Raw genomic sequence first — 498,253 nt, 5'->3', positions numbered from 1 at the left:
GGGACGGGACGCGACGGGACGGGCAGCAACCCAGACGCTGGCAAACGTCTGCAAACGCCGCGGCGGCGCGGCGCGGCTCGGCTCGGCTCGCCGCGGGTCGCAGCGCTCCCCTCCCTCCTCCATCCCTTCCCTCGCCGGGGCAGCTCCTCGCCGGCGGCCCCGCTGCCCCCTGCCCAGCCGCCGGGCCCACCTCGCCCTCCGGCTGCCTCGTCCCGTCGCCGGGGCTGGGGCTCACTCTGTCCCCCGCCTCGCGAAGGGGTTTGTCGGTGAGGGGCAGCTGCACTCCCCTTCCCTAAACCTGACCTGCCGCACCGAGTCCGTCACTCTTTCGCGTCCCGGTGGGTTTTAGCCTTTTCCATTTCCTCCTTAACGCTTTCCATTTGCGGGTCCACATTTTGCTATTCTGGATATAAACACAGGCAATATTAGGTATCGGCATACACCGCTCTCTTGCACACGCATGTATCATCTGGACGGTGTGACGCTCTCGCTATACGGCAGGAGATTTTTCTTTGACAGCTCTTTACAAGTCTGTTTTACAAATCGTTTTCCTTCAACTGTTATGTTTCATTTGGGGAAATGAATACTCATAACTAAACTATTCTGATGACAAGCTGACAAACGTCTTCAGATTTATACACATTTTTATTATTATTATTTTTGCAAGGTGGGGGGAAGTGTGAATCTGATTTACTATTTCAAAAAGGCTTAAAGCAACTGCAGATCAGGTGCGTGGCACAGGTTGGTGTGTACAGCCATACTTTAAATACACTTTACTTCCTAGTAAGATGCAAGGTAATTAGATTCCCAGGTTCGTTTTAAGAACAAAAACCAAAAGCGAAGAAGAATCCTGAAAGCCTGAATTTTTGTTCAAAAACATAAGATACCTCATTTCCAGCACAGTTTGTCACCTACCCTTACAGCAGGAAACAGAAGTCTTAAGATGGCTAAAATTCCATATGATAAAGGTTACAGAAAATTGATCTTGGTAAACTTGTAAGAGTCACCAGCAAAACCCCTCTGTATGGGGGGGAGAGGGGGGGAAGGAAGCCTGCTTTTTTTCATAACACCCAATCTCAATTTGTACAGATTGAAGATGCATAGTCAAATACGACCACTTAGATGCCATTAGAGGAAACACAAAGGGAAAGGGAATTTAAAATGTAATGTAAAATGTAATGCAAAAATGTCATTAGGATAAAAAATTTGCTGCACATCATTAGAGTATATAACAAACTCAGTGCATAAATATAAGGTCTGTAATCTGAATATTGTTTTTCTGAGAGACATCTTCATCATTCCCTGTATTTTCACCATAGATGACCACACAGAGATACACAGGGTTACATATTACACACTACCCTAGAAGAGCTCTTCACTGCTCTGAATGTTTTTTTCCATTGGAAAGATGTACTGAATCTTTTGGAAAACTGGCTTTCTTTTGTCTCTATCTGTAACCAGTGGCTACATTTCCCTTTCCTCGTTCCAGTGCATTCACAGTCCTTCTAAAGCAATAGCCTTGGGGGGGGGGGGGAAGTTACGCTAATAATTTCTCAAGTGACAACTACCACGGGAGAGTACTTATATCTTTGTGTGCATCAAGTCTTCTCTTCACAACGCTCTAAAATTCATTAAATATTAATGTCATCTGGTGTGAGAAACGAATACAATTCACAAAGCACTGGGGTATCAACTAATAATTCCAGCATCCAAATAGCATCAGAGGACTAAAATACTCTGCAAACCTGAAATAATTCATCTCCTTTATAAAACAAAGACAAGTGCTGACAGCAAGTGAACATCATGTTCAATTCCTGCCTTAACTCATTCACAGCTCCTAGGAACACGTAACGAAGTCACACTGGAGGCAGGGCAGTTCCTGAGCAATACACACAGATTTGTTACATAGTTCTACCTGCCCTGTGGAAAGAAGCGTGAGCACAGCTAAAACACCTTCAGCACACTGGTCAGGCCTAAAACCTACCTCTGAAACAAGGTCTGTGAGAAGAAATTGTTGCAGGACCGTTCCGCCGGGTGAGCTTCCTCGGTCCGTGCCTCATTCGCGGCTGCACAAGGGTTTGGGAGAGGACTTTGCCCATCTTCTTTGCTGGAAACACCTGCCGAAATGGCACTCGAAGCCTCCTCATAACATGTCTCTGCCGTGCTTCCCAGCCTCTTAGCTGCCCCGTAAACCACCTTGCTGAGGCCATGCAGTCTCCTGCCGTCCTGCTCCCCTATCTTCCCTTCTCACCCTGGAAAAAGGGGAAACGGTCACTGTTAGCAGCAACCTCAGTTTCTTCCTGCTTCCTCACTGACGTTGATAATGGTGACATGCCATGGAGAAGAGTCACTTTATGTTAATTTAAATCTCTCATGAAGTGAAACCTGGCAGGTGAGGGAAATACACCATCTGAATTCCCCCACCTTAGTTTCACCCACTCCATGCTATGGGTATGGTTTGGAGTTTGTTTGGTTTTTTTAAGCTCTCCCTTCCCTTATCTCCCAAGTTTATCTTATCAGAGGTCTTCATCCTTTTTAGCTGTGTATGCCACGTTAAGTATCCCTAATGCATCCCCTGTGTGAAGGAGAGCTTATTTTTCCAAGCAACAGTCAAAAGCTGTGACAGCTTTTAGCAGAATCAGAGGGTCACGCTGAAGAGTCTGGTTCTGCTATTGGATATGCATAGAGACTTTTGATTTAACTACTGGCAAATAACAAAGCGTGCATACACAAAGTATAAGCACCACATGGTATCACTTGGTGTCGCAAGAATATATTCATCAGTCTCGTTTATCAGTCAAGCTAGGTTCATTCAGATTGATGGAATTTTGGCTATTCCCAAACACCTAATCTTTAATTAATTTGACTGCTTCTCCTGTGATGCTTCCCCTGCGATCAGCTGTAAAGTGTTAGCAGTGTCAACAACTAGCTGGTCGTAATAAAGATCCAAGTTAGCACCCACCTAAAAAGAGAAAAGGTCTGCAGTTAACAATAATAGCAGCGAAGAAGATGACAGTGATTACATTCACATCTTTCTTTATGATAATCTGTTTTACTGGCAAGTCAAATAGCTATCAACCTTATTCTTTATGATCTTAAGAATCCTGCCAGGGCTTAAAGAACACATGTAATCATCACAATTCACTTATTTATATTTTCTTTTGTTCAGGAAATACACTGTTTTAATTCTTGTGCATAGGTGTACTTAAGGGTCATTTAACATGCAAGAATGTGTGCAATAAATATGCTACATAGGAAGGTATTGGCATCGTGAGCATCCCTGCTTTTACTATTTTTATGTTGCTATGCAATATTATAATGCAGTTTCTTTGGGTTGATGAGACTTTTTGAAATAAAGAAGGAAACATATCTCTGAAAAACACTGTATTGAAGATTATGGAAATTGGCACAGTGAGCTGTTTTCAGAAATTCTGTTCTGCTGAATGATGATGCATTTACAAGGCAATGAATATGCAATGACAGTGGTTTGCATAACAGATTCAGCTTACACATTTCTATAGTTACTAGCATTTTACTAGAGATAAACAGAATTCTTGAGCCAATAACATTTATATAAAAATCAGAAAGAAGGCCACACATATGGGCTATAATCAGAGGTGTGGATCTGACAAGCAAATTCTTCCTGAGTGACCAGTAAATTAGAGAGGTGTTTTACAGCCAGTGCATCAACACACCAGTGGGGAAGTCTGATAATGATCTGTAACATCGTGATGCAGCCATTGCACTTCCACGCAGGAGAACAGCAGTGAGTTATTCTGCAGTTCATCATTTGGTGGCTGATTAGGTCTTCATAGTTCTCTTGCACTAATCTGGGCTACAGCCTTTCAAATACAGGCACACATCCTTCTGAATAACTGATTCTTCTGAGTAACGTGTTCATTTCTGGGCATGCTCATGTTCTAAAGTTAAGAGCATCAGCCAGAATGAACAAACAGTATTTTTTGCACGGCTACTTTTCCTTCATGAGATAAAATTAATAAACCTTGGGACCAGCCTAGATATATCAAAGAGGTGTTCCTGACAACGCTGCCCTACTGCAAAATAATCAGAACACTAAACTGATGTAAATGAGGTCTAGAGACCACACTAACAGGTTTTTAAATTGTAACAGGGTTAAAAATGACATACAGTCAAAGTCGTTAAATAAAAGGGTAGTGCAAGAAAGTACCTAGAAGTTACAGTGAATCTTACTTGAATAAATGTTTATAAATTTTATCAAACAACACATCATTTTGACAGTTTTCCATAAACTTATGGAACATCCAGAGCATTTAATTTATTTGTGGCAAGATAAAGATAATGAATAACATTTAAAGAGTTTATTAACATAGGATGTCCTGGCATCATCAACTTTCATACTTTTTTCTACATTTGAAGAGTTTATTAACATAGGATGTCCTGGCATCATCAACTTTCATACTTTTTTCTAAGAAGCCAGAAAGTTATAGCCTTACCAAAGGGAGTTTCTAACTGTGAAAATCTTCAAAATCATCATCATCATCTGTATTTGTAGGCATTCAAATCAAACCAACAAAAAGCACAAGCTAAACTGGCTATAAAAACACCAGTACTTCAAACCAAAAAAATTACTTGAATCTGGCACAGAGACGAAAAAAATATCACTTCAAGATGGAGAAAATGGACCATTGTAGTTTTATATCAAATATGCTAAAACCATAAAAATGTTCATTTTAAGAGAAAAGCTGATGCAGACTTCTTTACTGCAGAAGTCCTAGCAGATATCATGAAATAGGCCATAGGCCAAACAAACAAAATAAATACACTCATATTCCTTTTTGTTACTTAGCTGCTGCAAATTGCTTCTCTTCCAGGGACAATAAAAGTTATTTTGCGTGAGTTTTTTGTGTTTGTGTTAGTTTCACCCTTGGACATCTGGAGGGTCTGATAAAGGCTAAGAGCTAATGAAATCGCGGAGAGTGCCATACGTGAAGTCCTTCCTTGTTCTAAAATTGTGAGACGAACTGAAACCTGCATTTCGCTCAGCTGTTTTACCAGACTGCAACAAATTAGGAGTAGAGTCCAGAAACGTTTTGTAAAATGGAAGACTGGTGGATGCAGATGAGGACAGACCCTTTGGACGCTGGGGGCAGCCGCTCCGCATACGCTGAAGTTCTCCAGCCCCTCTTCCCTTCCCCCCCCCCCCAAAAAAAGGCAGGCTTATTCTGACATGGGATTTTCCCTTCCAGCCACAGTCCAGCTCAAAAGCAGCTGCCTTTGCCAAGCCCTGAAAGACAGAGAGTTGTATCTTTGCTAAAAAAACAAATTTCCAGTTGCATGCATCCTGTAAGATCATCAGTTCACCTACCGAGACTCTAGCAAGGGAGTTTTCATATTGCTCTGTTCTTCTTGCTGTTCTTGTTTTACAGCAGATTTTCTCCCAGGCCTTTTTTTGACTGACAACTAGAAGTCCAAGATGATGTCTGAGGAATAAAATCCATCAAGTCAGAGTCTCCTCTCATTCACATAGGTGCCTTCATTCACACTATAATGAGCAAGAGGAGACTAAGGGCCATTAATTTTAAGCCATCTATAATAAAAAGTTACAGCTTGTCGACAACAGTAGGCAAAAAAGAACAACTGCTGTGCGGGGCAATTGCTGGCAGATGGCAGTGTTGGGAGACCGGAGCTCCACAGCTGCTTCCACGATTAACCTGAGCCACAGATCTGCTTATAGCAGTCTAATCCATATGTGCTAGTATCTTGCTCCTGCATGAGCATGAAATACTCTCTTGGTTTGTTCTCAGAATGTACTTTTTCTTTTTGCTCATCTGGCTTTGGCTGTACAGGGCATTCACTTTCACTGTCCCTGCAATTACTACAATGTACTTTTTATCTGCAAGCAAAACAAAAGACAATGTTACAAATAACCCCTTTTTATTCTTATTTTCCAGATATAAACTTTAGATAATTTTTTTTAAGAAAACTGGCTGTGCAACATTACAGCTGGTATGGGAAAGAAAAGTTTTTTTACTTTTTTTCTTGGCTTCTGATTTATATTAAGTACACCAGTTAGCGTAATACCTGCTCTGTCCTACTGAGTGACAGTACCATACAGGTAAAGAGCAATGAACTGACAGTAATAAGGAGTGTTTTTCAGCTCTCGCCATCAGGATGCATGCAGATGTACACAAGCAAGTCAGGGTCATCCTAGTCCAATCTAGTGATCTAGTCCAATGTCTACCAGTTATGGAGTTTTATAATAAATAATACAGTCATTATTAAAGAAGCAGTATTGCAAATAGTCATACTGCACTGCCCACCAGTCCAACTACTTGAATAATTGAAACCTTGGAAAATCTGCATGTGCTTAAACACAAAAGTAGAGAAGCGTACACAAAAATGAAAGTAGAAGTGAACAAGTTCCTAGGAACAACACAGTAGAAATTTGTTAAAAATTCATTTTGTTTTACTACTGATTCACCCAGCTCAGATTAATTTTAGGTCTTCACCAAAAAAACCCAACCAACCAAACAAAAACAGCACCCAGCCACCTGAATAAGAGAAAAATGTACTTCCAGCAGGCAGTGTAATTCACCTACCTGCCTCTAAGTCACCTGTGACACTTTCAGGGGGACACAAGAGGATCATCACTGTGGGCTTTTGGTGTCATTACATAGATCTGCAGGGGGGGGTCTGCAAAAGCCTCAAGTTCTCTGGCAGAAGCAAATCTCTAAATATGTAATTTAGAAGTATGAGGTGAAAGAGACGGGAAAAGTATTTACTTTGGTGAAGTATCAGTCAGCTCCTGTATGTATTAGCAGGTTAAACTCAAGAGAGTCATTTGAGTTACTTGTGACCAAAGAAAACAATTAATCATCAGTTTTAATATTTTATAGAACTTTAAATATGTATTTATATGTGGCATACACAATTTATTTTAGGTATCTTTAAATGTAGACTTCGAAGTCTCAAGGAAATGTCTGGCAGGTATTCTAACATACAAAATGATTTCTTTTTAAAGGTTGTGTGGTGATAAGCTGTTTTCAGAAGTGAATTTGTGGGTTTGAGGTTTTGTTTCGGCTTTGGTTTTAATTAAGCTAGTTTGAAAAAACCCACAGAATTACGTTTTTACCAAGTTACTTAAAATTCTAACCTGCTTTCATATTGTCACATTTTGATCAAATCAAAGTCAGGCTGGTATGGCTTAATTCTAGTTTGTATTGGCGGGGAAGCTCAGTAATAAATAACTACTATTAAACAAAACCAATGTTACCACATTGCAAGTACTTTGAAAACTGCTCATCTTGCTAAGAGAGCAAGTAACTTAGACTCTTTCCCAGGAAACATTCACACGTATGAGAAGCTCGGATGTGTTACCTCGAGAGCACCAAGGCCCTCTTGTACACATTCGCTGAACCAGGACCCTACAGCAAACCAGTGTAACTCCATTCAGAAGCGGAGCGGTTATAGTGTCTGCACACCTCCACGTTCAGGTTGACTCTGTGTTGGGTCTCTTCTTCCATGGGGACGGAGGCTCTGCCATTCCCAGAGCCCCAAGGTGGCATGCAGGTACATAACCCTCTGAAAAAGGCAGCAGTGAGTGCCATCAGCATTAGCACAGAATTTCACAAATCCAGATCTAGAGGACCTCATCCAGGTCCCAGAGCACACCAAGGACAGCGCAGCTTCACAACTTTGGCTGGCCCTCACATTTGCCACAACCTGGCACCGGACCTAAATGAATTTGCTTTAAAGAAGATGCAAAATACAGCATGACCAGCTCAGCCATAAACTCTGCTAAGTGGTTGTCAAAGTTTGGTGGCTTCTAGACTTTGCTTAGAAGACAGTGGTTTCATGATAGCTGAACAGAAAAAATCCAACAAATAAGACTCCTTCGGGTAAAAGGCATAATACTGTACTGGTACTTTCAGAGTACGCCATGCCAACAGATGCTGCAGCATGGGGCCAGCTGTGTCCCTTCACTGCCCGCTGGTGTCACTTGGAAAGGGGGCCACTTGCAGAATGGAGCGCCTGCAGGATGGAGACCCAAATCTTTACCTAACAGATCATCCAGGATGGTATTTCTTAATGTTCACAGTTACTTTCCTGGATAGACTTTTCTGGGGACACATGTTTCTCTTCATAAACTTTAATATTACAAAAGCAACATATCAAACAATAAATCTCCAGACTGAGGGTTTTGCGGTCCCACAGTGGAACTGGTTTCAGTTCCGTCATGTGACCAGTAAAGGAAGTAATTGGACTTCATGAATATCTTTTCTATACATCTCTACTTAAAAAATAATCATCTCCACACTGCAAATGATGATTAATCCACTCCTGAACATTCCACAAAATAACAATACAAACCATCCATACAGAAAGTAACATTCAGTGACTCGCTAGCCAGCAATAGCTCCAAGCCTTGCTTTTGGATCCACTCCAACTGGATGAATAGACAGTACAATTCCCAAAATGCAGGAATTTTGCTGCTATGAAACATTCAGAGGACAATAATCAACCCTCTGCCCTGTAATGATAGGATTTCAAAAAATGGCCATTTATTTTAAAATATTCTCTGTGGTTTGTAAAGCTTTTTCTACAGAATGCACATACTTTTGCAGGCTTTCGGCTGCTGGCCCAAGTGCAGAAAAGGATAAGAAAAGACAGTTTGAATTTACATGATGCTAACTAGACAAAATGAGCAAGACCATATATAAAGCTACACATTATTCTCTGAGAAGACTAAAACAGTGCAGTGCAAAGTATTCTTTTCCACAGCTGGCAGAATCCAGCAGGATACATACGCATTGCAAAGGTGGGAACATGGGAGCATCCAAACAACAGCTCCATTCACCCACAACCAAATTCTCAAAATTTGGAGTCTCACGTTCTGGATTCCCAGACTGAGCTTCAGCCCTTGGGTTTAGTTGGGATATATAAAAAACGAGGGCAATCAAAAGCACCAGTCATTTTTGATAATACGGGCTGTAGTGAAGGCAGGACAGCAGCTGAGCCAAACCCGATCAAGATGTGTGTGATATGTTAACAGAAAGATATTCTCATGGGCACACAGTGAAAACGAAGAGGGATGTGGGAGCCTGAAGGGAGAGATAATCTGCAATTAAAAACTATTAAATCTCTTTATGAGTATTTTGTAAGCACTGCCTGGCGCTATAGCTTACGATGGGTGGAAAACACGCAGAGAAGGGCCAGATAATACCTCTGATGTGAGCCAGGGGCACGGAGCCGGGGGAATCCATGGAGAGCCCTGCCTCGGTCTTGAGGGATTCTGGCACAGTCGGACTGCAAGATGTGGCCTCTCTTGGAGTCCTGTGCTGGAATGGAGATTTTTTCCCTTTACAAATAAAACTAAGATCATTCTCCCACTTCCTCTGTGCCCCGTTCGGGAGACAAGAGAAGGGGAAAAGGGCCGGTGCCTGGCTTCAGGAGCGCCCAGCCACGCCGCCGGCTCCTCGCCGCCCCCCGGTACAGCTTATCCCCGCTGAGGATCAGAGCCACGATCTTCTCACCACAAAAGCTACATGACGAACAGCAGTCTGGCCTGGAGTAACTATGAAGCAGCTGTAAGAAATTAAGGAGAAGGGTGCTGCTTTCGCTTACACCCTCTGACTGTTTTTTCTTGGGGGGAAAAAAAAAAAAACAAAAATCCCCTCTGGCCACTCTGGTGAGTAACTTTACCATTTTGGAAACTGCTCTGCCACACCTACCAGCTGCTGAATCAGTACGAGTTACACAACTGCACCACTTGCAGGCAGTTTGACCTATTTCCCTCCGCCGCGCCGCTCACTCCACGCCGAGCAGCGCGCTGCTGGTGCGGAGTGAGCCGTCACTACCGACCGGAGTCACAGGGGGACAGAGCAGGAGCAATCCAGCTTTAACCTTGGTGCCTGGGGGAGCATCTAAAAACTTGCAGCAGCGAGGGCAATAAGCAGAGAGGCTTTGAGAGATGTGTTTCAATCAGAAGTCAGTATGGGTATGATTTGTTAACAACTGGCTTTACAAAAAGTCACAGTTTTTCATAAATACTACACACAAGCCTCTCCCAGCTGTATTCTAACAACCCAGTTAATACACGGGCAAATGCCAGAATTCACCTTCTAGCTTAGCCACAAAGGGACGGACATGCTCACTGATCTGAGACTTAAGAACCTTAACTCAGCTAAAACCCTCAGGGTTCAGATTTGTATATTGGGTATCTACGACAACAGAGGTGCTGAAAAGTATTTGTAGAAATTGTTTTTCTGGTCAATGAGAGAATCCTGAACAAGCAGGACCACAGTCTATTTTATGCCTCTTAGGTTCTGTTATCAAAATTATCAAGTCAAAGATAGAAAGCTCACTAGGCATACCACACAGGTCCTCTCTAGACATGCTGTAAACTGAAAACCAAAAATCAGTGGCCAGTTTTGAAAATGTTGATCTTAAAGAGAAGCAAGAAAGGTTAAATGTGCTAACTAATGTGCTAACTCTGTTACTCACTGGGATTTATTTGCTCAGTTCTAATTTTAACTTTGGTTAGCCCAGTAAAAGGTATCACATCACCGTCTGGGTAGCTGTCTTACAAAAAACAATACAGCTACCAACTTTCCTCTGTTGGATGACATACTTGGGCAGTAGCCCTTTAAAAAAAAGAAAAAAAAGGAAAAAAAAAAAAACTTCAACCTCTTCAGAGCACATTGGGTTTTCCATTCATTATTTTTCTGATGCTGAAAGCAATGTTATTCATCCCAGAAAAGAATAACTACATTGTATTTCAAAGGTTTAACCAAAACACTCTCCTCATTTTGATGCAAGTTGTCCTTCTCTCTTTCAGGATTTTAAAACACATCTATAAACCGGCTGCAGGGTGAAATCATCATTTTATGGTTGATGGTATCTAGTTCAAAAGAAAAGAAGAAAAAAGGAAAAGAAATGAACTACATGACTGCAAAAGTGACTTCTATCTATAAAAATCTGGATGATGAGAATAAGGACTGAAAGCTAAGAAAGGGCTCCTGTCTTATGAGATGAGCTAATGAATGCTGAATGTGGAATGAGTTTGTTAAAAAAAAAAAGACAGAAAAGGACAAAAATAGAAAAAATAAAATCAATTCTTCATACAAATGTGTACTGTCCACAATTTACAGTAACTTACATCTATGACTCTTTCCACATTGTTTTTGTTAACCTCACTTGTAATAATTAAATAGAGAAGGACTTTTTACCTCCTCTGGTTCTGTTTGTCTGCAGTAAGGAAGCATAATCCAACTTTATTTGGATCTTGCTTTCCTATGGCTGTAGATCTCTTGATTCACAGTGGTGTTAAGACTGGACAGGTACAATGGGAACAACAACGATGAATCAATAGCTATTCTTGAAAGCAAGTCATATTTGTGCATGCTCTTCTATGGTTGTTTGGCCACCCAAATACATTCGTTTTCAATCCTCTGCTATCACTGCATCCACTCTTGTTGCCAGACTGCCAGACACCTGAATGTGATAATCCTGGAAGGACAGTCTTACCCAGGGAAGACATTCCTCTTCTCCAGGGGAGAACACATCTCTCTGCAGCAGTGGCAAGGGAGCATTCGGACACACTCCTGCTGGGTATCAGGTAGTTACGTGCACGTCAAAGCTCTGTGGCTTTCTTTTCCCTCTCCTCCCAGGCCTTACTGTCACAGCCATAAGGGACAAGTCCCTACAGCTGAAATACAGTTGCCCAGAGCTATGGGCAAAACACTCCTGTCACAAGTTGTGTACTTCAGGCTCCCCTTTGGCTATGACAGCTTTTGGGACTTGCACCCTCAAGTCCACAAAGCGACTGTCCACTTGCGTCACGAAAGGTACATGTCATGCCACCATGAAATAGCTAGCTAATGCTGGAACATGGCACTCAAGCATGCTGCCAAGGCAAACTCTTTCTGTTTTTCCTGGATCAGAGGCAATCACACCATATTAACCAAGCCATGTCCTCAACAGTTCCTAGTTACCGTCATTGTGGCAGAAGAAGGAAGAGACAAAAGTCAGGCAGCTGGAAACAGCAGTTCCTGTTATGTAATATATGTAGCATATATGTTCTTCAACACATATGGATCCCAACTGCTTCCACTTCATTGTACTATCAAGGGAAGAAAAAGTACAATAATCTCCTTTGTGTCTCTTGTAAGTGAATCCAACCACGATTAACATACATTGTGGACACTTTAAGTAACTATTAATTACTGAATGCTTCCCTCATAATGAACTGGATTATCATCTGTGACAGACCAACTTCTTGATATATTTTTTAACACATGAAAGATGTTGTGGAATTGGACTGTCACTTAAAAGGAATAAAATAAGAAAATCGATCTAATAAAAATATGCTTCCCAAACACACTGTAGACTTTGGGATACAGTCTCATGAGGTTTAGTAAAAGGAGGTCTGGTCCAAGCTGTACTTGGATCAGAAATCTCGGTGATATATCCTAAGGGTTTTCTTAAGAATGGCATCTATGCTACATTCATTAACCATGACAAAATGTCTCAGTATAATGTCAAAAAGATCAGAGGTGCCAATTTTTGCATAGTACATGAAATTGAGGAAATAGTAATAATAACCATAACACCAGTTTACAGAAATCATGGCAACTTTTAAAAAGATAGAGAGCCAAGATTTCTGTTGAAATTCCCCATTAGGCAAGTGCATTCTTCTTAGCAGAACTTTCTCATGCAAATACTTCCTTCCCATACTTTTTCCATTGGGGAACAGAAGGGGAATATATTGTTCATTGCTTGGTTTCCTAAATTATTTAATAGTGCTGCTTTGGTTGTTGAAGCACTGCTATACGTTAACCTGAAAGGGACTTCATCTCAAAAGTGGTTGACTTAACAAGTATAAAATGCTTTGGGATTTTATTTATTTTGAAAGGGCCTATTTAACATGCAATGTAGCTCTCTACAGAGAAACAACCACTTCTGGGGTGGAATGCAGTAGCTATTTAATTAATACTGACAAGCTAACTCTCATGGATATTGTATTTCAGAATAATGCCTTCTGGAGTAATCCTCATAATTAATCATATCACCCAGCTAGGAGTAAATGGTGCTTATATGTCATCTTAGCATGACATGTGTCCTCCAGTAAAAGAGTAGGGATGCTGTTCCCATCAAAATCAATGGCAAAATACTCAAACTCAATGAAGGTAGATTTGGGCCTCAGGTTACAGTAATGACTCAGTATTCCTATCCTCTAAGATTACTGATCAAGCAACAGCTTACATTGCACCTTGTTTCTGCAGCTGCATACGCTGTCAGTGTGCACCCAGCTGGAGCTGGCTGGTGGTGGGTGGGCTGCAGTGATGATTCCCTCTTACAGAATATCCCTACACTCTAGTCTGCTCACAAAGATGAATCTAAGTATCTTCTCAAATACTGTTACCATTTTCCTCTAAAGACTTGACTCCTTTTGCCAAAAATAGTTTCTAAAAGAAAGATTTTCATGATGAAAACGTAGCATTAAAGTGGCACTATCAAATAAGTGAAAAATACAATATGCTCACGCTATATCAAATGGAAACTACTACCAACAGAATTAACACCAGTTTATGTTCTATGGCCTGAGGGTATGGAGCTCCTGGTAACTTTTGCCATGTTTTCTGCTATGAAAACAGAATTTTTCTTAATTCTTTCATTGTAAGAACAAGGTTGGATAGCGAAATCTTCAGTATACCACATCTCAAAGCATTGATGCCTTCTGTATCCATATAACATGCACATTACATCTAAGCACACAAAAGTGAATGCAAAGGAAACATCAACTCATAATGACTGCATATGAAAGTATAATGCTTTTTTAGTCCCTTTCCTGCTTTCCATAACATGAAATTCTTGGGAAATATCACAGTATTTTAAAATAACAAATGTATTTATTTAAATCTGTTTGTATGTTGCCATTCTTTGTACTCCCAGTTACAGCAGACGTAAAGATACAACAACCAGAACATGTTGACAGGGGACATCAGGTCAAACCAATTAACTGGGTCATGCTTTCATCCCACGACTAATTAAATCACTTGCTATACATTATATCTTACCATATACGTGCTAATAAAATTGCTAAGTATCTGTGATGCGATCTGCTGGTCACAGCTAAGAAATGGGCTTATGGATAAAGCCTATCCCCTCAAAATTATCATCTCCTACCATTAGATTTAATCCTATGTTTGATACAGCCAACAGATGATATGTAAAGGAGAAGGAGCACAGAAATAATCCTTCCTGATACTATTCACCATTGTAAGGATTTACAATACAGAAGATGGAAAAGCAGAGAGGAGTTGCAGACTCTAAACCAGTGTTCTTCAGTCTCTATATGAATACCAAGTTTGTTTTGAACTTGGTTTACTGGATATTAAAATAAAGTTTCACAAAAATAATAGGTTAACAAGGATTTCCACTTAGTCACTTCTGCTAATTCAAAGCCCCGTCCAGGGGAATACGGAGTGCCTCGGCCTTTCCCTTGGTTCAACAGGACCTGAGGCCGTTCACTCAGCTCAAGCAGATCATGGCTCATGAACAAATGGGAAACATACTTGTCAAACTTAAACAACCACTGAGTTGGGAAGGTACAAAGTCACCTGCAAACTGCATATGAAAATACCACATACATATTGGAGCAACAGGGGAGTGAATAAACAAAAAAATATATTGTCAAGAGGTGATTCCAAAAAGGCTGTGGAAAACTCAAGGTTAGTTTCGAGCAAAGAAGCAATATAAAAGTTTGGTTCCAGGAGAATGTCATATATTTTGCAATATCTTTGAAGCAATATCTTTTTTGCATAGAGTATTTCTAAACAGGATATTCTGATAAGAAGGAAAGATATTTATTCAATATGATACATAGCCTATATGTATCCTGTATTTTTTATATGTAGCCTATATTTTTTTAAGTCGAAAGGACGTCACATAGAAATCACAATCTCTGTTCAGCAAACTTCAGTTTATGGCAGTAAATTAATCTTTATAAGCAATCCAAGAATTTTATAAGCAATATAAGAATTTTCAAACTTATCTCTAACACTCTTTGTATAGTACATGCTGAAGAAGAGAAAGACAAGACATTATACAATGAAAAACAGTTCCTTGAAAGTAAAGAAATGTTGTTTTTCTGGGTCATACTTTAATAATAGTTGGACAAAATAATCAATCTGGAGCTGGAAACCACAGCACTGTTTTGAAATCAGCATTGTATTCAAAACTCAAAAGATCATCACAGCCCAATCCTCCAGATTTTGGTCATCAGAGAAGTAATTGCTTTAATTTGTTTTTCTAAATCTCAACAGCACAAGAACAAAATCAAAGAAAAAGCCCTTGGAAAATAATACTCAGAAAATAAAACTTTTCAAAATATTTACCCATTTAATAGAAATAAGATGTATATATTTTAGGTTATGACTTAGAAAACACATTTCAGAGCGCTACAGCACATATACAATAAAAAAGTTGCCATGACTCTCTGGGTGATTTTCAAAGTGTCATTATATTATGTTTATATATATGTGTGTGTGTGTGTGTGTGTGTGTGTGTGTGTGTGTGTGTGTATATATATATATATATGTAAATATACACACATACACACACATATATATTTCCAAAACTGATCTTAATAAAATGATCATTTAAACTTCCTTTTTGCCTATGAGCCACCTAAAAATAGTTCAGTGAACAGACAGGCTGTATATTTAAGCATACTGAAAAGAAAGTAAACATTTTTATATGAGTATTCCTTTTGCAGAATAATTCACTGAGGTTTTAGATGTAACATTTATATTAATGACCTCATTTCATTTGAAAACAGTTTGTTGTTATCATTAACAGAACAACTGACCAGATATTGTTCTGAAATCCTGTTCATAACAGTTTGATTGGTCAGCAATGTCTTTCCTGGCCTCAAAAACATTGCTGATGAGAACTGAATATTTGGTCCCCCAAACTAGTAATGTTTCCTTACATTTTTTAGTTGATCAACTCTCTAACTTCAAAACTTCATGTAATTGGCCTTATTTTTTTCCAGCCATTTTTTTTTAATTCAGACTACATTTGAGAACTGTTAAGAATTACTTCCCAACATTTCATCTCAGTCTGCTGTGTAAATGACTACATTTCAAAGACTGACTTTACCTGAATTAGCCAGACTAGCTGTCATTAGGGAAAAACCAAGTCATTTTTACTCATTGCTACAGTATTTCTCATTTAATTCCTGATGATACTATCAAATTCCACAACTTAGCACAATATACAAAGAGGTCATACATTATTACTATAGACAGTCCTATCTTTTTCTTTTCCTTTTTTTTTTTCCTTTTTATAACCAGCATGTTTTCCCCTTTCTAAAAGAAGATTCCCATGAGACCTCATTTTACAAAGCATGGAGTACAAAAGACTAACAAGACTGCCTCTGAGCCTTACATTTTAAAATGACTGAAAATGACTTGAAGAAATACGAGCACATGGTAAATTTGACCTGAGTCCCTAGTCACTGTTTACCTTAAACTCCCAGTGGAGCCAGGCAGCTCTCATCATTTGGATCACACTCAGTAATGGTAATTACAACAGAATATATATCACAAAAGTCTAATAGTAGTGTCTTTTCCAGCTACTATCATTCGTATATAGCATAGGATTCTTTGGTTCAGGATTCTACGGCATAATGGCACTTCTACGGTATGGGTTTCCAATAGTAACTGCAGCTGATTTTTCTAGAATAACGAGTAGCTACTGACAAGAGGACAAAAGAAGATTTGAGATCTATAGTTAAAGTTTAAGCCTAATAGCTACAGTAATTGATTAGTTCTCCACGGATTTTCTTTGGTCACTGAGGTGTGTACAGAGACTACAGGAGATTATTTTATTGTGTAATTTTCACAGCGCAGTAGGGTACCTTTACAAAGGGTTGGATACTGCCCTCCTGACAAAAACCACAGGGGACAGATCAGAGTGAAGAAAATTCAGCCAACAGAATCACTCCACAAATAAGCAGGGGGTAGGATTTTTGCCTTCCTGGGAAAGCAACAAGATTTCTGGCCTCACAACTTGCAGATCTCTGGGGTCTCTTGTTGGCTAGAGTCATTTTTATGGTCATCCCCTGGTCACTTCAGTTCTAAGGGTATCAGGAGCCTTACCCAGTTCCCAGCCTCTTGGCTCCACTTAATAGCTAACGTGTTGAAAAAGCCTCCAAGAAACATGGTTATATTATGTCTAATGAGCCAGAGTAGGACAACAGGGTTAAGCAACAGATGTACAATTGGTGGAAACTAGAGAAACTGGTTTTGTTTTGGGATTGGATTCAAAGAGGTTGAAAGTAGATATGGAGGTGATGAAAATTGCTGGCTTAGACATCCTGAAAAATAATGTCTCATTTTTATCCACTGAACAAGTGTAGTGTAGACTACAGCAACCATCACAATCCCTGCTAAAACAGTGTAAAAGAGAGCTGAAGGGACTACTTCTATGGCTAGAGTAGTAGCTTGGTGAATCTCTGGCAAGGAAACCAACAGGAATATGGGATGTGGAGATGGCTCATGCAATTGCATCCATCAGGAACTAAGTTGAGACCAGTAATGCATTCTGTATCTGTCATCCAAGATTGCAGCACATAATTTTCTATGAACCAGCAACAGCCAAGGAAGACCTTGTGCAGCTCATTATCTTTGATCTCAGTATCACTTGACCCAAGTCTCAGTTCTTTTCAGTTCCAAATATCTGGTATTGACACCACAGTCAACTCACTCAGTAATTCAGATGTGAGCTCCTCTCTGTCCATTCAGACTCTTCCAAACCCTAGGCCAACGTTCTCAAATGTGTTTTGGTTGCCTCAGTTTTGGAGTTGCTTGAGTGTTGCATTTCCAACACCTTGCAGGTGACTTGCAGAACAGAAGTACTCAGCACTTTCGAAAAACTGGACCCTCTAAGCACTCTCCTGGCCAGATTCAAAAAAATGTAGGCACTCAAAAATTGTTAATCACTTCTGGAAATCTAACACATAACTAGAACAGACTGATTCACAAGAAAAACAGAAAGCACAGGTAACTAAAAAAAAGATCCATGTGTTGCTGTGCTCAGGGTACTTACTTGCAGCGTAAACTTTATTCACATTCATAGTGACATAGTTAATGGCAAAAGGGTATGCCCTTTATGTCCAGTAACCATATTTTACTCAGTATCTCTTGACAGCATGAGTCTATATAAGGAATGAGAAAGAAAAAAAAAAAGTTGATGGATTAGCAGCTTTTCTTCTGGTAGTTAATTCAGCTGTCTGAAATTGTGAATGTTAGTACAGGAGGAAAGGAGATAGTTTTGTCAAAACTGTGATAAAACAAATGTTAATGTAATCTCCAAGGGAGGTATGGTTCAGAATATCTTAAAAAACAGATAAAACAAACCCTGAAACAAAGGTTGCTTTTAACTGTGTGTAAACAGTCTTTGATCAATCGGCAGAATCCTTAGAAAGGGCTGATATATCACAAAACATAACACAACATGCCTACAACAGTTGGGTAAGTGCTTAAACTTTGGTCGCAGAGAGGATGCTAGTAGTTGGAAGGGAAATCCAACTCATTTGATCTGAAGGGAATATTTTTTTGTATAAATTAGCACAGTCCTCTCCTTCTGGAGGCTGCAATCAGTACAAAGTAAAATGGATTGGTAGTTCTGCATTTGACATCAGATGAAATTCCTCCTGAGGGCCCATCTTCAGATTTCATGGCTTTTCTGCTTCCTCTGCTGCATCCCCAGTCAATCCTACAAAGGAGAAAGAAGGTGCTTAAAAATTCAGTATACTTCACAACATACACTGTATTGTTGATCCTGTCAGAGTTTGTTAAAGTCTTGATTATACCTTGAGAAAACAATTTACTACATGCAAAACCACTATGATAAAAATGCATAACTTGCAAATTCAAGCACTCACAAGTTTAAGACACTGTAAGAATTAAAGCAATAAAGGCAATTTTATATAAACTTATTTATGCGCATGATGGATGATAACAGTCTTTAAATTAAAAAAATTATTGTCTATTTTTACATCAGAAAAAAGTGGCAGAGAAAAACCGAGCAAATGATTTGAGATGTAGTCACTTTAATCTAGCTGCATTTTGCCTGCATTTTTTCCCCAGGTAGAACTGGCAATACAAATTGCAAAACAATAGAAACTTAGGCCCTGTATATTTTTTTAATAAGGATTGCTTTTTCTATAAGGATTACTTTGGGGGAAGGGAAAAAAATGCCTGTATCAAAGACTTCTCCCTTAAACTTAGAAAGTATTAATTTCTTATTTTCAAAGAGTAGTACAACAAGAGATGATTCCATATTGGATCTGAAATTAATCTTTGCAGTAATGAACCTAACAAAATCAGAAAAGTGGGTATAAACTCCTGAAAAGAGTGGTTGGAGTGGCTATGCAAAAAAAAAGGACAGCAGATAATCACATTAGTTTGCCTACGCACATACTTGCATGGCTTAATTAAAGTGATTATTTAACCCAGCACAGTTTCTTACATGTCCACTATTATTACTGGTTGAAAATGATTTAATTTAATCCTTTTCTAATGAATGCAAAGCAATCCAAAATAAATTGGCACTCTCTCCAAATGACATATGAATAATAATAAAAACAACATATGGCTTTCATGTAATTTTTTTTTCTGATGAGCCGTCTCTGAAGAGGCTGAGATCCCTACACACCCAGAGAAGTGAAATGATCCAGCAGGTCAGCAACAGAATGAGATTATAGTACTCAACTCTTCAAACCTAGCCCAGTGCATTGTCTGCAGGCTTGACTGCCTGCATTCACACAGAATTTAGCACAAAGTATCTACATCATTTTAAAATAGGATGTCTACATTTAGATTCATGCAATTCCATACATTTAGATTTCTATTTCTTGTTTTCCTTTCCCACTGTCAATGTCCTTTGGTGCTTGGGCATTTCAGGACGTGCAAGAACAGTTTTCATGGCTGATGGTAATAGGTTCAATAAATTTTACCTCAATCCCTGAGACTGAAGCAAAGCATCAGTGAGGTTAACAGACAGCAGGAGATCAAGGACAAAATCACGAAGGTCCAAAAGACTAAGGCAGTAAGATTTCAGCAACAGCTGGAATCCCGAAATCCCAAGGCCCCTAGTAGGCTGAGAAGCTTCTCTTACTGAAGTTTCTACTTTCCTATTCCTTTTTTAAAAAAAAATAATAATTAAAAATACCATGTTAAAAGTTGACTTAGGTTTAAAAAAGCCAGTTCCAGCATGGTGGTTCTTTGGTTCAAAACTCTTCTCACCTAGCACATGCTGAGATACCAAAGGGATCAGCCCTAGGTCCCATCTGTTTAATGCCTTTATTAATGATCTAGAAGAAGGAGGTAGGCAGCATATTAATGAAATGTGTGGATTACAAGAAACCAAGATGAGCTACACGTACCGGAGAGGATGAAGAAATACTGCAACAGGGCCTAAGAGATTAACAAGGCTGAGAAAAGACAAAAGAAGATGCAACGTGAAGTGTATCATGGAAACAGCAATCTCAAGCTCTTGCTCATTAAAGGAAGTTCCACAAAAATCAGTACAGTGGGAAAAGCTGTAGAAAACATGCATTTGCAGTGAAATAGGTCATGTAGCTCAATGTAGCTTAGAACTACAGAAGCCACTGCAAAGCCTAGAGTTAATGCTGCTCCTGAATACATGGCCTTGTTACAATTGTATCTGGAAGACTGTCTAGAGCTCTGTGTACTACAATATAAAAATATACTGGAAAATGGCTTACTTTGCCACCAAAAGACTTCCCAGAAGTTTGGAAATCGGCTTCTGTGCACTTTTACAGAAGCTGAACACGCAGGTCGCTCAGAGAAGAAACAGCAACAAGGTGGAAATATTCACTGTTGACATTCTGTATTTAAGAGTGTAGCCACAGATTTACCAGGGAGACCAAGGGGCACTAACCTGTCCATTAGGATCATCCACTGACACATGCATTTCAAAACTTCAAAACCCTGCCACCACACAGTCCCCTCATTATCAATACAACTCCATTTGAGGACAGTTTAAAGGACATCTAAGAAGCACAATGTCAAGAAATAAAGGAAGGAGAGGTTTCAATAAAAAACAGGGGGAAAAGAACTTCATGAAAAGGCTGTATTATCCAAATATGTCTTTTCCTTTAGTAGGCTGAAAATACAACATGTTAAAAATTAAATTTGTAATTATAAAATTATAAGACAAAAATAGTAATTGCAGGTATAAAATACAGCCAAAGATTCTGCCTTCAAAAATAACTATTTCCATGACACTGATTTCCTACCAATAATCCTCATGTCTGTTTCTACAAACTTCCATGCCAAAATGGGCAATGTTCATGGTTATTTTCAAGTTCCTGAAAGGCAGCGGATCAGCTCAACCTAATGTGTTAACTGCAATAACGGGCTGGCAGAACTGAAGTAATATAGCAGGAGTTATTTCAGTTTCACACAGCTTTGCCCGACAGTACTATATACAACTATAGGAAACCTGGAATAGCTCAGTATGAATCAAAGAACTACTGCATGAGCAAATTGTGGGAGAACTGAGCTGACAAATGAAGTATAGATTGAGGCTCTTTTTATTGTGTAACTCTCAAATGAGAGGCACAATGAAAATGTGCCTTGTAATAACGAGCCTTCCCACCTCTACCCTGTATTTTTCAACATGCAGTATATAATAGTCATCTAGCAGAACAAGATAAATTTCACATTGATCAAACTGGCACATGACATATCATGGTAGGTCAGATGATTAATATTAGGGAGGTTTATTGTCGGTCTGTTCTGGCAAGCTTAGGAAAATCCAAAGAAATCCATGATATAAAATTAAAGTTCTGTTGATCAAAGCTCCTCTACCCCATTTCAGCAGAAACACCCCCACTTCTTTCCTTTCTTCTAACTTCATATCCCCCACTATGAAGTTTTAAAAAATGTTTCATTCTGTACACCATCAAAAAAGTCTTCTCAGAATAATATTGGTCTGAGCGTACACTCAGCATCTTAGACATGTATATTAAAAGGCTTCCATCTCTATAAATCAGCACAGCTATAAATTAGGAAACTGCGCTTCAAAGTAATCATGATAAATTTTAACCCCTGTGCAAGGGACAAACTAAAGACTTTTTGCAGACATGTTTTCACCATAGAGTTAAAATATATGATGGATTAAAGTAATATTCTCCTTACTAACATGAGATTGTGTATTTTTGAGGTTAAAACACATTGCCGCAGATGGGAGTCCACATTCATCTGCTTAACCAATGTCCCTCAAGTTGCTTTTCATATTTGCCCATCAAACATTAGCACACTCCTCAAAGCAATATCTATAAACAAAGAAATAGAATAACTCAGTCACATGAATTTGCCCTTCAAAAAGTATGGCTTAATGCATAGGTATTGCTGCAGTCACAGAAAGTTCCTTCTTAGATAAAAATGTATTTTTGCATCTCTTGAAGATTGAAAACTGAGAGGAAGTTCAAAGAAAACCAGTTACACAGATAGAAGTGTCAGAAGACAGATAAAAAAAAAATCCCTTTTTGGAATTATTATTCATGCAGCTAGAGAGAAAAAGAAATCATTTAAAGGGAGGGAAGACATCTGAGCACGAAGGCAGAAGGGAGGAGAGAAGACTGTTTTCTGTAGTCATAAATTGTTCACACTAAGTGTCACGGTGTAAGGTTGAAAAATGTTCAGGTTAAGCAATTAGGCAATGGAAAAAACTAATCAGGGAGGCCAGGGGGGTGGCTGAGTCAAGTATAGGAGAGGTTGGTAAAGATAGGGTAGATTAAATCCTAATGGGGATTATTGAAGGGGAAGATACACAGGCTTTGAACTGGATGACCTAAAGAATCTTCTCCAATCCTATCATTTATGCTGCTATGATTCAGCCTAGGAACAACATTTTGGACTCTCATGAATTACTGGCTGAGCTTCCTGGATACTATTGTACATTAGTCTACTCTGAAGCATGCACAAAACTTAGTCAAAGTTGGCTTTGAAGTGTTTAATCTACAGTATTTAACACTTCCCAGTCTCTTTTTCATACAGTGACTCAGAAATAGGGCTGTTACAGCAAGAGAACAAAAAGTTATTTTGAGTTCAGATTAAGTTAGAGAAGGGAGGTACCACTTTCTTCAGCTCTTCCCACCTAAAAGAAAAGAGGAAAAAACACCCCACCTTATGGCCTAATGGTTAATATTGCTATTTCTAGATCAAATATAAAAGAGCCTCAGAACAAACTACAGCCTTGAAGTAAATGCTTTTCATAAAATTTTGGATCCAAAGCTAAATGTTCCAAATGATGAAAGTTAATAGTTCTTTTTGCTTTTTTGTTCACAAAAGAATACAGATCTTTCTCAGCACCTTCAAGTTATATTTCTGAAAATCATGATAATTTTCTTCTTAAGAACTCCATCCATTCACTCTTAATAATTTTCATTATCACTATAAACTGCTAAGGAGATAAATGTAGATTTCTTTTTCTTAGCATATTATCTTTATTCCATGGACACTATTCAAGGAGTTTTTCATAAAGATTAAGAAAGTAACAATACTTTGCTTGTACCCAGCGAACTGACACAGTTTAGCTCGGCGTGCAAAAGGTATTAGTGTAAAATCATTGATTCTAATGCTGCGCTGAAGACAGATCTTTAGGAGGGTCGAGCTACAGACTATTTCCTGCTCTGCTTTCACAGAAGAAACTCCTGAAGAAACTGCACTCACTCGGTATTCAATATCATTTTTGTGGAGCAGAAAACTGAGTGTGAACATTGCCAGTCGCTCTCCAGCCTATGGTGAGTCACTGATCACTGTGATACATATTTTGCTTACATAATTTAAACATGATCAGACTTTTGTATCTGAAGGGGGAGTGATGGTAGATGAATGAGTAGGAAACATGGACTGACTCATTAAGAACTGTGTAAATCAAATTGCTTTGCTTTTGGTTTAGGAAGTCGTGTGACTGTGAGTAAGGAGTTCATTCAGTGAACTTCTCTTTGTCCTACGGATCCATATACATCACAAGATGGATAGCACGAAACAACAGTTTCCATCACTTGCTCATTTAAATATGCCTCCTACTAACTGCAACTAACACAAAAGGTCCAACCTATATGAAGTTATCATCAGTTCAGTTTCCAAAGACCTGGCACTCATGCCACAAATAGCAACATTAAAAGTAGGCAAAGGAGGGGCAGCTCTTACTTTGGGAACAATCCCCCACAAAACCTTTATAAATTTAGCTAAAATCTTTCTTTTATTGTTTTGTCTCAATAGTGACATTGAGTAGCAGCAGCATAACACAATGGAGATAACAAGTAACAAGCAGGTAACTTAAGGACATAGGCAACATTTAACAAGTGCCCATGGAGTTTGTTTTTAATAACTTTTAAACAGCTTATAAAGTTCGTGTGCATTCATGCCCTTAAGCAGTAGCCCTCAACAGAGACTGTGCTGGCTATTCCCAAGTTTGCAAACATGGGCACGTGGCAACTAAGGTTGAGCATGTAAGGGAGTACATAGGAAAAAGTTACCATGCCCCTTCCAAGGTAATAGCCATTTTTTTTTTCTGTTTTCCAATGTACAGCAACTAAATATTCCCATCATTAATTTGATCCTGATAATAGCCTATGCTGTGCTTGTTTTGTATGACACTCATCTCTTAAACCGCCATTACATGTTGTATGCACACACACACACAGACACCCATCCACACCCTTACTACAAAATCTTCTGCTGAGAACCCCATTACCTAAAAAGCATTAAAGATGCCACTGTTAGGTCCAATGAAATGAAGAAGGAGACTGAACTACAGCCCATCTGTTTGGGGTAAGGTAAGGTGGTGTGTACCAGGTCACAGTTCCTGGGACTATCAAATCCTCAATCTGTGAATGGTGCAGTTCAGTCTCTGCATTTGTAATGTTGCAAAATTTCTACATTTTCTCCAGGTTTTTTGGCTTTATATTTGGAGAAAGCCAAAACCACACAAACTTTAATGAACAGAAAACTACCCAGCTTGAACATCAAGAAAAATATCTAGTGACAGGAACAAAAAATTCCAGGCATCATGGTTGCTGCTTCTAATGACTAGCCATAGATCAAAAATAATGAACTTGCCTGGATAAAGCCTGGCCAGAGTGAAGATAGAAAGGAATGAAGTGCATTACCCTTCCATCACAGTGCATTCATGTTTTTAGGTAACACAAGAGGACTTAGATAAATGTTTACTTCACAACATGCACTTAAAAATATTATATCTAATCTGGAACCAACACATTCTAGGAGAAATGTGGAACTGCCAAAACACTGAATCTAGCTTAAATTTATAAATACCCAATGGAGAAAAGAGAAAGAGGAGTGAGATGCTTGAGAGCTTGAAGCCATTTAGAGCTTCAGAAATAGCAGTCTAATAACAATATTCTAAGATCCATTTAGGAATCAAAAAATCATCCAAGGAAGATTATGAAGCAGAGTCTGACCACGCTTGCAGGAAGACAAGCAGCTTAAAAAGTGTTCACCATACTATAGTCTCAGTTCATCCATAGTCTAATCTTAGTCTGGCAAAGAGAATATATTTTATACTATCTTGAAATGAAAGAATGGGTCATTTCCGTGGAAAATTCATTTTCAATGAAGCCAAAATTTTGGCTGAAAGATGTCCATTATCTGCAAGTACCTGGGTTATCACAATCAGCTATCAAATCTTGGACATTTTTCTACATTTTCCAATTTATGAGAAATGATTGTTTCACTTAAAAATTATCATGGGAAAAAGTCATTTCTGCAACAGAGGATGCTTAAATTTCATCAGAAGAGTTATTTCTTGCCAGGAAATGATTCCTGAAAATTAGTTTTTCTTTCAGTGGTCAAAATTCCCTTCTTTCTAATTAGCTATCAGTATTTGTTAGTGATGTAAATTAACTTGGAGACTTCTAAGGCAAATACACGTAATACAAGTCTAAAATGTACCTAATTATGGTCACATGAATGGCTACACTTCAATATGCTCCTCTTCAAATCTCCATTCACTGCAACTCAAAATCCTACTAAGTCTTCCAGAAATGTTGGCTCTTTAATAAATTGCTATCATAAAAAAATATATGTAGGTTATGATCATTTAGATTAGACAGATGATAATATATCAAAAACAGGGTGGTTTTAATGTAGATGTAATTCTTTGCTTTCTCCTTGGGAGAAGTAATGCTACAGTAGTTGCTCTTCTGCCTGCTCGGTTTGTCGTGCTGTTTTCTTGACTTCCCAAATCTTGACAATCCAGTGAGGATCTGACAATTAACAACTCCTTTATATCTTCCCAGACAAGTGATCACTGTGACAGATAGGCAAAACTCCAGGGGTAGGTTACCTTTAGGGCAAGATTTTCCACCATTTTCATATGAATGGCAGTGAATCCTCTTCCTGGTGACAGCCACCCAGTGCTTGCCTGCAGGAAGAGCTGAGATCCTTCACAGATACGATATATATATATATATTGCAGGCACTTTCTGCACCTATAGGCTGACAGCAGCTCATAATTGACATTTGAAGACCTCTGACCTCCCTGTTACAATCTTCAAACATTCCTCATCTATCTATGTAACTTTGGCTATGGCTGAGTAAAATTTTCAGTTGAGATGGTACTCCTTTGAAAAATGCAGATGCGGGTCAAACAAACCATTTTTCAAATTCATGCTGAAATTGTCAGATCCATTTAGGTAAAAACGAAAATTCTTGTGAACTTTTTTCCACACTGAAGTATTATAAATAAACCTCCTTGTATTTAATGGGGGGAAAAAAAAAAGTTCACAGATCCTGAAACTAATGAAATGCTTAATTTGGAGAGAAAATAAGAGAAACCTAAAAGAATCACTGTGCCTTGTCCCAAAATAACATATTTTCTGATTTCTTGTTTCAGTCATAAAGTTAAAAAATCATTTATTCAGAGTTCTACCCTTGGCAGCATGTATCCATATCTTAAGCAAGTCGAAATAGTGCAGTTATCCTTTTAATATGCATGACATAATTGTCAGAATGAAACTTTCAACAAAGTTAGCTATAATGCATAAGTGCAAAGTATATTAGCCATTATACAACATGACCTTCAGCAAGACATAGAATAAAAGTATCTTAGGTGTATCAGGAAAAAAATCCCTACCTTTTAATGAATAATGAGTCTGATAAAGACACCTGTTTAGGGCCTAGTGCTTTGTTTTGTGCAAGTGTAACTTGTATGGCTACAAGGAAGTTAGTACATTCATAAATAAACATTGCTTCCTCTGGGAGAGATACTCCACGTTTTATTTATAGCCTCAGGGGAATGGCACATATGAGCCCATGGCTCCTCAGTACCAGGAAGATGCAACAAAACAGAAAAAATACACAAAGGAAAAGCATTCAGGACTAAGTGACTTACTGGAAAACATAAAAGGAGGAGAGAGAGAAATAAAAGATCTAAAGGCAAAACATTAGGAATTGTTTAGTGCAATGAAGAGATATCTTGAGGAGGATCAAGAAGATAAAGTCAAGGAAAGGAATATTTAGGCTGTTTTAATGACCTATATTCTCCCAAGAGAAGTTGTGGAAGTCACATGGCTTATGACATTTGCAAATGAGACCAAGTACCACAATGAAGACAACAATCTGGCTGTGTCAGGGAGATGGTCAAGCTGATAAAACAGTTTTCCATTTCTAACTCCTATCATCTATCATATAACAGATCTGAGGTGTCACAGATTCCTAAGTGTTTTGTAATATTCACAGAAATATCAGCTTTTGCTTACCATCAAGCATTCAGCAACTGAATACTCTTCAATATGTTGTTCCTTTCAACAATGGAACATTATAGTGCAAATGAAAAAATCATATTCAAGATTTCCACGGATTCTTCTGGAAATAACATACAACAGGCTTTTACCATTTGATGTCATTTTTCCTTTGGAGTCTTGTGGGGAAAAGGGCTGGGTAGGGAGGCAGGTTTGAGGAAAAATGTGTTTGAAAAAAACAACAAAGGAAAAAGAATACTTTTGTGTAATATTTTCCAATCTTGAATTTCACACATTCCTTTTAAGCTACGCTATATGAGAAAAATGCTCTAAGAGTTTTTTCCACATGCAATCTTTTGATAAGTCTCAGTGTAGACTTAAAAGCAAAAGAACCCCAATAATAAAAAAAGAAAGAAAAAAAAGAAAGAGCATATATTAAAGTAACAGCTAAATAACAGCTAGCAATCTTCTATATGGACACTTAAAAATGTCTCTTTCTGATGTTCTCCAAAAATCTGTTATCTCTTTGCTTTTGTAAACAAACATTTTCAGTAAATCTTATCTTTGCAAATGTGAAGGATAATTTGGGGTTTAGTGGGAGAGAGCAAACACAACAGCACTTCATATTTTTTATCTCATGTGTCTTAACTGTCTTAACATCACACTGTACCACAGACCTGTAACAAAATTCTCTTTATTTCCATTACTTTTTCACTGATATCAGTCCTAACTCATACAGAGGGAAGTAAAGAATTCATCCCCTGCTCTTATTTTGATGCATATGTTGGCCATAGTAGCTACAATGGCAATTCACAAAACCTGTGAAGCTGCTCAGATCTGGCGATCTGGCTAAGGATTTGTTATGGCCCAGATGTGAACAACTGCTAGAAAGCTGTGGGCTTTCCAACCTCCCACCAAAATCAGCAGAAGCAGAGGGGGAGCAGCACTTTGCAGGACTGAGCCTTTTAGCACCTCTAGAAACGCTGGCTGAAGCCAGCATGCCTGCGTGTAAGGCTTGGAATGATGAAAGTAACAGTTTTAAATGTAGTATGGATTTTCTCATGGGCTCAGGAAGCAATAAAAACTAAGTATAGTCAGAATGCAGGAGAGCAATATAGCTTTCATCATTTTCTGTGACTTTAAGAAAAACAAGCTCTACTTTTATAGACAGGCAATTCAGTATTACAGATTTTCAAAAAACTTCAACTGTTATGGGATTTGCATAACAAATGCAAGTTATATTCAAATTTCTGTTCTCTGTATTGACACTACTCAAAATAATCAATAAATCTGCTGTCATGAGAATAAATTGGTTTAATTACACTGCAACACAACTGTCCTAGATAATAAGCTTCTCATTAAACTAAACACTAACGATGCTAGAAAGAGCAAACCATTTCATTACAATTTCATTATTTCTTCACTGACTAGCAATGTTAGGTAAGTACCTGAACAAAGCCAAGAAAGCAAAGAGATAGAGATGATCTATCAAAAAAAAAAAAAAAAAAAAAAAAAAAAAGAGAGAGAGAGAGAAAGAAAGGAGAAGAAAGAATTAGTAGGGTAAATAATTTCCAGTATGTACACTGAAACACAGTGCAAAGGAGTTCCTTTGTTGTACAGTGTTTCAATTTATAAATCACATTGCATTTCTTTACAGCTTTGGGAGGAGTTTAATAACATCAGCTGCTTGGAACATCTACAAATAAAATGTTAAATCACAATATGGCTAAAGTGTTATGCCACAAATAGTCATGTTAAAAAAAATAGGATGCTTAATTTAAGGTCAGGTACTGCAAACACATGCCACAGTTTATGCATAAGTAACTCCTCTGAACTTAAGGAGTCCAACAGGAATCCTCAAGCACATAAAGGGAACCACATGTGTAAAAGCTTGCAGAATTAAAGCCTAATTTTCATACTGTATGAGTTTTAAAGCTTATAGCTGACCTTCTCTTTTTATTCTGATATTTGTCTTACATTATTACCAATTAAATATTATCAGTCAAAGAAAAAAGAACTCTTTTCAAATACTAATGTCCGTTTTCCCAGATTTGGCAGTTTTATCTATATAGCTGTGATAGGGCTGTCTTTGGAGCTGCTCTGCCTCTAGTTTGCCTCTCATCCACCTGAGACAACCTAAAGACTCCTGTTCATTCATGCTTAAAGGTAACCTCACCAACAAAGACGAGGTTCTTCCAGACTTAGCACCTGCAAAGCCTGCAGACCAGAACTTGAAGGTAACATCCAGGCCACCGTTATCAGTTATTATCTATGTGAACGATACACATATGCCTCCCCAAGAAGGTGGACATCTAGGTTTTCATAAACCACTCTGAAGTCAGTGAAAGTTTTCCTCAATGGCATAAATCTGTTCCAGCTAAACAGCTCATAGGACAGAGCTTCAAGTCTCAGGTTTTCTAGTTAGAAGAGTAGTGAACTACTCTCCTATTTTACTACTCCTATTATTTTATTCTCCTTAATTACACTTAATCAACTAATTCCAGTCCAGGAAATTGTATCCAACCATTTAGGCACACAATCAGTTAAGCTCAGTGGAGCTGAGCATATTAGGTATGTGTTCAAGTTATTGACACGAGTTGAGTGCTTGCGTAAGTGTTGTCCTAACAAGGGATCTAAGTACAGACTTAAATACTTTCCTAATCATGGCCCAGGCCTCCCTGATGCCATAAGATGTTATTTAAACCTGTATTCCGAGACTGGTGATGTGAATGGACATAATCCAATATCATTTCAAATTAAATTTGCTAGAATACAGATTTTGGAAAAATCTTTCTAATGTGTTTTTGTGTATCATTCTTTCCCTTCCCCTTCCTTTCTCCCCTGCTCCTTGATTTTGCTGATGATCTCTGAAACTCTGGCATAAAAGAACTACAGGGAGAGAGACAGGAACAGAAATTAAAATTTACAAAATCTACATTTATATTCTGAATTAAATATAAAATGTTAACGAACAATGCACATTCAGAGACAAAATGGAAATGAGGGTTTTTAAAACTTTTACATTTTACTGTACATATGACTTGCAGGTAAGGTTGGTACGGATTCTTTTTAAGAAGAACCTAGTGACATCACTGAAGGAAATACCTAAATCATATATTACATTAAACACAATACAATTCTGTTTAAAACTTGCTTTCTTAGGGAACAGATACTTTTATGTCTCCAAAGTGTTCTCCAAGGAATCTCTACTTTTACATATGGCATTTCTGATCTCTCACTGCAGGAGAGTTTTACATCAAAGTTTACATAGTGCTCCAAAAGCTCCACTGCAGCCTCTCAAGGTGATAGTTTGGACCAAAAATGTAAATAGAAATATGTTATTGAGACAGTGTTCTGTTGCAGCAAAAAGGAAATCTAAATACAGTAGATGAAGATTTATCAAAATGTAGACAGAGGTAGTCCCACAGTGCCTGGCCATTATCTGCTTCTGCCAGGATTTTGCAACAGGCTCAATGCTATTGCCTCTCTCCCAATATGTCTGCAGTTTAGAAGTCTTGTTGCTGTACTCAGGGATTTTGTTGGAAAGCAAAATACATCACATGTAAGATGTTTTGAGGGGAACTGTGAGTTAAGATATAGAACCTTTCTGCCTCTTAATCCTTACTTGGAATGGTGTCTACCCAGGTTTTCTAAACCGTCATCCATGAAGTCACACTCTGCAGCCCGTGAAACCACACTAAACAAGAAGATGGATGTTATCCTTACAGTATTTTCAGCTAAAAGGGCAAAGATACGATCATTTGCAAGAAATGGGCACACAGAAATCCATGATGGTGAAAGTCTGGAAACCACTGGTTCAGTGGTGCATGAAGATGAAAAGTAGATCTAATTGGGATTTTGGCAGTATTCGTAAAACGACAGATAATGAACAATAAAACATATGAACAATAAAAATAACATGTAATGAGTAGTTACACTATTTAATGTATCACCTATCTTTCCTCATGGCTTTTGGAAGGCAGTAAGACAGAGATTCTTTTGAAATGCAGATACAGCATCTCATTTAATGTGTTGGACACAGAAAGTAGCTCAAGAAAGACAGTTCCCTTCAGCATGGTCAAATAGCCTCCCTTCTCACAGATAACATGGCCAGATCTTCTTTATCCACACAGGACAAGGAGGATTCAAATTCTGCTATTAAAAATACTATTTGCCTGAAATATTTCATATGCATTACTAGACTGAGTACCTATGCAGTAGCTCAGAAAAGGCTGAGTACTCATTTTAACAAATTACAGATTTAAACAAGAATCTCAGATCTATCATGCATCATGCATGGGATGACAAATTAAGTTACTTTATGCTTGTAAAACTAATCTGGATCATACTGAGATAACCATCTTCTGGGATGCTGCAATACCACTTCCCACTCCTGCCAAGATTATTTTGACTGACTTCCTAGAAATGCTTCTAACATTTCTTTACCTTCTGAATTCTAGGATCAAGATGTTCTCTCTCTCTTTATTCTTTCTCTTAAATCTGATCTAGAAATGTCTTCATATAGCACGTGACATCACCTTCATAGGACAGGACTCAGATTTGGCACATCTCACGCCTAATCTGTTTTTTCAGGCTCATCCAGGACAGATAACAGAAATATAAACAGGAGGAGGATAAAGTCTGAATGCAGTTTGAAAAAAATTACTTTGGTGAAGTCTTTCTGTGCCGTTTTGATATACTGAGTTTAGGATTAGTTCAATCTATCTAAAACTGTGGGTAGAGACTTTTATATATGTGGATAAATAATTTTAATTAATTTAATTAGCTAATTGAAATAATAAAAGGCTCTATCTTATCTGCCTTAAAGGCCTGTTCTCATTTGTCCACAAAGCACGCTTTCTACTTTGTTAATCAATGAGCGCTCAAATCACGACAAGAACTGGCATTGGCTTCAGGGTGGGAGCAGAAAGAGAACTGCAAAGCTCAATGGAATATGAGTCAACTGAAGTCATGAGTCAAGAGAAGCCTGTAGCTGATTGACTCTGCCTCACCAGTAGGTGTTACTTCAGCCGTTAATGCAGATTGCTGTATGGCTGCAGGGATATGCATGCCTGCCAAGGTACATAAAAAATATCCAAACCAAACTAAAATCTGCCAGATACTGAAAATATCATATAACACCCTGCTCTGTATCTGCAACGGCATCCAAAGTAACATTTGGGAGAGCTGACCACAACCACACCCATCTCTACGTCTGCTATACAGCCTGAAGGTTTTTCATTGACGGCCATTCCACTTAATCATTCAAAGCGACGCTTGGCTATTCGATTGCTATGATTTAACATAGTAATAACAATAATCCAGACTATGGCTTAAACCACTCACAGTATTTCCAAAACTGTTTATTAGCATTGGCTTCTGGCTTACTAGCTATTTTCAACACCCTTAATACTGAAGTTCCTCCTCTGGCAGGTCTGAGAAGCCCAAGACCATGTGAAAAAGGCGGCTTTATTTTCTGCTTGACTGAGTATTTGATAACTGCACTTAACTTTACCATTTATTTATTTAACCTCAGCTCAGGCTGAAGCCATCTGCCCAGTGCATTGCAACTGCAGGTCCAAAACAGAACTGCCTACAAAACACAGTGTGTATGGGATGAAATTCAATAGCTCCTCTTCAACTTCGGAGTCAACTGCAAGGCCATCTAATAATCCCGTCCTTTTATTGTAATCATAGTCTGAACAAATCAGACTCTAATGCTTAACATCTCTGAACAAAGTATGAGACATATCAGACTGAGGATTTCTGTCACACCTTCACTGAAGCTTATCTTTGAGCTAGCATATTCTAATTCATTTTCAAGATCCTTTCTGGGTACCCTCTGTATAGGAAGCTCATCATTAAGGGTCTATTTCATTATAATTTTTCAACACAAAAAATATTTTCCATGGACTGAAAGAATTGCTTTCTTATTTCAATCTACACGCAACAGAATTCACCGGAACTGAATCAATAATTTATTTAAGGTTGGTTATGCCCTAACATAAGTCAACATTCTACCATACAGTTATTAAGATGAGACAAAGAAGAGGACATTCCTCCTTAACAATAAGTTTTGTTCACTAGGGATGATAATACAAGAGGAATACCCCATGTAACAAAATGATTTGTCTATTGAACATAAAATATCTCACCTTGGTTTTCTTAAAAAAATTTTGTATGTGAGCACTAGTATTTTTATCCATGCTTCTGTAAAACTCACACAACTTTTTTGTTTACACAGATACAGTAAGTGAAAGGCAATAATATTCAGCATTTCATCTATACATAATATCAGATAAAAGCATTTCTCTATGAGACTTTTTTACTGTAAATCCAGTGCTTATGAAACCAGTGGAATTGAAAGCAGGTGGGACACAGTACAAGGGTTTCTCATCATTCTAAGCATACAGTTCAGCTCACTCAAAAATAATAAAGCGTCTATGCTTATTCAGTCTTGTACTTCTCTTAAAGCTAGGCCACTCGATTGTGCCAAATAATGTGCTGTCCAACTTGGACTGAATTGAGAACACTAAGCTCATTTTCCTAGTGAACTGTGCTGTACTTGTATGATTTCTACATTACAGACATTATCTATTAGAAAATAGAAATAGAAACTTTTTGAAGTCAGCACCATTTCCAATTTCTTATTTTATTCTTGGTTAAATCTTAAAAGATATTATACTTGAGATTAAAACTGAAAAAGAACATTATTACCATGATGTCTATATACACTCATACACGGTACTATATAATTAAGTAATCATGTACACGGATATGAACTCTGCCAAATTCTGCATTGTCGTTATAATTTATATTTCATCTGATAGCTGGAAGCCACTCCTTAGACGATTCTCTTTCCAACTGTAAACAGCAGATAATATCATCTTTTATACTCATTAAAGATTAGCAAGGAACTAACAAAACTTTTACCACATTCATTTTTGCTAACTTAAAAGTAAGAAAAAGATAAAAGCGTAACTTGCATCTTGTAATGGTGAGAAAGAATAAAGCAAGGGGTACACGGTAAATCAAATGACAGCTGAACTTGTTCAATAAAATAAAAGCTATAAATCAACTTGAACCAGTCTGTCTTTCTCCTCCTCCCCTCCACCCCATCTATCTTCATAATTATTTTTTAAATTTGAGTCCTGGTTGGTATCAAACACTGATGGGGACTGACTGTAAGAACTTCTTCTTTGAAATCTGCCTTGCCAAGGAACAAAACTGTCACCCAAGCTTTGAAAAGCAGTTCTTGTGAAATCCCTCTGTAACTCCAAAGTGCCGAGAGGCTGCAAGAATGAAATCAGACGTTTTCTTTAACAGGATCGATTGTCAGTACTTGTACTGAAGATATATATATGCACTCTGAATCATGCAGAAGTCTGTGATTGCAACTTCAGTTCTGAAATAGGAATGTTCACTTTATGGAGAATAATGGTCTTTGTCATTGGTTTTCATTCTGAACGATACGAAAATACGGAAATATATCAAAAAAGAAACTGCGTTAAGTTTCAGATTGCAAATGTCACCAGAAAAACAAGCTGTAGCTGTGAACAACAGAAATAGCAAACGCTGGATTTCTGTCAGAGATTGTCATACTCCACCTCCCACAGTCCGCCCAACTAAACCCATCTGTGTGCCCACTAGTCTCACCTCACAGTACCCTCAGCTACCCTTCGTGTTTACTAATTCCCCCCTGAGCAAGAGCCACAAATCCGGCTGGTTTGGTAAGGGTGTGCTTACTCAAGATCATGTCAAACAGAACAGATAGCTGCTGAATTCATGTTTGAGCTTTTCCTCTAGTAATCTGAACCTTTCCTTTACACGCACCCAATAATTTCTATCAAATTTGTATGAAATTATTCTTTTTGAGATCTCTCTCTCTCTCTTTTAAATGCATTAGAAATTGTCTATGGGGGTTCAACAAGGATGGGGAGAAAAGAAAAACAGGTAAACACTATGATTAGATGAGGTTTCAGAGAAGGTTAAAAATGAAAGGCATTTTTGTTAGATACAAAATAACTGGACATTTTGAAATTATAATTTAGGGGGCTTCAAGATCAGCCAATCAAAATGTGCTATTTCAATGTGTCAAGATGCTTCATGTTGAACAAGAATACGTACTTTTTCACCTTGATTTCCTGTATTCAGTCTCCTTCACGAAGAATTCTGACTGAACTTGTATGAAAATGTTTACATAAACAATTTTGCCATTGGGAAAAAAGCCTGGTATCACTGATTTTCCTTGAATGAGAGTAGCTTTAACTGAGAATTTTTAGTAAATCAAAAAACCCTCAAAATCAAAGCCCACATCCTGACATTTAAATATACACTTAAACCAGAAAACAGTCGATATGCAAGCACTTCTGAGTTTGTATTCAATTTTTTTAAAAAACCTATGGTCTATGCACTAGTTAGTTCTATAAAATGCCATGGGTTAAAAGCAAAAGTAATAAAAAAGGAGGAGTCAACATCACTAAAAAAAATCTTAATTGTTAAAATTCTTGTAAGATCATATTGAAAAACTGCACCATTTGAAGAGACGATAAAAAAAAAAAAAAAACATTAACTGCAGATGACTGATTTTACCTCCAAGTTTATTTTCACCCCAGCGCAGTGCAACCCAGTAGAAGGCTCATTCAGCACAAGCTCTGTCCTGCATTGACGTGACCGATGTGCTAGCAGAACCCAGGCTGATACCTCTGCACCCATGTACCAATTTGGTGGCAGCTCAGTGGTCTCCACCGCATGCCCTAAGCACAGCTGTTCCAGCCCTCATGAGAGGGGACTAGCAAAGCTGTAACCCCAGCTTACACCTTTCTGCTCCTGGGCCATTTGAGGGCCTAAGGACAATTTCTGTGTAGCTTGTTAAAACCAATTTCCGTGGGCTGCTGAACAGCTGCAGCGCTGTCTGGAATCTTTGTGGCACTGTTACTTTAGGCTTGCACTTAACTCTCTCTCTTTCTTCCAAATACATTGAACCTTGAACCAGGGCTTGAGAGATTTTTCTACCACACCTGCATTGAGGAAATCCTCCTCAGCTGCAACCTGGAGTTTTTCACTTCATTATGCTACTTCAAACCTTTTACATTGGAATGAGAAGAATAATCTTGCACAGCAGAACAAACTTTCACTGGCAGCAAGAAACGAGCAAAGAGCCAACATTTCCCTGTAATAAGCAGGGACTCAATAACGAGCAGCACAATGATCCACAGAGCGAACAATTTTCAGTAAGGGTGCACAAAAACAGGTGCCTCATTTTCAAAAGGAAACGATAAGGTCTTTTCTTTTTTTTTTTTTTTTTTAATAGTCCTAGATGAAGCACTAAGTGACTGGCCTCATCCTCACAAGTATTGCATAAGAAAGAACAGGATCCTTTCCGCTGTTACCACACAACCCTAAACTGCCCCACCAAAGTAAGGCTTTAACGGATCAGTGGGGAAAGGAGGATGTGGTTATGCGTCTGGCACGCATACACCAAATAGAGAGTACCTCTGTGCTGGGGACATGCTCCATGGGAACCTACAGCATGTAGCAAGCACTGCTACACTGAGCAAATTTTACTATTTTAAATGAACACTGGGTATTATTAAACAACCTTTAGACTGCTGCTCCTTGCTGGGGTACACAAGTTAAGAAAACACACCATGGTAACACAAAAACATATGACAGCAGTTTTCCACTGTTCACAGACTTTAAAAAACAGAAGGGTTTGAACTACGATGATCTCAATACAACATCTAGTCAGATTCCCAGAATAATACAGAATAAAAATTTTCACCCAATAATTGACTGAATGAGCCCTTAATTTCAAGTAGAGCTTTTTGATGTAAAAACTTCAAGTGAAGAAGAATGGATCACATCTGCACGAAAACTGTTCTGCACTGCTCAAAATTTTTCCTTTATTTCTAGGTCCAAATCTTCCTCACTTCTGCTTCCAGCCACGTACATGTGCAATCCATTGGTTCCAAAATCATTATCTGGTTTTGTTCATCTCTACTTTACATCAAACAAAACACAAAAGGAAGTAAAAAACAGCTGTAATATACACACTACAGATCACTTAATCTCATGTCTAGTGTCATACAAAGTACAAGATAACAATCTTGAATCTAATACACACTGTCTACTGAAACTGTCATTGCTTTGATAGTGAGTGCAATTTGTCAATACTGGAAGGATTAAATCTAGATGAAGCACCTATCTGAGCAAACTATCCCCAATGTGGATACAGTTTCCTCATTCGTCACTGAATGCTGATGGAACTAAGGTCATAAAAATGACACTGAGTATGCTCTGCACTTTCACAGATTTTTCCTCTACAGAACAGGTAATAGTCTAGTGGACTTTATTTTAATTATGTTTGAAAACCATATGACTTTATTTACACAGAAGTTTCACTTCTAATAAGTCATTCTGCTGCCAAATAATTTCTCTTATAAAATATCTGTTTACTTTCTAAACAAAAATTGCTTCTTTAGCCTTAACTACAGAATACAAACCCAGTCCTGTGCTATTTACCAGTAATGGAAGAATTGAGTGGAGATGGTGAAGGTCTTGACAAACTGAGTCTGAGTTTTATAAACCAGAATCTTATATTCTGTACCTTGGAACTTTATAGTGAAAAAGTCCCTACTGATTAAGATGGGAGATTTCTTCAGTATAAGGAAGTAAAAATGGCAGATATCTTTTCCCAGGAGCCTTCAGCTGTAGTGTTATAATGCAGTAATATCAGTGGAACCAGTTTAATGTTAAGAAATGATCTTGTTCAGTCTCTAACTGTGATACCCATTAAGAAGAAATGACGAAGGTCAGGGAGGCAGCACCTAGAGAGATGAGGACAAACTGCGCATTTGTTCAGCATCCTAAAAGGGTCCTTTGAGAGCATGAGGTAGGAAAGCAGATAGCATCCCATAACCTTGCAGAGCTCTGTCAGTGGTGTTGGAGGCAAAGGGAAGATCACAGCTTTGTGCTGTTTCTGAACCAGGGGAGGCTCTTTGTCACCTCTGATAGAGGGCACTGACCAAAGACAGTGGCTGGTAGAGACGTCTGCAGAGTCTGAGAGAGGAAACAGTGCACGGGAACAGAGCAAAGCAAGACAGAGCAGCTCTCTGTCAGAGACTGGCTGAGCTGAGGTAGCAGAATTCATAGTAACAACATCATAAAGTATTCGAAAAATCTCCTTTTACCATATTCATCAACAAATGAGGAACAATACCGGCAACACAGTTACATCCATGTTTATGTCATCTTTTGCTAAGGTCTCAAACCCCAGAGTCATTTCTGGCAGCTACTCTGCGGAAGGTAACATAACCAGAATAAAAGCAGCAGCTTCATAACTTAGAAATACACAGACCCTGGGCCCAGGTCCCCCGATCGGGTCATCCAGCTGAGAATCAACAGGCTACTGTTGCTTTGTTTCTAACCACTTCCTGACTGCAGTTTAGCTATTTAGTCTTTCACCACCTGGTTTGTATTTGATTTACAAAAATAAAAATAAACAAACTCCCCGAAGGAACAACAATAATATTGCACAGTATGCAGTTTGTGACCAAAAAGGCTAGGAACTGCAGTAATACATCCTCTGGTACCTAAGCCACAGGTCAGATTGGTTGCCAGCTAAGCCAATATTTCTGGTTTGAAGCATTTGCTGAATTCTCTCAAACAATAAGAAGGATTTGTTCCATCACTGAAATAGAAAACTAAATTAAAGAACGGCTGTGTAAATAAAGTGGAAGTTCATTCAAAACCAGTGACCCAGAGGCCAGTTATTTGTGGAATATAAAGAAAATTAACCTGGGAAGAGGTCTTAAAGTCTGAAGCTGTATTTCTACTGCTTTCTTTCTACACCAACATACACACAAACATAAAAATGGCTCTGAAATATGAAATTTAAAGAATGAACTGAATTTTATCAGATGTTTGCTGAGGACAGAACCGAATATTTATTTCATTCTTAACTTCAAAAGGCAATTGTGGAATTAAAAAGCTAGGATTCCTATTTTTCCTAGTAAATAATATTGTTTATTGTATACATTTGTAAGTATTACAAATATTTTGTAAATAAACCAATCCCATTCACTGTAAAATTTTACAGTTATCTTAAAGTTGTAGTTTATTCACTTTTAATTAACTTCATGATCAATTCTTCCCATGCAGCTAACCTTCAGGTTTTAAGTGGAATCTACATTCCATGTATCTGCATAAAGTTGATCACACAGCATGTTTGCTTAAAAATATAACACGCTCATCATGGAAAACTGAACAACAAGATTTTAAATTTCAGCGTAGGTCTTCAATTGTCAAACGAGTTCAGAGACACCCAAATCTCACCGAAATTTGATTATCACTATGTTCCTTAGTAGTCTTTCAGCCTGGTGACGGGTATAATACAGAAATATGAAAAGAATCAAAGAGGAACCTACCTTGTGATTCTAGAAAATATAAAGCAAGCACATTATATTCACCTGGCAAGCTGTTCAGTTAATGCTCCGTGCAGGGAGTAGGGTGGTGAGGGAGGAGGGAGAAATACTCCAGCAATCACCTTTATATTTTCTTACACCCCAAACTAGCTTCATATCTGCTTCCCCATCTATTGATTCCAATTAGCCAAACTACATAGAAAAACCTGTTCTGTGGCAATGACTACACTTACTTTCACGCTGAACAGCAGGAAGATTTTTAAAAGTATATGCTGATTTGCAACTGTACATGTTCATTTGTTGCCAGCTACTACATAACTGATCCAGGAAAGAACTTACATCTATGCTTATAGTTTAGCATATGGATACTTCCATTGACTGCTGTGACAATATTCATGAGTTTAAAGTTAAGCATGATCCAAGTTTTTATAATAGGCCAGGTAATCCCAGGTTTTCACATCCTTATGTGCCTTGCGCATCTACAAAAAAAAATGAAGAACTCTTTGGCTTAAAACAAAACACTTCTTAAAAATGCTTAAAAAGTACAAGAATGGCATTCTAGCTAGACCAAAGACTACTTAGTCCCCATAGCCAATTTGTGACAGTGTCACGAAGTGAATATTTTGGTAGTGCATAAAACAGAGGGCAAACGATAAACCATCCACCCTCTAGCATTCTGCAGCTGGCGGGTTTCCTGAGCTAGTGAACATTTTTGCATCTTTGTAGTCAGTGGGTTTCAACTGACTTTTCTTTCATAAATTCATCTAATTCCTGAACCCATTTGTACTCTGGGCTTCCATAACATCCTGTGGCAAGGTATTCTACCCTTTATGCAGTGAGTAGAAGACTAATCCCTTAACTTGCTTGAAGCCCACCACCTGATATTTTACTTTGTGGCTCTAATTTTAGTATTTTGAGAATCACTGAACATTCCCTACTGACCTTCTCCATGCTGTTAATTTTTTTCATCATATCATGCCTCACTCACCTCTTTTCCTTTCTAGAAAACACTACCATGAAGCATCTGGTCTTTATCTTAGCTTTTGCCCTTTGGATCTGTCCCCTCCTCCTTTTTTGTCACTGTTATCCATACGGATCACAACCAGCACCTCCCCTCTCCATTTTCTAGAGATCTTCTAACTCTCTTGATAAGTCTGTCATTTTTGCATACCATTCTCCCATCTGAGGTAGGAGTTTGTTCCTCTTTGGTCAAGTAGCCACAGCTAGAGAAAGCCACCCTTTCTGCCGGTTAGACTCTGTTCCAAGAGGACTTCCAGATATGTACTCTTTCCCCATCCCCAAGAAGGCCTGTGAGGAGACCGCATATATACGGACAATAGCTCTGTTTGCAAAAGGCCCCATTGTTCAAGCAGGTGGGAGACATTCAATACCGATGTCGTCGCTAGACTGCTTTGTTGCACCCTTCCAGACACAGTGCCTCCACCTCCGTTCCTCAGGTGCCAAGTTCCTGCCAGCAGAATGTTCTCATTCACCACTGTCACAAGTACAAACAGCATTCACAAAGTCAAATAGGATTCATAAGTGAACTTAATCCCCAAACTGTCACAGAAGCCGTTTGAGTAGTCCCTTATCTGACAGGGCTCTTCTCCATTTCCCCTGTGCGTTCCCCACCAAAAATTGTAGAGATGAGCAGACTAGTTTAGTTGTGGGAAGCTGCTGGCATGGAAGGAAGCTCTGGCTGAGCTCATAATGGAAACCACCTGCCCCTTGATTATGTTCTGCAGAACAGAATTTCTCATTATGTTCCCTCTATAGTACTTACTTAAAAGACAAGAGATTTTTGATGTCATGTTAAAAAAGAGAAGGTGATTTAAAGGGATAAATGGCTATGAAGAAGGTAAAAAAATACAGGAATCTCTCTTTTTGGTTAGCACACCCAGCACCCTGGCAGATTAGTAAAATAAAACACACAAACAGAATACAGAATGTGATGGAAATGATGGAAAATGTGATGGAAACCAACAGAAAGTAAGACGTATGGCAACAATTTCTTTTCATGTCAAGATAATGTCATCATTGCAGCTAGTGAGAAGAAAATCCTTCTGCTTTCAATAACCAATGTGTTTCTGACCTATGAACGTTCCAGGTCAGGTTCCCAAAGCAAGTACTGATCTCCACTGGCACGAATCCCTTTCCTCTTCTCCACTTCAGTTACACATTCTAACCTGGGTAAAAGTCATGCAGGGCATGCTGAAAATTAAAATTCCATAAACTGCTACTCTTCAAAGGAAAACATTTGCAAACAGGCATGTTTGCATTCTACAGCACTCAGAGAGTAACAATCAAAAAGTGCTTTGTTGCGGTCCTAAGACTTTGATAAAGAATTTGGTTGATTCAAATACCAGATACATTAACTCAGCTTTGAATACAAAGGCTTAGTACGCTGTCAGAAACTGCAGTCCATCCTTTTTGGCACCAAGACACAATTTGAGAAGGTAACAGTAGCTTGTGCTATGATCCTATCAGATCTTACAAATTCAGCTGGGATAGGCAAGCATAGTACTTGCACAGCAAACTTCCAAGGAAGAAGGTGCTGCCAGTCCATAACTGATTACAGGGTAGAGGATATGCCCCACTCCTTAAATCACTACCAACCTATTAAGGTGTGAATGTAACAGAGACTGTGTTTATTAGAGGTGGTAACTCATTCAGTTGAGCATCACAGCACTATTGAGCTAAACCATGGGTAAGCAAGCATCATTTAGGGGGACGTAAAGCAAGTTCCTAACCTCTTGCAGTCATCAAAAATATACTGGAATTTAATGCACAGTTACACAGGAAAAGTAACAGACTTCAGAAACAAACTCTGATATGCTGTCTAACAAGATTCACCCTGCAGTTTGAGAGATACAGTATTCATGCTCTCTCCTGAACTGATGTGTAGAGTTGCTATGTACTATTAAATACTTACCACATTCCACCCCAGGAGTGACTGCATTTCAGTGCTAGTGAAGTGATCTTATTTAAACATTACTTTGCTCACAGGAGTGCTGTGAAATTTAATTAAATTAATGCCTGTAAAGTGCTTTGAGGTTCTCAGTTGAAAGGTGCTATAGAAATCCAAAGTACTATTAGTGTTTCTAAGGATGGGTGAAGCAATTTGGGCAAACTAAAAACCAGTATAAATCCTTCCTCAAAGCAAAACTTTTTGCAGTTGCAGTTAAGCTATTTTTTATTTTTGCTTTCATTTTTAATACCTCTACAATTCCTAACTTCACCTTCAGTTGGAAGAACCAACAACTGCATAAGACAAAGCATTAATACTGCCTCATTCTTTTTCAACCTCCTAAATTTACCTCTGCTAAAAAAGATTCTCACAGTTTTTCAAACTGTATTGCTCTCAGACATCCTAGCCAGTCTTTATATCCATGAACCAATACACACACAACTTTATCAGATAAAATATAATCAGGTCTTGGATCTTCTGTGAATCTACAGTTACAGAATTAGCAGAGCAATCTACTGGAGAGTTAGCCCAAGTTTCTAACTGTATAGAACAACAACAAAAAATTCTTTTAACTGAAATATAAACATGGGCCGCAGGCATCATCATTTTGATTTTACAGACAGGAGAAACAAGAGCTTTCAGAGGGGAAGAAACGATAGTTTTAAGAGCTGGGATCCTCTCCTCAATCTCCATGAAATTCCTAGCTTTAGAATAATATATATTTTTATGTATCTGCATTGGGGCACTTCAGAGAATCTTCTTTCTTAAAAAAGATATATAAAAAGATACATATATGTATATATTTTTTCCCCTAAGGTTACCATTAAAGTACTCTATTTCCATGCAATCAGAGGGCAGCCTTTTACATGACACACAGTTGAAGACTACTTAAGAAAAGCATTTCTAAAAAGTATAAATAGAGCTTTATTAAAATCATGTTACAACATGTAAAACTTATATCAAACAGAAGGTAATTAAATCCCAGAAATCTCATGAAAATGTTTGTTCTCATGAAATTCCCAGCTTAGTTTCCAAATCAAAACAATATGAATAAATATTCTAAACAGAAAAACTGCAGGAATGGAACTTTCAATTCTTTTGAGATTTGCCCGTCACTATTTATTTCCTTTTAGTTTGGTACTGAGGAAAGGAATTCTGTAATTTTAACACCTGCAATAGAGTACTGAGGGACACGGGTACCTAAAATGGTATGTTACTTAACTATGGTATCACTCTATTTAACACAGAAATTTTTATTGACTCAGTGTACTTTTCAGGGGTTGGCATCTATTTACAAGTTGTATAACTGCTGTGCGAAGCCATTTTTAACCTTGAGTGTGCATGACTGTTTATGACTACTTTTATGTTATGAGGTAACCATACAGGAATAGGGAACGCTCTGGTTGAAAGGAAGGAAATCCCAATTTCTGTCCTACATAGAATTGCCATCTGCATATAAAAATATATGCTGGGTTTTGACTGCAAACACACACTCTATATTTTTATGTTCTTTTGCAAGAACACAATGTCAACCAAAATAATACCTTGTATGAGAGTATAAAGCATCAAACTTTGCCCAAACATAAAACTGCAATTCAACAAGCAAATAAACACACACCAGCCTAGTGAGTGATCAAAATACAGTATGTTCTACTTAAATACAACCATCAAGGTGAAATCTGGTAACTGTACTAAAAAGTATACATCAAAAACTGCATGCTACAACTTCCATAGTAGACTGTCTCTACCAGACTGTGGTACATATTTTGCTTTCCTGTCAGCCACTATGGATTAAGCACCATCTGTATAGAAAATTCTGTTCATTCAGAGAAGCCAAAAACCCATGGAGGACACTCCCCTCATTTAAGTCAGCACACGTTCACTACATATTTTCTTTCAAGTACCTATCGATCTCTTTTCCAAAAACTATTTATATCAGTTGCTTCTCTGTTGTTTTCATCCTGGAAGCTGTACAATATTAATAACCATCTGTGTAAAACAGTAAGTCCTCTGGAATTCCTTTCATACATGACAGTTGCCAAATCTTATCCATAAACTCCTTCTCTCTGCCCCAGACCCTAACTCAAAAGGCCTTTAAAGACCCATTCTTTCAATTCCCGTAGAAATTATACACATTTTAAGTGGAATCCCTCTTACCTCAAAAGGATCTCCTTCTTTCCTAAAAAACAGAGCTAACTTCAAAAGGATCCCCTTTTTTCCTGTAGAACACAGACCTAGTTATTTTGCGTAACTGAAACCCTTGAATTACTGCATTATTCTAGCTGTCTTTTGCTCTGCTGTAACTTTTCTCTTTCTGTATTTTTCCTCTTTTAAAATAACATGCATTCCTTGCACAGACCTAAAATTATTTCCCCACAGCTATTTCTGATACCTCAATCTGAAATTTTAAACAGTGTTTCTTTACAGTTTAATACAAACAATATTTATACAACGCCTTTCATCCAAAAAGCTTAAAGAACTTAACACTTTAAGTTAAATTTTACCATATCTCCATGAACTACCTCTTTATTTACAAGCCCCCTTCCTCTTGGCAAGTAAGACTATATCCATTTTAGAGAAGCAAAATCTGAGGCAATAGGGAGCAGAAGCCTAAGGGCATGGTTTCACCCTTGGCTGGAGCTGACCTAAGTATGGGCTGCTGCCCATACAGGAAGGCCCACCCTTCCTCCTCCTCCTCCTGCTTCTCCTCCTCCTCCCTCATTGTGTGTTCCTGCAAATAGGCTCATACAGCCCTTCCACAAGCCAAGTCAGGGAACTGATCCAGCTGAAAATTGACCTCTTTTCTCTCACCAGGTTACTTTTATTTAGTTCAGATGACCATCCCATCACCCAGGCACTGGTGGTGTGTCACCAGGAAGCAAGGAAAACATGTGACTGAGGCGAAAGCACACCTCCCACCCTTTTAGTGGTAGCTTGAACTTAACTACAATTCAGATGAGTGTAAAACTGCAGCCATAGGTACAGATAGGTAAAACAGCTACTCTAAGGAGTTACCAATGCACAACAGTGCAAAGCTGTGCTCCCTCTCTTACTCTTATTCCAGGGGCTTGTTCCCATCCCTTCCTTCTGTAGGTGTTAAAGCTCATTAGACTTCACAGCTAAGTCAACACAATAATCCAACAGAGAGCTAAACCAGATAAAAGTATACAGATGTTTTATTCTGGTGATTTAGTGAACTTAGTCAGCTTAACAAAATGCTCGCACAAGGGTAAGGCAGAAGGCAGGATCCAGAGTTGAGGAGTTGGCAGGAAGGAGAACGAAGAAAGATTTCCAGTAAGCAGTGAGCACTCAAGACCAGCTCAGCTGTCTCATGAAACTTCACACTAAATCACTTCTGTAAAGGGGCACAGCTAAGAGTCTGCAGAAAGACTGAACCCAGAAATATTCACTACTCATTTAATGCTGTACTCACAAACACTCTAGACCTTTATCTTAAACAGCCTTAAGGACCTTTTGTCTTGCTCATTGTTTGTCAGTATTTGCCAACTTCTTATTTTCCTTTTCAACCCCTAAGTTTTTTATATCTTACAATTCACCTATTAAGCTCTCTTGAGTGTTTACTAACTCCTACATTTCCAAGTTACCGAAAAATCTGAATCACACAGTTCTCCACATATTAATCTCTTTTATCTTCCTTAACTGTTTTACATTTTACCTAAATTCTTCAAAACATTTCTCATTGTACAAACGCTTCCTCCTTTCACCCTCTTCTTCACTTACATAGAACTTTCCCAGATTTACTTCCTACTTACAATCATGTCTCTCCCTAACACAACTGATTTGCCATTCTTCCCTATAGTTAACTCATACCAGATTCAATTTGTTTTCTCCACTAGGAAGGAAGGGCCACCCACTTCCAAACCCCAAAATGGGTAGTAATCGTGCAGTACCTATGGCACCAGTCCCCAGGAAACAGAATCCCATCCCCAAGAGAATTCATAACACATACAAATCAACAGAGACCACAGAGCCACTGACTGTTACATTTGCATAGTATAACAGGGAGGTGCCAGTCTATCAGTTGCCTTCATTACCAAGTGTTTTATAAACATCAAAGCATAAATGAGTATTAAACTGGATTTCACTATCTGTTTATTGGCTCTCCATCTTATCTTCTGGCCTAACTAGACTGTATTAATAGACGGCATTGAATGAAAAAGATAAAAGGAGAGAGAATGGGAGCTGAGCTGCTCCACAGAAGGACTTGATCCAGCAGGATTCCAAGCCCAATGCAATTCATGTTAGCAGGGGTAACAGCTGAGCAATACGTAAGTGTTGGATCTCAACAGCAGATTTGAGATATGCTTTTTGAACAGCTGATTTGAGCAAAGTTTATGTACCATGCTATAAGATCTACCGCCATGAATCTCCAGAGACGCACATTTACAGGGACACTTCTCTAGAAAACAGTAGATAACCTCTTGCCTACATGGCACAATCGCACACAAAAAAAGCAGCAGTGTAAACCTCTCTGTGTTGCTCTAGTCACAAAAACTCTTAACTTAAAACTCCTGATCAGTCCTAAAGTATTAAATAGAACTACACAATTGCTTAAAGGTAGACATGTAAACTGTGCGGGCCTGCACAGAGGATGAGTTGCATATTTCTTCAAAATAAGAGAAGAAAATCATTTTCATTTCTTAATGTAGAGACACAAGATAATTTTATACATTTTGGGGGGGGGGGGAGTGAGAGGGGGAGGTTAGAGTAAGTTTGATTTACTGTGCTTCCTTAAACAAATGATAATGCAGAGGAAGAAACTGTCAAGGAGAATGTAGTCCCTATCTTTGGGACTTTCCTGCCTTTTAACAGTTGGTTAAGAAGCCTCCAAAAGCCAATTTTAATACATTACTACTAAGAGGACAAATTGGCTATTCTGTCAACAAAGAACATGAAGAAGACTAGTCTTGTTACTCAATGGGCAAAGATGAAATGTGATGAATACGCAGCTGATGAAGGAAAAGCACAGTGAAAACTCTTAAGGATGGTACTCAGTCTACTAGAAGAGAGCTCTGCCTTGCCAGCTGCCAGAGCTCAAACAAAGCCTTTGATGAAATCACAACTACCCTTGTCTCAGTTTCATGGAGGAAAAAAAAAAAAAAAAAAAAAAAAAAAAAGATCCTGGACAATTTAATTATCACAGAACCATTACCATCAGCAGCAGTTTCATAATCTTGAAACGCTGCCATTCTAAAAATCCATTTGCCTGAAAAAAAGAATCCTCAAAACACAAGAGGCTGTCATACTGTCCAAACAATAGAGTAATTCTTATACAATCAGACGCCATAACTAATTATTCAAAACAGAAACAAACCAACCCCCATTATTTTTAAACGAGGGAACAAAGGATATAAATTTTATCCAGAAATATTAGATTTTAAAAGGAGTAAAAATATCCAAAAATCAAAACAGATGAATACTGCAGACTTCCTTTCATGCTCGTACATGCACAAGACTGACTCTGTGGAGAAGTACATACACTGTTCATGTTCCTAACAAATGCAATAAAAAATAATAAGTAATAAAAGCAAGCTCTGTGGGAGCTTTCTTTGCCACTTTCACTTACATTTCAAAGGAGCTGCCCGCTTCATTCACACTCTATCCTATTTAGGTTAATCAAACTGTATTTTATTTTTTCTTGGCACCTATAGAGATTATACTGATATAGTGCCTGTTAAGATAAGTGTTTCAATGTTCATTCTTCTTACCATTAGTCACAATTTCCTAATGCTGATATTTTGCCAGGAAGACAGAGGAAGCAGTTGCAAATGCAAGTGATTAGTATGTGTGTGAGTGCTCTGACATACAGTTTTGGTCACTTACTAGTACAAATACTGAACTGGCTTAAGGGCATCTTTGTGTCATTTTCCATTAATAGAAAAATATGAACTCTTTGTAACAAGTTGCTACTAAGCCATTATTTCCTTGACTTCTATTGAGTTAACTTTTCAAACATCTGATGTTTGTTATTCATTCTGTACAGCGTTTGGATGTTCTAAAAACCTCAGTAATCAAAGCAACGTGCATACAGGAGAATGTTCTTTTTGTTAGTCTATACTGGTCATACATCAATCATCTGACTACACAAAGACTGGAGTAAGTTCAGCTTATTTTTCTTTAAAGAGAAAGATTAATATGTAACAATTATATATGCAAATATTTCCCAAACACATGGGAAAACCCGTACAAACAGATACAGAGCAAAATCCTCAGCCAGTTGACCTGAGTAGGACCAGAATTACGTTCCTAAAATTTTGGCTTAAGATAGTCTCTTTGAAAATGTAAAAGAAGTATGAGTCTGAAATGATGGAGTTTATGAAAAGCTTAGAATTAAAGTACAATGCCAAAATAGGAAGACAAAAGATGGCTAGAGAGGGAATGTGGCAAGAAAAGCACACGTAGAACTGGAAGTCTGACAGGCCAGTGTGAAAGCAATGAAATAGGATGATAAAATAGGGTGATTCAGGCAGGAGATGGTGGTTCATGACGGTAAATAAAACCAGTGGCTGTCAATAAGGAAGTGACAGATGAGGTATAGTTATTTTGTGGTACTAGTGGTATCTCGTAGTACAACAGACATAAGGGAGTGGGAGGAATCTGTATATTAGTTGCCAGAAGGAATACTGCACTAACAGGGAGCTCTAGAAGAGTAGTAGGCCAGTAGCGTCCCTGACCTGAACCTGACGCGGGCACACAGGCCAGACATCTCACTTATGATAGCCTGTCTGTCGAGATGGAGGTAGGAGTGTGGGGGGTGGTAGAGGTCTGTTTGGTACCTATGGGGCACAGATGCAGTAAAGACAGGAGGAGCTAGCCCAAAGCTTGAAAATGAGAGTGACAGCAGCAGATTAAAGAATGAGAAAGAAGACTTGTTCCTGGAGGCTGCAAGCATCTTGAAGGGCAATTCCTGCTTCTAGGGTGGCTGATCTACATTTGGTAGCCTCTAAAACGAGTTCTGCTGCTACAAGAGGGTCCTGGGATTTGAGATCAACTAGTCTCCAAGACTATGTTTCTCTGGCTGACCTGGAATGAGAACAAAGTAGAAAAGATTTCCCTGCTTCATTCTTCTGAGCTAGTTGCTGCTTCTGCTGCTACTGCCATCTCCTAACAAGGAGAAAAATGTGTACAAATCCTACCACAAAAATCTGTCAGGGGGGAGCCACAGAAACAGGCTATCATGACCAAGACATGCTTCCACTGATTTTAAATAGATATTTTCTAGCTACATTGGAAAAGGAAGCATGCTTCTTTCTTTTTCTTGAGTGCTTGCTTTCTATATAACAAAACCAGCATATAAAGTAAAAAATGCAAGGTGCACTGCCCTATGCGTATTCTCTTTCCAGGACACAGAAGAGCCCTTAGAAGTAATTTCTAAGATGCCTTTAGCTTACATCCAAAGCAAAGTCTCTGCACAGCCTGTAATACTGGGAATTCAAAAGTCACTTCAAGGAATCTGCTTCCACTGCCAGTGCAACTTTCAACCCTAGCGAAATAACCTGGTCTACACAAGACATTTTACACTCTATAAATGTAAGACCAGCAAAAAATTCCTGTTCTATTTCATGGAAACACTCAGGGAAGGGATAAAAAAGAAAATCTAAGTGTTGAGCTGTTCTAAGTTGAACTTCTAAGTTGAAGTCAGGGGAACTAGTAACAGAGCAGGGTACAGCTGGCACCCCACGACATAGGAAAAGGCTATTTGAGCATCGTGTGGAGCCCCAATTAACTGTCTTCTCTTGAACACAGTCATACATCTGGAGTCTGCGGGGCTGCAACTACACAAGCAGGGGCAGGAGGCTGGTGTGACAAGGGACCAACTATGCCCGTGGCAAAGCACTTAGATCCAGCAGCCACTGCACTGCTGTCCCCTGCAAGGAGTTTGGGATCTTCTACCTGACAGTTTTACTAGCTCTATACAATATCACAAGGCAGAAATGTGTGTGTGTACATGTGTTTAAGAGTACACACACAACTGTTCAGGATAGATAGCAATGTTTTTCTTAATCCATTCTTAAAAGAGTAAAAATTTGACCTCTGTAGGAATTATAATCCAATGCAGAGAATGTATAAACCAATCTGATAAAGATTATAAGATCTACAGAGGGTAAAATAATACAACATAATATCCTTGATGAAATATAAATTATATAATCAGTCTTCTATGGAATTTAGATATATATTTGCTGACTTACAGATAAGAAGCAGCAGCAGATTATTTGAAAAGATACCACATTAAAACATAAAACAAATGCATGACAAAACATACATCTTTTATTTGAGACTTAGCATAAAACTGAGAAAAAGGAAAAACAATACACCTTATACTGTGGACAGAACAGAAATGTATTTAATACTTCTTCGATCGTGTATAAATAGTAAGCTTATTCTATGAAGATTTATGACACTAATTCACGAGATTATTTATTTTAAATGAGGTATTTAAATCAATTCACAAATGGATTGTTCCACATCACATTGGATGGTTCACAGGCCCTGTACAAGGATTTTAACATAGTAGGCCATTTTTGGCAGGGGAGGGGAATTAGTTGTGTTTTCCCTTCCCCACCAAAAAAGGCTTTTCTATTAGAAATATAAGCTTGAATCCAGGGTGACAGCTCATCTCTCCCTAAATCTAGGCATGTTTTTTTAAAAAGCCTATGAAATTATAAAGAGTTAGGAATTATATACAAAATCAAAATATGACAGAAAGGGAAGCTTTCATCTCTCGTGGAAGCAAAGACTGTTTTTGTTGATACATATGGAAAAAATTAGGCCCAATTATATGTTGTGCTTTGGCACTGGGGTTCCAACTTCACCACAGGCTTATTTTTTTCACAGATATACCATTACAGCCAATTCTACCCTTGAACATTTGAACTCAAGCCTTGTAACACAGGCATTTTTGTTGCTAGATTACTTGTACCCTGGATGAAATGCTCTGTGTTACCGTTGTACTATATTTAGAGGTTAAAAAAGGGTTATCTGTATAGACTCAAGAGATCATATATTCACAAAAATATAAAAAACTTAAAACATCTTATGAATAAAGCAGACTTTATTGAGTTTCTGATTTTCTGAATAAGATTGTGAATTAAAAACCTTGATATCATGAGCTAAATATTCACCCAAATGAAGTTTTTTAATATCGCAAAAGCATTGCACTTTCTGTGATAAATCTTGGACTCAAGATGGGTACTTTTGTATATTAAAAGGTGATAACATTACTGAAAGGAACTAGTATAGCTAATCCTACAGGCCAGAAGTCTTGGCTGATAACCAAAGAGATTTTCAAGAATTTCAGAAATTTCTCACTATAACAGCCAGATATGCTAATTTATTATAAAGTCTATGGATGGCTTAAATATGGCTGGCCACATATTGACCAAAATAACACTGTATCTAGCCCAGAGAGACTGGATGCTTTCATTCCTCTGATTTTTTTCAGGGAAATAAAACATCCTCAGCTTGTGCAGGGTTTGAAAGTGTCTTCTCATATATTCATACATGCAGGATACGGAGGACCCATCCCTCCTTTAGCCTCCAAATGAGACAATGCAGTCAAAGCCTACAGAAATCATGAATTCTTTATAAAAATAAATACAAATACTAGCACTTATCCGTTGCAGTCCGTCAAAATTTTAATGTAACTGTAAATATTTGGAATCAGACACAAGCAAACCAAAAATTCCTGAGAAAGATAAAGCACAAAGACAGAAAGCACATGGCCTCATCTTCAAGAATCTAACCATGACAAAACCAAAACATTACTCTTCAACAAGAATGGTGATAAAAGCTTCTCTGATCATTATAAACCCAGTTTCACTGGAGCTGAGGCTAGAAGGGACCATTATTTCTGGCCTGGAGCATTAGACAGACAGAAAGTAAGTACATGGTAAGGACTGAGCTCATCAGAAAAATGTACACCAGAAAGCAACAGCAGCCACAAAGAAGGAAATGAAGCCATATAATGCTCACTTGACTGTGGAGGAACAAGAAACTGAATTTGACGTGGTAAGACACAAGAATAAAGACAGTCAGAGAGGAGAAAAAAATATATTAAAGGTATTTGTATGATTTGTAATCTGAGGGATATGATGGAGAGGAAGCCATGACGAAGAGAAGACTGTAATAGTCAAGGTAATGAACAACCATACTGAGTAACAACTTAACTGGTGCAGATGACACCACAAAAAAATTTTAGAAAATTAAACTGAAAGAAACAGCAGAACTTAACAAGCAGGAAGGAAAGAAGAGAAAAATATATGGAAAGTGCAAAACTTGCTTTAGGAAGGAGAATTAATAACATTTGAAAACAAACATCTTAAAATTGTAATCAGAGCTCCATTTCTAAAGGCTTAAAAAAAATAAATTTTCTTTACCCTTCTGCAGCTATTCTGGAAAATGTATAGTATTTTTCAAGTCAAAACAGTTTAAAAAGCACTAGTCTAATCACCTCACAAACTTCTCTGTGGCTATCTCCTTATAAAAGGGCAAACATTATTATTTTATTATCTGAACAGAGAATACAAAGGCACGGCTACTTTAAAAATCTACATTAAACAAGTCTTCTATTGCCCAACCTGACATATCTACGAAGACCATAGTAGCATCTGGACTGAAGATACAAGTTTTCCCAAAGATCATGGGCATAAGCAAAGGTGATCAGGTTGTCTATAATCTGGAAGAAGGAAATTCCAGAGCAGACAAGCCATCAACAAATCCATCTGTGGTATTTCCTAAATGGCTAATACACCCTGATAATACACCATGTCACCCAACCAAAATACTATAACAGCAATTGGTTCTTCCTGTGCTTAGATAAGAATGAGCATTATACAGTCAGAAAATGAGGAGGGATACTGAAAAATAAACGTAAAGGACAAGGGAGAAATATTCAACGGAAACATAATGCTGGTAGTAAATACTAATGACTTGAACTACTACAGCTTACAGCGAAATGTACTGGAGTATTCCCTTCTGCATAGCAAAGGCAGCCTCAGAACCAGGAAAAGATGCTTTTCCAATGATTCATCTTTGTTAATAACCACGTGAGCATAACAGAAGAAGATTCTGTGGATTCAGGCTACTTTTATGAAACCTTCAAATCACCTTATAGAATCATAGAATCAGTAAGGTTGGAAGGGACCTATGGAGATCATCTAGTCCAGCCTCCCTGCTCAGCAGGTCACCTCTTCAAGAAATCTGCAAAATGGTTATATCCTAAATAAATTTTGCAATTTATGCCCACTTTTCAAATAATGTGAACAAAATGGAAAGTGATGAGACGTACCCATCTCATATCCAGTCTTTGAGGATGAAGACTCTAGAAACATCTTTTCCTAATGCCTACATAGGTCATTTTTCTCTCTTGAAAATTAATATTGTTCAAAAATGTCAATAACAGAAATTATCAATACTATTAAGTAGGATATGAGCTTAAATAGCTTAGTTGAAATGTACTTCAGCCATCTTGAAAACCTCAAAGGTGCTTTTGTGACTATGGTGTCCTTTTCTGCCTTTCAAAGGAAAATACAGCTACTGCTGATATCTACAATCTTGACAGTACAGCTAATCAGTCTGATAAGATCACGTTGTCTGGGCAGTAAAAATTACTAAACTCTAGTCTGCTACATACTTTTTTACTTATATGCACAAAGACTGATTAAGCTGCAAGTTCTGAGGCAACATAGCACTCTTAGAGTAATAAAACTATCACGTTGATGCCACCTGATAATCATCTGGATTATCCAAAACTCATTTGTAAGTAAAAACAGGGCTTGATAAATTGATACAGGTATGAATCAGTAATTTCATTTTATGGCAAGATTTAAGCATTGGCATTTAAAAACAATAGAATAAGTATGAGATGAACAGAAGTATAAAAGAAAAGCAAAAAATCCAGTTCTTTAATACACCTATTGTTTATTTCCAATTTTCCTACTAAGGAGCCTGGTATCCTCATAGAATTTGTGCTACCCTAAATAAGCAATAAAAAAAATCAAAATTGAAGAAACAACTGAACCGATAGAAAATAATTAAAATGAATTATTAACAGAACAAAATGTGCATGGTACACTAAAAATAAAAAAAAACCCAGCAACTACCATTTTTCATGTTTTCTTTCTGGCCTTACCAATTCTTTTTCAGAATATAAACCAGAAAATCATACGTAATTTTGTGAAACTATTTTTTCGCTTACCAAAAATAGGATAGTACAGTATAACTTTAAAAAGTTACAATAAGTCATTTACATTTAAAGGTAGATATATTAGCCACATTTTCTTTCAGTACTGTCATTGATTTACTGGCACCTGAAAAATACAATGCCACTTTACATTTTATGTTTCCTGGAAAGTTTCCTAGGATAGTTTCTCCTGAATGACATTTCATTTAGTAAGAGAGGCAGATTTCTCAGGGTAGTTTTACAATGCACAGTGAGAATGATGCTGAGATTGCAGAAGTCTAAGCTAGTTAATCTACACAGTGCTGCAGAGCACCATGTACATAACAGTGTGCTGCAGAAGCAACAAAACTGCCTTCACATGCCACTTTTACTTTGGGGGTAAAAGTGTTGTTTTTTCTTTTTTTTTTTCCCTCCACTCGAAAGCAGTCATTATTTTTATCTTATCCATATGATGAAATTACAGTTCAATTAAACCTCACACAACCTCCACTGATGTGGATAGACCAGCCACATGCATCTGGGTTCAGTCTAGAAAGTTAAAGGGATTCAACAAAAAGATGTGAAGACAAATGCATTAAATAATGTTCGCTACAGCTAGTGAGCGGAGTATTTTTAGAATATTGGTGGCACAGTCTAAGACCATTTTAATTCTAGAAGGAGACCATTCACAACAACATCTATCTTGCTTTGGCTTATGTGCATTATTTCTCAGTCTTAAATACATTCACTCTTTCTTAAGCATCCTATATACACAAACACTATGGAAACAAATCACTGCAATCTTCTTCCTCTCCTGTGTCTCTCCAGAGAATTGTGTGGCCCACACTTTTAAAGAAAACACAGGTTTTGAGTCCAAACACAGCCTGAGGAAATACAAAGTGGATGAGGGATTTGCAGTACAATACAGGACCACAGGTATAGGTAGGGGAAGGAAGGTTAAATTATTGCCTGACGGGTTTCCCACTGGCAGTGAGATACAGGGCAGCATTTTGACCTTCAGAAAGCTGCTCTTTGGCACTCTGGTGCTGAAAAACTATCACTAAAAATTATTTTGAGCAGTAAACAGACAGCTCACCTTTGTAAAAAGCCTTCTCAGGTGTTCAAGGGCATGGATAATGACTCCTATATTTCCATATGTCCTACCAGCTTCTCACGAGGTAAAGAAACCGGCGAAATAGCTGGAGTAACCCTAACTTGGAGCAGACTTGGGCTGTTAGACAGCCTTTGGGGCACTAAACAGGTACATATAATTTATGACAGCCATTAGAAGAATGATTTTGAACACTACAGAGAAGCAAATAGACCTATATTGCTCATGTATTTTAGGTCAGTGACAGGTAATCCAAGAAAGTAATAAATTTTTATTGGACACATCTTTTGGGAGCTTTGCCTGAGTACCATTACTTCTTTTTGATGAGAGTGGAAAGCCAAGATTTAGTGCCTTTAGGGTATTTATCCAATGAAGAGAAAATGATGAAACAGTCGTGCATTTTTTTGAAGCAACTCTTCATTAACAAGGAACATAAAAAAAAGTTATTCTCCCTTCCACTCAGGATTGGGCCCAATCTTAGCTCACTCTTTGCTGTAGCTGATGGTAGCTGAGTAGCCATAGCGAAGACATGGCCCCATGGACTAGCAACTGGCCTGCCAAGGGTTCTCCGTGCTCATTCACACTGCTAGTTTGGGTCATCTCATTAACATCGTTATTGATACCACTATTAGATTAAAACTTCCTGTGCTGTAATCACACTTTTATTTAGTTGTGTAGACATCTATGCAAACAATATTCCACACATGCTTTGCTGTGACTTAATTTTAGGCGGTAAAATATATCAAATATATCTGTGTTTTGACTGGAAACAGCTTTTTTTTCCCCAGTTGATTCCACAGAAACTTTGTGATTTCTTCCACTGAATAACAGCCTTGAATTGCACATAATAGTGACCAAAAAAAAAAAAAAAAAAAAAGAACTAAAAACAACAGAGTGATAATTTCAGGATTCAGCTCTTGATTGGATTCACAGAAAACATTGTTCAAGAACTTAAACAGACTCTGAGATGATAGCATTTGGGCAAAAACAAGAAAAATGCAATCATCCTAAACTAACAAGAATAAAATTGGACCCTTATCATTCACTCTGCACTACGTAGCTACATGATATAGCACTTGCTATCAATAAGCAGATGCACATAGTTCTGACTAAAATTACTACAGACAATTTAATGACTCTGCATTAAATATATGTATACTTTCTGTATTCAGATACGTTCACTGACATGTTCACAGAGATGTTCTCAGAATGAAAATTTGAAAATACTGTGGATGTTTCTAGATATTAGCCAAATATCGTGATTTTATTGAAATTTACTGAAATCTGGACATATCAGAGAGGACGGTTTGGGAATTTAGGGGAGCACCAGAATACACACATGTTATCTTGAAACAAATACTAAACATCAGAAGTAAATATAAATAGCATGAATCATATAACATTTTCTGAGATTCCATGTAATTAATGTATATAAAACTGACATTTTAATCATGGCTTTACTAATTCTCTCAAGTAGAAAACTCCCCTTTTTTAGCTAAACACTACCGGTTTCGTATGGCTCTGCTACAAGACTACTTGACTACCCATTTCATCTTAGTGATGCTATTAAAATACCACAAGGCTGTCCTTAGCAGTCCCAGTTACTGCTAAAGGGATACTTTAGGATATATTCATCCTGTACTCCATACCATGAATTCAATTAGCAAGCTAGACATTCATACCTAGATTAATATACTTTACAGAAATTAATTCTTCATTAGTGTCAGGTGTTCTAAATGCTTCATTCCTGTTTGTACTAGCTGCTATGCTAATTATGATTTATTCCAGTGATTAATTTTAAGAATTTGATAATGCAAGAAAACAGTTGAGCAGCAAAGACAAGTGAGATTTAACAACATATATATATACACACCATTCTCAAGGATTCAGTATCAACAAGTCTGACTATGATAAATAAAAATATTCCTCTTTTCCTGCAAGCAAATGTCTTACGTGCAAAAGCAGAATTTTAACCATTGTACTTTTTGGATATCCTGGTTTATTGCCACAGATTAAGTATTTCTGTATGTACTAAATACCTCATTTTTCCCTATTTTTTAGATTTAAGTTGTATTTTGCTTTAAGAGACTACACACACATGAACAAGTGTAAACATTCTAAATTTATGAAATTAGATGCTTAGGAATTTTTAAGCAACCTAAAAAGATAATTTTTATCTTTTTAATAGAGAATTTGATAGGCTTAGTCTAAATACTTCTCTGAAGAATTGTTAAAATAATTTTTCTCCTTCCGAATTTCCTTTTTATAGACAAGCTTGAATATGCCGTTAAAAACTGGCCTCCTGATTTTTCATATTTATTAACTATAATATTCAGGACTGACATTCTTATAGTATTTTTGCCTTTTTTTGAGCCTTCTTTCAACCTGTCACGGAAAAAACCTCTGGGTTCTGGTTCATTTCACTTCAAGTGTATAGAAGGTATATTATATCACTGTCCACTAGTACAGATTTCTTTTTCTCTTTCTTTCTATTTATAAATGAAAACAGATGAACTCAATAAAATGTAAGCCTACAGAATTATGGCTTCCTTTATTCTAGTGGTAAAGAAGTTTATACATAATTGTCACATAATTTTATCCAGTGGTTTAAATCTTTTCTTGAACTTGAAAAAGGAACCATTCAGTTTAAGAAGCTGATGGTTTCATTTCAGTGCAATCCATCATATTTTCTGATGTTAGCAACCGTGGACTGACTTAATGGCACTGACCTACGGACTGACTAAATAGCACTGAGCTACTACCCTATGTGATGTGCAGGAAAGCTTCCCTAATTCAATCTCAAGCCTAAAGTCCAGGCCAGTCAATTGTCCAAGACAACCAGTAGTTTATCAATAACGGATACAGAGTGGCTTAAGAAGAAGGGGGGCAAATTTTGCTCTCACAGTAATGATATCAGGGAACTGAATTCTATTTAATGGAGAGAACTTTGTCCTCTGTTATACCAATATGCTATTAGTAAAACTCTCTATACATTTAGTAGTGTCATGTCAAATTTTATTTGAGGAATATATTAGAATTTAATAGTTTGGCTTCCTGCCAACACATGGATGGCAAGAACTACCTTGTATTCTTATTTAGTTACTTTGGGTCAAACAATACACAATTATCAAACCTTTTACGTGATTCGTGAGCAATTCTAGTGAACGCCATTTCCAAAAAGTATCTGACACAAATATATGCACTGCTGTGTATTTTTGAAACATTAATAAATTAAAAAGTAAAAAGGATAGGTCTTCCCCATTAGTTCCAGAACGCAGGCCAGACTCTCAGCTCATGTGAAACAACACAAATCCATCAACTTCAATGGAATTACACTGATTTTACATGCAGTGAGATTCTGGCTTTTCAGTAAAGCCACTAGTTCTTTTTAAAGTGTTACACCACTTGAATAGACAACACACTAATCATGCTTTAACTTGTTACCAACTTGAGTTTATCTAATAAATGATTTTAGTGCCTCAGTGGGAAAAAATAAAATGAAATAAAAGAGTAGGATCCAGCTCACCTAATGATAACTGTGTAAAAAGTGGTATCCAGTTTAAGAAAATAAAATGGGCTGCTTTGGTAGATAGTGGAGAAAGAAATTCAGGACCAGAGAGTAATCCACTTTCTTTATGTTAGGCATCCATCTTAGGGTAGGATGATGTTTCACCCCTTCCTATTTCTCTGCAGACTCAAGAGCTTAAATAGCTAGCACTGATCACACATCCAACTTTGAAACGGTAATTGTAAAAGCCTGTTGATATAGCTATTTCATATTTCTTCTCCTGAAGTTTATGTGGAGCAAAAAGATGAATCAATTATAGTGCAGAACATGTGCAATCGCTGATTCTTTGCTACAACCTTATGAAAGAACATTTACCAATAGGCTACAGTTTTTCAAATTATGTGGAACTGTATGAGTTGAAAATAGACAGGATGTGTAGCACTATTGTTTTTCTAATATATCATTGAACATTAGTCTCTAAGATTACAAAGCTGTACTGTTTCCTTTTTAAACTACAATACTCAAATCATAGAGTTGCCTTGAAAAAATAAAATAGGAACAGATTATAAATTACAATCCAGTCATCAGCATGAAGTTCTTTCCATCACAAGGAGATCATACGGAATCACTTTTCCTTTTTTAATCTCCTTTTCTATTCAAGAGAAATTAGCTTTGGAAAATTTTAACAGGATGAACACATTTGTGTGGATAAATACAAAAAATCTCACTTTTCAAGTCACTTAGGTCATTCAGCCAAAGACATGCTGTATTATAATACACACCTTGTTGTGTGCTGTAACTTGCACAAAAATATTATTCATACAAAGTTTATAATAACATACCATTAGCGTTGTGATAATAAACATTGTTAACAAACGTTCCATAGTTGGCAATGACACTGCTCCACCTTACACCAGCTACTAACCTTTCAGAATAAACTTCCACTTCTTAAATTGAAAAAAAAGGGGGGAAAGAAAAACTCTAAATCCAGAAGATTTTAGACTTTTGTTTGTGAAACTATTTGGAAACGAAAATCATCAGAGAAGCAGATAAATGCCATGAAACAAAGAAGAGTAGTGTTCAAATTCTCAGATCTTATGTTACAGACTACATCAACATTAGAATTCAACAAGAGGTTTTCAACAGTCTTTGTTAACTGGAAAATGCAAATTGTCAAAATCAAAACTTCACCTGGGAAAAGTATCCCAGGTTTGCACCGGGAAAGGGAAGCAAAAGATCACAAAAACATCTCTAGGTACGACATGTACTTGTCCAAACAGATGAGACTGAAATATATTCCCTTAAAAATGATCAGTATACTGCTGGTACAGACTTTCATCTGTGTCATAAGAGAGCCAGGACCATGCCTCTGATTAGATCATTGAATAAATATCAATCACTTAAACACATACAAGCATGCAAGTTAAATTGATTTTTCTTATTAAAATTATTTTGAAAATAAAACTATCTAAAAATAAGCTGAACAGAAACAATAACCAGCATTACTAGAATCTATTGAAGGCATTTAATAAACTATGACACATGAAGAAAAGTATATGCTTGTTGCTGAAGTTTTAGTGCCAAACTGCTGCTGCTGTAAGGCTAAGAACCTACTTCTGAATAAAGCTTGACTTTGCTGTGTGCTCTAGAACTGACTCAGTTTTCGTTTCTTCTCTTTTGATACGCCTCATAGGATAAGCCAGAAAACATGATCCAATGAGCAGAAACTTCCTAGGGTCCAGATTTCAGGAAGAAGCAGTTTTTATGAATGCTGACAGGCTCTCCCAGTACTTTCTGCACATGTGCATGATCAAACAATCTCTCTTACCACAGGGGCAGCGGCCTCAACTGCTTGGCAAGTGTGCCAGTGATTACACTACCCAGTCCCTCCTCGTGCAAGCCAAATAGTGTTGACCTCAAGAAGACGGGTCTAACTTTCACAAGCTGAACAGTTTAGAGAGCCTTCATCAACAAAGTAAAACACTTTGTTTTTTCCTAAGCAGGCTAGCTGAATTGACTCTGATCTCTACTTAGTCACCGTCAGCTAGATCTGATTTCTGAAACAAATCTGGAAAGAATCTAAAACAAGATGCTTCCATCTAGACATTTTACTCTGTGCTGATATGTGCAAGCACAAGAGAAAATGGAGATGATGTTGAAATTGTCTTCTGGGGAAAAAAAAAAAAAGACACACAAACAAAACCCCCTCCAAACCTACAGCTCTGGTCGTTACAAGAAAAGGGATGAAGAGACTCTATTCACGAGTGAACAGAAGAAAAAAGTTTTGTCCTGCAAGGAGAACCTGCAGACTTCAACTTTTCCCTTCTGGGCTTTCAGAAGCCAGAGTTTGGCTGACATGGTTGTTCCAGCAATTCTACATTAAGATTTTTTGTTACTAAATGAGTTCAAATGTAACATCTTTTGTGCTGTGAGAGTCTGTGCAGTGTCTGGCAAGACCATGCCTACCAATTCAACAGAACTGCTTTCAAGACTGGTCCTTACACTAATAGCTGTAGTTAATGCTATTACACTTTTTCATTTTGATGGATACTACTTTAGCTAACCAGAAAACTAGGGTGCCAGTGTTGCAAAACCTCATTCTGATTATATCAGCACAAGGTCTTCTTATAAGGCTCCAGCAAAGGAAATGCTTTAAAGTGTTAATGGGTCTTATACTGCGATCTAGTCTACCAATGCAAACCACACAATACAGATAATAGGCTGAGTATTTACTACCGCAAATAGATTCTAACATGTGTTCTTCGATGCAAGTAGTTATTAAAAATTCAGTGTGGCTAATTTCTATTACGCAAAGAAACTGATGATGACATTAATTCATTTGCCGACACATAAGGAAAATGAACACCAAGTCCTGCTTCCTCAAACTCTCAAGTAACATTTTGCTGCTATCTCTCCTCCCTTGTCTTGAAGTCTGTCTAATTCTCTCTTGCTGCTTTCTCCATGCCTTTTTCCAGTGTTTTAGGTTTCTCCTGTGCACGCAAAAAGCCATAAGCCAAGTTTTTTTCCTTCTATTTGTTATTACAATCCTGAGAATTCCCTAGCTTGGCAAGGCTTGGTCACTGCACAGCTTTCCCTGCAGCCTAATCCTTGACTGCAAGAAAACCAGTGGTTTTAGACAGTTTCTGCTATCACTGAGCATAAGGCACTTTTTTTTGTTCTTTTGCTTAGCCAGATGGCCGTATTCTGCCATATCATACAAGTTCCATACTGCACTCTAGTCCATGCTCCCCAAGCCGCAACACAGTAACTCTACTCAGCAAAGAAACCATCAATTATTCATAATTAAAAAAACAGGAATCTAGACAGTAAACATATCCCACTTACTAAAATTAGATACACTTAATCATGTTATAAAACAAATTATGAAAGCATTTTTCTTTTAAACATAGGTAAAAATAATTATTTACAAAGCTGGAACATTTCCAAATAAATATGCAGTTTCTTGAAACAAATTGTTTTGAAAACATCTGTAAACTGTAAGTCATCAGTTTTCTCACTGTATAAAAACAAAATCATTCCCAAGATGAGCCTGAATTCATGCCATATTGCTGAGAACTTAAACTGTGCTTATTTTGAGCATGCTGGTTCCCACCAAACCTGTTTTTATGGGCTTCAGAAACAACCTGTTTAACCAAACAAATGAAGATATTTCTAACCTCACTTCAGTGATGTTCTCATAACAGTGCAGCTGTTTTGTACTAGAGGAAGCTGAGCAATCTGTCATTCATGGTTGCAGTTAAATCCATAAATCTCACCAAAACCAGGCATATCTTTATTTTGCAGCTCCCTTATGAACAGATTTAGGAGATTTTCAAGGCTATGAGTACTGTGCTTTATAGTACAACTACAGAGAGAAGCTAATTTTTTCAAAGACTCATGGAGTAATTCAGTATCAGAAGCGACCCCGGGGAGGAGGAGCTGTAGTCCAACCTCCTGCTTAAAGCCACGAGCTCAGACCAGGTTGCTCAGGGTTTTGCCCAGACGGGTCTGGAAAACCTCCAAAGATGGAGTCTGCACATGTGCAACAGCTCCAACACCTCACTGTCCTCATGGGAAAATTTTTCTCCTTATAGCTATTCTGAACGTCCCTTGTCTCAACTTACTTCTGCTGTCTTTGGTCCTCCCACCCTGCACTGCTGCTGCAGAGCCTGGCTCCATCTCCTCAATGAGCTCCCCGAGGGCCCTGGAGAGCTGCTCTCAGGGCCCCCTCAAGCCACTCTGCCCCCAGGCTGAACAAGCCCCATCCCACAGCCTCTCCTCACGGGCTGAGGTCTCCAGCCCTAACACTATAACACTCGGGCCTCCCCCGAGCTCAGTCCCATTTGTTCATGTCCTTCATGTGTTGAGGGGCCCAAAACTGGATGCAGTATCTGGTGGTGTAATGAGTGCTGGGTAGGAGGGGATAATCCCTTCTCTTGATCTACCAGCTGTGCTGGTCATATGGCCCCAGGTGCTGCTGGCCTGCAGTGCTGCCAGGGCACACTGCTGGCTTGTGCTCAGCTTGCCACCTGCCAGGACCCCCAAGGCCTTTTCTGCAGAGCTGCTCCTCAGCCAGTCCCTTCCCAGCACTACTGGGGTTAATCCTTCCCAGGTGCAGAGCTTTGCATTTGTCCTTGATGAATTTCATAAGGTTCCTGCCTGACCATTCCTCCAGCTTGCCTAGGCCCTTCTGAATGGTAGCCCTAACAGCTCGCACCTGACCTGGCAACTGGTCACCCAAATCTGATGTAACATGCAAACCTGAGGAGGGGCACTCCATCACCTCCTCCAGGTCACTGATAAAGATACTGACTAGTAAAGATTCCAGATAGACTAACTATTACCCTCTGAGCCCAACCACCTAACCAGTTGTTTACCCCCCTAGTTGCCCAGCCATTCAACCATAAGACCCCAACTTAGCTACCTTTCGAGCTGTTATGCTATTAAGCTCAGTTCTCACGTCAAACCTTTTATTCTATTTTTCATAACTTTCAAATTGCATATGCTGTAAAGGAAACCTAAGACACGGAAGCCAAAGCTCCTGCAGTGAATTTATCTTGATGGTGGATCTACTGATATAAAACGCAGACTTTTTTCTGAAATATGATCTCTCATTCAGATAATAAATTAATTTTTTTTTTTGAGTATTTAGTCAATTTCCCCCATTCTTTTTCATTTTTATAGTTTAGGTTGTATTATCCTGATAATACTGCACCGTGCCAAATTTAAAATATGACCATTTCTATGCCAATTAAGTTAGTTCATAGCAAACAAAGTGAGATAGGACAATGTTATATCTACTACACTAGCAGCAGCGTAACAATGTACATAGTCATCTTTGCTTATTAGATGTAGATTATATATCTTTAATACTTAGACAATTGCCTGGGTTGATATGCAGGTTGCACTGCAACAAATCATGTATTTGTTTCTTCAGAGATTTTGTCCAAAAAACGTTCATAATATTTAGGCCATGATTTCCTTTCAGTCTTGCAAATTTACTTTGCTTCTTTTTCAGCAAGATTGCAGTATCAGTAGCATTCAAACAAAGCAGCCACTGTCCTATTTGAGTGGAAACTTTCATTTTTTTTTAAGTTCTCCAAAGTGCAGCAAAGCATACACTACTTTGTATTTTCAACAGGAGATTTCTTTTTTTCTCTTTTCCACCCTGAAGTTACTGAAGGTAGCATTTACTTGAGAATTTTGAAGGCTATCAACCATTTCATGGTTATATAAGGAATCTTAATGCCTCCTGAACTTATCTTAAGAATTTTTCTGATTAAAGAATCCAGACTGCGAAAGCTTCATCTGCCTTCTTAGTTTACAGGAAAATCTTCACAAGAGTAGAAAGCACATTGTCATTATCTACAGAAAAAAACTGCGTTAGTGAAATCATCAAACTGGGATGCACAAAAGGAACGGCCTTGTTTTCAGTTACACACAAGGAAAGACTTAAACTGTAGTTGGTGAGGCGTCTTGGAAAAGTTAACGTTATCAAACAACATTTGGTTCCTATTGCAAACTTTGGCAGAGACAGCTTAGCACTACAACCAGTAGTTGATCCACCTTTGTTGGAAGTGCAGCTTCAATCTTTTTAATCAGCATCATTAAACACTATAGTTTTAGCACCACAAAAATACAACCTTTATTTTTGTACTTAACTCAGTCACTATGTCACTAGTAAGACTGGTGTAAGATTCCAAATAGAAAAGCCAAACAGATTTCTTTGGCAAATTGAAATATTTAACTGGCCTCTTGGTTTTACAGATTCGCTACCTTCATTGCGGGATAGTTTGTAGCAAGGGCAAATGAAGAAATAGACATTTATACCTCTGACCTGATGATTCCACTGAAAATAACTGCTGTTTCTTTTTTTATGTAGGTCTTTGGGACTCTGACAAGAAAATCATCTACAAAAAAGAATGGCAGCTGGAGGCCTGTTGATCTCACCAATGACAAAAGTAAGGTCAGAAGCTTTATCCGGAAAGTATGAGCTTTCCACTGGTTTTGCGAAAAGAGCATATTCAAAGGGGGGTGAGAGGAAAAAAGTCAGGCAGGAGGCTAGAGAAATCTTTCTCAAATGAACAAGAGCTGACTGGAACTAGAAATAGGACCATGAGACAACAAACTCTGGGGAAAGAGAAAGCACCCCAGTGTATCTTTTGTGAGAAAAGAGGACTACCTTTGCAGCTATAGAAAACCTGTAAACTGCAGAAGCCACCAAGTCTTATCCAGGCACACAAAATTTCTCTTCAGAAGAGGAGCTACAGACTTTTAAACAAACTTGCAAGCCAGCTCTAGCTATAAAGACCAAACTGAAATCTCTGGGAAAAGAAAGCACTTCAAACCTTTCAGAGATCAGACCCAGACATGACTGTTAGCTGGGATGGAAACAAGATTCAACTGCTATTACTGTTGGGTTTTTTTCTGGTCACATCTTTAACAAAAATATGTCTAAACCTATTAGTATTTGGACAGTATTCAGCAAATAGGTAGAAATCATTACTCGTTACTATGTACATCAATATGCACTTCATTTTGCCTCACTAATATAATCGGCCCGTGGAATTCATTGCCACAAAATTAAGGGATGAACAGAACTTCCACATACCTTAGACTGTCTATAATTAAAATACTAAAAAACTATATGAATATTATGACCTATCAGTGGGATTATTCTTGTGTGTAAAGTTATTCAATGGGTAAAGGCTCCCTGGATCAAACTCTAAGTTGGGTTCTTTGCATTCTGCAGCTAGCATGAATCCTCCATGACTGCTTCAATGTGTAATCTGTTCTGGCGTTCAACCTCTGCTCATCTGAGAATTCATTTGGCCACAGTTTACAGTAGATGATGAATCATATCTGCTTCTCTTTTACCACATCAGATCCAAGTTGCTGGGAAAAAAAGATTACTCAAGACTGCAAACCACTGCATTAACACAACAAGAGGCTTGGATTTTTTTGTCAGAAACATTACAGGAAAGCCAGAGACAGGCAGCTCACATTAGGAAAAAAAGCTGATTTAAGAAAGCATGAACACTAGTTCTAACTCAGAGGGCTTTGAATGTTGTGTAGCAGTCATTATAAACCTCAGATGGAATCCTATGTGTAAGTGATTCTGTGAGTCATCATAATTATTCACCTTGAAATATTTGGAGGAAAAAAAAGAAAACTTTGCATAAATACACTTGAATACGCTAAAGTTATAACAGCATAAAGCCAGCAATTGGGAACCTTTGAGGCTTGTCTCATATGCCCCAACTGAAAATAATGCAGTATAATTTGAACTCTGCAACAGACATGGGTAAGTCATTTCCCCCCACACCTTCGTAAAGAGGTGATCAGTCTAATACTCAACATTGTTCTGCAAAGGAAGTTCCAAAAATGCTACTGTGGATTCATATATCATTACCTAATAATACAGGATATGCTTAATACTAGTCAGTGTATCTCCATTCCATTAACACCTTCCTTTAAGTCCTTAATTTATTAGCAGGATTCGTTAGTGTCAGAAAAATATATTGAGATGCTCAAAGACCATTCAAATTACTATTATTGTAATTGGCATCAATGTAAGCTACATTCACTTTACCCACAGCTAACTGTGAGCATCAGATGTGATTCAGAAGTCATACATTTCTGGATAGAGCTATATAACACTTTTCTATGACTTTCTTTAATCAACTGATTTGGTTCTGGAAGTTTGTGCTTTGGTTAAGACTAATCACAGCACCTTCCCTTGCCAGGAGCCTATGACATATTCAGCATCTTCACCTCCTAACACATTGACAGCACTTTGACCTTCACCTTCAGGTCACCCTCAACAAAACATTTAGGAGGTTTGGGAGTAGTTGCTGTGTATTTCCTTTCTCTCTCATGCAATGATAACACCAAGTCACCATGTCTGGTTCAGCAGCACTGCTTGGATGTTATCCAGAAAGTTCTGATTTTTTTCCACAATGTTGTCTTGCCTTATTTGAAGGATACAAACTGAAATTCTGCATTAAAGGTGAACAGCTCTTCTGTGAAATCTCCAATCCCTTACTTTTAACTTCTATTAAAAGCTACAAATTCACTTTGCTTTTCTAAAGCCATTCGCTAGCCTTTGCTAGTGAATAAGGAAAAATAAATCTTCTTCACTAATGACTTCTAATCATTACATTGGGTTAAAAAAACCCCAAAACCTCAAGTCTGTTTTTCCTTTGATTTTGTCTTTGGGGAATTGGATCTAGTTAATAAAAGTAGTGCACCCCTCCCTTGGCTAACCAGTACTGGCTGGAGGTGATTTATCCTACTGCCATTACCTAGGTAATTTGCCGTGTATCATTACACTGTTGACCACTGATTGGGGAGTCCCAACAGTATCACTGGGATGTAAAACTAGTGAGAATCTACTATATGAAAGCTGGGGTTGTTATACTGCTCCTCTCTGAGCAATTTAAGCCACTTTTAGGAGACCCTGGAGCTTGCTCCTTGAAGTACAGTATTTATTTTCCATGACAATTACAGACATAAAAGCCCAGGGCCTGATCCAAAGACTTCTGTAGTCAATGGCAAACTTTCTACTGACTACCTCTGCATCAAGGCTTCTTGTAATTTCTGCATCATTTGCAGAAATTACAGCCACCATGTGGTCCTATGGCCCAATTCACAAATGATAGCTCGAAAGGGGTGACCCCCTCTGCCTAGCCAAGTGCTGCTCACAGCTGTGGAGAGGAAGAAAACTCTACAGAGCCATTAAACTGCCACCTCACAAGCAGGCGGGTGGGAAGTGTGGACAGCCTTAACCTTCCAGTCCTCAATTTTGTGATTTGGAAGCAGCTTGCTCTCTCTGTCTCTCTCACACATCCAGACACATACATGCAGAGGATACTTTCTGGCATTTGCTTTTTTTTTTTTTTTTTGTGTTCCACATATTAGCCCAGTGAACAGAAATTGGAGTTTCAATGCTAGAAAGACATGTCCTTCTGCTTCCAGCTGCTCAAGATTTTGTGATGAGGCCATTTCAACACAGAATTTGCAAGTATCAGCTCTGACTTCTTACTTAAAAATAAAATAAAATAAAATAAATAAAAATAAAAAAGCATGTACCCAGACCACTCAGAACAAAAGAGCATGGCTTTTGCCAATTATCCTAATCTGCAAAATATGGATTTTAAAACAGATACAGCCTAGGTAAAATATTTCACTGTGTCATATAGGAAATTTTAAAATACCACTAGACATGTTTTACACCACAATGATTGTGAATATAATCTTTTTCTAGTACAGAGGCAGTATACAGAGCCCCAAATCTGTGATTTATCCACAGGGTTTGCTTCATATTTAAAATCTCATATTGTACATTTAAAACATCTGTTATTCTGAAAGTTCTTAGCTACAAAGAGGGAATAGAATCCAAAAACCAACAAGGTCATAGAATGGCCAAATCATTCCTCAATTGTATTTTTTATTAAAGTTGCTTTGAGGTTTATGAGCTAAAGAAAGTTTGTTCCATTACCAAAAGGAAATGAACATACACCTCGAAATTACTAAGAATATTTACAGCACAGACTGTCATCATACGGAGCTAGTGCTTTCAGTAGCCGTAACTGATCAATGATACATAAAGACATACAATAAAGGCAATCAGGTCAACACAATGTGACTAGTACTCTCAAAGATTTTGGTCCATCATCTGTAATAGATATTAATCTTCTTTCTAATATTAAATAATATCTCTGTCTCAGAAGTCATAAAAATGATTCGTCTTAACATCAAACATATAAAGCAAGAATCTATTTTATTTTTTCTAATAATAGTGTATATTGCAACCTGAAAAAGTGTGAAGTACTTTAATAACTGAAAAAACCAAAAAAGTAGAAAATAAAAACTTATCAAAAGTCAACTCGCTTTTTCCCCAGAGAGAACAGAATGTTGAAAAATAAAAAAGAAAAATACAGAATAAGTATGAATTTTAGTATGTATATAAATTATATTTTTGCACATAACAGAATGAAAGCTACCTCCTAAAAGATTTAGAGTGTCTACTGCCAGACCATGAATCCTTCTGGCCTTCCTCTTGACTCTAAAGCCAGCATTAGGATCTTTCAAGTTGAATATCCTTGTTTCACACCTACCTTACAACAGTGACATATGTTTAAGTTATTACATTATGCACATGTTCTTATGACATGCCAGCAGTTAATGCTTCTGATTTCTCATGAAAACAATGGTTTCCTACTACCAGGTAACCAGTGTATTGCGTGTATGAGCACAGCACAACACGGCTGAGAAATTACATGCATCACCAATGTGCTTCTTTCACTAGTGCCAGTATTTTCTTCGTGTCTAGCTTTTACACTGTGCTTGGACAAACGCTTCTGAGGATTCTTGTACCTTATTTGCTCCACAAACATGATCTAAGCACACCTTGGGTAGCAGCTGCATACAAGCCTTTTTGTAGAATTCCCTGAAAAGGTCAGCTAAGCTTGTTAATGTATTTAAGGTGTCTGTTCCATTTAAATCAAGTTAAAAAAATAGAATGGAGACTAGTAAGAGAGAACAACTCCACATAAATGAAAAACATATGGAAATGCTCAATAGGTCAACTATGTAAAAACGTGTTATATGCTGTGTTTATAGGTATTTTATTCACAGACAAGGCTGGCATTAGGGTTTTATTGATATCCTGGTGAAAAGCACGTTAATCTAACTAAGGGTTGCAAACCCCTTTTCTCTACATTTCATTGCAGACAACATAATAGCACAGTAACACGTGATTATTTCAAAAAATATTAACTTGCATGTAATTCACATCATACTTCGATTGCAAATCAATTCCACTTTTGTATCCAGATTTGTTTGCAGGTGACCTGTACATATGATATACCTAATCAAAACCTTCTGCGCTGAACATTTCTGAACTTTAAAGCTGTGATTATAGATCCAAAATCAGAATTCTATTGTGCAGGCCCATCTTCAGTCAAAAGTGCATTATATCGCAGCTACTGAGACAAGGTAATTGACATAACATAGTGTCTTATTTTTTGGTGCCTGAGTACATCCAAAATTTGGACAAAGCAAGCAGGCTAATTCTAAACATCAAAGTGCAAAGGAACAAAAGCCATCACACAGGGAAGTTATTGAAGGTACAGAAACAACTACATCCAGCAAAGAACTTACGGTGGGAATTTATATCTGTACACAATCTTTGCTTTCAGTGAAACTGCTGATACAATTACAGATAAAATTAGATTTAGACGCAGCGGTGTATTGCAGCCTCTATTCTTGTTTCATTATGAGGCGGGTTTAACTGCCCTGTGTTCAGGGGACTTCCCTGGGAATGCCTGAAACCCTACGCAACCTCCTATTGAGCTGCATCTTACTAAACTTTGTTTTTTCAGTCACTTATCTGAATGCAATCCACATTTGCATAGTTCTGGAACTACATTAATGCAGCACACCGTATTTGTGTTTACCCCTAGAAATCATGCCAGTTCCCTACAAAACGTAGCAATCAGTTGGCTATACTAGTACCAGTTAAGTATCTCAGCATAGCACATAGGGTTCACTTTAAATTATCAGCTCAGTAACTGAGAGACTGTCCTTCTCTTGCTGTACTGCCAAGTGCATTTAAGGAACTAAAAGATCTATATGAATATATGAGCAGCTCTGGCAGGAAGTTGTTAGCTGCTGGTCTCATGACTCAGAAATCTGCTTTCCATTTACACCTGCTCCAGCCAGAGTCCCCGTACTCTTCTCAAAACAAACCTTTGATTGAGGCTGGGAGGTGTGTAGTAGGAGTGACTGCTGAATAAGGGAAAGCATGTGTGGGTTATGTCCTTTCTCAGACAGTATTTAGTTTAAAAGCAACCACTGATACCGGTTGGAATTTTTTTAATCAATGTGCAGAGGGTCAAATTTAGTATGAGCAATATACTTGTAGTGTAATTGATGCTACATTTTGATATACTTGCTATCTGTACCTTTACCCATAACAAACATATGCTTAATACATAAAGCTAAGTTATCAAACTACAGTATAAACCTATGCTTAATACATACATACATACATATATATATAATAGCTAGAACAAGAAGACTGTACCATTCTGTTGCAATAAATAATAAGTGGAATAAATTCCATTTATTAATTTTTAGACAAACGTCAGAACCAAAATTCTATCTAAGAACAACACATTGAATGAAAAAGAAAACTGTTTTCTGTCACATAAAATACTGTATTCTGGAATTAAAGGTCCCATTTTGCAAATAATACGAATAAGAAGAAAATCTGAGTACTAAATACTGAAAATTTTCAAACCAGTCCTTATTTCTGCAGGTATAATATAGCACTTTGAATGAATGTGGGGTGAGGGAGGGAGGGATACAAAAGAAACCATAAAAACCGAAGTTCTGAAAATCATCTACTAAAAATACTTAATTCATTTGTAACATGTTGAAATAATAGCATTTTATTTTGTAGGTGTAAAAAAGATACTGATCTACACCCTTCCAGAATGTAGCAATGAGGCCTCAGTCAAAAACCACGGGCTGCACAAATGAATTAACAAGAAAGAAGCTAAATTTGGGCTGCTGGAAATGCTCCACTGATTTAGGCTCTTCTCTTATAAAGAGTGAAGATCACAAACTGATCAGAAGATCAAAACTGATGTTACGTCACTGTTCATATAAACAAATATTTCAGGTTGCATATTCAAATCAAGTGTTTCCAGGTCAATATTCTTCAAGTAATTTAAAATCATTTTTTAGCCACTAATTACTGCACTTAGAAGGAAGAGTGCCTAAACATCTGAGCGTGAACCCACATGCTCCAGAAGAGCATAGTCAGGATGTAAATGGAAATGCTGGTAAGACTGATCTGGGAACACTTCACACCAATACACATCTAGGAAATTAAAGGTAAAGACTGCTGGAATAGGTCTGTAATGCTGCTTTTTTAAATTGCTGTTAATAACAACTATTTTTTATAATAAACTCTTTTGATAAAATCTTAGCACCTGATTTATCAATCAAAAGACATGTTTCCACAAAATATACTGACCCAGACTTTCTGTGGTAAATCCTAAAAATCTTCCCTCTGCATCCTCCTCATACTTATTCAAAAGGTAAAGTACTTTATTTGATATGTTATTTTCTTTAAATTATGTTTAACAATTACTGCAGGACTTGAATAATAAATCTGTACTCTCCATTTCCTCTTCAATCTTTGCAGTGTCTAAAACATTGTAACATTCCATAAATATGATAAAATATGAATACATATGCACATAAAAACACAGTGCTTTTTGATTTGAGTGTCAAATCAGTAGCTGCCAAGTAAAAAAGAAGGAAAGCTACATTAAAAAAAAAATCTGTACAAGCTATTGACACTATCCTCAAGAAAATATTAAATATGTGGTGCATATTAGCCTTTTCATTGCTGCCTATATGTTTATATATACCAGTGCTGATGTGCATATATTGACTGTTTCAGCAAAGAAAAATTTCACCTCTGGATAACTATAAATTTTCCAGTGGTATGCTCCAGAACCTGACAGTGGTATTGATAAATAAAGCCCTATACAGTTATTTCACACATTGCAGAGTAAGATGAATTTCAGCAAAGTTCAGGGCTCTCTGTATGTTACTGTCTGTCCCAAATCAAAGCTTATCTCTCTTTCTCCTCCATTTTCCTCTTCTTATTCAATGGAAACTGAGGAGGTGATTTCAAGTCTGAAAGATCTCAGGAAACTGAAACCTGATAAGAAAACACTGTGGTGTAAAATGGCCAGCTGAATTTCAAATGACTTCTTGGTTTTGACTGTTTGGTCCCTCAATCCTCCCCCTTACCCTTGACCAGTACCAAAATTCACATAATAATTTTATCATTTCTCTCAGAAATTAATCTGGGGAGGTGATATTCCCCAACTGTTTCATTCACCAACACCACACAAAACATGGCGTTTTGGGGTGTCTCAAGGACCAAACCAGTTGGGGGTTGGATTTACCTAAGCTTTTGCTAAATTAAATTTCCATAATATTCCCTTAATACTTCATTTTTCAAAATTCACTCTTTTATGATTCTCAAATATTTTGATCCAAAAGCTTTGATGAACTGAATCAGGTTGGATGTCCCTGGGTTCTTTGGTCAAAGAGGTGCTTCTTCATTTCCTTACTTAGGCGGGTGGAGCAGAAAAAGGACAGAAATTTCAAGAGCAGAGAGCTGAATAACTAAAGTGGAAGATTCAACAGAAAAGGGAGAGGACTCAGAAGTACATTTTCAGTCCTGGCATTATCTTTACTTCACATTTTCCACATCTATGCCCACTCTTCCATTCTTTCTCCTGAACTTTAAACAGTCATCATTTAGAATTTCTGAGAAAATATTTTCTAAGACACAATTACTTTCTGCTAGGCCTCACTTTCTTTCCCCTTCATACTTTTAACTTCCAAACTTTTTAGCAAGTTCCATATATTTAAAATACCACATAGAGAGAATTGAAAGAAATGTTATACATGAACTACAAATCTCTGACAGTTCCAGCAGTGTTCTCCACTGATGAAATGGACTCATTTTGAGGCCAGTAAATATCTGCTGCTAAGCAATCGGAGGTGCTCAGTTTCATTCTGTACACGAACATATGAGATGCCGCATAAAAACAGAAGAACATTTTAAATTCCTCCTGTTTCTCCTACTGAATCCCAGTTCAGGCACATATGATGTCCAAGATGAATGATCAGCCTTCTTGTGATACCCATATAATTAAATAAACATGCTATGGTAAGCTTCTCCCCAGAAACGTGCTTGAAAAAGAATTTCAATGAAGATAGCGAGTCGACATACAAGAATATGCTACTTATAAAGGCAAAGAGATTTCAAAGGAGGAGTAACGATGGTGACATTAAAAATCACCAGTGAGGGGAGGATGATATATATGAAAGACAGAAATACATAAAAAATGAGTTTGGTGGAATTTTTCAGAGACAGAAGGATAACAGTATAAAGCTCAACACAAAGAAAATGCGAAGACTCACAGAGTTCAACCGGAGGGCCTACATTTGGGCACAGGAAGTATTATTTGCAGCAGTGTTTTAAAGAATTGAAACTGTGCAAGCTTACTCTGGGATTTAATCTGAACAAGATTTTCAGAAGTACTTAAAAGCAACTCTGCTTTTGTTGAATAAAAACGAAACTCACATTTTAAAGACACGTGAGCTCTTGAATCAAACATTCAAACTAGATGCATTTTATTTCTTACGATTTCCAGTCACTATCTGAAGTAGACTTCATGTATGTGGGAAATGGGTGAACTGCAAGAATTTCTAGTCACCTTATCAGAAGACAAAATAAAAGAAAGATACAGGGAATGGGAGCATAAAATCTTGTAATAAAGAGCATGACACACAGCCGAAATCTCTGAGTCCAAACTGTTTTCCCTAAACATCTGGCTTTCTTTGAGGGATTTTATGTCCATAATACAATAAATAAATCAGGTTTAGGAGTGCCAGTTTATTAACTATTTAAAAATGGCTAAGCCATAGCAGCTGCCTGGATCTCACAGCATGTCCAAATAGACCAAATGTTCCCTGTTGGTAACAGTATATTCAAATACAAGTATTACTGTTATGGATTGATACATAAACACTAGGTTTAATTTTAAATGAGGCTTAAAAATCCATTTCCTTCCCTTACCATTTGCTATTTATTTTTCAGCTACTGAATATTCCTGGACAGTTAGCAAAAATCTTAAACATTTCATCACTTTGCTGTACCATAGAAGGTTATGGCTCTAAAACGGCAATATTTCTGAATTAAAGTTTCTTTTCTGGAATTGAATAGGTAAATACATACCATGAACGTATATTTTTCTTTTCAAACTTTCATTTTAATTCATGCCTTTTAGTTTCAAATCACCAACTCTCATCATCTGTACTGAGGCTGAAGGATGGTGAAAGAACAGCCTTTTAAGGTCACCATTCTTACTTCCTACTCTCTTGAATACAGCTTTCACTCTTATGACCTTATAAGAACAATTAAAATTTTTTTTCATGTCAGTTTGATTTATACAACATATAGTGTCCAGCTCTGAGACTGGGCAATGTTCATAACTAACTAGTTAGGATATTTGACCCTCTGGGTACTTTTTTGGATTAGGCCACTTGGGATTCTATTGCTATAAAGGGAATCTGTGGGTAGTAGAAGTACAGTTTAATTAATTTACTTGCTAATGAAACTTGTTTTAAAGAATCATTGCACATCGAGTGCGGCATGTAGAAGGAAAAGAAGTTAACTGTAGAGCTCTAGAGTGGTGAGTGCCCTTAACTAACAGATTGAACTGGAGCTCCTGTAATCTATTTATCGGCTTGGGTAGGTCCTGTGTGTTATTTCTATATACATATATATATATGGTTTTTTTTTTTTTTTTTTTTTTGATTCTACTGGAGGGACTGGAAACTTTCTGTTTCCAGTTGCCTGGATATGAAAAAAAGGAAACCATAGAAGATAAAGTTCTTCAAGAATAGCGGTGGACAATCACCATAATGACTGAAAAAGAGAAGAGGATGGAGTCTGCTGTGTGCACATGACAGATATAAAAAGAAATCTCTATATAGCTATAGATAGGTATATAGACACACACACACACACACGTAAGCATCTCTCTACTCTTTCAAAATGTGCAAATTTTATCAAGTATTCCAGTGTCAATCACCTCTCTAAAAATTAGACACAAGATCAGGCTACAACGGGGTTAATTTTGGAAATCTAAATATCCTACAGAAAAGACCACTGGCTTCTGTCCACAGTAAGACTGAATCCAACCCAATATATCTTATGACTTGGAGCAGTATGCTGCAGTATGCATTCTAGTATTTGGCACATGAATGGAACGTTTTTGCCTAACATTTTCACTATGATAAAAAGAAGAAAATTAAAATAATTCAAGACAGAAAGAAAGAAAATAATTGTTTAAAAATTATTTTAAACATCTGAAATTTTTGGAAAATAATTTTATAATCCAAATTACAGTCTGCATCAAAACTGGATAAGTTAACTAAGTGGAATTTTTCTTTTCCTCCAAGAGACACTGCCAAAATACCATTTCAGATTTTGAGCTGAATTTGTTGTGATTTATTACTAGAAGAATCAAAAAGTTTGCAGCCTCACAAAAATATATACTAAACTATTTGTAACCAACAATTGGTGCAAATGATCACCAAAATTATTCGGTGGATTTCATGACATCATATGAGATGTTTATTTGAACTGGTCTGTTGAAAGTATTTCTATTCTAATGAATGCCAGAAAAGCAATCAATTTTGGAAAATGCTATTCTTCAGAATTTTATTTTCACCTATAATGCTACAAGCCAACAAAGTTTTAACATTTGATACATTATTTTAAATGCATCAGAAATAGGCATTTCTTATCCAAAACTATTAATTCCAGAGTAGTCAGAATCAGATGATGTAAGAAAGAATCACTTTAACAATTACAAGCAATTACCTGGCGTATTACACTATTTTTCAAATACTTAACTAAATCTGTGGTACACTTGATGTATGCTCCGTAAAACATTGTTTCAGCAAAAGAAGCTGATGCTCCCTGAAGCACTTAAGCTACTAATATCCATCCTCCTCACCAGAAGCACCTTCTAGAGACCTGCAAACAGAGAGTTTTCTTAACCTCTTCCAGTCCAAACAAGTGAGATATTAACTTAAGCATTTTAAATGGTAGGTCTTTGCTAAGCAAGGTCACCTTGTCTGATGCAGTCTAGGCAGTATTCAGCAAGTAGCTCCACTCACAAGTGGATGGTTGGTAATCTCTGATGGGGGAAAAGAAGAGGGGGAAGAGGGAGAGGAGAATGAGATGCATCTGTGGACAGGCTGGGGATTGTAATTTCCTCTATTGGCACATCGGTATGTAGCACACTACATATATCTGTGACCTAAAGCATTAGACAACTGCACGAATGAATTCTTACAGTATACATCTTGCGGAATAGAAATCTCTGGGAACGAAAACTTGCCTTGATTGATTAAGGCATCAGATGCAGAGTGTTACACTTGGTCTTGTTTCCCAGTTTAATCTCTTGTTGCGGGAGTCCCCGCGGCTCTATTTAATTTTGTTTACACAGCACAGCAACATATATCACAAGTGGCAGCACAAAAATATTTTCATGCGGATTATACGGGTTTGTGTAACTCTGAATAAGGTACTTCTGTCTTAACTTCACAACCAGACTTTCAAGTTTACCTGTGAACTTCCTAACTGAAAACTTGCAAAACTGCACTCACGAAATAAACGAAAATATATTAGCAGAATAAAATCCCAACTGATTTGGTTTTACTTTAACAGTATTTATTTCATGCAATTATATCCAGACAAAATTTTATTCATCTACCTATCATGCATTTATTGCCTGTGCCTTCATACACAAAAGCAGGTCTGTTCCCCTGGTGATCACCTAGTCAGGTAGCCAAGTATCTAAAACCAATTCCATAGCCTGAGAGAACTAATCCTACGTATCTTTTAAGAAAAGCAGACAACACTTATTTTTTATTTAACTCATTCATTATTATAATGCTAGATAATTTCCAAGCACAGTGAACTGTTAAGCTGGTATCAGTATAATCAATATAATCATAGTATAATCAGTAAAATCATTGTAGATTCAGTTTCAGAGTAAGATGATTCACATGTAAATTACAATGTGAAGAAAGTTCTCGGAGGGGAGTTGTGAAACATGATAGATATCTAAGTTTTTTTTGTTTTTAATATACATGTAATTCAGCATTGTTCTGAGGAGTTCTGGGTGTGGGTAGGAAAAACCCTCTAATGATTTCCATTGCAAATCAAGGGCGAATGTTTCAGATTGCAATCTAAGAAACTCACATCATTTTACAAATATTTTTGGAAGCAATACCAATTAAAATTCATTTTGCAATTCTAGAATAGAATGAGCTACATTTACAGCTGCAAACCCAGAGGAAAAAAGTATCAGTCCCTCATTAATGCATGAGTTAGTATTCACCACACTGCGTCGCTACATGAAAAATATGAAAGGATAAAAGGACAAATTGCAATTTGCAGTACCCTTATATATGCATTCTGAGGAAAGACAACTTGTAGGTACTACAGAAACAAGCTGGGTTTGTTTAATTCATACAACACACTCCATACACGGACAATGCAAAAGGTTATTTTCTGCAAGCAAAGAGAAGCAGCATCTAAAGCCTCAAAAATTGATACCTTCTTCAAAAACCCCAGGCCTTATCTGTGATGTTACAGTTAATGGAGAATCCTGTAAAATCCTGCTTATATTTATTTTACATACAAATATAGCCACACTCTTATACATTAACTGTATATACATGTTTATAGGTATCCTAACACTATACTATACAAATAGACCATGACCTCAGTTCAGCAAAGTGTTAAGAATATGCTTAATCTATTTTGAATTTGGATAATAATGCTATACTATTTTTCATATGATTTAGCATGTTTACCAGCTTTGCTGAATATGAGTATGTTCTTAGGGTACAGGTGGAGAGAAGACAAGATATGTAAGAAAATGAAAGTTACTTAGTTGTGTTCCCATATACTTACTGAGCTAAGGCACATATACTTGGAAAAAGTCTGAATTCCAATAAATTATAATTCCTTTCTACTTTTAAAATGAATTATTTTAAATAATATTTACGTTACCAAACATCAAGCCAACATGAAACATTTCAATTCAAATTATCCCATGCATCATGTGCAGAGGCCTCCAAAAACTTTGATCAATATTCTGTATCACAAGCATTACACAAAAGAGAAGGCTATTAACAGTTAATCTTACAATTGGTTTGCACTGGTTTCTGCCACTGCCAATATATGTTTCAAGACAGATGTGCTTCCTTGTGTGTATACCCTGTGTTATGTTACTTTCATACTGTAACAGAACATATCAACCCCTTTGCTTTCTCTATTTTCAAAGCAGTTTAATAAAAGCAAATGAGCCAGCGACATTTTCTAAAGAAACATCACTAGGCGCCCAAATTCCATTACATTTCAAAGGAATGAGAGAACTCAACTCCCTAAAGGTCTTTAACATAGGTTAGCTACATACCATTTATCAAAACAGTAAGTATTTGATCCCCACTTGTGTAAAAAAAGATGGGTGCCAAGAGGCAGCTTCAGCATCTTGAAGTCAGTGATTTACATATATCAATTTAACCTTATATATGGTGCCTCCACAGTCATTACTGCTTTATTGCTTCCTGCTAGGGGCGTCTCCTCCACTGTACCATAACCATTAAATAATACAGTCAGGCTCCCACACCTCTTCCACATCATGGGTCTATCACTGGATCACTAATCAAGCAATTATATTCCTAAGTTGATATAAGTTCAGAAAAAAAATGAGGATTAGACCAGGTGTGATTTAAGCTTTAAAAAGAATTCCAGAGAATTCCCATAGAATGCTATTAAATCAATGGGTGCACCTCAAAAATTTTTTTATACTGACTTCATTACTGCAAAAATAATCTGCCTAACTGCATGCTTTCTTTGAGGAGAGGAGATAATTGCAAATTGGAGGCTCACGTATTTTTCAGGGTATCTCCTTACTGTGCCTGGGCACGGCTCCTTAATCCCATCTAGGCAGCTTTTCATTCTTGGCTTCTTCCTATACTCTGTAGGAAAAGCGATTGCCAATCTTATCATCCAGACAGTATGCAACACTGAACACAAAGGCAAGGAATGCGAAAGTATTAGGCAACTACTCGCTCAGTACAGATCAGTAAGAAACTACCAGCAGACTCTAGAGGTTGAACTCATGTTGTTTTGTAACATAAGCACTTTCCACCCAAAGGGCAGAAGTCAAGGAGGCTTTGATTGTGGAGTCAAAATAGTCCTATCACTCTGTTATTTTAGTCTCCCTTTCTTCCTCATGATTATTCTACTCAACATAATCTACAGCGCTTAGTGATAAACCTGCTGGCACACAATTTATAGAGAAACAACACTTGACTCTTTTTCAGCCACTTATCTTTTTCAGCAGTCAAAGAAAAAAAAACTCTACTATATATAGTGTCTCCTTAGCGTCTAGCCTTTTCTTCTTCTTCCTTTTTTTTTTTTTTTTTTTTTTTTGGATGCATATTGGGCAGAGCAACAGACAACAGTTCTGCCTGCCTGCATGAACATAATACATGTTTTGCACAGAACTGAAGGCAGCTTGTAATGCATGGTTGACTGTGAAAGTATCTGCCAAGAGATAAGATCAAGTGTCTTTGCCTATTTTGGAGAGACCAAAGCCATTAACTTTATGCCATTAATTAAGAATTAGTATCTCCTTCAATCTGACTCAAAGAAAACAGAGATAATTCCATTATAAGAATAATTTAACGCAATAACAACAACTTGATTTTTATAATTTGAAAAGTATATGGAGAGCAAACAGGAGGTTAAAATAAATTATTAAGGAAGGAAATGACTGTCTTGTTCTCGTGAATCTGGGCAGCACCAGTGAATGATGTTTGGAAAAAATCATGCAGAATGTGAAAGGTATTTTTAAATTATTTTGTGAAAAGAAATTATACCACTGACTGACAAAGTAACACCCATATTATTGCCATACTATTGTCTTACAAGTACTATTATGAAAAGGCATAATTATCCTAATTTTATAATTGGAAAAAAGGATGTAGAGAAAACAAAGCACTTTTTAAAAATACAACTGTAAGTCCTTAGCACCTCGACTCAGATTCAAATTGTTACTACTCAGATCTCCTGAAAGTCTAACTGCTATTCAATCACTGATATAAATCAAAGACATATTCCTCTCAAACTCTAATTCTTTGACCACTGCTGACAACTCTCACTTACATGGGCTATATAGCTGCTTCTAGGGGCAGTCAAAGGTCAGTGCTATATGTGGGTTTCTATCTTTCTGTGTCCAATAACATAGCCGAGAAAGAGCTGAAGGACCTCTGGGAAAGCATGAAGTAGCAAGTGAACATTGGATTGCTAAAAAATTAGTCTCTCTTGTAGCCCACACACTGAAAAGATAGTGGCCAGAGAAATTGTTCTCATGGATCTCATGCCTGCGAGCTGAACAGCCCCGCTTTCTGCTAAGTGACTTTCACAGGAAAAGGATGCTAACTCACTCATGCAGGAAGAGTTTTAATCTGAACCAGAGAAAGTAGACAAACAGCAATTTTACACAAAGAAATACAGAAAAGAATGTTATTTGAAATTTCACCATAATTTTAGAATTTTCATGAACTTCTTTTTTTTTTTTTATATATATATATGTTTTTGTGCCTTGGACTTGTTTATCTTTTCTTTTTTTTTTTTCTTTCTTTTTTTTTTTTCATTTTTGTGTGTATGCGTGTGTGTGTGGCTTGGGCAAGAGTTTTCAGGGGAAGAAAAGAAGAAAACATCTTTGTTCCACATGCTGAACTCTCCTGCTATGAGTATTTTCACTTGCATCTTTCTCAGCCATATCTGGTCATTTTCTGGACAAAAACAACTTTTTCTTCTTAATCACTTACCAATACAGAGTCAATAAAAAGAGGCCACATAAAAAAACAGTGTGGATTTACGAATCTTCAGAACGGCTAAGTAAGCATAATGTCAATAAGAATGATGTCAGCTAATTCTGACTGTGTATTCTGCACACACGTAAAAGGATAACATATAAGTGGAGAGAATCTCACTCATTTTTTGCTGACAGGATAAGTTTACAGAGCTGAAATAGACAAAAATCACTATTTTTTTAAAAAAGGGGGGGGGAGAGACCATGTTTGACATAGATACTTTCTTTAGAATACTCCCAAGACCTAAAAATTATATTACTTTTTTATTCTTAAGTATAAAAAGACTGTCTCTAAGGGAACATTTTTTCTTTTTAAAAAAATTTAAACTAGCTTTTAACCGATAACTCCCATGTGGTTTCAAAACTAGATTTGTACAGAATCTATGTACAGAATCAACATATGGTGACCACTGAAGTTGACCATTAAAAAAATAAATTAAATTAAATTTAGTGTACTTGAGAAAGACCTTAGCCTTCTGAGAGAACAAAATTGAGCACTCTGTGCTACACGTTCTGCAACATGGATCTCCTATCTGCTTTTAATAGCTTTCTAACAGAGATTAAAGGACTATACAAAATAAAGATAATGCTATCCTAAAACCAGCTGTATAGAAAGTGCACCTACAGACAGTGGCAATAACTTGACTTGGCTCTTACATCAATAGCAGTGAATATTCTCGTGTGCTGGCCATATGCAGGCTGTGTAACAGCATTAGAAATACGAAGACACAGACAAGGGACTCATTTATATCTGTTTTTGCAGATGAGACAATTTATTAATATGAGAATCCATGGGGTGTAGAGCTGTAAATCTTGACTGAAAATTATACATGGGCCAGAGAAAGCAAAGGAATTATTGTAACACTTTGAGCCTAACAGTGAACATCTCAGAGCTGCTACAGCATCAGTACAGAATGTCAAAGATGTAAATCACTAGACTAAATGACAATGAAAAAAAAAAACCCTGTTTTATTTGTCTAAAAACATGAGAAAGGATTATTTAATTAGAGAATAAAACCCTTACATTATATCATCTAGTTGATCTGTAAGCCTTTTTTTTCCCCTTAATCTGTGAGATAGTAGTGTCCTGAAGTATATTTCTCTGTATTATAAAGAGCATGAGTTATCCTTCATTATCCTGGTGAGCACAATGATACATCAGTGTCTTAGGAAAGATGTATTTTATGATATCCCTCAGATACCCCATAAAGTAAAGTATCTCTAATTGCCACTTGACTACACCCAATTGTCCTGCCTCTATACACATCTCAAAAAACAGGCAGGCTCACCACTTATCTTTCAGCACTGCTTCGCTAGTAAGAGACTGGAGTGTCTTTTATTGCTTAGACAAAACTTTGTATGATATTATATAGGATATGAATTTACAGTGCTAGTTAATAAACCATGAAGTAACACATTTATACAAAAATTTTATACCTTCACAGAACAGCAGGACAAAAACTCAAAAATCTGGATTCAATTCAGTTCTGCCAACAAGCCTCCTCACTGATCTGGACAAATCTCACTACCTGTGATGTTCTCCTGAGACAGGAGATTATGTAACTACCCTGAAGCACAAGCGGTCTTAAAAAGCAAACACTTGATATTCCTATTTTCCCTCTTTGAGTTCAGGCTACCCAGAATTCTTACCTGTGTGGCAGCCATAAGGTCAAGTTCCTTCCAGCCCTGCCTTGACTAACCAGCATTGGTATCATGACAACATTGCAAGGGCAGGTGAAATAGGTAAGACTCTGGACCAGGTAGCATGCTTAACTTTCCATATGTCATGTAAGTGAGCCTAGGATGTCCTCAAAGTTTTCTCTTCGGGGTTAATTGGGTTACCCTGGATTCAGCACTAAAGGTGGTCAGCAGCTAAGTAGCTCAACAGATGGCAAATCTGGTCTTTGCGCTTCTTGTGCATGGCAGATGTAGACAGAGCTTCTGTATTCTCACTCTCTAACCTGGAAAACAGAACTTCTCAGTTCACTGATTTGTGAGTCTTAAAGGCAAAAGTCAAATGTCTTTCTTAGACATTATACCAATAAAAATTACGGTCTTAATCCAGAGACCCCTACATTTCTGTGCCATGCAACCTGTGTCATAAACCTTCAGAAACACATAAACACAGAAAATATATAGTAGGGATGAATTAGGTGGAATTTAGGTTACCTTCATCTGATGCCTGGCCCCAAAAAAGAGACGTAAGTGACTAAGCTCCCTATTGAGCTGATGGAGTCAAATCTCTTCAAAGTGTAATTAAGAAAAGCTTGCATAATGACCAAAGCTTGTACCAACAACTAGTACTACCAACTAGTAGGACTAGGCAGCATGTATAACTGAGCAGGGCACATGTGTGCACCTACATTCTGCAGTGCCAGCCTAGAAGATATATCACTATTACGGAAGGAGGAGAGAGGAATTAGTTGCTTTTTTAGCCTGAATCGAACGCATACTTTGCTCCTCTCAGAATACTAAACTGCCAGCTGGCTGCCAATTTTCATCCTCTAATCTTCCTCCTTCTGGACATGTCAGGCATTTTACACGAGATAATAGTCACTATACAAAACCCCAAACCTTCCCAGAAGCATTATCAGAGTGCAGTTTTTACCCTTCCGCTGGCTGAAGTAGTGCTTAAGCTGGAGAACAGTTAGGCTTTCAAACACACAGAAAATACTGCTATGCATGCACACTATCTCTATCTTCTCGTACTCCACTGTCTTCTCTGTTTTCACAGCCTCCCTCCTGTTTTATCCTCCAGTGGAAAGTTCAGGGAAAGGCTGCCTCGCAGCACTCACTACAACGGTGCCGTGGCCTGTGAAATGGATTCTGACTCACTGCGAAACCAAATACAACAACCATTGCCAAGCCTGTCAGAGCAAATTAACTATGCTTTAATTAATTAACTGTATTTTAGTAATGCATGGTTCCCAATTGCTTCTTAAGAAATTTTGCTTACAAACTTAGGACATTTCAGTTTTCTACACTGAATTAGATGGCTATTAGTGCAAACTATTCAAATTCTGCTTTATTTATGCAAAACACTTCATGGGCAGATCCTCTGCTGCTGCAAACGGTCAGAGCTTCAACAGATCGCTAAGAACAATAATAATTTACACCACTGATTGCCCCTTGCTCCACATCAGCTTCAGCCCTCCTCATAAACACTCCAGCTGTGAGACCATCACTCAATCCACAACTGTACCTGAACCCTCAGCCCTATGAAAGAAAGTATCTGTCCAGTTTGGATGCAGGTACAATTAACGAAGCTTCTCCCATGTAACTGGAGATACCAGGTGGTACTAACTGAATGGGAGGTTGAGGAGGGAAGGCTAAAATCTCTTTAGCTCCCCTCCTCTGCTATTGGCAAAACCACTCTTGTGTTTAGAAGGTGAGACAGAAAAGGCCGGAGTCTACAGGACCTCATGGGCTTGTACAAGATTTTGTCAGCAGTAGCTGCTTGCACAGATTGGTCTAGACATGAAGAATTTAAGAAGTTTCCTTGTAACCCCCACAGGAAATGGACAACTGTGAAAACGGCTGGAATTTCCTGATAACCACAGTGTGCTGCCCTGTATTTTAGAATAAACAACGCTGACAGAAATACTGAGCCAGAAGTGCCTTACCAATTTGCTGCAGCAACAGGGAACTTCCACCTACTTTTCCTTATTATGAGAACTGGTATGTGTATCATGAGAGGTTCCTGAAATCTTATAGATTCCCACAGTTACAGAAGAGAGTATATATCTAAGAGTAGAGAATATACAGCAGGGCAGAATTATTTAGAAAGGTTATAACCTATCTTAATGGTTCTTTCATTACACATCCTTATGACAAATACTATAATTAATACTCCCTTCTGCCTATTTTGTATAGGGTAATTACAGCAATGTGACATTTCATATACTGTATGAAATTAAGCACAGGGAAAAATTATTTCAGGCATACATTTCTTTTAGCCCATATTTTCCTCAGACTACAGATGGCAGGCATAACAATGGCTTTATTTTTTTAATCAACACAGATCCAGCATTGTACTGCCAGAAAAACCAAGAGATATGATGATCTCACATACAAATACCTCAAATTTTTGTACTCTTTTTGTAACAATAATAATTCACAGGTTTAAAAAAATCAAGAAATGTATACTATGTTATTTTTAACTGTATCCTCACCACCACCTTTATGAAAGTCTGAAAGGAGAGCTTTAAACGTCTGGTGGCAATGATTTTTATAATGAGGAACAAGATGTCTACACCCTCAGGCAGTGAACTCAAAAGGAGAACATTCATGCCACCTACCCAGCAACACGCTTCTACTTCTTAATAATCAAGCCCACCAATTTTCAGCAGGGTTTGGCTTCCCTGTATGATCCAGGAGACTGCTAGATTCTGAAAGGAAGAAGTGATCAGTTCAAGTAGTTGCATGCTAAGTCATCCGACTGAATGTGATATAAGTGTTTGCCATGGTGACAGGCCATTATGCGTTGCCTCTTCTTGCTATCTTTGATGTGTTCAGGATTTGTCAAAATCTTACTCCACGTCTCCAGAAAACTGTTGCATATTCATCTCTCTAGCTTGGCTAGTCTGCAAAACCAAATGGTAGGGGAGCGACAGCTACCAAAGACAAGTTCAAAGGCAGGTCAGAAAGTAACAGATCTCCATATGAAGAAGGGTTTGTTGGCCTCAGCTGCTTACTCACAAAGCAAGGAGGCCCTGTCCCTCTCTCTTTCATTAGGTCTATATCCAGGCTGAGGACTCCTCCATCAACTTTTTTCCCAACTAAGCTTCAAGACCTAACCTAGCAGACCTGCAGCAAGTGAGCTGTGAGAGGAGCATCAAATGGAGCCCAGTGTTCACCAGCTGCTGCTGTTCAGGGAGAGGGGCTGCAGGTCCGCAGTGACAGCTGATCCCACTGGCAACAGCCAGGGATGAATGGGGTTGGAAGACGCATCTGAAACACCTTGCTATGACCTTGCCGAGAACGTCTAACAGAAGATGGAAACCTAATCGCTACCAGAGGCCAAGCAGGAGAGAGAACAGATGTACTCCAACAGGGATGACTTCTGAGCTCTCTAAATTGGAGCACACCAGCTCATCTGGAACTACGTTACGCTCCCATTGCACTTCCAGGAAGTGAGAATCCAGCCCCCTGCATCTCAGGAGCAGTGCCAGACACGGAGTCGCTAGCGCCTTCTCTTAGGCAGTTAAAAAACACTACAGGTCTCCGATCTGCTCTGCGAGGAGCCATTTTATGGGACTGCCCGAGCCAACGAAGGTGGCAGGCAGAGAGCGTGCGCTGATGTGCCTGCCGCGGGGAGAAGGTTAGTCACTGCTAACTGCGCCAGCTGGAGTCAAACACGAGTTTAATAAACTGGTGTTCAGTGCAGCGATTATTCCTGGTTGTTGCTGGCACAAACCGCTCTAATCTCGAAATGTCGCCAGCAGGTTAGTGGGGCCTTTTTTTAATAGGTGAGTAAAACTGAAAATTCCAACTACTGAAAGCAGAACAAAACAGAACAGGAAAAAAAACCTACGTCTGATGTTTTTTGCTGCTGCCATAGACTGGCTTCAGGATTCTAGCTCCAAATTAGGAAAGGGAAACAACAAAAATAAGCCCGTCTTCTTTGGTCAGTTATAATTGCCAAAATCCTGGAATTATTCTCAGTGCAAGTTCATTCAGCAAAGGTTTTCTTGGAATGTGTCAGGGAAACATCAGGCCAGGAAGTAACTGCTTGTCAGACAACCTGAAGAAACACATCCAGACAAGTAAGATGTAACCAACTTTTGCTTTGCCAGGAAAGTTGCGCTTAAATGCCACTGAAAACCCTGAAGAAATGCATAATCTGTGCTGCCTAGAAGTCTACTGAATTCCTTCTCTGGCTGAGGTCAGTTCAGTCGTGAACCATACTGCACTTAGTAATGATCTCTGGATGAATATAAATGCTATTTGGATGTCGCTCAGAGCTTTTTAGCCAGGAGATCTCAGTCTGTTTTACAATATTGATAAACATTTGCCATCTCCTGTCATAAATAGAAACAGCAAGGTCAGCAACATGATTTTCAGAGAGAAATTTTGACTCTTCGTGCCCAATTTGATCGTGAAATACGCTGAGCCCTCAATACTCTCACTGAATTAATACGAATTAAGGATATTTAGTAGCCAAAAATCAAGTTCAACTTGTTCCAGAAAGCTTGTTACCCCAAAACTTTGGTACCCAGTATTTAGAGGACCTTTTTAAAAGTTCTGAGTCATCAATTTTGTTTTGTCACCAAAAAAAAGCCAATGGTAAGGAAAGATGAGGTGAAGGACTATTTTTCATTCTTGAGCCATCAGGTTGCACATGTCTGCTGACCACTGAACTTGTTCTGTGCAAGGGCAGCGGGGAACAATAACAATTCTCCAATGGAAAGGGAAATAGAAGAGTTTCAGGATGGCACATAACCTCCCTCCCCACAACTTCCTTCTGACTAGCAAAGAAAAAAGATAACCATATTTCCATCATAGACAATGAAGTTGAAGATTCCGGTCATCTTTTTGCCTGTTTGTTAGCGTAATTAAGTTCAGAGACAAGTCACTATTTCCCCTTTCAAAAGTCTCTGTGTTTTTCAAAGATAATTTATACTTTGCTTATTCTCGTCCATCAAAGCAGCATACACTGCAACACTGATACAAAAAGAGCTTTCAGAAATGTAGGGATCATAAATTTGATCACATATAAAAGGAAAGAATGTTTGTGTGTTTTTATCCACTTTTCCAAATGCATCTAAATGGGGAAAATGACTTACTTTGCTCCTGTTCATTCTGGATACAGGTCAGATGTGTGTCTCACAACTAATTTGCCTCACCCATGGCCTCACTAAGGATTGCCAAGCCTTCACAAGGCTATTTCTGAGCTTTGAATATTGCCAGGAAAGCAGAACTGCTTGAATGTATGTCAGGGAGACAGTTAGGAGCTTGTATATTATAATATTTGGGTTCTATTTGGAGCTGAGATTCAAAAAGATTTTGCTTCTTTGCAATCAAAACTATTTCCTTAGAAATAAGTAACACAAATACACCTTCACAAGGATATTCTAGTAAGTATAACAATAAATAACCATTTATAGTATCATTGTCAGATCACACAGTCACGCAAAGTAACGTCTCACCAGGCTCATTACATAAATCTACAGAAAACAAAGCAAGGCTAGTCAGTATTTTCTACTAGGAAAAGCTACTGTACACCTTATCAGCTACTAAGGACAGGAGACGGTAATTTCAAAGAAAAATTTAAAAATTATGGGATTCAGAATCTAAATGTTTCTTCAAAAAGAAATGGAACAGGTAATAATCAAGGTGGAGTCCAGTGGTCCAAGACAGCACATGACAGGATGAATTAGCAGCATTGCTAGATACTACTTATGCCAGCTCTGTACATTAGAAGATGCAAGCACGTTTACGTTTCTGCCTCAGTGCCTTCTTGGACAGCATTTCAGACCTTACCTTATAATTTCTCTTTCCTAAAGCCATTAGCACATCAGAACTTTAGACTGTCATCTCTATTGTTAATATTACTACAGTACATGATAAACTGATGATGCCACTTTATACAGATGGTTTACTCTAAACTGATGCCAGCAGATGTTTACTTCATTTGGCAGTATGGGGATTTGGGCACTGCATGTTAATCGAATAGACTAACTATATTACAGCTCAAAGAGACACTGAAACAAATTGTAGCTTGAGCCAAAAGTGATGAACAGAAACATGGTGAAAAACCTCAGGCGCCGCAGTCTTTTTAATTATTTGCATAATAAAAATACGAGAACATAATTTCTTTTGTAGGAATAATGAATTATGTTCCACACTACAATTTATATGTTAAATCTGATCTTTATATTAGGTCCTAAATAGCTGCCTCTTCAACCAAATTATTTGGAGGAATTCCCTGATGAGCAAAAACTGGTCCAATGAGATAAATGAAGTTGTTTTGGTTATATACTGGTAGTCTGACACCAATTTAACTTTTCTAGAAAGTTATTTCAGGGGTCAAGAGTCCCATGTTGCTTGAAACAGAACACCAGGTTGAATCTCTTTTCTACTGAATTGCAGTTTTTAGTGACAATCCAAAACAGTGTTAGGGAGTCAGGTACAATATATTGTATATAATGTATATATACAATAAATATTATCACAGTCTGTTTTTCATAAAAAAGTCAGATATTTAGGCCTTAGCTGACTTCTCTAGAAAAAATATCAGCAGTATATCCCAATGTGGAAGCTGACTAACTCTGGTAGTTGGTAGCAAAGCCAACTCCTAGAAAAAAAATGGCTAATGAATCACCAGAAGCAGAGTCAAGTTTTGAATATCTATAAAGACTGCAGATTGGGAATCCAAAGTATTAGAGCTGTCTAAGTCTCACAGGGCAGTATCAATGATTGTATTTTTAAATATTATTAATTATACAAAATCTTTCTCTTTTACTTCTTTCTTTGAGCTTGAAGTGAAATCAGAGCCATCAGCCATCTAGAATGTTTGGAAAAACTCAGCTTTGGACAGGGCAGTAATTCAGGTTTTATTTAAATTTTTTCCAATATGTCCCTTTAATTGAACAAGCGAATATGACCGCTGCTAAGTGTAACACATAGGTTAAAAATATAAAGGTCTCATAAACTAAGTGAGAGATTCAAGTCAAGGAAATTTTTGATTCCTCCTCAAACCTTTTCAATTCATTTAATATGCCTGCATTTGTTTTCTCATGTACATACAGCTAATAATAATCATAACCTGTGTTGCTGTGTTGTTGTGCTGACTAATAATTGTATGAAATGCTTATGCTAAGTTCCACCGAACGATCATGCGAAAGTCTCTTCAGGATAGGTCCTACCACTCCCCCCAACCTGATTAATTTACACACTTGCCTCTTGCAGAACACAGTCACATTTGCGTAGGTTCGGTATCAACGAGCTCGTCTCATACTTGGGACAGGAAACGAGGTAGAGAAACGAGCAACTACCCAACATACACACATGAAAATGAATCAGAGTCAGGATTTTCCTAGTATTTTACTGAATAAACCTGTGCATTATTTCTGTAGGCACAAAAAAAAGGATTATTACAATTGAGGGATAGCAGAAATTGATTCACAGACTCATCCAAAAAGCTCAATACCAATAATATAACCTGCTCTCGATACCTGAACAAGGCATCAGGGATTAGCAAATGAACTGGCCATCTGCACTGTGTCCTCAAAAAGGGGCATTTAAACTTTTTTTTTTCCAGAGGTGCACTGAATACAGCGTTCATTTGATTCTGAGGTGAATGATCTGTGCAATTGGAAGTATTTTTCACCCAAGAATTCAAAAATAAACGGCCTCATGCCATTTTGTTGTTCAAAGGGTTCTAAAGGACACAGGAAGCGTGACATTGCCAGTTCCATGGCTTCTGCAGCTATCCCACACTGAAAGCAATTTTGGGAGGCTCAGCTTTAAGATTTGCTTCTCCTCCATGACCAATGCCCTCTCCTTCGTCGTGCCTCCCAAACCTCTTCCTATCAAGAAGTTCAACATTCAAGCAATACCACCTGAGCAGATGAAAGCACTAAAAAAAAAAGACAGCAAATATTGGGAAAATGTGAATGCGATGCAGATGCCTTGGGTACTTTTCAAGATCACAGGAAGCCACAGAGTAAAACTCTTTTTCAAATTCCAAAGAAACTACAAGTTCCAGCACTTGTTCACTGCTTGAAGTGTAATATTTTCTATCTACCACAGTGACAATTTTTCATCTTGGTAAAATCATTTTAATTTGAAAAACTTTGCAGCAATTAAAAGTTCAAATTAACAGTATAGAATCCTTACTCTTAATTGATTATAATATATCCACACAATATATTTTATAGAATGCAAACCAAATATTAAAATATCAAGATAAAATAGTAAAGCAGCAGCATATCTCTATTTCTTCTGCCGATAATTCTGTTATAGAGTTATCACTATTTGCATAAGTGCTGGCCTGGTATTTACACAGTATTAAATTAAAAAGAAAAAAAAATGTGTGACACTTGTCAATCTGGTAGGAAAAAGAATTAACGCATGGATTTTATTATGAAAGAGGAAGGTCATTAGAAGTTATCAAGATTTGATTAAGCATTCTTGATCAAAAATGTACCTTTCTGACGTTTCCTTTTCCTGTACTTGCAAGAAAGTTATTCCATATGAAACATTTTTTTCAAGTGCTCAAAGTTTCTAAAGGCCACTAAGACCATTTGTTTTCAAAACTGTAAAAGCAGCAAGCAGCAGTGCTAACAATATAGGTATTTCAAATTTGCACGTAATTACATTGCTTACAAACCCTAGAATGTTAGTAAATTATTCCTCTTCTGCCCAACAGTGACAATAAAGACATTTTCTGCATATCACTAGATAAACCTATTTACATGTATAATTCTGTAAATTATGCTGTAAATTACCTTACTTTCAGTATCCTCATGCTAGCAGCACAATGAATATGAAGAAAAGATGTTGCCATTTGCTTTAGCGACATGATATTCCACAGGATTAATTTCCACTACACCCTCGGTTTTTGTAGTCATGTTTATGCTATCGATCACTGCTAACATTATATTCAATATACTTAGCACAACTTATTGCCAAATCTTTCAGGTAATAAGCAAATAGGAAGACAAGAATGAACAGTTAAAAAAAAAAAAATGAAAACAAACCAAATCATGGTCCAGTGAACTCTGGCTTTGCTTTAAACACATTAGCAAATATGTACCTCAGCTCCTCACTTCTCCCGCATTTCATCAATGCTGTGTTAACCCCTTCCCCTTGTGTGTGGGTGGGAGCTCAATGCACTGGGGTAAGAGCTGCTCCAAACCAGCCAGCCTTCAATGAGTTAACTTTTCCTCCACAAAGGTGAAGAGTTTTGCTGACCCAGTGCAAGACGGGTTGAATAAAATTCAATTGTGCTGCAGTCAACAGGAAAGTAGGAAGGAAAATAGGATTTAACAAACAAAGCATAAAAAGTCCACAGCAGGAAATCATTATTTGGGCAATTGTTCACTTTGTTAAGAGACTGGACTGTATTAATATCTATCATGGCATACTGCTGCGTTTGTGGTTTCTCTTTAGTGCCGCGTCTAGTCTAATTAGTTACAAAGTGGCTGTACAGGCAAGCAAAATTTGTAATTGTGTGGAGTTTCTGAAGAATACAAAATACATATGTCGCTGATGCATAATCTGGCATCAGCTTATTCTGGTTAAAGTTTGAGTGGTTTGCTAAAATTGAATCAATACTAAAGGAAGCTCAGAATGCCAACAGAAGTGGTTTACAGAAATAGTTTCACTGACCATTACATCTGCAATGGATTAGGCATGTTAAACGGTTCAGTTCAAGTTAACGTTTTTAATATAGATATACACAAATAAATGCCACCACAATAGTCTGACTACATATTTGCTCTTAAAAGCATTTTAGGAACACACATAACATTGTTCCAAGGTATCATTTTACATTTATCACTTCTAGATATGTGTCTCAACACAAGAAGGTGAGATTGAAAAAAGTATGTATTTACAAATACATACATATATGTTTGTGTGTGTGCAGACAGATAGATAGGACACCACAGTTAACAGATTTTTAGATGAAAATCCTATAAACTGCTGGGACATGCCTGACATTCTACGAAGCATTACTGTTCATATATCACTCATACGATGGCCATAACCATTGTCATTATAATGAACCATCAAAATGCTCTCAATAACAATTAATAACCAAGATAATGACAACAATGCTTGTATTACATCAGTTCCTTGACTTTCATGACTATGAATACTGTCTTAAAGCACTTTTTGTAGTGTACTCTGCAGGTTCTAGATACAAAGCAGTCCATAAGCAGTATAATGGCCTTAAGATCTAGCTATATTTTAGCTCCCCTTTTACCAAGAAAAGGGAAACATTTATCTGGCTGCCTGCCTTACTCAAATTTCTTTGAAGCTACCTTAGAAAAGCTACAATCTAAGACAGATTTTCTGGTTACAAACTGCAGGTGGTGAAGTAAGAAAATTCTTGTCACATAATACAGTCCCACGTTTTATCACAGTTAACTTAGATCAATATGAAGTCAGCAGAGTTATGCCAATTTACATTAATTGTGAATGCAATTCAATGCTTTGTATGGAAAAAGGATTCTGACTTATTTGCTTTAGGAGGGGAGTAAGGGCCTGCCAAGCACTCTTTCCCAATACCACGGAGACTTCAAAATGAGACACATCCTGGCTATATCGCTGTGATCCACAATCACTCATTTATCATCCCTTACAGAATTTGAGGGATTTATTAGGGCCATCTCCTTTTAACTCTTAACATTTTATCCAGTTCTCAGGGCACCAGCTATGCAGAGAAGAAATCTGGAAGAAGGTCAATATGCACAGCCAGCTATTGCAAAACACACCACATGTATAGTATTTCCCTCCTGATTCAGTAGCTCCCCTTTCCCAAACTTCATTTTTCAGTAAGATGAGGGTATTTGCTGCATCTGATGGGATGCTTGGCAGAATTTTCTTTTGTCAATACAAATTGTGGTTAGCCTTTCTCATGGAACTACACTTTGATTACTTTTCAAAGTGTGGGATCAAACCCAGTATCTGGAAATGTTTTCAATCATCTCTAGATGGGTCTTGAGCTAAAATGCAGAAAATTGGTGCAAGGCTCCTTGTAGTAGTTAAGCCCCACATACAGCCAGTTTGAGAACCAGCTGATGAAAGATCTGTGTAGGTTGCCTGTGCCTTGTCTGCTTTTTGTCTCTCAGCTAGCCTCGCATTTAAAAGGTCTCAGCCAGAGTAATCTGGGGCTTTAGATTCACACAGATCCAGTGGCAGCGTTTTCCTGCATGACTAACACGGGGAAGCTGCCGAGGTATTCTGGTTCACCCTTAGCCACACCTTTTCAAAACTAAACTGCATAATGTTTCGTTGTGTCTGCCTCAAATGCTGCAAGGCTGACACCTCTACAGGGTTACCAATCTGTGCATCACAACAGAGCAGGAGTTTCCAAACATTTGCATGGACTGCCTAGTTATTCTATCAACCATACATTTAGCAAAACTATGTTACAGTAATGCCAGTTTAGAGTCTAAAATAATTCTTTTTGGTTTAGTCTCCACTCTGTTGACATCAGTTTTACATATCAACAGCAATTTTATTGAGGTTATTGGTAAACTACACCAATTCATGTGAGGGATAAACCAGGTTGTGGGCAATAATCTGGATTTAAACTGATGAACTCAGAACAGAATTTGATCTAGTTATTGTGAAAGGGAGACCTAAGGTGACCTTTTAGATTATTTTGTCACTGGTCACACCTTTTTTGGAGACAATAATCCCTTGTAAAGCTAACAACATGATACTTGTCCTTGCACAAGATTGCAGTTCACTTACTCGGATAATCTCAGGGGTGAATTACAATGTATTAAATATTTGGCCTCTATCAGATATGATTAAGAATGAATGTTATGATTTATTTCAACATCAGATACCTCAAGGTGATGTACTGTAGTAACTGGTCAAAGAATGCAGTCTCATTAGTGCACTGAATTCTACTGACAGAAGCCGTGGTATTATTCAGAAAAGGATTTTGAAGGACAGGAATTAACAAGACTGCACTGCAAGTTTTGTCAGTCAGGGCACACGTATGAAATTTATCACTAACAAACTTTTTTTACTGAATTACAGTAATGTAATTGACCATAACTATTAAATGTATAAAATACTCATTCAAACTGTAAAAAAGAGAGCACATGAGACATAAATCAAGGCCTACCAGAACAAGTAATTCTATAGTTTTGACACTAGGCTGGAACTCACAAGATGTGAACACAGTTGCACCAAAATGACATATATGCAGTTTAGCCTATCATTTGAAACATAGTTATGATGCCCTTCTGAAAAATGGGAATAATACTTTTTTTTTTTATTTGGGATAAGATTGCTTCTTCCAGAGAGATACCATTTGCAGCTTCTAGGAGACTTGGTACAGTAGTAAGATAACTTAGAAGTTAACACCTGTTATAAACCTTCAGACCACAATCTACAGTGACCAAATTCAGGTAGAAAAGGGGGAATGCACAGATATCAGTAATTCTCAGACAAATATCATGATTAGAAAGTGTGTACTAAGCACCTCTGAAGTGATTTCTAGTCATATTAAATAGAACTAACAGAAACATGGAGATAGTATCTTCACCTATATTAGTTCCTTAAATTATGTTACGATCATTTAACTTATTTTACATTTCTTTCATCCAGTGGCATAGGAAACATTTATATGACATCTTCAGTCAATGGGTCAGTGTGGGACTTTATTTTTAGGATTCATAGAGTAATTCTAGATACAAGAGACCATCTAAGTCAAACCTTCTGCTTAAAAGCAAGGTCAGCACTGAATTCAGATCAGGGCTTTATCTGATGAGGTCTTGAAACCTCCAAGGTTTCAGGTTTGAGGATGCCTCAACCTCTCTGAGTAGCCTGTTCCAAAGCTTGACTGTCCAAACAGGGAAAAGCTTTTCCTTATGTCAGTCTGGAATCTCCCCTCTTTCAATATAGGACCAATGTCTTTTCTCTTCCTGCTTCATAACTCTGCTCATAAACCTGCTCTTTGGTACTGGCAGGCTGCTCTCAGGTTCACCCATGCCTTCTCTCTTCCAGGGGGAAGAAGTCCCATTCTTTCAGCTTCTCCTTAAAGGGTATGAGCTCCAGCCTGCAACAACCTTGGTAGCCCTCTGCTGAACTCACCCAAGTTCATCAACATCTTTCTTGTACTGGAAGGGACCAAACCCGGACACAATATAGCTGATGTGCATATTTCCTTATCTTTTATTTTATAATATTTATATAAGTGAAGATTTTTGCCCAATTATTTATGCTAATCTAAATATATCCATTAACTAAAAATGTTAATATAATGGAGGACATGACAAAGGATTACTATGAATTATCTAAGAGCTAGCAGTCTGCATCCTGATCCTGTAGTGAATTCTTAAGTTCAAGCACATTCTTTTTTGAGTGCAGTTTGTTTATGCTTTCTAATTTACATCAAGATTTGCCATTACTTACCTCATATTTATCGATTTTAGCAGTGTCTATTTTAACTAGGAATAATTATATTTAACATAATTTTATGAGAAAACAGATATATTTTAGAAATATTACATATTCTGTATCTAAAGAATGTTTGCTTAGTACCTTTGCTGTTCAAGAAAAAAAAAATGATGTCGGTATTAACATCCAAATCTTCTTTTAATATTATGTTAATTAACATTATCCTCCAACTCATCATACTCATGGACAAAATACTGGTGATACAGGAATTTAACTCTTCTGTTCAAACACTAAGTACTAAAACTGCTCTGATAGCCCCCCCACACACACACTAGGGACCTCTTTCCCGTTAGACTACAAGCAATTTTTCATCCCATTATCAGGCTCACGCTGTAATCAGTCTCTTGTACTCACAGCATAGAAAACTCACTCCTGGTCCCAGTACTGCATGAAATTTAATCCTTTTCCACTGCTTTCTTTTAGAAAGCAAGAATCATCATCCTCATCTTCATACCGCTCACATTTTTTATTGGAAGTTTTATATATATGAAACTTTTTTCAGACCAAAAGAAAAAAAGAAAATCCATGCACACACGGAGCCCCGTAGTAACAAAGCTTGCCTTATTTGGTCTCATCGTAATCTTTTTACTAGTTCCTCCAATCTTTCCCCTCAACTAGCACACAAGATATTTGAACAAAGAACTGTTTTAAAGTTTTTTCTAGATAGAAATAATTATTGCAATGCATGACTCTCATTTAATACACAAAGAAATGCCACAATTATTTCATTTGTCAGGAATAGGTAACATCATTCTTTGAGCTCCTTAAAGAGCTCCAGCAGTTATAAAATGTTTTTGTGTAATGTATCAGCATTCCTGAATTTTTGTGGAAATGGAAAAAAAAATATATTGAAATTCAGGGAGCTGGAGCCTTTACATGAAATACAGTTTTGTTCCTACCACAAAGCATAATGTCTCTGATCTTTCTGAACTTCTCAATCATGTGTGACTAAAGAATTCTTCACAATAAATTATGTTTGCCTTCTATGTTAATGAAAAGCCAGCATGGATAATTTATGGAAGCTAGGAACTAAACATTAAAAAAAAGTCATAAAAAAGCCATAGGAGTCCTCAATGGGAGAGTCTCCACCATCTAAATGGAACTGTTATACAGTATTTCCTTTTCAGATTTATTAGGTTTTATTTGAATATGTTTAACTTTGCAGTGATGTTTGTACAAAAGTTCCAAGGAGTGAAAACATTAAGAATCAATATGAAATCAAACAAATGAATGTTAGAGGAGTAACAAAAAGCCTGTAGAAGACTCCATTTTCTTTTTAAGTAAGTATTAGGCTTAATTCTCAATCATGAAGATCTTAAAGCCTCTCTTTTACAAAGATAGATCTTAGTATCTTACTTTTGTGTTAGCTTTTATGCTGTTACTCCTTTGTACAATGACTTTCTGTAAGGAATGGAGTTCCACCAACAGAATTGTCATCATCTTTCTATAGCAGCACAGAATGGCTTCTTTCAGAGGAAGGAATTGAAGTATTAGTGGAAAAGAATATAAGGTCTGAATTCTGAACTACAAATATCAGCAAGAGCTCTCCTGTTAGCTCACACTGCTTCGAAGTATATGTAGCTATAGATCTTTTGTAGTCCCCCATCCTCTCCACCACCAGGGGTAAATGAGCTTATATAATAAATATTGTATTGAAAGTAATACTAGCAGTAGAAAATACGGTACTACACCCTGTTCCAACTTTCTGGACATATTTTTTTTTCATTTTACAAAGCAATTAGTTTTTCCACATAATAAGCAAGATTCTAGCCTCTCACTCTTTTAAAATTAATATACTACATTTGAGTCTGTCTATGCAAGATAGACTCTGCATCATCTTATAAATATTGGACTCTCTTACCTAAATAGTTGCTAAATTATGACCCTAAGTGCTGAACTATCAGTGTAGGTATCATGCCAACTAGGGGCTTATCTGCCCTACAAAATTAATTTGAACAAATAATCTAAAGTTGCTCCTGCCTTGATTTATGTCCACACACATGTCTTTGGTATAGCAACGCAACTTGCTTTGAGCTGTATTAACACAGATTTCAAGGTGATAAAAATTTACTTTGTATAGCTAAATAATTAGTTTGCCATGTAGTTATGAAAGATAACTTTGGAAAATTGACACAGGCACAGAAAAATTGAGAAAAATAGTACATACAATATTCGTATTTACCTCACTATACTCATGAATGGCACTACTTAAGTTAGATCCAAATAACTTTCAATTTGAAAAAAAGGATAGTGACAAAACATGTCTTAGATTTCAATTAAAATTTTTAATTGAAGTTTATAGCAAGTTTCAAGCTATGTGTTGGGAAAACATCAATAAACTAGAACAATACCTCAGTCTTATCCTGTACTAATGTAAATTATTCACAGTGTTGAACAATTATGAGCAAGGCTAAATTTGATTAGACTGCTTACAGGCTACTTGTCTAAACAGAGGAATGAAATGGTTTCTACTTTGAGAACAATTCAAGAGTTGGATCTCACTCCCAGGAAAAGTCATCTATTGCTTTCAGTAGGAGTCAGATCAAGCCAAATGTTTGACTAAGGAGCTGGTTTGACAGTACAAAACACATTTTGCCTTCAATGAAAACTGAACCTTCAGTCCAGGGCAGAAAAAGCTGTTATTTAAGGACTGTTGGCTCATTTGAATGATTCAATCCCCCATTTCTTAAAATTACAAATTCAGAAATTTGTCCTAAACTTATTACTGCAATGTTCTTTGTGAATCATGAAAGAAAATAACTATTGTTTTGCAGAGTAGCTATTATGAGAACCATTGGTAAATTTAATAAGGTAGTTTTTTGGATCCCACATGAAGTTTGTAACAATATTTATGTACTACAAATCCAGAAACAACCTTCTGTCTGCCTTGTCTTCTAGCTAACCTACTACCTTTTGGCATTTCTTTTTCAGTTGTGGTAGGTCTGTCCAAAAGTTACAGAAAAAACAAGCTAAGAGAAAAAATGTATATTCCTCATTCCAGTAGCAGTCTTCTTTCTTTTAAGCATAGTTCCATTCTCTTTCTTGTAAACATCTTGATATCAAAACCTATTTCTCAGGGTCAATCATAGTAAGTTTACCAGTTTAGTTCAAAGAAAAATTAGGCATAAAGACTTGTCCCATGGGAGATGAAAGAGGCTTTCAAAAATGGCTGACTAATTTTCTTAATTAATGACAAGAAGCACTGATAAGACAAAAATTATAAAATAAATTTTTACTTGCATATCCCCATAGAAATTTTAAAGGGAAAATGACATGGATACAAAAATTATGAAAGAGTTAGTCAGGTATGTCTTTCCTGTACAGCAGATTTAAGAGTTGAAACTATTAATTCAAACATTTCAGAAAATTAGTTTTGCAATCATTATTTCAGAAATTATATTGTCTACCACATCTAAAAGTCTCGTTATCTTTATAGAAAAAGTATAAGTAACTTCATATAGCTTCCTAAACTTCCAAATGACAATAAATTCACAATGATTTAACAGATTAGGAATGGGAGATTATATTTTTTTTAATTCAAGAACATTATTTCATATCCAATCATATTCAGTACCAGCTGTTATTTTAATCAATGCAGCAGTGGACAACAAATGTAAAACAATGTAAAAACCTCTGCAGAATCTGACAGGCTTTTTTTGATCTTTCTATGATATTTACTCAGTAAATCACATTCCTCTCTTCAATTTCTAAAGGAAATTTAAATGTATCAATTGGACATTGACTTCTATTAAAGTCTTCAGAAATGTGTCTACATTTAATAATGGAGTTATTAGATCTCTTTGGAATTTGGATGCCATGATTATTATTAAATTTTACATTTGCATTAGAAGCGTGGGAACTAGCACACATGTTGACAATCTTAGAGGCCAAAAATTGAAATTTCTTTACTTCCTGTGATTTTGTTTCTCAAACACAATAGGCATATCATGGTGATATGGCATGAAGGGATCCATACCACTGCTGTGTTGGATTTTCTTTTACTTCAGAATAAATACGTAGAATTAAATAGAGAGTGATGTAATAACAAGGATGCTGTAGCAACTACTCTACCAACCTGCTGACCTGTTAGAAAATAAAATCTTTCTTTACTATTTGGAATCAATTTACCAAGCTTCATAGCAAAGAAAGAATTTTGTTCTATCCAACAGCAATCGGATCTTCTATAGGTTATTCTACATCTGACTTCTATAGGTTGGTTCAAGAAAATTACGTAAATGTAACCTTCAATACAAGTAGAAGCGCATTCAAACTTGCAAAGTCCTTAAATATGACACATCAGTCATGGTTTATCTCAGCCTACAGAAAAAATTCTACCGAATGTAACGTCTCAGACTATTCATTATGTCTACTCAAAAATAAAAATTCTGTAACTACTTATTCAATACTGTACTCTAGTAAATAATTAATTTATTACATTTACTGACATTAAAGATGCGAATTAATCGCAAACATAGTAGTTAAAGTTACATGGCATCTTTCCCCCCTGTGGATTTTGCAAAGGTACCTAGTGCGGTTAAAGTCTAAATTGCTACAGCAATGCTAAGGACCTGTACCAAGAGCCTTTGGCTGAATGCCAAACTGGGTTCGACAGTATTATACAAATTAGCTTCATGAGTACAAAATTAAAATTGCTTCTCAGAATGCAAAATGAATTGTTTTTCATGGGAAAAGATATTGCAGTAATAACATATTTCTAATAGTGTAGACAACTCTTAGAGCTCTTTCTTACTAATACTCATTGGCAAAAACTGCAGGAATTCACCTCTGCCTTCATTGATCTTGAAGCAGAATGAACATCAATATGAACTAAGACCATTTAAATAGCACAGAAACCTTTTCCTTCTCTCAGTTTTTGTCATGGAGACCAGAGGAAATTAAAATATAATCCCATACATTAATAGAACAGTAGATCTACACGATTAGGATAACCAAGGAGGTATCCAAGAAGTTAAATCTTCTCTAACATTGTCAAACTGCCAATGCCCTGCATGTAACAATCCTAAGTCATGCTCCTCTCACACAGTCAGAGAAAAGGAGAATGAAACTACATTTCCCTTTACCTAAAGCAAATTTTGTAGGTGGGTGTAAATGATATTTATAGCTAACATCCCTCTTATTAAAAAAAGCGCGGTTTGATCACGTACTTTTGATGCTGTGATAGAAGCACTGTAAAAAAGGATTCAGTGATTGAAACTATCAGTAGTGATAAAAAGAGAACTTGAAGACCTATATGTATGTGACGCGCTTTCTACTTCAATGCATTTTTATCATTAGCCTTTCTGCTACTGTACTTCCTCAAAGTTATCAAGCAGAAAGTAAAATGTTTTTTTGCCTAAGCAAGAACTGTATTTACAGACTTGATATACATAAAGCTCAAAATATTCTTTTCTACATAACTGGAATCAAGTCAGCCAGTAAATGATGCATGATGACTCAGAGAAACATAGAAACACCTGATTTCTGACAACCAGAGTTACTATGGTTTTATCTGCAAGCACAATCAACTTTCTGGGTAGAATTTTCAAAAGTAATCAATATTATCCTAAGTATGGTCTTATTTAAATAAAATAAAATTCCATACTAAGTGTTTCTTTGGTCTGAAGACTGTAAAAAAACACTAAGGTATAAGACAGCTGGCAGGTTCTCATAGGTTTGGTTCTCATACCAAACTTAGGTAAAACATTATATGCCTTAGAGCCACAGTAGCACAACAGTACGGTAGCAGTAAAGGTAGCTAGTCATGCCCCTGACCTGTATAAGTGCTTTTTTAATGTAACTATCATAAATATTATGCAACTTTACATCAGATTCTGGAAGAGGTTGAGCACCTGGGAAAAGAAAACATAGGGGAAAAAAAAAGAAAAAAACACAGTAACAAAGTCAGCTAATCCAAAAATGCTTTACATTAACTTCCTTCACATTTTGTAATCTTCACTGTGCAGTGAAAAAGCTTTTCAGTGAAAATATGAGTAACCTTAGCAAGTTTCTAATTAACTGCTTCTTCATTTTGACCTTTTAACAGCAGCAAGAGAAACGCTATCCATAAAAAGAATATAAATCTTCCTACAAAAGCTCTTTCTCAAGACAAGTGTTATGTGCTATGTACAACAAGAACATAGCACAAAGGCATTTTCTGCAAAGCTTCAATTTTATTCAGTGTCTCTCATCCAATGATGGCTCTGAATATTACATCTCTTAAACTGACATCTTTCTATTTTTGGGGAAAGTCTACAGTGAAGGCTGATTTTGGACACAGTATGTAAGACTGAGTTGATAGACAACAGAAGGCAAAACACTTTCCAATTTATTCTTGAAAAAACTTGGCCATCTACACCTCCCATACTATCCAAACACACAAAAGAGCTTATGCCTAATTAAGCTGTCACCGTACACATCATTTGTAAACGTCAGTCATAGGCCTAAACAGCAGAAAATTGCTAAAGGCTATACTATTTACAACCACCATCCTTTCTTCCTGAAAGGAAACACGGCAGCGCTACGTAATTGCTTTACAATGTCTCTTGTTGAAGATTGCACAAGGAATGCGCAAGTTTACGTGCAGAGCTGTCGTCGGGAAAGGGAATAAGGTTACGGACCGACAAGCAAATTTTACAAGGATTTTCACCGTCACCGAGGGGTCTGTTTGGCTAACCCTTTAGCAATAAAGTTGGGCCACAGGAGTACCGTCTTCCAGTTTCAGAGAGTTCTCCCCGCCCCCCTTACCTGTCCCAATTGCTTCACTGTTCCTCACGAGTTTGGCCAGCATTGCTAATTTCAGTTTTAGATCTCTGATAATTTACTTATTAAAGGTATTTGGTTTTTTGTTCTTCTGTTAATACTGTGCATTTTGAAACACTGCCCAATGTGTAGCAGAGAAACGTATGTGAAAAAATGTAATTGTAACTATTCACTGCTGTTATACATAGAACAGGACCTGAAATATAACACTGTGCCACAGACTACTTTTCAGCTACATCTACAACACTCTCTGGTGACGTGTAAACTCACTGCCTCACCCCTATACATTTTCAAAGTAGATACCAAAGAAATGAGTTTGTCCCTAGTTTAACATCAAAGACAGTAGGTCAAATTAATTTCTAGCGTAACTCAATGAAATTGGTCCTCTGTGTTATTCCCTGAGGAAAACACTATTCCAAAACATACATTTAATTAATATCCTCTCTCGTCTACAGATTCCTACAGGGCATTTAAACTTTTCCTTGTGGCATACTTCTTGCAATTAATGCAACTTAATATAAAGGCCCATCTATTCTAGACATTTAATAATGTTTGGAAATAATTTTAACACATATGTTTGCTAAACAACATGGGAAAACATGAGTGAGTTGAGTGACTGCTCAACACTAGAAATACGCAACTAACTGAAAGCAAAACCAAGTAAGTAGATGTAGATTCTGCGACAGTGCATGGAAAAGTGGTGGAAGAGAAGGAGAAGCAATGCTTTGAGAAAGATAAAATAGGCTAGAGAAATAAAAGATATTTGACCATTGAACTTATCTTACATTATTAATCAAAAGCAAAGCTCTTATTAGTTAAAAAGACGTAAGATCAAGCTTTTCATCAAAATGGATAAAGCTGCATCAAGGTTCTGTTTCAGAGATTATTACTGAATGGATTTAATCACATCTTTAAGAGTTTTCCTGAAAACACCATCTTAGGTATACACAAAAATAAAGGAAAGATGTACACAAATTCTTTCTGAATTGGACCTCACATGAGAGAAATAGCAGCCAGGAAGGGAGAAATGAATGGAGGTGTAATGGAGAGGAGTAATATAATCTTCTAACTGGATTTAGCTTCTTGAAATTAGAATTAAACAAATCAGATAAATGAAGGCTTAGCCTTCAGTGAATGCCTCTTTTAACAATTCTTTTACTGCTTCTGGATCCATTTACACTTTCTAGCTCTGAACTGAAAAACGGTGATGCTAGACAGCAAAAACACCTAAATATGGTACGTTAAATTTGCAATATATGTGTATTTTCAAGGAATTTTCTTTAAGAAATACAATAAATTGAAGTAAGTCCTCACTCGTATGCTCTCTGATTAGGAATGAGTCACACTCAGATAAAAAAAAAAAGGCAAAAACATAATAGAAAATAGGACACGATTTCTGAATGAAACTCTTCTGAAACATTGGGACGAAATAAAAAAGAATAAAAATATGTATGAGAAACTCTCTACGATTCTGCAAGAAACCAGCATCAGCACACTTAGTCTCCGAATATTTTTATTAAAAAAGAAGAAAAGAGGTAGTGCTACTTAAAAACTAAGAAAAAACAGATCTATGCATATTTATACACATTTGAAATTTTCACCTTTAGCAGAAGAAACAACTGACTGAGATTTTAAGATGGAAAAAAGAAATCCAGGGAACTGACTACATATATGTATTAAAAAAAAAAAAAAAAAAAAAAAAACTTTTCAAACATCTATTGTAATTCTTAGAACATCACTCTACTCCCTAGGTTCACTCAGAAGTCTACCTCTACAGAACAGATAGACATGCTCCAAACAACAACAAAAAAAAAAAGTAGAAGACCATGTGACAAAAGCCAGCGCTCTTAGCAAAGTATTTATCATGTGAGGGTAATACCAAGAGTATGAAAACTCTGTTAAAACCTATACTTCTTGGATTCTATCCCCTTACTTTGCAGTCTCTCAGAAAATAGCCAACTGAATAGAATCACTAGCCATGCTAATGCAAATGTCTTTGCTAACAAGCATCTGCAAGTTCAGAAAATGGCAGAAATCAGGCTTTCTTCTTCTAGAAGCATTTTAACTGGTTTTTCAGTCTACACAGATGATAAGAGTATGACTTAACAGAATATGCACTTTGTGGTGCGATGTAAACTTGTAGTGACAAAAACAAGCATTATTCGAGCCAAACATCCCATACTTCACTTTCTGGTGTGGACAGGTTTCCTATATTGGAAAAAAATCAATTTCTCTGTTACTATATTATTGGCTGCTTTGTTTCCTAAAGTACAGAAGATTTATTTTTTAAACTGAAAAGTAGTAACAGCTTGAAGCCAACATGAAGCTGATACTATTAAAACATCTCTACAGAACTGAAGTGATCTTGCAACACAAGCCCAATTCGTAGCACAATCCTGTTACCTATTTTATATAATCAATATTTTGCAACCATTCTAAGATTTGCAGCCTTCATATTTTGGCAACACAAATGGGGGTAATTTATTGTACACACTGTTAATTTGTAATTGGATTTTTTTTTCTCAATATTTGTAAGTAAAAAACAAAGCCCAACAGAATAGCACTCAAAATCAGTATTCACTTGACTGCATTCTGCAGAGGAAGCTGTCTCAGCACCATTGAAAATGAGTAGATATCTAGGTCCTAGAAACAATCATCATCTTTTCAAGGGATAAACTCTACAATTTTACTTTCAGCTTATGATCAATAAAGTTCAGCAGCCACCTCCCAAGATCATATAGCAGATCTCACATTTGGGTGAGATCCTAGACATACTGCAGTGAGAGGGAAAAATCCAAACTACTTCAGACGAGTAAGATTTCAGCCCTGATGTGAAGTATTACTACACAAGTAGCTCCACTGGTCAGTAGTTACTCCAGCAAGATCGGTAGAAACTAGTTAAACAGCTCTTTTTCATTCTGATGGAAGAACTGCTATGTTTACCTTGAAGTATGATTTGAAGAAAATTACCTTGACACTAAAATTTAATTCTGATCCTGACTTTCTGCATGATTTTGGGTGAACCTCAAACTCGTTATACCTCAGCCCCTCCTATACTAAAATGAATGTAGCATCACTTACACTCTTTGTAAATGCTTATGCTGTTTGGATGAAAGACATTTTGCAATGTAAGTGCAAACTCTTGTTATTTATTAAAGGAGAAATGCACCACAGGCCCTCACTTAGGGTTGTTTGGGCTGCCCCTTCCCTTTAAAACTAGCAAGCGAATTATTGATTAACCATCACATCATCTCAGTGAGAAATATAAAAGCAATATAAACACATCTGTGCCTGACAAATCAGCCATCTTAAGCAATGAGTAGTGTAATTTTATCTATTTATCGTAATGCACCCCACTTTAGTAGTTTCTAGCAATCTAAGTGGATACACTTATATTAGCCAATCACAATTCCTGTGGGTGATGTGCTGATGTTAGTACTGAAGTGCTCTTAGTTTTAGTTTATGAGCTATTCAGAAGTTATTCTAAAGATCAGTTCTCCCTTCCTTATATTTAAAGGCTTTCAAACTCATTGCAAACATAGGTTCATATTTCCAGCCCAACAGGCAGGACTAAAAAGTAAAATACCATCTTAAGCTACAGAATACTTATCACAGCCACTCTATTAAACTCTATAGGAATCTACACTATCCAAGGCAATACTTGCCAATTCATTAACAAAAACAGAGTTAGATGAATTCAGTGGCACCGTATCAGGAATAATGTGCTGTTTGGGGTACTGTAGTTCTTAATACCGAATGTGAGTTATTGCATACAGTTATTACCTACCTACAAATAATAAAGGCTGAAAAGTAATAGTAGTTATCAATAGCAAGTAAAAGCAGCTTATTAAACATCTATTTTTGGAATGTATGATTGAAAGATATTTTCAAGTTATTACTGGGCTGTTCTTTGATGTTATAGGCAACAATGTCATAAGTAACGCAGAAATTTATTAAAACACTTCACCAGAATGAATCCTATTGACAAGCTGCTGGAGAATATCACTGAGTTTTGTAAATAGCAAAGGGGTGACTTATTTAGAAATGAATATATTTTGGCAAGAAGTGATAAAAAGAAAGATAATTCAGCTAGAAAGTAACCGTCCCACCTGCAGGAGGTTATATTCATCCAAGAGTTGATATATTTAAGAATCAAATGTAGGTCTGCTAGGAGAAAAAAAAAAGAAAAAAAAACCACACACACACACACACAATCTCTTGTTAAGGTCAGTTATTAAAACTGGTAGACTGGGAGAGCTAAATTCTGTAGGAGTTAAAAGGCCTTACTGACTAAAAAACATTACATTAGTAGCAGGTGAACTGACTGAAATAAGTAAGGGGGCTATTACAATATGACAGGAGCAAACCAACAATGTTTTATAAAGCAAACTGTTGCATCCCCCAACATCAAGACAGTTTAACGCGGTGATGGAATTATAACTAAGGAAGAATGTGCGTAAATGACTAAATGACTATTGAAGTTTGTTATGGAAAGTAACTGACCACACATGAAAGGTAAACCGTTGAAAACTGGAAATTTGAAAGAGACATAACAAGGATAAAATCGATTTTTAACACGGTGGAATTAATGATAATCTCTCCAAAAACAGGTCCTGTCCATTTACCAATTCATAATCTCATATCCAGATGATTCTGGGATGTAAAACACCAAAAATATACCCGCATCTCCCTCTAGCACTTTCTGTAGAAAAGGAACATTTTGTCTAATAGCTGTAAAGTTATCTCATTTTAAACCAGGCAAAATGTATGAAGTGTGCACTAGTTGTGAAGTTAGATCTAAAAAGAAACTCCAAATTATGTAAGGTCTAAAGCAAAACAAGAGCTTCCAGGCACAGTGGAGCTGGTGGGTAACATGGTAAATTTGGCTCAGGCATTTCTTTTACTGTGCACTATACTTCGAGATGATTAGTATTTGCTGTATTTAGAAACTGACACTGCACCAAATATAGTATCTCATCATACCCAGAAAAAGCCTACCAAGAAGAAAGGGCAACTGCAGTAACAAACATTGCCTTAAAATCCCCAGGGATTTGGGTAGTTTTTAATGAAATGCATTTCTGTAGCCTGGTGTCCTCCTATGATGTGCTGAAAGCATTTGTATTCAGCTGACATCACAGGCAGTGGTGCCAGGCCTTCGCCATGGCTGGTGGGAAGCCAAAGGCATAAGAATTTGCAAGAAGCAGAGAGCGCCTGAGCTAAGTTACACATCCTAGTCACTCACTAGGTCACTATACCCAAGTTCATTACTGGACCTGCATGTTTTTGACCTTTCTTTATGCTCTGTTCTCTTCTTTCCCCCAGCACATTTCTTGAGCACCATATATTTGTTACCCCTCTGAAGAATCAGAGCCTTACAGTTCAGCATCCATAGCTCTCCAAGACAATATTCCTAACCTTTCATGACACACTAGTTACTTAAGTACATTCTTTAAACAGTTTCAGTGCTTAAATGAAGCAAAAAATTTAGAATTTGCAAGTGTACCTAAAATCAATTACTCTTCATTTTGTGTAAGAGATTTACAGATCCAAGCAAAGCAAATCATCCGTAAGCTCTTCCCAGCCTCTATCTCCTCCCCATTAGTAGGAGTTCATTGGTTGTGAATGAGATTTCTATAGCATGTCCACAATCCTCTTTCTTTTCCTACAGCAGTGCTGCTTTGAATTTTTCCTTCTCTCTAAACTACTTGGTAGAAAGTTCACTTTTCATAAAGTTGTTGTGCCTCTAGCAGATGACCCCGATCATCTTCATCAGGTAAAGACCCTCCCTGTATTATCTGTTCAAAATTTATGAAAATTGTCATCAGCTAAAAATTATAAGACATTAAGAGAAAATTTATACTGTAAACAATGAACTTTTAGCTATTTTTTCAACAAATGGGTTGCCTTTCAAACAGTTTTAGTTTCACAGTATAGCTAAATGTACTAGTTCTCTTGACTTACTCATTTTTTCTTTCAAAACAAACTTCTTACCAAAGACTCAAAATGCAAAAACCTTTCATTGCTATCACTGGTTCACGAACTTGGAATTCTACCCAAAATTTTAGAAAAAAGAGAGAAGAGAATTCAAGTAGCCTTACAATAAAAATGAAATTTGCCATGTGATAAAAGTATATACAGAGAGTTCATAATCGCAAACTAGTATGCATACATTGTACATATACTGAGTCCCTATGGAAAGCTTTTAAGGTTCTGCAGGAGCTGCAAATAGCAATGAGGCCTAAAGCAAAGCCAAAGAACACTTGGAGCTTTTGAGAAACTGAATGTCAACACAATATCATTTATGAAAGTATGCAGTGAATGCTGTGAGGCTGCCTTGCAAGTCTCAGTTCAACCAATGACTTTAACAGGTGGCCTAACTGTTTTTCCTGCTGCCCTTCTTCTTGAACCAGCTCTAGTCCAACCACTGAGTGAAAAGCAACAGCCAATTTAAGTCTCCTAATCCCTCACTCCTGACATTTAAACAGGCAGCATGATTCCAGGACTTCACTGCTTTAAATGATTCTCAGCGCAAGTTTACAATAATTACACAAAGAAAAATCATAAACAAGCAAATGGGCTGAAACTCTGATAGGAACCATCATTAGACACATTTGTAAAGAACTGAACTTTGGATTGCATCAGGAGATGACACAAGAAAACTCAATGCTGTATAATAACAGAGAACTCTGGACACTTCAGAAAGCAAAGAAACCATATAACAAAGACTACTGTCAAACTATTATCACTGTTTCCTGTATTACAGCCAGTAATTCCAAGTGTCAGTGTAATGAATGTTTCAATTATATAAGAATATATTTAATATTTGTATTGCAACAGCAATACATTGACATCTTAGCAATAGCAATATATTGACATCTTGTAAAATGTATATTTGCTAAACAAATTATTCAACCTGACCAAAATTTGTGCTTATGTAATTTATGAAATGTAATGCCTTAGTAATTAGATGAGATTTAAAGTAAGCTTCTAAAGTACTCTATTTTATCAAAAAAATACCCACTGAATGATTTTTGAGGCAATAGGATGAATGTCTCATCATTTTCCTTATGGAAGAAGAATACTTTTAGTTTCAAGTTCACATGCCCTTCAAATAGTGTCATCACCACAGATGAAAGAAAGTATAAGCTGTTTTAAGAAACCTACAGATGTGTCCAAAATCCATACCTAGAGGAGGTACAGGGAATGGACACATCTTGCATCTGTTTGAGGAAACAGTCTGACTCATTCTTTCTTCCTCTGTCATTAAAAAAAACAACAACAAACCCACAGTCCCTGGAGAGTTTTATTCTTTTTTTGTTGTTGTTGTTCCTTAAAAAAAAAAAAAAAAAAAAACACATTTCTAACCACTATGTGGTATTTGGCCACAATCAGATAAAGGAAATATATCTAACTGCTTACCTTTCCATCATCTGACACATACAGTGTGCCTGGAGATGTTCAAACTGTGCTCTGATGCCTTTTGTAAGTCCTACCTCCTTTCTTAATATGGCTGTGAATCCCTCAGAAATAACATTGATCTTGTAATTTCAGTGAAGCCAATACTGACATCAAAACGCAATCAGCAAGCACATTAGCTGGGAGAAGACTCAGACTAGAATCTATTCAGGTAGCGCAAGGACCTAGTTCAGCTCTTGACTCATTTTGATGCTCAAGCCAACAGTCCAGTGCCATCTTTTTTTAAAGCTGGAATTTCACAGTCTATAGTATGCTCTTACCTATTTAACATCCTTATACACAGAGAAAATACAGGATGACCGGCTCAACACGCATACACACATATTATCAGAAAAGGCACTCGTGATTAATGATACAAGCCAAATTGGTATCACCCCCATTCACTTGGGTTCCGGGAGAAGGATGTAATTAGTTCTTCAAATTTAAAGTCATACAATATCATTCAAATCTTGCACCAACAATTTCAAAAGTAAGTAATTTATCTCAGCAGATATTTAACTTATGCAGAGTTGTTTTAAAGAGAAATTATAAATTTATCAGCTTTGTCATAGAGGCTGTTACTCTTGGTAATATAATTGTCTAGGAAGATGCAGACATGCTATAGTCAAACCTCAACCAAGTAGCTTCTTGCAAAAGGCTACAGTGTCAAGGAGTATTTTGACTACAAACCATTTCCTGAGTAAACAGGAATAAAAGATCTTTTCCTGATATAAAACTATAAATATGAAAATATAGAAGGTTGATGATAGAGCAGCTTAGGAATAAATCAAAGTACAGGATTAGAATTTTTCTTCTTTATATATTTATATATAGTATATTTATACTTACAGCGTTCATTCAGTAATGTATCATGTACGCATCAGAAATAAAGAAGGGTGAAAGAAAATAACACCATTCATAGCTATAGCAAAATTTGTGTTGTTTTTAATGCATCATAGAGTTCTATCTAGCTGTTATAAAAATCCAAACAGGCCTTAAACTGAATTGTATATGAGCAGAATCATTCCCTTGAAGCTAATCAATGCTGCTTCCTAAGCAGCTATGAAAAATAAAATAGCCATCTATTTTTCCTGCGGATTTTATTTTGTTGACTCTCCAAGAGTTAGATTTTTCCACGGAAAGGCATTGTATGTGGCCACAGAGCCTTTAAGTGCCTTGTGTTTAAGCCCACTGGCCTACTTTTCACAGAGCAGATCAATCAGCACAAAAACCCACCCAGCCTGAAATAAGACCATAATAAAAAAAAAAAACAAACCACAAGAATTATTAGTTCTGCTTGTCAACCACATTTTAATAGTTTTTACACAAGTCTAATTTTGAAGTTGTGTGCAAAAAAGCTAACTATAACTTCTCAGGGAAAACACAAAAAATGTAAGCAAACTTGAGTGATTCTCAACAGCTGCATTTTAAAAACAGAATCAGGACTGCAAGTGCAAAAACTCAAAAATAAATCAGTGTTTTCATCTAAGTATGTTGTACTTGGAAAATCATTATGAAGCAAAACAAGGCAGAGCTCAGCAATGGAAAGGACACTAAAAGAAATCCATATGGGCTTCATCTTTTCTTCTTTTTTTCCTAGATGACTCCTGCTGCCCTCATAATGTTTTCTGTGCCACAAGTGAAATTCTCCTCCTTCTCTTGTATTCCTATCCTTTTCAGTCCAGAGCTGAGAGTTGTTTCCCTCCTTTTCCCTTCCTTAGGGGGTAACAACCCATCTGCATGCCACTCAGGTCCCTCCCCAAAGTTATTTTCCCAATTAAGAGCTTTCTTCAACAACACTCCACAAACACATGCATGCATACATAAAGACTAATACTCAAATCCAGTGGAAATTAGTTCTCTAAATGCACTTGTGAATCTGAATCTGTAAGATCAGGCTGGCAAAACAAGAGATAACAACGTAGCAGCTAAAGTCATCCTATGTTTGATTCTGCAAACAGAATGGCTAATGTGGCAAAAGTTGAATGGGAATTTGGGGAGAAATCCAGAATACTGACTCAAGAAACTTTAATTTAAAGACTGAAATATCAGAAAAGTGGATGTCTGGTTCCAGAATGCAATCCTGATCACTTATCTATGTAGTCTATGGAGACAGCAAAATATCTTCAAAGGGTCCAAAAGCTGTGTGCAGAGCCACTAAGGATAGTCAATAGGAAATATCATACTTCATATGTTTTGAAACTTCATTGCTCTTCCTCCATCTAAACCATAGTGGTTTATTAAGTGTCTATGCCCACTTGGACTCTAAAGCCCAGAAGCTGCCACTGAAGGCAGACACTCTAATAAACAGGGCTCTTCTCCTGTAAAATAGCAGCTCCATTTTCTTGTCTGTGTTTTTGAATATAAAGCATCGCCGTGCCTGTGTTTTGTTTTGAAATTGATGGTGTGGGTGTAACAGTCCGAGAATGCCCAAGGGATCAGGCTCTGCCAGAGACTCAGGTGAAGGTCAAGCTGACCCCCTTGGCGAAAGGCAGTGGAACTTAGGGGAAGCTTTAGTCCGATAGACGTCACTTAGTGCATTTAAGGCATCCCTACGGCTGAAGTAGAATGTGAGTTCTCTATTGCTTTCTTAACGGTTTTTGTTCATTTCATTTTAAACACTAAAACAGGTGTTTCAAATCTTGCCTTTGGAAAAGAAACACTGTGAAAGCAATCCTTTTTCTTGTACCATACAGCATCATGAAGATATGTGATCTAATAAGCAGATAAACTACTGTTTATCTGCATTTTAAAATGCAGATATAAGTTGTTCTTATGAAAGTAATTATTTTCAAAAGTATCCTTTCATTGTGTCAATAATATCAAAGCCTTTTGCATTTTAAAGATAGGCCAATATCCATTTAAGAAAGGCAAAGATCATAAAACTAGGGTTTCTTAAAAAAAAGAATGCTGGTTTCATCAGATAGTATAGATACAATTGTAGAAGAAACAGATTTGGACCCCCAAACCAAAAGAAAACAATAGCCTGCCTCAGTAAGAAATTCTCTGTGTTATATCAGCCAATATTTATCAGTTTTTGCAGCCCCCTGTCTGATGGGTAATAACAAAGAAGAAGGTTGAGAAAGACAACAGGGAGAAAGTAATTCCAAGAGCAAGTTGAATATACAGAGTTTGTTGTTGGCAATTCACTTTTTTAGCTCAGGCGAAAACTACTTTCCTGCCTGCTTAAAAACAGCAAAAGACAAAAGTGAACAACAGAAATACGAACAGCTTGAAATTTTGGCTTAGCATCATACATCCGGGTGGTATGGTGCAAGACAGAGAGATGGTAGGTGCTTTAGGCTGGGAAGTGCCAAACGCTGCATGCAAAATCCTAAGAGATTACAGCTTCTGCTGAAATGATTTTCAAGTCCTCAGGATCAGGCCTCTGGTTGTCCACTGCCAGATGTTACACAACACATTCCTGGAACAAGATCAGCATAAATGAAAAATGCTATGTTTAGTACAGGACATAATGGGTTATGAATCAGGAGCACTGAAGACAAGAAGCTATTCTCTTTTTCAGAGGACGTACTTCCAACATGTATTAAACACACCAGTAAAAACTGAGTGACTGCAACTTTGAAAATCTCACTGCAGCCATTTATTCCACTTAACATACCACCTGTATGACAGAAAAAAAAATATGGGAATACAAATGGAAAATAAAATTTTACCACAGTTAAATATACCACACACAGAGACCTTTTCATGCAACACTATCAGCCAAAATAAGAAATGTCAAAAAACATAACGTCAGTGAAATCTACTAATAAAATCAAATTTCATCAAGGCTAAAGTCAGTGAAGACAGAAATAAAACTTTGGTAAGCAACCTTAAGCTAAAATTAAAAAAAAAAAAAAAAAAAAAAAAAACAGTCAGAGGGAGAAAAGTGAGTAACATTTAGAAAAGTGAACATCATTTTTAATTTGTTTTCAACCTTGACTTTTTCAATCCAACAGAATTTTCTTTTTGCAATTAACTGTAGTTGCAAATTAAGAGGTTTAGTCATGTAACTACCTAATACGCAGGTGCAATCAAGGGCTTAGGTGGCTAAATCCTAAAACAATGTCTGTGCAATTAAACAGCAGGCACAAATTTGTCTGTATAAAATTAGAAATCACCTTTCAAAAGTAACCCTTTAGGGAGAGAGACAGAGAGAGATGCAGAGGGACAGAGGAATCCTTATACTTTCTCTAAGACTTGCGAGTAACTAGACCCTTACAGCTCATTGCCGGAAGGCTTTCCTGTTAGAATGAAATTTGAAACAAATAAACAAAATAATGTAAAATGAAAAGGACTTGTGGGAGGTACATTAGTAACAGGTATGATTTTTTCAGTTCCCTTTAATCTGGTCTATAGCTTTATAATGAGATAGATATGATCCAAGTGAGCCAAATTAATCCATAAACCAGATTAAAGTAAAACTCTAATTGAAGCTCCTACTCTCTGGATCAAGTTATTAAATTGCTTTCTCCTGCACCAGCACAGATTTAACACACCCTCCTTTTAAGCCAGCAGCTTCATAAAACCATGATTTTTTTTTTAAGTAGTCTGTTGGCACGTTCGAACACATATAGCCATCCACTCTGTCCATTATGAAGTGGGGAAGGAGAAAAAAATTCTCTCTTTAACCAACCCCCAAATTTCTGTTAAATCAGAACTATGAACGTATATGGTCAGGTTAATTAATTATGGACTCAATTTAGTTATTTTTTTGGTTCCTGGATCTTTTCCTGATGCACGTCTTTGAACTTCTGCCCATGCTAAGCCCATGAATCAGTGTCATTTACAACACACATTAAGATAATTGAACACAGTAAGGAGAAAATGTATACAACAGATCTAATATTCCATGTAGAGAGGATAGTTTTATCAATGCAATAGACCACCTCGCAGTGTTTTTCATGTACTGAGTTAAAGGAAAATTAAACTGCACAAACACAAAAGATTGATTTTCAGTTTCTTTGTCCTACTGCCATTTTTATTTTACTCTTCATCAAAATTTAACTGAAACCCACAAGTTCATGGTACATTGTATAAGAACAACTATGAAGGCTGAAGTTCAAAAGGTTAAAACAACGTACCTTAAGAAAGAAGCCCTCTAGCAATAGTAAAAGGGTTTGGCATAAACTTTCATGTTTAAACATAAAAGCAGAAAATAAAAATTTATTGGAAAAATTAAAAGATTAGAACTAGTTCAGGCCTCATTTCTGCAAACCACCTACATATGAATAGCATCACTGCTTAAGCACAAGATAATATTGTTGTAACTGTATGACCAGGGCCAAAAAAAAGCATAGAATCATGCTTCAATGTTTAAATATTCTGTTCTGAATATCAAAAGTATGCATATAAATGGTTAAATCAGAAGCAGCTACATATAAATAATTGATTCAAAAAGATAAAACAGTAAGTCTTCAATATTTTATCTTTTATATATACATATATATGTGTGTGTGTGTATACACACACACACACACACACACACATTTATTTTTATCCCACAGGGCAGGATGAGAGAATGAAGAGCTAAACAAGACTTTGGTACAGCTAAGGGAAAAGTGAGTTAAAAGATGTTCAGTCCTTGTGCTGATGAGACCTCATTCTCTTGAGAGGAAGCTTTGCTTATTAGACAAATGTCTAAGGGAGAATGCTATTGAAGAAACACTTTCTCCAAAGATAATTTCTGTTTAGAGAAAACTTGTTTGAATGAGTGGTTTTTAGATGCATAAATCTAATAAGACACAACTGTACTTTTCCCTTCTTCAAAGAAGTAAGTTTGTTTAAATCAGACTGTAAAAAACAGCTTATAATCTAAAGAGGCAGAAAGTAGGAGTGGACAAGAGAAGAAAGGTGAATATGATAAATGCATTTTAGACTGATTTTCTTTCTATTTGCCACATGTACTTATGAAAAAGGAGAAACAGGTAGATGTTACTCAAACAGCAAGCAAGTAACTTTGCTAGCATGATTTTTGCTACTGCTAAAAGTGGCACGATATGCACAGGTAACATTCAAGACTTCAAGTCGTAGCATCTTACAGTTTTTACAACCCACAGAAACAGTGTCTGAAACAGTTCGTTTAAAAAGTCCCTCTTTGGAAAAGTCAGGGAACTGCTTGAGGTAAAAACTAATTAGACGGGAAAGCACAGCCTGAAAAGTCCTGAGGCAAAGACACAATCAACCATGACCGCCTGTACCGAGGGGTGCCCAGACTCCGCGCGGCTCCCGGTGCAGCAGGCAGGAGCACTGAATTGCCGTACGCAGGCAGCTGTGTAAGCCCCAAATCAATCCACGGTGAGGTGGGAACCTTAATTAGCTCTTCAATTAATTCTTCAGACGAATCTGCTCTCCTCACTGATCATGAAGAAGCTTAGCTTGCTAGATTAGATGTACTAGCTTGAAGCAAACACTTGCTTTTTCAGATACTGGAAGACTTTGTTAGGCGTCTGAAGTAAGCAGCTAACCTATAGCTTAGTGCCTGATGCAAAGTGCTTTTAATTCAAATGACAGCCCATCAGTGGTATCAGTGGTCTTAAATATATTGTATATATATCTATAATATATAGTAACTATTCAATAGTAATATTTAAAGAAAAAAAAAGAGCAGAATACCTAGAATACCTAGACAGGTAGCTCTGTCTGAACACATACTGCTGGCTGGGAGAGTAAGGGAACTAAGTACATGAAGATGATAATTTTCTGGCTTTTGCTACTTAAAATTATAATTTTAATCTAATTTCTCTTTAGGTTTTGGAAAAAAATGTTTCCTTATAATGTTATTAATCCCTCAAAATACCAAAGGATTTTATCAGGTATCTGTTATCTAGGGCAATGTTTAAGCATACTAAAAATGCATACAGACTTCGTTAACAGTTAGCCTTTAAAAAATTGGACTTTGTAAACCTGTAACATAATCATAACTCTTCAATATATTTTACTATTAATAAATGAATTACCAAAATTAATGTTAAGGTATTGCTAATCAGCAGGTTAGTCCATATTAGAGCTCTTCTAATTACAACATAACAAAATGATTCTGATCTCACTTAGATGGATATTAATTTGAACTAACATGAACAGGATTTTGCTCATCACAAGTTGGGCAAGAGAAGAGATTTGAGCCATTACTTCCAGTGTAGATGTTTCTATGGCATGGATCATTAAAAGATCTAAATCAGTTTAGATCTAAATTAATGAGTTTACCTATCACTGTTTCAGTATCAGTATTTTTCTGTTTCTTTACTAAAGGTGAACCAATTAGCAAAAATATTTCTATTCATCATAAATCTATGTTGGAACACAAACTCAAGTTTTTTGGTTTTGGATTTTTCTTCAAACTCCTCAAATTCAGCTCAATATGAGACAAATTGCCTTATGCAGGAAAATATTAAGAATACTGACCAGTTTCTACCGGGCAGGTGGGTGTCAAATATCATGGGACAAACAGAACAGTTACGAATGAGAGGCAGAGTTTTCTGGGAGAAGGGAGATGCACAAAGCAAGGGAATGTATCTTACCTATCCAGAGATTCCCATGAGAAGTCTTCTGGGCTATTTTACACATCTCTACAAAGACAGCAGGTCTCCTGTATCCTGAATCTCTCTCACTATGAGCCTGTTAATTCTGCTTTAAGTAGTGCCTGCCAAGCGTGGTCTCCTCTGAAAATATGTTACTTAGGACTAAATCATGCAGCACACATTACTTAATGGACATTGCAGATTTTAAGATCCATCCTATTTGCTTCAAAAATAGAGATTTTCTTTGTTGTATCTGATAACAAAACACATCACCATGGTTCTGCACAGAGGACAATATACAGAGAGCAAAATCAACAGAGATCACAAATTTAAAATGTCTTTAAAAGCACGTCTCTATAATTCAGATCCAATTCCTATTTTTCTGTGGTGATGGATAATGGTGAGCAAGTATGCTTGAAACAACAGCTTTCAGAGAGTTAGTAGAATATTCTGCTATTTGGGACTAAACCAAAAGAAGGCATGAGAGGAACCTTCTTCTTCCTCCATTTTCCTGATATAGGAAACAAGTACTTCTAAAAGCTAGTAGAGAGGAAATTACAAGCATCAGCACTCAGATTGCTTTTAATGAAAATGTGTGGGTTGTCTCTCCCAGAATTTACTGCAGTTAGCAGTAAAAACATAAAGAAGAAAGCTTTTAGAAAGAGTGAAACCACAGATAATTCAAAAGCCAAATAGCTTTTAGTATAAAAAATTGTTTCTGTGCTTGAAGTTGGATTTAGGTGGAAGTGTTTTTCAGAATTAGACAAGGACATATAATACCTAATTTATCCTACAGAATTTCTTGAATTATCTGTTACTTGCTTTTCCACAAATTCCCACTCATTTGCAAAAATAAGTCTGAGAATACAAGTTCTCTAGCTGGCTTGTTAGCTGCATGTTAAGAAGTACTTTATACTTACCATTTCAGTTGGCTACATTTTGGTTATTTATTAACAATAGCATTAGATAATATTATCACTTCCGTGATTCTGCAAATCACAGAATCTAATTTTAAGCGCAAATAAACAAAATCAGCTTTTCACATAGAAATCTGCGGGGCAAGCTTCTATCACAGTTTCAGCTGAACTCAGTATTGCCTAACTGGTGGCTGCAGATGTTTGAACTTCTGCTTGTATCAACATTAGCGCTCATTTGCCCTTATAGAGACCAGGTTCAGGAATCTAAGCTGGCTTTTTGGTCTAAGGAAGGAACTGAGAGGCAATGCTCTGTTCTGGGGGGAATGGCCACTTTCATATATGTTGACCTAAACTCTAGTGTAGAAATGACCCTGAATCTGCAAGAACAAGGGGTAATAAATACAGCCAAGGCAATGTTTTATTTGGAGACGACATAACCTAGTCACTGATTAAATTAATGAGATCTTGCACCTTTCTCTACCTGAAATACATTAAGTTCTATATATGATGGTATGATGGTTGTTAAGAACTTAGGAATGCTCTAAGCAGTGAGAAACAGAACCTAATTGTTTTCCTAGCCATGATATGTAGCTAGGAAGCCCAACAACCTCAATAACCCTCACCTTTAAAACTATCTATAATTGTCAAGACCTTCTGCCATCTCTACTGAATATAACATGTTGAGCACTGAAAAGAATTCATTATTTCCAGACAGAAGAAAAAGGAGTAAAAATCTAGGGAATGAAAGGTGAAAGGGAAAGCAGAACTATAAAGCCAAAACAAAGCTGATCAGCAGAAAAATAGATCTGAAGTACAAATTTTATGGATCACCCATGGAGGAGATTAATATAATTCCTGGAAATAGAAATCACTTTGGCTAAATAGTCTATGTTTTCTAGTTTGCGTTGAATTAAAATACATAATATAGATCATGATGTCTTACGTGGCAATGAATATCAAATGTTGAGGTTCCCAGAAAAGAAACAGTGAAACACAGGATGTGACACATTTTTTTAAATCAATATAAAATTGTTAGAGAACTACACCAGGAATCAAATAAAGTTTAACAGTGTTTTTTTTTTTTTTTTTTTTTTTTTTTTTTTTTTTTAAGTTCAGTTTCATTTATTGTGTCACACTATGAGTATCAGACAGCTCCTCTGAAAAATTCTTTTAGCAAAGGGGGAGCAAAAGAAAAGGGAATGAATGGTAATTTAATTTTAGACCACACCAGATTGATTTCTAGTCTCATATATATATAGATAGATAGATATAGATATATGTACACACATATATAAGAGAAAATGGACTAACATAGTCCATGAACAGTTTATTATCCTAGAGTATAGCTGTTGGCTACAGCTATTCAAAAATGTTAAAACTGCTGCTCAAGTCTATTTATGTGTTGGCTCAGCCTCACGTTTGTGATAAAGCCTTGACCTATTGTCCACTTGTCTCAACCAATACAATACAAAGGGAGGCAGGAGAAGCAGCTGTCCTAATATAACATTTCTTTTAGGCCTGCAACAGTGCTACTCCAAGGAACACCAAATACACTTCACACAGAAAAACTCAAGGGTGTTTTCACTTTGCCTACTACAGTCCCTTGTAAGTCCAGCAAGACTACATATATTTAGCAGTGTACACGCTGAAGAACTTGTTGGATTAGGGCCTGTGTCCACAGGTTTAGAACTGAGAAAATTGCCAGGAAAAAGCATAAGTGAGTTCTGGCACGATGGACTATGAACACAAGAACGAAGAGGCTCTCCCTCACAAACAAACCACCTTCCATGGCATAAAAATAAACTCGTATTTCCAGCAGTGCTTCATTATGTAACAGAACAACTTTACATATCTGCTTCATAAGGCATAGCATATAATTTTTTAAAAAAGCAGAATAGCATCCTGCGTTCTTTTCTCAGTGTTCCCACTGAGGGTCTGAATATGTTTCAGCTATTCTGGCTGCAAGTCACTCAGAAGTATAAACTAATCTAAACTGCAGCAATGGTTTCCCCATTCCCTTCTCCTTCTATCACCCAGTACTTGTACTCCTGCAATTAGGTGGTGAATGACTGCAGTAGCTAATTAAGTCAAAAGCTAGGATGCAGTTTCATGTGATATGTAATTTGCTCTGTCTATGGCCTGCTGACAAAACGGACAATCCTGTTCTCTCCCCTGCCTCATGCTGCACACACCAAACTCTTCCACTGCAGACCTAGCAGCTTTGCACCTGCAGACCCAGTGAGAACAATTCACCGATCCCATGAAATAGTAACCTTTCCTTTTGGATAATAATGGATAAAAAGTACGATTAAAAATGCACCTTTCACCACATTTGAGGTTAGGGTATGTTTCAACCAGATCACCTCCCTAAAGCTGCCTTACTACCAGGTCACATAAAGAGCAACCGTGGCACAGATGAAGGGAGAAACACTTGGTGGCAGAGAGGTGAAGATGAAGCTGTGGCAACAACCCTGATTAGGCCATAGCTCATGCAAATATAGCTAGCCTATTTTTAAGCTAGCTAACCCAGGTACTGCTAACAGCCTAGCTATACTCAGGTTACCTTCTCAGGCACATGCTGCAATATGCAGTGGAGAACAGTTGCAGTGATTGCTTGATGCTGCTAGCAAGGCAGAGCAGATGAAAGCATACGCGTGTTTGAGTCTGACTAAACAGACTGGGTTGTGATTACAGCATAGATCTTTGGAACAACTGAGTGACTAACTATGCACTGAGGAAAGAACTATCTAATACCTACCCAACGTGGAAAATTTCTATATTTCTGATTTTTTACTGTGCTATATTTTTCTATCCTTCTTTCTTAGCTTCTTTTTCTCCTTCTCACTTGGAATGGCAATGGCTGCCAGTTGCAAAGTGAAAAGTTGTTAGTACCCATACACCTGAAAGAAACCTAACTATGTTTTCTAGAATATTAAATATATCAGAATAAAACCACAGATTTTTTTTTCTTGATAAACAAAGGCACAGAAAAGCCATAACTCTTTATAACAGCATATAATTTTGGTATTTTTAACTCCTATCATTAACTTTCAAGGTTTTCTTGAACAGGATCAGATATCAAATCAAAAATGAGGTTACAAGATTTTGATAAAGCTACTTTCCAGAAAGCAAGCCTAGTTTTTAATTCCTGAATTACAGTTGTATTCTCCAGGGTGCTAATACATAGCTAGGGTATTTCACAACGTTATATAGTTCATCACCCTATCCAGGACACTCGGAGCACTCGACTTGGCGAAGACAGATATATGACAGCTATCTATGAGCCAAAATATATAAAAATCACACATTTGACTCATACTATTAACATGAAAGCAAGGGCAACCTTTGTAGAGGTATTTTAAAGACAACTAAATTAAGTAAGGGTTCAGATTTGATTAAACAGTATTTTATTTGCTGTCTTACTAAATAGGAGCTATAAATCTAGCTGAAAAATAATCTGGCCTAATTGCTGTCAAAAATTTTTAACTCTACATACTTAGGAAATGTAGCAATCTCAGGAAAGGCAGAGTTTCTGTTGTGGTTCACTTTGTTCTGTGAGGCAACATGGGCTGTAAATAACATGTCATTGATAAACAAAAAAATATGTCTTCAGTAAGTGGCACAGCATACTTGTTTTCAGGGTGGCAGGAAAAAAAAAACAGACCTAGCTCTAATGTCAATCCAGATATCACACCCTGTGCTGCTAAACATTTTAGAGTATCTTTTCATTGCTTTTTCCCTAAAATAGACCAAAACTTTTGAAACCAAAGTCTATGTTGGGAAATAGAAGCTATTTTTACATCTACCACACGTTACTAAAGATCTGAACTTTATTAGCTTTATTTATTGGCACATTGCTTCCTAGCACTTCCAGCATGAGTATAGATTTACCCATGAGACAAAAAGATGGTAGCTCCCGTTAACACTGCTTAGTGCAGCATGAGTTTTTCTGGTCATATGCTCCAGCAGCTTTACTCTGTTTTTCATTCACTTCTACTAGCCTCATATCCTACTTTTGGAAATACTGAGTAGGCTTAAATTGGTGCGGGTGACACTGCGGTCTCAGGAAGAGGGCATTAGCATAATAAGTGAAGAAGTCGATGCGAGGATACCCTGCAGGTTATGACAATACTGAGTAACTGAGAATTAGAATGTGCTTAGCAGAGACACCTGATAAATACACTTTCATTAAGCTGGCAAAATATGCACCACCTCAGGGTAAGTAATAAGTACTGCAGTACTGGAACTGTTGCTCTTAATAACGAGGGCTGCTATTCTGCCACTTATCCCTTCTGCGAAAATCCTCACAAACTGTAATATTGTTTGGTCCCAAAGTGCATTGCTATAATCACCCAACCACCCTCTCCCAATTTTTTTTATGATCACAATGTACTCGCTCAGTTCTTGATGCCTGATGTTTTGAATTCTATTCTTACAATTGACGTATTTCTTATTCAGAAGGGGACAGAAGACTTGCACTAGGTATAGTCAAATTTACTGAGTCATAAACTACTAAATTTGAATCTCCACTGAAGAAAATTAAGTTAACAATATATGACACATTTAAGCATTTGGGACAACATGATTGCATGTGCTGTATCTTACAAGCACAGGCAATAATAACCAAGTCAAATGGAGTCTGAGACATGCCACCAGCTATGACAGTTGTGACAGCATACAGACATGCAGATGTGGACCCTAAAACACTCCTAATAAAAACAGAATGTGATCTTCTGTATATTAGGCATGTATTCATACAGTGGAACTACATGATGCAAAGAACTGCAGAAAAACTCCTGTCACACTGTGTATGAACCTAAAATAAAAATACCATAGTCAATTTTAAGCAGTGACTGGTTTTAATAGCAACAGCCAGAATGACTGAAACACATACTAGGTCTAGTATACCAAAATGAGAATCTTTCCTGACTCCACAGATACTATGCAATTTGAGTCACAACAGACTACTGGGATTTTGGATTTAAGTCTCTTCTGAGGCACGTCAATCCCAAAATCACAGTATCACCTACCCAAATATTATCCTCTCCAGTACAGACATGGAAATCAAATTGCAGAAAAGCCCTGAGTTGTAGAACTGCATGGGTGTAACAACATTTTGAATATTTCATACTAATAGTTAGGAGAATAATTACCGAAGTCAACTTTGGAAATGTTTGTATACTGCTCACAATATTATTTCTGTACCATTCACAATATTATCATCTATAATAGACAATATGCTCTGGCATTATTCATCATCCATATTACTACTGATGTCCATTCCTTGATGATTCATTGCAAACTTCTAGCAATGCTCCAAGTGGCTTGTAATGCACTGACAATTTCCTACAAAATGACATGGAAAACCTATTCACAGTTCCAGAAACACTCTCCAACAAATAGCATGTGGGAATGTGCTCCCTCATTTCAGGCATTTCAGCAGTTCTTTAAAAGATAGTCAATGTTTCCATTCAAATCTATTATTTTTCAAGAGGTTGTAGAGTCAGCCCTCAGGGAGACAGAACTGATATTAGCAGTTTCAGGTGCCTTCATGCAACCTTATATCTGAAAAACAGTCTTTTTTATTTTTATAAAGAAAGTTTTAAGCCATTAGCTCATAATGTGAAAGGCTGCCTTTGGGAATTGGGGGGGAGAGGGGGCAAAGGGGGAGGAAAAGGCACACCAAAATGACCTAAAAGAAGATACTTTGGAAAATAACCTCTAACTCCTCCACAACATCTTTTATTTCCAGCAAACAGTTCCTAAAGACCTAGCGCTAATCTCCCTTTGCTGGCCAATGTTGACATGCTACAAAGTCAGTCTTGGCACTTTGTGTAATGGACCTGGAAAACAATTTCACAGTCTTATTCTGGACTTCACTAGTGTTCATCTGATAGGTCAAACAATTACATTAGCACTAGCTTTCAGATTCTGGGAAGGCTAGTGAAACTCAAAGTTTAAGGACAGAAGTAACCTTTATTAATGTGCAGTCTGATTTTTTATCGAACACAATCCATATAATCCCAAGACCCAGTTTCTTCAAACAATTTATGGGGGAGCCAAATGAGTATTTTTAGGATTTCCTTAATTTTGCAGTACAGAATTTCAGAACAAAAGATTCTAAAGTGGGGTGCTTGGTTCTGTTTTGTGTCATTGAACATCTTCCTTTCAATTACCTCTTTTATATAAAGACAGATGGTAGGAGCCAAAAGTGTCTGCAGTTTCCTCTGCCTGCCAACTTTGTACCAAGGACCACGAACAAATGCCCAAGGTTCAATAATATACCTGGCAGCCACTAAACCCTTGGAAAAGGCTGGAAAGGTCGGTGGGCATTCCAAAAACATTTAGATGAGTTTCTCTGTCTCCCCTCCTCTTTTTTTAAAACAAACAAACAAACAAACAAACAAAACAAAAAACCTACTACCCCATTAGAAACCAGAACAGCAGAAACCATTTTTATATTCCTCAAATATTGCCAAGAACATATAGGACCTTTTCATTAACATCTAATACAAATGGAAGTAAATAATCATTAGTAGAAACTGCTTTTTACAGACACACACATACATAATATTGAGAAAGCAGCACAGATTCCTGTGTATTATGTCACTAGCCAATAGAGATCTGACAGGAAAAAAAAACAGAAACCAGGAATAAGAAATACACTAAACCTACCAATGTATGACATTCAAAGCTATCAATGTTCTGAATAAAACAGTGACTTCTTTTTTTTTCAGATAAACAAAAATCTCAGTACAAAACTTTGCTTCTAAGAACTGGAGAGTCAGTAAAGCATTAGAGGGGAGGACAGAAGCCTTTAGAAACAAGTCTTGTTCAGTATTCAGTGAATAGATTCAATCACAGAGTTAGGTTAGAGAAATCAATAATCAGTAGTCCATTTTTACCAGAAACAAAGTACTGGACATATTCGCAGTGTGTACTTAGGATGCCAACACTTGAAGATCTGAAGGGAAAAATAACTGGTATGAGGAAACAAAAACAACCACAGAAATCCCACAACCAACACCAAGGAGAACAGAGCAAACATCAACCTCTTCTGTCCCAGAGCAACAGTAGGCAGCAGCAAAGAGCTATCCGACTAGCTTCTGTCCTGTCCACCTTAGAGGCAGAGAGAGTGAATGAACCCTAGTAACAGACAGTCACCTACTACTTTTCTCAGGCTTGTAGTTATGCAGAATAATCGCCAAGGATGTATGAGAAACATCAATAAATTCAGCCACCCAAAAAATTTTCCTGAATCGTGCCATGAAGTAAAGTACCCCTCAGTTCTTTCTGTTTTACTGACAGTCACAAAACAGACTGGAATTAGTTTTTTGAGGGTTTTTTTTTTGTTTGTTTTGGGGTTTTTTTTTTACTTTGAAAGCAAACATTTTGTAAAACACTGACATGACCATTGGGATGGGGGAAACACACACAGAGATTGATCTTCATCTGCTGCAGAAATATGGATAGCGTATGCTTGAATATGCAAGTATTAGAACATAAATAGTACTTGTTGGGTTTTCGTTTGTTATATTACATTTCACAGGTAATGTATATACAAGCTCCCAAGAAACTGCACTTCATTTAATATTGACTTAATGAAGGAATTCTCACATTAATCTTTTAAGCTGTACTGCTCTTTAGAAAAACAGACTCTATGGAAAAGAAAATCCCCATCAATCTCTTTAGTTCTCTCCACAACAATAGGCTTTTTATAGGCTAATGATTTTCTCTGCACCTTTTCTTGTGGAAACAATAGCTTAGCAATTTTAAAGTATTAGGTGGGCCCAGCTGCAGGCTTCTGGTGACTTTCCCTTTACATAAGAACGTCTATACAAAAAGAACCAAGGATCTAGTCTCATAGTACTACAATACATCAATATGATACACGTAAGCGGGCTACTACTGAGGTTAGGTCTTGAAGGACCTGCAGTCATCACAGGTTTAGCATTTTAATGCCTAATTTGTTTCTCAAACATCTTTATCAGCTCAAAGACAAAACATTGTGTTGCAACTCACCTGACAAAATGCTTGAAACTAAACTCAAACTGGCAGAGATAAATTCATCCCTTCAAACTTCAGAACAGTCACAGCAAGAACTAATTGGTCCTCTGGTGATTTTCAGAAATTAAACCCAAAAATCAGGCCTGCTCTTACTACTTTTTTACCGTGAGAGTAGCAAGCTAACTTCACATAAGATAGGTTCAAAACTGGCCCTGGACTGCTGAAAGGTCTGCATTCATTCAACTGCCTGTTTTGAAAGTTTACTAAGAGCATGGCATCCTATTCCAGACAGCACGTACATTTTTTCCAAAATGATCTTGAGGTTAATTTATAACCTCCCATTTTATTTAATCTGATATACAATACAATTAGCATTAGCATTGAATTCTGTCCTAGTTATAGTGCCCAACCTGAAAAAATTCATTGCTTGGCTACATATATTGAAACTACCATTGTAATTGGCAAGAATCTCAAAGTCCCAGGGATCACTAGTGTAGCAAACTTGATGCTAAATTACAATGACAGCAATTTAAGGCAACCTCTATCTTACTTGCATATGTAGAAAATTTAGTGTGGTTATAAGTCCTACAGATAATATAGGTCTGATCTAGAGCAAATAGAAATCTTCAATAGACCATTTCTTTTAGAGTTTTTACAGGATATTTAAACACCCTTCAAAACAAAGTCAAGGATGTTTCTCTTCCTATCTGGGTAGATAAAAGATAATAGTAAGAAAAGTAAAATATAAAAATGAAAAGACCCATGTATAGCGGCTCTTTTCCTTCTAGTTTGTACAAAGCCAAATGGTTAAGAATATTCCTTTCTAACATCAAATAAATGAAACTATCGCAAAACTTCATTTCATATTACATCACTTCATGCAGAGCTACTTTAGAGATGGCAATTTCACACAGCTGTGTGTTCATGTAAATCATGTTGCATAAGGAAACTTTGCACATACATAAATTTAAATGTCTCACTAGATCCATTAAAGAAAAACGGTTGCAAACTTCTTTACAGTTGGTTGTATAACTAAGTATCTTGGTGGGCTGGAATCATGCAATGGTTCCTAAAACTGTCTAGGTACAATACGGACTGCAATCCTTGATTAGGAGGCTAAAGTTGAAGGAACCTCTGAAATTGCACCCACAACATCTACATGAACAAAATGAAACAAAATGAAACTTGCAGAAAAAGTTGTGCAGTTGTGTAATGCCTGGGTGCAATTTTGAAGGCTGTTTTGAAAATATGACTCAGAATGTCTTGTTTTACTAGAGTTTATAGCTCAGTCTCACAATTATTTCTGTATAATTGTCTGTGTGTTTAATATAAAGTAATAAGCCAGATGCTTCAAATTAAAGAGAGAGTTAAAAATCTATTCCAGTACATAACTATAAACTCTGAGACAGCTTTTGGTCTTAGATGCAATGAGTATTAAACTATGAAAGTATATTTATTCTACTAAATATAAGCATACTAGATGAGAACTTTGAAATTTAATCCTTAAGTCTTCTAAATATTTGCATGACAGTAAAATAAATGAAGAATTTAACTAAAAGAGTTTAACTAAATGAAGAGTTTAACTAAAAGAGTTTAACTAAAAACAGTGGCAGCACAGTAGCAAGGGCAAATGCCAAAGCTTTTAATAGAAATACAGTCTCATTCTATTAACTTCATTCAGGTTGAAAGTAATAGCTGTGCTTGTCAATAGTTTCTGTGAAATATTTGTATTTAAACAATAAATATCAATACTGGGCCATGCTGTTATGCCTCCTGCTTCTCTCTCGGGAATAGACAATGGTTATTCTGAACTATCATAGCAAAATCAAGCAAGTTATTTCCCTCAAATATTTAAGACTTTGTTTGTTTGTTTGAATAGATTCTTTACAGGATAGATTATTTATCTTTGGCAAAAAGTTCTGGCAGAAAAATCAAGTCTTACAAGATATGAAAATTCTAATAGCTGCATGACATGAAATTTGACAAATCTGACTCCCAATGTTGTTACAATGTTGAGCTGAGCGAATAAGGAAACAAAAAAGTAAACTGCACCATGGTTCCACAGAGAAACAAATATACATTTTTCAGTCTAATTATTCCCGGATTTACATTAACTTTTCCTCTGTTTTTCTATTTACTTAGTGGAGTTACTCACGATTTACCAGAATAAAAGTCTCTCAACTCATAAAAGAACAACCAGAGCCTTTCTATACAAAGTATTGAGCAGAAATATTGGTTAGAAAATACTGTTCAGGAAATTCTCTTTCATAAAGTAGCATGCAGCAGAGGCATACAAGGAATAAAAAGTACTAACTGTTAGGGCTGTATCTGGATAAACACAACTGTGCTTATTTCATCCTAAAGCTTACCATCTATCACAGTTCAATTGTTGAGACAGAAGTTAAACAATTAGTCACCTTATTCCCTAGAGAGATGCTCTAAAAAGTTGCCATTTACAAGAACTTCCCTACATTTATTTTTACCAGTCGCATTTCCAGCTCACTTTGTCAGAAATATTGAAGTGTAAGGGAGAACTTGAGAACTGAGGTTCAAATAACTCCACTTAGCTGTTACTTTACATAATATATAAAGACTTTTCCTTGAAACCAAGCAGCTCAATCTCTCAAGCACAACTGCGACTTACACTAAGAAATTCGTAACTTTTAAGGAAGAAAATGGAAGCATCAGGAACAGCGTAACAAAGAAAGGAAATCTAGAGGACTTGCATGAAAGAGTGTACAATAACTGCATTTACCCCTGCAATTGCAGCAGAGGTCCGTACATCTGTATTAGCAATATAGTTGTAAGCTCAGGGAAAAATAACGATGTATTGGCAGAGACTTCAAAGCATCTTCAACTTATATTCAAACTCTCAACAAGGCTCATGCAGCCAGTGACCAGATCTGTGCTGCTCTGTACTCACTTTACAAAACAGCAAAATCAAAGTTAGTAGAATAAATTTATCATGCTATAATTACTCATCTAAATGCAATGCAGACATACTAAATGCCTTGAGGGAGTAAGCGAGAAGAATTATCATCTTCCATTCACTTGGATACAGAATGGTCAGGGGAGCATTCTGGTACCCACTTAAAACCACTAGCAAGAAGTGGCTCCTCCAACTGCAATAATATCACTCATCTGCAAACATCATGAACCTGATCCCATTCTTTGCTATGCTTTTGCCATGTACTATGGAATAACAATGCACCTAAATTAAAATAAATAAATAAGAGTGAACTATCTCAGCAAAACAAAGAAAACATCCTAAAACCATTAATTTACCTTCCAAAAAGACTCAGTGATTGGATTATAATCATTCATTCCCTCCTAACACACACTCAGAGTATGACTACTACAATTCATTTTCTGCTGTCCTAAGCAACTACACCAACTAAAGCTTCTGCCTCACTGGCATGTTTAGCAGCTGCCTGGAAAGTCGCAATGTAATATTTTGTATGAAGAAAAACCCTGCAAATCTGTAGCAGGATGCTACCCTACAGCACATTTCTTCATAGCACATTATGGTCTTCCTGGTCTCTATCCCTTATTTCCCTCAGAGTTATTTGAATAGCTCATACAAAACCTTTGATGTCGTAACCTCTTTCCTAGGGTTTCCCAGGGTTCTATGAAATTCAAAAGAATTTTTAAAATTCTCAACCTGCCCAAAGAGCATATCAGCCTACAATGCAATGACTGGCACTCATCACTACACACTCTACACACTACCTTTCATTAGCAAGAGATCAGCAAGCTCAGATATCTATAAACAGCAAGAGTTTCATATGAATTAACTGTTAAGTATTTATTTCGAGTTTGCTAAATTCTATAGCCAGTATTCAATGCAACATTATTACAAGCAGACTGCTAGTAATACTTGAGTTAGCTAGTTTAAGATTAGCTGAACTTCATCTATCACAGTGCTAACAGTGTAGACATATATTCCCAGGGAGCTCACAAAGTCTGGCATAGAATTCAAGACTCTTCTTGCTCCTGAGGTTTCCTCATAAGCATCTTTTTCTCCACGATCCAACCTTCTTGATAGCCCTTCTCTTCAGCAGATTTATTTCCATAAGCAATTTACCTATAATCAAAGGAGTTTGTGTACAGCACCTCAGAGAGGACTCTTGCTTCCTCCTTTCTAAATGAGCAACTCCCACTGCCTCCTACTAAGACATTTGCAAAGCCTTTTTCACACTTTTTTCAATAAGTCATTTTGTTCTGTTTCAGTTTTCTGCCTCTAGAATTGCACTGTAGAGAACTGCTTGAACTTTGTTCTAATCTAGCATGCTATATCCGTGGGAGAAATCAGAGTTTACCATTATTTCTGACATGGAAATACATGTGATCCCACTGATGCAACTTTATTACTCCTTTTTTGCTTTACATTGTGTATAGCTATTTATAGACTCTAACCTGCACAAAAGCCTGCTTCTAAGATTTTGTCTGGGACCAGAATGGAGCAAGTATGTAGTGACACTTATCACTCAGCTTCAATGGATGGCAGTCCATTAGATTCTGATGAAGTTCTCCTATGGCCTAAAGATTTCTTTGGACTATTCTGATTTGATCAGTTCATTCTATTGTTTTCGTTTCTTTCTGTATAAACACTAGCTCTTACTAGAGATAGTTCGTTTCAGATTCCCTACACAGATAATTGGGCTGATCCTCACACCAAGCTACAGCTGAAGAGGCCTTGTTTTTTTCTCTTCAGTTTTCAGTTATTTGGTGTTACAGTCTCTAATATTAAACTTTGTTTATAAACGAGATTTTTTGTAAAGAACATTAAGTTTTTGCATGGCATATCAGTTCAGTTGATATAGCCCTAAGAAAAACTCAAAAAAGACATACAAGGCAAAACAAATGTTCTTTGAGGGCTCAACTCAATCACCGTGGTCTTGCTCCAGTCTCTGGTGCCTGAGTAAGAACTGAGGCCAAAAAAATCATGTTCAGAAAAACATTGCGATGCTGTGATTTCATTCCTAGTATTACCTTATGGTTTAAGTAGCTCCCTTGGCTCTTTCACTTGTAGCAATTAGAATTTCCAGACAGCTCAGTGGCAGATATTCTAGGCTGTCTCTATATTGCAGTATTAACTGGCAGATGGCAGCCAGTTCTTACTGTGAATGAAATAAATTCACTGGTATACCACACAGCTGTAAATCTACAGACTAATTTAAAGCTTTCAAAATTTTCCTTCATTTTATAGGGAGTTGCAAAGCATCAACAACAGAGAACTATGCGATGCATGTTTCAATTTTTATCACTGTCTAAGACTTACAGTAGGATATGCAGATCCCCATACTACTGTTTTGAGAGTTCATGAATATTTTGTACTGTTCTTCTAAACTTTTCCTCTTATGCTAGTCTTTTCAGCAACTACGTTATTCAAATGTAGAAGAATGCTATCTACTGAAAAACACTGAAACACATCTTTTTAAATTTCTGTATCACCTGCTTGATCAGAACGGAGCAGCAGACAAAGAAGGTGGACGGACTGCCAAATGCTCCCAATACATTGCTGTAGTCACCTGAAGTTCAAATTTTATCAAGATTTATCCTACATCACACAGAACTGATATCCGTTTTCATGATAAGGAAAGCAATTAATATACCCATATCACAAAAGTTAAATTGTATGTATTTCAAAGCTGACAGCTTCCCTTCTTTTTATAACCTGAAGTCCATAGCAACTGCAGATAATTAGTAATCTGAGAAAAAAAATCAGAGCTCTAGGATTTCTGTAGGTTTTTTGTGTTGTTTTGGGGAGCAGATGATCATTTTGGAGTTTAAAATTACATTGCAGTATTACTATACATTGCTGCATTATATATCTTTCTTCCCTGCCTTCTATTAAAAATTCACTAAAGTAAATCCTGCTATTGCAATTAAATATATACTCCAAATCAATGATTGTGCAAAAGTTAGCTGGGAAAGCAAGCAGTTGGATGTATTTTACACACATACTCAACTGTTTTTTTGCAGATGCATACAGACTTTCTATCTGTTTCTGACTAATGTTGACTGTACTCTGTATGCTATTTCTATTCTTCTTAACCTGACTTCAACACTCATCTACAAAGAAAAAAAATTGTTTTAGTAACAATACTCAAATATATTTAAAATCTAGTATTATATGAAAATCATAACGACATAATAGACAATGAGGGGAAAGAAGGAGTGAAAGTGCAACTTAGTAAACAGAATGGGAAATAGCTGTAGTCAGAGCCTGAGGGCTTTATTAATCAAGCACTTTATTAAACTGCAATGTACTACTTTACAGTACTGCTTTTAAAATATGTTAACAGTATATCACAGTTCCCGGCAGCATGAAGTCTTTCCAGAAAATGTGTCATCACCGTATGCAGCATATTTTATAACCAGTATAATTTTGTTTTATTGTATCCAATAATATTTTTCTGAAATTCTAGGAAGTCTTCCCACAAAAGATAAGTAATAACCATATTTTAACCAACTGGCACTAAGTCTAACTTCCCTAATGCAGGAAAAAACAACTTTATTACACTAAAATGTCCTTAGCTTCATTCTCCCCTCTCTAAAAGAGTTTGGGAATAAAATCTTCAAGTATCTCATTCAAATATTAAGTAGCACAAAATCTTTCAATAACAAAGTTCTTTAATCCCATGACTGACCTCTACACTTAACTATTCTTGCTAAAAGTAGCTGGAAAAGACTCAGAATCCTACACATTATGCTATTAAACCCAGAAAATTTGAAACTTATTCTAACAAAGCCAGAAATACATGTGTCTTTTGTTTTGTGTACCACAAACATTCTGAAAATATACCCTGTGCAGCTTAAGTACAATAAAGTAATTTTCCTTCACTTACCAGGCTTGGATTTCTGCTTTGGGGGGTGCTTGTGATTGGTAAATGTTGCTGCAGTGCCTGGTATAATCGGTCCCTCCTCTAAGTCAGACTCTGGGATTGTAGTGCAGCCACCTAGTTGAAATGGAAGAACTGTAATGTGGTGTTTATGTAACAATAAAAGTTCATCAGTGCATAAATAAGGAAAAGAGATGATCAGTTAACTGACATGAAATCCTGAAAAGTATAAAACTGAAAAAGTTGATACTTCAAATTTGACAAAAATTTCTGTGAAGGATAACTGTAACTATTGTTTAGAATACTCATTAAGCCTTAAATCACTTCTCTCTACAACTTATGCTGATTTAAAACAGTTTGAATGTATTAAACCTATAAAACATATAAAACTGATTGTTGAATTAGTTCAATCAGTGTTGAATTTCCAAAATGGAAATAATTTTGTCTGTGTTAAAGATCAGATTACTGGGAGCTACTTTGTAGTAAAAGTAATTAAGTGTGAATGAAATAACTTTGTAAAGTCAAAGCTTATGAAGACTGTTAACTTGCCACAGAGAATGACATACGATGATATTTTTTGGATGGGCTATTAAATACAGTATTTTTATTAATTAGTGCTAGAGATACGGAAACTCAAGGACACTTTCACTGTTCAATTGCACACTGCATGGGCAGTGCTTTTATTCTTCATAAGTGATCTTAGAATATATGAAATGACTGCTCTTTGTATTTTGCAATATTACCTGCTGAGTAGCTCACTATAGAAGAAAACAATGCAAAGCTTCCTCTTCAAACATGTTAAATGACTATTTATACGAAATTGAAGAAAGGTACAATCTAGTACTACTATCACCATAAGACCATTGCAATGGTTTGCAATGCAGTAGGATGATGTAAATTTGTTTCAAAACAACTGTGATCAACACTTTGGAAAAAGCGTGACAGTTCCACATCAAAAACATGACCTTAAAATGAGTACATTGCTAGCAATACAGCATATAGCCTGAATGCTTAGCTTGCCACATTTGCGAGCTTTTCAGTGGATGGCAACATGAGCAGCTTTTGTCAGATCTACATGGATTTCAAGGAAAGAAGTGGCTTTCTAGCCCAGCTTGAAGATCACATTTTTCCTAACACATTTGTCAAATAATTCATATTTCTGCATTTTTTTCTTTAAATATTCTTATCAGCTCTCATATGGCCTGAAATTTTGTTCAATACTTTCAGATTAACACTTCATCAAAATCCCAACAAAATGCATAAAAAGCTCTATGCTTAATTGCGAGCAAGTACTCATCTGCTTTTTAATTTAGCTCTTATTTAAACATTTTGTTGGTCCAAGACCTAAGTTTACATTTCATTCTCTAGTCCTCCTAGGAATACCACTAGCAAGCAAACAAATCCATTTACATATTTATTGTCTTCTGAAATGATGTGTTTATAAACTGTAAGTCAGCTCCCAATGGAAGAGAACACAGGCTTTTCTGTTTTACGCCATAATTGTTTTGTTTTGAAAACAAATGTTCTATTTCAGGCCCTAGGATTTGGGTACCCAATTTGCAGCAACCTAGGCTATTGTCTCCTCAGAAATTAAAAGAATAGAACTTTTGTTAAAAATAGAAAGACATTGACCCAACAATATTGTTACAGCATGTTTTGTTCCCAAGTAGGAAAACTGCATTTCTTCAGTGGTTTTGGAAACACTGGCAAGATAATGCACAATGTGCTACAGTAATGTACCACATGGTTCTAGCTGGTGTAGAGCATGGCAGCTCCAGTGAATATTGTGGAAATTGTCATGTATTTCTATCAGCTGAAGAACTGATACAGCATTTTTTGCTTCTAAGGAAGAGAGAAGGCATAAGTACTCTATTCCAAACACACTCCGTCAGCCAATTTAAGAAACATCATGGATTCATGTTTGACTTAAAGCAAGCAAATCTATCTAGTCAGAGAGGAAGGTTAGGAGTAAATGTGTCAACAATGTAAAGACTGATATGATGCATCAAAATTTCAGATATGAAAGTGGATAATTAGAGGAATGTCCTCCTGTTAAAATATTGTAACACTGAGGTAATGCCTGACACTGTAAATGTACCTACAGTCTAAATGAAAACAAATACTAGTAAACTAATATTTCTGTCCCTGCTTGCAAATTGTGACCAAAATGTAAACTATGAGATTTCACAAAATGGAAACCCATTGCTTTAAAATTCAATTTAGATATTTATTCTTATTCTTCAGACAGAATCTATCCTCTTAAACAGAAACTTGTAAACATTGGCTACATTAAGGTTTCTCACACAAAAGTACTAAGAATGGTATCATATTTTAAAAGGTTTTATAACATTTGATATCGTTATGAGTGAAAATTCACTTAGTCCATTAACATCTGTTGAATTTCTGTAGGCAAATAAAAGAACTTTTACAAGATTCACTCTGAAACCTGAAATTCCTAACTTATGTAAGCTTAGAGAAATACTAGCTTTTCAAGATGATAGTAACTGAAATAAGAGTTAGAAAAGGTCTGTTTGCCCTTAGGCATAGCACACTACTTTCTGAAAGGAAAGCAAGAATTCCTGCTCTTGATTTTGATGTCAGAGATTTGTTAAGATTTACTTGTCAACTGATATTGTCAGAATGTACCAAAATTAAAAGCAAAAGAAACTTTTTCAATAAGATTATTTTCCTGATATTGAGGATTGAAATTTTACCAGTGGCAGACTATTTTACATGCAAAGAAAGCACAGACAGACTATACGGAGCAATACTATCAGCATCATTTTCAACATTATGAGTAGCTACTTCTTAATTCTGTAAATATACTAACACTGGTCCACCTGAATTGCTTTTAAAACATTGTTGTTCCACAAATGCATTCAGTGTGCTGAGAGCAGTATTCTCAGTGGGGCTGGATTTCACCAGGACCCTTGCTCCAATAATTATTTCAATGATCCACCAGACAAGAAAGCAATATAACAGTGATAATTCTACTGTTTTTAGGAAATGAGAAACATACGATTAAGGTCTTTGCAACCATCCTTTTTCTGTTCTCTTCCAACACCAATATTTTTTTTCTATTTCTGCAATTAGAATCTGCTGGACTATGTTCTTTATATTCCACATGTTTAGAGCTAGGTAGAATGACTCTGGACCCCTGTATCTACATAGCAATCTGCACACAGAAATACAAGGGATATCTGCTGCTACTTCTGAAATCAATGGCGAGTTCCACTTTGATACTTCAAAGGGCACAGTAACCCATCTTCATGATAAAGATGGATAGCACTGGAAACCCCGTGAGTCCCCAGAGGAAAGGAGGAGTAGTGGATACAAGGGAATTGTCATGTTCTTGAGAAAGAATGTGAACTATAGCATTTGCTGAAGATATAGTAATCTTTCACTTGAGTTAAATGGGAAATGGATAAGGCACAAACATGCACCTGTGAACACAACATTTAAACTAATAGAATTTTAAGTGAGAATTCTTTTTGAATTCTTGTATATCTCTGTCTCTATCTCAAAAGTTATCTACTGAATGTCCATTTTAGCAAGCATTTAAAATTTTTATCCATCTAGAGTCCTATGAAAATCATAACAGTAAAATCATTCACATTCTTTGATAATTATTTAAGCAAATGGTACAAATCAGGAAAAGTGAAATATTTGAGGAAAATGGGGGGGGGAAGAGGCAGGGATAGTACATAAATCTACAGACTGGAAATCATCCATGTTGAGAAGTTCTCCAGATGTCAGCCTGTAAACAGTGCTTCATACAATGAATTTCACCATTAATTGTTGGCAGGAATAACATCTAGAATAAGACTGACTCTTCCCCCTTTTTCTGTGTAGCTAAATTTGTTGTCTGATATCACAGATCTTTTATCAGTTATGATAAATCCAAGCAGCAAGCTGAAGTTAGCAAAACCATTTGATAGGGTACAATATGCACAAAACTACACTCAAGCTAGCTGTGAACTTTGTTCACGAAGGAAATGAGATTTCTCTTGCTTATTTTCACTACATCTGTTTTTGCAACTCTTTTAGTTCTTAAGTTGGAAAAAGACACCCACACCCAAAGGAAATATAAACATATAATACATACTTAAAGGTAAAGCACTGACAGTTTTCCTACAAGTTCCTATCACCATGTTTTTACACATGTTTTAATATGACTCTAAAAATTGAAAAACAGGAAGACAAAAGTAGTATACATCTAAAGAATAAAGGCACTTTCAGGGAAAGACTATTTTGGTTTTCTCTTTCTCTTCCAGTCAATCACAACCTAAAAAAACTCGAAAGTTTCCATTTTCCTCCTGAAATTAACTCTCTCACAAGAGTCTTTACAGAAAGAAGAAAAAAAAATGTTTCATGAGTGGTCTTTGGCAGCAAGACAGTCAAGATCTGAGCAGGAAGCTCTCTAAAAAGCATTTTTTTTTCATCCATGTGCAGACCATTATATGATGGAGACAATCTAAACAGCAAAGTTTTTTCACAGAGAATTTCAAACCTGTAGACAAATGCATACACAGTTGTTTTTTCATACTGTCTGTAATGTTTAAGAAAGAATATAGTAAAAATGCAGTCTAAGGTATTAGAGACTTCATTCTAGAACAGATTTTTAGACAAGACAATTAGTTCTTACTGACTGTGCTAGCAACATTTAATAAAGTCTTACGAATTTTATTGGAATCTGCTCAGCAAAAACTAGCCTGCCTGCTTAAGTAAACACTGCACGCAGCCTTTGTGGCTAGATAGTGCTAGTGCCGCTTCCCAGAAGAGAGAGAGAGAACACTAAGATCTACGGAAGAAAACACTACAGATCTGGGGGGCTAATGAAGTCCAGGCAAGATTGATTCACAGACTGGAAATGAATTGCAGTCCCACATTTGAATAACCATATGCTGGAAATGTAAGCATATTCCCATTGCAAAATGTAAGAAGAGAGAGAGAGAGAGAAGAGAAGGGAGAAAGAGAGAGGGAGGGGAGCGAGAGAGGGAAGGGAGAGAGAAGTGGCATAGCACGGAGTATGTCCATTTGTGTGGCTACAACTGGGTAATCACAAAACTTTGTTTTTGTTCAGTACGCCAGGTTTGACATAACTAGATTCAATTTGATGGAAAATATTTCTGCGTGACATTCCATTAGAACAATAAACTCGATGAAAAAAAAAAATCACACTGCGCATTCGGTCCAAGGTCACTGTAAGTCACCAAAAATTCTTTTCAGTACACGGGAGTACACAGGAACATACCAGGCTGTTGTTCGGCTTTATCCTGATTATCCTGAAATGTTTGTTAGTGAAACTACCAGTTCATAATTTCCCTACTTTGTCTTACAATAAGTTGCAACTATTGAGAGTTCCACAGAGATAATTTGCACCACTTGCTTGGCTTTTGTTGATCTCGCAGCATGTTCAAATATTCTGAATGTGCCTGAATTTCTAAAATCTCGACACAGGAAGCCCAGGGTACTTTCACAGTACAATCTCTTTATGAGAGTAGCTATGCCATTTAAATTGTCAAATTATCTTGGCCATTTTTCCAGGATGTGGTTCAGTGCATGTGGTATGCAAGTCATAGGAATGGCATCGGGAACACACTGCTAAGAACAGATCTAACAGCTGTTTTTGTTAAAGGAGCATTATCGGACACTCAGCCAAGAACACAATCAAAATGAACGTTCAGTAGTGCCCTTACCAAAGCAGGACTGAGCACAGAATAACAGTAAACTATATAAGGCCATTTAACATTTACCAAAATTCATTTCTTACTCACTATGAACAGCACATGAATAAAGACAGTTGCGCTTCAACCACTTAAATCTACTGTTTCATCCAACAACCTGTTCACCTGGTGAGCTTGGACTAGTTGAAAAATGTGCTCTTTGTGTTCTGATGTGTGTTGGGAGATGTAATTATTATTCAGTTGTGTAGTGCTTGGAGGACTTCCATCTTCCTTTATGTAACAGTATAAAAAAATTGGTTTATAACAAGGGCTTTTCAAGGGGAATAGCAACCCTTGACAAATACCAGAACAATACAAATCATTGTAATTTTTTGGAAGTACACTGTCTAACATAACACCTGGTGCTTTCTGACTGGGATTCATGCCCTCTCCCTCTTTTATTCACTGTCTCTCTAACTGCAGTTGCATTTAGCATAGCTATACAGGATTTTCCTTCAAATGTTTAAATACTGCAGCACCAGAAGTTACAGAATCCACTGTCATCAAGATATTTGCAACATAACTTTCTTCCTTCAGCAATGTAAGCTCAACTTGATACCTTTTGGGGGAGTTAGAGAATGTGCAAGGGTTTTGCTGCTATTGGTTTGGTTTACATACATAAATTCATTTTGTGCATGTATATATCCATATGTATCTACAAAATATATAATTAATTGCAGCAAAGATGTTTTTAGTAACACATTGAGATTGTATTTATTGTATTGTTTCAGTAATGTGCAGTGGTAAGGTAGGTAGATCTTTAGAAATTACTTGTTTAGTTACATCTAAAAATTAATCAGGTAATGATCCCTTTGGTAGAGATGCATGCATGCACATACATGCACACTGTCTATATGCATATGCATGTATACATATACACACACAAATCTGGGACTTACTAGTGAAGAAAGAGTATGTCCTAATTTCCTGTAGATAAAATTTGAAGAGACAGCAGATATTTGTGGTTTGCTTGCAGTTTTGTAACTTATGAGCGTTTCCAAGTGCTCTGCCATACATTTGCACCTCAGACCTTCGTTACTTTGGAGGCAGAAATAACTAACTACCCTCAAGAAGATGGAGAAATATTGACCTAGGCGCAATAATATTAACAAGTCATTAACGATGAGAGAAAACTCAGAAATAGAGGTTATTCAAATCAGGATTTTTGTCTCAGCTGTGAATATGTAATAATTGATAAGGAAATTTGCCACTTGAGGATTTGCTGCGCAAGGTCTTTTGGAATACTGAGACAGCCTTGCGACAGTAATCAGAAAGATGCATAACGAAAGGCTTATTCATTATCCAGGTAGGAAAGAGAACGAAATCAAAGAAAAAGCATTTTAGTTGGTAACATTCGAGTTTGGGCAACAGAAAAGAGGAACAGAAATACTGACATCAGATGCAAAGTCAGATATAATGTGGATAACAGAAGACAGTGGAATAGCGATTGGGACCCAAAGGCAGATACTGCAAGACATATCCTGTTTAGAAATACAAAATTAAAAATGGTACAGTAATACTTCATAGCAGTAATGTGATGGGCCATGCCAAGAGTAGCACTAGAAATGGTTAATTTGGAAAAGGACTAAAAAATGGTTTACTGAAAGTAGTGTCAAACTTTAGCTATAGACCACCAGCATCAGATTTCAATACCAACTGCAGCTGCCTTAACAGAAAAGATACGAAAGTCATAGAAGTGGTCAAAATTAAAAAATACAATACAGTACAATACAATACAGTCTCCCAGTGTGATTGTGATGACCATGAAAAAGGTAAATGCAATTCTGAAATCCATCTGGGTTGAACACGGCACTGGTGAGGCATCTGGAATGCTGTGTTTAGTTCTTGTTACCATGCTCACGAAAGATTAAATAAATCTGAAACAAATGCAGTTAAAGATTACTATGATGATATAGAAGCAACCTGTCTTAAGGATAAGAGAGTAAGGGATCACTCTTTCTAAGCCAAGAGGACTGGAAACAGAATGGGCTCATCTTTATCAATAATATAATTAGGACAGAAATCTTTCATGTAAGGTAAAATAAAGGACACACTTGAAACAAGAAGGAACTGATCATAAATTAATTTTGAGTTGAAATTAGAAGGTTTCTGACCCACTAGAAGAGCAAGAGTCTTAAAGAGCCCCCAAACAGAACGAGTGGGAGTAAACAACTCCACTGTTGTTTTAATTTAATGGGATTAAACTACATCATTCTAATACAGAACTTCAGTGTTTCTGAATCATAAATTTCTTCATCATAAAATAAAGATTATTTGCTTACTTTAATTAATTGTAGCAAATAATCAACTAGTTCTCAATGGAAAATAAAAAAAAAATGTAAAGATTCTGGAATCAAGCTGTCATCAAAATCTTTTGCTGAAACAAGCAGAGATGCTGTGAAATACTTAAGAAGTGTAGTTTTGACAATTCCAGTTCTCTAAGGTATTTGGTAAGCAAACTTTATGTATTTATATTTGGATGGACATCTAACCATAAAATACAAAAAATGCAACATGCAGAAATTCAGTACAAATAATCAGACATTAAATTTGTAAGAGGCTAAAGAACTAGCCGCTGTTCTGTATCTCCAGATACTACTTGGAAAAAGATCAGACACATTAATGAAATAAACAGAGATACAAGCATCCTCTTCTAACATTACCGAAAGAAACACAGTGAACACATATCTGGTGAAGTTCCTTTGGGTACCCAATGGAGAACTCTAGGAAATCAAAGCGTTGTTAAGAGAAAAAGAATATCCTCCATTTTATCTTCCAAAAGTTCCCTTCCACACCTGAAATACAACCTCTGCTCAGGAAATATGCTCTTCTGTTGCATATATTGAAGACAGCATATTGTAACTTGTGTATTATTTTTGTACATTGTAACCTTCTGCTTTCTCAGCAATTGTACTGGGAGCTAAGAACTAACCAAATGTTAATTATGAATTGTCTTTGCTTCAATATTGTAATAAGTCACTTAAATGTCTTATATTTATCTTAATCCCCTTAGTATTTAATACTTTATTTACTATCTACTCCACTGATGTAATTAATCCAAATGTTATCTTATGTTAGGTCAATTTTTCATGATGCTAAAACATGCAACTGATTTTAGGAGAAAAAGAACAGGATGGTTCCTGACACCACCGTATCGAGACTGAACCTGAGTATTTTTCTGCTGTGCAGAAGCCTGCAAACATCATTATTTTGGCAAATCAAAGAACAACTGAAAGTTAAAAAGGCCATGACCATCAATACACAAGTTTTAGATTTCTGAAAGAAAAAGGTTCCTTTTAATTGTATCATACTAAAAGGAACCACAATTTAGCTTATTTGGAGGACACAACTGCATATAATACTTTATAACTGTATCTCCTGCAGACACAAATTTCTCTCTCATTAGAAAAATTTCTTCTTACTCAGCAAATTTTATTTAAGAAAGTGGATAGAATTTCATGATTTTCAATATCACCACACATCAATGTGTAAATCAACATGCAAATTCTCTAACAACAATGGTGTCTAAATGTTATGAAAATGATAAAACTGAAAAATAAAATTGATATTCCTTTACTGAAGTTATTTTGGATATTTCTTCTTGCTTAAGAATGAAAGACTTAACAATTCACAGAAGCAAATATTTTGTATAATACTTTTTGCCTGAAAACTAGGCATCTATAGATATGAAAAACTGTGCTCCCAAAAATCTCTTACCACTTGGGAGAACCTTGACACTAAGCTTTTCAGACAGGAGGGAGAGATTTAACTTGGCTAATGTCATCAGATGAATTACAACCACTAGAAGATAAAGGATAGTTAAAGAGAACTATGTTCAAATCCAACCTGTTTCTTTTTGGTAAAGCAATGTCTGTTTTTATAATAAAAAACCAAGTCTGAAACAAAGTGGCTTTTTATATGGGAAGTAACAGGATTAACTGTACTATTTCATCCTTTAAGAACGTTGACAGTGCTGCTACTGTCCAAAATACTAAATTAAATAAGTCACCAAGCAAGTGGAATAAGGAGATGCTCTCAATCAGCTATTTATATGCTGTATGCTTTATTTAACTCTCTAGATCAACTCTCTAATTTCTAAGGATCGTCTTTTACCTCAAGTAGGAGGAGGAATTATTCATTTTAAAAACAATTTTGATAACTATGACAGAATACCCTAAAATCTGCTAAAATACAAGGTAAAAGTTGTATGACAATAGCAGCCCCTTCCCTCCAATTCCAAAACATATTTTTATTGTATCTGTCCAACATTAGTATAAGCTGAACAAAGTCTATGGTAAATTAAACGTAAATCTTGTAACATATATTTTAAATAAAGTATAATTTAGAAATCCGTACAACCATCTTCAAGGAGGGTATAAGCAAAAGAAAGCAATCTGATGACTAAAGGAACAAACATGCTATTCGAGATATACAATAAAAACATTAGTCAAGTAACTTAAAACTGCAGAAAAGAATGAATTGAAATGACAGACTTTTACAGATTACTTTGCCCAGTCACAACAATCAATAAAAAGAAAGAAAAGATAAAAAATAAGGTTTTAGAGCTATTTTTACTGGTTTGTGCAACATGTCCTGCATATCCATTTTTAAAAGTAAAAATATTTCATATTTTGAACATATGAGAATCATGCTGTGTTACAATGGACCTCTGGAGGTCATTTAGTCCAACTTCCTGATCAAAACAGGTTTAGCTAGATCAGGTTGCTCAGGAACATATTCAGTCAAGTTTCGAATATCTCCAAGAGGGAGATTCCACAACTTCTCTGCATGACCCATTCCAGAATTTGACACAGCAAAAATAATTTTACCATATTATATCTAACAGGATTTCCCAGTGTTCCAACTTCTATCCATTACCTCTTCTGCCACCTCCAAGAAGAGTAAGGCTCCATCATCTCCAAGCCTTAGCAAATCCTTCATTCTTGAACACAAAAACAGGTCAAATGTAACTCCAGTAACGGAACACAAGTGTATAGAGAAGAGGCACTGCATCCCTTATAACTGACGGACTTCAATGCTTCTGCAATAATCACAACCCAGTATATATTATACAGCATTTCTAAAGAGCAACAGAGTTTTTCTTTGCTTTTCTTTCATGCTAGTGAGAAGGCTGGTGAGACAGGACTGAGAAAGAAATGTCTTCTAGTGGACAGGGTAACCAAAAGAAGCTCTTAGGCATGCAAAAAGTTCAGTGCTGGCCCAACCAAAGGGTCTTTGAAAGTATTTAACATTAAAATGAAGCAATGAGAAAGTGTGTGGGGGAGGGTCATTTATTTTAGACAGTGAAGTATTAATCACAGGCTTATTGCATAGCTTTGCATTCTGACCTTGTTGTGTTATAATCAAAATTTTGTTCTCATCAGTAACTAATGCTCCACATGCTTCAAGACACAGCAATTTATGGATCTACAATCAAAATCATTTATGAAATCCTTTGCATAAGAAGCTGTCACTTAAAAATAAATTTTGTCACTCATAATTTGAATTTGGTGTTTATATCCCATAGAACTTATGAACATTTTCCGTATTCATTTAACAAACCAATTGATATTCTATTTGCCTCAAATATGCCATATTTTCATGCAATACTCTTCTAGATCAATCTTACCTTAACTGTGAAGCTGGACATCTATTTTGACCTTCCTAGATACTGCAACTTTTTTTCTTGTTCATATTGATAGCAATATTCAGGGTTCTGTACAAGGAGAACTTAAACAACAGATTTCTCAATACAGAGGCTTTTCAGCAGTAAGTGAGGCTTGCGTGTGAAATTCACAAACAATCCAGTTAATAGATAAGAGTTTCAAACAGGTATAAGAAATTTGTTACGGTCTACTACCTGTTCGTGCAGTTTATGTCTACACAGTACAACTTCAAAATATTATTACTTTTGTGTTACAGAGCTCTGCACAAATACCCAGGTTAGAACCCCAAATATCAGTTTGGAAGAGCAAGTTAGGCACAATTTGAAATTGGGCTGACTTCCACATTCTAAAACAAGTCTGAAACCACACTAGCTTTTTGCAAATATAGGTATGCTTTTAAACTATTTGTTTAACTTTTCCCTATGAAACTATTGATAAAAAAATAAAGAGAGATACTGCTTCTCCCACCACAGCTAATATCTTACCATTAAGGTAAGGTTAATACCTTACCCTTTTTTTTTTTTTTTTTTTTTGAATTCCACCTCTGCTTTCTCCTGTCCCTCTAGTCACAGCTGTAATATATCATGTATATTTTCCTTCTCTACTTGTACACACTTGAAACATTTAAGTCCAAATACCTGCACTGAGTGACAAACCAAAAATACTACACAAATGTAGCTTGCTGCCATCAAACCTATGAGCTTTTGTTATCTACTCTGTTTTTAATAGTGTATTTTAAGGGAAGAGTTTAACAGCAGCATTAACAATTTCTTAGTTTCCCCAAATTTCACAACGGTGAAATTTATGAGGTTTGTCTGAAACAAACCTCATAAATTATCTTGATTTTTATTTTATATATATAAATAAGCTTACTGACCTGATACATACAACAGCCAAAGGCTAAGGATACATTTTATTAGTCAAGAAGTACCCCTCCGGTCTAATTTGGTTATGTCTATAATATCAAGGGAAGGAAAGCAATAGTGGGCTATATAGAAAGTAAAACAGCTCAGGTTGAGGCTTGTTGTCTGCTCTGTTCTAGTTTTAGAGGTCTTCCTCTGGCCTGACCCATAGACTGAATGTCTATGAGAAGCTGGAACACATTTGCCAGTTCTGGAGCACAGAGCAGAAAGGAACGCAGTACGTAGCTCCAAGAACCACTGCCTGGGCCTACTGTTCTCTCAGTTTTTCTGTAGATTTTAAATTTTGTTTACGTTTTCATACTCAACAAAGTAATGCACTCTCTCCTTCTCATGTAAAATTTATAATATCAAACAAGCACCTATAACGCAACACATTCCTCAACACTCTGAAATGGACAAAAATACGAGCACATGATAATACAGTATTGGATTTTTAAAAAATTAACAAACTTCTGAGCAATCATTTCAGCCCATGTTCATGAACATTTCTCATGCATCCAAACTTTAGTCAAAACAAGCTACTCAACTGAAATGTTTCCTGACATGAGCAGAGTTCCCTTTAAACTCACTTTCAGAAAAGCACATGTGGGATACTGGGAAGTGTCAAGCTTTATCCTCTTCTGCAACAGAAGACGTATACAGCAGGGTACAGGGTTTAAAGCAACATTCTTACCTTTCTAGCTTCCCTTTCACTATGCCCTAATGTCACTGCTAATTAAAAGAAGCATGCAGAGAACCACTGTAAAGAGTTAACGCCAGCACTTGGAATGACCCAGTTCTGCCCCAGCCTCCAGCAGGGAACAGAATCGATACAGCAGGGCAGAGCTGTGCAGGCTTTGCGCTCCTGCTCATCCACTCATCCTAGAAAGACCATTACAGTGCTACCTTGACAAATTATTGGAGAATACTCCCACCTACTGATATAATATTATATGTATGCTAATCACCATTTCGCAAATAGATTCTGGTAATAGTAACACTAAATAAAAGGATTAAATGATTATTAACTACTAAAACATTTACATTAACACATTAACTATACTTCTCTCACATGCCAAAAAATTCTTTTTGTTAGAAATACTAAACAAGAAACCCTACAAACAGAGTATAGGCTTTCCCTTTCCAAATGACCCAGGACTAAAGCAGAGACTGGAAAAGACATTGCCTAGAAAATGATTTGTCTAAATGGGGTCACTGAAATCCAGATTCAGTTTCCGTTATGTAGTCAAATAGCCTGTAGGTACAATAACTTCAGCTGGCACCAGGCTTAATGCTTTTTTTAATCGATCTACCCATAGCTTAAGTGCACACACAAGGATATGGATTGTTAAATAATTCTTTTTTAGCTATTATTGACTATGGAAATATTATACACGTTGCAGCATCACCTGCACTTTCTCAAATACGAAAGGCTACTTATAGCAGGCTGTTCATTTTATCCTGTGAATCCTCTAACACTTGTGATATTTTTTGAGCACTGGTTAATTGGCTGAATTTGTTAAGAACCAATTACTCTGGGGGTCCTCTTTGTTACAGCCTACATTGTAAGCAATAAAGTACCATTAGATTCTTTGTATTTGATTTACTTTTTGTTGTAATTAACAAGGCACATTAAATTCTTTGTACTACTTCTCTTCCTCAAGTTTTTTAGCTTCTCCTCATTTGAAGAATTCAACCAAAAGAATAAATACTAGGGGAAGCTTAATATTTTAAATGCACGTTTCATGGTAATGGTTAACAGCACTTATAAAGGGCTTGGAACATGCACACTGAATGCATCTTACACAGAACTCAGTGGAAATAAATAAGAACAAATTCAATTTAATTTTAGTATTTTCTCTATACTTTTTATCCCATGAAGACAAGAGAATAGCATTCTCCTCATTGTGCCAAAATTACACAAAAAATAAGGCTTTTACAATCCCTTAACCTTGTGTTCTTTTTCCTCTTAAAATATAATTCAGTACTTGTGTTTTCCTTTTTACTAGCACTAAATCTGCAGTAGATAATAGCAGAAAAACATCACCTGTTCCTTCCTTTCTGTCCAAACACCCAATGAAGTCCTACCTGAAGGAGTAAATTCAACCTGTGAAGCGAACTTACACAGTACTCTGTTATGTCCTCTGCTAAGCCTGTAGGTTAGCATCGACTAGGTGAATATGAGTAAAACAATAACATACATAAATCCTGGCTGAATTAAGTCAATGGCAAAATTCCCAGTGTCTTCAAGAGGGCCAGGATTTCACCTTTATCTTGTTGATCAAAACAATTATTTCACTGTTCAGAAGGACTAGAATGCTGTGCCAACCTAGAATTTCTTAATGCAACCTGTCATGCCGAGTTTTAAACTGTATATACCTCTGTAAATATTCATTTTTCATTCTACCAAGGTTGAAACTGTTGACTTGCCAAAAATATTACAACATAATCAAACAGCATAAACAACAAAGATCTTTCCTTCGTCTTAGCAGAGAGCCAGAAAGACCAGGACAGCTAGTGGAAAATACTCTCTCCATAGTATAACCTTATTGCTGGTCTGCAAATAAATAATCATCACTCTCTCACCGCTCGTTACGAACCACTCATGATCCCACCTGCTGAAGTGGCAAGCCTGCATTAAAAGAGGACAGGTTTGACCCACAAAGTGAAGTATTTTATCTGTTTGACAGCGATGCGTTACTGAAAGCTTCCTACATTTCAGTGAACCACAGAGCAAATATTCGAAGGAGTATCATGTTCTACATAGCACATACTGACACTGAGAGTAGACTACGCATGAGTATTGTAACGCCTTCTGTATTTCTTCACATTGCTTATAATATATCCTGTAACTATACTAATCAAAATGATTGCATGTATTTGCAATTCAATAGTCAGACAGAATCAAGTTATCCACATGAGAATCAATTTTACACTGAACCAGAGTAAAATGGTGTTTTATATATGCTGCAAATGGAACCAAAAATAAAGGCTCTTTTTTGGCAGAAAGATACCTGTAACTTTTATTGTGAAATATTTGGGAAATCTGCTGTAAGAAGATCGTACAACAAGCATTTTTTCCCTCAAAAACTAGTTGAACGAAATAATCAAACAGAACTGATGAACTGATCTCAGACTTGGAAAGTATCGCAAAGTAATTAATTCTGTTGATACAGTGCCTCTGTACGCAAACAGGGCAGTTTATTGCCACAGGCATCATAAGAGCCTGTTATACTTTCAAAAAGACTTCTAGCTCGAACGACTGGATTTCTCTATGCTCCTATGATTTTATTGTCTGTAATATGCAACACAGCTCTCACCAAACCTCTTTACTTCTCTTGTAAGACTTCTGAGATGATTCGACTTCACATTATTCTATAGAATTCCATTCTTCTCAACCATTTAGCAAGTAATCTGACACAGTATCTCTAGCAGCATAATATACTCCACTGACTGCAATCTCCTGCTTAACTTCTAACTGTCACATTATTGTCTGCTTTATCAGTGACCTGATTCAAATGAGAATGCCAGTTTATAACTTCATTTAAGTATCCTCAAACAGCAACTTAATACGCCTAATGACTACTTTGCTAAAAAAAAAAAAAAAAAAAAAGAAAAGAAAAGAAAAGAAAAAGAAAAAAAGAAAAGGACACTCTCAGTCTTAGAGAGCACAAAACCAAGAAGAGCTACTAATTTAAATGTATCTAAATAGATTATAAGATCAGAAGGAATCAATCTGACCATTTACACAGACTTCACTCTGAAATCTCCACTAATTCTTACATATAAGCATCCATTTATTTCTAAACTGCTTTTAAAAATGTCATCAGCAATTCTTTTTACTAAAAAAAACTTTAAGTCAAAATTCCATTTGAAAATATAAATACTAAGAGACACATGCTTATCAGTACTCTGACACAGTTTAAAAATATATCATGAAAGATTTCTCAGTGCAGCTATAAAATTTAATATAGTTCAGCACCACATAACTTACATAACAAAAAAAAAAAGGTTGTTCATAATATTTATTACCCTCTAGCTGCACTATTTCTGTTCAGCCATCCATGTGAATTAAGGCATCCTTCATCATCCATACACATCAGATCCTCTCTTTGATCTCTAATGGCAAATTTAAGGGTTGAGTAAATGTTCTTTGAAATGCAGTGTGGCACAGCTGCTTATTGTTACATTGAAGACAGTATGTCATTAAAATGGAAACTCAATTAATACAGTGGAACATTCCCCTAATCATATCCCAACTTTGAAGTAACACCACTTTCAGTGATAACAAATTTCTAGTTAACTAGTTTTTCTCAAGTGGAATAATAGTCAAGCTTTGGTTAAGGTCAGAATTAATAAAGCGCATCTTTCATCAAATCACAGAGATCAACTGGCAACGCACGCAGCTGTGGTATTTGCACTTACAGTATACTGCAAACACTCAGAGATGCATCCTTCCATGTTAATCACATGAAACTCTTAAGCCTGCAGTTTTCACCAGTTTGCTGAAAGTTTTTATAGTCCTACAAAAGCCTGCTTTATAGTTGTTTGGTTAACTACACATTATTTTTTATTAGTATTTTAGCAACATTCTAATCAAGAGAAGATTGCCTTAAGATACAACTGAACCAAATGAAAACCTTTGTAATCCAAGTTTACATAGCTTTTTGCATTTCCTTGTCCCATATCAAGGTGTCAGTCTGTCAGTATCATGAAGCGCCTCATGTTTGATTTCATTAGATTTTTACAGCTCTAATGCCAGATCAAAGTGTTAGAGTTGGGTGAATCTGAATACATTCAAGGGAAAGGGAAACACAAATTTATGGACCTTGGCTTAGTATATGAACACTGGCTGAACCATCCACACCAGATTCATGAGTAGACTCAAAGAATCATAGAATCATACAATCAGTAAGGTCGGAAGGGACCTCTGGAGATCATCTAGTCCAACCTCCCCGCTCAGCAGGGGCACCTAGAGCATGGTAGACAGGGTTGCATCCAGGCGGGCCTTGAAGATCTCCACAGAAGGAGACTCCACAACCTCTCTGGGCAACCTGTGCCAGTGCTCTGTCACTCTCACAGGGAAGAAATTCCCCCTCACGGTCAGGTGGAACTTCCTGTGGTTCAATTTCTGCCCATTGCCTCCAGTCTTGTCACACGGGACTACTGAAAAGAGTTTGTCCCTGTCCCCTTGACACCCTCCCTTCAGGTACTTACAGGCATTGATAAGATCCCCCCCTCGGTCTCCTCTTCCCCAGGCTAAACAGGCCCAGCTCTTGCAGTCGTTCCTCGTAGGGCAGGTGCTCCAGCCCTCTGATCGTCTTTGTAGCCCTGCGCTGGACTCTCTCCAGTAGCTCCATGTCTCTCTTGTACTGGGGAGCCCAGAACTGGACACAGTGCTCGAGATGAGGCCTCCCCAGGACTGAGTAGAGGGGCAGGATCACCTCCCTTGACCTGCTGGCAACACTCTTCCTAATGCACCCCAGGATACTGTTGGCCTTCTTGGCCACAAGGGCACATTGCTGGCTCATGGGCAGCTTGTCATCCACCAGCACTCCCACGTCCTTCTCTGCAGAGCTGCTCTCCAGCAGGTCAGCCCACAGCCTGTACTGGTGCCTAGGGTTATTGCTCCCTAGGTGCAGGACTCTGCACTTGCCCTTGTTGAACCTCGTGAGGTTCCTCTCCACCCAACTCTCCAGCCTGTCCAGGTCTCTCTGAATGGCAGCACAGCCCTCAGGTGTATCAGCCACTCCTCCCAGCTTGGTATTATCAGCAAACTTGCTGAGGAGGCACTCTGTCCCCTCATCCAGGTCACTGATGAAAATGTTGAACAGGATGCGACCCAGTACTGAGCCCTGGGGGATGCCACTCACCACAGGCCTCCAGCTAGACTCCACACCACTGATGACAACCCTCTGAGCTCTGCCTTTCAGCCAGTTCTCAATCCACCTCACTAACCACTCATCTAACCCACACTTCCTGAGCTTATCTAGTAGGATGTTATGGGAGACAGTGTCAAAAGCTTGCTGAAGTCAAGGTACACAATGTCCAGTGTTCTCCCCTGACCCACCCAGCCAGCCATTCATCATAGAAGGCTATTGGAAAGCTGATTGCTCACAAAGAGGTACAGTCAAAACTGTGACTTCAAAAATGATATACTTCTTTAAAAAATAAGAAAAATAATGTAAATTCAATACTGACTCTGTACAACTTTGTAACACTCTCAAGCACTCAGATTCAAGATGAGGTCCATGCTTACTCTCCCTGTGAAAAAGCAATCAGATCATGGGCCAGAGTCTCTGGCAACTCACAATGTAGCTATTGAAGAGCTTTACTGCAGCCAGATCTGTGTCCTATCGATGCTAAAGATGATTGCTCAAAAACAAAATGGGGAATGGCAAAAGATTCTGCTCCTCAATGACTGCCATTCATAACCCAACACACTGCCTTGAAACACCATTACTTTCAGGTTAGGTTGCTATCCAAAGGGATATGCCTTGCTCAGGCAGAGATCATGCCATATAATCTCTAAAAACTCAGTCTGACCCTCACTTCTATTAGGTACACTGATCCAACCACCTAGAGGTAGTGAAATCCTCCCTATGGAGCTGCACAGATCTGATTCTCTCCCTGAAGTTTGAGATTTGTCTCTCAAAGTGGTGTAGTTAACCTCAGCAAATTATTCTTTAATTGTAGTGTAGTTTTTAGTTGTAGTAAGAAATATCCTTTATTAAGACAGACAGTCCCAGCTCTCTTAAACCTAAAACCTAAAAAAAAAAAACCTAAAAAAAAAAAAAAAAAAAAAAAAAAAGAGGTAAGAAAAGGTAATTTGTCATTTTTAAGCTCTGTTATCATGAATTTATGCATTTTAAATATAATCTTTCTGGTACAGAATTTGTCACGTTTGGTCTAGGACTCCAAGTAACTTCTGCTTTAAATGTTAAAGTGAAGTTCTTTTACCTACTAAAGTTATAAGTCCTTAAAAATATTTCTTTCTGTTTCAAAAAGCATTGGGAATTTTTCTGTGTGCAAATCAACCAGCTGTATTTTGCAAGTAAAACCTTTCCAAGTGCCTAGTTCTCTGCAGATTTTTGGCAAATCTATCTGAAAAAATGAAAACCAGGGACCGAAGCCAAAGCTTACTGAAGTCCATGGAAAAACTCCCATAGATTTCATCAAGTTTTGGATTAGGCCCTAAAACAGTCTGAAGTAATTGAAAAATCAATTCTGCATGTACAAAATATGAAATTTTCACTAGTTTTAGATTTATTAGACTCCTTTATGGCAATCTGGAAGAGCAAATACATTACAAATTGGTATTAGTGATGTAGATGTGGCTTTGCATTGCTAATCACCATGGAGTTCCAGGGACTCATTCTTTTTTTTTTTTTAATCATGCAATTGTATAAGTAAATAAAGAAATCAACATGCACACAAACATTTTTACTTACTTTTAAAAAGGCTAGAATATTGAGAAAAGTACATCAATACCATCATAGTTCAAGTGATTTTTTTTAAATTCTGAGGACTACATAAAACATGGAGTAGAGTTTCCCTTCAAAAGTGGTAGGCTCATGCAAAAAATCATGCAGATAAACTCAGTCTGTGTTCACTTGCTCAAAGTAGTTTAGGATAGTGGAACAGTACCCACTCCAGTTACAACATCTCTAATTTATTACACTGTAAGAGAAGAATCACGTTTACTCAATCTGTTTCAGAAAACAGAGTAAGAAGTGCAAAATGTCTGAGATCAATACGTCATAGCATTACCTGATGTGCAAACATCTGTTTCTGTTGACTCAAGGATATTACTTCTAGTCCCAACAAACTGGGGAGAAAGCCACTAACATATTCTGGCTTGAGTTATATATGATGTTAAAAGAAAGGCTTATAGTCAACTTAAGATAAATACTGCACAAAAAAAAACAACACAACAAAAAACCAACAAAATGTGGAGGTTCCCAAGGAACCTGTGCTTTCAGCATTTTAAAGAGAAAAGAGGTAGGACTTGTAAATCATCTCTTCTCCCTTTCCTCCTAGTCCTCTGTAATTGCTCTTTCCCAATACCTTCTTGTGGATAAACATGCTTTGTCATAGGCTGTATTTATGAAAAGTAGATAATTGCTGTAATTTTGTGCTAGTGTTATTTGTCATAAATAGTGGCTGGAAAGGAGAAAGAACATGTCATCTAAAGCGCAGGGCTAATTCTGCTCTTCAAATACTTATAACTCCTATATTACTATTAAGGCTCACTCTCTGTCATACAGGTTCTTGAAACATCACAGAAAATCAAACTTAACAGAACCAAGGGAAACCTGTTAAATGGAAACCCAAAGGATGACCGAACATGCAAGACTGACTCCTCATTAGTAACATACTTTCAAATAAAAGGATAATGTTGTATTATAGTAAACATTTGGCTTTCTATAAAAATAGGTTACATCATTTGTTACAACCCCCTAAAAAACTATCTAGGCTTTATTTATTTGTTTATTTTACTTACTGATGTTGAGTTTTCTAAAATGGAAGGCCAGGAGCTATATATTTTTTTCCTTCAGCAACATACTGCTATTCCATAATTTTAAGCAATTAACTTGTTAGTGCGGATTAGAGAAGTTAACTTCTGCTTGTGCTCTCTCAAGGACACAAAAAGAAAAAGAACATGAAGCTCAATGATAAGCATGATCATTAGGGGAAATTCTTTCAACAAACAATTATTTTCATCAAAAACTTACCTCAACATTATGAATCATTTGTGACCACTTATATTCAAGCAGAACATATTAAAATTTAATGGATTTCAATGCAAAGAGCCAGCAATAGGATTCTATGCACCAAGGCACTAATGTGTTGATCCCAACTGTACTTAGATGAGACAAGTTGGAATTGCAATGCTGCCAGCTAAATTTCATAGTATAACAAATGAACGAATCCCAAATCTCAGGTGGGATTTCTTTTTTATTCATTATGCATGACATTTTCCCCTTTCGATTATTCATTTTTTAAATGTTACTGTTTTAGTCATCTTAACCTTTAAACTCCTTTACTCTCTGTTTTTTTTGCCAGCTATAGTATCAGCCGAGGACAGGAATTTCCCAACAATATTAAAAAGCCTATCATTATCCTGCATGAACATGTGTGTTGCTACCCCCTTCCATTTTGTCTTGCTTCTTGTCACAATAGGGGAACCTTGAAAAAATGGATATTTACAAAAGTCACACATGTAAGATGAAATAGTCAAATGAGACATACAACATACCAATCAAACCAAGAGCTACAAAATGTCCTGAAAAACTGCATTTATTTTCTATCAGGTCCTTATTTTCAATTTAAAAAAAATATAAGTGTTTTACTGCTTTTTATGCAATCTCTAAAAATCAACCACTTGAAGAAAGCTGTCAACTGATTCCAGCAGGCTGATAGAATTTGACTAAATTCATGCAAATTAAAGACCTCCTGAGACTCTCTTCCTCCCTCTCTTCCTCTGTCTGATATTCAGTTTTCCATTTTTAAATATGATCACAGAATGATACAGCAATAGGCTGCAGGCAAGCTGGCTTACAAAAATCTATTAAATTTGTAACCTGTCTTTTAACCATAAAATACATAAAAACAACTGTATGTAGCAGCTAAGGCATTATACTTGAATGTATATAAGATTGTGAGGCATTATACTTGAATTCTATTTATGCAGGTGTTATTGGCTCATAGTATTACCTTGGGCAAGTCACTTAACTTCTGCATAGCTCAATTTTCCCTTTCATAGAATTAAATTACCAAAGTTTCTAAAACAATGGAAAGTTACAATGGAAATAAAAATTATAAAGAGTAAAGATTCGTATCAGAGAGCCAAAGAATCTGTGTTTCTGGCTCCACTAAGCTATTCTTAAGCCTTTCTTAAGCAACCACAAGATCTCGTTGCTGTAAGCACTCCCAATTTCTCCCTAATGATTTGCTATTCCCCTTCCTTTTCAGTAAAACAGCTTTTTGGAGCAAGAGGCATATTTTAGTCTCAAAATAGAACCCAAATAGTTTGTTTAAAATATTTGATATGTTATTGTTTAAAACGTTGGTTTGATATGTTATTATTTGTTTATTTCTAGGCTTTTAAATTAAGATAAAACTGTTCATCATGAGCAGCTGGTAAATTATTGTAAAAATATTTTAAGTGTGGAGAAATGGAAGTTCACAGTGGATATTTTAAAGTCACGTTACAGTTACACCACTGTATCATGTTGCATTATGCACCATATCATGTCTCATTAGTAGCTGGCATGACACAACGCAACAAAAGTGCATGGCAAAGTTAGGGGATGTAAGAGCTATGACAACTTCTTTGTTCTTATTATTTTCTTCTGTGATTATTATCTGCAATTAGCTAGAGAGAAGGAAATTATGTTTAAACTGGCTCAACAGTTCAGCCTGCACAGAGCTGCACAAATTGGATACAGAAGTACACAATGATCACGGTATTTATGGATTTAGTTTCTGTTACGCCTTTGTCAAACCTTGCTAGAGTCTCATTGCCTGATAGGCCCACACCAGTCCTGCAGGGTTTCCTCTACAATTACTCCTTTTGGCCACCCAAGTTGATGCTGGCACAGCTCCGGTCGACCAGGAAAATGGTCCTCCTGTCCTTCACTGCTCCTTCTCACAGTCACAGCTATTTGCACTCTCAGGTGGCTAGCGATAAGGTTACTTACTCTTGACTATCACAGTGAACAAAACTATCTAGTCGCATGAACTTCAAAGGGCACAGTACAGTGAAAGAAACTAGTGAAGCATAATGAAGAAAAACAAGAAAAAGTAAGCTGGAAGAGGAAATAATTGGGGAAAGATGGAGAAACTTGAACAAAGAGAAGCCATACTAGAAGGATGAACTAGAAAGAGGAGAGAAAAAGTACACATTTTACCAAATGTTTATGCTTGCCTTTGCCAAGGGAGAGAAAGTAGGGAAAGTTTGAAAAAGAGATACAGTGATGATTGGTCTGTTTTAGTTTCAATAAAAGCTGAAGATCTTTGAAAGTGAGAGAAACAAACACTGGCAGATTTGCTTTAATGCACAGCTTCCTCCCACAAAGAAATCTTTATCTGGATACATGAACCCCGGGTTTCACAGGAAAAGAGAACAAAAATACATACTATGTTAAAATAAAAACACACGTAATTCTCAGATCAGATAAAAATGTCTATATGAGTTTTGAGCACTTAAGGAGATAAAGGTTAATATATGTGATACTTTAACTATACTGCCATTTGAATCAAGTAATTTCAAAATACCCCAAAATGTTACAAATGTATCTTATCTTTCTGCTTAAATGCAGACTTCAATCTGTTAATATCATCTCAGATGAGGAAAAAAAAAATACTTTTTCAGCCTTCAATAAAGAATCCGCTTCCAGGGGAAATCTTCCTTTTAAGATACTTTATATGATCAATCTATAAGATTTCAAGGAAGCTAGAAAAAAAGAGTTAGAGTTTCCATTGTAATAGTTGAAGTGAGTTTGTGCCAATTTCCTATTTAAGAGCACTTCAAACACTCAGGTCAATGGGAATGGATTATCTTGCAGTGATTTATAAACATGCCTTAAAATCTCCAGGTACATTTAAGAAAAAGTCCTCAGTAACCTGATTTTCAGTAAGAATTAGGCACTTTTAATAAGATTTAGATTCCTGAGATCCCCAGTTATTTTCAGATGTCTTCCAGGTCACATAAGGTTTTTTTGTAAATGTTACTCTCCTTCATGAAATAGTGGAAAGAGACAAGGAATATTACAAAAATCACAGATAATATGTTCAATCTAACGTGGCCAATGACAAAGTTTCCACGGACTTCAGTGGACTACTAATTCCACCAGTCAGTATCTACCAATCCTCAGGTGCACAAAATCCTTGTAGTACTTATAGCACATGGCAAGCTTTGTGAATAAAATTATACTTTTCCTTACATAGCTCTAATAAGCATTGCTATAAAGCTTAATGAATACACAATATATTCAAAATACATTAGGAAAAAGTATCTAAACCCAGTATGTTTCAATGGTTACATAAGGAAAAAAAGTTTTACGTTTTTACATAAAATATATGGAAAACACTTTAAGTGAGAATAACATTCCATAGTGCATGGTAGGCCTCTGTGGAGATAAGATTTGTCTGACATGTATGACTAAGAACAAATTAGCCCTTTCATAAGTTTCTCTGCATCCATACAGAGCACTATACAAAACTATCAGCGCACAGTGATCTACAGCCCACAATACTTAAATTATAAGAGAAGTTTTCAAACTGTAATCAGTGAGTAAGTTATTATTAGTCTTTTTATAGAATATTCTTTGTGTACTAAAATTCTATAGCAATGTTTATGTTTGATATAAAAAATGAATATTGCTCTTGTAGTAACTTAAAAGCACATGTTTTTACAATTAGACCTGGCATTCTTTCCATTTAGGAAAACAGAAAAAATAAGGAGGATAGAAAAATCATCCTGAAAAGGACTAGAAGAATTTGGGCACAGTTAGTATTAAACAGGAATAGGTCCTGAAGGGACCTAATAACAATCTTGCAAAGCTGAAACAATTATAAAGAGGTGGCATTGCTTGCCACATCTACCTTCTATATTAGGATCACAAGAAACAAGTTGGATTGCAGGAAAGATGACATAAATTAAGTTTTAGGAAAACCTTCCTATAAGGAGAATCAGACATACAAGCTATTAAGAGATATTGTTCAACCTTGTGCAAGGTGCTTGACAGTTTAGATAAATACATGCCAAGGATATTCTGGATACATTTACCTAGCCACAACATAGAGGGGACCATTAGGCAGTTGGAGTGCCTTCTGGCTCTACCTTTGTACAAATCTTGAATACTATATTGACAGGAAAATATCTGCAAATTCTATTTCCTGTATACAAAATATTCCTGCATCATTTCTGTTCTGAAGACTCAGTTTGACCTCAGAAAATGACCATCTTTGGTATTCCGTGGCACAGGCTTTTCAATGGCACAGTATTCACAGTAATTGATTTGCAGGTTAAATAAATAATAGTTTTTCTAGTGCTCGAATTATTAAAATAATTGACAAAGCACAATACAAAGATCTTCTATCCAAACCAAAATAGAGAAAAAAAATAATTGAAGTTTGGTTAAGGAAAAAAAAATAGGGAGGAAGAGAAGGAGGAGAAAAAGATGTCTGAGAGAAAAACAAAGTCCTAATTTAAAGATAATCCTTGCTATGAAAAAGGTTGATTTTTTTTCTCTCTTGAACAGAGCATTGAATTGATACAGATGCAACTTGCAAGAGAGATTTGTACATCAGGGACTACTACAAGAAAAGCAGGGTCACATTCTAGACAGAGAGTAGCTGTGAGAAACCCAAAATATGGGTCGTGCAGTACTGCAGAGCTCCAATCAGACTAAGACTTAAAACAAGTCTCTAAACAGCCACAGCTGACACCGCTTAAGGTTATCAAAACAATCCTGCAAAATTCGTTGATATTATAAGTGACCTTGAAAAGCTACAAAATTTACTCACTGCAGGTAATCAGGATTTATACTATAAATTTTCCCACCCATTACTGAGTACATGACAACTTGGGTGGTCTACAGCACCTTTCTGGCTTTGACCCACACTGCAGGTTGGCATGGTTCCCCAAGCACTCACCTTTCCCCTGCTCCAGCCATCTGCACCTTGCCAAAGGCAACACAGTGCAAGATACAGCCTGATGTGGCGTACACTAATTTATGATCACGTTTAGCCAATGATTATGATTAACTTTTAATCATCCTTATAAGAGCATTTTACACACTGGAAAACTGTCATGTCCCTCCTCAACCTCCTCTTTCTTCTTCCCCCAGGAGAAAGAGAAAGCAAATTGCTTAAGTCATTTATAATTTTTATGCTCTATTCTGAATTCTATTCATCTAAGTTTTTCTTAAATTGTGTTACTCTAATTTCAACTGACGCTTCCTCATGTAAAAAGAAATGTTTCCTCATTCAAGTCATATGACTATATCCCCAAATTGGGATTTGCCTTTTTAATAGGATCATACTGTCAACTTGTATTCAGTTGCTGGTCTAGTATAACCCCACAGATCCTCTCCTATGGTAACACTTTAAGGAATTATTTCTCAACTTCAGATTTGTCTGTCTGATTTTTATTTGCTAGAGTCCTTTGCAGTCTTTATTGAATCTTACTGACTTCAGATGACTCCTCTAATTTATCAAGATCACTGAAGTTATTGTTCTTTCAAAGTGTTTGAAACTGCTTCTAGCTGCTGTAAATCTACAAATTTAATGTTCATATTCCATCACTGCAATTAAGGAAAATAATGTATAAAACCAGATCCAGCAGAGACCACAGCATATCTGAGGCATATATTCTTGGATTGACTATAAATATTGATAGCTGCATTTCTAAATGCACTTTTTCAACTAGTTGTGCACCTACAGATAATCACCAGTTGTTTCAACATAGCTTCAGGTGATTTCTCTAGATTTCAGGGTACAACATCTTGAACTTTTAAACTTTTTAAAATCCTGGTTGCTGTTACAGCTCAGTAATGTCTGAAGGGTCCTTGACACTTCTCAAAAATGCAAACAGCTAGCACAAAACAAAAACGGATGTTTTAAAAGCCTCAGTAAAATCGCTATTCTCCCAAGAAGCCTCCCATGCATACAGCACATCCTGCTAGAAAGTAAGGTCTTAAGTACTGTGCTGTTCCAAGCATAGGAAACAAATATTTTTCATTACACTGACTTGTCCTATAAACAAAGAAATTTCATATTTTTAAATATAATACATCTTTGATCTTAGCTCCGTACTTTTCCCAAATACATGGCCTTCTCAACAAGGAAATGCACAATGTATAAACCCTCTTCTCCAGACTCTAGGCTAAACTCCCAATGAAAATAAGAAAATTACACTGAGTTTTATAACACAGTTTCTTTAAATGGTATCTTCTTTTGACAGCCTGAAGTGTTAGCCCAATTAGGTCATAATTTTGATTCTTAATTAGGAGATTTGGTATTTGAAAGGGCTGCACATTACAGTTAGCAATTCTGAAAATGACCTTTTCTGGAATCTACATATAGATTACAGATTTTAATTCATTTTAATGTAAATCATGGCCAAAAGGCATTTCATGCACAGCTAAAACAGTTTATGTTGGGGGGGGACATTGCTAGACCACATCTTAACCAGCTGCTTACAAGTACTTTTTCACTACTCACCATATGTAACCTGTTAACCCTGCTCCACATTTAATCAATACATGGCTATTAATGGCTATTAGTCAAATTTTTTATGTTTTGCTTGGAGGAATGTACTGCTTCCTCTTTTTTTTTTTTTTTTTTTTTTTTTTTTTTTTTTTTTTTTGAAAGGTAGTATAGCTGTCTATGTGTACCACAACGTGAAAAAACACTCTAATATGTCACTCTTACCTTCTTGGTGTTTGGCCTCATGTAATAGAAAACAGTGGGCTTAAAATTTTTTGAATTTTAGTCTCTAATCCATACAATATGGAAAGCATGAATAGACTGCTTTCTCGAAGTCCCTCATCAAGTGCAGAATTTCTTCTAAGTTGTTTACACTTCTTAGAAATTTTACCCTATTCCTATCAGGATTAGTCATGACCAAAGTGAGCAGTCCCACTGAGCTCAGTGAGACTACTCAATAGGCAGAACTGAATTTCCATATTAAATCCTTTCACCTTATTGCTTAACTTAGGAGGAAAAAATTGAACTGCAGCTATTCACACCTTCTCAAAATATTTAGAAGGAAAAACAATAACAATATAATTTTTCTAAGTTTAACAAATGAATTAACACTTAACGTGTATTTTATGGGGAAATAAAATCTTGCAAAGAAATACCAAGAAAAAAAATGTAAATCTAATTCGCTACTTATTCTAACGCACCTCTTCAATTCCTGTGATTAGAAATCCATTTCCAGATATGGGTATAGCATAACACTTGTAGAAAATAATTAAATAGAACAGTTTATGAAGTCATTTCAATTAGCACATGCAAAGATGGGCTGTACATAGTAATAAGCAAGGACTTCTAAATGAGTTGCTGAAACATTGCACAGGCCACTCAGATTATGTTAACCAAGAACTAAGTTATTCATTGTAATGTAAGAAAACAAAATACAGGAAATTACTATTAAAACAACTCCAACAATCTTGATCAAAAACAACATCTGTGAAGACAAAATACTGAACTCTTAATTTTAAGTATTAGGCACACAGGCATACACACGCCTACAGGTGTGAAGACTGCTATAGGTGAAGGAGGTCACTGAGGCCAAAGATCCTAGTGAGATTATATGGTCTGAGAGGAACCTCCTACCCTAATCCAGAGATGGAAGCTGAAAAAATATAGTATTTCCAAGTTATCAGGAGAGTCTGACATTTGCTGAGAATTTATCTGGCCCATGGGGAAAAAAAGAGAGGAAGAAAATTTCTTTCAACCATACAAAGATGGTAGCCTTTGGACTGCAAAAAAGAGCTGCTTACTACCACTACATAGTGTGAATTAAAAAAAGAACTTGTATAATATTTTTTAAAAATCATTCTACGACATTCATTTAAATAATTGTGCAAGACTCTCCAAATCTTCTCAATGTTCATCTCCAAATAAGAAACAGACTTCAACACATGCTTAAGTTAGTTTGGTCTTTTAATTCATCTTTTATTTCATGTTTTCTGAGAGACATCATCTACTGATTGGCACTTTCTAAAATTGCAGACTTATGCATTCAATGTTCTCACTGCTCTGTAATTAGTCATATGCATATGTCATGAAATGGGTAATACAGCCACAACGATTTCTCTACCAAGGACACAGCATATTTTTTTACTCCTCACTTTTCTATCATATGTTGTATAAATGCACACATACATACATTCAGTTGAAAAGTGCAAAGAAATAAGTTGTACAGTTTTTAAACATAGTGACTGTGTGAGGTACATTTGCTGCATTAATACGTACGTGCTGTAAGAGTTAGTAGGTGATCGACTTCAGATAAAACTTACATTCATACATTATATCTTATTATTTAACTCATACTACTGGTTAGAACAGAAATACAATGCATCATATTACTCATGATTAAAAGAAAAAAAAGCAGAGCAACTCTACTGAAAATGTGCAACATCAAAATTGTGTAAAAATTCCAGATTTTTCTACAATTTCTGACAGGATATGGAAAAGAATTATCTGCCTATACATAACACAACCAAATGTACATTATTCTTAATTATAATATACGTGTTTGGAATTACAAACATATAGTTCATATCTTACCTGGCATGACATCAGTTTGCTGAGTGGTTGTCTCTGTACTTAAGGAAAGGCGACCACCTTTGGCCAATCTGTCACAGAGGAGGGTGATATGTTTCTTCAGCCTACTAGTATCTTTAGGTATGCACAACTCACTGGTGAGAGTCAGCGCCTGTTCCTTAGAGCTCTTTGACAAACAAGTTCTTAATAAGTAAGAAATGGCAGCATCCACAGTTTCTTCCCAACCCTGGATTAAAGAAAAGAAAGCCAGATAAAATGAATAGATAAAGTGAATATATCTGGATATCTGATAACCAGATAAAAGTGAACTGTAATATGATGCATCGTACTAAAAGTAAAGTAACAAATCAAAGACTAAGAACTTTCAAACAATATTGATACAAAAAAATGGGGTTAATGAAAGGCATGAATACACAGTTCTTCAGCCTGTACAAGCAAAAAAAAAAAAAAAAAAAAAAAACCCTAGTAAACCTGGAAAAAAACAAGTTCCAATGTTATTAGGATCTGACTGAGAAATCAAATTAAAATAAAAGTAATACATAGACAGGATGAGACAGTTACAGTTAAATTCAGTGGTTTTCTTAATAATTGAAAAGCAGAATTTTCTGGGTGCAAAATTTGGAATTCACAACAAAACTATGAAGTAAATACAAACCTTATAATACAGCATGGTAATAATATACTGAAGATATGTTAGGGTCAGAAAAAAAAATGAGGTATTCAGTTATATGTCCTTTAGCCTATGTGGCTAAAATCCTGGCATTACACCAGTAACACAGAATACCATGACTGTAACCCAAAGTTACCATATTAAGTACCCATTTAACAGATTAGTTAATTTTAAGCTATGATGCCCAAGGCATTAGCACAGGTGTTTGACTGCTGTGATAAACTGGGACCCAGATTTCTAAGCTGGAGTAGTGTGAAGCTGTAAAAATTTATGGGAAGAGCAATTTAGTCACCCCATCATTTAAAATAAGCAGCTACCAATGGAAAAACTCTCAGGAGGAAAAGCTATATTCAGCATGTTGTATTCAATATACATAATACCACAAAATAAAGTGTTTGTTTCTGAAAATAACATTCAGCAAAAACATGTAAACCCTTCTTCTCTCATAAAGCACCTTAAAAAATACCTTTAAAATTTAGGTTCAAGTTTGTCATTTGTACTACGGCTTTCATGGCCACGAACAAAGCAAATATGTTCCTTCAGATAAAAATCCTGGATAGCAGAAATTTCTCAGGTGTTATACATTAGATATTACATATTAGCCTATTTCATTTCTGTAGCATGCAATGCAGAATCAAGTCATCCTGATGCATTCCGCAATCTTTAAGTTACACTATATGATGAGACCATGAAAGGTCTATAATTTATGATTGCAACTGCAAGCTAGTTACAAAGCCTACTCATATCTTTTCCTGACAACACTATAGCTTATGCTGTGCTAGCTACTAGTATGAAGGGCTTTGTGGTTTGTTCTTTTCAGGACTCATTGCATCTTTGGCATTCACCAACATACAAGCAAGTTTCTTGTATATGCTGCCTACATGTAGAGGGAACAAACATGCAACTGTTGCAGTACTAGTGTCTGCTCTCACAGCAGGCCTGATTGGTTGCAATTTAGTTTGGCGATAGTCTTTATAGACTTTAGAAGTTCTGAGGGTACAGCCTCGAACCACTCAGAGGTATCTAACCTCATAGAAGTAACACTGAGATAACTCTTTACATGGCGATTACCCATGTATAACAAAAAGAAAGCTCTTTGAGTATCGAGTTGTGATTAATATAACCAAGAATAGTGTTCTAGTGTTTTAAGATCTTTCTCATATGCATTCTATTTGAGTAAAAATGCTCACCTGAACACTGAAATCATCCACTTATCCCAATTTCCATGACCAAGTGAGCATAACATCACTGGTACAAATTTTAAAGAGTGATGGTGCCAGTCTTGTGAGAGTCCACAAATAAGTGAATAATGTCTGTGAATTTCTTCTATGAGATATATATGGATTTTGTGATGGATAAGGCACTATTTTGGACATTTGGAGAAGCAAAGACCCTTCCTGACCTTCTGGTCAGGACCTAAGTACAGATCCGAAAAAGACGCTTACTAGTGTTCAAGTACCAATATCACATGTGCTTCACCATGGTCCAAATATACACTGTGCTTAACGAACTGTGTCCTGAAAATGTGCTATATGTGTACAAAATGATTTAATTTGCAGTGGAACAGTATCAACCACTAGGGTTTTCTTAGTCAATATTTGCCTTTCCTGATTTCAGAGCAGTGACGACTCTCACCCATTGTCTTTTTTTTCCCTCCCCAAATTAGGCAAATTGGGGAAAAGATCATGCCAAGCAATCATTGTGGTGGTAACTTAACATTTTTCAGATATTCTATGAAGAATCCATTGGGACATAAGCCATCCACTGACCTGTGATGGTGATGGAAATAATCCATTCTGCAGCTAATTTAAGGAGGTTAATGAGCTGGTAAATTCTGTCTACATTCCCACATATTGGGCAATGAAACTTAATAAGTAAAGGCATCAAAAACAGTCAAGCCAGTCTCTCCTGACTATACTACAAACCATGAAAAATAATACAACAAAAATCTAAGAATATTGAATTTCACTAAAAGACAAAGAAACACATGGTTAACTAGTGTCAGTATACATTAGCAGAAAAGCTGGCTAAAATATTGCTCCAAACAAGTTATAAAAATACAGGTGAAAGGAATATTTAAATACGGAGACTGAAATACAAACTAACAAAAGTCAGGAAACTGAAAGTGGCTAGTGTTCTGTCTTTGGCTCACATAAGCATGTTTTACTTTGTACCATGGCCTTAACATTTTCTGACCCTAGTTCTTGTATTTAATCTCCATGTAAAACACTTTTTTCAGTAGACCATAAAACTATTTTCTCCAATTCAAAAACTGTTGATCTAAAAGGTCCACTCAAATCCAAAGCTGCCTTCATGATTAGTCAAAGAGTACACAAAAGCTACCTCTATACAAAAAAATCTTGATAGAAATGATACAGATTTACACAACTGAAAATTGATAGCTTCAGGTAAGATTGCCTTTGTCAGCAGTTTCTACTGGTGCAAGAAAGAGGAGATTCGAAGAAAAGACAAAAATTATTCATCTCTTTTGTGTAAAAAGGGCAAGGATGTGTTTGAAAGTGTGAGTGTTCTTGTCTATAGTCCATACTGAAGAGAAATTCTAATCATATCTGTAATATTCACTTCTGACTTTTTGTGTAGTATTCTGTGGGCTGAAGAAGGTCCATTTCTGAGGTGTGATACCAGAAAGCCATTATCTTCTGAAAAGCGAGCATTACCACAACTATTGTGAGCCCACTGCTACTGATTCATAAAAAGAGGTATTATTGCATCATGAAAAAATCCTCATATTTTATCATCTGAAATAGATTAAAAAAACAATAATCCATTCATTTAAGTTTTACACTGGGAAAGGTTTAGCTTCATATTTTGCAGGTATAGATTATTAATTTTCTAATGTAAATAATAAGTAAGTAGATACTTGGTACTTTCTTTATGCCAGATCAAATATGCTACTAGACTCTGAAAACCACAGGTAGATTAGTGAGACGACCTGGACTAAGATTGTACAAATATGCATTCATTATATTCCATATATACTATCAAGAATGATTCTCAGACATCATGGCATAACTGTGACAGTAATTACAGGTTTGACCTCATTGGCATAAGGTTTGATCTAGAATACCTAAATTTTTTTTTCCTGGAAGATTTCAAGGTTCTCCCATTAGCTTTGTAATTTTGGAGAAACCTCCAAAATAACATTCCCAGTAGAGAAAGTCATTACCCTACTGTTATGCTACAATTCCAGATAACAAACTGGAAGTCCATCCAGCACATCAGCCTTCAACCTGCAGGTAAGGTGTCCGGATGCAGTGCAGGTACGCATCCTGTGACCCAATGTGCAAATGGGAAATGTAGTCACTAGTAAAGTTTGTGTCAAGGCGGGCCTTATTGGGAGGTACAGTGCTGTAGCCTCTCACTTGACTGCAAAACTCCACTCCAAGGGTTTAATTGGTCAACAAAATGGCAGCTAGTCATCCACAGGGTTGAGATCTGTGAGAGGGATTACAACATCATTTTGACAAAGTGGGGTCTGTTGTCTGTTAAGAAAAAATGCACAGACTTAACATCAGTATTTAACACAATTTCCTTTTCTTCACCACTTTGAAATTGTCTTAAATAAATTTACATCATGCAGAAAAGCTGAAATCCTACAAAAGCTCTGAATGTTTATACACCAGCTTCAATGTTTCACATCAAGAATAGAAGTCTCAGAATTGACTAAATAATTTAAAAGCTAAAATCTTATTTTCAAAAGTTGCTTAGGTTCTTAAGGGACAAAGTATAGCTGAAAGCTCCAGGACTTAGGCAGCCCAGTCCTAACATAGAATCACAGAATGAGTTAGGTTGGGAGGGACTTCTGGAGATCATCTAGTCCAACCCCCCCCCCCCACCACCACCACCACCCCCCCCCCCCCGCTCAAGCAGGGTCACCTACAGCGTGTTAGACAGGGTTGCATACAGGCGGGCCTTGAAGATCTCCAGAAAAAGAGACTCCACAACCTCTCTGGGCAACCTGTGCCAGTGCTCTGTCACTCTCACAGGGAAGAAATTACTCCTCATATTCAGGTGGAACTTGCTGCGTTTGCACCAATGCTTCTTGTTCTGTTACCTGGGACTACTGAAAAGAGTTTGGCCCTCTCCCCTTGACATCCTCCCTTCAGGTACTTATACACATTGATAAGATCCCCCCTCAGTCTTCTCTTCCCCAGGCTAAACAGGCCCAGCTCTCACAGCTGTTACTCAGTCTTTTAATCATCTTTGTAGCCCTACGTTGGACTCTCTCCAGTAGCTCCATGTCTCTCTTGTACTGGGGAGCCCAGAACTGGACACAGTGCTCGAGATGAGGCCTCCCCAGGACTGAGTAGAGGGGCAGGATCACCTCCCTCCACCTGCTGGCAACACACTTCCTAATGCATCCCAGGATACCATTGACCTTCCTGGCCACAAGAGCACATTGCTGGCTCGTGGTCAACTTGTTATCCACCAGCATTCCCACATCCTTCTCTGTAGAGCTGCTTTCCAGAAGGTCAGCCCACAGCCTGTACTGGTACATGGAGTTATTCTCCCTAGGTGCACTTCCCTGCACTTGCCCTTGTTGAACCTCATGAGGTTCCTCTCTGCCCAGCTCTCCAGCCTGTCCAGGTCTCTCTGAATGGCAGCACAGCCCTCTGGTGTATCAGCCACTCCTCCCAGCTTGGTATCATTGGCCAATTTGTTGAAGAGGTACTCCGTCCCTTCATCCAGGTCACTGCATTCTGTCCTTTAATCCATATTTAATTTATGTTTGAAAGTTTACCCCTAACTAACCTTGTAGCTGAAGGAAACATGAAAGACGTGCTTGCTCTGTTTAGAGGAAGACTCTGGAAATACTAACACAGTGCATTTGTTCAGATCAAAATACTTACATTAATCTTGGGAAAGACAACATGCTACGCAGTCCCAGTTTGGTCCTCCCTAAATACATATCCCTTAAAAATTATGATATATGCTATGGTTTTTGATTCAATATTTGCACAAGTTTTTACTTTCTCACTTTAGATATTTTATCTACATGGAGTAACCACAGCACTCAGATTGCTCAGAACTAGATTCAAGAGAAAATAATCTTAACAAGTGGTATCTCTCAAGGAGGAGGCCCTTTTTCCTCTAATCAGAGGGTTTTTTCTCAGTTTCTAGCCACCTTTAGTGGCTTCTAGCTACCTTCAAGTCACCTTTAATTCCCAGACATTTAGGCATCACATTAATCAAAAATTGTATTTCAAAAATTCTATTTCTGCAGAAAAGAGACCGTGATTCCTTAGTTATGCCAAAATGTAGCAGAGGTAAACTCTTTACCTCTTGAACTGGAATTTCATCCTGGCTTTGTATATTAATTACTCAGCTACTGCCTAATTTTTATTGAATATTTACTTTATGAAAAATATCTTCATCATGGTGGTTGAGGCCAGAAAACTCCAGTTTAGTAAAATCTGTAAACCATGCCTAATTTGACATGTTCTGCAGTCAAAAATTTCTTAGTACTTAAGCATATGCTTAAGTTGGATATGATTATCACATTTCATAGCCTTAGGCCTCTAAGGAATGAATAAGTAACATTAATTAAGTAACATAATAAGAACAGATAACCAGTTTACTTAGAGGGAATTAGCTTTCATTCAGCACCTGTGACAGAATAAGCAGCCTCAACAGTTACAAAATGTTGGAGACTCAAATGGAAGGGTTTTGTGCTGTGAAGTTGGAACCTTTAACAAGTTCTTTATATATTGCATTATAGCACAACTGAAATACCAAAAGACCACAAGATTATTAAGATAATAATTACTAAAGTATTAGTTTTTTGGGGGGAGGGGGTCTAGTTTTGCCGAGCTGTTAATCTTCCGGTGTTTTTCCTCTCTGGGTGTAAGAGATAACAGGAAGTAAGTATGTAAATGTCAGCCCCAGGGAAGTCATTATTTAGCTTGAAGATTGTACCTAAAAAGTTTCAAAAGAAACGAAGTTAATGAGTTAATGATTTAGTAGGTAAAAGAAGGCTACTTTGTTCTACATGCCACAGGACTTGTGAGAAGGGAATGTTTAAGGAACAATAGAAACAGAATATTGTTTTGGTTGTGGTTGAGAGGCAAATGTTGTCTCCTGAAAGTCTGCTTACACCAAACACACAGATACAACTGGAATTAACCGGAATCACAGAATCAGTAAGGTTGGAAAGGACCTCTGGAGATCATCTAGTCCAACCTCCTCAGCAGGGTCACCTAGAGCATGTTAGACAGGGTTACATCCAGGTGGGCCTTGAAGATCTCCAGAGAAGGAGACTCCACAACCTCTCTGGGCAACCTGGTCCAGTGCTCCCTCACTCTCACAGGGAAGAAATTACTCCTCACATTCAGGTGGAACGTCCTGTGGTTCAGTTTGTGCTTGTGGCCTCTTGTCCTTTCGCCTGGGACAACTGAAAAGAGTTTGTCTCCATCCCCTTGACACCCTCCCTTCAGGTTCTTATACACACTGATAAGATCCCCCCTCAGTCTTCTCTTCCCCAGGCTGAAGAGGCCCAGCTCTCGCAGCCATTCCTCATGCCTTTAACTCTGGTTGAAGACCTTCAAGCAGAAATGTTTCCTCAATAGACTAACAGGATCAAAGACCTTTTCATAGTTGGTTCAGTTCTTAGGCTAGGTAATGCAGAAGAGTAAATTCTTTAAGAATGCTTGTTAATAATGTAAGCCTGCTATGACACAATATTATTCCAAAATGGATAAATATAGACATGTTCATAACTATTTGCCCATTAGCTTATTTAATTTCCCTTCAGTTAATTCAATTAAATTTAATTCAATTCAATCTGCTAGTTACTTTTCAACAAGCCAAGGAAAGTTATAGATGATCATCAAAGAAAAAACTTCAGCATTTCAACTGAAATTCATAAAAGCAAGGAAAAGTGGATTTAAGATAGCCACTTCAAGCTGCACTTACAGTATTTTGCATGCTATTGCACATTACTCTATATTGCAAGAATACTGACTCCAATCCAGGATCAGAATTTAGAGATACAGAAGTATCTCTAAGTACACAGTGCCATCAGCTCCTCTTTTATAACATCTCCTGCACTGCATCTAGAGTACATCATGTTTGGGATCTTTTTGCATAAAGTTGTCCAGTAGTTATGTCAATACAGGATAATAATTTGACTCTTGTCCAAATCATCAGAGAACATACGACATAGAAGAACATGTTAAAGTAAAAAGGCAGATGTAAAATTATTTCCTACAGCTCACTGAAAGTTCAATAGAAACTGAAAGCTAGAAAGTCATAATTAGATAGTTTGCACCAGTAGGATTAAATATCTTCTGTACTTTGCAAAAATCATTAAAAATTCTCTGGTAAAAAACTTTTATAAATAGGTTTGGAGATGATCCTTTAAGTTACCGGATCTTTTTACTGCTCAAGGAACAAGTCACAAGTTTATATTTCTAATTTAATTTATAAAATTTGAGTTGAGAAGACTCATTTAATTTCACTTGAACACTAAATATGATTTCTGGAATTTTAAAGCATTAAAAAAAGCCTCCATAAAAACCCATCTTATGAGCTTTATGCAGACAGTTGCAGAAAAGGGAAAATAAATCATAAAGGCCCAGAGAAATCAATACTTACAGTTGTGCTTGTTGGTAAGTCTCTTCATATGTTTAAAGCCAAGTAAAATTCACACAAAATCCCACACATAAGATTATGTTAGACAGGAAACTGCATCTTCTTGTGGGATTAGACAAACAATGGTACTGTTTAGGAAAGGTGTTGTCAAACTGAGGGATAACCTGGAAAGGGTTTCCAGGAGGGTATGAATACACTACAGGGAGCAAAACTGGAGATACCAACAGAAAGAAGTGGCTGCTCTAACAGCTTGAAAATATGAGTAAGGCTGACAACGTTCTAGGTAAGGGATGGGACAGACAACAAAGAAACAGAAAGCAGAAGGAAACAAGTGGATGTAGGGAGGCATTCAAAAAGTAAGTTTGAGAACCACAGGTTTATGGAATTAGAACTCCAGCAGAAAATCTAGTTAGCAAGCTACACATTAATACTGGTTGTCCTGAGTGTAAATAGACTATTCTAATGGCATATCAGTGAAACTTGAACAAGATAGTTCTTAAGTTTTGTTCACCAGCCACGTGATGCAGCATCTTAGGAAGTCTGTCATAAAAAGCATGGGTTTACTTTAAATCTTTATCACTCTTTAATAATATTACACCTGTGACAAAAAACATTTTCAGGCTGACTATAAAATAATTTATCCTACATTGATAGCCAAGACAGTAATCAAAGAATGCCAATGCAATGTGAAACATACTGTAAATACTATGCAACAGTACTGTAAGTCAAATTACAGGAATTCTTACAGCTGTTAACCCAGGAATTTGACTGTACACATCTTATTTCTTGATTTTAGTCACAATAATGATTTCAGCAAGTCTCAAAAATGCTAGAGTATGTGGAAACGCACCTTACTGAATGACAACTTTGGCCTTCACGCTTATCCAAACCATTCCCCACTCCTCACACACAAGAGATTTCTGTATTTGAAAGCATTGCATAAGCTAATTTACAAGAAACACCATCAATGAATCTTAATACTTTAACAGTGATTAAAGAAATGTTACTGTTACACATACAATTCACCAAACCAGGGCCACTGAATCAGTAGTCTCTGATATAAACCATGAGCAAATTTTGCTAGGAATTTGCTGTAATTCCAGTCATTGTGCCCCACATTCTTAAAACATCCTATATTCTATTTGTCTCCTGAATGACAGGTAACAGTCACAGCTGCTAACCATGAAGATGGCATGAAAAATTTCTCTGTTCTAGCAGAACTGGAGCTGACAAACTGTTTCCTTGCAGGTGTACCTGAAAAATTGCTATCGAAAATGAACTGATATGCCATTTAGGAGACCACTTGAACACAGTTTGAGTAACACTAGAAGAAAAAACAAGTGAGTAGACTTTATCTATGTCTATACAGCACTGTCTAATTCTAGGAAAAAAACGCAATAAAGTATTTCCAAAGTCTTAATATATGAACTTTGAACACAAAGCCTCCTGAAACAATGTGTTTTTTAAGATGCATATGATTTAATTGGAGAACAACCCCTGTTGCAACAGAAAAACAGGTTTTCTACCTCATAGTGCTTTAAAAATGCCTGACTGAAAAATTCTTCTAGAACTCTTTAGAATTCACTTTGGTAAAAATTAATAATAGTACTAAAAAGACATCACAGGCATGGATGACATGGAACATATAAAATCCTACACAGTAGTGAAATTTGTAGTTTGATGAAAATCCAGATGCATGACTCAAGCTTAAATGCTTTCCAGATCTATTAAATGCTTAAGATGATGTTTATAGCAAACAAACATTAGGAAAAAGAAGCAACTCAGATTCTTGCTATACTCATTCTGCTCTCTCTAACTGTATCTTCATTTAAATCAAATATTATGGATAGTATCTATAATATTATTTACTGATTTGAATTTTATTTCTACATGCATTTAAAATAATTGAACAAAATTTAAATGCTAACAGGAATTTCCAAACTCATGAAAGTAGCATCAAACTGAGGATACAGTTAAACACCTAAGACAAGGTAAAAGACAGAACTACTGATATCAAGAGAACTAAGAAAATACAGATTCTAGAAGAAGAGTTCAAACCAGTACAGATAAATCAATTTCATTTTAATCTGAAGCAAAAAAAAAAAAAAAAAAAAAAAAAAAAAAAAAAAACATTCAGAAAAGAAAAAACATTCTTTGTCAGGCACCACCTCTGAAGACTCAAATTATCATCAAATACTACATGAAGACATCTAAACCTGATTAAGGATTTGGGCTCACCATACGAAGAAATAGTCATTGCTCCAAAACTTTTCCAATTTACTTATAACACAAGGGATAAAAGATGAATATAACAAACAGGGCAGTACAAGGCAAAAATGAGACAACTCTGATCACAACATGCCATCTCCTGAACAATCGAGCTCTGCAGACATCATGATACAACATTTATTTATGGTAGAAAAGATTAAGGAATCTAAGACCAATAAATAGAATAGTATAGAAAGCAGTCAAGACTGATGGAGGAAACTGCACAAGATCTCTTCTTTACAGTATTTGTTCAATTAGTCCAAGCCTCTGATTATAGCGCAATAGATCTGTGTAGAGCCATTAAGTAATAATTACTCAAAATTAGCAATTATTTTCAAGTTACTTTAAAGGACCTAATTCAAATTGTAATACCTCAAATTCTGAGGCAGTGGATTGTGATTAATATTTAGTCAGAAAAAAAAACCCTATGTAAATAGGCTTTAAAAAAATCCATCACAAATATACTTGTTATTTCCGCATTGCTGTGCTGTAATTGCCAATGACAACAGAAATAGCATCTTTATCTGTACAGTGTGGAAACACTTGCTTAACAGAACTCTTGCAGCACAAACACCACTCTACAAGAACTGCTCATTTTAAGTTCTGCTTAGTAAATATATAATGTACCTTATGGCAGCTTCACACAGCAGAATACAGGATATAAATGTGTATCACAGATACTTTCCTGAGAAGCATGCTTTCTATTCAAAACTTTATTTTTGTTCTGGTATTTTTGTCCTCTAAAGTACAATTCACAACTACTGAACTCCTTCACACTAAATATAAGACTAACTGTGTTTTCTTTGGTTTCTATTCTATGAATACACATTTTTTTAAACATGATTTACCAAAGCATCTTTGCATAATGTCTTCAAATATGGGAAGAAGGCTGAAAGTGCCTTTGACTTGGGAACTAAAATAGTATTTTTAAAACTGTCTTAGAGAAGATGCAGTATTTACCTTTAATGAACAGTGTTCCTAAGCTAATACTTTACCAGCAATGATCTGGGAAAATCATATTGCACCAAAAGGGAATTACAAAAAGATATATTAAAACTGCTTGTGGAACAGCCCTTCTTCAGGAATTCAAAAGACCATCTGAAGCACACCAAATAATAGGTGTTCTAGGAGTCTAGCAAACTGAGGGTGACTAAAAGATTCTGTATGTTGCATTCTATTATGATGACAATTATAATCACTCAAGATTTAAAAATGTTTAAGTACAATTGTCAAAAAAGTCCCACTCACAGAAAAAAACTATGATTATTAGCTGTTGTAAGGTTTTAGTGTACTAATGAAACAACCAGTAATAGGATCAGAGAGTATATCATTTATATAATAGCAGATCTCTCTTCTAGGAGAGGATTTCATTCACTCTACAGTTGATTAATTCTCTTCCATGCTTTGGCTTGCTTTCATGTTCTTAGGAAAATGCATGCTTTACTGAAACATGATAAATCAAGATGAGTATAGATGGTGAATTCATTAGGTATTCCATTAAAATTGAAGCTATCTCTGATTATTGTACTCAAACTTGCATGTGGGCTGCCTCCTTCAGGATGGGACGTTCTTTTCCATCCACACAGAAAGACTTCCAAAATTAGCTGGAGGTATGTTAGGTCAGAATTAAAATAGAACTGGATCACTTTTCTTCTTGACAAGCAGTGTATCTATATCGCCCTATTTCCCTTTCATATTGTCCCACATATTCTAAAATGAGATCAGAATGTATCCTAACAACTGTTTCTTATTGTCTTACTTTTGGTCGAAGGTAAGAATTATGAAGACCTCTGAGCAGAGTTTGTTTGTAAAAGAAAAGAAGGTATGTCTTTTAAGAAAATCAACTCTGAATATCTATCTGTACAATTACACCTCTAATAATGGTTGTTTGTCATACATACACATCATGGGTTTCTGCAGAGGCCACTACTGATTCAGTTTATGAATTTTTTAGGTATTTTTGTCATCTTAATCTTCTGTTTTGGAATTTGACTCCTTACAACCATTGATCCTTTTCTGGGAACTAATGAAAGAAACATTTGTATTCACTGCATGAATGGAGTGGTTTGGCTTCTTTGTAGCCAGCTTCAGAAGTATGTCGTTCTGCTTTTTAGCACTGAAATCATCTAACACTTCATCTATCTTTTCCTCAAAAACTTTTCACCAGTAAAGTCAGCTAAACTGAGGTGCTGTTTTGGGTTTTGCAGATGCTGTCAAAGCTGTCTGCAAGCATGCAAACACATCAGGAGTCATGGATCTTGCTGAAGAATGCTATACATTCACTAGTGGGTCTGCCATAAACAAGGTCTGCAAGTTCAGTAAGGTTCAACAAGGCTATTTTTGGATCTGGAGACGAGAGCTTGAACCATGTTATACTTGCTCTGGAGAAAAAAGCAGAGAAAATATACGTTTAATATATCTTTCTGAGGCATCTCACTGCATCTCAGCACACTTCTTATTTTCATATCAGTGATATCCTTGGGGAAGGACTTCCTTTTTTATCTTATTATAACATGATAAGGAAGCCTGACAAGTGAGCTTGTGTTTCTGAAAACTGCAAAATATGGAACCCCACCCACTCAAATATCTTAGCTCTGAAACAAACATAACCTGATAGCAAGTTTACTGTTTCCTATTTGAATTCTCATGGCCCCTCAGATCCACTCTGTAAACTCACTTCAATAGCTTCAATTTGTGGAAGGTGTATTCTCACAAAATGAAACGACGAAGACAAAAAGAGTATCAGCAAACCGATTCGCATGGTTTACTCAAATATCTGATTTTTAAGTTCATACCAGAACTAAGTTTTTGTTTATTGAGAGCTTGAGGAACAATCATGAACGCCTCCACTGTTTGTATGACCTTGTCTTATCAATAATCTTCTGTTTTATGTTTGAGGAATCAAGATTAGATTTTGAGTATATCAAAGTCTCACTTCATTGAAAAAGCCTGAAGATGATGGCTGAAACAGACTATAGCATGCTATTTGCAGTCTTCAGATTCCTTCAATCTGAACTGGACTGTCACTATAATCCAAACATAAAGTGATCATACCACCACCTGGGCAGATATGAGACAATTTTCTCAGATTCTTAATTTAAGAAATTAAGACAAAGAAGTTCACTATCCACTAAAAAGAAAGAGACTTCCATCTGTAAAAATGGCTAGTCTGTAAAATCATGCTAAAAAAAAAGCCAGCAATTATGTCCGGGATCTTTTAACAAGATGAAATACTCGTATCTTATCACGCTGTTCAACGGTATCTTTGTAAATTGCAGTAGACAGATTTTACAGTACCAAAACATGTAAATAGTTCAAATGCCTATCCTTACTAAGTGGGAAAAATAACTAGAAAGCTTTTATAGCTATAGGTTACCTTGCAACCAAAACCAAGTGGCAGTGGTATTACTGCTTTTGGTTCTAAAGTTGTTGATAGGTTTTTTTTTTTTTTGTTCTAAACTGAAATTGTAATGGTGCCAAAATAGGATGATTTGATAATCAGGTCTTGACAGACATTTCTGACTGTGTTAGACATTTGAGGGAAATGACATATCTATTTAGCTGCATACTATTAAATCATATGTTTGCTAAAAATCTAGAGCTTCATAAAACCATTGGGAGCATCTCCTCCTTATTTTATCAGGCAAAGGCATGACACATTGTTGGCTTTATTTAAGGAGATACTAACATAGCATTGCACTATTTGGAATAAAAGAATCTCAGCTTTGATCTGGAGTGAGACAACGAAAAAATAAAATAAACATTTAATATGCAACATCTTAGTCCGTAAACCCTGTCCTAACATGCAATGTGAAAATGTTACACTAAAGATACTGAAACTGATAAATTTTTAAAATATTGATATTTTTAAAATATCAAGTAGTTCTAGTGCATTTTTTCAATCTATTATAATCTGATTATATTTTTAGAACAGTAGTAAAATACTTTTCATTAGAGACCAGCTTTATTGACATAGCAAGGGTCTGTACATTTTCAATCAGGACATCATATCAAGAGAATTCTCCACTGATATTCAGCCTTCTTGAAAGAAACAACCCAAAAGAAAGATACGCTGATGATATATCAAGTGTTAACACCTCTTCATGAACAACATTGCCATAATCATTGTAATGTATCACTCTTGTCATTAAGCAGTTTAAATGACAACTGATCTGAACTCCTGGTATGCAGCATATATATTCGGTAATTACTAAATTACCAGACTAAAATATTTTAGCTTCTCTTTGTACCTGAACTAGATGGGTTACACATCTTTAACAAAGGGAAAGTTCAGAGGTGCCCCACCACAATATTACATAGAGAAAGATTTCTGATAACATAAGCTTGTTTAATCAAGCTAACAAAGGGTATGTTTCTCATGACAACTCTAGCACTTTGTAAGATACCCAAGTTAGTTTTAAAGGAGGTTACATAGATGCTGGAGGCAAACTAATCACATCAGAACAGAGATTACACTGAGAAATAAGATCCCTGAGCAGGCTTCCGCTCATGCAGAGATAGCCTATCAGACATTATCTTGTACCTCTGTAATGCTGGTAGAATTAAGCTGAAAGTGCAAGTTAGTTAAAATTAATTCTGAAAATAAGTAAATAAATAAATAAACACACCTAACCAACAGACATGACAGACTCTTCGTTAGTACAATGTTTATACCAAGACTGAATGTTTGTTCTGGGCTTGATACAACTTCTAAGACTTGGGACTTGTATATAATGATCCTTTTAGGCCTAAAATTTAAACAATTTATAATGCATATCACATTATTTTTTGCTGTATATTTTTACTTAAATTAATTTTATGCAAACTTGAAGAAGGAAAAAAGTCTATACAAAAGTCTATACCAAACAAGATTTTTTTCCTCTGAAAATAGTACACTTCCCAGGCACCAAAAAAAAATATATTTTTTTTTAATTAAAGAAAGAGCTTATGTGCCTGCCTCACCAACCACAGTAAAAATTGCAAATGATGAAATAGATTTGAAAATATCATTGGATGTATCTCCTGGAATGTAGGGCTTCCTCTGCTAGTCCTTTAAAGCAGGAAGCATCAAATGAAAATATACTAATTTATGGATTTTCAGTAATACATAATAGATTTAACAGACCAAAGTAAGCTTTTCTTCTCAGCCCAGCAAAAGATTTGGATCTCTCTATGCTATCCATAGAATTCACTATTAAAAATCATGTGAATTCAGCTACAAACAAAAATCATTAGAAAAAGCTATACTTTACCTCCAGCTCAAAGCAACTTGTTATGCTTACTATCACATACTGTTTTTTCACTAAACAAAATTAACTGCAGGAAGACAATGATTCACAAACATTAAGAGGAACTGTTTGATAGTGCTTAAAGAAATGGTTGAACTACCACTTCACAATTCAGATTCCCTCTCTCCCCCAATTACTTACCACAGACATTCAATCTTTTATTTCTAACAGTAATAAAATTAACAAGCAATCAGTTTGAAATCTTATTTCTAAAGGATTATCAGCAAAGTAACAATGGTTACACATCAAGCAAGTTATCTCTGTACAACCACATGTCCTTCTCTTCACCTGCACTAATCATTTCTGCTCTACCCTGGCCCTCTTGAAAACAGGCTGGCAGACTATTCTGCTGAGCTCTTTGCCTCCTAACTTGTGAACAACAAAACCAAAAAAGGCCAGAACTTGAGCAATGCCCTCACTTCACTTACTCCAGAGCACAATCACATGTATATGCACGAGAAAAGGACATTTGACAGGTTCTAGCACCATTACTTCATTTTTAACTTCTTTCTCTACTCACCAAGACTCTCCCTGCCCAGGGAGGAGTGGGAAGTCTCATTCCTTCTGCTCAAATTTTCCCACATTTGAGAATTTTATAAATGTCCTGAACTAAAACTAAGCTGCAGACTGAGGCTGATCTTATTTCCATTCACTGAAAATGATGATGTTTTTTTTACCTAAAAGAGAAAGAGCTTTACGCTTTTCATTTAGGGGATTAATGGTTCAAAAGTCACTAGTGTTTTCTCTCCCCTTTTATTGGGCTTAGATGCTTTACTGTACTGGAATAATCTTTCTGAACGATTCAGTTGTATGGCTTTGCCTCAAATAGGAGAAAGGCTTTCTATTTGGTAGTATTGGTTTTTGAAAAAAAGATAACCAATAATATTTAAAATATTTTTTCCTAACTGGAAAAAAAAGACATAATATTTCATGTGTGTCTGCCTCTAAAACCACTCACTTTCAGCTGCTCCACTTCTTTTCTGGAAAGAAGAAAGCAAAAAGAAAAAACCCTTATCTGCCATAAGATTGTTTGTTCAGGAAAGTAAAGAACAAGATAGAATTGTAAGGATATAATCTGCCTAGCTCCAAATTACCACTTATCACTGCCTTGTGGCTTTTTTTTTTTTTTTTTTAAGAGAAATAGAAAAAGTATTTACAAAACACCAAAAAGACATACAATTTAAAATATTTCAGTCTATTTTAAAATATTGTTCAGTATCTCACATATTTAGACTTTTGCATTTAAAAAGCAGCTAACTAAGACAAAAACAGAATAGAAAATGAGACAACTTAAAGACTAATTCCAGATTTATTTTACTGTGATTAAGACACACACTGGACTATAGTCTCTAATTAATTATACAGAATTACTTATGGTGACAATTTCTAATAAATTCTAAGCATTATGGCTCATGCAAACTACTCTCCTCAGAGGTGTAACTGTTAACTTAAAGCTTCAAAGATGGTAAACATTAATAGAAAGATTCAAGAGAATTTGGATACTGTTAGCCTTAAGAGAATTAAACTTTCTGAAATTAAAGAATGAAATTTATTCTTAATCTTGAGAATTTCCAGTCAGTAAAGGATTCGTACCACAAAGTAGCATTTTTTTATGCTATGCAAAAACATCTACAATAAAACCTATCTGCTGTCATGCATAACACCTAGCAATCATGCATAAAACCCAGCAGAGTATCCACCTTTCCCCGATTACCAGTCTTTACTTTTTCTCAAGATTTACATTCAGATCTTCTCAAAGAAATCACAAGCACTTTTGATACTAATTCCTGCAACTCTTGTTAGGCACTTAGTTATTTTCTTCTCACATCATCTCTTTTTCACCATTACCTTAAAGTATATTCTTCCACGCTACGTATCAACACTGTGAAGAAGTAAAATTATAGTCATTAACTTAAGTTTATTACACTAAATCATATGATCATTTAAGAATATATATTTTATCCTCTGGTATTTTTCCCTCCAATTTAAAACTGTAATATGAAAGTAAGTCAAAATACAGAAACCTACTTGGTTATTATGATTCCAAACATAAATAAAAGCAGATTAAAACATGCTTCCTCAGTGCCAGTTTATAGCGATTAAAAACTGTAACAACAAACTATAACAACACATATGTGACTATAGCAAGAAAGGGATGCTTCTGAGCAATGAAAAGCCTGCATGTCATTATTCGGTAACATCACAAGAGCTATGAAAATATTTATTTTTCCATGAAGTTGCTATAGATGGCTATACTGCTGAGGCCCACCATCAATCCTAAAATTAAAATGTTAATACTGACAGACATTTTCCCCCTTTGTAATATTTTAAACAAAGAAAGCATAAATAGCTTTAAGGATCAGACATCTGAGTCATCACTCAATCCAGACACCGTGCAACCATTATATCAAAACTATCCTGTGTAGCATGGACTCTTTGAATACTCTAAATTAGCCTGAATAAATTCCTTCCCTTCCCAAAAGGATTTCCTATTGTAAACATACGCTCTATCACAAACTCAGCATTTTTTTGAATTTCTTTTTCCATCTAGGTAGCTCAGCTTGGTACAGCATAATCACTGAAAAATAACATTTAATATGTTCCTTTTTTCATCTTCCATATTTTATCGTACTTCAAATTGTTGTCATCCCCTGTTATAAGCTAATAATAAAACTGCTACGCTTGCAAAATAGTCACCAATTTCCTGAAAAAAAGGAATCACTTTATAAAATGTCTGATAAGTCATTAACATTATTACAGCTAGCAAAGACTTTTTTTTTACTTTACAAAACAACTCCAAAATAGTTTTCTCCCATATACTTCCAGAAACAACAGAAAAAAACATTGGAAGTCAAAATGGTGTATATTTTACAGTATAGTTTGCATGAAAATAGATTTTCACTATAACACTATGTTCTGAAATATTGACAATACCTACTTCTACTTTATCTATAGATCTCATTCAATTTCTGGCATTGCAGACTATGTAGAATTCATGAACTGTATGAAAGAATCACTGAAGAAATTCCCCCCTGCCTCCTTTCCAGTATTTAACAGCAGCCACTCTTTTAGTCTGTTTAGCCAAAGAAACATTATTTAAGTGTTAATTAGAAGCTTACTGTTAGAAATAAAGTATTTGATGCCAAATATCTATTATTCCCATGATACATGTAAGCTGTTAGAAAACATAATGACTGTTATGAATTGGAAGGGGAAAATGGAAAGTTTTTTCAAAAATCTAAAGATCCTTTGTCACCAAAATACAAGAGAAAATCCCAAGACTTCAGTCACTTGTTTTGAAAGCTTTTGAAAGCAGTATTCCGATTGCTATATCTTTGTAGGCAAGAAAACCAAATTTTATATGGTCTTAAACAAAAGTTTAAGCAACAGAAACCATTTAGCAGTATGAGAGAAATTTGGTGACAACAGGAACGCAGAACATGACTTTTCTATTTGGTAAAATCTAACTGGAGTGATTGCCAGCTCTAGAAAACAAGATGCAATCTGTTCTAAATGGAATGGCACGTATGAGAATAATGTTGATGTTACGGTTAGAGAAGCATTTCTTTTTACGGTAACAGTATATTCTAAACACTTCCCTTTTATTAAAAAAACACTTTCAGAGGTTAATGTTCACATGGCAGAAAATATTCTGGAGAGGTACACTGCATCCAAACTGTCTTCTAACACATTCCATCCAAATAAAAATACAACAAACCATTGTGCAGAATTGTTTGAAGAGTAAATAAAAATTCTTGAGAGCACTTTCTTTCACCACAGTTCCACTCAACTGCTTTTGAGGAAACCTGAACACTAGCTGGGAGCTTCTGTCTGTAAATACCATCGGTATGTCAGAAGATTCCTCCCTGCCCTCCCCCCTGCCTCACTAAACCTCTCCTTAAATTACATTCAGATTTCTGCAGTACCATAATAACTTCAATATGGCATGTATTTCAATATTTTGTAAATGTTTTGTTTCCATTTCCACCTCCAGTTATTGCAGGTTTACATTTTTCATCCTAGCTGCTCTGCAGGATGCACGTCCTTACAATATTTATGTGAGATGTCTTACAGTTAAACATGCAATACTGCGAACTACTATATCAAAGCCACATTGAGATATATATTAAAGCGGTATCTTGTATTATAGGACATGCAACAGACTTCATCATGTTGTATCAGAACAAGTGTCAAAGCAATGCAACTCCTGATGGCAAAATAAAAGTGAGTCATGCAAAAAAAAAAAAAAAAAAAAAAAGGTTGTTTGGACTTTTAGGAGATTCCTATGAACCTTCTTTAAATTCCATTCATGTGAAAGCATACTCCTCAGTTACGCAGTTTGATTCTCAAGTTTTAAATGAGCCAAAAATCTAAAGCAAATCTCATTCAAGCTGTTTTCCTTTGCCTGCTACGGGTCAAAATCATGTAAGACACTTTTTTTCCGAGCTGAAACTGTAGATGATCTTACGTTGAGTTGAAACCTAGCAGAGGCTTTCTAAAATTGCCACAAAACATTCCAGGTGTTCTGGTATGTATTGAAATCTGGATTTGCTATACATTGCAAAAACAAAAAGAAGAGTATGAAAATTAAAGGGTATTCAGGGTCTGTTTGTTATTAGTTCATATTGTGGCACACTGTCTCTAAATACTTTAGTCCTAAATCCAGTGAACAAGTTGGGCTTGAAACTAATTGGAGATTCAGTGTAGTTTTTATAAACTCAGAACATTCCTTAACTGTTCTAAAGCAGTATAGTTTAACCAGGGCCCTCAATTCAGGATGGAATACAGCATTGTCTTTCTTTACAAACTGTTCTCCAAATTTTGCACATACTCTCCCACACTCATTAAATCAGAGCAGAACTTGCAAGATATGTACACAATGTAAGACCATACAGAGCATGGTTGGGAGAATATTGGCATGTTATCTATTCACAGTATTTTCTTTGCATAACTTCCATCCACCATAAAAACCAATGTGCAAACATGAAGACAGTGTGTGGCAGAAGCTTAATTAACAGGTTCAATATATTATATTACTATGAATATATGTCTATATATTATAGTGTCTATACACCATGTGTATTATATAGTGTTTTATATTAGTGTCTTTAACAAAAACTGGAACTACTCTGCTAGTGATAACACTCAGACAGCAGTTAAAACCAGCTAAACTTTTTTAGTGACATACTCCTGTTTGACTTGATAAGCAAGGATTGGCTAACTGGAAGATAACTGGTACAAGACGTCTTCAGATTAACCATCCTAAGATTTCACAGAAAAACAGGAGTAGGTTAATGTAGTTTACATCAAACACCTACTTAGTAAGCCTAATAAATCCCTTCAAAGAACAGCCTTCAACAGAGTAAATGCAAAACATGTAAATTTAAGAGCTTAAATTATCTTAAATGAGCATTTTCCCAGTAACTTCTACAGATTCTTACCAGCTCTTGCGTATCTTGTGCTAATGGCAAAAACGTAGCTTCCAGAATAGCAACTTGATCAGTGCTGAGCTTCTGCCACAGACTAATCAGCATAACCACTAGATGGGTGGCACTTTTCAACTTTGTAAATGCCTGGAACAGATTGGCTTGGTTTTCCTCTGCTGCATCTGCTAGAGCTATTACCTGCAAAAATTACAAACTTCTGTTAGGTATAATTTTACCATCCTTGAACACTTAACACAAACTGCATTTGGCAAACACTTGTTTTCCTTTAGAAGATCCTGATGAATTCTGTTTTCTATAAACACAAACCACAAAGACTATTAAATGAGTTATTATTTATCTAGACTTTTCTTTTGCCTACACAAAGTAATTTCAAGTCCACACAGCAATAGAATTAATCTATTACTACAATCAGTGTAGAAAGGATTCTGCTTAGTGCATATTCTATAAGGCATTTCTCAAATTGATCTTCATCATAGAACATAACGTGCGATAACAAACTTTAACTTTCATTTTTATGTCACACATGATGATAATCCCTGTATGACCAGCAAGCCTGTTGTATTAATCAAAAGCAATACATTGATTTTATTGCATTAAAAATATCATTTATAATTATTTCCATATGAATATAACTGCCATCTGCTTTTTTATTAACTCTCAGGTCTCTCTGTGTTTTGCACTAGTTGCTTCAGCATTTAAGCCAAACGTAAACATGAATCATGTTTATGAGGTCAATACCACTTTAACATAACTGCTGGACATTATGAAAGAATTTCCAAAATAAAATAAAAATAGCAGATTCACTTCTCGTGAGATGGTAGGATATGTCTACTGAGTGCTTCAAGATGGTGAAAAAACAGGAAAGCTATTATGTGATATTTTACTCAATTCAGAAATACCTTTTCATTATAGACAATATTGTCCACTCACAGCAATATAAAAAGGACATTTGAAAAAAAATCCTATAAATTCTTTCCTTCTTGAGATAAAATGTTCAGACATTTTCCATCACTGACAAAAAGTGAAGATGACAGTGACTTCCATATTCACTTGTTCTTATTTCAATAGGCCTACAATAGATTTTCCATGCTACTCACACTGAATTATTTTATTGAAAAGAAAGGAACAAAGGTTAGTGAATCATAGTAGGGTCTGACCACAACTTACAACTTGTTCTCATTAATGCCACTACATCTTCTTGTAACCTAAATAATACTTGGCTTGTAGCAGCGCTGATCGTCTTCATTGTCTTTTAAATCAACACAAAACACTTCCCTTAACCACTTTCTCCTTCTGTTTATTTTTCTACAAAATGGGGTAATAGGTACTTGACTATAGTTGTGAAAGGCCTTACAAAAATGCAGTTAATGTGTAATTAGTATTACAACAGAACTTACAAAGTAAAGCTTGCAGAGCTTCATCCATTAACATTTGGCAACAGCATGAAAATGAAAATACAATACAATGCATCTTCAGTCTGGAAACAAAGCCAACCAGCTGTTAGCATTTGGTGAAGGAAAACAAATTTTAATCTCAACACTGGCATTAGAGATGCGTGTGTATTCCCTCCAGGTTCCCATGTGACTGGGAAGATAAAGACACAGAGACTTTTAGGGAACCATAAATATGAGGCCCTTTTTTTCAAACAAAAAGTGTTGATAGCTTTTGTTTTAGATTTTAAAATGTAGTATTTCCCAATAAAACAGAGAAGCCACAGAGCACCTCTGAGTCCAAACACTGCATCTATGAGAGCCAAGTAACAAAAGAAAGGCCCAGTTAAACTGACTAAGGAATCAGTCCAGAAATCAGTGAGAAATTAATCCCAAAGAGCGAAAGCTGACATAACATGCTTTGAAACTGGTTGCAGGAAAGCAACAGGATCACAGGCATGAGTCAAAGACATGAGACCTGATGTAAACCTGCCTGCATTCAGTTTGCTCATCTCAAAGTCGTGGCATCCTTCGTACCTTGTACACTGTGTAAAGTACCATTCCCCCAACTGCAGCGGCTATGCCACGCCGAGGTAGGGATGACGGAGCTCTACAGCACCCCTCATCAAGTGTCTGTACCCATTCACTGCATGCACTACGCAGCTTAATCTCTCTGAGAAGACACAAACTACAATAGCAGGCATGTTCTCTCTGCCCTCTAATGGGGGCCTTGGAGAAACTAATTAAGCATCTTTCCTGTTCAATATGCATTTGAGATTTCTGGGAATAGAAGTAGGCTAAGATGAATTTAATACACTGATGACATTCATCAGTATGCATCCTATAATATCATTGCTGGATGGGACAGTGGAATGAATAAATTCAAAAGTTCTTGGAATTTGGAATTAAGCTGTATCCTATTCCGGGTAAGGCTCAGTTAATGACAGAAGGGATGAAGACACAGGCAAGAGAGATAGCAAACATGACTGTGACAGCTACATGAACTCCATTTATCCAATACAGGTAAAGGAGATCTCCTAGTCTGAGTCACTCAGGGATTCCTAGATGGTCTCTTATTCTGTGCTATACTTAAATTTACTCCATAGTGTATCCTATTGAAGTGTAAATAAAAAGTTATTAACATGATCTTTTACCTTAAGAATCCTCCACTTTAGAATTTGTTTTCCTTCTGTTTTACAACCATGTACAAAGGAGCAGATGCTCATAGTCTATAGATCTAAGTACATATGTCCAAACACTTCCAAACATCTAATGTACTAAGCCTATAACCTATTTTGAAATTAGTTTTATTAAAAATCTAAAAGGTTACACTATCAAAAAATGATCTCTCTGATAAAAAAAATCATACTGTTCTAAAAGGCACCATTTACAAGACAAATCTTATACTAGTGACGGGTCTAAGTTTCTAATGGAAAAGTACAGTTATGGAGCTTTGCACATTACTCAAACATATAGCAAAGAAATCTTTACCTAACAGCATATATATGAGTTATATGCTCATATATACACTTTACACTTAGAGAGAAACTAAAGAAAAAACATTTTAAAGTACAAATTATTTTGCTTATTGATGAAGAATTGACCTCATCTAGCTTCATGAGTTCTGGAACATCTGGGAAAATACATGTTTAAGTACTGTTAGATAATGAAGATACATACTACAATTCTAGTTTAAAAACTCCAGTGTCTACCACAGATACTCAAAGGCTGTAAGTACTGCATCCTTTGAGATATGCTGAGAACGGAAAGCCATAGAAACAAAGAAGAGACTAAAGATACGTTGACAATACATATGGCACCACTCAGTTTTCAAGATTTAAAAAATATGTATACTTCTTTCCTCGGGAAAAAATTACTTTAAATAATTCCCAGGACATGAGCTATAAGTTTTAGAAGTGTTCTGAGGTCTTCATTCAAAAACTTGCAGAATTTAAGGAAGAATAACTTTTAAAAACATCATCCACATTTTTATCTTCACCAGAGCATTATCTCTAATAATATCTTACAATAGGGGAGGGAAATAAAGAATGTCTATCTTGGAATCTTTGCAGACCAAGATCCCCATCTCCTCAGATCCAGTCATCCTTTCTCCACAATTTACCAACTATGCCACTGTTTTTCATGGCAGTTGTTCAACCTATTTAGTTAAGATCTCTTTTAATATCTTTGTAAACAGATATAAAATAACAGAAAAGGAATTCTCTCCCTGTGTATTTTATTTCTTCACAAGGTAAGTGGAAAAAAATATTGCAACTGTCAATCCCAAATGCAGCTTAGATACAAAGATTTTAATCAAATTGGAAACTATCATGTAAAAAGACTACATGCATAGCATGAGGCATATAATTACCAATTCAATTTTTTTCCTTTCTCCTTGTTTCTTAATATCACAAAGCTTTCAAAACGAAAAAGATAGCTAAAAAATTAGTTTCACAAATCTTCATTCTCAAAGCAGTCAAAGAAAGGAAAGTGGCTGTCAAGAGTCATAATGAATGAGTTGAAAGTACAGCATTTAATATATACTTTTACAACCAACTAAAACTTAATATTCATTTAGATTTTTATTTAAATTTTTTCTAGCTGACTCACTCTGTTCCAATACACCTATTTACAGCAAAGTAGAGGTCAGTAAAAAAAGTTATTAATGGATGCATGTTGGAAAAACAAAAGCAAAAAGAACTACAGAATAGCTACTCTAATTTGAGAGTATATGTTTAGCAGATTTCTATCAAATTTCATGTTCGCAGTTAGCAAAGGTAGAACTGAAATCCAGAAATGTTTTCATAATCTCTTGAGAGTATCCCATCAATGCTAATACCAAGATTTGACTGCAATAATTTCCAAGTACAGAGCATTTCTCATGTTTTCAACTTGAAGTGTTTAAGCAGACAGATATTTCATTGCATGCTTATTTCATTGCAAAGTAGATCTTAAAAGATGTGAAGCATTTAAAAACCATAAACTAACAGTGATTCAAGTTCAAAAACAATTTTCAGACTTCTCCATTATTTGTGCTTACATAAAGATATTTTTAGTGTAGTGTTTAGCATCGAGGAATAACTATTCAAAATTACTAATGCCTTTTGAAAAATTCTTACAACATACCCACTCTCGCAGGTTCAGACAAGTTGCTTGGGACTATAATGAACATTACTCTCCCGGCTTCATTCCTACTGCAAAAATACAACATTTTTTTCTTATTAGCTGACTAGGCAGTTTAAGAAAACTTTTTTTAAAAAATAAAGGGTAAGAAATGAGTGTGTAGTTCCATCTAGCTCTCTTTTGAGTGGGAAGTGTATTTTTTTGGCATCTTTAACATCATAGAAACTGAAAACTCACACAGGTTTCATGCCAAATTCCAAAATGGAGAACAGGAAATGGAGAAAAACCAGATACGACTAACAATTTGTTCGTCAGCTTTTCACAACATTCAAGAAAAACATAACTGTTCACCACTGGTGAGATTTTAGCCAGCTATCATCAATTTCTATCATACTGTGCTCAACCTCCAGTAAGTTTGAAGCACCTTTGTTATCAATAGAAACTAAATTTGAAGAGAGCAGAAGTCTGAAATTTAAGGGATAGAGGACTTCGGAGCAAGTCTTTCATGTGATATTCTTAAAAAGTGAAATATTTCATATGAAAATATGAAAAAACAGATCAGAAGTGAAATTATTCTGAAATAGACAGGGATAATGAATGAGCAAGACAGTTACTGTATACAGCGCAGTAAGCTAATCCATAATCATATTAAAGCCTCTTTACCTTGTTTCAAAAGACAAAATAATTCCGTACACAGAAATGGTTACACAAGCAGACACAGCGCTCACGGCTTTCTTGTGGTAACTGTCAGCTTAATATGTCACAATTTACTGCAAAGTACTTAATTGATTCAATCCCTTTCAACTATTTTTAAACACAATTAGATCCTCATAAAATAGGATTTTAATGAATGCAAAGCACAAAAATGGAGTACAGAAAACTTCTAGGATTACTGCTTGTTCATTCCTATTGTAACAGGACTATTATTCTGATTTACCCTTTACCATATTCACTCATTTTAGAGATAGAAATACAATTAGGCTGCTAAATCTGAACAAGATACAACACAGTATTTTTCTTGCGGTTTTAAGAAGTCTCCATCACATATCTTAGCTCACATAGAATAAATAAGGATTTAAAGTCACCAAATTTTTTTCCTTTACAGATTCTTCGTTCAGCTTATACGCATGACATGCAACCACATACAAAAGCTAAGACACCAGTAAAGTAAATCTTTAGGACAGATAAGACAATATGATAAGCGATACTATCTATTTAATTAATACAATCCCAAATATCTTTTTTTCTGGAGTAAACTGTCTTTTTACGAACAATCTCAAAGTCGTTTTCAGCGGAACTAAGTGGTTATTGGCAGACTGATTGCCTGTGCAGGCCAGCTCACTCAGCAACCATTGCGCGCACAGCTTCTGACGTGTGACTGCAGCTACACGGAGCGCAGGCAGAGAGACCCACGGCAAAGAGCTATCCTTATCGAACGCGCCGTCGCCAGCAAGAGCAACCACGGCACTCCCACAGGGAGCCCTTCGAACACGGCAGCAGTCCCACCGCGTTGCACTGCGTACGTGAGACTGCAAAGCCAGATCAAGTACCCCGGGCCACAAGCATCTGACTCGGGTAAGACGCCAGCTAGAGCTAACCATGACCGAGGTTTTTGGAACTGTGGCATAGGTCCACCGTGATGCCAACCAACAAAACACCAATTCACACAGAGAGTGAACATTCAGCTTCCAAGAAAGACCCAACAAGACCATGATCTGAAAAGGCAGCGGAAGTACAAGAGACACCATAGCTTTACAATCTACACTTCGTTATCAGGATGCACTCAAGTACCTCTCAAAATTCTATTTTCTCAATTTACAAACACAAAATTATTGATCACTGCAAATTAGTCTTTTAGCAATCCGTGCTTCCGGAAACTAGAACACCTAGATTAATGAAATATTCAAGGTTGTAGGAAAAGCCATGTGCTGTCTCCTGTCGCTACATTTCAACAACCTATGTTATTTTCATGACAGAATGATTATTTTTATCTCTACTGCACCATTCCAAACTGGAATTTACCAAGAATCACTATTTTCTACAATTAGAACACAAGTTAAAAATTAAAGCAGCAGTCAATTCAAGCCATTTTTAAAACCCAAACACATGTACTAAATGTTTAAATTTATAATCCACTCTTAGTTTTCATGTATACTAAATCTGAGTCTTATCTCCACAAGCCAAAGAGACGGTGGATTATTATCACTGTGAATCACATGCACCTTTTATTTTATTTCAGGAACTAGTAGCAATGATGTTAATAAGGGAATCATTTAGAATAAAGTAACTATCTTTTCAACTATCCAAAGATGTGCAAGTATGAACATGGACAATTTAAATTTTATTTTTTCTCTTTAAAATTTTCAGTAAGGAAATATGCTATTACTTTCTCTTCACAAGTCTCTATTCCTCAGCTTTTATCTATACCATTATATATTTTCTGCTTTAAACTAGGAATTTTTTAAAGGGTTATTGTAAAATATTTAGCAGGTTCAGAACCCCAGATATCTGAGGGAATTAACTAAAAGCATTTGATTGTTAATACATTTAAATTCAAATTAAATACTAGATAGATAAATGTCACCCTGCTCGGTAGGAAATCTCTACTTTGATTGGACAAAGGTGATTTAAACAACCTATGCCAGTGAAATCCAAGCATGAAGAAGACCTGGTGTGCTCTGCATTAGGAACAGCTACAATCTAATTGCAGTAAGCATAATCATATTCCACTACTAGATTTAATCGTGCTGCCCTTCACACACATAAACGAATGTTGAATATTTTTCTGTATTTCAGCAATACAAATGCAGTGGCTAAAATTTGCTTGGTTTCATAATGATGAAACCATGTCAGTTTATTATCTTTTAAGCACATCTTAGTATTTTATATGCTGCCTATATTATCTGTACTTCCTTGTTTCTAAAACAACAGTAACAGAAAAGCAGAAATCCTGTTGTCTCACGTATTTCTTTTATGTGGGGATAAGAACTCCAGGTTAAGCATTTTAATTTCATTAATTTACTCTTCTCTATTTGGCTGTTTTTTAAAGGGATATAGGATTTTTGAGAAGTCAAATGAATTAACATTATCGATAAGAAGAATACATAGAAGAAAATGATTTAGATACCTATCTGATACCTCCTCTTGATAGGCTCTCCACAAGTAAATATTGCAACAAGCTTTGCAGAAGAGTAACTGCTTGTTCTTTGGTACAAATGTTAAATACCAAGAAAGGGCAAAAAGAGGAATCTTTCATGAAGGAAGGCCCCAAACATAATTTATTCCAAAATGCATATAATACTTTCCAATGCATTCAGAAGCAAGTTCTACACTATAAATCCAAATTTATAAGTGGAGTTGTAAAATTAGTAGCTTATCTGAGTGAAAAAAACATCTGGTACAAATTACATAAACCTCAAGAAGCCAGTGAGTTACAATGAATCCTTTACTTATCCCTTCAAAACAAAAGTTCCATTTAGGCATATGGATGTGCCAAATAATGCACAAAGTATGTTAGAGAATATCTTATAGTCAATTAATATTCAAGAGAGTTTCACTGCAAAGTTGCTTGTGAATTAGCAGCTATGTTTAGAATAAAAAATTTTAAAAAATGTCAAACATGGAGAAAAAGGTGGTGCCCTTGGTTTGTATCAACAAATACATGATATTATGTAATTATGAGGAAAGTATTTTACAACAAAGGAACAAATTTGAAACCATAAAACTGTATCTTTTGCATATTAAAATAAGCTGTAAACCTAAACAAATAGTTTTTCCAGAGGCCTCAGCCTACAAATTTCTTAGTGTATTTCAGTCCAAAGGGATCCATGGATGTCAGGAAATCGAGAGTGACCCATGAGACCCTATTTCTGCATACATTTATGCACACTGAAGTTCAATGGGCAAAATTTTGGCTTTACTAATAACAGTGGGAAAACAGCATTGATTTAGTAAAGACAGGATTTCATTATATTAAAGAGCAATACTCCCAGAGTGATTAGTCACATGCACAAAGTGAGAGAAACAGTGTTTGCAGCATCGTAGGTATCACAAGATGAGCGTAGTTTTAAAAATCTAGACCAAATACAAGAATCACCATTGCTTCCTAGAAAGTATATGGTAAATCAAAGATCTCTTAAAGCAGGTTTGTCTCATATTTACATTATAAGAAACATAGAAAGCATCCTGTTGAAAAAATTTTAAAAGCTTAATACAAACAAATCCAATTAAGACACAACACAGATATACTTCCATTTGAAGGGAATATAACTCCCTGAATTTCTATTTCAACACTGAAAGTGATAAAGTATCAATATCACACAAATCAGAAAGCCAGTCAAGACAGTGAAACATTAAGCTAAATTCCAAGCATGAAACTTGTCCATCCAATCTCATTTGTGATTTTGGCATTTCCAGTTTATACGGAACTACCAAATATCTGTCCAATTTTCCAAACTTCTCATGCAGGCTGGATAGCATTACATTAAAAGACTACACTAGAAACAAAACCTAAACATTGTATTCAAGAAAAAAAAAGCAGCAGGCTAATTAGAAGCTGAAACTAACTATAACACTAATTTCAGGACCTCTTTTCTCTATAATACAAATTTCTTCTTTATTTTTGACACCTGAAGTTTAATCTAGCAAGGAATGTCAAGCACAAGATGGGCTTCTACAAATACTTCAGAAACAAAAGGGGAAATGTGGGCCTACTGCTGATGGGGCAGGGGCTCTGGTGATAAAGGATGCAGAAAAGGCAGAGATACTGAATGCCTCCTTTGCCTCAGTCTTTACTGGTAAGACTGGTCCTCAAAAATCCCAGGCACTGGAAATCAGGGACAAAGGGAAGACTTTCCCTTGATGCAGGAGGACGAGTTTAGAGATCATTTAAGCAAACCTAATATCCTCAGGTTCACTGGCCTTGACTGGACGTAACCATGAGTGCTGAGAGAGCTGACCAATGTTGTAAGGCCACTCTCAATCACCTTGAAAGGTCATGGCAACTGGGAAAGGCGCCTGAGGGCTGGAAGAAAGCAAATGTCACCTCCATCTTCAACAAAGGCAAGGAGGAAGATCCAGGGAACTAGAGGACAATCAGTCTCACCTCCACCCTGGAAATGTGATGGAGCAGCTCATCCCTAGATACCATTTCCAAGCATCTGCAGCACAAGAAGGTGATCAGGAGTAGTCAGCATGGATTCATAAAGGGGAAATCATGTCTAATCAACCTGACAACCTTCTGTGATGGAATGACTGGCTGGGTAGATGAGGAGAGAGCAGTGGATGTTGTCTACCTTGACTTCAGCAGGGTTTTTGACACTGTTTCCCACAACATCCTCATTACAAGCTCAGGAAGTGCGGAACTGATGAGCGGACAGTGAGGTGGATTGAAAACTGCCTGAACGGCAGAGCTTAGAGCGTTGTGATCAGTGGCTCAAAGTCTAGTTGGAGGCCTGTAGCTAGCAGTGTCCCCCAGGGCTCAGTACTGGGTCCCGTCTTATTCAACTTCTTCATCAATGACCTGAATGAAGGGACAGAGTCCCTCCTCAGCAAGTTTGCCAGTGATACAAAATTAGGACAAGTGGCTGATTCATCAGAGGGCTGTGCTGCCACTCAGAGGGACCTCAGCAGAATTGAGAAACAGGCAGAGAGCAACCTCAGGAAGTTCAAGCAAGGCAAGTGAAGGGTCCTGCCCTAAAGAGGAATAACCCCATGCACCAGTACAGCTTGGGGGCTGACCTGCTGGAAAGTAGCTTTGCAGAGAAGGGCCTATGGATCCTGCTGGGACGCCAAGTTGATCATGAGCCAGCAATGTGCCCTTGTGGCAAAGAAGGTCAATGCCACCCTGGACTGCATTAGGCAGAATATTGCCTTCAGGTCAAGGGAGCTGATACTTCCCCTTTATTCAGCCCTGGAGTATTTTGCGCAGATCTGAGATCCCCAGTATATCCCCATGAGATTCCCATGAAAGGCAAGGATTTGCTGGAGCGAGTCCAGCAAAGAGCTACTAGGACGATTAACTGACTGGAGTAATTTTCATAAGGGAAAAGGCTGTGAAAGCTGGGACTTTTCAGCCTGGAAAAGAGAAGGTTCAGAGGTATCTTATCAATGTGTAGAAATGTCTGAAGGGAGGGAATAATGAAAATAGAATGAGATTCTCCCCAGTGGTGCCCAGTGACAGGAAAACAGGCACTGAGCACAAACTGAAACAACAAAAATTCATCTGAACATAAGAAAACACTTCTCCACTGAGTGGGTACTTGAACACTGGAAGAGGTTGCCCAGAAAGACTGTGGATTCTTCATCTGTGGAGGTATTCAAAAGCTATCTGTATAGGGACCTTGGTAACATACTCTAGGTGACACTGCTTGAGCGGGGGGGGGGGGGGGGGGGGGAGGGAATTGGACAAGATGATCTCCCAAGGTCCCTTCCAACCTCTACTATTCTGCCATTCTACGATTCCTTGATTTTGAGATACCTGATAGACTATTTTGATTATTAGTGAAATCTTAAAAGCATGTGCCAGTACATTTGGAAATAAAACAATTTTCTCAAGACAAAGTGACATAAAACATAGGAATTCCTTATGTCCAAAAGAGAAATATTTCCATAGTTTCTTCTATTTCTTCTTCTGAAAGAGGAACAACAATTTCAAAACAAAAGAATCTATGCTGAAATGCAGGTTTTACATAACTTGGAGAGAACTCAAAGAGATTGGACTCATTTACTAGCAACAGAAGAAATATGGTTTCAGAACATTGTTTTAATGAAAATATAATTGCAATGCTCACACAAGATGCCAAAACAGTAAGTTTTAGACAGACTGGACCTTGTATTCCTCCGCAGATAAAGTACAGCACAAACTACAATAATGCTTGCTGAAAGACAATACCTATCAGATAACTTCTACAAATTTGTTTGAGGTGCATCTTATTTCATATCATATCTGACTTCTATGATAACAATGTTTCCATAAAGGAAGACTTCATTTTCTGGGAGCAAGATTGGGAACAAGTATTGTTAAACAAAAAAGCCATCTGAAAATATCCTACTGGGGGCAGGTTTAGCTCAGCAGGTTAGAGCACAGTGCTGCTAATGCCAAGCTCATGGGTTCAATCCCTGCATGGGCTACGCTGAAGGTTGGACTAGATGATCTCCAGAGGTCCCTTCCAACCTTACCATTCTGTGATTCTATGATACTGCGAAGCTGAATAGAAGAACAGACTCACTGAGTAATACAGAAGCAAAGAAGTTTAGCATATCCTTGTTACCCTCCATCTATAGAAAATGAAAGGAAATGAAATAAGGAATCATTTGAAGTTACACTACAGTGTATTAAATGGCAATTCTTTATCTGGTGATCAAAAAAACATATACTTTAGGGCACTGGCTTTGTTGTGCAGGAGATAATGGTCATTACCTCCATGACTGCATTCTTCTGCACACCTGGAACTGCACATTCTTTCCAATAATTCCGTTCTCTCAAATCGAGTAGCTAAGAAAATTCCCACTTAAAATACTCTGCTAGTTCACACGAACAAAGCCAGTAGGAACAAAATCAGGCACAGTTTTCTTCACATCTGTCCCAGCCACACAATAAACTCATTAGGCAGTGCCTTCAGTCATTTAAACCTAGGAATTAGAACTTCAAGAAGAAATCAAAACATAAAACAAAAACAAGCAAACACTCCTCCCCCAACCTGGTTGGTTTTAAGTTCAAATGAGGTGAGCTGCAAAGCTAGCAATTATTTTAATGCATTGAAATGATCTTACCACAGAATTATTCTGACCAAATATTATCAGCATAGGCTACAGATTGGTGTCAATAAAATAAATGACAACATTACATATGTATGTATCTGCAGGACTGGGACTTCACTAGTTGTTTTCATATTTCTACATTGTTCTCCTGTTGCACTTCTAAATATATCTGCAGTTGTGTGGATTTCTAACATTCAGTTCAAAATACAGTATTTAATGATGCACTTATAATCTTTCATCCTTTCAGAAATTTTATGAAAAAAACAATACAAAGTGGATGGTATAGGCAAAAGTCCTTCACTTTGGAAATATGACTTTCAGAAGGAAATGGGCTAACTCCCCTCATACCTCACATTCTTCTTTTTCCTTAGAATAAATTTTTAAAAAGTAGAAGAGCTGTCAAACACATTAAAGAAACTCCTTCCCATGCCAGTTTATTGCAGGACCAATTCTCTACCTAAAGAACATCTGTGTGGCAAAGCTGCCAGTTTGTGAATCTAAACACATTTTTGACCTAGCCTCCTTGCTTATGGGCCCTAGTATGCAAGATGATGGTTCAGGCCAACTTCGCCTTAAAGGGAAAGTGGGAATAACATCTCACATTCAAAAGGGTGTTGAAGGTACCCTCAGAAAGGCTCAAAGACCAATTCAACTTTACTTTGTAGGACATACACTTTTTTCATGAAAGTTTTAAAAAGCCTTCCTTCAAATTCACAAAAATTAATGCATTATTAATGCAAAGAATGCAGTATTGAAACCTTCCATGCAAACATTTCATGCCTTGGCTCCTCCTTAATTCTAACAACCAGTTGAATCTATGCAGGAGATGGGACAAAAAATATGTAAGACCCTTTTCAAAACTTGCTTGCCTAGACTAAGATTCTGGTTGGGGCTACTAGAAATAGTGAAGCAGAGGAAAGAGAAATTGCAAGTGTCAAGTACGCCTCAGTGTCTGAAAATGGCTATGAAATGTGATAACTAGCCTTATATCTTTCTGTTTAAATTGTAGAAAAACCTCCTCATTGCCTCAGAAAAGTTTATGCATAGTTCTACTGCATAATATTTGGATTAACAAATAGTACCCCCCAATCATTTAGAACAGGGAAAAATTCATTTTTTTCAAGACTAATATATAACCACACATAAACACACACCCCCCAAATTAGTAACAAATGCTCTTACTGATTTGGGCTGAGATAAGTTTTCTGATAAGAAAAAATTTTCCCTTAACAACAAAAAAGGAGCTCAGTTTAAATACTTTTATCTCATTTCCCTGATGTAATATATTTTAAGCTCATGTTCTGGTTCAGTCAAATCTAATAGTTTTAACTTAGTTTCATCCATTACTGGTCATAACAGGATGTATTCAAAAGGGTATTTATTTTTGCTTTACTGTATTGCATCAAAGTTAGGAAAATACATCTGGGCAGTGTACATTCTAGCCTCAATGCAGAACAAAAATCCAGATAAACATTTTGTCTAGAGGGATGACTAAATAAGTTGGTTAAATATCAGAACAAATTCACTTTGATATTTCAAACTGTTGGAGGACAGAAACATGAATAAACGATATAGTTACATCCTGTGAAAGAGTAGCAACTGTCTCTTTCTCTAGGGTCTGCTGAGAAAAATGGGAGAAGCATTTTTTTATGAGTGAGGGCAGGATTTAACATGAATAAAGCGATAGGAAGCTAAGGAAAGACATTTCTACATTTTAGCTCCCATTTAGCTCCCCACCTCTAACTTTCATACACATCTTTTTTGTGGAACCATCTTCACTTCTTGCCTCCGCTCTTACCAAAAATGGCTTAGGATATCACAGAGAAGGATAGCATTTGAGATTCACATTGCAGGTGTAGTACTGAAAACTGTGCACTGTACTACACTGCAGAATGTAGACTATGTAGTAGCTTAATTAATGAATTAATGAATAATTGAATACATAAATAGATAAAATCTCATATCAGGTGCTAAAACTGATTTACTGAGCCCAATCTATCACATAACAATATCACATAACACTCACATGACTATCACATAACACTATTAAACTGCAGAGCTGCAGAGAACTATTGAGGAGTGTTCCTATGAGAAGTACTAAAGAAAACCTGCTGTGCAATGAGAATATGAAGCAAACATTACGCTCTTTTTTTGAATGCAAAATTCCTAGGGGAAAATAGAACAGAAATTCCCCAAAGGAATTAATTCCACTGCAAAACTTAGTGTTAAGGGAACTAGAATAAAAAAATCTACTACACTCATGAAGCAAAGAAACTGTGAAGAACAAGAAAAATACGCAGTCTTCATTTCTTTTGAAGTATAGGAATATAGCTGTTTAAAATAAGGTGAGAGATCAATAAAGACTAATTCTATAGCTGTTTTACCAGAGATCCAGAAAAGAATCTAACGTACAGAGCCTTTGACTGACTCCAGAAGACCCTTCTTCCACTCTATTGACTACTTTGCCAATCTCTCTTCCCCATAGCATAACTTCAAGACAAAAGTAAGATGTAGAGAACCACTAGTTTCATGTAATTAGAATGATTTTTCAGTTTTCCACTAAAGTACTGAATTTAAAGGAAATTTTTGAAAGAAGGAACTTGACACTGCACAGAGCAGTAAAGGTTTTTGTTTGAATTTTTTACATTTACAAATTAAAAAAGCACAGGAGCCAGTTTTGTAATTTACATATTAGTAATTTCCTATATACACACTTTGTTAATTCTACATACAGTGCACTTCCAGTTTTTAATTATCATTTTCTGGTATGTCCCATGTAGTAGTCCTTCAGTTAAAAGCATAGGTCTTTTCTCACATTGCACATTTTACTGCAACAAGGATAACTATAACCACAGGGAGGTTTCCCACTATCAGCAGTTTTCCTCGCCGTACAGATAGTCAATTGGCCACAACCACTTTACTGGAATAAAAACACTATGTATTGCAGCCTGCATGTTATTTGCTAGATTAGTTTTCTTTGTCTTAGTAGAATGACAGAACTGCCAATATAAAAAGTCATTATAGGTAAAAGTTTCTAGAATACATCAATGACTTGGGTACCAAAGTTACATGTTTCTGAAAATCCCACTCTCCTTCAAAGTATGTATCCAGAAAACAGCTATCGTTGCTCCATTCTGAAGTAAAATGTAAAACTATCCCCAAGACTGTCAGGTCACTTGGTCCTACTTTGCAACTAAGCCTCTAACAGGCACATAAGGCATTGAAAGAGCATTGGCTCTCTCACTCTACTTCTTAGCCTTGCCAGAGTCTGCTCTGGGCATTGGAGACACGCTTGAAACAAACCCCTAGGAGTTACTGATGTTTGATCCCTACAATCAAAGATGCAGCTACCCACAAGACAGTAAAGTTCCATTTTTCACAACTCCTGCTTGACCAGCAGAATCTGTAACCTGAAGATGACTACAGAAGCCTACCCTTCTTCCCTTTATACATTCTCTTCTAGAGAATCAATATGCCCTTGAAGGACAAAAGGTGTCCTTCCGGGGGGGTACACATGTACAAGGCATGAATCAGAGCTAGATCTTTATTTGACAGCAAAAGCTTAATGTCCAGAATAAATTGAAAAAGGAGGATAGGAAAAAAAAAGAATATTTATGAATTTGTTACATAGCGGTATTCACAATTCTTTCTTTCACATAGTAGCACAATACTAAAGACACAAAATTCCCAACACTTTCCATTACTGTGAATGGTAAGAAGCTACAAAAGCAACTAAGGAAGTGGTCCAATGCACTCATTTTAATTCCCTTAAGAACAAAATGTCAGTACGTTTGGCTTTGGATGCACGATCTATACATCTCTGAAGTTAAATAATTCTTGCTGTAAGTAAAATAAGACTTTACCCTGAAACTGCGAAGCAAGAACATTTCTTCTCCTGCTGAAAGCAGCGGGTTCAACTTCAGTCTACATACGACATACTTTTGTTTAAAACATACAATACAATTTTAAAAAATAAATCATCATATCCCCAAAGCAAACAAGTATCTCCTGTTTGTGGGGAGGCAGGTGAGGCAGTATCTCCACCTTGAAGAAAGGATCAACAATATGAGTTGTTGGCTGATCTAGCTAGGATTTTACGCAAGGAAGAGTCAACTGCAAAACATAAACAAGTGAGTAAAATATTTTTCCTCCAGCATATAATGCCAATCACTCTACTCTTAAATAGCTTGTTCTTAGTGTGGATACAATACACTCAGGTACTAGCACCAATAACAGTATTCACCAGAAACAAAGAAAAAGAACTCAGCCAGGGCTCAAACTGCCCTGAACTCTAGCAAAAAGTTTCCCAATGTAATATTTTAATATTTCACTTGGGAAAAATTAGCTTCATATTAAATGAAAAAACTCTTTTCACCAATGTTAACATTCAGCATTCTTAACATTCAAAGATCACCACTATTATCAGAAGTTATTATCAGAGTACTGATGGACAAAACCCTTTCAAAATGGGAAGGGTGTACTTCTGTCAGCAATTATCCCAGCTAATTGGAAACAGCCCTCTTTCATTTAATCTTTTTTAGTGAGCGCTCATCTTAACTGTTTTTCTCTGTGGTATCAGCCCATGCCCCTCACAGTTCATCTGCTGCTTCATTTAACTGTCTTACCCATCCACAGCCACTTGTTTTCTTTTCGAATCTCTTCCAATTTTCAACAACATTAACCACATAAGAAATTTATTTCTTACAGGAAGAAACAGTTTCATTCCCTATTGATAAAAAAAAAATATTACATACAGAGAAACAAATGTGTTATTTACACACTCTAATGAATAGGAAGTAAGTAAAAATAACCTGACTATTCTCAATACTCTTGAGCATTAGTTTTAGCCAGCGCCTGATGCCCTTTGCCCAGTCCTCTCTATCAGCCACCACTCACTGTTTTGCCAATGTTTGAAATGAAGTTGGCTCTTTCAAAATGTGCCATTCAGGAACCGCAGTACAATGTACAGTATAAAGCTTAAGAAGTAATTTTACACTACATACATAAATGCATTATTACACTGCTTTAAAAATCATACAACTTAATTCCTTAAATAACGAGCTAGGAAAATATCCCAAAGATATTTTTCATTTGGTCTCTTAATAAAAATTTTGAAGATAGATGAGTCAGGAGTGTATCCTATATATGACAAACCGTCAAGATATCCATTTTTTTCATTCAGCTTTGTTCAGGCTGATGTTTCACATGTGACACACCAACAGATTTCACAAAAGATATTCCTTGAATCCGTAACCCACCTATTCCTCTTTGTAAAAGAGTGTAGTTTTAGCCCTCTCTTCTTTTTCTTCAGGTGTTCACCATCTTTATTTTATTTTAATGGTGATTTTGCAAAATAACACCCAAAATTAAAACAGCATAAATGGGAGGTGAGCTATGCAGAATTGACAACTATGGTACTTATTAAAGAGAATCCTGAACGCACATTTTTTTCTCAACCACTACATAGTAAAATTCAATAGCATTTAATCAAGAATTAGTTCTGTGCAAATTGAACACAAATTATTTTTCGAATAATTTGAGTTAAGCATACAATTAAATGAATATAAATAAAAATCTCATATATTTCTATAAATTCATATAGACCATTATTATTTATACTATACTCCTACATAAATTTCTAACGTAGTTTCATTTCATCCATTCCACTATTTTACCCAGGATGAATGTCAGACCAACATCCTTACACTTACTTCAGTCTTCCTTTAATTCATTTGAACATTAGCTTTCTCCAGTTCTCTGGAAGCCTCCTTTACCCCATATGTACAGAGAATTGTATTGCCCAAACTTCTAAAATTCTGAAATATAAGATAACCCATGGATTTTAAAGGGTTTATAGTAATGTTTAATAGCCTCCTTACTGACTACTGGAAACTATTTCATCATTTAATAGGAACAGTTTTCCCTTTAGATTCATGAGGAACAGATATTAAACACTTTCAGCTTTTGGAGTTACTATGTCACATCACCACTTGGGGCGAGGGGCTGGGGGGTTGAAATCAGTAAAGCAACATTTCCAATGGAAAGAAATTTCTAATACGAATGCACCAGATGTAGCAAACTGGAACTTTTGAGATTCATGAAAACTTAAAATCAAATACCATTCTAACTTCCTTGTACCAGAAGAATGGTGCCTCATATTGACCCTTATACATACATTTAAAAGCCCACAAGAAGAAATCTGTAGGAAAAAATATGCTATTAACCAATTAACTTAAATAGGCAGAGGATCAAGCAGGTTTCTTCCCTATTGTGTTGTGATCTTTTATCCCCATCTTCTGTTTTCGATCTGACTGATACTGCTTCAAGACACATAAACACCTGTGTAGGAAAGAAAACCCACACCTGCACCTAAACTTATTTTTAGAGCTTTCCCTTTAATCTGTGTCACAAACATAATTACAACAATAGAAGTAACTTGTTGATACTATAATTTCTATTTCCTTCTATTCCTCCTTGCTCTGACAAAACCTGATGCTACAACTTCAATAAGCAAAATATCAGCCCATTCATTTTAGTTTCAGGTAATCCAATGAAGTCACTTACAACTTGGTTTCTTAAAGAGTTCAGTTTACGTATACAGAAAATGTATATTTAATCAGCAGTGTATTCTTAGATTTCATATGGTGAGAAAACTATTTTAGTACGCATACACATATTTTAGCATGTAAACACATTCTGAAATGTGTTTGAAAGTACCAGTGGCGTTAACGATTATAACACTGATGACTTGTTTTGCTACAAGATGATTAAAACTACTATAAGGTCTTGTGGCTGTTACTAATGTTTCCACTATATTTTACATTACTCAAACTTCTTATATTATGAAAGTTTCATGTAAACTGGAAGCACAAATGCAGTTATGATGTTACTGAGTGATGCTATATTCCTGTGTGTGTAAGCATCAGAGTTTCGTTATGATCAACGAACATCTAAATTGGCTGAGACACCTTATTCCTTTCCCTCAGGTCGAGCCAAGGGAATTAAGATCTGCTGGAGTCATCCACTAAGGATTCTTGGGTTGTATTCTCCCAGCTAGAAATACATATTTTCAGGATTGCATCAAGACCACTGAATATTCAGTCAAGAATCAATTTGCATTACAGTTAAGCAATTTTCAGGCAAAATATGAGGCTTTATACCTGGTCCTATTTTTGGTCACTTATTCAAATAAGCAAAGAGCTTTTTCTTATATTCCATTACAACTACGTGTATTGATCTGACAATTGTCACCAATACACATCAGAACAAATATATTCCACGTATAACCTAAATTAGACTACCCTAAGTGAAAGGCTAGTACATTAATTCATGATGCCATGAACTCTGTGGGTATCAAGAAAAGCATGCGTTTTATTAATCTTTTCCCCTACTTTCTATCTCTGATTGCTCTGGGGCCCATGAGTTTATTTTAATGCAGAAATATACCCAATTTTAAAAACAAACTGTAATGCTAATCTTTTCCCATAACATAGGTTAAGGAATGGTGTTTTGTTTATATTGTTATATTTTATTTATACTGTTATATTTAGTAAGAATTAAACTCAAGATCAGTAAATGTCCATCACTTTTTTTCATAGCAATGCTAGGAATATTGTAGCTTGAATTTGGTCTCATTTTAATGCAGTTTGTAATTTAGTTGAATGGTCTTAAATCAGAATCATTAATATTTATAATTTTTACTCATACATATTAGATAAGGTTTTTCTGTTAATAAAGGTAAGGTTATTTTGATTTTGCTTAAGCTCACAGATGTCATATCATCAAGACTTAAGACTAGTTATATGACTCCATTACCATAAGTGACACCAGTTCCTTATTAAAAATTTTGCATAAAAGCCAATTAAAACATTATAGTGAACAACAAACAAGTTGATTCAAAATGCAAATATAAGACATATCCAAAGTATGAAGCACGCTATGTACATGACTATAGGCTATACTGTAGTACAACTGTTTAATAGATTTTTTCTAAATGTGGAACAAAGATAATATTTTTTAAAAAAATAAGTCAGAACTCTCTCAAATCTTTAGAAATGTTATTGTCTAGAAAGGATCACAAGGGACAATTTTATGTGTGTAGGTGCTCAACTTCCATGAGATCAATGTGAGTGGCAAATACACTCTTAACAGCCTTAAATGACCTTTATTGTTTTGAAATTGATTTCTAGGTCTCCCTTATTGCAGAGAAAATTGTATCTCATGAAACTCTCTGACAACCTTGTCAAAGCCACACTGTTCTGACAATCAGGAACACATTCACATGAGAAAACTAATGTCAGTGAACTTAAAATAGCAGAAGGTGTACTTTGACCTCTTCTTAAGTCAAATGTCTTAATGCAAATAGAAACTCTTGAAATGTGTCAAGAAAGTGATTTCCAATGGACCTTGTTAAAATGTAGATTGTAGGAGATTATTCTAACTCTCCAGTGGTGACCTTAAAATACCTTGCTTCTAATCCTCATTTAATTTACAACCAAATATTTTTTTTTTTTACTTCCTCCTTAACACACAGCTTTCTGTGATGTCAATTTGATGCTACCTTTCCTTCTACAGAAATTAGACAGGCAGCCCCATACCAACAAAGAAAGAAACATAATACTTCAACCAAATTCTTTTCGCTTTTAACTGCCTTCATGATTTCAGAAAAAAACCTCATAGCCTTCTTTTTAATACTTACCTTAGCTAAAGAATTGGATTTAGTAGAAATATTACAAGCTTTTTGCCTCTCGGGGTGGAGAAAAATACAATGTCACTGGCCACATTTCTTCTTTACCCTGTTTGCAGTATTAAGACTGTTTTAATGAGTATTTGAACAAGTATATTCTTGATTCCACACCTTTATCTTAACTTGTCAACAAGCTCTGCTCCCCATGGAAACAAACAATAAAAGACAAGACTAACCTGACATCTTTAACAAAGACTCTGTCCTTCAAAGACACTGGGGTGAAGGAGCAATTTAATTAAGATAGGAAAAGAAGCTGCCAATCAAATTTTGAAACACCATTCATTAGATAAGTTAATAGATAAAAAGAGCGCCACAATTTCTGGAATCCAATCTCTTTCACTGCTGCAAGCAATACCTCACTGAGCACAAACTGCTAAAAGGATTGACATAACATATTGGGGGGTAGGGGGGAGCCTGGGGTAGGGTTAGAAATGTTCACATATTCCAGTGAATCACTCTTCCATAATGCTTGCAAAGTAACTCTGGTGCGTTCCCCTTGGGCAAACACCTGTTTATGAATGGGGACATACCATTAAAAGTGACTTCAGCTTCTTTTATGCTCTGTGCCAAATTCAGTGTAACTCATTTGGGTTACGCCAGACCAGCATTCCATTCCCATGTTCTGGACAATTAATTGCAACCTTCAGTTTGACTACTTATCTGAGGTGTTTAAAACAGTGCCGGAAAACAGAGAAGGAGACAGAAACAGCCTTCAGTTTTTCCACCTAAAGAAACGGTGCCGCCAGCTTAGTTAGCACAAACACACCCTCAAAACCTACAAATGAATGAGGCAAGTTATTAACTCACAGAATACACAGCAAGGCTCATTTACACATTGATGATGTCACGCACATTTATAGAGCAACTAAAACCTTTTTTAAATACAAAAAGAATAAATATGTCAGCACATGGTAGAGAAAACATTTTACTCTGAAAGTTATGCAAAGGACTATAAAAGCCTTGGTCATCAACAGCATTTTTGGCCATTTCAGGTATGCAATTTAACATGTATTTTTGCACAGAAATATTTAATTTTTAGTTTTGCTGAAAAGTATTTTAATTAACTTCAAGAAATAATAAAAAAGTAAAATGGCAGTGTATTTATTCCTTAGAACAACATCTTTAAAGATCACATGTCAAATCCACATCCTAGATCAGTACTATCCAAGTTTCTGCAGTACCATGGACTGAAATGCCAATGTATCAAATATCTTCCAATAATTTCAAATGGAGTACTCTAAGCAGTGGAAAGTTTACTTTTAATTTAGGTCCCTAAACATAGGAACCTGCAGTAGTGTGTAGAAATTTGAAAACATCCAGACTGGTACTTTTAGTATAAAAAAGTTTTACGACCATTCCATATTTCTCTTTTTTATTATCTCTGTCAATCATCTCTTCTTTCAATTGTGCTGTACACCTGTACATAATAGTGGTTAGAAACAACACTGTAGAAGCTGATGGGATGTTAACTCACACTAAGTTTTAGTTGTACTGGCCCACATCCTGGCTACTAGGCAGATTCCTGACTTCTGCTACTGCCTAGTACCTGCATCCAGTCGAAGCCCCACACAGTACATACTCAGGGAGCTTTGGAGCTTCTCTCTGAAGAAAAACCACAGCATCTGCACCGGGCTTCCACACTTCACCCCAGGCATTGCTATCCTTAGGGAACTTAGTGGAGCAGAATTCACTTCAAAGCCTATTAGGGTCCAACCAAAGGCACAGACTTCCCCAAAGTTCTCTAACACACACATAGACTGGTCTGTTGCCTGGTGCTGGATTTTAAGAGGCAAGACTTAAATGTGCTAGCTTATACTGCCCTTTTCCTATCCCCCTCAATCCTTACACAAGGCAAAAGTCAGACAGACATAAGGATTGCACAGTCAGTATTGAGACTGTATTGATCCCCAAATAGTCAGCTCCAGATTCTTTAGTTGTTAAACAGTAATATAAATTACAAAGACAATTTTCAACCTGAGAAAAATATTGCAAGGCCACTTCTTACGGAGGTACCTGATAAAATACATAGTCAAATGAAATTAATATGAATTCATATTTAAACGTACTCTGTAGAGTATATACGTGACGGTTCTTACATGCTCTTTAACAACTGTGTGGTTCAAAAGTATTTCAATACTCAAATTAGGGAAATATCTACTTTATATTACTCCTGTGATAAAAAAAATCTGCATGAAGTTTGTTGCCACTAAAGAAACAAAACTTCCCCATTAACATAATTTATCCAATTTTTTAAAGTAAATTTAGTTGAAAAGATTCCCATTTCATGACATGACATCCCCCCTCTACCCAGAAGATACTAGATAATTCAAGTACGGCTGCTACTTCAAAAGAAAATAAGGGTGACTATCTCCAGCTGGTCCTATTAGCTCCATAATCTTTTTGAAAAGACAAGACAAGAAATACATTTATAGAAAATATACCAACTAAAGTACTATAGTAACCAGGATTTTTGTTGCTCACTATTTCAGATATTTATCCTATATTCTGGGAATGGCCAATTACCAAAGACTTGAAAAACAGACATGGCCAATGCTTCACTCAGGCAGCTGGAATTATTCCATCACTCTAGAAACCTTGATGCAGAAGTTCGATTACTGCTTGTTTGAATTCAGATAATTAATCACAACTCTTAATGACTTAAGGCATATAATTTCAAAAGACTTAGTGTCTAGCTGAATCAAGCTAACTTCGAGATATTCACTTCCTTGTTTGAAGATTATTGGGCCTGATCCACCCCTCATAAATCTGAGCTTGTAAAATCAAGCTAAAATAGCTCAAAGCCAGAGGTGTTTTTTTGTGATATTATTATCGTGCCTGTTTATGGCCCTAGCATGTAAGAACATAAGGAAAGCCTTCCTCATGTTGGGCATGGATGGCAGGTATATTTCAAACCAGACATTGTATCTGATTACACAAGAGGTTCTAGTACCTCTCAACATGATGTATAACTGTTTAGTCCAAAATATTACTTTTGCTTATTAAAATAATTTTTATTATAGTAGAATAAGGCTGATCATAAAAGAAACCAGAAGCAATTCATGTGACAGACAGCTTTAAAGTGGTAACTTCTTATGCCACTAGTGCTAAGATTGCAAGATATATCTATGCTATATACATTATTCTTAGACTACCCCTGCATCACAAATCCAAAGTGAAAAAACAGAGTATCTTTCATTTCAAAGGTGTTGTTATTTCAAATTTCAACTAGAGATTAAAGATTCTTAGCTGAGTCTTATGTTATCTGAAAAAGTTCACACATCTTTGTCCTTAACGTGAATCCCCAGAAACAGCATCTTTTAAACTTATTAGACACAGAGGTCTATCAATATCTTCTTTTTAAATGAAGACTGACCAGTACAGCCAGGATGTAGCCACCTCTACATGAGACCCATTTAACCTGTTGAAACCTGTGAGTTTAAATCCTACATACTGAGTATCTGAAATACGTTATTTCCATAGACTCTTATAGCTTAGACTTGAGTAGTTTAGAGAAACTCTTTCAACCTGTTTTCTGGTAGCTATTTTCTAACATTAAAAGAGGGGAAAATTACTTTTACTTATTTTGCTTTGCTAGCTCTCATCATTAAATAACTGTACTTTCAGAAACTATAGAAATTAATGAACCTTGAAGAAAGAACCACTTGGAGCATGAAATTGCAGTAGGTAAGTGCTGGTTGGAATTGTGCTCACAGACTGTCAATGAGTCATCATGCCAACGTAAGACTGGATCCAATGGGAAACTACATGGGCTTGTCCTAAATATTGCATTATTTCACATTTTCATTAGTCACCTAGAGCATGGAATATAAAATACAGCCAGACAGCAATGAACACCATCACAAGGGCATGCCAGAGAACAGGATTGCATTTTCAAATAACTTTGAAAAATTGGAGGAATGGTTTAAAAAAGGAAAGTTTGCTATGCAGCAGGAAAAATAAATGTGAGTATTTCATTTAGGAAGAAATAATTAAGAGTAAAATGTCTAAAGTATGTAGCAGATCTGCAGAAAAATCTCAGCATTAGAGCAAATCACAAGCTGAAAATGAATCAATGGTATTTTGTTTTTGCAAAAAAAACCCACTAACACAATAGTACAATGTATAAACAGTACATGCATATATATATATAATACACATTAATATATTAATTAATATATTATATTAATTAATAATATAAATAAAGTTATATATATATAAATATATTATATATAAATATATATATATATAAATATATATATATAATATATATAAATAAAGTTATATAAAAAAATTATAAATAAATAAATAATTAATAAATTAATATATACACACATACACAGCTATTTACTGATATATGGAGGTATAATCATTTTGTTATCTATATAGTCAAGAATTATACCCTTTGACCATGACCATATGGACATTTTGCAAAAACAGTTTAAATACAAACAGTTTAAAACAAAATAGTTTTAGTTTAAAACAAGATTTATTCACTTACTACTTGCTAGTAACAAACAAATACCTTTTTTTTTGTTAGAACACAGTGAATCAGAATAACTTTTCTGCCAAAAAATAGTATTCCTTTAAAAATAACTTCACACATCATCTATAAGCTAAAGTACGTAATCATACAAGATCTGTAGGGTTGAATGCAAGATTCACTAAGTAATTTATTACGTTATAGATTTGAAAGATATCACTAATACCTATGAATAATGCAAAAGAAAAACAGAGCTAAAGAGATAAGTACAGATGGTACAAGATCTGCTACCCACTATCTAAACTGCCTGGATGCAAACCACCTGTAAAATCGAAAATTTAAAAGTGGGTTTAGCATTGTGTTCTCCCAGTAGCTTGGGCACAGTACTTCACAATCACGATTCAGAATCGCAGCACAGCCAGAACTCACTCACATCTGTCTGTAATATACATACAGATAAACCCTACCAAAAGGAGAATTCTCAAATGGTCATTTTTGATATTGAGAGAGTATTGTTGCAGAGTCACGCATCTTGCCCAAAAGCTGTCATTTTGAAAGGTAGGATATATGACTGTAATCTTAATTCTTGCTTGCTTGTCATCATTATTACCAGGGAAAGAAAGTGTCTCAGTTGAAGAACAAGCGCTTCGACTCTGGGCTCAATTCCCTCATTAGTTGCTCATGTGCTAAATAACCAACATAAAACCTCTCACCTCAGACAAATAAAAACTACAATGCAAATTATCAAAAAAAAAAAAATGAGAACAATTCTATTCCATCACATTTCTGCCAAATTATATAATATATTTATATCTGTACAAAAGAAAGTACAATATCCAATACTGTAGTTGAGCCATGGAGATTTGGCTGTCCAAACTGCTTTATTATGAACACTTTGCTCACACATAGGTAAAACATCTGAAATACGCTAAAAATCTAACTCCATTTATGCTGCTGGCAGTCTTCTGCAGTCACCTCTGTAATTTCTGGGGGTTTTATATAGATAAATGTATAGACAGATATAGATAGAGGAATATATATATGCACATAAATGTATATTTATACACACTATATATATTTACACACGTGCACATACACACATATAGATATATATCTGCTATATAAAATATGTATTACCAACGAATATGAGAAATCCATGAGTTTGCTATCAAAATTGTGTCATCGCAAAAAATAAGGCCATTTCGTGTTTTTTTTTTTTTCTAATTTTCCTAATTAACAAGGCATACCGCCTACGTTGAACACAAGTGCCTCTTTTCAGTGAGGACCAACGCAGTATTGCGCTACGATTTTTTTTTTTTTTTTCCAAAAAAATCAGCTGTTGCATTCTGCAAGTAACACGCACAGAGCGAGCTCTCCGAGGGCTCGAATTCTGCTGCCAGAACAAGGGAGCGCCCTTCCTCCGCCGACCTCCCCCCGGCGAGGCAGGAGGACTCCTCCTCACCCCAGCCCACTGCGTCGCGGCCCTGGCGCAACCCCAGAGCTGCGCTGCTTGGCTTTCAGAGCCAAGACATCTGCGCGCTTTAGTGACACGCGAGTTATAAAAGGAGTGTTTATATATAATGTGAAAGTTTAGCAGCCACAAGACAGCTTTATACAGTGACTGGACCTTGCTTAAAGGCTTCATTGTACGTCCAGTGACAGTATTCAGCAAAATAACTAGAACTCCATAAATTAATTACACTTTCTTCTAATAATTACCCAAACTCTCCTGGGTGCTTTGAATGTAAGATGGCCCAAACATCTGAAAATATGGCAGAAGGCCCAAAGACTGATTTAATATTTATCCTCACTGACCAGTATTTCCCATTATCATGTTTTGTTGCAGGATACAGGAAAGCGGTTTTCAGAGGACACAAAACGTGGTACTGCAGCTGCCCAGAAACACAGGTTTCTGGGTGTGCCTTGTCCCAAGGGCCAGTTCTCTGATGCGGTACCTCACTGGACCAAACTTCCTTCACGTTCGTGAACCATACTCCTACCATGCCATTTAAAGCCCTTCAATGGGTCTTAAAACTACATGGAAGATCACCTCTTGTAAGCGCGATCCTCCCCGGCTCATAGCTCTGAGGCTGCCGTGCTCCACAGGAATAATTAAGCTGGTAACAAGTCAAGGGAACCTGATTTCCATTATGGCGCTCCATGCCATGAAAGCACGTCAGAATGATGACAAAATTCATAATAAAGAATTAAATGAAGAAATCAGCTCTTCAGTTCTGTTTCCCCATAGTTCATTCTTCCTATAGGTCCCATTTATCATTCCTAGTTAACTCAGAAACTAACAATGCCATGGACACTAATTTGATCATTTTCCCAGTGTCCTGAAAGCAATAAAAAGCTAGTATTTTAAAACATCTGTTCAGCTCTTCTAAACACAATAGATCCATACTGCTTGCCTGCAAGATAGAATTATTTTTCTCCTAAATAAAATTGGATATAGATAAAATAATTTATATTCATAAAATACATTATTACTGGGCTTTTAAAAGCCACTACCATAAGCTGAGAGTGTGAACATGTTTTATCATCATTCAGTAACATCCGAATCTGGACAAAAAAGCCACAATTTCTAATACAGACATTGAGATAGATATAACATGGAAAAGGAATGCATGAGTAAGCATGGAAATAAATACCTGGAAAAGCACCATTCATACCTGATCTTCCACAGAATTACGAATACCTAATTTTTCTAACATTCCTATAACAACCACACACACCCAGCTTGTTACCTTCTTCCAAAGGTTCTGCTCCCATTCACTAAATATTGTCATTTTAAAGTCTTAAATACATAATTTATCAGAACCTATAGTAAAATATATAGGAGCACATCTTTAAGAGAGTGAAGAACAGAGCAGTGTCAGCACTTTAGTGTTTTGATAGAATAATCCATATAATCTTTGGTGACTATGAAGTAATTTGATTTTTTTTTTTATTAATAGGAATTATATTTCCTTACTTTCATTTTTCCTTCAAACTTTTGAAGCCCAGATTCACTGGGACTTTGACTGCTTTAGAGAAACATAGTGAATGAAAACCAGAAGCATATAGTAGCAATTTGGAAAGATTTACAGATGCTTATTTCCTTGGAATAGCAAAGCAGCACATCCCTTTCCTCTCTTTTACTTTACAGATTCCCAGTCCTGCTTACATCTTTCCATGACTTTTGTGCATGTCTCTCAGATACCCTGTCTTTCATACTCCCCTGCATAAATCTCCTTCTACCACACACATTCCCTTATACAGACTCCAGAATTAATATCTGCACAGTTCATCAGTTTATCTCCTTACCCATTTATACTCTCATGGACAAACATTTGAAGGGATAAAGAAGACCAGATCTAAATGGTTTACTTGATTGTAATACCATCACTTCTATCAGGTACCATGTTTAAAATTTAAGATTTTGATCATAATTCATCTTTAAAAAGTTTGTCAGTAAAAGTTGCCACATAAAATCATCTTTTGCAGATGGCATACAAATTAATGAAGACTTGGAAACTCTCAATTTTTTCTCACTCCACTGAATGTCAGCCAAGACAGTAAACCTTTCTGTCTTTTCCACAAACAAATAAAATCCCTGTCTTAAATGTGAAATTCAGCTCAACCCTAACTACAAAGCTGCAACTGGCTCCTTTGAAAGTTTTATTCTCTTTTTAGATATGCCCAGTGTTAAAGCAAGTGCAAATAAATACAGAGTTCTTATAAAATACAATATTTAAATATAGTACACAAAGCTTCCTCTGTAGGGCTGTGGTCAATACTCAATACATTAAGTTTTCTGAGACAGCTCTTCTGCTTCGTCTCCATAAAGCCTTACTTAAAGAAAACATTTCCCTGTCAAAGAGCTCATCTGCTAGCACTGCAATGAATACTGTATTTTTAACTACAAGATGAATACAGTGTTAAATGCACACAGGTACAGACAGCTATCTATGGTGCCCCAAGCTCTCACTGTAGTTGCGTTATGAATATTTAAATAAACATCTGGATTCCCCTTAGAATTTAGCTGGGAAAGGATTGCTATGCTGAGAATAGAGGATTGGGAATGAGAATTCAGCCCTGCTTCTAAGGCAACAAATTATTTGTTACATGGTTTCTGCAAGTCTGCAATGAATATAGAAATATATCTACTTAACTGCTTCAAAAATGTAATTAACCAAAAAGCACAAATACTTTAATTTCTATTTTACCAAATATTTGTCTATTTAAAATCTCAGTGCAAACACCTAATATTAAAACTTCCCAGTAAAGAACTTTCAAAACTACTCCATTTAAAGAGACTTAAATTTTTAGTTTTGAAATTTTTAAATAGTCATGTTCTGAATAAGGACAAAATATCAAAACATTTAAAAAGCCAAAAAACTGAGGAACACAAAATAATAATTCAAGTGAAACATTCATTTAGCTTAATTTCAGAAAGTTGCCTTTCCAATTCTCTCTTTTAATATTGAGAAGTGAATATTGGTTTACATTTCAAAATGAAAAAATCCTTGATTCTCAAAAGGTATGTGCTCCATGCATAAAATGTTGAAATAGCACATAGGCAACCACAAATACTTTTGAAAACTTGGAGACTAACTGAAACTAGTTAACATGCTAATCTTTGTAACCAAGCATTTGCCATTTAAAAAATATTTTGTCTATAATAATGAACAGTGCTATGTGTATGGAAAAAATAAAAAAGCAAAAAAATTGTTAAATATTGTAGATGGAAAGATAGCAGCAAGAGCATAAAGCAGATGAGAAATAGGAAACTGTGGTACCTGCAGCAGACATTTAGAATGCCAGAAAAAAGAGCACCTCAGGTCATTTGATTTTCAAGTAGGAAAAAAACCACTCAGAATAAAATTGTAGAAGATAAAATAAAAATAATAAAATGGCTTCCAATTCAGGCTCAAAATTTTTAATAAGCATTCTTTTCAGACGATCTCCCGTGCTATGAAACTACTGAAGGTACATCTCTGTTTTCACTACAGCAATGATCTTGAGATAGAAAAAAAAAATCCAACGTGAGTAGTAATAGCTATAAATACTTGCATTTTAGCGACTTCTTTAAGAAAAAGTATCACGGGGACAAATCGTAACAAGCCGTCAACAAAAGCAGAGATACTCGCAAAACTCTTCATGAGCCAACTTAGTCCAGCTCTTCTAGCATTTCTTCCTCATAATTTATTAACAATACTCACAGAGACTCCTGCCCTCCAAGGTCCAAGTGGAATCCCGATTGCCACACTGGATCACTGATGTGTGCATTTAATTGAACATCTTTCTTCATCAGTCTTTCTCCACTACTTAAGCTTTCCACAAGGCTGTAATGTGAAATTTGTGGTGATACAGGAAACGTCTTTGCATCGTGGTTACAGGGTTATGACTTCACTACTAAAACCTACTTGTAGGTTAGCTGAATGGTGAAACAGCAGAAGTCACATGCCGAAATAATACTCAGTGTCATTGGAAAAGACTCTTTTAGGAATAAAATGATGTAATACTGTCAATCCTAAAAGTTTCTACAATTAGGGGATGAATTCAACAGATTAAACCACTGACCTGCTATTTTCCTAATGTTCTATAAAGCTATAAGCCTCCAAGTCAAATATCTTTGACATGGAAGTGTGTTAAGTATCAAAATTTAGCAAGCTAATCCAATAGGATGTGCCTGATAAAACACACCAGAGTATACAGTCAAATTTGGATGGCAAAAGAATATCCATCCTTTTTTCTTTTCAGTGTTGGTGAGGGGGTTAGTTTGAATTTTAAAAATAGCTTAGGATAAATGCAAAATCAAAAAGAATATCTGGATAAAAATCTCGGGAAGATTAAGTCCAACAGATTTATCAAAGCAATAAGAAGCACTTAAAAAGATTTTTTCACAAACAGTATTTGGAGCACAGTTTACAACACTGACACAAAATAACATTTTAATAGGAACACAGGGATAAAAAAATGAAAAGAGAAAGTGCAGGAAAAATTTCCCAAGATGAAAACAAATTCTGGATTCTACTTAGTAAGATTTTAAAAGATGGCGAATGTCACGCCTTAAAAAATAACAGTCCTCTCATTAAATTCTTATTTACAAATAATAGCATTTACTTCTTACACTACACTTTTTAAACACGTCTGTTGGCATCACTGAATAAGTAGGAATTTATTCAAAATTATATAAACTATCACAATAAAGCTGAAAAGTCTCCCAATATCACTTCTCAGTCTACCTTATCCATTGTATCACACTGCCCTCAGTGCAATTAACTACACTTGTGGTATACAAATACTAAACATCTAAATGACAACGACAGAATTAACTCGCTGGAGCTAATTATTTGTTTTTAACTGATGCACTATGTTATGAGTCTAAACTAAGCAACGAAAATCTGACCCTAAATACATTAAATGTAAAAGAAAATGTTTTAAAGAATGAAACTGAAGTTGTATATTCTCTGGGATACTTCCTTGTTATTATTCCGTATCTATAATAGAACCATATTGAGCAGGTTTGTATATGGTTAAGATTTTTTAGTCCAGTCAACAAATTTATGCCTCCCTGGAGCTGGGAATAATCAGTACGTTTTCATTACTTCCCTTATTTTTTATAACTTATCCCTAACATAATCTTGTTGTGATGTACGTATTAATCATATAAATAAGCAGAACACTGCAGTTTTCATTCTAAATTGCATACTACTTAAAAAATATCCTGTTTACTGTACTCTTCTTTTTCAATGGAATTTCACATCTTATGCCTATATTCTCTTATCCTACTGCCAGCTTCTCAACACAGCAAATGATATGCCCATGGTAGTCTGGGGCTCTTACTGTAGCTCCTGCTGTTCACTCAAGATTCAGAAAGCCAAAACAAAGAAGCACCTAATGAAAGTTGTATGTCTCTACGCAGAACCCGACAGGTTACAGCACCGCCCCACGAAGTGTGATACACCATCCCAGCCCAGTCCCTGTTCTCTAGTAAAGCTCCCTAAGCATCACAATAAAGGAGTCTGCGATGGGGCTCCCATCACAGTTGGGCCCAATGAAGTAAAGAAAGAAAAATTTATGAGGCCAAGAGAGTGTGAAAAAATAAATAAATAAATATAGGGAAAGAATAAGAACTGCAAGCCAATTTGAAGAAGTTTTCCTCATAATCCTCTATGCTGTTTGGCTATGGCCTATCTTACCTTGGCCAGTGTCTGAATTCTTTCCTCATAACTCTATGTCCTATTCACTGGAATGCATTAAGATGCAACTACTTTTATGAAGGTCAAATACCACACAAAACATTGTAAAATCATGCTTTTTTTCCCCCTCCTCTGCTGGATGTCATTAGGTGAAGGCAGGGGGGAGGGAGAAATACACCAGGGAGTTGCTGATTTTTGATCCGTTTGGTGGAACATCTGTCCCATTTCTGCAAGTAAAGAGGTTGATCCTATACTGTTTAAATAGTATTTTGATTGATCATTTCAAAATATGTTGTTATAATTGTCTGACATTATATATGCACATGCAGCAATTCATGAAGAGGAAATATCTTAAACTTCTGCAACACTCAAAAAACACATTTCTCAAAAACCAAAACACAAAATCATGTTAGATAATAAATCATAAAGACTATTTATGTAAAAAATGAAAAGCAAAGAGAACCTGAAAACATAGCTCTTACTGAAAATAGTAACTTACCCACATTTTCTAAAGTCTATTCACATCACAGATAGAATATTTTACTACAAAATAGTGAAGACATAACATTGCTCTATATAACTGAATTTTCTCCTAATTTTATTTTTAGCTCTGAAACCTCAGTGTTTCATTAACATAAGTTGCAACATATAGATTTCCCTGTCAGAAACATAAAGATCTCCAAAGCATCTGTCTATACACAAGGCAAGCACCATGCAGACCACCTAAAGACTGTCACAGAACACCAGCCTCCTTACTCTCAAAAAGGATGAAAAAGTAACTTTTTGCCAGCCCAAATGAAAGCCAAAGTACAATCATGCTTCTTGGAATTTGCATATACATGAAAACAAAAATACTCCTCCTCTTGCACCTTCATTGTTTTCTCTTAATTTTCTATTCCTTTGGCATATTGCTTCTTGACTTTTTAATCTATTTCTTTTGTCCCTCAAGTTGTCTGTCTCCCCTATCTTTATTTAACCCCTTAGCATCTCTAGACTCTCTTTGCTACCCTTCATCTCCTTTTATCAGAACCCTGGGAATAAATTTTGACAATCTGTAAACTTCACATTTCTCACAGCTCTGCAGTCTTTGCTCAGGCTCTTCCTGTCTCCAAAGATAAAAATCTAAAGAAATATCGTTTCACTGCCAACCATTTGTTCTCATGACACATGCACCTTAAAAAATGGTAATTTGTTTTGAAATATCCATGCCAGGAAGGGATTGTTTCACTGTTTATACAGCTGTTTGAAAAAATGAAGATATCTGAATAAATATCATTCTTCAAACTTCGAATTTTATCTCCTTGCAATTCCACATCCTTCGTATTCCAAAGTTAAGATATTTTTTAGATTAATCTTCATTTACCTGTTTAGAGATTACAATCTTTTGTGGACTGGATTTTCAGAGAGGTTAGTGAATAAAGGAGAGATATATTTCATTTCAGAGAAAAAATAAAACCCTGAGCATTCACCTAAGAAAGCCAGTCCAAATCATTCAGTCAGTTAAAAATTTGATTGACATTGGGCTGGGCCCACTGCACATGGAATAAAGTTTTCCTGTACTAAATGTTAAAAAGCATATCACAAATCAAACCTTAGTTATGATTCAAATCAATTTTTTTTTTTTTTTTTTTTTTTTTTTGCTACTAGCATTAGGCATGCCTTCAGTAACTTAACCATACTGTGTGTATCTATTGTATATTTAAATCAGCTCTAGGCACAATATAATTTACATGATCATAAAGTATATCCAAAGGATCAAATGCATGGATCAAGATATCAGGCTACTTCTACAAGAAGGCTGGTTTTAATTCTGTTCTTGTTATTTTTGTAATGGGATGGCTTTAGTTATTTGTCAGTTCTAACATTAGCTATTGGGAAGACAAAGATATAATACAAGAACTAAAAATAAATCAGTTCTGATACACATTCTGCCTTTCACAATTTGGTTTACAACTCTACAGTACATTGATGATTCTCACTGCACCGGAGGGGGGAAGGAAGAGAAACAAAGTCTGAGTAGTATCAATAAGGTGCTGTTGTTCACTCTGTCTTGTCACTAAATGTGAAATGGGATCTGAACCACAGCACAAGTTGCTGTACAAAGACTCTTCACACAAGATTACCGCTGCAGAATGCAACATAATGTTGGCATTGCTAATGGGATGAAACTAGAACAGTATGAATAAAACATTACATGCACCAATCAATGTTACACTGTAATGGACTGATGGAAAATAAATACTCTTCGTGAAAACCAAGGAAGAACTTTCAAACACAAATATTTTATGGTAATTCATTTATTATCTTTACTAGATGAAAAGAAGCAACTCTGATAAAAGAGTGTAAAAGCAGTATAAATGTTGCTTTATCTTTACCAAATATTTATTATTGCTTTGAAGCATGACTAAGCTTCTGTACTTTCCACTGGGCTTTCTTCCCCTATCAGGGCATACAAAATTTAAACTCCCACTCTGTTTTAAATCATTTCTAGGCCACAAGTTGATGATTCTGATTAAAAAAATAAGGCAAAGCAGTACATGTAAAAATAATTTTTATCTTACTTTTTTTTTTCTAAAAATCCCAAATATACTTTCTCTCTTTAGTGTCTCATCTTACTCATCTCAGTGTCTCATCTGAGAACAAACTCAGAACCACTATGTTCCTCCAGCCCTGTCTCCCTTAACTCTCATCCTCTTTACTAACAGCCATTCACATATATGTAACCTCCCTTGAGCAAAGATATTTTTTCTCAGTTTCACTATTGCTACTATCTATGTACAAAGTTCTTTCCTATGCAATACCACTTACTTCAAAATAGCCCGCACCCACCTATCTTCTAGCCTTAACAAATCCATCCAAGACTCGGATCTCCTCCTTTCCTGCTGCCTCACAACCACTATGAACAGTCAGACGCTCTGCAGATCATAAAGACCCCCTACTATTTGCTGTGCCTGGAAAAATAAAAATGAAGGCTGCAAATCATCTGGTGTTATGATAACAAAGACAGCTCTGTATTCCAGGGCCCTGAGCCTCTCCTCTTTCTCTGCTATAGTCAATCCAGGGGCATATAGTTTGTATCATCATTAAATCAAAAAACCCATAGGCACATCATATTATCTTGAAGTTATCACTCCATCTTCTCTCCTTCCCTCATCGCAAAAAAGAGTGAATGTGCTCTTTGTAACCACTCTCTTAACATTCTTTCTACTTACTGCATTTTTGAAACCTCCACTCCACTGCATCCACAAAGTGGCTCTCAAAGACTAATGACTTCTTCACATTGAAATTTCAGGAACAACCTACTAACTCACTCCCATCAAGATAATTATCTAGCCATAATTATCATCTCAAATTCTCCTCAACCCAAAGGGATTTTATGATTTCATCTTCTGGTTGTTTTTTCTTTTCTTTTTTTTTTTGGGGGGGGGGGGAGGTGGGGGGGTGGAGGGGTGTTTGTTTTTTTAGAAAAACCTTTGCAATCACAGCTCCGCTAATCTCACCCATCTGTAAACTCTGAAAGTTTTTCAAACTGTGATTTCAGAGCTACTGGTGCACTTCCTGGCAGAATCCATGAAGCAACTGGCAACTAAAAATACAAATAAAAAGCACATACATGGAAGTCCCACTCAGCCAGAAGGTATATATCTGGGCCTGACAGAAGGCAGTCAGGAGACGCTGCCTGTGCCAATTTAAAATACTTGTTCCTAAAGCAGTAAAATAATGCCTTTGCAAAACAATAAAATGTTGTTTATCCAAATGTCAACCACTTTATTTCTTTATCTTTCCTTGTTCCTCATTTCCAAATAGTAAGGAAAAATAAGAGGGTCTCTGGATTTTTGAAATCAGTGTAAAGGCAGTCATTAAATTTAAAAAGATAGAAAAATATTGTTTAAATTATAAGATATTTGAGACAATGAATGTTATTTACATTTGGACTGCGTCTACAGAGAAGAGTTCCAAATTGAGACTGGCCACACTCTGCTACCACAGAAGAAATGTTAAAATAATGAATACTTTAGGGCAGCCCTAAAAGCAGTCATTGCCACATTTTCCACATTATTAGCAGAGTTTTAAAATTTTCTTCTGTATAAACCTTATAATTGACCACTTTTAGTTCATAATGTGCTCTGTAAAACTAAGCCTTATTTTCACTAGAATAATGACAACCACAACAATCACATTTTCTCATCAGTGAATAATTCTTAAATGTATTCTCCTTTGTCTTCTTGTAAATAAAGTCTTGACAAAGCTGAGGCAAGAAAAAAAATAGATGAGCTTAACACCCTTCTGGCACTGTTAGGATTTTCTGGTATGAAAAAGGTCAGTAACTAATTCCCTTCAGACTACAGACTAGGACAGATCAAATAATTTGAACAAAACACAGTATTAGAAAAGTCAATACATGAATTTGGAATCACCATATTATGTAACAGCTATACTAAATATCTGCATGCTCTTACCACTCTTAGCCTTCATCTTTACCCAAATTATTTGTTAAATTCAAATTTTGTTGTTTTGCTATACTTAAATGGCAAGATTATTAGGAAAAAAAAAAAAAAAAAAGCTGTTTATTCTATGTTTGCACAGCATTTAATACATTAGGTGTCTTGATCCTAACGGGAGTCTCTAGGTACTCCAGAAATTTATTTACTTCATATTGCATATATGATTGTGATCAGAACCAAACCCTGAAATTTTCAACCTAAACATGAACTTTCTTTTACTGACATATCGGAGAGTCCTGGTCATGGCAGAAGAAAAGTCTCATTCAGCATGTACCAGAGGTTGTTACCACCAGCTGTTAGAAGAGGAAATGGTAAAAATGGGAAACTATTCGGTGTAGCATACTGGGATAACTTCCTAAAAGACTGCTCTGACTCCTCTCCAAACCAGCATCCCCAGTCCTTCGGAATGGCAACATCCCCATAGGTTATTTCTCTCAAGGGGCACTGGAGAGTCAACATTTGACCTGCAAGGAGGCAAAGGAAGGGACTGGTGCACAGAGCAACACCTCACACTCGGAGTGGGCAAAGGTGCCAGGGAACGGCCACTCTTGGCAAGTGGGGAAGGGAACCCACTGAAGGAGGGAACGGCATGTTACGGGTATGGTGGTTCTCCAGTGCCCAGAAATGATTGGATGGGGGTCCCAAACTTGTGCACCCTCAGCTTCATATTTGACTTGTTTGTGTTGATTAATGAGCTGAGAATGAACTCGTCTGGGAACATTTCCCACTTTAATTTTGGCAGTGCAAGGCATTTTGAAACCCAGGATCAGGAAGACCAGAGGATCAGGCTGCAAATGAAGAAGCAAAAACATAAGCCTGCTTCAGGCTTTAAATCTATCTTCTGACATGGGAATAACATTAGCAACTAATAGTAATAATGTATGACTTGATTCAAATTATATAAATTTTAACAGACGGATTAAGGAAAACTACATTCCTTTGAGATGCACTGATTTTAATTTTCAATCTTTGAAAAAAATATTTACTTTTCCTTAGCTAAATAAGTAGCTCTTATACTCATTAACACGTTTTAAGACTCAATTTCCTCTTTTCAAGTTCTGAAAACTACTACTAGCTTTAGAGATATAATCAAGGACTATACTTGTAGGTGGTCTCTTCAGCATTCTTTAAATCTTCATATCCAGTGAAGTTACGACTACACAGAAAGTAAAATATAATAAAATGTAGTATAGAGAGCATGCAAGAATTCTCCCATGTCATTCAGAATTTTTCCCAAGATGAAACCAGAAGCCTGACTCAAATTATACATAATACCCACAACCAATTACTCTCACACTTAACTCATATTTTTGAGGAGGGATATAGCAACTACATATATATATATGTATATATATATACATATTTTTTAATGGTGTCACTTAAATAAAGCTTTAAATGGTTACAGGAAATTTTAGGAATGTTAATAATTAGCCTAGCCTGAATTACTAAAACTGAAAAAGAGTATTTAAGACATATATTTTAAAATGAAATGATCATTCCAAAGCACCAGGGTATAATGCAGAACATGCCCTGGTAGGAAAGCAATGGAGTCTGCACTTCCCCTGCCACCTACACTCCCTTTAGTGAGGTAGGAAGTCTGACCATAGAATCAGCAGTCCCAGGCATGCGACACTGCTCTTGCTGCTGGACCTTTTTCTGCCTGATCTGAGGTTGTTCAGTGAAGCTAGTTCTCCATTTGCTGTAGCCTGCAGGTTTCAGACTAGGTTTCAGAATAGAAAAAGAAATTCTTCTTCTGTAACAAGCCTAACAGAGCATGTGTTAGACCCTGCCATGCCTCACATGGTTTGATGGATTAAATCATTATAAAGATTTAAAAAAAAAACCAACCAAACAAAAAAAACTACAAAACTACTACAGTAAATTGAAGCTAGTATCTATAGGGATCTACGTCAACACTTCTAGTGATAAACTCAGGTATACAGCAGCTGGCAAATCCTCTCAGAACTGATAGCAAAAGGACATCTAACATCATGACAGCCTGAACTAATTTTTATCTGCAACTTTATTTTGCATTACTGATACATGAGGTGATGGCAGGGGTTGTGTAGGAAGAATTTGCCTACTTAATCTAATGTTCATTCTTTTCATTCTCATTCTTCACTCTCAGTTAATAACTCAAATTTATGTCTGCAAATTCAAACACTGAATCACTTTTTCCTTCCCCATTACACTGCTCAAACTTTGGATCTTTCTCCTTTAACATCATACTGACACTTAGGTGTCATCCTTCATGCTCATGGGGGTCAATGAATCTTTTGACAGCTGTGAAGAAATAAAGGCCAAAAATTTGAATTAGGTGCACTAACTTCAAAGTAACTAAGCAGGAAAAAAAATAAAATAAACAGTAGCTATCATTATGAAAGGTAGGGAAGTCTGATAGATTAAGTATGGGAAGAAGGAAAAAAATTCTTGAATTGTAACTCACCTTTTCCACCAGCTTCCTGTACAGCCTCATGTAAATTACTAAACCAAACAGTGGTTAGTTACCTACAATTTGGAGATTCTGTTACTATTTATTAGTGATGCTTGAAAGATCTTTATGGACTTTACATATTATTCATTATATACTAATAATTTTAATGGTTATTTTCCTAGTAAATTCTACTTAAGTTTTAATATAATTTGCAGGGGAAAAAACCTGAGAGAACTTAAACTGCAATCTTTATACAGATATTCTCTATGTTTTGTTTGACATTTTACAAATTGTCAACTCCTTTTCACAACACTAACTCCTGACAAGAAGGCTAAACATATTTGCAATATTTGTCTTTTGCTGCACTCTGCTGGAACAATCCATTTTTCAACTGAAAGTAATGTTGTTACACATACAATGGAAATGAAAAAAACAGAGTCAAAAAAACCAGGAAACTTATTTCTTGTAGAAATAGACTGTCACGCAGCATAGGTATTTTTCAAACCAGGAGTTGGACATTTAAATCCATATTTTGTTGTCTAATAGGAACATCCCATTTGCAAAGACTCTGAGCACTTGCAACTAATCTAACTGAACAGGAAAACAGAGGGCTCTCTAACGCTCACAGTAAAACTACAACAAAGTAAATGGCTAAACAAGGAACTGAAAAGCCTCTTGGAACAAAAATTGGAAAACTCTGGACTTGCATGCACCATTTTAAAAATCCTCTGCCTGATTATATTTAAGAAAATAAATCTATGTATGCACAGAAACTTACCCTTTCCATTCATTCCTCCTTATAATAATAGTAAACACTGGTAAGTTATTACACCATTTACATAAAATGACAACACTTTGAATCTCTTCAAAAAAATCACTACAATTTAGTAGACTTTTTATGCAATTCTAAAATTTGCAGTCTCATTTGTTACATTAAAAAATAAAAACTGAAAAAGTCTACTTGGGCACAACTAGAGAACAAACATCAGTTTATGTTAACAGTCACAGTGCTATTAAGTGCAGAGATTATTTATTCTGGTTGAGGATCTGCTCCAGAATTACCCAAACACGCCATATTTCAAATGCAATGTGTCCTCCTGTTAGAAAAATGCACCAGTGGTCAACATAAAGGGTCAACCCCCCCACACACACATACACACACACACAAAGAGTAAATCCCTTTGCATTGACCATAAACTTCCAAAGAACTGAAAGGGGAAGTAACTAACACAGATGCAATGGAACAGAAATGTCACAAGCTTGTTCTAGCAGTCTTTGGAGGGCAATGAGGAAAAGCTTTCACCCTTATACCTGTCTTGGGAGTTGCAAATACAGATGTTGGCACCAGTTCCAGAACACAAAACATACTTTTCAATTTTTACTAATACCTGCTAAAATTGTATCTTGGCCTGTTTGCATGGAAAGAAAATTAAGGAATGACCCTTCTTAATACTCTGTAATCCACATAAATCTCAAAAACTCTTCTTAGGGAAAGGTTTCCACAGAACATTTCTTTTGTAAAAAGCAACAGGGCCTCTTGGTCAGTTAGTGCCTTTACAGATTGCCTGGCTGATGAAGAACAAGAATATAGGCAATAACCAACAAGTCATCCAAACTTTTCACAGGAATAACCATTACTTAAGTAATGGTTTAAGAGCACACACTTATAAAATCTATAAACAGCGACACAGAAAACAAAATGTGAAAAAGGTTTGCTTAAAAACTATCTACTTCAAAAGTTAAACTACTTAGCCTAATATTGGGCAGGCTTCACTGTTAATGGACTGCTGGGATTTCTTTCCCCATCTCCGTACTCCCCCTCCAGCAGCCCCGCCGCAGCAACCACCCCCCCCCCAAAAAAAAGAGCATTTAATAAAATACCAAAGGCAAAACATTCCCTTGGTCTATGACCAGATCTCACATAGGAGATTAAAAAAAAAAAAAAAAGAGAGAAAGAAAGAAAAAAGAAAAAAAAGAAAGAAACTATGAACGAAATGAAGACTTGTGTTTTTCCCCATTTGTCTCTAATGCCTTCCTAAAAGTAAAAGATTAATATAAGCAGAGAGTTATCCTTCAAATTGTAACCGTGTCAATCTCTTCAGCTTTCAGACTGTAACATACCAACATAAGCAAAGAATGAGTGAAACAACTCTTTACAGACATCGAGCTTCTAAAAGCAAATGAGAATTTCAGTCAGCACTTTAAGAATCAGATAAGGATAATAAGAACTGAGTAGTGAACTGCTAGACTAGCTAGGAATCAAGTCAGGTAGAAAAATCTGTGTTAGACAAGCTCCAACTACTGTGGATCTCAGAAAACATAAATTGTGAAATGAAGCATAGTATCTTTGAATACGGCAGGTAGTTTCACACCCTGGCATTCTAATTAACTGCAATTATAAACTACAATCTGTTTACATGCTTGTATACAAATGGAAAATTAGCAAAATACAATGCAAAAATAATATAATACAGATGGATAAATGCTGAAAATTAAGTCAACCTGAAACTGTTCACAACTTCTGCATTTTATAATTTCTCATACATTTCGAAAGGAAAGCATGCAGAAAAAAGCAGTTCTTACATTTGTCAAAAACAGATGTTTTAATAAACTGTACTCCTTATGAATCTGACCAAACATAGACGTGTTTCTAACAAGAGGTAAAAATCTGAAAGACAGCTATTAGTAGCCAACAAATAATCTGCTTTCTATTTATTTCCACAAGAACAGCAAAAAAAAATTAGTGCTTCAGATACTGATTAGATAGTGATAGAAGCCAAAAGGAGTATCTGTAACTAGAAGACGGAACATACTGAAACAGAACAGCCTTTTTAAAAATACGTATTAAAGACAGACTTTCAGCTGCTTATTAGAACACAGTAGATAGCTAATGCACTGCAGCAAACTCCTTAAAGAGAAATGAAAGAATAAGTAAAATTCAAGAAGTCCAGTTTTCCACTTTTCTTCACAGCAAAGCATGGAATTTGCTTCAAATTCTGAAACCCATTTCAAATTAGAACAGAAGCAAGGGCTACTGTTTTCTTTAACGTGACAGATCTAATTAGCTTGCAAATATTTAACCAATAGCTAGAGGTTGCTCTTTAAGTAGTAAATAATGAGGAGTAATTAAGGTAGCAAAGGCAAAAGGTTACTAATTTAGGCATTTCTACGGTGTAGTGTTTAAATTACAGGTTTTATACAAAATGCATGGGCCAATGCACAAGAAAAAGAATCCAATTTTAATGGAATGCAGAACAAATTAACATTTTAACATTATAATACTACTCAGTTGTATAATGGGATTTTGCTAAGTGTCACAGAACAGAAAATAAAAGTATCACTCCAAGGTATGCTTGTTAAACTCTTCAGGCTAAATAGATTACAGGCTTACTGACAGCAGTAAATAGACACATTGTAACATGAAAGACTCCGAATTCAAAGGTCTTTAATAGGTGTAGGTTTGGGGGGGTTTTCTCCTCAAGTAAATTGGTGCAAAGAGTATAAACAATGAACAAGATAAGAATATCTTATCCATATCAAATACTTTCAAATTTCATAAACAGAAAGAGAAAGCTTAAAAAAAAACAAAAAAAAAAAAAAAAAAAAAAACACCTTTAGAAACACCCCAATTCCTGTAATATATAAGGTCTCCTTTTCTACTTCTCCTTCCCCTTCCTATGTTACAGGAATCTACACTAGCAAGCACACTCTTCAGCACCTGTACATAATGTTTTCTAGGCTGACTAAGGGCTTTTTGGAAAAATAAGGAATACAGCACTTATACTCAAAACCTGACACCCTGACTTAAGCATCCTGGTCACCATCCAACAAGGGACTTAAGCAGATGCTTAACTTTAAGATGGCTAAATAATTCCAATTTTGTGTCCACAATAAATTGCCAGTATTAAAACAAAAAACTGCAGCCACAAAACTTTGTCAAAAAACCAAAGACAGTAGGCATGGCAATTTATTTCAAACTTAGAGAAAATAAACCCAGATCATCCAAATTATGATATGGCCATGTGATTTATTTCAGATTTATTTGTAAAACTCCCTTAAATATATCAATATGATTTAAAACGTGTAAAAGTAAATTGCCCAGTATATGTATTTCAAAACTATTTACTGATGTGTTACTGTAACTTGAATATATTGTCATTCTTGCATAGAACTAGCATAGCTTCAGAGCTTCTAACTTTAATTGCACTCTTTCAAAAGTTTGTTTACTCAAAAATAAGCAGAATAGAAAGAAGTTTTTATTTCATAAAAACCTTAAAATAACTAGCATACTCAGCTATACCGTCTGTTTGCTTTCTGACCTCTGACTCCACAGTTCATTGCACCACCTTTTCTTGCATTAGCAATCTTTTCCTTTTTCATACCAGTTTAAATTGCCCACAATAGAATAATTAAAAGCTTCCCAATGTAGAATTACTAATTACGTGGAAGGTACCAGTTAAGTACAACTGAAACACACTTTAGATCTGTGAGATGCCAACCGGCAAAAAGAACTGGAGAAAAATGTTCTTTCCCCCTTTGTTTTCTTGGCAATTTACAGATTTAGCCCATAGTTCTATTCCAGTATAAACTTTTCCTTTTATTAGAAAGATTTAAACTCAAAAAATGACCACACAAGTTACTTTTTTCCTCAGAGAGGTAGTGGCTAGACCAGGAGCTCTGAGTTAAGATTGTGCTGACTGCAAGGAATATATAACTAAAGAGAGTAAGCTTCAAAAAAGTCACAACTCTACTATTTAATTTTTTGCGTTCTATCATGCATAATCGGCAAGGTGAGACTGATTCAGATGCTTGTTCTCTGTAAAGTTAATGAAAATAAGCAGTTGCAGGGCCTGATGTAAGATGATTTCAGATTAAGTGAGCAGATAAAATAACTTAGTGTAGCTGGAATTGTAACTAACCCCTGTTTAGATATCTAACTCAAACCAAAATCTGCAAGCATTAGATAAGTTTTTAGTCAGTTTAATCCTAAGATTTAATGCCCAGTATTTTTTTTTCCTAATCAGGATTTGGAATAAAATGCTAATAGCTTACATGGTACCCATTAAATCCCTTTATACTAAATCTAATGGAAATGTAGCTCTCCTCCTTACTGTGCGCTGAATTGCTGCTATAATGAACATACGACTCAGCAGTGAACCCAAACATGAAGAGCTCTGTGGCATTTCCCTGAATCTGAGCGTTAATATCTTTGAAATATTTACTTGGCGTGAATTTGAAACCAACATATACTTGCTATCCAAACGCAACGAACAACTCTCATTTCCCGTAAATCAGAGAAATCAATATAACTTATTGTAAGCTACACAAGCAAATGATCTAGTTGATTATGTTGTTATTTCAGGTATCTCAAGGCACAGCACCTGTGCTCATGCTGGTAAAAGTATAATAAACATCCAAAAGCAAACTATTAAAACATCATCAGAAGATTTTTTGATACTGCATGAAGAAATAAACCAACATTTATATTAGTTTGATAATCATCTAGCAACTCATCATGTCTCGGTCACCTAGTTAAAATGATCAATTTCACAAATATCATATATTCTAACTTGCCACATAGCCAACATATCTTCATCACGTACACTCATTAGTTGTTCTCAGTTATATAGCTTTCATGCCTCCATTTATTTGGCACTGCACTATTACAGCACTGAAATAGAAATATTCCTAGAGACTGAAATACAGTGATTTTCTGTCTTTCTATGAAGACATTATGAAATTTTTCTTCAGATTTTGACCACCATACTGTATAGCACTTCCTCTCTTGCTTACAGAGCCTACCTTTCCCTGTGAAAGAGCCTGTAAATAATTTAAGTTTCAATGTAGGTATCATGTAGGTATCTCATACACTATATTTCATATTGTCAGATATGACAGAAATTTCTTTCAATGTAGTAAGACTTCTCAATATTCCCTTCTACTGAGAACTGTAGCCATCTGGTTCCATTTGCACTCAATACAAATGCACTCAGGCTCTTTCAGTCCCTTCAGAGATCCCTAATATATGATCTGGACTATGTATACTGGGCCTAGGACAAGAGCTGTAGCCTTACAAAGCAGTGTCATTTATTCTCCTTAAAAAAGGTATTAGATCTTCCACTGTAAGATGAATGATAGAATTCACTTCTTCACTTCACTTCTTATTAAGGCTATTGCCTTTATATTCTAGAAGATACAATCTCCTCTATACTCCTGAGCATCAATCACAGTTTGAGGAATCCTCTGACAGGTTGGTGGTGGAACAGCTCTAAAATGCGAGTCATACACAGGAAAAATTACACCTCTAGCTCTTCAGTACTCTGAATGGAGTAATGGGTCCCCAAACCTGGCCATTCACAAGTTCAAAGGGAGAAACATGGGAAGTAGGACTGTGTGCTGTGTGACATGGCACATCGTAGCTGGTGTCCACCTTTGAGGAGAATGTGACAGGCCAGACGGACTGAATTCAGTCCTAGTTGAGGCATTTTGTACTGTACACACACACACACACACACACACACACACACACACACACACACACACACTGCTTCCAACTCCTTTCTCTCAGGCTGGTTGTCCTGTTTTCAGCTCCTAGACAAGTCTTCAGCTCTTCTCCCTAATGAAAAAACCTTGCTGAGGATAGAAATACCAGTTTCATCTATTTGTCCCACAAACTGTGGGAAAAATCAAAGCCTTATTTAAGACTAGTCTCTCTTCAGAACAAATGATTGCTAGCAAAAACTAAAATACTGAAGAGTTGTGCCAGCAATCTCAATATATGCTTTCCAAGTACAGCTACTTTCAGACATTTTTTGACTGTATCTTCAAATAAACAGGGGCTTTCATGACATTGTATGTATTCCACTGTTAAAGCCATATAAGTCTTAAGCAAACAGAAACATAACATTATCTGAACACCAGTAAAATAGAGAATTTTAATTACGTGTAATAGCCAATAAGTTACTTTTAGTGGCTATGAAAAGAATAAAATGCTACATTTTGCAGAAACAGCAATAAAATAAAAAAAGCTAAATATAACTCCTCAAAGGAACAGTATATTTATTTAAGCTAAAAAGAGCTAATTTATATTATAAGTGTAGGTCTCACTGACATTATCAGGGGAAAATGACTATTACAGAAGCGAGTGTGATATACAGCCTTTGAGTCATTCATGATAAACTCTAATGGTTTTGCTTTGAGGTAAAAGTCCTTACTAATCAGGCAATGAATCATTCCCATGTGTGTCAGACGTGTGACTCTAGAGAGAATACTCAATCATTAGTGATCAGTTTTGAGATTTTTATCAACTGACTAATAGGCAAGGAAAGGAGCTAAGAGAGGCCTGAACAAAGAATTAATGGACCTTTAATGAGATTCTGAACGTATTTTAGTGAATAGAACATAATGACTTTTAGTTGCCACTGACCACATATCAGTAGTAACCAAAATGATCCACACATTGCAAGTGTTAAAATAACTCAGAGACCTATATTCATATGTTTGTAAAAGATATTTTTAAGTAAAAATATTGTAAATGCCAATACTTATTTTGTATTGTGCCACTGTAACAGATCAAGACTTAGAAATAAAGAGTCTAGCTTCCTAAATCAATAGATGGAAGTGAGGTAAGAAAAGAAACGGGAAGGAAGTTTTTTATTCATTTCTTTAATATAACATGTGCTAGATCTGCATTAATACTAACTGTCAAGGAAGTAAAATGCTGGCTCTTATAACAGACACATAACGCTGAAAAGATGTTCAAAACAAGACTGAAAACTAAAATAAGAATGTGATGAATTACATGCATGTGCATGTATATATGCATATACATACATACACAAATACATATCCGTTTGTACTATTGCCTATAAATTGCCTATTGTCCTCCTAAGACCTACTTATTTGCCGCCTACATCTCTGTTATGAAATCACTATGGAAATATTAAAAGAAATTACTGTAACAGCTCAAGGTCACCTGAAGGATTTCCAGTTGCCTGAAATAAAACCTCGCTGATTCTAGGGGAGTCAATTTAATCGGGTGATTCTGGAATGAAGCCACAGGAATCAGGTTTGATATCAAAAGGAGGACTCATTTGGCAGTGGAGAAATCTTATTCTGAGAGTGAAGGAAAAAAGGAAACAAGCAAATAGAACAGAAAGAGAGAAGATTCACAATTCCTTTCAAAATGCAGTAGCAAAATCCATCTTTCTTGTTTAAGAGATAAAGTTAGATATTTCCATGTATGTCATAGTGGTTTCCACAAAGCTGTATGTTTCATGCAACCCAACAACAAAATGCACATGTGTGCATGTGCACATGTAAAAATTCCTTCACAGAACTTAAGTAACTGGACTCCAGGAACCTCTGAGCAAGAGAGATGCCAGATATGGGACTGAACCTAAAGCACATACCTAAAGACCCAGAAAAAGAGTATTGAAACTTCTACTGTCATAGCACCTGACCAGAGAAAGGTTATATTAGCTCTCCAGAGAAGGCTGAAGAGAGTCACAGAATTGTTCTAAAGTGGCAGACCATGAATCATCTCCAAACTAGGAGCCATATAACTGCATTAGTGAAGTGCTATGAATAAGGGGTATTGGTATGATTTTTGTTCAACACTGCACAGGCGCAAAGCTTCCAGATGGCAGTCTGTTCACATCTTCCTGGTGTGGAATATAGGTGAGGCAACTGTAAGACAGTTCATCCCCAGCCATAAAGACAAGCTAAAATCCCATCCCATAAATCAACCTCACTGGAATAATGCAGCTAAGGTTCTGCTGTGAAAACTGATCAAATGTGTTAGACAAGGATAAAATGTGCTTACATGGATATTTGGACATCTGTCAACTGTTAATTGAAATAATGATCTTCATCTGAGCATCTGATCTTGGGCATCAAGTGCCCAATCTTCAGAGAGGAAATCATACGATGCAGAATCAACAAGCTATCTCAGTCTTGATAGTGATATACACCCAAAACTGATTTTGCTTGCAAGCATCAAGTATTACTATAAAATGGACAAGAACTGGCATACACTACTTTAATACTAAAAATACTGCTTGACAAGGTTTCAACACTCTTGCTTCTTCACAAACCACAATGGAATAAAGATTTAACATGCATGATCAGCAGCACTAGGGTGCAAATTCCTTGCAATTGTCTTGTTGAAAGAGATGTACTCAAAGGGACTCTGACTTTAAGTTCCTTTAAGTATTGCCCAAAAATTCAGATTAATTACACATTCTGCTGAAACCTCAGGAAACATAAATATTTAGTGCACTTCCTATGGCCTCCTAAATTATGTCCATGGATACAAAAGATTTGCTTTTTCTCCATACATTTAACTTTGAAGGTTTATTGTATCATAGCTTTCTCTTTTTGGATGCTTTTCTAAAAAAACATTTACTTTACGCTTTTCCTCATGCTGAATGTTCTTTATGTGTGTGTATCTTAGAGTAAACTTAAATAAAGCTGCAAGTCAGACCCTACATTCTTTAATCAGGTGTTGCTCTAAAATCTCTCTTTCTTTCTAAGAAAAAGAAAACTGCTAATTTAGCTTTAAAGTTGGTTGTTTAAATGTCACCTTTTAAGACTAGGATAGATCCTGCCATGTGGCATGGATACTCCGTGTCATTCTGGAAACAACAGGAGTATTGAAAAGCTCTAGAAGGATCAGTCAGTTGCACGAAGAATTTTCCAGAAACATAGAACAAACTTAAGGATTCCTAAATATGAGTCCTGTGCTATGGCATGAAACTGAGCCAATGTCAGCTATGATTTGGTCCTGCTTTTTAGAAGTTGGAATTAATTCATATCACAATTGCTTAAATTCCATCTGAAAAACATGCAATAATCCATCTTTTTGTTTAAATTAAGCTACAATGCAGAACAGTTCTATGATGAAGATCAAAAAGTTCTGAAAACATTAGCGATACCTCTCTCAAAACCCCTCTCTCACACACGAAAGAGGAAGGGAAACTCTGAATACATTACTAATTTAAAAAGCCAGCACATCCATTTACAGAAGTCTGACTCCCAAATCTCTTGCAAAAACCCTTTGTCCCTCCAGCAGTCACTACTGAAACCTCAAGATCCCCAACAAACATTCAGGGCAAACTATTGAGACAGCTGTATTTCTCAGGGAGAGGTCAGATCACATATCTCAGGTAAAAGATGCTTTATCTACAGATAAAGCATTCTTGGTCACAGGTGACAAATTCTTGTACAGTTTACCACTGCACAAAGAGTTAAAACGGCTCTTCCTGACGGAAGTACCTTCCTTAGTCTAAAGTAGGAGTCATAGTATCTTTAATTGGAAGGAATTATCTTTGTTGACCACTTCTAAGAGATTGATGGAGAAACACTACATTGACTTTCCAATATTACTAGCAGTAAGAATGAAATAAACAAGACGGAAATGCTGAAGGGAGAACAGATGGGAGGGGGGTTTACACTGAAATTAATCTTTAGGAAGTGTGTACTTGTTCCTACTCCCTTTAAACAGCAACCTACGACCAGTTCTCCAAACTGGTAGGCTGTTTGAATATTCTGTCCCCTTGTTTCAAGAAATTTTTTATTAAGAAAAAACTACGGTATGTGTGAATCTCTGCAAGCTGCAATTCATAGCAGACCTCTCAAGATGCAAGACCAAGAATCAACCAAGATAAATAGCAACATATTCTAAAGAAAGCAGAAGGAACAGAACTGGACAACTTTGTTACAGAGAAAGATCTGAAAATTACCTCATAAGTCATTTTATTGTTGTTTGCAGCCAAGTATTTCTGTGAAACAAGCTTTTCAGTGACAACATAAATTAGACGACCACAAAAGAACAGAGAAAGAGAATTAGGAGAAAACAAGCAGAGCTGTGAGCATCAACTAGTTCTACCAGTTTTGTCTAAACCATGCTCTTACTAATGGCAAGTCACTCTCTTAAATTTATCCAGTGCCTTAAAGCAAGAAAGGCTAAAATATGTCAGTTAAAACATAAAGAACCACTACTGTAGTCAATGCAGTTGTTTGTAAGTCTAGTTTTCTAAGGTTATGCAAATGTGCTGTCCTTTTATATCCGACTGGATCTGTCAGATCATTCCTAGTAACTTTTGATTCCTATAACTACTACCGAGTTTTACAGAGAAATGAAGACCCAGACTCAGTAAGATCCCCTTCCTCCCCCCCTTTTTTTTTAATAATAAGCAGAGCAGGAGGGGAGAGAGACATGGCCAGCAGTCCCATTGAGACAGAGGTAAGAATCTTGACATTGTCCCTTGTTTGGTTAGTTAGTACTGCCAGTCAGCACAAGTGCTCCGGCTTGACAGCTAGCACACACATAATGAGAGCTGCAAGTGTGTTGCTGGGGGCCAAGAGTAAGTATTGAGATTTCAATATTAGAAAACTCAAGAGAGCTAGAGATTTTATGGAGGGATCGAGAAGCCTTATAATGTGGGAAAACCTGAGGAATTACAACAGTGCCATCAAAGAATCGGAAGGGTTTACAATGGAAGTGTAGGGATACAGGACACAAATCCATTAGCTTCATCATTTGTCTTAATTTTACAACATTTTACTGTAATGCAATGCAATGTAATGTAGTAGATTGCATTGTCATTTCATCTCTTAAAGCATGAATACAGGAGAAGATCGAACAGTTCATCAAATTGGCCGAACAACGGTTAGTGATGTGTAGGAGAACTACACCCTGTATTTCAAATCCATCTCTCCTCTTTTTTCCCTAAAAAAGAATAACCACAGTAATCTTCTAAATACAGTTATTGAGTGAAATACAGCTTAGTAGTAAACATCGTTAGTAGTACTCAGATTCACTGGGTTGAAATCCGTGTGAGTTGAAAGAAGAAAGTGAATCTTCTGATGCTTATGATCCTTACTGTTAATTCCTACTTGCACCTGTCAAGAGTCAACGTATGAAAATTATAATTCCAGAGCAATCACCTACAGCTAATTGCCAAACTATGATTTCTTTAACATGACAGAAAATACACTGTAGAGATTAAGATCATTAAATTAGACTTTCAAGCAATAACATATCTCCAGTAAGTGAGCATTATACAAAGAACAAACTGTTTACAACAGCTACCATAAAACTTGCTGAAATTTCATTTCATATTTAAAGTCCTTCTTTAAGCTACCAAATGTCTATGCAATCTTAACTGCTGTTCAGTTGTTTACGTATTTATCTAATTAAATTATTTTCTTAGAACAAGAAAAAGCAGTGTGTCCGATTGCACAGGTAATTTTTTTAAACTAGTGCTCAAGAAACTACCTCAGACATAAAAATAGCATCTGTTTCAAACTGATTTTCCAGTATTTTCACAGTGTCTTCCTAAAAATCACTCATAAATGTCAGAAGAATGACATTTCCTTTGTCTAATGTACAAGACTACTACTCTGTAATAGCTTTCCTCTTCCTTTTAAAGAAGGCCACCTTACGTAGCTGTTAACTGTTGCAATACTCACTCAAATCTATTAGATTTATAGCATTAATTCAAAAATACAAATTATAGGAGATAAGATTAAATAGGAATATAAAAACAAAAAGAAGTCTTTCACTCCTGCAGATACTGAAGCCTGCTTATATGTATTATTGTGAGCACAAAAAGGTAAGGGCTATGGTTTACTTACAATGAACCCATTAGTAATTTTATTGTAGCACTGAATACATCCTGCCTTGGTGCTCATTTATAAGGACTAATAGAAAAATTAGATCACAGCTAGAAATGCATTTTACCAGAGAATAAAATGCAGTCTGATTAATTTTCTCTGGCTTAGTATCTATAGCTTTAACATATATATATGTTATACATCTACATATATATCACACACATACAGATTTGCTTGATGGAATTGAACACCTGAAAATTAACATCTACGATCTACTTCAATTGTAGAATTCAAATTAGCTCACCAATTCATTAGCAGCTTGGCAAAGAAAAAGGACTGTACAAAACACACAGATGTCAAACATATGCAATGAAATTACGAGACCTGAATATTCACGATCATTTGATTTGTACTAAAAATGCTTCACATGAAGGTTATACATCTTCTGCATAAGTACTCTGATGCAAAATAAGCAGTATGGGGCACCTTTATATCAGTGTAGATTTGGAGAGATCGTGAAGTTATACCATTATACTTACTAACCCATAATAGATATTCTATTAAGAAATAACATATATATGCTAGAGTTTCGGTCTTGGAGATTCTGTGTGGAAAAAAAAAAACTTTTAATCAATAACTAATCAAATAAGATATTCTCACTAACTGTAAACTCCCAAGTGTTCTTGATGAAACAGTTTGGAATGCACTATAAAAACAAGTATGTGCATCTGCCTTCTGACCACAAAATCCAATTTAAAAAGTAACAAATGAAGGTTTTCTTTTGTACATAATCGATTATGTTAGTGAAAAGGGGAGGGGAAGGATGCAAATTATTTTCTCCTATTTAAACATAATTTAACATAAGGGAAGAAATCAGGCTTTTAGACACTGATAAGCAATAGAATAAAAATAGTAATTTCTATCTAATATTTAAATTATTTGTAGGATTTTTCATCATGCCTATTTTATTACAAAAATATTAAATCTTTTACTTTACTTTCATTGAGGGTTCAATTCAACTTCCATTTAAGCCAATAAAAGCCCTTCCACTAACTTCTATGGAGTATGGATTTTCATTCTTTACTGAATACATTCTCCAATAAGAAAACTACCAAACAGAACCAAACGTGCTCAGAACGGACTTTTCCAAAAGAAAGAAAAAAGATATGTTTTCATATCATGCATACAAAAATTAGTATTCTCAAGAAACAGTAATATTCATTTCAATGTCAAAAAGACTATAGGTTAAAAGGATTTTTGGAATGAGAGTTTGTACTGTTCATATTTATGCAGCTTCATTATTCCTTCTCTACCAAAAAAGTATAGGCAGTATTTTGAATGCTTTAAATATTTGTGTTAAATATACTTGTTCAAATAATAAAGACAGAAGATTAAACTGACTTTTAAAAGGGAAAAATAGAAGTAATATCTTTTTCAATGCATAGGAAATACCCAACCAAGCAATTTCACTTCATCCAAATAGCAAAGAGGTAATATTAAAACCTACCACAGCACTCGCTTCCAAAATATTCAGTCGTAGTATCCCTATGGTAATTACTATTTTACTACATGCTTATCTGTGACAAAAAAATAAAAATAAAAAAAAATCCTGCTCTGCAGAGAAGGACCTGAAGATCCTAGTGGACAACAAGCTGACCATGAGTCAGCAATGTGCCTCTATGGTCAAGAGGGTCAATGGTATCCTGGACTGTATTAGGCAGAGGATTTGCCAGCAGGTCAAGGGAGCTGATCCTACCCCTCTTCTCAGCCCTGGTGAGGCCAGATCTGGAGTACTGCGTCCAGTTCTGGGTTCCCCCATATAGCAGAAATATAGAGCTACTGGAGCAAGTTCAAAGAAGGGCTACTAAGATGATTACGGAGCATCCATCGTATGAGGAAAGGCTGTGAGAGCCGGGCCTGTTTAGCCTGGAGAAGAGAAGAATGACAGGGGAGCTTACCAATGTACACAAATATCTTAAGGGAGGGTATAGAGAGGATAGGACCAGATTCTTTTCAATGGTGCCCAGCAATAGAATGAGAAGCAACAGATACACAGGAAATATGGTCTAAACATGAGAAAAAACTTCTATACTGTTACAATAACTCTGGAAGAGGTTGCCCAGAGAGATTGTGGGGTCTCCATCCCTGGAGACATTCAAAAGCTATCTGGACACAGTCCTGGACAACATGCTCTAGGTGACCCTGCTTGAACGTGAGGGTTAGACTAGGTGATCTCCAGAGGTCCCTCTTCCAACCTCAACCATTCTGTGATACTTCCAGAATGTACATCTATATTAATGACATGATTTTGGTCATATTGTCAGAGCTGATATTTCAATTCAAGTGCTTAAGAAAATTGTCAAGCACATCTCAGTTCCTTACATTTAAAGGCAACAGTTATGCATATCAAAAACAGACTCAAGAGACTCACTTTATTTAGTTGATCTTTGGAGCTTGATCTAGTTGTGCCATTTCAAAGTGCTAAAGAATCACTTCTCTGTCAACAATACTTAGTACTTCAAGCAAGCAAAAAAAAAAAAATCACTTTAAAACTTAAACCGTCTCATGGTATACTCATTAATACAAAAGATAGAAATAACTCTTTAGTTAATCATACATGGAAGGGTAATTTTCTCTAATTTACAGAATAGTTTTCCTAATGTAAACAGTAAAAATATTTTTCCTTAACACCTTCATGTTTTTAATTGTCATCATATACAAATGCAACAGCATGTAGTCTTGTTTCCAGAAAGGAATCTAACTGTGACACATCATCTCTGATAGGACAGGTTAGAAAATATATATCAGATCCTCCAGCAGAAACATACAAAATGCCATAAAGTGACTGCTTAGCAAAGGGGATGCATCATGGAACAAGGGTTATTCCAAAGCACTGCAGGGCTGAGGCAGGAAAGAAAAAGTCTGGGTTTCGTCCTTCTTGTGTACTCCCAGTATGGGGATGGTTTAGGATTAAATTGAAAAAAACAAAAAGTTATTCTGCAGCTATTGCATTCTGAAATGATTAGAACATAGAAACCTCCTAAAGGAAGGACATGGTCAGCCTCAGACTATTTTGTTGTGAATGTTACAACAGCCAAACCATTCCACCAGTTTACAGTGTATCATAAAATATTTACACAAGCTATGAACTATAAAATATTTTCACATGAACTATAAAATATTTACACTATCAACATCAGTTAGGAAAGAATGATGTGCTGTCAAGTTGGTGTGACCCAGGAGTAAAAATTTTGTGGTTGTAGATTAAATAAAACCATAGCAAATCATCTGGAAACTTACAGGGAATATTAGGTTAAACAAATTACTGCTTCCTGGTCTCTTGGATGGTAAACGTAACCAGGAAAGCAGAGCTTATATGCTTTAAACTAAGTTTTACCAACAACATAAAGAAAGTTTAGGTTCACAATCAAACTGCACTGACCTCTCTGAATGTTCCTTCTAGCAAGGTGTCCAGATGTTGAAGAGGAGCAGGAGTTTTGTCTTTGAATCGTGTCAGTAGTCGCCGCTCAATAGCTCTAAACTGTACAGCCCTTTCAGATAACAGCTCCTGCAATTTTTCAGCATTCAAACGTAGCTGCAATTTAAGGGTTTTCAAGAATTCAGACTAAGGGTCATATACATCCTATATGCACATTCCTAATGAAACAGGAGAACAATAATAAAATTCTTGGGAGAGTAAGTATTCATTCAAATGTGATTATGTTGCCCATGCCAGTTTCTTACTGATGTGGTTATTTCAGACTTTCTGAAACAAGAGTGGAAAGAGTTGCCACTGAAATCACAAATAACTGTTGACAGTCACAATCTGTAATAATACATAAGAATGTCAGCAAGAAGTCTAATGACAAGAATGAAATTTCATCACTCTCAGAGTGGATCTCTCAGGGCTTCTCCTTGGCTTGGCCTGCTATTTATGACACATACACACAACTTAGTAGATGTGATAATCATTGCATTAGAAAATAAAAGATAATACTTTATGTTCAAAGGAATAAAGTTCTGTGTGATTGAATGATCATTTTTTTCTGAGTGAAATCCTTTTTCCTTTTTATGTATATATCGATCAGGTATGGCAACCAACTCTCTTAAAATGTTCACAAAACTTTGACAAGACTGTATATCAAATGCCTAGATGATAAGAATTCCTCCTTTATCTTTATAATCACCCTTTCATTCTCTACTACATGCTTCTGCAACATAAAAATCTTAATAAGAGTGAGCCACCTTCAGGAGAGGCTTTTCATCGTCATCTGCATGACCAAACTGGCAGGTAAAGATAATTCATTTATTTCATACCTCCTCTGGTAAATGTGTTCATGTTTGCACGATGCTTTTAGAAGGGAAGCTAGTATTTTAAAATCTAAAGGTACTTTTCATATAACTACCAAGATGATTCTGCTGAAACAAGTGCTCATGACTTCATTATTATAGACTAGTAAAATAGCATATGATCAAAGACAAAATTTAGAAACAATCTTACAATTAACATGATGTTAGTGAATGAAGAACCTATGGCTTCTGTACACAGAGCCAGTGAACTAAACAAGTACCCCAATTTGTATCATTTGCAGACTGTGATTGGCAAGCACAAGTAGTTCATGCACAAGGGTTGTTTCAAAGGCAAGACATACTCCACATGCTAAAAGCTAAACAGAGAATGAGATCTTTTTCAGCATTATCTTAGATACAGCTTCCTATTTTCTGAAAGGCATTAGCTGTGTGTCACAGCTATGCAATTTTAACCTAATTAATCTTAGCAGTGACTTACAAACAACTTTGTACTAAGGAAACTGTTAGTTAGCTATCCATGTATTATGTAACATACCTCAAAATGTCGATCAATTAGTTCAAAATATTCTTCCAGGGGAACTGAACCAGAAAAGGTACACACAAAGTCTTTGCAATTTTGCTTCTTGAAATGTTCTTCAAGTCTAAGTGTGAGCTCTTTTGCTATTAGCCAAAGGTCTTCTAACTGATCACTCTGGATTCTGTATCGTTCTTTAAAAAGAAGATTAAATACAAGACTAAATTTAAACCATATATATTCACTATATAAGATAATTTAGTTAAAACAGAGAAATTTAATGCAGTTGTTAAATACATCTAAAGTCTGTACTAGAGGTTGTAATAACGGATACTTGTTCAATGGTGTTAAAGAAACATTTATATCTTATTCAGATAAGATAGTCCTAAATTCTCCCTCTTTCATCCTAACTTCAATAGGTAATCTTTGTAGCAGACAAGTAAGTTTTAGGACCTCAGTCTTGTTTCCCCAAAAGGTCTGAACTCTCTAGGTCTGATGTAATTTTCCAGAACAGTTACTTTTAAATTTTACGGTCTAATTTTACACCTGTTTATTACAAATATTAAGAAATAGTAACATACTTATTTTCTTCCTTTTCTTGAGGGTATGAAAGTATTTATTGCTTCAGGATTATTTACTGCAGAGTACAGGTCTGTTCATGAAGCACAAAGACTATGAAGAACTATCATAATATGGAAATAAGAAGACAAGAAATTCCTCAAATATAAGGAGAATTACCGGACGATAAAAAGCCTTAACAACAGACTGCCAGCAATTCTCTGCCACAATACACTCTTAATGAACTTTGGTTGCCAGGCGAGGGGCAGAGTCAGGTTCAATTTACTTTGGATCAACAGGAAAGCTGAGCATCCCAAGCAGTTGACAGTAGTGGTAACCAACTAACCCCAATCCAGGTAAAAATCTCTTAATTGGAAACATAGGGTTCTTGTCATACAGTTGTGCTCAGTGGCGCACAGTCTACTTGAAGGCCTGTGGCTAGTGGAGTTCCCCAGGGCTCAGTACTGGCTCCCATCCTGTCCAACTTTTTCATCAATGATCTGCATGAAGGGACAGAGTACCTCCTCAGCACGTTTGCCAATGATACAAAACTAGGGTGAGTGGCTGTTACACCAGAGGGCTGTGCTGCCATTCAGAGAGACCGGGGCAGGCTGGAGAGCTGTGCGGAGAGGAACCTCATAAGGTTCAACAAGGGCAAGTGCAGGGTCCTGCACCTAAGGAGAAAAAAAACCCACGCACCAGTACGGCCTGGGGTCTGACCTGCTGGAAAGCAGCTCTGCTGAGAAGGACCTGAGGATCCTGGTGGACAAGTTGACCATGAGCCAGCAATGTGCCCTTGTGGCCAGAAAGGCCAATGGTATCCTGGGCTACATTAGGAAGAGTGTTGCCAGCAGGTCAAGGGAGCTGATCCTGCCCCTCTACTCAGCCCTGCTGAGACCTTGAGTACTGTGTCCAGTTCTGGACTCCCCAGTACAAGAGAGATATGGAGCTACTGGAGAGAGTCCAGCGCAGGGCTACAAAGATGATCAGAGAACTGGAGCATCCATCATATGAGGAAAGGCTGCGAGAACTGGGCCTCTTTAGCCTGGGGAAGAGAAGACTGAGGGGGAATCTTATGAATGTATCCCTTAAAGGAGGGTGTCAAGGGGATGGGGCCAAATTCTTTTCAGTAGTGCCATGCGACACTTACCAAGAGTTCTCACACAGTAAGTTTGATAATATATTTTCATTACATTTCTACTTCCTGCGATAGCTTCTAGTAGGAAACTGTTACTCATTCAGGAGTCACAGGCAACAATATCCAGTTTTGTTAGTACAATGCTTCACTTCAGAGACCGCTGATAGCAGTAGAAGGTGATTTCTAGCTATACAGTATACAGAGTGGCTTTGTAAGTGTGGCCAACTATCCTGTGGAATAAAAATGTCAATATAACTATAAACTGAACTGGGGGGGGGGGGAAATACCTTTAGCCAATGTTATCTGTTCCATTGAATTCACTCAACTTATCACATTTTAATGAGCTTCAAATTATCAAACTAATGAGAAGACACTTTATTTCTCTTCTGTTTCTATTCCATATTTATATCTCTTCGGTTTCCAGGAAGTTGGAATTAACTAAATATTGACAGGAATACATTGTTGAAAACCATAATAGCATAGTTTTGTTTGGGGTTTTTTTGGTCAAACAGACATTTTCAAACACTGTTGCCTTATTTCCTTTCATTATTCATCTATCAAAACCTTATCCAAAAGGAAAGGCAAAATGAAGCTATGATGAAAAACAGTTGTTGAGATTACTGATACCGAAGAGTTTAGGGTATTTTTCCCCCCTTGTTAACAAGGTTTACAGTAAAGTCAAATGAACAAAAATTCTTTAGGACTTTAATGTACTTATTTAAAATCTTCTCAACATTAGTAATCCAAGATTGTTTGACGTTACCACTGGCATCATTCCCAGGACATGCATTTCACTAAAGAGAGAATGACAAATTCTGTTTACAGTGTAACAAGAAAAAAGCAGATTTTGTTTAAAAACCATGTCTATTAAAGAAAAGAGCTCCATCTGTTAAAGATAACATTCAACCTAATAGCCATTTTTAAAATTCTCACAATGTAACGGTTGAACTTACTTGGATATATCATCATATTTTACCTTAAATGATTTTTCCTTATGTGAAATTACCTCAGATGTTTTCAGACCAAATCAACAGTGATTCCATTTATAATTCATGTAACTAATACATTAATGGTTTAAAATGGATAAAACTAATTTCCTCCAGAATGCATATTCAGTTTCCATACATTGTTTGTTGGTCAATACAAATACAATCTAATTTTACTATAGCCTGGGTAGAGCATTGCAGTCATTTGCTTCACATGATCTTACGGCTCTTAAGACAAATTAGATTTGGGAACTGTAGGAAACTGAGAATCTCTACTTGTACTAAACATATGTTTTTATACAGAAATACAATAGAAGCAGTAAGAAATAAGTGGGCTTCTGCTTTTCCAATGCTTTTATAATAGTAAACCAATTTAGGTTAGCCTATTGTTAAAAAGCTTTACTACAGAAAATTACAATACACTCTTTTCAGAAATTTCTCACATAGAAAAGCAGGAGACTCAGAAGAATGCCAGCAGGTTACAAAGGCTTTCAAAACTACAGGAGCTAGTTTAAGTAATACAACTTGCAGTCAGAATGCTTATTTGCCTGCCAGTAGCTTATCTAAAGGAAATCTAGAAGATTCAGTTCAGTCAGTTCTTAGTAAGGAAGTTTTTATCACAAGAGAAAACAATCACCAATAGCAGTAAAGGCTTCTTTACACTTTAATTCAAGTGTAAAGCTTTTAAAAATTTTAGCAATCAACTTAAAAACTCATGGGCAAGCTTCATTTTAACTTATTTAACCATCAAAACGAACTTTAGGCTAGGCTACTTTTCAGCAGACATCTTGACAGGTTGAAATACCATCCTCAAATACTACGCTGTTTAAAATGAATTAGCTAATAAATCTAATAATAAATTTAAAATAGATGTCATGATAGCATCCTTGTTTGCAGGTTCAACAGTGAAATCCAATTGAATCTGGAGTTTTTCATGGCTGCATACAATCCTTCCATTCAGAAGTTAAGGTCTATTGCCTGTTATTGGTCATGCTATCGGTAGCCTCCATTTACAAAAATGCTCTGCTTGTGTACTACATTTTTTACATATGATTTTGTAAAATTTTTAAGGTTCTATTTAAAAAACATTCCAAACAAACAAAATCCTCTGAGAAATTCTGTAACTAATGCAATGCTTGAGGTAGACGATGGGAATAGACCAGTATATGGAAGGTGGCATCAAACACCACATTTGTTTTCTAAAGGAAGGCTTCCTAGACAGGACATATGAATAATCACACTAAGAGAAAAATAGATATTTTACAGTTTCTAAAAAAACCTTCACAACTAAAGAGAAAGTTTATAGTATGACTGCATGTGTCATTCCTAGCTAGCAAGTAAACAAATCTGAGAGGAAAAGCTTGAGTGTTTTGGAGGAAGAACTGAAAGTTATGTCCCCACTAGAAGTTAAAATACATTAATTACATTGACACAAATTTGTCCCTTTTATAAGCATCAGATTTAGTAACTATGCAAATCAAAGACCAAGTAAATGATTTAAATCATCATTTAAAAAGAAATAGCTATTTATAAAACCTTTAAACTCTTTAGTTTCTAGAAACTTTCACTGCATCTCTAGCTTATAAACTGTTTAAAATCTACTGTCTATTTAAACAAATACTAAAATCAAACTACAATGAATCAACATACAAATAGTGCATACACAAATTAATAAAAATGGATATGAATCTTAGAAGTGTAAAATGACTCCTGGTATAATGGAAGTTCTTTAATAATTACTCTCCAGATGGTTTCTATTTTTAAGCCATTTGACTACATTAAAAAGGTATTAAATATTATCTCACAGTTTACAGCTGCCACCACTCATAACCCATCATGAATTTTGAATTTCAAAAATACAGTGAGACATTATTTTTATTTATACTGAAAGAATTTCACATCAACAAATAAGAATCTTATCTCTCACTCAAAATAGTTTTCATAGAGCATTCATACTGCGTTCCATTTGAACTCTGTGTAGCAGATATTTTAGCTTTACGATTTGTTAGTCTGCTGTATTAAATGAAGACTGTGGCATGCAAAATGCTGAAACAGCTAAATTGATTTAGTTCCAATGCACGTGCCAAGAAAGAGATTAGCAAGTTAAGTAATTGCACGACGTAACTCCGTAACTCTCCAAAATCAAGAAAATCAATTTTCGGAACAGTAGAAACACAAAGGTGGTTGGAACATGACCACTTAATTCACAAACTGCTCCAATACAAGAGACACTGAACCAGGTAACAGAATAGCTACATATATGTTTGTACATTCCACAAATTTGATATGAAGGCTATTAGAACCACAATCCTCAATTTACAAAGGTATTTATGCATCTGAAGATATAGATAGGCATTTGCTTAGGTGCAGAAAAACACATAGGTAGGGTCAGATGGCTAAGGCCATTTATCAAAGATTACTGAAAATCTGTGGGGCGATAGAAACACTTTTTAGTCCTTTTTACAAATTCCAATAGGTGATTACTTCCAATCACAGAGATTTAAATACTTTTGAGGAAATGAGGGTTTTTTCCATAATTATGCCAGTATTAAATTCTAAATAAAGCCAGCATTAAAAGTAAAAACTTCAAAAAAAATGCAATTTTCCCAGAGACCTGTCATTGTAGCATAGCATACTCTAAGTATGATTTTTGTTTAGTTTTACAAGTTTGTGACTTCCTAGCAACATTACTACATAGTTAGCAAGGATTGTTAAGAAATGGTTTACACTTTGAAAATCTTGTGTAAATTCCCACACAGAGATTAGCCTTCCATATATGATCCATATTCTCCTTTTGTGGCCTACCACCTTTACATTTTACATTTAAATTAATACTGATACCACTTACGAGATGTTTTTGAAGCAAGAAGAGTGATTTTTGAACCAGTTAGAAACTGAAATCCCAGAGCATTAGACTGGTCATCTTCAGATTGATCAGCAAAGTCTAAAAGAAAATTAAAAATAGCTTGCTATAATTCAGCACTAGTATACCCCAAACTTCAAGCCATAGTAAGGCTTGCATGAGCATGCACGGCATGAGGCATATCAAGTTTTGCTTGAGCAACCTAGGAAGAGCTATCTGAACAAAAAGGTTTTCCAAATCAGAAGTAAAGACTACTACAGGTAGTTCGGTATACGCTCCTCTCTATGGAACTGTTGTTCATCTACAGGGAAGAAGCTGAGCCACGCTCTCATATTAAATTGCATAGGTCTGGCAAAGGTAGCTTTTTCAGAGGTTCAACTGTATCATCTGACAAAAGTAGTGCATACCGCACTATTAAAAAACACACCAAAAATCCAAAGTTTCTTTACAGGTCACATCATAAACAGCGTATCTTTTATTTTTTTTTCCAACATTGAAAACAGGATCAATAAAAATCAAAATATATTAATATCTCCTTCTGGAACACAAGGTCCATACTTTGATTTATGTTTTCAACAATGAATCCCTCAGTTAAAAATAAAATGTTCTATTTTGAGAGTACCTCTGAACAAAATTTCATAATTCAACACATTTATTATCATTTTGCTTTAACAGGAATCTATGACAAAACCCCAGAAATGTGGGGCTTCAAAAGAAATGGTTTTCAATTATTATTTATGTTTGATGGAAGTGTTCAGTATATACGCATCTGAAAGGAAAAAAGTATGTCTACTGTCAAAGAAATGAAAGCCAGGCTACAAAAAACTCATGCCACAGAGCTCTCACCAGAAGACTGTTCCAGAACCTTAGTCCTCCAAAGTTAAGAAACTTAAGGATTTGTAGCCTAAATTTATTCACAATCACTTTAAGCCCTGTTCATTCATTTATTCTTGTGCTAACATTATCATCTAGATCAAAGATATACTCCTAAAGTATTTACTGAAGGCAACTGCATTCCATCTTTTGCTTGGGTTTTGTTAAGCTAAATTAAACATTTGTAAACAAATCAGCAGTTTTATCAGAGACAGATATCATATTAGTCAAGATGTGTAACCTACTTTGAAATGTTATTCTATCATTTCATTCAAAATACACTTTTAAAACATTCTGATATTAGCTTAATTATTTAATTATTCCTTATTGGCAAAAGATTCCAGTCTGAGTTATTAACACATCTCCTCTTATGGACATATCTACAATCCTACCTGGAAAAATGGTGAGAAAACTGATGGGAGGTTTATTGGTATCAATAGTTATTTTGTGGTTTGCTGTTTTTGAAGGTTGAGTTGGAAAGCAAATTAATCGCAAAGGTAGTCTGAATTTACACTGTGCAACTTTTAGTATTCCTAAAATGAAAGAACATACAGATTCATCTTTCATATGCATATTTTGAATACAGGATTCTTCATGCTACTGTCCTCAAAGAGCTATAACAATGAATTTTTTAATGAAGTTAAGGAACATGCTAAAAAAAAATACGTAGAACACTCAGTCTTGGTTAGCTTTCCCCTTAAAATATCTTTCCCCTTAAAATATCTTTAAACTTGAACACTTAATTACCTTCTCAAGTGAACATTTTAAATTGAATGTGAAAGCAAGCATCATTATCCAAATGCATTGCATATCTGTATTCACACCAATTAACATGCAATAAAGATCAATAATAGCTTAATTAAATTTCTAGACAAACAATTCTACCTTCATGACAGACAGCTGCATCATTACTCCTGTTGCTCTGAACACAAAAATGAAAAATTTGTTTACATCATGATTAGGACAAACTATATGCTTGTTAAGAACACATATACTGTTTGTTTGGGGGTGTTTTATCTTTTTTTTCTTTTCTTTTTTTTTTTTTTTTTTTTTTTTTTTTTTTTTTTTCTGTTTGCACTCCTAAGTGAAAGCTATGCAACCCTCCTATCAGCTAGCACACATTTGGAGCTTAGAAAAGAAATGTGTTTAATAGATACTATTACTTACACACTGATGAAAACTTCACCAGTTCTTCACAGGCAAGTATCAAAGCTATTTGTGTATACTACCTTCTTTCTGACATGTTATAACAAAACACAGTGGCACATTTATACCCAAACTATCAGTGAATCTTAAGAGCACACTAAGGGGAAATCACAACCCAAATTAACAGTCCTCATGCTGACAATATGGAATCCATAAAGAGCTGAAAGTTACCGTTTTTTTCAGGGAAGATTGAAAAGAATACAAAACAAGATCTAGATTTAACAAATGACACTGTTAAAGAACCTACTAAATTCTTTTTTTATTTGCTTAAATATTAAATTATCTAAAGGTATACTAAATGTTTATCTTTCAGCTGATGACATGGTAATAGATAACTGTAGAAGAACAAACTGGCTACTGTCTTTGGTATTGGGATCTCATATTAGATGCAGTTTTATCAGAATGGTGCTGGCCATGACAGAAAAGAGGAAATTTTAACATTAATATTCAGAAAACATGTTCAATGCAATTAGTCAAGGATTTGCAAAAATACCAGCAAATGCTTATCTGCAATTCCTCTCAGGTCCGAAATTGCAAGGTATGTTCTACATGAAAGATGGAAATCCTAGGTGCTATGAAATGTGGAGTGTCTGCTCTTTGGGACAACCACTTTTTATTGAGAGGAAGGGGCTATGGGGGCGAGGGGGGCTGTTGATGAGGCAGCCAACAGGAAAACATACCGTTTCATTCATGTATGTACATCACTATAAGCACAAATATTGATAAAATTGAAAATAGTATTAATGTCATAGCAACATCACTCAATCTCTTCCAAACAACCCAGGATATTCAAACATCAATCCCAACACCCACCACAGGCCAGCAGAAGTCAGAGAGAGTAAAATTACTCTTCATGGATCATAAAGGTACAGAAATGTCATGCACTATAAAACTGACAGCTATACAGAGGTCATCAGGGACGTAAGTTTAGAAGTTTAGAATAAACATATTCCTTCTCCTTACATTTTCTTTTCATTCATTCCTTCACTGATCTCTTGCAAAGAAAAATTACTTCAAAGACTTGTCTGGGGAAAAAAAAGTGTTACTAGAAGACTAAATACAAGACTCGGACTCAATTCATCCATCTGATTATCATGGATGTCAATTCATTAGTGCTTTTGGCTGGCTGATAATGCCTCCAAGTAATTCTAAATCTGACAATGTTTTGCTTTGAGAGAGGGACAGAGGAGACTTCTGGTCTAAAAGAGTCCAAAATAAATATAAGAAAACAAAACTGAAAAGCACCAGCAAAATTACCACTACAGTGAAAAACTCACATTCAGAAATTCTTTCAGAATGTTTCCTTGGGCATGCTACAGTAATTTTAAATGAAAGTAAGGAAATTCAAAGCAACAGCAAAGTTTGGGAGCCAGAACTTCCTTAGTCCTTTCCTGTTATGTCTAGTAATCAATCTTGCTTTATCTAGAGTTATGATGCATTGCACATCATATAATTTCAACATTGTAATAATGGAGAAGAAACCACATAGTTTTTTTTTTTTTTTAAGATTTTCTTTGCCATTTATAAAAGTAAAACTCCTACTCCGAAATACAACTGAATTAGACTATCTCATAATGTTACTATTATAGCTGAAGTAAGATGTGCTATGTGCTTACCAGATGAAAGTAACAACATAATTACATGCTATGCACTGCAGTTAAGCTTCCATTTCCATATTACTGATGCATTAATCTTAATTATGTCTATAATATGACATCTGATGTGTATGATAAAAGAAACAGTCAAGTTCGGAACTGCAATTTGGGATGATAAATATGCAGAGAATTCATGCCTTTTTTATTACTGATGAGATTAAATTTTACTAGTCCAGTGCACATCACACTAATCCAAATTTTGTCAGGGATAATTCTACAAAGTTCACTGCGGTCCACAATATTCTCTTTAGCATTAGTAGGCTTTCATCCTGAGTACAAGTTTCTCAAATCAGATAATCCAAGTCTTCATTTTCAGAATGTCACACGAATTATACGTATTAACTGCAAATCTTTATTTTGTGTAACTCTGTTACACAAAATAAAGCTACAACTTAGCTGCCCAATAAGCTCTTACTGAAGCTAGCTACTGAAAAATAGCTAAAAATATGATTTAAAAAAAAAGACCATACAACTGTGCATGCACGAATGCTCAAAGCACAGAACACTTGCTATATTGCAAAATTCCTATGTTACATATGTGAAAGCATATCATAATTCACTGAGAAATGTCATTGCTTCTTCCTGTTTTCCCATAGGTAATTTTTTATGTGTAAGCCTCATTCACTTTTAAATTTCTCAAATATTCATCTTTATAGCAGCATCAGATCTAGGACAGTAGAAAAGTTTGTAGAAATAATAGGTAAATGAACAGCTCTCATCCAAGTCTGCTTTAGTCAGAAATGCTGTCACTCTTAAGACAATTCAGACTGTTTTTTTCATTCACTCACCTTCAGGATTGAGCTCTACCATTTAACCAGCAACAGGAAAAAAGAAAAGAGAAATCTATTAATAGGTTTTTAAAAAAACACAAACTTAAGCCATGGTTGTAAGTAGACAAATACATACAAATATAATACTAGCCAAAACACAGTCATAAGACCATGTTCATCAGCTGTAAAACCCCATCCAGCTGGTGACTCATATTAGCCTTTAGCTGTACGAATCCCACCGAGTTACATCAAAGACTAATTTGGTCAAAAATATGGATATCTTAAATTAAAAAAAAAAAGCAGCAAAAAGTCTCTATTCAGATAAAATGAACTCATAAAAAGCAGTTTATTTTTCTGTGCTAGTGTATTACTTACAAGTAATGTTAGCACTGGTGTTTGTACGTAACTGAAGAGGATTATCCCCACTTAATAATTTAAGTGAATATCTAAAATTTTACTAAAACATTTATGCTTTCTCTCTATATATATATGTGTGTGTGTGTGTGTGTGTGTGTGTGCGTGCGTGTGTGTGTGCGTGTCTTGCAAATTCTACCATTCAAGATAAGCTTTTAAAATAAATTCATTCCACTAGTTGTTATGCGGTCCAGGGACTTTTTGTACATGTTTTGCATTTGAACACTGAAACACACTCAAGATAAAAGATTTCTTTACTTTCCTAACCAAAAGGTCAAAAAAATTCAATCTAAAATATAAGCATAACTTATTTTGTCTGAAAGAAATAATAATTCATTCATTTGCAAAGGGAAAATAACATCCAAGTTTCATATAGTGGTTTTACAAACTTAAAAATCACAGAAGGAAAAATACAAAACAAAAAGCACGCTTTTAAGATCAGAAAATCCAATACACTCAAAAACTATAGTTGCACCACAGAAGCAGATTGAAGCCACATCATTTTACATGGGACACTTGTGAAGGCAGAGCAACTCAGTCACAAGGAATAAACAGTCTAAGAGATGTAATATAGAGGGACTAAATTGCACAAGCTGTTTGTGCAGGCTCTCAAGACAAAGGGGGGAACATTCTTTGACTTCCTACCATGTGCACCTATCTGTAAGTCTAGCCTAAAGTGGGTATGATCACATTTTACAAAAAGCATGAGTTTCAGTTATGTCAAAATACAGTATTTCAATTATCAGCAAACAGCGTGGATTATCAACATAAAGAGAATGTTTCAAGGGAGAACTGATGTGAAATAAATGCTTAAGTACAAGTATATACATAGTATAACGTACTTAAGACCACCACCCACCACATGCATTTCTTTGGTGTAAACCTGTTCCACATCGCCCTTCCTTTTGTGTAAACACAGAGAGCTGTGCCAGCACAATGAACTGAATCAGCAAATCTAGCTGAGAAATAACTAGTTGATTGCATGAGCATAACAGAAGAGGAGGTGCAGGAGCAAAACCAGTGAGAAGTGAGGAAAGATGAACCTGCTTAAGCTGGTTTATGCTGTGTTTAACTTAACAGGGAAGTCCAGTGAGTGCAGTTTCTCACGTAGCCTGACAAATACTCACAAGGGCTGCTGCAGGAAAATTAAGCAAATTAGCTTTCAGTTACAGATAGTAGGGTAAATTTACATATTTTATCACTAGGGTCATTAGGACATTATTAAATGGAATGACCAAATTACATTGTTTTTGATTAGTTTATTTGATCAGAATGAGTATGTTCAACTGTTAAAAGAGAAGTGGGGTACAATCACTCTCAGTGCTTCCAACCCGCCTCCTCTATGGGGAGGCAGTCATTGTCACATTTGTTGGCAGCCCCAGAAGACTGAATAGTCATAAAGAGGTAATTAACTTCTCACCCCAAGAGGTGGCCCCTTAAAGAGCTGAACAGAAGCAAATTAATGGGGCAGGATGGGGAAGCTTGCACAGCTGCTTCTTGTGCCATAAACATATGATTTTAGCTCTATAGAACAGATTGTGCAAATTAATGGTGCTACATAAAATATTAACAACTGCTGGATTCTCAGACACATTATTTATTTAATTACTATTCCCTTTAAAATGTATCAAAAGAACATCAAAAGAAAGAGGTAAACAAAAAGATCTAAAAGAAGGCTAACCAATTTGAAATCTCCAGTGGCTTACCTGTTGGTGTACTATATGAAACCACACCATCTCCTTCTAGTTCTGACGGAGGACAATTCCCCTTCAAAAAGACAGATAGGACCACGGTTTCAGATGAATCTGGTTCTATAGGTAATACAAAATCAAATCAAGTAATAAGAACAAAAGCAACAGATTTTCTAATACTTTTTTAATACAAAATTAGATCAAGTAATAAGAACAAAAGCAACAGAGTTTCTAGCACTTCAGGAAATATTTTATTAAATTATGATAGTAATTTCCATCAGTTCAACCTTTATCAAATCATGGCACATACTTTTTCTGAAATACATGTTTGTAAAAAGCAAACTAGTTTTGTCAACTCAAAACCATCTTAAAGCATAGAAAATCTCAAAACAAGCGCAATTTTATGTTGCGATTTTAACATCCTACAAAGCCACCACCCTTTGAAACATAAGAACTCTTTCCTTTCAGATCAGAGCAGCAGTAAAGTCCTCTTTCAACAGTGACCAATACTAGATGCCTCAGGGCAGAAATTGTCTGCAGTTCCAACTAAGGACGCACAGTTCTCTGGTTTGCAGCTCCATTTACAGTTTTCAAGGTAATCCTACCTGTGGCCATATCAACAGAGTTGGATAAAGGCTAGACTCACCAAGCAGTAAATGCTAAATTAAGAACATACACTGGACTGGCCATAGGTAATCAAGACTTCAGACCCTGCTTTTAGCTGAGCAGTGCTATTCTGCATACACAGATTTGCCAAAATGCCCCTGCATGTTGTCATTTCTGGAGAATAAATAATTTTCTTTCTTCCAAGTGAAGCTGCCACCCTGCTTCTCCTCACCTGCAGCAACTGCCAGGCATCATACCAAAATCAAAAAAAGAAGCTTCGCTCCTCCATTTTTCAACCTTTCTAATTTTTTTTTTTTTTTTTTTTTTTTTTTTTTTGTCTCCCTCCACCAAATGGCATATAGGAGCTGTGAAACGCAGTCAGAACCAGTATGTAACTGCTTGCACCGCAGTATATTTGCAAAAATGCACTTGATGGAGGCTGGACTATATGCTTCAAACATCTTTAGAAAAAGAAAAGTTATACGGCAATGGTACTATAATAATTTACCTAAATCATCAAAGACGAACTGGTCACAGGTCACTGCTAATGGAGCTTGTACACATACTGCCAGCTTTGGTTTCTGTGCAGCCACTCTGCTCTGTATTGTTATCTAAATCAAGTTAAAATAGAATTATTTAAATGAAGAAACAAATTAATCTTTGTGTAGCAGAGAACTAACATAACCAGCAAAAGGACTAGAAAAAATAAATCAGGAAAATAATTGAATGTTTACAAAATTCACAGTTTCAACTTCAAAAATAATATTTTTCATATATATTTTCAGACAAAAATAATGGTATGCAATAACTAGAAAGTCTACAAAAATGAGAGAATTTCTCAAATTTTGTTTGTAAATTTAGGCCAAGATAAATTTATGTTGAAATTTAATTAAAATATTTCAATATTTTTCAAATGTAATGTTGCTTATTTTTGTTGCCTGAAGAAAAGGGAAAGAGAGGAAGGGGGAGAAAAGAAAAAAAGGAGACACATATGCATTTTGAAAAATCTACTTTTGTCCTCAATTCTGAATTATGCTGGCCTTGAAACAGCTAGTGAATGCAGCTGCATAAACGCACTTGCATTACCTTTAAGCCAACTAGCTGGACACTGCCAGACTGCTTACTGCAACCACAAAAAATTCAGTGCAAGCTAATTGTCTGACTATTTATTAACTTTCTAAAGCAGCTACTAAACCCAAATTACTTCTTTCAAATCTAATTGAGCCAATGTCTAAATGCTTTCCAGTCAGAGTGCTGACTGCATGTAATTTATTAGATTACTTTATGAAGTCTAATTTACACCAACTTCTTTAATGCACAGAACGGCCATAAAGCACCTAAAATTGCCAAATACTGCATGCTGTGACCATGTTTTTCCTGCCTAAACCCTGGCCCTCCAAACCATGTTTTCCAAGTAACTGTCTTAAGTCTTGTTTTAAGTAACTATCTCTTGTACTCAACTGCATTCAGAGAACTGTTTCAAGCCATGCTTTGCTTTTTGCTGCACATAAGAGCCTGAATTGAGAGGTTCTTATACAATAACTTTTGTCAAAAGTACCTGATTTTATGAATTTTTTTCTGAGAGGCTTGTGGCTTTCCCTTTTAAAATTTTAACACTAGAATTTGACACAAGTGTTGGAACACACTTTTTACAGCATGATGCATTGCCTGTAGGTTTTTTCAGGTGCCATATTTACCATTGCAACAGCCAAATTACATTCACTGCAGAAAACTTGCAAAGTATTCATATAAACTCATTGCAGTTTAATTCAAGATAAGATTTAATTTTAAAACTTGTCAAAATCAAGTTCAAAATTTTTCTCAATTTGTTTAAATTCAGTGTTCAATTTTAATTTAGTCTGACAGGAGTCATAAAACAACCATAACATATTAGTATTTCTTATTTTAATAATGACTAATATTTGTAACTTCATAAAGCCACTGAATTCCACTAGCTAAAAGAACTTTTCCATCAATTGCAATTGATTTTGAGACACATTTCAAAATCAGTTAAAAGCACTTATCAAAGAAAAAATATTCTGCAAAAATTGGAATGCATGATAACTCCTAGATTTAATATTTTGGTTTTGTTAAAACATACAAGATGCATGAACAGGAAAACAGAATTAGGAAAGTATAAAATCTTCCCACAAAAAGTATATTCAACACATGAACAAATCCATACTGATTTTAAATAGCATTCTGCATTGGCCTCACATTAGAGAGAACAATTAGATGAGAGAGAATAATGGACATTATATGTGTTCTTAATACTCAAATCATAACTACTCTCCAAAACAGAATTTGAAAACTGTATACAATACTTTCATCTACAACAAGTCACCTATACAATGTATTAGCTCCAACGTATACTAACAACTGATAAATCCATACATCTCTGCAGGTAATTTATGTTAATATTTTAAGACACTCATTTATTCACAGTCTGATTCTAAGCCCAGGACAGTTCAACTGAACGTCTTTTTTTCACAGCAAAACTATCACAACTCAGTCAGGATTAGTATTTTAACTTATATCATCTAGCATTAAAAGTAGAGAAAGATGCTGGACTAAATACAATTAAATCAAACTAATGTAAGAGAATCTGATTCAACAACAGTCCAGTTAGGTTTTCAACTTTTCACTCAAGACAGAAGAAAAACATGCAAGGTTCTCAAAAACAAGGTCCTGATTCTGCTGTGCTGTTACTCCAACAAGCCACTATCAAACCCAGCAATAAAATCACAATCCTTGAATGTAACAGCAAGGAGAAATTGCACTTGCATAGAAACATACATACACACGTGCACGCACACACACGCACACACATTCACACTCTTTCTTTAAAATCAAGTGCAGGCAGAAACCCTCAGTGAGGGCTAAAATAATGTGAATTTTAAATCAGATTTTCTGACTTTTTTGGTAACAATAACTAAAAATATGTATTTTTTTCAAAAACAAAGTCTATTTTTGCTAGCAATTGCTAACAATTTTTGAGTTTTGCATAAATCAACATTCATTCCCTTTGAAAAATGTTGTAAAAATTGTTCTTGTATCTTCAAAAATAGCTTCGTCTCATCATAGTACGATCTGGATGAAGGGACAGAGTGCCTCCTCAGCAAGTTTGTCAAGCTGGGAGGAGTGGCTGATACACCTGAGGGCTGTGCTGCCATTCAAAGAGATCTGGACAGGCTGGAGAGTTGGGCGGAGAGGAACCTCATGAGGTTCAGCAAGGGCAAGTGCAGAGTCCTGCACCTAGGGAAAAATAACCCTAGGCACCAGGACAAGCTGGGGGCTGACCTTCTGGAGAGCAGCTCTGCAGAGAAGGACCTGGGAGTGCTGGTGGATGACAAGTTGACCATGAGCCAGCAATGTGCCCTTGTGGCCAAGAAGGCCAATGGTATCCTGGGGTGCATTAGGAAGAGTGTTGCCAGCAGGTCAAGGAAGGTGATCCTGCCCCTCTACTCAGCCCTGGGGAGGCCTCATCTCGAGTACTCTGTCCAGTCCTGGGCTCCCCAGTACAAGAGAGACATGGAGCTACTGGAGAGAGTCCAGTGTAGGGCTACAAAGATGATCAGAGGGCTGGAGCACCTGCCCTACAAGGAACGGCTGCGAGAGCTGGGCCTCTGCAGCCTGGGGAAGAGAAGACTGAGCGGGGATCTTATCAATGTCTATAAGTATCTGATGCCAAGGGGGTGGGGACAAACTCTTTTCATTTGTCCCATGTGACAGGACAAGAGGCAATGGGCAGAAACTGAAGCACAGGAAGTTCCGCCTGACCGTGAGGGGGAATTTCTTCCCTGTGAGAGTGACAGAGCACTGGCACAGGTTGCCCAGAGAGGTTGTGGAGTCTCCTTCTCTGGAGATCTTCAAGGCCTGCCTGGATGCAACCCTGTCGAACATGCTGTAGGTGACCCTGCTGAGCAGGGAGGTTGGACTAGATGATCTCCAGAGGTCCCTTCCAACCTTACTGATTCTATGATTGTATGATAGTAGTCTTTACATGCTTCTCTTAAAAGGCATAAAAGTATTTTAAAAAAATAATCCAATGGCTTTAACTGCAGCAGAAAGCTTGCAAGATGTGCACTTTGTCTTATTAAAAAAAAGGAAAAAGAAGTTAGGTATATATTGCATTTGAAATTCTACTCATGTTTATAATCTCAGTGAAACAGACAGAAAATAGACAGGATTGCTAAAATTGCCACCACTATTTGAGAGCTACAGTTTGAGCTAGACACAGTACCTTTACTGTGACTGATGGAACTGCCTCTGCTTTTACCTCACTGTCAATGGCTTGCTGTGAAGAAAAAGATGAAAACAGAATAAATTCAATATTACACATGAATGAGTGAACACAATGAATGCAATATTTCTTTCCCACCATCAACTTGGTAAACAGGGAATTAACTGTAAAGGACTTATCACTTCGATGACAGATTAAAATACACAAATACGTTTCTGAGCTCCTTCTGAAAATATAATGCCTCTGTTTGAAATCGTCTGCAAAAAGGCTAGCAAAAGGTCACAAAAGTTGTGTATATAAGAAGCTTATACACTTTGATGTACATATGAATATTTGAAGCTGTTTTGCTTGGCGTACTTCTTTCTACTGTATATTTATTCAAATTTTGGAAATTCCTTCTGTTATTCAGCAAGGAAAGGTGACTTCCAATCTGCCAATATCTTACATACACACCACAGTGTGTACTATACAATTTCTGCATACTACCTTACAATCAGAAGAATATATCTTGAACTTCAAAAGAAGATCAAAGCAGGCATCTTGTTGCTCCTGCTTATGTCTATGTCAACAGCAGGTTCCATCGAAAGCAAAATTCATCTTGGCCATGCAGCCTTTTTGAATATCTTGTTTTATGCTCATGTATCATTTTTCAAGGGCAGTCTCTACTGTTTAAGAAAGTATTCTTACTTGTTTAAACAAGTTTATTTTAAAGAATTACTTAATTACTGCTAAAATACCAAAATGCATGGACACAAAATTATACTTTTTCACGATATCACAACACACATCCGCAGAGTTCTTGAGAAGTCAGCTGGTCAGTAGGCTTCCGTGGGTTCTAGAAATAGGACTTTCATACAGATAGATAGATACATACATACATATGCATAAAAATACATATTTATTTATTTATTTATATTTTCAGTTTAAACATGTAAAACTTCCATAGTGGATCAAAAGATTGGCCTGTCAAGCCCACTGTCGCTAATGGTGATCCTGAAGCAGTATCACAGGAGGGAAAGAGGGTGATGCCTGTCCAGGTATACCATATTCAGCTTTCAGAAATCAGCTGGGGCTTCCTAAATCAGAAGCTGCATTCAGGAGATGGCTTTAAATAACCGCAACTATCCTCCGTTTGTTTATCTAATCCTTTCTAATGCATTTATATTCTGCTTCTACACCCATGTGGCAATTTAAGTTTGTTCACAAGTGTAGAGGAAATATTTGCAAGCCTGTAGTATCTGAGATCACTGTGGAAACCTGAAAATTGTTCTGACATTTGCTGTGATGATTCTTCTCCATGAAGTGCCTTATCAGATTTTCCTCCTGTACATATATACAGAAGGAACCCCCAGGAAATTCTGCCTCATAGGAAACTATGACATATTGATAGCCTTGGACACCACCGATTCAAGGCTGTGGTTCCTTTGATACATGAGTTGCTTATAGGTAAAATAGATCGTTAATATCTGCAAGGTTAAGCAAATGACTGCAGCAGTATCAGAGCTTTCTGTGGATCTAGCAATTCTAAGTGTTCTGACCTTGTTACTACAGTTATCCAAGATCATGTCTCCCTGTCCCTTTTTCCACCAATTAGTCTTTTCAATATACAAGTACCAGGACATATTAAAAACATCTCTTTATCAAATAATACTAGTAATATTAATAATAGATTTTAAATAAAGGTATTTATTAGATTCCTAAAAGAAAGTATTAAAAACTAGTTTCATGTGTATTTTTGAAACAGTAAGTAGCCCTGAAAATCAGTTTTACAGAAATTAGTGGCCAAAAATGATTAATTATAGTTATCCTTGTAAAATGAGATACACATTCTGAAGGGTTCATATGGAAAAATTTAGGATGGATAGTAAGCTCTCCTAAATTAGATGAGTAAATTCTAATTAGATTGCTGCATCAGATAGCAAATAGTAAATGATACCTTGTCAGAGAAAGATCACTTCTTGTGATGCATTTTTGGGTGTTTTGCGCATTTTGTCTTTAAAAGGTTCACAGGAGGACACTTACTGCTGTGTCATCTGATATTATTAACTGCTGTAACGTTTCTCACTATTAGAAATTTATTCCAAATGCTAAGGAAATTTTCCTTTGCTTAGTTTCGCTTGGTTAAAATCTAAAGGTCCACAGACAGAAGATAATAGATAAATTCAATTATTCTAATTCAAATAATTAACAAAAGCACATTTTAACTGACGTACATCTAGGTGCTATGCTAAAGCTCAGTCCCACAAATATAAACAAATATATAATAATCATCTATTCACATGTTTTAACTGTGTTTATGATAACGCTTATGCTATATGACAAGCTGTAAAATAGGCTGAAATTTTTGCTCTCTTTTTGCCCCATCTCCCTTAAACATTTTTTGCAAGGTGAAAATTGCATTTGGCCATATTTGCATTTGGCCACATTCGCAATGCCTCATTCACTTACCAGCAGTCCCCAGACTGCAGACAGAAGTGCTCAATACTACTTTATTCAGTAAGAATGCACGCACTGTATTATAGATCCTCTCTGATCAATCACTATTTACTCGTGTATGAAATCAATGTTCCTACAGCATAAACTTTCAAATTTTCCTGATGTATATTTCAACAATTGAAAAAAAAAAAAAAAAAAAAAACTCTTCAAGAAATAGCAGAAGATTGTTACCCAAAACGGCAAGAAAAAAAGCCTTAGATGTTATTCATACAAAACACAGAGGAGAAAAAAACTCTTTCAAAACAGCAAGTGTTTGCTTGTGCATGGCAAGTTATTAAATTTTAAAATATGAGCCAGCTCTGAAATGTACTTTTCTCCTACAAAAACACCCATTTATTTTCTGTTTTAAGATCTAAAAAAATGGAACAGCTTACATCTACTCTCATTCACATGCAGCTGTGAACTTTTATGTGTTAGTGTTGTAGAGTGTTCTAAATATCTAAACTCCTACATAAATAACTGTAGTTATTGACTTATTTTCAATTTATTTCTAATTTCCATTCTCAAGGATCTGAATTATTTGTCATCACTATTGTAAAAATTTTCTTTTTATAAAAGTACATACAGATTCTGCATCCAACTCAGGTAAAACTTCTGCAATGACAATTAGATCTCTCTGTCTTTCAGATTTGGGCAAAATATCTGGAAGAGAAAAAACAAATCAGTTCTCCTTTAACAAATGTTCAATTACATTTCTAAAAATCAAATGATTTCAATAGCATCAAATTTAGCAGAATTTTGTATCATTAATATCATTATAGCTACTAAAGGGAAAAACAGTAATGTCTGTATTTTTAAACAAAGTCTTTCAATTTTGCAACTTAAACTTGGATTCCAGTCTGTATTTCTGTCTTACAGGTGATAAAGTATTTAGATGCATTTCATAATGGGATTTTACAGCCACTACTCATGTTCTTCAAGGATTCCAGAAAGACTATAAGGAATTTTAAAACTTCTTTCATAACATATATTCACTAATACACCCATAACAAATGCAACTCCACTTCCAAAACACATGGCACACATCTTTCATGGCACACTTTCATCTAAATAATTGATAATGAATACATTAGACAAATATTCTGTGCCCAGTATTGTAACATAATTAGAATATATTTTAGAAATTCCTTTGCGTGGAAAAGTTTAATAAGGTTTTACATACAGAATTCTATATGGAATTTGGTTGCAATATGGTGATTCCCAGGAACATCTACATACAAGGTAAAGAATGCTACCAACTGTTTCATATCCAAGATTTAAAACCCGATGCAGATTCACACATGTAAAAAAGTTGTAAGGGTTAAATCAAGGCATTTAAATATCATGAGGAACTACAAGATCTTTTCTGGGGGGGGGGTTGGGGGGGAGGGGAAGCTCCTAACTCTTTAAAGCATTTGTGTCTTTCTCAAAAGTACTTTTATTTCTTTTAATATTAAAAGTGTTGGGGGGGGGGGACAACCAACTTTTAGTCCCTAAAGTAACAAACATTAAATGCTCAAAGTGACTGGGAAATTAACATATCAACTGAATAATTAGAGCAAGTGAGTTCATCCAGAAAGCTACAGGAATTTTATTACAGCTAGAGTACTAAAGATGACCTCAGAACTAGTAGGTAGCACATTATGTCTCCTCCTAACAACAGAGATAGGGATTTAAGGATTCTGATGAAAAGAAGGAGAACAAGTTTTCTTTTCATTTTCTTGTGGTCAGAGAAACTGCCTCCCATTACAAGAAAAAAAAAAAAAAAAAAAAAAAAAAAGAAGCAAAACCAAATCACTCTGCCTCCAGTATCACCTACTAAAGAAGCCTAAGCCTGTCTCATACTGTCACAACCAAACGCGCACAACTGGTTTTGCCAACTGCATGCAACTAGCACAATCCATTCCACCGGCACGAATAAGAAAAGACCTATTTTTTCTAACCGTATTTAATCTTTTTTCTTCAGGTTGTTTCTTCAAGCCAACTGTGATACAAGGTCTGCCACACAGTCGTTTTTCTATTAGGACTAGGACAGAGTCACATACAGGCACTGTCTTTTTTTTTTTTTTTTTTTTTCTTTTAACTATTAAACTACACTAAAGCACCCATGTTTAATCAGTTATGTTATCCGGACTGATGCAAGTAACATTAGACTCAAGTTAATATAACAGTTAAAAAAGGTTTTAAAATATTACATCAGTTTATAGTATAAATCCTTCTATGCAAAAAAATATAAAGCAACTAAAGTTCAACAGTTTAATGGTCAGCACTGGACAGAAAGACAAAACATATTTATGGAAATAACCACTCTACACTTTTTATATGATGATCTAATTCTAAAAACTTGCCATTTTTGGAAGTCAAAATGAAACAAAGAAAAATTAATTCCATACAAGGGCAGATGAGTTTTAGAACAACCCAAGATCTAACTGCACACATATGAATACACAAGACAGAAAAATCAATGGTTCAATTTAAACACCACATTTAAAGTAACTGAATGGTGACCTGTGTTCAAAAGTGTTTGTATTCAACTATCCATGATTAACAGTTACTTTAGGACTCAGCTAAAGATCTGAAAAAAGCCAAAATTAGATAAAGGCAAAACATCACAAATTAAAAGCCATTTTCATAGCATTTTTCATATTCGGTTGCAATAAAAGTTTTCTGGTTTACATCCAAGAAAAATTAAGCAAGACCTCTTTAGAGCACCTCTCCAAAAAAAAGAACATTGGTAAGATCTCATGTGAAAAAATTCCTGTGACACCTTCGATCAGCTTAGAAAGATTATAAGGAAGAAAAAATTAACAGGGGAAAAAGAGGAAAAAGACAGCAATATTCACAATAAATGTGGCAATCTCACAACAGTTTCTTTTTTAAAAAAAGAAAAAAGAGAAGTTATAAAGGAGAGTTTTTCTTTCTCCTCCCTTTTCCCTCTCCCCCTTCTCCATCACCTTCCCCCTCCCTCTCTCCCCCCTCACTCCCTCTCTCTGCCTCCACCCTTCTTTTCTCCCTCTCCTCCCTCCCTTGCTCCCCTTTCTCCCTCTCATTCCTCCTCTCCCCCTCACCTTCCTTCTCTCCTCCTTCAGTCTTCCCCCTCTCTCCTTTGCTTCTCCCTCTCCTCCCCTCACTCTCACACTTCTCCCTCCCTCTTTCCTCTCCCTCCCTCTCCCTCTCTCCCCCCCTCCATCTCTCTCCCTCCTCCTTCTCTCCTCATCTCTTCTCTCTGCCCCTTTTCCACCTCCCTATGCTCCCCTCTCTCCCTGGTCTTCTCCTCTCTTCCTTTCCCTCTCTTTCTCCTCTCTGCCTCCTCTGCTCCCTTCTTCTCCCCCTCTCCCCCCTCCATCTCTCCACCCCACTCTGCCACCTCTCTCCCATCCTTTTCCCCCCTCTCCCACCTTCCCCCCCCCCCACTCCACCTTCTCTCCCTCCATATTTATTTATTTGGCACAACGTATCAAAATGCAAGTTATAGAAAAGCTGTTCACAATTTCATTTATTCCCTCCATCATGCTTTTCTTCCCGTAGGTTATGATAGCCAGACAAAATGTTCAAATACTTGTAATAAAGATTATGGTAAAAGCAATTTAGATATGTGTGCATGTTCAAATAACCAATTACTGTATTTGTTAAAGTAAAAAAACCTGATACTAGTATATCAAAAAAATAATGGAAAAAGTTACATGTAATTATAGAGAAGAAATCTTTGACTTGGAGAATCGAGTTAATGAATGCTGATAACAAACTACTCTTTTCTAGAGATTTCAACTGTGTGCTTTTTAGCTCCCATTTTCACACAAATAACTATATATCTTTTAATATACATTTAGAGAATGTGCTAGCTATCTCCAAGAAAAGATTTTAACTGGTAGTTTCTACTTGTCTAAGATCTTTTTTCCAGCTTCCTTTAAAATGATCTGCTTCCGATTCCCAATGCAAGACAGATGTACGGTTTGAAAACTCAAGTTACAAAAACACAATCTTTGAAGGATTTTTGTGGTAACACTGTGCCATTATTTGAACAAGTGCAATATAAGTTTTTAGCAACGTGTGTAATTTCCAGAGTTTAACATGATCAGCTATTCTGTGCAATACTTTTCCTATCTCTTGCCATGTTCAAATATAACTGCTTCTGAAAGAGGTAACAGAACAGTTCCTTCAACACAATTCACTCATTGTAAATTGAATGACATTTAAGAAGCCATTTGTAATAAAAAATAGAATTTGGCAACACTTTTGCACTTTCTGAAGTCTGAAAAGTATATTTGACTGTGTGCATGAAATTATGGAAATTTTCTTCCCTTCCTTTGCCTGCCATTTCTCTCTGAATCCTAGCACTAATAAGAATTCTCTGCAGCCTGACATAAATATCTTACGAGTTCTAACAGGCATAATGAAAATAAACACACACTGTGTATCCAAGAGCCATGTAGTCTATGATTCAGTTTCTATGCTTGTCATCAGGAGAAAGTGATTTTTTTTTTAATTGAAACTTCCTATAGAAATGTAAAATACAATTAAGTGTAAAGCTTCAGGGGCTAAATGAGAGCCAGGCAGTTAGAAGTATGTACAACTATAGAAAAGGGAGGAGTATACCTTGGGTTTTTGCAGCTTCCCTGATGATTTTCTGAAGCTGTTTCATTTCAGCATCAAGTTCTTCATAGTTTATTTCCCTAGATTCAATCTGAGGAGCCTGGAACAGTGACGGATCAGTTCCAAGGTAGGAACACTGAAGATGCCCACTGTCACTCAGAGTAACTATAACGCCTCTCAGACCTCTGCATTAAAAAATAAATAAAGAAAGCTTGTTAAGAAATGGGAAAGAATCATATAAGCAACTATAACACTGAATTTTTATGCTGCTTCTATTGATCTATCTACAAGCATAACATAACTCCAGAAATAGAATTTTATGAGATTATTTGATCAAAAGAAAACAAAAATATTTATTCTCTGATACACATGCGTTTATGAACATTAGTCTTGCTTATTTCAATCACATCTAAGGAGCAATCTGTGTTAGACAGATTACTAAGACAAAATAATTATATCCAAATAACTCAGAATCTGTATTAACAAGACAGGCAATAAGACCAGACGACTAGAATAAACAAGCAGAATAGACAGTACAATTGTCGTAACCATTTTACTGACAAATTGTTACTTAAATTTTTTTGAAGTATAGATATTCATGTTGGTAAGCAGAAAGACAAATTAGCTAAACAGAAATCAAAATAAGGGAAGAGAAAAGATGCATTAGAATAAATCACTAATCAAATGGAAAGAACGTTCACAGTGAAGACAGCAGGAAGGACTCTGATGGTATCAGCAGTACCGCTTATTCTTTGACTGCTGCTGCAGGTAACGTACTGGCTTCAAACCCTGGCTGGCTCTTCCCTGCAATACCTTTCTGAAGAGACGTGAATCAAGACGATTCCCTTAGATTGCTCTACATCAATACAAATTAACGCTTCATTAGCTATGCCCTAATCCATAACACTTTTCTCTCCAGGAACAGTACTTGGTTGATCTTCCTCCAACAAAATCTGACTCATATTTTGTTTATCTGATCATGTACATGCACACACAACACTTTAGAAAGGTATTTTCACAGATTATGAGACAACTGGGTGAGCACTGCCAACATTTTACTTAACCTGAAGGTCATCCAGAATCAGAAGACGAACTGAACACTAAAGGGAGGCTAGCATAGTTGTTAGTGTAAGCTAGCAGAAAGCTAACTTTTCTTCTATTTTTTTAAATGATTTAATTAATTTAAAAGTTTATAATTATTTTCATAATCACAAAGGGACAACATATTCAGGCCAGTAACATGTTCTTATTCCATACTTAGAATGTCTTACAGCAAAACTCCCTCTGTGTAAAATACAACTATTATTAAATAAGGTAAAGCCATACTGAAAGACCTTTTTAACCAATTCCAAGACATAAAACTTGATTTTAACGCAAAGGTCTAATACACTGTCTGACTAATTAGCCATAAGTAAGATATTGTATTATATAAATGTTTGTGCTATACGGACTAGATGATATCCAGAGGTCTCTTCCAGCCTCAACCAGTCTGTGGTATCCATATAACCATAGAAATAAGGACTCTATTCAGAAGAATACTGTACAAGTAAAATAAGCAGTTGCTGCGGATGATTTTGAGCTTTCTCTTTCTACATAAGGATGTTTTTACTGAATGAATGACCTAAATTTCCTGGTTGAGTTATGTATATATGGAAACCAAAATTTATCTTTTTAGACAATAAGTATTCTTAGTCTTTCTCTGGAGATGAAAATGCAAGTTTATAGCATCTTGTGGAACAGATTACACATAGCAGAGAAATCTCTCTCCCCTTATCTATTACATAACCTTTTCTTAAACAGAAGGAGTCCTCTCTTTTGAGGAGTCTATTCCTATTGCCATGGAAAAGCTTCCAGCTACTTCCCCATTTGCAAATGGATAACAACATTCACTGCAAGAACTCGGCAAACTGCAATACGATGCTGTGTCTCTCAGCACCAAAATTCCTCATTACCTAGTTTCTTGCATCTATTCATGCAGCAACCAGCACTGGTCATAATCCTGTACAGCACACCGAACTGAGAGAAATCAGTGTGCCTATGCTGTGACCTTTGTTCCAGGATGGTAGCAGGAAAATGGCTCTGATTCATACACATTGTTAATAGAGCTATCCACAAGTAAAGCACACTAAAGTAAATTACCTTCTAAATCCTATCTGTACAACAAAAAACTTTCTTCATGATAAATAAGCAGAATTCTAAAGTGACAACAGAGCTTGCCATCAGCACACAGAGGGACATGATGTGATCTACAGATGAGACTGTTCCTTTCCACTGGCTCTGGCAGTCATGCCTTTCCTCAGAGAGCCAGTTTACCTAACTAAACCCACAGAAAACTATTCCTAACTTTTCTTCTTGTAGTTCAGAGCACTAAATTAGGTCTTCAAAAGGTCAGATTTGCACCAGAGTAAATGCAAAGGAAAGTGCAGGCATGCACAGTCAGAACTGGAATTGGGGAGAGCAATACTATTCCCCTTTTAGAGGCAGCAAATTCTTACTTTACCTTGACTTCTCTAGTCAAGCCACATGTTCAAACATCCTATCAGAATGAATCTTGTATGGCAACTAAGATCTTTTACTTGCAAAGACCTTTTTTTGTGGGAGAGCAAGGTGAATGATATTTTAGGTTGGTTATTTGGAGATAATTTGTCTAGTTTCTCTTCAAGATTCTGCTCTAAATTTTCAGCCAGCTTTACAGCTCTTCCCTAAATATACTTGATATTAGACTACAAATTTGATCAAGACAGAAGATCTGTCGTCTAGCTCAGATACTGATTTGTACGTGATGTTCTCCAAAACAGCATTTCACCTTTAAGGGTAGATACACAAGATATTTCTTTAGGAAAATTACCCATTCACATTAAACATGACTTCCTTAAAACTATAAAGTAAGAAATCTTTGACCAGCTGTAGCACGCTCTACCCTATGGACAATAGATGTTAACCAGAAACCATTTTCTTATTTCCAAAGAAAGTCTTCCTTAAAAATGATGGGTTTTCAATTGTCCGAAGCTTTGAAATTCTTTGATTCTTAACTTTTTCTCCCCTGGAGCCTGTTTTAGAAGCAAGATCTCTTCTGAAGTTGAGATCCTCTTTTCTTGGTAAAGTCAATACTGTTATTTAAGTTGTCTCAAACTTAAAATCTAATTTTCTACCTAATAAGACATTTTAATTTAACACTGGGGTTTCAGTCAGTAATCCTCACTTAGATCTTACAATATCCTCAAAGGAATTTGAGCATTTACTGGAAAACATGGATTAAATAAAGATGTTTTTGTTACTTTTAAGTTCATTAGAAGCCATTGGCATCCTACTCAGGAAAAGATGCATAAAATTTTTTGGGGGGAGGGCGGTAGACTCAGCATTTTCCCTTCTGTTTATGGCAGAAGATGCAGTAGGGAGAAGAAGGAAAGAAGAATGTGGTTTACCTTACTAAAAAAGTCCATGCAACTAAGTAGAAGAATGGTGCAAATATATCAACTCTGAAATTACTGGCCAGAGATCTCTAGGAATCCTAGAAAGTACCTCCATGCCTTAACCAGGAATAAATCATCACTGTATGAATAACCCTAATTTTAAAGCAAGGGTTGTACTAAACAAAAATTTCTCATCTATCCCTTTATAAGGTAGGTTAATAAAAATGGAGCCTTTTGTCCAGTTTGGCTGGACACAAGCTATCATGGCTGTTTCCTGTGAACTGACAGCCTCTGAAATGAGGTTTAATAAAAGATCCTTTCTCAGTTTTATGACTCTAGTCCCATTTCTTAGTGGCAGTGCTAGTGGCCAGAAATGTTAATTCCCATTCCACTGCCACCAGAAATGCATGTCTGTTTCCCGGAAGGAGTGAAGCTTGTCAGGTGTAACACAACTACTCTTACTGACACTAGTGAAAAGTTTTCTACAGAATTAACAAGTTTTTCTGCAAGTCAAAAATGCTCTAGAGCTGTGCATTTTGAGTAAGTCTCTCCCAAAAATACACTTTAAGAAGAAAACAAAGCAGAAGACTGCTAATACTGCTTTGCAACTTATATAACCAGTACCTGTGCTAACAGCTATACTATGAAGGTGATGGCCTACTTGCCACCTGTAAGCTTTGGGGTTTGCATACATGATCTCTGACAAATTCAGAACTCCTAATTCAAGATGAGAATAAGCAGGACCAAGTGGGAGTTTGGTTCCTCTAACCACTTAAATATTTGTTGCAGGCTATAGTTGGTTTCCTTGCTCAGGCCTGGGCCTGTTGTTGGAATTTTATGCCAAACTGGCCAGACAGGTCTCCATTCTTCCTGTTTTTCCTTCCTCTATATGCCAAAAAGGCTCCATACAACACACATCCGTGCTGCATTTACAGTATTCTAGGATGGCATGTGGACCAAATACCTTGGCCTCATCTTCAGATATGTGTGCTAATACAAGGAGACAGACTGTTGTAAATACTGGAGGCATCACTCAGTTTTGGCAAGGTTTGCAAATTACACCTTACAGGTAGGACCTTGCTCAATGTCTGCCTGGTATTTGCAAAAAAAGTTTGCCACAGTGGCCATGGCTGCAGGGAAGTCTTAAAAAAAAGGAGACTACAGAAACAAATTCTAGTAGTCGAAGCTACCATGCTACCAAGTACATAGTCTTGTAAATTGAAAGAAAATTAAGAGAACATGAATTACTATTTAGGTACAAGTAATGTCAAAGTTACTGAAATAGAAAAGAAAGAAGAAAAATGAGAGAACAGGAGAATTGCATCATAAACTTGTTCCACAACTGAAAGAAAAAAAAAAAAAAAGACATCTGAACATAAGACAATTTCTCAAATTTTCCAGCTGGACCACCTTTAAATTTCTTTCCTGAGGATACGAATCTGTTAAGCTAAGAAGGAAGGATCCATGAGGAGATCTGAATGTGAATCAAAAGATATGAAGAAATACAGCTACACACTGTTAGGCACAAATCTATGATGATAAGGCACCTAAATGTGGTGCATTCAAAAATTGCAGCCCTCCCTATGCATCTTTAAGCTGGCAGTCATCTACAGATAATCAGCCTATCAAACCCCACTGAAATCAATGAGGTGATTTGCCTATCCAAATGAATCTCTCCTAAGAAATCTGGAGTTTATGTCAGCAAAAAGTTTGGATTATAGAATGTACATCAAAAAGTCTGCCTTAAAATAAACTTGTCATTTTGATCAACTTTCCTTTGAGCACTGATGTCCTTCAAATCTGCTGTGGCTCAGAGACAAAACTATTGTTTCAGGAAAGCAGTGTAACTAATGGTACTTTGCCTTTGCTCCAGCTACTATTCTGCTGCATCCTAAAGAAAAGGACTGTTCAACATGAAACACATAGGAATATAGAACAGCTTTTTCCCGATTTTTCCTTTCCTTAATTCTGTCCCTGGATTTGTAGGTCAACACAAACCATAAGAGAAATACAGGCAACAAGTTGTAACACCTGATATATAGTATATTCATTTATCTGTTGGAATGTTTGTCATCTAGTTAGATTGCTTTATTTTCTCAGGCTTTTATAACAGTAGTTAAAGATGACAGGGGAAGAGCGTGTGTATTTAACAGTTTTATAATAGTTTCCCTACAGCTACTGCACTCATACAATATCCCTGCAAATACCATTACTTCATTTGGCGTATTTTGCACACAATCTGCAATTTCAATTACTTGTTAAATTTCTTTTATTGTAAACTATTTTTTTTATTATATATCACACAATAGTCAAAGTAATAGCAAATCTAAAGGGACACTTTAACAGAGAGGAACTCAAAGTATGAAACAAATTATTCTGGTATCTAAAATAACTTTACAGTACAAAGCAACTCCTACACACATATGGTAATAATTTGAAAATCTAACTATTATTGGATTTGAATAATAATAACAGTATATCCTTTCTGTAGGTCTTCTCTTACTAAACAAATTGCTCACAACATAATTCTTGAACAAATTAAAATGCTTTGCATGTTTCCAGTTATACCAAATCGATCACTCAAAAATTGATTTTGAATTACAGATTCAACCTCTCAACTTCTACTTAAAAGACAAACCAAGGCATTATTCCATAGGTTTGGTTATTGACACTACTTATTGTTTTAACTATTCATATTTGTAATAATAGAAAAAACCTTTCCTTCTGAATTTCAAATGCAGTCTTCTTAATTTATATTCTTCATACCGATAATTTTAGAAAGCAAAGTGTTCTGCAATACTATTTTTGGTTCCTTGTTGATAATGTATTATTTACAAACAACTGAATTAGAAAACTAATGCCTGAATAGTGTTCAATCATTTTGAATCAATTCTCATTTTATCATCCTGTGAAGCCATCATTCGTATGCAACAGCAAAACTAAGATTACTTTCAGTGCTCTTGGAAATTCCAGTTCTAAGTCTCACTACCATTTCCACCTCAGTTTAGTTGTAACTGTGTGAAGTGTCTGACAAAATGCTGAAGGAAGATCAGACTAGTTGTAATAAACTCTAAGAACTTTCTAATACGAAGTAATAGGAGTTTAAGTCAAAGGACCATCTTAATCTGCTATAGGACACATTCTCTGAAATCAGATCCTTGGCTGAATATTTGAAATATACCTGATGGAATTCAGTGTCAGCTACCACTGACATTTAACTATATCTGGGTATTGACAGATCTCCCTCAGGCTCCCTTAAAAAGCTGCTTCCTCTTTAAAATTCTCTGCTCAACTTTGCAGCAGAGATAGCATTTTTTGTACGTGTAAGACTTCCCCATTCTACTACTACAAATGAAGACAAGTAACCTGTTTGATTACAGTAGCTGGAATTCCTTTAAGACTATTTACATTATGTATTTAACACTCTTTGCACACTCTGAAGAAGGCATGCAAACACATAAAATATTATAAAATATATAAAGTATTTTATTGTAATTATTTAACATTGATAGCATTATGTAGCAAAGAGTTTGTGCTGTTCCTGTATAGAAAAGCAGTTTTCATATCTTCCACTTGTGTGATAATTTTGGACAGGTGATCTTGGCAAAATGCCAGACACAAATCCAGGTAAAAAGATGTATGAAATATCTGTGAGAGGAAAAGGGAGATGAAACATCATTTCATCATAACCCATACAAACTCAGTTTAAAAAACAGAATTTATCCCTAAGACAACAGGTCAAGGACCATCCCCTTTTCTAAACACAAAAGCCCGCTGCGAGTTGGAACTGAATGAGAATAAAACCCAGAATTATACCATTTTGAACGCCTGCAGGATTCACAAACTTCTAACTCCTCTCCTGTACTCTCTATTTGAGAGTGAAAATATTTTCACTAGCGACAGGATTTTAGTACCCCTACATGGTGACACCACACATTATACCAGCAAATCAGTGCCTACAGAAAGACAACTTCAGATATGGTCTTTAATTTTTGTAGTTTCTTGATTAAAAGAGATACTTCACCTAAAAGATCAAGCACTGTCCAACAGAAACAAACAAACAAACAAAAAATAAAAAGGTCTTTCACCAAATGACAAGGGGGAAGAAAAGCAATGGAGACGAACATTGTTTCCACTTTTCCAGCCAAGTTAGAAAACACTACTAACAAGACTGGGTCAGGAATCTTCTTCTGCAGGATCACTACTGCCACCTGCGGGTCAGTACATCATGCTTTCGCAACGAGGCTTGCATGGGCAGGCCAAACAGCAAAGCTTTTATATACGAAAGTGCTAAAAGCTACCATGTCACATTAAATGAAGCAGAGAGTTCTTTTTGTTTTTGCCTTTTTTTTTTTTTTTTTTTTTTTTTTTTGACGGTATTAGTATAACAGCACGATGGTTTAAATGTAAGGAAATGCTAACGATATGTTTGTATGTGCAGTGTTAGATTCGTATGCACAACGCGCTCTTCTGGGTCCTTAAGGTAGAGGACAACCATACTGATATCAGCAGGCTATACAAGCAATTTAAACTCATGCTACAAATTACATATATGAAATGATTCTTTTCTGATGGATCATCTTTTTTTCATAAAGTAGAATAAAAGCAGAATATTCAAAGTGATGGCCGCCAAAAATACACAATCTTGCTTTAGGGTAAAAAAAAAAAAAAAAGTAAAAAGTTCTGAAGTATAATGTATTCTAGGAAAAGTTCATAACCTCCACATTGTATTTCATGACTCACAGTTCATAGCTAAGACACTTAGCTGCATTATGTGAATTCAAAATAAAGACTGATAAGAAAAGCTGATGGTTTTAAATAAGAGTGCAGTCTCTTAAGTCAAATCTTCAAGTAACAAGAGAACTTAGACTGCAATTTCATTTATGATAGTATCAGTGTTAGCAGCAAGGAAGAAATTAAGAGGAACTATCACACATCTAACACAAACATCTCCATGCCTCACTCCCTCTTAGAACTAGGTTAAGGACTCCTTATTTCTTCATTTGCAACTCTTTCCCCTTAAGTCTAAAATCTGTGTTTTAAGGCCAGACTTCCACACTAGCAGCCAGGTATCCTGCAGATTCTAAAGACTAAAGAAGTTATACCAGAAGACTGCAACAGGTATCACTACAGTTACAAAATTGTGAATATAGGACCCATGGGTCTTGAAAGTTTAGCCTTCATCTAACCCTCTAATTCCCCTACTTCTTCAAGACAGCAGTTCCAGTCCATTTTACTCCAGGCAAGCTGGAGATCCTTTAGCATCTCTGGTTCCAAGAATTTGTTAGAGATGCAATATGCTGTACTGGCAATATCTATACTCAACTATTAAGTTTATTGTTACAGCAAAAGCTCATTCTCAACTGCTTGTTACATATAAGCTCTTTAATATTAGACAATACAGGAGGGAAATAAGACAACTATCTACAAGCAAACTACAAGAGAATAACAAGAATAACCATGATGACAAGTCTCGTGTTAAAGACAGTCTTAATCAGCTATGGACATGTGCCATTAAGCATTGTAAAACTACATTTCATGAAATCATTCGTGAGCTTTGCTATAGTCACGTTCCATAGGAGGCATGAGCTTAACACAAAGAAAGTTACACATTTGTGTAACAATTTGTGTAACTATTGCATTACTCTAAACCCATCACACTGCAACAGTTCTTTGCACTACCTACTGACCCGTCCAGCATCACTCCATACAATCACCATTCTCAGCAAATATAAATTTATTGCAGAATCCCTAGAGCTTCCCAATCAAGTCTGAATATGGTTTTGCTCATCTTTCTGCTTTTTGTGACCTTTTAGGTCTGTGCACCGTATCATCATAATGCTCTTCACTGAAGGCAGAAGCATATCACTCCCCCTTCACACCAAAATCTCTGGAACCTGAACTCCTCCCATCAATTTCACATATTTCCCAAAGCTTCAGGTTAAGTTTTGTGAGCTTTAGGTCCAAGGTCAATACACATAGGCACAACAGGCTAGAAAATCTAAGGAACCGCAAAAAATTTACTCTAGGAGGACAGGATAGAGAACTTTAGAAACACTGAACTGCAGAAAATTTCTCTCTTTCACCCAGCTCCTCACCCAGATGACAAGGATGTGCCTGCAAACTTCAAAGGTCACCAGCATTTCAGGCTGGGAAAAGTCCATAAATGATTATTTTTAACAATACTTATCACTGTCCCTTTACCCTGTCTTGTAAAGAACAAAGCTAATCTTCACAAGAATCTCTGGCACTCTGCACTGCTAGCTCTCATCTTCACACCTTTCCATACACATCCCACCTTGCAGATCTTAGTACAGAAAAAAGTTTCATTTGTGTTAATAATACTCAAGACATTCAAAGTCAACAGCCATAGACTGTTCACAGTAACAGTCTTTCAGTCAAGATGTCCAGCACTTCCATGGGCAGAGCAAGTGTCACAATGCAGTCACAAATACCAGCCTAATGCTCCATATCTAACTCCAAGATTGAGTTCAAAATCTGATATGGGTATATTCCACTCTGTCTCACCATGAAAAAGCACAAAGAAATCACAGATCAACCCCCTCCCCCCCCCCCCAAAAAAAAAAAAAAAAAAAAAAAGCTATTAGGTTTAAAAGCAGGTCCTTTTATGTTAAATACTAAACTTACTTGCTTTGTTGTTCTTGAGCATTTAGAATTTCCACTTTTAAGGCTTTCTCTAGAACCTTGAGGGCAGGAATATTTTAAGTGTTTTTCTAAAGAAAGCTGAAACCCTTACAAAACCATATGACTGTAAAAAATAGCCTTTTTAAAAGCAAATAAGTGACATGCAATAAAATTAAGAGAATTGGCAATATGGGCATGTGCTTAATGCCATACAATATACACCATTTAAAACTTCTAACTTGCTAGAAAGCTCAGTCATGAATTAGACTGGGTGCCAGACACAGTACTTGGCACATCTGTATTTTTTGCAAGATAAGAATCCTACCAAGGTGGGGGGGGGAGGAGGAAGGAGCTGTGTAAACTATACACATCAAAATAATCTCTTCAAAAGACCTTAAAAAATGGTAATACTTTGTACTGCTATTTCTTATCAACCTTAGTGGCAATTCAATGATGAAAAACATTCATGTAATCAATTTCTTTTTCCTAATAAACTTCTCTTTAAAATGCAACTATGTTTAAATAGAAAGATTCTAGAAGCCTCTGTGTTTAACTTCTCAGATCAGGCAACATATTCTTACAGAGCACTATAAAAATTTATATATATATATATATATATATATATATATATATACACACATATAACTGAACAGTTCATACAGTGCGTCATAACTGGCATTGCTTCTATTACAGCACTACTATACAGAAAAAGGAAAAATCTTTCAGCAAACTGTAAAGTTTGATTCCTGCAGTTTCTTTCCATAAAACCATGTAATATGTGCTAAGTTTTGCTGGTTTCATATGCAAGGTTTGCCATTTTTATATGGTGATTCTTTAACAGTTGTGGTAGCTGTGGTGATGTCAGTTATAATAAGGAATAACAGATGGTCTGGAATGAAGAACAAAGTATTTTCCAGCATCTGTATAGCTAAAAAAAAAATTGAATGAGAAGGGTTTTGCTTTGACTCCACCCACTACTACCCTGTAATGTGACTATGCTTTTACACCTTATATACTTAATTCAACTGAAATATTTCTTCATAATTTTCCAGTTAAATTCAATTCCATGTTAACAACTCCAGGCTTAGGTTAATTCTCATATACAGACAATAAGTCTTCGTTCTAAGAAGCCAATAAACAGTCTTCAGGGAACGTTCATTTTGTATTTCATTAAACAAAAATCTATTTATTAGATCACTCTAATATTATTCTAGTATTACATAATACTAGCATAATACTAACAGTTCAGATAATCTAAGAGGATTATTGGATTAGACATTTTTCTAGAAAGCAAAAGCAGTGATTATCTTCAATGAGGCATGTTCAAATAATTCTAAAATTCATAATTGTTCGGTTTTAGGGTAAGGATGGGGCTGCTTTTAAATCTAATAAAAATCTCCAACTAGTGTCCATACTACACTCTGAAGTTCAGCAGTACTTATTACTAGGCTTATGCTTCAAGCCCACTGCAAGTGTAAGGACAATCTCTGCTAGTCATTAGAATCATCAGAAGAGTACTTCTCAGCGTCACAAGGTCAAGATGTTTTTTATCAAGATTTTTTTTTTAATCAAGGGTTTTTTTTAAATCAAGGGGTTTTTTTTTGTTTGTTTGTTTGTTTGCTTGTTTGTTTGTTCAAGGTAAGCACTCACTGTTGCTCATATGGTCCTCAGGTAGCCAAGGCCAACAAAAATAATACTGATTCAAAGGTAGCACAGCAAGCTATCGACCCAAGGTTTTCTGCTTTGATCTGTAAGTATTCCTAGATGGTCATCTCTGATTATAAAGAATAGATGTCACATGCTTGGAGTAGAATATGGTAACAGAGACAGAAAATCAAAGACAGGTAGCAAGGCAATGCTACATTCAGGCCAAAAAGGTTGGAAATTATATTAGACATGCTTTTCTTTTTTTTTTTTTTTTTTTTTTTAATGAAGAGCTGCAGGCAAAAAAAAAAAAAAAAAAAAAAAAGCTGCCAACTAGGAGGAGCAAAATTGTAACTTAGATAACAGCAAGAGATTATTGCTTCAGTAAATTAGAAGTTATTGTCTCCAAAACTAGACTTGCAAACATTTCAAAATATTGTAAAATTCTCTCTTGTAATGCACCTGGCCAACTTCAACACAACTGCGAAATTCCCAAGAGGCACAAAAGGGCAGTAGCCTGCCTACAGCAAACACCACATGGCACAGTACAAAAATTCTAATGTGCAGTAATATGATTGCATAGAAAAGTTCATTCTCAGTACCTGCATCAGCCAAATAGTCTCTTTGAGTCTTTACTATTTCTACAAGTATTGGTGGAAATATTATGCTTGTGAAGATCACTGTATCTTTCTCAAAATGAATAGTAAGTAATGGTAAAAGAAAGGCACATAAACACAGCCAATACTCCCTAAACACTGGTAATGAAGACATAAAAGGTATAGGGTTAAGCAGAAAAAGAACTTACAAAAGGGCAACATTTGAATGTTAGACCTATTAAATTGCTTTATTTTGTCTGACAAATTACAAAAATCACACATTAGTATAGTATTTTCAATCAACAGGTTTAAAGTGATACAGTAAGCTGCAGTACTTCTGCACCTGAGCCTGCATAATGCAACTTTTAGTTTATTACTTTAAATAAGTCTCTATTCACTACTGTGTAACAGCATAATTCAAAATGCGAACATGGATGGCCCTTGAGTAGCTGTCTTTAATTGGTGTCTGATAAATGCATTACTATATGAACAGTCTTAATGGCATGATGGTTCATGATACTAACGTTTAGTTCAAGCATGATCGCTACGATCAAGTATTAGGCTATCATACACGGAGAAGTAATAACAAACACAAAAAAGAATCAGCACATGAATTTATACCATAGTCAACAGTAAATCTAGCAATTCTTTTGACTGCAAACTGAGCAAAACTCACATAGGATCAGTGGTGAAATCCTGGAGACGTACAATATTTTTATGGGTCATTCCTCAGAGCAGAAACATAAGTAGATTTGAAGTCCAGTAAAGAGTTAAAGTGTAGATAAAGATTACTAAGTAACCCAGCTTACTGGTTTCAACCTATAAAGTCTACTTTTATTTCCTGACTTTTCAACTGTTTGCATTTGCTAAAAAAGACATTTTTTTCTCCTGTCAGATCATGAAAATCTATTTACTAACTTAACTCAACTTAAAAAGTTGAATACTGGAAATTTAATATTACAAGCTCAGAAATTCATATTCTTCAAATGCAATAAATTACTTCTAAGCTAAAAAATAAACTCAAAAAAAAACCTTTTCCAAACCACTTTACATTTCCTCTTCAGAAAACATGCTGTGCTATCACTAAGTAAAATGATATTTACTTGTCAAATAAATGAAAGTAAAAGCAAGTATTATGCTAACTTTCACCAACTTGTCCATATCTGTCAACTCCTTGTAAGAAAGAGAACTACACATTTTACACAGCATATATGTCATTTTGATAGTTACTTGCTTCAAAAAAAATCTTTCTTCCATAAAGAGTAAGTACAGTCCTTTCAGTCACAGACACAAGATGTACAAAAGCTCACAAAAGAGAGTGTTGGTACTGATATTCTAATTCCTAGATGTAAAAACAAAAAGACATCACATTGAGAACTGCATCTGTAGACAAATTCCACATCTAATCAACTATTTTTTCTTTACAAGTATCATCAGACTTCACTACTTGATGGATAACTCAGAGCATAAAGACTGAAAACTAGTGGCACCAGGCAATATCATTTGGGGGAGGGGGTGGAATAAATGAAAAGAGATGTATTTTGTGGTCTATTTCACTTTTAAAAGAGACAAAGACAGACTATCTTTTAGCAAGTACAGGCTTACTAGGTACAACCTAAAGGCTGTGTACAAACAAAACCAAGCAGTAAAATGAAAACTAGCCAACTTAAAAAACATTAAGAAGAAACAGAGTCCTTGATTTAGAGCCTTCATGCTTTCCTAGTACAAAAACAGGTTTGTAACTTGGAAGCGATCAAAACAGAATTCCCTTCCCTGAGACTAAATCCAAGCTCTAGTGCTCTATGTGGTTTTTCTTCAGCCCACAGCGGCGTCTCAGAAGCCTGTGATGGAAACATCCCCGAGGCTAGCCACACGAGCTACTTTGCTTCAGACTGAACGCACCTTAACATACTGTTCCAGTTTCAGGCCAGCTGGGTCAGAGCAGCACTTAGTGCAATCCATCAGCCTTTAGAACATGGCACTCTTGGAAACAGCTTTGCCAGGGGAATTAATGTCAAATAAATAGAAAAGCGAGTGGTCTAAGGATTTTAATCCACTCCTAGGACCTTTTATGGTCAAGCATATGGAGACAGGATAATTCAGACATAGGAAAACAAATACGACCTGTGATAGGCCCTAATAAAGTGACCTTCTGCTATTTTCTCCAAAAGTTATTTTAGATGATTCAGACAAACATAATCCACCTTTTTTGGTAGAAGAAGGGCTAAGTCACTTAATTTTACAAGCTCAAATTCCTGCCAATGCAAAAAGAAAGAAAAAAAAAAGTTCCTAGCAAGTGTTTTAGCTGACAAGAACTGTAAACAGCTTTGTCAGCATCACATTCCTATAGGCCTGCTCCCCATACAATTACTTAAATTTGGAGAGAGAAAGGAAAATCCAACATATCTCAGCACAAAAAAGTGACTGCATCAAATCCACCAATACCAGAGACACTTCCTTTACAAAGTACAGTGAAGGTCTTAGAAAAAAAGCTCTCCAGTGAAACAGGGAAGTGGCTATGGCAGGATAAGAAAAAAAGAAATAGGCTTTGAAGTCAGTGCAGAGAAGATATTTGGATTACTGTGATGGATACCAAGCTAACACTGGTGCTCAGAATTATTGTTTCAACACAAGAATTCCTATTCCACTCAAATTTTCACCAACTCTTTTATGTAACTTCCCAGAGTCCAGCTGTTTTAACTGCAGCACATCAACAGTTTCTCTCTCAAACCACTCTAGAGGGGGCTTTTCCCCCCATCAGCTCAGGCAGAACACAACCATTTTCTTCAAGAGTTTCAGCTTCAAAGAGGATGCTTTTGCACAGCCACAGCTTAAAGGGTAATGACACAGAACTACTAAAAAAACCTACAACTGTAAGCAGGCCTGTTAATGGAAAGCTGAATTTATACTCATATGAGACAAAGCCCTAAACAGATTAAGTTAATCCAAATTTTCAAGTTAAGTGGTTATGTCTCTGAAGCAATCCAGGCAATGTTAATAATACAGGAATCTCCTGACATTAAAACAATCATAAATATTGCTGTTAACTACTACTCATTAACAGAAGAATATAAACATCTAACAAGATAGAAAAATTTCTATAACAATGATTGGAACTGAACTGCCAGTTTAGTGATCACAGTTATACATATCTTCAGGTAATACACAAAGTAAGTTATTTAAACTCTCAAGTTTTTACCTTTACTCAAGTTTCTAACTGCAAGTTTTTATAAGAATTTTTCATTTTCAATTCACTGAGAGAACACTCAGATTTTTGTAACAGAAAAGAGAATCAAAAAGTGTAGTTTAACAGCTTAAAAATACATCACTTGTACAGCATAAACAGATGAATCTCACTAAAAAGGTTATTAGTTCCCATTTATTTTTTATTCAAATTTTTCCTAGTATGTTTCTGAAAACAGTGGTATGGAAATCAAACAGCTTATTCTGGAATGTAATCCCAAATGTTGTGGTGTGTTATTATCATTATTTCGATGCTGCTGTTTGCTATAGAGAAATACTGGATTTCACATTATTGTAAGAGAAAAATAAATTCATAAAGAAAATGAGAGGCACACACTAGAAACACAAGTTGCTTACACAGCTGAAATTCTCTGAAGCCACTGAAGGTTTGATCTTAGGAGTAAACTATAAAGATTATAAGTGTATCACTGGTTATGAGACAGTCACTGCTTCTGCCCCAAGAGATTTACATAAAATAGCTTCTAATAATGCTTTTCTTAGGCCCCAATTGGGACTGAGGCCTCTCCTGAGTGGCGCATTAGAAAATCATTATCACATTGACTCATATAAGAGAATTTTATTTTAAGTATATATATATATTTTTAAACATATCCTTTGTTTAAATCAAATTACTACCTCTGTAAGCTTTACTGCCATTTTTGCTGTTTAGCTCATCTTCATTTTGAATGTAGGACAGAAGTATAAGCATACCACATATATTTAAATAAATGACCAAATGTATCCAATTGGACAAGCATTTTCATTCTCACCCAGCGTTAAAACTGAATGAACAGGAAATTAGCTTTTTTCCAAAAGCATGGTAAATATATCATGTATCTAAACATGTGGGATACACTAAATCTAGTCCTATATCACGGGATATCCTAACATGACTTGCTGGTCACATATGTTTCTTTTGCAAGCATTAAAGTTACTGTACATGTACTGAAAAGCTTCCTATATCCTTCTACACTTGCAAGGCATATTTGTTTCTAACAGAAGCAATAACAGCAACATACGCCAAATGCATTAGACTTCCTGTGCCTGTAATGAATAGCTGTACAGGTCTGAAAGAAAGATAATTAACCCAACTTTGAGGCACTAGAGGATGAGCCAGGGAAGCGAAAAATTGAGGAAAATGATTTGTTCAAAGTGATGAGCTACCATAGTTTTTGTAGGAATGTTCTGAGTGGATACAAGCAAAAACAGATTGCAAAGGCTTGAGAAAAGGCTGTAGGAAAGGTTGGAAGTGTGTGCTTGGATGAGGAATTTAGCTACATTTACATGACATTAGGAAGTACTGAAATTTTTAATTACCTTTTGAATACAGTGATCTAAAGGACTGTCTAACAAAGCAAAAAGCCATATGTATGCAGAAAAAATTATGTCCATGTTAATAAAATCAAGCAGCAAGAGTTACTCCTGCAGGATAAAAAGATGGAGGTCACATTAAAAAAGTGAACAATATGAAATACTGGAATCTACCATTATTCTAATAAGAATCCAAACTTTGAGCTGTAAACCAGATCTCTCTACTCCCTGGGAGCAAACTACATCTCCTGGAATGGAGGAGGTCAGAAGTGAGAGCAGCTTATGACAATAAAAGCTGCAGTGGGATTTCTGAAAACAACAGCTACTAGAAATAAGAAAGAGTTGATGTATTGGCCATCTGCTTTTCTTCACCCAGGCACACAATCAATCAGTAGCTCCAGCTGAGTATCCAATATTATTAGCAATCCATAGATCACTCAGATTTTTTCAGTATCTGCGCATACTGAGATGAGCTTCAAAGCAGTTTAAGTCAAAATTTACTTGGACTATTTACTGCTTTGTGTTAGTACCTTCAACCAGCAGATAATCACATTTCTTTCCAAATCTTTGTCCTTCAACCATGTCTCTTACCTTAGCCAACTACACAAGGGAGAGATCTTATACTGCTCCTGGTGCATAGCTCTGAAACACATATGCCCTAGACCTCTCCCATTCCTTTCAGGCTGTGCGCGTGTGTGTGTGTGTGTGTGTGTGTGTGTGTGTGTGTGTACACTCATACACATTTATATATCTATATTATATATGAATACATCTGTGTGTTTGTGTATGTGCGTACACAAATGCATGTGTGTTTTTATCAGTACCTGTATAAAAAAAATAAGCTTGTATGTCTAGAATGCTTTCTCTCCATCCTTCACGGAACAAAGCCCCAAGCCAAAGCCTAGTATTAGTATGCCTGTGGGAATTTTGATTCTATATTTGCAAAGTGATCTGGGACAAATTACCAGGCTGTCAACATTCTCACTAAGATCAAACTACTGAATGCTAAAAATTACATGAAACAAGTAGAAATTGCATAAATTTCTTAAAGGTTAATTAAAACAAATATTTGAATAACATGCATTATAAACAAATAATTGTATGTACTAACATTAGTATAATCTCCTATTTTTTTCTTTTTTTTCTAATGACACTGACATTTTTTTCCAAACTTTAAAAGCTGTGCTGTCATACCCTGCAAAACTTTCCTCTTTTGTTTTATGCAAACTGGCCCACTGGGATAATTTGTTCTATTTCACATGTAACACTTGCTGGATGAAAGCTATCACAACTCTTTAGAGTCTCTCCAAAAAAAAAATTTTTTTTTTTTAATTACAACTATTTTAAAATCATTAAGTACCCATTAGTACCAAACAGAAAAACGCTAACTCCCCTTACAGATTTCCAGGCTGCGTAAAGCTAGTTAGTCAGATGTTGCATTTTCACGTTATGAGATTTTGTGATAAAACACACACTGTGATCCAGTAAGTTTTCAGAGTATGTTAGCATTACAGTTCAAAGGCATAACTACAGCCACTAAAGCCTGCTCGGGCCCTGAAGTAATCTACCTGCCCAGGATACTCCCACTGCGTTCCATGTGGTCACGGTCACCAGGCAGCCAGCACCCACAGTGTTGTTCACGTAGTATGTTCGCAGAGTATAGTCGTAAGTTGGATTGTAAAAACACTAGTTGAACTTTAGTGTAGTTTGCTTCTTGTTTCAGTGACAGAAATTCAGCACAAGTAATAATAAGAGTATTTCTTTACATTTGATCCCTCCCTCTCCCTAAGTTTTTTGCCCTGTCACTCTTACACGTTTTACAAAAAAAAAAAAAAAAAAAGGTCTGTGGCAGTGCAATCCTGAGCAATTTATACAGTTCCTAAATTAATTTCACTTAATTGGAGAGACCAAGTTCTGTCCTCATGCATTAAAATCAGAAAATCTAAAGCATGAATACAGCAATTCTAGAATTCTTTGAGACTTATCAGTATTTCCATTAATGTAATGAATGTTTTACACAACAAAAAAAAAACACTTCGAATTTTCCTTCTACAGTTCACCTTATTTGTTAGGATCTACAGGTTAATTTCACTACTGTAAACAAATTTGAAAAAGTAAACTTTAAGATACTTACTGTAAATTTGCTATTTTTACTGATACAGGAATGTGAGGAAGTTGAGTGGCCCATTTCAGTGTCACATCTTGATAAACACACAACATGTTACTATGGTTTCCAACTAGAGTGTTTATTGTTCCTTCTGTCACTGTTAGAGATATAAAAACTGTTTTAAGTTGAAAGATACTTTCATAAGCCAGTACTTTTCTTTCAGGCTTGTATTATTGTTATTTTTTCTTCTCCTTGTAAGCCATTACTTGGTACACGTGAATATGAATATATCACACATCTATTTCATATATTTATATTAATATATATATATACACACACATGCAAATACTTTTATTTTTACTTACAGAAATTTAAGATGGCAAAATGAAGAAAATCGCATGAATAATAACTATCAACAGTAACCAAGAGATAAGTGATTAATCATGAATACAAAATCCAATTACATACTACACATCACAACTTTTCCACAAGCCACACTAAGCAATATTTGAAAATAAATCTGCTTCCTCCAAAACAAGGAAGAGTTGATTTCACATATTTTCTATGAATCAACAACATCTTAAGAAGAATATATTTATTCAGTGAAAAAAATTCTTAGCTGTAAAAATTATAATAATGCTTTTTAGTTGAATTTTCGTTTTACAAACCTGAGCAATAAGGAAGGAAGCAACTTGGGCTGCAATCAAGTTTTTTCATGAATCGGATTTGCCCATTATCCTTAAGGCAAAAGAAGTTTCTCTCACCAAGCACAAAAACAGAAGAAACTGCCTGATTAAAGGACACAACGCATATATCCAGTGCTTGCTCTCCGATGTTTAAAGCCCAGTCCACCTTCAAAAGAAAAAACATGCTCCAGAGATCAGCCAACATTTGAATATTAAATAAAATACTTACAGAAAGCTCAGAATTCAAATTACATGAATACGAGTAATACAGTTAGAAAACCAAACTCAAGGTCTTTTTGGAAGGAGAAAATGTTCTAGCTACCCACCTAGTTGTTTTGAAGTCAGTTGTGGTTTTCTTCATTGTGAGAAAAACAGCAAAAACAGGTTCAAAAAAAGCACTTTTTGAAACAGTCATGAATTGATGGCTATGCTTCCATTTACAAATATATTAAACTAAACTTCAAGATACACATCCCATTCAACATACAGTGCTTTATACTGTGAATATTAAATCCAAGTACACAATTACAAAATCATTTAAATCTGCCTCTGCCCATGTCCTTTGACATCAAGGGCAGGGCTATTAAGCAGAACTTATTCTACCAACATATGTAATTCTACCAATATATCTAATTGGAAAAAGTAAAGTAGATTTCAGGTGCACAAGCCAACATTCATACTTGCAGTCACTAATGTACATTTTCAGTCTGAAGAATGGTTGCATGCATGGAAGCTTGTCTACTTTTCAACCACATACATTGGTAGAATAAATAAATACTTGCAAATCTTGCCTTGCCTATATATCCTTACACCTTTAAACAATACTGCTGCTTACTGATACATTTCATTAGTTTATTTCGGCTCCTCTCAGAAGTTTCAACTAAACCAATTCACACCAGCAAAAAATTGTTTATGACTACTGCCAAACTGATTGAACAGGAATTCAGGATTTCTAATGACCGAAAATATTGAAGTCCAATTGTCTTCACAGCTGAATGTCTTCACATCTCGCTCCCTATATTTTACCATCACACCTGAACTAAGATGAGCCAAGTGCGTTACGTACTATATTCAGCTGACAAGCAATTTCAATACAGAAGCACAGAAATGGAAATTTCTCTCTTCTTAATATAATGCAGATCAATTATTAAACAATTTATTAGTTGTAAAGCACTTCTGAAAACTATTATTTCACGTTTTTGATAGGAAAAAGAAAAAGGAAATAAAAAGAAAGAGTCCAGAGAGAAAAGAAAGAGTCCAGGACTTTGCACGTACTGGCTATTTAGGGAAATATCTTTTTCAATGCAGAGTTTTCTAGTAAAGAATAAAGGACTCTCCAAGTGCAATGAAGTTTATTTTGTAAATCCAATACACAGTCACAAATAGACTGTCACATTCAAGACTTGAGCAATATTTCATACGTATCTATTTTACTACGGTTTAGATTCTGTATTACAAAGACTAGCTTAGAAATAGCCAATTATGGAACACAATCATCTTTTTTCTTAGAACAACAGGGAATTTTAAGGTCCAACCTTAAACAATTTGAGCCCAAAGAAATCCTAACAAAAATCTACTGGAGTCTTTCCATTGCCTTTAATGGAAGTTGGATCAGGTCCTTTGTCAGCAGACAATTTTTCCATTTGTAACTTAGTATTCAATCTTTTAAATACTTATGCAATGTACCGTACAGGTTATGTAAAATAAACAGGTTTTACCACAAGTCTTTTTCCAGAACTAAGTTTTTGCTGTTCTGTTTCTTGTCTTTCATCAGCATCCGTTGCAAACACTAGCACTTGGTATCTGTTATAGAAAATTAAAAAGAAATAAAATAGCAAATATTTTTGTAATTAAAACCTTTTACATCAGGTAAAAAAGTAGAATACAATTATCAAACTATGACTATGCATACATTGGAAGATACATCTATTAACAGCACAGATTTTAAAATGAATATCACTGTACAATAGGAGTCAAATGCAAAGGTAGAATTCAAAACATACATTTTATTGGAATTTTTATCTGATTTAAAAAAAAAAGTTTTAATATATTAAAAGATAGAAACACAGACTACAAATGAGGCAGTCCAGATACCAACATATTTTCAAAATATGAAACAGGGACAATGACAAAAATTAAAACTTTCTTTGCTTGTAATCAGCTTTATAAATTTCATTTTTTTAATATAAACTACTTCAAAATATAATCTGATATTTATAACAGTTACAATCTCAAATAGGTCCATTAAGTAGACTAAATGGTTCTAATCCAAGAAATAGCTGTAAATTGGCATTAATAGGTGGCACATTCGTCTCAAATATATTTGAGAAACAAGCAAAAGTTGCTGTGTTTTTACTTTCTAACTGTCAGGCTAGAGTACTAAGTAAAAGTTTGAAATGAAGACATTAGCATGAAAGATGCCATCTGTAACTCCTAGTCTTTCCCAAATTTGCACTGGTGTTATAACTTACTGAACTAATTTGTTTCCAATGAAGTTACATTACCGATAATCTGTACCAAATAATCAAAACCTCTCACAAAGTTTTTTTAAAAAAAAAAAAAAAAAAAAAAAATCACACAGACACAGAAGATTATCAATGCAAAATATTTTTCATTGTTAAAACTTTTTATCCAAAAGATAGAGTTCAATCCTGGAAGTAATGGAGTACCTTCAACTTGTAAATTCAAAACAACAAACTTCTGGATGTTCCTATTCTTCCTAAGTCTGTGATAGTTTAATAATTAAAAAATACATTTTTTGTATATTATCAAAGTTATATATTTTAAATGATGATATAGCAACCTTCACATCTCAGCATTGTGGTGCCGGCTATTGATGGATTTATTTAATTAGCTTCTAGTACTATTTTACTTACACAAGACACTATAAACTATGTACTTGCTATAAGTAATATAACTGATAAGGTGAATACTATGACCTAATTAAAAATACTAAATAAATTGCTTTTAGAAGTACAAAATGATTATGTCTTTTTAACGTCTTCCTACACAAACAAATTCACTTGCCTTTTTTAATTTGAAAGAGAATTTATAAAAGATGTTTCAGATTCTGATGTAATAAAAATTTCTCTTTTCATTTTATTTTGGTGATATCACGAATCTGGGCAAGAAATGTAAATTGATATGTAATCTTTTCATTATCTAATCATGGGCTGATACATAGTCTCCAAACGAAAATCCCACTGAACAGCAATATGCATTGACATCTAAGTACCACTTAACTGAATACAAGTCCCTCATCACGAAAAGCCTCAAACCACAGATGACCAACAGACAAATTTTCAGTACAGCTATCACATCAAATATAATAATTAATATATGATTAATCATATAAATAATTATTTAAATATGAAAGGAGTTTTGCCTTCAGATAGTGAAAGAATTCTGAATTAACATAAAAGCTATTGCTACTGCAAGCAGTGCTCTGTATGAGCAACAGGAAAATGGACAATTTCTAATTTGTCAACTTGTTCTGCTAAAATACTAGGTAGGACCACTACGTTTGTCCTCTACTAAAATAAGAAAAAAAAAAACTGTTTAACATAAACCAAAATAACCTTTTCTCTCCTCATCATGTCAATTTTCTTCACTTTAAAATGATTATTTAGCTCTGTTCTAATGCCTTATAGTTCAGAGACACTAGAGACTGGCACCACAGTGTCTTAAGACATGATAGTAGTAAAGATCAATAAACAGGATCCAAATGAAAAATATCCTTAAAACAACATATTTCTACAATAAAGACAGCATGTTTGTGAATCAGTTACAGAGAGAAAATTTTAGCCCAACCTGTTAAAGTAGTAAGTCATGAATTTTTAAACATGACGAAAACGATTTAGATGTCCATTTTAAATGGAAAATATTTCTTCGTACTCATTTTCAATATTAATGGAAATTGAATTCTAATTTATTTTTCTTAGAAGTCATAAAATTATGAATTTCTATTTTTTTTACAAATTACTTTTACTTACACCACATACCTTATCCTTTATTAATAAAATAATACACAATGATTATAATCTGCTGATGCAATATCCAGAAGCTAAAAATTTCTCATTAAGCTTAAGGACCATAATAAACAGAGAGTATTGATTGAGAAATTTGGGTTATAAAACAAGATAATATATGTTATGACCAAGTACTGTGTTAGGTTAACATTCCCTGGCTTAGACTATTGAGGGCATAATCTGCCAAAAAAAAAAAAAAAAAAAAAAAAAGAGCATCATTCTTGATTTCTTTTATGATTATAATTATTCCACATACCTTCAGCCTCTTGTGCCCAAAATATAGCATGAGTAAGAGCTTTTATGATAAAATAATATATAATTTTAGTTCTGACAGAAAATAAAGTTTATAGATATGATGATTCCCTAAATGTCCAAGGACACTACATCTTCATAAATATTAATTCCCTTCTAAAAAAAAAATCACTAAAATGATCTTTTAAATGCCTTAGATTATGTCACTACTGTAATCAATTGTTCTTGTAATCAAGAACAAATCTCACTGCAGAAAGTATATTTTGATCTGTGTCAGTGAACTAATGACTTGAAGACAATAGATGATTCATAATCATACTGTGGTCAGTTTAAAAAAATTAAAGAAAAAACTATCCTGGTTAAGAGGTTTAGCATATCACTCGGCCACTCCTATATAAAAGGCATAAAATAAATTACGTCCAGGAAGAAGAGCAGCGACAACTGCGCTCAAACACATTCGCAAAAAAAGGGCAACACTTTTGGTCCTGATATAAATTTATTCATTTATTTAGTAATATCTGTTGCAGTGGAGTGATTTGGTGTATCTAAAACCAAAAGTCATGCAAGATTGTGAAGGTAAAGTTTCTGCAGCTTCAAGGGACGTAGAGATCAAGTAGAGGACTCTGGGGATTGGGAGGAAAGGAAGAAGAGAAGTTGAAAGATTCAATTTAGGAAAATAGAAACCTCAGTTCAGTGTATTAAGTGCTTCCCAAGTTCTCTGCTGCTTAATTGCAGAGAGAGGAGTTGCCAGCTTTAGCAGTTGTTTTTAATGTAGAACAAACTCCCAAAAGAAAAGTGACCTGAAAATATTTACCATCAGAGCTTCAAAAGACCACATAAGCACAAACAGCAAATACGACTCCAAGGTAATGATAAAAATACATTCATTTTATCCGAACACAATGCCATGCAAATAGAGAGTGGCAAGTCATGTTTTTGACCTGTTATAGGATCAAAAATGCAAGAAGGTAGATCATTAGACATTCGAAAGGGAATATATTCCAAGCCTGCTTACAATTGGAAGCATGAAAATCTCACGTATCCTCAGCAAAATAGCAAAGTCAAGGTTTAAACAAAAGAAAAGTTCTTTACAAGCAGGAAAATAAGTAGGCCAAGTAGTGTTTCAGCTAGTGAAAAAAGGGGGGAAAAAAATCTCAAAACAGACAGGAAAAGTTTTGTTGCCAGTTTTGGAAATTCTAAGGTATTTACCTTTGAAAACACCAAAATACTCATTTATGCTTCTCAGTTGGATTTCACTACAATGTACCTAATGTACCTGACTAATAACATCCTAGCACTCAATCTTGAGCTAACATATCTCTCAAAAAGAAAAAAAAATCCAAAAAGCCTAGCATTAGATCTCACGTAATTGGTTAGTTTTGAATCAGTCTGTAAAAGCACTAATGTTTTCCAACAATAAGTGTCAAAGTTTCCAAGCCTTCTCATCATATTAAAAATAAATAAGGAAAAATAAAGCTGTCATGTATACAACCATGTTCAAGCATAACATTCACGCATACTGAAACATTAATTATTTGAACAGGTCCAGATTATGCATTCTGTTTTCAACTGACTTCAACATCCTGAAACACAAGTCCATGGGACATGTTGGGATGCAGAACCAACATGTGCCAAGGAAGCTGGCCAAAGTCATTGCAAAATCACTCGTAATTAATTTTGAAAGATCACACAAAAAAAAAAAAAAAAAAAAAAGGACAATCGAGAGAGGTCCTTATGAAACGGAAGAAAGCAAAATCACTCTCAACTTCAAAAAGGGAAGAAGGGAGAATCTGGGAAACTATAAGCCAGTCAGCCTCACCTTGATCCCTGGAAAGGTGATGGAGCAAATCCTCCTGTAAATCATTCCAAACACATCAAGGACAAGAAGGTGATCAGGAGTGGTCAGCATGGATTTACAAAGGGGAAATCATGCTTAACCAAACTGATAGCCTTCAACTATGAGATGACTGGCTTGATGGACAGGAGAGAGCAATGGATGTTGTTTATCTTAACTTCAGTAAGGCTTTTGGCTCCCATAACATCCTCATAGCAAGCTGATGAAGTACAGGCTAGATAAGTAGACAGTGAAGCAGACTGAAAAGTGGTTGAACAGCCAGGCTCAGAAGACTGATCGAAGGCACAAAGTCCATGTGGAGGCTAATCACTAGTAGTGTAGCCCAGGGTCTGATACTGGATCCAAGACTATTTAATATCTTCATTAATGACCTAGATGACAGGACAGAGTGAATCCTCAGGAAGACTGCAGCCAATAGAAAACTGGGAGGAGTGGCAGATACATCAGTGTTGTGCTGCTATTGAGAGATTTCCACAAGCTGGAGAAATGGGCTGAGAGGAACTTCATGAAGTTCAACAAAGGGAAGTGCAAAGTCCTGCATTTGGGCAAGAAAAACCCCAGGCAGAAGGCTAGTCAGCTGGGGGATGACCAGCTGGAAAGCAGCTCTACAGAAGAAGACTAGGGGTTCTGGTGAACAAGTTGACTGTGAGCCAGCAGTGCACTCTCATGGCAAGGAAGGCCAACAGCATTCTGAGCTGCATTAGGCAGAGCATTGCCAGTAGATCGTGGAAGGTGATCTTTCACCTCTACATAGCACTGGTGAGGTCGTGCATGGTTTGCTGGCTCCAGTTCTGGGCTCTGCTTAGCTCTGATCATTTTTACATTTTGAGTATAAAAATGAGTATTACTTGATTCATTGACAGCTGCCTAAAATAACAATTCACAAAGATGATCTGTCAGTTGTGGGGCAAATGAAACTCTATTAAGTTATTACTAAAAAAAATAAATACTGAACTGAAAATAAGGACTTTGGGGATTCATATAATATTTGCTTGTAGCACTTCTAAAGCTATTAAATTATCTATTTTAATCTTAAACAGACCAGGAAACAGTTCAAGCCACTGACCATTACTTTTTAAGCCTGATAGTTCTGCCACTTTTTGTTCCATCTTGCAGCTCTCAGTTCTCTTTTATTGCAGGTAGTACCTTTGCCCTCCAAAATTTACTGCTAGGTTCAGAGACTCAGAAGGTCTAAGAGCAAATCCTGACATTTTTAACAGAGAAAACATGAGGCAGGTTATGTTGAATACCTTGCTCTTTTCCATGCCTTTGTCATAGAGTTGCCTAATCCATTCAGCAGTGGGTCAATTTCCTTGATTGTCTTTTTATGGTTGATCTATCATAAAAGTGGAAGTCCTTCTTGTCCCTTCACATCCCCTGCCAGCAGAAACTTGAACCAAGCTTATTTCCCCAATCCCATCCCCTGCATGCCCACATGCCCTACTATATGCCTCCCTGGTAGTCCATCTTAGCTTCCAGCTCCTGTAAACTTCCTTTTTCCATTTGAATTCAGTCAGGAGCTGCCTGTTCCATCAAGCTGCCTTCTGCTATTCCTCCTCATTTTCTTGCATATTGAGATAGGTTGTTCCTCAGCTTTGAGAAGGTTGTCCATGAAGACCCACTAGCTATCCTGAGCCCTTTTGTTCTTCAGGGCAGCCTTGCACAGGATCCTGCCTCCTAGTTCCCTGAACTAGCCCACGTCTGTTCTCCTGAAATTACTATCTTTAGTCTGCTGATCTTCTTCGTCTCTGTTAGATTCTTAATTTATACCATCTCATGGGCCCTGCAGCCACTGACTATTGCATCTGTAAGCAGCTCTTTCTTATTTGCAAGCTGTGGATTCAGCAAAGTATTTTTGCCTCCCAGCCTAACAAGCAGTTGCATCGTTTTCCCTGATGCACTCCAGAAACCTTCTAGATTGCTTAAGTCCATTGTGTTGTCCTCCCAGCAGATATCAGTCTTCCACAAGAGCAAGTGTCTGCAATTAAAAGACTTCTACATGTTTAAGGTGGCTTCACAGGGATGTCCACCACAACATCCTTTTCACTGTGCATCCATCTGACTGTGGCCTATGACCTCTCACAAGCTGGTCATCTGTTCTGTAACAGAGCCCCATGCGTTCAAGCTGCCTCTGCGGTGAACACAAATCTCCTCTTGTCTTTCTTTTCTTCTTAAAGAGCCTGCAGCCATTAACTGCATCATTTTAGGCATGCAAGCTACCCCACTGCATCCCTGTAACTACAGTGACATCATAGCTCCACAACCACATGCAGACTTCAAGTTGCTCCTCTTTTTTGCTCAGACTGTGGATGTTTGTGAACACCTCCAGGTGAGCCCCCAGCCATTCCATTTCCTCTAAGGGCATATGACAGCATCCTCTATGCGCACTTTACTTGTCTCTTATTCTGTCACTTAACTGCAGGATTTAGTACTTAACCCTCGGTGCAGCACTCAACTAGGTTAGTGAGCCTCCTCGATCCCATCTCTCCCCATCAGCTCCTATTCCTTGAAGAAGATCCTATGATTATAAAAGCACTCTCAGTGACTTTTAACCTGATTCAAAATTTTCCTGAAGATTGAACAGATTCATCAAGCTAACATCTATTTGCATCAAAATAAAAATGATGTTGAAACAATTGGAAGGAACAGACAAATTGTGCAGACAAAAACCAAAAACACACATAAAACTCAACTGCACTGAAGTGTGAAAAAGTCTGGCACTTGCAGGACAACATGATGTGCTTTTGATTAGTTAATAAACTTAAAAATAAAACAACATTTTTGTATTATTTAAATATGACCATAAAATCAGGACACACAGCATGTTTTCTTCTACAGCAGATATTAATCACATTCAACATAAAATATACTACTTTTCATCTTTCTTGCAACCACTTGTCACCTGCTTTGGGATACAATATAAGTAAAGGCAATAAAAATCAGACTTGATTACTTTCTATTTCACTTGCTTACCTACTACATGACATCACCAAAATATGCAATAGTTACTTAACAGAAACACATACTTGTAACTCTCAACCTGTCGACAGGAAGACACTGTAATGAAAGAATCTGTCCGAGAACTGTAAGTTAAAGGACCAGGCAGAAGAAAACCAGGTAAAAATCGTCCAAAAGCATAGCTTTCCTGCTCAAATAACATGAGCATACCATCCATGGACTGTATACATATCAAATCTCGACCTAAATACAAAGGAAACAAAGCAATGTTAATTATATAGTTTTAATCTTTAATATGTTAACAAATTAAATAATATTCATAAGTAACCCTAAAAAACAAGATTAATTTTAATTTAAGTAAGTGTAAACTATGGGAAAGAATCCTAAGCATTCCAATCTTAATAGAAAGCTTATTTTTTAAAAGAGAACAAAATTAGATAACTAGATTTTTTTCTAACATTCACAATACATTAATAGCAAAAAAGTTAATTATTTCATTTCAAAACAAAATCCCCAAAGACTTAATTGTTCAATTTCCATTTAAAGAAACACTTGAATACTCCTGTAAAAACAAAATTGTTCTGGTTATTAAGCACCTCTGTGCCTTTAAAACAGTCATAGCAACTTTAATTTAGAAATAAATCACCTATTCCACATTTTCAAGTCTAGCTAAGCAATATAACAAAATACCATAGAAATATATAGTATTTATAGTATTCATAATCATAGAAATATATACCATTGTGAAAATAATACAACGATAATGTTTTTAACACTGGCATTCACATTTTTTTATCCTCAAGAAAAGATAATAAAACAGATGTGATTAACTTGTTATCAACACTAAACATAGAAATAAAAAAAACAGCTTTGAATACATGACTTCAAGTTTCTCAGCCCTGCAATTCCATGATTCAACAGCTTCAAGACATGACTTGCCAAAGTTCAACTACATCAGTCTAAATCAAAGTTTCATTTTGAAGTCTTCAGGGATCAGAAGCTGATTGTGGGTTTTACATTTCATATTCAATGGGAATAATTCAAACATAAATGATCTTTTGCATATATTTATAAAAGGACAGCTGCAACAATAAGACTCAAATACCTTCTGAGGTGGATGAAGGTAACTCTTCTAAATTCAGAGATGAACTCCTATTTTGCAAACATAGCAGAGCAATATTTGTAATTTAATACAAGTCTATTCCTCCGCATTAAAGTACTCTTTATGTCTCAAACTATAGTAGATGCATGGAGGATTAACACAAATGCCATGTTTACTCAATTGCCATTCCCAACTCCTTAAAAATTATTTTCTAAGAAAGGAAGGAGGAAAACAAAAATGAACTAAAAAAACCTCACTCACACTTCAATAAGCATGGTTACAAAAAGGTCAAAGAGATGACATTCAGTATCTGAAAAAGCACAGAGGTAAAATACAGTGGAAAAAATTGCCCATCTCTATTTTGATTTTTCACAGAAATTGTAAGTATCAACAGCAACTTAAAATAAATAGCAGTATAGTAGGTCACACAGCACATTGCTTTCCTTTCATCTTGCACAAGCCTGCTGCTTGTATTAGAATTCTATATTTTTACCCCAAGCCAAATCTTTATCTTATGTTTTAATCACAGAGAGAAGTATTGCAAAGCACCTGAATCCTTTCCATTGGCACCTTTTCCTCTGTTGAGATTTTCCCATTTTCTAAAAATTATCAGGTTTACATGTCTTTCCTTCCAGACTCTATATAGTCCACTGCTTGCCCTATAAACCCTGCTAAAAGCATCACCTATTTGATGAGATGGATATTTGAAAACGTAATTTATGTTGTGCACTTGGCAGAGGCTAAACTCAATCTCTCAGTCTCTCTAGTGGAAAAAAAAATACTTTAGTTCTTCATGCTGCTGATTATATAGACAGACCAGCAAAACAATAGTGTAGTGTCAGGAATGTTCTTGTGGGCATTTCAACCACAATCACACCACCTGTCTCCTGCCTTCATCCTATATAGATCTTTTCTGAAAACCATAAAATGAAATGTCATTCTTATTTAACAAAGTTTTGTTGTTTTGTCTCTTAAATCTCCAAGAGCATATACATTTCGAAGAATAATGTTACTAACTGCTGATATCAAACACTTAAATCTTTCTTTAATAAAGTAGAAATAGCACTTTCATTCAACAAATTCATAAATTAAGGCATAGAAAAGAATTTCCTTCAACGTGAGAAAAATCCTATTTACTGTGCTAAACACAAAATACAGTAAAGCACTCCATTAATCAAGAAACCTTGGTGGATCTGAATGAAAAGATTAACTGAGAAAACTTTGAATAGAGCTTTGAAAAAAAAAAAAAAAAAAAACTTAGCTGAGAAGAAAATGAAGACTTATCTTCCTAAGTTAAATCATGCCAGAATCTATAGTGATCAACCAATGCTTTGTAGAAGAGTAACTAAACATGAAAACCACCAGAGTATTGTTCAATAGCTCTTCGATTTTGTCAGCTACTGAAGTCAGCAAATCAGTGCATCTTAGGTTTTCTTTACTACTGCAAGTGAGAAATACACTTTAAATACATCATTTTACCAGCAGCTCTTTAAGCTATTGGCGATTTGTCACCAGCAACTTCAATTTGATGATTAAGTCTCAAATAGCAACACTTTAAAAAAACTTTTTATTTTTCTTCCATGTGCAGACTGAAGTCATACCTCCTTCTAGGAAATGGAAGCTCTTTACCTCTGTTAACAGCACAAAGTCAATGAACAAATGTTTCCTGTGACTAAACTCAGCAATTTTAAGAGAATTATGGATTTGACATATAGATCCCCGAAATCGTTTTCTAAACAGACAGATTGTTTTAAGAGTTATGATTTTCCCAGGACTTTCTACACAGACTTTTTAAATTATAAAGTAAGGTCTATGCCTTCTGTTCAATCTTAGATTCTATTGTTTATAAAATTAGAAACATATTCCACATTATACACATTAGATAAGCATACACACACACACCCCTCTTATATGTGGATAACTAGTTTCTCTCAAATTTGTATAAAGCAGTTTTATTAAAAATCTTTTAAGTGTCATTTAACCTCTTAAGTATTAGTTACATGGCACAAAGGTTCCAGCATTGTTTGATTTATTCATAACATATAGCTGACATTGTATAGCTGAAGTCTGTGGTATTCAAGAGGCTAAAGCATTTACTGATCATGGTCAGGATGAACATTCAGTTTGCTGGTTATACTGAGATTCTGAAGTTTTAACCAAGAACACTGCAATGATTTTACCAACATATGATTCAGAAATTAGTCAGTGAAAATCATCTGTAAGTACCTTATGTTTCAATTAAAAAAATAAAGCAAGATGCACGTGTGTAATTGAAAATTATTTAAGATAAGGTCCAATGATTTTCAATGTCCTGCTTTTCATCCTTTTAATTGCTGACAATCTCAACTACTGTTAGTGTAAATAAAAAAAAGAAAAATTCTGTACTAAATTCACAACAGTTGTAATGACTATACAAGTTCAGAGACTGTGACCTGAAGCACACAAAGGCTGTGGCTAGACAAATGGGCTAAGCCAACCTAAAGTTTCGCTAATGCTGGAAGGGTCAGTGCTACCCATTTTCCACCAGGCCTCCAGCTCCCTGTGCTCCAGTACTCATCTGACAGCTGTCAGCTGATAGTAGGATGCCATCCTGAATTTCTGATTTTTTTTTTTTTATTTTTCAAATGAGTAATTCATCACCCTACATAAATGACTCCACCCAAGCTTAGCAGCTGAACCAATGAGAGATTAAAAATTATTCAAAGAAAGCTTCTTTCTTATCCCTGAACTACTCCAAAGCTCTGTGGTAGGCATCTGCTTCTCCAGTTTGTGAAATTTTACAAGATTTAGGTGTATCTTCTGATCAGCAAACAACAGAAAGCATTAGAGAAGAACTTTGGATGCTCTACGCTCGTATGCAATCAATAGGTTAATGATACCTAGCTTCCACTTCCAGCAAGTGCTGACAGTATTAACACCCTGTTGATAAAGTCTAGAAAAAGTAAGAAAGTTAGCTGAAGCTAATTGCATAAAACTATGCTGTTAACGAGTAAGCAGAAGTTCTCTGAGAAATTTGTACAAACGCTGAAAACTTTACTAAAAAGTAACACTGCCTGTCACAACAGTGTCTTAGGTACAGTTGTCTTAAAATATAGTTGTTGACTGCCAGAAATCACTAGCAACATTTTATTATCTGCCTTGCAAGAACCTGCTACTTCATGATCCAGGTGTACATGTGACCATGGTTTTTCTGCTTCCGAAGTGTAGTGGGCTGTCTCCCCCAAATATCTTTGGGAATTACACATGTTAGAATTCCACAGTCAAAGGCATAATGAAAACCCCCCTCAATACTTCACACTGACTAACTGCTGAGTTCTACTTCCATTTAACAACTTTATGAAGAGCACAACCCTGTAAGTCTGGGTATAAAGATCTTCAACTTCTGTTCTACAGTTCCCTTTGAATTAAACTACCACCAGCACACAATACACTACAGAAGAAATCTCAGGAGAAATCTGTCCTATTTCTACTACCTTAACTTTCAGTATCTAGCTTCAAGGAATCACTCTGCTACCCGAAAACCAAAGAGATAAAAGGTACCAACTTCAAAACAGAAACCACATTTATGTTTTTTAAAAGACACAATAGGATGCATTTGTGCTTTGTTTCTCAAGGATTCTCATTTTTCATCTTTTCTACATTAGAAAAATAAAGATACTGCCACAACCTCCTTCCTAAAAATGTAGCAAAACATAAGAATTTTTTTCAAAAATCATTTAAAAAACAAAATCACACTCATCTAAGATTTTGCCATACTGCTATTCTACTATTTAAAACAATTATAAATATTGCTTGACTTAAGATGAAAAGTGTAAAAGATACTTCATCATAAAGTGAATGCCTTTACTAGTACAGAAATCTTGAATAATACATTTCTTAATGCTTAGCGTTCAATATCAAGTACTTCCGGTAACGCTCATAGTAGTGTGGAAATGATATCTTTGAGACAGCTTCTGACTATGATCGTCAAGTTTAAGCAGCTTGGCTAAAATACACAATTTAATTGTTAATTTCTATTCTTCTGATGAAGCTTAATAACACAATGTATTACAGCAGATATTATAATGGGTATGCAGCAGTGCTCATTTAGTAGATCTATTACCATGCCAATAGCAGTTAAAAAGAAAAGACCATTAGGGATGCTGAGGTGTTAAGTAACAAGCATTAATACTTTTTGCTCTTATATATATTATGAAGTATCAAATTTATGATTACTAATTTTGTTACAGCATGAAAATGATGGACAGTAGAAATAAAAGTACAGCACAAATGTAAGAAGTTAAAAGTCATATAAGACACAGAAACCTTTACCCTTAGCAATCATAAATGAATCCCTAAGCATACATACAATTATCATTGTTAAAAGATCTCCTGTTTTATTGGTAATGAGGGACTTTACGTCAAATAATATATGACAGGTTATTTAGAGCATTCCCATGATCTCCACTGCATGCTGTACTACTGAACTTTCTGAAGATGTCAATGTATTTCACACACATTAAGACCTGACATAACAAAACCAAATCAGTAATGACTCTTATTTGCCTTTGATGGTATCACATCTTTGTATTGCTAGCACAAATATAGCTCATCATATTTGTGTTATTTTTACTCCCTCAGAGTTTATTTTAAATTTAGATTTTAACTAGCTAATATTAATTGATCAAACTCCAATTATCAAATCTATTACAGGTAAAAGCATAATTAAAGAAAATTAAATCATGTGTGAACTTTTATTTCTCAGTTTTTTTATAGACCATCTTGTTTTCCTTGGCGATTTCTTTTTAATGTGTAGCTAATGAATAGAGTTTTTATGTTTCACTTTAAGAAATGCCGTCTTCCAAAAGCACAGCCAGAAATGTCCATTTCAAAAAAGCTTATTGCAGCCAGTTGGCTTTGCCAGTGACATATTTATAAAGTGAAAATGTAGCCCATAGCATTTTCTGCAGGTCAGATGGAATCACTTAGTGTACTCTACATAGTTTCAGCAACTTGCCTCAAGAGGAATGTCCCTTAGCCAGCAAGTGTTACTTTCAAGCACAAGTCCAGCTACTGTTGTTTTGTAGCTTCATTATTCTAGTGTGATACGAATACATCTATGTCACCTTTTTTTTTCTCCCAAATTGCAATATATTTTTAGTGCTAATGCAAAGCCAAAATGAGAGGCAGGTGGTGGCTCTTTGAAATAAGCTTCTAATTAAAGCTATTCTGGAGCTCAAGTTTATGCATGTTAATGATTTCCTCTGTTTGAGCCTGCCCTCGGGCACCAAATCATTTTCATGAAAATAAGTACATTATGTAACCACAAGGCCTGAGCATCATGTGAAATCATGCAACAAAAACTTTAGTATCAATTAAGATAAATTAGAAATCAGAACAAGCTTCATAAAGTTACAGATTTTAGGGAGATGTCAGCACAGATAACACTACTGCCATCAACGGTGATCCAAAAGCTTCAGTCTAAGCTTAGTGTGGGAAGAAGTGTCAATGAAATAAAAAGATAAATTGGCATTTATAATAGAGTCATAAACTTAAGAGCCTTTTCCTTTAATGGATATATAGGAAATGTTTTCTTAATTTAACAAAAGAAAAGTTAAAGCTATAGTGCATTGACCAGTTGAAAGATGTACACAAACTGCATTCCCACAGACTGGAACAAAAATCACTGTCCTAACTTGATAAAAGCAAATAGGTTTTTATTTTCCTTCCTCATTGAGATCTACCTCAAAAATTTCTCCAAGCATAAAAAACAAAGTCACCTTCAGTTCAAGGCTGCTTTGGAGAATTCAACTTGCAGCTGAAGGTAGCTCCTGAGGCAAAACAGATCTAGGTCAACTGCGAGAAAAGCACTTCAGGAATCGCTTCTGACTATTGGAAAAACCATTTGAAAAATATGACAGGCAGTTCTTAAAACAACGTATGCCTAGTAAAAAGCAAGTCTTAGGTTACTTCTCTGACCCAAAGCAGGAAGCACATGTCAGTGTGTATTCAGAAGGAACACTGAATTGCCAAGCTTGGTGGTCTGGTGGCTGCTCACTGCATTACCACAGGAGGGATCAGAGTTCAAGACTTCAGCTGAAGCCCTTCGTTCTAGAGCCAGAGGGTCTGACAGCATTGCCAAGGCAGTGCAATATTCTGAGTACAGGGAAAAGGAAAAATGCCCTGCATCATTCAGTGCTAACGCACACACCATACCTAATGATGCAAGAAGAATACATATTTTCCAGTTAAGTTGAGCACTCTTCTGCTGGAAGTGAAAATCACTGCAACAGGAAGGAAATTCAAATACGGGAAAGTGCTGGGAATTTAAGAGAAACTACATGGGAAACACTAAATCCTCACTCTACTGATGTTACAGTTTTAATTGTTTCTAAACTCTTCCAAATATTATGCTATTGAAGACAGTGAACTTGTTTACTGCGAAGTTTCACAAATCTCAACATAAAAAAGACACTTGCTCTGCAACAGCCCACTTTTTCAGAAGTCTCCCTGATTTCTGAAAAGTAAAGACAAAGTAAAGTACGTAGTTAGCAGAACTACCTTAAGAAATTGATCTTTTTGCATTTCTCAACGATCATATTGTATTTTCTCCACCTAATCTCTTGCAGATTTCTACCTGCTCTAAATCATGAAGAGGAATTTAGATGGAAAGGGAATGCTGAAGTATTAAAAAAGTGTCTCCAAAGGCCAAATCAGAGAATTCAGATCTTACTCACACAATCAGCCCTTTGGAGGCTGTAATACACTCCTTTTTCATCCATCCCCAGCCACAGAGCAAGATGACAGAATTAGATTGTGCTATCCAGGAATGATCTCTTTAAGCCTCATATTGGTCTGAGGTGGTGAAAGTACACTTAGGGGGAAAAGTTTGATTCAATGGAGCATGAAAAACTGGTGTGTAGCACAAAGATCTAGAATTGTCATAGGTGCAGCAACCAGCACATGGAAAAGTTTCTATTGAAGGAAACCTTGTGTTTGGCACTGTATAGCCATAGGAGAGGTAAAGTGTCCTCCTCCAAAGATTTTAGTTATCATGATTTGCTTATTACAAACCTTGTTAAGCAAAGAATTTTTCAACCATTCAAGAATGGACAATCCTAAGTATTTAGTGCAAGCTCAGAACAAACATCGCAAGAGCAGTATCACACAAAGAGTTGATCCTTTTTTAATATACCTTAAGATACTCAGATTAATTCTAGACAATATAACAGAAAAGAAACATTAGCTGTGCATGGGAGAATGGATGCCTGCATAAGTATAGCCTGAATAATGAAGATTCATGGAAGGATGGTGGAAGTCTGCCTTTCCCTTTAATTCAGTTCCTCTCTCTTTCTCCCTTAACTTGTCAATACAACTATTTTCCAAGACCAGGCAACTGTAGAAATTAGTTTGCAGCTCTTGCATTTAGCAAGCTGTTGCAATACTAACAGAATAGGCGCTTTTTTTTTCCATATGATCAATTATCAAGAGAATTTTTATGCAGAAGGCAGGAGAAATCTTAATCTCCAAACCTTTCTAATGTCAAGCTGCCCTCATCTGAGATTATACAAATATATATCATACATTATGTATACATTATTTAATATCTCACTGAACTAGCACACCTGCCACAAATAAAAATGAAATAAAGACAACTACTGTCAGTAGTTAGCCCCTCAAAATCAATAGCTTTTGACTGAATAGTTATCTAATGCATATAGATAACATTTTTAGATGAAAATCACGAATAAGTAGTAGACTTTTCATTGAGTTCAATTAAAGTTGAAATATAGACCTTATTTTGCAAAATTTTAAGCACTTTCAAAAATTTCAGTAGGATCTTAAATCAATATCATATGTTAAATCTGTCTTCAGAATTCTAAGACAGATATTTGTACACATACAATCAAACAGGACAACACTGATGAAACCCAGTAAAAATCTCCATCTTTTCTTCTATTTCTCCATGTTTATTGTCCCTTCAGATAGGTAACTTGAAGACTCCTAAGCACCCTTTGATTTTTTACTAATTGATTTTGATAGAGATTTGTTGAAAATACTTTCTGAAGAGTGCTATCCCCAGTAAATGAAGTCATATCAAAAAAAACTAAAAATACTTTTATAACGAAGTCTAACAGTCTGAAGCTCATAATGCAAAACTGGGGGTTTGTTCATTTATTTTACGGTAGCTTAGTTTGAATTCCTATACCTCTTCAACATGTTTCAAATGTCTGGTTAAAATTATAAACACAAACAGCTTGACTGAATATCCACAAAAAACTGTCAGTAAAATACAGCTACTTTTAACATCTAGACCATTTGTCTATACACACTCTAGGCCTGTAACAACCAACAGACAGAAAGGACTAACTCTTACTTTGTAGTCAAATGACTAAGTGAATTACATCTCTAGCAGAAAAAATCACCATCATTACCACTTTCTTTTTTGGCAATCTAAGAAAAAACATCATGGATTTAACAAGCAGGAACAATTTGTTATCTTGTATTCTAAAACTGTGAGAAGCACACTGCAAACAGTCACATGCTCTTATTACTTTGCCACTAATATTGTAAAATATTATTTTCACAGTCATTTTTGGCCAGTAAGTTAATTTTGACAGGTAAGCAACATGACACACCTTTTCATTACAATCAATTGTCATGTTAATGGGCAGTTGAATACATTTTATTTCTGTATGGCTAAATTTTCATGTTGGATTTGTAAAGCTGCTGCAATGCTTCCTTGTCCTGCTTACTCATTATAGACACTAAGTAAGTTTCTGCGGATTATTCATATTTGTTTCTATTCATTAAACCACACTAACAATTAGACTCAATAATGTTATAAAAATGTCAGAATTGAAAGGTTTCAGCATTACTGCTCTCAGTTATGGATTTTCTCATCCAATCTGACCTTACACAAGCAGCAATAGAACAGGCAGAGAAGCAAAGCACTGCATGCTGAAGTTATAGAATAACTCTAAAAAACAATTTTTGAATCCAATAGCTTAAAAAAATCTCTTTTATGTCTGCTAATATGCTCTGGGAGTTATTTAAACCCCTCTGAATTTTAAAATTTCCCCTAAAAATTTAAAACTTTGCTACCTGAAATGGCAGCAGTGCATACACCAGCCTTTGAATCTTCCATGGGCAGAGGTTCCACTGCTTGGCAAGAACGATGATTTATGTACGTTCAAGTCTCACTGAACATAACTTGCCTTAAGATTCAGGGAAAATATGGCAGTCCTAAATAAAACAATTACATACAAAGTCCACTAACAATTTTCATTCTTTCAGCTTCTTGAATTTCTAGTAACTTGGAGATGTGCTTTAAAATCTTGCTATTCTGCATTAAGAACAGCTATCCAAATTTCCTATCAAACATAAATCTAACTTTCAACAAGGTCTAAAACAAGTTGTTACTATAATGAGGCACACTGCATGATCAGCACCAACTGGACAGTACAAAATTACAGTTCTCCCCATGAATATGACAGAATTACCTTATCATGTTTTCATTGATTTTTAATTCCTCTTGCTGTATTCTTTCTCTATTTACATTTTTTTCTGTGCTTTGAAATTACTACCTAAAATCTCCAAGTAAAGAAAATCTCTCTTGAATGACCTAGCAGAGTGATTTCCAATAGATTTGTTGGTATAAATCGTTCCTGATGCCTCAGAAGACTTTTACAATAAAATTAGTGGAAAGCATCATAGCCTATACAAGATATGTTTCACATCTTTTGGAAGAGCAACACAACTAACTAAAGTTTGGTGACCTTTCAAATTAACTTATATAACTTAGGGAGATCTTTTTTTAATAGGAATACTCACAGAAGCATACTAGAAAAATAAACAAAAGCTATGTACAGGCATTTCAGAGAGTCTTTAAGAAGATGAAAAAGATTGAACAGTTAAAAAATAGAACTGCACTTTTCTGCAGAAGAAGAATTATAGGGTAACTAATGAATCTGATGTAAACCAATGTATCCACATGAAATGCTGGAATGGTTAATAAGAAAGTACATATGTAAATAATTAAGCTGTACATAGAAGGTTGAAGTAACAGAAAATTCATCACGTCCAACTATGTATTAGACAGGGTAATAATATATGCTGTATTTCTAAACTTTAGAGTCAACATCTCTAAACTTAAGAAAAACATCTGATATGATCTCAGACAATTGTCTCACAGGAAAACAGAGAATGGCAGGCACTAGCACTAAGAAGAAGAATCTAGGGATTAGAGTAGGATGATGAATTAAATATGAGTCAAAAATATGTCACCAAAAAGACAAATGTAAGATTTGGTTATTATTAATATACATGTGCTATTAAAAACATGTGAGGTAATTATTGTTCTGCTTGGCACTGGTTGATTCTTGGCAGGAATACTGCAGAAGCCATAGCCCCACATACAAGATACAAAACTCTTTATACTATCAATGCACAATGACTGCACACATTTGGGTACCATATTTTAACAAAAGAAATAAGAAAAAGCATAGTTCAAAATCCATAAAATATTTGAAAAAAAAAAGAAAACAACTAAAAATTATATAGTTTTCCACTTACATACGTAACTGTTCCCAATGTTGTTTATTTCTGTAGTTAGTTTTATTCTAATTATTATGCCCTGTCTATATGAAGTACCGAATAAGTGATAAACTTAACAATTGGTAACAGAAGCAACATTCTGGCATACTGAACTCAATGGGAGTTTTTAATTCAGTAAGATTTTTCTCTTCACTTTTGAAAGAAAAGTTGAAAAAGTAAAAAGGAACCAGCTGGTAAGAGAGTCAGAGAGCTTTTTCCTTGATTATTTTTCCTTTCATACATTCAGTTCAGAGAAGAGGTTCTAACACCACTATCTGAAAACATACTAATTGGCTTCCAAAGTTGCATTATGTGAGAAAGCCGTTAAAAAGTAGTGATTAGTAGATTTATTTCTTGAACAAAACTCTCAAAGAATAAGCCTTTCAAATAATCTTTCTTTATCCAGAATCATTTTAACAGAAAGGTAATAGTTAAACACTCTGTTCCTTAAGAGAACTGCTAATAAATCAAAGTCTGAATTTATATTGCTGCTGTATTTAAACATAGTCATAAGAATCATTTAACCTTGCAGCATAAAACTCAGCTGATAATTTTTTTCTGACTAACACCTAATAAAATTCATTCTTGCAGAATTGTGGAAAAGTTAAGCACAGTCTGCCCTTCTTATAAGGTTTCCTGTTACAAGGTTGCATGGTTTACACATATGTTGTATTTTATTATTAAAAAAATTCCTCCTTATAGCACCCTCTTTGTTGTAAAACTCAAACATACTTTGCCTCTAGGCCACTGCTATAATAAAAGTAAAACAAATTCAAGGCTTTTTGTTCAGAAAAGATAGGTTCAAGGTATTTTCACACTTTATTTTTTTGCTTGTAACTTTTTCATGTCCAAGTTGCATTTCTTCTTTTTTTTCCCCTTTGCTATTGTTTTATTATTTCCTTTTACTTGTACAGTATTCATTGAAAATCTTCAAACAAATTTGACCAGTCTGGAAGCCAATTTCCATTATTAAGCTTTCCAATTAAAAACAAAATTCTAAATCCTGTACATGACTAAGGAAGATCCAATTCTAATAATTTACAAACTCACTTGAAGAGGCTATATAGGATGAATTCACAATGAACCAGAATGAATTCACTGATTATTGAACTCTAATAAGCAATATATTTTTTGAAATCACACAAAACAATAATACTTTTCAAATGAAAATAAAGTTGTATTACGCATGAACTAACACCATTCAAAAAGAACCCACCCACCAGTAAAGAAAGTCAGATTATTAAGCTGTGCTTTCCTTCTCTGCTGCCAGATCAAATCAGCATTCTATTTTATTGAAGGGTAACCCAACAGTTTGTGCATCTCACTGTTAAACTACCAATATACTGTTTCTTCAGTTCTTGAGTGGAAGGCAACGTCCATCTTTTAACAATATAATTCGAAAAAGAAACCCATAAGTGTTGAGGATGTCCATATAACCAGCTCAATACAACACTTATCCCCCAGAGAACAATCATATAACTCAACTCTCACCTGGGAAATGTCATCGTCCCATTAGAGCACATGAACATTAACACATTTCATGAGCACTTCAGATAATAGCTCAGGAATCCTACACTTCATGCATCTTCAGAGCATGGAATTTTAGTATTCACTCCTTATACTCTGTTGTTTTTTTCATATATTAACTACTATCCTGCCTAACATTCAGTCCAACACACAACTGATCTCATGAATTTTTTAATTTTTTCTATAAGCCCAAATAAACTGTAAGTAATTGAGCATGCTGCTTTAGGGTTTTTTTTTTTTTTTTTTTTTTTAAACACTTCTCCATTCTTTATGTAATTTCAGTAGAAACCTATTGTATACACTTCTCTTACAAGTAAGTCACACCTCTGACCCAAGGAACATAGAGCAAAGAACGAAATGGCAGCCTGATCTGCAAACTTTTTCAAAAGAGCAGTAAGGGCACTTGAATTCTTTAACTGCATAAGAGCATAATCCTACTATTTTATAAGTAGAAAGAAGAGGCTCCACAATCAGGAAATCTCTCTTTTCAACAAGAGCAAGGAAAAAGTAGTGTCCTGACTCTTTCTCAAGATGTGGAGGAATTTAGTTTAACATTTATAAGCTGGTTGAATTGTAAGCCCTCCAACAGCAACTGGAAGTGTAGGTGTAAGAGCGATTTGCCAAGTCACAATGTAACTCATCTCAGATATCTCCAAGAGTACGGCAACACATTCCCACTGTTACGTCTAAATATCTTCACTGCGAACAAGACAAAAAGTCGAAGCACAGTAGAGAGTTTATTTCCAGATATTGTAGACACACTATCAAGACATCTACAATGCTGGTTGTCTAAGTATCACATTAAAAAAAACTCTGTAATTATAATTCTCTGTAACTCTGTAACTCTAATTATAAAAAAGTAATGATTTTATTTTTTGCCTTGTGTTAAAAATGAGTTTCACTTAAAGCCAATTCCATGCAACTCTTTTACCAATACGCAAAATCACCACATTCCTATTTAGAATTATCGAACTGATCACCCCTCCGTAAAAAACTTCAGTATTACCCCACGAGGATAGTTCACTGCTATTATTATATATAATTAAAGTCAACACTTGTAAATCAATTTACCAATGCTTCTGCACAGTTAGAATAGCTTCATTTTGGCATTAATTTAATTAAAAGGACTAGAACTAAGAAATACAAATTTTACCATGGAGAACACAACCTACGTGATACTGGCAGAACTGTAAACAAAAATCTATTTAAGGAGAAGAATGGAACAAAAATATTATCACAATGATATCAACCATGTTATAAAATAACTCAAAATCCATCACTATACACTCACTAATATCTAATCATCAGTAGAAAATAATTTCTTCTTACTGTCTTCCAATATTGTTTTCAATTTAATTAAGATCAAACAACGTGTAAAATATTGGTTAAGAACTGACTATCTTTAGACGAATATCAGACTTTTGCCTTCATTAAGTACTGGAGATATGCTGCTAAATAAAGAAGAAAGAAAAAGAATTCCCAACTAAAACTGTACGGGAACCAATTCACTTGCTTCATTTCATTCCATTCTTTTCAAAGAGCTGCAAAATTGAGATGGTTATCAGAACCTTCTGGCACAAACACATGAAGAATTTTTCCATCCTTTTAGTATGAATATTTCTATGCTTTCAGGTAAAACATCTAAAGACTTTCAGTTAGCCAAATGAAATTCCAACACCTAGAGATTGCCAGCTGAATACAACATTTTAAACTTATTTACTTGTCCTTAAAAATCTTGGCACTTTATAGAAGACACATTGGAGGCATACTGTTCAGCATATGGGTTCTACACTACTTAGTCTCACATTGCTTCTGGTAAACACTGTTTTACAAATAGTGTGAGTACAGCTACACCACGTAGCAACCACAAAAGTATAAGAACATCCTTGGTCACGTCAGGGAAACTGTCAGCTCAGATATGTGACAGCTTTGCATTTAGGTGACCAAAGATTTTGTACATGCTAAGGATACTCAACAACCTTCACATTTCCCTCCAAACAAAAATATAAACTACATAAAATACACCCCTACTATTTCAAACTGTGATCAGGTCCTGTAACATAATCTTACCAAATAAATTGACTTTTTATATCTTACAAGGACCCAGAATGACGCACTACAGATATGATATAGAAACCACTTTCCAAGATGTTGTAAGCCATCAGCAAACACCATTTTTCATATAATGAAAGTTGAACTGTTAACACAGCAATTTGTGGTACCATAATTGCAGGATGACCTAATAATTTTATGTAAGGTCACATTATATTATGTGATTAAATAAGTTATATAAAATAGGATTTTTGTATGCTAGAATCCTCACAATCAAAAATGTATGCTACTTTTCCACTTCAGTTTTCTTGAAATAATTAAATAAAAAGAAAAAATAAAGCTTACAGTAGAGTTACCTGAAGGTCTTGAAATTAGTTTTACATTTCAAGTAAAAAATGAAGACAGTGTATAATCTGTTTATTACTTAAGGGCTGTGACATCTTGTGACTAGGTTAAGACTTCACTTCATCAAAAACCAGCATTCCGTACTCCTAACTTTCATGATTTTATCATAAATCATCCTTTCTAAAAAGACTCAGATGCTAGAACCATGGCATTGCAACAGAAACTCAGTTTAAGGCTCTGAACTCATGAAGAAAAATTCAGAAACAGGGAAATCGACATGCACAGATAGTCTATGTAACAAAAGCAATAAAACTAAAAAAAAGTTTGTAATTTACAATAATACTTAAGAATCTAAACTCAATTTTTGAAAGTCTGAGCTAATGATACACATTTCCTTTTTAACATAAAATGATTAGTTATTATCCAGTCTCAGCTGATAGTTTGTTTTCATTTTAGCAATGTTCAATAAAGAACAAACATAAATTTGAAGCAGCAAACAAGCACCAAGTTCTATATTAAAAGCCTTCTCTTCGTTAGAGTTTTTAAAATTTTAACTCATAACTTTTCACTATGCCTACATTGTGCTTAGTTTCTGTTTTAGCCTTTTTAGTTTTCTTCCATTTACATTTTTAACCCTTTTCTAATTTTATTAGCTTTGTTTAGAAGCCTAGTTAAACAAGCTAAATGTATATAGATTTTCCTGTCTCTTTCTCACATTTCTTAACACTTTTGCAGAAACTGGAACACAAACTCCTTTTGCCTTTTTGCCAAAACCATGGAACCCGCAGAAAACATTTTGTTTTAATCAATATAATACTTTTTACGATACAGATTTTCAGCAAGTGTTCTTGCATTTTCTACACCTCAGTGAGTCTTGCAGTAAATGCACCTGTAGAATCAGTTCAAGTACTAGAACTTTCAAGATGCAGCCTACTGACTAATAAATGTAATAAGAGGACCATCTAGCGGTGACTCAACCACATTCCACACAGTGCTATTTCAGTAACAAATGCACAACATTATTCTATGCAACTCTGTCGGATAATTCTGTTTTCTCAGTCTTCAGCAGTTTTTTATTCTACAGCTTTTTAATAGCTTTTCTAGTTTAGATTTAGGCCTTGTATGATAAGATGCAATAAATGCATTTGTTATTGTCTTCATCTGCTCCTGTTATCAGATAAGCCATTTTTTATATATGTAAAAGTTGTTCACAGCAGTAAATTTTGTTACTTTGAAGATGCTAGCAGGAATGAAGCTGCTTTTGAATAAGTGAGTAGGATTTTATTTACCTCAAAATTCTGAAGAGAGCTTCAAAAGAAAGATCTATAATGCCATTTCTTTTAATTCATATAGGAAACTAAAATAACCAGTAGAAAAACAAGAGCTATACTCAGTACATTTTACATCTTCATCTCATCTAAGCAGATCAACAGACCAAGTTATAATATAACATAACAAGGGAAGAGTAGACTGCCACAAATTAGCAGGGACAGTAGAATCAAAACTTCTACTGTAAGCTGACTGAGAACCTGATGATTCCTTTCTAAGCACCAAATGAATTGTTATTTTCTTAATGTCTGAAGCATGTCATGCAGACTGGCCTTTCTTAGCTAGCACTTTTGACAAGCATCATCTTTTCCTACCTGATTAAATAGAGAAAAGACTCTAGACTTCATACGATGTAAGCCTTCAATATTGTCAACTCAAGGAGCAGTAATTTGTGCTTCTGAAATACCTGAAAACCATACAGAAACTATCATATACAGAAAACAGGGAAATTTGCCATAGAATATAACAGTAGCAGCACATTCCTGCAGAAGCTGTAGCACTGCAGCATAGAAGCCAAAAACGTTGACTTTGTGATTTAAATTAAGAACCTTATGACTAGCATTTTCAGCACTATACCACCACTGTATTTATCAGACAAGAAGCTTGAGGATGCAGGACCATCACTACCTATCCGGAGGAAAAAAACAAGTCCTTCAGAAGCATTTCATGAAGAAGCTTGCTCCCCCAACTTACTCAGACGAAGATTCAAAAGACTAATCTTTCAAATAGAAAGTTCATATTTCACTTTTTTTTGGGGGGGGGGGAGGGGGAAGGTCAGGGGGAAGGGGAACAGAAAGGGAAAGGGAAGGACCTTGGGAAGGAGGGGGAAGACAGAGTCAGACAGAGATCTGGCACTACTGAAATGGACTTATTTTAATTCACATCTGCCAATCAAGTTATCTGTTATACATTTTTAATATTATGGAATAGCTGACTAAGTTACTAGAGAAACATCGTGAACATCTTAAGATATAAGGCATAATTTAATTAAAATTTGTAAGCAGATGGTAAATTATAGGACTTCAGTTATTTTATTAAAGAAATAATATAGGACATTCTGGCCTAGACACGAATATTTATATTATTACAGTACCTCAACTCATGAAAAATAGCACTTCATGAACAGCTTAACTTCAATGAGATTATCTATACAAATAACTGACAGATTTATGACCCAGGTCCTCAAAAATTACTGTTTGTGCAGCGAGGGACTACCCAGAACCATCAAATTGAGCCCATGGCTAAAACTATATAGAAGATACAGGACCATAATAGTTCTGCTATTTCATACGAAACAAACAAGCATATTACAATGTGGATGCAATCTGGTTTTATATCCAACCGAAGAAACAGTGACATCAGCATAATTCAGGATGCACTAGGAAAGACCTCTTACTGGATCCTACAGACACCTGTACCTACAGGTGAAACAGAGCAAGTAGTGAGTTGCAGGATCTTAACTATAGTGAAGTTCCAGGCAGGACTTCAGGATCTATCTGCCTTTGCACCTCCTTCCTGAAAGGAAACATGAAGCGATGCAAAAAGAATTCTGCTGTAACATGTAACACATATCCCCTAAAGATATTCAATTCTAAATGCTTGCACATTTCAAACAATTGCAGAGACATTCTTCCTCAGCTGGTATATTAAGAGAAGCTGTAAAAAAATACTCCTACCTAAGCAAGCAGAATATGAAGAAGGGGGACTTGTAGGCATGGGGAAAGGTATATGTTTAAATAGCTGAAGGAGACCTAGTGAGGTTTCATAACCAAACTGAACCATAAAGCAGTAATAGAGCATGTGATTTTAATAGCAATGCTACTTAACTTCTGAAAAGCTCTGATAGGACTATAGGTCAACCAATACTTAAAGGAAGAATTGCCAGCAGTTTCTCCTTATAAGTGAGCTTCCTAAAGATAGTAAGATGTTTTGTAAATTTGAGAGGTAGACTCCATTGCAACATGATCTAAACCAAACTTTTAAACTTTAAGCATTTTAGAAAAGTGTCAAGAGAACTAAAAGCATGATCTGAAAAAATTTCTCTGCCTCTTCAGTCTTTGTTAAGATCTAAAGGGGACTAAAGGATTTCCAGCAATTCAGAAACTAAATTCTGAAACTGAAAATTGGACTGAAGCTAAGTTCTTTTCCGTATCTTGATGCCCAGTTATAGAACTGTCCTACGATTTCCACAGCAGTCATCCAGTTCTGTTCCAACTCTACGCACCTCTCACACACAGTCCTACCCACCACATCTTGTACTGGGGAAGCTTCTTGAGGAATGCCGAGAATGCTCCAACTCTTCCCCAAAAGCATGCTCTAAACAGGTGTTAGCTGCCAAGAAGAGACAAGCCTCAGCTGCCTTCTCTGCTGTTCAGCCATATTTATTCAAAGGAAGTAGGAAAATTTTGATCTGCTTATTCATTTGAAAAATGTACCCACCTACCACACAGGCTAGAAGAGATTTGCTAGCTCTCACATGGAAAATATAAGTTATGCATTGACTTCACAAGATTTTTCAGACTTCACTACGCATCCTTACAGCATCACGAGACTGACAGACCACACTGCATTCCAGTTCAGACCACAACAGTAGTAGCCCACTAGACAGCACAGACTGCATTTGCACATGGGTAGAAATAAAATTTTAAATGATCACAATAGAAATCAATGCCAAAAGAATATTTTATTTGAGGTGAGACCAAACAGTAGCAAATTGATTATTTTCTTCAGTTTCCATGAAATTGACAGCAAGCTGTACAGAAGTAGTAAACAAAAGTGGGGGGGGGGGACGGGGGGGGGGGGATTAACAAGAACCCAAAGAACCGTCAGTCCCCAGAAAGGACAAAAAGAACCTCAGTGTCACAAGAACTAGTACAAACCAGTGCACATTAATTCAACTCCATTTTTCTTTCTTTTAGCAGTTTCAAATGGCATGGTTGGGTAGGATGAGCTTCACTATCACTGGAGGTATAGGATTAAGGACTTTAAGAGAGAAAAGGGGAGGGGGAATAAAAATAAGAAAAGCTTCATCTTCAGCAAGAGAAATCTGACCAAGACAGAGCAACTTCATAGATCAAGTGGTCTGACAACTCCTGTAACATTCTTCTTTTCTTCCATAGATGAAAGATTATGTTCCTGGAGGATTTACATTCACTCCCCCCTCCTCCTGACACTCCTACAGCATATTTTCCTTGTACTCCTTCTGTTCGACTGCCACTCTTCTGTGTTTGCTTCAGTAGCTCTGCAAACATGACCTCTGAAGTACCTCTTTCACCTTCTCATTTTTTTCCAACGATGCTTGAGTACAGCAGTAAGGAGGATACATTAGTCACAGCAATAACAGAGAAGGAAATGGGAAATAAATGAAAAAAAGACTCACTGTTCTTTTGTTAGTCTACTTTTTCCATAGAGTGGTGTAGACTGCTATAAGTCACACTGCTGGCAAAGCAAGCTTGCTACTGCACACTTCAGCACTGCCACTATCACAAATTAACCCCTAATGGAGGTGAGGGAGACTCTTAGCAGATGCCTGGCAAAAACTCCAGAAAGGTCAAAGGAAGTCCATCAAAAAATACATGCTTATTTACAGCCTGTTGTTTGTAGCACAGAACATCTGCCAATGATATGGACAGAGATAGTGCAGGAGACCAGATCGGGACAGGCATCTATTTGTTAACATGAACAGCACTCAGTAAAATATCATTCTGCTCCACTCTGGCTAGTGTCCCATGTCCACTTTGTCTATTACTCCCATTCTTCAATGTCTGCCTTAGTAACCTATGAGGAGACACTTGAATAGAGAACTTTTACTGCAGTTTTCTCAAATTTAAGTTTTAAACGTAAAATTGCTTATTTTTAATAGAAACAGAGGTTATTTATTATGTAACACAAATCTCTGCCTTGTTTCCTGACATTCTTCTACCTCAAAACAACACTCAAGGCCACTCTTCTTCCAGAGCATAAGAAACTAATACAAACTGAAGCACAGGAAAAAAGAAACAAAAAGGGATGAAGTTTGACCTGCTGGGACAGAAATGCTACTAGAAAAATAGAAAAATTTGCAGGACTTAACAGTTGCTTTCCCTGTCCTTGCTGCTTTGTCCACCAAGGACTGGCCTTCATTTTAACTACCCAAGGTGTTGAAAAACATTTGTCTGACTTTTGAAGTAAACTTCACCCTCCATCTTCCTAACTTTCAAAGATATTTTCTTCACTATGCAGCTTAGCTTCCTCCACAGTTTCTCATAGGCATAGGTCTGGTATCAACACTGAGCTGGTGGTCAGACCACTACCCAAGATTTCCATAGTAAAAGGAACTTCTCACAAGAAGATCCAGACAGTTTATTCTGCAGAATTGCATGGTGGTACATATGTAAAGATCCCTTGTTTTTCCATTCCAGACACTAATTAGTCATAGCTCAGGATCCCTCAATACATTTATTTTTGCAGTTCCACCGTAGCAGATTAGAAGTGAGAAGATTAAATAGAGCACTTTCTAGGAAACTCAGGATCCCATTTGCTGTTAGCAGGAACGTGCCCATGCCTTATAGACTCGCCCATCAAGATACTCATGATAGCTCTGTTCACTTTCTCACTCATGAAACCTAGGAGTTGACCATTTTTCCAAGGCAGACGTGCAAAATGAGTACATGGCAGTCTCCTTAATCTGTCTGAATTTTGGTCTGCTGAATTCAAGCCCAGGTACAAGCCTGAATTTATGGTTAGGCATTGAAGGATTATTACTGGAAGACAGTCATAGAACTAATGGACTGTCAGCATACGTGCTTTGCCATATTGACTCAGAATATTGGCATTAGTCTGCCAACTGCTTAGAGACATCATTTCTGCAGATGACTACCATCCCCAAATACTATTGGCAAGACTCCACTTATGAAGAGAAGTGCTCTCCTGTGGAGCAAACCTAAATGCTTCCAGATTGGAACACAGAAAAAGCATCGACAGTTGTGTCATAGAAGTTCAGAGACTGAAATTTATTAAGCTTATTTAAAACTACAAACACATCATAAATATTATTTTCCATTGTTATGTTTTCAAACAAAAAAAAAATTTTTTAAAGCCTGCATTGTGTTTTTTAAGAATGCTCAATATTTTCAATTCAGAGAATAAGGATGTCGACTTATCTTTGTCCAGTATAAGCACATTGAGGAAAGTAAAGCAGAATAAAGCATAAAAGAACATAGTCATTTTGATACTAAAATACATTTACTTTACAAGGGAAGATCAAGGGTTTTCATAACTTTTTTCCTCTCAGGCAGTGACACATCCTTGCAAACTCATATCCTATTTTCAAAAAATACAATTGCGAGAAAAAGAAAGGAACTATCCTGAATTTAATATCCTTTGACTCATTTTAACTTCAGTGTTTTCTCTTTTAAAAAAAAAATATATGCATGAGATAGAGACCATTGTTTAGAAAGATGGTCTCCTATAGAAAACAGCATCAAAATCGAAGTTAACATTCAACTTTTCATTTAAACAACTAATGACAAAGATTACACAGGAAGGAGCTTACCTCTTACACCACCAAACGGTCCATAAGTCATATTACAAGCAGTTCGCTGAAGATTGTGTTCATACATCAGTTTAATCTGATACTGGTTCCCATGCTCCACATTTCCCAGAGTTTCTACAAAAAAAGAGGGAGGTATATATGTGTGTGTATACCCGCCCCACACATACATACATGTATATGTATATGTGCACACACACACCCCTCCAAAACAAAAAAGTAAGAGTATCAATTTACAGAGTGACCTGGAAAGCCATGGCTTACTCCTAATGACTCTGAGATATGATCGATGACATTGTTGCTTTCCCAAAGAAGTACCGAGCTACAAAAGCATCTGAAGGCCAGAACCAGAAATAAGGTCCCACTATACTAAATATTATATGAAGACATTCGCAAGATATAGAGATTATTACTTAAATATAGTTTTCCTCAGATCAAGCATACCTCAAACTAAAAAAAAATAAATATCACTCAGATCAAAAGAGCCTACTTATGAAAAGGAGAAAACTTATGATTCTCTAGTTATTCAGTGGATGTACTACATTCAGCAGGCATCTCAGCTGAAACAGTCTGTGTCTCAAATTAAGCTGTAGCTCTACCCACGTTACATTTTTAATAGCTACTGTTAGAATTCGTTTATCACTTGTCTTTACTCACTCTGAAATTCAATGCAGTGACTAAGAATACAAGGATAAGAGATATATACATACAGTAATAGATAAAATTTCTTCTGAAATATTATATTGTCTCAAAAGCACCTGCAAGAACTTCAAGTTCCTGCCCCTTTCAGAGAACTAAGAAATCCAAAGCCTTTTGAAAGAGACTGAAGTTAAGGCTCATCTTCTGATAATCAAAAGTCTTTCTTCAGCCTTTCCATGAAGAGTACTCAAAATTCTTCGTCATGTAGAATTACACTCTAGAAATCACATTAGCTAGCACAGTCAGTTTAAAAACAGTCACTGTAACAGAAAAGAGAGCCATCAACTGCTTGAGTGAATTAGTTCTACGCTAGATCCCCTCACAACTCTCAAGTATATGAAGATCACATCAACATCAATCTTCAAGTTCTCAGTACGATTTATAGCCTAGGCTAATCTTTTTAGGCAATTGCTCCAACTAAAAATCAATATAGATTTTCAGATATTACCATTAAAGCAGGCCTGATTAGGGAGAGGACTGGAATAAATATGGAGAAAAAAACTCTGGTGGTAAGTAACTACTTAAGTAGCAATACCAGATGAAAAACAGTTTATAAGGTAGTCATTCTGTGCCTAGAGTATAGCTTGAATATTGCATTACAGACAACAATCAGTCTCGAAAGACACTCTTAAATGTCCTGGAAGAGAAACAACATGGCGTATTTGTTTTACTATATATGGCAACATGTATAAAATTGGTAAAAATCTGCTTTACAAAAAATAGTGATTTTTCCTTGAAGCAGGAAGAAATAGTGATCTTGAATTCTGGAACAAGATTGTTCAAAAGCATCTGTTCAAATGATAGAGGGTTACCATTATAGTAGGGGTGCTTATGACTTATATACTATAATAACAATTATTGTTAACTATTTTACATAATATATATTATATAATATATGGTGTATTATTATAATTAAAGATTGTAAAACTTTAATTATCACCAAAATGCTTAAACGATGGAGACCAAACAGCACATTAAAACTGGAACAAATTCTAGACTGATTTATTTTTTGTGTGCTGTTAATGAAAATATCTAAAATTAACTGTTCAAAAAAAATTACATTGGTAGGCAACAGGACATAAACAAAATTAGAGAAGAATAAGTAGTATGACCCCTCAAAGACCAACTATAAGGGGAACTCCAGGCAAGATAACTGGAAGGCAATTAGAATTGGAAAAAATGTGCATTTGTAACCTACAAGACTCTCAAATAAGAAGCAAGCTGCTGCTGTAAGAAAACTATGCACTTAGAGTGAAAGCAGCCACAGTTGTCACTGCATGAAGAAGGTAAGAACTGCATAGTTAAGTCTACTGCATTCTGAAGATGTGCTTTGGGGTATGCTAGAGATAACTCAAGGCACAGAATAGGTATTTTGTAACCTTCCCCTTCACATACAGTTCAAGCGTAACATTTAGAATTTCCAAAGACAGTAAGAAGAAACAAGCTTTAAGAAAAGCCGTCGTAGTAATTTCACCTTCTTACTACTATTAACCTCCTATCTTCTGGCTTTCTACAGAATTATCTGGATTTTTGATCTCAGAAGTAATTATAAAAGCTGCTTCATTTTTAGAGAGGTGGGCATGTAGGCTGTCCTTAAACAACCATTTGTTCATGTTCCTTTGTTCATTGCACCTGTTTCTAAAATTGTAGTAGGAACCTGTTATTTACAAGTGCTTTTGTACTTGAACATTTGGATATGTACACTTAGATATAAAGACCTAACTTTCATGAACTGACACTACATATGGTAAGACTAGTTAGTAATTAATATTTGAACAATTCAGCTGCAGAGCCATCATTTCTATACATTAGACTAACACTTTCCCCAATAGTCATCTAGAGCATTGCAAAGAGCAGAACAAGACTCAGTACTGCAGCCTGCATACCATAAATCACAGTGCTTCAAGCACAGGGCAGGTCAACAGATCTCCTTTAACTATCAGGAAATATTTTGACCTAATTACTGATGTTTCCTCTTCAAACACAAGCTTGAGTGAAAAACACCACCAAAGCTATTCAAGGGGGTGACCAGCAAATCCTCTTCTATTGAATGTAATATTCAGCCTAAGCCAACTTTAGAATAACTTTAAATGGCCAGAAGGTTTGTATCTTTAAACTCACCTGAAACAGCATATACACAGAGTTTTCTGCAATGCAACACAGCTAAATGAAGTACTTCAGTACCACTGTAAAGAAGTGAAAAAAAGTTTGTTTCAGATTAGTTTGTAGTAAAGTGTAGCATACAGGATAAAATTCAAGTGACATACTGAAGTTGCTCTAAAGATTCCCAATAATTTCTTGTCATGTATGGGCCAGACCCCAAGATTTGGGGATGTTAGATTTCAGCATTCTTAATTATCTTCTTAAATTCATGTTGCAATATTTGAAGTTCATCTCAAAATTAAAACAAATCCTTAAAGAACACTTTTTCCATATTTAAGTATTAAGAGCAAGCCAACTGTTTTCCCAGTTTAGCCTGAAATTCACTCCAAACAAGGTGCTGTTAATTCCTCCAAAAACAGATATGAGGACCCTTACTCCAAACAAGTATTATTTAACAACTATATAAATTACTAACTTTTCAGTGCTAGCTGAATGGAAAATGTGAATGAATTAAGCTAAACAAAACAAACAGAAAATCAACACTACACCCACAACACTGCCAGAAACTGCTACAGAGTAAGTCACAGTACTTTGAATCCCATATTGACCTTCCTCCTCCTCCAAACTTAAGTAGTATTTCCTGCAGAGAAAAAGCTTTCATGCTATAACTACAGAAGGAAGTTTTAGATCATTCCATCAGGCATGACATTAGTATTTCTACACAGGGTGACTCCATAGGTACAAGAATCATTTCCTACAAAAAATACTTCTTTCTGGTTGGCGGACTTTAGTTTCAAAGCACAAGATTCAGAGAAGTCTTTCCCATGATTTCACAGGGGAGAATTTTTAATTAAAAGGAAAAAATAAATAAATAAAATCACCCACCCACCACTACAGAACTAGATTGTTCTATATCCAAATAAATATAAAGTCTTTTCTTTGAGTGCCTCTTCTACCTAGCCACTTATTTTCATTAAATCCCTTGAAATTAAAGATCTCCAATCCTCTGTCAAATCTAAAACAACTGGTTAACATTACATCCTCGACAGATCACAGGAGGTTATTCTGGAAGTTTTCTACATGTTGAGAAAACTTATGTTTCCTGCTCTATGCTTCTTAAAAGAAACACAAAAGTTAAAAAAATGTATCTGGAACACTTTCTTCCACCTATATATTGAGCAAAAATTCTCTCATATTGATTTGATTAAGTAGTTCAAATGCATACTATAGCACGGATATTCTGAACAGACAGTCAATCTGGAAAGTGAAATTCCTAAACTGAAATTCCTAAAAAGAAAAAAAAGAAAGACATCTAAGATGTAAGCACTTGCTAAATATTTGCCCTAAATATTTTACAGAACTGTTACAGACTACTCTTAGGGAGAAGAATTAACTTTTATTGTAAACTAGTCCACAGACCATGCTAATTAGACAGCTTTATCAGCAACACAGCATGTCGACTTACGAAACAAATTTTCCCACTTCCACCTGCAGTATAGGCTCTCGTAACTGTACTTCCAAGAGCAAGTCTTCAGCTTGGACTCCATCTCCAGGTTTCACAGGATGTGGATTAAAGATTCGGAGATATCCCATATAACTGCCCACAATAATTTTATCTACAGAAAAAAAAAAAACAAAAAACAAAAAAAGAAAACAAATGAGATTAAAAAAAAAAAATACACTAGCGCCTGTAGAATCAGGTTTGCTGCAGAAGTGCTTCAAAGAATATCCCAAAAAGATAAAATATTTACATATGATTCTATCAATGATCTGTTTTCTAGACTAATGTTAGTAACTATTTTTTTTTTCCAGCAACAGAAAATGTTAGCAAAAGATCTCATAAGGTAATTATCATGGTGACGGCACTGACCATTGCTACTATTCTATCATTACAGTCTGATGCTCACACTTTAAAAAAAAATCACATTCTGATTTTCAAGAGTACTTCAAACTTCCAGCTTCTATATCTTGGATCTGTGCAAACACATATCAAACCAGCAGGACTGTTAAATTTTAAAATTGGGATCCATGACATTTATCCAAATGCAAACTAAATCCAAACAACTATGATGTCAGGGCCAATATAACCAGGGTTATTTCGGGATCATTTTGTTAACAACAAAAAAAAATTAATGAAAAGCCTCAAAGAGCTGCTAAGATTACTTTAGAAGAGCTGATCTTCTAAAATAGTCATCAGTATGTATTTCTTCTGGATACAGGTCATCATTATTAAGGCAGATCAAAAGTCATATACTGTAAGCCTTGTCCATAAGTCAGGATGATACTTGTAGTGCAACTTAAACCAGTTTACCAGCCTCTAAAGCTTGGAATAGTTCCACAGGACCCCAGCTCAAAGGTTCAGATCAGCTGCCTACTTCCTCTCTTCTCCAGCTGCAAACTTCCACTTACAGTCCCTGGTTCAGATATTACTGCATATAGTATAAACAGATATACTAATCTTTGCCTCAATTCTGTGCTGTAACAGGTAGTCCACCAGCAGCAAATTAACAGCTGTATAACCTATATCTTTAAATACAATTTAGTTGCACAAACCTTAAAAATACCTAATAAACTTATTTAGAAGACAACCTTTTGCCTTAAGGCGGCATTTACTTTTGGTCCTGAACTCTACAAAAAAGGAGTCTAGTCTAAAAACAAAGAGAAAATATAATGTTAAGAAACAAAATACAATAGTGGGCTACTATTACACTTCCACAACACTGTGGCTGGTATAAAAGAAGGGCCTACTCTCTCATTAGGAACAGATTCTAGCCATAACTGCCTCAATCAATTTCTATCCAAAATGCGCACCAGAACAATAGGAGAGCTTGACTTTGTTCAAATCCTTCTAAAAGAGCATAGTTTAAAAAAATGGCAAAAATTAAATCATACTCAAGGACCTCTGCTGAGCAAAAAAGGAGCTCTAAGATGTAGTCTCTTAAAGAAAGATCCTAAGTATTTATTAGCTTAAAAAAATACATAAATATGTATGTGTACATACATACATATATACACATATATATATATATGAGAACTCTCCCCACGAGCAAACATCTTTAACTGTTGTAAAAACACAGTCAGAGATGCATCACTTCAATTCCATACTTCATTTTAATCTCTTAATGACTACAAAGAAGAGCAGTTTCCTCAAGTGAGGTGCAGCTTGATTTCAATGACCCCTTATTTTTGCAGCACAAAAGGAGTTTTTTTTAATATAAATACTTACCTTATTAGCCCTCACCCTCTTTTTTATTTTTTTCCCATAAATTCAATGACTTGTGATATGTGCGTTTCTTTCTATGGCTAATTTACAGTCTTTGTTTTAAATACAGCTGCCAGGAGAGAACAAAACATGAGATAAATTGCTATTGAACTTCAATAAGGGTTAAAATGTTTAGTGATCTAGAAATACAGAAAGACAAATGGCAAATGAAAATACGAGCACTCAACTTGTTTTAAGTCTAAACGACACACTAAAGAAAACAGACCTTAAATTAACCAACTAGCCTGGCTAATAAGCTGTCACCATACACTAGCTTTGTTAAAGCATCTTTGCAGCTGTGTAGCGTAAAAGTCAGCAGCTGCTATTTCTGAATTTACCTTGCCCACTGTTATCAACATCAGCAACACAAAGGCAGCCTTGATCAAATTCTTCCTTTTCTCCAAGTATGGTGGACCACCAATCTCGTGCTTTAAACAAAGACATTCTTCTTCACTGAAAGGGAAGCAAACTGTTGTTGAAACTTATAGTACTGATGGATGAGTTTATACAAGTGACTTTAACTTTTACAATGTTTACCATATTTCCACTTCTTAGCTTCACATTGCTGTAATGTGAACTCAAAAAACATTAACCAAATACCCCAGATATCTAAAATTATATACTTAAAAAAAATAAAGAACTTCCTATGATAAACACTGGCAATTATGAGGAGAAAACAAAAAAACAAACAAAAAAAACACAGTTCTTTTTAAAACTGTTACAAGTCTTCTATAACAAGCATTAAAAAGTAATAGAATTTTTCAAAATCCCAGAAATTAGACAATCCCCTCTCACTGAAAAGAATTTGGAAAAATAGATAGGTTTAAGTCTTCCACGAGAAAGCTTATTTTAGAAAAGTCAACCAAGACACAAACAGACACCATCAAGATCGCCAGCGAGTAATCGCCTTAAAGAGGCCCCGCTGACGTGACTGAGGAGCTCGGCCAGAGAGGGCACAAATCAGCTTTCCTGCTCCCTACCTGCTGTTATTTTAAGAAAGAAAGGACGAGGGGGGAAGCAAGAAGGGAAAGGCAGGCTAATCGCTTTGTGGGCAGCCTGCCAGCCACGTTACCCCAGTTCAAACCTCCCAAGTCCTCGCGCGCGCTTTCGGGGCAGCAGGGCTAACCCGAACAGCTCAGCTGAGAGGGGTGAAGAGAAAGAAAAAATAACAGAGAGAGAAGGAGAGAGGTACCCGCGGCGGGCTCACCGGCGAGGCGACGGGCTGGGAGGCGGCCGGGCGGCGGCGCCGATCAGCCGAGGCGAGCGGGCGCCGCCAGCATCTCCCAGGCGCGGCGCCGTCGCCCGGGGAAGCCCCTCGCTCCAGCTCGGGCTCGGGCGCAGCCCCGAGGAAGGGGCAGGCGGCGGGAAGGCGCTAGGGCGCTCCGAGCGGCGCAGCGGCCGCCGCCCGCGCTGTTGTCATGGCGCCGTAGCAACCGGCCGGAAGGGCGGGGCGGGGCGGGGCGGGGCGGGGCGCCCTTCCCGCTGCCACCGGGAACTGTAGTTCGGGAACTCCGGAAGCGCGAGGGACACTCGGGCGCGGTCATTTCTTCCCGGAGCGGGGAGGAGAGGCGGGAGAAATAAAGGCGTTCCTTGTGCGCCCGAGGGAAAACACCGCCTCCCCGAGCGGGCCTTTGCTCTGCGTCGCAGAATCCTTTTTAGCCCTCCTTGCCCTCGAGGGAAAGCGCCCTTCCCTCACGCTCTCCCCCCCCCCCGCGCTTCCCTTTGGGTGGTACCGCCGGCAGGCGGCGCGCACGTGACGTGCGCCGGCCGCTGGCGGGAGGGGGGCGGTGCCGTGCGGCGCGTGCGGCGCGGCCGTTGCCGGCTCGCGGCAGCGGCGCTGAGGAAACGCTTCGCCCCTTCCCTCAGCTGCGGCGGCGGCTGCGGCGTCGCCGCCCGGCAGCGGCGCCCTGGGCGCGCCCCGAGTAGCTACCATGGACAGGACCGCGGTGGCGAAGATGGGAGCGGTGGCGAGCGCCAGCGTGTGCGCCCTGGTGGGCGGCGTGGTGCTGGCCCAGTACATCTTCACCATGAAGAAGAAGACGGGCAGGAAGACCAAGATCATCGAGATGGTACGTGGTGGCGGCGGCGGCGGCGCGGAGCAGCCCCGCGGCCGCCTCTCTCAGCATGGGCGCTCCCGCCGCCCCCAAATGCCTGCTCCCCCCGCCTGCCCCGTGCACGCGGGTCCCCTCCCCTCACGCTGGTGCCCTCCAGACCTGCACCCGTAGGCCAAGCTGCCTGCTTTGGTGGTAGTGTAAAAGCCTGCTCGTGGCTTGTGGCAAATTAAAAACGCGGGGTGTGCTCAGCCCCGCGCTGATTTGAGGAGGCGACGCCTGTGCGCGGTTGCTATAAAAGGAAGATTAAGCTCTCTGTCTGCCGCCCTCGTTAAACTTGTTATTTAGAAGATCATTAGAATGTCTGCTTAAGAGGAAGTGGTTGCTAAAAGCTATTAGACAACATGCTGTTGCCTTTCACACTGAAATTTTTCGAATTTGAGTTTATAATTTGGACACCGCTGTACTAAGGAACTAAACCGAAATCACCAGGTCACTTCATGTTAGCCAATGAATATTTTGCGATATCCTCTACAAAAACTTATAAAGTTTTTTTGTTTTGTTTTGTTTTTTACATCAAAGTGTAGATTTACTAAGAGCTACTATGGCTGCATATGCAAATAGTGGGATGTCTAGATATTCACTTGACTGTGTAATTCAACAGTTGCCAGTGGAAGTTATACAATGTAATTTATGATAGCGCAATTCTTCTCTGAATCTACGTTGTGTATTTTCTGTAAGAGTTATCCTACTACCTGCTAGAAAAAAATACGCTATTCCAAGTTACCAATCCCTTCATTCAGTAATTTGAGGGAGTTGTTCTGCTTCTTTGTTTCTGTATCCTCTCTTATTGGCAACCACTTGGGGAAGAGCAGAAACTTTGGATTGCCACTTACGGTAGGTTTCAGATCTGTTTCTAAACAGTGCTCTGAACTATGATTTTTTAAAACTGATTTGAAAATCTATAGTGGCATAATACTGGTGAACTAGAAATTACTCTTTTTCTTTTTGTAGGTCTAGTACTGATAGTACATTGTATTTTAAAGTTATGTGCACAATAAAATGTGGAGACTTAAAATCTTGAACATACAAACACACAACAGGCAGCTATAATAGTTTCACTGACTTATGTTCTCAGTAACCCAATTAAGCTATAATTCAGAAAACGCCAAATAATTGCTAAGGATGTATTTGTAGTTAACTTTCTTTACAGTATTTAGATGATGTCTTGGCTAGAGAGGTTTAACTTCAACTCTTTATCTTTGTGGCAGAGGTTTTGCTTTTAATAGGAAAAAGGTTTGTCATGTCAATGATTAATTTACCAGAAAAATTTATCCCTTCAGCATGTTCAGATAACATGGCTCTGAAAATGTTATCAGACACAGATCTAAATAGATAATTCTAAATAGATACTTCTGAAAATTCTTTTAGGATCAGAGCTCTTTTCAACTTCAAATTCCAAGGGAAAAACAAAGCTTGTTCAAAGCACGTCTGCTTGCTTACATTTAAATATTTTACCAAATACAACACACTGATACTGTTTACCCATTCAGAGAGTTAATCGTTTCAATGGATTAATTAGAGTTGGCAGCTTCCTCAACTAACAAACTTTTCATCAGCTGCAAGTCTTTTTTTTTTCTCCTCAAGCAGTATTTTCAATGAACCTATGTAATCAGACTGTGAAATTTCTCTTACTTCAGAAGAAGTGGAATAGTTATGTGAACTTCATACTAAGAATTTTAGTTTGTCAAACCCTGGAGAGAATGTGTTTAAGTGCTTGTTTTAGTTAAAAATGCTGCATTCTGTGGAACTTCCTGAAGCAGTTTTTTTCCACCAATGCAGATTTGATTCACCAAAGTGCTGTTTTCCAGCCTGTAATTTGATGTTAAGTTAGTGTGAAGTGGGAAGAAGACTGCTTTGTTGAAACCTATTTTTTTCCAATATACCAGCTGCAATGCCAGCCTGGTCTTCTAGATTGGAATATCTACTTTAAGATTATTGGATTGTTCTTGTATTTTGGTGGATATTTTTGGTTTGAGGTTTCTTTATTGTTGTCCATTGCAGAAGTATTTGCAGTATTTCCATACCTATTCTAAAACCAGGAAAAAAAAATCTCAAGGATTATGAAAATAGAAGGGTAACTGTTAATGTTGAATAATGAAATCAACACATTCTTAAATATCTATCCTGTATTTCAGCAGATGAATTCTTTAGCAGAGTATTTAGCCTGGTACACAAATTTAAGCATAATAAAGATCCCATGAAATTACTGCATCTCATTTAAAAGCAAAGGTTTACATTTGGAATTAAAGTATTAACATATTCTCTTCATTGACCATTTAAGGTTTGCAAATACAGATTTTGCCTTAGGTGCTGATGAATGTAAATAGTTTTCTGGCTCCCTTTTCAAAATTACAGAGGCATTAATAGTAAATATTTAGCCACTTATGTGAAATTTTATGCTGTATGTCAACTGTCTCTTGATGACTTCTCTATTACCTTGCACAGCCAAATTGCTCTTTCTGTGCAACTGTAAAAGTATTCCTACAGTCTGGTGAATGTAAAAGTTACCAGTGAAGTTGCTAACTTTGATTTAAAGAGGAGGTTAATTAGACTCTTGTAGTAAAGTATTGGTTAATGGTTGATAGCTACTGTAAAGAGATTAAAATTCACAGCATTACAGTAGCACTCTTGGATTTTTCAGGCCCCAGGCAGTCTTGCAATGAAGTTGCAGATCTCTACAGAGCGAATCAGGCGTACTGACAATAGACACAGGTTTCTTGGTTATCTTTTGTGAAGCCTTTAGAAAGTCTGCAGAATTCAAGTGTCCACAGACAAGAGTGGAAGATGTTGCTTATGTCTTATGAAAAACTCATCTTCAAGTAATAGCCCATGATGACTAAAACATGGAGTAAGTGTAAGAAAAACTTGTAAGAGTATTTTTTGTTGTATGAGTACTGCTTAAACAAAGTTATGCTAGAATGTTGGGGGGTTTCATCAACAACAAAGTTGCTCGTTTTCCTTTTTTGATATTGTTTTTAGAAATTCAGGAGGTTTTTTATTGTTATTTATTTTATAAAGATTGAGAAACATCATAATAGAGCTGGTTTAAAATACAGTAGCAGAAAAACACCTTAAACTAAAAATGATCATCTCCAATTTATTTCTTAGAAAATGGAACAAACTTTTAGTTATGTTTTTGTTTCCTGAAGTGAGAGGATATAATTACTGAAAAAAGCCTTTGTATCAAATTACAACAATGGAAAATTAAAACTCAGTTTAAAAAAGTAGTTTCTCATTTTAAAGGAATGTTTTCAAGAAGCCATGTTAAATATTTCTGATCAGTTTTATTTTTAAGTTGTTGGCGAGGGGTGGAAATGGATTTTTTTTTTTTTTTTTTTTTTTTTTTTGCCATGTTAAAGTTTACAGGGAGAAATACAAGCAAGTGGATAAAAGTGATGTAATTGCTGTTTATCTCCTTTCTTAAGAAATAAAGGAACTTATTTGGTGAGCATGACTGTCATAGTTTGTGGGGAGAAACTGGGGGGGGGGGCATTTGGGTTTTTTTTCTTTTTCCACATCACCCTGGCAAGAGTGGCTCCTCGTTTCTGCTGAGAGTGGCAGCTGTGTTGCAGATGAAGGACACAGACCTGTAGCACTGGCAGTGAGACCCGGCTGCACCGCTGCTTTAGCCTGGTCTCTGGAGCGTTTACACTAGTTGCTGCAGCGACTGCGATGTCACAGTGGTGCCGATCACTGGGCGCCTCCTCCCGCAGAATGAGGTGAAGGAATGTGCAACATGTAGCCTATACGTGGCACTGTCCTTGGGCATCTGAATGGCTAGTACGTGAAAGTCCGTCAGGTAAACGCGTATTCTTCCTTTACAAAGACAAAAACGAGCTTGAGCCTGAGCAAATTGGAATCAGTAGAAGGGGGAAGGGGGAAGAATATGGACTCTCTTTAAATATCACTGTGGGACACTGTCACCTTCTGGGTATTTCAGTGATAATATTTAAAATGTTGTGACCTTGGAAGCTATCCAGTAATGTAATCCATGTGGGAATAATACTTTAATGTTTCAGAGGAATGGTGCCATGGTATGAATCAAAGAACTGAAAAGTCAAAGAACTCCTGAGAGCTAACACTGGCCATACGTGACTGAGAGCCCTTACATTACTAGGGACTAGACTGTTTGAATAATTTTTAGAAGACTGTTAAACTTTTAAAACCACATTAGAATTGACTACTGGAGATTTCATATAACTTTCTATAAAACATGTTTTTGTTCAGGCTGTACTTCTCAATAGAATAAACACTTTGATGGAGTGATAAACACCAGCTTTATGAAAACAAGCTTGTATTGCTTGCAAACTTTTCTGTTCAGATAATCATGATATATGGTAATGTAGAACATTGTAAAGCAAATTTATACAGGGCCAGGAAAAATATTTAAATTTAGTTCATATCAATTTAACTTAATATTACTTTTTTTATACTGTCGCTGTGAATTAATTCAAGTGGCAGTCTTAAAAATTTAGATCCTAGGAGAAGAAAAATGGACTCTAAATAAAGTGTTTTCTTCAAAGTCAGTTAAGAATCAAAAAAGTAGTCTACTATGCAGATTTTGTGCATAGTAATATTTTACCTGATTCAGTGCATTAAGCTGATCCTACAGTTTAACTATGTGTTTCAGAAGTAGGTTTTAAATTAGCTGAAATTGCAGTTGCCTTAAAAAAAAAAAAAAAAAAAAAAAAAAAAGTATATTTTGAAACATACTCTTACAATGAATGGGTTTGGGAAGGTCAGCTAAGTCTTTAGTACTGATTTAGTTTCTCTGCGAACTGATCCTACTCGTAACAGTTATTAGTGAAATATGATGATGAACTGCACCTGAAAGTTGAACTCCAAGCACTAAATAAAAAAACAAATGTCAAGATAAAATATATATAAAGTAGGTATAGGCTCAGAACAGTATTAAGGAATTGTTGCTTTCATTTATCTTTTCTGGAAAGTCTTTCTCTAAAACAGTAGAGCAATCTTTCCATGAGTAGTTCTTCTCTGAAGCTTTTTTACCCTGTTCTAAATGCTTTCTGTGTGCCAAGTTGTCACTTGTTTTTCTTCTATTTGCAATAACTCTTGATTATTGGTTGAGCTATAATTGCATCTGTTCTATTAAACTTGTTATCAGCTTTAATCTGAAAAAAATTGCAATTAATTGTTTCTTTTAACAGTTAAATAATACAAGTAGCTTTTTTAATGTCTGAATATACATATCAGTGCAAATTTGTTCTTGTTATGGAATAAAGTTGCACAGCATTTCAACAATCAGTCTTAACAACAGCTATGAAGTTTTGTAAAAAAAATTAACTATGTAGATCAATATAAGTGCAGAAGAGACCCAAGGTATGGGTTGATCCATTTATGTGCAGGGGATCTGTCTGTAAATTCCATAAAAATGTATCTAAAATTTGCCTAAATCTGGAAAATGTCTTAAAACAGCTTAACTTCTGAAGTTCTTTGCTTCGAGAAACTGGATTGGCTGCTTCTTACCTATTATTAGCACTGGAAAAAATTGCATAATATACAATACATAACCTTTTTCTCTGTTGGCCTGTTCTACTTCATGCTAATAGACTACAAGCTATTAACTTCAATCCGCTTCCTTCCCTGTAAGTGACCATACACAAGCACATTTTGTGCTATTGCTTATGTAGAGTAAGTTTTTGAGAGACGTTTAAGGAAAATACTATCATGAAAGAAGCATACTGTTAAATCTTTTTCAGGAATCTGGTATCAGATGGTACTTTTTAAGAACTTAAATTTTAGCTAGTTTAGCTTCAGTAGACAGCATGGAACAGCAGGTGGCAATAGTGTGGATTTTATATCAGTTTGCATGGTTCAGCTCTAAAGATGGGTACACAGTATTTTTAAAGTAACTTGTCATTTAAGAAATAATGTCCAACAGCAACTAGCTTTGCTTAACTTCTGCCAGCTCCAGATCAGACTTGTATAAATGGACTGCCTCCACATCCAGAGAGCATAGAGCAGCAGCTATGTTTCTGCTGCCTGTCAGATGGACAGTGCTAGAACTTGGCTGATCCCATCACAGTTACAACTGAGAGACAGAAATAGCTCACAATTATTCTTCCAGGCCTCTTTTTGTAAACAGCATGCAAAGAGATATGAGGCCACTAAGACCAGGCAAGAGAGGCTGATAAGTAAGTATACTTATACTTAGTAGAGGACAAGTCTAACTTTTCTTCTGGCCTTCCTCCAGTCAGGTTACTGTGCAGCAGTTGATCTGTAGTGACTGTTTCTTCCTGGGACAGAGCTATTCATACAGCAGTTATTTTGACTGGTTTGCTGGACATCAGCTGCTCTGTCTGTTACCCAGAAGCAATCAATCACCAAAGTTCAGCTGCTGTAAAACATCAGAGAACTGATGATGCTAGTTGTGGACAGATTTTTAGTCCCATGTCCATCCTGCAGCAATTTGAATAGCACTGCCAATAAGCTGAAATTTGCAGCTGCTGTGTTGATTGGTTTTATGAATTTAATTGTACTTTAAAAGTTGAGTGGATCTTTCTAATTTAGCTAAACCCATTAATTTATAAAGTATTGCTTGAATGTTTTTTAAAAAATGAGGTGTTTTTAGTACAAATGGACATATGTTTAAGGTTGCAGAACACAGGTCAAACAGGACAATACCCAAGTGTAAATAGTAAAAGTAACTATATTCTTACTATTTAGTGATGTCTCAAAGGACCTAGACAGAATTGCACCAGCTTGCTCACAGGCAATAAATACAAGAAGTTTTTTTTAAAAAAATAATTTCTAAAAAGAAAAGTATGCATAGTAGTAGAAGGGAATATGGCTTTTACTTTCATGTATGCCAACCTTTAAGAAAGAACAAATATATTGTTCTAATTTTCCTGATTTCTTTTTTAAAAGGGGGTGTGGCAAGGCCCAGACTTGAATGCTGAAGATTCCTGAAATATCTGAATATAATATTTCAGACTTCCTGAGTTGATTTTGCCATCAAGAAAGAGTCCTGTTCTACTTGCTCGTTCTTACTTGTTTTCCCACTTATATGCTTTAGCTTTCTTCCTACCTTCTTATATCAAGAAGTTTTTTCTGCTTTGTAAATTGGATCACCGAAATGCTTCAAATGTATTGGAGCTTTTTATATATATATATATATGTATGTATACATATATATGTATGTATGTATATACACATAAGAGCTTGTGGTATTAGGCCCTGATTTCAGACAGAATGAGTACCACTGATTTCAGTGAATATATTATTAACCTGCTCCTTTAAGGCTCTCTATCTTTGGTGGAAACATGTTAGTTATCAGTCAGTTATTTAGTGCAGTCACTTATTTTCATCTGGATTGCATCTGCCTTTGCCACCAAAGTCAGTAATATAAAGTCTTCAATCTGCTTTGCATGTTAGTATGGAAAAATTGTGCATGAAACTGAAGGGTAAGGAGGATATTTGGTATGCAGTGTTTTTGAAGATCACTGTATCACTTCTAAAGAGGAAATACAGAGAGTAACAAGAAATAAGGAACAACCAACTGTATCATTAAATGAATCTGGTATGCAGAAACAGCTATGAAAAAGAGGTGTGGAGGCGAAATAGCCCATCACAGCACAACCCACCATGCTGTCTCTTACCTTTAAAATGAGGATAAGATAGCTAGATTTCATCTTTAGAATTATTGACTTATTTTTAAAGAAGGTTGAAAAAGTATCTGTACTAGAAGACATCCTAACAGTTGAAAGATTAATGTTGTAGTCTTAATATGTAACTTTAATTGCAAAATTATATTAGCACTACATTCTTTCATCAGAATTTAGTGTCTGGTAATGCATCGTGGATTAAACTTTGTCCCAGGGACTTTGTTTTCAAACGGGGTCTTGCAGCTCCATGGTTTAAGGGTCAGAGTTTATTTGATCTAGATACAGCAATCTTAGGCTTAGTGAATCTAAGCAGATTTTTTTTCTTTTTTCTTACAAGCAGATAAGAGAAGAAGAGAATCAGCAGCAACTGCTTCAGTCCAAGCCTTGGGCTTAATGCAAATTCCATTCTAGATAGTGTTACATGGGAAGCTTCTTCTAGGGAAACAAGCACTTGTAAGTTCTTTCAACACACAAATAGACATACACAGGATATTTTGTTACAAAAAGTATAAATGCGTATTTACAGTTTGGAAAAGATCCAAAGTGTAGCTGATGAAATCATGTTACTGTGCAAGGTGAATTTTTGCACATCTGATAACTAATTAAGAATTCATAAAGAAACCACAATATCTACATGCTGTTGATTCTTAAAGCTCCATGTTGTTTTACTAGGTATTTTGTAGAAGGATTAGTTATACCACTAACTTCATCTGTAAATGTTCCTCCAGTAAACAGTAGAGTATGTGTAATAGAAGAGGGAAGTGGGTCTTTTGGGTAGCCAGACTCCAACATTTATCCTCTGTGACCATAGCAGCATTAAAAGAAACTGAATACCAATCAAATTCAAAAATTCTAATTTTGTCAAAGATAATTTTTCTGTATATGTCCGAAGGAAAACTGGTAAGACAAAGGAGGGAGGGGAAGAAAAAGCAAAATAACCATTTTTTTTAAGACTATCCTGAACCATGAATGAATCTGTGTTATGTGTTACAAAATAGGAGTCTTGACTTTCTTGACTTACCTTCCATGAACATGATTTCAGTAGATACAGATAATATCATGTATCCAGCAGTGGTCCATAGCAGGGGCGTATGGAAGGCGTAAGGACAGGACAAGCTGTCATAGTTCTTGCCCGGAATGCTTTCCCAGCCTCCAGCAGCTTGTAGCTTCTTTTAAATTCAGCTGATGACTGCTAACTCTTATACTGGAAATGATGGTGAACAGTCTTTCCTATTCTTTCCCATTCCATCCATTCATTTGTTTTCCTGGTTGAAGGATTAGTATATTAAACTGTTCGCTGTGGAAGCTTTTCATTATCACTGCTCATTTTTATTGCCTTTCTCAGTACCTTTTGCTGTCTTAGCCCTATGAGATAGGGAGACCACAATTGTATTTCGTATTTAAGTTGCAAGTGCATAATGGATTTATACAGAGGGATATTCAGAAATCATTCATAAGAATAGTCACTAGTGAAATGTAAATACAAAGGCCAAGAAAAAAGACCCAGTTTTCTTCTGTCCTGGATTGAGTGACTGTTGAAGCACAGAGATCTGTTGATTTCCCCTAACATACAACCAGAGGCAAAAGATGCTGTCCTGAGCTATATTCATTCACTCATGCAGTTTTCAGAGCTGGTTCTAGATGGTTTGTACATTCTGTCAGAATCAGACTAAATTTTTTGCCTGGAGTAATAACTGAGAGGATATCACGTGAAATATGGAAAATTAAATCTCTAGTTACTGCTGCTTGCTAAGAGACTTCTACAGAGGATTTGAAATACCATATAAAGTATCAAACTTCTAGTGTCGCAGTTGTTGCAGTTCATTCTGAGTTTTATGAGAAATATAATTATAGAGGTGTAAGCACACCTCTATGTTCAAGAAATGTATCTTTTGTTAATATGCAAGTCTATCAAAACCTCTTATCTGTATTCTGTTACCTACACTCCAGAAAAGCAGTTCAGCAATGTATTTGGCCTTCCTTCTTTCTTGTTTTCTTGGGAGATGCTAAGGTATGTTGATTTATTACCAGCAGGGACCTCTGCTTTTAAAGTGTTTTTTGTAAGCATAAGAGGAAGATGTTGAGGGACACGTATACTGCGATCTGTTCTATCCTTTCATCTGAAAATCAGCTTCACACCGATCAGTCATGGTTTCCTACAGGTTTCAAATTGATGCTTAATCTCTTATTTGTTTTAGATTTCTAGAATTGCAGAAACTGATAAGAAACTTCTTATTCAAAACTCATTATTGACTTTCTTAGAGTAACCACCTTGAGAAATCATTGAAACAGAACAATCTATTTCACTTCCATGACCTTAATGTAAGTTAATTATTGTTCCTGTTTACTGCGTAAAACTTGTACTTAGTTCTAACAAAACTGATGTTAAACATCCTAATGAAACTGATAGTACCTGTTTTTTAAAAATGCATGATTAGCTTGCTGAATTAAAATATATCTTTATGTTGCCTTATTTTTTTTGAGAATTACAGTGGTTTTAGTGAGCTACCATTTTTCAGTGCAACATCATAGTGATTGTGTTAAACACAGCAAAACAAGTACGTCAGAAGTTTAGCTGTTGTTTGTACATTTTGAATGTATGTTTGATGGCAATAGAATAGCTTTCTGTAGTTCAGTACAGTCATCCTCTTTTAGCTGAAAGAGAACTATAAATGGTCACTCATCTTCTCTGGTATGATAAAAACTGATCTCTGATTAGATTTAAAATATTCAATATTCTGTATTCAATAGAGTTGCTAAATACATCATGTGATACAGTATTTATCCCCTATAGTCCGTTCTGTGCACTAATTTGTGTTTCTAAAATGTAATAGTTTAGCAGCCAAAACGTGTTCTCTGATAAAATGCTACTGATGAATCTTAAAAGCTTGTTTTGTTAGCGTTTTGCTGACGTTCTCCTTCCTACCATTTGCCTTCTTTGGATTTATTGAGGTTTAACTGACTCTTTGATGTGTTCAAATCTTTATTCTTCTGAAGGCAACACTCTTGCTTTCATTTGATATATTCTTTGGGAGTGCAGAATAAAAACCCTTTCTAAGCATTATTTTATAACAAGTTCTGTTCAAGCTCTTTCCGCTTAAACAATATCTTCTGTCTATATGCCTCATGAGCTACTGCTTTAATACACACACATTCGTGTGTGTTTTTGTGTTGCATCGTATCAGTTATGAATGTGCCTAGTTTTTTCTTTTTTTTTTTTTTTTTTACACCAAATCTCTACAGAAAATTTAAGTCACTTTCAAAATTCCTGCAAAATATTCTTCAAAAACTTTATTTACCCTAGCTTTGTTTAACTTGATGTTGATGTTATTTTCCTTGTGGTTACCCCTTAAAAACATTGAAAGATACTGCTGGAATCAAACCAGTATGCAGCTCATCAGCTGCATTCACTAAAATGCAAATAGAGATACTAAAGATCATATTTGAATTAGACTCTTTTACCTTGGTTTCTTTTTCTGCTGTATTTAGTGCTTGAGTGCTAAGGTTTAGTTGTTTCCACAAGACAAGCAATGCTATTTCAAGTAGTTTATTTTGAAAGATGTATACTAAATAGATTTACTACAAAAGGAAAATTAGGGGGAAAAAAGTCTTAATGGTTAAAAGCGATCCTTGCAATAGAACAGCGAGCTATTGCTCAAGTAACCTTGCTAAATGTACACGGATATATTCAAAATTCTTCAGCTGTAATAGGCTCATTAGACAGGACTGAAAGGTAACAAGCTCATGAAAGGTTCTTAGCTCATGTTTACAATATATAGAAGATTCAATCATCTCTAATTTTTATAGGAAATATTTTAATTTTAATGAATGGAAATTACTCTTAAATGTGACACTTTCTTGATCTTTAAAACTTGATGGTAGTTTAGTTGAAGTATTTAGTTTTTTATTAAAAAAAAAACAGTTCAGCTGACTTGCTTACATAACTTTGCTGTGTTCTTTCCTTTCCCTGAAGGAATAGGTGAAACTTAGAGCAAAGGTGCATAAGGACTAGTAGAACCAGTTTTTTCTTTGCTTTAGATTAATAACTTTCAGTACTTCAGGCTCTTTGAGAGCATCCTGAATCTCTTCAAGCTCTATTCACCTGACACACCATGATATAAGGTGGAACCTTTTCCTAGTGTTACAGGACAGACAAATCATCTACTGTTTTAAGTGGGGTTCTTTGCTACTTAGAATATTCTGCACTGGAGGTACATATTCGTTTGGCCCTCGGCCAAAGAGAGAAGGTTGAAATAGAAGCTGTCTGTTGAAATAACTATCCCTCTTTAGTTTGTGGTGCTAAATATTTTTAAATGGCCTTTGATATTGTAAGGGTAGAAATTATTCAGAAGTCATGCTGGACTTAATCTCTTTTTAAAAAACAAACAGTAATTTTAATTTGCCTCATAACAGAAGTTAAACCAAATCTTGATCTGACTCAAGTCAGCAGGACATGGTCAGCAGTAGCTATTATCCTCTGTTGTTGGTCAGTTAAGTAAAGCACTTTAACTAACGGCTCCTTTGAGGAGGACAGTCCTTTGTATTTTTTAGATGAGGAGTTTCAGATACTGCATTTTCATAAAGTGAAAATACATTGTTATTAGGGATACAGTATTTCTAAGAAGTAGATGTTTACTGTCATAATGTTTACAGAAATTTTGCTGGTGTCATTTTCTAGTTCTTTCATTAATACCATATTAATACATTTAATTAATTTGGTATTCTAAAATAAATCTGTAAAAGAGTTAATTTCTATAGCTCTTTCTTAAATTATAATCTTAAATGTTAAATGATAAGTGAGTTTAAAAAAAGATTAAAATACAAGAATTTTTTTCAACTTTATTAAAGAGAAAGCTATTTCCCTTAAATTGTTGATGACATTCAGTAAGGGAAAATTAATTCTAATCACATCTGAGAAGCACCAGAATGTCAACAGCCCAGCTCCACTGCCCACTGTGTCCCTGTCTCATTAGGTTTCACAGGGCTCATTTATGTTCATAGCACTGTCATCTTTGAGGTCTACAAAGCTCAAAGACAGCTGCTTTGTGTATTGAATGTATAAAGTGATGCCATTACCTGAATTACATTATTCATCTGTAAGGCATACTTTTCTTCAGTGTTCATAAGACTATCTTAAAATAGAAATCCTGCTCTGTTATAAGGTGCAGCTTTTTGTTGTATAAATAATTTGTATTCAAGATACGGTATTACATTGTAGCTTCCACAAATGGTATTATGGATGTTGCAAACTGAAGGTATGTTAACTCTATGTACAAATACATACTGTAAAAGGTAATATTACCTATATGTATGTTATAAGTGTGCTTTATCAAGTAGTGCTATATCAATTAGATAGAATAGGAGCTCTAAATCCTGGTAAATACCAATGCCAAGTAAGTTCTAGGCAGTCTTTTTAGGGGTTTTGTTACATTTTTAATACAGTTTTATTGCCCAAGAATACAGCAGAGACCTTAGCATGTATATTTTAGGAGTCTTGTTCAATTTTAGCAGAGGAGTGTCAACAAAGTTGCATGTTTCTTGTCAGCTGAAGTATTCATTAGTTGTTTCATTGGGCCAAAACACACAGAGCATAACTGAAAAAGTGGATGTAGTCTGTGCAGGCCACAGTTTGAGGAACCCTGACAGAATACATACTGGCCTATGGTTGGTACGCGAACAAAGAACATATATGAATCCACTGTACCATTCACAAAAAAGTCTATCAGTCTTTATAAATGTAGAACAAATAGCACATCCTCCCTAAAAGCAAATTTGCTTAAATAATGAATTTCTAGAATCATAGTAATAGGTTTTGATAGTTGAGGATTTTGCACATGCCACAATATTAACCTGTCCTTGGCCTAATTCTGACAGTTGCTCCAAGCACAGTCATGGCCACATATGAGTTGGCTTGATGTCTGTGGTTGTTCCTGACAGCCTGAGATAGTGATCATAAACTTAATCTTAAACAGGAATTATGGGATGATACAGGGAAGCTTGCAATGTTGCCATAGCACTAGAACTCTTCATAAGTACTAACTGGATGTGATACTTCAAGCATCTACACAACTGTAAAGTATAAATAAGATTAGAAATTACATTCTTTGTCCTCTTACAATTAAAAAAAAAAGGGGGGGGGGTCCTGTTCAGTCTCACGGAGAAACTATCTTTGATCTGGCAGCATGCCTAATGACAAACTTCTAAAAGCACGTGAAGGCCCCTTGTTTCTCAAAAATCCTGACAAACAAGCCTCCTTGATTTCCTGTTCCAGCATTGCATAGATAATTAGTCTAAACAAGGATTCATTAAGTCATTAATTTGCTGCTGCTTCACAAGTAAATCTGTGCTCCCTTCTAAATGTTAATACGGCCAGTGTCAACGAGCTGCAAGAACTCTGTAGCACTCTGCAAGGGGACATCCTAAAATACTTAGAAAGATTTTTGTAAGGAAAGAGTTAAAAAGTAACAAAGTAGTAAACTGTAAACTGCTACTTTGAAAAACAAGGGCCTTCCACGGCTAGAGCAGTCCAAATTTGCCTGCTGCATCCGTGAAAGCTGTTCATTCAGTGAAGGTCAAAGGTTTTGTTGTTGGTGCACCAGCTCATCATTTGTAAGCCTGTCAGGCTGTATTGCTGAGCATAACAAACTGCTGTGCTTTGCCAATGTGCGTCACAGGACCCTGGGGTTTTGCACAGGGATTAGTCAGGCTGTATTTGGAAACGCCCTCAACTGCACCTTGTACTGCTATATTAGTGTTTCCCAAGCAGGAGGAATTTTCTTTTGCTTCTGCAGCTGCTCCTGCAAAATCCTCTGGTAAGTGTACACAGCTTCTGTCAACAGAACTGACTGTCTTCTGCTTGCATTTTCATACTAGGGTTAGTAGCTAAGTCATTACTTACGGTTATTTATTCTGAAAAATCACATTTTAAAATATAAATTTGACAGCATAAAACTGACAACAGCATTAAAGGAACAAATACATTTACCAGTTTTTATTGAATAGATTAATTCAATTTATACTTTCATCTACTTCTAAATACGTATCAGAGTAGTTTTAAATGTAGGTATTTTCAGAGTGTTCTAGCTGTGTACTGTGCATGTCTACTTTCATTTCTATACAGCAGCAATAGTAAAGATCAAATAATATAGCAGACCATTTCTTAAAAGGATTTGGTTGGTTTTTGTTGGCAGCCTGTATGCAAGCCCTGCGTCTCTGGACTCTGCTTGCCACCTGTGCTGTTGCAGTAGGACGAAATCAAGGACAGAAGAATCAGGAGTGCCCTAAGCTCAACGCACAGGTACTCTCCTTTAAAAGCACAAGAGAAAACGCTGTTGTTGTGTTTTCTGTGAACACTGTCTCTCCAAATTCTTTTTTCAAATTAAATGTCAAGCTTCAGCACATTTTAATTAATTAAAAACTGAAATAAGAAAAACAAGATTTTTTTTTTTCTAGTATGCATCCCAGTGCTGGGATGTGGAGTGGCATAGGCCTAGGTAGAGAAGGGCCCTCTATTTATTTCATATAATCTGTGCTGGGTATCTAGTTTTGCAGGATGCTATCAAGCAAATGTAATGATTTTTCAATGTTCTGTTCTTACATTTACATAATAATATTTGCCTATTATTTTTTAGATAAGTAATCTTAAGGCTATTTGTGGTAAAACTACTAAAAGAATAGTTTGTTACTTACTAGCTGCTAGGGAATTTTTTATCATATTTGAGTTTATATTATATGAACATAAACTGCATTATGTTCTTGCTTTTGGTAATCACAATGAAAGATGCCTGTTCTGAGCTCAGGTTCTGCTAGCAGAGTGCACAGTCAATAGCACAGTTCTGACTAGCTGCACGTAATGGGGTGATCGATGTGATTACACTCAAGTCTAGTAGCTTTTGATGTCCCTGTCCAAAAGATCCGTTAACAGCTGGGACTGCTGAGAGAAACCTCTCTTGCTCTTATGGATTAAAAATTAAATTTATATCTGAATTAAAGCCAAGAAACTTAAAGCTTTACGAGAGCATATATATGTATATAGCTAGAAGAAGAGATACACTCCCATCCTGTGAATTTTGTTATGGCCTCAGAGTGGCTTTTTGCAGTTCATATACTGCAGAGAGCGTAAGTTACATTATGCTTGCAGGCTTTTTAAAAGTTTTCCATTGAACTTTATTTTACAGACCAAGCAGATCTAAATAATGCACTGTGATAACACTAAAAGAATAAAGGAAATAGAAAAGAAGATATAAGTCAAGCAACGTGCTTTTTTCGTTATAATTTCACCAAAACTGTTGCTTTCTGTCACCAGGAACACTGACATCCAATTTTCTTTAGCTTGCCACAGTATCAGATTTCATAGCTATCACTGATGCCATGCCCTACCTTTTTTGGTACAGTTCATAAGTGAGTATATATGATAGCTTGTCTCAAACCTTGGCATCAGGCATTTGCAGTCCCCAGAATAAATGTAGTTTCTTCTTGGCTTTTACCATTTTACATGGAACTTGTCACCACAAAACAGGAAATAAAATTTACAAATAACTGAATCCTATCCATTTTATCATTTTGACTTGAATTTTACTTTCCAGAAATTGCATTAATAGTTCCCTGTCCTTGCCATGCCACCCTAATGTGTCTCTACATCAAAAGTTCTTAATAGGTTTGGAACCTAGTTAATCTCAGGCAGGTTTACCAAAAAATTTTAAAGAAAAAATCATGTGATAATTGAAATTCTTAGACTGTCAGTATTTTCCCCCTCCCCCTTGTAATTCCTAGGCTGTGTATCTAGATGTGATTTTTGAAATAAGCCATATCTCCATGTGGTTAAGATGGCAGGTCATTTATCTTGTCCTTCTCTACTTAAAATTACAGTTAGTGAAAAACAACAACAAGGCCTCACAGTCCTCCTTCACCTGAACTTTCTTTTTATTAGTCGGTGGTCTAATAGTCACTTATTTATTTTTTTAAATCACAGGGACTCTCTATGTTGCTCCACTGGGTGGGGGAAGCAGCTCCTTTAGCACTCAATAGATCAAAAAGTTCGTTATAATCTTAATTCCAGAATAAGAAATTACTGTTTGTGTGTACAAGGTGTTATTAATTCCCTAGGATACCTGAATGGAAATAGTCTTTTAGAATTCTCTTAGATACCTGCCTTTTACTGTAGTGATCATCATGAACTCTTTGTTTATTAATCTGGCCAACAAAGCCATATGCTGCTGCTAGAAAGTGACTAGTTTTGTGACTTTCAGCAGCTGTATACTTTTCCTGGCTAATTTTAGCTAAGGTCTTAAAACAACAATAATTAAGTAACCTTAGAAAGTTACTTAATACCAGAAGATCTCTGTGGGAATATTTTCTACTTTTGAGTTACAAAATCAATACATAATTCACTTAACTTGAAGGTCAGTCACAAAAGACACTTGAAATTGTTAAATTAAGGAGGAGGGGAAAGAATGGTCCAAACCCCCCAAAATGGTACTTTAAAATGACAGTGTCATGCTCTGAGGATTTCCCACATTTTTTATAATTTGGATATAAAATGCACACAACTAGTAGTACTTTGAAATAAATTGAATCATTTCACCTATAACCCAGACCTAACAATTCTGAGGAATTTGTACAAGGGTCTAAATTCTAACTAGTTCTTATCTTTACATACAGTGCCAAACAGGATCAGATATGTAAAAATAAATATTCCTAAATGTAAACATGTCAGAAATAAAGCACAATCACTCTTATAATAGTAACAAATAAAGAATTGCTAAGTGTTTTAATCTCAAAGAGTAGCAAAATGATGTGGGGAACAAAACATGTTTTACATCCCCTCAATCAACTCCAAGATTCCCTATAAAATACACATATAATTTTAATGTATACACTATATCCATATATGTCATTTCTCTATCTCTGAAAGTAATCCTATAAAATTTAACAGTCTTTGGAAATGAGCATCAGATTTTAGTTTTCCAGAATTTTTAAAACAAATTAAGAAAGGTTCAGTGGTAAGATGCCACATTATATGCCTTGTTTCTATTTTTACCTTTTTAGAAACACTGGTAATTTCACAGGGCTTTCCATTAAACTGGCTATTGATGACAGGAACTTTAGTGGGACCATGCTGTGGCTCTTAAGGTGTTTTGTTTTGTTCCCTTCCCTGCCCCCCACAAACTGTATATAAGCAGCACCCAAATAAAACATGAAAGCAGCCTTGTTCACACTCTTGTGATTCAATTGTACACAGAAGACTGTTTTAAAACTTGAAATTCAAAATAGTCTTTATATTAAGTACTTTTCCTCTTTATTTAATGCAGTTCCATAGATGCATGTCTCACGTACTGAATAGACTTTGTTTTCAGAATTATCCTTGTTGTAAATGACACATTCTGTGGTTTGTAGGACTGGGGGATTTCCAAACCTGCGTGAACCCATTACAGTTCATTCATCAAGGTATGATTATAACATTGTGAACTACAAAAGAATTTCCTACATCCTTAGTCCAGTCACTTCCTATCACAAACAACCCTATCTTTTTATCCTTTTCATAAATCAATCAAGTGCAACCTGAAAAATATTTTTCTCTCACCTTTGCCCTCCTTGCTTCTCTTTAAAGGCTCCTTTAAAAACCTGAGAGACTAAAAACCAGAATATGTTTGTGGCACAACCTGAGTGTGTATGTCAACCACAAATGACCTTTGGGAGTTTTAATCTGTTAACATCTATTTCAAAAAGATACCTATCTCAATGAGCTATTTCAGTAACATGCAGCTGTCCTTGATAAAGCAAAACTCTTCTCAGACCTTTATATAATGACAGAATAAACAAAGGCACTTAAGTGTTTGCTTGATGTACCTGCAGATGTCACAAAGAAGCACAAATTCATTTTTCGGTGCTCATATAACTTTAGTCCTGTGTGTAGAAGCCCCTTACTCCTAAAAGCTTTATCTTTGCTAGGTGCTATGGGGTTTTTTGTCGGCTCTGTCTCCAATTGTGTTCTTTCAGTTAGCTGGTACCCCCCCAAATTTGGGGGCCTTTTGTACATACAGATTTGACTCCTAAAGCTTTCCTGAACAATTAATAGAAACACAGAGCTTATCAGATTAACTGCATTATTCTTATTAGCATTATTTCAGTCTTCCTTGTTCTTTCATCTGTCTTATCAGTTCTTTTCAACTTTAATCTTCTTGGTTTTTTTTTCAACTATGAAGAATGGCAATTATGCAGCAAAAAACAACAGCTGGACTAGGCAGAAGTGTAAGACATTGGGGAAGACAGTTTGCCAGAAAACTGGGGATTGCTTATAGTGATTGCTAGAGGTGACACTCAGTTTCGTGTACTTGTAATAATGATAAAACCTAAATAAAATAATTAGTACATGACGTTCAGTTGTAAATATAAATACAAGGAAATAGAGATGGTGACACTACCTATTCTGACTAATCATATTTGTCTGAGGCTTTATCACATGCTATATTCTTGAGGAAGACTTCTTTTTGCTGCTGAAGATTTTTTTTTCTCAATATTAGAATTCTCACTCTTACCTCACTTCAATCTTTGTGTGAAAATGAATCCTTGTTAGGAATAAATTAACCAGCAGAACTGATCTTTAGTAGGAATACAGTATGTCAGTTTACAAACTCAAAGCAGGAAGCTTTTATCACACTCAGTCTTAAGCAAGGTCTCGTTTAACATTACCTACTGACGTGTTTACTAAGGGTGTTCTTCCTCAAGTTGTCTCAAAAACCTCCAGAAGTCTGATGTAAAGCAGTAGCAAGCTATTCAACTGTCCTCATAGAATCTCCCCTCTGATCTCTCTGTTCCCAACAGCTGTTCTGTTTGAGTCAGTTATATTTATGAAGTCTGTTGCTTAGTACCTAAGTAAACCAAATGATGTTTGAACTACTTACAAAAGGAGATATTCAGACTTCCCTTTGTTTAATTGCTGCATTCTGTGTCTGAAAATATATAAACAGTTTACCTCCTCAAAGCCAAAGGAATTAGATTAGTCAATTTACAGTGAAAAAAAATCACAAAATGGAGTCAAACTGCTTTATCTTTCAATATAGAGAAACAGTGCTGTATAGCTACCAAAGAGCTGTTATCTGTCTATTTCAGTTTTGTCTACCAACACTGTATAAAATGCAGGAGAAATACTGTAAAACACCTTGGAAAGAGTTGCAGTTTTTTAATATTTTGTTTCATGCAGCTAGATCACTTGATATAATTCTTCTGGTATTTGTGAATTTATGTTTATAAATGCTTTGCAGATGTAGTTCTCAAAAGACAAGGGAATTCCTTAATGGGCATTTTCATGAAGGTTTTGTTATGAAAAGTAGCTGTTTCAGAGATTCCAGACCTGGTATGTAGCTAGCATCTGGAAGACAGTCCAAGTATACATTTTCTGAATTTGCTCTACTAATGCAAGTAACAAGGAACTGCAACTACTTAGAAAACAACTACATCAGTTTAGAAGGTATCACTTTTACAAAAAAATGTCTTACCAAAGTATTTGTAAGCATTAGAAGATAATATGGAGATGAGTAAGTACCAGGGATTCATTAAGAATAACTCCTGTGAAACAAATCTGGTTTCTTTATTTATCAGGCTTTTAAAGCAAAGTAGTAAATATCATATCATGACTTTAGAATTTTTGGCAAGCTATTGCAGTATAGCTGGAACTTTTTAGATGGGTGGAAAATACAGAAAAGTATCAAAGGTCAGAAGGATCTCTCCTGTCTATTCTCATTAGCTTCTTTAACAACACCAGCCAGAAAGTGGCCATGAGTATACTGGAGGATTAGAATTATTTGTTATATTTGACAAATAGGAGCAGTGGTCTGGAAGAGCAGATATTCTAGTGAGACTAAGTGCAGAATTTAACACTTCTTGCAACTAATTATTTCTACCCAACAGTAATTTGAGAAGAATATTTGCAAATTAACAACTGAATTTGAATCAATATCACCATACTATTGCTAAGAAAGAAAATGTATTCAAATGTATATGCAAAAATACTATCTGAAAGACCTGGCCAAATTTAGCCTTTCAGCTGGAGCCTTTTCAGTGCTGAGCAGTGCAGAAAGGTTATACACAGTTACGGATCCTGTGTTTCATGAACAGTGTGAATCAAATGGAAGGGCCAGGATAACATGAAAAATGATCAGAGTTTTAGAAAAATGCACTATGTAGAAGAGAATTGAAGCAGTTGAGCGAATCTTTAGATGAGCGAAAAGGAAAACCATCCAAGGGAACATATATGAAGGAGCATATACTTTTCTCCATATATGCTTTGGTTAAATAAGCTGCAATTGCAAAAAGAAAAGGTTAAGTTTAAGAAGGGGAAAGGGGGCAGGTTAGCAAATTAACAAATTTTTCTGGACACAAAGATAATTGAGTACTGAAATACGCATTTCTGACTTTCCACAGCAAGGTGAGTGGAGGTTTTGAAGAGTAGGTTAGACAAGCCTCTGTTGAGAATGATGAAGCTGTAGTAGTTTTTATCTGAGGACAAAGAATGGATTAGAGAAGATGCTTGAAGATCTCCCCTCAGTGCTTTTTCCCTGACGTCAGTGTCTTTTCCATTACAAATGCATGTATCTAGAGGACTGCTTTTAAGAGACTAAATTTGGAAGTTTTTTTTAAATGACAACCTAATTGCAATTCAACTGTAAGTTGGTTATTACTAATAAAAAATAGGTGTAGTGGCATCAAGAGCAGAAAGAAAGAATAGAGTTGTATGACCTAGTAACTAATTGGTCACAAAAACTGTGGTAGTTCCAGAAATGTGTTTGGAAATAGAAGGATTTGGAGTTTGGTGGTGGTGGTGGTGGTGTTTTTTTTTTTTTTTTTTTTACTGTTTTCTTTAAAAAAAAGAATTGCTGCAGCAAAAATTACATACCAGGTATAAGAAAAGGAAAGCTGAGTGATAGAGCACAGAAAATGTAATGCCTAGCGTTTCTTCATCTCGTAAATTCTATATGCAGATAAGAAAATTTACTATTTGTAAATGGCATGTAAGCAGCTTAAGTACGTCCAAAGACTTTGCTTTAGGAACAGACCATCCAGGGTATAAAGGAAGGAAATATATACTATATTTGGAAATTTCTGTCAGTATATGTTCCCTTTAGGACTTACGCAAGGTTGAAGAGAAACTTTTAGATTAAGCAAAGCTTCCTTTTTTTATATGTATATAACCCCAAATTTAGCATATATCTTGATGGTCAGGAAATATTCTTCATTCAGGAGGAATATTTGCTGTGATAGCATATGTTACTTGGGAAGTTTGTAGCAAAATAGGTAATTCGAAGCAGTTGATGGACTGGCAGGGGAGCAGTGCAACCTGTTGTCAACAGACACTGTGCGGTATTCCCAACAAAACAACAGGGCTCTAAAACCAGCATTTCTTCTTTATCTGTTTTGAGACTTTGAGTGCTTGTTATACACAGAACTAGTTTTAAGGTGCACCATTTCCCAATGACTTATTTCAACTACAGGGTGACCCTGGATGTCCCATTTCTCTAAATTTCCCTTATTTCCCACAGATATGATTATCTTTTCTTTGAGTGTCAACTTATTGAGGAACTTGATATTAGAGAAGGGAATGAAAACATATGGAAAGCAAACAAAAGTGTATGCGCTCATGATTTAGGGCATCCAGAGGTCTCTATTTCTTCTCAGTCTTAACTTTTCTTCCTGTCCTGATTTAAAAACCTAAGCGCGTCTTGATGTCATATGAAACTGTTCCTATATGCAGAGTTCCAGTCTGATGGATAGTAGGTATTACCTAGTACGTTTTCTCTGTAAATATGTCTTTGTTCCTACTCCATAGATGCCAGAATTTCAGAAGAAAACTGTCCATATCAAGGACCCAGGAAGAGTAGAAGAGATTATTTGTGGCCTCATCAAAGGTGGAGCTGCCAAACTTCAGGTAAAAATAATAGAAGGAATAACTAGATCAGAATGAAAGCAATCATAGGACTTGAGCTATAGGCCAGCAAGTTTAAGAATATATGTAACAGAAGCGAGCCTTCAGGTAACCTCCAAAATTTGTATCTGCCAACTTTCTTAGTAACCCTTGTTGATTCAAGGGTAATTCAGCCAGTCTGTAATTAAGTAAATGATATAAGATTTGTAATTTCAGGAAATACTCTGACTAAAACCTAAACTAAAAAACCAATTTTCTTAAGCAAGTGTTATTCTGAGGGAACATTCTGGCTTACATTACAATAGTTCAGTAAACTAGGGAGATATCTGTGATGGATTTGCTATTCAGTTGCAGTTATTGTTGATCATTCAGAATTTCTAGCCATTCTTTATTTTGTCCCTTCATGTTGTAAGACAGTTTTGCTTTTCCTTTTCTTAAATAGATTATTACAGACTTTGATATGACATTAAGTAGATTTTCCTACAATGGAAAAAGATGTCCAACTTGCCATAGTGAGTACTTTTTTTTTGAATATGAATTGTTTTGTTCAATCCTTCAATTTTTCACAGATTTTAATTTTCTATCCCACTTATCCCCCAATATATGAGATATGATACTGACTTGTTAGCTAAACCTTACATCCTAATGAAGATGATTTAGAGTGAGTTTCTATATATAATTTTATGTATATATAAATTACAGTCTGTGTGAATTAAATTCAGATAAGTTGTCATATACAATTACAAACTAAGTTTTGAACTGTAAGATGTGGGTAGTTCTATATGGTTGACATATTTTTCTTAAGAGGCCTTAATAGTCCTGACACTAAGATAGTAACCTTTTTGGAATTTCTTGACACTTCTCCTTTGTTTTAAAAGCCACAAGATAAAAAGTACCAATTTACTGATGAAGTGGAAGACATAAAATACATAGGATGCCTGATGATGATTTCAGAAACAGTTAAATCTCAAGAAATAGAGTAAGAGGCTAGTGATTAACTTTTTAACCTTTTGATTCAGAGGTGAGCGGAAAGATAGTAATATACCATAAAGCATGCCTTTCAGTTCTTGCTGGTAAGACAAGTTCTGAAGAAACATAGTAGTATATCAAACATTCTCTTCTATGCTATTTACAATGTTGTACAGAAAAAGGAGAAAGAAATAAAATGTCTTGTCTAAAACTTTTTTCTCCTACAGACATCATTGATAACTCGAAGCTCATCACAGAGGAATGTCGGAAAAAGGTAAACAAAAGACATACTAACTATTAGTTCCTCCTATAGACAACTATTTTTATTCTGTCAACACAAAATAGAGACTTACACAGCACTGTGAGACTAAGGATTCTCTCGAATCCCTACTGCTCTGAGAGCTTCCTCACTGACTGCAAGAGAGTCAGAACTTCATCTGATCACTAATATAATAGAACAGAAATACTCTTTTTCTTCACAGTAGCATACAATTTAGTTTAACAAGGTCCACTTTCTTCTTCTTTGGTATATCCACACGCTAATTATTTTTGTCTGTGCAAAGGGTATTTCAGATTCCATTGTACCTAAATAAACCAGAATGAAGGAAGTTATTTTGATTAGCTAGGTCAAATGCCAAGTGTTATTTTATAAAAATATGTTAAACATCTTTTTTCTTTCTTCAGCTATTACAGCTGAAAGAAACATACTATGCTATTGAAATTGACCCTGCTCTCACTATTGAAGAAAAGTATCCATATATGGTGGAATGGTAAGAGGCATCTCCCATCTTAAAATTGTACTAATATCAGATTTAATACTAGGTCTCTAAAAGCACATGAATGGCTTTGATTAGCCTTTTGCTAATGCATTAACTGAATTAATCTGAGCGTTGCTTAGTGACTGGTTTTGGTTTGCTGTTAACTTGAATGAATAGGAGTTACTATATAGGATGCTTTTGGTCATGAGATACAATGGTGTGTCTTTATCTGTAGGTCAAGCTTCTTGTTTGTGTTCTAGGTACAATAAATCTCATGCACTGCTCATTGAACAAGGCTTACAGAAGGATAAATTTGCAGAAATTGTGAGGGAATCTGATGTTATGCTGAAGTAAGTTCCTTTTGATTTGAATAGTACTGGTTTGAAGCATTTTTCATAGATTCTTGCTGTATGTTTTTCAGTTAAAAACAAAAAAAACCTTGAATTGTGATGCCATATTCTTAGAAGGTAGTGAGTTCTTCATGTCCCCTTTACTGATATTTCACAGCTAAAAGCCTATGATGATTACATTGTATAACCTAGAGTACAGGGTTTTTGTTGCATTAAAAAAACCCACATATTTTGAGTGCTATCTCTACAAACTTAATTTCTGCAGACTTTCACCTTCTCAAAATTGCACTGGTGACCCCCCCCCCCTTTTTTTTTTTTTTTTTTTAAGAGGAGGAATGTAGAGTTGAACTTTGTGTCCTTGAAAAACATTCCCTATTTTAGTTTGATCTGAGATAAAAATGCAATGACTTGAAGAGCATGTGTTTTATTGCAGTAGTGACTATTGTTCTTCTTTTATGGCTAAAGGCAAGTTTAAAAGCCAGCAAAATCCTTGCTTTAAATGTACTGTGACTTCTGTCTCTTTAGAAGTTCTCTAAAATAATCAACTGTAAATTTGGAAGTACTGATACTAAATGTTAAATTTTAATTTGCAGAAGTATTTATAATACTCATTAAGTTCTCTCTTGAAAAATAGTCACTCACTATCTCTGGCTATTTGAAAGCCTAAGTCTATTTGGGTTAAATCTTCATTCATGGGCTAAGATTCCAACAAGAATTTTATTCAGGGGGGAGGAGCGGAACAGCTCTAAAAATTCTACCCTTCAGTGTCTGTGTAGCAAAAGTGCACCTCATTCGTTGAGGTGGTAGTTAGCTACTGGAATACTATGTATTAGTTGTGATTTAGGTACTGAAAACAAAAGCTTTTAAGAACAGTGTTTTCAGAATTTAATAAAAAAAGATACTTTGTTTTACAAGAAGAGCCTGTAAAAAATCAAATATTTGCACTAGGAAGGTTGAAAGGAAAAGCTTGAAAGTACCTAGAAAGAGTTCTGCTAGTTTGGGTAGGGGGAAGTGTTTTTCGATTTGAAGTCTTTAAAACACAATCAGATCTTTTGGGGAAAAAATGCTATAGACCAAAACAAACTGCTTAGCACAGGACTTTCTTGCTAAAACAATGTGCCTTGTGTTAGGCTGATGGTTTTGCTAACCTGAAAAGGTGAGGCAAGGCAAATATAGTAAAAGGCCTAGGGAAAGTTCATTTTCTATTCCAAATAAGAGAGTCTTTGAAAAACTCTGACTTCTCTTGACTTTTATTTATTTGAGATTTGACTTATATTTGCATCCTGTGTTGCAGAGAAGGATATGAGAACTTCTTTGATAAGCTCAATGAACATAATATTCCTGTGTTCATATTTTCTGCTGGGATTGGAGACATTCTTGAGGAAGTTATCCATCAGGCTGGAGTCTACCATTCTAATGTCAAAGTTGTTTCCAATTTCATGGATTTTGATGAAAACGTATGTATGAAATAACACATTCTTATAAAAAATAATCATTGAAGGATTTAGCATCTATTTATATGTACTACAAATGAACACTTTAATGCAACAGATTTAGCCAGCTGCCTGTTATTTAGAAGATCAGAACTGTGTCGTCAGCCACTCTCCAAGGCAGAAAGCAAGCATAAGATAAGAGTTCAAACACTGTTAGCACAGTGCAACTAACGTGCTGTTCGTTTCCTTTAACGAGAACCTTACAGTCAGGCCCAGTACAGATCTATTCCTCCAAGCGAGAAAGCTCACTGCCTGTCTTGGGTCTTAGAAATGCTACTACAGTCCTTCTGTCATTTAACAGTAATATATCTGTTCATAATTAAAGTTGTTCAACATTACTTTTAGAGCAATATTTTCTATTTCTTTCTAGACTATCTGTTGATAGAATACCAGAAATAACTTAAGTGTTTTTTAATAGGGAATATTAAAAGGATTTAAAGGAGAATTGATTCATGTTTACAACAAACATGATGGTGCCTTGAAGAATACAGAGTACTTCAAACAGCTAAAAGACAACAGTAATATCATACTGCTGGGGGATTCCCAAGGAGACTTGAGTATGGCAGATGGAGTAGCAAATGTTGAACATATTCTTAAGATTGGCTATCTCAATGATAAAGTAAGTGGCCTTATCTCGTAAACTTTGAATGAAATATTGTTAAATAGCAATAGGTTCATTATAGAAAGTATCAAATATCAAACCAAGTGTCATTGTCATGAGATCTCAAGTATTTTTCATGGATATCTTGCCTGTTGAGTTTTTTTTTTCTGACCCATAAGTTATGAAAAAGCAAAGCAATTTACATTTGTGTTTTGTACTGAAAGTCTTCTGAAAAGATATTTTATTGGGCATTAAAATTCAGAAACTGGAGAAACTAGTTCTCTGAAATTCCTACAGTTGTGCTTTGTTTTATTTTGTTTTTTGTCCCTTCCTTTTTTCAATACTGGATTGGTAACTGAGCAAAACTATAGTCTTCCAAATAGCAAGCTTAGGCTGCGTCTCCTGTTTTGGAGGAGACAGAACTGATTGTTGAAGTATAATGCCCATCCGTTTGCACTCAGGAGAAAACTCTTCTCCATTTTCTGTTTCTGTGTGCCTTTCAGAAACCTGAGAAAGTAGTTTCTCTTTCAGTATCCTTTTATGTGAAATCCTGGGATAAACATTAGGCGTTATACCCTGGAATGTGCACACAGTTAATGTCAAGTTAGTCCTACTCTCTCTCGCCCTGTGGAATTCTCTCATAGAAGGGATATATGGCTCATTCTCTGATTTTTGATGGGAATACAGGGTAAAATATTAATGGAAAAAAAACTGTTAATATTCTAAAACTAAGGGGTCCTCTCTCTTTATCCTTTCTGCAATCAGGTGGATGAGCTTTTGGAAAAATATATGGACTCTTATGATATTGTCTTGGTGAAAGATGAATCTTTAGAAGTTGCCAACTCCATCCTACAGAAAATCCTGTAAATTGCAGTCTCAAGTCACTCCATTCCTTCCAGAAGGCAACTGGACAGAAGAGCACATTTGTGCCATCTTAGATGTGTTTATTACTCATTTACAGAATTGTTCAATTTAAAACTCATATCATCATTTCAGTATTTTGAAGTATATATGGTACCAATTGTCAACTAGAAGCTCCTTTTACTGTTATGCTGTTCTTTGTCTCACACTCCATTATAATAACTAGATTTAAATTGGATTTATAGATGTGATAAACTGCTGTTGATGGAATACTATGGTTCACTCTCTTAATCAGGCATTCAGAGGAGCATTTTAGAAGATGTGGCTATTTTGTAAAATTGAAGGTGTAAACGTTCTGTGAATAAGCAATGTACGCAGGTTTGTGTTGCCTTTTTACATTACTGAGTTGTCTTTCAAAGAGAAGACTTCAATCTCAGCTGCACTTTGAAGGATCTTACTAATATGCTACAGCTGTTCACATAAGTTTTTCATACATATATTTTTCTTCAGTAAAAATGCTTTGTTCACCCAATTCAGGCAAAGTGTTTGCTATTAATAGACTTTTGTTGAGAAGTTTGATCATTACAGAATATTCTGTATCCCTACTGTTTGTTTATCCTCTGGGGAACTGGGGAAGAAATCATGCTGTTTTAAGTCAGTATATTTGACTTAAAGAAACAACAGATAGTTTAAAAGTATTAGTATACACAACCATAATTTTAGCCTCTTCTCAGAGCTCATAGTTAATGCTATCCACTTCTATCCTGTTGTTTCACATCCAAGCTAGAATAGTGCATGTAAAGTAATTTTTCTGAATTCTCAGTGAGCTGCTCTAGACACAAGCTCAGAGGAAGCTAAATCTTAATCATGGTTCTTAAAAGCGAGTCAAACCCCATGCCTCAGAAGCAATTAAAGAGCACCCTTCTAGACTTAGGCTGGCTGTCACATTTCCCACTGTCCACAAATTAGAAACACAAGAACTGATACAGCCTCACTATGCCAGTCCTCACTATTGAACACCCATAGAGTCCATAGAGTCATAATAGTATTTCCCCTGCTACTGAACATGTTGCAGTACCTCCCAGCAGCATGTACAGGTGACACAGTTTAACTTGTCTTGCACACACCAGAGCTTCCACAGCTGCTGCTATGTTAAAGACTGTGGCAAGACACTACTACCAAGAGGTCTCAGGTATTCATTCATTACACAGAATCACAGAATGGTTGAGGTTGGAAGGGACCTCTGGAGATCATCTAGCCCAACCCCTCGCTCAGGCAGGGTCACCTAGAGCGTGTCAGACAGGGTTGCATCCAGGCATGTCATTACTCCAACCATTCTATTCATTAATAAAATAGAGGCAATCATGTATTTCCCTCATGTGCAACATAGTCATTGTCCCCTCTTTGTTTTCTTTTATGCCTAGCAGGAACTGTGTCATCTTCTGTTCCCTGAGGAACTGTAATGAAGAATTGAGAAGTTACACAGATCTCAAAAAAAAAAAAAAAAAAAAAAAAGGCTTCTTTCCTGTCCAGTATCTAAAAGCCACACATGTAGCACCAACTTTTTATTAGTTCACATCAGCAAACTTTTATCATTTGTTGCCATGCCTGCTGGGACCTTTTCAAGGCAGCAAGATGCAAGATGTTTTAGTTTCTTTACCCTATCCCTGCAACAAAAATGAGTGCATTGACATCCTCTACAGAAAACTGCAGTGAAGACATACATACCTATATTTAAAATAGGTGGCAGAGCCTTGGCGCACCTCTGAAGCAGTCCAAGCACCCCTTGTGATCACATTGCATATCACATGGCAACAGGGAACTGCTGAGCCCAAGATGTGCTACAAATTCCTCCCGTACTACCTACAACCACGTGATTCCCTGCTCCTGACATTGCAGCAGTTGGATCACTAACAGCAGGTGGCTTTTAAGGCTCCTATCACCCACAAAGCCATTTAAACCTTAAGGTGATGGAGGACAGTCTCAGGTCTTGGCCTCTCTCCTTTTGAGAGTCGTGAATCGTGGCACCAGACCAGGAGAACTGAGAGCGCCCCAGTGGTGCCAGAAATGCAGGGAGACGGGAGCGGCAGCCCTGGCCAGCTGCAGGGGGCCAGGGCAGCTGCAGGAGGTGGAAGCCGCACAGGAAGGGGTGGCACCTCACCTTGGCGCAGCCCGGCCAGAGCAGCACGGTCCTCACCACACCAAGTGAGCTCTTGCCCTCTTCCTTCTGCCCGGACGTGCCAGAGAGCCAGCCCACGGCCTCCCTGCCAGGCTGGGCACTGCTACGCGACCCTTCCCCGTGGCCAGGATCGTAGGGCATGGCACCACAGTCACACTGCACGACTTCAGGGAGCAAGAGGCGCCTCTGGTGCTGTCTGGTACCGAAGCCAGGTACTGGTTCCTGCAGTGCAGGCCAGACAGGTAGGGCGACGCCGCACGTGTATGAGCGAGTCCCCACAGGGCTCGGCTGTGAGCGGCCTGCTCAGCCCCACAGTCTGCACGGCCCCGGGCAGGCCTGCGCTCTTTGGGGAGGCTGCAGCATTTGCGGGGGAGGGCAGCAGCCACACAGGTGGTCTAATGTTTTCATTTCAAGAACTGAGAGAATTGGCACTAACTGAGCTAATATGTCAGGGATTTGGGCTTTTTTTTTTTGGGGGGGGGGGGGGTGTTTTTTAACTAAGACATTATGCAGGATCCTTTGTAATAGCTGTCAAGTAAAGGTCAGCAGACAACGGCCTGAAAAACTCCCGGGTGTTTGGATGAACTGCTTCATCATCATCATCCAACCTCCACCTGCCAGGGGCTAATTACCAGGAATTACTCCCAAAGTTTACAGTGCAACAAGTTTTCCCATTGACAGGCAGGCTACCTTTGGAATCCCGATAAGAGAATTCAGAGTATGTGAAAGGCAACCGATAGCCACAGCTCGCAGCACGAGACGTGTCAGCAGCGCACGCTGGCGCAAGATCATCCTGGCTTCAAGCACAGGGGATTTCTCTGGAAAACCAGGCATCAGTTGAAAGGAGGGGGTATTTCTGGTAGCTTTGTGAAGCGTTTCTGCGGGGCAGGACTGTCCTTCGAGTTCTTGCCCAGCTTGTTTCAGAATTTCACGCAAGCTCGTTCATCCTCCCCTCAGATTTTTCCTGAGCCTCACCCAACTCCGCAGGAAGCACACGCACACTCCTTCAGGGTGATGAGGGCTATCACTCAACACAGCCATGATGTAAAAAACAAAACAAACCCCAAAACATGCAAAGCAATAGGCAGTATCTTTAGAAGCAATTATCAAAACAGATACCCAAGTCTGTCTTAATTTGAGTTAGTAAATTAGTATTGAGCCAGCTGGAGACCAGGTAGTACCAGAGTCACCCGATCCTTTCGGGAAACATCTAACTGTTTCCAAAAACAGCTAGGTGAACACTTAAAACTCTTTGCTTTGATAGAGGATTTCAGGCCAGGCAATCACCTCTCAAGCACTGCATAGGCAGGACTGTTCATCTGCTTGGAGGTGACACTGAATTATCACTCACCGGAAGTTCAAACCACGATCACAGTCACTTCAAGAAGAGGATTATTACCCTTCCGTAACTATGCTGGTAGGTAAGAACCCACAGCACGCCTTCCTGTTCAACCACGAAGCCCTACCATGCTCAGACTCCATGCTACAGGATGCCCAAACGGTGAGACTGCTCTGTCCTTCAGCTGGGACACAGGAACAACAAAGCCACGGAGATGCAACCACCACATTCAACAAAAGGAGCCAACTTCCTGCATAAAGAGTGTTTGCATGCCAAAAGTTAATTTACTTCTGGGAACACCACATGCATAGCTTTCTGGAAAAAAACAGTTACTTGATAAATCTGAACCAGGAGGTCTATTTAAAAAGATCCGGCATATTACTGGACAGATTACCAATATCCTTTCATCATCTAACAAGCCAGTAGTTCAGAGAAAATGCAAAATGTATTTATAGCTATTCTCCACTTTTTCAAAACAAACAAACAAAAGAAAACAGAACCTATTATCTATTTTTGATCAAATTAACCCATCTTTTTATTCATACTATTTTGGCTACAAGAGTTAATACTGTCAATCACCTCCCCAAAACCATGAACAAGTTGCAGACCAGTTACTCCAAATAAAATTGACACTGCAGTTAGTTACAGTACCATAAAGTACCATATAAACTATCCTTCTCCAGCAAGTCTAACTCTTGTAACTTAAAATTGTCATCCATGTTATGCACTCAATTTTAGGAAAGAATTATCACTATGCCACTAGAAATATTATTATGCTAATAGTACATTTCAGTTGTGATCAGCTTGGAAAGAAAGGTATCATACACATTTCCCAAACCTTTACATAACAAAAAGTGTGTATTTCCAACATTTAAAGCAAGTAATAAGAAGCAGAGTTACATGAATTTGTTACTTAGTTTTTCCTCTACTCACAGTATCTGTTCTCTCTGTAGCACATGTCCAAGGTCAACTATTTAAGACCTTTATCTAGCTAAAAATGTTTCCTCCTGCTGAGTGGCTGTTGCAGCCTCCTCAAATGTCCTTTTGCTGCTGCAGACCTACTAACACTCCTGAACTAAGCAAGACACTTACACCAAGAACTAGCTAAAGATGCTATTTCTTACCTTGAAGAAAGATCTGAAATAAAATTTTTCACAAAGTCAACATTTAAGTAAGTTCAACAACTGCAAAAAACACAAACTCTCATTTTGGCAAACTTCTTGAATACACTTAAAATGAGCAGTTACACAATATAAAATATCTACGGCAAATTAGAGTAGAAAAATCATGCAGAAAAAAACATTTATAAATACCTGGATGTTTGCAGGTAGAGCCCTCTTCCCTTAAACCTTTCCAAGCCAGCAGGTAGTTTGCAATTCGGACTGCAGACAGCTCCCCCTCACCAACAGGCCGCCTAGCAGGAGCCAGCCGGCTGCCTCCGAGCCCTGCTCGCACCTGGCTGCTTCGCTACATAGAGCAGCAGCAGGCTAATTTCTGGAGAGTCTCGAGTTACGGAAAATCACTTGTTTTCATCCAATTATTAATGATACTAAACCTTAAACAGTTGTGCTATTTTTCTAAATAGGTATTTCAGTTAAAGGGGTATGAAAGTATCTAAATACTTTATGTGGAAAGTGTTTTTAAAAAATTAGAAATATTTATTTCCTTTCTAACTAGACACGGAGGTACAGGGATTTATCACTGCGGTTGTGAGGTGGAGGGACCAGCCCAGGTTCTCCCCTTCGGTACCTGCCCGATTTGACTTCGCAGCCAACCCTACCTCCCCGCAGGACCCAGGTTTCTTGCCTGGCAGGTAGTATGCCACCGGCTGCACGGCGAAGGCCATCAGCGAGCTCCCTCAGGCCTCCCGGGAAGACCTGAAAATATTTTTTCTTCCCCCTCTCCCGGGGGAAAAGCAGGGCTCGCCGGAGCCCATCCGCCCCACGGCACAGCAGTGCTGAGGGCCCAGAGATGGGCCCCAGCTGGAGCACCCTCGCCTGCGAAGAGCCACCGCGCAAAGCCACGGGGAGAGGCCGGCAGCACCAACACAAGCCTTTTCTGGCAAGGAAGAGCCTCCTCCGGTGCCTACTGCTGCCACCAGAAAGCAAAGCAACTCACCAGTTCTATGTAGGCATTTTAAAATTCAGCATTTTATGCAGTTCAGCCTAACACACCCAGCTAGTCCTGGCTTCTGTTGCCAAGTAAATAACTTAAATATGAGCAAGTAAATAACTTAAATAAATACAACTCCTTCTTTGTAGCAAAGAAGTATTTTGTAGCAAGTCTTTCTGTTTTATTCTCTGCTTTCCCCCCAAAGCTACACACTCATTTCAGAAAATGCCATCTCCAGGCCCTTTTTTTCTGGGAGGGATGTGGAGGGGGTGGGGGAAAGGAATATGACAGAAACATCCTCAGACAGGAAACCATCATTTAGATAGATCACAAATCACATTTGCTAAGGCCGGGGGAGCAATGGAATGAGAATTTCACTCCTCAGACACACACCGGTCGGAGGCCACAGCAAAGTCTTACCTGTTACATCATTTCCCGCTTGCCCTTCCAAAAAATTCCAACGTAGCGGTTTTCCCGCTTACCCCTTTGCTGCCCTGCTGTGCCTGGCGCAGCAAACGTGGCCCGCAGGACAGCTCTGCCGTTGGGGCTTCCTAGGAACTCAGCAGAGCACCTCTGGGGATCCATCAAGCAGAAAGACCTATTCCCGAACATCTCCTCAGCTCAAACAATTTGGATATTCAGCTGATATATTTGTCTTTTTTAGGGTGGACTCGGTGACTACGTATGAGAAGAGAGTGAAGAGTTCCTTCCGCAGTGCGTGTGAGGGCTGCTTCTGGCAGCGCTCAGTCTCACCTTGCTTCCAGCTCCCAAACAGAAAAGTACATACGTTTCAGCTCTGTAAACATGCAGAGGCAATGAACCTGAACTACAGCGACAGGCAAGCAATCAACCTCCACATAAAATGAAGGGGAAAATTTTATACAGTAGTCTTCTGAGAATGCTGCTTTCACGAGCTGCCACTTAGGTAATAAACATGCAGATTCCCTGTGCAATCCACGGTATTTACTCAGATACGAAAGCCTACCACTGCCCCCGAAACGGCTCAGCTGCGATTTGTCAGCCTACACTCCTGGCATTTCGCACGCAATTCTAGAGCTACAGACAGAGCGCAAACGTGAACCCTCAACTACGAAGCACGGTGGTTGCTTTCACCAGCCTGGGCAACGAAACGGTGAGATGATTTCACCGTGTGAGGGGCTCGGAGTCCCCAGCCTAGAGAAACGTCACATTCCCAACGGTCACAGCTAATGGAAGAGGAGACAGATAATTTGGGAAGCTCTTCCCAAGCCCAAAGAATAATTTATCTTCACCTATGTGAACTACGGAAACAAAGTATTTTATTATGGTTATTATTTTCAATCATTCTGAGTCAGATAGTTTTAGTTTACAGCATTTTTCCTACAGGTTAGTAGCAATAATGAGCATACTCAGGATAAGCCTGTGTGTGCATGAGAAGACGGCTGCATGAAGGGTGTTTTCTCCTACTCAGACTCCCCACTCATCAAAATACTAGGGGAAAAAAAACAGTACTAGTTAACAGTAGTAGTTGATCAAAATTTTATGTAACAAAAAGATCAGTTATCCAACATTTATTGGTATCAAACGCAAAAAAAAAAATCACTTTTCATTTTCTATAACAACCGTATTAAAAATCAATACAAAATGTTTTCACCCAATTGAAATAGCAGTTTGCAAAAAGAGCATCTCAGGGAGCTTACAACCCACATGTACAGATCAAGGAAAGCAAGAAACTAGATACAAAGCATATAATGGAAACACAACTCCCTTCCTACTTGTCTTTGTCAGTGTTGCACTATACTTATTTGTGCTCTTTAAATGTAGTATACTATGGGGGGGATCATATAGCTTTCTAGAAAAATATGTTGATTTAGTGTATTTTGTATTAAACAGCTTGCTACATTTACAGATCTAATGAGGGATTGCATTAGTCTTCACATGCTCTACACAGCACTCCCAGGACTAATTTTGTACTGAGGGATACACCGGAACATTTGCAGACATAAACAGATGGGTCTGCTTCTTGATTTTATCACTGTCTTTTTGTTTGTTCGCTATGCCAAAATGCTCTGCTGCATAAGAGCTAAGTACTTACTCCTTAGTCTAACAATTCCCAAAATAGGAGACAGAAGCTCGACATAAAATCCATTTTTTCCAGTATTTATGACAATATTTGGACCCCATGATACTAATAAAGAACTACAAAGAAGATTGTAACTACAAAGGTTTGGGAATCACTGCTCTGAACACTGCTTTACTATGCCAACAAGAAGATTCAAAGGTACTAATTAAATATAGTACAGATGGTAGCAAGCTTTTATTTTGTAAAGTAAAAATCCAGCACATACACAGTTACAAATCTAGGTCTATTTAATTTAAATTCACAGCTTATGAAAATTTTCCAATGGCATAGCTATCATTTGCATGTTTTGCTATTTGCAGATCAGAGTTCCTGCTGGTAAATATTCATATGAGTTGGTTCAGTTTCTGAAAAGAGTGTTCTCATCTTCCAAAAGGAACTGGGGTCAATCTCTGACAATTTTTACAGATTATTTTAATGGGGAATACTTTCTGATTTATTCTCCTGCAGAAATATTTTTAAATACTAAAGGTTTTTTAGAACTCTTTTAAGAGCACCCTGTAAGTTTTCTCCTTACCATCCACCCAAGTGACTGTATATTGTTCAATGATGACTTCCGACCTTCAACACAAACTACATGGTTCATAAAACCATGTTTGGCTGTACACTCTATGAGTTTATAAATCCCATCTTGAGGCACTTAACATGGATTTTTTTTTCTTTGTAACATACCTAACAATTCCAAATGAAAACCTCTTCCCATTTTAACAGTCTACCCGACATATATGCACGGCCACACGCAGAACATGTACACACACCCCGTCTGCGTGCTAACCTTTTCAGAAACGCTTGCTTCAACCCCTTCCAGGATCTAACAGCCGGTCAGCTCAATAACCTTCCTTTTCTTAGCTTTAGAGTTCATCGTGTTCCTCTTTGGCCTCTTGGTCTTTCAGCTTGAATTCTTTAGCTGTAACTTTACCATCTCCATCCCGGTCCTGATTGGTGAACATATTTTTAACAATCTTTTCAAAATCAAAACCCGGAGCTAGTTTTCCTTTGCCAGAATCGACTTGAGCTTGAATGTACTCTGAAAACTAGGTGGAAAAGGGAAAGGGGAGAAAAACAGCTCACAGTGAAGTAGATTTTTAAAACTCATCAGATGTTACAAAACAAGTATTTATTTGCTGTTGATTATTTAGCTTTTTACTGCTTACTATTAAGTGTGCATAAAAATGCCCTGTTACTGTTGTATAAAGCTTACAACCTAAACTGGACTAATTAGGACAGACACATGAGGTTTAATCATACTATCTGGAGCTCAGAGGAGTTTTTGCATTTATTCCAGTGGGCACTGGATTTTAATCACAAAATAAGTTATTTTTCCTAATTTAGGAGAAAGATGGGTTGAACAAAAAGAGTGACTTAGGAACAGACCTATATGGAGAGAGCACGGTTTAGTTCTACATGCTGATTCAAGAAGCTCACCCTGTAAGATAGACACCCACCTACATCTTACAAGAAATACCACAAAAAAAAAAAAGAATGAAACCAAAAGATGAGAGTTAAAAGATAAGGATTCTATGAGATTTATTAAAAGTAGTTTCAGGCATTCCCATGGGCTCTGGCTGGGAGTGGGAGAAGAGGAAAAGGTTACAGGCAAGATTTCCCTAAAAATCCCTCTGATCTAAAATGATGAAGTTGTTCAAGGTAATCAAACAACATCTGATGTAAGTCATGCAGGCTGACTTGCTAAAAAACAGAAAACCACAATCAATCAATCAGAATTTTTCCAGTTAATGTAGTCTCTGGTGCTACTTGTCAAATAAGTTTCAGCAACATTTCTAACATTTCTTTTACACATTTTAGGCCAAACACCTTCTCTCATCTCCTCTGCTCCTTCTTCTCCTCCTGTTAAGTGACCAGAAGGATGTGGTATCAGTCACATCCCAACTCACTCTGGACTGGGGAAAACTCTTACCTTCTCTGCAAGGGCAGGAGTGGAGGTAAATGCAAAGATGGAGAAAGAAGGAAAACAAGAAGGTACAAGAGAGTGACAAGAAGAGGGAAAAACAAGTGAAAGGCATCTCACGCTACTCTTCAGGTCTACTAAAGCAGCCTGCACCTTGGTGGCTGCATGCAGCATTACTCCAGCGAAGAAGGACACAGAACCAAAAGGTAAGAGACAGGTGACAAAGCTGACTGGAGACTGAAAACCCAAACTCCTCACTTAAGAAAAGAAAATGGAGAGGAAACAAGGTCGCAGGTTTACATAATCAGAGATGGTATGGCAAAGGGAAGTGATTTTTTATTAGGGCACCCGATGAAATTCTCAGGCAGCAGACTGGAAAAGCAAGCATGGGATGGGACTTGTTCACACAACATACAAGTCACCCGTGGAAGGAGTTGCTGTGGGCACTGCTCAGCTCCAGAAGTGATTAGACAGTTGCTGGACGCAATGCTGCAGGCTCAACCTTGGCTCAGGAATTCTCTATAACACTCCAATTAACAGACACTGTGAAGGCTGACAAGATGAGGGACAACTGAATACTAACCCCATCTCTTCTACCTGTTCCCTAAACACCTGTTGTTGACCACAGAAGGAGACTAAAACACTAAATGCTCTTAAGCAGTATGGCCATTGCTATACTTTGTTTTTCTTTTTAGTGACATCTCTAAAACTAAATAATCATATTTTAATTTGACTCATTGTTTTCCTGTTAATTTGACAACCACCCCCACATCCAAAGTTTTTTTTAGAAAGAAGAAAAAAAAGGGGGGTGAGAAAGAGAGAGGGAGAGGGAAAGACCGACCTCATTCTTTAACGTCTTTGAGTACCTTGGTGACGGTGTTAGGAGAAAATCACTGCAAGTGTTTTCACTGCCTTGGCTTACCTCTTCCAAAAGAACTTCTCCGTCGTGATTCTGGTCTATTTCCTCAAAGAGGTTGGGAGAGACTTCGCCGTTCCACACAAACATGTACCCTTCAGGCAATCCAGACACCAGTTCCAGCAGCTCGATGTCAAAAACTAAGACAGCACTACCAGGCACTTCTCCTTCTGTCACAACAAACAGCAAGGAGAGGTATTTATCCTCTTACCCTGATCTCACGTTGATCACTCTCTTGTTGATCTTGCCTTACACCTCCTACATTACCCTTTTCCACTACCCACTATCCTTTTCACCCAGAATTAATGTCTCCTCCCGCACCAGCAGGTGCTTCTCTGCTGTGATCCCAAGCCTACTAAACCTTCCTGTTCACTTCAACAGGGGCTGGATCAGGCCACACATGAACAGCATGGCGGGAGCAGATGGATGCTGTATTTGGATGTAAGATACAGGTACAAAATAGAGTATGCAGACATGTATCATGTGCACAGTATGCTGACCATGAGACAAAGGCAGAGCAAAAGACAAACATTATATGACCAGCACTTCAGTCCCTCAGCTTTGATTCACAAAGGGCACATTTGCACATGTTTTAACTTTAAACCACTTACGTATATTCCCTGGAATAGGGACTATTTCCACTATCACAGTTTAAACAAATTTCAGTTCAGTTGTTCTGATAAGCATTTAATATAAAGGAACATTTCATAATAAAACTGCATCCTTTCTTCTTTCAACTTATAGACTAAAAATTGAGGGAAATAATTGATTTTCCTGTACCTCCCTACAGCATAATGTGTACCAGACCTCTACTGACAGATATAACAGCGTCTCAATAGCCTGGTACATTACTTCACTGAAACCAGACAAGGAGCTTAATTCATCCTTAAAATAAATAAATAAATGGCATCTATAAATTCTTTCCAGTAGCAAATAAGAGGTAATCTCTTCAGATATGTAGGAATACACCAAAACACTAATAATCATGCAGTGTTTCAGACTATGTATATCCAATGCAATTTAAATGACGCCAAATATCTAAGATAGGTATGTTTAATATCTTTTTAACATAACAGATTCTTTTTCAATTTAGAAGCAAAGTTTCAGTTTGTTTTTTAATTGTATATAATTATGCAATGTTATGTAACAGTATAAAAAGTTGCATATTAATGACACTCATAATTTTTCATTCATAATTTTTATGAAAGCCAGGTACAAGTGAAAATATTTATTTACCTCTTTGCACAAGTTAACTTTCTGTTAAGCTTGATGTATGATGCCTAACAAAGAACCTTTACAAAATACAAACTGTTCTTGAGGTATTCAAAGAACAGACCAATTTGTGCAACCATTTCCATCCAAAGCAGAGTCTATGGATCTTGGTGATCTTCTATAGACTCTTGTCCTTCAAATCTTTTAACTCAGAAGGCCAGCAACAACCCCACATAGTGGGAATGGAAAGTTCTTGTCATTTCTGTGTTTGTTTTTTTTAATTATTGCTGTCCCTGTCATTAAAAATCAATAGTCTCAATGTTGTAAAATACGGATTCCCAAACTGCCTTAAATGTGTTATTGTTGGTATTTCAACAGCACTGATACACTGTTTCACATCTTATATCCAGTTCAGGCAGTTTTTGAGTTTTCAGTCTTCTTTATATTTTCTAATGTTTGTGCTGAATGGTTAGCGCCCCTTTAATTTTGTTTCCTACATAACACATTGTATGTCCGAGCGTGAATATCTAATTCCTTATCTGTGAAAATAGTGTTTACTTCCCTCTGCACCACTGGAGCGCCTGGGGCTTTCTGTTTTGACAATGCAACATTACTGGGGGCATGGGAGTGTTCCCCTTTGAAGTGGGATAATCTTTACATTGGCACAAAATAATAATAATGACTTAAAATGCAACAAAAACAGTATCTTCATTTCTTTGGAGGGAGCAGGGGTTGGCTAAAATAATTAAATGAAAAAACACAAAAAACCCTATTTAAGCATTTAAGTGATGTCTCTATTATTACAGTCACCTTGTGTTCCAATGCATAGCAAGAAACAAAACACGCATCGTGTGTTTCAGTTACTCAAGAGATACTAAGTGGATGTGCATAAGTTCTACTTACCAACTCCATCTTCTCCATACCCAAGATGAGGTGGAATAACAACTGTTCGCCGTTCTCCAACACACATATCTTGAAGGCCCATGTCCATTCCCATCACCACCTGTCCAGATCCTAGAACTATGTTGTAGGTCTTGCCAAGACTAAGTCTGGGGATGGTACAGAAAAAAAAAATTTTTTTAGAAGTAACATATAACAGAATTGATCTGGTTCAAAACTACCACATAAAGTAGTTTTTAATTAGTGTCCTGCCATCGCCAAAAATTAACTTGATGCCCAATGCTCTGTTTTCCCAAGCAGTTACCTGGAGTTGTTCTCAATGTAGCAAGTTACAGCCAATACCAAACAGAGGGGTCCCTATTGTCAAAAAGGACTGGTCAAGTCCCCCAAGTCCTAAAATTTTAGGCTTCTTGAATTAAATTCAATTAATATCATTAATCTTGCCAATTAAACCTACAAAGTATTTTATTTTTAAACAAGGACTTTTTGCCTTGCAAATACTTCTAGCTAACAAAGCTGCGTTTTTAGCAGACCTAAAAATTTTAGATGACAATTTTTCCAGAACTACAAAGCTGTAAGAATCTGGGTATATTTACATGCGTCAGCCAATCATTTAACTAAATTATTCACTATAATGTGCCAGTCACTTAAGCACTAGTCATTTAACTACGACAGCTTTGAAGTATAAGAATACTACTGCTATTTAACCATATTATATTGTGAATTATGGCTTGCAGCTGGTATCTTATTTCTAAAATGTGAAATTGGTAAAAGTTAAAATCCCAGAAGTTAAACATATATTGTAATTCTAAAAGAAGAGTGCACTATGTTAAGACCCATTACTTGGTATGTGTCACAACAGCAAGATGCTTTCTTTTGTCAGTCTGCTTTCTTTGGTCATTTGGCTTGGTTGTACCACTGCAGGAGATTCCTGTACCACGGAATATTGTTCGGAAGGAAAACAATTCAGTGGGTAGGAAGACCCCTTAAAATCAGGAGCACAAGATTCATGATCTTTGTTTCTCTACAAACTGCTCTGAGTAAGTGACAAGCTCAAAATCCCTTGATTGCTGATGCAAGATGAGATTTGAGCATTCCTGTCATATAAAAGGTGTTTTAAAGCTGGACACATTGTATACATACTATCACATCATGCGCTTCAATGTAAGCCAGATTTTCAGCTCTGCAAGCTATTCTGTACATTGTGAAAACTATGATCTGCTTGCTATAATATTTATAGTTCGTTTAAAAATAGCTTTTTCCAACTTCCCACTCCAAAATAAATTACAATAAACAATATTATTTAGATGACAATTGCTATCCAAATATGAAGGCAGAAACAAGAAGCTGGCAAAAGTATTTTTGCAGCTGCAGTAAACAGTGCTGTGGGTTCAATGCAGTTCAATATGAAATACATTTTATATTACAAAAGCAAGCAAGACCAACCAGGAAGGAGCAAGGTTGTCAGGCAAAATGTTTCAACTGCTCTTAGAAGGAAGAGAGAGGACTGGCAGCAATCTCTGCTTTCCTCCCAAGCTTACTATCAACAGGAAGAAGGAACATTACAGTCCCAGCCATCATGTAGCCCCCTAATACTTGCTCCACGCTGACCTTTACGCAGCCATGCAATACAAGCAAACTAGCATTCACGTGCAGTAGAGACACAGAGGTGACCATCTCCTGAACAGATGCTCAAGCTAGCTTGAACAAAACTACACTGAGTACCTCTGCCAGACCTCTTAGGAGCACTGAATGACGACAGAGCGCAAATCCTATCCAAGAAACTGAATAAACTTGGAAAGTTCATTCATGCGGAACCCTGTGATGTTCCAGTACGACTTGCCCAGACATGTGAATTAGCCCATTTAAACCACCACGTAACCTGTTTCATTACTCTGCCTGCACCTTATGTTCTCCTGTCACATATTCCAATATGCTCTTTGTTCTCAATTCTCTCTTTAAGCTATGATAGATTGTCTCTTCACTTTCCTCCTCCTACACATCTTAGGTAGGCAGATGTGAAAAATATATTCTAATATAAATAGTCAACTTTTGACACAAAAACGCTTTCTTCCCCTCTAGCCTGCTTTGCAGGATATTCATTCTGCTTTCACAGTGACAAGGGACATTTTCTTTACAAGGCAATTTACTTACGTCGAGTCTAGCAAAGTACCATCCAGGAGTGAAGCATTGTAGTGGTACTTCAGGTAATCACCCTTCTTGCTCAGTACGGTGCAGTTGGAAGGTTTATAGTTAACGGTAATGCCGACTGAATCTGAAGGGTTGTGGAAGTCAACCACATGGATGTCAAAGACCAGCACTGCAGAACCTGGAATCTTTCCTAAATAGGAAGCAAATTAAGCAAGGAGAAAAAGAAATGGCACCTGAACAGCTTTACGATGACCAGGTACTGCATCCAGTAAGAATATATTTTCCCACTATGTCTGCTACTGACTAATTTTCTCTTCTTTCTCATGATGAGAGGACAGCATTTCCTCTATGTGCAGCATAGATGCAAGCTGCATCCAATGTCAGAAAGAGAACTCATGGGAAAAGCAATAAATATGTACACAGTTCAACAGTGAACAAAAACATTTTCATCATTTTGAATTTAATAATTATGCAGAAATAAAGCCATAAGTACACATTTCCTGTGACCATCCTAAACGGCTGATTTCTGTTTCATGTACCAACTCATTACTGATCAGCAAAATTCTCATGGGACTTCTCATGCTTCAAGGAATGCTATTGTGCCTAAAAGTTTATATTTCTTGAAACTATCCTGAGAGCAAGCAACTTCTTTCCCCTCTTCCCAGGATAATGTGCAATTGTATGATCAGTAATCACAGATACATCCAGACCCAACAATCGGTTTTGTTGGTAGAAAAATCTAATTCCCAAATCACCATAATGGAATTCGAACAGAATTCACCGAAAACACTCTTTTCTTATAATATGTTATTTTTCCCATATAGCATCCCAGGAGGTAACTTTTGAAACTCAAGCCATAGAATTGTGATTGGTTAGAAGGATTAACATATTCAACCTCTTGCAATATTCTTAAGTACCAATGAGTTTTCCCAAAGGAATTTTAATTGTATGTTATACATACACACACGCTTTGCTGTTACATGCATCCACTGTTTACAGAGGCGAATTAGGAGTCCACAAAACCTGTGGCTGTGAAAGGAATGGGGAAGAAAACTTAACACAATGAATTCCTTTAACGTACAGAGCTTGTTAAGATATACAGGAAGGAAGATCTCACACTGCAGAGTTCCTGGCATCCAAGTACCAGTCTGTCTGAAACACTCATTATTCAAACGATTTCAGGTCACCAATTACGTAAGAGATTGCCCTGCATTCTTATTGTCCTGCCTATTAAGCTAATTAAAATAATTTTACAAATTCTGTGTGCAAACCTTTCAGTTGCACTCTCACCTAACAATGGAGTAATTCATAAGCTTTTCAAATGTGAGAAAATAGCGGGAAAATACTTTAAAGCTTATCTACATACAACTGCACTGAGGAGCAAAGGAAATACCATTAATTATGGAAGACTGCACTAAATGAAAAGCCAAACTCACCTCTTCCTTCTTCTCCATATCCAAGATGAGGAGGGATTATTATGCGTCTCTTTTCACCAATGCATACACCTAGCAAACCTTCATCCATCCCAGCAATCACATAGCCCTTCCCGACATAGGTGTCATATGTACGATTTCGCGAATAGCTGTGGAAAATACTTGCTTTTTAGCAGGAGCAGGTGTGCTTGAGAAAACACAGACTCTCACACTGGGTCCACGACACAATTCTAACACAATTCTTAAATGAGTTAAAATCGAGCACAATGGTCATTACCTATTACTGGACACGCACAATACAATCACCATGCCCAGTGAATCTAGGCTACCATGCTTCATTAGTCACTGATACATATTAATCAAATCTGGGACACTGGTAGTTTATTTGCAAACACATTTCCACTACATATATTAAAAAAAAAAGTCTATGTATGTATTTTAAACTAAACAGAAATCATGTTTTAATAAGTAACTGAAAAAAAAAGATGTTTTCTACTTTAGATTCCCCCGTCCCAACATTGCTTAAATAACTGTTTACAAAGTAGATATAGATTAGGTGACACCCTTCAGACATCTCATTTTGCAACAATCACAACTATGTAGTTTAACTGCTACAACCATAAGATGGGAGAATTAAGTTCACCTCAGATGCATAGAAGAAAAATGAGTCATGACAACAGTATCAACAACATCCCTTCCTTCTAAACTGTGCTAATCACTTAAACATAGGTCAAAGGATCTCCTTCAACACCTCATGATAAAACAAAACAAGCCTACAACAACAGACGATGTTTATTACAAAGGATGCAGCTCTGTTCTGCCTTTCTTCAAGGCACGTTACTTGGAGGCACAACTCAAAGAAAGAAATGCGGAAAGGTTTTAATTCAACTTTAGAAGGTGATTTAGGGAAAGCATGAAGCCAGTGCAGACCCAGATAAAATTCAGAGACTTGTTCAGCTGCTTTAAGACCAGGCAGCCCTGGCTGAGCTGTGAAGGAGCACTTCCGCAATCCAGTATTACGAACAAAAAAGAAAAAAATGAAGGAAGACTATTAGAGCTCCTGACCCTAGCCATTAGCCATGCTTTGGGCTTGCTCCCTGTACCAGCAGTTTTCGTGGCCAGCTCCAAGGCTTTTGACAGCTACTGTTAGCTGCTAATCTGTATTTTATGACCAACAGTTTTCATAGTGTGTCTTCATAAGCTTCTTAAACATGGCCTTACTTGTAACTTCTGCTGGAAGTCAAGGAATGACAATCTAGCCAATAAGCCCCATGATAATTGTCAGCTCTTTAGATGATGTAGAGGCTGCTGTCTACAAAGCATTTACTACTATCCATTGACAACAACCCTTATATAAATACCACAACCATCTCAAAAATTGCTAATTGCTACAGAAAAGACAATAATCATTTACTTTTCAAAAAGAGATGCTTTGGGTAGGTACACTGTGGAGAAGCCATACTTAAGTTCTACAGTGGTGGCTAGTGATGGTGGCTCTTGACTCAGGTCTCTAGCTTTTTACCTCCCCCAAGCTGAGCAACTGAGTAGGGAGACTAAGGATGACTCCGAGCCTGACAGCTTCTCAGTTCACTTACACAATATATCCTATAACTCCCTGACTCCTTCTCATGGGAGTAGCTCAGGTGGCCCATTACTCAGCTTGTGTTTGCAAACTGATCCTGATCTTCAGCTTATAGCAGCTGAAGAAGGACAAAGCAAATTTATCTGAGTTTATTTTCTGAAATGTTTTACCATGGATCACTTTCAACTACTTGTGCCAGCTGTTTACCTGGAGTGGGAGAAGTAAGCTACCGCACATTAAAGTGAAAAAAAAAAAGTGACAGGAAGCTACAAGGGTATTATTCAAAATGTAATTCTGCACGTGACCCATATGTGCCCAGAAAGCTTTGAATCTGAATGACGGTGATCCCTTTTCCTTTATCACTGAAACCCTGCTGCTGAAATCTATTCTGAAAGCCAGTATCCTTCAAAACACAGACACTTCTCAAGTATGGGGGAAAGACTTCTGAGATCAAGGTCCGGTTTATAAAATCTCAAGCCAGCCACTAGCTTATTGTTTTACAATTCACTAGATGTTAAATTGGAATTGTATTTATTTTCTCTCTCTCTTTAGTATTATTATCTATTTGGCAGATGCTCTCTTTGGACTGCAGGTTTAGCTCAGTTGCTTAGAGTGTGGTGCTGCTAATGCCAAGGTTGTGGGTTCAACCCCTCTACAGGACTATGCTGAGGGTTAGACTAGATGATCTCCAGAGGTCCCTTCCAACCTTGCCATTCTATGCTTCTAAAGTGTCTTCAAACATGCTTGTCTAAAGCACACATTACTCCATCAGGTGGATCATAACCCCTAGATGGCGTGTTAGGTACTGTCATCATACAAAATTGGCCTTCATCTTGCTCCCCACACTGAAAAGTTTTGTGTGGGTTTTAATAAGAGAAGGCTCCAACTCCATTCAGAAATTTTAAAAAGGAAGGAAAAGCAACAAATTCTATTTGGGTATATTATAGACAGACAGATGAGCCAACCTGGAAATGGGATCCATAACACTCAATGGTTTGGTTACCTGGAATCAAACAACGTGCCATCCAAAAGCGTGCCGTTGTAATGGTATCGGAGGAAGTCTCCTGTTTGGCTTCTCCGCTCACAGGATTCAGGTACACGCTGGTTCTCAATAGTAATACCATCCTTGGGGTTATGGAGATCTAGCAAAACCACGTCAAAAACCAGAGAAGCTTGGCCGGGGATCTCCTTACCTACAAGATTATTAGAGTAGAAATCAGTAAGAAAGAACAAGGGGGTTTAGAAGGAACATATGTTTTTTATTGAAGAAAAACAACCTGTTTTGGAGTATCAGGTACTTCCCCTCCAAACACAATTCAATGTAATCCATTTCCAGAAAGTCATCTTTTATTTTATGTGTGGGTTTCTCACTCACATTTAATTATTTCATTTTATTCCTATTATGATGGCACTGGCTCACCAAAAACTGCAATCTCTTCAACAATACCTGCCATAGTCAACTTAAAACAGGTCCATCTGAGCCAAATGTTTTAGTCCAGGAGCATTTCCAAAATACTTTACAAAAGTATGTAAAAATAACAACCAGAACACAGACCCGGTACCCCTGCTCTTCCTACTTGTTAACAGCAAAGCAAAAGAGCACATCACAGAAGTTGAAAAAGGGTAAATCGAATCTCTCAAGGAAGAAGCACCTTTCCATCGGTACATAAATTGTATCACAGAGAGGTATCAAAGCTTTATCAGAGAATCTATGAACTCAAGGTCTTGGAGAACTTTTAAAAAATGACCTCCATGCAAAACTCTGTAGAGTTATAATTAATGGTAATAAAATCATATGAGTAATGACATATGAGAATGAGTAATGAAAACGTGTACACCACAGACACAGACAATCCTTAAATATTAAGCAGAAGATGGATTTAAGCAAGGAAGTGGCCCCAAATGCACCTAACTGCCCCCTTTTTACAGCAGGGAGCTCCATGTTTGACCGGTAGGCTGCGTACAGTCTTCTAGGACAATTAGTCCATCCGGTAGTTATTATTGGGGGATTTGTTGCCAAAAATGAACAAAATTGGAACTACACATTGATTTTCCTGTTTTTAAAAGTTTTCTGCTCTCTGTAGCAGTCATTGGAAGAATCAAGTAGTCACCTTACTTCTAATTTTCTGAATCTTGTATTAACCACAGAGGAAATTCTCTGAAAATAAATTAAATTTCACTATATAAAGGTTACAGTTAGAATCAACAATATGTCAACTAAGCAATTTACTGCTTGTAGGAAAAAAAAATCTTGAACTTTCTCATCAACCACCTCATACACGTAACACATTTTGAACCTCTCTTTTCCATCAGTACATTCCATTTGTCATTATGTGGTAATAACACTGCCCATAAATTAAAATTACACAGGTTTGTGTTAGAGTATGGATGGCTTGGAAAGAAAAAGAGTAACTTTTACCGTCTCCTTCTTCTCCATAGGCCAGGAAAGGTGGTATTGTGATAATGCGCTTCTCCCCTACACACATTCCCAAGAGACCCTGGTCCATACCAGGAATCAGCCATCCAATTCCAACATAGGTATCATAAGTTCGCATCCGATTGTGGCTAAAAACGTAAAAAAAAAAAAAAAAAAAAGGCCATAGAGCCACAGGAAGGAACAATATTAATCCTCAGAGGCCACATCATGCACAAAAACAGTACAACTACTCACAACTTGCTGCTTGAAATACACTGCTCCCTGATTTACTAAGGTCTTGCTTGGTAGCATTTTCCAGAGCACTTTGCTGTTTTAGGAACCTAAACAGTGTTTTGAAAACTGGCTTACAAACATAACAGCAACTGGTATTAAAGTATTATTTTCCTCAGGATATTAATGAAGAACACATGCTGTAAACTTAAAATCTCAACATGACAGTGTTAATAGTTCAATCTCTTTAACAATTGTGTCTTTTCAGTTTATAAACTTTGCATCTAACTTGAATAGCAATGCTGCAATTGTTACAAAAGCTATTAGCTGACTGCAATAAACAGTAATATGGATACAGGGAATGAGAAAAAAATCTGGGCTGCTGCTGATGCTCATACAGAAATAATGAAATTGCTTTACAGGTTTGAGTCAGTACTGCCTTGCCATAATCCCTGAATAAATTACTGTAATTTGTATGATACAAGTTTTAGGTTCTTGTGAAAATTCTCTGTGTTTCCAGGCAATTAGCATTATTTGTGGTACCAGTGGAGGTGGTGGAAAAAATAGGTTTAAGTGACATCAGATTAAAATACACATACAAAGCCCAGCTGTGTACCTGGAATCAAAAAGGGTCCCGTCTAAGAACGTTCCATTATAATGGTATCGTACGAAGTCAGACACCTGGACTGTCCGAGGACACGTCTCAGGTTTAAAGTAAGTCTCAACCTGCACTTCATCCTCTGAATTCCACAGATCTACGAGAAGCACATCGAAATGGAGCACAGCGTTCGGGGGTATCACACCAGCTGCAAAAGTAAAACAACATGTACAGTTGTATTTCCTTATTTTTTACAGGGCACCAGCAAAACAGGAGCCTACCCACACATTCCCTAACTTCTTCCTTTTTAAATCTCCCTGTTCCTCGTCATTGTTGCAGCCACATAAGCAGGGACAATCTGACAGTGTGAACTGCTATCAGGTATGTCCACTGGGCAGACCGATTTTACATTTGCTGTCCCGTGAGTCTTTCGCGCAAGGTTGCTTTCATTACTAACAAGGCCTTGTGCAGATCTGCAACAGTGAGTGAGATATAAATAAATAGTTAACTTTAGCTAGCATGGTTCATTGGCTCAAGGTCCTCTGCAGTCAACATATCTTACTTCAGCCCATCAGGATCTTGCATGCCATTGAAGAAGGCATCTAGACAGATTAGCTAGGCTACAGAAAATGTTAATAAATACCCTCAAGCAAGGGATAACCTCTGTGAAATGAATTACATGCAATTTCTACCATTCTTCTCTGTCATTTAATTGCCTATCTGCTCTGTTGCATTGCTGTACTTACAAACGCCTTCACTTCCATAGGCGAGCTTGGGGGGAATTTTCACGAAGCGCCTCTCGTTCACACACATGCCAACCAGAGCTTTGTCCATCCCAGCAATAAGCTGGCCTTTTCCCACGAACACGTTGAATGTGGAACCCCTGTCATAGCTAAAGAGGGAAGGGCAGACAATTTATTTACCAACCAACCCACATCTGGTTTTTGAGTTTAACTGTATCTTGTTTCTACTTTGCCCTGTTAGAATAACTTTATTAAGAGACAGCTGCTAAGAAAACAGGCAAATCCAGGGTTTCTCAGACTTCAGCTCCCTCCTTTCAATCACTGCTCACTGTCACTCAAATGCTTTCTAACAATGTGACGTGCACTGCAGAAACCTCAAGCCTGGAACGACAAATGATTAATTTACACACTAATGCTATAAGCAGCACTGGAAAATTAATGACAAAAGGGACAGAGTAAACACTACAATAAGGTATAAAAGGATGGCTGCTCCCACAGTAGGATCTCATCCTATTTACATCAGTTGATTAACACATTTATAAAAGTTGACTGACCAGAAAAATACTATGCAAGATCAATAAGCCTTATGACATGAGACCTTGTGGTTGGTAACTCTCTGTGGGAGAACAGGAAAGAAAAGGTGCCTTTTTGAACAACATTTGTGAGACTTGGCAATTGGCTATTTATTTTCTCTTCCACATTCCCAGCTCTCATTTCATAAAGATTTAAATAAAAATCAAAAAACACAGATGTGCTTTAAACAGCAAGTTTGCAGGATCAAGAATCAATATATATAACTAAATCTTCCACCGTGATAATATGCAAACATTTGGTAAGAAAAAATAAATTACCCTCAGATGATAATAAAGTATTCCAAAGATCATTGAGAGCAGCAATGTTAACATGATTTGAAATTAACACTGGCTTACGTAGTTAGAATTTGACTATCTTAAATTCACACAGCGACCTCACTTTGCTGTATTTGAATTAGTGCTCTTATTCTTATTTTCTTAGAGCAACATACAAATATATGACAGGGAACACTTCAAGAGTTTCTTGCCTATTTTTAAGCTTTCACTGTTTTAATTTTCTCAAATTCCTTTTATAATTTAAAAGACTTTTTTTTCAGATAAAAGGGAGCACTGAAAAAGGAAAAAAAAAAGGCTCGTGTGATTTTGCCTGCTAAAATATTCTGGAGAGCAGCCACTAGCTACATGTCACTAGGGAAATGACGTCAAACTTTCCTTCAAAGATCGTACACATCATTTCCACTACACACTGAGCCTCCTAACAGCCCCAAGCCTCAAATCCCTCAAATATTTTTGCAAATAATCTCTGTTTACACCATGATTTTTCTTCTGGTAAATTTTTTTCTTAAAACAGACATCCCTCCATACAGAGCATTCACTCCTACGGCGCAAATACTCCTATTCCTAGATCAGGATGGAAAACACTTAAACAGGCTCCTGACAAATTCTGTTATATATGTAAATACATAATTGCGATGTTAAGATTAATAACATAAAAGATTCTGAAAAGCCAAGAAAAGTGCCAAGCTTTGTCAATTGCTACAAAATATAATTATGTCTTGGAGAGATTTAAAATAGAAAAGCATTCAGGAATTTGTAGCTAAAATAAACCTACAATTAAGAAAATTTTGGTATTAAGTGAAGAACTAAACAAAGTAGTGAACACACCATGCAGCTTTGCATGACTGACCTTGCAGATTCCTTAAAACTAAGCAAAATTAGTTTCCATTAGCAGAAATTACCAAAGCAATAGCAGATGCACATGCAATTAAATGCAGACTTTAAAATCTTAATCATTTCAGGACCATGGGAATAAAATCTCAAATATCAAAAGAAAAAAAAAGTTAATTTATGTGACAAGTCTGTGATTAGTGTAACTTTGTATAAGGGACTGTTAGCAAAAAGAGCAGTATTACTACTTGCTACTTGGAAATACTCATACAGAAAAAAAATCATAAATCTCAAGAACATTTTTGGCAGCTCAGTAAGAAACTAAGTAAAACTGCCCTTCATTCATCACCTGAAGTATCTTCTAGACCAGTTTCATAGAAGCATTTCACTAAATTCATGCTTTATTAGTAAATGCTTTCGTCAGCTTAAAAACTAAATAGCTTTTATGAGAAGTAAAATAATGGGCTTTTTAATAAGTTTAGATATAAAGTGATTATCTTAAATTTGTATGTAGCAAGTACTAAGGGTTTTAAGAGAAATATTCCAAAATATTTCTACAATTAACCTATGGATCCCCAAAACTCTTTCATTTTCCATTAATCTTTAATATGAACTTCTTTCAATATCAAAAAACTACCATAGGGAATAACAGTGAATAACAAAAACATACATCCACGTAAGTTGCCATCTAAAAAAAAGAAATTACAAGCTGAACAAATACGACTTTTTACGTCCTTCTGAAATGAAGGTGACAGACCATCACCAAGATTATTTGTCGTAATGGTATTTAGAGGACCCAGAGATTAAAGCTCTGTGCACTTCTGTGTACAGCCTGCTCCTGCCCCAAATAAGCTATAGGCAGATTGCAAGGATTCGGCAGAGCCGAGGCAGCTCCGCGGGGCCCCCAGCACTTCCAGGTGTCCTGCCTCGGTGCCGGTGCGGCTCGCCGCTGCAGCAAGCCTCAGTACGCGTTTGTGTAAATCAGAAGCACATTTCAGAGCATGTGGCTGGCCTTCACAGTCACACATACTTCTCAAATGAGCCCTGCGGATAATGCCTTCTTGTGCCCTCGGATCTGCGATGCAGTTATTTTCCATGACTGTCGGTTGCCAATGAATTCACTGGTTTTGTGTTTTTTCCCTGAAACCGCATCAAGCAAGTAAGGCCAAGGGAGCCTTCAGCTACTGTATCCTGCGCTCTAGGCAGTGAGCTCCTGGTGAGGTGGCACAGGCTCGAGCGCAGCAGCCGGCTCAGGGGGAAGAGTCTAGTTTATTCTCAAGGGCAGTTATTTCCCTAGGGCTGTAGATTTTCTTTGAAGCACAAGGAAGATTACCAGGATTATTGGAAATATATATTTTTTTCTTTCTGAGTAATACTTTGATCTGTGGCAATGAATGAACCAAGAAAAAACAAGCAAGCAGTGAGATGGCAGCATGAACAACCTCCTGACCCGCTGTGCAGGTTTTCTGATCCCAAAGAAACACCAGGGGTGCAATCAGGCACTTCCCCGCACACAGGTCACACTTACTCAGCAGCAATGTACACATTTTCTAAGTAAGCGCAGCTTGATAGTTTTTGCATTTCTGATAAAAACGATTCTTTGTGTGTGTGTGTGTGTGTGTTCCAGTTAAGTCCGAGCCTCAGAAAGACATCAGAAATGTATAGAAAGAAAGAGGCAGGAAATCGCCAGGGCCCTGCGTGTGACACGACGGACACTCCTGTTCACCAGGCCAGCTGAATGCCCTGGCGGTCTGCTCAGTCTCCTGGGACAGGGAGCTCTGGGGCAGCGCGTGGGATCAGCAGCGTGCAGGAGCATGCAGACGGCCCGCAGAGCGCGCAGGCTGCGGCATCCAGCTTATACACACTAGCCTGTTGCTGGCAGCTGCCCCAAAAGGGCTCACGGGCCTCAGGCAGACAAAACACATGGGCCAGGACCAAACCTCGGCCATGGCCTTCGCCCCTGGCCACCACTTAGTCACTGTTGCTGCCAGCCACCCACCAGAACACCCCCTTGGTGGCACCCCCTGTCCCGTCTTCCCAAAGAGTGGCCTCACACAAACTCAACCCCGGGGGAAGGAGGGTTGCAGACTACAGCCCAAGGAGATGAGAACTAAAGCCTGCGGGGGTTGCAAGGCAAACCCCGAGGGGGACACAAACCCCCTCCCAGTCCACGCCGGGGGCAGGACGCACCCCGGGCCCGAGGGGATGCGGTCCGCGCCGGGGGCAGGACGCGCCCCGGGCCCGAGGGGATGCGGTCCGCGCCGGGGGCAGGAGCGCCCCGGGCCCGAGGGGATGCGGTCCGCGCCGGGGGCAGGACGCGCCCCGGGCCCGAGGGGATGCGGTCCGCGCCGGGGGCAGGACGCGCCCCGGGCCCGAGGGGATGCGGTCCGCGCCGGGGGCAGGACGCGCCCCGGGCCCGAGGGGATGCGGTCCGCGCCGGGGGCAGGACGCGCCCCGGGCCCGAGGGGATGCGGTCCGCGCCGGGGGCAGGACGCGCCCCGGGCCCGAGGGGATGCGGTCCGCGCCGGGGGCAGGACGCGCCCCGGGCCCGAGGGGATGCGGTCCGCGCCGGGGGCAGGACGCGCCCCGGGCCCGAGGGGATGCGGTCCGCGCCGGGGGCAGGACGCGCCCCGGGCCCGAGGGGATGCGGTCCGCGCCGGGGGCAGGACGCGCCCCGGGCCCGAGGGGATGCGGTCCGCGCCGGGGGCAGGACGCGCCCCGGGCCCGAGGGGATGCGGTCCGCGCCGGGGGCAGGACGCGCCCCGGGCCCGAGGGGATGCGGTCCGCGCCGGGGGCAGGACGCGCCCCGGGCCCGAGGGGATGCGGTCCGCGCCGGGGGCAGGACGCGCCCCGGGCCCGAGGGGATGCGGTCCGCGCCGGGGGCAGGACGCGCCCCGGGCCCGAGGGGATGCGGTCCGCGCCGGGGGCAGGACGCGCCCCGGGCCCGAGGGGATGCGGTCCGCGCCGGGGGCAGGACGCGCCCCGGGCCCGAGGGGCCGCGGTCCGCGCCGGGGGCAGGACGCGCCCCGGGCCCGAGGGGCCGCAAGGCAGACCTGGAATCGAAGCGGGTGCCGTCGGGGAAGGTGCCGTGGTAGTGGTAGCGCACGAAGTCGCCGCGGCGCACGGCCCGCGGGCAGCGCTCGGGCACGAAGCGCCGCTCGACGCGGACGTCGGCGCCGTCCCAGGGCGGCTCGGCGGCGGGCACCGGCGGCGCCTGGCAGGCCGCCCAGCTCACCAGCAGCGCCGGCAGCAGCAGCAGCAGCGAGCCGCAGCCCCGCCGCGGCACCAGCGGCGGCCCCGCCATGGAGGGCGGCGAGCGCGGCAGGCGCGGCGCACAAAGGCGGCGAGGGCACCCGCGGCCCGCCCCGGCCCGCTCCTCCTCCTCTTCCTCCTCCTGCAAAACTTGCAAACGTGGATGAGGCGCCGCCGGCCCCTTCCCCCCGCCGGGGAGGGGCGGCGGCGGCGGCCCGGCCCCCCGCTGCCGCCCCCGGCTCCCGCGGGGAAGGAGGCGGCGCTGCAAAACCGCTAATGACAGTATTTCCTCCTCGATGCTTTTTGTCTGGGTTACTCTGCACCGTGGCACACTGAACCCTACCCGTAAGTTTAAAATCGCACGGAAGAGCCCCGAGCTCGCACCAAGCCCGCGAGGGGATATTCCGCAAGCCGCGGCGGCCTCCCCGGCCTTACGCACGCCCACCGCTGGCGTTTGCCAACCCCTTTCCACACGCCGTCCCTCAGCCGGGTAGAGTCTGCAAACGACCCAGAGCGGGAAAAAAAGGACCTGACAAATACGACGTAGGATACCAGTGTCCAAGAGGAATCCGAATTCAAATGACACCCATCTGGTTTTTATCACTCTTTGATCGTGCACACTGGTAAGGAAGAGCTTTTAGATTTGCTCTCTGCTACTCTGAAGTGGTTTCAGTGATAAAAGAAAGAGAAGTATTTGCTTGTGTAGCATCAAATCTCAAACACAAAAAAGATAAAGTTAAATAATACAATATTTTTGAAAAAGTATTAAATTTTATGGCGTTAGTTTCCCACTTAGAAGAGATGCCTCCCTGATACACAGCAAAACCTAAGAATATCCTTTAAGAAACACGGATGACAAACTCTTATTACTGATGATTCATAAAGCCAGCACAACTCGCACTCGAGCGGACTGCTTCTCTGCAAAGGTATTTTTTCCCTGGCATGGGGAAAAATACCCGAGCGCCTCCGCCGGGAGGACGACGGTTCGCCGGCCCAGCTCTCCAGTCTGCACACAACCAAGGCACGCAGCTCTGCTACTCCTGCAGCCGAAGGGGTGCAGCCAAATGAAACGCTTTCAAAGTGCCTTCAAAAATGCTCTTGTACAGTATTGACACATTGCTAGGAAACAGCAGCTGCTAGATGACTTAACCAGTGAAAAAGGTAAGCACTCAGGCAGCTGTTTAAAGATAACCACGTTTGTGGTTACAGATCACATCCTCCTTGCCACAATAGTCACACTGCACCTTCCAAATCAGCACAGTACACTTTCGAGCAAGCCATTTAAATCAGATCAGCCAGCATAGCAGTTGCCTTGATTTAAATAATCTATTCTGATCAGAATCTATTCTGATGTTGGTCATTTCTTCATTTTCTTAAAGAGAACTCATTGCTCACCATGGGAATGTGTTGATACAATATAAAATAAAATGCACACTGCACTTGGCACTTCTTTTTGCTAGCCAGTGACACATTCTTTATTTATGCCCATTTAAAACAATTCCTTGGACTCTTAATTTTCATATAGTTTTGTACTCATTATTTATTTGTCAATAACTATTCTCCACTTCTGATGTAGACTACCATTGCTTTGAGACTGCTATAGTGTGCCCCAGCTAAAGGAACACCATGGTTCAGGTTCTGCATTTTCAAAACAGCATGCTTCGTGCTTTAGCTCCATTCTCCCTATATCTCATGATCACTGTATGACATAAACAAACAGAGAAATAGTACATCAAGTAGCTCTCAACCAGGAAAATGCAGTTGCTTTCTGTCCTCCTTGTTTTGTTCAGGTAACACAAAGGGAATAGAGTACAAAAGGGGGTTTCCATCATTTTTCTTTGAAAAGTTACATTTTGCTAGTTTTCAAAGCATATATACATATATATATATATAAAAAAAAAACACCACCACCAACAAAGAAGTCTTATTTATCTACTGGTGTGTTTAAATACTAAACCAGCTTCCCTGGAAGCATTCTGGGGGGTGCTGATCACTATCAGATTGCCTGATCTCCAGTCAGCTTGAAACATAGCAATGACTAATACAGTTTGAAGAGTAGGTTAAGCACAGACACATCCCTCTAGGAAATTTCTCTGCCCTAGAGGAAGGATTATCCTTCCCAGACTTAAAAACACAGTACAACTATAGAGCATTCTCTCTGAAAATCTATCTTTCGGGAATGTCATAGGTTACACCTGAAATAAGGATCAAGGACCACGTAGCTACCAAGGGATAGGAGCGCCAGTTCATGAGCTGGGATTCAGTCCTTTGCACTCCCCATCTGCTTTTATAAGATACCACGTGTTTCGTGTAATGTTCAAGCTTCTAGCTTCGGGCAATGCTATATCAAACTAAAAGAGAACTCAAGGGTTCCATGCTGTCCCGAGTCTTTTGAAAGGCAAGGAAGTAAAATACCAAATTTCATTCTCTACCTGTGTATATCATAATCACAGGGAGGGAAATTCAACAGCTCAAGTGGCAAGAAGGCAGATACAAAAACTCCTTCATATGCTGCTGGTACAAATCACATCTCAGAAGCATGCAAAAAAGCTGAAGAGCATGCTGACAAATCACCTGACATAAAGAACAGTTTATGTAACATGGGAAGAGGAAAGAAATTTTCAGTTGGAGCTTGAGTTAGGCAAGCTCCTGCCCATGTGTAACTTGAGATCCTGTTCTGTTCCTTGGAATGTGCTTGAAGCCAAGCACAAGGTAGTTATGAGATGGTGGGCCTAACGCAAATTAAAACGTTTGCAGTACATTCATTTAGATAAATGCAGGAGAGGTTATGACTAGTAAAATATTCTGCTGCGTAGCCTTTGGACTCATCCAGTGCTTAACCACTAACTGTTCTTAATAACCATCATACAGCTAAGATTACAGACCTGAAGACGCAGCCCCCTGATACCTCAAGTATGTATTATGTTTTCATATGTAGGTTTTCTAAAGAGGTGGCATAAAAAGACAGAAAAACACAGACTGGATTTACAATGCCTTCCAAATACTCTATCAATTACAGATCAAGAAAAACAAAAATAGCCTTTTTCTTTCTAAGAAAAAAATGTCAAACCAGCTTTAAACTGTGAAAAGCAAATTTAGAGAGTACACTGGTAGATAGTGGAAGTAGAAAAGTGAGCAATGAGAAACACAGCTTGGTTTGAACTGATCTCAAATCCATTTTTTTTTTAAAAAAGTGTGCCTACTTTTAATCATCTGGTAATATTCAAAAGATTACAGTGTAATATTGGTTTTGGCAGTAAAACCTACAGGGGGGTTATGTGAAGAGACTCTGAATTCCATTTTTCTCCTCTACAATTCTTCACAGCTGCTCATCTCAGTAAGTACTCTCTTTAAAACTCTTAAGAAGCTCTTTAAAGAACAGTTCTTGGTTTCAACTAATATAAAAGAACCATACTGCTGTCCCCATTGTGCTGTTCTCCCTTCCTTTCAAGTAAGTCAGACAAAAAACCCAGTTATAACACAGCACTAATTTATCATTTAAAATATCTGTAAAGTTCTTGGAGATTTTCAGATACTTTGAAACAACCACATAATCACAGGACATTAATACAGTTTCTATATATTAAATTTGGCTAATGCATAACTATGAAACATTCCCAATAAATATTGGTTTTAGTAAAAATATTATTTTATACTTAGTAAAAATACTAATACTAATTGAATAAATACTATTTTATTTTATATAGCTGCATGGTAAAGTCAGAACACCTGCAATTAGAAGCATCTCTTTGTATAGAAAATATTTTAATATAAGTTTAATCAGTTACCTATAATTTAACAGCAATTTAAATTAATAGTGCGACTCAACAAGGATTGACATGACCGTAAATGCCTTAGGTGACCAAAGTGACCCAAGTGATTCGGGCTTCTTCCTTGCCTGGTCACGCCTAGTCGTGTAACACAGAACCCTTTACTTTTCACAGAGGGTCATGCTGGACTGATTGGCCACTTCCACCATCTATTTAACATGAAGATTTTATTCTTATTTATTACCAACAGTGGCTGAGCAGTAAACAAAGAAGTGCTCGCAGTATGACAGAAATGGATATACTTTAAATTGCTGACCCTGTAGGTAAATTCTAGATACCTGAACTTATCTTCATTTATTTCTATTCCATCTGTTACGGATATCCCAATGAAAGTCAAAGAGATGTAGCTGGAAACACTGGGAATCAGCAACCTCTTCCAGACCCCACAGTGCTAGACTAAAGTCCTACCTGCCCACAGGTACTGAGCATCTCCCCTGCTAGAGGTCACAGCATAATGCGATACACCCATAGAAATATTTCTGCAAGTGCTCCTCAGTCTATCATTCAAAATGTGCCAGCTGAATTATTATCTTAATGATTTAATGAATCCGGCTCATTTTGACTGACACAGGTTAGACAGCACTTAAAAAACACTATCACCAGCCGAAATGAGGAGGTGGTAGCCTCCAATAGACAAACATACAGAAGGGTAGATTACAGCTGACTTTTGCCTTCCGCCAGCACTGCTATCTGTAAGGTAAATGGCTGTCTACAGTGTAAGCCTAGATTGCAAACTTTTGAGGTATCAGTAATGCCTTCTTTTGCATTTGCAACTATTAGGTTTTTTACACTCCTGGAATCAAACAAGTAATTGTAGCTAGCCAACTCTCTCCTTCTAATTATACTAGGACAATTGTTTTGGCTGCAGTGTAACTGTGCTGGTGCAAAATTGCAGAAAAGCTACCCTATCCATCCATTGCCAAGACAATTTTTCTAGTGTTTGTTTTACCTTTATATTTAAATGCTATCAGATTCCACTGCATCTGAGAACTTCCCCATGCAGTGTATTTATCCAGCAATATGTATGTGTTAAATATGAAAATGCCATTATTCCCATTTCTCAAAAAGGACAGGGACACAAAGAACCAGGTTTTCAAACCAAAATACCTTTGAAAATAGAAACCATGGAGGTTAACACTCACCTTTTGAAAAGAGCTGAAGTTTCAACAGAAGTACTAACATTAGTTACCAATTTTTCAAAAAAGTTCATCTATGGACAGGCTAAAATTTCAAAAATGTGGTTGTAAGAAACATGCCCAATGTAACATTGCTGGAGGCAAAATAGAAAATTTGTTGGATAACAAATTATTGTAACTCATGTGAACCAAAGCATATTCCAAATATATTGCAAGTACTCACAAACTCAAAGTACACTTTTCAAACAACAGAGTGGCTATATAAAGCTGCAGAAAGACTTGGATATTTATAGGCAAATGATACATGTGGTTAAGCCACTATTTTTCAGCCTATGGTCTGTGGATTTTTTTGGTTTATGAACAAGCAGTAAGAAGACCTACTGTACACTGGCCTAAACTCCCACTGAGTAGGGGTTCACATCTGTAATGGAAACATTCTAGAGACTGCAAAAAAAAAAGTAGAAAACAAGTGAACTAAATTTGAGGCTTGTGCTTTACAAAATCCAGAAAACAGTGAGCCTCATTTAATTGTCAAATGCAACATACACACCCTGCAAAACTAAGTGGCTCAAATTGTGCAGAAACAGGTGTTTACTGCAACAAGAATCCTCTCTATCACATTAGAAGCATACTGTCAAAAAATAACTGAATAGTTTGCCTTTTATAAAAGGTCTTCACTGAATCAAAGGGGAGGGTAGCATTATACATCTATTTGAAGACTAGATATTTTCTCAAGAAGCAGCAGAGACATGAAGGTCTGAAACAAAGTGGTTAACTGAGTAACTAACTACTCATGCCTAGATTTATCACACACAATCTATACTTTGTCTGCTACATGTTTTACAGCTCTATAATCAAAAATTAAAAAAAAATAAAAATTCTTTTAAAGAAAGCCACCTAGATAAAGTTGGCCTGTAGGTGTGGATCATGACTCCAACCCAGAAAGAACGAACCCTTTTTTCCAAGTTTCAGCCCCCCTCCACACACACACATACAACCCTATCCCTAGCCTAAAGCATTTTGCGTATGAGATGGTTTCTGGAAGCTCTATGTTTTGGGAGGAGAAAAGGATACAGTTCCTCCTTTGACAAGTTGGCACAACATGAACTATGCAAACTTTCCTGAAATGTAGGGGGTATCTGTTCCACCAGAGGTAAAACTAACCTGCATTTTGAAAGGAGCACACCACAAACTCACTTTGCATGTCTTGGACAAAAGGTTTATTTTCAAAGGTGATCAGAAAGAGAGAAGTCAGGTCACCTCCCTGCATACAAGCACTGTAACTATGGGTGACCACTATTTAAGAAAACTGGAAATACAACACCTTGTTATCTTACCCTGTCATTAATATTCATATATGGATTCCTTAAGAACTGGACCACAGCACATAGCTATTAAAGAAAAATGCTAACTCACTCTTATAGTATTTGTTAACATAAAAGCATATGCTTACCAGGTTTCCAGTGCACAAAGATCACTGTAGTCTTCTCTACTGGTTAGCAGTCATTTAACAACTCTTGCATGAATTTTTGTTTACACTGTGGATTTTGAGAGAGAAAAATTGTATGTTTAGACATCAATTCTAACAGTTCACTTCCACTAGAAACTTGAACACTATTATTTAGGAAACAGATTCATAGGATATTAGCTGCATTTCTGAAGATCTTGTTTTTAAACAAAGAGACATTATCTCAGGAGCAACTGTAGGCTGATATTGCAATAACCTCTTTCAGGCATATAATCAACATACTGAAGAATAGTTCTAGGCCCTGTCTTAGAAAATTAGATGCCTCCAGCTCACAGACACAGATTTAGGTGTTTGCACACAACTAATAAGACTATACTGAGTGCTGAGTACTGTCTGATGCTTCTTCTGTGCTGCTGGGCTGTTGCATCACAAATCGCAGCCTTTGCTGTCCACATTCTCCACCAGCTGTTGCATCTAAATTTTAACAGCTTGTCCTGAAGGTTGGGGTCCAGACTAAACATCCTGTGCAATATATGTGGGTGAAAGAAACACACCATACTCACAAAGCCAAAAATTAAAGTCTTAGCAAATCAAGTTACTATGAGGCCAGTTACAACAATATTAATAATTATAGTCCAAATTAGCCAATTATTGCAGCTCAGGCAATAACAATACTACATATATATTTTTTTTATATATATATATATATATATATATATATATATATATATATATATATACATACACTACTACTATGTATATATCTAAACTTCCTAGTATCTACTCCTTTCTCTGGTACCATGCTCACCCCTCCACCGCCCCTCTGGTCCAAAAGTCAATGGCACCAGTCTTCTTTAGAAAAAGTAAGAGTTGGCTACAGTGAGTTGTCAGTATCCCAATTTCTTTTTCTCATAATTACAATGTTAATATTCACGGTTTCTTCTTCATCTTTGCCGGGGGAGAAAATGAAGATGTTGTGCATTCTTCCCCCTCACTGTAGGTCTGCTTGGGGTCATTTTAATGCATTCGTTAACAGTCTGCTTACTTGCTATTTCTGCACTCCATCACAGTTCCATGTTATATCCCACCTTACTAGATGCGATACGTTTTAAACACATTGCAGATGTTCTTTGTTCTCTGTTATCCCCCAAAATGGATTCTTCAACTCTCAAGGCTTCATTCCTTTAATAATTTGTATTTGATCGTGTGTGGTTTGTATTCATGGTCTAGAGGCCTCTGTAACTCTCTTGTGCTTGAATTTTCAAGGTTTCCATTTACCTTGAGCTTGTATTTTGGAAGGCCCAAAATTTCTCCAGCCTTCAAGCTGTGGTTTCTAGATACTTAAATTTATGTTTTATTAACACAGCCTAACCACCTGCAGACAATATCTAGTAGTTTTGGTAACATCGACACATTGTTAAATAACTTTACAAAAGGGTGGAACACCTGTCATGCCTTAATCTATTCAGGCCTGACCAAAGAGCACCTCAAGCTGACAGGAGAAAGCTCTGATGAAGGATGCTAAACTGAACTTTTTACATATGCCACAAGAGACATACAGGAGCATAAACCAGGCACAAATCTGCCTAAATGCAGATTGGTCTGGGAAAGAGTATGTTAGAGAAATACTAGCTAGATCATTATAGATGACAGCAACCTTCAAGTATCTATGAGGGAATGATCTTGGATATCATTCATAGCAAAGCTAGTATAAGGGGATACAAATATAGAAGCTCTTAGCCTGTCATGGCAAAATGGTATTTTTGCATGTTTGGCGTGAATTTCAACCCCTTGGTATCCTTTCTCATTCCTGTCAGAGATGCTCTTGGGTCAATGAGATGCTTGCTTAACATGTGCTTCATTACTGTACCATTTCTACTCTGGTTCTTCTTTATTATGTTCTTGGCAAGAGCAGGAAAAGAAGGTGGTCTAGAACTGTGAACTTGCATTTTCTCCCTTTCAGTTATCTGGAGAGAAGCTGTTGGTAACCTGACATATGGCAACCATGTTAAACAAGAGCTGCAAACTTTGGATAGGTCCTGAAACAACTATGGTTAAATTGGTACAGCTGTCATGCATGGAATTAACTGATCAGCTATTTTAGTAAGAGAAAGTCATCTTCCTATTTAATATAGGTGGCTAGCAGAACCAAGAATCTTTGCCTTAAACCTTTTAGACTGTGTTTTTCATCACTTGATTTCTGTACCTTCTGTGATCCATTCAAAAATGCTGGGGCCCTTTTAGGCAACTCAACCAATGTTCCACTGGAATGCTGGCAATTGAAATGGGACATACCAAGGGCAGATGCTGGCACTGAAGCTGAATTTGCCTATTTACTTGATACACTGAGCACTGTTTTAACAGGAACTATTTTATCAGTCACTATACTATGGAATTGCAAGAGGTAAAGTTGAGGAAAGAAATCTGCTCTTGCAAGGCAAAGGTTCTTAGGAATTGATCAGTGATTTAAGAATATTGCCAAAGCTTGGAAGGAGGAATTTCCTGCAGCTGTGAAAGAAACTGGCTACCAGGAAAAGAGTCTGGCCTCAATCCCTACTGAAGTCAGCAGCAAAACTCCTGCTAACTTTGACAACAGTGAGACTATACCATTTAAGGGTTAAGCAGCAGCATACATGCAGTATATATAAATCTAACACAACAGAAGCATCTGTTCTGGAATAATTATACTCCCTCTAATAAGGGGCTCAAATTGCAGCCAGCTTGACTCAACCCTTCATCTGGCAGAATAGATAAATAGAGTTATGGATTCCATTGCATCCGACTGTTTCTTATGAAACCAAAGTCCTGCCTACTGAGCCTGGTCACAAGCAATCCCACAAATGATGGTACATTTTTAAGAAGCTGGGAGACTGTCCAAGGATTCTCAGTCAATTTTTCCCCTCCCTTTCATTGTTATATAATGTGCCATTAGCATCTGTGTGCTCCTACTACACAGATGGTTTCCAAATGTGCTTAGTCCTTACCGAGGCAAACTCCCTTGGAAACTAAACGAAGTCTTGCCTCAGTAACAACTTAGGTTGCACCTTCTATTAATAGCAGATACTCTTTGTCAGTATATGTCAGAATAATGCAATGCTATATCAATATTGTACCATACAAATATACTGTCAAATAAAGCCCTGTTCTTCTTCAAAAAAAAAAAAAAAAAAAAAACACAAACCACCACAGTCAATGATATTTAATGCAAAATGGCTTGGATTAAGTACAGTTATTTGTATTTATTTATAAAAATCAGAAAGCAAAGGGCAAAAACTCATGAAAAACATATGTTACTCCGCGATACTGTGTCTATCAAGTTTTAAGTTACTTAAAATAATGAAAAAGATCACAGGTATATCATTTTCACTAAGTGGTAAGTCTCCATCCTTGGAGATGTTCAAAACCCAACTGAACACAGTCCTGGACCCGCTCTATGTGACCATCTTTGAGCAGGCAGTGTTGGACCAGATGATCTCCCTCACAACCTCAACTGCTCGGTGATTCTGAGATTCTTTGTAAGGCTAAAAGAGATAGTAAGCATCACACTTCTGACAGAATGGGCCACTTGATAGTACCACTACAAGGCCCAAGTAATTGATATGGCAGTATCTCCACAGAAGGATGGAGGGAATTCATCCATATAATCAGCTTAAAGACTCAGAGGACAGAATTTACAAAATGGAGCCAGTCATTTCCCTTGTAAACACTTTGCTCAACTACTGTCTAGCCCTAATTTCCAAAGACAATTCCCTGCTCAACTGTAAAGCTTTTCTACAGATGCACACTTCTGCATACCTGTAAAAATACAGTCTTGACAGAAATGAAAAATTCAGTGCCTAGTCCATACCTGTGCTTGGTTGGGATTCAAAACTTTGTGTTCTTTGGCTCAACTTTCTCAGAAGACTTGTCCCTGTAGGCATTTACAGAGCCTTCAACACTGACAAAGTCAGGACAATACAAAATGCAGCTGTGGCCATCACTTTCTTTTAAATATGTGCTCCTTCACTCCCTTTACGTAATGGCCTATGGTAGCATACACCACAGTAAAACTTCAGCTATACAGGAATACTTTTCACTGCTGAGTAGTGCCACTGTAAATGTGAGATTACTCTGTCCAGGAAGGAGCAGCATGACACTGTCACTTAGAAGTAACAGTGCTTTTCAGGGGAGAACTGCACTCTGGGCCCTGCTCATAGAATTGTTTTTGTATTTTACAATAAGAGGTAACCACAGTTCTCAGCATTGGGAAGGGCATCCAGCGGAATATACTCAGAGACAGGTTCAGACACACTTGTCTTTCTGCTACCATGAATCTCAAATGCTTATCTGCACTGCTTCCACAAGAGTGGAACATGAATGGAGCATGGAATATGAATGAATTTTCCTAGTGGAATGGGAGCCAAAGTCACTGAATGCCTTAGACTGAGGAAGACACTGAACTAAAATTTTTTACTTTCTGTTTGTTAAGCTATTATACAAAAAGAAAGTGGCAGCACTACCACTTAATGCTCTTTTCATTTCTCTGTAAAAAAAGGATGTCAGTACCTCTCTTCAAGGCTAGGTTCCCAAGTGGCTAGAAATATTACTGCTGTCTTGAGGGAGATTTCCTTGAGCTCAGAAATGGTCAAGCTACTGAGCTCAGAAATGGTCAAGCTACTAAGCTCACACCTATTCTGAATGTTTCCTATCAGCTAGTTTTAGGCAGCTGCAGGCTGACCATGTTGGATTTAGGCTGTCCTCTGCTCAGTCTGCTGCTTGTTCTGGATCCCATTACGAGGTGCTTAACTTCCCATAGAGTCTAACATGGGTACTGGATTCCACTCCTGTGCATAATATCTGACACATAATCAGAAACAGATCCTCATCCAGTGCTCTAGCCCAGCCAAAAATGGAGAAAAACAGACTGGCTGACATTCCACCAGAGTTACATTCTCACAGGCATACCGATGCCTATGGGATGACATAGATGTAAATTAATTTGGCCCCAATATTGTTGCTTGTAGTTGAAACATTCAACTGTTTATAACAAAAATAAAGTTGTAGTAGACATTATGAAACATAGAGGTCTTTCAGATACTTCACATTGCAGCAGCAATTGCAATGTTTGTACGGGGATGATTTTGGTGAAGCTGGGATTGGAGCACCATGGTAGTCAGAGATCACGAAAAATGAGTTCCTGAAATGTTTGAAACATTGTATCCAAATAAAGAAAAACAATCTTCAAATAGATTACCTTCTAAATAGGAGAAAACAACTCCTCAGCTAATATAAATCATTTGAAGATAACATTTAAGCAATTTACAGATCCCGAGAATCTTTGCTCCAAAATAAATAGCACTGAAAACAACCACTACGCTTTTTCTACTCCCTCCTTGTTCACAGTTCATTCTGTATGAATCTTACCTAACGACTGATACTGAAGTAATCAGCTCCTTGGATAACTGTGCAACAACCACATGAACTCAGAGATTTTCTCAGAAAATGACAAAAAAGGATCTTTGGAGAGATCTACAAGTAAAGCTTTAAATAATCTCCTTCCATTAAAAATGAAAACAGGAAGAAAAAAGACTGTCCTCAAGTCCTAGGTACTTTGGAGCTGGGTACTTTCTCATGATAAAATTTGTTTATAAGATTTATGAGGAAAACAACTAGAAAATTATCTGTATCAAACTTAAGATGTAGTAAGTTTAAAGCATCACTGCTGAGAAGAATTATGTACCTATCTAATTTTACCTTGTATGTGCAACATTAAATTATGAAGGTGAAGAGTCACCTGGAGGCAAAAAATGCAGCTTCCAGGCAAACGTTATGGCCCAATGTCATATCTGCCTACAATAAATCAGCAGTCTTGTGCTGCAACACACAAAAAAAGGTTCAAACACAAAATCTATGGAAGGAGGAGCCCAAAAGGACAGAACATCCCTAACAAACAAAATAGATTTGTGACCTCTTGGTAACCAGCCCAGTAGTGTATGTACAGAGTGAAGTCCAGTGGTGTGGATAGAGTCTATCACCATGGAGCCAGTAACAGAAGAAAATGAGTCTTACTGTCTCATCAATACTGATATTAGGACCTGCTCCTGAACTATAAAGCTAAAGCTTATTACCAGGATGTGTATAAGTGACTAGGTGAAACTGAGTCATCATTTCAGATTTAATTCTGTTTCTAAACATTTTTTAAAGCTTGTAAACACTTAGGGAAAGTATCACTGAATGCCAGTAGTTAGCCAAGGGAGAATTTATTTAATTACTTCTTTGGCTCTAAAACTTCTTTTTTCTGTGCCTCTGATTATTCATCAATAAAACAGGCAAATTTCTTGTTGTACTGAATGTTATGTATTTTTTAAGAACTTTGAGAGCCTCATATGAGAGATATTACATACATATATTTATTCATTCATATCATAATTAGCAATATCCAGTTTAGTTTCATTTGCAGTAAAAGTGTACCTTTGTCAGTATAATACTGAGCATAGTATCAGGAACACCTGCAATGTTTATCATAAACTGAAGGTTTTACCTTCAGGAGCTCCTATAGGTCCTTTTCTTGGTAACACCACTGATGTACACTCCTTTCTCTTATCAACTATATAATTTCATTTTAAATTTTGTTAGATGTCTTTGTCCAGTAAAAATGTCACTCACCTGGCTTTAAGGCACTGAAAATGTAACTGATTCAAAACCTGCTTTAAGATTCTGCAATGTGGGTCAGTCTACTTTGCTGAATTTAACCTAATAAATCTGTACAAGATCAGCAATGAAAGTACTAAATTAACATTGCAGTTACACTCTCAATAACATGGTAACTCTTATCTATGTAAGTTCATTCTGGATTGCCCTTCTAAGTCCAACATCATCTTGCAGAAGATTTTGCTGTCAGCATGTATTTTACATCCCCGAAACGCCCTAAGTGCATGTCTGCACTACCAGTAAACCACAAGCAAGGGCTTATTCTCAAGACCAAATTCATCCAGCATCCACAGTGCAGTCATCAGGCCGTGCTAAAAATAGGATCAGAGCTTATCAGCGCATGGGTTCTAAGTACATATCCTCAAAAGTCTGGGCACTGCTTAGGCCAAGTGCACAGCAATCCATCCCCAGTTGATTTCATAAGCTCGGGCCTAAGCAACATTCCAAGATGCTCCTTGGGCACACAGCAGTTGCAGTACAGTGAGCTATGTAAATGCTGTGAGTTTTAGGCTCACTTCATCTCACAGTGTAGCTCATGAAAAATCTAGAGTTATTCAATGACTTCACATCTCGCAAGTTTTAAGTTAGTTATAAAAATGAAGAAAGATCAAAGATCATTAAAGATCACTAAATGATGAGTCTCAGTCCTTGGAGATATTTAAAACCTGACTAGACATAGTCCTGTGCAGCCTGCCCTAGCTTACCCTGCCTGAGCAGGGGGGTTGGACCAGATGATCTCCTGTGGTCCCTTCCAACCTCAACTATGCTGTGATTTGTGTAACTTTAATTATGGCACCTCAAAATATTTTTCCTGTCTCCTTTGCTTTAATACATACTATTCAAGTAATAGACTGATTACGATTTGACATGTTAACACACATTAGCTGTGTCACAGTAGCAAAACTCTTAGCCTGCAGCAAACATCAAGTCATCTGCTTAACCTACTCCATAGAGGATTACCTTAAATCACATTACTTTACATTTGCTTCATACTAAGCACAGATCTCTAACTCAGATTAGCAGGTAAACTGATTTTGCCTCTGAACCTTTCGCAAGACGATTTCAGTGAATTTTGCACCTGAGGCCAACTGTTATCATCTGGGATTTTAAGACATAGCAGCCACTCAGTCTCTATTCTCAGATTAGGTCCTAGGAAAAGAACGTTAATAAAATTCACAAAAGGCCCACAACCAAGCAAAACATGCAAACAAATTACAGTCCCATTGAATGAACGATATAGGTCTTCTCACATCTTACCTGCCATCTCATGACATCTTAGTCAGATGGAAATGGTGGGATTAGTTTATGAAGAGTAGACGTTGTGTTTTGTTTTGTTTTGTTTTTTTTTTTTGATAAATATATCTGCAACATTATGTTGTTTTATTGCTGAGTGCTTTTTGTGGTAGACTGGTTGCTGCAGTCTTTCCATTGCCAATAAATCTAAAAAAAATGGCACATGAAACAAAAATCATCATAAATATTAGACATCAGTGGCATGACACACAAAAACTATTTTGTTTAAGCCTTAAAATAAACACTCAATCTTTGCAAAATGCTATGACAAGACATAAAACAAGATCTGAAGTTACAATAGCAGTCACTTATCTGAATGCAAATGAGAAATGAGATGTTTTTATCCAAAAGCAGTAAAGTTTTACACAGTAGTGCCTAAAACAATATTGAAATAATGCTTTTGAAATTACATTATATTGTTAAATAAATGTGAAGAATGTTAACCCTCTTGAAAAAGATAAAACAGTACGTCAGCAGCTCCTAAGGATTCCTCAAGGTATAACTGGGGTCATAATTAGGAAACTTCAGAAAACACTATCTGAACTAAGTGCAGTGAAAAACTGATATGAGAAAGTATAGGCCTACAGATGCTTTCCTATGACTGCTTTAGTCTCACTCTAATTTAGAGGCATACAGCACTAACAATCACTCTTAATCCTGTGCTTTTAACATGCATTTTGAAATACTGACATGGTAATAATTACAATCACATTCAATTACTTGACCTTTCTTTCTGCTAAGATTTAGTTTGTGCGTATCACTCAGTTCACTCAGTTCTTAAGCAACTCCAGAAACCTCCAGTACTCTTGAACTTCAGCATGGAGCTAAAGCAGTGACCTGTACTTGCCTTCCTAACTCCTGCCTGTCTTCATTCTTCAATATGTAATGAAAAAATAAAAATAAATAAATAAAATGGCTGGGGCAGCAAATGGCAAAAACCTGGCTGGTGCCAGGTTCAGCTTTCTAGCAGTGCACAGCAGAAACACAGCAGGAGCTTCATTGTGGTGCAGAGGCAGGTCTCCCTGGGCCTGCTCCATAGCTGGCACATACCTGCCAGGCACCAGCACACCCTCAAAAAAATAAAAAATAAAAAAGCTAATTTATTTTGGATGTTACATTGGCAGAGCTGGCCCTGAATTTAATCCCCTGCCACCCCAAGGACACGTACTCAGGCCTCTGGCAAGCGTGGCGCGGAGCCTCCATGGCAGCACGCTAGGCCCTAGCTGGGCTCCTGCCGCCGCCCTCGCCCACCCCCGCGCGACCTGCAGGCCTCTCGCCCCGTGGGCCGCTCGCCCCCGCCCCCCGCGGGAACGCGGCGGGCTCCCTCCCCACCAGGCCCGGCCTGAGGCCCGCAGCTCTGTCGCCGCGGCCGCCATGTTGGCCCCGCGGCCGCCATGTTGCCGCAGGAGCCTCAGCCCTGCCTGTCAGCCCGGCTTAGTAAATCGTGGTGGCACTGAGGGGCCCGACGCGTTATTTTTTAACCGCTGCTCTGTGTCTGTGTGTGTCTGTGCGTGCGTGGAGGGCGCGGGCGAGGCGCGGGCAGCCAGCCGGCGCCCCCGGGCTCCCCTGCCGGCGGGGCAGGGAGGGAGGGGAGAGGAGGGCGGCGCGGCGCGGCGGAGGGGGCGCCGCCCGGCCCCGCCGCGCCCCGCCGCCCGGAGGAAGTCCCCGCTTCGGCGGCGATGGGAAGTGAAACCGAAATCCGCAGCCGGGGCGAGAGGGGCGGGTAGCGAGGCGGCGCCGGTGCTTCGCCTGCCGCTGCCGCGGCGCGGCCCGCCGCTCCTATGTCCCACAAGGCGCGCAGGGGGGAGGAAGAAGAGGAAGAGGAGGAGGAGGGGTGGGAGGAAGAGGAGGAGGAAGGAGAAGCAGCGAGGAGCAGCCAGAAGCGGCCCAGGAGCCACCAGGAGCCGCCGGCGAGCGGCGGCAGGACCCAGGACCGGCATGAGAGGAAAAGGAAGAAGCAGGAGGCGCAGCAGCTGCAGAAGCTCCAGCACCTGGAGTCGTTGTAAGGAGGGGAGGCTGCCCGGGGTGCGCCGCTCCCCGGGGAGGCTTCGGTTTGGTTCGGTTTGGTTTTGTATACCCGTAAGCGGGCGGGGAGCGGTCCCTGCCCGTCGCGGGGTTCCGCCGCCGGCGCAGGCCTCGCGGCCGGCCCGCGCCGTCCCCGCCCCCGCCGCCTCGCCGGCCCCGGTGCTGCCCGTGCGCGGTCGCTGACCTGCGCGCGGCGCCAGCCCGGCGCTTCCTCGGGCTCGCCCTGGGAAGGCCTTACCGCGGGAGCGCGAGAGGCGAGTCGTTAAAATAAACGGCTTTCTGAGCAGTGCCGGCTGCGTTGGCTCGACCTGGCGGCGTCTCCGCGTTTCAAAGCGTCGCCTGCAGAACTTCTGTCTGGCTTAATAATGATTTGCTGGGAAAAAGGAGTCTCTTCTTGCAAGCGCTTCTTAGACGCCTGGGAGTTGGAGGAGCGAAGCAGTTGTTCAGTAGGTTTCCACTAGTATGGTAAAAATAAATAAATAAATAAAAAGGTTTGAGATACACTAAATGACTCCATTAGTAATCCACAGTGTTGTATAGTAAAAGTTGTATATGCCACTTTATTGAAAGGGGTTGAATGGAGTAGAAAGATCACTGGACCAGTTTGCCCAGAGAGGTTGTGGAGTCTCCTTCTCTGGAGATCTTCAAGGCCCGCCTGGATGCAACCCTGTCTAACATGCTGTAGGTGACCCTGCTGAGCAGGGAGGTTGGACTAGATGATCTCCAGAGGTCCCTTCCAACCTTACTGATTCTATGATTCTGTGAAGTTCACTAGAACATAATTTTATCCTTTCCTAGAGGAAGTCAAATTTGTTGTGAGATGCTATAAACAGCACTCAAAAATTTGTTGTTGTTAGAAGGTCAGTCCCGTTGTATTTTGACATTTAACTCCTAAGTGTATACAGTTTTTCAGTTACTGCGTTCTACATAGCACTTGCTTGCTATTTAGGTTTTAATAGATTTTCTCTACTGCCAGCTCCAGAGAAATACAGCAGAAAGATAGAACCTTGTCAGCAAGGTTCTATCTTTAGGTGTCAAACACAGAGAGAGGAAGAGATGAATTATTTTATACTAAGTTTAGCTGGCAAAGCTAGATTTAAGGAACAGCCTGATTTGACATTTTCAGCTGAGTATATCTCTGATTCAGCAGTGCTGGAGTAAAGAAATTTGGGTTAGTGAGACCTTGGGTAGGGGTGTGCTATAGCTACAAAAAAGGATGAGAGAACTGTGAATTTATGGTAGCTGAAGCTGAATCAGTTGCACGACACATTGCTGTAAAGCAGTGCGATTAAATTAGTTGGTCTCACACAAGAACATGAATCTGAAGGATGTTTGCAAAAGATGCGTGTTGTGGTATTACAAAAACTTGGCAGTTCGGAAACACTCTGGTTCAATGTAGTTGCATCCAGGTATCCATGTTGTGCTATAGTTTTTAATGATTATTGATTGAGTAAAATTTAAGGGAAAATGTTAGGTGAAAGTTTTAACACTATACCATTGAATTACTGTATTTTGTCAATTCTTTTGTCTATACTAAGTTGCAGAAAGCAGAGTAACAGTATTTTTATTGCTTTTCAGCTACGAGAAACCTCCCCCAGGGCTAATTAAGGTTAGTAAATATATTTTAGTAAATTTTGAACATTACAAGGAGTTTTTGCCCAACCTGTCTTTACCAACTTCGTTAAGTTTCTGGGTTATCTATATAAACTACAGAGAGAAGTGAGTGCTCTCAGAGGATAATTCAGAACTCCTCAGTTACAAGCTGGTTGAGGGTAAGGGAAAAAGAAAATGAGGTAACGTTACCAAAAGAGTCAGATATTTTGGATCCTTTATGTGTTACAAGAAAAAGAAATGGTACTGAGGAAATAGGCTCCATATTAAATGAGGGCCTGTACACTTGGAGTTTTAATTTTTATAAAGTTTTTTTTAATGATTTTTATCCCTATCTTTTTTCCATAGGAGAATGAAACAAAACCAGAAGACTGCATACCTGATGTACCAGGCAATGAAAGTGCACGAGAATTCCTGGCACATGCCCCAACAAAAGGGCTTTGGATGCCTTTGGGAAAAGAAGTCAAAGTTATGCAGTGTAAGGCTGAATATATGCCAGACATCACTGGACCATCCTTTTACTCTGGGGGAGGGCAGAATGTTTGGCAGACAGATGATGAGCTCCAGGTAGACTGACATCATACTGGTATGAAAGCAACCAGTATCTTGAAGGCTGTAATAGCCTTACATTTTACGACAGTTACATTTATTAATATAACATTCGTATCTCTGTATCTATTTCAACAAAATGAAAATATTTTTAATACACTTCTTTATTCCTATTCTGAGCTGGCTTAGAGATGTGATTCACTGCTGCTTCTTTTTTTAAAGGTTGGAGGTGTAAGCGTTATGGACACAGAACAGGAGATAAAGAATGCCCATTCTTTATTAAAGGCAATCAGAAATTGGAACAATTTAGAGTAGTGAGTACAAATATTGTAGTATTATTGCTTATATTTTTAATACTGGTGGGTAATTTTGCAAGTGAAGAGAAGCCTATTAGATGATGCTCTATTAAGGACTTTTCCTCTGTCTCTAGTATAATATAGATGCCGAAAATCTTCTAATAAAGAAAAAGCTACAGATGTGGTTGGATGTTTGACTACTTTGCAGAAAATCTACTCTTCAAGAGGAAAATAATTAATATTTACATTTAAATTGGAAATCTTCAAGAAGCTGTTTCAACCATTATATTCAATCAACTGTTACAGCATAAGTTTTTATGATAAAATATCAACGTAACAAAAAAAAAAAAAAAGTTTAGTCAAGCTTGAGCTGCCCACATTACAGCTGTTTCAAGCCTTCCGCTCTCACTGTGAACAACCACATCATGAAGCCTGTTGTCTAGGTCTGTAGTCCAGTCATTGTCTACAATTCCGATCTCTTTCTATATGAGGCTACATTTTAGTTTTGCAGATTCTTTCTGCATTCCTGTGTCTTTAAATAAATGTTTCCTATTGTTCTGCACCGTTAAACTAAATGATGAGAGAGTTTGAAATATAATTTATGTCCTGCTTTCTAGCCTTGAAAATGCAATCTGGACTCATTCTGGCCCAGTCAGCATGCTACTGCAAATGGAATTTTTAGACCATTCCCATGACCAGATTGCTTCTACCCTTCCTTTCTTTTTTCCCCCAAGTTTCTTCTCTATTGCATCAAACTCTTGCTTTATGTCCAAGGCTCTTCATGGTACGTTCCTAATGTTTTTCATTTACTACTGAAATTTCAATTCCCACTGCTGAGCAGCATTTGACATCATCTTTTTTTTTCCTCTCCAGATTTCCAATAGAAATGATCACACCTTTTTGCTGCTTTCTTGCTTGGGATGAACTCACCTTAAATAAAGCAAAGTTTATTTGCTATCTTCCTTCAAAACTATTTTTTGCTGCAATACAAAATGTAAAAATCAAGAATGATAGGTAGCATGCTGGGACAACTAATACCTCATTACATATTTGTCTTATATTATCTACTACTGTACTGCTGCATGCTTGTATCCATGTTTTTAAAATGTGCTATAAAGGCACAGATATTATTTTGAACCTCAATATTTATTCTTTGTCTAGCTATCCCTATAGTATCCAACATATAGGAATATAGTATAACAAATAGGGATTTGTAAGTAATTTGTGATTGGAGAGAGAGAGAGAAAAGGGTAGCATAGCTAAGGAGAGCCCCCTTTATCACATAACTAGGCTTTTTCTAAAGTAAAGGATCAGTCCAGATTAACCATAATGTTTACCAAAGTCTGAGAGTATGTTTGTTAATTAAGAGCTTTCTGAGTGTAATTCTTGTTTTGATAAAAACCTCTGTGTTAGGCTGCTTCTGGTTATTGTGTTGTTTTGTCTTCTCTTAAGAATTACAAGTCAGTGATAAAATTTTTTCTTTACCAACACTGGATTTCTATTTTCCACTTCCAAAGGCACATGAAGATCCAATGTATGATATAATAAGAGAAAATAAACGTCATGAAAAAGAAATGAGGTGAGTGTATCCCTGTAGTAAACTGCATTTTCAATTTAAGTTTTTAACTTTGGTAATGTGTTGCTAATTTAAAGTTTGTAAGTGAAATATTATTGTAAGTTACTTCTACCACTTCAGAACATCTTTTAATGGGAGTTTCTTTATCTTAGCAGACGGATGCATTTCTACCTTTTTAATAATCTCTCAGTAGTATTTCCTGCTTCTCTTTAATTCTGTCAGCTTCTGTATTTTTTTTTCCAAAACAAAATCTAAAGAGGAGTTGCATTCATTTACACTGTAACTTTCAGGTGCTTGGGTTTTATTCCATTTTCAGCACCTAATAAAAACAGTCCAATTTTCATTGACTTCACTGAGGTGTTTTCTAAAGTTCTGTACATGTAGGCATGTAAGTTTAGATTTAGAAAGTTAGTTGCAGGCACATGATGATGCTCTTTATATGAAATCATTATTCAATAAACAGAATGGCAGAGCTTTTTAATGCTTTCTTATTTGTCGTACTGCATCATTAATAACTGGCCAATCTTTGATCTACAGGCAGCACATACAGTGGTATTACTGCTGCAGATATATATTTATTTATTTTTTAAAGAAACAAATTAATGGAGAGGATACTGAATACAATAATAAAATAAGCAAGTAGTTTCTCCCTGTTTGCTAGGAATCCATGAAAGTACTTTAGATCCTCTCAAACCTTGGATCTAAAGTAGACTTTACTCTCCGCTTCACTGACATTGTCTCTGTATCAGCAGGGCAATGAATTTCGTATCATAATCCCAGTGTATATCCATGTTTGCATATGTATAGAACTTCTTACAGTGGTCTGATAAGCTGTTGCGTCCGATGGTTTTGCATACATAAATTAAATTACATGTTGGCCAATAACTTAGTCCCTCTGATATCCCACGGATTAGAAAGTCTTTGAGAACAGAGGTTGGCATGCATCTGTTTGTGAAACTGTAACTAGAGTTGTAATCCAGCAAGATAATCCAGCCCTTTGCATGCAGCTTCCGTTAGTCAAGATAGGAAGGGAACAGATGAAAGCTAGAATAAGTTATTACATGTAGGAGAGTTAGAGGATTCTCATTCACATTTTTAAATGTACTTAGGATACAGCAACTGAAGCAGCTCCTGGAAGACTCTACCTCGGAAGACAATAACAGTGATGAGAGCAGTGAGGATGATGATGAAAATAGCAGCAGCTCCACTTCCTCAGAATGTAGAGATAAACATAAGAAAAAAAAGAGAAAGAAAGAAAAGAAAAAAAAAGAAAAGAAGAAGAAGAAAAAGAAAAAGCATAAATCCTCTAAATCTAATGAGAAGTTGGAATCTGACTGACAGCAGTTGTGTGCTGCATGCTTCTTGACCCCTACTTGCAAACTGTAAGGAGACATCCAAAGAATGAAGAAGAAACCACCAGAAGGGGCTTTATTAAACTCGGAACATAAAGATGGAAATATATAGCATCCTGCATTGGCTCTGCTTTTCTGCCCCTCTGCAATGCCAGAAAAGAGAGGGATGCATTAAACAATACTTTTACTCAACCATATCTCTACACTGCAGAACTGGTGCTGAGGGTCATCTAGCTAGGTCAGACTAGGCCTTTGCGTTGCCACATGTGACAACAGCCAGAAAGCAGTGACTACCAAAGTATTGCTAACAGATCAGCAGAATTCAGTAGACTGTCTGCTGAAGTATGTTTTCTCCATGATGTAATCTTATTACATACAAACCTTCATTGCAGTGGGGACTGCAGTTTGCACTGTGCAAAACATTGACACTTCATTTACAGTAATTATCGTGAGCAGCTTGTGCTGTATTTTCTTCTGCATGGTGCTATATGTTGAAGTTTGCTGTACATAGCACTGGCAGTTGGGGAAATAAAAAAGCGTTGCTGAATGGGGGAGGGGAAAGTTTAGCAAGGGGATTTACTTCAAGACAAAACTGCAGTGTTAGCAGTTAGTGTTTTTAGGTTTAGCAAAATCTCAACATCACCACCATTAATAGGCAGAGTTTTGCAACACCTTAAGCATTCTCCAAACCATAGAATTTGGCAGCCAAGCATAAGAATTGGATGTTAAATACTCAATTTTACTGTAAAGAGCTAATATTTTTAGTTAAGGAGGGGTGTTTTCATGTTGGAAATGAGAGATGCATTTCTATATACACTTCAGTATCAGTTGTTTTGATACATCTTGAGTTTTTTCCTTTTTAAAAAGGCTTGGGGAAGTAAATTCCAACTTATTTTGTATGTTTAGTAGAGTTATTTTATTTAGTAATATTTTATGAATCATACTGCAAGAAGAATATAAATATGTGGAAGGATTTCAAAATGGTGTTCAAGTATATGCCTGCAAGCAACTAAATAATAACAGTAGAGAACCCACAAGTTGAAAGAAGGGAAGGTTCTGTGTACCTAGGTAATCTTGGGGACTGACAGTAAGATTCCTTTCTAAGGATTCTTGCAAGGCAGACTTGACTGTAAAAATTGATACAATTACAAAGTACATTAGAGCAAGTGTCTCTTTTTGAAACGTCAAGTTAAGTGATATGAATCTGATCTGAGCATCTAGATGTTTTTATGTACCTTGCAAAGGGTAAAAATTGTAGATTTGCTTTGAAAAGACTAGATCATATTTGATCTTGTACAGAACCTGCAAAAAAAAAAAAAAAAAAAAAAAAAAAGGCATGATAAAGCTCTAACGTCATTGGCCATTAACAGTCAAATCCAGGAACAGCAGACTAAAATGCACTTAATCTTTTTCAAAGGTTGAGAGAGCTCTCAAAAAAGACAACAGGGAGAATACATGTTAAAAATGTGTTTTCTGCCACCTTTAAACTCTTAAATGTCTAAGAGTCATTTAGTAAAAACAAAGTCTCATACCTTGTCAGTCACTCACAGTACCTTCTGTGGAAAACAAGATGGTCAAGGCCTACTTACAAAAAGGTTCTTTACTGGTCTTTCCTCTCCATTGCTTTGGTGATTTTGCATCTTGAATAAGCAATGGCAATAAAAGGAAAACCCATTCACTGGTAAAACATGATTTTAGATATCACTATATCCTGGCAACTGTATAAGAAAGTGTATTAATCACAGCAGTAGCTTTAGGTGAAACTATTTTTATACTGTCATAGTCCCAGAGCATCAATATTCTGCAGTGATTTTTTAAAAATCTTTCAGTACTGTTTTTTAGCAAATCTCCCTGTGATGAAATTTACCCACCAGTGACTCCTAGCAGTTCTCTGTATTGGCATTCTCTTGAAATAATTAGAAGCTCAGTTGAAATAACATGAGAAGATATACAATAACAGTTGAAATAGCATGAAAAGATTTACGATGGCCTCATACATTTGATGCTGAGGAAGTGCGCTTATAGCATTGGTGATTGTTGGAAAGATGCTGGAATGAAGCTGCCACAGATAATGAAGTATTCACCTGGTATATTCCAAGAGTCATCTTGCACAGATTTCTCTAGAGCAGAGCTATCCCAAAGGCCTCTTTGGTTATTCTAGCTTTTGTTATTTAAGATTCTTCTGAAATGTAGTTTAATTAAAACAAATCTCTATTTTTCTTACAGTCTTTCATTCCTTCCCTTGACCTGTTTATTAGAGTTTTACCTATCACAGTTTGCTATTCAAACAATCAAGAATACCTTAAAAGAAGGGCATTAACAAATGCAATTTCAGAAGAATCTGTTCTGAAATACTAAATCCCCATTCTATGTCAGACTAAACATCTGTATCTTTTCCAGTGGTAGTGGTCAATAGTAGATGCCTACGCAACAGGACAGGGCAAGCTATAGCAATTTTTCTGTTATGCTGCCTCTGCCTCCACTGCTTGCAGTGCAAGTACTTTGAGCCATACATGTTTTTGTATTTAGTAGCCTTGTATAGATTTTTCTTTAACATCCAGTTACTTCTTGTAAACTCCAATATTCAGTTTCCTTCAGCAAGGAGCTCTGCAAATTTGTTATGCAATATAATGAACCATCATGCTTTCAAACTGTCCGCTGCTCATTTCACATACTCTTATTCTGTATTACAATTTCTAATTGTATTAGAAAGCATCTGAACAACTGATTCCTATCCGTCTTCTCCATACCACTTGAAGCTTTATAGATTACTATCATATTCTCAGCCCCTCTATCCCTCTTTGTGTTTATTTCCTCTTTTTAGTCTTTCCTGATACAAGAGCTCTTCTGTGCTTTTCAGCACTGTGTCTGCTCTTCTCTGCTATTTTTTAAACCTCCAGGTAAAGATGATGATTAGCAGGTCTCTGCTCAAACTCGTAAAAGCAGAGCCTGCTCCAACGAAGTTAACCCAGTTTCAATACAGCACAAGTTTTTAACAGCGGTAACTAGCAACCAGTGTTAGTGCTAGGAAGCACGATTCATTCCCTCATTTGGCATTTTAAAAAGTGCCAAAGCTGGCATTTAAGAGACACAATGTCTTTTAAGAATAGACAGACTAGGAACAATCATAAATTCAAGAACTATTTAAATTAACAGAAATTATTCCATGAATACATAAATCCAGAAAGCAGCAGCAGAAGCCATATACTTGCAAGACTGATAAGCCTTAATTTAAATCTGAACTCCTAGACTACTTAACATATCTTACTCAAAGAACCAAAATCTTTTGCTAGTGATTCTTGCCTCTTCTGCAGGCTTGTTTATTTCCATTTGAAAGCCATACTGAAATTTGAGTGGTAATAATAGTGTAATCATAGTCCCGTGAATCTACATAAGTCTGAAGGCAGCTACAACATGCTCAGTAGGCAACACAGCTATAACTAGTGATTCTCGTCTCCTTGGTCCAATTATCTTAATTCTCTGAACCATTCTTGCCAGAAAAATTACTTCAGCAGAAATAGACGTTTGCCTACATCTTTGTCATGCAGCCAGACGTGACTGGTTTTACAATCCTGTGGAGGATGAATGGTCGGTGGCAGCATGTTAATCTCGGGAATCTGAGTCTTCCTTTTTTTTTTTTTTTTTTTTTAGTACTTTTATTTGCTTTTCTTTGGTATGTCATGGTTAACATGCAATGACTGTTTTTGACATTGGCTCCTGTTCCCTTGTCTTACAAGACTCCATTGTCTTATTTTAATTGAAATAGCTATAATTCTTTCCCAACATAAGGCAGAAAAAGAATAGGGCATTGAAAAAGAGAAAGTTTTATTCCACACAGATCCTGGCAAACTGAAAATTAAAATATAGAATTAAAACCTGACAGGCCAACACACCACTGGCTCCAGTTTAGGGATTATACCCCACCCACTTTGCCACAGAGGTTTTAGCTACAAATAATGCTTCAGAAATTGAGAGTCAAAGGCAATAAGTCTATCCAACAAAACAGCCAGTAGGGGAATCTCAGAGGGCTCTACTGTTTGTTGCTGCTTTGTCAAGAAGCAAATAGCTTCTTCAGCTGCCCTTCAGTAGATTTTGCAGAAGACACATGAAATCTTTAAAGACAATACAATACTGCTACAGTTAAAAGCTTACAGTGCTGCCAGTATTGCAGTTACTCATCACTGGGCTATCAAGCATCAAAGGGAACAAAAGACTGACACATATGTATGTCTCCAGGTAGAAATTAGATCTCAGGAATCATTGTGTCTAGTTACCTGATTAAACGAAAGAGCCTGGGCTTTGATTTACAGCCCCCTTTAAAACACAATTTTTAGCTCATGGCCTTTCTGAACCACAACCATTTTATCCACTGGAACTTTAAGCATGGTTATAAGCCAGCTGACTTAAGATACAGTCTGTAAGTCAGTAATGCTGCTTACTGAAGAAAAACAAGTAGAAGTCTTAAGTTTTAAGGGTACAGGACTAGCTAGTACTAGTGTACTGTAGGGTACAGGACTAACTAGTACTAGTGTACTGTAGGGTACACCATATATAACAACTATCCAGAAAAGTATTTCTGGAGCACTTAAGCAGAGAGATGGGTACAATATGATAAGGAATTCATTTATAAATAGCATTTTTTTTCCCCCTCAGACAGCTGTTTTTACAGTCCTACTATTCTTCACACATTCTTGGGAACTTGTATCGCCAGGCTCTAAATTAGCTCATACATGTAGAAAGCACAGACTAGTGCAAGACCTATGAAAGGATGGAATAGCATGGTTTTGGGATGAGTATCTGAGAAATACTAGTCCTTCCAAAGACTGCCTTCTGCCTGCCTGGCTATTCTCCTAACTAGTTATCTTCTTATCCTTGTCTGGGAAAGTCTGTCAATAGAAGTGGCTTAGTGTTCAATACTAAGGTTGCACTCAAGTTCATGGAAAAAAAAGTCAATTCTTACTTAAAGGTTTCAGCTACAGCAGAGGCTTCTTTCTAGGCTGTCACTTAGCCTCCAAGTTGAGCAGATTCTCGTACTCATTCTGCCCATCAGAATAAAGTCTGGAATACTGTCTCCCCTCTAAGAAACAATTATTTAGTCCTGTATTATTCAGGGCAATGATAGTATGAAAAAGCTCTTGCCTGAAAGAATCCTCCCCTGAGGTTCTGATGCAATGGGTATCCTTAATAGAAGCTTTATGGAGCAAAAAAAGCTAAATAAGGATTTTATTCTGTAATTTCTTGTGTTCAGGATGGAGGTGAAAAATAAAAACTTGGTATCACAACGTTAATGTAGATCCTTTCCCTTAACAGCTTGAAGGAAAGGCTATGATTACTATAGGCTCTTTAATGAAGAAATTCTTACATGTGCTACTAAGTAGTAAGAACAAGAATCATTTGGGTGGGAGAGGAGAAACCTCAATATTCCTCACTGACAGGAAATACAGTGTAAGCTCAGTTACAAGTCAGATTGGTAATAGGTATGCAGAGTTTGAATGCAACTACAGAAGATGCTGCTTTCATCCTTATAGGTTGTTGTACAGCACAGACAAAATAAGCACATGAAGACAGGAGGTTGAGGAAGTAGAAGGTAAGTTCTGTCCCCTAGTCTCCCCAAAACCCCTGTTAAAGAAAAACTGTTTTCCACAATTTCACCATCTTCCTCACTCACACTACCACTTCATTCATTGTTCTCACATGGCAATACTACCTTTCATAGCTCATGACTTGACTATTTTTGTCTATCTACCTCATCTAGGTAAGTCTGCTCCAGTTATTCATAATATAGCTCAGCAAGGAAACTAGTTTTTAATCTCACTAAAGTTAGAAATGTCTGTATAGAGAGATCTGGACAGTATCAAGGACAGTGATAGAAGTCATCTGTAACCAGACAAGGAACAGGTAATGCCACTATTTAAACTTCTTTCACTTCCCAAGTCCATCCCTCCAGTTATGGGTCTACATGATTTAGCTATTCTTTTTCATAGAAACAGGGAGGGGAAGCACCACATCTATTCAGTGCTATTTTTTGTAGTCCTCAGTCATGCATTTAAGGATAAGTTAAGAGCTGAGGAACTGCCTTGAAATTTTAAGTCAGAACTTTACTTGACACAGCTTTGAGTGTTTTCCTTTATACTTCTACAGAAAATTTTACAAAAATCCCATTGATGGAAGAGACTCTTGCACTTAAATCTACACCATATAGACAAACTGACTATGAGATGAGATGAACTGACAGGCATTATAGTCCCACACAGCTTAGCAGCAGCAGCAAGCTGGTATGCAGTAATAGCATTGATGCACATACATCCCTATCAGAAGCTTTTCTGCTTCCATATAGAGACTGAATACAAGTCTGAATGCAATTCTATTAAATTTATTTAAATAGTGGGTATGCTATTTACAAAAGGTGACTTAATTTACTGTTAAATACTTGATGCCATTTTTAATAGTGTCCTCAGTCTTCACAGTGTTATTTCTTACCCTGTAGGAATGCACAGCAACTTACAAAATATACAAAGGAGTAATTAACTTATTGATTTACAGAACTTCAGATACAATTGCATTTCCCCTGCTGCCCCAAGATTTGCAGTTATCTTCTCTTATAGAGTGACCTTCTTGTTCCATGCCCTTAAAAGAAAATAAATAAAAATCAATCTTGGGTTATGCACTCTACCTCCAAACATATGTCAGTTTGCTTCCAAAGAAAGACCAGATATCATTAACTGGCTTTTCTTATTGCAGGACACTGGTGGCTGAGATTAGAACCATGTACTCAACTTCCCAGCAAAGATGAAGTCTGAAGGAAGGATGCTGGACCAGTATAACAAAACAATAGGAGTTCCACATCAAACAAGCATATTTTCAGTGTGCTCTGTAACTACATTGAAGTTTATGGAGGTATCCAAGACCCATTGACTACTTCTGGGGAAAATATAGCAAATAATTGCATAATTACAAACTATCCCAGTTATTTTTTTTTTTATTAAAGGCAATGAGCAATTAAAGATATAACACTGACATTTAATCAGACTTTATGACTGACAGCAATTTAAACTAACAGGATACTGCAATGATTTTAAGTTGTTTCAGACTCTAAAAATATGAGGACTCCTCTGGTTAATACTGTGTTGACAGAGAAAAAAAAGAGTATCTTTTCCTTGTGTTATTTCCTCACTGAATATTCTAGTTAGTTTTAGTATGCTCAGTCATTCTTTCCTAGAAGGATGTCTGATCTTTACGTAGCTTCTTATGCATACTGATCCTTTTTGACTGAGTAGGTTCAATAATAAATAAGCTTTTAATGCATCTGTGAAAGATTATAGAATGGCTATAAATCAACATGATTTATCCCCCCCAATGTTCTTCAGCTTTCTATAACATAGCAACAAGGTCCTACTCTATAAAGTTTAAGTTCTCTAGAACTATGTATATGCATTTGCATCATATTGTAATACTTTGGCCAAGATGGTCCTGTAGTTTAGAGAAAGGCATACACCGCAGAAATAACCCAGAACCCATCATTTTAGTAGCAAAACAATCTGGAAATCTGGAAAGCAGTGAGACCAAAAGAGTGGTTTGTTTACTTTTTCAAAAAAAAAAAAAAAGTTCCATGCTACAACAATATTCATAGCAAAGTGAGCTAGTGTTCAGAGTTTAACTAATTTTTCCTCCCCTTACCTTGTTTGCATATGCAACAGCATTTCACAGGTTATCCAACATCCTCATAAATCACAATATTCCTTGTTATGATAACAGAATGTTTAAGAGCCATTTTGGCAGCTTGTAGCAGTGTACCAACCTTTGCGTACATTACTTTTAGGCATCTCCCACACTTCCGCTTCTTCCACCTCACATCTTGTGTCTCTGCGTTTGGAAGGGGGCTTGCCCATTCTTTTCCTCTTTGGCTTAACCAAAGGGAGGCAACCTAAATAGAGAAATAACACCTGCTGTATCTGGCTAAATCAGTAAAGCAAATTTAAGCTTGATTTTCCCCTATTTGCTCATAAGAAAGTTTCCCCTTTCCTCTTCTTCGTATACTGCTCTGTATCCATTTTAGCAGCAGCTAAATCTGACACCATTACATCTGCCAAGCAAGAATTTTATGTCTGCAATATTTAATCACTTTGTAACCATGACTCTGGCTACATTGTGTTTTAGGATATAATTTCCATAAATATTGATGTGGCAGAAATGGAGCCCAGTGAGGGTTGGCCAATTCTACTCTAGTTCAAGTGTTCAGGACTAATTGACTGCTGTCCAAGTCAAGTGACCCAATTCACTTATCTTAATAGAACTGAAGTGCCAAGTCATACACTGCAAGTGTCTAGTTCTAGAAGTCAAATTTAGCATGTAATATCATTGCTAAAGCAACATATTTTGTTTAGCCAAAACCCCTTACTTGCAGGGCATTTAAATTTAAGTTAACTTTGAAGAAATCACAGCCTTAAGATAAGCCAGGTTTTATGAAGGTAGTTTTTATTTAGTGCTTCTGAATCTCAGGAAGTGAGAGTCACTGATACAGACACACCATTTGGAAAAAAAATCCCACTTAATAATAGCTTACTCAGACTAACTAGGCTGGAGAAGGGGAAGGGAGGGAGTAAACCATAGCCCAGACACCCTCAAGTCTGCTCTACCATCTATGACTTGAAAGTATGCAAGGGACATGCTGAAAGTTAAAGATAATTTTTACAAGCATTTTATTTTTATGAATTGCTGTAAGGAACTACTGAAAATTCTGCTGAAGTAAAGAGTTTAACTTTGATAGGGCAGCCCATCTTAAAAACATTTTGATGAAGTCTACATCAGCTTACTAATACAGAAGGACATAAACCCTCATATGCCAGAGACAAACCTCAAACTCTTACTTGCTCAAGCAAGAAAGCAATGCAAAGAAATCAACACCAAGGAATATTCTGCTGGGTAGTTGATGCAGGGAACCTGATGTATAATATCACCAAATTAAAGTCAACAAGGGAAGAAAAATAAGTTACTAATCTATTCTGAAGATAACTTCATACTCAGTTACTTGATAGACTGGTCATGTAATACTTGAAAGCATGTGACACACATGAACAAATTTGGATCTGTCAGTTTGAGACATCAAGACAATGCTAATCTCAGAACAAAGTGATTTGCTCTCAGACTTCCTTTAGTAATAGCAGGGCAACTGTTAGTCCACACTAGTTTCTCCGAACATTAGCCTATTTAGCGATCACAGATTACTTGCTATATGCTCTACTCATCAGGGTTTAGCAGTCCCACTGTGCATAACTTAATTCTTTATCCAGTTAATGCCTCTTTTAATACTGCAGTTTATGCAATAGAAGCTTTGAACAGTTAAGGGCTTAGCCACATCAAGATTTCCCATGGTATCTTTAAAGGCAAAGAGCTGCAATACATCCTTATTTACATATTTGAGTTCAAGAAGGATGCGAAACATCCTGAGAAGTACTGGACTGACAGGCCATTTCATCAATACTAGTGCAATAAGAATTAGTTATTACCTTCAGATCTTATTAGATTGTAACCTGTGGTATTTTGCACCATATTTTTGAATACATTAAAAAAAAAAAGCGCACACTGAGGGAAGCAGTCATACCTTGTTCTTTGCTCTTGGCTGGAGGTGAGAGACTGCTATGTATTCTGCCAGTAAGTTTGGGTTTAGCACCACTTCTAATCCAGAACTCTTCAGCTGGTATCACCATGTTTTCCCTTAACAGCCTTCCTAATTAAAAAGGAATTGATTTCAGGTCAGTATCTTGTTTTGCTAATGTTAGCATACTATTTGATCCACAATACATGGCTAAACACAGTCACTGAATCTAATTTAGGTCTGTTAAAAAACAAGAACATACAGATCCCACTTCACAAAAGTTACCAGCAGATTTGTACGAAGTCTTCAGAGTTAAAGAAAATAAAAGTTTTAAAACACCAATCATGTTATTGGAATTAGATCAGCCCTTTCACAATACAAGACAGTATGAGAACAGCAGCCACAAGTGCCTTAGTAACCAGTTATGAGCCTTGACTGTATTTCTGCTTATTCTCACTTCAGACAGACACAGTTTCAAATAAATTGTCCCCCTTGTATTAAATTTGGGCTGGACAATAACACTCCATTTATTACAACTTCACACTGATTTTGTTAATGAAAATATAACAAAAGCTTTGGCTAACTAACAGTGGAGCAGCAGTACCAGACTAAAATAATAATAATAATAAAAAAGTTTAACACTCTGGCTATAGCAAATAAGCTATATAAGGTATGGCCATCAGGTTACAGGGAAATGAGCCCTACTTGACCCACCTAATAGGGGTGTGGAATAGGACAATCAATGTTTGTACAGATTTAAGTGATCACTGTCCAAGGTATCAGTAAACTATGGTAAACAAGTATAGTCCAAGTGACCTTAAGCTTGTCAAATAAGTAAACTGCAACAGAAGTCAGCAAAATTAATATACTTCTATCTGGCTCAAAGGAGAGTTTGATGTTAAAAATCTGTGCTTTAGCTCTCTGCTCGTTTTAAAAATGCAGAACCTTCATGCAACAGGCAAACTGGAGCAAACTCCTTCTACCTCAGAAAAATTAAGTACTTTTGGCTCTAAGCCACACTTGAAGCTACTACATTCTTCGATAATTACAATTTGGAGTTACAATTAGGAGCTCCTTGTGTTTTCTAACTCTTAACCAGCACCTTTCCCCCAGTAATTAGCTTACCTCCCAAGATCTTCTGTAGTGTTCTCTTCTGTTCAAATCCCTCTTTTCTTGCTGTAGGCCTCTTTCTTCCATAATACCCATAGTCACTGTATACAGTTTCATCCTGATCCTTCTCCTTTGGCTTGTAAACTAGACCAATACTTTCACCAAGCCCACTCCTAGTTTTTATTTTCTCCTGAGCAGGCCAGCTAATCAGCTGAGCTGGTATAGCATTTCTAGGTGGTTTCCAAAGCACCTTCTGGCCAACTTGTCGGTAGAACCCTCCTTTGTTAGGCATTAAGATTCCATATGGAGTAGCTTCTTGAAAGAAATACTCGATTTCATCCACATCATCCTCCTCTTCCTCTTCTTCATCTTCTCCATCTTCATCCTCTTCTTCTCCCCTCATAGAGAATTCCGAGTCCTCAGCTTCCGGTAAACTCTTAGCAGCTTTTTTCTTGAGATAATAGATTTTCTTCCGAGTAGAAGACCTAGGAAGGGCTGCCAGCTTTCTACCTTTACTGGAAGCCTTTTTAATCTTCATGGTTGAAGACTTTTTGACATCCTGGCTATCAAAACTGTTGATCTGTTCCCTTCCTACCACTTCATCTTCATTAAGGGACCCACCACTTCTAATTTTCTCTTTCTCCAAGCCCTCCGTACTTTTCTGGAAAGTATACGTGCTTTTCTGAAGCACATAGTCAGGGACAAAATAAGACACTGGGGCATTATCAAGTGAGGAACCTTCCTCTCTAGAGGACATCTCCTCAGAAGAAAGACTGAGTACACTTTGACGTTTCTGTTGTGGCAAACACACATCATAGTTGTAGTTTGTGTCCATATTGTCCAAACAAGCCAGCCAGCTGTTAGAAGGAACATACTTCTCAACTGACTCTTCACACCAAATACTTTTATCAGTCTGGCTTTCATTGGTTGCACTGTGGCTTAGATTCAGCTTTTTCTGCTGTAAACTCAAGTCACTCATTACCTCCATACTAGATGGAAGTAGTCCTGCTTGTTGAATAAGGCTGGTCTCTTCTTGAGAAGTTTTTGAGCCTGTAGTTCTTTTAGAGCTAGAAGACTTCTTGGCTACTAGCACATCCTGTCTTGGTTGATCAATGCTAACAGATCTGGCCAACTCTATTTGCACTGCCATTGCTTCATCTGGAGGGGATTTTGCCCTGTGACTTGAAATCACCGGCTTTTCTGCATCCAGCTTCACTTCGTTATTTTGGACCTCTTTTTCTTGCATAGCTTCAACATTCTGTTTTGAAGGCAGAACAGCTTTTCGCTCATCTATGTAAGATCCTGGCACCAACTTCTCCCCTTCATGAGGGCTGTATATCATTCCTTCACACGAACTAACAGAAAATAAGTCACGCTGCACTATATTCTCTGGGACTGGTTTACCACTTGCCACATCATACAAAGGAATAGTTTCTTTAAAGGACTTCCACAACTGAATTGCTGGAGAGCCATTTCCATATTCTATTCTCACTTCTTCCTTCTCAAAGGCATAGCTTCCAGAAGGAAGGTTTCTATACTGCGTCGAGCTGGAAGGGCTCTTATTATGAAACTCTCTGTCTACCACAATGGAAGATCCAGATGAATCTTGTTTCTCTGAAGTACTTTCAGTCTCTGTACCTATACCAGAAGAAACACAGGCCATATTTCCTGCATCACAACCTTTCGTTTCTATATGGGGATCTTGATGCTTTTTCGGTTTGTTTTCAGGCTGTCTAGGATCAGTCTGTGTTTCCTTTGTCTCTGTTTTTTTCCCAGGGCTACTATAGTGTCTAAATCGTGTTGCATGATAAAACATAGGGGAAGGTGGGGGAGCATTAAAATAAGGCCTTCTGTTAATTCTTGCATGCATTGGATGCTGTGGAACAAAAAATCCAGGGTACTCATGGAGTGCAACAGAATAAAATGGAAAATACGGATTTCCACTTCGGAAGCCTAGACAATAGGGTTAAAGAAAAAGACAAATTATCTTCTTGAAGGAAATTGTTCTAATTAACAATTGCTTGCATACATAAGCAATACCTGACCCTTAAAGTAGTATACTTCAACACTTGAAAGCATGTCTTGTACAGAAACCCCAGAGAAGTTCCTTGTTATGGAGTGGCTTATCCAGGCAGCTACACTTTGTAATCAAAGTTTGATTTTTGTCCCTGGAGCATGCACTGATCAGCTTTCCATGTTTTCTGCTATTTTACCCACAAAGCCATAGTACTGCCTTTAAAAAGACAGCTCCAGTTACGGGTAGCTATTAGCTTATGTACATTCTTTACTTATATGTAAAGACTTAACAATAGTGTTTCTTGTGAGCTTTATTTATATTTACATATCATCTGTGTGTGTATATTTATGAAGTTCATTCACACACACATTCATTCTTATGCATATCATAGAGCCCTGTAAGTTACTAAATGTTTTGCTTAGCTTCAGTTCTGCAGAAACAGATACCTTTCAATGGTACATAGCTACATAGTTAACACTTCAAAAATTAGATCTTTGAAGACCAAAAGATTACATTAATTCCACTCTAGACTCTTGAGAGTCTAAACATACACACACACACTAATCTCCTCCTTTCTAGTACTAATTTACTAATCATAACTACTCCAGTTAGCTTTCATTTACCTTACCTGGCGCAGGTACACAGTATGGATTATATGCATGACTGAGGTACCATGGATTTGGAAAAGGCTGTTGTGCTGTTGGCTGGGCATAAAAAAAGGGTCTTGTGTGGTTTGTGGAATATGATCCACTTTCTGAAGCTGAAGCAGTGTTCATCTTTTTTTAACACTGGAAAAGATAAATGATAAGAATTAACCACTTCAACATATTCTGCACAACCCTACAGTTTCATGCCCTGTCAGAATTCAACAGAATTCCAGTTTCTTTTTCTATGTTCACTTCTAGCTCTATGAGACCAAAACTTGAGGGGGGGGGGGGGAAAGAGGAAAAGACTGTCCTCTAAATAAGAAGTAGAAAACTGATACTGCTATCAAGTCAAAGATTTTAATTCTCCTTTACCAAATGAGCTTTCTCAGTACTTCAATACAATTCTCCTTTACCAAATGAGCTTTCTCAGTACTTCAATACAACTTCCTTCAGGCTTCTCCAGATCCTCATTTTAAAGCCATAAAACAGTCATAGAACTAGTAACTTCAACATAGCCGTACAGGCACACAGCCATACAAGTAGTATGCCAGCCAATTAAAAGCTAACATTTGATCAGTCTTGATCAATAAGCCTCTAAAAAACTAGATAGAGCAGTTGAATGCTTCATACAATCAAAAGTTTAGTGCTTCATAAAAAAGTATTTGTAGATGCCAACATATATCGTGTTGTGAGCTCACAAGAACTCCACTGCTTCAGTATTCTTAAATTAGAAGATACTTTAAAACAGAAATACCCAACATAATAAGCCAAAATTTTCAGCTGCACCACAATTCCAATGCTCAAACTCAGTCATAGGCAACTGAGTTTGAAGAACTTCAGAGTTGAAGAAAAGCAAAATCCCTAGGCTTAAGTTCACATTACAAGCCACATAAATCATTCACAAGTAAGGCAGATCCCTCTCCTACAGCTATGTATTTCTCCAGTTAATTCATACAGCAGGTTTAGTTCATTCTAGCAAAGAAATACAACACTACCACATATCAGCTCATAAACAAAAATAAAAGTAATAGCAGAACACAAAAGATTGAGTGATTACATAGAAAAAAGGCCATAGTTCAACTATTTGAAGAACTTAAACACCATAAAGTTACAAAAGTAAAGTTGAAGTTAAGACCTCTTACAGACTGGCGTACAGCTCACACCTAGAGGATTTTCAAAAAGCTTTCAGGAACATTGGAGCCCTCTTCAGTTTCCATCTAGAACAGTCTGCCCAGCTCATGCAAACACCAAAACCCTACAAACCCTTTCACTCTACTAGACCAAGTTCCCCAAAATAATGCTGGCAAATACAGAAGCAGGAAAGAAAAAAAAATCACAAAAAAATCATACAAAAACAATCCACTCATCCCCCACTAGGGCCCCTCAAAACAAAGGTCCATGCTGCTGCTGCTTACAGCCCAGCAAGAAACTAGCTAAGCCCTCTTTCAGCTCACCTTCTTTATGGAAGGCAGTTACTTTGGGCAGAGTCCACTCCCCCTTCCACCTGAGGTTCATTTAACAGTGATGGGGAGGGGGCCCTTTTCCATCAATCAGCAGGAGGAACAATCAAAACATGGGGATAGGAACAGCAGTAAAAGCCTTCATCCTGTATGAAGCAAGCTACTAGTCTCATCTCACAGACACTGAAGTTACATCCCTAAGTCATTCCAATATATCCAGTCTTTAGGAATATTGGTAACAGTAGAACTCACATTAAGAAAATGAGGTTTCAAGGGAAATTGTTACCAGTCTTCCACTTCAAACCTACTGTTAAGGACATTGTCTTTAGAAACAAAATACAGAAAGTACAAGATTAAATTTACATCAATTTTTAGAGTTTATCAGCTGCTCAGTCTGACTAGAAGAAGTTCTATCCTTACACAACTAATTGGACAAGTGACTGGAATTTTCTTGTGTATGAATAACGGGAATATTTTCCCCAGCCAAATGTACTCTGCCATGTGTAAATAGCGATTTATGAAATATATGATCATAATTTGACTCTGCTCTAGGTCTTACAGGAAATAAGAATCTGAGCTGCTGCTTCCCAGCTTGAGATAACCTCTCTGAATGATGGAACACGACTGCCATTAGTATTGGGGAAAATGGTGAGAGAGGAACGCACAACCAATGCATGATGCACAGAGATGAGCAACTAGAGAAAAAGAGAGAGGTGTTGGTGCTTAGATATGATTTACATATCTAGGTCGTGAAGTTACTCTTACTTCTATTGTTTCTTTGCATAATATTCAGATTAACCTTGTCCTTTGCACTAAAACACAGATTATGAAATGGGCTCTGTCAGGGAAGAATAGTTCATCTTGCTGTTCTCAGACCTCAACAAATGATGATCAGAAGATGATTGGAGGACTGGAGCATCTGTCTTATGACAAATGGCTGTGAGAGCTGGGCCTCTTTAGCCTGGAAAAGAGAAGACTGAGGGGGGATCTTTCAATGTGTACAAGTACCTGAAGGGAGGGTGTCAAGGGGATGGGGACAAACTCTTTTCAGTTGTCCTGTGTGACAGGACAAGAGGCAACAGTCACAAACTGAAGCACAGGAAGTTCCGCCTGAATGTGAGGGGGAATTTCTTCCCTGTGAGAGTGACGGAGCACTGGACCAGGTTGCCCAGAGAGGCTGTGGAGTCTCCTCTGGAGATATTCAAGGCTGGCCTAGATGTGATCCTGTCTAACATGCTCTAGGTGACCCTGCCTGAGCAGAGGGAGTGGACTAGGCATCTCCAGAGGTCTGTTCCAACCTTACCCATTCTGTGATTCTGTGTAAATTTTACCTTTTCCTCTGATTTTGCATTTTGGTATCATTTCTGTGACTTGCAGAGATTTTTTAAGCCCTCAGCTCCTGGATTCATCTGTTTAAGCTTTCACCTAATTTTGAGTTACACTTCTAGCCCACCTCTTGGTGGACAAAAACTGGAAAACACAAATGGACCCAAAGGGAAACATATAAAAAAAACCATTTTTTTTAAGAAGTTGATTATCTCAGGATTTTCCCTTTCCTTGGACCAGACTTTAGACTTTTCCTCTTTCCTTTTCCTTGCTGTTTCTCTCCTGGTGCAGATTCAACCCTTCAAAGCCTCAGGCTGCATTTGGTAAAGCAAACTTGGGCTCTGGCACTTGACCAAATGACAACGGTACAGTGTCCAGGCCCAAACGAGGACCACAGGAAGAAAAGAAATGGAAGTCTTGGGAGGAAGAGACGGACGACGGCCAGCGGAGCGGAGCCGCCCGCCCTCCCGCCTCCCGGCCGTTCACCGTCACGGCTACACCGCTTTCGGGCGCCGCGCCGCGCCGCGCTCCCCCAGTAGGGGGCCTCCCACGCGGCGCGCCGTGCCTGCCGCGCAGGCGCACTCGTCGCCCTCGGAGACCCTCTCCCGGCCCCACCCCAGCGCGCGCCTGCGTAGCGGAAGCGCCCGAGCGGCCGCCGTTGCCTTGGCGAGCGGGCGCTTGCGTAGGCAGGGGAAGCTCGGGGGAGAGGAACAGGAAACGGGGGCGGGACGAGGCTCCAGACGGGGCGCGCGAGGCGCGTTTCTCCCTTTCCAACACCCGCCCGCAACGGTCGCCGCTCTGCGCATGCGCAGGGGGAGCAGGCGGGCGCGCGGCGCGGCGCGGCGCGTCGTAACGGCCGCCGAGCGGAGCTGATGCTGCTGGCGATGAAGAGGAGGCGGCGGCGGAGGAGGGCAGCGCGCCTGCGCGCGTAGTGGCCGCCGCCTCCGCAGCCCGGGGGGGACCGGATCCTCCGCCCCCTGCTTCCCCCCTCGCCGCCCGCGCTCGGGACTCTGGGGCCCAAGAGGAAGCGGCGGTCGGAGGTTTGTCCGGGGCGATGGCGGCGGCACCCGCGTCCCCTCCCCCCCCCCCCCGCGCCGCGAGGCGGCGGCGGCCACCCCAGCCGGGCCCGGCCTCGGAGCCGTTTCCCTTCTCGTCGCGGCCTGTGGGGGCCCGGCCCTGGCCGTGCGGCGGCCTCGCCTCGCCTCGCCCCGCCGGCAGGAGGCCCGCGGGGGCTCCGCGCGCGTCTTGCTGTCCGTCTCCCCCCCTCCCCCTCCCCGGCCTGGGCGCGGCTCCACGCTGCGGCCCCAGGCCTCGCCGGACACCGGCGGAGACCCGCGGCGGGGTTTGGGGGGCGCCCTGGGGAAAGCGGTGAGGTGGGTGCTGCGGCCGCCCCGCCGCCCTTGGCCGGCTGCTGGCGCGGCGGAGCTGGGGAGAGCTCCTGGCTGTCGCCGGCGCGGCCAGGCGCTGGCCCCCGCTGCCCTTCCGTAGGGTTGGCCGCGGAGCCCCTTGAGGAGGGAGGAAAGGAGAGTGGAGAAACGGAGGGACGGGACAGCACGCCTGGATATCGGGAAGGGGAAGCGTGTGATCCTCCTGTAGTACTGTGCCGCGGGCTAGAGGGGAGTGCGGGGTGCGTCCTGTGGTGGGAGGGAGTAGGGCTTCCCGCGCCGAGTGCTCCTCTTCGGCACAGCGTAGCAGGGATGGCTGTAACGTGAATGTTTTTAGAGATGCCCGAAAGGGCGGAGAGGTTGTTAGTTTTTCCGGAGAACAGCGCTGCAGTGGGCACTGCTGTTTCTTATAGTTGACCACCTTATCTTGCAGATATGTTTAGATATGTGTATGTATAGTATTAGGACCCATAGTGACTTAGAGAGGAGGGAGTCAGTATGCATGGATTCGAAGATCAAAATAATTCTTGGTGAACGCTTGCAGACCAGACATGTGTAGTGGAGAATTCAAGATAGTTTTGAAATCAACCATTTGCATGCCTAAGTTTTTCCCATATTTAGTGTTTCTGTTATTAAAAACACTTACTACAGAGAATAGATACTTGCTGGAATTTGAAATAACTTTAATTTAGAAATAGATGTTGGTAGTGTTTAGCACCTGTATTTTTAGAGATTTTCCTGCAAAAGCATGGCTTGGTTTTTTTTGTACTGCTTCATGATCAGAGTGGACCTGAATGGTATTCCCCCCTCCTTTTCAGTTTGTCAGTTTGTCTCAGAAATTCCAATGCCTGCCTGCAGTAGAAATGTCTGTGAATGACTGGAGTACATTTGGGATTATTTCCACTTGAATTTTGTTAAGATGATGCAGTTAGGAGATCATTAAAATATCTTATCTATTTCTTCTAATACTGGAGAAACCAAACTAAGTAAATAATTTTCAGTATTTCAAGTGCTCAGATAAATCATGTAACCTCTCAACCTGGGTATAGATGTTGCACTTCTTATCTAATGACTTCTGAATGCAGAATAAAAAGGCCCAGTTATACAAGGTGCTGTGCAACTCTGGCGTCTTGCAGGAATAGACCAAAAGTGAGGAAAGGACTTTGCTGCTTATTTAGTCATTTTTTAAAACTAAATTTTGGACTTTTTTTTGAGGCAAGCTTTTTAATTTTGGTCACGGGATTGTGAAATCAAACAAAACTGGTGCAAATCTTAAAATGTCTTATCCTTAATTTAGTAGCTGTTCCATTTTGAGAGTAAATGGACATGAATAAGGTACCTGTTACATGACTCTAATCTTTCAGGAAGTAATTTATGATTATTTAAACTACACTAATTATTAGCCTAATTTCTTAATTTAGAGCTGCTTGAATTTGTAGTTTAAATATTTGCTGTGAAACAGTGTGATGATGTTCAAGGGAATGATGAATGCTTCTGAATTGGGATTGAAATTGTTAAAGGAAAAAGAGACTAGCTTTGCTAACAATGTAGAGTTCAGTGAAAATATACTTGTTCTGTACATTAATGATAAATGGCTGGACCTTACTAGAGACATCCATGGCTCGCTTTTTTCAAAGGTTAATTTACCAATGCAGGTCAATTATTTTTGCAAGATAGAAGTGTCCTTGGGGGTGGAAACTGTATCTATGCTCTACTTAGAAGGCCAGGTGCCAGGTTAACTTGTTGGTTTATCTAGTGCTAAATTTGTTTCTGGGCAGGTTTTCCATTTACTGTATAAATTCCTTTAAGAGCAGAAAAGCAGGGGAAAAAATAGGTGCTGAGGTGTGACCAAACATGGTGTTAGCCTGGAGTCTGACACTTGTAGTCTCTAGTTTCTGGTTAGTTTCAGGAAGCTCATCTACCTTGAAGTTGTAACTCCTGTCCCATTCATAATGTGTTGAAAAACTTCATGTTTGAAGTAAAAAGTAATTTTCAAGATAAAAACAGTATAGGAATAAACTTGTCCTTTCCGATTTTTTTGAGATTTCATGTCACTGTCATGATCTCCTTCAAGTTTGTGGACTCCAGTGCTGTCAGTGATACTGAAACTGCTTCATCAATTATCTATTTCTTTTTCACTACCAAAGAGACAAATTTGATATATTAGTTGGGAATGTAGAGCTTTGAACTCCTTATTCTCTTTCGTTTCGCATCTTTGAGATCTCTTGGCTAGGTGCATTGATTTAAGTAATAGCTTTTAATTTTTCTTAGCAATTGTATACTCCTTCTTCCCACACCATGAATTTGTGTGCACGTTTTGAAAGATGTTGATTTGTAATTGAGCACAGCCTTAATACTAAACTTGGTACTTTCAATGATAGCTAGGAGAATCACTGTCTCTATACACTTGAACGCTTGTGTAGTTTGGCGTATAGTTGTTCAGTTCTTAATTCGGACATTTTATTACGTTAAAAATAGTGAATGACTCACTTCTTTAGACATGTTTTCACTTGTGATTTGTATGGAGCCGTGCTTGGATGGAAACTGGAATTTGATTAAAAGTGCACAAAAATACCATTTAGAACCTTTTATTAGTTAAAACTTGCTAAAATGAGCTGGATATTAAGCAGGCAAATAAGTCTCCCCTGTCACATAGTGTTTATTGAAGTGTTAATTTAGTTAAGTTAGTTTCAGAGGTGTTGAGATGGTTGAAGATAGGAACCTGCTTGTGGAACTTTAATGAAACTTTTGTTTCCTGTAATTTTGTTGGAAGTTAGGCATCTAATCTGGTTTACTTAATGGGATCTTTAGAGGAACCTGTTTCTTTTCCCCATACCAAAATATTTAAATTAGCTAAGGAAATGCATGTCTACACATTTGTTCTGCCCTTATTACTTGGAAAACTAAAGTAATTTTTTTATTTAAAACATAAAAAAGCTGAAGATGACTGTAGTTCAATTCCAGATTATATTATATGCCTTTCATATTTCCCTGCTATTTGGATTGGAAATAATCGATTTTTTTTTATGACATAAATTTAAATATAGCACTAACACTTCCATGTATGTAGTGCAGTATGTATTTCTGTTTATAGAGTTCTCTATAAGTCTTTGTCTGACCTTAGAAGATAAGTGAATTCAAGGAAGGCAATTAATAGCACTGTCCTATAACTCATTAACATTTGATTGATTTTTGGAATGACCTATTTCAGACTTGAACTACAGTGTACCAGTGTTAAAACCACCTCATTAAAATAACTTATTCTAAAAGGAATAACTACATAAAACAAAACAAAACCTTCTTATCCACTTGTCAGTGTTGATCTCCAGCTTGATACGGAGCGACTTTGGATCACTGGCTAATGTTTTGGTTCAGTTTGCAATCCAGTACTGCTGTGGTCTTCCAACTGCTATCTACCAGCCCTACTTTTCATAGCAGTCTTTCAAGAAGTTGCCCAGAACAAGGTGGCACATGAGATGGGTCATTCTAGGGCATAGTAGTACTGAGGGGAAAGTCTTCTTCATGGAACTTTTATTCAAGGAGTATTTTTACTCTGTTAGCATCATGTGCTGAACTGAAATTCTAACTTCAGCCGTCTGTACCTTTTCATCCATAAATGACAAATACCTGCTTCTGTGTAGCTGTTAGAACTACAGAATACTGCTGATCTTTTCAAGTTCATAACACCATCAGTGCCATTGTTTTTCAATTAGCTGAAATCTAAGAGCTGTATGCTAACTAAGCGTAGTGTGGTGGACAGTGTTAGATTGGTAGTTGTGAAAACTGAGATTCTTACAGTTCTCCTTTGGCAAGAGCGTGGCTTTGGACAATTTGCTTCTTATTTCAATAGGTCAGTTTTTTTAGCCTCTAAGGCAAGAGGGATGTTGCCTTTAAAAGTTGCCTTGAACTCTTAAGGGAGAGGTCTGAGAGAGTCAGGTAGTCTTGGATGACTTTCTATGCACAAAGTGATCTCCGTACACCACTTACCTAATGTTTTGAACAAATTCACTTATCTTTGTCAAATCATTATAGAAATAACAGTAATTTAGAACAAAAATTTAGAGATTGTTGACAAATTGTTCTTCTAGGAGAATTTAGTATCATTCTAGTAGAAGGGAGTGGGATGGGAGTCCTGGCTTCTGTGACAGATATGACATTTTAAGTTCTTCAGCAAACAATTATCACTGTCAGCAAAACACAGTATAGATGTGGAAAATGAGACCTGTGTACTTAACATGTGCTTGTTCCAACCTACAGAAGACCTCACTAATGCACAACATTGAAGAGTCTCTTTCAGATCAACTGTAAGCCAAGGAGACCAGCTTTGTGAATTCACAGTTCAAAGGTGGTTCATATCCACATAAATGTTCTGCAACAAGACTCCTGTCATCTCCTCTATCTTTTCTGTCACTGAGGGTCATACTCAAATGTTCCAGCTATTTATAGTAATTAATTTCACAGTTTCAACTTGTCTTCTGTTGGACAGGTCCACTTTTTCAGTTACCCACTGTCAGCCTCATGTTGACAAAACTGTCTTCACTATTACTAGCAGGTATATATCAATTTCTTCATGGAATCTTTTAGTTCTGTTAGCCGTTGACTAAAACTCTGTATGTTAAAGTTCTACTTTATTTCTCCTGTTCCTAAAGATTTATATTATTTAAAATTACGTCAGAATGTGAAGTTATGATATCCATGACTTCTTAAATCTTACTAAGCTTTAAAAGAAGTAAAAAAAAAAAAAAAAAAAAAAACAAAAAACAGAGCACTGGAACAGGTTGCCCAGAGAGGTTGTGAACTCTCCTCTAGAAATATTCAAAACCAGCTAGATGCAATCTTGTGCAACATGCTTTAGGTGATCCTGCTTGAGCAGGGGGTTGTACTAGATGATCTCCAGAGGTCCCTTCCAACCTCTGTGGTTCTGTCTGAACAAAGCTTAATCCCCCAGCTTGTATTCTTAAAACTGTACTCTAAGCCAGGAAAAACAATGCTGTGGATAGACCCTGGATACCAGCAGAGCCATGAGCTATTTATTTCTATGGAGCTAACGCACTTAGGAAGTCTGCATGCCTTTGTAGCCATTTAAGGTTCAGTGCAAAATCTGTCAATGGATTAGGTTGCATGTTAAGCTATTATCAGATAACCGGGATAGCAGTCAGTGAGGTAGAGATAGGATATGTATTTGGTGAAAAGAAGCTGTGACTTGAAGAAAAAAGTAATTGCTTTAGATAAGCTAGTTCCTTGAGGCACTTCTAGTTTTGTGACTTTGGTGTTTAACTGCACTTAAAACTTGAAAGTCTGTGTGAGGGCAGAAATGTCGTGCTAATAGATGTTATTGCAGGAGACAGTAGTCTTCTCTTCTTTCCTCTCCCCAAAATATTAGCAACTTTTCTGTGTTTTCTTAACTGGCTTCACCTGAACAAACTGAACACTGATGGCTTTGATTTTTGATTGTTCTCCTGTTAAACAACCAGTGAAAACTAAGAGTTTGTGTGTGTGTTTTCTTTTTGTGTGTATTTCATCACTGAAGAAGAATTAGATCAGTGACACTAACTTAGTAGTAATTAAAATGGCATTAACTAAGCATATCTGCTTTAAGTGAGTGAATTTAAAAGACAGCTGTCCTTGAGTTGTGTTACAGGCAGGGCTCTGGTGAAATAGCAAATCTTTGATGTGACTGGCAGGTGTTTCTACAGTGTTCATCTTCCACTAAATCTTGTAGTTTTGCCTGGAATTTAAAATATGTCATTTCAAATAAGACAGATTTGTGCATTCCCTGTTCTTCACGAACTACTGATAGTGACTTAGACATCAGACAGATACGTCACTGGTTGTTCCTAAATTTGAGAATGGAAAAGAACAGTGCAACACTTAATAAATCTTGAAGTATTTGATAATTGTGGTACCCTGTCCTTTATGATAGTGATTTTACTGTCAAAATTCTCCCATTCTTAATTATGTTTGTGTGTGTGTGCATGGAAGGTAAGATAATACAGGAAATGGCGTCTATTCTTAGAAGACCTTGTACTGATAACCTTAATTAGACAAAAACGTTCAGGCAATAAAAAAGTTGCTCAATATGGGAATGAAAAAAAGGTGGCTATCTTATCAATGATTGAAGGAAATATAGAGGTGAACTCAGTGGGAAAACTCGGTAAATCTTGTAATAGGAATAAAGTCTCTTTCAAACCTCGCTGAAACTCTTCAGGGTTAGAAGCTGTGCAAATAGAATAAAATCATCTTAATTCATGGATCTAGGTCTTGATGCGAAATTGTATACAACCTCTTCTGCTTTACACTTCTTTGGAATATTTTTATTGTTTAAATATTTCTCTTTTTTCCACAAGGATTTTTGTGCCAGCACTTAAGTACTTAATATAGAAATAATTCTTTTAGGCAATCACTTTTAAAAAAGGGTAACTATAAGGGGGGGGGAATTGGAATAAGTACTTGCTGTACTGTAAACCAATTTTATTTTCCTGCTTTCAGTCACTCAAGTGCAGCCACTGATCACGAGATGTTACCACGAAATCTACCTCAGACTTCGCTTTTGCTTGTTCATTTGCTACGTCATTTTAAGTCTCAACAGGATCTCTGCAGACGCTCCTGAAAGTCTCTGAACAGACTGTGACATCACATCAAAGCATGATGACCTAACAGCAGGTCAAAGTCTAAAACATTGGGTCAGCAGTCCAAGATAAACTGCCGTCTGTTAGCAGTGTCACTTCTGAAGGCTACAGACCTCCTGCCATTTCTTCCCCCCGTTACTTCAGAAGCATTCAGCTGACCCTTTTCTGGCAGAAAGATCTTGACTTTTCTCTCTGTTCCTGGAAACATTAATGGAATACAGTCATGTCTACCCAGGACGAGAGGCAGATAAATACCGAATATGCTGTATCCTTGCTGGAGCAGTTAAAATTGTTTTATGAACAGCAGTTGCTAACTGACATAGTATTGATTGTTGAGGGCACTGAATTCCCCTGCCATAAGATGGTTCTTGCAACATGTAGCTCATACTTCAGGTAAGTATTCAAAGTGGGATTTATTAATTAAACTATGATATCTGTCTTTGAGTGTAATATTACTTAATTGATTAACAGTTAATGTGTTGCAGATCATTTTAGAGATCAGTGAAGCAAATAATAAAAATTTAAACACTAATAGCAAACATCAAAAGAGTAAAATTTTCTAATATCTTGTGACTTACTCTGGATAAATATTGTACTTTTATACAAAAGTACAGAAAGAAATCACTTGATTATTAGTTTTCTTTAGGGAGTTAATTGAGTCTGAATACTATGTAGGTTTCCAATTCTTCATACTTTTTTTTTTCTAGATGAAATTAATCTTTAAGTATTTGATATTCTCTTATTTTTCAAGACAGGGTAGCTAGATTTTTTTATTTACTTTGCCATGGGAGTTTCATTGTGATTACTTTATTTGAAGTGTCTTAGCACAAGCTTCTGCTAAAAGGGATTGCTGTGCAAACTCATGACTTTCTGTTCTGAATCATCTGTTTTTCTCCAGCAAAGAAGACAGAAGCTATGCTCTTGCCTGAGAGGCTTGCTGCAGTGCAACAGTGCTATCTTTTTTTCCTACTAAGATGCTGTTGCAACTTTTAATTCATTAGTACCTCTTTTCCTAAATGTCCTATTTTTTTTTCATTTTAAAAAGTTGTGTTAATGAGATCTATCCAGTGCTACTACTTTGTGCAGATAACTTCATAGTAAGCTCTAGAAAATGAGGCATCATGGATTTTCTGCAGTGATTAACCATTTCTGTTAGCATCACAGGATAATTAGTCTGCTTGCAGAGGAGGAATTTTAAAGCTTTGAAACTGGTCTTGGTGACATCCATGGATATTTTATCTTCCTAATGCATTGTGAATTATAGCTTTACTTTCCCAAAGGTGGTTTGCAATTTCTGTTATCTTGCTGAGATGGTCTGTCCATAAAGAACACTATTTCAAAGTGTTTTCTACATTTTGTCTACTTTCTTGTGTTAGAGTGGAACTCTTAATGCAACAAACTATTCAAGGGTTAATTTACTATTTTCACATAAATATTTGTCACTTTTTTCCTATGTTCATTTTTTATCTCAGATGAATCTGGTACAATTTTTAGTAACAAATACCATATGATCACTAGAGAGTGATTATTGCTGGTGGCCACCTGCAGATGACGTAGTTCCAACAATCTCTACAGGAGCAGCCACTGCAAACGTGATCAGACTTAGTGTGAGTGGCTAATCATAAAGCTGGGAAGCTGTCATGAGTCCATGCAGTGTGCTGCATTAGAACATGCAGTCAGTTCTCTTATTCTTATATATTTATTATTTATGGAATGGGGTTCTGGCGTTAGTTAAAAGAAGCATCAAGCTTGTAGTTTTGACATGTTCTGTTTTTCTTCCCTGCTTTGGTTTACAAAAAGATGTTCAGTTTCCTAAATTTAGCTTTATTATGAAAAATTGATAGCCCTGAAGGAGACTTCGAGAAGGGTGGAGGGAGAATATTTCCTAGACTGATCCAGCATTGTGTATGAATATGGACAGCTTACCTTTTGTCTTTGTACTTGAACACTGTGCTAGCAACAGCTCAGCTCTGGCACGTGCTGCTCAGCTGTGTGTAAGTGTGCAGTACAGCCAGATTCTGTAACAGCTCCCCCTTACTTTCTGTGAAGAGGAGAATCTCTCCATGTACTTGTACTGTCTTGCTCACCTTCAGAAAGCTGCCTGGCAAGTTGAGACAAGATACTTTCTCGGCCAGTCAGTGGCTCCTCCTAAAGTGCCCTCGTCCTGAGTAAAGGAACTTAAAAGAATGCAGGGAGATAAGGCACTACTTAATTTTATCAGATGTTTTATGGTATGGCTTTTTTGAGGGAATGTATCCCCATGTCCCATTCGCCTGTTAATTACAGGCAGGACTACAGGGAGCACCCACTATCCCTTCTAAGTTCTCTCCTACCTGTTTTCCTCAATAAATAAATAAATAATTTCAATATAATTGTTAATATTAAATTTGAATGCATATAAAACTCTTAAAATGAATTTCATCCATTTGAAAGAAAATGTCAGGTACCTGATTTACAGTATCAGAATCCAGTTAGTTCCTAATTGTGTTGTGATTAGAAAGCAGAACGGGTGCTAAGTATACAAAGTATTCAAAAAACCTTTTTAAAAGTTGCCTTTCTACTTTTCAGAAAGATGTAATAAGGATATTTAAGGATTCTTTCAGAGCAAGTCAGAAACTTTTTTCTGACACTGATTTTGTCTAGAAACTTGAAGTTTACTGCATATGGTTACAAATGATGTATAAGAAATGCTTGCTGTAGTGTTAGGGCTTGCCCCTCTTTCTGGGCAGGCTTTTGCCTTTGCTTAGAGCATGCCTTTTGATTAAAAACTAAACTTATAGATGCATAAATTAGCTTCTTTTAAATCTTAAGATCTGTCTGCGTATGTCTAAGCAGTGTTTTCTGGAGGATATCTCTTCCCTCATATCATTACCTAATGTAGCAAAGTTTGAAATTTCAATCATTACAGTTCTCTCCTGATTAATATAACATAGTATGCATAAATATAAAAAACTCCTACCAAAGGCACTGACGATAATTCTCAAATGTTCTATACAAGTGCAATTTTAAATACTAGATGGAAGCCTAAGGCAAATATTCAACTCCTGTAAATACACAAGCACAGAAGAATATTTATCTTTTAGAGTGAAATCACTGAAGACCTAGAGATAATAAAGAAACTATTTAAGATTGCAGTGTTTATTATTGGTCCTTGTGTTAATTATGTATATGTCTCTTCAGAGCCATGTTCATGAGTGGGCTGAGCGAAAGTAAGCAAACACATGTACATCTGAGGAATGTGGATGCAGCCACCTTACAAACTATAATAACTTATGCATACACGGGTAACTTGGCAATAAGTGACAGCACGGTAGAACAGCTTTATGAAACTGCCTGCTTCTTACAGGTAGGAATGTTTATTTTGAGTGTGAAATAACTGCTTCTACTCTCTAAACTATTTTTTATTTAATTTCTTGAACACTCCTTTCTGTTTAGTCATTTCAAAATACTCTTGTTCAGTTTGCTCAGTAGTGTGGATAGCACTTGCTTGGCAGATATATTTTGTGCACACGTCCCTCCTGACTTTAAGGTCCCTTTGGAGGGTGGAAGTGAAACAGTGCACTTCTAACATCTAGATAATCATTTTCTCAAAGGGACATCATCATGAGATGCACTTAATCTGTATGAATCAGTTAAGTCACTCCTGTTTTTTTGTGTATGCGTAGTATTCCAGGCTTAAACTTAGTTGTTTACTTCTAAGTGTGAGTATTTTTACCTACTGCTGGTAAGTGTAGGAATAGATTGTATGCAGTAATACTTAATGTGTTTTTCCTTTGTGTTATTATAGGTAGAAGATGTGCTACAACGATGTAGAGAATACTTAATTAAAAAAATTAATGCAGAAAATTGCGTGCGTCTGTTAAGTTTTGCTGATCTCTTCAGCTGTGAAGAGTTGAAACAGAGTGCTAAAAGAATGGTAGAGCACAAATTCACAGCTGTGTACCACCAAGAAGCTTTCATGCAACTGTCTCATGATCTACTGATAGATATTTTAAGCAGTGACAATTTAAATGTGGAAAAGGAGGAGACAGTTCGTGAAGCTGCTATGTTATGGCTGGAATACAACACAGAATCACGATCACAGTATTTGTCCTCTGTTCTTAGCCAAATTCGAATTGATGCACTTTCAGAAGTAACACAGAGAGCCTGGTTTCAAGGTTTACCGCCTAATGATAAATCAGTGGTGGTGCAAGGACTGTACAAATCTATGCCCAAGTTTTTCAAGCCCAGACTTGGTATGACAAAAGAGGAGATGATGATATTCATTGAAGCTGCTGCTGAAAACCCTGGTAGTCTTTATTCTTCTGTCTGTTACAGCCCACAGGCAGAAAAAGTTTACAAACTCTGCAACCCTCCTGCTGATTTGCATAAGGTTGGAACACTTGTAACTCCTGATAATGATATCTATATAGCAGGTGGGCAAGTTCCTCTGAAAAACACAAAAACCAATCACAGTAAAAGCAGCAAACTCCAGGCTGCGTTCAGAACTGTGAATTGCTTTTACTGGTTTGATGCACAGCAAAACACCTGGTTTCCAAAGACACCAATGCTCTTCGTTCGTATAAAGCCATCCCTGGTCTGCTGTGAAGGTTACATCTATGCAATTGGAGGAGACAGCGTAGGTGGAGAACTCAACAGGAGAACTGTGGAAAGATACGATACTGAAAAAGATGAATGGACCATGGTAAGCCCATTGCCATGTGCGTGGCAATGGAGCACAGCAGTAGCAGTTCACAACTGCATTTATGTAATGGCACACAACTTGATGTACTGTTATTTTCCCAGGTCAGATGCTTGGGTAGAAATGGCTATGAGACAAACAAGTAGATGTTTTGCTTCGGCTGCCGCTTTTGGTGATAAAATATTCTATATTGGAGGATTGCATATTGCCAGCAATTCCGGTATAAGACTCCCAAGTAGTACTGTAGATGGGTCTTCCGTAACTGTGGAAATCTATGATGTGAATAAAAATGAATGGAGAATGGCGGCTAATATCCCTGCCAAGCGGTATTCTGACCCCTGTGTTAGAGCTGTTGTCATCTCCAATTCTTTATGCGTCTTTATACGAGAAACCCACATGAACGAGAGAGCAAAGTATGCCACCTATCAATATGACCTGGAACTTGATCGCTGGTTTCTCAGACAGCATATATCAGAACGCGTGCTGTGGGACTTGGGGAAAGACTTCCGGTGCACTGTAGGAAAGCTGTATCCATCTTGCCTTGAAGAGTCCCCGTGGAAACCTCCAACGTATCTCTTTTCACCAGATGGAGCTGATGAATTTGAGCTGGATGGGGAGATGGTTACTTTACCACCTGTATAGCTCCCGAATTAGACTGCGCAACCAGTTCTTTACCCCGAAAGAAATAGTCGTGAAAGAACAGGTCTGGAAATAGAAGTGTTAAACCTGTCCTTCATGAGTTGTATTTTTATGCCCTACCTAACATTTGCAGCCATTCAGTATAAATCAGTGAAATGAGCAGATATGCTTCCGTAATCTGAAATACTATTATCTGATAATTGAGAAATATATGTATATTACAAGCTTAAGCATCTGACTTGTCTAAAGAATTAATTTCTAGTTCTATAAAGTCTCAGTTCAGCAAATTAGCTTCAGAAAAGTAGTTACTGTTTCTAGGATGATATGTCACAACTGTTTTGAAAGTATCTTCCAGTTATATTTGAACTACTTCTGGATATCCTACTTAAGTGCTAGTTATGTAATTGTCAGTGTGGCCTAATTAATGGACTGTGCTGCACTCAATACTAATATCCACGTTGGTATAGCAATGCCATTAAAAGAATAAGAAACAAATCCCATGGATCTACCTGTGGTAGGAAGGGTAGATCTTCCATTGTATGGTAACATGCAGGGCAAAATGACTGCAGGTTCAGTCAAGCTGTATTACTAGGTGCATGTATTCTATTTTCACTAACTTATACCTGTCTATTTAGAATACAGGTCTTCCAAGCAGCTGGTAGTTTACCAGGTGTGGACTTAAGTTGCTGGGCTTGCAATAGGAATTGTCAGCCCTCATAGTGCGGGTCTATGTGGAGCTTTAATCAGTAAATGTCTCCACGTTCTGTATTACAGTAACATTGGCTCATGTATATTACTTCCTGCTGCTGATGTATTTTTCCATTGTAAAACAAAGTTTTAGTGTGGATTAACCAGGTCTTTATTTTCTGTTAATTTAATAACAAGCATTACTGTAGTGTGATTGTGTATAGATATCCCTTAGCTATCAGGTTTTTCTTTTTTTACTTTTTTTTTGGGGGGAGCAAACTGTTCAGGAATATCCTGTGCTCTGTGTGCAGGAGAGCAGATGAGTAGTGCTGCTCTGGCATTAATCCCAGGAACCACTAGCAGTAGTGGGGCGCCGCCAATCTAACACGAACACAGGTGCTTCATGACAAACCTTACTAGCATGTTCAGCTGCATCATGTTCTGGCACTGTATTTTGAATGACATTAATTTATTAAAAAAAGACTGAATCCAACTGTGTTTAGGTGTGCTTTGTGGTTGAAGTTGATGCAGTTATAGCCCCCTCCCTTACTCACCCACCCAAATTTCCGAAAGTGGTTTGTTGAAGACCATTTCTAATAGTTCAGCTGCAAGAGGCTTGGAGACATGTCCATTAGTTGCATGTGCTCACTAATCGCTCAAGAACTGGAAATTAAGTGTACAAGTCAAACTGAGCATTATGTAGGACTTACCCCCAGTAGTAAGATTTATGTAAATCAGTACTTCTCCAATCAAGGGGCAAATTCTGCCCTACTACAGGAAGTAATAGGGAGACTTATACCTAAACTCAGACTATGGATCTCCTAGTTTCCCTAGCTGACTTTACCATCAACTGCACATTTATTTGCTCCATATTCCAAATAAGTAAGTAAAATTCAATTAACTTGTTTATTATCCCAGTAAATACAACTGGAGCTTTCAACATGGAAGGTACATCATTGCAGTTGGCTGTGGAAAAGAAACTTTAGGTTAGCAACCTGCTATATATAAAACTCTTCTCATACCTTAGCTTTTTGCAGTGTAAGGTTTTAGAATAATGAGGTAGTTCCAAATGAGAAAAAGGCAAACTACTCATTTTTATGAGTGAATCATATGTTTGCATACACTGCTGCATCAAACTCTTTTTGATAGCTGATTTGGGCAAGATTTGAAGGGACTCAGTGGATCCTTTGGGAAACTGAAAGCTACCTGCCAGTAGTTCTGTTTATGTTGCTTTCTTGTGGTCTGGGACATTAGCTTGTGAACCTGTTCTGTTTAAGGGAGTACATGTTAGAAGAAACATAATGTTGCTCTGTAGTGCAGGTTGGAAAAATCACACTTTTAGATAAAAGTGTCAGTAGTATCTTGGTAACTGCAGCTTGACTGGACTGCTGAACTGAGTCATCCTCACATTAGCTGTGAGGATGACTCACAGCCACAACAGTAGGCTTTAGGTCACTCCTAAGTCCAAGCAAATATGACCTATAGCTAATGACAACACACAGTGGTGGTCTGTTTTTGAGAACTTTCAACTTACTTAAGTCTGAATAGGAAGTAGTTGACTAACCTTATTTTTGGGAGGATGTAATGCATAAGATGATTTTAAACTTAAACATAGCAACTATCAATCACAGTTGGCCTGCAGAGCATGAAATACCATGCTTGATTTTATCCACTTAGGAGCAGCCTTTAAAGTACAGAAGGTTTACAACACTTCTTGCTAGATGATTGCAGTTTTTAATATTTTGTAGACCACTGGTAGGTTGCATAAATCTATGTAGTTCCTTACTTCAGGTACTGCTTATAATACAGTGCTGAAAGATAAAGACTAGTTAAATTGCTGACAGTTCTCCAGTGATTTTTGTTTTTAAAGAAATCCTATCAGTTCACTTACACGGTCAACAGTCTCTGCAGTCAATATTCAATTCCAAAGGAAAAGCGCTGTCAAAAAGGCTACTGTCACATTGTTCCCTGTATAAATTGGGAAGGAGACTGTGCAGGCAAAGTACTGCTATATGCCTCAAAAATGGTCGGTGATGGCAGAATTAGAGAAATAATATTTCTGTGAGAAGAAAGCTAACAGCTGAAAAAAAATGCAGTTCTTATTTTATAAATAGAGCAAAGATGATTAAAGCAGTCACACAGTTCTAAAATAGTATGTTATGATGAAGCTTAAGTCTAATGTTAGACTATTCAGCCTGAGCTTGGCTTTGAAGTGCACTTATGTGCAAGTCTGAAGAAGTCAACTTTGTTACCTCTTCAAGTATTGCTATTGCAATGTATACTAAAAATGAGTTTTGCCTCTTTTCTGGTAGAACTACTTCAATTTTTAAAACAATTTCAATTCCTCTTCCCTCCTGCCCCAAAAGAAAAGGTCTGGCCACTAATGTTTTTTTCAATTCATTTGCATTTTTTTAATACAGTTAAGGCTACATTCCTAACTGCAAGTTTAATTTCTGTTCCAAGGAGAATAAACAAAATTGGGATAGTGAAGTGTGTCAAGCTTTATAAAGAACAGATACAGGGATACTTTGATCTTTCTTTAAAAATATTATTCCCAAAGATTTTTTTAAAACAGTATTTTAAAGCACTACCAGGTACTTCTCTTCACAATATTCCTCCTTTCTCTTCCTAAAGCTGCTGTTAAGACATACAAGCACCAGTTACACTGTTTCTTAGCACTAACTGCACCTACAGACAAATATCATCACCACTAAACTCATTACCAGGCTAGTGTTCTTCCTCCTTCATTCCCCATTTACAACTACCTTTGGATTGTTTTCTCTATTTCAGGATTCAGACTGGAACATGAAAGGAGGCTAGGCAGGCTTGCCCTCGAAACAAGGGTTTTTTTTTTCCACTTTGTGCCCACCATCAGCCAGAAACAGAGTTTTATTTAACATATCGCTCCTGCAGCTCTTGCCGGAAGTGCCACTCAGCAAGGCAGCAGTCGGCAAACTTACAACCTCACAGAATGGCTGAGGTTGGAAGGGGCCTCTGGAGGTCACCGAGTCCAAACCCCCTGCTCAAGCAGGGGCACCTAAAGCACATGACCCTCCTTGAGACCTTGTGACCACAAGCAGTATTAGTTGGCTGAATAAAGTCCAGAGTTCACACACTGTGCAGGGAGACATGTTGATTCAAAATCTGTACATCCTCAGACACCTCCCACGTTCAGATGTGGGAGATGTTGGTAAACAGCGTGAAGCAGTAGGCGAGAGGAAGATCTGGGTCAGTGCTGAGCCTAACTGTACTGTACTGCTACCTAACTCTGAGCACTTGTTCTTACTGAAGTTTAAAAAAAAGTTTCACAATGCAAATACAGACATACTCTTCACTCAACTTTAAGCACAGCATTAAGTATTTCAAAACATAAACACAGTTTATTAATAGCAGCAAAAGCCAGTGACTACAGGTTGTATTAGGCAGTATGTTAAAGCTCACGTGGTTTTTTTGCCACTTTGTGGGATGCCTTGGCTTTTAAAGTTCTCCACTGTGCTTCTGTCTGCTTTTCATAAGAGTATTTGAATTTAGAGTTAAGAGATTAAGTTTGCTCAGTCACTACTTTTAGTCTGTTTCATGTAGCGTGCAAATGATACTACTCCCCACGTCATTTTTCAGAAAACAGAGTAACTGTGTCTGCCTTCACTTAACTGTTCTTCTTTCAGTCTAACCACGCTTAATTCATTTTCTTCATGCTTGTTTGGTCTAGAAAGCACTGCTTCTTTCTTGGTAACTGAGAGTCAAACCAGGAAAGTGGGTTTTGTAGGTGTTGTCTACTACTGTTGAAGCAAACAGTGAATATGCTTTTGTCAATACTAGTCAGTAAATTCAGGCAGGGAAGTAACAAAAAAAAAATTATTTTCTATCAATTATTTTTGGAATGTAGTATTACAACAGGAGCAGTCTATGATTAAGCAATGATTTTATTTTGAACACACACAGAAGTAAGGTACTCAAGAAGCTAGCTAGACTTCCAAGTCCTCTCACAGCAGAGATTAAGCTGTGTTTGTACAGAAGCTATTCAGATGTATCACATCACTTTACAGGGAATGAAGTAATCAGAATAAAATTAACCATTTTAATGACACTGATAGTTGTAACACATCCGCAAATTGTTTTACAAGTCCAAACAATACTTCTCATGTTTGATAAAGAATGGGGTCAAGACCGTAAAACTGTCAGAACTAAAGCTCTGTGGCTGTTCTTTTTAAGTCAGTCTCTCTTCCACTACAGCATTAAAGATTCAAACCACCATGAAGAAGCTCTCCATAAACCTTTAATCACATTACAGTAATGCAATGTTTCTGCCTTTAATGAATACTCTGCATGTTGCCCTTTTAAAACAAAAACTAAATACCTGCGAGAAAGCAAAATTACATCATGTGAATGATACAATGCAAGTTTGTTTTTCAAAGTCTTTAAACAATGACTTGCATACAATCAGAACAGTAGACAAACGCAACCATTTTTTTTCAAAATATAAGCTCTGATTCACATTTGAATATTATACAAGGAAGTAAGTTTCTTCCTACTGGAAAGAGTGATTTATCAAATCATTCTCAGCCAGTTATGGTGGCAAAAATAGAGTAAGAGTTTTAAAATAAATCTTTGATGTATAGCTCACTATTGCAGAGAGCTAGATATGTAATTAATTTACTCAACATCCTGATTTTGGCTAGATGCCACAATTCATATTAATTGTATATTATTTTGATGTTTAATCCAATTCAAAAGTTCTATAGTTTTATCTAAAGTTCTTACTGATGTATGAGAAGTCCATCACCTACTGAAGACTTACTATTTCACAATGAACAGTACCTAATGGGAAATCTTAGTTACGGAAAAAAATAGTTAAACTACATGATCTGTTTGTCATAAATTTGCAAAAGCAAATCCATAGCGAGTTTAAATGGAACACAAGTTTCAAAAAGACTGACCATGTATTACAAACAGCTACCAGTACTAAAACTAGATACCTACAGTTTCTTCTAGTGGTATTAACTTCTTAAAATAAAACATCTTCTTGAGCAGACAGAACTTTGAACAGGCTGGATGTATTTATTTTCAAGCAGCACAAAAGAAATCAAGTACATTACTTGTATGATCATTTACCAAATAACAGTTTCTATAGTTAAAACCGGCATTTACACCTTCACTTTCACAATTAAATACTGCCACATTAGCTTCTGTGCTTGGTAATAATTTCCATGGAAATAGGAAGCCTGTTTAGGCAAAATACTAAATTTAATTACAAAGGTGCTTGAAACAGATGTATAAGGTTAAACAAGTGCAATTTATTAGAACACTGATCTAAAAATGATGCTTGTGATACATAACATTTGAGAAAACTGGTGTCTGGTGTGCAGAGGAATTAAGGTTATGACATTAAAATGATTAATGAAAACTACTGAACATTTCAGTCCAATCAAATATTAGGTCACCCATACTTCGTCTTGTTGGTTTTGAGGACCTAGGTCTTATATGTATCTACACTCAATAGGCAATTCCCCAAACCCTGGCACACAGAAAAAGCAGAAGCTGATGCTTTTCACTCCAGAGAGTCAGGAGAAAAAGAGGTACTATTGTACTAACAGTAAATCAGAACTGTATAGTGACAGCCAGAAATACCTTTGCAACACGCAACATGACTGAGGTGTAACAATTATTTCAACGCTTAGTCTTCACAGGCAATGTCACCAATTTATTTAGGACTCCACAATCCTTGCAGTGCAGAAACAGATGTCAGGGTCTTTGAAATGGAAGTTCAGTTGCATTAATCTTTAAGGATAAGTAATAATGCTTGTATTGCAAATTTAAAAACAGACAGGAGAGGAGGAGAGGAGAAGAAAGTAATAGGCATTTCTCTTCATCTAGAGAGGTTACAACAATTAAAGCAAGAAGAGAACTGTAAGAGCTTCTACTAATCTCAGCGGCTGCATGCCCAGCATAGCCCAAAGAGCAAGCATATGCATTAATGAGGATCACCCATTGCGAGGAACATTTCGCCTCCATCCACTGCAATAGCATGAGTTTACATCGCAGTCCAACTTGCTAGCAGCAAGCTGATTCTTAAAAAGAAAACTAATACAAGTTTCTTAGTCTAGCATTTGTGAAATGTAGATAAAGGAAAACACTCTTTTGTCAGGCTGCATATGTTTGTCTCTGCAACAGAGACAGCTGGGAGAGTAGGAAAGCGACTGCTGAAGGATCTGTCTGGTCTTCCTGCCTGTGTGAGCACTATGAAACATCGTAACAGACTCCCCACACAAAAGAGGCAGCAGCTAGGCATCTGCTGAGCACTGCAGAGGGCTCCTCATTCTGCCTTTCCTCAGACGAATCTGAGCAATCCTGATGTTTCCAAAATCCCCGGGCCAGTGAGGGAGTTTGTGGGAGCAAGGGGAATGCAATGAACTAACAAATCAGCTATACAGCTTTCGGGCAGAGGGGAATTCTACAGAAGGAATTAAGGTGAACAGGTGACAGAAGCAAGGATATTAAAAAACATGACCCCGCAAGTCTCTGTTACTTTACCTTGTACCTGTAAATCCCAACTACTTGCCTAGTTCTTGGAACTCACCATCACGAGCTCCTAAGCCTAGACTCACCTAGTGTGCCTTAGGTTGCTGAGGTTAATTTCGTAAGTGCTTAAATCCTTTAGGCCATATTCAATCTTCACTACAACATGAAGCCTGATCACCTAAAATCCAGCCAGCAGATAATACAAAGTAACTATTTCACAAAAGCAAGTAATTATTTTCTTATCTGCATGCTGAATCAGAATGCTCTAGAATCATCACGACTAATTGAATCCCTATTCTGATTTCACCAGAGCTCTTTCTGCATATCAAGTATTTCTTAGTCTGTAAGAAGATATAAATGTCTGTTACAGAGTTGTGGAATAGAACAGAAAAGAGCATCAGCCATTTTAGAAGATACATATATATACACAGAGACCAAAAGCAATAGTTATACTTCTACAGGTACATTTTAATTTAATGTCAGAAGCAGTAGACTAGTAGCACTTTTTAGAGGCATTATTTGCCCTTTTCAAGTAAAACTATTTAGACCAGCAGTATACTTTCAGGTTTTCCATGGCTTTTCTATCTGTAGTTTGCCTTGGAAAAAATAATGAAGGCTTTAAAAGAGATGTTACGTTTTCAATTTCAAATCGTCTTTTGAAGCAATAAAGCTGAAAATTAAGTTGTTGGATAGTAAATACTTGATACAAATTTGTTTTTTCAAACAACTTTTCAAACACACCTAAAGAAGCTAGAAGCAAATTTCTTAAAGCAAGTTACATTAGGATCTTCCTAGTTACTTCTTGTACACTGCTATATTTTGTTCGAGGAATAGAATAAGTAACTATGACTTGAAATCTTGGCCCCAGAAAAGTGTGTGGCAAAAAGCTGACAGATACCAATGAGACAATAAACTAACAGTGTCTTTTAGTGCATAAAGCTGGAATATTTGCTAACGTAATGTAGAAAGCAGTAACTGCTACCACATGGGGATGTTAGAAGGCATACAGAGGAATACACTTCAAGAAACAGGAAATAATCTGTTTCAGAAGCAGGAAATATATGAAGTAGAACATAATTGCATACAGAAGACACTGTATATATGCACTTATATATGAAATACAGCATTATGCCACATCTTTTCATAAAAATTATTGTATTTCTTCACACATGGATATGAACTGAACTGTTCCAGTTACTCTCTCCACTCTGATAATCCTTTCCTTATGAAAAAATTAGTTATCTGAATAGAACATTCCCTGAGTAGACACATAAAAGCTATACAGCCGATTTTCATTTGAAAGAGTCTTCACAACTTTACTGGCACTAAAAATGTTCAGTTTGCTACTGTGCTAGTTTTAGGTAATTTTAATACTTTGTATTCATATGCATGTAGTTACATTTATGGTGTAATTACATCCTAATAGATGATTCTATCCCAATTTGGGAGAATTGTTTTTCTAAATACTTTTTCTGAAGAGGTCTCTCTAACCAGAATCCTACTCATGTCCCAGGGTAAAATACAGCTGAAATGCACGTAAAGTTAGTGAGGCCTACTGCATAACATCAAGAAAATACTGATTTCACAATTGTCACACAGATTTGCAGACACAAAGAGTTAGAGATAGATTAATCTAACAACTGTATATGGCTACACAGGAGAAAAAGAAAGAAAAATCTCAAGTCAGCCACAGTGTCACTTTGCACCATCCTGATTTTAATTTGCAGGTGAAAGTGAGAAGGTTCCACCTGACTTGGAACCTTTTAAGGGTTCCCACCATATACTTCTTGCAGAAATGCTCTCAAATCTAACCTGAAGGAGAAATCAGTATTCATACTCTGGTTATTTCTAACAAGAATTCACAAACATTTGGCTATCTGAATTGAAAAATATAACTAATTTACATAAATATCTCCAACAACCAAGAAAATGTACAAATCTGAAGTTAAACACATTTGGCTTGCAACAAGCCCTGTTTGCTAATGTCTTTATAAAGGCTCAGATTTAAAGAAAAGCAGTCATTTTAAACCAATACGTTGCAAATGCCATCCCACTGTATGGAGACACTCACCATTCTTCTATACATGAATGATAACATTCCACATCTGTTTGCAAGCAACATATGCCTCATTTTGGTCCTGGTCTGTTAGTCTCCACTCCTACATTTTTAAGTAGTCTTTTACAGCTCAGAGAAGCCACTGCACCTGAAATATTCAGCAGCACTGTGCAGTAGCATTGCTTAGTCTCCAAGGTTTTGCGTTGACTGCGTAAAAGTGGAAAACCATGATGACATGGCTGACTTTGCACTTGTCAAGGCTCCTCCAACCGACTGACCTACATTATAAAACAAAAGAAAGAGGATCAATAATTGTCATGTTTTTGTCATCTTGTCATTACTAGGCCCATAAAACAGCACAATCTGTTGTCTAATCTGGGATTTAAAAATTAAAGTCCACAGTCTACATCATAAAACAGTTAAAGAACTCAAACATACTAGGTCAGCAGAAATGGTCTATACTTTCCTTTATCCTGGAGGACCTGCTAGGATTTAGCACTGAAAAGTGCTCCTGGCCAGAATACATAGCAGAAAAAAACAGGAGCAAGACTCCAGTGCAAAGAGCATGCTAAATAGTTTTCAGCAAAGCTACCAGAGAACTCCTCAGCTGATGGACTCGTTCTCTCACATTGCAAGGTGGCAGTCTCATAAAGGTGCCCTTGTTTGCAGAAACTGCTTTTCCAGAAAACTGCAGACTATTGCAAAACTTACATAGACTGACACAAAGTCTTTCAGTGATTTCAGCCAGCTCTGGAGTTTCAAAGTAATACAAGAGTGAGAATAGCTGAATGCAGAAGGCAATGTTGTGGTCTAAGCATTTATAGAAGAAATGAAGAGCTTTTACGCGAATGTCTCCCTCTCACGTTCCTGTTCAGCTCACATTGGAAAAGAAACTCATGCCAGTTTCTTTAGCCTAACTGCTTCTCTTTCTACTACCATGCAATATACAGGGCCTTAACCAGCAGCTTTGCTTCTCAAAAAATTCCTGTGTTTTGTATGTATGTTGTAAAGTACACTTCGATTAAAATGAAAGTGTAATATAGAATCCTTCTAAAAAATAAGATGATGCCTAGATTCAGGTTGGCTTTCAATAAATTTCTTACCTACAGCTTTTCCTGTCTGTACAACATTTCGGCTAGTGGAAACCATCACATTTCCAATCTTCTTTCCACGTTCACTATTTTGCACCGAGCTAAACAAAAGAGACACTGAAGAGTGTTAGTGAACTGACATATTATCTCTAACTGTAAATGAACTATAGGATTAGAAATATTTTTTTTATATGTATACACACACAGACATATTTCTAGCATAGGAATTTTAAGGGCTTGATTTTATATAAATATCTATACAAAATCAAGCCCATACAATTCCCATATCTGAAGTATGCATCTCATCCACACAGATCAGTTAGACACGGAACAAAAAAAGCAAGCAACAATAGTTCATTCTTATAAAACACACTACTACCTTTCATATATGTTTACTAAAAAGAATTTATGCTCTAAATTATAAAAATTAAAATTATAGAAATTTTGCAAAGTTCTAGCTCTGATCTGTAAACCTTAAAGGAGAAATATGTTAATGAATAGTCATCATCCATTTCTCTAAATAGTTTACTTCGTATTTTGCTTTTAAGATTTAATTTTTCATCAAGTATCATTCAACTCTCATGCTTTTGTTAAAACAGGTGAAAAGATGATAGACACCACCATCAGTTGGAAAGGACTGCATAAAAGTGATCAGCTCTAGTGCACATATGCAATCACTTGAAAATAACCTCATTTAGTTTTAAATTATAACATTAAAATTTCAGATTCATTTCATACTCTGAAAAACTGTTTATGTAAAATTCAGTAACACAGCTGTAGAAAAGCATGCCACCTTCTCTTCCACCTCACAATTTGCTACCTTAACTTGTTGAATACTTTCAAAATCTTCAGTGTAGATGAAAAGCAGAAAGGACAGAGTATGTATCAAGAATAAGCACAGGTACAGTTTGCAACAAAGTAAGTAATTTTGCATCTGACAGATAAATTGCTTCTGAGGAATAAGGTTACTGTTGTAAAAATATTTTTATTATTAGAGACAACTACTGATCCTTTCTCACTCGTTTCAGAATACCAGAAAGTGTTAGTATCTCCCCTTTAAAAAAAAAAAAGAAGAGGGAGGGAGGGATATATTATAGACATCCCTGCATCTTGCAAATTACTAAATCTTTCTACAAAGGCTACAAACCACAACACTAGTAAGAGCTGCTATCAGCATGTGCCTTATTGAAGGCAATTACCTTGAGATAAATCTTGATTTGTTTGCAATTCTCAATCTCCATTACCGAAGTTTAATCTGGCATTGGTCAGCAGAAGCAACAAGAAGATGCAACGGGCTGAAGTCTGAACCTTTCTGTTCCTCAGTGTGCCCTTTTATGTTACCATGTATTTTAGTCCTACTGAATGTAACAGTTTACAGTCAAGGCACATGCAGAATTAGCAGTGCATATGCACCCCTGATTTAACAGGCATCTTACAGAACCAGTCTTCCTAAGTGTCTACAACAAGCCAACTACATAGATGGCACCGCCAAATCTCAACAAACCCAGTGACTTTTATTAAAGAACAAACTTCACAGTCAACATAGCTAAGAGAAAACCTATTTTGCTTGATGGCTGAACAAAAAAGAAAGAGTTAACTGCAACCCTAAGACTGAATTTGGGCTCTAGTTAAGAGCTGTACAGCTGTGAATAACAAGTGCCGCTGATGCCAGTTTTAGACACGAATATTAGAGGTAAGAACTGGCAGAACTTAAAGTTCGGGTAGAGTTCAGTGCAACAAGAAGTTACAGAAGATGCATTTTAAACTTCCAAATGGAAGAATCTGCCATAGCCTCAGTACGTCTACAATGAACTTCAAGAGAGATTTTTTAGAACAATGCTGCATTAAAAAAGTAACAGAGAAAAAAACAAAAAATCTCACCCGAACACTAATTTCTCCTAATAACGGGGCCCAAAGCCAGCACCAGGAAAACACTGATAAAAGTTTTAATGGCTTTGATTTACATGGATTCCTAACAGTTTAAAAATAAATACATAAAAGCCTTATAATTGCAATTCAAAAATCAGGGCTCCATTGTGTAAAGACTAAACAAAACAGTGTATTAGCACTATTTCCTCCTATTTTATGCAAACCATCCATCTTTATATGTAGTAAGTTTTGCAAGAGAACTTCAAATACAGTTTCATGTACATAGGCGATTCAAATTGTTATTCTGTTTAGTTCACCATAGCAAAAGTTACACAGTTATTAATATATGACTTTTTTCAGTATGTATTAAAATACTATATACTTACTGTGACAATCTTAACTTAACATCTGACACAGAGTATTGTCCCTGGAATGGATGGCTGGAAGAAGGGAAAGAAACCCAAAAAAATATATTTATTTATTTTTGCATGATGAATCCATACTACAACAACTGAAATCACTGGTTATATTCTGCTGTTAAAAAAAGAAAAAGGTCTATTATAGATGTAGTAGCATACCACTTTATAGTAGGTTAGATCCACAGACTATTCAATCTTAGATTTCTTATGAACCACCTGTAAGATGCTTTCTATTTATAAACCAGATATAAACAATCTTCTTTTCACACTAAGGCAGATATATACCTCCTTCTAACAAGGCAGAGTGTGAGAAAGTGATCCCTTAAGTAGGCCAGAAGAGCTCTGCAGGTCTAAAGAAAAACAACCTTCCTCTCCAGGCTACAGCAGCTGCCAAGTAAGAGCAAAAACATACAAACCTCCCTGCAGTACAGCAATAATCCACACTAAACAAAGCACACGTAGAGCCTACAGTGTTACCAGACCAGGCATGATCTGATATTAGAGAACAAATAAGCATAAAACAATGCAAAGTATAATAGATGAAATATAAATCAGCCAGCTCCCCTCCATCCCCATCAATGACATCTTTGGACACAGCTATTGCCTGGACACCTGAAAGCAATTAAAAAAAAGAAAGCAACGAAGCAGAACCACTGGAGGGCAATTCCTGAGGAATGACAATGAACTTTCTACAGCAGGGGACAGCCAACTATCAAGCTGTTCAAGTTTCACATCTCCTGACTCTGCATAGTTTTCTTCATAAAACTATATCCCAGAAATACAGTAAGGTGCTATAGAACAGAAGCTTTCTACTTCTATACGGTCAGAATCTTTTCAGCATAGGGCTGCAAAGATTTCAGCCTCAAGGGCCTTCCAAGAGGAACGTGGAGAGTGCTGTAGTTCTACAGAACGGTGTGCCTGACTCCGCATACTAGGCACTTTCTACGCTAACTGCTAAAAATTGGTTCCTTACCTAGAATTTACCTCTGCAAGAGCTGGATGCTTGTTGCTGTTCCATACTCTGTAGTTGTGTGTATTTTTCCAGGCTGCTACAAATGCTGTTCCAAAGTCTGACAAAGTCTTTTCATTGTCTGATAAAGTAAAATAAAGATGAGTGAATATGTAGCATTTTGTTGGAGATGCTATACAAGTAAAAACTTTTTCCTTTTAAAGAAAAACTATAATTTTCCAAGCTGCTGACAAACCAAAGTCAAGTCAAATTTCCATATTATGAACCTGGCACTTCACAGATATTGCATTATATTCATTTTAAAGTGTCCCAAATATACAGAGCCAGGACAGAACACAAAACCAAAAACTAGAATTTATGTTGCTTCCCCCCCCTTTTCTTCCTATGACAACACTAACGAGACAAATTTTATAAAAAGCTTTTCATAATGCTGAAGAATAAATAATATTTTCTTATTTTTAGTTTATTTATAAAACTCTGAGGAGTGCAACTGGAAAAAAAAAAGAGTTTAGTTGCATTCATGTAGGAAAGATTGGAACACAGGGAATTCCCTCTGAACTGAGACAGAAATGCTTAAGTTCCAGAAAATAGAAGCTTATAAAGCCTCTAGCTCACACTTTTCACTTAATGAATTTGTACGTAAGGCAGGGAAGAAAGGGAGGAGAGAAGGGTCAGACCAGCAAGACTTTCAGAGGACAGTCACTAACTTCATTCCTCCTTGGATCCAATTAGTTTCCCAAACTGAACTTCAGGTGGCAACAGAGTCTGTAGAATATTCTAAGTTTGTAAAATCTGTCACTGTACAGGGTTGCAAGTTCTTCTACTTATGAGGAAAGCTTATTTAAAAATTAAGGAAATTTTGTTGTCCTTGGCTTTCCTTATTATTCCTTGAGAAGTTTATTTACTAAATTCTTAAAGACTATTTCTTCTTTCACAATCTCCTTCTCCTTGGCAGTAGGCCAAGCACGTACTGCAACAGAGCAAATGCTTATTACACCCACGTTCATCTCAGCCCCTAGACAAGGTATGCAGTGTACCTGGTTGTAGCACAGCAGCAAGCAGCGCATGAAGATAAGCAGTAAACTGAGCCCTGATCCACTCATCTCCTCCCTCCCAACCAGTGCCATCAAGGAAAACATCATCTCTGTTTTCAGTCACATGCTTCACCAAGTAATCAGCAAATCTCAGGTCAGCAGTTGTAGGGTTCAGGATCTTACGGAGTTCTGGATCATGGATTTGTACATGAGCATCTTCTATCTGTTTGAAATAATTCCAAGGGTAAAAGTGGATCCAAATGAAACTGTTTATATATATAATACCACATAATACTACTGTCAAACAACTACCTAAATCTAAACACACAGTCACAATCAGCATCAAGAAGAAACAAATAACCAAATAAATCACAAGCGAACTATTCTCTGAATGACAGATATCGCTGATGAACCTGATGATCTTCCTGCCACAAAGCAAAAGCTGCTCATTTCACAGTATTTGGCAAGGAATTTTGGTGTTCACATGCATTTTTCTTTCATTTTCTCTTTGATTACTGCTTTAATTTATCCACTAGGTTAAGTTGGTTACATATAACTAACTATGTTATGTTACCAAATGCTGATTATGTACTTCTGACTATTTACCAGAACATATGCAGTGCTTTCTTAGGTTTTTTCCCCCCCTTCCCTTTTTTCCCCCCTCTTTAAACTGTTGACTAAATCAGAAAGAAGTCAGCATTTGTAGGCTTTATTCTCCGACTGTATACAGATACTGTTTCTCAGCTGCTGGCATTTACTTTTGAAGACCTCATTACAAAGCTGTAAAAGTCCATAACAAGTAAAACTAAAATGGTAGTGAAATAAAAATTTTAAAAATGCCCTAAATATTCAAATATTAGATATAACAATACACAGGAAAAATATGTATTACTTTCTCACAGCTTAAAAGTTGTGTTGTTTACCCAGCAACCTACACAAATAGAATAAATTCTTAAACATAAGAGCTTATTTCATGGGGAAGTTAATTCGGGCATGAACCTGAAACATTACAGACATATTCAAAATGCACCCGCTGCTTTGTTTCCCCCCTCCCTCGCCCTCTCCTTTTTTTTTCTCCAGTTCAAGAAATTCAAATGCAAGAGTTTCATACTTCTACAATTGCATCGCTCAGATGTTTCTGCTGACGGAACAGGATGTTGGTGGCTCCAGCGACAAAGCCTCGGACTGTTACGTCTGAGAGGAGATGATGTTGCTGTAGTGCCATATACGGCAAACAGAGGTATCCCTAAAGTAACAGGGATATTTAGAGGATTAACAAGAAGACAAAATATTGTCTATATTCACAATTTTTCTTAACAAAAGCCAGCACATTCCCACCCACAATAAAGAACTCTGGTTACTATAATTTCAGCCATGATTATCTATTTCTTTGCTACATTATATTGTAAAGCAAAGGAAACAGATTTCACATAAACTTAAGTTTTTAAGAGACTGTGTAGCCTTCCAGTCTCAGGACTGAAAATGAAATACAATGATAGCTGACAAGACACAAACATGTTTACATGGTAGCAGAATAAGCAGTATAAAGTGAGCATGGCCATCTCAAGTCAGTTTAAAGACAAGAAGTCAAGGGACAGAGATTCATCTCACTTCTCATCTGCATGCTGTCTTCTGGTAGACCTGAGGTACATCATGCAGAAAAGTTACAGAAACTCGCACAGCTGCTGTCCACACTTTGAAGATGGAGCCTGTAAGTCTCCAGAGATAGTAGTCAATTTTGGGTGAGCGTGTGCTTGCCTGCTTTAAGAGAAAGCAGGAAAGAAAGCAATGCACTGTGTTTCTTAATCACTCCATGCTTAGAAATTAACATAGTATCCTACCCAATTAAAAAGTAAAAACAAGAATTTTGTGTCATAAGGCTTTTAAGTTATGTAAAGATCGTTGAGAAGAAGCTGTAGGTATTGTATTATCTCTAGCATCAACATACTCACTGAATTTAGAACTCAAACCTAATTCCAACTGTTTCAATTGCGTAAAGCACAATGTGGTTTATTTGCTAGCACAAACCCAGTAGGCTAATGGCATACTGGACAGAAACAAAGAGCACATGTACTTTATCACACAGTACATGATAATTGGAAACATATGGAAAAAAGGAGCACAACTACTCCCTTTTGTTATATTAAACACAGGGATAGCTTTCCAGATGACAAGCACTTATTAGCTGAAAACAAACAGTCTGTGTCAAAAGAACAACAGCACTTTGAAACAGCATCACCAACTCAAAATAGAAAATATTCAGAAAAATAAGGCTTAGGAAGCTGGCAAAGAAAAGTCTAATTAATTTTTACTCAAGTTTTGGAAATATTTCACTGTTTAAAATATCAAGGGTCAGTTCCCAAATTCACATTTCTCCATAAATATAACTGTGTTGAACCTGTTCCTTTTCAAGAGTGCAATTAAAATGAGCATTAGATCCTACAGAACTGATGATAAAGAAACGAAGTATCGCAGCTTATTTTTCCTTATGCTCTGGTGTATGTGGATATATTCTGCCACCTGGCAAAATCTCATTCCATTCAAATTTGTCAGATTTGTTATTCTTCTATGGCATAGCATAAAAGAACCTAGAGATGAGAGCTCTAAATGAGATTTAAACTTTCCAGTAAGCAGTTAAATTTTAACTTGCAATCACATTTTCTAATAACTTTGGGATGTAAAGCCTTTTCTGTTTTAATTTCATTGAATGAATTCAAATGAAAAGTGCCTTTGTGGAACATCAGGTAAACATGTAGAAACTGTCAACTTCCATAAAAATTGTTTACTTTTCCATTTTATGAGCTTAGCAGCAAACAAAGTGTGCCCTCTTAGCCCTACCCCTAGCACTTATTTGCTCCTTGCCTTCAATCTATAGTGCAGATGGCATTTGATCTGCTCATTTGGGCCTAATGTATTGTTGCCAATGGAAGTTATTCTGAGAAGCTCAAATACAACTGTCACATACAATGTTTTGCAAGGAAACGCAAATACGCATTTCCAAAGGGAGGGACACTGCCGTGAACCTCATCATGTTCAGGGTATGAATCTGAATCTTCCACTTCCTGGGCAAACACGTTCATCTAATAGGCTACTACATAAAAACAAACAAAAGTATTATATTGCTTTTTTCACTGTCAAAGCGAGGCATTTGCCCTGTTTTTCATAGGTAACTCAGCAGCAGTAAATGTGTATTACATATTTTCTGAGAATGCTTATCAGGGTCCTTAGAGCAACTCTGTAATACCTGGAGTTCAGTTCTATTTCTGTGTAACCGTAGAGCTCAGCACCATGCACATAGGAAGAGACACAGATAATACGCAAGTGTTAAGAGACAAAGAAGAAAAGTTACCTCTAGGCTTAGCTAGCAGCTAGGAAATGCTTTGCAGAATCTTAGTTAAGAAGTATTTAGATACCTTTGTCCTAAAAACTCTGATCTCGCCCCATACAGATTAGATTAACAATTCTTCAGAGTAAAAGAAAATAGTAGTTACTGATACTTAAGTGGGTCCACAGAGTACCATCATACAGAATTGCAAGCAGTACACAAGTACACAGGTAACAGTAAAGTGGAAGGCACGTGCGCCTGCACACACACACCCCCCTCAGACAGGCACTGTTTCTTTTTTTATCTGCCTAGACACACACAGACTGTACTTACATGTAACACTGTAGTACCCCACAGTCCATTCAGAGCTGAACAAACAAAATTATTAGTCACTTCTGTAAAGACAGAAGTCTTTTTGAGTTACCAGGTACCACGAACAACCTGTTTACCTTTGTAAAAATAGCCAGCGGCATACCATACTGGTCCTCTTCCAACCCAGATATCAGTCCTGGAACAAGCACCGCATGTCCTGTATTTGCCTGGGGCTGCACAGTGATTGGAAGGCTTTCTGAGCGGATGCCCTCTTTCAGTAGACTTTCAGCCTGTTCGGAGGCTTTATCTTCACGTTCTCCTTTCAAATTAGACTCCTCCAAAATGCTAGGATCTAAGGTCTCCCAATCACTTTCAGAAGACTCTGGAGAAGCGCGGAAAGGAACTTTCAAGCGCTGTACAGTGCCATTGGAGGACTGAGCTCCATTGCAAGTCTTCTCTGACTGGGAAAAAGGCACATTTGCTTTTTGACCTTCCAGCAAATGGTCTCCTGCCATCTTTCTGCCTCTCTTTCCCATTCCCAAGTTTGTGTTTGAAATATCAGCAGCAGACACAGAAACACAGTCATCTAACCGTGGAGTGATTTCCTGCAAGCCAGCATCCTCCGATATGCTCTTTCTTGGTCTGTATTGTGAGCAGTCAGTAAGGCCATGTTCAATCATACCTGGAAAGCGATATCACACATGAATATCAGCACCTTAATACCAATTCAAATGACTTTTGTTAAAGACAGTGAAGGAAATGCTCTTCTGTGCATGCTAGAAATTACATAGTTCAGAACACTACCTGAACACCAAACCTTCTCTCCAAGAATATCTGCTCCAACCTTTTGCTTTGAGAAGAATGGTTAAAATTTAAGAATTAACTAGGCAAGGATTTCCCCTCCTCTCCCCTCTTTTTTTTTTTTTTTTTTCTTCCTTTCTTCTGAGGGGTATGTGTAGAGGAAATAGAGCTGTATTTTTGATGTGTAAGAGCTTGGCAAGAATACATGCCCAATGACTTATTCAGAGTCCCATCTACGGTATCAGCAAGCAGTAATACAAAAGATCTAGTAGCTCTGGCTAAACACAAAGAATAATTCATATGCTGGTAGGAGATGTGTCCATACTACATACATGCATACAAGTTATCCCATTTTTAAGGCAATATATTGACAGAACTCTACTGTCACGAGTTATTTTCCACATGGAACTGTACAGCCAGTTTCAGTTATGAACAGACACCATATTAAAAAGAAGTCCAAATGTCTCTTCTTACCAGGAAAGAGTGACAAGACAGTCATTAGAGCTCCCACCAATCTATTTACTGGAGAAATGTAAAACAGCACCTGGTGACAAGACGACAAAAAAAAGAACAAGAGGGGGGAATAGGAAGAATACAATTAAAGAAAAAAAAACAAAATGATAGCTTACATATGACAGATAAAACATACACAAGCTGTCCAAGGCATTTTCTTTCTTTCTATGCCTGTTTACCAACAAAAGTTCTTACAACAGTTTTTTTGAAGTAAATATTTAAATGCATGTACATATATAATTTACTTACAGTTGGACCACTCAATCCAATGCTGATTGGATCAATTTCAGAAGAAAAAAAATTAAAAAAATCTCACTAATTGCAGAGTTTCAAGAACAACTTTTGTCTGTCACAAAATCATTGCTTATTTTTTCTACATTAAAGACTGTCTCTATTATAAGTCAGAGGCCAAATAATCACCATTTCAGAATTCTGAAAAACCCCTACACAGAAAAGCTCTCCAAATAAAATAATATATTAATAATAAGCAGATAAGTGAAGGATAAATGTAGCATGCATTTATTAAAGATCTTTCTATGATTAAAAAAGTGATTTTTTGAAAAAAAAAAAGATTGATGTTGACTTCAGCAAAGCACTTCAGGCATAACATGGGAAATTAGAATTCCTTTAATTAAATTAGAGAGACTGGGATTAGTAAATTATTTAGGAATTCAAAAGGGGGATGTCAAAGGCTAGCAATGAAAGAGGCAGCATGAAGTTCAAGGAATACATATACACACTGGAGTTCCTCCAAAATAAACAAAAAAAAAACCCCCACACTTGCTTTATGATACCATTTTCACATCCTCAGTAAAAAAGCAGTAGTATCCTAGTGACAAACACGAGCATTACAAGGAGTCAGCTATACAAAGGAATACAGAATGACCATATATAACATGATGACTTTGCAGGTCAAGTTACTAAGTGCAAGTTTGTGGACTTAGAACTAACAAAAGTGACTGAAAGTCACTTGTCAGAAGTAAATAATGAGTAACATGATCCACCAGTGTGCTGAAGTCTATGAGCCACTGACCTGATGGAACCAAGAGACAGTCCTAACATACTATGTGATATTTAATGATATCTCAGCTGGAAACAGAGTATACCATGTATAGTGTCTTGTATAATTTGTTTTTCAACGTTCAAGAAAGATGAATTGCAGCAACTGCAGAAAAAGCCTATAGCATGATGAGAAGAACAGGTAGTTCATGTGAACAGCGTAATTTCCACTGACACCAGTGGGAATAAAGAGTCTAGCTTCTTTTGAGAAGCTGGTCAATAAGTTAATGAAAGCTACCTGATGTAACAGCATGGAGCTGGACAGAAACCCCACACTATCCCTTTCAGTTTAAGATTCTCAGGTATCATGTATTCCTAGCTGAAGTCATTTATAAGTCTACAGAAATAAACAAGTTTATAAAGTACCTCCTTTTCAAAAAGTCTACCTGTATTTTTTTTTTATTAGGTGTACTGCATACTTAAGCTGATGACTTTTCTATACTTCCCATTGACTGCCTCTGTCATCTTTCCATTTGCAATGGTGCACATTTCTTTAGCCCTCCCTATCCTGTCGTAAGGTCTACAACATTTACATTAGCAAACTGAGCGGTCCTGGCAGCAGAAAGCTAAACGATTGCCATCTGGAAATGGTCTTGCAGCTTAAAAGTAGCTGGGGGTGAGGTGGGGGTTTCCTTTAGCCTTTGGAAAGACATTAGCCAAACTGCTAGGCATTAAAGAAAATCAATCCGTGGCATTCGGGCATTTTTCTGCTCAAGGAACATTGGCATTACTAGCAGCTTCTTGCCTATAAGGTGTTTGAACATACAGATTTCCCAGAGCTATTTTGGAACCTTAACGTCTGTCAGAAAACAGGCAGTACCAGGAAACCAAAACTCTTCCTTTTGAAATTGAAAGTGTTCTTTTCCTGTTATGGCTTAGGGAAAAAAAAAAGAAAAAAACAAACAAAAATAAAAACTTCACAGATTTATTCAATAAGAATCCAGTTATTTTCAAAGCAGATTCATGTCTGAGTCATATAAACATGCTTGGCAAAGCTTCTCTCCACTCTTCCTATGCATTTATGTCCTGTGGTTTGTGCAGCTTCAGAGAAAAAAAAATGTAGCTCAGTTAAGGCTTTTTGTTTGTTTGTTTTACATACACCTAAGAGTTGAACTACTGTGATGGAATGCTAACATCAAGGTTTTTTTTAAATAGAGCAATAGGTATGTTTTATAAAAAAGTCTTCCTGTAGAAGTTCAAAATGTATTCAGTGATTTGGGGAAAAAAAATCTTACCTATTAAGTCTTAATTACATTCATTTCTGCACATGTACTGCCACTGTGTAATAACTGTATTTTCTCAAGTATACTTTGCATAGCCTTAAATAACACAGCAGCTTTAGTATATACATCTTCAATGCAAAAATTAAATGTATTCTCTTCAAGAAACACTTATAACTATCAAGGTATTTCTAGCATACAGAATTAGGTGACAAGTGCAGAAGCTTTAGTGAAGTCGTCCAAGTACATCTATAAAAGGGAGTACGTACTGTCTCACAAAAGGTACCTAAGCCTTAGACAGAAGCTTCAAAAAGCTGTTTTGATATTTTATAGGTCAAATCCTACTGACTTGCCAGTTGTAGCCAATGGGAAAATTCGGATTTTCCTTCTCACCACTCTGAAGAAGCTAGCTTTTAACAGAGCAGGTTCATTAAAGAAAGAGTGAAATTTTGAGAACCGAAAGCAATGTTTAAACAAAAATTCAAAGAACAAGGCAAAAATATTACTTCTTACATTCTCTCCTCTACCTGTCTACATAACTCAGCTTTGAAAGAGGTTCCTAGCACTAGTTTCCCTTGGTATGCTTATGCAATGCTTAAATCAAAAGTTGTAGTTGACTGGATCCTGTACAGTCATATGTTTTTTTTTTTTTTTTTTTTTATTTAAAAAAAAAGGTACCTATATTTTCTATCCATTCCTTCACACAAGTAGCTGTTTGCATTATGTGTATCCATTCCTGTCTTTTTATAATACATCATGTTTCTCTGCTCATTTAAATACATCTTACTTATTTCACTGAGACAGCTCTTAATAAGGCAGAGTATACAGAAGAGGTGAGAACAAGTTTATGTTAACACAACAGTTAATTAAAGCATAGTTTCCAAACATATACATGCATACAAAAGTACTTTAAATATAATTCTTATTTGTCACTGGTATATTTTACACATCTTCATATGAAAGAAAACTAATAATTACACTTCTATTTCAATTCTTGGCCTACAAAACGTTACCTTTTTCTCTAGAAGAATCAATTTAAAAAGGATCAAGACCTGAAAAATACAGAAAAGAAAAACATGGTGAGTGAACCATTGCCATTTATCAAAAATACTGTACAAACTTTCTCTTATTCAAAGTTTAATATTAATTATTGATTTTATTGACTAAACAATCAAATACATTTGGCCAACAGAAACTAGTGTCCTTATATCCTTTCTCCACCTGAATGTTCTTTGAAAATAGCATCTGAGGTGCACAAAGAACGAACTGCACAAACAGGAATTGCATACTTTAAATCATATAAAGCTTATTTATGAGTAAGAATACATTCTATCACTACAGAGTTTCAAAAAGCAATAAACTGCATAAGCACAGACCAGCTCCTCAACAGAAACACATAAATGAATTCAGCAGAACACCAAAAATAGTGCTCACTTCACCTAATTTTAGACATCTACAAATGTGGTATCTAAATCAGAGATGGTTGTCCTGACTTTCTTTGTACTCAAAGAAAACAAATAGATGCTTGTAGGGCACAACTGGAATGTTGGAAGTGAAATAAAAATTAGTTCTACCTCCCCAAATATCTACTGTGCACATGCAAATTCATTATCCTCATTTCTCAATTTTTCCTTGATGCTTATCGGTTAATAATAAATAAATAAATAAAAGATTCTAAAGGTTATTTGCAACTTAGGATACACTCTGCATTTCAACAGCCATCAAGAAAAAGAAGGGAAACAAGGTCCTTCATGTTCTATGATAGCAGGAGCTGTAGAAATTATGGGAAAAAAAGATATGGGGAAAAAAGGTAAGTTGTGTGTGCCAGGACATTAGCAACATTCTTCCAGTACATTCATCTGATAAGGAACAGGAAATAGAGATACAATTTCCACTTTGGGACGTGATTCAAGAAATGTCTCAAAAACCCTAGAAGTTTCCAGGGAAACCAGGAAATAACAAAGAAAGTATTTTTTTGTCTGGAACTAACCTTTACTGAATTATGTACATAGAAGGGAAGGGGAAATTAGAAGTCTGTAACCAGAAGTCCTAAGGAAAGAGCCTCACTCCTAGTTTACCTGTGTTTAGGCATGTTTATTTTTCAGTTGCTCACAAAGCCTTTTACTCCACAAATTTGTGCAAGGCATTAACATGCTGTACTTCATAATTATAATGTAGCAGAGAAAGTATACCTTGTGTCTAAAGTGAAGAACAAGATCCCGAGGAGACAGACCTGAAATATCAAAAGGAAAGCTATTATTCCACTTCAGTATCTAGTAGAGATTCCAACTTACTTCTTGTCATCATTTCGCTGTGGGTGTGGGGGGTGAGGGGGAGGGGGGAGGAAGCCGAATCCAGATAGCAATTATACTAGCACTCCATGTAAATCAAGTTATTTTGTTAGGAGAACTCATAGAAAATTATCTTTCCTTTGAATACGAATAATAGTTAAAGCTACAATGGAGACTGTAGTAACATGAGTAACCACACTCTGTGTTACTCCTGTTGAATGCAGCACAGTATTATGGAAACATCGAATTAAATCCTACCCTATGCATTCAGAAAACGCAGGGAAAAGCTAGAATCATATGGAAGACTTCCCAGATAACAGGTACACAAAAAGTTGAGCATCCCATACCAACAAGTCATTTCACTTCAGAATTACGAAAGTACTGTTTCCCAAAAGCAGCCAAGCGCTCACTTGTCAAGCCTTCAAGCCAAGATGCATCACAGCTTTCAACCTACAACTAAGTGCTATTATGGAGGGAATATAGCATTTATTTGACATTTATTTAAATCCATTAAGGAAGGAATGCATAACAGAATACTATGAAGGCACATAAACTGCTGGTGCTTAATTTCTTAATGCACAGAAGCAAATTAGCTCAAAAAGCAAATGTGCTGGTTAGCATAACATTATCTCTGCTGCTTGTACAAAAATGTCACTTACCAAGATAAACTTGTGACCCTTCCAGCAAAGTTCCTCCCAAAGAGCTATTCATATGCTCATAGAGTTCCTGTAAGAGTTGGAACAAAAACAAAAAACCCAGAACGCATTAATGACATATAGTCACACACAATTCAGAATTTTTAAAAAAATGGCTCATTTCAAGGATTTCAACAGCTTATTTCAGGAAGAAAGGCAAGTTTTACTAAGGGAGTCAATGGAGATGCAAGAATAAGCGTAACAGTCAACATGCATTTCATTACAAATCAGAAAGTTGACCCTCTGTCAGATTTGGGTAGTTCTCTCAGTTCTTGTAATTTATTGCTTGAGTTGAGTAATACAATCACCTATGAAAATGGAGTATCTAAGCAAATCACTCATTAAAAACATTAAAACCTGTAGCCATACGCTGAAGGCTTAGTTCTATATGAATATGGTTTAAACTTTACCTTTAGAATTGAAATTTGTGAGAAGTCTTTTTCTTCAAAATACGCGTGTGTAATGAGTTGCAGCTTTGCCTGAAGTAGCCCATACAAAGGCTTGAACAAAAAAAAAATAGAAAAGCAAGTAAGTGAAGAAAACTTATTACATAACTCATCTTAAGCTTCAGTCTTCTCTCGTTCTTATCTTGCAATACAGACATATTATCAGAGGTACAGTGCATTTTCAGAAGCAAAAACTCTTGACTGCCACCTTGCAGTGTCTTGTCTTCTGTGCTCATTTTAAATGATAATAATTCTTTCTTCTTTCTTTCCATTTGTACACACCATACCATCACTGAACATCTTTCTGGAAAAGTACTTTCCTGCTTAACACTGCTCATGCACCTGCAGTAACAATTTAAGCACTGAAAGAAGTTCTTTTACCTGCCTGGCAATTGGTAGCTGTCACTATACCTATTGGTACATATACATGTCCCCTCAAAACAGGGTATGTTAAGTATGTGAATATCTTAAAACCTCTTTGACCGTTGTGAGTGGCTACTTTCTCCAATTTTTTTGATAATTACTTATTACGGTGGCCAAATCCCCAAACTCTACTTCATGAAATAAAGAACTAAAGAATCAGCACTTAAGAACTATCAAAAGTGAAATAGATATCACAATTCCTGACAACAGGCAGATAGTTTTACAATTATTTTCATAGGCAGATATCAATTCAAGGTAGTACACTCAAATGCCGTATCTTTCTAATTCATCTTCACTCCAGCGTTCATTTTGTTACCCTTTACAATGATTTAAAAAAGTATTTAGAGCCAAAAGTTTCCAAATAAGAATACTTGCAAATAAGAAAACAAACCATTTTAATTTGTTCTTAGGAAGTGTTTTGAGAGTTAAACATTCTTACCAGCTGACTGAGAACACAGACGCTTTTCTGTACTGTTTCTCGGGTGATGTCTGCTTGCCGTACTTTTAATGCCTAAGAAATAGAAATATTACAGCATTTTTACCCACACACAATTTCAAAAAGAATTCTTTCAAGGATCTAGTTGTCACATACCCTCTATTTAAATAAAATCCAAGGACTGACAGCCTTCAACAGTGGAACATACAAACCATGTAACAGTATGTCTTTATCTAATACAAACAGCCAGAACACTGATTTGTCACAGCTGTGCTCTCATCTCACTGTTCATAGCAAAAATCTAAATACAGCTGTGATGATAAGCATAGGATTGTTTAAAACGCATTAGTATAAATAAAAGGCAATGACAATTTTAACCACAGGTAATGCAGCAGAAGAAAAGACTCAACACATCACCTGAACTTCTCTAACTCTATTTGTGCAAATGGACGAGGCTGAAAAGCCTTTGCCTGGCAATCGTTTATTTGCTTTATACTCAAGAATTTTCCTTGAGCCATCTATAAAATAGAAGTATCACCTGCACAGGCAACTACTTTCTCAGCCAGACCAAATGGTCCTAGCACTTAACAGCAAATACAGTCAAGTGATTCACTTAATTGTGCAAAACAGCAAGCATGTAGATTCCAGTCCGCACATCAAAAAGCCAGATGGGAAGAGTGCTGGAGTTCATATAAAACACACATTGTTTTATAATCTACTTGTTGCAAACAGTTCAATTTAAAAATCTATTTATCTTCTTAATTGGTTAGTAAACAGCATAAAATGGAAAGAAGAGTGCAATAAAACCAAGTTAAAACAATTGTATAGTTAAATCACAGAATATTTAATCACAGAATGCTGTGAACGCTGTCTACAAACAGAGTGAGCAAACCAAAATCAACACAAGAAACAGAGTTAAAATCTGTATTTGTAAAATTTCTTCTCATAGCATAAACAGAAACTTGAGGTAAAATCAAGGCATGGTTAAGACTAAAACAGAGTACATAATTTGCATGAACAAACAGGAGAATCTGGAGATCTGTGTGCGATCACAGGGTCATGATCTCATTGCAATCACGGAGACATGGTGGGATAGCTCACATGACTGGAACGCTGTCATGGATGGCTATGTGCTTTTTAGGAGAGACAAGCCAGGAAGGCGAGGTGGTGGAGCTGCTCTTTACGTGAGAGCGCAACTGGAATGCATCGAGCTCTGCCTAGGGGTGGAGGAGGCAGTTGAGAGCTTATGGGTAAAGATCAAAGGGCAGGCTAACACGGGGGACACTGTTGTGGGTGTCTACTACAGGCCACCAGGAAGAGAAAGTTGATGAGGCCTTCTATACACAGCTGGAGGTAGCCTCAAGATCACAGACCCTGGTTCTCATGGGAGACTTCAGCCACCCTGACATCTGCTGGAGGGACAACACAGCAAGGCACAAACAGTCCAGGAGGCTCCTGCAATGCATTGGTGATAACTTCTTGTCACGGATGGTGGAGGAGCCTACAGGGAAGGATATCCTGCTGGACCTTGTCCTTACCAACAGAGAGGGGCTAGTTAGAGACGTGAAGGTTGGGGGTAGCCTTGGCTGCAGTGACCGTGAAACAGTGGAGTTCAGGATTCTGCAGGAAGTAAGGCAACAAGCAGGACTGCAACCCTGGAATTCAGGAGAGCGGAATTTGAGCTCTTCAGAGACCTACTTGGTAGAGTCTCATGGGTTAAGGCCCTAGAAGGAAGGGGGATCCAGGAGAGCTGGCTAGTATTCAAACATCACTTCCTCCAAGCTCAAGAGCAGTGCATCCCTATGAGTAAGAAGGGCAGCATAAGGGGCAGGAGACCTGCATGGGTGAGCAAGGAGCTCTTGGCCAAATTCTGACAGAAGAAGAAAGCACACAGAATGTGGAAGAGGGGACAGGCTACTTAGGAGAATTATAGAAATGCAGTCAGAAGAGATGCTGTGAAGAAGGCTAAGGCCCAGTTGGAATTGAGTCTGGCAAGGGATGTCAAGGACAACAGCAAGGGCTTCTTCAGATACATCAGCAGCAAGAAGAGGACTCGGGAAAATGTGGGCCCACTACTGAATGGGGCACAGGCCCTGGTGACAAGGGATACAGAGAAGGCAGAGTTACCGAATGCCTTCTTTGCTTCAGTCTTCACTGCTAAGACCAGCCCTCAGGAATTCAGGAACCTGGACACAAGGGAGAAAGTCTGGAGAAAGGAAGACTTTCCTTTGATTGAGGAGGAAAAGATTAGAGACCTTCTGGGCAGGCAAGATATCCACAAATACATGGGCCCGGATGGGATGCACCCATGGGTACTGAGGGAGCCAGCAGATGTTGTCAGGCCGCTCTCCATTATCTTTGAAAGGTCCTGGAGAACTGGAGAGGTGCCTGAGGACTGGAAGAAAGCCAATGTCACTCCAGCCTTCAAAAAGGTCAAGAAGGAGGACCCAGGCAACTATAGGCCAGTCAGCCTCACCTCCATCCCTGGAAAGGTGATGGAACAGCTCAATCTGGATGTCACCTCCGAATATACGGAGGAAAAGAAGGTGATCAGGAGTAGCCAGTATGGATTCACTAAAGGGAAATCCTGCTTAACCAACCTGATAGCCTTCTATGATGGAATGACTGGCTGGGTAGATGAGGGCAGAGCAGTAGACGTTGTCTGCCTTGACTTCAGCAAGGCTTTTGAAACTGTCTCCCATAACATCCTACTAGGCAAGCTCAGGAAGTGTGGGCTACATGAGTGGACAGTGAGGTGGATTGAGAACTGGCTGAAAGGCAGAGCTCAGAGGGTTGTCATCAGTGGCATGGAGTCTAGTTGGAGGCCTGTGGCTAGTGGCGTCCCCCAGGGCTCAGGACTGGCTCCCATCCTGTTCAACTTCTTCATCAATGACCTGAATGAGGGGACAGAGTGCCTCCTCAGCAAGTTTGCCGATGATACCAAGGTGGGAGGAGTGGCTGATACACCTGATGGCTGTGCTGCCCTTCAGAGAGACCTGGACAGGCTGGAGAGTTGGGCAGAGAGGAACCTCCTGAGGTTCAACAAGGGCAAGTGCAGGGAAGTGCACCTAGGGAAAAATAACCCTAGCCATCAGTACAGGTTGGGGGCTGACCTTCTGGAGAGCAGCTCTGCAGAGAAGGACCTGGGAGTGCTGGTGGATGACAGGTTGACCATGAGTCAGCAATATGCCTTGTGGCCAAGAAGGCCAATGGTGCATTAGGAAGAGTGTTGCCGGCAGGTCAAGGGAGGTGATCCTGCCCCTCTACTCAGCCCTGCTGAGGCCTCATCTCGAGTACTGTGTCCAGCTCTGGGCTTCCCAGTACAAGAGAGACATGGAGCTACTGGAGAGAGTCCAGCGTAGGGCTACAAAGATGATCAGAGGGCATTTCACAGGAAAAGCTGTATTTTTAAAGAAATCTTAAAAACTTTTCAATTAGAGTTTCATAGATGATACTTTCACTGCTATTTTTGAAAATATGAACATATTCTAGCACATAGAATTTTCTCAAAGTACAGTCTCCTCAAAGCGTGATCACATAGAGTGATCTATCATCTCCTCTCAGTTTTTCAGCTTTACTGGGAATAGGTCAGTACCAGTAAGTAGCTACATATAGTGGAAGGGTAGATTGCAGTCCACTTCACGAATGTACTTTTGGCAAAGGAGATATGTGAGAAGAAACATCATGGCATTCGTATGGCCAGATCCTAGGAAATCCTCTAAAAATCTTCATAGTCACACAATGGAGAAATTTAAATTGCTTCCACCCAAGAAATCTACTTTTTGACAACAGGACTTGGCAGTTTGACAGATTATCAGCTTAAATTTTGCTGCTTGGGGCTGATGTCTGGATTAGTTGTCAAGAACCAAAACATTTTGGAATCTTCAAGGCAATTGACAAGGAATAATACAGTATGTCTGCTGACAGCGAAATAAATAGCTACAGAACTTGAGAACTATCTGTGGAGAAGGTTTTCATGGATTTTTTAAGGTGAGATGACAATTCTGATCCTGCTGTCTGAATGTTGGTGTAACACAAACCACTGAAATTCAGAGTCATTTACACATCAAGCCTATCAATTCATTGATATAATTTACAACTTGTAAAGTTACCTTGGCTTCAATCTGCCTATAGCAAGAAACACCATATACTGTGGTTCGATCCCCACATCTTGGAGGCAAGTGGAAAAACACTGTATCTATGAAGAAGAAAAGAATACTTTGTAAGTCACTAACAAAGGGAAGCGTTCAGTATTTTTATTTTCAGCACAACTTACTCACAAAAAGTTTACTGCTGAAAATCCTGAGTACTTTGGGTGCTAAAATTTGTGCTAACACAAGAGTCCTCTAGAAATCTATGCTTGGAAACTGGAGTTTCCAAACCATGAGGTGCCTTTGGGAAGTAGCTCCAGCTGTGCTAATATGGATATTCTGACAACAGTCTGTGTTTTAGCCTGACCAAATCCCTATGAGCTCAACGACAGATGCTCATGAGCAGCTCTTGTCAGCAGAGAAGCATCTTCGAAATCCCCACGTATGCTGCACTTCCAGCTTGCTGTGAAGGAGCAGAAATAAGGCACTGTAAGGCTAGTCGTACAGAACTGGTGAGGCTGGGTGTACAGCAGCAGTGCAGTGCCCATAAGAAGGTAAATGCAAAGAACGTATAAAAAGTTGAAGGAGGAAATACACAGTCTGAAAGCTTAGAGCTCCTGCTGCCACTGCCATGGTGGCTACCTATGCACAATACTACTACTCTAGCAGAAAGGACTCAGTTTTTTCTCTGTACAAGTGTGACACAAAAGAAGCAATTTACATAATATGACACAAGAAAGGATTTTAAGAAGAGTATTTTGATTCAAATTATAAGACTTGATATCAAGATACACACTTGTCGTTACTGCAAAAAAAGTTCTTAATTCATAAATAAATGAGATGCAAAATATAAATTATGATTCTGCTATGATTCAAAACATACTGATGTCAATACAAATTTCATTCAAGTAAAATTGCTTGCTTTGTAGTAACAAAATAGAATAGAACAGACTATGTATTGGGTCCAATATGTAAAAAAATTTATTCCCTTGAGCAAATTTAACTATTATACAGATCACATAGGGTTTTAGTAAACCTTCAAGAGCATTTACCCTACCAATCATCCTCTTTGCAAAAATATAACTCCTTCAGTGGAAGCTAGTTATAAACTCGAAAGTAAATACACAACTAAAAGTCACTACAGATAAATATACATTTATCTGAAGTGCATTTGCCAATTCCAAGTTCATGTTGATTCCTCCCTATAAAACAAAGATTTACTAGTTTCATTGCCACATCATTTGTTTCTTACCAAAAAAGCACACACTAATAACCTTTTACTACGCCAATAAAACTGCCAGAAGTTCAGTATTAACTAGCATAGTAATGAACCAAGAGGTAGCAGGTAAGTAAGATGGCCTCTAATTTCCTAGCTTTCAATCTATCCTACTGCTCATGGGAGATCTAAGGATGCAGAAATAGAACAAAAATCATGACTACACACAGACTCAGAGTGACTCCTATTGCTGCTAGGAATGGGATTATTTTGGTATGAATTCTTTCACTTCCAAATGAATCCCCAGAAGCTTAAGGAATAGAAAACTAAGTACACAAAGTTAAAAAGCCTTAATAAAGTAGCATTAAAGGTCTTTTTGATATTTTGTTGTTTTAAGTGGTTTCCTTCTTCACTGCTGTGCAAAACAACTGATAAAATAACTGCACATGCAAATAAATATGCTATTATGATGAACTGAACTGCTGTCAAATACAAAGAAATAAATTAAAAACTTTCCTAATAACAGTAGCTGTAAGCAATCAGTTATTTTTAACTATTCATTTTGGAGTGAACAGTACTTAAACTACTTTGGCTTGGGACAAGTAATTTTAAATTCTGAATCCAGATCTCAGAATTGTACGATTTTTAGTTTCCAGGGGGAGGGAGGTCAGTCTTTGAGAAGCAAACATAAGACAGACAAAACTGCTCAAATAAAAGCTCCAGTCTCCTTTATTCCCTTTTTCCTCAAGGATCCTTACGGGTATTATCATCTGTTGTGATAATTTAATAAGAACATTGGGCTTCAGCAACAATCTTAGTAGTAACCGCAAGTCAAAAGAATCCTTCTGTCTTTCCATTATGCAGACCAATACACTGAAGTTCCTGTTCCTGCTCCTGACCCTTCATATATTTGTATGTTCAACATACATCATTCTGCAGACTTTGAATAAGACTCTGTAGGTGCTTGTAGGTTATTCCAATAATCACCAAGTTAGTGTGGGAACAGGTATCATAATCAGTACATATCTTACAGATCTGAATGTTAGAATTGCATTTTCCTCTTACCTCAAAACAGCATTAAGAGGTTCTTCTCCCTTCAAGTATTTTTTTCAGATAGCTGGTGTCATTGTTTTGTGTTAAGAGTATACACAAGTGATACTCAACCCTTAAACTGAACTTCTATTGACCTGATTTCTTGATGTAGGAGCTGAACTTTTATGATATATTTTCACTTTCAACCTTGAGGCAATGTTTCATTATCTATTCATTTTGCAGGTTATACAAAAATGCAAAGTACAAGAAATCTGATAGCAAAAAAACCCAGTTGATCAGATATTAGAATTTTTCTCTTGTGTACATTAGAGGCACAAAGCAGACACTAGTACATTCCACTTCCCTCTCTGGTTTCTTACCTTCTTGATAGTTGTGAGCGCCATCTGGTAAAGCAAGAAATGGCAAATATTTCCATTCTTCTGGTAAACTGTGGCTGTCATGTCCTTCTCCAGGCATTAGAGGAGGATAGGAAAATTCAACCTTTAAAAAAAGGGGGGAGGGGGCAGGGAGAGGCAGAGAGAAAACAGATTAGTGCTACCAAACAAGCAAGCCTCTGTGATTCAGCCTAGCAGTCTTTTAGTAGCAGTGTGAAAGAAGACTTTCTATTTCTGCTAGCATTCCTCGTCCCTTCCTCCAAAGCATCCATGGACTGACTTCTGTGTGGCCCAAGAACCCCTGGGCAGATCTGGCTTCCGCTGTGCTTCTAGCCAGCCTGGTACCTTCTCCTCAAAGGAAATATGAAACAGATTCCCAAGCAGCAAGCACTGCTCCAGCAGTTGAATGCCTTCTCCCCTCCACGTGCGCAGCCAGCAGCATGCCACGGCATCTGCAATGTCAGCAGCGGTTAGTGCTAGGGCACAGCCATCCCAAAACTGGATTTGGCTTCAAACTCCCTGAAGTGCTCATGATTGGCAGTCCTAACTCACACAGGCCTTTATATTTCACACCGCCAAATGCTGACTAGTCTCAGAAGCTACATGAACAGCAAAATACTGCTTTTAAGTATTAAGTTGTTTGCTTCAATGATGAAATCTGTTTTATACAGTGACTAAAAGTATCTCCTTTTTCCTTCCCCAAGGAGTCTCGCCTCTAATTTCACCTCTAATTTATTTGCCATTAACTTCTTTTTCCAAATAATAAGGGCAAACTTTTTATACTTTGCACTATAATACACACCTACTACAGCTCCTCATGATTAGCATATTAACACTATTATCTGTTCACTTTTTTTTTGTTTTGTTTTCCCCCTATGGAGATCTTTCTGTGCTTCCAGCCTCTTTCACCAAGTTTTTTTTTTTTCCTCTAGATATGCATTCCTTGAAGTATTGAACAAAACCTAGGTTTCTTTATCAGTAGAAGAAACTGTTAAGGGTTATTACAACTTCTCTTGGAAATGTTTAGTCATAAATTAGTCAGCTGCCAAAAATTTATAACCTATGGAAAATACAAAAGTAATCACACACAAAAAAAAATCTTACCATTGTACAGAAGATAAATAAAAATATCATAAAGAATAAGAGTACTGAAAGAGGTCAAGAGAACAGAAGCGAAATTCTTCATCTTACCACACAGTGTCACTCTTTCTCCAACTGTTGCCAACTCCCCCCCCACCCAAAAAAAAAAAAAAACAAACACCATACACAACACACCAAAACACAGAGAAGAAGCCAGCCTAAAAAAAAACAAAAAAAAACAAACAAAAAAACCCCACAGCCTTGCTACTTGCTGTATTCTTATTCCTCATACTATATTCCATATCCTTGTGTGCAAAGAGATCCCTGAAGGTATTCACAAAAAAAACAAAAAACAAAACACACACACAAAGATCTAGTGAATGATTAAATTCCTGAACTGAACATAAGTAAGCCACAAAGAACGATTTAGCAAGGAGGGAAAGGGGAAGAGGGGAGAGAACAAAAATAAAACCCTACGCAATAGCAAAAAGGATTAGCTTGGTGAAAGAAGGAGGGAAGAAATACAGACTTTCACTTGCAGTTAGTTATCTTTAATACCTACAGCATTTTAAACAACATATGCCACTAAGCTAACTAGAAGAGTATCTGACTTCCAAATGTGACAAACTGGAACCGCAGCACGTTCAAGGAGCAGAGGTGCGACCTGCCACGCAGTACATGCATAAGTCTTGAGAATCCCACAATACGCTTTCCACATTACAGACTGCAAAAACATTAAGCTGTTTAATGTTTTATGTTTAATGTAAGTTAACATAGTTAATTACTTAATGTAATTTAATTTAATGTAAGCATTTGCAACTAAAATGATTATACCATACAATCTGATACTGTCCACAGATTCAGATTTGCTGGCTGAATATACCATTACCAAAATTACTACTGGATTAGGCAATGCTATCCTCTTTGCAAGACAAGTAACTTAGTAATAAATAAAGCAGCAATCCTGTTGTTTAAGAACATAAATACTAAAAATGAGCATCTATACTAACTTCCTGAGGCAGATATTTTCATTTCACAGTCAATGGAGAAGAGTTTTGATTCAGCCTCTATAGTAGTTTCTTTTCATCAAATATAGAGGACACTCTGTGACTTCTAGATGTTAAATGCCCATGAACATCTTCCAAAGCATTACTCCTGACAGGCAAATACAGTAAGTAAGGATCTAAGTCACTAGCACTTTTATGTACTTATAGAACAGCAGTATTTATTTCACATTCCAATCAGAACAATGAATTAAGAGCAATGGAAAGATAAAGATACCTCTAGTGGGAAGGACGGCAGAATGAGTTAAGCTATATGAAAAGCATGCATTTGCTGAGAATACTTTTTTTTTTTTAAAAAAAAAAAAAAAAAAAAAAAAAAAGTCCAGAATAAAGCTGAGAGACCTGGCTCTTGTGTTCTTTTGCCAGAATGAAGCTCGCTGGAAAAACTACTTGCTCCCCCTTGCTCTAGCCCCCAATTTGCTGTCAATACTTCAGCTGCTACCAGCGGCTCCCAACAGCAGGGATTTCTGCAGGCTCTTATGGTTTCAAATTCAACAAACTGAATAGGCATTAATGGCACCAGTGATAATCACGTTTTATATCAGACTCTTTCTTCCATAAAAATATTTAATATATGAATTCTGTATTAAGATGTGTGTATGCACATATAGAAGAGGGAAGATCACAAAATTTAGAAAAAGCAGAATTATGATTGCTTAAGTGGCCTTAATTTATCTGTTTTATCTGTACATGTCACAGTAGTTCCAATTTACATGACTGCATACTACTCCTCTCCCTCTGAAGGGGATTCATGCAGAGTACCTTAGTTTCTAAGGAGGAATCACATTTGTACAGGTTAATGGACTGCTGTTTGCACAAGTACCACCTCATATTACAGACACTGAAAAAAAGGTGGAAATAGCAAAGAGGCAAGCAGCTACAGGAAAAAAAAAAAAAAAAAAACAAAAAAAAAAACGGTAATTTAACAGCAAAGACAGCATGCAATGCCCTGGAGAACTTTATTCTACCCCTGCCTCCAGCTTGAGAGTTTCCTATGTATTTAAAAGTATTCACTGAGTATTTCAAAGCAGTCGCATCAAACTTTTTCGAAGTAGTCACCACAGGGGAGGGGGGGATTCATTTAATCCGGCTACATATGGAAAAGCAGGATCAGGGAGTCACTCTTCCAAGGCGTTCTGCATTGTCAGAGGACGCAGACATCTCCAGAGGGTGATTCATCTGATCTTTCCATCGTCTCCAAAGACAGCTAGCTTAGACTTCAAAGTCTAACTTACAGAGGACTGAAGTAATGCAGGTGAATCTCACCCTAACGCTTCCTTATCTTCTAAGCATCCTGCTCAACATCTATGGCTCAGCTTACACAATGGCTTCAATTGCAGCAAGAAACCTTTTGCTACAAAAAACATGCTTTTAACACTTAAGTAACACTGAGCAATCTTTAAAAACAGCAGTTCTTGTCTCAAGTTAGTTACACAACATTGTCATGTTACTTGCCCCTGTCTTAATAAGACCTTGAAATTCATGCATGCACATATGCAAATGTGATAGTGAGCAAGGCAGAGAGAATCTCAATTCTATCATTTCCAAGCTTTTCAACAGGAGCCTCAATAAAATTCTTCTTCTCAGCCTGCATGTGTCAATTGTGCAGTAGAGCTGTCCTAGTGAAGACTAATACAAAACAAAATGATTTTTTTCCTTATCTTGTTCTTTAAACTTAAGAACAACCATTAGAGACTTTTCCCCTGTTCCTTCTCTCTCTCTCTCTATGCAAAGGAGAAATAAAAATCATTAGCACATATAACCATTAGAAAAAAATATCTGCAAATATGAGAAAGAATTTGTTAATAAAGCTAGACAGTCAATATGAACAAAGAAATAAATGCAAGTTCTCAGCTGATTGTCTAAGCAGATTTTGCAGTTATATTTTATTTTAATAAAATACATTTTTAAAAATAATTAAAAAAAAATATTTTAATTCACTTTTAATTCAGGTGAATTAAAGAGAACTCCTCAACAAAATGAATTTTGTTTTAAGAGTCAAACACCTCAGAGACTTCAGAAGAACTTATATAAAACATGAACCACCACTTTTTCCAGTCATTTTTTTTATTCTTCCAAGTGTCAAGGACCTTCATTAAAGGTGGAAATACTATCATGCCCATCAAATGTTTTTTTGATGGCAATATTTTCTGCCTTTCCTATTTCCTTGCTATGCGTATAGGCTGCTGCTGAAATTTAGAACTAAAAAAAAAAAAAAAAAAAAAAAAATCAATAAAGTACTATGTTGTGATTTAATGAAGAATAATAACAGTGCTCTTCAGTGCACAGAGCGTGGTAATTCTCATTGATTACCAAGTTCAAACAAAATACAACCCCGCTCCCCCCACAAACTGAACTACAACTGAATTTTTGAAATTGACTTTCTTATTTTACCTGTGATTTGGCTACATTAACTAACCTTTTGTAAACAATTTTTACTGAATCTAACAGGAATTGGCATCTGCACAACAAACTGGGTCCAAAGAAGTTACTGATACACAGTACCATCTTGTTTGGGGAATGAAAACAAAACAAAATAAAGCCATGTAGGCAATCTGGTTTTGTTCCTCCCATTTAAAACAATCTCCTAGCCAGAGTAAGTTTGCCAGACTAAACCACGGTACGAGAAGATGAGACAGAAAAATGCATTTCAGTTCTACATTTAAGTACTGACTAGGACTATATAGTTATTTAAAAAAGAGAGAGAGAGAAGAAAGAGAAAGAAGTATTCATAAGGATTTGATAAAGAAACGTGCACAAAATACATATGCATCTAAACTAACACCTGAACATCAGATAGTAGTCCCTCGCATTGATTTTCAAACCTTACCAGAAAATAAAGTTCATTATCTTCCCTGTGTGAGAGAACTGTTGTTAAATGTTAGCAATCACAGTAAGAGTTTGATTCTCCATGAACTTTAAAATGAGTGATAATTTAACATGTGCATGGTACAGGTTCCCTACCCGCCTCATTCCACCCGCTATCCCATGCTTGAACTACTTCAGATACAAGTTAACCCTTCCTAGCCAACACAGTTACAATACATACCCTCCTCTTTCATGTAAAGACTTCTGAATATTTCTTTTCTGACTACAGATAAAGAAATCCTCTCCCCAAAGAAGTTCATCCACTGCTTCAACAGGCAGAGGATTTTACCTCAAAATTAATGCAAACCTGAAACATTCACAAGTACAGCATTATTTTAAAGATAAGTTTTTTTTTTTTTTTTTTTTAAAGCAAGTTGCAAAGTTTCATGAATTTATTTTGCATGAAGTAAATCTATTCCATTCTAGGAAACAATCATTCTAGTGTTCTCTTGATTACTTGCACTAAGTCAATAGGTAGGATAATTGCTTCAATAAATAAAAAGAGCTCAGCAGAAAACACTTATTCCTATTTATGAAAACCTTTTCATTCATAAATTACTTCAGCATGTTTCAATACTTGGATACCAACTCTTCCTCTCTTGTTTAAGGACGAAAAGAAGCTCTTCATTAAAAGTCAGTATTAAAAAAAAAAAAAAAATCCAGATACATTAGTCTTAGCATAACCAGATCCAGGGGAAACCAGAACACCAACGATTTTTATCTGAGTCACCATAACTGCAGCATGCAGCCAAAGGAAACTCAAAGCACATTGTTCTCAGTGCTGAAGGATTGCATTTATTATTTAAATCATAATTTATTCTTCCCCCTTCATTATATGACAAATCAAAGAGATCAGGATCCACTGGGCAAAGAATAGTAATGCCTACATACTAAACACCTCTAACAGCATATCATATAAATATAAAAACCACGTAACAGTGATAGAAAATCAATGTATTATAAATAGGTAAGACATCTGTCTTTTCTAACCTTCCAGTTTCATGATCAACTGAATTCTCTCATACCATTAGACCTACAGAGCAACCACTCAAGTCATAACGACACCGCTTGTATTTCTATCGGTGCATGGTGCAACCATTCAAGATTGCTAACCAGGTTTGTAGAGTTTTTACTCTTATGCCATTAAAAGTTAAAATAACCTTAAAACCCCTAATCTTCATACTTGTTTCTAAACTCATCTTAGTATATATTCTGGACATTCCCCTCAATACTTTGCTTTTATAATAATACAATTCAACTCTGATGTAAATCCTGTACTTTGGAGACTTTTTCCATATCATTCTTCTTAAAGTAAGTAAATGCTCCTTCCAAAAAGTAAAGCTCCTTCCAGAAGAGGAACGCAGTATTATTGCAGCCATTGCAGCCTAGGGACTTGCTAGGTAACTCTGTGCCCTCAAGGAAAGACTTTGTGGTCTTACAAAAACAGGAGAGAATTTGGACGGGATTAGCTCTCAAGAAGGTACAAGGTAACAGAGAGCTCAGCTTTCTCGCTAAAGCAAAAGAAGGTAACGCTCTGCTAGCTGTTAAGTTACTTCTGACCACAGCAGTGACTGGTACAGACTGAGTCAGCAGTAACCTCATCTTCCGTCCACAGAAGCTGCTGTGAGGCTAGATACTTACAGGGGCTGGTAACCCTTCCTCACTCCCCGGCCAGCACCTAAACCACACCATGGACGAGACTCAGATGTGCACCCTTTCCCCTGCTCTGCCACACAGCTTGTTTCCCAACACAAGGAAGCCTACACAGACAGGCAGGGAGTTGTCAGAGGATCCAGTGGATCCCTCTTTCTGGAAAACTGGGGGACCAGGAGAGTAGGCATTCTTCAGAAACAGCCATTGCATCTATCCATAGAACAAGTACTGGTGAACTGATGCAGTCCAAGCTAGTAATCCTCTTGTTTTATGACTTGACAGGCGTTTAGGATGCTTACTGCAAGAATCCTGATGGTCCCAAAACAGTTCTTAGTTCCTTACAAGTTTCAGCACCAGGATTAAACCTAAGCACAGATAAGCTCACTACCAAGTCTGAGGCTGAGGAAGTTACACAAAGACAACAGCGTTACACACTACACAACCTGCTCTGCCCCAGGGGATCCTAACGGCGCGGGCAGCCCCATGCCCTATCCCCCAGCAGGTCACAATAGGCAGGGAACTTGCTTCCAGTTTTTCCTGTCAGAAACGCTGTAAGCAAGCTGTTAGAAACAACACTCCTGCCCAAGTGTCATAGCTCAGCACCACTTAGAAGCTATAGGCCAGATGACCAAATACAGACAAACAGACTCTAAAATTTGGCAGTATTAGGACAGGAAACATGAAGTCCAGACTTGCAGGTTCTAACTTACTGCAACTAGAAGTGACCTTTGGTAAGTCATGTTACATTTTTGCACCTCCCTCTGTCACATCTGCATGTAAACTACAATTGCCAACTTTACAAGTGTGCTGGGAGTCCAAGTTACTATTTGGAAGCACTTTGAAATAGGCGTATGAAAGGTACCACACAAAAAAGCATGTTTTACATGTCTAGCATTCATTCATTTATCCAAGTGAGGTCAAAATTACTTACAAAATTAATGATGGCAGAAGGTGTTATGTAACTGCAGGTAAATATTTAAAAGCCTTCTCAATTTACACAGTAGAGTAACTACAGAGAAAATAATCAGTATGGAACTGGAAAGAGAAGCACTGATCGTTTCCACTATGGCACTTCAAGGAAGCGCCTACAGAGCAAACAGCTCTTTAAATTTTAAGAACCAAACTCAAAAACCCAAAGCAAACAAACAAACATAAACTATCATACTTAGTAGTTTTTCTTGAAAAAAGGAATACAACATACTAATTGAACAGAATAGGGAGATATTCAAAGTGTGGAATTCACCATTACTTCCGAAAGAGATCAGAACCTGTGGTGCTGTTCACAGAACTGAAGTGTCAGATACTAATTTCACTGTACATTTAACAGTGCCTTGTGTATTTAAAATGACTATCACTCCATGCTAATCTGAGTAGCCACTTTTCTAATAAAAGCTAAGAGTCTCTTTCAAGATTTCAACCTGTTGAACATAAGAAGCAAATCCATATATTTCCACCTAGCACACAATAGCTTATAGGCTAGTCTTTAATACTCAATGTATGATATCATTAACTTAGCAACATTAGAGAATCTCATGCTTGTAACACCCCCCTGAAGTGCTTAAATACTTTTACTACAATTACTCTGTTTTAGTTCCCTATTTAAGTGATATGTTTAAGGTTATCAACAGCAACATGAGCCAGGAACAAAACCCTTTGGCTTGATTCTGGTCCAGTATCTTTCCAAGACAGTTCTGTTTCTATCGCTCCCTTAACAGGATTTTATTTAATCACTAGACAGGATTACCTATTGCATAATATCTACCTCTATGTGCTCCCCCAAAAGCACAGACTCAAGAATATTAAAGATGACAAGGCATGTGCTTCACTTACTCTGTGAAGACAATGTCAACCAAATGTGTAACAGAAGCACTGCTGCTGGGTTGGCAAAGATCAGGAAGAGGAAAAAGGAATTAATTTTCCAGTGAACTGGAGTCTTAGAGGAAAGCCAGCAGACAAACTGAGAATAAGTCATGCTAGAAGTAATCTCCTGAATAAAAGAAAAAAAGACAGATGCCTCAAGAAAGGCTGCCTGTGATTTAGGAAAGTATTCAGTATCTTCATTCAGAAAGACAACACAGGAGAAGACAAAAGGAGACTTGGAAACTGTAAACAATGCTCAGAACAGTTTATAGAAACAGCAAACTAACCACACGTGTTTCCTAGATGTCTCCTAATTCTGCAAACAAGTTGAAGCAAATTAAAGGACACACTTCTCCCTAAAAATTCAAAACATACTCAATCTTCCTTCCAGAAAAAAATCATGTATCAGTTCTGTCATTCCTGATTGCAAGTTTTATTAGCACAAGGAACAGAATGTATAATCAGTCACCCAAGATAGGGGCCTTGTTCTTCAAACACAGTCCACCCAAAGAACACACTCACATAGACATGCAGGTCTAACAATACTCGAGGGAAAACAAATATCATACTCATATCAATGAGTTAAAATACTTGGAAGTATTTTGAAGATCCTTAGAGCAAATTTCAGTATTCCAAAAGCATGCAGAATATTTTTTATTTAGAGTATTCCACTACCACATCTGGGACATTTGCAATGTCACTCTTCATTGGCATATAGGAAAGCAGGTCAAGATTAGCTGCCATTATTTTTACACAATATGAATCCCAAGCAACCACAAGTGACTGGTCATGGGAGCAGTCCAAGACACACATAGTACTTTCCCATTATCCGCACTTCTACTGCGGCACAATTAGGAGTTTCTGTGTTTCAGTAAATAAGGAGTACGTAGAGTATATTCAAACACTTCAGGAGTACAGTAAGGGCTTAGTAAAGCAATGTTCACTCATTGCACTAGGAGAGCAGTGAGCTGCAGCACTGGGCTGTGGACACCAAGTGCAATAAAGCTGGACTTTGTGCCTCTTTTTCATAGAACAGTGAAGTGAGATTATGGGCACGGTTGGTGACACGGTCAAAGCCAGAGTTTACGCAGATGCAATAACCACAAAGCCTCACGTAAAGCATAAACAGAAGATTAGGTTTCCTGTGCCAGATCAGGCAGTATAGTAGTAGAAGGACCATATACTTCCTCAACAACCAGTCAGTGGGCTTATGTCTTCTGTTTCCTGCAAGTTTTTCTGGCTGTGCTGAAACCAGTTTTTCTTCCTCTCCTTTTAAAAAGGTCAATCATTTCTCAATTCACCTTCAGAATGAAGGACTTTGAGTGAGCATGATGTTCTAAACCTATACCCTCAGAGACCATTCCTCATCTGCCAACCCACATAAACAAAACTTAAGACACAGAGCTCAAATGAGCACCCGAAGATCCTATCAAACAAGATCTCTCTACCAGAGTTAGCTATGGCAGTATGCCTCACGACTCTCAATCTTCTACTTCAACAGTAAGGTCTCCCCGTTTATTTTTCAACACATGACTTGCATTTACTAGTCAATTTCTGTTCAGATTACATTTTTGCTGAAGATCTCTATCATGAGTTTTTTTTCCACATCATTTCATGCTCTCAAAATTAAAATGTTAAGGCAAATTAAATTCTTGATCTTTCACTTAAAATGGGAGGACAGAAAATACTTTATGATTCTGGAAAAAAAAAACAAACAAAACCCAAAAAAAACTCAGAAAAACACTTCTTCATTTGCTTTGAAATCCATAGCCATTTACCACCTCAGCTCCTGAAAACTATTATGAAATTCAGTATCAGCTGCTGCAGAAGACAAAGGACCAACAGTCCCAAATCTTACAACCCTTTGCAGAAGCAAGTGTAACCAAGCAGAACATAACCGAGACCCAGAGAGCTCGGCCAGTAACTGCTCACAGAAACTACCCATCCACTGATATTCTGAGACCGGTAACAATTTCTGTGGCAAATCCTTCTACTTTGAACTTATGCCAGTATGCTTTTCTGACTGATTAAGAATTTCTCTCATAAGCAAACTGTTTCCTCATAATATTTTCCCCTGTTTACGCTCAAGTTTCATAGGCATTTAGAGCCTTTTTTCAATTAAAAAAAACTACGCATAGCATTATTAATTAGGTAAGGAAAGTAATATCTTGAAAACACTTCTCTCACATACCCATAACAAGCAGCAAACCCTTTGCTGGAAGGTGTAATAAGTACTTATTGTAGGCTATTAAAGCTGAGACAGAATGAAGACCATGACAAAATACTGTCTAATCATTATCGCTCATATGATTCTCCCTGTAAATCATCTTCAGACATCACAGCTTGCTACAGCATAGAAAGGTTCCAAATTAAACTATTTGGACAGAATTAAACTGTTCAGAAAAAACATTTTAGATAGAAATTAACATGCCTTTTTCTTTAACCTAAGTTTCTCTGTGTTCTAGTAACTAGAAACTGTATACACCAAGAGAAAGAATTCACATGGTGTAGTGAACAGGTGAAAGCAAAGATACAGCCAAATGAGAAACTAAAAAACAACAACAAAAAAAGCAGCTTAGTGGCATAACATTTTAGATTTTGGGGGGTCTTTGTTGTTACAAGTTTTACAGTTTCAGGGTCTGGATTTTACTGTTTATTTGAATTTATGTTTTTAATGATGAATTTCATTTTTTTGTTTTTTTAAACAATTTACTCATTTCTTTCTCCCATGCAGAATTTATCTTTAAATGATTAGCTGTAGGAAAGCAAACAAATAAACCAGTTCAAGCAAGGTCCCTAACAGCTATTCAGTTAGAGGCTCGTAAATAATAAAAAATTAAGAAGAAAAGAAATACTTGAACAAGATTAGCTCTTTTTTATGGGACTACAGTGAGCCCACACCCAGAATTCATTTCAGGCAAAGTGAAATGACTTCCTTAAGTCTCACTTCATGTGTATCTTACGCAGCCTAAGAAGCGTGTGGAAAGTATTACTATACCAAAACAGTGTTTTACCTTCACAGGTAACAGTATGAGCAACTATATATGATAAAGGGTTGTAGCTCCTGTCCATTTCTGCTTAGGTCACGCTTCCATCCTCTATCATCACCAAACAGGTAACAAAGAAATTAAGTTTCTTGAAATACTAATTAAATGTTAAAATTAATTAAATTAGATGTTAAAACTGCATTGTAAAGTTAAGTGTTAAAATTAAATCTCCCAGGCCCCAAAGACCAGGAAGAAAGTCTGGAGGAAAGATCTGCCTTTATAGAGGCAGATCAGGTTTGAGGTCCCTTAAACAAGCTGCACATACACAAGTCAGTGGGCCCTGATGAGATGCAGTCGCAAGGGCTGAAGGAGCTGGCAGATGTCAGTGCAAGACCACTCCCAATCACCTTTGAAAGGTCATGCTGATCAGGAAAGGTGCCTGAGGACTGGAAGAAAGCAAATATCCACCTCTGTCTTCAAGAAGGAAGATCCAGGGAACTATAGGCCAGGCAGCCTCACCTTGATCCCTGGGAAGGTGATGGAGCAGCTCATCTTGGACACCATTTCCAGGCACGTGAAGGACAAGGCGGCAATCAAGAGTAGTCAGCAGGGATTCATAAAGGGGAAAACATGCTTAAGCACTCTGACAACCTTCTAGGATGAGATGGCTGGCTGAGCAGGTGAGGAGAGCGCAGGGGATGCTGTCCAGCTTGGCTTTTGACACTGTCTCCTGTAACATGCCCATAGACAAGCTGATGAAGTGTGGCCTAGAGGAGCAGGCGGTGAGGTGGATTGAAGACCGGCTGAATGGCCGAGCTCAGAGGGTTGTGATCAGTGGCGTGAAGTCTAGTTGGAGGCCAGAGGTCAATACTGGGCCCAGTATAGCTCAGCTATTCATCAGTGACCTTGACGATGGGGCAGAGTGCGCCTCTGCAAGCTTGCCGAGGATCCCAAACTGGGAGGAGTGGCTGATACACCAGAGGGTTGTGCTGCCAGTCAGAGGGACCCCAGGAGGCTGGAGACGTGGACAGATGGGAACCTCATGAACTTCAACACTGGCCAGTGCAGAGTCCTGCCCTATGTAACAAGCTGGGAGCTGGCCTGCTGGAAAGCAGCTTTGCAGAGAAGGACCTGAGAGTCCTGGTGGGCAACAAGGTTGAATATGAGCCAGCAATGTGCCCTTGCAGCAAAGTTGGCCAATGGTACGCTGGGCTGCACTAGACAGAGCGTTGCCAGCGTGTCGAGGGAGATGATTCTGCCCCTCTGCTCAGCCTTGGTGAGGCCATTCCTGGAGTGCTGGGTCTCATCCTGGGCTTCCCAGTACAAGAGAGATGTGGAGCTCCTGGGGTGAGTCCAGAGAAGGGCCATGAAAGATGTTTAAGGGACTGGAGCATTTTTCATACAAGAAAAGGCTGAGAGCGCTGATTCTGTTTAGCCTTGAGGAGGGAAAGGTTGGAGGGATCTTATCAATGTGTATAAATATCTGGAGGGAAGGTATAAAGAAGGTGGACATAGACTCTTCTCAGTGGTGCTCAATGACATGACAAGAAGCCCTGGGCAGAAAACTAAACCACAGAAAGGTCCACCTGAATCAAAGGAAAAACCTTTTTACTGTCAGAGTGACAGAGCACTGGAACAGGTTGCCCAGAGTGGCTGTGGAGTCTCCTTCTCTGGAGATATTTAAAAAACCACCTGGATGCAATCCTGGGAAATGTGCTCCAGGCGACCCTTCTTGAGCAGGGGAGCAGGACTAACTGATCTCTAAATGTCCCTTCCTCAACTGCTCTATGATCCTTTTTCAGTCTCTTCATTTCAGATGAACAAAAATGTATACTACTCAAGACCCTTGCATATTTCATGATATTTGCTGTTTTATTTAAGCAATGACAAGGGTTCCCACAACAATACACACTATACTTACACAGCAAAGAAACTCATCACAAGAGATGCTTCAAGCAAATTATCATTGCCTTCTTTAATGACCTGTTTGAGAGCCTCTCAAATACCAGATGTATCTACTTTCCAGACAAGCTTCTCCTTCCATTCTGCAAGAACCTTACTATAACTACATTTTCTCTTTGGCAAATAGATATATTAAATACAGCATACAGTACTTTCTGGATATTTCATCAGTATCACTGTATGACTTAGTAATTGATAAGCCTAGAGAAGCAGGCTGGAGATCTGCTAGTGCAAACACAAACAAAAACATACAGCTCTCCACAGGCTCGCTCATATTAGTCAGAGAACACTCCCTTAGATGTGTTAATATGTGCCATCTTAACAGTGAGTAAGAACTCCAGATTTGTAGTAATTCCATAGAAAACTACATCCTCAGACTGCACAATCCTGCTGACAGTTTTATACGAATGGTACACCGTAGCCTTGTTTCTTATATAAGCCTATTCTACACAGGAGAAAAGAAAAAAAAAGAGGAAAAAAGGACTAAACATTAACCATGTGCCCTTGAAAGGACCATGTAGAATAACCATCACATTCACACTATGTATCAAAAGGCACACATGAATGGACCAATCTGTTGAGTCTCATTCTTTTTTTTTTTTTTTTTTAAAAAAAAAATGTATATGAAAAAATTTGAGAGCTATACAAGAAGTTCCTATACATTTCTAAACTGCATCTAAAATTATTTGCTGCATATATTAACTTTTTCTTACACTTAGCTTTAACTTAAAGAACAGAAACTGTTCTTTAAAATATCTACATTCCGTATACATCTTCTGGAAGTCTATTGAGGAAACATGAATAGAAACATAAGACTTTAAGAGAGTCTTCTCAGCCAAGCAAGTTCAATCCCCGTTGTAACAGGCAAGCTTGCTATATGACCTCTTATTTTTAAACTCATCAAGTTCAGTCTTAATTGTTCCCATTTGAAAGTAGCTTAAGAATTTCACTTGGTTAGCTAGTAGTTTCTCATCCTCAACCTCAAATGTAATTACACAGAGTTCATATCCTTTTGTCCTGGTGCCAGTCCTGCCCTTAACTAAAAGTTGTTTTTCCTCCCTTCTTGTCTTTCACCTTCTAACATTCTCTTGGAATATCATTTTATGCAGTATAGTGGTTCAACAAGCTCTTCAAACGCCATAAACAAACACAACCACCAAAAACAGAAGTGCCAGGCTACAACTGTCATGAGACACTTCTCATTCCCATGCTAGTCTTCACCTTCTTCCAGCAGAGCCATTTTCTGCAGATGCACACTACAGAAACAGAACCAGTGAACCAACCAACTCAAAATCAAAACATCAAAACAAATCTTACTTTTTGGTCACTTTAGTTCCCCATGTCACATTACAGCTGAGCTACCTTCCTCTCACAGCAGTGTGGAGGCAGGAGAGGAAAAGGGGAAAATGTTCCCCTATTTATAGGGCTGGCTTACAGTGGTCAATCCAGCTACAGCCTAAAAACTCATTTTACTAGCCTATATATCCAAGCTCTACCTTCCCCTCCTATAAAACATGTTGCCCAAGAGCTATCTCATCCACTCCTGGAACTGACAGAGATAGCCTGAACCAATCTTTCTGAAAGATGATGGTCAGAATTTTTATACATCAGTACATATATTAACACACTGTAGGACTACATTTGTTTTCTTCCTGCCCTCAGTCACACTTTTGTGGCTTATAATTATCCTTGATCACATGCAGATATTTTTCTTTTCCAGAGGTCTCTTGGCATTAATTCTCATACCTATAATGTTATTACTACTCATTCCTTTGCATGTTTTCGTATTGCATCCCTCTATCATTTCAGCATTAGCATCCATTCTTGTAAGATATTCCAACCTTCCTTTGTAATGCTGACCCAAGTTTGCTCATCATCAGGTTAGAATGTACTGTTTATAGTAATTACTACAATTACCATTGTTACATTGTCCCAAAGTCAGTCTTGAGAAACACTTGCAAGCACCTTTCAGACCAGCAGTTCCTCTTCAACACAAATTTTTTGCTGTTTCCTCCCCTTTAAGCTGTTCTCCACTCAAGTTCTAGTTCTTGTACTAATTCTCCAATACAGTCACTTTATAAAGTACCACAAAATAAATTATTTTCTAAGACATCATTGAATTCCAGGCAGATTTGTGCATTTATATATATAAAAATACATATTTTTATATATATATATAATACTAATCTGCCTAGAAGTTGATATTATATATTTATATTGCATATATACATAGAAACATATATTGTATATATATAAATACATACGTTGTGTGTATATATATATATACACACACACACACACATATATATATATATATGAAAACACTGTTCTTGTTTTTACATAAAGGTAAACCAATTGTTTACGCTTATGAAAGATGCAGGTCAGTCGGGCATGATCTACCTTAAGCAAATCCACACAGGACTCATTCTACTTACTTTCATATTGTTAATTAATTCTTCCCTTCAAAAATTCTCTAGAGCCTTGCATATTACTGATGTCAACCTCATTAGGCTACAGCTGCGCAGATCTCTGCCTCCAATTCTTTTAAGAAACATTTTCCAAATTTCAGTAACAAACCTGTCAAGTTGGAGGTAGTATATATTTAAAGTCTTTGCTTTGAGGACTTCAGCTTCAGTTCTTCCTAAATTCTGAAACAAGTTAAATGACTCCATTAATCAAGCTTACTGAATTTAGTTTTTGCGCTCTCATCCCATCTTTGCTTTCATGCTTGATATCAGTTTTTACTGAAAAAACGAGACTTTGAACTTGTTCAAATCATGCAAATTATCATAAATCTCCCCTTTTCCTACTGACCTCCCTCCTCCAGTTCTTATATTTACGTGGCTAAAGAGCCCTTTACTGAGATCTCCTTTAGAAAGTCTGCCTGTTTGCGATTCTAACAATTTTCGTTCTATTTCTACAGTTTTTAATCTCAGTGACACAGCTACCCATTCCAGTCTCCAACTACCTTCCTCTGCAAATTCTCCAGTCAAAAAGATTTTGATTTGGAGGCTTTGCCATCCAATTTTGACAAGACTTGAAAGTTTCCTTCCATAAACATTTTATTGGCAATGAGATAAGACTCAGTTATCAATAAATTTATAACTTCTGTTTTGTTATTGCAACAGCACTGCATAGCTACAAGAACAGAAGATCTCCAAAGAAGCAACAAAAGCCACATCTGCTTTTGTCTCCAACCTACATTTCTTCCATGTGGCCAAAAACAAGTGAGGGCAAAAACGTGCTATTCTTCCTACAAACACTCAACCGCTGCTGATCTCTTAACAGTCTTTGACAAGGAAGTGACTGATAAATACTGCAAACCTAGCTCCATGATCCAGTTACTTCACAGAAACTGATCCTGCAAACATGCACATTTAAATGGGCCTTACATACCCTGGGAAATGAAGCGCTACAAAATCATGCAGGTTTTTCAGAAAAGATTTAGCAACACAGTGCATAACATCGCTCTCAAGTTCCAGCTGCTGTTGGTATGATCTTCTTTTACCCGTTGCCATCCTGTGCTTGTTTTGCTTACCAAAGCACAACAAAAATCAGTTTAACTCCTTTTCACTTTGTACTAAGTAAGCTGGTTTTGGATCAATTCTCAGATAATTAGTATGATGTACAGTGTTCTTCTGGAAACGTTCCTAGAGACTAAGAACACCCTAGGGTAAGGAAACTGGTCTGCCCTCTCTTGCTTTCAAAAGGGCTTCTTCTAGGAATGTCGAAGGATGCCGGTAAATCAGTGCTCTGGGTTACTAGACCATTCAGCTCTCTAACAACTGAAACATATTGGACCATTTCAAAAAGCAGACAGTTTCATCCACCCTTCCAGACAGGGGGGAAGGGGAAGAGCATTAGCAAACAGCTACCCCTATTGAAATGGTGAAATATAATCTTTAAAGACTAGTTTATGGGAGAAAAGAAGAAAGAGGAAGGAAACAAAAGGAAAAGAACAATCGTAACAAATCGTTAAACATTCACTGATGGAAGTTAGAAGCTGAAGGCACAAAATTTGGTTTTGATCACTACAACTACCCTGACTGGCACTTCCTACACCATTTGTTTACCAGAAATACTACTAGTCATGCGAACTCACAGCAAGTCAATTCCATCCAACTACATCTATCTGCTCTGATAATAACAGAGCAACTACGCTTGGTGACTGGCTGGTTTACAAAATCTACAGACTGCAACTTCTTTTTCCCCTTTAGGAATAGCAAGCACAAGAGTTCAAAATTTTCCTGCCACATAACCATACTTAAAACAAAAAACCTCAACAGCACAACCATCTGAAAAGCACAGTTATTCATCATTTTATCATTTCAAATTTATGTGTATTTCTGCACACAGAAATCAGTACCTTTCTAAGCAGAGATCAGTATTTACTCAACCTCAATTCTTCTAGAGACTGCCGAATCACTAGGAGCTTAAACACCAGTTTCATTTTAATACTGTAACATGAAGCCAAACATTGCTTGAATAGCCATTATTTTATTGGCTCAAATACAATTCCTACCGATACAAAACAAGCTTTTAAAAAAAAACACTCCCTTGTAACAGAGCTCTTAAAATTGAAAATCGCAGAGAAAAATAGGAAAAAAAGAAAAAAGGAAAAAAAGAAAACAGAGGCTATCCCCCCCCCCCCCCCCCCCGGCAGAGCCTCACCGAGGCCTCCCCAGCTCCCTGCGTTGCTGAGGGAAGGAGGGGCCCCGCCAGGCGGGGTTGAGGCCCCTCAACCTCCAATAAACAAACACACGAATAAATAAATCTCTCTACATTAGTGTTTTTTGACCTTCCGGGAGATCGCGGGGGCCGCCCGGCTGAGGGGAATCCCGCCGCCGCCCCACGGCGCTCCCGAGCTCTGCCCACCCCGCGGCCTCGGGGCAGCCACCGACTCCCCCTCACACGACGCGCCGCGGGGAGAGGAGGAGGAGGAGGAGGAGAGGAGCGGGGCGCCCCTCACCTGGCAGCCCTTCTTGTGGTGGAAGCCCACCACCACGATGTGCAGCACCGGCCCCCGCTGCGGCCCGGCCGCCGCCGCCGCGGGGGCAGCGCCCGGCTTCTCCATGGCGATGGCCGCGGCCCCGCGCCCGGGGGCCCGCGCAGCCGCCGCGGCCGCTTCCTTCCGCAGCGCCGGCCCGGCCGCCGGAGGAGGAGGAGGGGGAGGAAGAGCAGGAGGAGGCGGCGGGCAGGGAGGGCGGAGAGCTGGCAGCAGCAGCGCCTCCCACCGCGGCCGCGCTTGTTTTGCCCGCTGCCCTCACGGGCACGCGCCCCGCCTGCTGCCTTAAGAAGGGGTTCTCCGAAAATAATAATAATAATAATTAAAAAAAAAAGTTAAAAGGGGGATCGTTTTTATCTCGGCTCCAGGTCTGGGTGCGGCGGCCCCCGCGGCTCGCTGCCCCCCAGTGCCGCGCAAAGGGCGCTCTGGCGAGTTCAGCCCCGGGAGGGGGCACGTACGAGACAAAATGGTAACTAACCTCTCTTTATTTTATTTTTTTGTTTTTTCCACTTCTCGAAGCCGCTGTGAAAATAGAGAAAAGAGTAACCCCCCAGACTGCCTAATTTACAGCAGCACAAAACTCTTACCTGATTTTAATGCACATAGGTGAGCTGGTTGGCAGAAGACTGGAAATAAAAGATTTAGTTCGAAAGCTTTTTTTTTTAATATATATCCTCGCATAGATCATCCATTTTCAGAGTGTTGCTGTTAAAACAACTTAGGGTTTCAAGATGTTTTCAGAGCTGGAGAGGTTATCTGTGGGATTGCTTAGCTTGAGGCAAGCCTATTAATGGATTAGAGTTAGAAAAAAAAAAAAAAAAAAACAAGTTAATGCTCCTTCCATTAAGATGTTGAACTTCTAAACATATATATTAGGATGTCCTGAGGAAGAGAGTTTAAAAACTTACCAGGAGCACAAGCAAATTTAGCATAAGTGTTAAAATCTTTATGCTGTGCTCACACCATGCTCCCACATTTACCTTTCTTATGAATCTGAATTATTTAAATTGACAGCATTTGTTAATCAGTATACTCTCACCAATTAGGATTTCTTGTAGATATCAGAAGAGATTCTTTTTTAAAAAAATATAAAAGAATAATGCTCAAAGAAAATCTCATCACTAACACAATACCCAGAAGCTCCAATTATACAGTAAGTCTATAATTACATATTATTCTTCAACTTCAACAGAACTTCTATTACATAAAATATAGATTTCAGGGAACAAAGGATAAACTGCAGGAAACAATCCTTCATTGGCAAGAGAATGACGCCCTATCAGGTCTTTTTCATAGCTTACTTTTATGATGTTTTCTTCAAGAAAGAAAAATGTGTGAAATTTGAGCCATTATCTCCTCCAGTAATAAGATACACCAAAAAAAAAAAAGAGATGCCTCAGAGTATTTTTATCTCATGTTCAGTTAATTGAAGAAAGGGCAATGTGGCTCTCACTGCTATGGATTTTGCATTATAGGGACATCACAATGAGACTGCTGGATAATTGTGGATTATTGCTTCTCTGAATAGGCTATTAGATTTTTTTTTCATTGTTTGAAATTTTTTTCCCACTAAGGCAACAAAAATTTTAAACACTGGATTAAATGATATCAGCCTGTTCTAGAAAATCGATCTGACTGACATCTTCAATGTCTTTTTCACAGAGAACACTATGTGTTCGTCTTTATGAAGTGGAAAGGGAGATAGAGCAGCTATGAAACAAAAGCTCCTGGAAGTGTCTCAGTTGAAACTTTCCTAATGGAATGTACTTTCTCAGCACATATCTAATAAATATCAGTAACAAACTCAAACTCAGGTGGCCATATAGACAGTTCTTTTCTCTCAGCAGTAGTATTTACTTAGCTACCACCAGCTCTTATATCATTAGCATAGTAATTAGAATTTGTCACTCATTCTGAATTTAGTAGTGATAAAGTTATCGATGCTGATTATCTATAATGAGACTTCTTGAGACGGATAACCTTTACAAGAGAAGTATGTTTTATATACCTAGAAATAGCCTTAGTGGTGAGCAGTGCCTGTAGTAGCTGGTAGTTTCACTAAATTTGTGAGGCATAGCTCACTTTCCTAAAGGAAGAGATTGTGAATTTTTAGAAAAGAGCATGTGACTAAAAATAACCAGATTTCTGTTAATCAGCATAAATGAAATCCTAGCATGGAATTGAGGTCTGTAACTAATTTCTTGCTGATTGTAATTTCAGTTCCTGTTTGGAGTCTATTTTTTTCTGAGGCTCTTACCCTAAACAGTCTGAATTAATGACCATGACACTCCTTGGGATTATGATCTTCCCACTTGGAAACTTCTGCTGTAAACAAAATAAGAAAGAAGACAGAGAAAGTAATGATGGGTAGAGATTTCATGAATGTCTCACAAAACTGAAGTACATCTTTACAAAAGACAAATCTTAGACATGAATATTAAAATATATAAAGTATCCATTAGTTAAATAAAAATCCTGAAGAACAAAGTGATTATTTTAACCAAAATATGGAAAAAGAAGCCAAGAGATAAGAAACTTCTGAAATGTCTAAAATACACTGAAATCTGTCTTCATTATTGTGAATTCAAGTGCACAAGAATTTCATTAATGGTATGTTTAAGATAAGTATGTATTTAAGATGACCTTAATAAATTGTGGTCATTTGATTCAGAGCACTGCACATAGCTCAGATTCAACGAGACATACCTACTTACTAAAACTTTGTCTAATTTCAACACAGTTCTAGTTTTGCTGCTTATGCAATGTTGCCTGGCTTTTGTTTTTTCTTTTGTGTACACTCAGTGACTATTTACATCTCCCACAAGAGGAAAAATATTTTGTTAAAATTTTTTTGGGGCAATAGTATTTAGTCAAAGGAGGATCAGTGCTACAGGGTAGGTAACCTTCAGAAAAACATGATTTTACAAAAATATTTACAATTTCTGTAAAATGTTTAATTTTCCAAAAAAGAAAAGAGGCTAAAGCTTGACACAATCTCCAATTCGAGCCAGTGCTACCATTAAGCACAGTAAACTTCAAGCAATTCAAAAAGTCAGGAGGACTTTTAAATCACTTAGAAATAAAGCAGCTTCGGCAGAGAGCCATGCTCACCCTTAAATACAGCAGGGCTCGCTCTCTGCTGTAACATTACAGCTTAGGTTACTAAGCGGGTGCAGATGGCACAGTGGCTTTTCCACTCGGAAGCAGAATTTAAATCCCTTTAATTTCTCATGTAAGTCACAGCACGGAGCCCTACCGCAGCCGAGGGGATAGGAGCACGGCATTCGTGTCGACAGCGACCGAGCCCCAGCCTGCTGATTAGAGAGGAAGATGTACCAGGTCTGCCTTAAGAGGAGAAACATTCAGAGCTCCTCCTGCGTGGCTAAGGGCCGGCCGGGGCGGCCAGGTCTCCTTCGCCGCCCGCCCAGGGCCCCGGGCGGCCGGGAGGAACGACCGCTCGGACATCGGCTAGGCAGGGCTGCCGCTCCCACGCAAGAGAGGGCCTCGCCTTCAGGGGGATCGCTCACTTCCGCGGGGGGCGGGAGCGATTGGTCAGGCCTGAATCCACTATGGCGGCCAACGCGACTACCAACCCGTCTCAGCTCTTGCCGCTCGGTAACCGGCGCCGCTGCGGTGCCTCCGCTCTCTCCCGGCTGTTGCTGCGGTGGCGGTGCGGGAGGGGAGGGAGGCGCTCCCCCTCAAGCAAGGGGCAGAGGGAGGTTTCTGGGCTCCCCCTAAGCAAAGAGCGGGAAAGAAGGGCAGTTTTTAGATTTCCCTGGCGCCGCGCGTGGCGGGCGGTTTAAATGGGGGCCGGAGCGGTTGGAAGGCGAGGGGTGGGGCGTGACGCGGCGCGGCGGTCGCGGACGTCACGGGCCGCGCGTGGCGGGTGCGCGAGGACGGCGGTTGGGGCCCGGCGGGGCGGGGGCTTCTCTGTGGCCGTGTGAGGGCCTGGAGCGAAGCGGGGTTCGCGCCCTCGGCGTGCGAGCGATACGTGAACAAATCAAACAAACAAACAAAAAAAGCTGCGCCTCTCGCGCCTTGAAGCTAGGTGGCTGCATGGTTCTTGCTCAGAGGTCAGGTTTTCCTGGCGGGAGAAAAACAAGCCTCCATAACGGAGGTAACGTGTAGTATAAGCTTTCCGTTGCTCTTGGAGGAGGTGGTCAGGGAAGAAAGGTGAGGAGCACAGGCATAACTTGTCAATAAAACCTCTTTTTGCGTCTTTTGTTAAATTGTGGGAACCTGGTACGTTATAACACTCCTCGGGTTGCTCAGGATTGATGTCTGGATCCATAAACTATTCAGTTCCCGGCAAATGTTAATGGAGAGAAGTTTTAAATTTCTGTCTCGAAGAGGGGAATAACAATGGGTCTTTAAGAATGGACAACATTCAAATAAATTACTCGTTAATTTGGATGCAACACGAAGACATGCTGAAGATTATCTAACTTAGATGCTGAGCAATTGCATACTAGCAGCAATAGTAATATGTCTTCAACAAAATAAGTATGTCTATATAATACTGTTACCTTAAAGACTTCTTAATGTAATGTTAGTAGTAAGCTGTGTAAGGAAAATTTTTCTCTGTCTTACTAGTGTCATTGACAATTTGTTTTTTGCTCTCATAATATTAGACTTTTTGTTTAGAAGTGTTCTTAATCCCCCCCCCTTTTTTTTAATTTACAGAGCTTGTGGACAAATGTATAGGCTCACGCATTCATATTGTGATGAAGAGCGACAAAGAAATTGTTGGAACGCTTTTAGGATTTGATGACTTTGTCAGTATCCTTTGATGGAAATGCTTAAGCCTAAAGTTTATGTTTAGGGTTAATTCATTTTGTTTCTTTAGAGTTCAGAGTTCACTGAGTAGAAACTTCTTGTATTAATATATTACTCATGATTTCTATCAGATTTCTGTCATTTTTTAATTTGTATTTATTTTAAAATCATTTTTATTTATAAAATAAAATCAACTTCCATGTAAAATGAAAATAATTTAAACACTCGTTGCCTTATTTTCCTTGAAATGAGACTCTCAGATATGGTGTTAGAAGATGTTACAGAATTGTAAGTATTATTTCTGTCTCTTGTGGTTTTTTAAATTTTGATTTTCTAAGTTACAAAAACATGGTTCTGAAGCAAAGTGTTCTGATACTTTCAGAATGCTTGCTGACTGAATAGTTTAAACCTTAGATTTAAACTAGAGGATGATCTGTTGAGGACAGCCATGTCATAGAGCATCTGTTTCATGATTTATCTCAGTAAATATTTTTAATGAAGCTCCTAATTTATGGCCTTAATTTTGCATTCTTCATAACATATATGGCAAAAATTTGGAATCTTGTCACACTTAAGAATAAGCACTTAATGCTTTGTCTTGTGATCTTACTGTTTGAAAACTAGTAGCATTGAATGTTAGTAGCAGTCAAGATTTTGGTAAGATTTAGAGAGTAAATCCACATCTTTATGTGTCAAGAAGAAAAGTACAATCGATCACTTTAGTTTGCAGGTAGCTTTCTTTACCCAGATGGCCAGTGTATCAAAACTGTGTTGTGAGATAGCTTTTTTTTTTGTTACTTCTGATAAATTCCATTGTAATATATAGCTTTGTGTCAGTATTATAATCAAAGCTACAATCATTTTCCATAGTTACATACTCTCATTTACCTATATCTTTTTTTTTTCTCATGCTGTTTCAGTGAAATTACACCTGAGGGCAGAAGAATCACAAAACTAGACCAGATTTTGCTAAATGGAAATAACATAACGATGGTAAGTCATTATTGCAAAGAGATTGGGTGCATTTATTTTCTGTACTTGTTGAATTCAATTACTGCTTGATTTGCTACTTCAAGCTGAGTGTTCCATTACATCAGCTACTTCAGGTAGCTTCAGGGACATATATGTAAATGACTGAAGGCTAGAGAAGTGATCTTATTGCCATACTTGTCATATGTTACAGTTTAAAATTTGTGAAAATAGGATGACCATAATTTCATTTTGATGAATCCTTTTCATGTCTTCAGATGTGTTAGGGAGTCCTTTCTGACTTTGGAACCTTCTTTGTAGCTTTGTTATAGTGACTTTTAGCTCATGAGTGCTTGGCCGTATAACTGCGTAGGGCAAGGTGTATATAAATCGCATCCATTACCTTATGTGTGGATGTGTTTGCAGCAGTTTGGATACTTACACTCTCGTCATATCATTCAACTACTAAAATAGCATGCGATGCCCAGGGAGCAGTGCCTTTATGTGCTCTGGGGAAAGGTGTGGAGGTCTGTTGGGCTACACTAAATTAGAAGTACTATGATTTTAATTTCCTGCATGTTGGTATTTGAAGACCAAGACTGAACCAATAACTGAGTATTGTGATTATTCATCCCTAAGCTAAATTCTGCAACTTCCTAGACACTTTACCGCAAAAATAGACCTATTACAGTAGTTTTTTGCTTCTTTGCATAGATGGCTGCAAAGTGAGGGCATACTGTATCTGAATATAAGGGCATTCCTAGTCCTCTGAGAAGAGGAAGAAGACAGATTTGAGTCTAGGTTGACTCTCTGAAGGAGGAATAACTTCCGCACCGCTACCTTCTTACTCTGTGTCCCACCTCTTTGAGCAAGTGCCATCTTGCCTTGATATCCAAACTTTTTCCACTTTGGCTATTCTCCTGTATCCTTAATGGATAGTGCATACTCAGTCTTTTTGTATGGGGTAAAATTACAGTCATCCAGTAGATGTGGTAGTATCTTGCCCTTAAAGCAGAAGTTGCTGATTCTTAGAGTGCAAGTATTGGGCAATACATCTATCTATCTTCAAGGCAAATCTCCTGTCAAAAAATTATACTTTAGATTTTTTTTTAACCTCTGTTCCCAAATAAAAAAAAAAGATCTTTGCCTTTAGATGCTCTCAGCTAATTATTAAGGAAATATTGATAAAAGCAATGTTTTACTGAAATTTGATTTTCCTGGTATTTCCTTTGTATTGTTCTGTTCCTTTCTTCACAGGAAAATACTATGTTAACTTATTTCCTGCTATGTTTAGAAGGATTCAGGCTCTTTATAAGCCTTTGCACTCTGCTTTGCAATAAAAATTGGAAAGGGGAAATGAGTTTCCTAGCATAATAACAGTCTGGGGAAGAGCCACTAATTGGAGAAAAGCTTCTTAACAGGAAGCATACTCTCTGTCCTTTAAAAATGAACTATAGTCTTTGTAGGTGGAATTATCTTCTTGAACTGAATAACGGATGACATAGTGTTATCTAAGAACTCTTTTCTATTTGGTATTAAACTTTTTTAAGTTCTGGAGTTTGTTTTTTGACATCTATGCTTCTCTAGCAGTTACTGACTTCCTCTTTTAGGAGGGTAGGATAATATCAAAAACAAAAACCATTTTTTGTTTTCCTGTGAATTCTCCATCTGCTAAAATGTTAAGCAAGAAGCATCAGATGTGGGTTTGTATAACTCACATCCATGGCACTAACACAAAACTGTCTTACTCTTTTATAGCTGGTTCCTGGCGGAGAAGGACCTGAAGTATAAATTGATCCATATGTCATCTATGAAGAGAAGTTATATATGTATTCTAAATAGGGCTTCTGGGGTATGGGTGTGGGTGTATGGTGGGAGGTTGTGTTTTGTTTTTTATACATATTTGAAGTTGTTATTTGATAAGGGACAAAGGATTTCCTCTTTCCAAAAGATGCGTTGCTAATGCTGACTTTGTAAGTTGAAATCATGACCTTCTTGTAAAGGTGCACTACTGTGTTCTGAATAAAAGGCTTTCTTTCTGTTAATTATTGTGCTTGATTATGTAAGTGTACAAGTTTGAGATGATTTTGCAGTTTTCATGGACTGGAAAAAATAACTTATGTTCCAGTTGCTGTCAATCGGTCTTTAGTTTTCTATATTTTTTGCATTTGTTTGACGTAAGTCTGTGTAAAAGTTCAGGAGCCAAGATGTACTTCTTTGGAGTATAAGCAGTACTCGAAGCTGAATTGCCTGAAACCAAGGTGAACGCTATTAAGTGTAGTAGAATTCTGAGAAGTTTGCAAAGTGGGATGTATCTTTTTGAAGTTCAGGATCTTCTGGTTCTGCTGTCACAGAATATTTGGGGTTGGAAGGCACCTCTAGAGATCATTCAGGTTCAGCTCTCTTGAGCTTTTGCTTGTTAGATACACTTTCTTACAGTAAAGACACTTCAGTCATCATCGTTAATCAAGAAAAGAGCAGGCCTAATTCATTTTTGAGGGGAAAAAAAGGCTAGTCTTCCAATTTTTCACTCATGTTCCTGGAGACTACATTTTCACCACTAAGTGGTGCTGTGTGTACTTACTTAAACTAGAAGCTGCCCAGACTTGCTTGCGTGGTTTGGAGTGGTCATATGTTCTTTTGGATGCTTCTGTGATCCATAAAAACCATGACAAATATTGGAGGAAACCTCTACTTTGGGAGAGGTTTAATTAAAGCAAGGAACTAGTGTATTTATTTTATGATGGGCAAGAAACTAAAATGATTATAAAATACATCTACTGCAGCTTATGCTTCCGTGATGCCCTACTCTACTGATTTCTATGTTTAAATCTCTTTGGAGAAGAATCACAACTGCCTGCTGTTACGACAGAGACAAGCAGGTAGAGTATGGACTCTTAGGGATAGTAACTGCCTTGCCTTCTTCCTATTACTAGAAAAGGAAAGAAGAGTTGAAGAAAGGGGTTCAGGAGCAGGAAACTGCAAGGAAGTTTTATTAGATCTTTTTGCCCTGCTTTATCTCTGTGAGAAAAATCTTCTGCTAGCTGGGTCTTAGCTTGAAGTATATTGAGGGGGACTTCTGTTTTTGGCCTTTTAAAGGGGAAAGACACCCCCTCTCTTCCCTCCCACAGGAACATGCTACATTAAGATCCGTTTACTCTGAATGTATGAACTGCTTTTGTACTGCTCAGGTTAGACAGTGACAGTCTATACTCTTGGCTCTTTGAATGTTTTTTTTTCTGTTTTGTTTTGGTTTTTTTTTGTCCTTACTTCCTTCTCCAGCCTTTTTAACTTTATTTTTTATGTATCATCAGAAAGTCAGGGTTGTTTTAACTTTCATTTGCTTAGAATCATTTCATCTGTTGGCTTTAGCCTCTAAATACTTTATCAGTTGAATTCTTGTCTCAGAATGCTTGGAAGATAGTGTAATGCTATTTTTATTCTGTCTGTCTGTCTATCTCTTTTTTCCTAGCCTTTGTAGTTACAATGAGAGATACACTTGTGTGAAAGCATCTTGTAGCTAGGCTTTCTTGTGAAGGATATTGTAGTGATATTTTTTTCTTAATGACTGAATAACACTTATTTTGAACATTTTTTTTAATTTTAGAAATACGCCATGATAAATTAATAAAGAGAATATGACACTTACTCAGATCTTCAGACTAACTTTCAGAGCATGTTCTGATCCATGTGAAGTGTTTTAGACTTCACAGAGTGGTTTAAGTTTCAGACTACCAGTGTGTGATGTGCAAGAATCTCATCTGACTTTTTTTTTTTCCCCCCTCTGGAATAAGATTCTGTAAATGTTCTGCAGTATGCATTTACTTTATGCTTCACTCTATTTTGAAAACATTCTTAAACTGAAGAGAGATTTCATGCTTGAGAGAAAAAAAGAGCAAATTTTGATTCAAAGCAACTTTTCATAGGCAAAGCAAACTTCTATTTGTTTTTATTTTGACAGCACAAATGTTTTATTCTCTCAAGATTTTGTTATCTGTAGAATAAAAATCTGATATTACCTTTCTTCCTTCTTGTCTATGGTTGTGTTTTTTTTTTCACCCTCTTCAAAGAAAGGGCTAAGACTATTTGCTCTTAGGAGGATATCCTGATTCAGGACTTTGAGGTCTGCAGACATCACTCTAAGGATGTTTTTTGTGAATCCAAACGCTCTTAAACATCTATAAAATGAAAGGAAAGGTTTTTAACTTTGAGCTTGAAATTCCAAGTATTTCAATTCAATCTGATTTGCTTTGATTTGCAGTTCTCATTCAATGTTCATAGTGCTTGTTGCTTTGAAAGTAGGAGTAATAAGCTTTTCTATTATTATTTTTTTTTAATGGAAGTCTAGTATTTAATCATGTTGCTACTGTACTGTCCTTTAGAAGCTTTTGACACTGTGCTGTAGTGGTACCCTAAAGTAGCAGTCTGGAAAAGTTAGTCAGTCATCCAAAATAGTACCTGAGCCTTAGGTTTTAAAAATACACACAGCTTGAGAAGTTAAAAGCATGATGTTCATCAGGTTAAAATAACTTCCTTGTGCTCATGACACGCACAGTGATTTTTTTTTCCCCCTCCTTCTCTCCTCCCCCTTCCCCCAACACTTCCCCCCAGCCTTTTCCTCTTAATGATAGCACTGGATGGATGCAATTATCTTCAACTTTTCTACATGGCTAACAGTATTATCTGGTAGTATGGATATAGTTCCTTTCCATGATTTATTTTGAATTGCTCACAGGAATCTGAATATTGCTGTTGGAAGTGTTTACTATGTCTAACTATTCATACCAAAAAAAAAAAAAAAAAAAGAAAAAAAAAAGAAAAATCCAAACCCTGTTTCACTGCTTGGCCTATGACTATATAGGCTTTCCTTGTTTAATTTCTACCATTTTTTTCAGCATTTGTATTTTTTTATTATGTGAAATGAAACAAGATTCCTTGATTACTAGTGGCTTTTTACATATGTTTTTCATCCTTAGGGAACTGCATAGCAATTCTATCATAAAGTTTCTGTGGAACTGATGAACACTTTGCATGCCTGTGTTCAAATATGTGTTCAATGTTAAGAAAAGGTCATATAGTTCATGACCATAGATTTATGGATACATGATGTATGTGAGTCTTACTGTTTTTAATAATGCTTACTTTTTAGTTCCTCCACAGAAACTAGCAAGTCAGTCTATTTTTATTACTTGCAGCTTTTCTGTATCAAAAAGCTTTAAAAAGTAGAAAAACTATCAAGTGCATAATTAAGATGGTGATTTTTAAAATAAGCTGCTTGATCTAAGGAGAAGCATTTGTTACTGTGAATGAGAATCTGTAGTACAACATTGCTAACGTTCGCTAAAAGCATTTCTAAGAGTGAAGCATTTGCTTTATAAATGATACTTGAGGACCATTTCTGATGCTGTTAACCACTGCAATTTTTTCGGTTAATTTACGCATATTTAATTTCTATTCACATGTGAGAACTGATGAGAAGAGAAACCCAGATTTGAAGGAAGATTTTTGTTTACTTAAGCTAATCGAAGTTGGAACCTTCTACTTTAAGAATAATTACTTGCCTTTAACCAATGCTCCAAATATTTTAAAATTAAAGTTGTAGGCTCCTGCATCAGCTGTAAGTTTTCAATATAGTCAGTAGGCCATCCTAGATCTTTTCAGAGTCTAACTGGAATGTGTACGTTGTAAGACTTCTCTGAGATGAGCTAACAGGTTGTTTCTCAAACACACACATTGTGTAAGTTTTGTTTCATGCATGGCAGTGTATCTTCTCACTACTAGCAACTATACAATTGGTTAAAAGACAAAGTTGTTGAATTAGATGCGCAGCTATCAAAACAGCTGTCAATGTTTCAACACTATGCAGGTCGTTTCTGTAAGGGTAGTGTGCATCTTAAAGAATGCAGCTAATCCTCTCTTAAGATCATTTAAACTTTTGATTTCCACTGCATCCTTAACAATGTTTCACATGCTCTGGATGAAAAAGTATTCTTTTTAAAAAAAGAATGGGGGGGAGGGAGGGAATGGAAAGAAAGTCTGTCTGCTAATGTTCTAGGCTGCTTGCTTTTTCCCCTCACAGGCTGACCCCCCCCCAGAATTCTTTTTTATCATTTTTATTTTTTTAAGAGCTCAGTCTTATCCTACTGTGTGCATTTTTGGTCATCTCTTGAAGCGTCAATAACCTTTTTTCTTTTTTTTGGAGATTTGATAGTCTTTATAAACACAATTCAAGTTCTAAATTACTTGTAAGTGCTGATGTGTTGCTCCTTTTAAATTAAAATCAAAACTAATGTTAAGTAAGAAATATATTGAAAGTAACTATTAATGTCCTAGTCTTAATCAGTGCCAAGGGATCCTTGATGAAAATGGAGACTTTGTATAAAAAAAAAGGGACCATTTTCAGGTCTGAGCACTGAACTATTTCTATCATATATTGGTGCATTTGATATTGTTGACTTTAGTAGAACACACAGGCTTAAACTAGCCGAGGATCTGGTGATAGTTTTTTATACAATACCTAATGCAGTGTTGTGGATTACTGCTTTTCTGAAATAAAGACTGCAATTGAGCATCTTCACAGGATGCTGAATCGTTAATCTGGAAGTACTTGTACTTGTACTGATAGTGATATTAAAGAGTTCTTGCTCATAGCTTCATTAATTCCTTGCAGTTCCTTAAGTGGATTAGGGACTTGGACAGTAAGACACTTTGTTTTGTTTTGTTACAGTACTACATACAATGATAGAAGTGTTATGTTACCAGCTGTAACAAATGCAGTTTGCTTTGCTGTTGGAAAAATCTGTTGTTTTAAATGGGTTTGCACAGGTACTGCTAATTGTATGGCTTGGATGAAATAGGATCTTGTAATATGTATAGTCTGAAGTATATAAGGGCATTATGTCATTGTGGTTTGCAGATGGAATAGGAGGATTAGTTAATTATCTGCAAAATTTTATATTTAAATATTAGCAAAGCAATATAACTGGAACACTCCCTTTCATTTTTACAAAAGGAAATTATATATAATAAAGTTAATTGTGTAGCACTACTTGTCTATCAGATTTCACTTTTATAATTAAGATATTTGTTTATTGAAGACAATGACCAGCCAAAGTACTGAAACACCTAAGTTTTGGGAACAGTATTAGAATTTATGTAAAATTTTCAAGTGCTAACTATCTGTTAAGTTTATGTGTGTTAAGTTTGAGAGACTACATGATGTCCTGTGAAGAGTTACATACAGCTGCTAATTGATATTTTCATTTGTAGACTTTGCTTTTTCTATGCTACAAATTCACATATTAATAATTTTTTGTAAGAAGTAAAAGATAACAGTAAAGCTGTGTTTGTCAGTTTAAATGCCTACCTGAAATCCACTAAATTCAACATTAAACTTTCTGAAGTATTACTACAAGCTATTTTGGCTAATAAATGTAAGTGGTCAGCTTTGTATTAAAAATATGTGCATGTGTGATAAATATGCAATAGCACACAAGAAGTTACTAGGCAACTGCACACTACAGATATGGTAGGAGGCACAAAGCACCTGGTTTGTTCTTTCAGTCAGTGGAAAAGTACAGATCCTCCCATGACCTCAATTACTGTGACTAACATATAGATAAGAATATTATTCTGCTCATTTCAGAGTGGGAGAAACACTGTGTGTGTTTCTGCAGTGTGCAAGAATCAACAAGACTTTAAAAATTTCTAAAATAGGGTTGGCTTAAAAAAAAAAAAAAAATAAAAAACTAATTTGCCTCAAGCCAGATTCCAGGATTCTCATTCTCAGTTACAAGTTTCTTTACAATTACACAACTGTGTACACTATATTGAGAATGAATATCTTGCATGTGACATATTTTAAAGTTTATTTTCAGTGTCCTAGATGCTTCTGCTGATTTTATGCCTTCATTTGCTAGTGGTACCTGGCAACAGACCTAATGCATATTAGTTTCAAGGTGCTGTTGAGAAGATAGTTTGCCTGTATTCTAACTGCTGTTGTGGATGTTGTTTCCACAGATTGCAAATTACATATGCAAAGTATCTTTTCCTATTAATGCTGCATTTTTTTAATCTGGAAGAATATTTCTTTTCTTCTCTTCCCCACAGATGTATGTTGATCTAGAATATCATGCTATTGCAGAGTTATTGGTCTGTCTGGTTATAGGTTATTTATTTTGTGTATTTATAAATGTGTATCTGCCTGCATATACACTGACTAATATGAAAATGTTTAATATGCAACTGTTTACAGAAGTAAGCTATTTTGTTGGTTATAGTGTTTGATCTCAGTTGT

At 37.0% G+C, this 498,253-nt stretch overlaps 8 protein-coding genes and 1 long non-coding RNA gene across 23 annotated transcripts; 4 read left to right on the top strand and 5 right to left on the bottom strand.

Annotated features, from left to right (window-relative positions):
- Positions 1–18,083: 18,083 nt before the first annotated feature.
- On the bottom strand, positions 18,084–326,455 carry BBS9 (Bardet-Biedl syndrome 9). Of its 5 annotated transcripts, none has more exons than XM_062569543.1 (23): positions 326,243–326,455; positions 325,374–325,488; positions 323,239–323,389; positions 321,792–321,856; positions 318,975–319,088; positions 296,580–296,754; positions 289,137–289,221; positions 287,401–287,584; positions 286,760–286,889; positions 267,777–267,958; positions 263,767–263,843; positions 260,706–260,759; positions 256,971–257,073; positions 255,872–255,976; positions 253,770–253,784; positions 250,513–250,653; positions 249,233–249,328; positions 243,724–243,896; positions 242,320–242,472; positions 186,585–186,767; positions 165,310–165,532; positions 135,715–135,825; positions 18,084–18,765 (listed from the first exon to the last, which is right to left on the bottom strand). In XM_062569543.1, the coding sequence occupies exons 2-23, from the start codon at positions 325,477–325,479 to the stop codon at positions 18,725–18,727; spliced, it is 2,667 nt and encodes an 888-aa protein (XP_062425527.1). In that variant the 5' UTR covers positions 325,480–325,488; positions 326,243–326,455; the 3' UTR covers positions 18,084–18,724. The 5 variants fall into 5 exon arrangements, with proteins under 5 accessions (XP_062425527.1, XP_062425526.1, XP_062425528.1 ...); XM_062569542.1 differs by lacking the exon at positions 18,084–18,765 and adding an exon at positions 115,384–115,840; XM_062569544.1 differs by lacking the exons at positions 18,084–18,765; positions 326,243–326,455 and adding exons at positions 115,384–115,840; positions 325,000–325,105 and having other exon boundaries at positions 325,374–325,458.
- A 397-nt stretch (positions 326,456–326,852) lies between these two features.
- Positions 326,853–355,258, top strand: NT5C3A (5'-nucleotidase, cytosolic IIIA). 6 transcript variants are annotated; one of them, XM_062569541.1, is made up of 10 exons: positions 326,853–327,078; positions 341,965–342,071; positions 349,599–349,697; positions 350,137–350,206; positions 350,891–350,937; positions 351,348–351,433; positions 351,682–351,771; positions 353,066–353,228; positions 353,683–353,883; positions 354,631–355,258. In XM_062569541.1, exons 1-10 carry the CDS (start codon positions 326,967–326,969, stop codon positions 354,730–354,732), a joined length of 1,077 nt encoding a protein of 358 aa, XP_062425525.1. In that variant the 5' UTR covers positions 326,853–326,966; the 3' UTR covers positions 354,733–355,258. The 6 variants fall into 6 exon arrangements, with proteins under 6 accessions (XP_062425525.1, XP_062425519.1, XP_062425521.1 ...); XM_062569537.1 differs by having other exon boundaries at positions 327,025–327,104; XM_062569536.1 differs by lacking the exon at positions 326,853–327,078 and adding an exon at positions 335,208–335,227.
- Positions 355,259–361,632: 6,374 nt separating this feature from the next.
- On the bottom strand, positions 361,633–398,008 carry FKBP9 (FKBP prolyl isomerase 9). 3 transcript variants are annotated; one of them, XM_062569533.1, is made up of 12 exons: positions 397,927–398,008; positions 395,900–396,082; positions 387,938–388,022; positions 376,570–376,715; positions 375,842–376,031; positions 374,998–375,143; positions 373,582–373,771; positions 371,000–371,145; positions 369,567–369,753; positions 367,416–367,561; positions 365,307–365,470; positions 361,633–363,509 (listed from the first exon to the last, which is right to left on the bottom strand). In XM_062569533.1, exons 4-12 carry the CDS (start codon positions 376,655–376,657, stop codon positions 363,327–363,329), a joined length of 1,440 nt encoding a protein of 479 aa, XP_062425517.1. In that variant the 5' UTR covers positions 376,658–376,715; positions 387,938–388,022; positions 395,900–396,082; positions 397,927–398,008; the 3' UTR covers positions 361,633–363,326. The 3 variants fall into 3 exon arrangements, with proteins under 3 accessions (XP_062425517.1, XP_062425515.1, XP_062425516.1); XM_062569531.1 differs by lacking the exons at positions 387,938–388,022; positions 395,900–396,082; positions 397,927–398,008 and adding an exon at positions 381,320–381,670; XM_062569532.1 differs by lacking the exons at positions 361,633–363,509; positions 387,938–388,022; positions 395,900–396,082; positions 397,927–398,008 and adding exons at positions 363,972–364,164; positions 381,320–381,672.
- Positions 397,557–406,072, top strand: RP9 (RP9 pre-mRNA splicing factor). The gene is made up of 6 exons (XM_062569534.1): positions 397,557–397,937; positions 399,539–399,569; positions 399,920–400,049; positions 400,343–400,434; positions 401,934–401,995; positions 403,102–406,072. The coding sequence occupies exons 1-6, from the start codon at positions 397,717–397,719 to the stop codon at positions 403,328–403,330; spliced, it is 765 nt and encodes a 254-aa protein (XP_062425518.1). The 5' UTR covers positions 397,557–397,716; the 3' UTR covers positions 403,331–406,072.
- A 5,032-nt stretch (positions 406,073–411,104) lies between these two features.
- LOC134136572 (uncharacterized) lies at positions 411,105–416,842 on the bottom strand. Its single transcript, XM_062568487.1, has 4 exons — positions 416,695–416,842; positions 414,065–416,002; positions 412,946–413,071; positions 411,105–411,268 (listed from the first exon to the last, which is right to left on the bottom strand). The coding sequence occupies exons 1-4, from the start codon at positions 416,840–416,842 to the stop codon at positions 411,105–411,107; spliced, it is 2,376 nt and encodes a 791-aa protein (XP_062424471.1).
- Positions 416,843–420,281: 3,439 nt separating this feature from the next.
- On the top strand, positions 420,282–434,013 carry KBTBD2 (kelch repeat and BTB domain containing 2). 2 transcript variants are annotated; one of them, XM_062569529.1, is made up of 4 exons: positions 420,282–420,539; positions 427,374–427,906; positions 430,694–430,859; positions 431,301–434,013. In XM_062569529.1, the coding sequence occupies exons 2-4, from the start codon at positions 427,737–427,739 to the stop codon at positions 432,834–432,836; spliced, it is 1,872 nt and encodes a 623-aa protein (XP_062425513.1). In that variant the 5' UTR covers positions 420,282–420,539; positions 427,374–427,736; the 3' UTR covers positions 432,837–434,013. The 2 variants fall into 2 exon arrangements, with proteins under 2 accessions (XP_062425513.1, XP_062425514.1); XM_062569530.1 differs by lacking the exon at positions 420,282–420,539 and adding an exon at positions 423,919–425,436.
- Positions 434,014–437,425: 3,412 nt separating this feature from the next.
- Positions 437,426–484,281, bottom strand: AVL9 (AVL9 cell migration associated). Its single transcript, XM_062569528.1, has 16 exons — positions 484,177–484,281; positions 465,719–465,839; positions 463,112–463,197; positions 459,003–459,074; positions 458,105–458,194; positions 457,659–457,725; positions 456,901–456,941; positions 455,722–455,760; positions 452,391–452,460; positions 451,253–451,797; positions 448,590–448,724; positions 447,482–447,701; positions 446,448–446,565; positions 445,442–445,495; positions 443,199–443,287; positions 437,426–442,373 (listed from the first exon to the last, which is right to left on the bottom strand). The coding sequence occupies exons 1-16, from the start codon at positions 484,279–484,281 to the stop codon at positions 442,279–442,281; spliced, it is 1,947 nt and encodes a 648-aa protein (XP_062425512.1). The 3' UTR covers positions 437,426–442,278.
- Positions 484,282–484,822: 541 nt separating this feature from the next.
- Positions 484,823–487,667, bottom strand: LOC134136158 (uncharacterized). The gene is made up of 3 exons (XR_009957442.1): positions 487,469–487,667; positions 486,470–486,537; positions 484,823–484,996 (listed from the first exon to the last, which is right to left on the bottom strand). It is a non-coding gene; the product is annotated as an uncharacterized LOC134136158 (long non-coding RNA).
- A 91-nt stretch (positions 487,668–487,758) lies between these two features.
- LSM5 (LSM5 homolog, U6 small nuclear RNA and mRNA degradation associated) lies at positions 487,759–492,002 on the top strand. Of its 3 annotated transcripts, none has more exons than XM_062567899.1 (5): positions 487,759–487,827; positions 488,896–488,991; positions 489,249–489,276; positions 489,909–489,981; positions 491,716–492,002. In XM_062567899.1, exons 1-5 carry the CDS (start codon positions 487,782–487,784, stop codon positions 491,746–491,748), a joined length of 276 nt encoding a protein of 91 aa, XP_062423883.1. In that variant the 5' UTR covers positions 487,759–487,781; the 3' UTR covers positions 491,749–492,002. The 3 variants fall into 3 exon arrangements, with proteins under 3 accessions (XP_062423883.1, XP_062423885.1, XP_062423884.1); XM_062567901.1 differs by lacking the exon at positions 487,759–487,827 and adding an exon at positions 488,099–488,329; XM_062567900.1 differs by lacking the exon at positions 487,759–487,827 and adding an exon at positions 488,105–488,385.
- The last annotated feature ends 6,251 nt before the right edge of the window (positions 492,003–498,253 follow it).

Source organism: Rhea pennata, chromosome 2, assembly GCF_028389875.1.
Source record: "Rhea pennata isolate bPtePen1 chromosome 2, bPtePen1.pri, whole genome shotgun sequence".
Taxonomy (NCBI): domain Eukaryota; kingdom Metazoa; phylum Chordata; class Aves; order Rheiformes; family Rheidae; genus Rhea; species Rhea pennata.
This window is presented reverse-complemented; position numbering and strand designations above follow the sequence as displayed.

Bases quoted from the DNA above. Each gene is read 5' to 3' on its own strand.
- BBS9 (XM_062569542.1), bottom strand. From the start codon at position 325,479: ATGTCTTTGTTTAAAGCACGAGATTGGTGGTCCACCATACTTGGAGAA. The intron at 267,959-286,759 runs GTAAGTATCTTA...TTTTTAATGCAG, and splicing joins GTAAAAATAGCAAATTTACA to AGGTCTGAGAGGCGTTATAG. The intron at 242,473-243,723 runs GTATGTTACATA...CTTAAATTGCAG, and splicing joins TAATTGATCGACATTTTGAG to CTACGTTTGAATGCTGAAAA.
- KBTBD2 (XM_062569529.1), top strand. From the start codon at position 427,737: ATGTCTACCCAGGACGAGAGGCAGATAAATACCGAATATGCTGTATCC. The intron at 427,907-430,693 runs GTAAGTATTCAA...ATGTCTCTTCAG, and splicing joins ACATGTAGCTCATACTTCAG to AGCCATGTTCATGAGTGGGC. The intron at 430,860-431,300 runs GTAGGAATGTTT...GTGTTATTATAG, and splicing joins AAACTGCCTGCTTCTTACAG to GTAGAAGATGTGCTACAACG.
- NT5C3A (XM_062569541.1), top strand. From the start codon at position 326,967: ATGGACAGGACCGCGGTGGCGAAGATGGGAGCGGTGGCGAGCGCCAGC. The intron at 350,207-350,890 runs GTGAGTACTTTT...TTTCTCCTACAG, and splicing joins AAGATGTCCAACTTGCCATA to ACATCATTGATAACTCGAAG. The intron at 353,229-353,682 runs GTATGTATGAAA...GTTTTTTAATAG, and splicing joins TCATGGATTTTGATGAAAAC to GGAATATTAAAAGGATTTAA.
- LOC134136572 (XM_062568487.1), bottom strand. From the start codon at position 416,842: ATGAACACTGCTTCAGCTTCAGAAAGTGGATCATATTCCACAAACCAC. The intron at 413,072-414,064 runs GTAAGCTAATTA...CTTTTTAATTAG, and splicing joins ACTACAGAAGATCTTGGGAG to GAAGGCTGTTAAGGGAAAAC. The intron at 411,269-412,945 runs GTATGACTGCTT...TTCTCTATTTAG, and splicing joins AGCCAAGAGCAAAGAACAAG to GTTGCCTCCCTTTGGTTAAG.
- RP9 (XM_062569534.1), top strand. From the start codon at position 397,717: ATGTCCCACAAGGCGCGCAGGGGGGAGGAAGAAGAGGAAGAGGAGGAG. The intron at 399,570-399,919 runs GTTAGTAAATAT...TTTTTTCCATAG, and splicing joins CTCCCCCAGGGCTAATTAAG to GAGAATGAAACAAAACCAGA. The intron at 400,435-401,933 runs GTGAGTACAAAT...CCACTTCCAAAG, and splicing joins AATTGGAACAATTTAGAGTA to GCACATGAAGATCCAATGTA.
- LSM5 (XM_062567901.1), top strand. From the start codon at position 488,269: ATGGTTCTTGCTCAGAGGTCAGGTTTTCCTGGCGGGAGAAAAACAAGC. The intron at 488,330-488,895 runs GTAACGTGTAGT...TTTAATTTACAG, and splicing joins AACAAGCCTCCATAACGGAG to AGCTTGTGGACAAATGTATA. The intron at 489,277-489,908 runs GTAAGTATTATT...ATGCTGTTTCAG, and splicing joins TTAGAAGATGTTACAGAATT to TGAAATTACACCTGAGGGCA.
- AVL9 (XM_062569528.1), bottom strand. From the start codon at position 484,281: ATGGAGAAGCCGGGCGCTGCCCCCGCGGCGGCGGCGGCCGGGCCGCAG. The intron at 446,566-447,481 runs GTACACTGCATA...TTACTTTATCAG, and splicing joins TGCTGCTGTGCTACAACCAG to ACAATGAAAAGACTTTGTCA. The intron at 442,374-443,198 runs GTAAGAAATTTA...TTTATAATGTAG, and splicing joins ACAGACAGGAAAAGCTGTAG to GTCAGTCGGTTGGAGGAGCC.
- FKBP9 (XM_062569531.1), bottom strand. From the start codon at position 381,570: ATGGCGGGGCCGCCGCTGGTGCCGCGGCGGGGCTGCGGCTCGCTGCTG. The intron at 375,144-375,841 runs GTACACAGCTGG...TTACGTTTTTAG, and splicing joins GGGACCCTTTTTGATTCCAG to CCACAATCGGATGCGAACTT. The intron at 373,772-374,997 runs GTAAAAGTTACT...ATAATCTTGTAG, and splicing joins CTATGGAGAAGAAGGAGACG to GTAAGGAGATCCCCGGCCAA.